This window comes from Macaca mulatta, chromosome 9, assembly GCF_049350105.2.
Source record: "Macaca mulatta isolate MMU2019108-1 chromosome 9, T2T-MMU8v2.0, whole genome shotgun sequence".
Taxonomy (NCBI): domain Eukaryota; kingdom Metazoa; phylum Chordata; class Mammalia; order Primates; family Cercopithecidae; genus Macaca; species Macaca mulatta.
The window spans coordinates 99,631,918-100,208,633 of NC_133414.1; the positions used below are offsets into that span (position 1 = coordinate 99,631,918).

The window sequence follows — 576,716 nt, forward strand, 5'->3', positions numbered from 1 at the left end:
GGTAGCTGCTGCCTCTGGCCCTTTTTTTTTTTTTTTTTTTTTTTTTTTTTTAGATGGAGGCTAGCTCTGTCTGTCAGGCTGGAGTGCAGTGGGGCAATCTCAGCTCACTGCAACCTCCACCTCCCGGGTTTAAGCGATTCTCCTGCCTCAGCCTCCCGTGTAGCTGGGATTACAGGCATGTGCCACTATACCTGGCGAATTTTTGTATTTTTAGGTAGAGATGGGATTTCACCATGTTGGCCAGGCTGGTCTTGAACTCCTGACCTCCAGTGATCCACCTGCTGCCTCAGTCTCCCAAAGCGTGGTATTACAGGCATGAGACACACCACGCCTAGCCTGGGCATATATTTAAACGTCATAAGGGAAGAGCCCAAAGTGTAGAGAACTGGTGTCAGCAGGTACATATTATGACAATGTTGAGTTTGACTGATCTTCCATCTTTGACCTGTTTATACAAGGATAGGATATATGAAAGAAGAAAAGAAGAAGGTACCTTTTTTTTTTTTCCGCATGATAAGCACTATTCAAATTTGTTACAGCAATATCAGTGGTTGAAGTGGAATTTGGACCTAGTTTATTTGGGGTGTTTTGATTTGCAGATTGTTTCAGTAACAGAATGATTGCAACTAATTCTTGATTATGCACACCACTGCAATAAAAACGTTTTGAATATGATGCTACCCTTTGGCCTTTTCTGTAGCCATTGGCCTCTATAATTATTGGCCTCCATAATTGCTGAGGCTGAGAAGTTGCATGCTTAGCAGGAAATGGAAAGGAAAAGAAAGTGTCAGCCTCTTCTGTGACCTTTTCTAAGACAAATCAATTGTTTCTATTTCTCCAGGCTCTGCTGACTATATTATGCACCTGGTCTAGAACGCTTTCTGAGTTAACCAGGAGGGTGGGACGAGTTAATTGATTCTTCTGCTGTCCCTTAGAAATGTATTTGTAGAATTTTAAAGCAAAGCACATCTCAGACCTTGTTGGAAATTCAAAGTTGTTTGGATTTCAGAATAATGGGAACTATAGTTACATTGTTTATTTTCTCTTTCATTGCTTTTGTAACCCTTTTAAGCAATAACTACCTAACAGGCATGGGATTAGGCACTGAAGATAAAATATTCTGTGCCCTCAAATATTTTATGTACATACATAGAGTGTATGTGTTAATTGTTAGTCCTGTTTTAGAAACAATGTCCCTTAGGAAGTCCTCCATCTTAGGAGGATTCCCAAAAGAAGGATGGTTTCTGTTCTTGAATTACAATTTTATGCCCTATCTACCCTCCACCCCATCTCTATTTAGTGAAGTAGTTGTAATCTACGTATGCCAGCCCTCATAGCCTCACTCCTGTAACTCAACTGTAGAGTCCACAAAACCAGGCTCATTGCAAACACAGCAGTGGCAGCTGACAGGTGTTTACCAGATATCTGTGATGCAGAATTTTATGGGGGATGAAGAAGTCAAGAATTTGCTGCAGACTTGTCAGAGGCAAGTTGCATACATTGCCCATGACAATGATCTCTGTCCTACTGCATCTTATAAACTGAGTATACCACTTTGACTGTCATCACAACAATTTGTGTGACAGCAAACACCACATGACCACCAGGTGTTTTATATCAGTAAAATATTATTACGTACAGACATTGCTAGAAAATATTTCCCAATCTGAGGACTGACTATAAAATTTGATCTCCCAGTGATGACCTTGCCACAAATGTGGCATCACCTGGGGACTTGGGAGCCAATATGTGAGCTTTGCCTATATATCTACTTCTAATTGATTTTTCTGAACCTTGGTTTGGGGGGTGTGGCAGTAGGGAGTTGGTCAGGAGGGCTGTTTCTTGTCCTTTCTATGATCTGATTCAGTTCCCACCCCTTTTGTATCTGGATCTTCCCTTTCCTTTACCCTTTTTGTCCCTGTCCTGTTTAATATGGATTTTTATTCCCAAGGGAGTCTCCTCAAAGCAGCGATGTATCCTGGAAGGGAACTTCAGCTGGTGAAGTTTGAGAACTCATAGGGCCCACCTGCTCAAATCCCTTCATCACTTAAGGTAAACTTTTTGTACAACAGCAGTTTGTCTGCTGTTGTCTGTGGTCCTCTGCATTTTCAGTGAGTACCTTTGGGTGACTTGGGAGTTCCTCAGTTCTTAGGCCTATTAGCTACCCAAAGCTTCCTTCTGCTGCTTCCTACAAAGATGATGTTTATGCGGTGGGAGTCTTATAGCCATCAGTGGCTTATCACACACTCTCAGATTTGGAAATTCTTGGGTGTCAGATCCAAGAGAACTTCCTCTTCAAAAGTTTAGTTTGTTTAGTTTCTTTGTTCTCTGCTTTCAAGGTCCAACTTCCTTATCCTTTGTGCCTCCCTGCTCCTAGTTCCAGTAAACAACTCTCCTGCCAGTCCTTAATCTACAGAGCCCACATCTACTACTCTAATTTACCCCTCCCACTGTGACGGCTCTTCCCCCCAAAGCTGTCTTTCAAGTTAGCCAATCGTGTTCAGTTTAGATTGTGCAGTCCAACTTCAGCCAACGGAGACAGGACACAGTAGTAGAGACAAGCTGCGTTAGGAATAAAAACCCTTCTCTCCTTTGTTCAGTGTGCTCTTGCAATCAGACAGATGCAGGCAGCACCCTTCTGCAAAAGTAAATTTGCCTTGTTAAAAAATTTTCTGTCTAAGTGCTGGTTTCTCACTGCGGCACCAAGCACTTGTTACTAACATTGGGGATAATTTATCACATGGTTTTGTTGTAGATGTTGTCTGTGGGTTTTTGTTTTTTTCATTTTATTTAAGACTAGTCAAGTGTAGTAGTGAGAAAAGGGAAGAAGTAGAAACAAGGAGTTTGATCTGTGACTGAACGATCAATTCAAACAGCTCCCTTCATACCAGCCTTTTTTTTCTATTTTCTCTTTTTTATTTTATTTTTATTATTATTATTATTTTTTGAGATGGAGTCCCTCTGTGTCGCTCCGACTCATCTCAAACTCCTGGGTTCAAGTGATCTTCCTGCCTCAGCCTCCCCAGGAGCTGTGATTACAGGCATATATTGCTGTACCCATTTGCCACTTTTGTTGCTGTTTTTATGTGGGATGGAGGTGATGGATTGGAAAGATTTTTAAAATCATGTGATTACCATCATATGAGAATTTTCCTACATCTTTTAGAGAATTGCATATTGAATATATTTTAATGTACTTATATGTACTTATTCATCATTCATATATCTTCTTCGGTAAAGTGCCTGTTCAAATATTTTGCCCATTTTAAAAGTGTGTTGTATAAGGAAGGATGGCTGACTAGATGCATTTTGTACTTGCCTTCTCCACTATGAGAAACCAAAATAGTGAGTAAATAAATCACACTTTAAATAGATCATCTGAGAGAACACTGGAAGTCAACAGAAAAGTGACAGGAAACACTTAAGGCAAGGAAGGAGAGGAAAGTAAGGCAAGCTGCTTGGCTGGGATCAGCTGGGAACCAGGAGACACTCTCCAATGTGGAGAAAGGGTAAGTGAGAAACCCCCAGTAGAGCACATTCCCACCATGGTATTCTGCTATCTTAGCCACAGGAGGGCTCTTGAGCCCTCCCAGGCCCTGTAACTAACAGAGGGAGCTACCTGGAGACCATGCAATGGCACAGCTGCAAGGATGGAGGTTGCATTGGGTCCCACGTACCCCCTCCACCAAACCATAAGCAGCTACAGCAAGGCACCATTTTGAGAGCCCAGCCCCCAACAGGCTACACATTGCCCTGGGGCTCAGCAGCTCCAGGGCTAGGGCACAAATGAAGCATGGACTGCTGTCCTCAGGGCTGAAGCACAAGCAGGGTGATTGTGCCCTCCCCTCCCCAGTGACAGGGCCACAGCATGACTGCTGCCACCTCACCCAAGGATTCTACCAGGGACCTTGAGATTGCCCCACCACTGTCCACCCTGGCAGGCACTTGCACACACCATCAGGTGGCCTGAGAACAAGTCTGCTCAAACTGGCTTGGCCCCCACCTCATGTCAGAGCATGTAATCTAGGGGCTTAGGGATTGCCAAGCCCAGCCCACCACCATTGGCACCTGAGCACTCCTCTAGGGGTCCTGAGATTGAGCCTACCCAACCTGCTGCTACCACCACAGCTGGCATCTACCTGCACATGCTACCTGGGGGGCTGGAGACTAGCCCACCCAGGCTATCACAGCCACCACCAATAGTGGCACATACCTCTTGGGACCCAGATAGTCATCTCAGTACTGCTACTGCCATTGCCTAGAACATGCCAACTGCCCAGAGGCCTGAGAACATGCTCACCCTCACAGCTACCATTGCTGCCACTACTGGCATTCAGACAAGCCACCTGGAGGCTCAAGAACTGGCCTGCCTGGACTTGCTGACACTGGTGCCAGCATATGCCACCTTGGGACCCAAGGACAAGCAGGCTCAGCCCACTGGGGTCTGAAGACTGGACCATGAGGGTTCTCAGCCCCCAGCAAAACTTCACCACAGTCTCCACTAATAACTGTACCCTAAGCCATCAAGGAAATCATAGATACCACTGATGCTGCTTGTAGCCAAAGAAATCATACAGAGACTATTCTACTCCATGCACCTAGAATTAAAGTCAATGTGCACTACCCAACCAAAACCATAGACACATCTTCAGGAAAAAGTCCTCCCATACCAAAGCAAACTCATAAAATTGAAAGAAATGACTGTTATACAACATGTACAGTTACCAATGTAAGAACACAGGAAACATTGAAAATGCGAGAAAATATGACATCTTCAAAGAAACAATAGTTCTCCAGGAACAGATCCCAATCAAAAACAAATTTACACAATCCTGGAAAAAGAATTCAAAATATTGATTTTAAAGAAACTCAGTGAGATACAAGAGAATACTGAAAAACAAAGAAATCAGAAAAATTTCAGGATATGAATGAAAAATTCAACAAAGAGACATGCCATAAAAAAGAACCTAATAAAATCTGGAACTGAGGAATTCAGTGAATGAAATACAAAATGCATTCAAAAGCTTCAATAATAGCCTAGGTTAAGCAGAAGAAAGAACCTCAGAATTTGAAGATACAAGTCTTTTGAAATAACCCAGTCAGACAAAAATAAAGCCAAAAAAAAAAAAAAAAAAGAGAGAGAGAGAGAGAAAAGCCTGTATGACATATGGGACACTATAAAGCAACCAAATATTTAAACTTTTGGAGTTCCAGAAGGAAAAGAGAAAACAAAAATGTTAGAAAACCTATTTAACAAAATAATAGCGAAAAACTTCTCAAGACTAGCAAGAAATAGAGGTCTAATAGATCATTAGAGACTATTATGAACAACTATACACCAACAAACTGAAGTGGATGTATTCCTGTATTTATATAATGTCCCACAATTGAATTAGGAAGAAATAAAAAACCTGAACAGATCAATAACAAACAATGAAATTAAAGCAGTAATAAGAAGTTCCCCAACAAAGAAAACTCCAAGACTAGCTGGGTTCACTGATGAATTCTACCAAACTTTCAAAGAAGGACTAATATCAATTATACTAAAACTGTTACTGAGGCTTGAAGAGGAGGGAGTTCTCCCTAACTCATTCCATGAGGCCAGCATTATCCTGACACCCAAACCAGAAAAGGATGCAACAACAAAAAAGAAAACTATAGATTAAAATTCCTGATGAATATAGATGCAAATATTCTTCAAAAAATTCTTCTTCCTGGATTGATCCTATATCACGATATACTGATCTCTTTGTCTCTTCTTATAGTTTTTGTCTTGAAATCTATTTTGTCTTGTGTAAGTATGGCTACTCCTGCTCTTTTTTGGTTTCTGTTGGCATGTAATATCTTTTTCTATCCCTTTATTTTCATACTGTGTGTGTCTTTATAGGTTAAGGGTGTTTCCTGCAGACGACAGATCAGTGGATCTTGTATTTTTATCCATTCAGTCACTCTTACGTCTTTTAACTGGAGAGTTTAGTCTATTTACATTCAATGTTATTATTGATAAGTAAAGACTTACTCTTGCCATTTTGTTATTTGTTTTCTGGTTGTTTTAAGGTCTTTTCTTCCTTCCTCCTTTCCTTTCTGTCTTCCTTTTAGTGAAAGTGATTTTCTCTGGTGATATGATTTAGTTTCTTACTTTTTGTGTATCCATTGCATATTTTTTGGTTTGAGGTTACCATGAGGCTTGCAGATACTATCTTATAACCCATTATTTTAAACTGATAACAACTTAATTCTGTTTGCATAAACAAACAAGCTATAAGAAAACTAATAAAAACTCTATGCTATGCCTTAACTTCATCCCCTTGCTTTTTAATTTTCTGTTGTTTCTATTTATATCTTATTGTACTGCCTATATCTTGAAAAGTTGTTGTTATTATTATTGATTGCTTCATTGTTTAGTTTTCCTACTTAAGAGTAGTTTACACACCACAGTTACAGTGTCATAATATTCTGTGTTTTTCTGTGTACTTACTATTACCAGTGAGTTTTATATCTTCAGGTGATTACTTGTTGCTCATTAATATCCTTTTCTTTCTGATTGAAGTACTCCCTTTAGCATTTCTAGCAGGACAGGTCTGATGTTGATGAAATCCTTCATTGGACTACCCCCAATGTTCCCTTAAGGCTTGAAGTCTCTTCAGTCAGTTTGTGGTGAATACTGCCTGGCCTGCAACTGACCCTTCAGGACAGTGGGCTCTCCTCCGGCCCAGGACAGGTCCAGAAATGCTGTCCAAGAGCCAACTCCTGGAATCAGGGACCCCAAGAGCCCACTTGATGCTCTACCCTTCTGTGACTGAGCTGGTTCCTGAAGCCAGCAAGTCTCAGGGTCTCACCCAAGGACCTCAACATAGTACCTAGGTATCACTGCTGGTTATTCAGGGCCCAGGGGCTCTTCAGTTAGCAGTGATGAATGCCAGGACTGGGTCCTTCCCTTCAAAGCAGCAGGTTCTCTTTTGGCCCAGGTTGTGTCTAGCTCCAGTTGACATTTCTAGACATACCCGGGGCCCGAAGGAAAGGGGCCTCATATCTCTGACCCATGCCCTATCCTCTTGTGGCTGAGCTGGTATCTATGATGCAAGACAAAGTCCTCTCCACTCTTCTTTCTCCTTGCCTCAAATAGAACGAAGGGGTCTCTTTTGGAGCTGTGAGCCGTGCAGCCTGGGGTTAGTGAAGGGGCAATGCTAGCACTCCCTTAGCAGCCCCAGGTGATGTCTCAGTAGGTCATGTGCCTAATGAGATCAACAATTCCTCTCTGACTAGGGCTGGTTTCAATGTACCCTCTGTGGGCAGGCGTCAGTTGAGTTTGGTCCAGTTTTCCTTTCTGCTCTAACAGGACAGCACTGAGTTCAGTAACTCACAATTGCTGTGCTTTCCTTCCCCCAACACATAAGACCTTGCAGTACCATGCAGCCACTGCAGGGGGTTGCGGGAGGGGTTACACTGGTGACTCAAGAATGTTTTTTTCTACCTGTTCAATGCCTCTTTCAGCAGCAATACAAAGTGAAAACCAGGTACTGTGAGTGCTCACCTAATATTTGGTTCTTCTGAAGGTGCTTTTTTGTGTGTAGTTGTTAAATTGGTCTCCTTAGTGGGGGGCAGGGTGCAATTGGTGGAGTCTTCTATTCTCCCATCTTGCTCTGCCTCCTCCTGGTAATCCATAAAATTAATTTTAATTTCGTCCTGAATGAATTCATGATCTCACTGTTTTATTTTTTTCTCAGCTTGTGATTTATTTTTATTTGGAATGTCTTTGGTATGCTTTCTTAGCATAGAAGTTGTGTTCATTTATGTCTTCTTTTTCTCACTTTCTTCTTTCTCCTCTTTTCAATCTTTCTGTCCGCACCCTCTACCTGTCTAGTGGTTTTACAGTTGCCACAACCTAGATGCCTATTCTAAAATGTCTTATCAGGACATTTGAGGGTCTCCTGTATCATCAGGCCATTCCTAGTCACTGGCTTTGTCCTCCTAATTGCTGAGGCCGATTGCTTCTTCTTCCCCTGCCTCCCGATGCCTTCTGCTTTCTCTTAAGCCAAAGTTCCTGGGGGTGGTCAGGAATCAGTTCTTTTTCATTCTTTGAGTCACCAGACTGTGGTTTCAAAGAGTAAGTCATTCATTTCCCATTTAATTCGAGAAATTCTTAGTCCCCATTAAATTTCAGAAGTTATGAGTCCAGCCTCCTCTGCCTGCATCATGGCCAGCAAAGCTAGCCCCTCTTGCTGCTTTATGTTACTCTTTGTTTCTGGTGTGTGGAGTGTACGGCCCATTTTTTATGTCCTCTATGTCTTTAAATTTTGATTTTAATATTTTATTACTACTATTTGAGCAGAGAGGGTATGTCAAATTGTGGACTTACTGAGTCATCTTGACTAGAAATCCAATTTGCATCTTAAACTTTTGTACCTACTTACACATTTGGGCCAAGTTATATAATTTCTCTGAGCCTAAATACATCTAAAACAAGGCTATTTGACCAAGTTCATTAAGGTCCATTCCAACTGTAAATTCCATAGGTTTATGTAGCCTACAACCTATGACTATATTCAGGTTTACTCAGATAATTTGTAGTATAGGGGACTTGGAACCTGTGGGGAAAAGAGAGAGAGATCAGACTGTTACTGTGTCTATGTAGGAAGAAGTAGACATAGAGACTCCATTTTGTTCTGTACTAAGAAAGATTCTTCTGCCTTGAGATGCTGTTAATTTGTAACCCTAGCCCCAACCCTGTGCTTGCAGAGACACGTGCTGTGTTTATTCAAGGTTTAATGGATTCAGGGCTGTGCAGGATGTGCTTTGTTAAACAAGTGCTTGCAGGCAGTATGCTTGTTGAAAGTCATCACCATTCTCTAATCTCAAGTACCCAGGGACACAAACACTGCGTGAAGGCCGCAGGGACCTCTGCCCAGGAAAGCCAGGTATTGTCCAAGGTTTCTCCCTATGTGATAGTCTGAAATATGGCTTCGTGGGAAGGGAAGGACCTGACCGTCCCATAGCCCGACATCCGTAAAGGGTCTGGGCTGAGAAGGATTAGTAAAAGAGGAAGGCCTGTTTGCAGTTGAGATAGAGAAAGGCATCTGTCTCCTGCTCCTCCCTGGGCAATGGAATGTCTCGGTGTAAAACCTGATTGTATGTTGTATTTACTGAGACAGGAGAAAACCGCTGCTGACGTAGGGCTGGAGGTGAGACTGGAGGTGAGACTGGAGGTGAGACGTGCTAGTGGCAGTGCTGCTTTTTAATGCACTAAAATGTTTGTGATGTTTGTATACATGCACATCAAGGCACAGCACCTTTCCTTAAACTTATTTATGACACAGAGATCTTTGTTCACATGTTTTCCTGCTGACCCTCTCCCCACTATTACCCTATTGTCCTGCCACATCCCCCTCTCTGAGACGGTAAAAATAATGATCAATAAATACTGAGGGAACTCAGAGACACAGTTCCGGTGCAGGTCCTCCCTATGCTGAGCGCTGGTCCCCTGGGCCCACTTTTCTTTCTCTATACTTTGTCTCTGTGTCTCTTTCTTTTCTCAAGTCTCTCGTTCCACCTGACGAAAAATGCCCACAGGTGTGGAGGGGCAGGCCACTCCTTCAGGAACCCACGTTTTCTGTTTTCTGACACAAGGGCTGGTTCTGCCATATGTCATAACTATCCTCATCGCGAACACAGCGCAGAATCAAGAAACCCAATCCATGGCATGCCATATCTGCCTATTTTATTCCTCTAACTAGAAAGTTGGGGATTTCGCTAATGTTTCTTGCAGGCAGAGCTAGCTCTTATACTACTTTCTGGAATTCCAAACACAAGATTGGATAAGGTTTTGAAAATAGAACCCCTTGGACAGAAAAATTAGTTCTTATGCAAACAACAAAGGGCAGAAAGCTTTTTAGCACAGATTATCTCTGAAAACGGACAATAAATAATCAATGCAAACAACATGCCTGATGTAGAACTGGAAAAGATGAGCATTAGGGGATGGGTCTTGGATCACAAAAACAATTACAATTACCGTGAGCAGTGGCAGAGATCAGAATTACCCTGAGTTACTGGCGGGAAATCTGTATGCATCTGCAGCAACTTCAATTCTTGCCTCTTCAGAAGAAAGAATTCGACTGAGGGGCATAAAGCAGAAAAAGAGACCTCGGCAAGTTTCAGAACAGGAATGGAAGTTTATTTAAAAGGTCTTAGAACAGGAAAAAAAAAAGGAAAGTTCACTTGGAAGAGATCCAAGAGGGCACGTGAAGGTTAAAGAGAGAGAGGTCAAGTGCCCCCTTTAACCATGATCCTAGGACTTTTATAGGATCGCCTCTTTCCAGTGATTCTCCTTTTAGGGTGGGCTGCCTGCCCGCATGTGCAGAGCTCTCCTTACCCTAGGGAAGTGGGAACACACAATGTGTTTAGGAAGTTGTACACATGCCCATCTGAGGCCTTCTTCCTTTTTCTGGTGGAGTGTACCCAGAAGATCATACTTTGCCATTTTTGTCTCTTAATGTGCATGCCCAGGAAATTTCTTCTCCCTGGAGTCTGCCTTTAATTAACACTTTAATGTTAACAGATGTGGACTGTCAGGAACTAGCCTCTTCCTAGTACTGGCGGCCAATTTATCACATTTAGAGAGTCAATGCAATAATTGCTGAACCATCACCCAACATTTCAGTGGGTGGTAGGGAGAGTCCTCTCCTGACCCGCTCATGCCTAACTACCTGTAACATTACCACATCATCAAAGAAGGACTTGGGGGAAAGAAAATCTGTTGTATGCTATTTACTAATTAAACCAAAGAGATTATTATTTTGTTTTATTATACTTTAAGTTCTGGGATACACATATGCAGAACGTGTACCTTTGTTACATACATATACATGTGCCATGGTGGTTTGCTGCACCCATCAACCCATCATCTATATTAGGTATTTCTCCTAATGCTATCCCTCCCCTTGCTCCCCACCCCCTGACAGGGAGGTATGTGATGTTCCCCTGCCTGTGCCCATATGTTCTCATTGTTCAACTCCTACTTATAAGTGAGAATATACGGTGTTTGGTTTTCTGTTTCTGTGTTAGTTTGCTGAGAATGATGGTGTCCAGCTTCATCCATGTCCCTGCAAAGGACAGGAACTCATTCTTTTTTATGACTGCATAGTATTCTGTGGTGTATGTGTGCTGCGTTTTCTTTCTCCAGTCTATCATTGATGGGCATTTCGGTTGATTCCAAGTCTTTACTATTGTCAATAGTACTGCAAAAAATGTAAGTATGCATGTTCTTTATAGTAGAATGATATATAATTCTTTGGGTATATACCCAGTAATGGGATTGCTAGGTCAAATGGTATTTCTAATTCTAGATCCTTGAGGAATCTCCACACTGTCTTCCACAATGGTTGAACTAATTTGCACTCCCACCAACAGTGTAAAAGCCTTTCTATTTCTTCACATCCCCTCCACTATCTGTTGTTTCCTGACTTTTGAATGATTACCATTCTAACTGGCCTGAGATGGTATCTCATTGAGGTTTTGATTTGCATTTCTCTAATGGCCAGTGATGATGAGCTTTTTTTCTTGTTTGTTGGCTGCACTTTTGAAAAGTATCTGTTCATATCCTTTGCCCACTTTTTGATGGGGTTGTTTGTTTTTTTCTTGTAAATTTATTTAAGTTTCTTGTGGATTCTGGATATTAGCCCTTTGTCAGATGGATAGATTGCAAAAATTTTCTTCCATTCTGTAGGTTGCCTGTTCACTCTGATGATAGTTTCTTTTGCTGTGCAGAAACTCTTTAGTTTAATTAGATGCCATTTGTCAATTTAGGCTTTTGTTGCCATTGCTTTTGGTGTTTTATTCATGAAGTCTTTGCCTATGCCTAGGTCCTGAATGGTATTGCCTAGGTTTTCTTGTAGGGTTTTTATGGTTTTAGGTCTTACATTTAACTCTTTAATCCATCTTGAATTAGTTTTTGTATAAAGTATAAAGAAGGGATCCAGTTTCAGTTTTTGGCATATGGCTACCCAGTTTTCTGGACACCATTTATTAAATAGGGAATCCTTTCCCCGTTGCTTGTTTTTGTCAGGTTTGTCAAAGATCAGATGGTTGTAGATGTGTGGTGTTATTTCTGAGGCCTCTGTTCTATTCCATTGGTCTATATCTCTGTTTTGGTACTAGTACCATGCTGTTTTGATTACTGTAACCTTGTAGTATAGTTTGAAGTCAGGCAGTGTGATGCCTCCAGCTTTGTTCTTTTTGCTTAGGATTTTCTTGGCTATATGGGCTCTTTTTTGGTTCCATATGAAATTTAAAGTAGTTTTTTCTAATTCTGTGAAGAAAGTCAATGGTAGCTTGATGGGAATAGCATAGAATATATAAATTACTTTGGGCAGTTTGGCCATTTTCACAATATTGATTCTTTGTATCCATGAGCATGGGATGTTCTTCCATTTGTTTGTGTCCTCTTTTATTTCGTTGAGCAGTGGTTTGTAGTTCTTTCTCCTTGAAGAGGTCCTTCACACCCCTTATAAGTTGTATTCCTAGGTATTTTCTTCTCTTTGTAGTAATTGTGAATGGGAGTTCACTTATGATTTGGCTCTCTATTATTGATGTATAGGAATGCTTGCAATTTTTGCACATTGATTTTGTATCCTGAGACTTTGCTGGAGTTGCTTATCAGCTGAAGGAGTTTTTGGGCTGAGATGATGGGGTTTTCTAAATATATAATCATGTCATCTGCAAACAGAGATAATTTGACTTCCTCTCTTCCTATTTGAATACACTTTATTTATTTATCTTGTCTGATTCCTTTGGCCAGAACTTCCAATACTGTGTTGAATAGGAGTGGTGAGAGAGGGCATCCGTGTCTTGTGCCAGTTTTCAAAGGGAATGCTTCCAGCTTTTGCCCATTTAGTATGATACTGGCTGTGGGTCTGTCATAAATAACTCTTACTATTTTGAGATATGTTCCATCAATACCTAGTATATTGAGTGTTCTTAGTAGGAAGGGGTGTTGAATTTTATTGAAGGCCACTTCTGCATCTATTGAGATCATCAAAGAGATGATTTTTGAATTTGTCTCAGCAGCTTCCAGTGGGACATCTTTTGTCCCTAGCACTTGCCCTGTACTGTGACTTGAGGCACTGAGTTGATTATTACTGCTTCTGTCTAATCCTATGTTAAAATTTTCCTGCTTGTGCTGTAAATCATGCAAATCATTTCCTAAAGCAAACAAATGCAGGCTATCTACCTGAATTTCTTCTGTCTTGTATCAATCACTTTTCCCCCAATTGAGATCAGCTGCTAATTTTCTATCTTGGACCAGATGACAGCCCAGTGTCAGAGTGTAGAGTTTGTAATTGATAGGGACAGAAGGCAAGGAAATTCTAGGCAGAAGAGGGCAGGTCCCCGGTGAGGGTCCCACCCTCAAGCCTGGAACTGTAGCCCAAAGTGAGAACATGCATTCCTCTTTTCTCTTGTGAATGTTACCTTTTCCAAAACCACTTATGGCCCACCCCACCCCCCATGCTATGCCCATAAAAACTCCAGGCTCCACTGACAAAGCAGAGAAGAGGAGAAGCAGCTGGATGTAAGAGACTACAGTTTGATGTTGGAGAGAGGCAGCTTGACTTCAGAGGGATGGCTTGACCACATTGCTTCGGAGAGGAGTCTGGCCATCCAGACTCTGGGGGAAGATCACCTTCCTGCTCCATTCCCTTTCCACTGAGAGCCACTTTCATCAGCAATAAAATCCTCCATATTTACCACCCTTGAATTCATGCATGTGACCTGATTTTTCCTGGATGCCAAACAAGAGCTTGGGTGCCACAGGTGTGGATGCTAAAGGCCGTCACACTGACCCTCTGCCCTCACTGGTGGAGAGCAACCACCACATGCAAAAAGACAGAGGGTCCACTGAGCTATTTAACACGTAAGCTGTCCAAAAACAGCAAAACTAAAAGAGCAATGTAACACATGCTCTCTGGGACTTCGGGGGTCATGGGTCCCTCCCTCTAGATGCTGCCACAGGGCCTGCGTGGAGTTTTGCTCCTGCTGTTGCCCAAAAGCACTCACCCAGCTCCTGTACCTACTCACCTGCATGCTCCCTCCTGTGAGGGGTTCAGTGCAGTGGATTCGAGTGAGTGGAGTTTGCCCCAACTGGCACCTAAATAGCCAGCTATCCCCAGCACCCACACTCCAGTTTCCACCCACACTCCAGTTTCCACCCACGAAGGGGTCAGGGGAAATTTCCTGCTTTATAATGACTTGGAACTGAGGGGCAGGGGCTGAGGATTTTATCCCTTGAGTCAAAATCTAGAGTGGCCTTGTGAGAGCAATACTCACTTGGGTCAGAGCCTCCTGACCCTAGCTGTGACAAAACTGAAACCATGGAGAACACATCCTCTGTTGGTGCCCTCTTTTATTTGCTGGCCGTGGATGCTTAAACTTCCCTTTTGCTTCCTCTTCTCCTCTCTTTGATACCCTGCCTGGGGGTGGGTCAGGGTCAAAGACAAAGGCATTAACATGAAGACAGATGGAGTTAAGCTCTGACTGAGTAGGGGGCAGGTTTGAGGTGCAAGGAGTCAAGGACTTGAATCCTCTTTGTGGTTGTAGTGAATTTACTTCAATTGGGGTCACCCTTGGGGTTTCAGCATTTACAACCAGTGCCTAGCACATAATAGGGGCTCAATAAAATATAGTCGGGACTGGGCACGGTGGCTCACACCTGTAATCTCAACACTTCGAGATGCTGAGGCAGGAGGATAGCTTGAGCTCAGGAGTTTGAGTCCAGCCTGGGCAACATCGCAAGACCCTGTCTCTACTAAAAATTAAATTTAAAAAATCAGCCAGACATGGTGGTGCATGCTTATAGCCTAGCTACTCAGAAGGCTGAGGCAGGAGAATTGCTTGAGCTGGGGAGAATGAGACTGCAGTGAGCTGCAATCATGTCGCTGCACTCCATCCTGGGCGATGGGGTGAGACCCTGTCTCAAAAAAAAAAAAAGTGCATTTATACTGAATATGTACAGACTTTGTTTTCTTGTCATTATTCCCTAAACAATACAGTGTAACAATATTTACATAGCAGTTACATTTTATTAGGTATAAGTAATCTAGAGATGATTTAGAGGATATGGGAGGATGTACATAGGTTATATGCAAATATGGCAGCATCTTATATCAGAGACTTGAGCATCTGGATTTTGTTAGCCATGGGAGGTCCTGGAAGCAATCCCCCATGGATATGAAGGGACAACATATGTGTTGAATGAATTGAAGGAGGTAAAGTTCTGAGCCTGGTAAGATGGCTGCTCCCAACTCTGTCTTCTGGCTTTTCCTCTCCCTATGGTGGGTGTATCCAGGCCAGGAGTCCCAAGGCTCTCACTCACCTCCTGAGAATGCCTAGGCCAGTGGGGCTGTAGGTGAGGCACGCCTGCTCTCTAGAACATGTCACCCCTTTGCTAACGTGCCAGTTATTTCTAGAGTCCCTTTTTTCTTACTGTGAGAGTAGTCAGATCCAGGGAACCAGGATTTGGGCTTTGGGAGGAAGGGGCTGGAAGAACTGCTTTTTCCTAGGTCCTAGCCCTGCCTTCAGCCATGTGAAAGGGATCTTCCACATGGTCCTGTTCAGCTCACCATGGTCTGCACGGGAGTTCAGGTCAAAGTCTTATCACATGTATTTTCTTGGCTTTGGCCTTTGTGCTGTTGTTTTTGTTTCTCTCAAGAACCTAAGGAGGGAAGGGGTCCCAGGGAAGGGAAGGAAAAGGAGAGAGGTGTTTGAAATCCTGAGTCCTTGCCATCCCTCCCTCTCTATGTAAATCTCTGCTCCTTTACACTATGACTTACTTATTCATGAAAATCTGTCTGAGGGAAGGCTGTGGTCAGAAACTGGAAGATAGTCCATCCGCATGCCGGCTTACTGTCCCATTCATTTCAGTTGCGCTGACAGGCAAGAAAGAACAGCAGGAGAAGCTAACAGATCATGTGCTTACTCTGTGCTTGGCCCTGGTCTACGTCTTTCACTTACAGTCTCAGATTCTCGCAGTAACCCCCAAGGTCCATACTATTATGATTTCTATTTACAGATGAGGAAATGAGGCTCATCAAGTAGTACCTTGTCCAAAGTCCGAATCTGCCCAAATTCTAGGAGACAAGTTCAGCAGTCTGACTCTGGAGCCAGTGTTCCTACCCATCATGTTTGTCTCTCTCCTCCTCACATGCATACTAAGGAAAAGCCAACAGCTGCTTACTGCGTTTCAACCTGACTGCTACATACAAGGAATTTGCTCCTGAGGGTGGAAGGAAGTTCATCAACCTTGAAGAACACACCCACACAGCAGGGCTGGGATGCCACCATCAGCTTTCCTTTTGACTTAAAGCTTGTTCACGTTGTCATCAAGTCACACACCAAATCACATCAGTCATTTCTTCAGCATGAAAGAATAAATTCGATATTTTCCTGGGTGGAGTGTTTATATTTTAATACTTCTGCCTAGAGAGTTGCCATTTGGGCTTAATTGTTATTTGTCTTCATAGATTTATCCATATCTGAGTTTCCCAGTTTGCCAGTTGTTTCTAAAACATTTACTGACCAGTGTAAATAGCAACCTTTTGTAGCATTTATGGATAATTTTGGAAACAACCTATTGACCCAATAATTATTTTAATCTAGAAAGTTTCAGCAAGAGAGCTGAAGAAAGTGAACGTGGTGGGACAACTCATAGCCAGAGGGAATAGTATATTTGTTCTCAGTGAAATCATGGTTTGCTGGCACTAAAAACAAGTTTCCAGCCAGAATAATGAGTGGGTCAGCCAAAGGACAAGAATACCATATTTCTTTTCAGTAATCTAATTGGGTGCCCTTGGAAATCACTAGTGTCTGTCTGTGAAGGAGGAAAAGACAGAGAGAAGCTCTGTATTTGTCAGAATTGTAATGAACTTTTAGATGATTTTTTAAAAAAAGTCTCTAGAGTATATTTAAGGAAACATTTTAAGGAATAACAACCTTATATGCCAAACACATCTTTAGCAAATAAAATGACTTTATTTTTCACACAAATTTGGCTTCCCAAAAGAACTGGTTTTAACTCTGTTGAACTAGAAAAGGGAGGCTCAGATTTTCTTCACATCTCCCTCCTTGCCTTCCAGACATTTATGAATGTTTTCTGAAACTGATTCGTTCTCAGATGCTCCATTCAAGATAATTGGGCAATAATACGAGCTACAACTATGTCAAAGGTCACAGCAAACTGGGATCATAAAGAAAATAATTGGTAGGGTGTTTACAAATTAAATAATGACTTCTGGCTGCATCCATGTCGCTGCAAAAGACATAATTTTTTTCCTTTTTTATGGCAGTGTAGTATTCCATGGTATACACATACAACAGTTTCTTTATGCTCCACCATTGATGGGCACCTAGGTTGGTTCCATGTCTTTGCTATTGTGAATAGTACTGCAATAAACATATGAGTACACATGTCTTTTTGGTAGAATGATTTCTTTTCCTTGGAATACATACCCAATAATGGGATTGCTGGATCAAATGGTAGTTCTGTTTTAATTTCTTTGAGAAATGTCCAAACTGTTTTTCACAGTGACTGAAGTAATTTACACTCCCACCAACAGTGTATAACGCATTCCCTTTTCACTGCAGCCTTTTCAGCATCTGTTGTTTTTGACTTTTTCACAATAGCCATTCTGATTGGTATGAGATGGTATCTCACTGTGGTTTGACTTTGCATAACAAATAACTTTTTACTTTTTAAGTCTAAGTATGTCCCAAATATTACATAGGACATACTTAATAAGTTGGGTGAACTGTAACTCGATAAATTATTGGTATGATCAGTGATTTTTATGCTGGAGAAGCACTGGCTTGGAAGAAATTGGAGTTTTGAAACAAAAGAATAAACTCTACAAAGTATGTGGCTGTGGATGTACATATGTGGGGGCAGGGGGGAATGGTAGGAAAGGCAAAGAAAATTAGTTAATTTTAGAAATCCAGAAGCTTATCCAGGATTGATTAATATATTCTCTTAAAAAGAATTTTCATGAGGTTGGTTAACAAAAACAAAATCAACAAGTTTGTAAGAACCAATTGCTTGAAGCCTGTACCAACAGGATCTGAGTTTGGTACTGTCTTAGTCCATTTTCTGTTTATATCAGAATACCTGAAATGGAGCAGTTCATAAGAAATGAAATTTATTTCTTACAGTTCTGGAGGCTGGGAAGTCCAAGGTCAAGAGGGTGCAACCAATGAGAGCTTTCTTTTCTTGCTGGTAGGGATTCTCTGCAGAATCCAGAGGAGGCACAGGACATCACATGGCTAGGGGCTGAGCTTGCTAGCTCAGGTTTCTCTTTCTCTGCTTATAAGGCCACTAGTCTCATGCTCATGATAACCCATTAACCCATCAACTCATTAAGCATGAATAGATGAATGGATTCGTGGATTAATGGGTTATTACGGATTAATCCATTCTTGAGGGCAGAGCCTCATGACCCAATCACCTCTTTTTTTTTTTTTTTTTTTTTTGAGACAGTGTCTCATTCTGTCAGCTAAAGTGCAGTGGCACGATCACAGCTCACTGCAGCTCTGACCTCCTTGGCCTCAGGTGATCCTCCCACCTCAGCCTCCCAAATAGCTGGAACCACAGGTGTGTACCACCATGCCCAGCTAATTTTTATATTTTTTGTAGAGATGGGGTTTTACCATGTTGCCCACACTGGTCTCAAACTCCTGGGCTCAAGTGATCTGCCCACCTCAGCCTCCCAGAGTGCTGGGATTATAGGCATGAGCCACCTCACCTAGCCCCAATCACCTCTTAAAGGCTTCACCTGTCAATACTGCCCCATTGGGAATGAAATTTCAACATGAGTTTTGGAAGGGACATTCAGACCATAGCAGGCATGTTACAACTTTTCAGCAGACTGAAATGGTATGGTTCTTGGCCTCTTTTCAAAGTATAAATCTTGCTTTCAGGCCCTTAATATGTCAGACTCTGAATCTATTCTCTTCTCTCCTAATAGCACTGCCAGGTCTAAGATTCCTTTGCTGGTGGGTGGATGGTACATACTGGACCAGCTGAAAGGTCGCTGAGTCTACCAGTCTACAGAACACAGTCTATGCCTGAAACTATGGGGAGGTTTTCAAAAGCAAACATGTCTGACCTTCAAGAGTTTGTAATCCTATTGGAAAAGTCTGGAGAAAAGATGATAGATAATTGTCAAATTGAGTCACTTCATGGAATATATGTTCTATGAAGTCTTGGTTGGTTTCACCACTGTATCCCCAGTGCATAGAAGAGTACCTTGCAAACAGTGAGTGCCCCATAAACGTTTGATGAATGAATAAATCAGTGTCGGCTGCATTCACCAAGGCAGGCTTAATAAAGCAGTTTGGACTGAAATGGGACTTAAAGATCTGGATGAACAGAAAGTATCATCATTGCAGCTGCTATTTACTGTGAACCAGGTTCTGAGCACAGTACTTTATAATAATTCTATACATGTTCTAATAGCCCTTAAACATTTAGGTCTATCTGGCCCAAAGCCTATTTTGCTTCTGCAAATCAGCTTTAATATCATCTCAGGGAAACATTCTCTGACCATCCTATCAAAAAGCATTTCTTCTTGCTATTCTCTATCTCAGCCCACTGTGCTTTCATAGTATTTAGGACAACTTAGTGTGAGTTTATTCAGTGTTTTTTGGCTGTCTCTATAGTCCATGAGGGCAAGGAGTATGTCTGCCTTATTACTACTGTGTCTTCAGCACCCATCTGCCAGCTCATTCCCTGACACTTAGTAGGCATCCTATAAATATTTATTGAACAAATGCATTTGGTTTTCAGGCCTGTCTGCACAGAATCATCTCAGCTTAAACAAAAAAAATGGAAAACCAAAAAATATAACCATCAAGCTCTTATCCCAGAGATATTCAAAGGTAGATATTTGAAGCCCAGGCATCTTTTTTCTTTTTTTCTTCTAAAATTCTGCAAGTAAATCTAATCCATAGCCAAAGACAAGAATTTCACTCTGTTGCCCAGGCTTGGGTACAGTGGTGCCATCATAACTCACTGCAGCCTCAACCTCCCTGGCTCTGGTGATCCTCCCACCCCAGCCTACCTTGGTAGCTGGGACTACAAGTCACACTGCCAACGCTGGGTATTTTTTTCTAATTTTTGTAGAGACAGGGTCTCACTATGTTGCACAGGCTGGTCTTGGACTCCCGGGCTCAAGTGATCCACTCACCTCGGCCTCCCAGAGTGCTAGGATTATAAGCATGAGCCACCATGCCTGGCCATCTTTCCTAATATACTTCATTTTAAAATTTTCATTTGGTGACTAGGAAAATGCTTTATATAATTAAAAAACAAAAATAAGTCAAAAAGAAAAGAAGTAACTACTAAGATGAAAAAAGCAAACACAAACAAAATAACCTGTATATCAGGTTGATGACATAACTACACTGAAAAGAATTATTTCACATTAAAGCACCGGAGGTTAGGGTATATACTAAGCAAAAAGAAGTGAAACATATTTAATAGTCTTATTTTTTCTGAACCTCCAAACATAGCAAAATCAGTAGTCTTATTATTGGTGGTTATACTGTTTTATATTTTGGTACTATTTACATAAAATATGTTGTTAGTATCCAATTTTTTTTAGCTGGAAACTTGAAATCAAAGATATTAAGTAAAACCTTTATAATCTTAAACTTAAATTGGAAATACTAGTATAAACTTGTGATTTTTTTCCTCTCTAAAAAATACATATTTCATAGCTCTGCCCACTGAAAAGGTTTAAGAACAATGATAACCCAGTAGCAATTTCCGGATGATGTTCTCTAAATACCATTCCCACTAGAAGGAACCAAGACACCTTGAAGAAATGGCTGACTCCTGGTATGGGGCAGGAGTGTACAAGATGACCCTGGCACATTTTTGTGCTGAAAGCAAGAAAATGCTCACAGTCTGATGGGGTCATGTCAAAAGGACTGGAGCCAATCTGGAGGGACTTCTAACTGGCCATAGATGTGACAAATTAAGCATCAAAATTGGTGGAAACTCATTGAACATAGAAAAATCTATGAGTTCAAAATAATACTGAATACTGAGTAATACTATTTGTGAGTTCAAAATAATACTGAAAATATACATATTTAAAACAAACTATTCACCATCAGAGGTAGCTAGTGCTGTAACAGCCTACTTTGAAAATTGACCATTAAAAGGAAATAATTAAACATTTACCTTGCTTGGCACCACTATAGTTTTATTTGTGGAGCTGCCACACAAATCTGGAACTGCCCAATTTTAAAAATATTTTACATGCAAGAGAAACACTAGGTGTTCAAGTCTCTTTATTGGGGTTTCTGTTATATACAACGGAACCTAATTGTAACTGATGCAACATGTAGAAATGGAACTCTCTATTTTCTTAAGAAATTAGGTTGCTTTCTTCACTGCCAATTGAAATGAAGGCTGTTGAGACAGAAATAACTTGATAAAGATTTATTGGAAGCCAAATTTGATGATTGACCTGGGAAGACACACCAACAAAGTCGGGTGTGTTCCGAAGTCCATTACAAGTTAGAATGCTTTTATCAGAAACTGTAAAAGGAAGACTCCTCATTTTGGAGTTGTCCTTTTCACTGGGGGGTACAATGCAGACATTACAACCGTTGGCTACAGGTGACAGCATCATAGGCTAGAGTGTTTTATGCACAAGGTTACCAGTAAAACTGAATGATTTAGAAACAAATCAATGTCTTTACAATATCAGCAGGTTATGTATTAATCAGTAAGTCAACACTTTGAGGAACTCATGATAAGATCTGAGTAACTTACAATAAGATTCTTTAGTGAAAGACAGAATGTAGCCATGAGTCTTAAGACCTTCCTGAGGTAGTTAATTTGGCAGCCTGCCAAATGCTACATATAGGTTATTTTCCCAAATAGCTAGAATCCCTTCACCCTTTGCTCACTGTATAGTTTCTTGCTTTCTTTCAATCCCCCTTATTGAAATAATAATTATGAATCAGGGTCTCATAATTTCAGCTCAGAAGGCAGATTCCTGGTTCACAAGAATTAAGTACAGTTTTCCATGGCAGCCTTCCCATATTGAAAGATATAAACAATATTTTAAGGATGGTGGGGAGGAAAAGAGGAAGATGATGGGAATTTTGTGAAATAGTGACATTTGAGCAAAAATGGATGAAAGTCCACACTCTCGTAGCCATGGTATAAAAAGAACAGGGGTATCAACTTCAGATTCATAATCAACTAATACTTAGTCAAGGATGGTCTAAAGGATTTCCCATACATTTTCTGATTTAATCACCACTGATTTGATCTCAGGTCTCTATTTTTTGCCATGTGTTTTTCCTTCCTTCATCAAACTTTTATTAATTATAAATGAGATGTTGACATTTTACCTTTTTTATTGTTGTCATTAGAGATGGGGTCTCTAATGACACTATGTTGCCCAGGCTGGTCTTAAACTCCTGGGCTCAAGCAATTCTCCCACCTCAGCCATCCAGAGTGCTGGGATTACCATTCATTTTGCCTTTTTTTTTTTTTCAATCACCACCCTTCTCTGGAAGTGCTAATGAAAAGTAAAGTAGCCAGAAGCCACATTGGAGAAGGCTGTTGTGGATCCCCAGCAACGTCTACGGCCCTGAAAGGTTACTTGGCACAGGAGAATTAAGGTAGCAAATGGAATTAAGCTTGCCAATCAACTGACTTTGAGAGGGGTAGATTAGCCTGGATTATCCAGGTGGGCCCGATGTAATCACAAAAGTCCTTAAATGTGGAAGGGGAGGTAGAAGGAAAGGCCAGCGTGATGTGTTGGGATAAAAACTCTACCAGCAGTCGCCAGCTTTGAAGATGGCAGAGGGCCACGTTCCAGGGATGTGCATGGCTTCTGGAAGCAAGAAAGAAGAAAACAGATTCCTCTCTAGAGCTCCCATAAGAGGTACAGCCCTGCCGACACCTTCATGTTAATCTAGTGAGACCCGTTTCAGACTTCTGGCCTCCAAAACTGTAAGAGAGTAAATGTAAATCGTTTTAAGCCAGCAAGTTTGTGCTAATTTGTTAGACTAGTAATAGAAAATTAGTGCCTCTGGGTACGGCTACAAATTGAAAGAAAAATACTCCACAGATGATCCAGTAAATTTGATGCCTCACAGGTATGGACAGTGGAGTTCAATTCAATGGTGGCCCATTGTACTGAACCCAAAACGATGTAAAGATTTAATGGGACTGACAACTGACAAGGATGGCTTGGTGGGAAGCCATCCTTTACAGGGCATAAAGGGAAGGGATGAGCAGGTCAGAGAAGTCTAAAAAGTTACTGGGGACATCGGGTGCAACTCCTGAGTCCTAAAACCAGGACATGCTTTGACAAAGAGTTACTATAGTAGACCAAACTGACACTCATGTTATTTCTATAATCCTCCTTCCAATCCATGATCCCAGCCCCTAAATGAAAGGTGAAGAATGTTACATTTTTTTCTTTTGTGGGTCAAATGTTCTTTATATAGAACACTTTAAAAAATGAACTTTAAAAAAAAGGTTCAACAAGATATGTCTAGGTGTTGATAGTTTTCCTATGACTTTTAATTTGCTGGGTATATGATGGGCTCTTGAATTCTGCACACTGTGGTACATCTTCATACCAGGAAAGTTTTCTCTTATTGTTAATTTATTGCTTTTGTTCTGATCTGTGTTTTAGGAATAACTATTGTCTTTTTGTTGACTCTCTAGTGTCTGCCCTACATATTTATATTTTTGCCTTCCAGCTTTGTGAATGCTTATTGGGAGGTCTTCTCAAGGTAGTCTGTGAATCACTGCTTCAGTTTTCTTCCATCAGTGTGATGACTTAATTGTGTGATTGTATTTATAGTGGTCTTGCAACAGCTCCGTTATCTCATACAGTTCTTTTGATTTCTGATGCCATCTTAGCTCCTTTTTCATGTTTGTAGTCTTCTCCATATTTCTTCTTTTATTTCAAAAGATCCACATCTTCCTAAACCTTTGAGAGTGTAGACATGTTGTTCTTTAAAATTAATTAGGTTTCCTGTGGAAGTATTTTCCAGACATGTGTTCTTGGGTACCAGATTTTCTATTTGTATTTTGTAATGTTTCATAGGCTTCCCTCACCACTTTTTAAATAGTATCTTTGAAAAGGGAGAGCTGTATTCAGCTCTGGTCCATGCCTGTGATCTTGGGGAAATGGTCAGTGTTTGAGCCTTCCATTTCCATCCTAGAGAGGACTACTGGAGATGCAAAGCAGCAAGCCCATCATTCTGATAACTTGTTGCTTTTTGCGTATTCGTCTTTTCACTGGAAGAGATCAATCCCTGGAACTTTGGAGACTGGGCTTCTGAGCTTCAAAATGAACTTCCCCCCACTCCCTAGGGGAGACTAATTGCTGGCAATCTGCGGTTCAACCCATTTTCACCTCTCCCTCACTTAGAGCCCCTTGGTTATGTCTCTGGGCTTCTCAATCCAGGCTTTGGTACATGGACATTCTTCCTGCTATCTAGCAGATGACCTGAGCAGTATTTCTAGTTTCTAATGCCATTATAACTTTTTCATCTCTTTTATTTGGGTCCTTGAGTATTTTAATCACAAGGGGAGGAAGGGAAATCAATATTGCTTGGCTTCTGCCCTGTCAAAGCTTTGGCTGAGAATCAACAGTTGCTTTTCTGCTGGGCTTTCAGAAAGTTCCCCTACTTTCTTACTTGCCTCAACTCCAAAATAGTGAACCTTCTGCCCAGTGATCCTGGTTTCTTCCTTTTCCCTTTGAAGTGGCACCCTCATTCCATAGCACGTTCTTCGTAGAAGTTTCACAGTTTGGGCTCCTGCAAAGCTGACTGTGAGATGGAGACTAGGGTTGCTAGGGAGTGCTTAGACTCAACACCTGTGGAAGGGAAGACAGGAAGCAAGATTAGGCAGAAGTCAACTGAGATACAGTCCCAAGGAAGGCCTCAGGCAACCCCATAAGGACCTCTGGGGCTGGGATGGCCATTTAAATGTCCTAAACTGGACCTGGAAGAGGAGCCAGGACTTTATATCCTCAAGTGATCATTCTTTGGATATGGGTTGCCTTGGAGGCGGCATGACCTTGAGTGAGGCAGTTTAAACTGGGCTAAGGATTGTCCTCCAGCAGCACTCCCAGCAGCTGAGGGAATAAATCCTTGATTCCTGAAGGGGGATGGGGTGATATAGCACAATGTTTACATAAGGCAGTCACTGGCTAAGACAGCCCAATACTTTGGCCTCTGGGGTCTTCAGGAACTGAGTTGAAATAACATGGAGGTTATTTCATGAATAACCCCTCATGAAGGTACAAGGGCAATATTCTAAACTTCTCACAATAGATTAGAGTAACATAATAACCCTGTGGACTTACATTAGAACCAGAAATGTTTAGAGTACTTTAGGCTAAAAACATTTTTGATGACAATTGGTGAAGGAATTATAGTTTACCACTAGATAAATATCCTCCAGCAGGAAGTGGTTAAGGCTAATTAGAAGTCACCTGTTTTGAGACAGTAAGAACTAATACAGTCTCCTGGATTTGCAGGGAGAATTTGTGTTGTCTCAGTAATCTCCCGACCTGTTACACTTTCAGGGTCTGAAAGTGAAATGATCACAAACTCTAAGTGCCTATGAACTAGATTTGTATTTCATTCAGCTGTGAGTGAATCCTCCATTTATGTACTGTCACTCTATGATCAGCAAGGCCACAACAAAGGGAAACTGTGATTTAGTGCTTGATAATAGTCATTAATAGGACAATTAATGACTAGTGACTGAAACAATTCAAATCAGGGGTTACAAACTCATACACCTGCAGAGGTCAAGGAGCCACGTACGGAGCAGAACAGCCAGAGTCTGTGGTGAACTACAACATGAACACTCTCATTAAGGTGTGGTCCCTCCCCAGCATCAGTTCCCCACTGTGTTGATGTGGGAACACCTGCCTGATCATTGGTTTTGAGGACATGCCACCAAATCATTAAAAAAATTTTTTTATTATACTTTAAGTTCTGGGATACATGTGCAGAATGTGCAGGTGTGTTACATCAGTATACATGTGCCATGCTGGTTTGCTGCACCCATCAACTCTTCATCTATATTAGGTATTGCTCCTAATGCTATCCCTCCCCCAGACCCCCACATCCCAAACAGACCCTAGTGTGTGATGTCCCCCTCCCTGTGCCCATATGTTCTCATTGTTCAACTCCCACTTACGAGTGAGAACATGTGGTGTTTGGTTTTCTGTTCCTGTGTTAATTTGCTGAGGATGATGATTTCCAGTTTCATCCATGTCCCTGCAAAGGACGTGAACTCATTCTTTTTTTATGACTGTATAGTATTCCATGGTGTATATGTGCCACATTTTTTTATCCAGTCTATCGTTGATGGGTATTTGGGTTGGTTCTATGCCTTTGCTATTGTGAATAGTGCTGCAATAAACATGTGTGTATATGTGTCTTGATAGCATAAATCATTTTTTTAAGAAAAGCTGGGAATCCAGATTTCTATATGAAATTCACAGATTTTTTTTAGTACAGGAAACCAGTTCAGATTTCAGAAAATGACAACACTATATGAACCAAACAATAAATTTCTTAAGGTAATATCAGGCCTATGGGTTACCAGATTGTGACCTCTGAGTCAAGGTTTCATCAGAAACCTTTTTGGCAAAGTTCATCAGAGTTAATGTATAAACAGAATGATGCTGACGTTTATTGCAACAGTGGATTGTTTAAATAGCCAACACCAAGAATATCCTCAATATGCATTATAAGGATCATAACCATGTATTTCTTTATATTTACCAATTGTCCAGGTCAGCAAAAAACCTTAAGGCTTTAAACTAAAGGCCGTTATAAAACATTTAGAGACCAAAAATCTAATGCTGTCTGATCCTCAAAGTCAGTAATGATATGGACACATACGTAATTACATATTACCAGTATCCTCTTTCTATGAGAAATAACACCTCTTTGTTTTAGGGAATTACTCTTCCTTCTCTCCATTCATATAATTCCATTGGGAGCTGCCAGGTTTTTACTTTACCTTGATTTCCTGTTCACTATTGGCTGGTCTGGTCCTTGGTGCCTGACCCAAGGCACACAAAACAGAACTCCTTGGGAAAGGGAGGCAGTCCCTCTCTGGTGGTAGGACCTGGCAGCAGCTATGTGCAAGAAATTAGTCTGCAATGAAAGAAAAAAAGCTTAACTCACCTGCAGCTAGTAGAATGGTTATTTCCAAGGCCTTGCTGTATCCCTGCCCTAACTTTGGTGTGGTTGTTTAGGAAAAGATGCTCAATATCTTAGTCATTAATGAAATACGAATCAAAACCACAATGGGATACAATTCACAAACATTCAGGTGGCTATAATTTATTTTTAAAAAAGACTATTGTCTTTTTTTAAAGAGATGAGAGTATGGAGAAATCAGAACCCACATTGCTTGTGAGGTTGTAGGATGGTTGCAGCCACTTTGGAAAACAGTTTGGAAATTCCTCAAAGTTAAGCACAGAGTTACTGTATGACACAGCAACTCCACTCATGGGTGTGTGTGTGTGTGTGTGTGTGTGTGTGTACCCATGCAAATTGGAAACATGGATATTTAAAACTTGTACATGAGTGTTTCACAGTAGCATTACTCATAATAGCCCCAAAGTGGAAAAAACCGAAATGTTTATCTGCTGGTGAATGGACAAATATAATGCAGTAAATTCATACAATGGAGTATTATTCAGCAATAAAAGGAATAAGTACTCATACATGCTCTACAATGTAGATCAACCTTGAAAGCGTTATCATCAACCTTGAAAGCATTATCTGCTAGTATCTCTTCAACGTTACCTCTTCACTAGTTTTTCTGTTCTCTGCTTCGGGCACTCTATTAAGTACATATTGAAGTGTCTGGATGTGTCCTTTTCTCTTTGAACTTTTCATTAGTATTTTCATTCTCTTTGTCTTTGAGCTACATTCTGGTTGATAAACTGTTTGACCTTCTAATTTACTCATCCACTCTGTGGCAGTAAAGAAACTGCTATTAAGAACTATTAAGAGCTGCTATTAAGAGCGCATTTGTTAATTTTAATAACTGTTTTTTTCATTTTAACATTTCTAGTTGGTGCTAGTGTCATAATGCATGTTCTGCTTTCAAACTTCCTCCTCTTGTTTCATGCTTTTATTCTCACCTAAATTTATTTCTGTTAGGATTTTTAAAACATCCTTACTGGGGAGCTTGCCCTCCAGCCCAGTATTCATAGCTACCAAAAAATAAAAGTTTATGAATGGATTAAATCAAAATAAATATCCTAAGAGCTAGATGCTTCTAGGGGAGGGAGAAGCAAAAATGCTCTCCTCTTTTTCTTTTATTTTTTTGAGACATGGTCTTGCTGTGTGGCCCAGGCCAGAGTAGTGGTGCGATCTCAGCTCACTGCAACCTCCACCTCCCAGGTTCCAGCGATCCTCCTGCCTCAGCCTCCCAAGTAGCTGGGATTAACAGGCATGTACCACCACACCCGACTAATTATTGTATTTTTGGTAGAGATGGGGTTTCACCGTCTTGAGTCTCTAGCTCCTGGTCTCATGTGATCCACCTACCTTGGCCTCCCAAAGTGCTGGGATTACAACCGTGAGCCACCATCCAGCCTGCTCTTTTTCTATTTCCATCTTTTCAAAGGATAGCACATGGGGGTGACACAGAGCAGTTTCTAAAATGCATTTTACTCAGAAAATAGTTGTGAGAAATTATATTCCTCTAGAGAAGAACTAGGAAGTTATTTTCCTTTTTCTCCCTTCAAACTGTGATTTAAAAGCCCAAAGGACACATAAACGAAGAACTGTTTGTTGTGCTCAAAAGTTTATAGATGAAATATTATAACAAAGCAGACTGACACAAAAACTTACAGAAACATACAAAACTACATCCAGTAGTTTAATCTGAAGCTTAAATCTGTGATGCAAAACCAATTACTATACATAAGAGAAGACTGTCTTTAACAGCTGAAATCTGAGGTCAGTAATCAGAGAATTTTACTTTGAATGTGGAAGAGATTTAATTAGCATTTTCCTTTTAATAGTTCTAGTTTGCTACCCAAGCCTCACTGGGACAGTTTCTCAAGGCTGCACTGTGGAGCCTCAAGTTTTGCTTTGTTGTTGCTCAATATGGAATAAAACATAACATGAAACAACTGGTTCTGATTAGGTGGAATGAACAGTGAGTCCTGCTAATGTGGAAACATTCCATTACAGGCCAATTTCAGAGAAAAGCAGATGTACTGTTGCTTTGATAATTTCATCCTTGCTAACTCTATTTCCCATTTCTCCTTATGCCCCCTGACATGATATTTTACTCCATAAAGTTTTTCTTATGATTTGCTTTGTTCTTTCAGAGATGGAACATTTTGGAATAATCATCGATAAATGAGACTTTAATCTGACACTGTTGAAATAGCATGGAGGGGAAACCACAGAACTGTTTAATTCCCAGGACTTTCTTAGCTTTTGGCTGTTAGAGTAACCTATGTCCTGAATTACTTTAAGAGTAATGAGTTTTGCTAGTGATAAATTGGCAGTGTTAACTGACGAGCTTAAGTAGTTGTTTTTTGTTTTGTTTTCTTCCTTATGGATCTTTTGGAAGAATTGCTCTGTCAAGATTTCCAGAGAAAACAAACTTAAGAAATAGGGAGCCTGCTTCACATGGTAACCAGAGGCACCATCAGAATATGTTTGTTCACTGGAAAACCTGTGTTACGAGTAGATTTTCATTGTGTTTGGGGGAAATTTTTTATGTCAAATGAATATGCAAAAATATTTTCTAAATCCTGTTGAAACCACAATTGAAGTTTCTAGTGATATTTCAAAAATACATTTTGTTAGAAAATTTCTTGTGCAGTAAAAATGATGGATATATGTTCAATGTATTTATACTTTTCATCTATTTAAGTGAACAACTGTACTATCCAAACCACTGGACTTAGGCACCAGCTTAGAACACAGCTTTGCAAAGGTTTATTTTAAAGCCTGGGTGAATCAAACATACCCATTAGCCAACTTTCCCCTTCTAGTCTGTGAAGTAAACTGCTTCCTTGAAACCTGAATGTTTTGAACAGATCCCCTTATTACACATTTGTTCTAAATGGTTAGTCAGTTTTAGAATTTTCCAAGTGATCATAGAAGTGCCTCAAGCTTTCTGAGTACTTTGGATGTCTTTTGATTTGACTCACAAACCTAGGATTACTCTGGTCTTAAATAGAACCACCAGGCTTGCACTAGAAGACTTAAATATTCCATTCAATGTATCAAACATGCCCCAGACACTGTGCTAAGTAAGAGAGATGGTAGGAACAGTCCTTGCCCAAAGTCCACAATAACCTCTCTCAACACTCTGTTTAAAATAGTCTTCCCCTGGTTTTGGCAACATGAAAGACTGGGCTAATTGCAGGCAAAAACAAATATTCTTGTATTACATAAATTTCCCAACTACGTGCAAGTAGAGAGGAACTGCATTACTTTAAAAACAAATGCATACCCTATGGGTTTCCATGAGAATTTCAATGAGCAATTGTATATGAACATAGTGTAAGGCATATAATAAGCATATAATAATGATGATTGAATACTAGTTCAGTGCCTTTTATGCTTTAGAGGCTAGTCATTAGCTATTGCTGTATAATAAAAACTATCTCAAAACTAAGCATTAAAACAATCATTTATGGTGGCTCAAGAGTCTATTAATTAAACAAATGGTTCTAATTGTGGCTGGACTCACTCATGTAAGTGCAGTCAACTGTAGTATATTTGTAGGCAGTTCTTCTGATTTTGGGGTGGGCTCCCTCACAGGTTTGGGAGTCAGCAAGATGGCTATTCTAGGATGGCCATGGATAGAATGAATCAGCTCTGCTCCATGTGGTCTCTTGACCAGTCTGGGGTTATTCACATGGCAGTCTCAGGGTTCCAATAGATAGACCAGAAGCAGACAAAGCCTCCCAAAGCCTAAGCTTGGAAATATACATGGTTGCTTCTACAACATCTTGTCCAGAGCAAATCATGAGGCCAACCTATATTCAAGAGAGTGGGGAAACAGACTCCACCTCTTCATGGGAGGAGCTACAAAGTCACAAAGTGCTTGCATACAGGGAAGTTTGTATGGTTGGGGCCAGCTTTACAATCTACTACTATGTCTTCAATTAATATGACAGGATATGTGAAAGTAAGAGAGTTGATTTATAAGCAGCTAAATAATTATTTTATTTGAAGTTTCTATTTCCTTTAAATTTTAGGCTTAAAGTTTGTTCTTTTATTCAATGGCATGCAGTAGAAATTGTGGCTAACAGGCAAATATCACATACATGTATAAAACAGGGATGTGAGATAGCTCAGAGAACCTAAGAATTAGCTTCTGCAAGGACAGGAACTCTGAACCATCCAGAATCTAGACAGCAGGAACTCATAGTCCACTTAAGGCAGTGCCACTGAGATTCAAATTTCCTGGAGAGAGAGTCCAATTGGCCTCTGAGTTAGGTACTCTGATTTTGGCAAGGGAGGACTAGGCACCTTGACTCTAAAGTCTCACTAAGACTACCTGCAAAGCAGCTGAACAGTTTTTGAAAATAAAATGAAATGCACTGCCAGATGAAGACAATTCAGGACAGTCAAATACAACAATGTCCTCTACAGAATTTAAACAGCTTAATCTTAGAAAATAAGATCAGTCAATCAGTGGCTCAAGTCCCCTAGTGGTGTGGGCATGGAGGCCCCAACTGCCATTTCCCTCCTTACACGTCTCCCAGTTGGAAAGTAACTAGAGGCAAAGGATACGGATTATGCAGAGAAGGAAGGTAAATTAGATGGGGTTTTCCTCTACCAGTCAGTAGCAGAGACCATTTACTTCCTTAATTTAATTCTTTGTTTGCCCTGACCTAGTCAAAGCATGCTTATAGACAGCAGTCCTTGCTTTGCTTCAAAGATCAATGTAATTGTAATGCCAAAGACAGTGGATATGTTTCTTAAGAGTTATATAAGTTAAAAACGCTTCTGGCTGCTGGTGGCTTTACTCATAGGACAGTTAGTGTTACTAAGCAGGAATTCCCTAAGTAGTGATCCCAGGGTGAGCCCAGCAGCTAACCAAAGTCCTCAAGGACCTCAGTTTCTCCTTTCTGTCCACTCTATCTCAATGTGGCAGGAGCGTCTCTCCTCATGGCTACAAGATGGCTGCTGCTGCTCCCAGCATTATGTCCGCACAGAACGGCATTTCTAGCAGGAAGGAGAGAAAAGGGAGCAAAAAAAGTGTTTGCTTTTCTTGCCTTTCTATGGCTACTACCCTTCAGTAGACTTTCCATGATATCTTATTAGCCAGAACATGAGCATCTTAACCCAATCACTGTAGAAGGGAAATGAGACTGCCATTTGGGCTTATTCCGATTTTAGTTCATCTTCTCATGCTAGGCACATTGCTACTTGTGTCTACGTCCCTGGCACCTTCACTCACGTTTTCTTGGCCTTGTCTCTGATTCCAGCCCCAGCTGGAGTCAGGGTTGGCTTCTTGGGGAATGGGGCCTGTGAAGTTTCACAGGGCCTCTCATTTAGAAGGGCTCTGGGCTTGGTTTAATGCTCTGCTCGTGCTGCTTAGAAATTTTTTTTTTTTTTTTAACAAAGAGCCCTACCTTTTCATTGTACACTGGGTCCTGCAAATTATCTAGCCAGTCCTGGTTTGGGAAGACAGTCTCATGTGGGCTTTGTCTCGCTTCTCCCTGGTAACCTCTTGCTTTCTCTCCTGGGCTTCCCAGAAGCTACAGGCACCACTGAGCAGTCAATCAGCTGGTAGACATGGACAGTTTGGAAGGGAAACTTTGACCAGTCAACCTGGGAACTGATGGAGGAGTGCTACTGGGGCCCATCCTTTAAGGGCATGCCACATGATTCTTGGAAGGTCCTGGTGGTATTGAGCTCCATTGTCCACAGCCGTGACCTTGATAACACACCCTTCTGTTGGCTTTTCTTCCTTCTCTAACCTGTCTCCCTGGTCCCTCATTCCTCATCCCTGGATCATCTTCCAAATAAACACCCATATACTTGCCTTGTCTCAGGCTTTGCCTTCAGGCGAAGCCAGGTTCAAACACCATCCAAATGAAATCAGTGTTTCTTCCAAGAAGAAAGGTGCATGGTTATTTGCCGATTGGATAAGCCACATCAACAGTGTCAGCCATAGTGCTTGTGGGTTCATAAAGAAGCCATCCCAGATCCTGTTTCCCTGACTCCCAAAACAGAACTCTAACATACATACTGTGTACCAGACACAGTGGTTATTTCCAGGTATATTTTCTTATTTCACCTGTACAACAGCCACTTGCAGTAGTTATTATTATCTCCATGTTACTGATGAGAATACCAGGGATCAGAGAAGTTGGTGACTTCCCCAAAGCCAGGAAGTAGAAGACTAGGAATTTAAACACAGTTATTTGGGTATTCTTCCCACACCATCACCCTTCTAAAAGGAAATACATTTGGCCTATAGGCCAACTAGCTGGCCCTTTGGGGAAGTGGGTACAGCTTGGCTTTGGGCTTTGTGGCTTTTCAAAAAATATAAAGCACTTCCTAAGCAGAAAAAACAGACTGGGGGCTCATGCTTGTAACACCAGCATTTTGGGAGGCCAAGGCGGGCAGATGGCTTGAGTCCGTGAGTTTGAGACCAGTCTGGGCAACATCATGGTGAAACCCCATCTCTACAAAAAAATAGCAAAATTAGCCAGTTGTGTTGGCCATGTGCCTCTAGTCCCAGCTACTTGGGAGGCTCAGGTGGGAGGATCACTTACAAAGTTGAGGCTGCAGTGAGCCATGATTGTGCCATTACGCTACAGCCTGGGCAATACAGTGAGACCCTGTCTCAAAAAAGAACAGCTAGAGATCAGGCAGGTATGCCAGCAAAATTTTCCTCTAGGCTTTTTTGGTCCCTGTATTGCAGTTTTCACAGCAGGGTTTCAGGAGCGGAGGGTTGTGGCTAGCACAGTTCTCATGTGTTTTCTTTAAACTAGTAGCAACCTGGCAACTCTATTTTCCAAGCCTGGCGAGACAGATCACTCTATTCTGCTTTGTTGCATTCCAGGGAGTATCCTGCCCCTTCACAGACTCAGGGCTGTGTAGCAGACTGCGTTTACAGAGTGTTCTGGATAATGAGGTCAGGCAAACATTTGAAGAAACAGATCGCAGACTACAGGGACACTACTGTTTTTTTCCAGGGCAAGCTGGGAAAAGAAATTGGACACTAGTCCAGACGACGTTGTAGTATTAGCAGAATTGGGAAAGGGTGCCAATGCCTAGCTGGCAGTCGGGGACATGACTGAAGAAAGAACTGTAATATTATTCTCAAAAGGTGGTGTTTCTGGCACGTAGTATATAATAAAGTATAACCCTCTTCTGTGGAGCAACACAGAATGGAAGTGTGCTTGGTACCAAGTTGCCACCACACGATGAAAAATTAAAGTGAGTTAAAAATCTGTAAATTATATATATAACTTTAGAGAATCTTCCAGTAAGTGCCCTCAGATTTATTTTTTTCTTTTTTAGAGAGAAAGTCTTAGGTCTGTCACCCACGCTGGAGTACAAGGATGTGATCATGGCTCACTGCAGCCTCCAACTCCTGGGCTGAAGTGATCCTTCCACCTCAGCCTCCTGAGTAGCTGGGACTACAGGCATATACCACCACACCCAGCTCTTCTTTATTTTAATCATGTACACAAATTACCTTCGTTTTTTTTTTTTTTGAGATAGAGTCTCACTCCTATTTCCCAGGGTTGGAGTGCAGTGGTGCAATCACGGCTCACTGCAGCCTCAACTTCCTAGGCTCAGATGATTTTCCCCACCTGAGCCTCCTGAGTAGCTGGGCCTACAGACACATGCCACCATGCATGGCTAGTTTTCTGTATTTTTTGCAGACACAGGGTTTCACCGTGTTTCCCAGGCTGGTCTCAAACTCATGGACCCAAGCAATCTGCTTGCCTTGGCCTCCCTAAGTGCTAAGATTACAGGCATGAGCCACCATGCCTGGACTCCATGCCTGGTGTCAGTATTCTTTTTTTTTTTTTTTTTTCAGCAGGGGCTCACTCTGTTGCCCAAGCTGGAGAGCAATGGTTTGATTATGCTCACTGCAGCCTTGACCTCCTGGGCTCAAGTAATCCTTTTGCCTCAGCCTCCTGAGTAGCTGGGACTATAAGGTGTGCACCACCAAATCCAGCTAATTTCTTATTTTTTGTAGCGGGGAGATCTTGCTATGTTGCCCAGACTGCTCTCGAATTCCTGGGCTCAAGTGATCTTCCTGCCTCAGCCTCCCAAGGTGCTGGGATTATAGGCATGGTGCACCACACCTGGCCTCAGTATTCTTAATATAAGATAAAATCTGGGATATCCCCACCTCTTGCTGATTTTCTTACATTAATTTCCCTGACTGTCATGTAAAGATACCTAACAAGAAATGGTCTGAAACCTTTGTTGGTTGCATCCCCCATCAATGAAAACTTTGTGCATGAATCTCCAATATATATTTATATATTTACAAGTTGTCTCTCTGTACTGCTACATTAATATTTATGCACAATAAAAAGCCAGGATTAAATTTCAAAGGGTAAGATAAAGATTAAACTATCTTAAAATTACATACAAACTAGTAACAGTGCAAAAGCCCCTGCTTTTGCTAATGAGTAATTTGATTAAATACACTTCTCTCTTTAAAAAAAAAACAAACCATGATTCATCACTCTGTGATACATTGATTCAAAATTTTGGACCAGTTCATTTTATTACAATACTCTTAAAGCGTTTTTTAATTGAGGCTTCATTTCAGTGTTTTTAGCATATTCACAAAGTTATGTAAATATCACACTATCTGATTTTATAATATTTTCATTACCCCCAAAAGAAACACATATTCATTAATGGTCACTGCTATTCCTCTCTACCCCTAACCCCTGGCAACGACTAATCTATTTTCTGTATCTGTGGGTTGTCCTATGGTGGAGATTTCTCATGAATCATACAATATGTGGCTTTTTGTGCCTGACTTCTTTCATGTAACAAAGTTTTTGAGATTCATCCCTGTTGTGGCATATATCAGTACTTTCAGTTAATAGACATTTAGGTTGTTTCTACTTTTTGGCTATTGTGAATAATGCTGCTGTGAACATTTATGTACAATTCTTGTGTGGGCATTTGTTTTGATTTCTCTTGAGAATATACCTAGGAGGGGAATTACTAGGTCATATGCTAACTCTAGGAACTGCCAGACTGTTTTAGAAAGTGGTTGCACCATTTTACAATTCCAACAGCAATAGATGAGGGTTCTAATTTCTCCATATCCTTGCCATGGCTTGTCATTGTCGGTCTGTTTGATTATAGCTATCTTAGTGGATATGAGTAGTATCTCATTGTGGCTTGATTTATGTTTCCCTAATCACTAATGATGTTGCGCATCTTTTCATAGGCTTATTGAACATTCATATATCTTCTTGAAAGAAACGTCTATTCAAATTCTTTGTCTATTTTTAAATTGTTATTTGTCTTTAAATTATTGAGTAATATGAGTTCTTTATGTATTCTGGCTTCTAGACCTTGTCAGATATATGATTTGTAAACATTTTTCCCATTCTATGGGTTATTTTCACTTTCTTGACAGTGGCCTTTGAAGCACAAAAGCTTTCATTTTGATGAAGTCCAATTTATCTATGTTTCTTTGGTTGCTTGTGCTACTTGTATCGTATCTAAAAAAACAGTGCCTAATTCAAGGTCAGGAAGATTCATATCTATACTTTCTCTTAAGAGTTTTATAGCTTTAGCTCTTACATTTAGATCCCTATCTATTTTGAATTAATTTTTGTATGTGATATGTAGCAGGGGTTCAAATTTATTCTTTGAGTGTGGATAGGCAGTTGTCCTAGCACATTTGTTGAAAATACTATTCTTTCCCCCATTGAATTTTTATATTACCCTTGTCAAAAATCAACTGACAATAAATACACGTTTATTTTTGGACTTTCACTTCAATTCCATGGGTCTATATGTCCTAATACTTGGTTTTTAATATATGTCACAGCTGAAAAGATAACTTACAAAGATTCATAGATCAAATACAAAAGTGAATCATTGCCTAGCTTTACTAATCATTTTCTGTCACATCCATCAATTCTGGAAATATCTGGCTGGTGAGTTTCCATCTTCTATGTTGTCTGTGAATTGTTCTTGCAAACCAATATATTAAGGTATTGCATTTTTTTCTTTGTAACACATATACAAAACCCACTAAAGCTTTTCCTTTAGAAGATTTTTGAAACAAATCAGCAAATTCTTTTTTGTCAAGTTTTCAAAAGTGCAACTATGAGAGTTTTTAAAAGGTGTTACACGTTTGTAATTTTAACAATAAAGACTACAGGACAATGAAAACATTTCTAAACACAAATTTAGAAAATAATCTTCTCATAGCTTAAGTTTGTTTGTTTCAAGAGGACTTAATTTTTTTTCTGAAAAGCTTATACTAGAAAGTATTAGAAATGTCAGCTCTTCATTTTTATTGGTTGTGATGGTAAATAATGTCAACTTGATTGGATTGAAGGATGCACAGTGTTGATTCTAGGTGTGTCTGTGAGGGTGCTGTCAAAGGAGATTAACATCTGAGTCAGTGGGCTGGGAAAGGCAGATCCACCCTTAATCTGGGTGGGCATCATCTAATCAGCTGCCAGGGCAGCTATAATATAAAGCAGACAGAAAAACATGAAAAGACTAGACTGGCCTACCTTCCCAGCCTACATCTTTCTTTCCTGCTGGATGCTACCTGCCCTTGAGCATTGGACTCCAAAGTCTTCAGTTTTGGAACCTGGACTGGCTCTCCTTGTTCCTCAGCTTGCAGATGTCCTGTTGTGGGACTTTGTGATCATGTGAGTTAATACTTAATAAACTCCCCTTTATCATTTTGGTGGTTATTCTCGGAATTTAACGTATATACTTAAAGTATAAATTTGGTGAATACATTTCTCTTTTTAAAAGTACTTTGCCTGGTGCAGTGGTTCATACCTTTAATCCCAGCACTTTGGGAGGACCAGTTGGGAGGATGGCTTGAGCCCAGCAGTTTGAGAACAGCCTGGGCAAGAAGGCAAGACCCATCTCTACAAAATGTTTAAAAATTCACTGGGTGTGGTAGCATGCACCTGTAGTCACAGCTACTCTGGAGGATGAACTGAGAGGATCACTTGAACCCAGGAATTCAAGGCTACAGTGAGCCATGTTCATGACACTGCACTCCAGCCTGGGGTACATAGCAAGACCCTGACTCAAAACACGAAAAACAACAAAAAAACCCTTAGAATGCCTGACTCTCAAAACAGCCACCTCTAGGATACATACTATTACTGTCCGGCCTTTTATTTCTTTCTTACTCTTTTTACCCCTAAAATGAAACATTAATTTATATTTACCATGGGCAATGTTTATATTTATCTACATGTATTACTGCTGCTTGGGATTTATTGGGCCTTCTAAACCTGAATCATTCATTAATCCTGATGAACTTTCAGCCTTTATTTGTTTCTTACTCTTTTTACCCCTAAAATGAAACATTAATTTATATTTACCATGGGCAATGTTTATATTTATCTACATGTATTACTGCTGCTTGGGATTTATTGGGCCTTCTAAACCTGAATCATTCATTAATCCTGATGAACTTTCAGCCTTTATCTCTTTGAATATTTCGTGTCATTCATTCTCTCCTTTATTTCATTCTAGAAATCTGATAAAATATAACTTGGCCCTTCGCTTGCTACCCTCCCCATCTCACTGTTTCTTTTCTATGTTATCACGTTTTCTCTCTTAGCTGCGTTCTGAGTATTTTTTTCAGATCAGTCTTCTAGCTCAGCATTTCTTCGCCAGAAAGAGACTGAATGTACAAAGGCCAATGGCCAGACCACACAAAATAGGATACTGATCCACACGAGAAGCCCCAGCAGCTAAACCACAACCTCTATAGCAATCTGTTCAGAACAAGAAAGACTTAATCAGCAACAGCCAACTTTCCTTTTTTATTTTTTATTTTTTAGTGTTTTGTTTTTTAAGACGGTCTTGCAATGTTGCCTGGGCTGGTCATGAACCCCTGGGTTCAAGCAATCCTCTTGCCTCGGACTCCCAAAGTGCTGGGATTACAGGTTTGAGCTACCATGATCAGACCGAATTTTCCTATTTTTTTGCTCTGGTCTCCAAATGATCACCAACCAGAAGTCCAGATATCTACTCCAAACCCATGACATGAAATGCTCACTTCTAGTTAGCCCACCTCTAACTGCCCCAACACCAAAACCTCCAATCAGAGGACGCCCGCAGCCTTCACTTTTTGTCAGTGGAAAGCATTTCCACTCCCCTGCCAGCCTTAGACTTTGCTTATCAAACTCAAGTGGTGGTGGCTGACTCCTTTGTTCTATAGCAAGCTCCAAATACATACACGGGCTCTGTTTTCATTTGGGTGGTCTGTTTCAGCACCAGTTAGGGCTATTCTGCTCTTTGATGCTTCTACTCCGTTTTTTAGCTCAACCTCTGTATTTTTCAGTTTTAGAAGTTCCATTTGATTCTTTTTCAAAACTGATCATTTGTATCACTTCTTGTTCTTTTGTCGTCACTTCTATTTATGCTAGGATATTAAATATTTTCCCCAATGATTCTAATATGTGTTGTCCTTATGGGGGTGTTTTTATCACTTGTTCTTTCTGCAGTCTTTCATTATGGTAGCTGATTTTTCTTGAATGTTCTTTGATTACTTTTTTCAAAATTGTGAGCCCAGATTTGTCATGCTTTCTTTGGGAGTTGCCTGAGGCCTCACCTGAGGGCACACTGTCTAGGAAAAATTTGCATTTGCTTCTCCTGGGCACCTGCGGGCATGAAAAGTTACTTTAGATGAAGTTTTCTTTGGGAGTTTTTTTAATCTACATTGTAAAATGTGCATCTACTACCCTTTGGAGGACACCGCATGCAAGTGAGATCTTTTGTCATGGCCTGGTGACCATGTGTATTAATAATGATGGGTTCCAACTGAGTATGTAGATAGACATTGACTATTAGATCCTTCTGAATTCCTAAATGGGAACTTTTAAAAAATACCCTTAATATGAAATAGGTGATTCAGATATAAGAAAAAATGTTTTAACAAACACTATAGTATTTATTGTCCTTCTTTTGCATACAGAAAGCAAATCTAAGTGACTCCATATTCTTCCCTAATTGTAAAATTACTTTTAAAAAAAGACATGGATTGCGGAAATCATGCGTTGAGCTCCAAGAATTTGAACTGTTTTCTGCCTCTTCCAAAACAATTCTTTAAACTGTATCACAGATTTCCTGTGTTATCTCAGAATCCATAATTCTTATAGAAACGCCAGTGACTAGGTCTAAATGGTGGTCTGTATTGACCTTGCCTTTTTCGTATTCTTGCCAGCATTCCACATTTCAGAGCTCCAGTTCATTCATGACCCTAGTTCTTACGCTGGATTAGGCTTCCCAGAAATATAAAAATGAGTAAGGCAGGAGCTCACAATCTAGTGAAGAGTAAATAAACAACCGTGAAGGAAAATAGACTTTAACAGTGTTATAGCCCAGCAACAAAGTTGTATGAAGCATAAAAGGAGGAGGAACCATTCATACTGAGGGTCCTGGAAAGGATCGTTTCTCACCCAGCTAGAAAGCTAAGAAGAATTTGACAGGGGCTGGCTTTCCTGACAAAGATGTGGTTTCCCTATGGATCAGGCCTACAAAAGAGTTCTGCCTGTGAGCTGAGAAGTAGTTAGGAATTCAAAAGACTTTTCACCCACTGGGTGAGTGGGACCTGAGCCAGGAAAGCTTTGGCTGGATTCATTTGGCTAAATGGAAGTTTCCAGAACTGAGTAAATTCCAAGAGTTACTCTTAAGCTCTGTTCCTATTGTTTCACAGGACATGAAATCACATACCTGCCCATGTTTTGTACACAGATAACCATTCCTTCCTGTAATACAATATCACTCAAGGCAATGGATCTAACCATGTGTTACCACCGGGGCCTCCTGCTGAGGAGAACAAGTCAGCAGAACAGAGGATAAAGGGCATTGTTACTTCCTGCCCCTTCCCTTTCCTCTGCCTACAAGTCTTGGCTGGCAGCAATAGGAGAGACGGTAGAAGCAGATACCTGAGATTACTGTGCTTTTGAAGAGAGAAGGATAATAACTAAGAAATATCTACATTTGAATTTTAATACTAGAGAGTCTGAGAAGAAGGGCTTTTTTGGAAGGAGTGGCCAGGCCTGGAACAAGCACATGCCTAGAGCACGATCCCATACTACATGTAAGGAGGAAGCTCAGGCCAGCAGGCAAGTGCAGGAGAAGGCAAATGGACAAAACTTGATCCCCTGAAAAATTGAAGATAGAAAGAATGAGCCCCCTAAGTTCTAAAAGGGCTGATATACCAGCTGATGTCCCTGAAGCAGGAACAGAGGTATGGGTGGGACAACAACAGGAGTGAGTGGGGAACTACATAGGGTGCCTTGCCTAAAAGTGGGCACAAGGCCATGATATGATCATAGGCAATAAGCCAGGAGCCCAGTTACCAAGACAGGCATGAATGGCTGGAGATGGTGGGACTGGCTTAGGGCTCTAGAATATCCTGTAGTCACTAACTTTTTTTTTTTTTTTTTTTTTTGAGACAGAGTCTTGCTCTGTTACTCAGGCTAGAGTACAGTGGTTATCACAGTTCATTGCAACCTGGACCTCCTGGGCTCAAGTGATTCTCCCACCTCAGCCTCCTGAGTAACTGGGACTACAGGCACATATCACCATACCCAGCCAATGTTTAAATATTTTGTAGAGACAAGGTCTTCCTATGTTGTTCGGGCTGGTCTTGATCTTCTGGGTTCAAGCGATCTTCCTGCTTTGGCCTCCCAAAGTGCTGGGATTATAGGCATGAGCCACCATGCCCGGCCTGTAGTCATGATTTTGAGTAAAGCTGAACCCCCCAATAGCAGACTTACTTAGAGGGACAAAGTAGCCCAAGGAGAAGAAGATCCGAGGATAAGAGCAAGGGCTTTGGCATTCGACCTGGCTATGAATTCTGTGCCACTTGCTGGATTGACAATGATGGGAGTGTTGCCTTCTCTCTTTGAGAACATAAGGCCCATGAAACTCAATATGTGGCCCTGACAGTTTTACCTGCAGTGAACTTTGAAACACATTTCTTGGGGTGTTTTAAGCTGGCCTTGCCATCAAGCTGGTGCTCTCATCTGGGCCTTATGTTCTCAAAGAGAGAAGGCAACACTCCCATCATTGTCACATGTGAGAACATAGTTTTATCATCTGTAAAATGAGGATGATTATAATTACTTCATAAAGCCCTTGTAAGAATTACATGAAAAAATGTTTTGAAGCATTTAGTACATTGCCTGTACATAGCAGCCACTCAGTTGTAATTACTATCATCAATATGGCAAGCAAAGACTGACAAAGAATCAAAGTGTGCTGAAAGTGTTCTACCGTCTAAAGGGTAACCCCTCTAGGTTGTCTGATTTGGAATGTATGGGAGCAATTTTAACAACTTTGTAATTTGTAGATAATTGATAACAATGTAATGTAATTCCTGTCTGTAGATACAGATTCTGTCTTGTCTGGTAGAGGTTCAATTGACTTCCCTTTATTTTTTTCTTTCCAACTTTTATTTTCGGTTTGGTGTGATTATTTTATCACCCAGGTAATAAGCATAGTATCTGATAGGTAGTTTTAAAATCTTCTCCTTCCTCTCACCCAACTTCTCTTTCTTACTTCTTCTGGAAAAAGCAGTTTTGCCTTGACTCATGCACTCATTTCAACATTTCTCATCTCATTTCAACATTTCTCATCTATAAGCAACGACACCTCTGGAAGATGCAAGGCCCAGCAAATATTTTTGATATAAACTATTTGATGTACACTTTAAATGGATGAATTGTATGCTATCTGAATTATATTCCAATGAGACTGTTAAAAACACTTGTGGGTTTTTGGTTGTCTTTTTAGTTCCCCAGTACTATTCTGGCAATTCTGGGTCCCTTCTGGCATGATTTCATGAAAGAACCCAGGCAGGAGTGATTCAGGCCGCCTCTCTGAAATTGGGGCCCAGGCCACAGGGCCCTAGGAAAGCTTCATAGTTGTTAAGCCCCAGAGCTCCTGGGGCATCAGGACATTCCACCATAGAGATTTGTTTCTGCCCCACCCTAACTGATAAGTGTTCTTTGTAATCTCCCCCACCCTTAAGAAGGGTTTTTATAATTCTCCCCACTCTTGAATGTACTTTGTGAGATTCCACAGCGGAGAAAATGGACATGTGGCCAAGTGGGTTCCAGTCTGAATTACAGACTGAAGGGGACTTAGAAAATTTCAAGGATCAGTTGGATAAATTGAATATGTTAGGAAAAAAAAAAAGAAAAAGAAAATTTCAAGGAAGGTGCTTCAAAGTGGAGAGGGTGGGGAGGCTGGAGAGGAAAGGCTGGGACACAGGCCCCTCATGCCCTGCTGTAAGGGCAGGTATCACTACAAATAAAATGTTTCTTTCCAAAATGCTTGCCGTTAGTGTTAATTGAACTCTAATGATGTCATTCCTCTCCTGTGGAATGTCTATAAATGCACACTTATTGAACTGGGAAACGGAATAGAGCAGAAATAGAAAGCGATTTTAAATCTGGGCTATAAAATCTTCATGTACCCTGATCCTTTGAGTTGTTAACCTCTAGACAACTTTCAAACTCGCATTTGTATGCTCTAGGGCCTTCCACGTCTGCAAATCCTTTTTCTAGAGTCTTTTACACATGAAACAGATCAAATTTCCCTAGAAGATATGCTTCCTTGCTTGCTTTATTTCCATTTCCAGGAAGTGTTTTACATCTGCATTGCAAAATAGCAGCCACCGCTTCTCACCTACCAGCCCAGCGTGAATGTGATTTTCCTGACAAACAATTTGGATAGCTTCCAACCCCTCAGGCTCTGTTCACCAGACTCTATGGAAATTACTTCCCTTTCCAGACAAGATTGTTTTCTCCAGTACAAAATGGATTTTGTACTCTTTTGCCCTAACTCAAACTGCCTTTCCCCAACGATTCTCTAGAGGTCCAATGCTTCCAGTGAGGAAGCTGAGTAAATCATTTCTGACCTGCCACACTCATCTGCTCCCCACATGCACGCTGGGTTGCCAGCCTCCATACCTTTCATAATGTCCTTGCCTGCACCGGAGTTACCCTCTTCAGCACTCCCTTTCCCCCGTGTCACCACCACAGATGAGAGCACCAGCTTGATGGCAAGGCCGGCTTAAAACACTCCAAGAAATGTGTTTCAAAATTCACTGCAGGTAAAACTGTCAGGGCCACATACTGAGTTTCATGGGCCTTATGTACTTTGCCTTTGTAGGCCCCTGCACCCTGTTTCACGCGTCCGTGTGAAGGGATCACCAAACAGGCTTTATGTGAGCAACATGGCTGTTTATTTCACCTGGGTGCAGGCGGGCTGAGTCCAAAAAAGGAGTCAGCAAAGGATGGTGGGATTATCGTTGGTTCTTATAGGTTTTGGGATAGGCGGTGAAGTTAAGAGCAATGTTTTGGGGGCAGGGGTGGATCTCACAAAGTACATTCAAGAGTGGAGAGAATTATAAAAACCCTTCTTAAGGGTGGGGGAGATTACAAAGAACATTTGTCAGTTAGGGTGGGGCAGAAACAAATCTCTATGGTGGAATGTGATCAGTTAAGGCTATTTTCACTTCTGTGGATCTTCAGTTGCTTCATGCCATCTGGATGTATACGTGCAGGTTACTGGGGATATGATGGCTTAGCTTGGGCTCAGAGCCCTGACATTCCTGTCTTCTTACATTAATTAAAAAAATAAAATAAAATAGTGGTAAAGTGTTGGGGAGGTGAACAATTTTGGGGGTGGTATGGAGAGATAATGGGCGATGTTTCTCAGGGATGCTTCAAGCTGGATTAGGGGTGGCGTGGGAACCTAGAGTGGGAGGGATGAAACTAAAGAAAGATTTTGGGGTAAGGGGTGATATTGTGGGGTTGTTATAAGGAGCATTTGTCATATAGAATTATTGGTGATGGCCTGGATGCGGTTTTGTATGAATTGAGAAACTAAACGAAAGACACAAGGTCTGAATAAGAGAGGGAGAAAAACAGGTATTAAAGGACTAAGAATTGGGAGTACCCAGGACATCCAATTACAGAGTGTCAAAGGGAGTTCAGTGTAATTATTTGCTTGGTTGGCGAGTTTTTGGACTCTATCCTTGAGGTTTTTTTATGTTGTCATATACCAGGCCAGATTGATTTAGGTAAAAACAACATTCTTCATTTAAAAAAATACAGAGTCCACCCTCCCCCCCTTTTTTTTTAGCAGTGAGTATGTCAGGGCCTCATGGAATTTGGAGGAAAGAGAAATGCAAAGCCAGCAATTGTTTGTTGAAGAAGGATTAGAAACGGCTAGGAGAGAGTGAGATTGATAGTGTGGAGGAGATAGCTGGGGAGAGGTAGTGGGCAGCATAAGAATGGGAACGAGAACAAGAGTATAAAAGTAAAGAATAAGACTTCATCAGGGTGAAAGTATTGGAGTGTACTTTGTCACTGAAGATCTTCTATCCACTTAAAGAGAGACTTAAGGGTGGCAGTTTGAGGTAAAACCAGGAGCCACTAAATACCAAGAGCCTGAGAAACTGCTTGGGTGATTTGGCTAATAAAGGCTGGTCCATTATTGGACTGTGTAGAGGTAGGAGGCCAAACTGAGGAATTATGTCTGACAAAAGGGAAGAAATGACCACGGTGGCCTTTTCAGACCCTGTGGGAAAGGCCTCTACCCATCCAGTGAAAGTGTCTACCCAGACATGTTTCCTGACTTGAGGCATGTAAGTAAAGTCAATTTGCCAATCCTGGGCCGGGGCAAATCCCTGAGCTTGATGTGTAGGGAAAGGAGGGGGCCTGAATAATCCCTGAGGAGTAGTAGAATAGCAGATGGAACACTGAGAAGTTATTTTCTTAAGGATAGATTTCCACGATGGAAAGGAAATGAGAGGTTCTAAGAGGCAGGCTAACGGCTTGTAACCTACATGGAAGAGGTTATGAAATGACAATAGAATAGAATGGAAGGAGATATTTTCTTTGGTCCAATAACCATTTGCCTTGTGTGAGAAGAGATAGGTGGAAGTTTCAGCGGGTGAGTAGGTGGGAGTGACCAGATGAGAAGGAGAAAAACTGCCATGAGGGACAGAGGTTGGAAGCTAGCTGCTTTTTTAGCTACCTTATCAGCATAAGCGTTGCCCTGAGTGATGGGATCTGATGCCTTTTGATGGCCCTTGCAGTGAATGACTCCAGCTTCCTTTGGAAGTAAAGTGGCCTTGCGAAGAGTTTTTATTAATGAGGCATTAATGATGGAGGACCCTTGTGTAGTGAGGAAACCTTTCAGCTTATGGTGGGGCAGGATATGGGGTCAGTATAAATATTGACATGCAGTCCCTTTACAAGAGTGAGGGCCCAAATTAAGGCAATGAGTTCAGCTTGCTGAGAGGTAGTGGAGGGGGGCAGAGCAGTAACCTGAATGATAGATGTGGAAGATACTATAGCATAGCCTGCCTTTGCTGGTGTGTGGCGATTAGGCCTGGTAGAACTGCCATCAATAAACCAAGTGTGAAAAGGGTGAGGAACAGGAAAGAAGGAAATATGGGGAAATGGAATGAATGTCAGGTGGATCAGAGAGATACAGTCATGGGGGTCAGGTGTGGTATCAGGAATAATGTGGGAGGCCGGATTGAAGTCTGAGCCAGGAACAATGGTAATTGTGGGAGACTCAACAAAGAGTGAGTATAGCCGAAGGAGCCGGGGAGCAGAAAGTGTATGTGTCAGGTGTGAGGAAGAAAATAGATTTTGGAAGTTATGAAAACTGTAGAGAGTGAGTTGAGGATAGTTTGTGATCTTGAGGGCCTCTAAAAGTATTAGGGCAGCAGCAGCCACCACACGCAGACATGAGGGCTAGGCTAAAACAGTAAAGTCAAGTTGTTTGGACAGAAAGGCTACAGGGTGCAGTCCTGGCTCTTGTGTAAGAACTCCAACTGCACAGCCCTGCACTTTGGCTGTGTGTAATGAAAAGGGTTGGGATGAGTTAGGGAGAACTAGTGTGGGGGCAGCTTCTAGGGCTGTTTTTAAGGAATGGAAAGAGGACTGGGGAAAGGATTTAGAATCTATGGGGTCAGCTAGGTTTGCTTTTGTGAGTTTACATCATGGTTTAGTCAGGATGGAAAACTAGGTATCCAAAGGCAGAAGTACCTAACCATGCCTAGGAAGGAAAGGAGTCCATCAGGGTTATATGAGAATTTACCTAGGTCTATTTTAATTTGTTTTAAGTCTGAGAGAGAAAATGGTACATGCACTCTGGCTGGGCCGAATTCTCCTCCTTCCACTGCTTGGAGGGGGCATAATTGGGGAATATTGGCACTCTTTGGTTCATTGTTTACCCCTTTGTCTGTCTTCTTTTGGACCGAATGGGTTGAAGGGGGGTCCTTATTAGTTGGGGAAGGAGTCGGGGGGCACTGGGGTAGGGAGGAAGACTCTGAGGGCTTCCTGTAGGGCATAAATCACACTTTTTACATAATTGTGAGTTGTTTCTTAATGAAAAGAAAGTTTGTACTTATGGCACTTCACTCCATTTGGCTTCTTTTCTGCAAAAGAGGTCTAGCTGTAAGATGGTGTTGTAATTTGTACTTCCCTCAGGAGGCCAGGTTTCTCCCCCTTGAAGAGGATATCGTGGCCAGGCGGTACTGCAGAAGAATATAAGTCATTTCTTTCTCAGTGTCTGAGGGTTGAATTGGTCCTAATTCTCCAGAATGCCTCTTAGGGGCATTTTTGTCTTGGGAGAACATTTCTCATCTGAAAAAAGAACACAGGGATGCCAGCACCCCTAGTCATTTTCATTTTCCGATGAGCATTAGTCCTAGAGCGTCCTCTATGGTCATAATGCTTATTCCTTTCCAGGGTGCGTAACCACCAATGGACCTCTGCTTATCGGATTAGTTATACTCACCGATGTAGCAGTCCTGCACCTGTTTTCCCACCTCTCGTGACCACAGAGAAAGGGGTCCAGGCTGCTGGATTCTAGTGGTCCTTTACCAGCATGCCCAACATTGCCTTTGTGCTCAGGGGTGAGTTCCTTTCCAGGGTGCATAACCACCCACGGACCTCTGCTTATCAGATTAGTTATGCTCACCTATGTAGCAGTCCTGCACCTGTTTTCCCGCCTTTCTTGACCACAAAGAAAGGGGTCCTGGCTGCTGGATTCTAGTGGTCCTTTACCAGCATGCCCAATATTGCCTGTGCGCTCAGGGGTGGGTCCTAGAGCTGGACTGGGTTCCTATTTCATAACAACCCAGCTGCCCCATCAAGATGCATTCCTATAAACACTTCTTATGTAAATTCATTTCAGAGAGGGTGTAGCCAACCTTTTGAGTCAGGACTGAGATAGTCTTTTGATTCTGTAAGTACTTTAAGGCTTGGCTAAGTGCAAACAGCTCGCATGTTTGAGGAGACCAATTATTAGGCAATTTTATGACTCTGCTTCCACAAGAGTCTCCGTATCAATTACTGAATACCCATTGGGCTTTTTTCTCAGTCACCTGGGAGGAACCATCTGTAGTCCTGTCCTGAAGGGAGTTCCTCCTAGGTCTGGTCAACCTTGTATGGTAATTAAGATTTAAATCCTGTTGTTTTGTAGAAGGGGTTCAGGTTTGGGAGATTAGCCGGACACGATCAGCAGGGAGAGCACGTGTGTTTTCATGGAGAATTATGTCAAGATAGGTAATAGATGAGGAAGAAATCTGGGCTTGACTGAAGTAATGGGGGCTGTCCATGAAGCCTTGCAGCGGTACAGCCCAGGTAATTTGCTGAGCCTGATGGGTGTCAGGGTCAGTCCAAGTGAAAGCAAAGAAAGGCTGGGATGAAGGGTGCAGGGAAATAGTGAAAAAAGCATCAAAAGATCAAGAATGGAATAGTGAGTTGTGGAGGAAGGTATTGAGGACAAAAGAGTGTATGGGTTGGGCACCACAGGGTGGATACACAAAACAGTTTGGTTGATAAGGCGCAGATCCTGAACTAATCTGTAAGACTTGTACAGTTTTTGGACAGGTAAAATGGGGGAAGTGCAAGGAGAGTTTATAGGCTTTAAAAAGGCCATGCTGTAACAGGCAAGTGATAACAGGCTTTAATCCTTTTAAAGTGTACTATGGGATGGGATATTGGCGTTAAGCGGGGTAAGAGTGATTAGGTTTTAATGGGATGGTAAGAGGTGCATCATTTGTCACCAAGGAGGGAGTAGAGGTATCCTATACTTGTGGATTAAGGTGGGGAGATATAAGGGGAGGATGTGAAGGAGGCTTTGAACTGGGGAAAAGGCGGCAATGAGGTGTGGCTGTAGCCCAGGAATAGTCAGGGAAGCAGATAATTTGGTTAAAATGTCTCAGCCTAATAAGGGAACTGGGCAAGTGGAGATAACTAAAAAAGAGCGCATAAAAGAATGTTGTCTAAGTTGGGACCAGAGTGGGGGAGTTTTAAGAGGTTTAGAATCCTGGCCGTCAATACCCACAACAGTTATGGAGGCAAGGGAAACAGGCCCTTGAAAAGAAGGTAATGTGGAGTGGGTAGCCTCCATATTGATTAAGAAGGGGACGGACTTACCCTCCACTGTAAGAGTTACCAAAAGCGTCTGTGATGGTCCTGTAGGCTTCCCAGGCGATTGGGCAGTGTCAGTCTTCAGCCGCTAAGCTGAGAAGATCTGGGAAGGAGTCAATCAGAGTCTTGGGCCAGTTGGACAGTCCAATTTCCAGCGGGGTCCAACAGAGATGGGACACAGCTTAAGAGGAATCCTGGGCTACGGGCATTCCTTGGCCCAGTGGCCAGATTTCCAGCACTTGAAGCAAGATCCTAGGGGAGGAAGTCCTGAAGGAACACCTGACTGCTGTGGCTTAGGCATTTTGAAGTTTTTGTGCACTGGAGATGTGGCTGGGGTTTCTCTCACAGCAGAGGCAAGTAATTGCAACTCTTCTCTGTTGTTGTACACCTTGAAGGTGAGGTTAATTAAGTCCTGTTGTGGGGTTTGAGGGCTGGAATGTAATTTTTGGAGCTTTTCCTAATGTCGGGAGCTGACTGGGTGATAAAATGCATATTAAGAATAAGATGGCCGGGGCCGGGCACGGGGGCTCATGCCTGTAATCCCAGCACTTTGGGAGGCTGAAGCGGGCGGATCACGAGGTTAGGAGATGGAGACCATCCTGGCTAACACGGTGAAACCCCGTCTCTACTAAAAATACAAAAAATTAGCTGGGCGTGGTGGTGCGCGCCTGTAGTCCCAGTTACTCGGAGGCTGAGGCAGGAGAATGGTGTGACCCCCGGGAGGCGGAGCTTTCAGTAAGCTGAGATCGCACCACTGCACTCCAGCCTGGACGACAAAGCCAGACTCCGTCTCAAAAAAAAAAAAAAAATTAAGATGGCCTTCTGGCCCCTCTGGGTCTAAGGCGGTGAAGCATCTAAGGGTTGCTGCTAAGCGTGCTATAAACTGGCCTGGGTTTTCGGCTTTACCTTCCTTGGGTAGTTTCTTTAAGTTAGTTGTAATTAACAGCTTTGTAAGCTGCCTTTTTAAGCCCTTAAACTAGGCAGGAAACCATGTAATCTCACCTAGCTATACCTGGGGAATCTGCCTCATAGTTCCATTGGGGATCTTCTCAGGGAACTGCTCTAACGCCTTCCTGGAGGTCTGACTCATGAAGCCAGCGGTTATCAGCGTGAGATTGGGCTAGAGAAAAAACTCCCGTTCATCTGGAGAGAGGGTAGAAGTTAGGATGACATTTAAGTCACTCCAGGTTAAATTTTAGGACAGAGTTAGATATCAGAATTCCTGTATATATTTAGTGGGGTCTGATGAGAAAGAGCCTAAACGCTGGCTGATTTGGGAGAGGTCTGATAGAGAAAAAGGCACATGTACCCTGACTATGCCTTCAGCTCCAGCCACCTCTCTAAGAGGAAATTGTTGGGCAAGTGGGGAAGAGCTAGTCTAGTCACAGAATGAAACTGTAAGCCAGACCGGGTGTGAGGAGGGGAGTTGATAGAAGGATTATAGGGTGGGGGCAGCAGAGGCTGAGGAAGAATCGGGACCTGGCTTGGCCTGGTGAGGAGCAGCCTGGGGAGAAGGGGAGAGATCAGATGAGTCCATAGAAAAGGATTCAAAGGACTCAGAGCTTGGGGTGGAGACTGAAGGAACAGACAGGAGAGAAAGAAGAAAGATTTGGGACAAGTCTCATTGGGAGCAGAGACTAGGGAGGGACCAATGTGTAAAAGAATGCCTGGACGTCAGGCACCTCAGACCATTTGCCCATTTTTCGACAAAAGTTATCTAGATCTTGTAGGATAGACAAATTGAAAGTGCCATTCTCCGGCCACTTGAAACTACTGTCAAGTTTGTATTGGGGCCAAGCGGTGTTGCAGAAGAAAATAAGACGCTTAGATTTTAGGTCAGGCGAGAGTTGAAGATGTTTGAAGTTCTTAAGAACACAGGCTAAGGGAGAAGAAAGAGGAATGGAGGGTGGAAGGTTGCCCATAGTGAAGGAGGCAAGTTTAAAGAGAAGGGTAGAGACACGGAGAAGGGGGTGGGGAGCAGTCCTGGACTGCAGCGTGGGTGAGCAGCCAAAGCCAGCGTCCCCGTAATTGACTTGCCGCCAAGGGAACGTGGGTGAATGATCAAGGCAGGCATCCCCGCAGAGATCAGACACCAATGGAAAACGGGTGAATAATCCGAGAGGCGTCCCCACAATGATTGAACACCAAGGGAAGCCTGCCTTCCCTAGTCCGTGACCGGCCCCGGAGTTTTGGGTCCATGGATAAAACGTGTCTCCTTTGTCTCTACCAGAAAATGAAAGGAATTGAAATTAAGAGAAGGGAGAGATTGAAGGGTGGCACAAAGGAGAAAGAGGTTGAGAGATAGAGAGGTTGGAGAAGAGAGTAAAAAAGAGACTGCTTACCTGATTTAAAATTAGTGAGATGTTCCTTGGGCTGGTTGGTCTGAGGACCCGAGGTCGTAGGTGGATCTCTTCATGGAGTGAGAATGAGGACAGCGGACTGGTCTCCCAAAGGAGTCCTGCTGACCCGGGTCTTCGGCACCAAATGTTTCATGTGTCCGTGTGAAGAGATCACCAAACAGGCTTTGTGTGAGCAACATGGCTGTTTATTTCACCTGGGTGCAGGCAGGCTGAGTCCAAAAAAGGAGTCAGCAAAGGGTGGTGGGATTATCGGTGGTTCTTATAGGGTTTGGGATAGGTGGTGAAGTTAAGAGCAATGTGTGGGCAGGGATGGATCTTACAGAGTTCATTCTCAAGGGTGGAGAGAATTATAAAGAAGCTTCTTAAGGGTGGGGGAGATTACAAAGAACATTGATCAGTTAGGGTGGGGCAGAAACAAATCACAATGGTGGAATGTCATCAGTTAAGCTATTTTCACTTCTGTGGATCTTCAGTTGCTTCAGGCCATCTGGATGTAGACGTGCAGGTTACTGGGGATATGATGGCTTAACTTGGGCTCAGAGACCTGACATACCCCATCATCCATTTTCATTGGCTCTGAATGGTTTTTTTTTTCTGGTGTGAAGGAAAAAAAAAAACATTTTCTTTAATCCTAAGTTCACTTTTAAGTTTTGATTTTAAAAGAAATTAAAACATTTTGGTGGGCCCCTAAAAGTATTGTGGAGTTCTAGGCCAGGGGTCCTTAACCCCCAGGCCATGGACCAGTATCAGCCTGTTAGGAACTGGGTCACACAGCAAGAGGTGAGTGGTGGGCGAGTGAGCGAAGCTTTGTCTGTATTTACAGCCACTCCCCATCGCTCACATTACCACCTGAGCTCCGCCTCCAGTCAGATCAGGGGCGGCATTAGATTCTCATAGGAGCATAAACCCTACTGTGAACTGCACATGTGAGGGATCTATGTTGTGTGCTCCTTAGAGAATCTGATGCCTGATGATCTGTCACTATCTCCCATCATCTCCAGAAGGGACTGTCTAGTTACAGGAAGACAAACTCAGGGCTCCTACTGATTCTACATTATCATGAGTTGTATAATTTTATTATATATTACAATGTAATAGAAATAAAAGTGCACAATAAATGTAATGTGCTTTAATCATCCCAAAACCATCCCCCACCCTGATCCATGGAAAAATTGTCCTCCATGAAACCAGTCCCTGGTGCCAAAAAGGTTGGGGACTACTGTTCTAGGCATTATGACTGATGAATAGTCAGATCTGAGACTGTATCTTATGTAATATGAAAAAGGTAGTTTGGCTCAGCCACAGTGGCTCATGCCTGTAATCCCAACACTTTTGGAGGCAGAGACAGGCAGATCACCTGAGGTCAGTAGTTCAAGAGCAGCCTGGCCAACATGGCAAAACGCCATCTCTACTAAAAATACAAAAATTAGGCCTGGTGGTGCACACCTGTAATACCAGCTACTTGGGAGGCTGAGGCAGTAGGCTCACTTCAACCAAGGAGGTGGAGGTTGCAGTGAGCCAAGATCGTGTCACTGCACTCCATCCTGGGTGACAGAGCAAGACACCATCTAAAAAAGAAAAAGGTAGTTTGGTATATGATATGGTTTGACTGTGTACCCACCCAAATCTCATCTTGAATTATAGCTCCCATAATTTCCACATGTTATGGGAGGGACCCTGTGGGAGATAATTGAATCATAGGGACAGTTTTCCCCATACTGTTCTCATGGTAGTGAATAAGTCTCACAAGATCTGATGGTTTTATAAGGGGAAACCCCTTTCACTTGATCCTTATTCTCTGTCTGCTGCCACGTAACATGTCCCTTAGCTCTTCCTTTGTCTTCTGCTATGATTGTGAGGCCTCCTCAGCCACATGGAACTGTGAGTCCATTAAACCTCTTTTTCTTTATAAATTACCCAGTCTTGGGAATATCTTTATCAGCAGCATGAAAACAGACTAATACAGTAAATTGGTACCAGTAAGGTGGGGTGCTGCTGTAAAGATAACTGAAAATGTGGAGGTAACTTTGGAACTGGGTAACAGGCAGAAGTTGGAACACTTTGGAGGGCTCAGAAGAAGACAGGAAAATATGGGAAAGTTTGGAACTTCTAGAAACTTGTTGAATGGTTTTAAACAAAATGCTGATAATGATATGGACAATGAAATCTAAGCTGAGGTGGTCTCAGATGGAGATGAGGAACTTGTTGGGAACTGGAGTAAATGTCACTCTTGCTATGTTTTAGCAAAGAGACTGGCAGCATTTTGCCCCTGTCCTAGAGATTTGTGGAATTTTGAACTTGAGGGAGATGATTTAGGGTATCTGGCAGAAGAAATTTCTCAGCAGCAAAGCATTCAGGAGGTACCCTGGGTGCTGTTTAAAGCATTCAGTTTTAAAAGGGAAACAGAGCATAAAAGTTTAGAAAATTTGTAGCCTGACAATGTGACAGAAAAGAAAAACCCATTTTCTAAGGAGAAATTAAAGCTAGCAGCAAAAATTTGCATGAGTAACAAGGAGCCAGATGTTAAGCACCAAGACAATGGGGAAAATGCCTCCAGGGCATGTCAGAGACCTTTGCGGCAGCCCCTCCCATCACAGGTCCAGAGGCCTAGGAGGAAAAAATGGTTTCGTGGACCAGGCCCAGGACCCCTCTGCTGTGTGCAGCCTAGGGACTTGGTGCCCTGTGTCCCAGCTGCTCCACATGTGGCTCTAAGGGCCAAGGTACAGCTCGGGCCACGGGTGCAAGCCCCAAGCCTTAGCAGCTTCCACATGGTACTGAGACTGCAGGTGCACAGAAGTCAAGAACTGATGTTTGGGAACCTCTGTCTAGATTTCATAGGATGTGTAGAAACGCCTAGATGATCAGGCAGGAATTTGCTGCAGGGACAGGGTCCTCATGCAGAACTTCTGCTAGAGTAGTACAGAAGGGAAATGTGGGGTTCAAGCCCCCATACAGAGTCCCCACTGGGGCACTGCCTAGTGAGCTGTAAGAGGGCCATCATCCTCCAGACCCCAGAATGGTAGATCAACATGCACCTGGAAAAGTCACAGACACTCAATGACAGCCTGTGAAAGCAGCCAGGAGGGAGGCTGTACCCTGAAAAGCCACAGGGCAGAGTGCCCAAGACCATGGGAACCCACTTCTTGCATTAATGTGACCTGGATGTGAGAGAGACATGGAGTTAAAGGAGATCATTTTGGAGCTTTAAGATTTGACTGCCCTGCTGGATTTTGGGCTTGCATGGGGCCTTTAGCCCCTTTGTTTTGGCCCGTTTCTCCCATTTGGAATGGCTGTGTTTATCCAGTACCTATACCTACACTGTATCTAGGAAGTAATAATTTGCTTTTGATTTTACAGGCTCATAGGCAGAAAGAACTTGCCTTGTCTTGGATGAGACTTTGGACTGTGGACTTTTGAGTTAATGCTGAAATGAGATAAGACTTGGGGGACTGTTGGGAAGGCATGATTGGTTTTGAAATGTGAGGACATGAGATTTGGGAGGGGCCAGGGGTGGAATGATATGGTTTGGGTGGGTTCCCACAAAAATCTCACCTTGAATTATAGCTCCCCATAATTCCCATATGTTGTGGGAGGGACCCAGTGGGAGATAATTGAATCATGGGGTGATTTTCCCCCCATGATTGTTCTTGTGGTAGTGAATAAGTCTTGCAAGATCAGATGGTTTTATAAGTGGAAACCCCTTTCACTTGATTCTTATTCTGTCTTTGTCCACCACTATGTAAGACATCCCTTTGCTCTTCCTTTGTCTTCACCATGATTGTGAGGCCTCCCCAGCCACCTCTTTTTCTTTATAAATTACCCAGTCTTGGCTGGGCACAGTGGCTCACACCTGTAATCCCAGCACTTTGGGAGGCCAAGGTGGGTGGATCATGAGGTCAAGAGATCAAGACCATCCTGGCCAACATGGTGAAACCCCATCTTTACTAAAAATACAAAAATTAGCTGGGTGTGGTGGCACATGCCTGTAGTCCCAGCTACTCAGGAGGCTGAGGCAGGAGAATCACTTGAACCAGGAAAGCAGAGGTTGCAGTGAGTCGAGATTGTGCCACTGCACTCCAGCCTGGGCGAAAGTGCGAGACTCCATCTCAAAAAAAAAAAAAAAAAATCACCCAGTCTCATATATATCTTTATCAGCAGTGTGGAAACAGACTAATGCAATATAAATGTTCAGAGTAGCAATCCTGGAGCAAGGCTGTCTGGGTTTGAATCCTGACTCTGCTACTCTTTAAGGTCTCTGGGGGACCTCAGGGGAGTTATTTAATGTCTTTGTGACTCAGTTTCCTCATTCATACAATAGAGATAATACTATCACCTGGTTTATAGGGTTGTAGCAATGGTTAAATGGGCTAATATGTGCTAAAACCAGTGACTGACACATAGCACTATATGTTAGCTATCATCATCATTAATTAATTAATTATTGTCAATATTAGGTACTCGATCAATATATAGAATAAAATGAGCAAAACAATGGAATTCTTCTTATGACAAAATATTATTTTCAGCAGTATCAAAGCATTTTAAAACAAGGATTCTGTGCTGGGCACAGTGGCTCACGCCTATAATCCCAGCACTTTGGAAGGCCAAGGCAGGCAGACTGCTTGAGCTCAGGAGTTCCAGACCAGCCTCGGCAACATGGCAAAACCCCATCTCTACCAACAACACAAAAAATTAGCCAGGTATAGTGGCTATAGTGGATTACACACCTGTAATCCCAGCTAGTTGGGAAGCTGAGGCTGGAGGATTCCTTGAGCCTGGGAGACCAAGCCTGCTGTGAGCTGAGATCATATCACTTCAGCCTGGGTGACAAAGTGAGAGCCCATCTCAAAAAAAAAAAAAAAAAGGAAGGACTTTACATTTGGACATAATTATTTCTATTTTTGAGAAAGAGGAAAAGAAAATAAAACCCTCTGGGAGATGAGGCAGATTCTTGATAGTATATGAATGCATCTTTTTCTGCACATTTTTAGAATCACAGACCCTTTTCAGCTGGAAGTATTTAAAAGACCATGTAGCCCAGCCTTGCAGAAAGTGAAAACAATTTTTCCCATGACACAGCTCGTTGAACACTTAAAGGAACACAGAGTTGAATCTTTCCTCGAGCGTCTTACTTCACCATCAATCAGGTCAGGTCTTAGAATGTTCTGCCATATATGCTGGCTAAAATATTGTCTCCCTACAGCTTCCATCCACTTATCCTGCTTCTGCCTGTTTGAAGCTACTTAGAACAAGCTCATTCTCTTTCAGATAACAAGCTCCCAAGTATTTTCAGACAGGGCTCGAGTATTCTTTTGTCTTCTGTCTTCCAAGGTAGTATTAATTTTTTCATCCATGTCTTGGGGGCCATGACTTGCAATTGCTTCACCAACCTGATCTTTCTCCACAGGGTGCAGCCTAATGTCACTCTTACTACATGGCATCCCAATGTGAACATGGTACACCACCTCTGCTCTGGCCAGGCAGGGAGCCCTGAGACTGTCACCTTCTTTGTATTAGTAGAAATATAGATTAAGATTACTTGAGATGTTTAGGTTGTTGCATTATACTTTTGGTTTAATTAAACTATAGTTATCAAGCCAGGTGTGCTGGGCCGTTTTTTTGTTTTGTTTTGTTTGTTTCTATAAAGCAATACCTGAGACCGCATATTTAAAAAGAAAAGAGATTTCATTGGCTCACAATCCAGCAGAATGTACAGGAAACGTAGTGCCGACGTCTGCTTTTGCTGAGGCCTCAGGAAGCTTACAATCATGGTAAAGGGGGAGCAGCACTGTTCTCACTATGAGAGGCACTTGCCCCCCCTTTACCATGATTGTAAGCTTCCTGAGGCCTCAGCAAAAGCAGACGTCGGCACTACGTTTCCTGTACATTCTGCTGGATTGTGAGCCAATGAAATCTCTTTTCTTTTTAAATATGCAGTCTCAGGTATTCCTTTAAAGAAACAAAAAAAGCAGTGAAGAGCACTGAATTACATTTCAACATGAGATTTGGAGGGGACAAACATCCAAACCATAGCATCAGGTTTCTCCATCCTTTACTTCTACAATTCATTTATAAACTTGATATACCTTGTTATAACCACTTCTGATCTTACTCTTTTGGCGCAATATCTGAACTGATTAAGGCTCTTTTAAATCTTGATTTTCTTTTAGCAATTGCATTTGGTTTCCCATCCAGCCTTTTGCCACCTACAAACTTGATAAGCATATGATTGCATCCAAGTCAGGCGGCACCTACATCTTCCCCAAGGCAGAGTCAGACCACTCATTTAAGGGACTGCCTCCGGGTTGACATATGTTTTTGGATGTAGTTACCCAACCAGTTTTGAAGTCCTAATTACCATCATTTAACTCAAATGTCTTGCTCTTAACTACAATGTGATCAGGATGATAACAGGCCAATTCAAATCAACATTTAGTTTGTCGGGGCCAGTAGTCTGCAAACCTAGATGCCCTTCAGAATCACCTCTTTTCAAATAAAGGCTAATACAGTTTTGCATGTCTTGCCTCTGAGACTGAGTCATAAGGTTTTAAGCGAGGCCTGAGAAGTAGTAATTTAAAAGCACTCCAGGCCAGGCACGGTGGCTCATACCTATAATCCCAGCACTTTAAGAGGCTAAGGTGGGTAGATTGCTTGAGTCTAGGAGTTCAAGACCACCTGGGCAACATGCTAAAACTCTGTCTCTACAAAAGAATACAAAAAATTAGCCAGGCAGGGTGGCATGTGCCTGTAGTCCCAGCCATTTGGGAGGCTGAGGTGGGAGGATTGCTTGAGCCTGGAAGATCAAGGCTGCAGTGAGCCGTGATCCTGACACTGCACTCCAGCCTGAGTGACAGAGCGATACCCTGTTTCCAAAAAAAAAAGGCACCTGAATGGTGATAGCACTAGTACTTAGGAACCAAGTGATCTTTGTAATCAAAGTGTGGCCAAAGTGTAGTTGCAGCACCTGGGGGCTACTTGGGAAGGCTAAACCTCCTGCCCTACCTCAGACCTGAATCAGAATCTATGCTTGAACAACATCCCAGGTGATTCATAGGCACATTAAAGTTTGAGGAGCACTATATGTGTGCAATTCCCACAAGTTAGTCCTCTAATTACTTAAGAAGGAAAAGAAGAGGAAGAAAGGCGAGAAAAAGAGAAGTTCCACCTTCTCAGCTTATCAAAATTGCATACGAATTTAAACTTGGGCAAATTGCTTCACCCCTTTTTGCGCCAATTCCTTGGTCTATCAAGTGGGCATGGTGATCATAGCCAGCTCACAAGGATGTCCTCAGGATTAAGGGAGTGAATGTTGGTGAAACGCCGAGAGCAGCACCTGCCCACGCCAAGCTCTCAGTGTTACGGGTTGAATTGTGTCCCCTAGAAAGATATGAAGTCCTAACTCTTGGTACCTGTGAATGTGACCTTATTTAGAAAAAGGGTTTTTATACACGCAATCAAGTTAGGGTGATGTCATTAGGGTGGGCTATAAGCCAATAGGACAGGTGCCCTTATTAGAAGAGGCAAATGCCACCTGAAGATGCAGACATAGGGAGAAGGCCTTGTGAAGATACAGGCAGAGATTGGAGTGGCGCAGCTGCAAGCCAAGGAGCATCAGGGATGACTGGCCACCAGCAGAAGCTAGGAAGAGCAAGGAAGGATTCCTCTACAGATTTTGGAGGGAGCAAAGCCCTGCCAACATCTTGATTTTGGACTTCCAGCTTCCAGAACTGTGAGACAATAAATTTTTGTGGTTTTAAGCTACCTAATTTACGGTGCTTTGTTATGGCAGCCCTAGAAAACAAATTGAGTGTCTTAGTCGTAATGATTATGGTTGCTACTATAATTGCTAGCAATTGCTGGCAGGGACTGTGGTGACCCTGCCCTCAGGAAGATGACAGCCACAAACTGTGCCTGGAGGGTGGTAGTAAGTGGATTTCACCCATCTGGTGGTCATTTCAGAGGACGATCGCAATAGGGGAGTGGGTCAGGAGACACTAAGCAATCTTGGGTGCCCAGAAAGCCTTCCTAGAAGAGATGTCACCTATGCTGAGGGACTGGTAGGGTGAGGTAGGTAAGAAGGCTGCATAAGCTGTTCCAGGCAGAGGGATGGTCTTCAAAAACCCCTGAGATGAGAGAGGCAACCAGTAACAGCTCTGAAATTACATCTGCCATTTCCCTGGTCTGCAAGTTGTCTGCAGACAAAGAACAAGTTCCATTAAATGGCCAAGTGTCCTCATTTTCTCCCCGGCACCTGGAACATAAATTCCCTCCTTGTAGTGGGTGCTCTTTACGCTCATTTAAAGACTCTTGTTGAGAAGACAACTGAAAAATGTCCTTGAGTGATCCCGTCATCTCCTTTAGCCTTTCTTTATTCCCCCTATTGCTCCAAACATGTGCTGACTTGGTCCTTCTGTCCTCTGTAGTGTTTCCATTTAATCTGGGTTATGGTCTCCTCGGTACTTTCCTGACAGTTGCTGGGATTTGTCCCTCATTAAGCAACACATCTTGCCTCTTCCAGGCTTCATTTGTGTATATTCTTTCAAAAACGTCCCCTCATCAGAAAGCTACCAATGTAGCTACACATTTATTTGCTTTAGAGCGATCTAGAAAATTACTTTTATTCTCACTGAACTGATTCCAGGTTTTAGATTTGGTTATTTTCGTTTTGAGAAATTTCCATCCCTGTTGAATGTATTCTCTTTGGGGACTTCTAGACATGGGTTAATCTGTCTTCTCTGAGCTTTTCAAAGATGTTTTCCTAAAAGCAGTGATGTATTTGTTCATTTCTTCAGTTAGTATTTATTGAGTGTCTACTATACAGTAGGCACACAGATAACTGAACAGCATGATCGGCTGTCTGTACCCTTGTAGAAATTACAGTCTAGCAAAGGTCAGGTTTGTATCTCACTGGGCCACGGAACTCTAAGAGGACACAGATTCACTGACAAGATCCTGACAGGAAAGAAACAAAATACTGACCTGGGGTTAGTGAGGAAGGCCAATGAAGAGACAATCTACAAAGCTATGGGGAGGGTTGAGGGAAACACAAGGGATGGGGAGACAGTCAAGGGCCAGCAACAACAGGACACTGCTGGCACGCCTGCTCCTGAAGACCAAGAAAAGAGAGCAGCTGAAAGACAGGGCCACCCACCAGGAAGGATGGCCACCCTCAGGAAATCACAGCCAGCGCCAGTGTGCAACCTGGCAGGGAAGGAACGAGGACCGTGAGTGCTTGCCATGGTTAAGTTTATGTGCCAACTTTGCAAGGCCATGGAACTTAGATTGTGGTCAAACACCAGCCTGGATGTTGCCGTGAAGATATTTTTTAGATGTGATTAACATTTGAATTAGTAGACTTTGAGTGAAACAGAGTACCCTCCATAATGTGGGGGCACTCATCCAATCCATGGAAGGCCTCAACGGGAAAAAAGACAGGTTCCTCGGAGGAGGAAGGAATTGTGTCTCCAGACTGCCTTCCGACTGGTGACTGCAACATCAGCGATTCCTTGTGTCTCTGGCCTGCCCACAGCCTGCCCTGCAAATTTCAGACTTGCCAGTCCCCACGGTTGGTGAGGCAATTCCTTAATATAAATCTCTCACCTCTCTCTCTTTATAGTATAGTGTATATATATATATATATGTGAAATATACACTCACACCCCATTGGTTTTGTTTCTCTGGAGAAGTCTGATTAATACTGTATCTAGCCTCTCTCTCTTCCTACCCTTTGGTTTCCTGCCAGTGCCTGCCAAATGCAACCAACCAATCCCCCGCAACCAAGCTGCGGGGAAGGGAGCCTACAGATGCTCGCTGTGCAGGTCAGCCTCCCGGGGCGCAGAGCAGAGGGGAGAGGATGGACAGGTGATCTGGAGGATCAACTCAAGATTGTCAAGCACCAACGGTTACTCTCCCACCGAGAAGCATTTTCCCTGCCCAACTCCCACCGTGTTACTACTGCCTTAAGACATTTCGCAAGCTCCCTGTCAAGGGTGGAGATGTCCCACACAGCCACATCTTTTGTGACCTCAGCCCTTCCTTTCTCCCCAGCCTTCCCTCCTGCCTCTCCCTCACCTCCCACTTTGTGTTTCTGAGGTAATTCCCTGAAGCACTTGAGATTTCCCACACTGGGCAGGTTTTTTCCATGCTGCTGTGACTCTGTACACAGGCTCCATCTGCTGTGCTGCCCTTTGCCCCTGTCCATTTGCAGAGTCTTGTTTATCCTTCCAAATCCAACTCATGGGGCATATACTTTGTGAAGTGTCTTCTGTTTGCCCAGGCCCAGAGTACCCTCAGCTTTTCCCTGTTACCTCTATATGATTATTATTGCATGTGTTACACAGAATTCAGTGATTCATACAGAGGTCCATCCTCCCCACTGCACTGTGAGCACCATGAGGACGAAGAGAGAGTGTGATCTGTCTCTATCTCAGCATCCAGCTCAAAGCCTAAACCAGGCACCTGTAAAAGAGGTTCTCACAGCCAGGTACAGTGGCTCTTGCCTGTAATCCCCATGCTTTGGAAGGACAAGGTTAAGAGGATCGCTTGAGACCAGGAGTTCAAGACCAGTCTGGGTAACATAGACCCCATGTCTATGAAAAAAATTTTTTAAATTAGCCAGGTTCCCACTTGAGTCCAGGAGTTGGGGCAGCAGTAAACCATGATCATGTCACTGCACTCCATCCTGGGCAACAGAGTAAAGATCCTGTCTCAAAGAAAAAAAAAAAAAAGAAAAAGAAAAAAAGAAAAGGAAGAAAAAAGAAAAGAAAAGAAAGAGGTTCTCAGGCTTCTTCTCATTGGGATGCAGATGTGCTGCTCTTCTCAGGAGAGTTTCAAATGGCAGCTTCAGCTTTCTGAAACCCCTACATTCTGAATATACCTGTGATTCTGCACAGCATATATTTTGAAATAGCCTAGGAAATATATTGGAGATTTAATGTATTGGCAAGTATCTGATGTCAACCTCACTCATACCAGCTACCCACAGTGTATACAGAAACACCCTGAGCAACATTCTTCAGCTGCTTCGGGCAGAGTGAAGTGCATAAAAAGCAATTCAACAGTTGGACAAGGCTCTCTTGGTTCCTCTTGTCCTGAGGTCTCAGCACCAAGTCAAGCTGTTATAAAGCCCTTTTCAAAATTGTTTTGTCAGTTGCACACTAGAGATTCATTTCATGGAGTTCTGTTAAAGAAAGTGTCTGACACACAGATTTGTATGTGTATTGGGGGAGTGCAAGGGGAAGATATAAACAGGTTTATTTAGCCCAATTTTTTTTAGTACAACCCTTTTTCTTGTTCCCTTGAAACAAACTACAATGGCCAACTTCAGATCAGTTTTCAGACTCTCTAACCATAACATGGAATTTCACACTGCCAGTAAATGCTGAAAGGCTGTATTTCAAGCTGAAGTTCATTGCAAACAACACCCCACCCACTAAGAATGAGCCTCTTTTTAAAAAAGTTTAAGCCACTGGAATGAGTCTTTGACTATTTAGGAAGGTTGGGATCAAAAACACAACGGCCAATATGATAACATAATGAAGGAGAATAATTCAATTAAATGCAATCTTGCTAGATTAGTAAATTTTGTGTCATTTCACTTATGTTTAATTCCTGAAAAATGCAATTCCACCAACACTTATTTGGCGATGTGTTTGTGCGAGGCACAGAGCTGGTTGATCAGAGGAAGCTCGGTGAGATCCATCCCTGCTCTCAAGGAGCCTGCTGTATACAATGCCACCCCCTCTGCAAACTTTCCAAGCTTGTCCCAGCAAATTTCTCCTTCCCTTGGCTTATGTTATAGTGGATCATGAGGTGCCCAAAGCCCCTCTGGACTTTGCAGTTCCAAGAACAAATAGTAATTTCCTTTTTTGCTTAAGTCAGTTTAGTAATTGTCATTCAAAACCAGATGAACGCCTTGAAGAATGGCAGAATTTCAACAGGTAGAGACGGGGGAGAATATCATCGTAGAAAATGGGAACAATACGGGCCGGGCGTGGTGGCTCACGCCTGTAATCCCAGCACTTTGGGAGGCCGAGGTGGGTGGATCACAAGGTCAGGAGATCGAGACCATGGTGAAACCCCGTCTCTACTAAAAATAGAAAAAATTAGCCGGGCGCAGGGGCGGGCGCCTGTAGTCCCAGCTACTCGGGAGGCTGAGGCAGGAGAATGGCGTGAACCCGGGAGGCGGAGCTTGCAGTGAGCCGAGATTGCGCCACTGCACTCCAGCCTGGGCGACAGAGCGAGACTCCGTCTCAAAAAAAAAAAAAAGAAAATGGGAACAATACGGATCAAGGTATAGAGTGGATCTCGTGCAGGGTCCCCTTGGTGAACAGTGGCCATGTCCGCAGCATTGGGTGCATTGGAACAGGTAAATGGAGAGGAGATAAGGCTCAAAATACAGCTTGTGAGTCATATGCTAATGAGACTTGAATGTCTCCTTAAAGAATTGTAGGGAGAAGGCAGTAGAGAGCGATGTAAGGGTTTGGGCAAGGACATGCTTGGGGTCAGTGGCTCTGGGGTCAGTGGCTCTGGGATGGGCATTGTAATGGATGGATTTAAAGTAAGAGCCACTGGCACAAAGTTCTCTTGGTGTTTATTACTTTCCTTCTTAATACCTTACTGCTTAGATTTTATGATATGTTACAGATTAAGATGTACAAGTTGTGTATTCATGCCTTGCTCCCTCTCTCAGAGATAGCCTTTCTGGCTCAGTGAAATTATTCCCTCTCCTATCTGCATTACGAAGGTAGCCCCTACAATGAAAATACATGTTACTTCTTGTATGCAGCTGACTTGAGTTTTTTACCCCTTCTAGTAAAGGTTAAGTGCGTGCTGTAAAATATTGACCGATGTGGCCTAAAGTTGCAAAGTGATCTTTTGTCTTAAAATGTGAACTCCTTGATCTAGCAATTCCACTGATGAGAATTTGTCCGAGGGAAATAGGATGGCCACAAAGATATATCTGTACAAACATTAATCTCTGAATGAGAATTTTAAAACTTGCAAGCAGACTAACTGTCCAAAAGGATGTTGGGTTAATAAGTTATATAGCCAATTAAGTACTTTGTAAAAGAATATCTAATGATATGGATACATGTTATAATTGAGTGTTAAATTTAAGAAGCAGATTACAAAACAATGGTGTTAAATTTAGGAAGCAGATTACAAAACAACGTGATTCTTATTTTATTTATTTATTTATTTATTTATTTATTCATTTATTTATATATTTAGAGACAGGGTCTTGCTCTGTTGCTCAGGCTGGAGTGCAGTGGCATGACCACAGCTCACTGCAACATCAACCTCCCGGGCTCAATCAGTTCTCCCATCTCAGCCTCCCAAGTATTTGGGACTACAGGCATATACCACCATGCCCAGCATTTTTTTTTTTTTTTCCTTGTAGAGACAGGGTTTTGCCATGTTGCCTAGGCTGGTCTTAAACTTCTGGGCCCAAGCAGTCTTTGTGCCTTGGCCTCCCAAAGTGCTGAGATTACAAGTGTGAGTTATCATGCCCAGCCTGACTCTATTTTTTTTAAAAAAAAAGAAAATTAAGAATTCACGAAGGAAGATTCTAAGGATATTGACCAAACTCGTGTGGGTATTTTTATTTCATTCTTTGGCTTTTTAAATATTTTATAAATTTTCTTCAATGAATACATAGAAATGAATATCAAATAAATGAATATTGAAAAAAAGTTTTGGTAATCAGGAAAAGATGCTACTTAATTACTTTAATGGAAGAGGGGTAGAGTGCAGTTCAGAACTATTGTTAGTTACATTCCATCTCTTGGGTGAATCTAGGCTTCAGAGTCTCCATTCGAATAGGGTGATTATTGCAGATAAACTCAAAGATCCTCTACAACTCTAATGTCTTACCACATGATTATGCCTGTCTCTGTCCTGTAGCACCAGGTATGAACCTCGTCATAGCAGCCATCACAAGGTAAGTCGTTCTCAGTTATGTGTTTGCCTCTCCAATGGACTAGAGAGCACCTTGGGGGCAGGAACAGTCTTGTAGCTTTTCTCTTTGATAGGAGTATCTGGTTTCAAGTGACAAAAAGGAAATTACTATTCATTCTTGGAGCTACCAAGTCCATAGGTAGATCTATTTCAGATGTAGCTGGATCTAGTGTCCAAATGATTCTATCCAGAGTCTGTCTCTCTCAGCTCTACATTGGTTTCTGTTGGCCTCTGTCAGGCTGCTGGCTCAAGCTCAAATTCTTACAACTTCTGTCTCCACTAGGGGAGAGATATTAATCTTCTCAGTAGTTCCACAGAAGTCCCAGGATTGCTTTTCTTTGCGTTCCATGCACGGCACAGTGGCCAGGGGCTTAGCTTATGCCAGATACACCTCCTGTGGCTGGTGGGAGTCATGCGGGGAGGGATGCAAGGCTGGTCTCTCCTAAAGCATCCACATGCACCAAGAGTAGGAACTGGTGGTTTCCCAAAGGACAATCAAGATGCTGTCACCAGGAAAGGGGGAAACAAATTCTGGGCAAGAAAATAACAGTGAAATCTCCACTTGTGTCCCTTGCCCCTTGTACCACACTGGGCATCAACGGGGTAGGGCCTCAGTAAAACTTGTAGAATGAGTGAAGGGTCAGTGCAAACTGTCACTCCCCCCACCCCATAGAGAAACTTAAATCTCACTTGATTCTGATTACCCAGGTGCAGACTGACTTCTGATTTCTATGATTATAAATTCTGGCTCCTAGTTTTTAAAATACTTGGCTTAATCTCAGCTACTTATAAAAATTTGAGGCTATTTTTATAAAGTCATTTTTATAAAGCCATTTGCCTCTTCAGCCTTTATACACATTCATTTTTTTAGTTTCAAGTAAGAATTTCTGTTGGATTAATATACATGAACATGACCATTGTAATTCTCAGTTCCAATCCAGGCACTGTCATTAACTGATTTATACTTTGTCTTTGAAAGACTGTTGAAATATTTCTCTTTATAGTATGTGGGAAATAGTCCAACTCAAATACAGGCTATTTTACTTCATAATTGCAAAACTCTCTTGCTAGAGAAGCGAAGCAAAAAGCAGTAGGAATTCTATTGTTCAACACTCTGCTTTAATGCAGGATTTTTCCTAGTGATTAAACTTCTATATTATGATTTTCAAAGATTTAATATAAGCATATGTAAAAAAAATTAAATAGTACATAAGAATATATACTGAACAGTAAGTCTTTCTTCTATCCTTGATCCCCTCTCATGGAGGCAACTACTGCCAATCATTTTTTATGTATCTTTCCAGAGATATACAATGCAAACATAAGCATATTTAAAATTTGCAAATACAACACGTACTTACCACCATAGCTCCTTTTTCTTTTTACATAAATGGTAAGATCAATGTACCTGTTATACATTTGTTCTACTTAACATTATATCTCAGAGCGTGTTCCATATTAGAACAAACAGCTCTACTTTGTTCTTTTTAATGACTGAATAGAATTCTAATATAAGAACATACTCTAATTTTCCTAACCACTCCTCTACTGATGGACATTTAAGTTGTTGAGTTGAGCACTCCAGCCTGAGCAACAGAGCAAGACTCCATCTCAAAAAAAAAAAAGACATCACTGAGGAACTTACCAAAGAGTAAACAAAAATAAAGACGTCTGGCATGACAATCGTGATTTCTGCATCAGATGAGAGGCTTAGGGGAAGGCCTGGGCGGACTTCCGGAACAATGACTGTGGAAAAGTCATTAAAATGGAACCACTGCCAGAGTTGGCAGCCAGGTTCCAACCTCGTGGCACACTGTTCTTCTCTCTCAGCTTAACCACAAAAGCAGCTTAGATTTGGGGAGTTTTGGCATCCCTCGGATATGCCTTGAAGGTCTTTCTTATGAGGGCTTACTCAACCCTCTGCTAAATGGTTTACATACTTCACAGTGGAGTCCATAGCATATACATGTTTAACTTGCAAGAATTCTATCATATGTCCTTCCTTCACAGAAGGAGAAAGAGAATTCATATAATGTGGGGAATGTCCCACTAGTCTACTGGATGAGCATGTGGTGGGCAGTGGGCACAAATGTGCTTGAAACCAGCAACGCTTGTTGGCTGAAACCTTTGGAAATACTGTGTATAAGCCAGGTATGGTGGAGTACACCTGTAATCATCTCAGCTACTTGAAAGGCTGAGGTGAAAGGATCATTTGAGCCTAGAAGGTCAAGTCAGCCTGGGCAACATTGTGAGACATTGTTTCAAAAAAGAGAAAGAAAAGAAAAGAGAGAAAAAGAGAGAGAAAGAAGAAGGAAGGAAGGAAAAAATGAAGGAAGGAAGGAAAGAACGGGGCATGGTGGCTCATGCCTGTAATCCCAGCACTTGAGTTAGACTGTCTCAAAAAAAAAAAAAGAAAAAAAAAAAAAAAAAGAAAGGAAAAAAAATGACTATAGTCATTCACCCAAAAAAGTGAAACCATTGTATCTGATAGTAGGTATAATAGGAGTCATAGAGGAATTCACTGAGGATAATTAACAAAGAGCCACAGAGTCTGGGAAAACTATCTTCAACATTGACCACACCAAACTGTATTTGGAACTGTACTTGGAAGTGTACTTGGTTTTGTATTTGAAGAATTTTCAAGGTTATCGTTCACTATATGTATACGAATTTCACTCACAGAAGCTGACTTCTGAACTTAATCCATGTTAGATGTGATCCCCACCGTATCTCACCTGAACATCCTGAGGCTCAGAGGTAAAGTGCCATGTCAGAATTCACAAGCCAATAAATAAACATCAGGGCCAGAATTCAAACCCACATCATCAGCAGGGCCTAATCACATACCCACTGGTGTTTATTGCATCCCCATGTTAAATTAAGTTTAGACTAAAGCTAAACTTAATTTTTATTTTTAAGTTCAGCCTAAAGTTTTCTTATACATAATGAATTGCAATCTAACTGGATGTGTAAACAGACTGTAACCTACTCTTGTGCTAGTCCCTGAGTTTTGACCAATCAAAGGCAGCCAAGTGTTCAAAATGTGTTCACATAGGCAAATGCCACGTTGTAGCCAATCCAGCTGTTTCTGTAACTCACTTCCATTTTCTATATGTCACTTTCCTTTTTCTGTCCGTAAATCTTCAACCATATGACTGCTGCTGGAGACCCTCTGAACCTGTTTTGTTTTGGGGGCTGTTCAATTCACAAATCACTCTTTGCTTAATTAAACTTTGTTAAATTTAGATTGTCTAAAGTTACATGGTGTCAAAAGCAGAATTTGAAGTAGAGATTCCGGTGACTCCCAGGAGCACCAAGGGACCAAGCAGGGACCTGCCGGGCCCCACTGTGTCCATTGCTGTTTCACGGCAACTGGGAATCATAAGTTCTCTCTTGGATTCCAGAGCTCCACGGATTTGTGTTTTGAGTTATCTGAGGTTGAGCACATTTTTTATCTGAACTGGATTCAGAAGTCATGACAAAAGCTGGTCTGGGTCAAGCATTGAACTGGATCCAATAATTAACTGACTTGGATCCAGTTAGAGGACTCGGATGCCTGAGGGGGTCAGGGGGAAACTGGCAGTAAATGGCAAAACTGCAGGGGTGCAAACTTTAGCTTTTGGAAATTTGCAGATATTTTTGTGTTCTACCCCCTTTGTTTCTTTTTCTTGCACACTTTAAGTAGGGAAAAATCACTGACTAAGTTGATTAAGAGAATATGAGAACCAAAGCCAAGATTCAAGGTAAAAACGAGATCATTAATTTCTTCAGAAATTCAGAAATTAAGGAATCTACCTTCCAACTATGCCTATATTTACATGTATTAATATTAGGTCCCAGAAGCAGTAAATGCTATAGAAATGGCAAAATCTTACCAAAGATAATTTAACATTCCAGTGGAACATTCCAGGTGGACAACACTGCACTTTAAGAAATACATTTGATAGGCCGGGCGCGGTGGCTCAAGCCTGTAATCCCAGCACTTTGGGAGGCCAAGACGGGTGGATCACGAGGTCAGGAGATCGAGACCATCCTGGCTAACACGGCGAAACCCCATCTCTACTAAAAAATACAAAAAACTAGCCGGGCGAGGTGGCGGGCGCCTGTAGTCCCAGCTACTCAGGAGGCTGAGGCAGGAGAATGGCATAAACCCGGGAGGCGGAGCTTGCAGTGAGCTGAGATCCGGCCACTGCACCCCAGCCTGGGCGACAGAGCGAGACTCCGTCTCAAAAAAAAAAAAAAAAAAAAAAAAAAGAAATACATTTGATGATGGCCATAAGGAGCTGTTAAAAAAGTACATTTGAAAATGAGGGGTCCTGAATTAGAGTCATCCAATGATACCTATTAATGTGAAGTTTCTAAAAAGATATCAATGTTTATATTGCTTTCAAAAAAATATTCTTTATAAAAGGCAAATAAAAAGCTTAACTGTTTAATTGATAAGAAGAATTAAATCTGCTAAATGTTTGACTTAGTTACTATCCCACCCTGAAGGTGAAAAGAAAGCTATCCTGGGTAAAATGTTTATGAAACATTTTGGTAGACTTGTTAGAGATAAAATAGACTTGCTTCCTTTTCAGATCTATCCATGCTGAGTCCAGGGATAGAGAATGCTTTCTTTGCTTTATTGCTTAACAGGCTCCACTCGGAACTCAGTAATTTTAGCTAAGAAACAGTAGCTAAGTTAAAAAACAAAAACAAACAAACAAAAACCACACCACATCTAGAACTAAAATACACCTTTCTGGCATTTAATTGGCTATTTTGAAACCTTTTTTAAAAATATATTTACATCTATAAAAGAAATCTCCATTTGTAAGGGTGTCTGCCTGTGTACATTAGAAACTTACCATTCTTTTAAATTTACGTAGCAACTCATACCTTTGTTTGAGGTACTTTTCTGGACAGCTTGTTTTAAGTGAACTTTTACTTACACTGTCTTTTCCTTGGCTTGAGAGAATGATGGTACAGTATTTAGTTGTCAAATCTTATTTCTGTGCTTTTGAGATATAAACTTTCTGCCTTGTTTCACCTGAGTTGTCCCTTTAGAAATGCAAGTTTAGGGTTGCCTAGCTAACAATTACTTAGGGCAATCAAACAGATAATTGGAAGATTGATAGTGTGAATGGGGAAAAGAAAAACTATTTCGAAGCTAGCAAATGAGAATCCTTATGAAAGGTATAAAATCTGCTTCTGTCTGTGTGTCTGTATATCTATATGTGTTATGTGTATGTGATAGTATTTGGGAAATAAAGCCAGTGTGAAAATTGTTGATAAAATAGGAATGGATTCAAAATTGCCAGTTGAAAATAATTAGACACTTGCTTGATTTGACAGACTGTGAACTTATATTTTTGGTTTTGAGCCTCTGGAGTTGGGTGTCTGAATAGGTGGCCATGGTGAGGCCTAGGGACATGTTCTCAGTGCCCAGACCAGCAGTTACCAGGCAGAAACAGGCCCAATATGGCCCCTTCTTAACTGCCTCAGCTTTACCTCCTGGCTATTCTGGGAGGGGTTCCATCTTCCAGGCCTCTCCTTCACAGCTCTGTCTTCTGTCCTTAGCTCCTCTACACCTGGTATGTAAATTAAGGACTCAGGCCCTGCCCTTCACAGCCTTCCTGGGTGCCACTTGGCTACTTGGGACCCAGGATGACTGTGGAAAACATTAGAGAGGGTTCCTTTGTCATAGTTTCAAAATTCTTTTCAGTAATTTAGAATCTCTTTGTGTTTGAGATACGGTCTCACTCTGTCACCCAGGCTGGGGTGCAGTGGCGTCATCATAGCTCACCGCAGCCTCAAATTCCTAGGCCCAAGTGAGCCTCAGGTCAGCTGGGACTAAAGGTGCAAACTAGCACACCCAACTAATTTTAAAAATATTTTTGCTATGTTGCCCAGGCTAGTCTCAAACTGTTGAACTCAAGCAATCCTCCTGCCTTGATCTCCCAAAGTGTGGGGATTACAGGCGTGAGCTACTGCGCATGGCCAGTAATTAAAAATGTAAATTTGGCCTGGTGCGGTAGCTCAAGCCTGTAATCCCAGCACTTTGGGAGGCCGAGACGGGCGGATCACGAGGTCAGGAGATCGAGACCATCCTGGCTAACACGGTGAAACCCCGTCTCTACTAAAAAATACAAAAAACTAGCCGGGCGAGGTGGCGGGCGCCTGTAGTCCCAGCTACTCGGGAGGCTGAGGCAGGAGAATGGCGTAAACCCGGGAGGCGGAGCTTGCAATGGGCTGAGATCCGGCCGCTGCGCTCCAGTCTGGGTGACAGAGCGAGACTCCGTCTCAAACAAAAACAACAAAAAATTAAATTTATGTTATGTTTAATTAAATAATCATAAAATATCTGAGTCATTTGTAAGCTAAAATACTAAAACAATAATAAACATAAGTTTAAATTTATATACTTTGACATCTTATTTTTATATGATATAGAAAAGCTAAATATACTTAACTCTGTTAATGAATAATAATTTAAGGACGCATCTTTCTAAAAAACTATAAAATAGTTTTCATCTATAAATACTGATACAAAACAGTTCAAAATTATTTGCTAGGATTTTCACTAGAAATTAGGGTTACTAAGAGTTTAAATTACAGTTAATATATGTAATTAAAACTACTGGATGTAAGACAAACAATTCTATATAAAGTGTAAAAACAAGATGTGCTTTTGGTGAGGAAAGCTATAAAGTACGTGTTTGTTAAGAAGAAGTTTTTTGTCTAGTTTGAAGTTACTTAAAGGTTCTTTCAAATAGAAGGAATAAAAAAGATGTAGATAAAACATATAGAAAGTTGAAAAGAAAAAGAATTGTATAAATGTATAAGAGATTATGAAAACTTTATGGAAATCTGGTGTGGTCAAAAGCCAACTGAGATTTGTTTACAAAGTTTTATTAAAATTAACTTTGATATCAATAAATACAGTAATACAAAAGTAAAATTTTGTTTTCTCTTTTGAAAAAAAAATTTCATGTAGTATGAATAAGACACAGTAAAAGTGGCTGGGTGTGGTGGTTCACACCTTTAATCTCAGCACTTTGGCAGACTGAGGCAGGTGGATCACCTGAGGTCAGGAGTTCAAGACCAGCCTGACCAACATGGTGAAACCTCATCTCTACCAAAAATACAAAAATTAGCCGGGCATGGTGGTAATCCCAGCTACTGGGGAGGCTGAGGCAGGAGAATACCCCGAACCCAGGGGACGTAGGTTGCAATGAGTCAAGATCATGCCACTATACTCCAACCAAAGTGACAGAGTGAGAATCCATCTCAAAAAAAGAAAGAAAGAAAAAAAAAAAAGACACAGTAAAATATGTTTGTTCACCTTTTGAGTAAACTGCAAAAAATAAAAGGAGAGAAGGAGACACAGACTTTTTTTTCTCAGGCTGTCTTTCTTAGGTCTTTTGATTGCTTGGAAAACTGTGTCTTCTGATTATCAAAGAATAAACGTTTTTGCTTCTTAAAAATTTTTCATTATCACATTGGCTATATAAATGAGTATTATTTTACAATGACCATTATTTTACAATGACCTGTGATTCGATTTTGGCCAAGTGTTTTAAACCTTTGACATATTTGACAGGCTTTCCAAAATCACATTTCAACTTCAAAATTGTCTTTTTTTGTTGTTTTTGACCTCTAACTTCGAGGTGACAAAGAGGGCCCCTGAGTCTTACAAAAGAGAGAGAAACAGTATTGATATGTTAAATTACATGGAAAGCATTGCCAAATAAGAAATACTGTTTAACCTTCTTCAAGTTATATTTTTATAAATATTATTAATATATGTTCCAAAATTGTATGGAATTCCTAAAATTCTGATATGTCTGTATGCTATCAGTCATAATTATGGTTATGTTAAATTATTGCAGGTCACAGAAATAACCAAATTTCCTCCTCAGTTGTACTCTTTAACTGTGATCATTTAAGTCATTTCCACAGTTAATTGCTTACTTCTGATGCAGTTTCTGGAAACTTCACAAGCAAGCAAAATCCTAGAGCATTGTGTCTTCAAGGAGTTTCATGAAAAGGATGAAAAGAACCCTGACAAGCACTCTTGAATATGGCTTCTGATAACTTTAGGATAATAACATTTGGACTGGGTAAGAATTCCCAGAATTCTAATGAAGAACCCAACTGGTTTATAAAATTGCTAACCTAAGCAGAATAAAAATTAATTGCATACCAAGAAAATACTTTGCCAGATTTTCATGCTAAATCAATCAGTACTGAAGTTGTTTAAATATGCAATTTGAGTGCATTTCATGCTCCAAATCAAATGATAACTCATCTAATAAACAGTGCTGTGCTCCTAAATTGAAGAAACAAAATTGATATTTAAGAGGGTATAAGTTCATTGTTAAGCATGGACTTAAGGAGAGCCTGGATGGCAAGCTAGACCTTCTTGGTCCTTAAAGCTTCCAATAGTAAAAGCTGTGCATTCCATGACTCATAATGGAAGAAATAAAAATACAAATTACACACACACACACACACACACACACATAGACACACTGATTATTTTAAACTGCTGAAATAATTTATGACTAATGTTTGCTTTGTCAAACCCAAAATCCTACAAAGATGATAAAAACTTCAGGTACATTTCTGATACTTGATGGCCCATTTAAGCATTTATAAAGGGATTTCATGCGATTGTTATATTCAATGAATGTTTTCTAGTTGTACAGAAGGTTTTCCGTGCAAGAAGATTGATGCTATTACAGCAGCTAAAATGTTATTAGAAATTGTTTTTCTCTCATGGGACATTTCTGGAGAAATCTCTAGTGATAGAGGTACTTGTTTCACTGAACAAGTTGTAATAGTTAAATATGGTATTACAGATACAATAGCAATAAATAAAACTAACTGAATATTGAATTGCCTTGGTCAGAGGTATTGCAGATTGATGACAGTCAGATCCATTTAAAGTGGAAAACATAAGTTGACCCCTTATGCAATAATCACTGGAAGGCTTATGCACTTAATAATAGAAGCTCATTATCTTTTATCACTAAACTCTGATATGACTAAATATGGCAAGACTTTTAATGCATTGTGCCAAAGTATATTTTCACTAGGTAAAGAAAGTTTTTCATGGTCCACTAAGGACAATCAAACCCTTCACAATCTATAATAGAACCTGGAGACTGGGTCTTCTAAGAACATCAGAGAAAATTCCTTTGCCACCCGCACTGCAGCAAAACTTGAGGATCTTGAACCTTGAGTTCACAGCTCAGAAGCTCCTCTCCAGACTCTTGGATCTATATAGCCGTTGGATACCTAAGGTAAAGCTAACCAGGGAAGTTTCTCCCCAGAAACAGACAGCATCTTTGACGTACACAGCTTTTTCCCAAGAGCATGTTTTAAGGCTTCTCTGCTATCACGAGATTCTCATCTCTAAATTTTTTCCTTGCCTATGTCTCTGTGAACAACAGAACTGAAAAGGGGGCCTCTTCTGTGCACTCATGAGGTATACAGTTATTTTTGGAGAATTTCACAGCCAACCTTATAAATAATCTTAGGCCTTGACAGATGGAAGATGAAGGGCCAATGTGAGTGAGAAATTTTAATGGTAACTTTGTTGCTTCATTACCTATCAAAACCAGAACATTGGTCCACTCCTCTTTTTTTTTTTTTTTTTGAGACGGAGTCTTGCACTGTCGCCCAGGCTGGAGTGCAGTGACCGGATCTCGGCTCACTGCAAGCTCCGCCTCCCGGGTTCACGCCATTCTCCTGCCTCAGCCTCCCGAGTAGCTGGGACTACAGGCGCCTGCCACCTCGCCCGGCTAGTTTTTTTTTTTTTTGTATTTTTCAGTAGAGACGGGGTTTCACCCTGTTAGCCAGGATGGTCTCGATCTCCTGACCTCGTGATCCGCCCGTCTCGGCCTCCCAAAGTGCTGGGATTACAGGCTTGAGCCACCGCGCCCGGCCAGGTCCACTCCTCTTAACCTACCCCATAGGTTAAAGAAAACATTGCCAGAGGCCTTCATTCTTTTGGATGGGCATTCTTTTAGGTCTATTTTTCCGTGGTTTAAAGTAAATGAGGCAATGATCAGAAATGTATCCCTCGGCTGGGCGAGATGGCTCACACCTGTAATGCCAGCACTTTGGGAGGCCGAGGTGGGCAAATCCCTTGAGGTCAGGAGTTTGAGATCAGCCTGGCCAACATGATGAAACCCTGTCTCTACTAAAAATACAAAAAAATGACCTGGGCATGGTGGTGCTTGCCTATAGTCCCAGCTACTCAGAAGACTGAGGCAGGAGAATCGCTTGAACCCGGGAGGCAAAGGTTGCAGTGGTCTGAGATTGCGCCACTGCACTCCAGCCTGGGCAACAGAGCAAGACTTCATCTCAAACAAAACAAAACAAAACAAAACAAAAAAAGAAATGTATCCCTCATAATAGTCTGTAGATCTGTACAGGAGATTCTACTGCAAAGGCTATGGTTACATAACAGACTTTAAATTCTCTTGTGTATGTTGTACTAAATAATAGAATTACTCTAGATCATCTACTGGCTAAACAGAAGTATCTGTGCAGTTGCTGACACATCTAGTTGCCCATGGGGAAATACATTGGATATTATAGAGACTTGACTTTAGGGAATTAATGAACAGGCTGCTTGGTTGGAATGAATAGACTTTTTATCTAGCTCATTCTTTGGTCTATTTGATTTTAGTTGGTTTAGTTCATGGGAACCCTGGCTAAGGAGCATACTTCAAACTTTTGGTATTACCCTCCTGATAGTTGTAATAGTAGTCTCCCTGGTATGTTGTATTCCCTCAAAAGTTTTAAATAATTGCAAGCAGCCATCTGTAAAATGTCAAATGGTCTTTCTTCAACTGGAATGATAAAAACTAAAAGAAATATGAACATGGTGTAACGTAACCTATGAATGATATGCTGAGAGTGGAAACCCAAAATGATAACTGAGAGTGGTGCTAAGGTTGTAAGTTTTGGTTATACTCTCACCTAAATGAGAACCTAACCAAAAGGGGAGAATTTTTAAACAAAATTATGCGAGGCCATTATTTTGGATTGAGCTCATGGACTAGGCCACAACAGACCAGACCAAACCAAAATGGAGTCACTCATGCTAAATGCAACATAATCAAATTGAAATTTTAATGAAGCAGATAGGTCCTAAAACAGGCCAAGTTTCGTTTTTCTTCTGTAAACAGGAGATTGTAGCACAAGAAGGTCCCCTTTACTGTAACCCTTACAAACATAGGCTGGGCACAGTGGCTCACACCTGTAATCTTAGCACTTTGGGAGGCCAAGGTGGGTGGATTGCTTGAGCTCAGGAGTTCAAGACCAGCCTGGGCAACATGGCGAAACCCCATCTGTATTAAAAAACAAAATAAAGATGCCTTTATTCCCACCTTACAAAATCTACCGTTTTGCTATTTCCCAATGGGGTTTGAGACAGCATAAGTATATTTAGCATGGTAGTAGAGTAACATCAATGCCTACAGTTTTGGTCAATCTCTCAAAATTGGGGAATTGCTAAATTAAGTTTAGTCTAAAGCTGCCTACTTACATATTTTAAGTTTGGCCTAAAGGTATCTTCATAGTGAATAAACTGTAACCTAACTGGATGTATTAGTCCATTTTCATACTGCTATGAAGAAATGACTGATGTAATCCCAGCACTTTGGGAGGCCAAGGCAGATCACGAGGTCAGGAGATCGAGACCATCCTGGCTAACACGGTGAAACCCCATGTCTACTAAAAATACAAAAAAATTAGCCAGGCGTGGTGGCGGGCACCTGTAGTCCCAGCTACTCAGGAGGCTGAGGCAGGAGAATGGCATGAACCCAGGAGGTGGAGCTTGCAGTGAGCCAAGATCATGCCACTGCACTCCAGCCTGGGTGACTGAGTGAGACTCCATCTAAAAAAAAAAAAAAGAAAAAGAAAAAAAATTACTGAGACTGGGTAATTTATAAAGAAAAAGAGGTTTAATGGACTCACAGTCCCACATGGCTGGGGAGGCCTCACAATCATGGCAGAAGGTGAAGGAGGAGTGAAAGCACATCTTACATGGTGGCAGGCAAGAGAGCATGTGCAGAGGAACTGCCCTTTTTAAAACCGTCAGATTTCATGAGACTTATTCACTATCATGAGAACGGCATGAATGCCTCCAAGATTCAATTACCTCCCACCAGGTCCCTCTCATAGGTCCCTTCTTGACCTCCATTGTGGAACAGTAGACTGATTTCATCTTGATAGTTCGGGTCAGTCACCCCAGTCAACACTGTAACTCCCTTCTTAGCCTGTTGACTTAGAGGCAGGAGGAGCCCAAAGTGGCAAGGTGATAGTCTTAACTTCCAGTTCAGTTGAATCATTGTGTCTTCTGATGGCAACATTCTTCCCTCTGGAACTCAGACCTCTAGGCCTTAGTTGACAGTAGAATATAACGCAGCAGGAACAGGAAGCAAAAATTTTGCTAGTGAGTCACTAGGGGTGATGGTGAGCAGTGCCACTTTCACTTCTACCCCTTGATTCCTAGACCCGTGAATCCTGGCTATGGGAGAAATAGTTTCATACATTGAATGCTGATTCAGAGCACACACAGTCTTCTGCAGAACTTTGCCCCAGGCCTGCAAAGTATTGTCACCTAGTTGGTGTTGTGATTGTGACTTCAAAAGGCCATTCTTCCCATTCTATCAAGCCAGCTGCTTCAGGATGATGGGGAATATGGTATGACCAGTGAATGCCACGAGCATGAGCCCACTGCCACACTTCTTCAGCTGTGAAGTGAGTTCCTTTTTCAGAGGCAATTGTATGTGGAATACAATGATGGTGGATAAGGCATTCTGTGAGTAATCTTGGCAGAAGCATTGCATGCAGGAAAGGCAAATCCATATCCAGGGTAAGTGTTTATTCCAGTAAGAACAAACTGCTGCCCTGTCCGTGGTGTAAGAGGTCCAGTGTAATCAATCTGCCACCAGGTAACTGGCTGATCACCCCAGAGAATGATGCCATATTGAGGGCTCAGTATTGGTCTCTGCTGCTGGCAGATTGGGCAATCAGTGGTGGCTGTAGCCAGGTCAGCCTTGGTAAGTGGAAGTTCATATTGCTGAGCCCATGCATAACCTCCATCCATTGCCACCATGGCCATTTTGTTCATGAGCCCATTGGGCAATAACAGCGATGGCTGGTGAAAGAGGCTGAGTGGTGTCCACAAAATGGGTCATCCTATCTACTTGATTATTAAAATGCTCCTCTGCTGAGGTCATCCTTTGATGAGCATTCATGTGGGACACAAATATCTTCAGTTTTTGACCCCTCAGAGAGTCCACCCACGTACCTCTTCCCCAGATTTATTTGTTACCAATTTTCCAATTGTGCTCCTTTCAAGCCCCTGACCATCCAGCCTAACCATTGGCTACAGCCCACTAATCAGTATATAATCCCACATCTGGCCATTTCTCCTTCCAAGGAAAGTGCACAACCAGGAGCACTGCTGAAAGTCCTGCCCACTGGGAAGATTTCCCTTCACCTCTGTCCTTCAGGCATGTCCTAGAAAGGGGCTGTAGTGCTACAGCTGTCCACTTTCAGGTGGTGTCTGCATACTGTGCAGTACCACCTGTAAACCAGGCCCTAGTCTTATCTTCCTCTGTCAGCTGATCATAAGGAAATCCCCATGAAGCCATCGGCGCAGCCTGGGAGAGAGAAGGCAGGGTGGCAGAAGTGGGGACCACAGGTATTTGACCCACTTCCTCATATAACTTTCTTGTGCCTTCAGGACCTGCTGAAGCCCAATCTTGTATATACCACTTCCATTGTATGACAAAATGCTGTTGTGCATGCCCAACTTTATGGCTAGATGGGTCAGAAAGCACCCAGTTCATGATAGGAAGTTCAGGTCCTAGAGTAGCTTGGTGACTTGTAGTCAAAGGTTCAGTTTCCACCAAAGCCCAGTAACAGGCCAAAAGCTGTCTCGCAAAAGGAAAGTAGTTATCTTCAGAAGATGGTAGGGCCTTGCTCCAAAACCCTAGAGGCCTCTACTGTGATTCACCTATAGGGCCCTGACAAAGACTCCAAACAGTATCCCTATCTGCCACTGACACCTCAAGCACCATTGGATCTGCTCAGTCATATGGCCCAAGTGGCAGAGCAGCTTGCACAGCAGCCTAGACCTCTTGCAGAGCCTTCATTTGTTCTGGGCCCCACTCAAAACTAGCAGCCTTTTGGGTCACTGAATAAATAGGCCAGAGTAATACACCCAAAATCCAAATATGCCCACTAGGCATTGTACCTCTTTCTTGGTTGTAGGAAGGGACAAATGCAACAATGCATCCTTCACCTTAGAAGGAATATTTCAACAGGCCCCTCACCAGTGGACCCCTAGAAATTTCACTGACATAGAAGGTCCATGAATTTTAGTTGGATTTATTTCCCATATCCTGACGTGAAAGTGTTTCACCAATAAGTCCCAAGTGGTTGCTACTTCTCACTCACTGGGTCCAGTTAGCATAATGTCATGTATGTAATGAACTTATGTGGTATCTTGTGGAAGGGAAAAGTGATCAAAATCTCTGTGAGCAAGATACTGCTGGCCTTGCTGGCTGAAGGCAAATTGCCTCTGGTGGGGCTCATGGACAGGAGTAAAGAAAAAGGCACTTGCCAAATCAATAGCTTCATACCAGGTACAAGGAGATGTGTTAATTTGCTCATGCAATGAACCACATCTAGTATAGCAGCTACAATTGGAGTCACCACGTTGTTAAGCTTATGATAGTCCACTGTCATTCTCCAGATCCATATGTCTTCTGCATAGGCCAAATAAAAGAGTTGAGGCGGGGTGCGGTGGCTCACACCTATAATCCCAGCACTTTGGGAGGTGGAGGCGGGGGGATCACGAGGTCAAGAGTTCAAGACCAGCATGGCCAACGTGGTGAAACCCCATCTCTACTAAAAATACAAAAATTAGCCGGGCATGGTGGCGTGTGCTTGTAGTCCCAGCTATTTGGGAGGCTGAGGCAGGAGTATCACTTGAACCTGGGAGGCGGAGGTTGCAGTGAACTGAGATCGTGCCACTGCATTCCAGCCTGGGTGACAGAGTGAGACTCCATCTCAAAAAACAAAACAAAGAGTTAAACAAGGATGTTGTGGGGATCACCACCCCTGCATCTTCCAACGCCTTGATGGTGGCACTTACCTCCGCAATCCCTCCAGGATTGTGATATTTTTTTTGATTTACCATTTTTCTAGGTAGAAGCAGCTCTAGTGGCTTCCATTTGGCCTTTCCCACATAATAGCCCTCAACCCACAGGTCAAGAAACCGATGTGGGGAATCTGCCAGCTGCTAATTATGTTGTCTATTCCAATTATGCATTCTGGCACTGGGAAAATGACCACAGGATGAGTCCAGAGACCACTGGACCCACTAAGTCAGACCTGAGCTAAAACTCCATTAATTACTTGACTTCCATGAGCCCCTACTCTAACTGGAGGGCCATAATGACATTTTGGGTCCCCTGGAATCAATGTTAGCTCAGAGCCAGTGTCCAGTAGTCCCTGACCAGGTCTGGTCATTCCCCTTTCCCTGATGCACAGTTACCCTGGTAAAAGGCTAGAGGTTTCCTCAGGGAAGGATGGGAGGAAGATTAACAGTATAAATTGTTGGCAGTGTAGTGGGGTCATTCCTTAGAGAGACACAGCCTCCCCTTCAGTTAAGGGGTTCTGGATCTATAAACTAGCTCAATTCTGAAAATTGATTGAGGGGCTTGGATTCCCTGTTTTTATAATTCAAATTAGTCTTTCATCCACTTGATTTGGAAGTTTTCTGCTTATACCAACTGAGAATGTAGTAGACTTCAGACCAGGCGCAGTGGCTCACTCCTGTAATCCTAGCACTTCAGGAGGCTGAGGCAGGCAGATCACGAGGTCAAGAGATCGAGACCATCCTGGCCAATATGGTGAACCCCTGTCTCTACTAAAAATACAAAAATTAGCCAGGCGTGGTAGCGTGCACCTGTAGTCCCAGCTACTCAGGAAGCTGAGACAGGAGAATCGCTTGAACCTGGGAGGCAGAGGTTGCAGTGAGCTGAGATGGCACCATTGCCCTCCAGCCTGATGACAGGATGAGACTCCTCCTCACAAAAAAAGAAAGAAAAGAAAGAAAGAAAGAAAGAAAGAAAGAAAGAAAGAAAGAAAGAAAGAGAAAGAAAGAAAGAAAAAGAAAGAAAGAAAGAAAGAAAGAAAGAAAGAAAGAAAGAAAGAAAGAAAGAAAGAAATAGACTTCCTATTGATTTCACTTCTAGGAATGCCATGATTAATTAGCTAATGCCAGAGCTTTACATGAGTCAGACTATTCTGATTGCTGCTTTGCCTCTGCTGTCCATTACAGTAACTAGGCCCATCTTGCTCTTGACAATTGAGTGCCACCACTTGGTCCCTGCCATCTCAGGATCCAGTTATTCCCATTGCATTTCAGTTTTCCAATTGAGTGACCGCGGTTCGCACTGTAAGATCTGGTATACAGAGAAGAGCAATCACAGAGAGCTCCTCAAGAATGGTGGTACTCCCCTCACAAATTTATTTTGCAAGGTATTGGTGAAGGGTATGTTGTTAGGACCCTCCCAGTGGGGATGAGTAGGTCTAAAGTGACAAATCCACTCTAGCCTTCCAGTCTCCCTAAGCTTTGGATCCTTTCCTCTACATTAAACCAAGGGTGATGAGGCATTTCCAGCCTGCACAGTGGAGGACCATCTTTTGATCCGTGTTTCAGCTAAACAAGCAAATAAACTATTAGAAACCTTTTTCTAACTCCCCAAGCTGTAGCATTAAATGCAGAATCTCTGCTTAGTGGGCCCAATTAATAAATCCAGTCTGATCCAACTTTATGTTCCTTTTACCTGTCAATGAAAAGAGTCAAATTCTAGAAAATATTTGAAGAGATTTATTCTGAGCCAAATATGAGTGACCATGGCCCATGACACAGGCCTCAGGAGGTCCTGAGAGCATGTATCTAATATGGTTGGAGTGCAGCTTGGTTTTATACATTTTAGGGAGGCATGAGACATAAAATACATTTAAGAAATACATTGGGTTGGTCCACAAAGGTGGGACAACTCAAAAGTGAGGAAGGGTGGGGGTGTTGGTACACAGCTTTCAGGCCCTAGGTAAATTTAAACATTTTCTGGTTGACGATTGGTTGAGTTTGTCTAAAAAGACCTGGGGTCAATAGAAAATGTTCAGGTTATGATAAAAGATTGTGAAGACCAAGGTTCTTTTGAAGTCTTACGGTGGTTGCCCTTAGAGACAATAGATGACAAATGCTTCTCCTATTCAGATCTTTGAAAGGTGTTGACTTTTAGTTAATCTCTTTAGGATTGGGAGGGCCTGGAAGAAAAAGATCTAGTTATGTTAATAGAGATTCTTATAGATGCCAGTTTCCCCCCACAAAAGATAGCTTTGCAGGGCCATTTCTTTTTCTTTTTTTTTTTTTTTTTTTGAGACAGAGTCTTGCTCTGTCACCCAGGCTGTAGTGCAGTGGCCGGATCTCAGCTCACTGCAAGCTCCGCCTCCCAGGTTCACGCCATTCTCCCAAGTAGAATGGGACTATACTTGCCACAGCCTCCCAAGTAGCTGGGACTATAGGCGCCGCCACCAGGCCCAGCTAGTTTTTGGTATTTTTTTAGTAGAGATGGGGTTTCATCGTGTTTGCCAGGATGGTCTCGATCTCCTGACCTCGTGATCCGCCCGTCTCGGCCTCCCAAAGTGCTGGGATTACAGGCTTGAGCCACCACGCCCGGCCCGGCCATTTCAAGATATAGCAAAAAAACATGTTTTGGGGTAAAATATTTTTATTTTCTTCCTTGTCTCATGATGTTATGCCAGAGTCAGGTTGGAAAGTAAGTTACCATATATAGGGTTAAATAAAACTCATCTGATGAGAATTTATGGTTTGTAGGGCATGATTCCCCAGACCCCTTAGATAGGAATTTGGGCAAGATAAAACAAAATGGAGCTTAGTCCTCACACCATTATCCCACACCTTTAATGTCCATTCCCACATGTGTTCTCCAGATTTCTGCTTCTATAAATTAGAAAACTCAAGTAGTTCTTTCCTCATGGGTCACACTCTGAACTTCATCTCTAGGGACCTACTGGCACTTGAGTCTAGTTACTGGCATAGAAGAAAAGAGTGGGTATTGGGGCTGGGTCCTGAGGAGAATCAGCATTGTCTTGCCTGGCAACTGCCTCAGGGGGGCCATCACTGTTTCCTCAAGCAATGCAGGATCAATCTCTTCAGACCATTGTAGAAAGGCTGATAGCAGCCTGGGTTGGGGAGGGGATGTTGCCACCACTGTGAGTGGGGAGGCCGTCTTCTCCTCTGGCAAAAAAGGCTTATCAGAATTTAGGAGCTCAGTGCCCCCAGATTCACCAGAGTCCTCCCACACATCCCTGTCCCAAGTTATAGGGTCTCATTCCTTCCCTACCAATGCCCTTGCTTTAACAGTAGACACCTGGTGAGGCTGAGCATGCACCTTTTGCTGTAAGTCTTGTGTCTGATTCTCAGCAATTTCAGCCCTTTGTCTGGAGAAGATAAGACTCTCATCCAGGCAATCATAGTAGATTTGAGGCTAAGTATGTGCTTCTGGGGCCAGAAGATAGAATCCCTGAGCTCATCCTTTTTTTTCAGCACTTGTCCAGGGAACTTAGGAACAACCACCCAACTTCATTATATTCCTTGGTTCTCTGCAAATGTTCTAAGTTATATATAGAGTCACTAAACCCCTCGACTCTGAGGAGCAGTGAATCAGAAGTATAAAATGCATTTATTTTTCATGACTCTAAACCACACCAAGGACTGTCAGTGTTCTCCATACTATTAGAAGTAGAGTCCTTAGCACTTTTAGGTCTAATCAGATTAAAGAGCCAACTCCAGAAACCCCAAAACCAACTAAAGAAATCCATCCTTAAAATGGATGGAAAGGATATGTGTTTGCTAAGCTTTTACCATTTACAGGGTTTTGGTTGAAACTGTAGGAATCTATTTGAAGAACTCAAATTATCCTGGCCAATAGGAAGGTGAGTTTATTTATGATCTGAAAATAATATTTAGTCTATTCTCCATTCTTCTGATGCCAACAAGGAAAGAAATCTGATCAAGAAAATGCCCTGATATGTGTGGTTTTTTTTTGATATCAAGCTCCTGCCTTTGGACTCTGATACGTGTGTGTGTATACACACACACACACACACACACACACACACACACAAAGGGAGTTTGTTAGGGAAAACTGGCTCACATGATTACTAGACAAAGTCCCACAACAGGCCATCTGCAAGCTAGGGAAGAGAGAAGCCAGTAGTGGATCAGTTCAACTCCAAAAGCCTCAAAACCAGGCAAGCTGATAGTGCTGCCTTCAGTCTGTGGTCAAAGCCTCAAGACCCCCCAGGAAGCCACTAGTCTAAGTCCCAGTCCAAAGACCAAAGGACCTGGAGTCTGATATCCAGGGCACGAGGATCAGAAGGAAGCCGGAAGACTCAGCCAGCAAGGTTATCCCATCTTCTTCTGCCTGCTTTGTTCTAGCCATACTGGCAGCTGATTGTATGGTGACCACTCACATTGAGGATGGGTCTTCCTCTTCCAGTCCACCAACTCAACTGTCAAATCTCTGCTGATAACACCCTCACAGACACACCCAGAAACAATACTTTACCAGCCATCTAGGTATTCTTCAGTCTAATCAAGTTAACACCTAATAACCAGTTCACCATCCTTCTACTACAGGCAATGGCAGGGCTGAAAAGGACTTGTGTTTGCTGAGCTTTTACCATTTACAGAGTTTTGGTTGAAACCGTAGGAATCTATTTAAAGAACTCATTATCCTGGCCAATAGGAGGGAGAGTTTATTTATGATCTGAAAATAATACTTAGTCTATTCTCCATTCTTTTGATACCAACGAGGAAAGAAACCTGGTCAAGAAAATGCTCTGATGTGTGTTTTTCTGCCTTTGGACTCAACTGATATGAAGTTTCTGATTATTCAACCTGGGCAAGGCTCAAGATATTACTGCAAAAGCATTTTCTCCAATAAAGAGTTTGCTAAGCAAATTGACATTATGAACATGCTTTCATGGACTCATTAACCTACTTTAAAAAACAAGTTGTTTATGAAGTTCACCAGGTGAGCATGTGTGGATAGAGCTAATGAATACAAATACCTTTTCCTAGCAGGCTCTCAATCTGTAAATATAGTTCAGAAGCTAGGAGTTATTTCCCGTTGTTGGAGGTATTCGGGGAAAAAAAGTCAATTTATTTTAAAATCATTAAAATTTTAAAAATGGATGTACTCTCCAAAACCATTTGATCTCCTCCTACACAGAATGACTTTTTTACTAATAACTCCAAGTTAATGAACATTTTATTCTGTCTAATAAGTTTTTTTTAATTGCATGCACAGACACAGGAGGGTAGCATGCATAGTGGTTACAAATGTGGACTATAGAGCCAGACTCTGGGTTTGAATCCTGCTCTGCCATTCCACTTAGTAGGTACTTACACTGTTTGTGCCTCATATCCTCTTCTATAAAATGGGAATAGCAATATTACCTGCTTCATAGTTGTTAAGAAGGTTAAATTAGTTAATATATGTAAGGTACTCAGAAGGGTATTAAGTGCTATGTGCATTAGCTTTATTGTCTTGACTTAGCCAAATAAGCACTAGGCCTCAAACAACAAATCTGAACAACTCAACCTCACTTTGTTGTACCACCTGGGGAATTTGTATTTGCAAAAGAACCCAAGCATTAGATCATGGATGGGTTAAGCTGGTACTTTCTCAGCAGAATTCTAAGAAAGGTGTCCATGACCAAGTAGGTTAAGGAATGGAATGGATAATGAAGGCTAAGGTTGAGATTTTTCTTTTTTTTAGGCAGGAAAAAGTTTACAGAATTCTTTCTGGAAAGAAAGATACTTTCTTTCCAGATTTATTTGAAAAGAGCACTCTATATCAGTTTACGATTGTTTCTTGGAATATTTGTATTTTGTTTGACTCTACCACACCAGAACTGCAATGGGACGCAATGAATTAAAATAAATGCTTCTCCTCTCTCCAGTCCATCCCTCCAAGATGACAAAGAAAAGAAGGAACAATGGTCGTGCCAAAAAGGGCCGCGGCCACGTGCAGCCTATTCACTGCATGAACTGTGCCCAATGCGTGTCCAAGGACAAGGCCATTAAGAAATTCGTCATTCAAAACATAGTGGAGGCCACGGCAGTCAGGGACATTTCTGAAGCGAGCGTCTTCAATGCCTATGTGCGTCCCAAGCTATGTGTGAAGCTGCGTTACTGTGTGAGTTGTGCAAGTCACAGCAAAGTAGTCAGGAATTGATCTCGTGAAGCCCGCAAGGACTGAACACCCCCACCCCGATTTAGGCCTGCGAGTGCTGCCCCACGTCCCCCACCAAAGCCCACGTAAGGAGCTTAGTCCTTAAAGACTGAAGACGGACTATTCTCTGCAGAAAAATAAAATGGACATTGTACTTAAAAAAATAAAGTAAAAAATAAATGCTTCCTATTATAATAGCTTTTTAAGGTTTAGATTAATAATTTCACAACTCCTATTACATACAAGTGCATCTTTGGGATGCAAGTACATACATGTTCAGCTTATTAGCATGTTATTTTCAGTTCTACTCAAAAAACATTCTCAACTTGGCTGACTCATTTTAATAGGGACAAAATTTTCACATTCCAACTTGAACAGGGAAGTGGTAACAATTGATTTAGATAGGAGTATCAGAATTTCATTTTGCTAAGGTCTTTTTTGTACTTCTTAATGCAGTAACACTTTAGGATAGAATGAATATTGTTGGTATCACCACTTCTGCAAATGTGCTCACTCTTTTCTGTTTATTCTAGAAGGTTTACTCATACACTAAATATGGGATGCACCAGTTTTTTATGCTGCAAGTTTGAAATAATACCATTTATTTCAACTACTTAAAAAATATGGGTCTGGGTGCAGTGGCTCATGCCTGTAATCCCAGCACCTTGGGAAGCTGAGATGGGAGGATTGCTTGAGCCTACAAGTTCAAGACCAGCCCGGGCAAAATTGTGAGACCCTGCCTCTACAAAGAAAAAAAAGAAAAAGAAAATTAGCTGCATCTTTAGTCCCAGCTACTCAGGAGACTGAGATGGGAGGATCCCTTGAGCCCAGGAGATTGGAGCTGCAGTGAACCATGATCATGTTGATGCACTCTAGCCTGGGTAACAGAGTGAGAACCTGTCTCAAAACAAACAAACAAACAAAACCAAAACAAAAGACCTTGGGTTATAACTCAGAATATGTTAGTTTGGTGAATTTCTTCCAGAAAAAGAAACATTCAATGTTTGATTACCTGCCTTTGAAAAAACTGGCTGTCCTTCTGAAAAGACTTCACAGATAAAATTGCAAAGAATGCAGGTGTAGAGAGAACTAAGATAACAGCTTGTCCAACAGGAAATGAGAGTAATTTGTTGAGCAATTTAATGGATCTAAGGTACACTGATCTGATGAGGTAAATTGCTAACCATTACCATAATGTCCTAAGGGAAACAGAAGGGATCACATCAGGGCCCCCTAACTAAAACTGAAATATGTTATTGTTTCTGGCCACTCATGGATGGCAGACAGAGTGATACTGAGAGCATGCACCTGGGTTGGAATCTCAGCTGAGCCCCTTTATACAAGGGCTAGGCAAACCTGGGAAAGTTAGTAAAACAGTTGTTTGCCTCATCTGTACAATGGAGGACACAATATTCTATTTTATTTGTAATAATGCATATCATGTTAGTTATCTGTTGCAGCATTAGAAACTTAATGGCTTAAACAACACATATTTAAAATCTCGAAGTTTCTGAAGGTCAGAGTTCCAGGCTTAGCTGGGTGATTCTGCCTCAGGTCTCTCACAAGGGTGCAATCAAGGTGTCAGTCAGGACTCTGGTGATATGGTTTGGCTGTGTCCCCACCCAAATCTCATCTTGAATTGTAGCACCCATAATTCCCATGTGTTGTGGGAGGGACCCAGTGGGAGGAAATCAAATCATGGGAGCAGGTCTTTCCCATGTTGTTCTTGTGGTGGTGAATAAGTCTTATGAGATCTGATGGTTTTATAAAGGGGCGTTCCCCTGCTCAAGCTCTCTTTCCTGCTGCCATGTAAGATGTGATTTTGCTCTTCATTTGCCTTCTGCCATAATTGTGAGGCCTCCCCAGCCATGTGGAACTGTGAGTCAATTAAGCCTCTTTCCCTTATAAATTACCCAGTCTCAGGTATGTCTTTATTAGCAGTGTGAGAACAGACTAATACATCTGATCTCATCTGGAGGTTTGAATGAGGGAAGATCCACTTCTAAGCTCACTCTGTGACTGCTGGTAGGTCTCAGGCTGTCATTGGCTATTGACTGAAGACTTTAGTTTCTTCCCTGGTGGACCTCTTCCTAGGGTGGCTCACAACACAACAGCTGGCTGTCCTCAGAGGAAGCCAGGGAGACAGTGCGAGGGAGTGAGGAAGATGGAAGTCAGTCTTCTCGCAACCTAATCTTGGAAGTGACATCCAATCACTTTTGCCATATTATAGTCCCTAGAAGCCAGTCATTACCCCAGCCCACTTTCAAGGGGAGAGGATGACACAGCAGGAGATGAGGACAGTGAAGGCCATCTCAGAGGCTGCCGACCATATATACAAATACATGCCTTTCCTGACTTCTAGCACCAGTCTCAGGAAGGAGTTTGTAACCTCATGCAGGATTATATAGTTCCTGGCAGAAATCAGCTCTGCCCAAGGATTAAGGACAGCTGAATTTGACACCTATAAAGCATCACTCTTGAATTCTTCCTGAATTCAGTAAAATGAGTCAGTTAATTTACTCATTGCTAGAGTTTCTGCCATATCAGTATATTCCCAGTGGAACAATGAAGATTAACCTGAAAAATTAGTCATGGTTATAGCATCCTGAATGGCACAAAAAATCAAGGAAATATTCTTTCGGTATTCAAAAGCTATTATTCAGCAATGAAGTTGCTCATGCCGTTGATGAACAAGTAAGGGAGGTTCCAGCACAGTAGTGCAGAAGCTGAAAGGAGGCTCACTTTAATGAATGTAATTTTTATGAGGGTAAAACATAGTTTAACAGATCATATATCAGATGAAATGATAATAAATTTATTGTGAAAAGGGTTAGCAGATTAGGATGCAATCTTATTTGTCAAATCATGCTTGAATTATACCCTAGCTTGACTATGCACTAATGAATTCGACAAAAATCAAGGAAAACATTCTATGAGAATCAATTGGCTATGTGGAATTTATAACAGAGTATGAATATTCTATATTTTTTGTAAGTTGTGACTTCCTGATTGAAGGCATAGGCATCAGCTTACTACCATTCATTATCATGTTTGCACTAAGGCAATGATAATTGATAAAAACTCCTGAGTACTGGTGAGGAAAGTTCTGAAGCTTTAGTAGTTCTGAAAGAAATACGGGCAGGAGGTTCTAGATGTAGAGGAAGAATAAAACTTTTCCTATACCCTCTTGGGTTTAGGGACTGGGGCCTGTGACTTAAACTGACAAATGACAGATTAATAAAAAGTTATTTTATATGCACATAGGGAGGGAGGTGTCACAGGAAAGAAGTGAAAACCCAAATCAGTCAGGCCTAAGAGTTTATATATCATCTTAACAAAGGGTGATAAATTCTGGAGAAATGATATGACAAAGGAAAAGGGGCTTGAGCTTCTAATGGTGGTACATTGTGGGAGGGTAAATATATGGGGGAAGCTAATTGAAGAAAAGGGTTATGGTAGTAAGGTTTGTTTGTGCAGACTTGTCTCAGTGCTGACTTGCCAGCTCCTGTGACACTGGTTGTTCTCTGCCTTCTGGTATGGGAGAGGGGAAGGAAGATACTTTTACAAATGGCAATTTGTTATATTTACCCTACTTTTAGGCAGAGAAGGGGAGGGTAGAGTTCCTTCTGAATCTGCTATTTCTCAATTGCTTTAACCTCAAAATAATCCTTATGCCAAAGTGGCATATTTGGGGGTGGTATATTCTGATCCCCTTCACCAGACTCTCAATCCATCACCAATAAACAGTCCTTAGACAAATTATTGTGCAAGCTGTCTCACATATCTTCAAGTGGAATTTTTCACTGTCAAAGGCATACTTTGGAAGCTGACCCAGCCTAGAGTCTAAGGAAGGCCTGAGCCAGGCAAAGTCTCCAGACATAGTGCGGTAGAAATGACAGCACTCTGGGTGGGACAGTTTCCCAAGGTGTGTGGAGCCACATTTGGAAGGATCAGATTGGTGTCTCATGGGGCTGATGTGAAAGTCTGCTGACAAAAGGGAGCTTCTGATCTGAGAAGAGCCTGCTGGGTGGTGGCAATGTCCACTTGGATTCTTTTGAGGTGCACACTGGCTGGGTTTTGGATACCAGCACCTCTGCCAGTCCAGCATCCAGTATTCTGTGCTTCAGGCACTCCAACGTTCTTGTGATACAATTTTTCTAGCTCTTCACTTCTGCCGTGTCTATGCTTCTCTTCTTTACCTAAAGGCTCTGCTTACTTATGGATTCTATTGCCTGATGACATTTGCTCAATGGCTTTTTTGATTCATCTTTCAGTTTCTGCTGCCAATATGGAGTTCCTGTCTGCCTCATATTTAATTTTGCCTTCTCCCAATGTGGAGCAGTTACCTGGCTCTCTTTACACAGTCTATTCTGGGATATTGGAAAGATCTAGTTCTGGGTGTGCAATCATGTTGACCTAAAGCTACCACATTGGTTGGGTGTGGTGGCTCACACCTGTAATCCCAGCATTTTGGGAGGCCAAGGCAGGTGGATTACCTGAGGTCGGGAGTTCCAGATTAGCCTGGCCAACATAGTGAAACCCCATCTCTACTAAAAGTACAAAAATTAGCCGGGCATGGTGGTGGGTGCCTGTAATCCCAACTACTCAGGAGGCTGAGGCAGGAGAATCACTTGAACCCAGGAAGTGGAGGTTTCAGTGAGCCAAGATCATGCCACTGCATTCCAGCCTGGGTGACAGAGGAGACTCCGTCTCCAAAAAAAAAGAGAAAAAGCTAAAAAGCTACCACATCCTCCTTTCTTCCACACCCAGGGTGAGTGTGGACACCTCACAATTGAAGGGAGAAAAGGCACAATTCCCCTTCTATAGAGAGACTTTTTTGCAAGGTAGGTGCTATAATCTTGTGTAATCGCATGCACATAATCACAATCACATACCTCACATTGCCTTTACCATATTCCATTGGTAATAAACAAGTCACAGGTCCCACCCACATTCAAGGGGAGGGGCTTACATAAAGACATGAATATCAGAAGGGGGAACCATGGGGACCACTTTAAAGTCTATCCACCACATCTCCTTTGTCTCCTTCAGTCCGTGACTGTTCCTCAGTTTGTCCTCTTCTTTCATAACCTTGACTTTTTCGAAGAGTACTGATTGTTTATCTTGCAGAATGTTCTCCATCAGGTTAGTCTGACGTTTTCTCATTATTGGGTTAAGGTTATGTATTTTTGACAAGAATACCACAGAAGTGACATGCCCTTCTCATTACATCTTACAAGAAGGTACATGATGTGGATGTTTTGTTATGTTAGCCTAGATCATATGGTTAAGATAAGGTATGCTGGGTTTGTCCACTGTGAAGTTACTTTCCCCTCTTTGTAAATAATAAATATCTTGGGATAGAAACTTTGAGACTATACAAATACACTGTTTCTACTTGAATTTTTTCCCACAACTTTAAGATTTCATTGATGGATTATGTCTGCAACAATTACCAATGGTGATTTATCATTTCTCTCATTCCTTTTACATTTATTGATTGGAATCTCTCCAGAAGAAAGATTTATCCCTCTCTTCCACATATTCATATATTCAATCATTTATTTATATCATTATGGACTCTCAGATGTCTATTTTATTCTGTGGGTTATAATTCAATACTATCATTACAGATTTTGTGGTTCTAATTGTCCTAGCTTTGGCAACTGGGAGTTCTTTCAGGCTGGTTTCTGTGCCCTTTTGATATGCCTTCATTTTTTTTTTTTTTTTTTAATACCTCATTACTTTCTAGCACAAGAGGCTTCAGCCTTATTTTGTATTCTTTCTGCCTCAGCCCTGGAATCAACTACTTCTCCAAGGAGCCCTGGTTTCTTTTATCAAAGAATAGTATTTAGAAACCAAGATCTCAGTACTAGGTGTGTTCATTGCTATTGTAATTTTATTGCTTTTAGACTCTCTCAGTGGACAGAGCTAGGAAATACAAACATGTTTACCAGCACATTCATATACACATATTTATATCTACCTCTATGTATGTATATTAAAAACCTAGGCATTCATACTTGTATTAGTCCATTTTTACACAGCTGATAAAGACATACCCGAGATCGGGTAATTTATACAGGAAAGAGGATTAATGGACTTACAGTTTCATGTGGCTGTGGAGGCCTCACAATCATGGTGGAAGGCAAGGAGGAACAAGTCACGTCTTACATAGATGGCAGCAAAGAGAGAGCTTATGCGGGGAAACTCCCTCTTATATAACCTTCAGATCTTGTGAGGCTTATTCACTACCATGAGAACAGCATAGAAAGACCTGCTCCCATGATTCAATTACCTCTCACCAGGTGCCTCCCACAACATGTGGGAGTTCAAGATGAGATTTGGGTGGGAACACAGCCAAACCATATAAATACTGATACCTCTATTTCCTGTCTAATGCCGCCAGGTTATTCTAGCTTTTCCTCCTTCTTTGTAATTTCTTTCACTGACAGAAGGCTGGCTCTCATTACCAGCAATATACCTACCTACTTATTCAAACCTAGTATACATATAAAATAGTTTCAGAATTGCTAACCCATATCCTTGTAAGAAAAAATTTGTGGCTGGGCACAGTGGCTCATGCCTGTATTCCCAGCACTGTGGGAGGCCGAGGTGTGAGGATCACTTGAGTCCAGGAGTTCAAGAGCAGCTTGGACAACATAGTTAAGACCTCACCTTTACAAAATATCAAAAAATTAGCTGAGCATGGTGGTAATGCCTGTTGTCCCCGTTACTTGGGAGGCTGAGGTGGGAGGATAACTTGAGCCCAAGAGGTCAAGGCTGCAGTGAGCTGTGACAGTATTGCTGAACTCCAGCCTGGACAACAGAGCAAAACTCTGTCTCCAAAACAAAACAAAACAAAACTAAATGAAACAGAAAATAAAGCAAATTTGTGAACTAGAGTGCAGTATTTGTGTACAGTTCTTTTTGTCTTTAGCCTTATAGTAACCAGTTAAAATATTGCTTTCTAAAGTAACTTGTTAGTTTTTTAACCGCTCTCTTCAGTATAGTCACATGATTCATCTATAATACATTTATGTTCATTTAAAAATTTTATTTATTTTTATTCTAAGCAAATTAACATAGAATGTGGATTTTTTGTTTGAGATGGAGTCTTGCTCCATCGGACAAGCTGGAATGCAGTGGTATGATTTCAGCTCACTGCAACCTCCACCTCCCCAGTTCAAGCAATTCTCCTGCCTCAGCCTCCTGAGTAGCTGGAATGACAGGCACCTGTCACCAAGTCTGACTAATTTTTGTATTTTTAGTAGAGATGGGGTTTCATCATGTTGGTCAGGCTGGTCTCAAACTCCTGACCTCAGGTGATCCGCCCACTTTGGCCTCCCAAAGTGCTGGGATTACAGGCATGAGCCACTGTGCCAGGCCTGGTGAAACACTTGAGAGAGACAGAAAAGAGGAAAGGCAAGCCACTGAATTAGAATAAAGAGCCGTCAATGCTGAAAGCCCTTCAAAATGCACACAATTTTTTCAGACTTGTTTCAGCTTACCAGCTACTTGAAACTATCAGTTAACTCTCTTTTCCTCAAACCCCAACATTCAAATTAAGGGAAAAAAGAGTAATTTTATTAAGTAAATATGTAATTTTAAGTAAAGATGAACTAAGTAACCAAATAGAGAAATATCTCCAAATCCATAGCATTTCTCCAAAACAAGAATGATAGAAGGGGAATAAAGTGGGGGATTCCACTTATAATTTAATAGGAATTACTTATATATGCGACCTAAGAAATCTGACTAGATTGAGATACCATGTGGCAGAGAGGAAACTTGATCTTTATATCAATTCATCCCAAAATAATGTATAATTTACTTATTAACAATTTCAATCAGAAGCCTTATACAACACTAGGGGGCAGCTCACGGGGCTTAAGAAAGAAAATCAGTAATTAGTCTGAAAGGGCAAATGGGCAAAAGAGTTCATTATAAAATTGAGCCGCTTCTCCCATGGGCTCCATGGTGGGTAGTAACAAGGATTTAGCACCCAACAACTGCCAGGTGTAGCTGCTGCCAGCTAATATTATACATTATGCATGAGGAACCACAAACTGAGGCATTTGAACTAGAGTGACTCCATATTGGACAAGGGCAGGGTAAAATAAGACTGAGACCTGCTAGGCTGCATTCCCAGTAGGTTAGGCATTCTAAGTCAGCACAAGATACAGGTCATAAAGACCTTGCTGATAAACAGGATGCAGTAAAGAAGCCAGCCAAATCCCACCAAAACCAAGATGACCATGAAAGTGACCTCTGCTTGTCCTCTGCTCATTACATGCTAATTATAATTCATTAGAATGCTAAAAGACACTCCCATCAGTATCACGACAGTTTACAGATGTCATGGCAACCTTAGGAAGTTACCCTATATGGTTTAAAAGGAGAGGAACCCTCAGTTCTGGGAATTGCCCACCCCTTTCTGGGAAAACTCATGAATAATCCACCCCTTGTTTAGTATATAATCAAGAAGTAACATTAAGTATCCTGCTTAGTGGAGCAGCTCAAGGTTCTGCTCTGCCTATGGAGTAGCCATTTTTTTCATTCCTTTACTTTCTTAATAAACTTGATTTCACTTTGCACCGTGGACTCGCCCTGAATTCTCTCGAGGGATCCAAGAACCCTCTCTGGATTCTGAGGTCTGGATCAGGATCCCTTTCCAATAACAAAATCAGTAATAGTATTGATTATTTAATCAACAATGTTAGAAAAAAATGGTATGGTCCAACAATATTTTTAAAGTATTAACTGATTTGTACACCAAATATTCCCCCATCCTGGACCCTCTACCATTCAAGCAAGACCATTCTGAGTTCCGCGTGGAGAGTAGAAAATATAATTAGAGTCTTCTGATTTTTGTTAGACCAAAGCCTTTAGATAAAAGAAAGAACTCAGACTAAATAAAGCATTTCAGAGAAAAATCACTCAGGCCTAATGAAAAGCTCTGCACTGGAATTAGAGCTAAGTGATCTTGCAGGGGAATTCTCAGGGCAGGATTCAGGAGTGTGTGTTTTTACAAGCACTCCAGGGGATCTTTGCGCTTGCTGGAGCTGGAAAGATGGTGGGTTAGTTGTTCCCCGCCTGGCTGCACGGTAGCCTCACCTGAGGGTTTAATTTTCTGGCGCAGGGGAGAGGAAAAGCCAGGCAGCAGATTTTTTTTTTTTCTTTTCCCCTAAGCTTCCCAGGTGATTTTAACGACTAGTCAACCCTGAGAACTTTCCTTGGTAAAGTTTATTTGCTTCCCCACAACGCTTTTAGGCGCTTTATTGCAGTCAAACATTATAAATGAATTTTTACAATATTATCCAAGGTGTTTCCCCAACACATACATTTCTTCTCTTTCTACTTTATTTCCTAAATTTATTGTACAAAATTAAAACGTGGGTGAGTTGGAGGACCTACAAGGACAGTGTTTTGCAGATTGTGGTTTCTGAACCAGCAACATCAGCAGCCCTTGGGAACTTTTAGAAATGCAAATTCTGTGTCCTACTCTAGACTTCTGAATGAGACGTGCTGGTGGGGTGGCGGGGCACAATCTGGATTTTCACAAGCCCTCTGGGGGATCTGGGGCACGCTAATTTTTGAGAATCAATGATTCTCTTAATGAGAAACTTTTAAAACTACTGACGCCTAGCCGGGCGCGGTGGCTCATGCCTGTAATCCCAGCACTTTGGGGGGCTGAGGCGGGCGGATCACCTGAGGTCAGGAGTTCAAGACCAGCCTGGCCAACATGGCGAAATCCTGTGTCTACCAAAAAGTACAAAAATTAGCTGGGCGTGGTGGCAGATGCCTGTAATCCCAGCTACTCAGGTGGCTGAGGCAGGAGAATAGCTTGAACCTGGGAGGTGGAGGTTGCAGTGAGATCGCGCCATTGCACTCCAGCCTGGGTGACAAGAGTGAGACAATTCTTATTAAAAAAAAAAAAAAAAAAAAACCTGTTGAAGTCGGAAAAACTCAGCCAATTAGTTATTAATAACTGAAGTAAATGATTTGTCTAACATTAAACAAGTGTAACTGTTGTTTTCGCTAAGGTTTGTTGAATTTTGAAGTGTATTTCCATAAATACCCAAATTGTTTCCCCTTTATGCAATGTGTGAGTATACTAATAAATATACTTCTTTTTACATGAATACAAAAACTAAACAATAACTTCAAACTGGATTCCATTCAAGAAATGGCAGAAGAGCATTACTTTTGCCTGGGAGTGAGGATTTTTCCACTGGCCACCTAACATCTCTGGGCAGCCTTTTGGTGAGAGGGTCAGTGCTGCCAGTGCAATGTTTGCCTGTCAGTTTTTCTCTGTGTACTATACCTGGGTATTTACTGATAGCCTGGAGCACTTCAGGAAGGAAGAACCAGAAACAGCAGGGTAGAAAGTGAATACCTCACGCAGCCCAAGGCATCAACTGAAGCAGCCTTGGCCATCAGTAGGGTGACAGATCAGCCTCCTGTTTAACTTCCTTTTAACCTTGAAAACTCAGATTAAATATCACCAGTCATAGGATCTCTTCATAGTCCAGCAGTCATCACCTCTGTTTTTATGTACTTTTAAAATTGCTCTAAATATCCTTTTATTCCAGCAATTAATCACATTTCCTTAGAAGTATTTGTGTACAGCTGGGCGCGGTGGCTCACACCTGTAATCCTAGCACTTTGGGAGGCCGAGGCAGGTGGACGACGAGGTCAGGAGTTCAAGATCAGCTTTGCTAAGATTGTGAAACTCCGTTTCTACTAAAACTACAAAATTTAGCCAAGTGCGGTGGCAGGCGCTTGTAATACCAGTTACTTGGGAGGCTGAAGCAGGAGAACCGCTTGAACCCAGGCGACACAGGTTTCAGTGATCCGAGATCGCACCACTGCACTCTAGCCTGGGCAACAGAGTGAGACTCCATTTCAAAGAAAAAAAATCGGAATTATTTGTGTACATCTCCATCTCCCACATCAGACCATGGGCACCTCAGGACAGTGACTTCTCCTTCTTGGACCTGGGAACTGTCCCTAATTACCACTGAGCAAATGGGAGGCCAGCCACATGGCTAACACACTCTGAAGCGCATGAAGAAGAGAACGTGCAAAAGCATGCTGCCACCTGATTGTATGCGGTAGGTCCTCTGTTACAACTTTCCCTACTCTTCAATTGCATTTCCTAAAATCAGCAATACAGATACTTATAATTTTCTGAACATACCATGTTATTTCATGCATCTCTCTACTTTACAATTTTCAAGTTTACACACACACCCATCTTATGGAGGGAGTGCTGACAAAAACCCTACCACTTGTGTTTTTTTGTTTGTTTTCTTTTGAGACATGGTCTCACTTTGTCACCCATGCTGGAGTGCAGTGATACAATCTCAGCTCACTGCAACATCTACCTCCTGGATTCAAGTGATTCTCGTGCCTCAGCCTCCTGAATAGCTGGGATTACAGGTGCGCACCACCAAGCCTGGATCTTTTTTTTTTTTTTTTTTTTTTTGTATTCTTAGTAGAGACGGGATTTCACCATGTTGGCCAGGTTGGTCTCGAACTCCTGACCTCAAATGATCCACCCACCTCAGCTTCCCAAAATGCTGGGATTACAGGCCTGAGCCACCACACCTGGCTCCTACCATTTTTTAAAGTCTCAGTTCATGTATGATCTTTCCCCAAGAAAATTGGACATCAGTCCCCACTCTCCTCCCAAAGTTGAACATGTCCCTCCTTTGTGCGCTCACAATCTCCTTTAACTTACCGACCAGTTTAATCCACATTCTGGGTTTCTTTGAGAGAAAATAATGACCAATGCCCACAGTGTTCTTCAACAGGAGGATGCACTGAAATGCCCACTCCTTCACCTAAGCTGCGTGTTTGCTGGGATCCATTGTTTGTTCTCAAACCTGTGTCTGCCAGTCGTAGTTGTTAGTTTAATTAAGTAATTTAGTTAGATGTCACTTAAGTGAATAGCACATGAGTGAAAAGAGTTGTGTTTTCTATGAAAACAGACGGATGCGTTGGAAAGATAAGTTGCTAGAAATCGTACTTTTGAATGAGCCATAGGCAAAACTACAAACAAAGATAGGGGAGGGGCGTGTAGTAATCTTGAAAGAATCTCCTTTCAGATTTGTTTAAGTGCCCTTAATTTCAAGCTCCACTTTATAAAATCCCAACCTGGAAATTGTTGAAGATGCCTAATGAAAGGAGTTTATGAAGTTCCTATCAGTAGACTCATGTCACAACAGAAGCCTTTGGCCCCATATCAAAAGATTAGTAACGTGTATGTGTTAAGTCAAAATAAAATGTCTAAGGCATGCACATATCATCTTTACCTGTTCCAATTATGTACTGAAGTGATAGGGAAACTGGTGGGGGGCAGGAAGGGAGTCGGGTATCTTTCTCTTTCGATAGATTGTGAGTTTCTTGAAGACAGGGACCACGTCTTGCTCATCTAAGTAGTACCTGTGCCTGGGAAAAGTGTTCAGATCCTCAAGGATTTTTACTAAGTGCTCTTCACCCAGTGGAATGCTGCACTTATTTTTGTATGGGGGGTTTCAGGTCTTGTTCAGCATTTATGCATTACAACCACGAGGGGGCAATATAGTCACATTCCTTTGTAATGACCACCCAGTGGTGTTGCCTCCAAGTTAGAGCCCCTAATGTGATGGGCTCCCCTAAAATGCATTGGAGAAACTGTGGCGTAAGCATCTCACCAACACTGGCATTCTTTGTATATCCTTCTGCTGTTTATTTGGAGGAGCTGACTGATTCTATATTTTCTAAAAAATATAAGGATCTGCTAGCAATCACCATTTTATTAAGTTATGCAAGCCCAGATAGTTTCTGGAAGAAATTAAAATGATGGTGGGAGAGGGGGTGGTACAGGGGAAACCTTCATGTAAATGTTATCAGTAGTATCAGGGATGATCAATTGGTACAGTGTTATCTGTGGTGCTTTTCAGGGGAGTCTTGGAGGGAACACGACTGAAGAAGTTACGGACTGTGTGTCTGCATGAAGCGGAAGACCTCAACCCTTCCTCTGTCCCCTGAATGAGCCTTCTCCCAGTTCCTATATGTCAGAATCATAGGCTCCGAAAATTAAGTTTCTCGTTGCTCATATCTTTTCAGAAAGAATGTCCTCTCCTAAGAGCAAGAGGGTAGCGAGATGAAAAGGAAATCAAAATAATTGCCTTTAAAATGAAAGACTCTGAGAAAATAAAAAAGAGAGTGTTTTGCTTTTTAGTAAACTGCCATGCTGAATCACGACTAAACTGGTGATCTGTGACATCAAAGGGTCATAAACAGCCTAGCTTGAGTCCAAAAGAACTGAGGCCTCCATTTTCACAGTAAGAGTATCTATTCTAAAATAATTTTTGAGAATGAATGAAATCTAAAACAAGATAAGCAGTCCCGTTTACAGTTATCAGGGGGTATTGAAATAGTTGGTGTGGAAGCTGAGTGACTCAGTGGACAGGACATTTGGGGTCAGAGCACTTGGGAAGTCAGGCTGACCTGGGTTAAAGCCTTAGCTCTGTTCCTAACTAGTGACTACAGTCAGATGCCCTCCCTTCCCTGAGGACCAGTTTTACATTACTCATATGTAAAATACAGGAATGGGGAAATTGGACAAATGATCTCAAAACATCTACCAGGTCTAAACAATCATATATTTCTTTCCCAGGAAGTAGCCCTTAGGTATTTGTCCTTAACTTGATTCTGTTTCAAGAAGATAGCTTTTTGTTTTTAGATGCAATATAAAAAAATAATAATCATGCAAATTGCTATCTTTCTTTCTTTCTTTTTTTTGAGATGGAGTTTCACTCTTGTTACTCAGGCTGGAGTGCAACGGCACAATCTTGGCTCACTGCAGCCTCTGCCTCCCGGGTTGAAGCGATTCTCCTGCCTCAGCCTCCCAAGTAGCTGGGATTACAGGCGTGTGCCACCACACCTGGCTAATTTTGTGTTTTTACTAGAGACAGGGTTTCATCATGTTGGTCAGTCTGGTCTCGAACTCCTGACCTCAGGTGATCTGCCCGCTTCGGCCTCCCAAAGTGCTGGGATTACAGGCATGAGCCACAGTGCCTGGCCGCAAATTGCTATTTTTTAATTCACACTTACTTTACCTTCTCTTCGGGCAAGATCTGGCAGAGTCTAAGATATGGCAGAAACTAATATAAAAGGATTTTTCCAATGAAATAAGAATAGGATGTTGCAATTTCAATTTCATATACATTTAAAATGTGCTAGTTTGTATGCAGAACAGAAACTCAAACTCGGCCGGGCGCGGTGGCTCACGCCTGTAATCCCAGCACTTTGGGAGGCCGAGGCGGGCGGATCACAAGGTCAGGAGATCGAGACCACGGTGAAACCCCGTCTCTACTAAAAATTACAAAAAAATTAGCCGGGCGCGGTTGTGGGCGCCTGTAGTCCCAGCTACTCGGGAGGCTGAGGCAGGAGAATGGCGTGAACCCGGGAGGCGGAGCTTGCAGTGAGCCGAGATCGCGCCACTGCACTCCAGCCTGGGCTGGGTGACAGAGCGAGACTCCGTCTCAAAAAAAAAAAAAAAAAAAAAAGAAACTCAAACTCAGTATTTGCCCCTAGCTGCTTACATTGGAAGGGAGTGGTGGCAGTTTCCTTAAAATGAGTAAGAAAATAAATAAACGACAACTCGAGATTGTACAGACATGCAGGCTGCCTTTTAAGTTTCTGACTCCTGATTTATTTTTCTTTCCCACCTTCCCATGGTGAAGGGCAGTCACTGAATACTCAGATCAAGTGTCTGTCTGGAAAGCTGGCAGTCTTCCAGAAATACAATTAGGTATGAAAGAAAAGTCCCATCTCTCACCTCCTTAGAATATTACTCCAACTCTCTCACAGCAGGAACACTAGAGTGGGAATGAAGAGTGTGGTCCTTGTGTGTCACGTTACTTCTTTTGAGGGTATGGTCATATCCATCTGTTTGTGGCATTATACAAGGAGTCAATTAAGGTACAAGGGGCGTGAGACCCAGTGACTGCCCCCAAAGTGCTTGTCACTAGAGCTTCTCTCACTTCTACTGGGCCTTGACATTTGGGTTCTTTCAGAGGGTTGCCTCACACTGACCTCTGGTAAAATCTTGGAGCCCTAGGACTAGTCCTGCTCAACTTGTCCCTCCTTTCCTCCTCCTGGGGGCCCATTCCAGTGGGACAGAAGTGCTACTTTGGGGGTGTACTGAAACAAGTCGCTGGACTTCCATTGGCCACTGCCACTTGCTTGACGTTGTGAGGAGGGGCCGTGCCTCCGCAGGTCCATACCTGTAACCCGACGATACTGTTGTGAGCAGGAATGGAAGAAGTGCATGTAACCCCCTCAGCACGATGCGTAGTGAACAGACAAGCTGTGAGCCTTGGGAGTGATCACCATGTGTGATGATGCTGGTGGAGAAAGCCTGCACTGCGGAGGCTGACAGCCTGGGTTTGAATCCCCTCATTTGGAATATAATCTTGGCAAAGTCTGAAAGCCTCAATTGCCTCGTTTGTAAAATGGGGAGTTAGTAGGACTTGCTGCCTGGGGTCGGGGCAGAATGGAGGCGGCCCATGAGAATTAAGGCAGAGCTCAGCGGAGTGCATTGTAAGGATCCATGAATGTGGGCCTTCGTTTTTAGTACTGCATATGAGGATCCTGCTAACAAACTGGCGGCTTCAAGCATCTTTGCCCTTAACCAAATAAGCTCTTAGGTCCTAGACGCAGGACGACTTCCTTGAAGAGGCGCGGGAGGCTGGTGAGGGGAGTGGAGGACGCTCTGGGACCCTCCGGGGGTGGGGCGGGCAGGGTGAACTTGACCCCGGGCCGCGCGCCGGGGGTGCTATCTGCTGCTCCGCTGCAAGGTCTCGCTGGGGACCAGGGCTGGCGGAGCGCGCGCCCGCGAGTAGAGGCCGGGCCGGGGACCCCGCCCAGGCGGCGGCGGCCGGGTCCCCGAGGTTGATCGCTGCTTGCGGAACCGACGGGGCGGAGAGGAGCGTGGCGGGAGGAGGAGTAGGAGAAGGGGGCTGGTCAAGGGAAGTGCGACGTGTCTGCGGAGCCTTTTTATACCTCCTTCCCGGGAGTCCGGCAGCCACTGCCGCCGCCACCGCCGCCGCCGCCGCCGTCCCTGCGTCCTTTGGTCTCTGCTCCCGGGACCCGGGCTCCGCCGCAGCCAACCAGCATGTCGGGGATCAAGAAGCAAAAGACGGTAGGCTTCCAGGCGCCGGCTTCCCTCCCCGCCACCGCGCTGCACGCGCCGACCCCCACCCTTCAATCCTCCGGCACTTGGGTCCCACCCTCCCCGGGATGGGGCGTCTGGAGGAGGACGAGGAGGAGGAGGAAGAGGAGGGCACGGAGGGAAGCAGGAGAAAGAGGCTCTGTGTGGAATTCCCGGGGCAGCCGTCGCCCTGCAGCCCCTCTCCACCCTGCGACTCTGGCAATCTGCGCTCCTTGGGGTCGCCACGCCCGCGAGAGACCTCCCGAGCTTCTCAAGTGGGTCTGGATCTAGATCCAGGACCAGGGACAGGAAATCCCCTTTCTTTCCCAGGAGCTCTTCCAGACCCGCCTTTTCTTCTGTAGGGTCTCGGAGCAGATCGAGCTGACTCCCTTCTGCCAGGTCTGGTCGCTGGGGTTTTGTCTATGGGAACTTCCTTGGAGTGGACTTTAATGACGGACTTTCATAGAGGAAACTGCAATTATCGAGGCAAACTGGAGGAAATAGCATTTCTACGCTGGCGGGATTTAGTCCTCTAGCTTGATTTCGGCATCGGGTGGCATCTCGAGTTCAGTAATGAGGGGTGAGGGTGCCCCTCGGTTTGGTGGAGTAAGATGAGGGGACTGTGTTGAGGAGACACAGTTTTACCCAGAATTAATAAGATGAGCTGTCCTCTTTTAATGGGAAATATGAGGGCGTGTCAAAGAGAAAAGTTTCTTTCCCAGCAACATGGGCACCTATAAATTTTGCATTCTTAAAAATGGCAGCAGTTCTATTTGTCAATTACACCCCAATAAAGCTGAAAAAAAAAAACGGGAGCAGTAATCATAGACTCATAGAGTTGGATGGCGCCTTCTAGACAGCATTGGGGCCACGTCAGATGTGGTCAGCAAGCCTTGATAAAATCTCACTCAGCAGTCTGGCCGCTGAACATTCTATCTTCAGCCACCATCCTGCAAGCCTCAGGTGATTGTACTGGTTACTGAATGGGTTGATCTCTCTCTAGTGAGTAGACTTGCAACGGACACATAGTAGGTGCCTGATAAATGTTTATTCTTATATAATGTGAATTACCGAAATATCTTTGAGGTGTATTTGTGGTGGGCCAGGGAGAGGTTTAAAAAAAAAACAAAATATAAAGCCAAGAAGTGGGGAAGGAGTGTGGAGGGGCCATGCAGGACTGGAAGGGTCACTTGAGCAGCAAGAGAATAGGGTGGGGGCTCTGTGGCTTCCAGGGACCATACTGGACCAGCAGGAGGGTCCAGGGTGTAGGTGACATCAATTTGGGAAGGGACCTTCATCAAAATCCAGTTGCCTTTCTCAGGAGTAATTTTTAAGTGGGGGACTCTCAGCATTGTAACATATTTTTAAAATAATAAATGAAAATCACTTGTATTTTATTCCTATTTAATGTGATTAATTTCTGTAAAATCCTAAATAGTGTCTTCTAAATGGCAAGCCTCTGTGCCACTAGCTTTTTATATCAGTGGGGTTATAATTCACACTTTCCTGCTTGCATCAAGAATTCCTTCTCAGTTGTGATGGGGGGCTTTGTCAAGCCTTAGAAAAGGACGAGGTGGTCTCTCCTCTTGATGCCTCTGGTTGGCAGGAGCCCAGGAAGAGGAGGGTTTGAGAACAGGGTCATTACAAATCAATTGTAGGGGCTCTGTACAGTCAGAAGCAGTGAGAAATTTGAGGGCTGGAGGGTTTGGTTTTTGTATTTACACATTCTGAACCTTCTGTTTTTGGTTGGGTGGCTATATGTGTGTGTCTGTTTTAGACAGCATTAAATGAACTCCTGAAACAGCTAACTGAAATGGAACTTTTCTGAATTTTGATTTAGTCTAACGCAGTTATAACCCATGTACCAAACCAAGTTCCCAAAAGGGCTAGATAGGTACTGTCGGTACTATTCACAGCAAGCCAGCTGTAAATGCATGTGGAATCTCTCAAGCTTTGAATGTTCATTCACAATGTGTTTTGAAACCTTACAGGCCAAAGCAAAATCTGTCCACTGTGTGACCTCTGAACTAATCAATTATTTGATAAGTAAGTATTGCTGACCTCACAAGCTAGCCTGGGAGTGACTGAGCTGATCTTTTATGGTCTTACAGGAATCATCACATCGTTTACTGCACTGTCAACAGAGGATAGTTAATTCACACAGCACCCACTACAGTAACTTCAAATATTTGTTGAGCACCTACTGTGTGCCAGGTGGTATACTGGGTGGGGTAGGGGGAAAGGGAGATACCTCTTTTCCAGGTTTTTTTGTCCACGCTCTCTGGACCACTCTAGGAAGAGGAGATAGTTTTGGTTTAAATGAAAGAGTGTAGGATGATTTTTTCATAAGCTGTAGAAAAAATAAATGAAGTGTTCTTTTATAAAGGAAGGTAGCACATTCCTTCTGTGCTATGCATCTTTACCATGGAAACCGAAGAAACAGCTACCGGTCACATTCATCCCTTCCACCCCTCACTTACCTCCAACCCTGGCTACCCTCCCACCCCCACTCCCTATAGGCACGCTTAGACACCCAGGAGAGGGAAAGGGACAGACTGCCTCTAGGGGACTGGAAAGAAGGGAAGGCAAAGGCCTGGGCCTTTCCTCTTACATCATTTCCTGGATTAACATTTTTCAAGGCCCACAGACAGTGCTGTTATGTTCTGGAGACACCCAATCTGAAAACATTGACTGAGATATTAAGTTATTTACGAAGGATCAAATAAGACAACAATTGGAAAGGAGTGAAAAGATACTGAAAACCACAGCGCTCTCCATAGATGTAAGGGATTATCAACCTTTTCCTTATTTATTTTCTTTCTTTTTTTTTCTTTGAGGCAGAGTCTCGCTCTGTCACCCAGGCTGGAGTGCAGTAGCCTGGCATGATCTTAGCTCACTGCAACCTCCGCCTCCCAGGTTCAAGTCATTCTCTTGCCCCAGCCTCCCAAGTAGCTGGGATTATAGGCACTGCCATCATGCCCTGCTAATTACCTTTTCCTTATTTTCAGAACTGTGTACAGTATAACATTATTTTTCTAGAAGTAGCTACTTTTTTTTTTTTTTTTTTTTTTTTTTTTTGAGATGGAGTCTCACTCTGTCACCCAGTGCAGAGGAGTGATTTTGGCTCACTGCAACCTCCGCCTCCCAGGTTCAAGCAATTGTCCTGCCTCAGCCTCCTGAGTAGCTGGCACTACTGGTGTGTACCACCACGTCCAGGTAATTTTTATATTTTTAGTAGAGACGGGGTTTTGCCACATTAGTCAGGCTGGCATCGAACTCTTGACCTCAGGTGATTCACCCACCTTGACCTTCCAAAGTGCTGGGATTGCAGGCTTGAGCCACTGTACCCAGCTGGAAGTACTTACTTTTAAAACTGTATAAAGACACTACCTAAGGCAAGACATGAATTTCTAGATGAGTAACCACTGGAGGGAGGGAGAAACAAGCATTTCCTAGAGGCCAGACACTCAGACATACTGGATTTCATCTCATCCCCACAGTAGTTCTCATCTCAGGAAACAGCTTTGTCTTCAGGGGAGGAGAAATACCAGGGGCAGGGCGCTATTGAAATTCGAGTCTGTCCAGCATCAAAACTCACCCTCTTGCCCCACCCCCGTACTTCTGTTTCAGGATGTAACTGCTTTGGCCTAAAGTTTTCTCATCTGTAAAATGTGGGTAATAATAAATTACCACTTACAATTGTGGTGAAAAGTAAATAACTTCTAAAAATTGTCTTACACAGTGCCAGACCCAGAGTTAGTGCTTCATATGCAGTAGTGATCTCATTTGTATTAAACTATACTGTCATGGTTTGGCATACCTAAAAAGAAAAAAAAGCACCCATCATACTGTTTTGAAGGCTCAGTAAATGACAACAGCCAGAGTATTTTTGTTTTGTTTTGAGACAGGCTGGAGTACAGTGGTGCTATAATGGGTCACTGCAGTCTCGACCTCCTGGGCTCAAGTGATCCTCCTGCCTCAGCCTCCCAAGTACCTGGTACTATAGGTGCACACCATCATGCCTGGCTAACTTTTAAAGTTTTTTTTTTTGTTGTTGTTGTTTGGTAGAGATGAGGTCTCACTATGTTGCTCTGGCCAGTCTTGAACTCCTGAGCTGAAGAGATCCTCCTGCCTTGGCCTCCCAAAGTATTAGGATTGTAGGCTTGAGCCACTGTGCTTGGCCAGCCAGAATACTTAATAAGGAAAAACAAATGAAGAAATATAGAGGTGACAATTTGAATTCTTATTGTGATAAGCTGGATAGAAGACACTGGTTGATGATTAGTGTAGAGATACCAGAGTATCGGTGAGTTTTTGCCAATAACTTTGGCCAAGAACGATAATCCATGCGTAAAGTAAATATTGGACTAACTTCTCTTCACCCTTCCTGTGCCTTCAACCATTCCTACATGTGCCTTAAAATTAGTGTTTCCCAATTCATGCCATCACCATTTATGAGATCATCTGTTTGGACTTCGGTGCAGTTAAAAGATAAATGTGGTTAACTCAGTTATATGTCTCTTTGAGATAATTGTCTTTGTCTTTTATCATTTTTCTCTTGATGCATGTGACTCTGTGGTTTGCTGAGGGGATAATTAGGCTTAGCTCTAATATGGAACCTTTAGGGAATTAGAGTCTGGGAAAGGCATCAATGATGTCAATCTCAGTCCTAGGCGATTTCTGTTTATTTCAAAATCTATCACTAAATAGTAATGGGCACTCATTAGTCTTTGTGTTTGGAAGTCTTAGGAAAATGCAGAAACTAAAGGTAAATCAACATAAATATAACACCAGCTCAACTGGTCTTTTAGCCCCTAGGTGATTTGTTCATATGACGCTTGAAACAGCTTATATGCCCAGCACCTGACATTGATCCTGGCACAGATTTCGATATTTCAATATTCGTTGAATGAATGAATGAGTAAATGGCTAGAGAATTCATTAGAGGATGTATTTGCCCTTAGGATCTATATTTTTTCCTAGATTCCTCACTCTCCCCTCTTCTCTTTATGTGCTTGGTAATTTTTGACTGGGTATTTGTCATTACTGCTGAAAAATTACTTGCAGAGATTCTTTCAGGCCTAGGATGAACGACTTTGTTTTCAGAGAGGATTTACTTTTGTTTCTGCCAGGTGTCTGGCCCCACTCCTAGCCTAGGACTACTTTAACTTGAATTTACCACTTTTTAAAGACTTAGGTGATATGAATTTCGATTGCTATTTTGTACATGAGGGCCAGATTGTGAATACAACTTCCCAGGGACCACCTCCCCTTTTATACTCACTTTCTATGCCAAGACAATTGTCCTTGCGGTCTCTCTGAGTGGGAGGTAGCTTTATTCCGGTTCACTCTTATTTTTAGAGTGTGGTGTTTAGGAGCCCAGCTTAAACTGAGGAAGACCTTTTTTTCTTTTCACCTGAGTGGGTTCTGGGCTTTAATTTCTGATCCACCTCTCTCAGTGAAGCTGTCAAAATCAGTTCATATATGCTCCTCTCAGCAAATATACCCTTATAAGGTAAAAGTGCTTCTCTGCTTACTTATGTCTTTGAGTTCTTGCTTTCTTCCAGATTTTGGCCTCATAGTTTCTTCCTATTTTGTCAGCTATTTGTTGTTTTAATTTTTAATGTTTTTTTTTTTGTTGTTGTTGTTGTTGTTTTATTTTTGTTTTTAGATGGAATGTTGCTCTGTCACCCAGGCTCAAGTGCTGTGGTGTGATCTTGGCTCATTGCAACCTCTACCGCCCGAGTTCAAGCGATTCTCATGCCTCAGCCTCCCTAGTAGGTGGGATTACAGGTGTGCACCACCACACCCGGCTAATTTTTGTATTTTTAGTTGAGACAGAGTTTTACCATGTTAGCCAGGCTGGTCTCGAACTCCTGACCTCAAGTGATCCGTCTGCCTTGGCCTCCCAAAGTGCTGGGATTACAGGCATGAGCCACCATGCTTGTCCTATTGTTTTAAATTAGATTATTCTATATTATTACTAGCATTTGCAGTTATTTTCAGTGGAAGCATCAATCTGAATAACCTACCCATCACTCTGGAAACAGAAACCTCTACCCTTTCTAGATTCTGTGAATCATTAACATCTCCTATCATACCTTAGCAGACCTGTGCCACTCTCATAAAAGGAGTACTTTATGAACATGAACTCCAATCAAGTAGCTAGTCAAAAATCTTTGATTTAATCCCTTTTCCCTAGGATGTGCTACAGCGTGGAGTGCGGAGTGCTCACCTTATCTTGGTGGTCTCTGCCTATGCAGACATCCTTAGAGATGTGCATTGTCATGTCCAATCCTTAGTGTTGGTCCAATTCAAGTGCATTCTTGTCTAAAAGGCCCCTTCAGTTTCAACAACTCTCCTTTTTTTTTTTTTTTTTTTTTTGAGACGGAGTCTTGCTCTGTCACCCAGGCTGGAGTGCAGTGGCCGGATCTCAGCTCACTGCAAGCTCCGCCTTCCGGGTTCACGCCATTCTCCTGCCTCAGCCTCCCAAGTAGCTGGGACCACAGGCGCCCGCCACCACGCCCGGCTAATTTTTTTTGTATTTTTAGTAGAGATGGGGTTTCACCATGTTAGCCAGGATGGTCTCGATCTCCTGACCTCGTGATCCACCCGTCTTGGCCTCCCAAAGTGCTGGGATTACAGGCTTGAGCCACCGCGCCCGGCCTCTCCTTACTTCTTTCATGCTCTCCTGGGTACCCTGAGGTCGTTTTGTTGCTCCAGCACAACTCTGAGGTCGTGGGGGATGAATTTGGTGGGACTAGTTAAGGTCCTTGACATGTCCCCGCTACTCCCAGGAGTGTGGGAACTAGGTTCCTAGTTTGCTGTGACCATGCAGGGACTTGGAGAAGCTCTGGGGGGCTGCTGAATCCCACCCTCTTTTCCTCTGAGACCAGAAGCACATCCAATGCCCTCTCCTTTCAGAGTCCTCAGGGCTATTTGGCCTCCTTCTTCCCCATGCTCAGCACCAGGGGCAGGACACTACTCCCTGTTTCAGACTCCGACGGGTACCCAAGCTTGCTTTGCTTCTATTTTAATAAAGATTAAAGCTTTCCAGAAAGGTTAATTGGTTTATCATAGCATTGGATTTGTTATAAATTTTGTCTTCTTGTTCCTTTTTCCTGTCTTTTTGATCACCACATTTTTGAAAAATTTACAATAAATTGGCTGGGTGTGGTGGCTCATGCCTGTAATCCTAGCACTTTGAGAGGCTGAGGCGGGCGGATCACTTGAGCGAAGGAGTTTGAGACCAGCCTGGGCAACGTGGCAAAACCTCGTCTCTACAAAAATGCAAAAAATTAGCCAAGCCTGGGTGGCGCAGGCCTGTAGTCCCAGCTACCCAGGAGGCTGAGGTGGGATCACCTGAGTATTAGAGGTCAAGGCTGCAGTCAGCCATGATCATGCCACTACACTCCAGCCTGGGTGACAGAGTGAGACCCTGTCTCACAAAAACCTCAAAAAACAAACAAACAATAAATTGGTGCACAAGATGAAAATATTTTTTCTCTGTGCAAAAGAGCCACTGTATTAAAACTTGAAATATAACTTGCCTCTGATGACACTTGCTGTATAAAATGGGTTCCATCAGTTGACTGATGTGACTTCCTTTAAAATCTTATCAGCATCCCTTTCTGCATTTCAAATTTACTACTGAAGTTGATTTTGCTATAATTGTTATCGTGCAAGCATGATTGTAATATAAGCATGACAAACTCAATCTGTGTAGCATCAATATTAACTTTTGGCAATAAAAGCAGATAGCCTGTGACAATAAAGATTTTTTAAAACAGTTACATAAATATATTATGTCAAATGCTGCATCATTAATAGTGATAATTTCTCTGCTAGTCAATAGTTGATTAAATGTCTAGTTAACACCTGCTTTATGTTTTATTATTGATTTATTATGAAAAGTATTGATTTTTATCCACCAAGCATCTATATCCAGTCTCATACCATAATTACTTTTTTAAAAAAATTTTATGTTGGGTGTGTGCTTTTAAAGTCATTTGTAGACTTTATGGATTTAAACCACCTAGAAGAAAATCTGAGATTTTATCCCTATAAACTATTCATCTACACCCTCCTCCAATCATTATTAATTTATGAATAATTCATGCCTTCCCAATTTCCAGCAAAGTCAGCAACTCAAGCGTTAGTGATGATTTTATTTTCATACATTTGCTAGTGTTAAAAATATGAATTAACTTTTTGGCCCTCTGCTGGGGGTCCCATGTGTATTACTTTGTTTCCTTAAGGTCTCTAAAATCTTTTCGTTTTTCAGTTCCTGTGAAAATCCTCACTTATATATTTGTTTACCTCACTCACTCAACAATATTTATTGAATGACCAAACCAGGATCTCTATTTGTCATAATTAGCAATAGCTACCAAAGCCTTATATTCTTTAATTATAGTTTTTAGTCTATTCACTGTCTTTAAGTCTATTCTAAACACAGCATTTGCCTTTTTTAATTGAAGCACTCCATCCACACCTTTATATTTATCAATGTTCTGCCCAGTAAGTCTTTCAGTGGCCTTGAGCTAAAAGCAATAAAATTCCCAGCTGACTTTTCTTACGTTTCCTCATTCATTTTTCCACTAAGTTGAACATTATTTACTCTATATTAAGGCTGTCTCTACTTAAAAAGTGAGTGTGTGTGTGTGTGTGTTTAAAAGTAATTCTAGTATTTTTGAAGGAAAGGAAAATTAAGAGCTCACTTTTAAGCCCTTTATATGACAGTTGATATACAGCGTTAAGAGCTGTGCCAGGCTCTTGGCCATTCTTTGGGTTGACTGGGTGGGGATACTACTACTGAGCTAGAACTCTAATTACCCAACCACACACTTATCACTTCTTTCTTTATGACATGCTCTTTGAAAGTGGCCCTGCCCATTTTCTATAGCTTTATTTCCTCTTTCATTCAACAAGAAATGTTTGCCATAAACAAAACTTCCTCCCAGTTGGTTTATTACATTCTGACTTAGCTTTAGCATTTTATTGTGGCATTCTGGGGACGGAAAATACAGACCAAAAAGCAGTATTTGAAAGATGTTACTTGACTATTGTGAAATACTTTTGATTGGCTGTACTGTTTCTCTTTAGAAAATTAAACCCTTTCCCACCTCACTCAGTCTTCCTTAAACCTTCTCAAATGGTTGAATTGTTTTTATCAAAAAAAGGGATGCCATTGATTAGATAGCATGCGATGCAGATAAAGTTGTATTCAGTAAAGGCTGGACCAAGTTCAGTTATACACCAAAGCCTCAGTTCAGTTTTACCTCTAAATCCATCCATTTCCATTGCTTCCTAAGTTCACAAAGTTCTATGAAGTCGATTATAGTAACCATGTGTGGTCTTCCCAGGAACTAAATTGCTGACTCCCAATAGAGTGTTTTCCTAAATTATATGAGTAATTATGGCTCTTGGGCCATTGCGTCACTAGTAAAACAATGTTTTGAGTAGTTACTAAAAAATAACCAAATCATAACTAAAATAGTTTTTCATTTGACCTTTGTGTTTAAGTTAGCCAACAGAATAAGAAGACATCAAATAAAGCCTAGACATAAAAATTCCGATTGTGGAATGTGCAAATTTATCTGAAGTTTCTTTTTTTAGAGCATGTTTGTTAGAAAATTCCTACTCTGTTGTATTCTGTTCATTGCTATGATTTATTGAGCACTGACCTGTACGTTAACTCACCGACTCTTCACCATCTCACGAAGCAAGTTGTGAATAAATAGTCTGAAGGGAGTTCATTTAACTGAAATGGGTCTTTAGAGAGTTACCCACAGGAGAAGCTAGAATCTTACTAGCTTCTCTGTGGTTAATAAGATGTTTATTTCATAGAGGCAATGAGACTTCATGCTATGTAGCCAACACAGCTAGATTAGGTAACTAGTAATGTATTATTGTTTCATTTATAATATATCTGGCAGCTGTCTACTGCTATTATCTCAAGATAATAATAATGAATTCTGTTGAGAAACATTCCCCAGCACTTTTATTAAAAAAGAGTAAGTGGCATAAATTAGCAAATACATGTTACCCTCACTCTCACACGCATTTCTTTCTTTATGGTAACATAAGGTGAATAATTGGAAAATAAATGTTATTTGTTCTCAGACTCAACCTGTAATAGTTTTTATTGCCTAGCCTTATGGCTATGTCAATATTCTGCAAAAATGAACAGAATAATTTGTTTCTGCTAAAGCTGCCATACTTGAGCCAAGTTGTAATTATTAATATGATGTAGGTAAAAAAAAAAAAAGAAAGAAACTAGAGCACGAGTGCATTTTTCACATAAAAATTTGACCCAGTTCAAGGTCGACGCTTAAGGAGGTTGTCAACCGATCAATGAGGAGTGCCTAGAAATAATGGGATTGTAAAAGGTATGTTCTTTACTGTTTGGAAGAAAGATTTGGGAGCATTGTCTCCTTCTAACACAGAGGTAAGGGGAGTCCAAGTTTTTCAGCAATCCTGGGCTAGTATTTCAGCGATAGGTACTAGGAAGGTTCATATTCCCGTTCCCAGGAGATGATTGTATAAAAGGATGGAGCACACACACACTCATGCTGAGGAGAGCAGCATTGGCTGGGTGTATTTCAGGGGATGAAATTGAAGTCTTTTACTGGAGAGGAGCTGCAGTATATCCATTAAATAAAAAGAGTCATCGCGACTGCATAGAAATTGAATCACAGAATTTGTGTCTTCACAGTGGGATACAAAATTCTGTCTAAAGGATGTGTTGTCTCTGCATAGTTAGCCACATTTAGGGAATGGAAAAATCTGGGTCATCATAAATACCCGGTTTCTTCCATTTTCTTCTTGGTGTTGAGGCTATGACTCAGAAAGCCTTTTACACATCACACTATGTTATCAATCCTTGTTGACATAATAACATCCCTTGGGATTCAGGAAGGCACCTTGTGTACCCAATAGGGTTCCCCAAATTGAAGAAAGAAACAAGCATTTGTCCAGGGACTATCTGTACAGTATCCCATTTCATCCTCACAGTAACCTATGAAGTAGTTCTTGTCCCTATTTTATAGTAGAGAACTCTGAAGCTTGTAGAGGCTAAGTAACTTGCCGCAGGATGCATAACCCTAAATGGCAGAGCTGGAACACAAGTCCCATGTTTTCAACCATTCTTTTTTTTCTTCAGTTAAAATAATATATAATGGATAATATGACTGTGAGAATGCAAAAGGATCTTTTGATCACTTAAACATGCATTTTAATTTTACCTTTGCAGACTAAAAGGATGATGCAGGCACTTTGAAAGGGATTTCCTTAGGGGCTTTTTGGAATGTTGTGTAATCTTTAGAAGATGCAGATTTTAGCAAATGCTGTTAAAAGGCAATAAATGTTAGTTTGGATGAGGCTCTGCGGCCAGTTTTAGGAACAGTAGTCTTTGGAATTGAACCCAACATTTCACCTTAAGAATACAAGGCTTCAGTGTTCTAGTGGGTGAATGCATACACTCAAGAATAAGTGTTTTTAGAAATAATTGCAGCGACTTACACATAACTCTAGACCCAGCCTTGTTCATTATGTGAGTGCTGCACAGTCGAGCATTCATGAGTTACAAATTCATGAGTTCCCAAAGCCCCACAGGCCTGTTCTCTGGATGTACTAGATTTCATCAGCATTTCCATTGCTCAGCACAGAATTTTAATATTTGTGATTCAGGGAGATTGTTTTATATATACAGCCTAATAATGAGAACCAATTAGAAAATATATAAAGAAAATACAGAGAGGTAGCAAAGTACAGCCTACAGTGGAACACCAACAGGGCTAGTGTTAGGAGGGGCAGCTGAAACCTGGGTTGAACACTATAATTGTGTGGCTTTGAGCATCTTCTAATTGCAGTTACACATTTCAGGAGACTCAATTTTATGCATGTGGTATTGCCATAAGGGTAATTGCTACCTCCCTGTATTATAGCGGAGTTCCTCTGGGCATGCATAATACCTTTCTTTCATCATGCTCATCAAGACTTATTCATACGTTGTTATCAATTATCCTAGTAGCTCTACATAATAGGTAGTTACAAGTATTACAAATCATAGATTAGGCCACTAAAATAAAGAAATGAGGTAAATTCCCTGCAGTCTTCTTGTGGGGCAATGTAATAGTAGAGACCACGAGTTTGCCAAGTTCGGTGGCTGATTCCCATGTTTTGTCTGGGATATTGGGATGATATTTGGAATGAAGGGTTTCGTATTTGGATTGCACCAAGTTAACTGTGTGCTGCGAAACATTATATGGCTTCATTTTCATTGGGAGAACTAATGATATAAATGATGTAACATATGAATTAAGTGATTTAGCTAATTACACATATTTTTGGATGCTTCTAAAAAACTAATATGTGATCCTTGAAGTACAGAAAGTTGTACATTCAAGGTTTTCTACCCTTTTTGTGTGTGTTTTATTTTAATGAGGACAGTGGGAACTACACCATTTCTTTCCTGCAAGTTCATCCTGGATTACCTTTTTATATCCATTAAACATAGAAATTCTGAAGCCATGTCTGCCTACATGTCATCTTGATTGCCTGTGTGAACAGTTGCAGATCAAATGTAGAAGCAGTTACTATTTAAAAAAAAAAAAGGTGTTATAGACCAAGGGTTGAGGAAAGAGAAAGATACAGTGACAATGAGATACCTTGGGGGAAACGAGCCTTTAGACCAGGGGTTAGCAAACCATATCCTGTGAGCCAAACCACAGTCACCTGCCTGTTTTGGTAGGCCTATAAGCTAGGAATGGTTTTTACATTTTTTAAAAAGACTGATGGGGAAAAGTCAAAGGAAAATGATATTTTGTGGTATGAAAAGTACATGAAATTAAAATTTTAGTGTCTGTAAATAAAACTTTTGAAACACCATGCTTATTCATTTGCATACTATGGCTGCTTTTACAGCAAGGATGGATATTTCTGTGTGGCCTGCAAGGCTGAGAATGTATACTATCTGATCCTTTAAGAAAAATTTGCCACCTCCCGCTATATACAGTGGGAGCCAGTGTTCAGTTGGAAGATGCTTAGACCCATGGCCTGTCAGCATGTAACTCTATGTGTCTGAATTCAGAGAGCTGAGTACTAGCTGTACTTCATGACCCCCATTGAACTGTGTTTGGTGTATTGTCATTGTTTTGGTAAAACATTATTTTTTTAAAGCTCTGTGGAACTCACTATTGTGTCTACCGTAATGATATTATTCAGATTATTTATTAATTACAACATTCCCTTTATAAATATCTCTGGAATTTTCTTTATTTTTGTTTTTGTAGAGACGGGTCTCCCTATGTTGCCCAGGCTGGTCTTGTACTCCTGACCTCAAGCGATCCTCCCACCTTGGCCTCCTAAAGTGCTGGGATTACAGGCGTGAGCCACTGTGCCCAGCCTGGGATTTTCTTTATATTCTCTTTATAAAAATACATAGGGAGACATTTCTGTCTAGTTTTACTATGAGAAGGGTTATATTTTTCTGAGCTGTGTGTGTGTGTTTGTGTGTGTATGTATTTGTGTGTGTGTGTGTGTGTGTGTGTGTGTGTGTGTGTCTAATTCCTTTGGGAATTTTGGGACCATCCAGGTTTTCCCCCTCAAGATGCCTGCCAGAAAGCTCAGAAGTGAATTTTTGGCTTACTTTTTTTTTTTTTTTTTTTTGCACCAGCTTTATGCTTGGTACCACTTCATTTTATGTCCCTGGGTTGTTCTCTTTCCCTTTTCTTGTCCACTTCTGACTCATGAGTTTTTGCTATGCTTTATGAATCTCCTAAGTCACTAAATACTTTTAGGAACTCTACAGAACATTAAAATATAAAATTAATGGTAAGACATATTTGAATTTTTGTTCTAGAAGGTCCCAGAGCTCTCCTTTACCATTCTACCTCAGAGAGCCCTTTTCCTTCTGCCTGTTATCTTGGGACTGTCCAGGGCTCTATGCCTGCATTGCCTAGAGCCAGTCCATGAAGTGCTCATTGAGTGTTTTGTAGTGTAATGTTCTACCCTTCCTGCAAGCTTACAAATCAACCCCTTCGAGACTGATAAAGAGAGAGCAGAGGTTCTTTAGTATCTAGAATCCAGAGAAGTCAGGAAGGTTGTGAACTTGGATGGGTAAAAAAAATTTTTTTTTTTTTTTTTTTTTTTTTTTAGCTGAAGTCTTGCTCTGTTACCCAGTCTGAAGTTCAGTGGTACAATCTCGGCTCACTGCAACCTCCACCTTCCATGTTCAAGCGATTCTCCTGCCTCAGCCCTCTGAGTAGCTGGGATTACAGGTGTGCGCCACCACACTCGGCTAATTTTTTATATTTTTGGTAGAGACGGGGTTTCACCATGTTGGCCAGACTGGTCTTGAACTCCTGGCCTCAAGTGATCCTCCTGCCTAGGCCTCCCAAAGTGCTGGGATTACAGGTATCAGTCACCGTGCCCAGCAGTAAAATTTTTTTATAACTTGTAACAGAAATGTAGCATTTTCTTTTCTTTCTTTTTTTTTTTTTTTTGAGACGGAGTCTCGCTCTGTCGCCCAGGCTGGAGTGCAGTGGCCGGATCTCAGCTCACTGCAAGCTCCACCTCCCGGGTTCACGCCATTCTCCGGCCTCAGCCTCCCGAGTAGCTGGGACTACAGGTGCCCGCCACCTCGCCCGGCTAGTTTTTTGCGTTTTTTAGTAGAGACGGGGTTTCACCGTGTTAGCCAGGATGGTCTCGATTTCCTGACCTCGTGATCCACCCGTCTCAGCCTACCAAAGTGCTGGGATTACAGGCTTGAGCCACCGCGCGCCCGGCCCCTGAAATGTAGCATCTTCTTCAGTTATGAAGACAGGCAACAAACCGCAGCAATATTAGCAATACTTGTGACTGTGTCACCAGCAGAAACCACAGATACTTTAATATCAAATTATATTGTTGTAGATGTTGCAAAATATCTGTGCTCTTTATTACTAGAAAAATTAAGATATATAAAAAGATCTATAAAAGAGTTATAAAAATACTTCAAAATTAAGATTATAGCTGTCTACCTAGACAGCTAGTTCGTGTTATTTAATACATTGCTAAAGAAGCATATTTATTACTGTGCTATAATTTTTTTTTTTTTTTTTTTTTTTTTTTTTTTTTTTTTTGAGACGGAGTCTCGCTCTGTCGCCCAGGCTGAAGTGCAGTGGCCGCATCTCAGCTCACTGCAAGCTCCGCCTCCCGGGTCTATGCCATTCTCCTGCCTCAGCCTCCCGAGTAGCTGGGACTACAGGCGCCCGCCACCTCACCCGGCTAGTTTTTTGTATTTTTTAGTAGAGACGGGGTTTCACCGTATTTAGCCAGGCTGGTCTCGATCTCCTGACCTTGTGATCCGCCCGTCTCGGCCTCCCAAAGTGCTGGGATTACAGGCTTGAGCCACCGCGCCCGGCCTTACTGTGCTATAATTTTTAAAAAGCATTTTGTTACTGTAATTCTTTTTATTTTATTGGCAATCCTTTGTGTTTTATGCATTTAAAAACACTTTTCTGAGAGGGGATCCATAGGCGACCATAGGGGTTTTTGACTCAAAAAAGGATAAGAAACCTCCATGCATGGGTGTGCCCACAGGCATGTATGCACACACAGACACAGATACACAATTTTTACATAAGATTTCAAAGAGTTATAGACTCCTCTTACAAGACCTATGTCTAGGAACTGCAGTTTGAGATCTTATGCCCTATTAGCTAAAATTCAAAATAGCAGGCCCTAAGAGGGAGAGCCTTTATTTTGTTGTCTTTTTAAAACACTGTTCAAATGAATCTTTTTTACTAATGACTTAAAACACCCTCTTAGTTATAGCATTAGCACTGGCTGCTATCATTTAGTATTACCTCTTCTATAAAACAAGGAATGTATATATACTTATGAAATCATTCTCTTGGTTTATACCATATCAACTAGATATTTGTCAGTGAAAAATTGAAAATCTACCTCTTCACCCTCTTTGAACTGTAGTTTGCATTAAAAAGGTTTGCATATTTGAATTTTCAAAACTTGATATGTGTGTATTTCGTAAGTTTGGAATTGGATACAAAGTACAAATATTACTGTAAGTTAATGACATAATCCCTTTTGTATTATTCTGTGTCTTGAGTGGTTTTGTTGCTGTAAGTCAAGCATATTTATTATTCATGTATAGAGGAGCCAAGGTTCATTTGAGAATGTAATTTTGTGCTAATAGGTTGTGTTGTAAGTCCCTGGTTAGGATTTACTTACACCTGCATGGGTTTTATGCTTCCCTCTGTTCCATTCATTACGCTGCTATTCTGAATGCATCCCTTAATTTAGTGAGATCTGGGTGCGAACTTAGAGATGATGTAGTCCAGTTTTTCTCCACCCTGCTAAGCTTCACAAAATATTGATGCCTGGACCGCACTCCTAGTGAATCTGATTGAATGGATCTGTGTTGGGGAATGGAGGCAGTCTTCCAAAAAACCAACTGCAAGGTTTCTTGGTTCAGCCAGGCTTCAGAATCTCAGCCTAGCCTAATTCCTTCCCCATGCAATTGAGAGCATTGTAACATGCCTGAGGGCCGCTGGCTAGTTAGTAACAGATGAGTTTTCTCTACTTCAGAAAGCTATTTTCCCCTTCCAGATTTTTTTTTTTTTAAATGTAAAGCCATTTCCCAGCCATTGCAGTCTTCTGTGGTCACTGCATTCCTCATGGAATATTTAAGATTAAATATTTAAAATTAAATATTCCATGAGGAATATAGCTGGAATGTTTAAAATCTTACTATCCTTGTCCTGTTTTACCATTACCTAATGGGAAGACAGCTTTCTGGGAAAACCTGAAGACCATTCTTTCTTAGTGAGCTGTTCTTGACGGTGGTGACTTTATCTTTGGAAATTTGCCGTGTTCCCATATCACAATTAAGGAAGTGGCTTAAGAAAGTAGCTTGTAATTCTCTAGAGTGTTTAAGTCTCCAGATCTCACTGTTGAACTTTATATGTTCCAATGGGAATAAATCTAAAATAATTTCCTTGTCATATTTGATAGACATGAGTATTAGGGACCCATATTGGAAGAACCCTCCAAAAACGGGCCTGCCTCTCCTTTGTGAGTTTTCAGTGTAATTCTAGCATTTCTGGGAGAAATATGTAAGTACCTCAAGGGCAGAAATGCTGCCCATTCGTATGTTTCATAATTATCACCTAAAACTTAGAATGGATCAAATTAACTCATAAGCTTTGTACCTTTTCCACACAAGCTAATAGATTTCCCGACTTGGTTTATCTGATCATGAATTTTGATCAACTTTATCTCACTAGGTTTAAAAATTAATATGTTGCATTATATAGCACTTATCTTTACAGAGATTATTCATCTTTAATGCAATAAATAAAAGAAAAGCCAAGCCAGGTATGAGGACACATACCTGTAGACGCAGCAGCTAGCTACTTGGGAGGCTGAGTTAGTTGGGAGGATCACTTGAGCCCAGCAGTTCAAGGCTGCGGTAAGCCAAGATTGTGCCACTGTACTTCAGCCTGGGTGATAGAGTGAGACTCTGTCTCAAAAAAAAAAAAAAGGCCAGATGCGGTGGCTTATGCCTGTAATCCCAGCACTTTGGGAGGCCAAGGCAGGCAGATCACTTGAGGTCAGGAGTTCGAGACCAACTTGGACAACATGATGAAACCCTGTCTCTACTAAAAATAAAAAAATTAGCCAGGCATGGCAGCGCGCTCCTGTAATCCCAGCTACTCCAGAGGTTGAGGTAGGAAAATTGCTTGAACCCGGGAGGCAGAGGCTGCAGTGAGCTGAGATCACGACACTATACTCCAGCCACGGCAACAGGGCAAGAATCCATCTCAAAAAATAAGATAAAATAAAAAGACAGACATTTAATGCAGATATATAAGCTTTAAAAGATTGGATGACTCAAGCCAATGGCATTTCTTTTTTTTCTGATTTACAGTTGTGTTTTTTTAAGGATGGCAACTTTGTTCTACTTTCTTCTTCCTTCTATATTATTTTGAAGTGAATTTGATTACAAATATTTTGAAAAATATATGCCCCTATGTATTGAATCTAAAAGCAATTACAAGTTGTCCTTTTCCTCTAATTCTCCTATGCAACTATCAGAATGGAAAATAAATTTCAGGATACTTTTGGACCAAAAATGACAGAGATCAAATTGCTTGACATCTAGTAACTGGAGTGGGAATGAAAGAGGAGGCAACTCTACAGCAAGCCCTGTCACCAGCCCCATGCAGGAGAAGCATGGAGAATTAAGACAGTCGCCTCCTCTAAGAAGCTTTGTGTGCTTTTCCAGGATCTTCATTTTCCTAGGCAATACGATTTCAAAGTGTTGTCTAGTAAGAACCCTTTATCAAGTTATAACTGGAAAGCTACCCATTATCTCTTTATATGATGACAGCATCCACTATGTAAGATTTATATTATATGCATGCGTGTGGAATGTTCTTTGAACCACTCTCTAACTATGGTCATAGGTCAGTACCTGCCGGAGAATGAAGATTTTTAAAAATTGTGATCACAGAGTTGAGAATATAATCTTTTTAAAAAAGATATGCTTAGCCTTGTTAATAAAGATAAGCATTTTAAGCATTTATTTTATAAAGAAGAGGTTTGATGGAGCAAAGATTAAAGCATTGAGAAACCATAGAAATACAAGAAAAAAACCCCTGAATATTGTGTAATCACAGAACGGGGAAGAACTCTTCTAAGTATAACACACATTCAGATACTATAAATTTTTTGAATATAAAAACTTTTTTTTTTTGCCCAGAAATAAATCCACTTATTTGTAGCCAACTGATTTTCTACAAAGGCACTAAGAATATACACTGGAGAAAGGATACCCTCTTCAATAAATGGTGCTGGGAAAATTGACTATTCATACACAGAAGATTGAAACTGGACCCCTGTCTCTCACCATATACAAAGATCAATGGATGTTGGATTAAAGATGTGAATATAAGACCCCAAACTTTAAAACTACTGGAAGAAAACACAAGGAAAAGACTTCAAGATATTGGTCTAGGCAAATATTTTATGGTTAAGACCTTAAAAGCACAGACATCTAAAACGAAAATAGTAAAATCGAACTATATTAAACTAACAATCTTTTGCACAACAAAGGAAACAATCAACAGCATGAAGAGACCACCTGTTGAATGAGAGAAAATATTGCATACTATTTTCCTACAAGGGACTAATATCCAGACTATACCAGAAACCCAGCAGTGTAAAAGAAAAAAAAAAAAAAAGCATTAAAAAGTGGGCAAAGGACATGAATAGACAATTCTCAAAAGAAGACATGCAAATGGCCAACAGATATGTGAAAAAATGCTCCACATCACTAATTGTCAGGAAAATTCAAATCAAAACCATGAGATATTACCTCACCTCATGTAGAAGGACTATTATGTAAAAAGTAAAAAAAAAATAATACTGGCGAGGATGTGGTAAAAAGGGAATTCATACACTGTTGGTGGGAATGTAAATTAGTAAAGCCACTATGGAAAACAATTGGAGATTTCTCAAAAAACTGAAAACAGAACCATGACACAGTCCATCAGTTCCACTGCTGGTATCTATTCAAAGGAAAAGAAATCAGTATATCTAAGAGATACCTACATTTACTTGTCTATTGCAGCACTATTCACAATAGCAAAGACATGGAATAAACCCAGGTGTCCATCAACAGGCAAATGGATAAAGAAAATGTGGTATATGTTTACAACAGAATACTATTCAGCCATAAAAATGAATGAAATCATGCCATTTGCAGCAATGTGAATGCAACTGGAGGTCATTATATTAAGTGATATAACCCAGGCACAGAAGGACAAACATTGCATGTTTTCACTCATATACAGGAGCTAAAAAACTTGATATCTTCAAGGTAGAGAGTAGAATAATACACACTAGAGGCTGGGAAAATCGGTTAGGGTGGGGAGATGAACAAAGATAGGTTAACAGGTACAAACACAATTAGATAAAAGTTATAATAAGTTCTATTGTTCTACAGCAGAGCAGAGTGACTTTAGTTAACAACAATGTATTGTATATTTCAAAAGAGCTGGAAGTGAAGACTGGAATTGTTCTCAACACTTAAAAATGATAAATGCACAAAGTGATGGACTCTTTAAATACCCTGACTTAATCATTACACATTCTATACATGTAACAAACTATCACATGTTCCCTATAAGTATGTAAAATAAATAACATATCAATAAAAAACCAAACATTTAAAAAATTACATGCCAAAAATTTTTTTTACTTTAAAACAAAAGTCAAAAGACAAGCAAAAACCTAGGGGATAGCTTGTAACTCATAGGAGACATAGGACTGTTTTCCAAAATGTATAGAACTCCTATAAATGAGTATTTTTAAAAACCAGCAGGCCTGACACAGTGGCTCGTGCCTGTAACCCCAGCACTTCAGGAGGCTGAGACAGGTGGATCGCTTGAGTCCAGGCGTTCAAGACCAACCTAGGCAACATGACAAAACCCCATCTCTACAAAAAATATAAAAATTAGCCAGGTATAGTGGTGCGTGCCTGTAGTCCCAGGTACTTGGGAGGCTGAGGTGGGAGTATCGCTTGAGACTTGAAGGTCAAGGCTGCAGTGAGCCACCATGATCGTGCCACTGCGCTCCAGCCTGGGCAACAGTGAGAACCTATCTCAAAAAAAAAAAAAAGAAAAAAAGTCAGTATCATCACAATCTCCACTGTTGTACCTGGTCCACTGTCTGCAAGGACAAGTTATTGATCAGGAGGATTTCCAACCAAGAGTGAGAACCCAAATGAATCGGCACAACTCGTCTTCTGCTACTGGAACAAACAAGTTGCCCAGTTGTCACTTTGGGCGCTAAAGAGGGACTTACTCTCAGATTTGGGAACTAGACCTGTTACTATTTTCTTTAGCACTGGAGGGAGCCTTCCTTTATTTGGTCTCACTCTAAGTCCGTTTCACACTGAAGTCAATTTTAAGTCTGTGCTTCGCAAGTATGAATTGAAAATGGTGGTGGGGGGTGCTTTCTTGGTGTTGGCACCTGGATAACAAAGTACCCCAGGAACAAGCTTTCATTCATCAATGGAATACACTGGATTTCTGTCTTACAGTTCAGGGTGGGCCAGAAGGAGCCACGGTGGGTCTGTAGAGGGATGAATCGGCATCCTGTTAGAAAGGTGCTGGGCCCCTCCTCAGTCACTTTGAATGCTCTCTGTTTTTGCAACAGTCATGACCCACATTTTAAAACTTTTAAAGTATAAAATCAATATAAAAATATATAAATTTTAAGTGTGCTACTCCGTGAATTTGTGTGATGGTATTTCAGGTAGCATTCTGTTTTCTAATCTGTGTACTGGCACACACTTTCATAACTAGCACACAGATTAGGAAACAGAATACTACCTGAATCCCACAAATGCCTTCCAGTCACTACCTTCTTCTCCTCGGTAACCATCTCGACTAATCTTGTCGGTTTTTGAGCTTTTAGAAATGGAATTCTACATTATACAATCTTCTGTGTTTGGTTTCTTATGCTCCAAAATGTATTTGTGAGAGTCATTCATATTGTTTGCGTGCGATTGGAATTTGCTCATTCTCCCTGCTGTACAGTGTATTCCACTGCTGGAATAATTAAATATGTGGTTCTCCACTGGGGGTGATTTTGCCTTGGGCAATGTCTGGAGACCGTTTTCTAGTTGTTACAACTCACAGTAAGGGAAGGGGGTGTTGCTGCTATCATCCTACAATGCACAGGACCACAGGACAGCCCCCCTAACACAAAGAACTATCAGGCTCAAAATGTCAATAGTGCCAAGGTTGAGAAACCCTGCTGTGTAGCGTTGGATCATGTGAATATTCTCTGCGTATTTCTTAGAGCCTCAACTTGAGCATTTATGAGCATAAAACAGCTCAGCCCTGGCTTTGAAGTTCTTGAAACCATGCTTACCGTCATCAGAATAAAACGACTACCAAACAGGAGGAGTTTTAAATGTTTACAATAACTGCTAAGAGTCAAAATATACTGTCATGTATAGTCTTGGTCATAGACAAAAAATGTACATTTGAAACTACTACAAGAATTTGAAGAGGTTTTAAGTGAGAAAGTGAAATTGGCTAAGTCAAGGTTTTCATCAAAGAGTGAAAAGACTTTTCTTAGAAACAGCTTTATTGAGAAATAATTTGTATACTATATAATTCACCCATTTTAACTGTACAGTTTAAAGATTCCTAGGAAATTTACAGAGTAGTACAACCATGACCACACTCTAATTTTGGAACATTTTCATTACACTAAAAAGATCCCTGGTGCCCATTCGCAATCATTCCCATTCCTACCCCAAGTTCCGAGAAGCTACCAGTCTACTTTCTGTCTCCAGATAGTTTCCTTTTTTGGATGTTTCTCATAAATGGAATGATAAAATATGTAATCTTTTGTGACTGGCTTCTTTCACTTAGCATAATGTTTTAAGATTCATTCATGTTGCTGCAGGTATCAGTACTTCATACTTTTTATGGCTGAATACGATTCCATTGTATGGATATACCACATTGTTTATCCATTAACAGTTTGACGGACATTTGGGTTGCTTACAGTTTGGTCCTATTATGAAGAATGGACATGAAGAATTTTTGAAGGGTGGCTAGATAAATGACTAGCACAAGTAGGCTTTTGAAGAAGGGACATGATTTTGAGCCAGATGATCTATGTTGTTTAGAGGAATAATGTGAGCGATTGAAAAAATAGACTATGAAGAGAAAAGGACAAGAATGACACAAGAAGTATTAGACTTACAGGGAAAGGAGATCTCTGACAGACCAATACAGACCCTAGTATTTCAAAGGTATTTTATAGCCAAGCCGGCTAGGCTACAGAGCAGCAAAGGTCTACAGAGGAGCAAAGGGTAACACCTCACTCTCCTCCCCAGTCTTGTGGGCACAAACCCAGTTGGCATAGCCTTGAGGCTAATTTTTCCAGTTAAAGCAAGAAGACCCTTGGTTTTTGGCATTTAATAACTAACATTCAAACAAGGCACTTTTAAAAATCTACAATTTGAGAGGATTTCCTGGCACTATAAAACCTCTTCCCTCAATGGGAGTTGTTCTCCCTTCTTGAGTTGGAGTGTTATTAAGTCCGTAAAATGGAAAGTACATGTAGAGTAATCACACAGTTATTTTGTATTAGAGAAAAGTTATGAAGTATGGCATCGATAAAGATGTTAGGAAAAAAAATTCACTAAAAACAATCATGAAATGGTAAAGAAAATTCCCATCCTCAACCCATCTGCATCAAATGAAGGTGCTGCTGACAGTAGATATTAAAAGACATGTTGAACACATAAAGTCCAGGTGGCCGCAATGCTTTCCTTTTATCCCTTCCTACATAGATAGGTGGAAGGGACTCGGTACAATAAAAAGAAGGAGCATGTAGAAAAACTTGAGCGATTTGAGACATTCCAAGGCAGAGCTGACCAGTAAAGGTGAAGCACCTGGAAGCCTTTATTCTCCACCAGGAAGGGAGGATACAGAGCAAGGGGGCTTTTAAGTGGGAGATGCTGCGTGTGCTTTCCCCATAAATTTGAGGGCAGTACACAGTATTCCAAGTTGTATAGCTTCTCACATGCAAGCCAGGCCCAGAACCACTTGCATCCACAACTATTTCTTTTTCTTTTTCTTTTCTTTCCTTTTTTTTTTTGAGACAGAATCTTGGTTTGTCGCCTAGGCACTGAAGTGCAGTGATCTCAGCTCACCACAATCTCCCTCTCCCAGGTTCAAGCGATTCTCCTGCTTCAGGCTTCTGAGTAGCTGGGACTACAGGTGTGCACCACCTCACCCGGTGAATTTTTGTATTTTTAGTAGAGATGGGGTTTCAGCATGTTGGCCAGGCTGGTCTGGAACTCCTGACCTAAGGTGATCCACCAACCTCAGGACATCCGGCCACCTCAGCCTCCCAAAGTGTTGGGATTACAGACTTGAGCCACTGTGCTTGGCCCACAGCCATTTCTTGAACATGAGTTCAACAATGTGGACCTTGTGTGTGTGCAAGGGAATATGCCTTATATTCATCCTCTATTCTATCACCTGACAAGAACCAAACAGAACTCAATGGTGTAAATTTGCATTCATGTGCAGGGTTCCTGCAATGATGATCCTGCATAATTGTTGTTGGAAATCATTTGTCTTCTATTGGATTCATGAAGGCTTAAACACATGGTCAGGGGATCACACTCACTAAGTGGCCTGATCTCGGCTCACTGCAAGCTCCGCCTCGTGGGTTCACGTCATTCTCCTGCCTCAGCCTCCTGAGTAGCTGGGACTACAGGCACCCGCCACCACGCCCGGCTAATTTTTTTTTTTGTATTTTAGTAAAGACGGGGTTTCACCATGTTAGCCGGGATGGTCTCTATCTCCCGACCTCGTGATCCGCCCGTCTCAGCCTCCCAAAATGCTGGGATTACAGGTGTGAGCCGCCGCGCCCAGCACTAATAGCTCTTTTATGTTTCTTCCACTTGTTGAGATAAAATCTTTTTTTTTTTTTTTTTTTTTTTTTGAGACAGGGCTTCACTCTGTCACCCAGGCTGGAATACAGTGGTGTGATCATGGCTTGCTGCAGCCTCAACCTCCTAGGTTCAAGTGATCCTCCCACCTCAGCCTCCAGAGTAGTTGGGACCACAGGTGCAAACCACCAACCACACTTGACTAATTTTTAAAATTTTTGTAGATATGGGGTCTCACTATGTTGCCCAAACTGGTCTGGAACTCCTGGCTTCAAGTGATCCTCCCACCTTGGCCTCCCAAAATGCTGGGATTACAGAAGCGTGCCACCACACCTGGCCTCAGATTAAATATCTTGCATCTACTCCATACCAGAGAAAAATAGAGAATTGACATGTAGCCTGCATAGCTTTTTTGAATTCTTTTACAATAACTCTGTACCAGTACGTGTTGTCAACAAAATACGGCAAAATAAAGAGTTGCACGATAATTTTAAGGCATGACCAATGAAGATTGAAGCCAGCCTGTCAGGTTAATCCTGTTTTGTTTTCATCCTAGTCTTTCCCCTGAGGAGCTAGGTTTTTGGCTGGACTGACTGGATAATTGTTGCAGGAACCTCTTTCCATCTTCATGTGTGAAAGCAGTGATGGGGTATGTGATTAAACCATGTTAAACAGTATGATTAGGCCATGCCATTATTCTTTTGTAGTTGCAAAGGTAAGCTATACTTCTCAGGCTCTCATTCCCACAGCTAATGCTTTGTGTAAGTCGTCAGGGAACAGCTCACATGTGCCGATGACAGGTTCAGTTCACAGTGTGACTTGTCCAACATGGGATGTCTGCTGTGTCTTCGAAGGCTACGGATTATTTGCTTTGCTCGTTTTTGAGTTTTACATACATGGAATCATACCATGTGTACTCTTTTGTGTTTGTAAGATGCATCCTTAGTGCTGTGTGTAGCTGTCCTTGGTTCATTCTCATTGCCATGTAGTATTCCATTGTGTAAAGACACCACAATTTATTTACCCAGACTACCGCTGATGGGCAGTTGGGTGTCTCAATATTTATAGCAACTCTGTGAGGTTGGTGCTATTATTCCATCCATTTTGCTGACGGGGAGATTGAAGCTACAAGTGGCTTTAGAATTGATTACCTCAAGTCACACAGGTCATTTTGTGGTTGAGCCAGACCTTGAGCCAAGGTAGCCCAGGCCCTCTACCCTCACCCTTTTATGCCTCAATGTCTGACTGAACTATTTAGTGAAACACTTCTTTGATCTGTCTCTTTCTTTTCTCCCTCTAAAGGAAAAATCCAGGTCACCAGGCTACACAGGGACTCATCTCTACCCCGGGACTAACGCTTGGCTCCCAGATCCAGTTTTCTGAGCTTAGGGTAGGGCTGTCCCCAGTGACCCCATTCATTCACCTGCCATGTCTGAATCCATGGGAAATTCTTTGTTGACTCAAGCTGGGCCCCCCACTTCAAAAGCATATTTAAAAGCCGAATTAACCCCAGAGAGGAGAGCTGAGCTTGTCTCTGTGTTGGTATATTTTTGGCTTTAACTGTTCAGGCTTTACTCTTTTCATGCAGAGTGTGAGGAAACCTGAGGACTACATTTTTGTTTTGTTTTCCATTTGCTGTATTAGGATTTTTATTTTCTGTATGGAGTCTTCTCTTTAATGTTTGTAGGAAAAGAACTGCCAACTCATATTTTATGTTTTTTAGAAAATTGTCAGGCTGAGTGCAGTGGCTCATGCCTGTAATCCTGGCACTTATGGAGGACAAGGCGGCTTGAGCCTGGGAGTTTGAGACCAGCCTGGGCAACATAGCAAGACCCTATCCTTACAAAAAAATAAAAAACCTTAGCTGGGCATGATGATGTATGCCCGTAGTCTCAGCTACTCGGGAAACTGGTGGTGAGAGGATCACTTGAGCCTGGGAGGTCAAGGCTACAGTGAGCCACAATTGTACCACTGCACTCCAGCTTGGGTGACAGAGTGAGATCCTGTCTCAAAAAAATTTTTTTTTCACAATGCGTGTTTCTTCCTGTTGTTTCCACAGAAACATTCAGGTAGAGGCTACAGATTTACATGAGAAGGAAAGATCAGTTTTCTAGCCTTGTGTCAGGAACCCATGTGAGGCCAGTTCTTGGCTTCTCCTTGGCTGGAAATAGAAGGGTACAAATAGGGTCACCTGCTCCCAAATTCTGCTGTCAATTGGAGATGAGATGTTCTACTTCCGCATTTCGCCTGGACCATCTTAAAGCAGTGCAAAGTTTACTGGATCTTCCAATGTATTATTGGCCTTTGGTGTGATGACGGGAGAGTAGGAAGGAGGTCTCCAGCTCCTTCTCTGAGTTCAGATGTTCCCTAGCCCAAGAAGACTAATCATGCACCTTGTTTCCTGCTCTGGAAAATAAGAAGTGATTTTGGCGGCCTTTGAATCTGGATGGAAGGTGGTGTTTTTTTGTTGTTGTTTTTTGTTATTTTTTCAGCAACAAATGTAGTTGTGTATTTATGTACAGAGATAGATTAAAACAACTTTTTTTCCTAGAAGCATTTTACAAAAGTTAAGTGTGCAGGCTATCCTGTCGAACTTTGTCCTTTTTTTTCTAGACACTCCTTTCCACTGTGGAATCTGTGAGTAGTGCCAGCCAGGAGGAGAGTGGCAACTTTCCAAAGAAAAAAAAAAAAAAAAAGAGGACCTTTTACCCATTGGTTAATAGAGGGGGAGGGTGCAGCTATTTAGGAACGTCTGAATCCTGTCATTCTGGAGTCTGGAATCACCTCCTCTTCCCCCTCGAAGGTCTTCGTATAGCTCACCTCACACCCAGTCCACACACCCGCTCCTAGCATTCTGTATCCTATTCAGCCACCTCCTAGCCAGTGGACCACCTCATACCTAATGTCAAGGTTATGTGTGAATTCTGAATGTTCTTAGGTCTTGGTGGGAAAATTATCTAAACTTTGAAAAATTGCTATGTCTACAATTTCAGAACTGCTTGTCAACTCCTGAGACGACACTTACTGTTGTCCCGTGATTTAGTTGTTTTTACCAACTAGCAATTTGGAACCAAGGCTTTTAAACCATCCCTTCTGATTAACATCAGAGAAGACAGGCATTCCTTTGAAAAGAATTCCTAAAGAGAGAATTTTTATAAATGGAGTATAAAATAGCATGAGGAACAGTGAGAAACATCTTCAGAGTTCACATGGCCTAGGCATGGAATAAATGCAAGGTGAGGGTTTATTTTCTGAGAAATAAATGCTTAGTAGGATGCTAGATAAAACACAGGACATCCAGCTAAATTTGAACTTCAGATAAACAAGGAATATTTTTTTTGATGTAAGTATGTCTCAAATATTGCATGGGGCATCCTATATTTTTATATGTTAAATCTGGTCATTTTAACTAGGTTTGCAATATATTTTCAGCACAATTTCAACAGTTCGTATTTGCTGAGTACTTTGGGCATGATGGTTAGAGTCAGAGGTGACTTTAGGAGCTGCAGGCCTTGTGTGTGTCTCTTTCACCACTATCCTCACAGCCCCGAGTACAGTCTTTGGCATATAGTTGATGCTCAATAAATATATTTTGAAAAAATTAATCAAAATGATAAAATAAGTATGGACTGTGATGAACTGATGATGCTTATAATGTAGGTGGGAATATAGGCTCATATATTTAAAAAGTTATTGTGACTAATACTATCTTATTTTGGATTTTGTTAATTGCTTAATAGACTAGCCCACTTGGTTGAAGGATTCAAATTCTAAATATATGAAAGGTTATTTCCATTTCAAAAAGTGATGCAGAAAGACAAATAACATGTTCTCTCACTCATGTGTATTCTAAAGAAGATGATTGCACAGAAATAGTAGAATAGTGGTTACCAGAGGCTGGTGACAGTAGAAGGGAGGGGAGGATGAATACAGTTACATAAGAGGAATAAGTCCTGGTGTTCCATTGCACAGTGGAGTGTCTAGAGTAGCTGGAAGACAGGATGTTGAATGTTCTCAGCACGAAGAAATGATAAATGTTTGAGGTGATGGAATGCTTACCCTGATTTCATCATTACACAAGGTATACATGTATCAAAATGTCACCTTGTACTTCATATATATGTGCAATTATGTGTCAAAAATTTAAAAAACTCTTAAAAAGAATCAAGAGAGAAGAATACAAAAATGATGATTAAATGGAAATTAAACAGTAGTTTTATTTGGATTTGATGTAATTTTTTAAATTAAAAACTGTGCTATTGGACAATGTCACCTATTTTCTTTCATATACACTTTTCTTCTAGTGTTCTAATCGATTAAGTCCTGTATATTTAATACTCATTTTCTGTCAGGGTTGAATTTGATCAAGGAGAAATGGATGTATACCAACTAGTCAGGTATAACTGCAATCTTACTATAAAGTAAAAATTATTGTAGGCCTTCTAAGGAATTTATAATTCATTAAAATATATATACTAACACTAAATAAAAAGCTACCTAATATGTAATATTCTAGTTAAAAATTAGGCATCTATGACTATATGCAATAGTGTGGAAAACAATTAGGCGTGGGACTTATTGTTAGAGTTTATTATTTTTCAAAAGATAATGATAAAACACACCTGTGAATTCAATATAATTATAAATTCATCACATCTCAGGATGGTAAAACCTTAAATATACCATTTGTAACTGAGATTATATATTCTCTTTCTTCTTCATAGGAAAACTCTGAAGAACTATGGAAATTTCTAAGAAACAAAAACCTGAACAGTCCTTTTTATTCATACTTCTTTGTAAAACCGACGAAAATAACTCTCTGTTTTTCTTAATTGCTTGAAGTGGTACTCATATTCAATTCCACTAGTTGTCTCTAGGCAGTGGTATAACCAGAATAATTGGAGTCCCACCTGAAAGAAAAGATGGATACATTTGACTACATTAAAAAAAAACTGTATGGAAACAAACATCATAAACAAGTCAGAAACAACATTATTCACAAAGTTAATGAATAAAGAACTGGGGATTGGGGCCCGGGCCAGGTGCGGTGGCTCACGCCTGTAATCTCAGCAATTTGGGAGGCTGAGGTGGGAGGACCACCTGAGGTTGGGAGTTCGAGACCAGCCTGACCAACACGGAGAAACCCCATCTCTACTAAAAATACAAAATTAGCCAGGCATGGTGGCACATACCTGTAATCCCAGCTACTCAGGAGGTTGAGGCAGGAGAATTGCTTGAACCCGGGAGGCAGAGGTTGTGGTGAGCCAAGATTGCACCATTGCACCTCAACCTGGGCAACAAGAGCAAAACTCCATCTCAAAAAAAAAAAAAAAAAAAAAAAGAACTGAGGGCCGGACGCGGTGGTGCAGGCCTGTAATTCCAGCACTTTGGGAGGCCGAGGCAGGTGGATCACCTGAAGTCGGGTTCGAGGCCAGCCTAACATGGTGAAACCCCGTCTCTACTAAATACAAAAAATTAGCCAGGCGTGGTGGTGCATGCCTATAATTCCAGCTACTTGGGAGGCTGAGGCAGGAGAATCGCTTGAATCCGGGAGGTGGAGGTTTGCAGTGAGCCAAGATCATGCCATTGCACTCCAACCTGGGCAAAAAGAGCGAAACCCTGTCTCAAAAAAAAATAAAATAAAATAAAATAAAGAACTGGGAAGATTACCTAATATCTTCAGGGCTCCTGTAAATAATGGAATAGAACAAGGGGTAAAGAGTATGAATGAGAGTCCAAAAAAGAAAAAGGAAGAAATACAAACAGTCCTAGACATAATAAAAGGTGTAAGGTATACAATATAGCTTTGTAATAGAAATTTAAACTAAAATCACATTGAAATACCATTGTTTATTCATCAGATTGGTAGAAATCCAAAAGTCTTGATATACTCTGTGGCAATGCTGTTGGGAACTGAAACTCCCATCTATTGCTGTTGGAGCATAGATTGGTGTAATCTTCTATGATGGACAATTTAGTTATATCTATCAATATGACAAATGTTCATACTGACTGTCCTAGTAATCCACTTCTAGGAATTAATCCCACAGATATATTTTCACATGCAAGAAATTAAGTATAAGGTTATTAATTATTGCAATGTTTGTAATAGGAAAAGACTGGAAACCATCCAAGTGTTCATCAAAAAAGAGCTAGTTAAATATATTATATATTCATACACCAGAACATTATGCAAGGGTGAAATGAATGAGAAAACTCTCTGTATTGATGTGGAAAGATTTGCCAAGACAGATCTGAAAAAGATGTGTAATAGTGTGAAAAGGAGGATTAAGCAAATAAATGCCTATTTTAAAATTTATGCCATTTGCATAAAAAACTGACAGGGCATGTAAGGAACCAATAGAAATGGCCATCTATTTTTAGAGGTGAGGAGGAGGGAGGCTGGCGAGATGGGGGTGGAGGCAGAAGTAGCAGCATGACTTCTGCATACCTTCTCGTGTATGTATCTTTTCAGTGTTTGAGCCATGTGGATGTGACTTATGCAATAATTAAATAATTAAAAAGAAGAAGAGCAGGTGCCTAGGTCCAGGAGCCGGAGAGAACAGGGATATCTGGGGGAATTTCAGGGGTCAGTGTGACAGATGTGCAGAATGTGAAGGTGGAGCAGTAAGAGATGAGATGAAAAGACCATTTTAATTATCATTTAAAACAACTCTTTTTCTTTTTCTAACATTTATTGAGAGTTTAACTGATAGCCAGGCCCTGTGCTTTTATGTACATTTCCTCATTTAATCCTCGTAACAGTTCAGTAAGGCAGCAGCTGTTATTACAATCATTTTATAAGTGAAGGAACAGAGAGGTTAAGTAATTTACTCAAGGGCACACAGCAGCTGGCCACTGGTGGAATCAGTGTGCACAACCCATCATGACCCTGTGCTCATGCTCTTAACTTTTGTACCATTCTGCTTGTTCAAGGGAACATACATCCAATTGAGAGAGGTGGGGTGAGGGGCAAGAATTTCTATCTTTCTACACAGTGAATTTTATTAATTCTGTAGAGCTCATCTTACAGTACTAACAAGTATGGCTGCCCCCAAATCTGTGACTCAGCCAAGATAATTTTTAAATATTTCCCATTCTTATGACCTATCCACCACTTTGGCACCCATATTCTTCCAAGACTGTCTCAGCATCTGGCTTGCTACCTTTGACCATAACAAACATTTGAATAACAAACCAAGTTTATGAACTATCATGGGCATGACAAATTAGTTTAAGAAACATTCATTCAGTACATTTTGAACCCCTGTAGTATTATAGACACACAGATTCAAAAATAAACATGAGCAGAGCAGCCTCTCTGGTGTTCCCATCTGGTGAAGCAGGCTGACATGTCAGCAAAAATCCACATTTAACCTACGTTCTCTTATACTGGTTAGTATTACCTAGATTTGCCTAAGCATTAAAATCACTTGAGACACTTTAAAAAAAAAAAAAAGGCAGCAACATAAAAACCCTACAGTTTGTTGGGCCCTGCCGCCAACCACTTGAATGAGAATTTCTTGGGGATGGTCCTGGGAGTGTGTATTTTTAACAAGTGCCCATGAGATTCTTAAATTAGATAAGTTTGGGAAATGAGATATCAGTAGAAACAGGATACTGTGGGGTCAGAGGAGGAAGTTGCTCAGTCTGTCTGTAGGGGGGAAGATTAGCCAAAGCCTCACAGCAATGTTTAGGCCACACCTTAAGGAGTGAGAAAGCACCCAAGGAGAAAAGACTTTCCAAACAAGGAGAATTTTAAAAATTAGCCAGGTATGGTGGTGCGCACCTGTAGTCGCAGCTACTTAGAAGGCTGAGGTGGGAAGATCGCTTGAGTTCAGTGAGCCATGGACATGCCACTGCACTGCAGCCTGTGTGACAGAGTAAGCAAGACCCTGTCTCCAAAAAAAATAAAATTAAAGGGAATTTTACTCTACTGGCAAAGAAGAGAATGGCTTGATGGAAGAGAGACAGGGAGTCCAGTTCAAAGGCTGCCAGGAAGATTTCTGGGAGCAATTAGCTAACTAACAGTGATGGAATGGCGTTTAGCTAAAATTTACAAGACTTGATAGATTAATTTTTTTAATGAAGGAGACAAGCAATAGGATGGCTACTAGCTTAGAAAATGGAGAGAAATGTGGGTCATTGCTAGTGGTGAGGAATATGGGAAGAGGAGCAAGGGGGTGATGATAGGAACATGAATTCCAGCTTGATTCTGCTGAGTTTCAGTGGCTCTGGGGCGATCATACCTACTAGGCATTTGGATATCTGAAGATAGAGATTTGGGGGCCCACAGCATATGGATGGTAGACAAAGCCTTGGAAGCAGGTGCAAATCACTGAGGGGTGTAGGGAGGAAGAGTTGAAGAGTGCTGAAGGCAGACCTATGGATCCCTGACGCTAAAGAGAGATGGAGGAAAAGAGGAATATGGCAAGGAGGCTATGGAAGAGCAATGAGAAGACAGAAAAGCTCTGAGAGAGAATGTTATCTTGGAAGCTGAAGAAAGAGGGAATTTTCCAGAAAAGAGTGGTCAGTGGGAAGAAATGGAAGACAGATGCTGTTTTAGAGATTACTGGCTGCTTGTAGTTTCTGCTTCTAATGCCTTGGTTTGCCAAATCCAGTCCGGATTCTACATGAATCTCCAGTTAAATGGTCAACCATATAACTGACAGGTTGTCTGATTTTGTACAGCTTAAATTTCTAAGAGAATCTAACGGGTTCATCCTGTATGTTGGTTTCACTTGGGTGACCCTAGTACAATAAGCCATTATAGGGAGGGTAGCAGGTGAGGCTGAGTCTGTAGCTGTGGCTGGGCAGATCCCTGAGTGTGCAGGGGAAAGAGGATAAACACTGAAGATCTTGCCAATAATCATCATAATAACCCCCAGTGTTGATTAGGCACTGTTTTAAACACCTTACATGTGGTAATTCATTTTGTCTATTTGAATATAATGGTGAGCACGGAAGTCATATTATAGTGAATTGAGTCCTCTACTACTAATAATGACAATAAGTCTCTAGAAAGGCATTAATCTGACTCTTCCAAAAATGCCCTTTGCTTTGCTCTCCCTTAAAGGGGCAGAATCCTTCCCTGGGTCCACTCTTGATGATTGGATGGGAGACTGTGCCTTCTGATCAAGTTTCCTGAGTTCTTTTAATTGAATCATCAGAATATCACACATAAAATGAGGCCTTGAGCCAGGCTGGCATGGCCACACTAAAGTCCTGTGATCTGTTTATCTGAGAGCATGATGAGTTTGTTGGTCTTTCTTAGCCTTAGGAATCTGCCTTCCGGTGTTTAGACAGAGTAGCAGCTGAATGAATTTTGAATTTAATTGTGCCCGAGCAGAGAGTGAACAACCTTTGCATATGCCAGCTTTTTGATGTAGACTTTTCAGAATGGTGATTCCAGGTCATTTCCAACTGCAGGACTCTTTCAGTTCATAATAATACATATTTTAATTAGCTCTCTTTGGATTGTTTATATTTATGGAGGAAGAAACAGTGGAATAACCTACTTGAGAATGTGTTCAGAGCATGTGGCTCGTTTGACATATAAAAGCAGTGTATTAAATAAGGGTCCGGTTCGGTCGTTTATTTAGATTTAGTTGATAACTTGGATTTCAGCACTAACTGAAATGCATTGGTTCATATTAGATTAATTAATTATCATAGAATATGGAGAGCACACCAGAACTATAATTGCAATAGCACATAGTTATTTGATGCTGATTTCAAAGGATATTTTACAAATGCATTTGTGAATGGGAGTTCATTCTTTTAAACGTTTGGACTGCTTTGGCTTTTTCTGTGGTGGGGCCTATAAGAAGACACGTCACAGCGGGTCTCACTTAAAGAAGTCTTTAGCACAGAACATAAAAGTGACTGTAACTAAAGTTTGGAACACGGCATTTTATTGAGTACTGACACTAGAGGAGTTTAAGGATATTCACATCAGTTAACAAACCAACAAAACGTTTATTAAACTTCGGTTACTCATTCAACAAATATGTAATGAATACCTACTCTAAGTGCAAGTATTCCACGTCATCTCTTTTCATCCTTGCAAATATTAGCAAGAACTATAATCCCACAGTTTTATGAGATTTAGAGAGGTCAGGCTTAGCTTGTTCAAGGTTCTAGGGGAGGCAGAATTTGAACTGATTCTAAACTGTCCAACCTTAAAATCGATATTACTTCCTCTTAGCTGAATCTTACCAGGAAATCAAAGCTGTATAAGCTATGGCCTCTTCTGTGTGGGGTTGACAATGACATCTACAACATCAGACTTAAGTCTGTAAATCTAGAAAACATAAGGCACAAGTCTACACCACCCAGGCAAAGTGCCACAGGATCTCATAGCTACAGGAGTTTAGGGAAGAGGCATCAAGGAAGGCAGCCAGTGCCCCTGGGGTTTGTGCTGCTTGGAGAACAGGCGGTATGTGGATAGTTGAAGGCATAGGGAGATGGTTCCAGTGGGAAGAGCTGAATGAGAAAAGGTGCAAAGCCAGAATGATCAAGCTGTGTTCAGGAAATCATAAACAGACCTGCTGCTGAGAACAAAAGTTCTGTTATCTGAGAGTAGAAAATATGGCTGAAAGGTAAATGAAACCGGTTTAGCAGAGGGCCTTAAGTTCCAAGCTAAGAATTAGGACTTTGTTCTGTGGTTTATAGGAAGCCATTACAAGTTTTGGATATAAAAGTAACATGATTTAAGGGTGTTTTAGAAAATTAACCTGATTGTCAACTGGAAAAAGAGGTGATAGAGCTGGAAATCAGTAAAGGGGCTCTGGGCCAGGCAGGGAAATGATGTGATGGCTGCTTTACAACCTTGAGGAAATCCAGAAGGAGTAGGGCTCATGGGGGACTGTGTTTAGGAATAGGTCCAAAAAGTTAGGCCAGACCAAGGGGGATATTTACACACAGCAATGGAGGGCAGGGTAGCTAGAGGGAAAGCATAGTCACAAAGAGAGGCAAAGACCAGGGCTGGAGAATCAGTTTATAGCATCAGGAGGGTCTAAGGAGTGAAATGCAGCAATGTCTTAGTCCATGCAGGCTGCTCTAACAAAGTACCATACCCTGGTGGCTTATAAACAACAGAAAGTTATTTCTTGCCGTTCTGGAGGCTGGGAAGTCCAACAGCAAGGAACTGACAGATTCAGTGTCTGGTGAGGGCTGCCTTCTTGCTATAAGCTCACGTGGAGGAAAAAGGGCCAGGTGGCTCTGTGGGGCCTCTTCATAAGAGCACTAATTCCATTCATCAGGGCTCCTCCCTCATGATCTAATTACCTGCCAAAGGCCCAACATAATCCTATCACATTAGGCATTATGTTTTCCGCAAGCGAATATAAAGGGCAAAGGGAACAAAAAAATAATTAGACCACAGCAGCCTATACATAAAAAATGTGCAGGTTAAGGGGCAAAAGGCAAGGGGAGGACCCGCAACAAGTTCTGCTACAGAATGTGACACAAACTGAGGCACCTGGGTCAGGACCAAGGCTGAACATCATTTGGCAGCCAGCTTACCACCTACTGTAGGATAAGCCTGAAGGTTGAAGTGGAAGTCACAGCCATAAAGACATGAAGAGTGTAAGTCAGAATGCTGACAGTGGAAATTGCAAGAAAATTCTTATGTGATAGAGATCATGAAGACTCAAAGGATGTGTTAATACATAATTAGATCAATGACACATAATTAGAGAGGAAGGAGAGCAGTAGGTCCTATAAACCCTCATCGTCGTTTTAAGAGCAAGCCATGTTCCAAGGGTGAATTTGGAAACTAGTTATCTGGACTTTGGAAACGTTTTATCATGAAGAGCCCTTTTCCATAAGGAGATGCTTTTTAAAAATATCAGTCTCACAGGTCAGGAGTATTGCTACCCCCAGGATAGCCATGAAATCTAAACTTCCCCTGGCCTCACTGTCTTTCCACCTGCTATCTCCATCCAAATCTGGCTTCACATGATGGCTTTTGAGCCCAGGTGTGAAGATCTGTGAGCATCTGTGGGTATGGAAACCCCTCTCCTGAGGTCCTGGGAAATAGCTCCACACACATATACACTCTCAACTTCAGCTATGAAATTCTCCATCTTACGTCCTTTCTGGGGCTGGATGCAATTTCAGGATTGTTTGGTCCAAAAATATTTGCTCTTTTACCCTGCTATATTCTCTGTCTAATTGCTTCTCTTCCACTGTTCTGTTTCTGAAGCAAAAAACATAGGTCTTTTGAGTATTTGCCCTTCTGTGGAGTTTCAAATCTCCTTCTTTCTCCTCCTTTCTCTTTATTTACTGGGCTCTCTCTATATGGAAAATTAAAGGCTATGTATGTTATAATAGGAGGCTTGAGGACATAAGAAGGCTGAATGAAAATTAATCTCACCTCCACTTTGGAGAGACAAAAGGGACTCAGAAGAGAGCACTTCTAGGTCTCATTGACTTTCTCTCAAATCAGAGTATCAGTTGTGATATTTTAAAATGTTGTCCGTAAATATCAAAGATATGCCCATACTTGTTATATGCGCACCCAGCTGTTACCAGTGTCTTGTCCGTTAATTTTTCTGTTTTTTTTTTTCTGCTTTATTTCATGATATGCTTATGAAAGGATTTCTCCTATAACTCCAAGCAACTTTAACCCTTAAATTAAAAGTAAAATAATAAAGTTACCTAATGTAAGAAATGTGATCAGGAAGGATAAAGAATCCAGCAATGCAGAAACTGAATGATTATGAAATGTTTAGGTTTTCATGATTTTGTTTGCTGCTAAATCTTACTAAAATGCACTTTTTTAAACAGTTAGACTTTTAATTTTTTTAGAAGTTTTGGATTTACAGAAAAGTTGAGAAGATGGTGCAAGGAGTTCCCATGTACCCTAATACCTAGTTTACCCTATTAGTAACTTTCACGTTAGTGCGGTACATCTGTTACAATGAATGAACCAAATATACATTGTCATTAACTGAAGTCCATACTTTCTTTAGATTTCCTTAATTTTCACCTAATATTTTTCTGTTCAAGGATCCTATCCCATGTAACATTTAGTTTTGTCTCCTTAGGTTCCTCTTGGCAGTGACAGTTTCTCAGACTTTCCTTGGTTTTGATGACCTTGACAGTTTTGAGGAGTACAGGTCAGACACTTTGTAGAACGCCCCTCGTGGAGTTTGGGTGGTGTTTTCCTGGTGATTAGAATAGGCAAAAAACTAACATGGTTATGGTAAATATGAAGGTCAGGCAGGCTCAGGGCTCCAGTCAACCTAGTGTGTATCCCGGCCGATTGGCAGCTCTTAGCAACTGTCTCTGTCAGGCTTCCACCCTGGCACCTGGGTTCACTCGATCCTGCATTGCACTCACTGTGGGGAGGTGAAGTTCCAACTCAGCCAGACGCAGAACCCTGACCTGGAGAGCACCAAGGAGGGTGCCAAGGAGAGGTGGCTCACCTGTGCTCTGGGAGCGAGGAGCTGCCGTCGGGGTGTGTCCAAGGTTAGTTTACATAGATTGTACCAGCTGGAGACTGGAGCCAGAGGAAGAGCTGCTTCAAGCAATTTCACTAAGAGGCGGCAGTCCAAGGAAAATAAGGCAGATTCCAGAGCATATGAGCAGAACCAAGACGGAAAGCACAGAACATATGGTTATGATTCCAAGTGAAAGATGCAGCCAAAGCTCTTCAATGTTATAAACCTGTTCCTTCCGGCAGGGTATCTGAAAAAGCCAGAGCTGGGTGGTTTATCATCCAATGGAAACTCCATAGTCTCTTCTCTTCCAGATAATGCCTTGTTTGTAACCACTGCACAGACCTCTGGATTGACATCCAGCGTATGTGGTAGATAGAGGACCGGAAGTGTACAAGACCTCTAATAGCACAGTCCCATGAGGAGAGGGGCTTCTTTACTTTTCTTGGCAAACATCTGAATGATGCTTGCAAATGTCTGAATTTGCCCTCTAGGGTTTTCCAACAATCTGCATGTTTTTCAGATGTTTTGGGAAAAAATTAAATACTGTAAAAAGTCATGTGGATTTTTTTTAAAACATGCCATAAATATGACCTTCATCTGTTTTTTTCTTGGTCATCATTGTTGCAATTTTTTCATGCTATTCAAATTCTTATCTCTTTGACATTAGTCTGTGGTTTATTTCCTACTAGCGGCTTCTAAAAGTCAAATCAACTTAGTTGTGTATGTGTTTTCCCCTTAAATTGTTTTCTTATTCACAGCATTAACCTATTCAACATAACTTTCTGTAGCAGGAATTGATGAAAATGATAATTTTTGATCTTAAAGAAATTCCATTAAAGCTTTTTTTGGGTCTGATCACAATCTGATCATAATTCATAAATTTCAGATTTGGATCATTTTTTTGTTGCCCAGTAACTTCGACAAATGATTTAATTTGCTCTTTCAGGAGTTCCTCAAATCATTTCTCTCAATTTTCACAGCTGATATTTTGTCTGTCTACCTGATATGGTTATTTCCCTTGTAACTCAAGAGTAGTTTAACACAAAGTATAATCCTATAGTGTTGGTGGCTTCCAGGAGGCCTTGTTTGCATGATAAGTAAATGCGTATTGTGAAACTGTATTCCCGGGGTTGGATTTAGCATGATCTGTTGTTGGCTCCCTTTATTCACAATCTCTCTTTACACAAAATACTTATGAACTAGATTTTCTTTCATGTTAAATCCCTTTTAAAACATGTTATCTCATGGAGGTGCACACCTGTAGTCGTAGCTACTGGGGAAGCTGAGGCAGGAGGATTGCTTGAGCCCAAGAGTTCCAAGTCCAGCTTGGGCAACATAGCAAGACCTCGTTTCTAAAAAATAATTAAAACAGCAATAAAACCCCTGTGTTATGAATTTTTAATTTAGTGACACTTATTCAGTTAAAACTTTCCTATCTACCAGTAACTGTAGTATTGGAATTGAACCTTAAATGTCCAGTTGGTGGTGACTGCATCAAAGTTGAATAAGACAGCCTTCTTGCTGTTCAGCTGTTTAGATCATGTACGTATATTGTTAGGGCACCTTTCTCTGGGAGGTTGCCATTTGTCATATCAATTTCCATAAGCTGTTATACCTTCATGGGCATTTATTCTCTGAATGACATTTAAATGATGACACAAATCATCACATGATCAAGTGAAATGGACTATACTTTAAAGATTATCAGTGTAGAGCTCACTGCATCTCATTATATATTTTAAAGGGATTCATTGCCTTAAATATTTGCTCTCAGGATGTCAAGGTATATATATATAGATATATGAGTCAAAGTTTCACTTTGTTACCCAGACTGGAGTGCAATGGTGCATTCATGGCTCACTGCAGCCTCCTGGGTTCGAGTGGTCCTTTTACCTCAGTTTCCCCAGTTGCTGGGATTATAGGCATGAGTTGCCATGCCTGGCTAATAGTATTTTCTTATTTGTTGGTTTGATTTGGTTGTTGTTCTGTTGGTTGCAACTTGTTTTACAGGACTCACTTGTGTCCACACATCTGTGATCCCTTTGAACTTTAAGAATCAAACCATTGTCTGGGAGCGGTGGCTCATACCTGTAATCCCAGCACTTTGGGAGGCCGAGGCAAGCCAATCACGAGGTCAAGAGAGTGAGACTATCCTGGCCAACGTGGTGAAACCCCGTCTCTACCAAAAATACAAAAATTAACTGGGCATGGTGGCGTGCACCTGTAATCCCAGCTACTCGGGAGGCTGAGGCAGGAGAATCACTTGAACCCAGGAGGCAGAGGTTTCAGTGAGCTGAGATCTTGCCACTAAAAAAAAAAAAAAACAAAGAATCAAACCATTTTGGCCTCACCATTTTCTGGTTGAGAAATTCTTTATATTTTAAATATAGATTTATTTCCAAATTTAATATTGAAAACTAGACTATAGAGAAGGAAGATAGTTACCTAAAATGACCTAACCCTCAAGATGATTATTATTACTATTAGCATTTTTCCATGATTTTCCAGACTTTTTTCTGTATAGCCTTATACATATAAATACATATATTTTAACAACGAGATTAATGTTAACTCACTCTGTAAGCGGTTTTCTCACCTATTCATCATACGGATGTACCATAATCCAGCTGATTGATGGACATTTTTATTGTTTCTGATTTCACTGTTTTTGATAATATTGCTATGAACATCCTTGGATAATGATTCATTTTTCTGTATTATAATGTTGAGATTTATTTGAGAATCAGAGAAACTGGCAGAGAAAATTATAGTGAGTCATTGTATGTTTGCAACAAAACTTGCATAATTTCATTTCCATGAGAGAATGTGGAATGAACTAAAACGGAAACTTTTCTTTTAAAGAATGAGCTTTTTGTCTAGATATAGTGGTTCATTCCTGTAATCCCAGCACTTTGGGAGGTTGAGGCAGGAGAATCGCTTGAGTTTAGGAATTCTAGATCAGCCCGGGCAACATGGCAGTTGCTCTACACTACAAAAGAATACAAAAATTATCCAGCCACAGTGGCTTGTGCCGATAGTCCCAGCTACTGAGGAAGCTGTGGTGGGAGGATGGCTTGAGCTGGAGAGGTGGAGGCGGCAGTGAGTCATGATCACACCACTGCACTGCAGCCTGGGTAACAGAGTGAGACCCTGTCTCAAAAAACAAAAAAAAAGAAAAAAGAAAAAAGAATGAATTTTATATTTTTGAAATTTTAAAACATGTTACAAAAACAACTATCAGAACCATAGATGTCTATACTAAAAGTAGAAAAGTTAATTATAACTACATAAGAATTCTAGAAATAGTTTCAAACTATCAAAAGACATCCAAAGTAGAAGGGAAATAAATTGTAATATATTTGAGATTGCTGGATGTAATGATGGAAAATATATAAAATTGATCCGTGTAAGCACATAATAAATTATAATAATTTCATATTTAAAAAATTGGTACAGTTTAATTGTATCAAGGTAGCTAGAAGTTTGAAGAGTATTTTTGGCCCAGGTATGTATGATTAATGATCAAATGGAAGACACCAACAATAGGAATTTTTCTGTATATTCATAAAATATTCTTTAATATGATATAATAGATATAATATGTGATATATAATAAAGTACAAACCAAAGGAGAGCAAGTGAACAAAAAGTATATATTATATAATTAATAAAAATTTTATAATACAAAGCATAGAAAAAAGAAGCATCAAAATGTTTTTATTTATGTAATAATTTTCCTCCTCTCCTCTCCTCTTCTCTCCTCTCCTCTCCTCTCCTCTCCTCTCCTCCCCTCCCCTCCCCTCCCCTCCCCTCCCCTCCTCTCTTTCCCTTTTCTTTCCTTTCCTTTTTCCTTTCCTTTCCCTTTTCCTTTCCTTTTTCCTTTTCTTCCCCTCCCTTCCCCTCCCCACCCCTCCCCACCCCTCCCTTCCCCTCCCCACCCCTCGCTTCCCCTCCCCTCCCCTCCCCTCCTTTCCTTTCTTTTTTTACGAGGTCTCTCTCCATTGCCAAGGCTGGAATTCACTAGTGTGATAAGGGCTCACTGCAGCCTTGACTTCCTGGGCTCACGCGATCTCCTCCCACCTCAGTTCCCTGCGTAGCTGGGACTACAGGCACGTGCCACCACACCCAGTGAATTTTTAATTTTTTTTCTAGAGATAGTCTCTCACTATATTCCCCAGGCTGGTTCCTATCTCCTGGACTCAAGCAATTCTCTCACCTTGACCTCCCAAAGTGCTGGAATTATAGGCGTATATCACTGCACCCAGCCCAAAACATATTTTTAAAAAGTGGATGAGATCATTGTCCAGATTGTAGTTAATTAATATCAAAGAGGCAAACACACGAACGTCCTAAGTAACTTATTACACAGAAAAAGGCGTATGCTTACCAAAATAAGTACAAATCAACCTGGGGAAAAAACAGTAAAAATACAAACACAAAGAAGTAGTTGAATATTTAGAAGTAGGTATATCGTGGTAGCCTGGTAACTTGGTTTTGTCACTTGGAAAATGAACTGGCAGTATACAATGAGACCTACAAAATAGTTTATAAATTTTGATACTCAATAATTTCACTTTGGGTTGTATATCCAAAAGAACTAATCTGAAAGGAATAAATATATCATTGTGAAACATTTGAAGCTACTCATGTTATGAAAGAGAAGTGAGAATGATTTTTAAATTGTTTACATTATAGTGTAGTATGAAAAGCCTGATTATGTATTATCTCCTTCAATCCTCAGGGAGGAAGCAGTGACAAAGAGCTCACATGACGGGGACTGGAAACTAGGAGTCCTGTCTATGCAGGAATAAGACCCAGACTTAAACCTGGCTACATCCTGTGTCTTCTGGGTGTGGGACTTCAGCCCCCTTCCCAATAGCTCTGAGCAGTAGTTTTCAGATCTGGAAATGGGTCACCATGTTCAGTCTCCCAGGTTTTGAGCAGTAACTGAGATAATGCACATGGAAGTGGAGCTCCTTCCATGGGCCTGATAGGGCAGTCATTGGGGTTGCAGCTTTCTGAAAATGGGTCTTTAAATAATCTTCAAACTGCACACTGAGGAGCGGGAAGATTTGGAACATGTTTAATCAGCAAGGGAGCAATGAAAGCAGAGCCCAATGGCAATGAAGGCCAAGTTAAAACGGGGCAGAGTGGAGTTGTAATGAGAGAAGTAAAGGGGACTTGTTTGCACCGCCTGGGGAAGCGTAGGGTTCAGAGGGGATTCAAGGGCACGTGCTTGTTTTTTTTAATTGAGACATTATGAACATCTCAAAAAAAAAAAAAAAAAAAAAAGCTTTGGGCATTGGTAAGCTCCACCAGACACCTGGTTTAGAGCTTTTTCATTCCCCAGGAGTCCTCCTCCCTTCCGTGACACTCTCCCTGTGACATATGCTTGGATTTGGCTCTGGAAATGCCCCGCCCCACCATGAAACCATCTAGTCTTTTCCCCAGGTTACTTCTCTTGCAGTCACGCAAAATCAAGGCTGAGGCTCTCTGTCACGACCCTCGGCACATCACCTGAGTTCTAGGAGCCACTTTGTCAGTCCCCTTTCTGTGCCGCCAATGGGAGTGAGGGGTGGGCCTGGGCAGAGACACACATGCCACCCTGGGCTTTGTGACAAGCCCTGGACTCTAATGGGTCAAACACAGGGCAAAGGCCATCCTCCATCTAGGTAACGAAGTGTGCATGATTCTGTGACAGCCAGGACAAGGGCAGTACGTTTGCAGTAGAATGACACTGCAAACTGGTGGACCTTAGTGTAGGGTACGTCCTGACCAGGCTTTAATAATCAGAGCAGCAGTAATGACAACAATGTTGCGTGTGTGCTTGCGTGTGTGTGCATGTGTGTAAAACTGGTGCAGTCCTATCCACTGTCTGATTCGGTCATGAGTGCCACATCCTCCCCAGAGTTGGGTTAGAGTGGACCCAGATCCCCAGAACCCTTTTAAACCTGGATGATTTAGAATTCAAACTGCCATCACTTCTCCAGACTAGATTAAATGCCACCTGGACTGATCAGATTCAACATCTTACCATGTGTCTGGTATTTTCTTTGCTACTTTATGTAGATAATTATCTTATTTAATCCTTTCAGCAATCCTAGGAAGAAAGTATTTTTATCCCCATTTTACAGAGAAGGATATGGAAGTTCAGAGATGTTAATAACTTGCTTCAGGTCACAGGGCAAATCAGCTGTGAAGCAGGTTTCAAATCCAGGTTTGCTTGACTCCAAAATCCATACTCATGCTACTCTGATGCATGCTACCGAGAGTTTTTCTGGGTCAGTAATGGGAAGAAAGTAGGGATTTTTACCAAATTTGTCTTAGGGACCCAGTATAGAAGTATGCCACTAACTTTGGGGTTTCCGGGCCACTTCCTGATAAGCGGCAGAGTTAGGGATGCTGAGGATGTCTGTGTGTTTTCTATGTACACACAGCAAGACAGACATTTTTTCCTTTAACATGTGTTTTGCTTTCTATAGAGAGAATCCTTTTGCTGACAGTCACTTTCTTTCCAAAGCTTAGAACATCCTAGGCTCTTTAGCAGAGACTACAGCTTTCAACAAGAAAAAGAAAAGGTTTTGGCCGCTCTGCCCCTTTGCGGTTCAAGTATAATTCAAAATATCTGCTTCTATTTGTTTGCCTTTTGCAAAACATCAAGGGCGATTTTGAAATAAATAGAAGTAAAACATTTGACTGAACCAAAAGATCCCAGTACCTGGCCATCTGAAAGTATTTATTTATTTGTTTAAACATTGCTGGAGTAATAGAAAATTTAAATGCACTTATCAAAGACCAAAAGTTCAGAGATTAAATACTATGTTAGAGTCATTCCTTCGAATTAATTTTGAAATGTTTTCAAAAACGAAGAACTTGCTGGGGAGACAATTATCAAGATCATAACAAAGTTCCCCTAGAAGATTAACAGAGCTTGGAGTTCATTGTGGATCTTTGCCTGTGTGGAGAAGAAACAGCCAAACTAGAGGAAACAAAACTGTCTCTATAGGCAAATTAAATTTTAGTGGATGTTCATGTGCACAGGTGGGCAGCAGCACCTTAGTCTAGTATGCTGTGATTGGGATCAGAGTCCTTTTCCATAAATGCGGCAGCATTGAGCAATATAATTCCACCATCTAAAATCTGATTGCTTACTTTTTTTTTTTTTTTTGAGATAAAGTCTTGCTCTGTTGTTCAGGATGGAGTGCAGTCACACAATCTTGGCTCACTGCAATCTCCACTTCCTGGGTTGAAGGGATTTGCCTGCCTCAGCCTCCCAAATAGCTGGAATTACAGGCATGTGCCACCCTGCCCAGCTATTTTTTGTATTTTTAGTAGAGACAAGGTTTCGCCATGTCAGCTAGGCTGATTTCCAACTCCTCACGTCAAGTGATCCACCCACCTCAGCCTCCCAAAGTGCCGGGATTACAGGTGTGAACCACCACACTCAGCCTTGTTTGCTTACTTTTCAAAATAGCTCTGTGTGTGTGTGTGTGTGTGTGCACACGCGCGCGTGCGTGTGCGCATGTGTGCATGGTAAAGTTTACAATGAAATACACATGTTTAGTATACATTCAGTGAGTTCTAATAAATGTGTACATGTGAGTCCCTCAAACCCTTATCAAGACATAAAGCATTGCCATCACCCCAGAAGCAACGGCAGTTCTGAATTAGTGCATTAGTTTTCCGTATTTTGGGACTTCATGCAAATGGAATCATATATAATATGTCGTTTTCTTGGATAAGGCTTCTTTGACTCAGCGTAATGTTTTCCATTCATTATCATCCATATTACATGTATTAATAGTCCATTCCTTTTGATTGTTGAATAGTATAACCATTATATAAGTATTCTACACTTTCAGTTGGTTTATTTTCTATTTTCCTATTGATGGACACTTGGCTGTTTCCAGTTTTGAGTCAAATAAAGTTGCTAAGGACATTCTAGTATAAGTCTTTTTGTGGACACGTTTTTATTTCTCTTGAATAGATGTCTATGAATGGAATTGCTGAGTCATGGGGAAGGGAAATGTAAATGTCAGGATTTTTTTCCCAGGATTGTTGTCCCACTTCACACCTCCACCATCAAAATACGAGAGCACATCCTTGCTGCCATTAGATGTTATCGGTGACCTCTCATTTTAGTTTTAATTTGCATTCTTCTGGATGACTAATGACATTAATCATTTCATGGTTCTTTCCTGGCCATGTGTATATCTTCCTTTGTAAAGTGACTGTTCAAATCTTTTTCCATTTTAAAACATTGGGTTTTCTTTTTTTTTTCCTTTATATTTTTTTTGAGATGGCGTCTCACTCTGTCACCCAGACTGGAGTGTAGTGGCACAATCTCGGCTCACTAGCAACCTCCACCTCCTGGGTTCAAGTGATTCTTCTGCCTCAGCCTCCCGAGTAGCTGGGATTACAGGCAAGTGCCACCACGCCTGGCTAATTTTTGTATTTTTAGTAGTGACGGGGTTTCACCATATTGGCCAGGCTGGTCTCAAACTCCTGACCTCATGATCCGCCCACCTCAGCCTCCCAAAGTGCTGAGATTACAGGCGTGAGCCACCGCGCCCGGCCGGGTTGTCCTTTTGTTACTGAGTTGCCGGTGTGCTTTACATTTCTTCACATGGTGTGTATATATATATATAAACCCTCTCCCTCCCTCAGGGAGTGGAGCCCCGGTTACCTCTTCTTTTTGTCTGTCTTTCTCCCCAGAATGATGCCAGGGATTCTTCTTTGTTTAGTACTATATTCCCAATGCTTCAGATTACCACTGGCACAGAGTAGGAGCTCGATAAACATTTACTGAAAGAATCAGTAAATAATCAAGTGAACTGACTTTTGGGTCTGATATTCAGATACGACGTTCTTGACCTTAATGGCATTAATTAACAAGGAAATTGAAAAAAGGATATTTAAATGGTATCCTTGAGGTATTACATACGCTTGGCACCAAGGACACAGAATACCTTCAGGGGACTGGACATGGTGGCTTATGCCTGTAATCCCAGTACTTCAGAAGGCTGAGGTGGGAGTATCACTTGGGCCCAGGAGTTGGAGATCAGCCTGGGCAACATGGTGAGACCCTATCTGTACAAAAAATTAAAAAAAAAAAAATTAACCGGGCATGATGGTGTGCATCTGTAGTCCCAGCTACTTCTAGGGCTGGGGTGGGAGGATAGCTGGATCCTGGGAGTTCGAGGCTGCAATGAGGCCTGATTGCACCACTGAACTCCAATCGGGGTGACAGAGTAAGTCCCTGTCTCAAACAACAACAACAAAGCCCAAAATAGAATACCTTCAGGGGATTTGTTCACCCAGGGGAGATACTGCTAGACTATCTCATGGAGTGGCCTAATTTGTCCCCATATATGAGCCCTCTAGTGTAAGTCATCATCTGCCACATTCTGGGACTATGCCCCCACTTCCAAGTCTTGGGTTCCGACCAGATTTGCCTAAGGGATGAGCAGAACATCTAGCTTTAGAGGGTTTTAGGTAACTTCACCCAGCTAATCCCACTGTGCCTTTAACCACCTCCCTCTTGGCCCCCTCCAACACTGATAATGCCTGTTCCCTGACCATTGGCCCCTCTGCCTGGCTCTGTCTCACTAGCAGGCCCATCCCCACTCTGTGCTCTGCCTTTCTTAGCACCCCTAAAAGGCCAGGCAGGAAAGGACGGGACAAGTTGATTATGACATCCCTTTCTAGCTCTAAGGAATTCAATAATTCTCATTTTCATCCCTAAAGACATTTACCAGCAGTTGTAAATGGGGCTTTCCTAATTTGACACTGAAAGGCCAGTAGGGCCCCCTAAGTCTTGAAGCCATTTTCCTGGTCCCAATCCAGCAGATTCCATCCTATTCGGTTTGGGGCATGTCTACAGTGAATAAGTGAATCATTAGCATTCACGTTTGTAGAGAACTTTGCCATTTGCATGTTCATATCTGTCATCTTATGTAAACTGCCAAACAGTTCTAGTTGTAGCCCTCTTTAGTTTCTATTTTCACAAAGTTTCTATTTCCCAAAGCAAAAAGAGGTGAGTTTTCATTTCTTTTTTTTTTTTTCATTTTGGTTTCTTTTTTTTTTTGAGACAGGGTCTCGCTCTGTTGCCCAGGCTGGGTCTCGCTCTGTTGCCCAGGCTGGAGTACAGTGGTGCAATAGTGGCTCACTGCAGCCTTGGCCTTCTGGGTTCAAGTGATCCTCCCATCTCAGCCTCTCCAGTAACTGGGACCACAGACACGTGCCACCATGCCTGGCTAATATGTTTTTATTTTTCATAGAGATGAGGTCTCACTATGTTGCCCAGGCTGATCTCAAACTCCTGAGCTTAAGCAATCCTCCTGCCTTGACCTCCCAAAGTGCTGGGATTACAAGCATGAGCCACTGCACCTGGCAGAGTTTTCGAAAACCTCCAGCTCTTGCTAAAAAAAGTTGGTGCTTTCTTAGTTCTGGTGGGTATGCATGTGTAATATTTAAAAGGCTCATAGATTTTTACAGTTCAGAAACCTGGATTCTGTCTGTCGTTAGAAATTCAATTACACGCCACAGACATATATGAGTAGTTCCTAACCTTTTAATTTAACCATTATTATGGATTTTCCCCCCCTTGGATCACATGTTATTTTCTTTTAAGTCCACCAAAAACTGTATTTATTGGCTCACTTTACCTTTTTTATTCATCAGACTTATACCTCCCAGTCAGAGTTTAGAATCAGGATCAGGTAGTCTCTTACCTCACTAAGCTGATTTTATTACAGCCAAAATAAAGACATTTGATATTTGAATTAGCTTCCAAACCTAACAAGTGCATTTCCATTTCTGCTGGGCTTTTTGAAAGATTAAAAAGTTCATGCGTTGACCCTTGAGAAAGTGGAAGCAAAGTTTAGTTCTTGTGAAGGAGTAGCCCTGTGTGTTCAGGGACTTCACTCTTGCCTTGTCTGTGATGTCTGAATGGGAGTAACGGGGATATTACTGACTTTAACCCTTTTCACTGTGATCTGGGCCTTTCTCTGGCTCTATAGGGACTGGGGATCAACCACCCCCACCCTAGTATTTCCTCAGCTACTGGAGTATTTGGGTTCTCAGTTCAAGCTCATAGGACTTGGGGAGAACATGCATTCATTGAAACAAAGACATTCCCCTAAGGTGCAAAAGTTAAAATGTCGTGCAACCAGAACTATTACCTAAAATCAAAAAGTGTCCAATTTGGATTATACTCTCAAAGGACCATGATGAGTATTCTAAAGTCAGTGTTTGTTTCTAAATTAATAGAATTAATAAATGTTATTCTGTTTGCCAATTATAGAAGAAGAGATACAGTTGGGGGAAGACTATTAATGTAATATGGAATTGTATTATAATTGTATTATTTAGCAGATTGTATTGCATGAACCAATGAAATTTGATGCTGTAATTTAAAAATAATTATTTTATGGAAGCAAAACTGCTTATGAATAACATTAAGTGAAATGCAGAATGAATAACTTAGGTATGTAGACTCACAGCTAAGAAATATATATACATGTAGCTAATGGCTCGGGGTAATCTGCAGAAATGAAAAAAATTATATTAGAATGGACAAGGGTGAGTCTCTTTCAAAATATTTTTTGTATAAGTTGTTACACCTATCAGTTTTGCAATTAAAAGTTTAAGATGGATTTATATTGGCTCCAGTGAAGAATATGTGTTTTATTAACTAATACTGTGCTTGATTTTGTCTTATTTTATAGGAGTACCAGCAGAAATCCACCAATGTAGTCTATCAGGCCCACCATGTGAGCAGGAATAAGAGAGGGCAAGTGGTTGGAACAAGGGGTGGGTTCCGAGGATGTACCGTGTGGCTAACAGGTATGTCATGTTCAGATATATATATATATATATGTAGCAAACTGACATGTGACACAGTTTTATGGAAATTAGTGTAACGTATTACGTGCTTGTTTTATCATTAGAAGGAGGCTGAGAGATGTAGTAGAAAGCCTGGATATTAGTCCTAACCCTACCATCAGTGAGAAATAGAGTCAAGGTCAACTATAGGAATAAAAGTCTGATCAAGTCAACTGTGAAAGTCTCTAGTTGTCACTTTTCTCCTCTTTGGCAGGAAAGGATGAGACAAGATGATTATGACATCTGCTTTCAGTGCTGAGGGATTCAATAATTCTCATGTTCATCCCTAAACATATTTACTGGCAGTTATGAATGAGGCTTTCCTAATTTGACATCAAGCATTTGGCTGTCCATAAGGTGTTGGATGTTTAGAGATATTTGTTATTGTTGCCTAATGTTTTGACATTCTAGGAGACTATTTTACTTACTATATAAACTAACAAACAAACTTAAGAATCTGCACAAGAAGGAAAACTAGTAATTTCCATTTGGCTGAGGATTGCCCTTGTTTATAGAAATAACTTGCTGTTGCTGAAGTGACTGAATGACTCTCCCTTTTCTTGTGTTTTTATAGCCACAGAATGTCAAAGCTAAGAATTAGTGACAGAACTGGAATTAAAACCTGATTCCCAGTAGCTGGCCCCAGGCTATTACCTTGTACTCTGAGTCCAAGGTAGACAAAATTATGTCTGGACTCAAAAGGAAAATCCAATTTCATTTCATAGATAACAGTTTTCAAATGGAATGAGCCCACCTGCAAAACTACATTTATTCAGGTTATAAAATGTTTTCTAACCTGAAGCTCATTCTAAACAATCTGGCAGCTAGGGACCTGCCTTGCATCTTTTCTTGCTATCCTAGGTCTTTGCCCTTTTCTGTGCCAACCAGCCTCATTCTTGTCCTCTTCAAGTTTTTTCCTTGTGCCTTTGGTTTCCTGGTTTCATTCATGCCTGGACTGTGCATCAAAGCAACTTTCTGCAGCCTCCAGTGCAAGGACAGACAGTGAGCACGGAACCTGCTGTGCTCAAATATGCACCATCCGTCTGTCATTACTCCTGAAATGTTTCCCTCAACTCCCCCCAAGAGACGTAATTGCAGCAGTAGGTACAGCTGTATTCTGGAAGACCCCCTCCTATTGTATGTTGCCCTTCATGCAAAGATCACTGGTGAAAACAACTTTCGTGTTGGGCTATACACACAAAGTCCATTTTCTCTAATGTGATACCCCTTGAAAAGAAAAAGAGAACTGGTAGAAGAGAAACATGTCTTTCTCCTTCTGTACTCTTAAAATGAATTATCTTTTCATTAGAGGAAGAAAAGAATAGATGGCAAATTTTAAAAATCAAGGCCGGGCTTGGTAGCCCATGCCTGTAATCCCAGCACTTTGGGAGGCCAATTCGGGTGGATCACCTGATGTCAGGAGTTCAAGACCAGCCTGGCCAACATAGCAAAACCCTGTCTCTCTACTAAAAATACAAAAATTAGCCGGGCATGGTGGTGCACGCCTGTAATCCCAGCTGCTCGGGAAGCTGAGGCAGGAGAATCACTTGAACACAGGAGGCGGAGGTTGCAGGGAGCCGAGATCTGCCACTGCACTCCAGCCTGGGTGACAGAATGACACTCCATCTCAAAAAATAAAAATAGAAAGTTAAATTAAATTTAAAAAACATTTTTCTAATTTATTTTTTATTCTTATGTTAAAAGGTAGGCTGTTGACCAGGCAGACCAGAAGAAACAAAATATTTTAAATCCATAGACTCAGATTTTAGCCCCAACTGCACCTCCATGAGCTATGTGACTTTGGACAAGCCAGTTAGGCTCTCTAAGCCTCAGTTTTCTTATTTGTACAATGAGAATAAAGACAGTACCTGACTTACAGAGGGGTTGATAGAACTAAATCAATAAAAGACAAATGCACTTTGCACAGTGCTTGGCACACAGTTAAGTTATCAGTAACTGTAATTAGTGTTACCTTAATGTATGAAAGTATGCATGCCAACAATCTGGTTACATATACTTACTGTAGTTTAACTCTTAGTTTCCTGAGAACTGAAGCAAAATGGAAGGACATTTCTGTTATTTCTCTCATTTTCTGACATGAGAGAACACACCAGAGATTCAGGAGTGCCATTTCCCCTACCCTATAACCTGACATAAATACTAAGAAGAATTTATCACCTACGTCTTTATTCAAATGAAAAGGAATAACAGAATTACAGACAATTACCTTAAAAAATGATCTAGTGACGTTAGTGTTGACACGTTCTTCATATAGCCGTTTCTTCTGATGGTCCTCTGTCAAAGCCAAGGGCATGGCTTTAAACTATAACTAAAAGTATGGAGACTATTTATTTACCTTTTGCAGATCACCTTTCACCCCCAAATCTTCCTTCTTCTGTGTCCTTCATTCCTGCTTTTTCCACCTTTTTCCTCTTTTCTGCTGTAGTCTTCTCTGTATGAACGTCTTGGCTTTTTTCCTCTGTCATGCCCAGCTGCTGTCGGACGGAAGCTTGGCACCATGAAATATTCTTAGGTTCAGAGATCTTTAGGACAAAGATCCTAAAATCCTAAAGGACTCATTTTGTTTTAGAGTGCTAGCCTTTAGGGGAGTTCAGATTTAAACTGTTAAATAATTTGGGCGGGTTGTGTTTCTGTCCCTTTCTTCTTATGTTCCTCCTCATATGGAAATTACAGTGTGTTCCCGATCCTTGTGCTTTGAAACCGTGGTGAAAGCCACATGGTAACTCTTTTCTCATATAAAGACTCTAGAGAATCTTTACACCTAAGAGTGTGACATATGGCAGCTCTGAATACATCTGCTCCCTAGCTCAGGCCGGCTTTCTGTCTTTATGTTTTGAGAGTCGTTTTGGAAACATCTCGAAGCCAAAGGACAGCATGCGGGCTCTGTGAGACGGTTGTTCAGTGGCATCCACAAGGGAGGGGGACTTACCATTCTCCAGGGGCTGGCTGTTCCCCTGCATTCCGGCTGATTGCTGACTTTGAAGGGGATATGAGACCACTGTCACCACATCTTTTGATTTTTTCAAGAGAATACGGTATCTGGATTTGCATATACAACTTCCTTTGTGCTTTGGAGACAAGGCCTCGCTCTGTTACACAGGTTGGAGTGTAGTGGTGCCATCACGGCTCACTGCAGCCTTGACTTCCCAGGCTCAAGGGGTCTTCCCACCTCAGCCTCCTGAGTAGCTGGGACCACAGGTGTGTACCACCACATCCGGCTATTTTTTTGTTTTGTTTTTTGAGGATGCAGGGTCTCACTATGTTCCCCAGGCTAGTTTTGAACTCCTGGGCTCAAGTGATCCTCCCACCTTGGCCTCCCAAAATGCTGGGATTACAGGCATGAGCCCATGCCCAGCCTGTATGACAACTTTCTAATCTTTAAAACACTCTGCAGCCCTAACAGAACACATCGAGGACCACATGTAGCCCCCAAATCTCCCTATTTATGAAGCTTGCTTGCTTTGAAAAGCTATAATCCTAACACAGGACAAATAGTTATTTCAAAATTTGACAGAAATGTAAGTATTTGCCTTGTAGTCAACTACACTGATTTCTTTCCTTTCTTTCTTTCTTTCTTTCTTTCTTTCTTTTTCTTTCTTTCTTTCTTTCTTTCTTTCTTTCTTTCTTTCTTTCTGTCTGTCTGTCTTTTCTTTCTCTCTCTCTTTCTTTTCTTTCTTTCTTTCTTTCTTTCTTTCTCTCTCTCTTTCTTTTCTTTCTTTCTTTCTTTCTTTCTTTCTCTCTCTCTTTCTTTTCTTTCTTTCTTTCTTTCTTTCTTTCTTTCTTTCTTTCTTTCTTTCTTTCTTTCTTTCTTTCTTTCTTTCTTTCTTTCTTTCCATTTAGTTATATTTAAAATTGCTAGATTAGTTCACAATTTGTCATCTTAAACTATCCAGGCTGATGTCAGTCTGCTTTATCTGTTCTGAACAGGTCTCTCTGGCGCTGGAAAAACAACAATAAGTTTTGCCCTGGAGGAGTACCTTGTCTCCCATGCCATCCCTTGTTACTCCCTGGATGGGGACAACGTCCGTCATGGCCTTAACAAAAATCTCGGATTCTCTCCTGGGGACAGAGAGGAAAATATCCGCCGGATTGCTGAAGTGGCTAAGCTGTTTGCTGATGCTGGCCTGGTCTGCATTACCAGCTTTATTTCTCCATTCGCAAAGGTAAAAAAAAAAAAAAAAAAAAAAGGCACTGCACACTATTCCCACACACAGTGCTAGTGCTCTCCAACTGCTAGGGGAAGGAATCAGGTAGGGTGGGCCTAAGAATGTCTCCTTTCAATTTCCCGACTATTTCTTCCCCCCATCACAGGCTCTCTCATTTCCTCTATTTAATATTGGTTACGTAAAGAGAGTTCCTTCCTTTCCAGATGCCAGGGCACCAGTGGACATAAATCCTTCCATGTTCACAATTATAAGGAACATTTGGTCAGAGTCGAAGGGAAGAGAAAGTTAAACAAGAGAAACTCTAAAGCTCTGTAATTTTAGTTGTCAGGAAAAGGATCTAGCTAAAGAAAAGAGCAGTTCACAGCCAAAGCTTCGGGTTCTACGTGTTTAATGCTGACATCACTGAGGTGGAGTGTCGCTCTTCTTTTAAGTCAGGAAATTTCTGGGAGCCAAACATCAGATGTAGCTTAGAACACATCCTTTGAATGCAATGCTCCCATATGGCCAGTGCTTTCCTGCTAGGAGGGCCTATTTTCCATCATTTTCTGTGAAAGTCCTTGAGAGAGCTGTGTTTACCAGAGTGAAATTTCTGGACTTTCTCTCAAGCACTCTGCAAAGCACAAACCCCAGTGTTATCTCAAGGCTATTGAAAACCAAAGTACACAGTGTTTTGTGATTTAGAATTTCACTATGAAACCTCTTTTTACATTCTTAAACATATTGCTTTTCAGGATCGTGAGAATGCCCGCAAAATACATGAATCAGCAGGGCTGCCATTCTTTGAAATATTTGTAGACGCACCTCTAAGTATTTGTGAAAGCAGAGACGTAAAAGGCCTCTACAAAAGGGCGAGAGCTGGGGAGATTAAAGGTAAGAGAATCGGCTAGCAGCATCTTTACCAGTTACTTAGGCTGTCGGTCCTTATTTTGTCCTCAGAAATCTGCCTTGAGTTTCAAACTCTCTTTTCCAAAATTGCATATAACATGCACAACTTTTTATCGCATCATGATATATTCAATATGCCCAGAGGCTTATTAAAATGTAGGGTTTTATTTTTAAGAATTGTCATCTCAGCCATATGCAATGAAGTTCAGAGAACTAGAATGGATATTTATATGTGAGTGTGTGTGTAGAGGAGTGTTTCAGAGTTCTTCCTTATTCTTGTCTTCCTTTTTGATTTTGATCATCTATAGAGGGCTTCAACTTACCCAGCCAGATTTTGTTGACAATTTGGGGCTGTCCATGTTGAAAATACAGCTATTTATTTTCTTACTTATGGCTAGAAGTCAAGGATGGCTGATTGGCCTTTTCTGTTAAAATGTGAATTTTCAGTTTAATACATTATTCCAACATGTGTTTTGCCTTATTGATTAAAAAGGTTATTCTGTCAATACAGATGTGATGATTGTCACCCATATGCCTTGCAGGATTTACAGGTATCGATTCTGATTATGAGAAACCTGAAACTCCTGAGCGTGTGCTTAAAACCAATTTGTCCACAGTGAGTGACTGTGTCCAGCAGGTAGTGGAACTTCTGCAAGAGCAGGTAGGTGAACCAGTTGTCTTTTCTTTATATGTTTAATAAAATCATGAAAGACAATCTATGCCTCCTTACTGAAGCATTCTTTCTATAGTTTTCATTTCAAGTTTTTACCAATTCTGTTTCATTTCAGAACATCGTACCCCATACTATAATCAAAGATATCCACGAACTCTTCGTGCCGGAAAACAAACTTGACCACGTCCGAGCTGAGGCTGAAACTCTCCCTTCATTATCAATTACTAAGGTAAGTGGGTGCAGACTGGTCAAAGAATTAGGCTTAATATCAGTCATTATAATTTATTTATAATTACTCTTAACAATAAAAAAGATATAAATAAGGTGCACTTAACGTCCACAAATAAAACACTCCTTTTTTGCCAAGTGTTTTTAACTTCTTCTCCAAAGAAATCTTTCACCAAGAATTGCCACATGATCAATGCCATGTATGGAGGTGACTGGGAAAGTAACTTCTGTATTTGCATTGGACAATTTTACATAGCTGTCATTGTACCAGTAAGTACATCTAGTAGAAAAATATAGCCAAACCAGGATTTTTGTGGATAAAAGAAAGAAAGAATAAACGATGAATTTTCAACTCAGTTGCATATTTTGGGAATAGATACAGCCTAAAAATGTTCAAATAAGTCATCTCAATATCTCAATATGAAATCTTTTCACCACTATTTCATAAGTAAATTTCTGAACTTAAATCTTTCTGGCCCTTAGATCATGAGTTAGCATAACAGTTGGGAACACTTAAAACATAGAAGATTCTGCCCTTATCCTCTTGTTAACTGAATAAGAAAGGACTTTCTTGGGGCCAGATGCCTGGAAAACAGAACTTATGAAAATGTTCAACTGCTTTTTGTGTTTTGCAGCTGGATCTCCAGTGGGTCCAGGTTTTGAGCGAAGGCTGGGCCACTCCCCTCAAAGGTTTCATGAGGGAGAAGGAGTACTTACAAGTTATGCACTTTGACACCCTGCTAGATGGTATGTTTTTGTTGTTGTTTCTTAATCTTTGTTGTTAAAGGAGAAAAAGAATCTTTCCCAGAAGTTTTGCAGGAACAGGAAGTTAGTCTTTGGTTTGCAAATGTTATTGCAAAACTATTTGGATCATTTACAGTGTGCTCCATTCTATTATGTTTAAGCTTCCATTTTTAGGATTTTTTTTTGGTTGTTCTCAAAGATTGTTCCTTTAGAACTAAGGAACTGAAAAATGGTTCTTAAGCCAAGAAAAACACAAGTCTGTTTCACCTCTACTTGCTCTTTGTTGGTGCTGATATTCAGAAGGTAGCACTCAGAAGTACCATTGCCACCTGCTAGGGACATTCCTGGGGCAGCCAAGATGAGGTCAGCACATGTTCCTGACCTCCATGGCACCCGCCACCCTCCAGGTTGCTCGTGTCAAGCATTATTGCAACAACTGCTTTCTTTGGTGCATGCTGAAGTATCAATGCTCATGCCCACACATGAAATATATTAACATGGTTTCATCCACTACACCCTAACAAAAGAGCATTAAGGCAGCTTTCTGGCCACAAGCTGAATGGCTTTTAGAAAAGCGATTTGGTCAAGCTCAAAAGCATGTGTTATTGAGAAGACTTCCGGACCCTTCTATGATCATTTCCTTCCTAGAACTGCCTGAGCTCATCAAATAAACTCATCTATTTCAAGACCTTTGGGGAATGGCTGCTAAGTGGGGAAGGAGTAGGGGTAGAGTCACACTGAATTTGTAATGCTGAGCCAGGTTCCAAGCCTTTTAGGAAGAAAAATCAAATAAGACGTTTGTTTTTGGAAAAGATATTCATGTCCTGTGTTTGTGCCTTTGCCTGGGGAATGGGGCATGAACTCAGAATCAGAACTCAAAGACTGATCAGCATGGACCCTCTTGCCTTATTCTTTTGCTGTGACAGATAACACTCCAAAACCTGAATCCCTCACTTCTCAGATTAAATAATATTCCCCAAAGACACTTAGTTTACTTCTAGCTTGCTTTAACAACAACAATAATAATCCATATCTCTATACCACGTCTCTGTTTTCAAAGCATTTTCTCGGGCATTATTTCATTTGATCCTCACAAAAACCCTAGAAAATAGTTAGCAATTATTATCCCATTTTACAGATGAGGAAACTGGCCTCAGATTCAGTGATTTGCTCAAGTTCATAACATTCATAAGTGAAGGCCCAAGACCAGAGTCCAGAATCTTAGGACTCCTGGCCCAGTGCTCCTTACATACCAGGCTGCTCTCCTGATGTCCTTTCCAATAGAATCTATAAGGCCTGATGGTCTACAAGGAAGGCTGACTTTTATCTTGATGTCTTGATTTTGACACATGGTGAACACTGGCTGCCTGAAGTAAAGGTCATTGAACTTAGCAGCTAGCCATGAGCAAGAGGTTGATTTTGAGCATGTGAACAGAGCTGTGGCCAAAAGACAAGACAAGTGAACTACATTGAAAGAGCGGGCCTCATTACAGACAACAAGGTGCTGTTGACCTTGGACAAGCATTCCTTTCATAAAGAAAAATACCAGGGTGGTGGAAGTAGTTGTAGAGGTCAGTGTTAATGGATATCAGGGGTCCTTAGCCTAGGATCTAGGACTTCAGGGTGGGCTACCAAAAAATCCTAGAGTCAAAAATGTTTGTGTTTTGATAAGGGAAGGAAGGAACATTTTCCTGGGTTGAGGATTTATGGCTTTTGATAGATTCTGTTTTTTCCTTTAATGTTTTTATTTCTTAGAGACAGGGTCTTGCTCCATCACCCAGGCTGGAGTGCAGTGGCATGATCATAGCTTACTGAATCCTTGAACTCCTGAACTCAAGCAATCCTCCCACCTCTGCTTCCTAGGTAGCTGGTATTACAGGCATGCACCACCATGCCTGGCATATTTCTAAATTTGTTTTGTAGAGATAAGGTCTATGTTGCCCAGGGATAAGGTAACACAATGTTGCCCAGGTTGATCTTGAATTCCTTTCCTCAAGTAATCCGCCTGCCTTGGCCTTGCAAAGTGCTACTATAGACAACAAATTCTTAAAAGAGTCTGTAATCCAAAAAGATGAAGAACAGCTAATGCAGATAATCCATCTAGATTATTTAGGCAAAATCTCTAGCCTTCCTTTTACACTGTCTCAATTTCATTTTATGGGGGTTCTTCAACTTGCAAAACCCATTGATTTTCTTTTTTCTTTTCTTTCTTTCTTTCTTTTTTTTTTTTTTTTTTTTGAGACAGAGTCTTGCTCTGTCACCCAGGCCTGAGTGCAGTGGCATGATCTCGGCTCACTGCAACTTCTGCCTCCTGGGTTCAAGCCATTCTCCTGAGTAGCTGGGACTACAGGTGCATGCCACCATGCATGGCTAATTTTTGTATTTTTGGTAGAGACAGGGTTTCACCATGTTGGCCAGGCTGGTCTTGAACTCCTTGACCTCAGATGATCTGCCCGCCTCAGCCTCCCAAAGTGCTGAGATTATAGGTGTGAGCCGCCATACCCTGCCAACCCATTGATTTTCTATTTCTTATTTGATGCTCACTACCATGAAGTGGATGAAGCACTTATTATTGCTCCCACTCTCCATGTAATCCAGATGTCTGTCCCCACAAACCTACCAGCCAGGGGATATGAATGAGGTTACCTTCCCATTAATACTTGAAGCCTACTGGTTCCAAGCCCCTATCTGCTCATGCAGAAAACCCAGTTCTTTCCAAAGCTTACCCATGTGTTTTTGGAAGTCCCCAAGGAGTGTGTTTCCTGTGTTCCTGAGTCAGGGCCCCAGCCATGTGCCACTTGCTGTGTGGGTCTGTGGGTCTGTCTGTACCCAGAAGTGCAGATCCTGCTGGGTCAGTCCAGCCACCAAAGTTTTGGTACCAGTAGGGCTGTCGCAGTTTATGGACTGTTCTTCAAGTGGGAAAAATGTTTCCTTCCTCTGTATTAACCTCAATTGAAGACTGTCTAGGAGGTTGCTTTAGTTCCACAGTATTAGAGAATTGAGTGGGGCAACTCTTGTAAGCCGTATGGATCCCTTTATCCTCATGTAGCTCCAGTGTGGCTCTGTCAGGAGGGTTCAAGACCAGATGTGGTGCTATTTCCATACCCTTTCCCCTTCCAACCTGCAGGGCCTGTTTCTGAAACTTTCTGTAAGACTCTTCTTTTCCCTGTGGGAATTATCTGCTGGTTCTACCATCTACCTCTGCAAACAGAGTCCACTGGACATACTTATGCAACCCCAGTTATGATCAGGATTCAGAGCTCTGCACAGCCCACGGAAGCATCCTAAATGCCTGTGTAAATTGATTAATAAAAATAGATAATCACGGATATGATGTGCTGCCCACCCCTACCATTTGCTGTATGTTAACTTAGTTTGGGCCTAAGTAGAGGCAGAATATCACAGTGGATGAGAGTGTGAGCTGTGAAGTCAAACTGTCTAGGTTTGTATCACAGTGTTTAGCTATGAACCTGGGCCAAATTACTTAAACTCTCTGGGCTTTGTTCCTTCATCTGTATAATGGGGATGTTAATAACTGTACCTACCTCATTGGATGTTGAAAGTTTAAAAGAATCCCTGATTCAATAGTCAGTATTCCAAACATGTTAGCTATTATGAACAAACCACTCTGCATACAGTTAAAAGAATTTGTCAGGCATGGTGGTTCATGACTGTAGTCCCAGCTGCTCAGAGCCTAAGGCAGGAGGATCACTTGAGCTCAGGAGCTAGAGTCCCACCTGGACAACATAGGGAAACTTTGTCTCTAAAAATAAATTCATAAATAAAAGCACTTGGAGTCTTGAAGAGACTAAGTGACTTTATCCCTAGTCACATCAGTGTGGAAGTAGCACAGATAACGATGTTCATCAGCTAGCCAACAGATATTCACTGAGTGCTCCCATGTGCCAGGCTTTGTCCAGTGGCTGGAGATAGAATGGTAATGAAGGCAGGTGAGCTTTCTGAGAAACACAGTAAAGTCATTTTCTGAGACCTAGTCCAGTAGGTCCTTCCCGCCCCCCATCAGTGGTTGTGAAACTTTCTTTTTTATTTTATTTTTCTTATTTTATTTTATTTTTTGAGACAGAGTCTCGCTCTGTTGCCCAGGCTGGAGTGCAGTGGTACGATCTCTGCTTACTGCAACGTCCGCCTCCTGGGTTCAAGCAATTCTTCTGCCTCAGCCTACCAAGTAGCTGGGATTACAGGCACTCACCACCAAGCCCAGGTAATTATTGTATTTTTAGTAGAGATGGGGTTTCACCATATTGGCCAGGCTGGTCTTGAACTCCTGACCTCAAGTGATCCACCCACCTCAGCCTCCTAAAGTGCTAGGATTAGAACCATGAGCCACTGCGCGTGGCCAAAACGTTCTTTTTTAAACCAGAGAATTATTTATTTCATTTCAAAAATCAGAGGCAATATATACAACAAAAAGGAACTACCCCACTGCCCCAGTAGAAGGGAGTAGGGGCTTGGGCTCCCTCTCACCTGGAGAGCAACCTGGAGGGTATCAGGAGGAAGCCGGTTAAAACGCAGCAACAGAGGCTCCTGACAGTGCCTCGCCTCATGGCGTTTGGACTGAGCAGACAGTTAAATACTAAAAAGTGATTTATTTATATGTCAGAATGTTGGGCAAGATATCATTCATATAGATATCATTTCATTGTAAACAATTCATGAAGGTTTGAGTCACTGCCATTGAAAATTTGAAATGATCTCTATAGCCACAGACATGTGCCCACTTTTGTCTTCCTTCAACAATTGCAAATTTCTTGATTGCCCTACAATCTGTAAGCAACAGTGTTTTTATTCTGACCATGTCTCCTAAAAATATTTTGTTGGTTTTAATTTTCTCAAAGGTCTATATTTTTGAGAAATATAAACCTAAAATTAAAAATAAATTTAAAAATAAAATAGTTCTGTCTACTCAGTCCAAAAGCCAAAAAAAAAAAACCCAAAACAAAAACCAAATCACTTGTTAGAGTTTATGATAATTGTATAGTATGAGTCACTCCATATATTACTCAAGAATCTACGTTTATATCAGTGTATCATATCACTTTATTTCTCACTGGAAGTATAGTTTCAGGGTTGTCACAGTCCCTTTGGTCATAAATGTCACATCTAAATTTAAAAATGGAACCTCAAGCTTGCGTTGACTGATGGCATCCAAGTAGGATTAAGACAGGGGCCTTGTGAGACTCCATCATTTAATGGCTATTCTTCCGCAGCTCTGACTTTCCAAGGCATGGTGTGAGAGCACTCTGCATATATCACCAGCACTTATTGAGCACCAATTGTGTTCTGACACTGGAGTTTGACATAGATTATTACATTTAATCAGGATAATACCACTGTGAAGATATTTTGTCCACTTGAGAAAATATGTATTAGAAAGGTTAAATAACTTATTTGAAGCCTAGACTTAAATCCAGGTTGTCCTGGATCTAACATTGGTGCTTGTTATACTGGGCATATTTTCATGTCCTCTAACCATGTGAGATTCTAGGATGTTCTAGGGCAGTTTGCTTCTATACTTGCTCCCGAAGCGTAGTTTGGAAACTATTCAACAGTAGTTATAAGATCACATGTTTGCAAGAGAAAACTTCTTGGTGAAGCTGGAGGGGATATTAACATAGATTATAATTATTTTAAAGCAGATATCTCTTCCCAGTGGAAGGAAAAATAAATAAATAAAAAATTAGAAAACCAGATAAACATCTGAGCAATGCTTTTGGATTGTATTGGACATTCCATACAAGTTCTGATTTCACCAGCTTTTTCTTGTTATATACTCTCTATTTTTAAAAATAGCATGACGAAGCTAGTATATTTATATGTTGTATATGTGAAGTGTCATAACAGGAATTTGCTCTTTGACATTGTTGCTGTAAGATTCTTTTGGTGGACAGCTGAAAATGTTTCTTAACTGTGTTTATATTTCCCTAGGCATGGCCCTTCCTGGTATGTACTTTAACTTTTCCAAGTAGCTAAATTATTATAATTAGATATGTTACATTAACTGGAAATGGTTAAGAACATAACTAAAAGAAAATCTACATTAACTAGTTGGAATCACTATTAGTTCATGATCCAACCAGTTATAGTGGAATAACACTGTATTTTTCTTTTGATTGGAGTCCAAACAACAGGAAATTTCTTGACCAGATGTAGCTATCGTATATAATGTAGCATTTGGCTGACAAAAGTAAACTTGTTTCTAAATTATCATTGCACATTTTGTTCCTGAGTCTTTTACATTTATGATCCTCTTCCAATGACCAAATGAGGACCAATTGGTCCTCATTTAGTTTCAAAAATCTGGAAATTTTTTTTCTACGGTGTTTATAAAAGATTTTAAGTTGATGAAGAATAAATCATTGTAAACTGAATGTACCTGGTTGGATTGTGTATGATTGTACTTCATTTGTTTGCAATGTACGATTATGCATGTACTTAATTTCAAGCCATTATGATTGCTTGTTATGGAAGTGGGAGTAAATATACATTTGCTGTGACTGTAAACTTCTGCATTGTACAAAAATGAAAAGGTAAAATTCTGACTATGTCATCTGTCTTTGATATTGCTTTCATCATTGTTGTTTTTCCTTTAAAAAGCCCGGTCAAGCAATAAGGAGTAATTTAGGTTTTGCATAGAAACAGTCCCAAACAACCATGAAGCAGATCTATAAGGCTAACACAGAAGGCTGGAAAATTATTGAAAGCAAAAGAAAAATCATTCCTGGCCGGGCGCGGTGGCTCAAGCCTGTAATCCCAGCACTTTGGGAGGCCGAGACGGGCGGATCACGAGGTCAGGAGATCGAGACCATCCTGGCTAACACGGTGAAACCCCGTCTCTACTAAAATATACAAAAAAAAAACTAGCCGGGCGAGGTGGCGGGCGCCTGTAGTCCCAGCTACTCGGGAGGCTGAGGCAGGAGAATGGTCTAAACCCGGGAGGCGGAGCTTGCAGTGAGCTGAGATCCGGCCACTGCACCCCAGCCTGGGCGACAGAGCAAGACTCTGTCTCAAAAAAAAAAAAAAAAAACAGAAAAATCATTCCATTGAACAATAAGCTATCTCTTGAACTTACTGTGGCTAGAGAACCACAATATTCTTTTTCAAAATAAGATATACCACAATAAAATAATCAAGGCAGTTCCCACCAGAGCCAAATGAAGCACATGAAGGAAAAGGCTGAAAGCTCAAGTCAAGGTTGAAAGCCATGGGTGATGTTTCAGCACAGTTCAGGTATTACGTCTTAGAAACAGTTGGATATGTTTATGTATTAGAAAGGTTGATAAAGATGATAGGGAAACTACAGTAAATCTGTGTATACACCTGTAGTGTTGTAGCTACAGGCTTGTAAGACCAGTTGGCATTATCACTTGGCAGAACTCCTTTCTATAAACATCCCACAGATTCGCTTCCTTATTGAGACAACCCGCCAAGGAGTGTTATTTAGTCATTTTAGATGAAGGTAGATTAGAGGCTACATTGGTCAGGAATCTAGTGGACAAGAGGAGGTGGCTGCAACAGTGAAACATCCCTTGGATTTCAAGGCAGAATACTTGATGGAAAAGGCAACGTTACAGACGTGTTGCAGGCAGCGCTAGGTTCTTTCAGCAACCTGCTCCATGCCTTGCTTTGCATTTTGCTTTATTTTGGCCAAGTCATTCTTTTTTTTTTTTTTTTTTTTTTTTTTGAGACGGAGTCTCGCTCTGTCGCCCGGGGTTGGAGTGCAGTGCAGTGGCCGGATCTCAGCTCACTGCAAGCTCCGCCTCCCGGGTTTACGCTGCCTCAGCCTCCGGAGTAGCTGGGACTACAGGCTCCCGCCTAGTTTTTTGTATTTTTTTGGTACAGACGGGGTTTCACCGTGTTAGCCAGGATGGTCTCGATCTCCTGACCTCGTGATTCGCCCGTCTTGGCCTCCCAAAGTGCTGGGATTACAGGCTTGAGCCACCGCGCCCGGCAGCCAAGTCATTATCAGCAGAGGCAAATGTCATGGTCTTTCTTTCAGCAATGTCGTCAGTAAGCAATCCACAGAAAGCATGATTTCTGGTGAGAACAACAGCATTTCTGAAGGCGTTATTCTTTGTTAGCCTCTCTTCCTTTTCCTCAACTAGTCTATGCGGTGGATTTCATTATCTTCCATCAGCAACCTCCATTAACATAGTGCTTTATAGTTTGCCCCCTGCAGCAACCCACGGAGATAGATGTCATTTATTAGCCCATTTTTCCAGTGAGGAAACTGAGTTTAGAAAAGTTGAAAGACACACATAGTAAAAGGGAGAACTGCTGACTTTGAATTTAGTGTTTTCTGCAAAGGACTTAGCTGCTGTAAATGCCCAAGAACATTGAAACAAAGAGTTATTTGAATGACAAACCATTACTTGCTGCACATGGTATCTAATTTGTGGTTTATGAAAGGTCTGAAAGTATATTGCAGGATTTTATGATAGACCGGATTTTTTTATTGCCAGCAGTTGCTGTCTATTTCCGGTGACATTCTTTAGGTTCTAGTAACCTTTGGAAAGTGTTTAAAAGGTGCAAAGTGATATGCCTGGAAAGTTTAGTTTCATAGCTACTAGGGGGAGTCTTATGCCCCAAAGGAATAGAACTCTAATCTTTAACTCTGTCAGAGGCCTTCTAAATGTTGCATTGAAAAGTTAGGTTTAAATGGCTTCATTAATCTAGGGCACATTCCCTCAAGTCCATAAATAACTGCATTTGTTTTCTCCAGAGTTAAAAAGTTTTCTTTATTCACCTTCCTTTCATTCTCTTCTGAATCTTGAACTTGAGAACTCTCACAAAATTGTCCCTAATTTTATTTTGTGTTATACGCTTAACCATGGGCCCTCATTTTCTTACCTGTGAGTATAATTGAGAGACTAGCATATTTGTGAGGGCATCATTGTAGGAGGAACAGTTTTCTACATTTTTTTACATTATCTAGAATCATTGAGAAATGAGATGTTTTTAGAAAGCCGAATTTTATCCCTTTAAGCCACAGACTGAAAACCAACTACACATTAACTATCTTATTTAGAAACATTTCAAAATAGTCTTACTAAAAAAAAAAAAAAAAAAAAAAATTATTCACTCAAAAAAAGAGAATATGTTCAATATAAAATAACTTTTAAAAATGACTCTGTCATTATTAGTTTTACCAGTTATTAAACTGGGCACTAATGTAATGGTGTCCTGAAGATGGGGAGACCTGTGGGATTGTTGGCTCGCACGCTAAAGAACTCCCATAACTCTGTATTTTAGTTTCTGTGTTAGAACCTTGTATGGTCAGGGTTCTCCAGAGAAACAGAACCAACAGGATGTGTATCTGTCTATCCATCTATAGATAGATATGCATCTCTCTATATAGACATAGATATAAAAATATATTTAATATATTTAAATAAATTTATATATGCATGTACATATATTAATTTATACATATATACATTATTTTAATAAATTATTATAGAATCTTTTCTCTCTACATATACATCTCTATATATAACATAGATATTATATCTGAATTATATATTTCTGATATATATCTGAATAGATAACAATATATCTATATGTTATATATAGATATCTACATATTATATAGGTATATAATAAATCTCTTTTTTTCTCTCTCTCTCTCTATACACACACACACACACACACACACACACACACACACACACACACAGAAAGAGATTTATTTTAAGGAATTGGTTCATGTGATTGTGGAATCTGGCAAGTCCGAAAACTGGGAGGCTGGAGACCCTGAGAAGACCTGCGGTTCAAGTCCACAGGCTGTCTGCTGGCGTAATTCTCTCCTCTTCTGGGGAGACGAGTCTTTTTTTTTTGGAGACGGAATCTCTGTCCTCCAGGCTGGAGGGCAGTGGGGCGATCTTGGCTCACTGCAAGCTCCGCCTCCCGCGTTCACGCCTTTCTCCTGCCTCAGCCTCCTGAGTAGCTGGGACCACAGGCGCCCGCCACCACGCCCGGCTAATTTTTTGTATTTTTTTTAGTAGAGACGGGGATTCACCGTGGTCTCAATCTCCTGACCTTGTGATCCGCCCGCCTCAGCCTCCCAAAGTACTGGGATTACAGGCGTGAGCCATGGCGCCCGGCCAAGTCTTTTTTTAATTAGGCCTTTGACTGATTGGATGAGGCCCACTCACATTCTGGAGGGTACTCTCTCTACTCAAAGTCTACTGATTTAAATGTTAATCCCATCTAAAAAGTACCTCCACTGAAACATCTAGAATAATGTTTGACTAAATATCTGAGTACTGTGTCCTAGCTAAATTGATATATAACATCAACCATCACAGTTTCTGTGTGTATTTTTTCAGTAGTTTTCCTTTCTCTTCCTTTGCGGTCCAGCTGTCATTTGACATTTCTTGCTGCTGAAGATGTAGCTTCTCTGAATACCACATTCGATGCCTTCTAATTTGCTGTGCTGTATACTGAGAAATCAGAACACCCTGTTTATTTAAATTCCTCTTAAAGCAAGAGACTCAGCATAATGGTGAGAGGGGCTTAAACGCCAGAGAAAGCGCATGTGCGTTAATGACTTGATGTCATTTTTCACTCCTCTGTGTTTCTGGACAGATGATTCTCAACTGTGGTTGCGCTAGCAAGACCTGTGATTCCCAGATAAGTGAGATTACCAGTCTCTTCAAAAATATTTAGGAAAGAGGGAACAGGAGGGGGAAAAAAAGGTGATTTTATGCCAAAGCCACCATGAATAACATCAGGACGACTACTTGTTTGGGATACCATAGATTAGTGGGTTTGTTTTGTTTTTTTGAGACAAGGTCTTGCTCTGTCACCCAGGCTGGAGTACAGTGGAGTGATCAGGGCTCACTGCAGCCTCATACTCCTGGGCTCAAGTGAACCTCTTGCCTCAGCCTCCTGAGTAGCTGGGACTACAGGTGCATGCCAGCATGTCCAGCTAATTTTAAAAAACATGTGTATACACATATATATGTATACACACACACACACACACACACACACATTTTTTGGTAGAGATGAGGTCTTGCCATGTTACCCAGGCTGGTCACAAACTGTTGGCCTGAAGCCATCCTCCCATCTTGGCCTCCCAAAATGTTGGGATTATAGGTGTAAGCCACTGCACCTGGCTGAAAATACATTTTTACAAGTGCATGAGATGGGTACAGAAAACAGAATGAATAAGATCTAGTATTTGATAGCACAACAGGATGACTATAGTGAATAATAATTTAACTGCTGGGCGTGGTGGCTCACACCTGTAATCCCAGCACTTTGGGAGGCCGAGGTGGGTGGATCATGAGGTCAAGAGATCGAGACCATCCTGGCCAACATGGTGAAACCCCATCTCTACTAAAATACAAAAATTAGCTGGAAGTGGTGGCACATGCTTGTAGTCCCAGCTACTCGAGAGGCTGAGGCAGGAGAATAGTTTGAACCCAGGAGGCAGAGGTTGCAGTGAGCCAAGATTGTGCCACTGAACTCCAGCCGGGTGGCAGAGCAAGACTCTAAGAAATAAAAATTAAAAAAAATTAGCTGTACATTTAAAAATAACTAAGAGGATAATTGGATTTTTGTAACACAAAGGATAAATGCTTCAGGTGATGGGTACCTCATTTACCCTGATGTGATTATTATGCATTGTATTCCTGTATCAAAATATCTTATGCACCCCATAAACATATACACTATGTACCCATGAAAGTTAAAAATTAAAGAAAAAGGTGAATGAGATATTACCCAGATTGTAGTTGATTAATATTAAAAAAGAGAAACATACAACTGTCATAAGTAACTTATTATACAAAAAATGCATACTCATTCCCATAGATTAATATCAATTATCTGATTTTTTTTCTGTCTTTTCAATTCAGTGTGTTGGTATGCAGATAGAGCCTAAACAGATAATGAAATAAAAGACTTGCTTGACGTTCTTATGAGGTTATTTTCCAAGAAAGACTAGAGAGTTTTGTTTTGGTTTGTTTTGCTAGCTTAATTTTATTTAATTGGGTTTTGGAAAACTTTAAACTCCTTACTGCATTGAGGTCAGGACTTAGATTTGAAAAGGGAACCCACAAAGAGGTGTGTCCAAAGTTAGATCAGTTTATGGAGGCCACCTCCATGATTTGAAACTCAACCCACTTTTCACATATGCTCCATTTGCTTTGGGAAGCCCTTCAAGGACTTGTCATCATGGAATCTAGAGAAACTGATGCAGCTAACACAACTACTTGGATGTGGGTCTTAATGCTTCTTGAAGGAAATGTTTGGAAGGGGCATTGTGCACATTTGAGTCATGCTTCACGGATGATGCACCTTGTGTCTAGTTTTCATGCATCACATGACTCTTTCCACAGATGGCGTGATCAACATGAGCATCCCCATTGTACTGCCCATCTCTGCAGAGGATAAGACACGGCTGGAAGGTTGCAGCAAGTTTGTCCTGGCACATGGTGGGCAGAGGATAGCTATCTTACGAGATGCTGAATTCTATGAACACAGAAAAGAGGAGCGCTGTTCCCGTGTTTGGGGGACAACATGTACAAAACACCCCCATATCAAAGTAAGTCACAATACCTTTGGAAGGGCTTTCTTGATCTATTTCAACTGAGAAGAAAAATAACTCTTTAATTCCTTTGCAAAGGACATAGAAAAACTGGGATTAGGTGGAAGAATGTACTTCTAAGGTAGGGTTTGCAGGCTTTGCCTTGGGAGATGTTTTTAGAAAGGTGCAAAGTGATGTCTTTCTGTTTGAGGTCTGGTCTCAATGATCTCTTGAGTCCTCAGATTCTGCAGTGGCTGGCATCCTCAGCTAAATGGAACCAGGTAAGTAATTTAGTCTGACAACATGAGTAGAGGAACAAAATCATAGCTGTAGCTATGCACAAAGCCATAACTAAAGCTTGCAGCCCTGTCCATCTTGAAAATGCACAAGGAAAATAAATATCTTCATAAAGAATGGGCCCAACCAAACACTGGAACAAGAACTCAGAGTTCATGCTCTGTGGCTAGTGAGGGGGTCAGTGATATTCTCTCAGTAAACACAAATCAGCACAGATAGTGGCAGAGTTTCCAGAGGAAAGATACACATTTTTGTCACTGGATTTTTTATTTATTTTATTTATTTATTTATTTATTTTTTGAGACGGAGTCTCGCTCTGTCGCCCAGGCTGGAGTGCGGTGGCACGATCTCGGCTCACTGCAAGCTCCTCCTTCTGGGTTACGCCATTCTCCTGCCTCAGCCTCCCGAGTAGCTGGGACTACAGGCACCCGCCACCACGCCCAGCTAATTTTTTGTATTTTTAGTAGAGACGGGGTTTCACCGTGTTAGCCAGGATGGTCTAGATCTCCTGACCTCGTGATCCACCCGCCTCAGCCTCCCAAAGTGCTGGGATTACAGGCGTGAGCCACTGCGCCCGGTCCGTGGATATTTTTAAGATTGAAAAAAATGTGTTCATCTGATCGGATCAGGTAGGGTCTATCATGCCTAAAGGCAAAGTACACTAACTCCTCAGATTCCTTCACAGCTTCTAATTACTGTTGGTGATGGGGTGGTGTGGGGTTTTATGAAGCTGCTGGCTGTGGTTCATTTCCCACAAAGAAAAATAAGTGAAATTGAATGCTAAAACCATCCCTCATCCAAGATAAGAGCAGTAGGGTGGAAATGAAAAAAGTCATATACTACTAATTTGACTTCTCAAATCTCCTCCCAGCATGTCCCTTTCAGCATGTTCACAGGAAGAGAGAGCACTGTCAGACCCAGGAGACTCTAAAAAGCCTGGGATTAGACAAGGCATGCCCTCCCTCTGGGCCTCAGTTTCTTTATTTATAAAAGGAGAGGCCAGGCTGGGCGCGGTGGCTCATGCCTGTAATCCTGGTACTTTGGGAGGCTGAGGCCAGCACATCACCTGAGGTTGGGAGTTCGAGACCAGTCTGGCCAACATGGTGATACCCTTTCTCTACTAAAAACACAGAAATTAGCTGGACGTGGTGGCAGGTGCCTGTAATCCCAGCTACTTGGGAGGCTGAGGCACAAGAATTGCTTGAACCCAGGAGACAGAGGTTGCAGTGAGCCAAGCTGCCACTGCACTCTAGCCTGGGTGACAGAGTGAGCAAGACGTGGTCTCAAAAAAAAAAAAAAAAAAAAGAGAGGCCAGACTCAAAATAACTGTAAGATCTCTTCCAGCCTCATGGCCCTGTCAAAAGATAGGGCTTCTTTTGGCCTTCGTTTTTGTTACAAAATGTTCCAAAATAGGAAAGGCCTTTTTAAGGTCCCTGTTTGTGGCCTCTGAAGGCCTTCTCTATCTGAACACAAAAGTCAACGGCAAGCAAAGCAGCTTTTTCATTTATTTATTTATTTTTAAAAAATTATTATTGTTTTTTGAGATGGAGTCTTGCTCTGTCATAATCATATAGGTTTGGGATTTTATCTTTACTCAGTGACTGAAAGAATAGCAGTCATTTGGTTATGGTTATGTCAGCTCAGATATTTCTACCTTTTGGGTCTGATATTCACATACACAGGACTAGCACTAAAAAAACCTGAAGAGTTTCTTAAGTGATTACAGGCATAGCTCGTTTTACTACGCTTCACTTTATTGTGCTTCACAGATTTTGCTTTTCTTTCTTTCTTTCTTTTCTTTTCTTTTTTTTTTTTTAACAAATTGAAGGTTTGTGTCAAACCTGCTCTGAGTCTGTGAGTGCCATCTTCCCAGCAGCACGTGCTCATTTTGTGCCTCTGTGTCACATTTTGATGATTCTTATGATATTTTAGATTTCTTCATTATCGTTATGACCTGTTCTGGTGATCTACGATTAGTGATCTTTGATGTTACTATTGTAATTGTTTTGGGGCACCACAAATTGCACCCATATGATGGCAAACTTAATTGATAAATGTTGTGTGTGTTCTGCCTTCTCCACTCACTGGCCATTCCCCCATCTCTCTCCCTCTCCTTGGGACTCCCTATTCCCTGAGATCCATCAGTATTTGAATTAGGCCAATTAATAACCCTGCAGTGGCCTCTAAGTGTTCGAGTGAAAGGAAGACTCACACATCTCTCACTTTAAGTCAAACCTGGAAATGATTGAGCTTAGTGAGGAAGGCACGTAGAAAGTTGAAATAGGGCTCAGGCACGGTGGCTCACACTTGTAATCCCAGCACTTTGGGAGGCCAAGGCTGGCAGATCACCTGAAGTCGCGAGTTCGAGACCAGCCTGACCAACATGGAGAAACCCCATCTCTACTAAAAATACAAAATTAGCTGGGCATGGTGGTGCATGCATGTAATCCCAGCTACTCGGGAGCTTGAGGCAGGCGAATCGCTTGAACTCAGGAGGCAGAGGTTGCCATGGGCCAAGATAGCGCCATTGCACTCCAGCCTGGCAACAAGAGTGATACTCCATCTCAAAAAAAACAAAAAGAAACAAATTTGAAATAGGCCTCCTGGGCCAGTTAGCCAAGTTGTAAATGCAAAGGAAAAGTTATTGGAGAAAATTACACACAGTGAGCAAGCAAATGATAAGGAAGCAAAGCATCCTTATTGCCAATGTAGGGGTCACGGGAAAACTTCCTCTTCGCCCCCTGAAGTTTTGCTGAAAAGGCAACCGACAAAAGGCAGGTTAATAAGAAAAGGCATCCAGATTTATTAGTGCACACAGGGGGAAAATCGCAGAGTGATTACTCCTTACCCCTGATGGGGTAGAGAAGCTTGTATAACATCCTGAGATTGTAGAAAAAATGAGGGCTCAGAGGATGGCCAAAACCAGGTTATGGCAGTAAATTAGGTTATGCTGGTAAGACAGGTTATGGGAGGGAGAGAAGAGAAGGCCTGGGTAGCAAAGATGGTCATGTTATATAGATGACATGAAATTTTAAAGGTAAATGTTTCTTTCAGATCTTTAAATGTGTCAGAGTCTCAGTTAATGTTTCCTAGACCCAGCAAGGGAAGGCCCTTAGAGAGAGCCTGGCTGTATCAATGTAGATTTTCTCTTCAAATGCAAATGTCCCCCACAAAAGGCAGATTTTTAGCTATTTTTGTATTTTCCAGCCCTTCTGAATAGCCATCTTAAACTATGTCAAGGAAATATATTTTGAGGTAAAGTATTTTGGTTTCCTTAACAGATATGGAGAAGGTTTGAGTGGTCTTGCCCAACTAGCTACAACATTCCCTTAAGCCAAAACACCTAATTCAGAGCAAAGCCCTAACTCTCTTCAGTTCTATGAAGGTTGAGAGAGGTGAGGAAGCTGCAGAAGAAAAGTTGGACGCTAGCAGAGGTTGGTTCAAGGAGTTTAAGGAAAAAATCCATCTCCATAACGTAAAAGTACAAGGTGAAGTAGCAAGTGCTGATGTAGGAGCTGCAGCAGGTTACCCAGAAGATCTAGCTAAGATCACTGATGAAGGTGGCTACACTAACAACAGATTTTCAGTGTAGAAGAAACAGCCTTCTATTGGAAGAAGATGCCACCTAGGATTTTCAGAGCTAGAGAAGAGAAGTCAATGCCTGGCTTCGAAGCTTCAAAGGACAGGCTAACTCTTCTGTTAGGAGCTAGTATAGCTGGTGACTTTAAGTTGAAGCCAGTGCTCATTGGCCATTCTGAAAATCCTAGGGTCCTTAAGGATTATGCTGAATTTACTCTTCCTGTGCTCTATAAATGGAAAAACAAAGCCTGGATGATAGCACATCTGTTTATAGCGTGGTTTACTGAATATTTTAAGCCCACTATTGAGACCGACTGCTCAAAAAAAGGTTCATTTCAAAATATCACTGCTAATTGACAGTGCACCTAGTTACCCAAGAACTCTGAGGAAGATGTACAAGGAGATTAATTTGTTTTCATGCATAACACCATCCATTCTGCAGCCCACGGATCAAATAGTAATTTCAACTTTCAGGTCTTATTGTTTAAGAAATATGTTTTGTAAGGGTATAGCTGCTCTAGATGGTGATTTCTCAGATGGATGTGGGCAGAGTAAACTGAAAAACTCCTGGAAGGGATTTTTTGGATGCCATAAAGAACATTTGCGATTTGTGGGAAGAGGTTAAACTATTGATGTTAATGGGAGTTTGAAAGAAGTTGATTTCATCCTTCATGGATGACTTTGAGGGGTTCAAGACTTCAGTGGAGGAAGTAACTGCAGATGTGGTGGAAATAGCAAGATAACTAGAATTAGAAGTGGAGCCTGAAGAAGTGACTGAATTGTTGCAATCTCATGATAGAACTTGAAAGGATGAGGAGTTGCTTCCTATGGATGAGCAAATATATTGTTTTTTTGAGATGGAATCTACTCCTGGTGAAGATGCTTTTGAAATGGCAATACAATATTTAGAATATTATGTAAGCTTAGTTGATAAAACAGTGGCAGCCTTTGAGAGGATTGACTCCAATTTTGAAGGAATTTCTACCATGGGTAAAATGCTATCAAACAGCATCTCATGCTACAGAGAGTCAGTTGATCTGACAAACTTCATCGTTGTCTTATTTTAATAAATTGCCATAGCCACCCCAGACTTCAGCAGCTATCACCCTTATTTGTCAGCAGCCATTAACACAAGGTAAGATCCTCCACCAGAAGAACGATTACAACTCTTTGAAGGCTCAGAGGATCATTAATATTTTTAGCAAAAAGGTATTTTTAAATTAAGATAGGCTGGGCGTGGTGGCTCACCCTGTAATCCCAACACTTTAGGAGGCCGATTGTTTCAGCCCAGGAGTTTGAGATCAGCCTTGGCAACATGGCGAAACCCTCTCCCTACTAAAAATACAAAAAACTAGCTGGGCATGGTGGTGCGCACCTGTAGTACCAGCTACTCAGGAGGCTGAGGTGGGAGGATCACCTGAGCCTGGGAAGTCAAGGCTGCAGTGAGCTGTGATTACATCAGTGCACTCCAACCTGGCTTATAGGAGTGAGACCCTTTCTCAAAAAAAAAAAAAAAAGAAGAAAGTTTAGATGTATTACATTTTAAAGACAATGCCATTGCACACTTAATAGACTATGGTATCGTGTAAACATAACTTTTAAAATGCACTGGGAAACCAAAAAATTTGTGTGACTTCCTTTATTACAATATCCACTTTATTGCAGTAGTCTGGAACTGAACCTGCAGTGTCTCTCAGGTATGCCCGTATTTTTTTCATCATTCCTTACAATGTATGCTGGCAGATGGAACTCAGAATTTTAGAATTTCTTAGAAGCCAGGGAGAATGGTGGCATGACTTGTGGCTTTGACAATATTTTCAGTGACTCTGTACCTTCAGGTTATTAGAGGGACTCAATAAACATTCCCAGGGAGCTAATGGTGAGAAATGAGCTTTGGATAACCAGAGAGAGAAAGCCACTCACTCTGTAGACATTTTGTGCAAAAGTGAGAGAGATTGATGAAGATTGTTGAAGATTGTTGCATGTACGAAACACACAAGTTTTATTGGCAAAATAATTCTTTTCGTTGTGTCCTTTTTTTAGCACTCTGAAACCCACAAAAACACTTTAACATTGATTTTTAGAACCCCACAGCTTCCAAAAGTAATTACTTCCAAAAGTATAATCCTGGGCCTTATTCTATTTCCATGTGGCACTGGGAATGATATTTGCAAGGAAAATAGAGTCACTAAGAAATGGTCGGCCTTCGTTACAGAGCTTATCACCAACGTCATTCTTGACCTTCCATTCAAGGCATCCAACCCTCTGTTTGGTGTCACTAAATATAGAACCATGTGCCATGCGCTCAGATGAAATCATCACGAGGAGCAGGTGAAACTTGTAAAACTAATGCTTGCTGGGGCTTTGTTGCCTTTCATCCATGGCTCCCAAATATTTGTCAAGTAGTAATTATTTTTCACAGTGCTCTTGGTGAGGTAACTAAGAATCATCACTCCTGTTTTGCACTGTACATTTTCTTGTACAAACCAAGAGAACAGAATGTGACTTCTCAATGAAAGACAGGAAGGAGAGTTTATAGCCTTTAGCTCCATAATGAAAACCATATGGTTAGTTACATCAACAGAATCACCTGAGGAGCTTTACGAATAACCCATGACTGGATCCCATCCTCACAGATTTCTCATTTAATTGGCTTTGAGTCACATCTGATTATTGAGGGGTGGGTAGTTAAAGCTGCCCGTGATTCTAATGTGCTGTGAAGGTTGAAACTATTGAGTTAAATAATTGTTTGGAGCTATTTTCTTTATGGCCCCTCCTGCATATATCCTGCAAGTGCCTCAAACTCAACATGTTTAACCTCCCCCCAAGCCTGTTCCCCCTACTATGTCTCCTATCTTAGTGACAGCTTCACCATCCAAATGGTGGCCTGTGACCAAAACCTAGATGCCATTCTTGCTTCTCTCTTCTCCCCTTGTCCATTCAGTCACCAAGTCCTGCCAAATGTAGCTTTCAGGTATTGCTTGAATTCATTCACTCCTCTTCTATTCCATCTTGGGTCAGTACATTTCAATTCTTCCCTCTCTCTTTTCTTACTCCCCCCTAATCTCCCACTCTTTAGCGAGAGTGAATTATTCAACCTTTCTTTGGAAACCCCTTTATTAAGATACAATTTACCGCAAAGCCTCTTGCCACCACCAGCCAATACATTCCCTCGTCCAGTCCTTCCAGAGCTGGTCATTCGATCATGCTCTCTCTGACTTTTGCACATACTCATCCTTCAACCTGGCACACTGTTTCTTCCACCTCTGCCTCCAGACCTTATTACCTCCTTTCAGAAGTCAGCGCTGACTCCCATGACACATGAGCATGACTGAGTGCCCCTTCTTTGTCCTCCCAGAGTAATTTGGACTTGCCGCTTTCATACCTGTGATAGGTGAAACTGAAACGTCAACATGGGGGCCACTGATGAGAGGCAGTGAGCGCGGTGGTGAGAAGAATCTGGTTTGCAGGAGTCTGAGATTTGGGTCTTGGCTTTGATATGAAAGCTCTGTGCATTTGAACTCTGCCACTTCCCCTCTGTAAAACTGCCTTCTCTTCTGAAAATGAGGACATTAAATCTACGTCACCTCCAGGTTCCTTAAAGCCCCAGATTCTGTGACTATGATTGATATCACAGATATGAATGTGTGTGTGTGTATATATATATACACGAGGAGTATATGTGTGTGTATGTGTGTGTGTATATATATATATTCTCCTCTTGTATGCATTAGTTTTTCTTCTCTTTGATTCTGTTCTCTGCACTCTTTCATCATGACCTTATCTTCCTGAACCCACCATTTCCTTCCTTCTTTCTGGTTACTTTCACTTCTCTCTGCTCCCTTTTTGCATTCTTTGTCACCTTCCCACCCTCAGCTGCTCCTCCTTTTCCAAATAGTGCATTCCCTCATCTCCAGATTTGCTTTTGAGTCTTCCTCTTCTTGGCCTCTTTGAGCCTATTTATAATAGCTTTCTTAGTCTTTACCTTAGTGGTTGAGCTTATCCTCTCCTTTATGCATTCTTGTGTGTAATTTTGAGCCCAATTCCCTATTTGCTACTTCACTGGGCTCCTGAAACCTGCTCCTCATTCCTTTTCATGCATCCAGTTCTGCAAATCCTCTAGCTGTGGCCCTGCTGCTGTCTTTGGCAGGAAGCTTGAAAGGGGCTGGGAACTTCTAGGCCACAAAGCCCTGGGAAATTAAGCAGAGCCTCTGGATCTCCCTTCCTGACAGCTGTATACAGTTCTGGTGATAATTGGGCCACCTTAGGGATAGAGATGCACCTTGTCCCTCCCCATCCCAGAAATGCCAAACTCATAGTTTTAATGTTTCTCTTCAAACAGAAAGGTTTTTAGGCTGGATGCTGGATGAATTTGGTTTGATGCCCTCTTCACCAATAGATAGAGCAATATAGGGTGGACCCCTAGTGTCCAGAATAAATTACTGCATCCTCAGGGGGTTGGTGGTCAACTCTCAAAATTGTGTTGTGTCCAACTCTAAGCAATGAGGAGAAAGTATATATATAGGTATGGATATTTGAAAATATTCTTAAATTATTTGACTGAGCACAGTTTAGAAAAAAGGCCATGAAAACACATACAAAAACCTCGCATAATTGCCTTCTGTCTACCCCAGGGTTTCTCAGCCTCAGCACTGTTGACAGTTTGGACTAGATAATTCTTCATTGAGAGGGCAGTTCTGTGCAATGTAGGGTATTTAGTGGCATCTCTAGCCTCTGTTCACTAGATGCCAATAGCACTTCAGTTGTCACAGTCAAAATTATCTTCAGATGTCAAATGTTACCAGGAGTGACTAAATCAGCCTCTGTTTAGAACCACTGCTCTATCCCAATACCCCACTCCCTGAACCTCTCTGGAATGCAGGTCATAGTAAACCCCAATATCTGGTCATAACGGGGATGTGAACCAGGTCCACCATCACTATCTTCGTGTCTTCCTACTAGGTGTTTCAAATCAGCTTTCTCTCACTCACTCTTGCCTCCCTCTTCTCTGTAACATTTCAGGTAACCAAGTTGTGTTTGGAAAGTGGTGTAAGGTCTATGGGGTTTGATTAGGGGAAGGATTGTAGAACCATTACCTATTTGAGGAGTAAGATTGGCTGTAAGTATGTAAGTATTTGTGTCAGTGACTACGAGAGATACACCTCTGTAACTGATTATACTTCAATACCAGATGGAAAATATTTAAACTTACAGGAAAAAACAATGGTTGCTATGTTTTCCTTTTCTTTTTTCTTTCCTTTTCCTTTTTTTTTTTTTTTTTTTTTTTTTTTTTTGAGACAGAGTCTCACTCTGTTGCCAAGGCTGGAGTGCAGTGGCACAATCCCAGCTCACTGCAACCTCCACCTCCCAGGTTCAAGTGATTCTCCTGCCTCAGCCTCCTGAGTAGCTGGGATTACAGGTGCCTGCCACCACACCCGGCTATTTTTTGTATTTTTAGTAGAGACGGGCTTTCACTATATTGGCCAGGCTGGTCTGAACTCCTGACTTCGTGATCCGCCCACCTCAGCCTCTCAAAGTACTGGGATTATGGGATTGAGCCACCGTGCGCAGCCATGTTTTTCTTTTTCGTTGGTTTGACCATTCTTCAACCCTGGCTCACCCCTAATATTTGTGGGGTCCAGAGCAAGAATACAAATGGAGATCCATACATCATATTTAAAAGTTACATGTATAACTAACAAACTGCTAAATAAAATATGTTCGATCCTTCTACTTTGACAACTGTGCCTTGATCACAAACTGGAAAGCCAGGTTCAAATATAGACTTCTGGGCTCTGCATCAGAATATGGTAGTGTGTGGAGAATTGGCCCTTGGCCTTTCACCAACTCTCCCTTCTCCTTCTATGCTAGGCCTCTTCCTGTGCTATGTGGGTCCTCTGGATTGATTTGTGGGTACCCCGGGCTGCATGGCTGAGCTCTCTCCACAACCTCTACAGACCCTCCCTGCTTGGCCCGCCTTCAGAACTAGGGCTGCTCTGAGTGTGTGGTCCACCCTAGAAAGACAGGTTGGGAGATGAAGCTCTTCCAGGCCCTAGCAGCAAGCTCAGAATTGATTGGGCAGGAAATTCTAGAGTTCTGGGTACCCAGATTGTGATCAAAAGAGTAGGTGATGACTCTGGGTGGGTCTTCCCACCAAGGGTCTTCTTGCCTTTATGGGATGGACACAACAAAAGGGGGCCAGAATTGGGCCATCTAATGTGTGGGACACTATGAAGGTGGTTCTCCTAGAGGTCTCCAGGTGCTCTTCACACCCACCTTTCCTGAAGTCACATTTTCAGCTGAGACTGGGAATAGAAAAGTGATTGCTAGTAACCTCAGTGAAATCCTCAGTGAGTTAAAGAAATGGTGGTTCCTCTAAAAAAAAAAATTAGGGTAAAAACAGAACATAAAATTTATCATCTTAACCTTTTGTAAATGTGCAACTCAGTAATGTTAAGTGTATTCACATTGTTGTGAACCACATCTCCAGAACTTTGTCATCTTGCAAAATGGAAGCTCTATACCCATTAAACAACTCCCCGGTCAGCCATGGTGGCTCACACTTGTAATCCCAACACTTTGGAAGGCCGAAGTTGGAGGATTGCTTGAGCCCTCCTCCCTAGGAGGAGTTTGAGACCTACCTAGTTATCATAGTGAGACCCTGTCTCTACAAAAAAAATTTAAAAATTAGCCAGGTGTGGTGGCATGCTTGTAGTCCCAGCTACTTGGGAGGTTGAGGTGGGAGAACTGCATAAGCCCCAGAGGTAGAGGCTGCAGTGAGCTACTGCATGCCAGCCTGGGTGACAGAGCGAGATCTGTCTCAAACCAAAACAAAAATAAAAGCAACTCCCCTATTCTTCCTTCCTCCAGCCCCTGGTAACTACCATTCCACTCTCTGTCTCTATGAATTCGACTACTTTAGATACCTCATATAAGTGGAATCATGTAATATTTGCTTTTTTGCGACTGGCTTATTTCACTTAGCATAATGTCCTCAAGGTTCAGCCACGTTATAGCATGTGACAGGATTTCCTTCCTTTTAAAGGATGAATGATATTCCCTTGTATGTATATACCACATTTTATTTACCCATTCATCCATCTATGGACATTTGGGTTGCTTCCACCTCTTGGCTATTTGAATAGTGCTGCTATGAACATGAGTATACAAGTATTTCTTCAAGACCCTTTCATTTCCTTTGAATATATACCCGTAAGTAGGATTGCTGGATCATACGGTAGTTCCATTTTTAATTCACTGAGGAAACTCCATACTGTTTTTGATAGTGGTTGCACCTTTTACAATCCCACTAACAGTGTACAAGGGTTCCAATTTTTATTTTTCTATATCCTCGCCAACACCAACACTTGTTATTTTTCTCTTTTCTGTATGTGTGTGTGTGAGAGAGAGAGAGAGAGACAGGGTCTCTGTCACCCAGGCTGAAATGCAGTGACACAATCATGGCTCACTGCAGCCTCAACCTTCCCAGGCTCAGGTGATCCTCCCACCTCAGCCTCCCGAGGAGCTGGGACTACAGGCATGCACGACCACGCCAGGCTAATTTTTATATTTTATGCAGAGATGGGGCTTTACCATGTTGCCCAGGCTGGTCTCAAACTCTGGGCTTAAACAATCCACCTGCCGTGAGCCAATCCACAGTGGCTCATGATTACAGGTGTGAGCCACTGTGCCCAGACATTTTCTGTTTTTTTAATAGTAGCCATCCTAATGGATGGGAGATGATATCTCATTGTGGTTTTGATTTGTATTTCTCATAATTAATGATGCTGAGCATCTTACATGCTTTTGACCATTTGTAGATCATCTCAAGGTATGTCTATTAAAGTCTTTTGCCTATTTCTTAATTGGGTTAATTTTTTTGTCATTGAGTTGTAGGAGTTTTTATATATTCTGGATATTAACCCCTTATCAGAAAATATGATTTTCAAATATTTTCTCACTTTCTATAGGTTGCTTTTTCACTGTTGTGTTCTTTGATGCACATATGTTTGAAGTAGTTGCAATTTTTTTTTGCTTTTTTTGCTTATGTTTTTGATGTCATGTCTAATCATTTTCAACTCCAATATCATAAAGCTTTTTCCCTTCTATTTTTTGTAAGAGTTTAAAAGCTTTAGGTCTTACTTTTAGGTCTTTCATCCATTTTGAGTTAAATTTTGTATATGATGTAAGGTAAGGGTCCAACTTCATTCCTTTGCATGTGGATATCCAGTTTTGCCAACATTATTTGTTGAAGAGACTGTTCTTTCCCCCATTCAGTGGTCCTGGTACCCTTGTCAAAGATTATTTTTAAAAAATAGGGTTTAGCTAATAGTCTACGTTTAGCCTTAGAAGTGAATTTAGCTACATTTTGCTGCTCTTTGGAGATTTCCTTTTGTTTTAAAATCCGATGTAATTGAAGAAGGCTGCTTCTTTTGAGAATTTCCATAGAAATTGTGCTCAACAATAATTAACCAGTAGAAAACAAGCTGTCTGATTTTTTCCCCCAGGGTCTCTAATTTAGGTCTTTATTGGAAATAGTCTAAGATACAGCAGACTGTATTAGGAATGTACTAGCAGCAGTTCTCAAGTACGGTTTACAAAACTGAGGGTTCCCAAGATCTTTCTAGAGAATCCCCAAGCTCAAAACTGTGTTCATAATACTAAGACATTCTTTGCCTTTTTCTCTGTATTGACATTTGAATTGCTGGTACAAAAGCAATAGTGGCTAAAACTGCTGTCACTTTAGACTCGAGACAATGACAACTATATCCATAGTCACTGTACTATTCATCATCATGCACTTGCAATAAAAGCAATGCTAGCTTCACCTAAGACTGTTCTTGATGAAGCTGTAAAAGTGATGATTAAATCTTGGCCCTTGAGTCCACATCTTTTTAATATTCCATTACAAAAGAGGAAGTACACATTAAAGTACTTCTGCTACATATACCAATGTACAATGGTTGTCTTAAGGAAAAGTACTTGTACAATGGTTTGTGCTACAAGCAATACTGGCCACTATTTTTTTTTTCATGGATCATCATGTTTCCTTGAAAGCATGAGTGATAAACTGTGGTTATTCAGGTATGACTATTTGGTAGATATTTTTCAAACTGAACAAAGTGAACCTGATAATTCAAGGAAAACAGCTGAGAGTATTCATTGCCAATGATAAATCTTGAAATTTCAAGCAAAAAATTTCTGGAAATTTTTTATTCACCACCATAAGGTTGGCAGATTCCTAGTACTTAGAAAACTTTTTGATGAGACTAGTAATGATATTAACACTTGTGTGTTTAAAAATCCTGTAATAAAATATGTCAACATTTGGAAGACTTACAAACTCAGTGAACTAACAGTTTCTAATTCCAATATATAATATTGCAAAATCATTCATGGGTAAATGATTAATCCAAAGCACAATGGATTTTTAATGTAACAGAGTATGAAAAGTGCATTAATATGACTTCAGATTCCACAGTGCAACTTAAACCTTTAAGAAATTGACACTTGTTGAGTTTTGGTGTAGTATCAAATAAGAATATCCACAATTGTGCAAAAAGGCTATCCAAATCCTCTTCCCTTTTCTAGCTACCTACCTATAGTTGGACTTCCTTTTTATACTTCAGCCAAAACAATATATTACTACAGATTAAACGTAGACATAGATATGAGAATCCAGCTGTCTTCTATTAAGTCAGATATTAAAAAGATTGCAAATATGTAAAACAATACCATACTTCCTACATTTGGGGAGGAAAATGCTTATTTTTCACTAAAAATGTTTTATATGTTAACAGGCAGTAGGTTGATTAATGTTAGCTTTAGATGTATTGGTAAATATTTTTAAATGTTCTCAGTTTAAATTTCTAATATGAAAAGTAATGATAGCTATAACCCACATAAACAAAAGCTCATGGTGGAGGGGGGTACTCAATAATTTTTTAAGAGCATAAACGGTTCTAGAGACCAAAAAGTTTGAGAAATACTGTGCCAGAAATACTGAAGAACTGAAGGCAGTTGTTTAACTGTAACCTGAGATTGGTCTAAAAGGAGAAAATTTTTCAGATAAAATAGAAATCACGATTAATCATTAGCAATCATAACAATATTCTTTCTAGATGGTGATGGAAAGTGGGGACTGGTTGGTTGGTGGAGACCTTCAGGTGCTGGAGAAAATAAGGTGGAATGATGGGCTGGACCAATACCGTCTGACACCTCTGGAGCTCAAACAGAAATGTAAAGAAATGAATGCTGGTATGTAAGTTGGCCTTAGTGCATTTTATTTATTTATTTATTTATTTATTTATTTATTGAGATGGTGTCTTGCTCTGTCACCCAGGCTGGAGTGCAATGGCGTGATCTCAGCTCACTGCAACCTCTGCCTCCCAGGTTCAAGTAATTCTCCTGCCTCAGCCTCCTGAGTAGCTCAGATTACAGGCGCCCGCTACCACACCCAGCTAATTTTTTTATTTTTAGTAGAGATAGGGTTTCAACATGTTGGTCAGGCTGGTCTCAAATTCCTGACCTCAGGTGATCCACCTACCTCGGCCTCCCAAAGTACTGGGATTACAGGTGTGAGCCACCGCACCCGGCCCCTACTGCATTTATTAATACTCCTAACCACCCTCTGATTAAAGAATTAAGGATACCAGGAATCAGCATTTTCTTTAAAAGACAGGTCTCACCCTGTCACCCAGGCTGGAGTGCCATGGCATGACCATAGCTCACTGCAGCCTCAACCGCTTGGGCTCAAGTAATGCTCCCATCTTAACCTCACAAGTAGCTGGGACTACAAGGCACATGTCACCGTACTCTGCTAATTTTTAAATTTTCTTGCAGAAATGGGTTTCACTATGTTTCCTAGGCTGGTCTTAAACTCCTGGGCTCAAGCAATCCCCCTGCCTCAGCCTCCGAAAGTGCTGAGATCATGCCTGGCTTCAGTATTTTTATAGTTAAAAATAACCTGAAAACATCTTCTGTTGGTATGTCTATAATATGGAAACAGTGTTATAAAGTTGTACTATATATTAGAACCATATATTAGAACACTATTCAACAGTTTAAAATATTCACTGATAGAGATACCTAAAGTGTATTTATTAAGTGAAAAAGCACATTGCAGAACAATAGGTGCAGCATAATCATATTTTGGGAAAAAAACCAAAATATCATCATAATTCTAAAATCCCTAACCTACTTCTTTGTATAGAGGCAGAAAAGTCTCTGGCAGCACATGCCCCAAAATGCAGGTTACATCCTCTTGGGGATGGAGTTTGGACAAAAATATTTTTATTATTTATTGTATACATTTTGAAAAAGAGGGAGAAAAAGTAATAATAGGATTAGTGGTGATTTTTATATTCTATTTTGGGCTCTTCTGTATTTCTCAAGTTTTTCATATTATAGACATAAAAATTATATCATTGCCAGATAAAAAAATTAAGGCTCTCAGGAGTCCATCACTAAGTGGAGTAGTTTTGGAGATTTCTTTAAAGTGAAGGCAAAATTTTTTTATGTCTTTAGATTGTTGCCCTTTGCACAGGCCCCAGAAAACGTTCCTCACAATTACTCACCTCCCTCTAGGCTCCCTGGTAGAAGAGGACTAATTAACACCCGCCCTGCCTGAGCCTTGGTGTACAGGAAAGGTCCTGGCAACACATCTTTTCATTCCTGAGTTAGGCTCCCCCTAAGCAGCTTCCTGCCTCTGCGTCTCATCCCTGTCTCAGCAGTCTGGTGTTGGTTAGCATTGGATTAACACCTCTTAAAGACCCACCTGTATTCTCCAGCTGATTATCCAAAGCCAGTGGATAGGCTGGGTGCAGTGGCTCACGCCTGTAATCCCAGCACTTTGGGAGGCTGAGGCAGGTGGATCACTTGAGGTCAGGAGTTCGAGATGAGTCTGGCCAACATGGTGAAACCCTGAGTCTACTAAAAATACAAAAATTAGATGCGTGTGGTGGCACACGCCTGTAATCCCAGCTACTTGGGAGGCTGAGGCAGGAGAATCACTTGAATCCTGGAGGCGGAGGTTGCAGTGACCCGAGATCGCTTACTGCACTCCAAGCCTGGGCGACAGAGTGAGACTGTTTCTCAAAAAAAAAAAAAAAAAAGCCAGTGGATAATGAATGCACGAAACAATAAACATGGTTGTGTCCTTTCTGTTCTTGTGGAGAAATGATACCATGTGCTTCTGTGACCTTCCTTCTTCTGCTTTCCTTTCCCAGATGCGGTGTTTGCATTCCAGTTGCGCAATCCTGTCCACAATGGCCATGCTTTGTTGATGCAGGACACTCGCCGCAGGCTCCTAGAAAGGGGCTACAAGCACCCGGTCCTCCTGCTACACCCTCTGGGGGGCTGGACCAAAGATGACGATGTGCCTCTGGACTGGCGGATGAAGCAGCACGCGGCTGTGCTCGAGGAAGGGGTCCTGGATCCCAAGTCAACCATTGTTGCCATCTTTCCGTCTCCCATGTTATATGCTGGCCCTACAGAGGTGAGTAATTCCCAGAGCTGGGCTTTGAGAGTCAGAAATTCAGACTCAAACTTTACATAGAAGAGTAAATGAGTCTCTGGGATCCTTTCTGCTTCCTCATAAGCAGATTCTGGAATGTTCTGGTGTCTCTTCTTTATCCAGCTTCATTATGTTTCCACTCAGTATTTGAAAAATGCTAGAAGGCTGGGCACAGTGGCTGACACCTATAATCCCAGCACTTTGAGAGGCCGAGGCGGGCAGATCACAAGGTCAGGAGTTCGAGACCAGCCTGACCAACATGATGAAACCCCGTCTCTACTAAAAATACAATTAGCCGAGTGTGGTGGTGTGCCCCTGTAATCCCAGCTACTCGGAAAGCTGAGGCAGGAGAATCACTTGAACCTGGGTGGCAGAGGTTGCAGTGAGCCGAGATCACACCACTGCACTCCAGCCTGGGCAACAGAGCAAGACTCCGTCTCAAAAAAAAAGAAAAAAAGAAAAATGCTAGAAACATCAAATCAAACCTGTTTTACATTGCCTTTGAGAATATGGAAGTTGGCCAGTGAAAGAGGTGGCTAATGAAACTTAACTGGGTTATAGGGCAAGTTGTATCTAACCTAATATTCAATTTCAGAAGTTCCAGTTACTCACCATGCCCTGTGAGCTTCATTAGGAGAGGATATCTTTAAAAGATAAATGTCTCCCTTTTATCATAACACAGTGAGCTTATCACACAGAGATTTTCTTTGTCCCACTGCACCACCACTGTAGTGGATCTGAATGAGTTTGCCGCAAGTATGATGAATAGAAAGGGTCTCAACCCTTTGGAATGCCCCAAACTGAGTTTAATGAATTAATTCTCTTCAATCAGATCAAAGTTCCAGGCCCCTACCTCTCCTTTCCATCCTTTGTGTTGCTATCTGGGCTTTAAAGAGGGCAAGTGTTCCGTTGAACTGAAATCAGCATCTGCATGTGGAAGGTAATTAGCTCATTAACGGCAGTCAGATAATGAGATATTGGAGTTTGTAATTTCCTTTAAACTGCAATTTATTGTGAATAGGGAGGCACTGGAAAGTAAAATCCGTACAGTTCTGTAGAATACTAAGATTTGAGTGTTCTTGTCCTGCTAGCCTGTTTGGAGAAGAGATGAAGAAATACAACCTTGAGTTATGAGGGAGGAAGCCTACCTTTAGAGCTCCTACCCAACATAACAAAGCATGACGAGTGGATGGAGTCTTAGAACCTCAGTGATTTTCTTGCAATTCTTAGTTGACTCACATTACTGAATTACTTTTAAAGCAGAATAAAGGTGTCTCCATAAACCATGACCCACAGATTTAACCCATAATGACCAGCATGTCCCTTATGTAACATTTCCTAGGTCCAGTGGCACTGCAGGTCCCGGATGATTGCAGGGGCCAATTTCTACATTGTGGGCAGGGACCCTGCAGGAATGCCCCATCCTGAAACCAAGAAGGATCTGTATGAACCCACTCATGGGGGCAAGGTCTTGAGCATGGCCCCTGGCCTCACCTCTGTGGAAATCATTCCATTCCGAGTGGCTGCCTACAACAAAGCCAAAAAAGCCATGGACTTCTATGATCCAGCAAGGTAGGTTTTCAGGGGAAAATTCTTTTATCAACATCTGTATAATAGAAATGATGAGGCAGAATTTGGGCCCTTTGAAAAACTCTCCAGTGCACTGCCACATGCTCCCAAGTGGACTGAGTCCCTTGAGAGTCAGGATGTGGTCTTATACATTTTGTCCCCTAAAGTTGTACTACAGTCTTTTGCATATAGTAGATGATCCATAAATATTTCTCTTTCAACATGCATTCTTGAGCATGCGCGGAGTGTCTGGCACACTAAGTGAAAAGAAGCAACACAGAGATTGCAATGAATATTTATGGTGCACTTGCTCCCCATGCTGAGGGCTCACAGAAGTAGGCAGATAAATAGAAGACAGTCTCTGGTCTCAAGACACTTCCCAGGAACAGTATAGGTGCATGGTAAATACTGAATGGATAGCTGCCATTATTTTCCTTTTCTTCTGCAAGTTCCTGAAGATTTAGAGGAGTGCCCACTTTCAAAGATGCAGCATTTTACAGAAAGAACGTGGGTCTCAAAAACCATAACCTACTCCAGGAATCCTTAAGGCAGATATCATTTACCTACACTGAGTTCTTTGTTGCCACCCTGTAACAGGCACAATGAGTTTGACTTCATCTCAGGAACTCGTATGAGGAAGCTCGCCCGGGAAGGAGAGAATCCTCCAGACGGCTTCATGGCCCCCAAAGCATGGAAGGTCCTGACAGATTATTACAGGTCCCTGGAGAAGAACTAATGCCTTTGGCTCCAGAGTTTCTTTCTGAAGTGCTCTTTGATTACCTTTTCTATTTTTATGATTAGATGCTTTGTATTAAATTGCTTCTCAATGATGCATTTTAATCTTTTATAATGAAGTAAAAGTTGTGTCTATAATTTAAATACACACACACACAAAGTCAAACTGAAGACCAAATCTTAGCAGGTGAAAGCAATATTCTTATACATTTCAGAATAAAATTAGCTCTATGTATTTTCTACTGCATCTGAGCAGGCAGGTCCCAGATTTCTTAAAGCTTTGACCATGTGTCTAGTTACTTGATGAAAAATGAATATATTTTCCAGCATGTCTTGCCAACCTGCACTCTTAACAATGTCATTTATCAGTTATAAAACATATCAGATTAAGCATCCTCTTCTGTACAATTGACCAAAACAAAAAAAATTTTTTTTCTCACTCTAAAAGAGGTGTGGCTCACATCAAGATTCTTCCTGATGTTTTACTTCATGCTGTACAAAGCCTTAATGTTGTAATCATATCTTACGTGCTGAAGACCTGACTGGAGAAACAAAATGTGCAATAACATGAATTTAATCCTAGAGATCTGTGCAGCCTATTTCTGTCACAAAAGTTATATTGTCTAATAAGAAGAGACGTCTTAATGGCCTCTGTGAGTAATGTAACTCCAGTTAAACGGTGACTTTTAATAGCGTACAGCGCTTTGATGAAAGGAGGTCAATGTGGCGATGTTGTGGAAAGTTATCTTTCCCGCTCTTTGCTGTGGTCATTGTGTCCTGCAGAAAGGATGGCCCTGACTGCAGCAGCAGCGTCAGCTATAACAAAAAATAATTCACACTATCAGACTAGCAAGGCACTAGAACTGGAAAGACCACAGAAAACAAAGAATCCAGCCCTTTCATCTTACAGGTGAACAAACTGTGATGATGCACATGTATGTGCTTTGTAAGCTGCTGAGCACTGTAACAAAATGTAAATTTGCCATTATTAGGAAATGCTGGTGGCAGTGAAGGAGTACCCAGGCCACTTGACTCCCAGTCTGGTGCCCTGTCTACACCAGACAACACAGGACCTGGGTCAGATTCCCCTCAGCTGCTTAACAAAGTTCCTTGAACAGAAAGTGCTTACAAAGCTGCCTTCTTGGATGCTGAAAGGTCGAGTTTTCTGAACTCCACTGATTTTATTGCAGTTGAAGAAAAAAAAAAAAAAAAAAAAAGCTATTCCAAAGATTTCAAGCTGTTCTGCGAACATCTTCTGATGACTTTACTTCCTAAGAGGCAATGTTTTTACTTTATGCATAATTCATTGTTGCCAAGGAATATGTGAAGAAACAGCACCTTTTAGTATATAGGTCTCTCTGGAAGAGACCTAAATTGGAAAGAGAAAACTGTGATAATTTTCATATTCTCATTTTTTAAAAAATGCTAATCTTAACTAACAGTTCTTTTGAGAATAAGTTACACGCAATGGCCACAGCAGTTTGTCTTTAATAGTATAGTGCCTATACTTATGTAATCAGTTACTCACTACTGCCTTTAAAAACAATCCAGCATATTTATTGAAAACATGAGACAGGATTATAGTGCCTTAACCGATATATTTTGTGATTAAAAATATATATATTTAAAACTGCTCTTCTGCTCTAGTACCATGCTTAGTGCAAATGATTATTTCTATGTACAACTGATGCTTGTTCTTATTTTAATAAATTTATCAGAGTGAAGGCTGAGTTTTTTCCGCCTGTAACATTGGGTGTGGGTTGATCACACAACTTAAGGGCTTTGTGACTTTGTATAACTGGAGTGAGACAGCAGCAACTCTCTTGAACATCATAATTGAGACTATTTACCCTTACTCATGTCTTTTCTTTTTTTTTTTTTTTTAAAACTGAGTCTTGCTCTGTCTCCCAGGCTGGAGGGCAGTGGCACAATCTCGGCTCACTGCAACCTCCACCTCCTGGATTCAAGCAATTCACCTGCCTCAGCCTCCTGAGTAGCTGGGATTACAGGTGCACACCACCACGCCCGGCTAATTTTTGTATTTTTAGTAGAGACAGGGTTTCACCATGTTGGCCAGGCTGTTCTTGAACTTCTGACCTTGTGATCCACCTGCCTCAGCCTCCCAAAGTGCTGGGATTACAGGCCCACCACACCCTTTTTTTTTGAGACAATCTCACTCTGTCACCCAGGCTGGAGTGCAGTGGCGCAATCTTGGCTCACTGCAACCTCTGCCTCCTGGGTTTAAGCAAGAGTAGCTGGGATTCATTACTGGGTATATGCCCAAAGGAATATAAATCATTCTGCTATAATGACACATGTACACATGTTTATTGCAGCACTATTTACAATAGCAAAGACATGGAACCGACCCAAATGCCCATCAATGACAGACTGGATAAAGAAAATGTGGCACATTTGCACCATGGAATACTATGCAGCCATAAAAGGGAATGACATCATGTCCTTTGCAGGGACATGGATGAAGCTGGAAGCCATCATCCTCAGCAAACTAACACAGTAACAGAAAACTAAACACTGCATGTTCTCACCCATAAGTGGCAGTTGAACAATGAGAACACATGGACACACAGAGGGGAACATCACACACTGGGGTCTGTTGCAGGGTGGTGAGGGGAGGGAACTTAGAGGACGGGTCAATAGGTACAATAAACCACGATGGCACACATATACCTATGAAACAAACCTGCATGTTCTGCACATGTATCCGTTTTTTTTTTTTCGAAGAATTTTTTTTTTTAAAGAGTACCTGGGATTACAGGTGTGTGCCACGACACCCTGCTAATTTTTGTGTATATATATATATATAGTTAGACATGGGGTTTCACCATGTGGCCCACGCTGGTCTTGAACTCCTGAACTCAAGCAATCTGCCTGCCTCAGCCTCCCAAAGTGCTGGGATTACAAGTGTGAGCCACCACGCCCGGCCTATTCTTGTCATCTTCTAAATTGTGCTCTAGATGTGTAAGACACATGGTCTCAGCCAAGCACTTAATGACATTTTCGGTAGCTGCTGGGTTGCTCAGCCACCTCCTCAGCCCAGAACTTCATCGCAGTTTTTTGTTTTTTGTTTTGAGATGAAGCTACTTTGTTTCCTTTTCCTCAAAGGAACAGATCTTATTAAGTGCCCCTAAGGAGTTTCACCAGTAGGGCTGGAAGCAGTTGGGTTTTTCTCTCAGCAACCCCCGTACCTCTACTAATGCAGAAAAGGTTACCTGTTCCCACCAAAACTTCCAGCAGCCTTCAGGCCTGCAACTTTTTTCCATGAACCCCTCCTTCCCTTCTATCCTGAAGGTGTCATGCATTTTTTGCTGCTAATCCTCACCCCAAATAAAACTGGTGTATATAGCCAATTCAAAGCTGCCATTTGTAGCCCCCTTTTTTCTCCCCACGTTACTTGGTGGCTCCTAGCGCCAATTAGTAGGGTAAAGTGGGCAGGAAATGTCTATGTAAACACATGAAGATGTCAGTGTTGCTGAGGGAGTATGCCAAACTGTTTCAGGATCTTTTTCGGAAAAGATCCTGAAAGGCATATGATATCATTTAGTCAGATGATGGCAAACTCTTATTAAATTTATCAACACTTTTATCAGGTCACAATATTTTTCCCTATCATCTTCCCTACAAGAAGAAACAAATCTCGATTACTTGGGAACAGCAATTCATTTTCTCCTTATCCTCCTTTTTTTCCAGTATGTGACTTTCAGGTCTACCACTGATCTTCAACATAACTCTCCTTATAGGCAGGAAACCAGCAAACTGAATAGGCACCAGGTCAGTCAATTGTTCTCATGTCTAAAGATTTGATGGAATGAGAGGAAGCCAGAATACACCACCCCAGAATATATTTCTTTGGCAAATTTTGAGTTGATTTTCTGAGAACTGCAGGCAGGAATAGCTCTGAAAAGCTGTCCATTTCTAAAGGAAATTTACATCTACCTTACTAAGGTAAACAGAGGATGCAAGCAGAGGTTTCTCTCTGAAGCCCCTTTATCTGCCTAAAGACAGATAAAGCTCTGACACCTCCCTAAAACAGAGACTACCACAGGCAGTCACCTATTCTTCTGATAGCTGTTGCCTAAGAGATTTCATTTGTACAAAACAGCCTTTGCTTACCACGCAAAGTTGCTCACCATCCATCTAGGCAGAGTTGGGCAGGCCAAGTAGCATTCATCATCAAGTGGAAGTGGAGCTTATGGGATCCGAAGAAGCAGTCCCTGAAGGCCCGTCCACACAAACTACATATGTAAGTTGCTCATACTTCCAGCATGTCCACTTGTTATAATATTACGTTTCATTTAGTATATACCCAACACCCAACATATTTCAATCTTATGGCATCAAGTAACCACCTGGTCATTTGTCAGATTTTGTCTAACAGTCTTCCCCACAATTTTCTTTGAATAAGTTACCTCTCCTTTCGCAGTTAGATCAATCGGTAAACCCAGCTGCTTTGCCTCAAACCATTTAAGCCAAAGTAGTTCCTGGAGAGTCGTCAAAGCTCCAAGACTGCCAGGGGTGATTTTTGACCTGGCTTTGCACACTCATGTCCAGGCATTTAAATTCTGAATGGGCATTTTAAGCAGCTGGAGTTCATTTAATCCATGAGGAATAAAAGCAAGATTATTGAGCAATTTCTGCTTAGAAAAATATTTGGGAGCTAAGTTTCTATCCCGAGTCTGGTTCTTTAGCTTCCGCTTGATCTTATATCCGTCAAATAAATTCTTTATTGCTTAGGTTAGCTAGAGTTGGTTGCTACAAACAGAATCCTAACTGATATTCTTTATAAGTCTATGACTATGGCCTAACAGATGACCCTCATCTCCCTTAGACATGATTGCAAGTGATTTTGCTTTACTGGATATAGCCAATCCCCTATCTCAGTTATCTTGGCCATTCTTAGAATTCCTGGAAGCTATGTATTTTCAGAACAGTGGGATATACACCACTGTGTTCTAGTTTCAGTTCCAAATCTGCATGTCAGTAACTATTTCAATGTCTGGGTTTAGTTTATTTTTATTATTTTTTATTTTTTGTAGAGAAGGTCTCACTATGTCACCCAGTCTGGAGGCAATGGTGCAATCTCGGCTCACTGCAATTTTCACCTCCTAGGCTCAAGTGATCCTTCCCAGCAGCTGAGATTACAGGTGCACTTGGCTTTAGTTTTACAACTGAGTTGTCATGGTTAACAAACCTGTGTCCTCGATGCATTCCACACCCAATACTCTCACTGTAACCTATTTAAAAAGCACAAAAGGTAGTATCTGAAAGTATTCCCATGCAGGTTTATGACTGTAAATATTAGACAATTACAAAAATATAATCCCACTTCAGTGTTTTAGTAATGAGACCCTTATAGGCCATTAATAAATAGTATAAACTTTACACCAATGTAACTGGGATGTTTTCTGTGTCTACTCACATTGCTAAGTGGTTTTAGGTTTGATTTATCTGCACACAGCATCTGTGTCATACATGACAATCATATTTTAGTTAATTAGGTTAGAAGCCCATATTTAAATAAGGTTCAAGTTCTCCTCGATATGATTTTCATTAACATCATGATTTAGGCAGAATGTTTTCCTATACATGTAAATAAAGAGAGCTTTAGCTTTAAAAAAAAAAAAAAGACTAGAGAACTCTATCTTTGATAACTAAATCTATAACAAATTTAATAATGAAGGCTCTGTAAAGATTTCTGTCAGTTCTAGATAGAATTATTCTATGACTTAATTTGAAGCACCCAGTTGGTGCTGGAGTTTCAGCCGTGCACTAGATATATTTAGCATATCAGAATTCTGTTCAATATTCTGATGTTAAGAGAAGCTAAAAAGAAACATAAAATATACATCATCCAATTTATTTTCTTTATCCAGAAGAAATCTGTTAACATTTTCCCACAGTAACAATTCAAGTAAAAAATTCCTACCGAGATGATGTTGCCGCCATTTTTACACAAGCACACTCAAGGCTTGAAACATCCTCATCTAGCATTAAACCTGTAAGTTACAGCTACTAAATACTGTTAGGCTATTATAATGCATACAGAATAGATTACCCCAACCCAGCTCTTAATATCATGAGTGCTGGGTTTACCTGCACGTGGGGGGTTGGCTGAGATCGAAAGGAGAGACATAGTAAAGGAGATACTAAATTGATTCAACTACTTCATTTCTAAACTCTACATAAAAGGCCTGGGAATAGCTTGAGACACATCAGACTTATCAAAAGTCTTCCGGCAATGATGCTTTTAGAGAAACATGGCGTAAGTGATCCTTTCAGTCTCAATCCCTAGAGTACAGGCCTAGGGATTATGGAACTGGTTTAAGTATGGAGAATGCTTAAAGATTGAGCCTGGTCAACAGGATATGTACATCAGTGTGTGAAACTGACAATATTAATATGACAGCTAACATTTGAGCAGAAATTCTGTGCCAGGCACTATGCTGAGGGCATTACATGCATTATTTTATTATCCAACCCTTTAAGATGAGTGCCACTGTTGCCCCATTTTACAGATGAGAAACGGGGTCTCACAGACACACAGTTAGTTAATGGGGAGCCTGAGTTTATACTCAGGAAGCCTGATTCTAGATCCAGTACTCTTAAGTATTATCCGAAACGAATTATCTTAGAATCTAGAATTCAACTACATATGTGAAATGCATGTCTAAAACAGAAGGATAGATGTTACATAACACTAAAAGTTATTTAAAAATCAGGAAAATAGTTTCCTGAATTACTTTATGGTCTTAACATGCCTAGATGAGTCATAGTTGCTGGGATTAGTATACTTCTCTAACTTCATTTGATGATTAAAACCACAAAGAAATTGAATAACCACTCCTACCGGATATTGTGAATTTAAGAGAAGACAAAAAGAAAGGACACGTGGAGGTATACATTACTCCTTATTTTCGATTAATATGTCACCAGATTAAAATTAAATTACTGAAATTCACATTAAAACAGAAATGACTACACACTAGGATAGATGCTATTGTAGTGTGAAAACTCCATAGCAAGATAAAGTCTAAACACAAGTTTTATAAACCAAAAAAGTCCCAGAAAATTTAAAATTACTGAAAAAGACCAAAGATTAAGTGGAGAACAACCAATAAAGAGGGACCCCTTTATTACACATTTATAAAATAATAGTATAATATAGTTATTAAAAATGGGACACTTTTTTCCATTTTTGGTATCTTGTATTCAATTTTTCCATCCTCTTCACAATCTTCCATAACTTGCTTTTTGTTATCCAGTGTTCACCTGAAACTTCTACCCCACCATTCAAAGTACAACCGAAGAATAAATGATCTAATAGATTGTTGTGAGACATTATCAGATAAATTAATCCAGTAACACAAGAGATTGAGAGTTTTAAAATAAATACAGTAAAAGCAAAAACATATGAAGCATAATTTAATCTGATGATTCAGAGCACCTCAAGATTGTGTTGTAACGTTTTCCTCATGCTGCGTGTTTAGGTGCCTGTAACAGAATTCTGGTTAGTAAAATATTGAAAAAAATTTCACATATAATTCACATTAAATGACTACAGATAGATACAATATGGGCATTTTGATGTGTCCATTTGTACCTGACCAGGGCACAATTTATAATATACTAAGAAAACTAAAATTAATTACAAAATGAGTATTTTTAGCACACTTAGTAACAGCTACTTGTTTTAAACTATTATTTCATTTTTGGTGACCAAATTGTATTTGACCATAATTAAAGAACACATAACCTTAAAATAATATTTAAGAAACATAGTTACAACAGACATATGTTACATTAAATGAAGAAAGGAAAGAAATGTACATGTATTAAAGGGCACTGAGGTTTTTCAAACCTTTTCTTTTGAAAAGTCTTTTAATCCACTTCCATGTACATCAATTTAAACTTACTTAAAAAGTTTATACTCGGTATACTTACAGAAAGAGGTGAAATCAGTGTTGAGCACATGACTGCCTAACAACCATTCAATGCTGATCACGAACTAGTATTTTTATTTGATTATCCTGACAAACATAATAATTGAGCCCATGTATATATGCAAGATGTGGAGGATCCAACTAATCAACTGCAGAAAGAAAAACACTCAACTTAAAAAAGGTTGAAACAAATGACAAATGGAAATGGCTGAATCACTGTACCTTTTTGACACAACCTTAAATCTTAGTTTTACTATATATTATTTGGTACTCCTGGATTCAGTAGTTGGGGTAAAAAAGGTTTCTGTATTCAAACGTATCTACAGAATGTCAATATAAAATGTGTGGATATATACATTTAATATACACACACACGCGCACACACACAAATGCATACTCACATGTCTAGGAACCAGCACCTAACCACATCCCCATTTCTCACTAATGACCCAATGAATCATTTATGACTGTAAGACCAGCTTAGATTTTATAAGGCTGTACAATATATGGCTGAAGAGGTCAAACACAAGCACCCACATTCAGGCTGGATTCAACTGTTCCTCCTCATGATTTTTGACAAACAGTAATACCACTTATGTAACAACTATATCTCAATAACTTAGAATTCAGAGTATAAAACCATAAACATTGAGCTCCCTCATTGTTTCAAGAGCACTCTTTCCATTCTATTTCCACTGACTGATAAGAGGACACACCAAACTAGATCACTGAACTGTACAAATGATCTTTACTCTTAATCTAAACAAACATGTGTTAAAACATTCTGAAATGCTGCATCCTTTGATTTCTTCATCTTTTCAATTGCCCGATGCAGGTCCTGCTGTTGAACAGGCCGAATTTCATCTTCATCATGGCTAAAATGCAAATAAAACCATCAAATACTCAAATAATTTTAGAATACACCTCCCTAAAATATTTTACCAAGATTTAAAAGAGATGCATGTGGTAAAAAAAAAAAAAATTTGTTTTCAACTGTAGAAAAGAGTATAAAAATGAAATCTCTTTACCATTCAAGACCCCCAAAGACAACCATAATGAACAGTTTCATGTAAATGCTTCCAGGAATTATCTACACATAGAGAAATCATAAGGAATTTTTTAAAAGCACTGACTGCTAAGAAGTAGGAAGTTAAAATAGCTACAATCAAAGACTTCACATCTAGAATATAAGTACACAATATTACCATAAGGTAAAAAATGTTATATAGTTTATTGAAATGGGAATGTAATTCCAATTAAAAAAATCATGTAATTCCCATGAAAACTATAATTTAAAAACTATCATTGCTAGGTATATACTTACATGCATGTTTTGCTTTTTACAAATTGAGAGTAAAATTCTTCACTATCAACAAAAACCAACTAATCCAAATCCTCCCTACTTCAATGAGAAACAAAATCCAGAATATTATGGCTCCTTTGTAATTTACAGATATTCAGGGGAAAACATTCAGGAAAGTTATGATAACCCAAGTCCATCCAGATTTTTCATACTGAAATATAAAATTATAAAATATGAAATTCAGTAGGAAATATAAAATTAGCCAGACTTCTCATACTGAAATATAGTTTTCAGGGCTTTGAGGCAGCAAAAAAATAGATCTTTCATTATTAGTGTAATCTGCCTAAGCAAAATTTACTAACTGGTTGGTTATTTCTCCTCTTAATCTTATATATAAGAATAAAAACCTGGCCAGGAGTGGTGGCTCACACCTGTAATCCTAGCACTTTGGGAGGCTGAGGTGGGTGGATCACCTAAGGTCAGGAGTTCGAGACCAGCCTGGCCAACATGGCGAAATCCCGTCTCTACAAAAACCACAAAAAGTAGCTGGGCATGGTGATGGGTGCCTATAATCCCAGCTACTTGGGAGACTGAGACAGGAGAATTGCTTGAACCCGGGGGCAGAGGTTGCAGTGAGCTGAGATTGCGCCACTTCACTCCAGCCTGGGCAAAAGAGCGAAACTCCGTCTCAAAAAAAAGAGAAGAGAATAAAAACCTTTGGACGGTAGATTCTGAGGGTACACTAACGATGATGGGTCCAGAGCCACTGCATACACAGCTACCAGTTGACAGAGTAGCTTTCATGTAGACCTTTCTATATCAAAGCCCGCAAAACATTTTTTTGCTGAAGTTTGCTATGGCAACACACTGCAACTATATATATGAATACCACAGGCAAGTGAAAACACTAGGAAGGTGAGGAAGGGAGACCAAGAAACAAAGGGACAAGAGTTGGAGAATTCCTTTAATACAACCCCAAAAAGTACACTGGGGTTGACCAAGAATCACAGAAATTGTTAGAAGGTTGATATTCTGAAAAGAAATGCAGTATAATAGGCAAGTAGCCTTTTAGGAAACTTCCTTAAAGGACATGCTTCACTAGGGCTGAATTATCCCAGTTCACTAGTATCTTTGCTGAAATAAGGCTGGTAAAAAATTGGATTCTCAACTTCATTATACTTTGGAACTGGTTCCAAGTAAAATTTGCTGCAGTGATAAATGGTCTTTGTTTTAGTAAATACATATTCATTAACAAATTGAGGTCTAGTCTTCAATACCTCCAACTCCCCTCACATTTACATGTGAAATTTCCATGGATCATCAGAAGGAATTCAACATTTTTTCTCCTTCATTCTAGACCCTTCCCACAATTCTGCCCTCCTTCATTTTCAGAATTCTGCTTTGGAAAAATGGTAATAAACAAAGTTGCAGGGGGTGATAATCCAAATTTACCTTTTATTTCGTAAGTGGTGTTTCTAATATAAAGCAAAATAAAAGAAACTAACCTAAAAGCTCTAAAAGGTTTTAACAAGTATTAAAAATCAAGTCAAAATAATATACCTTTCTTCTGATGTAGAATTAACATATTCTCTAACACAGAGGAGGGCAGCATCTCGACACATCTCTTTTAGGTCACTTCCTGAAAAGCCATCAGTTTCCTGGGCAACTTCTAGCAGGTCTACATGCCTATCCACCTTAAACAAATAAAAAAACATGCTTAAAAAACAAAAATAAATATATTGCAAATACTACCAAATACCCATCTTAAAGAAAGTTAAGCATATTATAACAGCATGGGAGGAGAAACAATAGTTTCTAGAAGCTTTTTTTAACCACAAAAGCTTAGAAATTTGAAATATAATTTTCCTTATTTGTCCTTATGATTAAGACAAATAATTATTACTAGATACACTGTAGAGTGATGGGGAAGAACAGATATTGGACTTGCTTTGATATCTCTCAAGAAGGTACCAAGGTGACATTTTTCTGTAATATATTCAACATACAGTACTTGGCAAATGTAATTAACTCCAGAGTCCATTACAGAAAAACACACAAAAAAACTCTTAACATTCCTTTTAATTGTAATGCTTGGTATTCTATTATCTCAACATGAATTTAGCACCTAAACTTCTGCTCCTCAAGCTAAGCTTATAGTCAAGCCAATTAAGTGACTGTCCTAGCCACGTAATAGACTTGAGATAGTCTAATCATACTAAACTTATGTACAGATTAAGAAGAGAAAATAAGCAAGAAAAAAACCTATGACTACCATCTAGTAAATGATTCTTATGTCTCATTCACTGGGGTAAGCACTTTGTATGTATTATTCTCATTTAATCTTCTCAGAAACTATCAATTTCATTTTCAGATAAGAATCATGAGACCTGGACAGGTAAACATAGTCAGAGCCAGGATTTGAACACAATATAGTGAGGTCCAGCTGTATTTTTCCCCCATTTAGCTCATCACTTGTTACAGCAACATTTATTTTCCCCCACTGATGTGAAATGCCACCTTATAGTTACTAAATTCCCATTTGTATTTGTATTATATTTACTAAATTCCCTTTGTATTTGTGGAAGACACAGTGTTTTAGGAAGAACAGCAACTCTACACAAGGACAAGAGAGTTGAAGGTGAGACAACATTGCCAGCTCTGCAACTGTGACCTCACATAACAGTGCTCTCATTCCTAAATGTAAGGGTTACATGAAGATAAATCATGTTTTTTGATAAAAAGAAAACTGAACCCAGAGGGCAAGAGTGCAAGCAGCAATGGTAAGCAAAGCAAATGGTAAATACATGGATAAATCTAAATAAACTTTAGCTATATAAATAGTAGTAATAATTATTATAGTAGTCATAATCATTTGGAGTACAAAAACAAAGTGGAGCTAAAATGCTATATAATAAGAATATGTAAAACGGAGGAGACATCTACATTAAGGTATTCTAAAGTGTTACAATTAAAGCATTAAAAAGAGGATACGGATATTATTAACTTAGACTTTATTTATGTATGTCAAAATACATAGGTGCCACTAAAGGACAGAAAGGGTAACACTAAAGGAAAGAAAGAGAATGTGTAATTTCCAAACCAACAGAGGAAGGGAGAAAAACAGAATAAAGAATACAAGAACAGTATTAACAAACTCAGGACTAGAGGGGGACAAATAAGCAAAGAAAAAGCATAAGTATTAAAATAATAATGAATGAATCCAAATTTATGAGTAATCACCATAAATGCAAATAGACTAAACTTGGCTGGTAAAAGATTTTATACAGAAGAACCCAAAATGTAGCTGTTTGAAGTTTATAAAAGACATACTGATGCTGAAAGGGAAAAAACAGGCTTTGTGTTACATTTGAAATAAAAACAAAGAAAAGCAGGAAGTAGAAGGCTGAAAGATATCAGCTTTTAATAAAAAGAAAGCTAATGTAGTTCTAGTTACATCAGATTTTTACTCAAAATGAATAACTGAGAAGCCATTATATAATGATTAAAAAATTTCACCAGAAAAATATAACAATTCTGCACTTGTAGACATACATGTAACATGGCCTCAAAACATACAGCAAAAATTTATTTAATTACATATAAAAATGGGCAAATTCACAATACTGGAAGATTTTTAACTTATGTCTCATGTACTGCCACATCAGTGAGTTCTTAGGACTGGTGACAGCACCTGTGATCTAATGTACATACATGTATATAATTTAGATCTTAGTCCTTTGATGGTTATAGGGTTGCAAATATTTTGGTTGCGGCTTGTTTTTTCACTTTGTTCATGTTATCCTGTGATACAGAAGCTTTAAGTCTGATTACAGTCAGACTTCTCTATTCTCTTTCCTTTGTAGTTTTTAATTTTTTGTGAATTGAGAAACTCTTCTCATGTGTCCTTAAGAGACAAGACACATACAAGGATCTAATTTTTCTACTGTTGGTAAAAAGAATAAAAATAACATATACCTATACACATGTATTAGGTATCTGTTCACATATATTCATGGGATTGATACACTCTATCAACTCCTGGACAGCAGTTTACCAATGATGGTGATAATGGGAGATGGTCAGTGGTTGCTTAAGGTTGTACTTAATTAAAAAATATATATATAAAGCAAATGTGGAAATACATTAAAATTGCCTGTTAAATATGGGTGGAAGATAATAGGGCTATTTGTTTATATGTTTGAAATATTTCATACATTTAACAAACTACTTTACAGAGCCTTCCAAACTATACTATGAGATGTTAAAAATTAAACATCCAACACTTCCTCCTGTCTTTTGACCAGTCCGTTGTTGGGCCACCCTATGTTCTAACCACTCACAAATCTTGTGCCTGACAAGATGATACAGTTAGAAAGATGAACCAACCAAGTATAAGAAAACAAAGAAAAGAAGATTCCCGTCACTGGGGAAGCAAGATTTAATTAAGAGGTACCATACCCTAATGGTTACGAGTAGGCTCCATCACTTCTTTGTGTAATCCTGGGCAAGTTACTACATAACTTCTCTGGGTTTCAGTTTCCTCAGCTGTAAAAATAGGACTAATATGTACTCCTTAGAGAAATGAGGATTAAATAAAACAATGTATAGCTCACCAAAATGCTTGGCACATGGCAAGCACTCTAAACGTAGCTCATTTTGTTGTAAAATAACTTTTAGATAAACCATGAAATAATGAGAACCTTTTCATTAGGCAACTCTGAAAGCAATTCCCAAGTTAAAAAGATTTTGAATATAGGCAGCAACAGCAGAATAAGTTAACAGACTGCGAAAATAGCTTGAAAGAATGATACTTACTTATGTGCAGTTGTTTATTATTATATCCACCATTAATAGTATATTTGTAAATAACATCTCTGTATTCTAAGCATTTTACACTTATAATTTTATTTCAAGACCAGCTGGGGCAAATGCTTATGAGGCCCTGATATGGTCTGGCTCTGTGTCCCCACCCAAGTCTCATGTTGAATTTAATTCCCAATGCTAGGGGAGGGACCTGTTGGGAAGTGACTGGATTATAGGGGCACATTTCCCCCTGTTCTCATGATAGTGAGTTCTCTCAAGATCTTATGGTTTAAAAGTGTGTGGCACTTCCCCCTTCAATCTCTCCCTCTCCTGCTCTGCCATGGTAAGACGTGCTTGCTTCCCTTTCGCCTTCCACCATAATTGTAAGTTTCCTGAGGCCTCCCAGCCATACTTCCTGTACAGCCTATGGAACTGTGAGTCAATTAAACCTCTTTTCTTCATAAGTTATCCAGTCTCAGGTAGTTCTTTATAGTGGTTTGTGAACGGGCTAATACAGACCCCATCTCAACAAAAAAAATTTTTGTTAACTAGCTGGGTGTCTAGTTACTCAGGAGGCTGAGGCAGGAGGATCACCTGAGCCAAGGAGTTCAAGGCTGCAGTGAGCTACGATTACACCACTGCATTCCAGTCTGGCTAGAATGACGAGGCTGGTCAGCTAGAATGTAGGAGACCCTCAGTTCTGTCTCAAAACAAACAAACAAACAAAAAACAACTATTGCTGCTATATCATATAAAAGTAAATTCAGGTCAGTTTGTATAGGGAAAAAAGCTACCTCCTTAAACTCAGACAAAATACTTTCATAGGGTATACATTTTATCAGTGCTAATTCTTTTTATACTTAAAACCTTAAGCCAAAATCACTACACTATCTTTTTAAAATAAGTGAATCATGTTAAGGAGTACCTATCAAAAAAAGAATTGTAAAAGAGTAGAACACGGTATCATTTCAAAAGTTTCAATCTTTTATTCAGAGAAGAAGAATTCAAACTCTGGAAGTTCATGTGAATTAAAAAACAAACAACCCTCATTCAGCTCCACAATGTATAAGCATGACGGTGCTCAGTTTACCAAATAAATATATGTGCTACTGATTTGAGGCATCTTTAACAAAATTAAATGAATTTTCTTCAGATTTTATTGAAGTAGCAGTAATCCTTCAGCATACAAATACCAACCAGTGGGAAATGACAAGATGTTCTCATGTCAGCAGTTACCCAGGGAGCATTCATATTTTGCAACATAAAACTGATTAGAAACTATACTTTGTGGTTTTATGAATAAGAAACAGAATTACTAAAAATTCCCTGTAGCTGGGCAGGATGGCTCATGCTTGTAATCCTAGCACTTTGGGAGGCTGAGATGGGTGGATCTCTTGAGCTCAAGAGTTCTAGACTGGTCCGGGCAACATGGCGAAATCCCACTTCTAAAAAATACAAAAAATTAGCTGGGTGTGGTGGCATGCACCTATAGTCCCAGCTACTTAGGGGGCTGAGGTAGGAGGATCACTTGAGCCCAGGAAGGCTAGAGTGAGCTGAGATCGTGCCACCATACTCCAGCCTGGGTGACAAAGCAGAGACCGTTTAAAAAAAAAAAAAAAAAATTCCCTGTAGCTATGAAAAACATAATCCTAAAAGAAAAGACAGTACTATTTCAGAAAGCAGAATACTAAATACTAAACTTTAGAGACATGTATAATTTCTTCCTCTTATTTATTTATTTTTTTAGAGACAGGGTCTTGCTCTGTCACCCAGGCTGGAATGCAGTGGTGCATTCACTGCAGCCTTGAACTTCTAAGCTCAAGTGATCCTCCTGCCTCAGTCTCCCGAGTAGCTAGGCACACCCAGTTAAATTTTAAAATTTCTTTGTAGATGTGAGGTCTCATCATGTTGCCCAGACCTGTCTCAAACTCCTGGCCTCAAGTGATTCTCCCACCATGGCCTTCAGAAGTGCTAGGATTAGAGGCATGAGTCATCAAGCCCAGCACTGACATGAGTAACTTCTTAAGTTTAAATGTGAAACTAAATAACCTGTGTAATTTATGGCTATGTTACAAGAAAAAGGGCTTAAATTTCATCACTTATACTCATATTAATCAGCTATATGTAAAGCATCTGCATCATCTCCAGCTACACTAGACCACATTATATTTCAAAAATTTTATAAACTTCCAGTCATGCAATATGATCCTTCATCAAAATGGTTTAAATTAAATAACTGTACTGGTTAACTTGAAGTCTCCAAAACTGTCAGTAACTACCTTCTAATATCTGTTAAATTTCTAGCCACACCATAGTCATCCTAATTCAAAGGAACTTGTTAACTATCCCCTTTATTTTCTTCTCTAAACTTTTCACTGGTGTCTATCACTGCTAAAGGTTTACCAATTGTGTTTTATCTAAACAGTACTACAACTACACTTTTTATTTATTTTTTTTGAGACAGAGTCTTACTCTGTCACCCAGGCTGGAGTGTAGTGGCACGATCTCGGGTCACTGTAACCTCCGACTCTGGGGTTCAAGTGATTTTCCTGCCTCAGCCTCCCAAGTAGCTGGGGTTACAGGTGCCAGCCACCATGCCCAGCTAATTTGTTTGTATTTTTAGTAGAGACAGGGTTTCACCATGTTGGCCAGGCTGGTTTCAAACTGCTGACCTCAGGTGATCCGCCTCCCTTGGCCTCTCAAAGTGACAGGATTACACAATGTCTTTTTGAAAGCAGCTACCAAAAATTCAATTAAAAGACGGCCGGGCGTGGTGGCTCATGCCTGTAATCCCAGTACTTTGGGAGGCTGAGGTGGGCGGATCATGAGGTCAGGAGTTTGAGACCAGCCTGACCAACATGGTGAAACCTCTTCTCTACTAAGAATATATGTATATACATAAAAATTAGCCGGGTGTGGTGGCGCGCACCTATAATCCCAGCCACTCAGGTGGCTGAGGCAGGAGAATTGCTTGAACCCAGGAGGCAGAGGTTGCTGATTTCTTTACTGATTTCTTGTCTAGGACCAAAGTTCCTTACCTAAAAAACATGAAGGATTTTAGGAATTTCCCTGAAAGTGTACATATTTCATGTACATATGTAGTTTTCTTAGAAAAGACTACTTTTATCTCATTCTTAAAGGGCCCTATGACACGCTTCCTCCAAAATGATTCATAACCACTGATCCCAATCTTTGTAATTTGCTAGGTTCTTTAAACTCTTGCATACACTATATGTTGTTTTGATATGTTTTTAAGGAAACAGGCTGAGAATGGTGGTTCACGCCTATAATCCTAGCACGTTGGGAGGCCAGGGCAGGAGGAGAGCTTGAGGACAGGAGTTCAAGACCTGCCTGGGTAACATAGTGAGACCCTTTCTCTACAAAAAAATTTTTAAAGAACAAAAAACAACTAGCTGTGTATGGTGAAGCATGCGTGTAGTCCTAGCTACTTGGGAGACCGAGGTGGGAAGATCACTTGAGCCCAGGAGGTCAAGGTTGCAGTGCACTATGATCACATCACAGCACTTTAGCCTGGGTAATACAGTGAGACCCTAAAAAAACAACACATCAGCCTGGGTAAACAGAGTGAGAACAAAGTGAGACCCTATCTCTTTGTTTTTTTTTTTTTTGTAAGTTCCATTGAACTCTGCTTGATAAGATAGCTTATCTCTTTAAAAAATAAATAAATAAATCATTAGAACACTACTGAAAGACACAAAAGTAAACACCCAGAAAGACATATATGCCATTGGGCAGAAAAATTCAACATCAAAAAGATACTCTTAAATGAGATTCCACCAAAAATATTAATGTTTGTTTTTTTCCTACATAAGACAAATTTATTCTAAAATTTATGCAGAGAAAAAGAATTAAAATAACCTTGGGGCTCGGGGACAACAAGGGATATACAGTTCTACCAGATATTAAAACTTACAAAGCCTCAATAATTAAAACAGTATGATGCTAGGGCATAAACATACAAAAGAGCAAGACCTGAATTTAAAGTCCAGAAACAGTCAATACATATGAGAATTTGGTAAAAGTGGCATCTCTAGTGGCTATAAAAAAAAAAAATGGGCTGAGCACAGTGGCTCACGCCTGGAATCCCAGTGCTATGGGAGGCTGATGCACGTGGATCACTTAAGCTCAGTACTTCAAGACCAGCCTGGCCAATATGATGAAACCCTGTCTCTATGAAAAAATACAAAAAATTGGCCAGGCGTGGTGGCACGTGCCTGTAATCCCAGCTACTTGGGAAGCTGAGGTACAAGAATCACTTGAACCTGGAAGGCAGAGGTTGCAGTGAGCAGAGATCACGCCACCATACTCCAGCCTGGGTGACAAAGCAAGACTCTGTCACAAAAAAATAAAAAAAAGAAAAAAGGGTGTTGGACAAGTAGGTATCCATCCAGAAAAACAAAACCAAAGTTGGATTCATACTGCATATCATGTACCTAAATTCCAAATATATTAAAGAGTTAAATGTAAAACATACAAGCCACCGAGATATTATGTTTCTCCTGATGGAAGAATATAATTCTGCCTATGAAGCTGTGCTGTCCTGTCCTGTGTCTCCTCCCCACCAACCTGAACTTCATCTGGTCTCTTGATCCAACTACCAATTTTAGAGGAACAACTACTCCTCTGCAATCGGCAAAACCCAGACTGTGGACAACTCAGGACAAACACAACCTAGTTTCTCTAGTAAATAATTTTAAAAGCGTGGGTGCGGGGGAGGAAGCAAGATGAGGGAAGAACCTATAACCCATAAATTAAGAGAGACATAAAAACTATCAAAGAATTGCAAATTAGGAAATTCATATGGATCTTGAGTCAAACAAATACATGGTTTAAAAAAGGTATTTAAAAAGAGATAATCAGAGACTTGTACATAGACTAGGATAATGAAAATAATGACTTACTGTCAATTGTTTGATAGGTATAACATGGCAATTAGGCTAGGGTAAAAAAAAAGAATCCTTTTCTTTTAGAGATACAACTAAAACATTTACAGGTGAGATATAATGGGAAAAAATAGGAAGTGTGGAAGTAGGGCATGGCTAGAGAAGAATTAGCCATGGGGTTTATGGTAATTCAAGGAAGGAGGGAAGCCATACAAATACAAGTATTTTGATAAAAGTAGCATCTCTACTAAGGCTCATTCACTATCAGAATCTATTTGATTTATTAGTTTATATAGTGAGTTCTAACAGTGAGTTTAGATGTTAAGTTTGGGATAAAAAGGAATACCATGTTACTCAATTATATGCAGTTATCAAGTTTTGGGAAAACAGGTAGCAAGAGTTTGGAAAGTGTGGAAAATTCTTTTATAAACTTGGGAGTGGGAAAGGCCTTTCAAAATCAAGAAGCCATAAAGTTGGGGGCGGGTGGGGGAGAGAAAACTCCAATAAAATTGAAAGACAACTTGGAAAAAAATATTTTCAAATCACACAAAGGGCAAATCTCCATAATACACAGAGTTCCTATAGGTTTATTATGAAAAGGAGCACTGCAATAGAAAAATGGGCAAAATATATGAATATACAGTTCGCAGAAAAAAAATTCAAATGATTCTTAAATATACACTATTCATTCCATCCCTAAAGAATGCAAATTAAAACTTTAATGAGATAACCACCTTTGACCAGGTGTGGTGGCTCATGCCTATAATTCCAGCCTTGGGAGGCCAAGGAGGGAGGACTGCTTGAGCCCAGGAGTTCAACACCGGCCTGGGTAACAAAGCAAGATCCTGTCTCAACAAAATAAATAAATAAATAAATGAATAAATAAATAAATAAAAAGAATTAGCCAGGCTTGGTGGTACATGCCTGTAATCTGCTTGGGAGAGTGAGGCGGGAGGATTACTTGGGCCCAGGAGTTTAAGGGTGCAGTGAGCCCTGATCACACCACTGCACTCCAGGCTAGGCAACAGAGAGAGACCCTATCTCAAAAAAGAAAAAAAAACACAAAAACAAAAAAACAGAGAGATAACCATTTTCTACCTATCAAGTTGGCATGAAGTTCCATAACATTCTGTTGGCAAAACTACAGGAAAAGAGGCACTCTTTATTACAGGAATATGAGTAAACCAGAACAATTTGGCAATAGCTACCAAAATTATAAACACTCTAACCTTTGATCTAGCAATTCTGCTCCTGGATAATTTACTTTACTAATATTCCTGCACAAGTATGAAATCACATGCACACAAGGCTATTAAATGTAGAATTTTTATAATAGTGAAAGACCAGAATCAATCCAAATGTCCTTCAATGTGGCATTAACTAAATTCCAGAATGTCCATACAATGGAATCCTATGTAGTGCAAAAACAAAGAGAGACAACAGAATAAGGATACTAGATGCTAATATGGAAAGATCTCAAATATAAGTAAAAAAAGTAACGCACAGAACAGTGTGCATGTGTTATTGATAGTTTATGTAAAAAATAAGTAAATAAAAGGAGAGAGAAATAACATATGAAGCCAGGAGTTCGAGACCAGCCTGGCCAACATGGTGAAACCACGGTAAAAATACATGGTAAAATACAAAAAAAACATGGTAAAAATACAAAAATTAGCCAGGTGTGGTGACACATGCCTGCAATCCCAGCTACTCGGGAGGCTGAGACACGAGAATTGCATGAACCTGGGAGGCAGAGGTTGCAGTGAGTGGAGACTGCGCCACTGCAATCCAGCCTGGGCTATAGAGTGACACTCCGCCTCAAAAAAAAAAAAAAAAAAGAAAAGAAAAGAAAAGAAATATATACAGGAAAACAGGGAAGAAGATTTTCTCTGTATATTATTAAATATAAATACTTTAATTTTTGAACCATGAGACCAAAAAAACATTAAACACAAAAGCTATTGAAGATTTTGATGATCACTTCTTAAATTTAAATTTCAACTTCAAAAAATACTGCAATTTTCATCACCACAGGAAAGGTTAAAAAATGCAATTAAGTAAAAAACAACAAAAAAATTATGTTTTCACAAATGTATCTCACATAAAATCAGAGACTAGTCTGAAAATTATCAGAGCATTTTAATGCACATATACAAAAGCACATGGCTCTAAAAACATAAGAAAAGTATCTTTAACTCACATATACCATAGTTACTGAGTTACATAAGCAACCAAAAGGATTCAGGTCAAGTTCAAAGGTGTATCAGTACCCCAGCCTTTTTGGCATCAGGGACCGATTTCATGGAAGACAATTTTTCCACAGACCTGGAGAAGTGGAGGAGCAGAGCATGGTTTGGGGATGATTCAAGTGCATTACATTTATTATTAGACTCTCATAAGAAGCGAGCAACCTAGATCCCTCACACGCACAGTTCACAATAGGGTTTGCAATCCTATGAGAATCCAGTGCCGCTGCTGATGTGACAGGAAGTGGAGCTCTAGCCCACAGCTCACCTCCTGCTGTGTGGCCCAGTTCCTAACAGGCCATGGACCAGTACCAGTCTGTGGCTGCAGGGGCTGGGGATCCCTGGAGTATATCATTCTCAGATTCCTTCCTCATTTTTCTCTAAAATAACTTTATGAACATCATATTTATAGGATGGGGAAAAAATTTTTATTTTCTACTTACATTTTCATTTTTCAAGATGAGTTTCAGGATTGCTTCTCTCTGTTTTAAAGCCTAAAAGCAGGATAATTTCTGGTTAGCATTTTTATTTTTTAAAGAAGATCAATTAGTGTTCCTAATATTTTGTCCCTTCTAAAGTCTCTCTCAATACTTACAGGAGATGACAGAAACTTTGAAGAGGTCAAAGCAACTAGATTCAAGACTCTAGAGTAATCATCTCTGGTTCTCCTACTGAACTGTCTCTTCTTACTCTCATCCCCAGTGCCTAGTACAACGTTTGGGAAATAACACACCTATAATCTTCAATGAGTAAATGAATATCTACGACTATAATGTCTTCCCTCTATACTTCAGCAATCTTCATTTTTTTCCCTTCATGTAGTAAACTCATGAAAACTCATTATAAAATTTATTATCAGTAATTTAAAGAGAGAGCAACAGTAACTTCTCAGTTCCTCCATTTCCTCCTCCTTCTTGACCACTAATTTATATTAGTGAATTTTAATTTAGTGATGATACATTTGTTTACATGTCTGTATGCTTTCCCCCAGTGACAATTCCTATTTTTACACCATACAATAAATACAAACTACATTTAGCACCTTTTATAGAATCCCTCAGCTATATAGTCAATATAGATGCTTTTTAAAACTATCATGTTTGAACTTACCCCTAGTCCCACAAACATCACAAAACAGAGCTAGTTACAATGACTACCAAATCAAATTACCTGAAAAACAAACCAAACCCTGCTCTTTTTGTAATTCAAGTATGTCAAGTAGGAAGGTTAATGATATGTTATATGATCACCAATAAATACTTTTTGTTAAACATTTCACTTGGAGAAAAGTTTTAAGATTAACCATACACTTCACATCGTAAGTTACATAAGAAAAAAACTAACCTATAAAGTATATTCACTAACAATGGAATGAAATGGAGGTTACAAAGTTTCCATTTCTTGTTAACACTATACAAATTTATAATAAATTTGATACAACCTGTTACAACCCATTTTGATTACTCACAGGACATATTAAATTTACAACTTTAATACTGGCTACTTTCCATGCTACTGTATCCTATGTTCTATTCTACTGTACATCAAAAACCTTAGCTGGCCAGGCACAGTGGCTCATGTCAGTAATCCTAACACTTTGGGAGGCGAAGGTAGGAGGGTCCCTTGAGGCCAGGAGTTAAGACTAGCCTGGGCAACAGTGAGACCCCCATCTATAAAAAAAATTCAAAAATTAGCCAAATGTGGTGGTGCATGCCTATAGTCCTAACTACTCAGGAGGCTCAGGTGGAAAGATTGTTTGAGCCCACGAGTCAAAGCTGCAGTGGGCTATAATTGTATGGCTGACAGAGCAAGATTCTGTCTTTAAAAAATAATAATAAAAATAAAAAACCTTAATTGTCCATTGTACTAACTATTGGGTTAGTGATAGAGATTCTACAAATGATCTTCAGAATCAATGAAGTAAACAAATTAAAAAAAAATGTTCTGAAGTCTCGCTTACAAAATAAAATCTAAACTCTTGTGCAAAGCATATAAAGTTCACCTAAACCCAGAAGCAGTCTACCTTTCCAGCCTCCTCTCCATCTATATTCCTTGGTGCACTCACCAAACTACCCTTAGAACTCACCATTAAACAGTGCTTCCACAGCTTCTTGACTTTGTTCATTCTGGCAGGAAAGCCCTTCCTTGTCTCATTTGCCTATCAAATTCCTACCATCCTTCAAGGTCCAGCTGGATTCTGGAAATTCCATGGACTTCCCTGACAGAATATTAGTTTTCATCATCATCTCAGGCTCTCATAGTTCTTTAAACATACCTTCATAAAGCATATTTTACATTATTTATTTCTGTGTCTGCCTCTCCAAAACAGAGTTCTTCGAGGACCAGGCCCATGTCCCATTCACCAGACCTTAGCAGGTCTCTGACATATATTAATGCTCAATAAATATTAGTCATACTAGGCCAGGTGTGGTGGCTCATGCCTGTAATCCCACTTTGGGAGGCTGAGGCAGGCAGATCACCTGAGGTCAGGAGTTCGAGACCAGCCTGGCCAACATGGTGAAACCCCATCTCTACTAATAATACAAAAACTAGCTGATGGTGGTGGGCGCCTATAATCCCAGCTTACTGGAAGGCTGAGGCAGGCTCACTGGAACCTGGGAGGCAGAGATTGCAGTGAGCCAAGATCGCGTCACTGCACTCCAGCCTGGGCGACACAGCAAGACTCTGTCTTGAAAAAAAAAAAAAAAAAAAAAACCATCATACTAAATAAATTTTATAGTCTCCTAAATTAAGTTTAAAAATCTTTTCATTGATTCACTGGGTAAATTTTCTAAGGATGTGCACACACTTAACCACTTTATTAGAGTGGTAGCTATAGTAAAGAGTTGATCAGAGTAATTTTATAGAGTCCATAACCATCGATCTTTCAGAGATCATGTTTACTACCAAAAACCAATCTGACAAATTACAGAATATGAATGTGACAAATGATTTTTAGCCAGATTATAAATGGAATTAAAAGTTAGTTCCACTAAATGGCAACCATGTAACATGCTGATTGTATGGAACATATTTTCTACTAGTAAAATCTGTTTTTTCTTTCCTTTGCAATCTGAAGGCAGACAGAATTCAAGATTTGAAGATCTGTGCCAAAATTATAGTGCGCTGGTAAGTCATAATCATCTACTAGAGGGTACTTCTTAACTAACAAAAAATGCTAGAAAGAAGGCAGAACTGGTTTAACACCATCTAAGCATTTGTATTCTTAAGGTAAACTATGATATCTACCGGCATCATTAATCCTATCAGGGAAGCACTAACTACATCTGCCAATACTCAATCAAATAAATCCCAGTTGTTCATGCCAGGCCTTCTGAATAGAATAATTATTTAAGACAAATTTCTCCAATTCTATTCTATGCTAAACCAAAACTGTAATTTAGATTTTCTTTTTTTTTTTTTTTTTGAGATGGAGTCTCGCTCTGTTGCCCGGGCTGGAGTGCAGTGGCCGGATCTCAGCTCACTGCAAGCTCCGCCTCCCGGGTTTACGCCATTCTCCTGCCTCAGCCTCCCGAATAGCTGGGACTACAGGCGCCTGCCACCTCGCCCGGCTAGTTTTTTGTATTTTTTTTAGTAGAGACGGGGTTTCACCGTGTTAGCCAGGATGGTCTCGATCTCCTGACCTCGTGATCCGCCCGCCTCGGCCTCCCAGAGTGCTGGGATTACAGGCTTGAGCCACCGCGCCCGGCCTAGATTTTCTTATGTATCTTCCTATATAGATAACTTCCTACATCCTAAAGTAAATCACTAAAATAGCCAGGCAAACTTGAGATAACTATATATATATACTTTGAAGAGAAGCAAGTAACACTAATCTTAGGATAGAAATAAAGAGAGTGGAAAGGACAAAGAAGCTACTGTCAGGGTTTTTGCCCCATTCCTTCCCTGTCATAAGTAGCCCTATATGACAAAACATTCCCTTCTTAAAATTAAAGGTAAAGACCTATAAAAAAGGTGAATATTTAACTCTTCATAATATCAATCAAGACTACCTACAGGCTGGTTGATGTGAAACCTTGTAGGCATTCTTCTCATTATAGCAGAGTCAAGGTCCTGAGGACGATTGGTAGCTCCCATTACTATGACCTAAGTGTATAAAGAAAGCAGAAGGTGTTAAACCTACCAATTATATTCCTCTAAGAATGTTATTACTAGGGCTTAGTTTTAAAAATTAAGTGGTATTTTAACTAAATCCTTTGTAAGAAATCTGATTTTAATTCACTATTATTCAACTATTTACAGGTATAAATTTAAGTTAATCCTAAATAAATCAAATAATAGCGAAACTGGAAAACTAATGCATTTCACTTCATGTCTTTCTAGTAATTAAAATATGTAATGTTCAGTTGCAAATAGCTACTAAAGAATTATTAAAATTTGCTTTTAAAAAACTATTGTATTTTGCAAAATATGGTTGTTTAATGAACACATATTGAATGACTGAAAGCCATTATGTTATAGCTTGGGTATACATTTTGGGAGTATGGGGGGATAATTCAAGTCCTTAAATAATATTATATGGAAAGAATCATTTCCCCTTAATAAGTCTGAAGATTCTGGTAACTGTAATAGATACTGTGTACTTTTTCTTGTATTTCACACCATCGTATCATGGTACTATCCCCACTGCAGGTGGTATCTTCTTAATGCGAAATAAAGTATCAAGTAATCCAATTTTAAACAAAGATAACAGAGTATAACCAAACATCAAAATGCTGGAAAGAACTCTTTTTAAAAATGCTGGCAGCCCTGCCAACTTCTAGGTCTACGTCACTTACTTATAAAGCACGTAGAGATTTAAAAAAAAAAAAAAAAGGAACTTTAAAAATAAACATGAATAAAAACAAAGATATATTAAACAAGTTAATTTCTGAAAGACGTCAATATTACCTTTACTGTTGATACTTCAGTATAACCCAGTAACAATACACATCTGCTATCCAAAGTGAAATTTATTGGTATTCCATGGAAATACATTTCTCTAACATTATCTTATTTCTCCCTAAGAGGTTTTACATTTCTGAAATAATCCAAATCTTATATTCTACTTCTACTCTACATTGAATGACATTCAGGAGCCTCAGAGCCCAATTACTTTCAATTAACTGTGAGAGTTTGCCACCTAGAGGAAGAAAATATAAACACAAATTTGAAAAATGTTACTTTCACAACACAACATAATGCAAGTTTGTATTTGTGTTAAGTGGTCCTAAAATCAAAATATTAATGCTCATACCTATTTTTCTTTATTTTCTTTCTTTCTTTTTTTTGAAGACAGAGTCTTACTCTGTATCCCAGGTAGGAGTGCAGTGCCACCCACATGGCTCACTATAGCCTCAATCTCCTGGGCTCAAGCAATCCTCCTGCCTTCTGAGTAGCTGGGACTACAGGCACATGCCACTGTGCCTAGCTGATTTTTCTGTCTTTAGTAGAGACGAGGTCTCACTATGTTGCCTATGCTGGTCTGAAACCTCTGGGCTCAAGTGATCCTCCCCGCTCAGCCTCCCAAAGTGCTGGGATTACAGATGTGAAATACCATGCCCGGCCTCTTAATATTGACTTTTTCCAACTCAATAAAATTAATAGAAAAGAAAAAATTTCTTCCAAATTTAAAATAAACAAATCTTAAAAGTGGGTGAATGAACTAAAAGCATAAGATAATGAATGAGTATAAGGAAAAAAAAAATCACAAAAGGCACTGTGGTTAAGTCAATATTTCGGGGAAAAAAAAAGGGAAATGGGCAGCATTTGAAGAAACACAGGACAAAGCAAAACAAAATTTAAAAGCCAGTAGAGAGGATGGAATACTAAAAAACAATCAAGGAATCCAAATAAAACTAGTAAAACTTGGAACATTGACTATGTATAACAGATACTCATAAAAAAACAAAAGTGATTGAAATCACTTGTAGTTTCACATAAAGAAGCAAATTTTAAGGAGTGATTTTAAGCAGCAAAAGCAGAGAACCTTTTCATATATATTAATTCAATAGAAATGAGCTAAAATTTAAAACAGGAAGCGACAGTAATTTTTTACTACTTAAGAAACAAAAGCAATGCTCCTTTTAGGTGTTAGTTGTTCAAACTTTAAAAAAAATCTTTATTTTCTGTTCCTGCATTCATTTGCTAAGAATCATGGTCTCCAGCTTCATCTGGAAGAGGGAGAAGATCAGGAAAAATAACTAATGGGTACTAGGCTTAATACCTAGGTATGAAAGATCTGTACAACAAACTCCCAAGGCACAAGTTTATCTATGTAACAAACCTGCACATGTACCCCTGAATTTAACATAAAAGTTTTAAAAAAATCTTAACACATGAAGATAATTTTATCATTTCACATTTAAAATAATCAGACTTAAATTTACATCTCAAAACTTTTAACTTCATCAATGAATACCCTAAAAACCCTATCTTCTATGTCTCATGTCTCTCAAGATGAAAAATATGTCATCAGTTACTAAGGTTTCCAGAAACAGTGACGGGTTTCATTGAGCCGTTCTCTATTTCTATTTCCTTGGTGACCATATTACAAGAAAGCTAGCTAGGGTACTGGGCTCTATCCATAATCATAGAAAAGACAATTCTAGAGAAGAGCTAACTGGTTCATATGAAAGTAGAATATGTCTAAAACTATTACTCAAAATTAGTAATATCAATTTTAACCCCCCCAAAATACAATAAAGGTTAAAAAGTGACTGCAGTTTAATAAAAAAGCAGCATCTTCATTTGCTCTCTCAAATCAAAACTCATCATAATGAAAACTGTAATTGCTATTAGTGCAGTAAGGAATTTTGGTTCTGAAAACTCTGTTGTAAGTTATGCTGTACCAGAATCACACTGTGGAGCTCTGGATGAAGTGGCTCTGGAGAATACTTCATCCAATTGCTGCTGTATCCCCTGCTGAAAATAACTGAACACTATGCTCTGACAGGGTACATAATATTAAGATATTTTCTCTTACATGGGCTAACTATCCAATTGTCTAGGTGCTTTAAGTATTATTTCTCAGGGAGAAAAATTAGTTTTTGGCAACCGATAACCCCACAGATTTATCAAAACCAATTATTAATGAAAAATGTTTCTATTAATGTTACCTAAATTTATCTATGTTATGTTTTTTCTCTAACCATTCAACAAAAACTAAAGGATGTGTTCCTTGTAATAAAACTATACCTTCACAAACATAATGTAGAAGGAGGACATATGGCTTAATTTTCTTCTTGAGAATGATGTTGTTTAGACTTTTGACTTATGCTAATGCGGTGGGCTTAAGGGATCCTGAAGCCCTCTGGCCACAAAAAGAAAATATTTAAAAGACTCAAATAAATTAACCTACAATTTTGCAAAGAAGTAAAGGAATTAAGCTAAGGCTGGCGGTAAAGCCTATGTACTTCCTCAGATTAATTCCTCATAACAATTCTGAGGTAGGTACTATCCTCCCTTTTTATAGATATTATTCCCTCTATACAGATACAGAGTGATTATAAAATTTGGCCAAGGTCACACAGCTTGTTGATGCCAGGGTTCTGATTTTCTAATCCAATTAGAAACATGAATAATAAGCAAGAGCCTATCAAAACTGAGCTGATAGATTTGAAAAACAATCTGGAAGAATTTCTAAAACTGAAAAATATAATACTTGAAATAATAAGCTCAATGAAAGAGTCAGATAGTAGAAGAACTTCAAATGAACCAGAAGAAAGGAAAAGAAATTATCCAGGACATAGCACAAGAAGACAGAAAATATGAAAGAGATGTTAAAAAAGACATGAAATAGGCCAGGCACAGTGTTTTAGCCTGTAATGCCAGCTAAATTTGGGAAGCCAAAGCGGGCAGACTGTTTGAGCTCAGGAGTTCAAGACCAGCCTGAGCAAATTAATGAAACTCTGTCTCTACAAAAAAAACACCAAAATTAGCCAGGTGCAGTGGCGTGCACCTACAGTCCCAGAGACTTGGGGTGCTGAGGCAGGAGAATCACTCGAGCCCAAGAGGTTGAGGTTGCAGTGACAGCCATGTTCACGCCACTGCATTCCAACTTGGGCAACAGAGCGAGACCCTGTCTCAACAAAACAAAACAAAACATGAAATAGAAATAAGGTCCTACATATATCCAACTGGCATTCCAGAAGGAGATAAAACATGGAGAATAAACAATAATTGAAGAAATAACAACTGAATTTTAAAGAAGTAATTCTAAATATAATACTTTTTTTAAAAAAGGCAAAAACAGATTACAAAATAGGAAATACTAAAGTTGGCTAGGCGCAGTGGGTCATGCCTATAATCCCAGCACTTTGGGAAGGTGAGGTGGGTGGATCACCTGAGGTCAGGAGTTCGAGACCAGCCTGGCCAACATAGTGAAACTCAGTCTCTACTAAAAATACAAAAATTAGTTGGGCATGGTGGTGCACGTCTTGTAACCCTAGCTACTTGGGAGGCTGAAGCAGGAGAATTGCTTGAACCTGGAAGGTGGAGGTTGCAGTGAGCCGAGATCGCACCACGGTACTCCAGCCTGGGCAACAGCGAGACTCCGTCTCAAAAGAAAAAAAAAAAAAAGAGAAAATACTAAAGTTAAAAAAACAAAAAGAACACTGTTAACTATTCCATGAGATATAAGTGATTCATTTAAAAAAAAAGAAAAAAAAAAAAGGAAAATGGTTCTAGGATGTTTATTTCCAGCAATCTGGCTGAAAAAACAAACATGCCAGATTAACTTCTTTTTAACCTTCTTTTAAACCACTGAGCTGACAAGAAAGCATGGAATATTCAGAGGCCAAAAAATAAATGAAAACTGGGAACCTAAAGAGGAAAACTGAAAAATAAAGCTCTTTCTCTTTGGTCACATAACAAGGGAACAAGTTATGGTTTCACAGCCATACAGGAGGAAGAGACAAAGCCTAGGATACAAGTCTGTCTTGTATAAAATTGGGATCCTAAAGATAGGCTTAGGTGACAAGAAGTGAGAAAGTGTTGTCAGTTTCAGCTACTAATGAACTCTGTCAAATGAAAATCAGGGAAGTGACTAAGAATTGAGAGTAAAGACTATAAGGAATTAATGTAAAAGTCAAGTAAGAGTCAAGGAAAAGAGAAAGAACAGTTTTTTAAAAAATGTACACAATACCCACAGACACTAGTCACTTCCTCTCCTTAGCACTGTAGGTTCTGAAAATTCCAAGGACAGGCTTTACTCTGGTGTTTTCTCTTCTGTTGCGTCTGTTTCGGGCATTTAGTCAATCTACTAATGTTTTGGTAAACATGAAGTCCTCAAATTGGATAAAGTTTATACAAAACATATTCTTTTGGATCCTTATCACTTAGTCGTAAGTGTACATAATTATGAAAAAAAGTTTGTACAAAAGCATAAGAAGCAGTCCAGCAAATTTTCTATTAAGAACAAAAAAACCAACACAAGTTGAGGGCAGATTTTATTCAAATACCTGGCAGCTGTGATCAGTATCCAATCCATCCCAGAGACTCATAAACTGAGCTTTCATCATGGCTGTAGCTTCATGGTCAGAACTTGAACGGTTTCGTAGAAAGGAGTCTAGAAGCAAAAGGTCCTTAACCTTAGAAATTAAGAATAATCTAGAAGTAAAAGGTCCTTAACCTTAGAAATTAAGAATTAATTATTTACCCCCCCCTTTTTTTTTGAGACAGGGTCTCACTCTGTTGCCCAGGCTGGGGTGCAGTGGCGCAATTACAGCACACTGCAACCTCAAACTCCCAGGCTTAAGTGATACTCCTGCCTCAGCCTCTCGAGTAGCTAGCACTACAGGTACGTGCCACCATGCCTAGCTAACTTTTTTTTATTTTCTGTAGAGACAGGTCTCACTATGTTGCCAAGGCTGGTCTTGAACTCCTGGCCTCAGGTGATTCTCCTGCCTCGGCCTCTTAAAGTGCTGGGATTACAGGCATAAGCCCCCATGCTTAGCCTTATTTTATTTACTCTTTATGTAATTTCAAATGTTCCTAACACACGGAAATGAAAAACGTTTGAGATGATGGGTATTCTAATTACCCTGATCCGATCACTATATACTGTAGTGATCACTGAAATGTCACTCTGTACCCCATAAATATGTGTAATTATGTCAATTAAGAAAAATGAATATAAAAGAAAAAATTGTTTTAAAGCTGAAAACTTTATGAAAGATTACAAAGAAATTGGGCTACGTGTTTTAGACATTATTCTGATACAATAAACTTGGTAAATTATTAGGCAAATTAAAACACGATCATTCATAATTTTCGTTTCTTCTCTAAAAATACATTCATGACAACATACGTAAGAAAAATGAAGGATCTAGTACTGAGAGGCTGGAAGAGTTATGTGGAATCTCAGAGGAAAGCCTGTGCATTTTGCCTCTTAACTTTCTAGGTCACCTGAACCCACTGTGTTCTTATAGGGTCGCATACTTTTTTCTCATGCAGTTTCCTGGTAATAAACAAAAACGACACGGAAAAATGCGTAAAACACTATTAAGCAGAAAAATGTAGGACAGAAAATGATTTAAAACATATATGCTGGAATGCACATACATATGTTATACATGGTAAAAAAGCTTTTATGGAAATATACAAAAATGCTAATTACGTTGTGTTATAGCTCAGGGATGGATTTAAGGACAAGTTTAACTTCTCTTTTATTTTCTGTCTTCCAAATTATCTACAATGAACACGAAATGATTTTTTTTTAAAAAGGGGAAAACAATTTTCTTTTATAAGATTGAAAGGTGCTATTTTTTTTAAAAAAGTAAATGCACATCTGACAAATGGTGCTGGAGCAACTGGACTCATAAGCAAAAAAGTTGACACAGACTTTGTAGTTTTCACAAAAATTAACACAAAATGGATCACAAATATGCATGTAGAACACAAAATTCTAAAACTTCTAGGAAATAATATGGAAGAAAATCTAGGTGACCTTGGACTTGGTGATTAATTTTTATATGTAACACCAAAAGCATGATCCATCAAAAATAAATGTGTAAGTTGAACTTAAAATTCCTGGCTGGGCACAGTGGCTCACACCTGTAATCCCAGCACTTTGGGAGGCCGAGGCAGGTGGATCACTTAAAGTCAGAAGTTTGAGACCAGCCTGACCAATATGGTGAAACCTCATCTCTATTAAAAATACAAAATTGGCTGGGCATGGTGGCAAATGTCAGTAATCCCAGCTACTTGGGAGACTGAGGCAGGAGAATCACTTGAATCCAGGAGACAGAGATTGCAGTAAGCTGAGATCACACCACTGCACTCCAGCCTGGGCAACAAGAGTGAAACTCTGTCTCAAAAAAAATATATAAAATAAACAAAATAAAATAAAACAAAATAAAATAAAAATAAAATAAAATTCCTGCTATGTGAAAGATACTGCTAAGGAAATGAAATGACAAGTCACAGACTGGCAAAAAATATTTGCAAACACATACCTGGTAGAGGACTTGGACCCAAAATATAAAAAGAATTCTTAAAAGTTCAACAATAAGATAATAACCTAATTGTTGTTCCCAATACAAATAAATGATACATCTTTGAGGTGATAGATATTCCAATTAGCCGGATTTACTCATTGCATAGGTACCTCATACATATGTACAATTATTATGTACCAATTAAGAAATTAAAAAGTCAGACAATAAAAAATATTAGTTGTTTTAAAATGGGCAAAAGATTTGAACAGACACCTCAACAAAGATACACAGATGACAAATAAGCATATGAAACAATGTTCAACATCGTGTCATTACGAAAATACAAATTTAAAAAATGGTAAACTATTAGATACCTATATACCTATTACAATAGCTAAAATCCCCCAAATTAATAAAACCAAATGCTAGAGAAGATGTATAGCAACAGGAACCTCAGTTATTGCTGGTGGAAATGCAAAATGGTACAGCCCCTTTGGAAGACCGCTTGCTAGTTTCTTACAAAGCTAAACATTACTTTACCATATGATCCAGCTGTTGTACTCCTAGGTATTCTACCCAATTGAGATGCAACCTGTTTCCACAGGAAAACCTACACATGATGCTGTCAGCAGCATTACTCCTAACTGCCCAAAACAAGGTGTCATTTAATAGATGAATGAAAAAACTAACTGTGGTTCATCTACATAATAGAATATTATTTAGCAATAAAAATAAGCTATCAAATCATGAAAAGATGTGGAGGAAACTTAAATGCATATTGCTAAGGGAAAGAAGTCAGTCTGAAAAGATTATATATTGTATGATTCCAACTGTAACATTACAGAAAAGGTACAACCATAGAGACAGTAAAAAATATCAGCAGATGCCAGCAGTTTGGGACGAAAAGGGAAGGACAAATATTTGATACTATTGTGTATGAGACTGTAATGATAAATAAAAAACATTATGCTTTGTCAAAGCCCAAAGAACTGTACAACACAAAGAATGAACCTTAAACCATGGACTTTGGTTAACTATAATGTATCAATACTAGTTCATTAATAAATGTCTTATGCTAGTATTAATACTAGGAGAAACTATATATCTGGGGGGCATATGGGAACTCTCTATATGATTTCTGCTCAATTCTGCAAACTTAAAACCATTATTAAAAAGAAACACTATTAATGTATTTTAGAAAAGGTTAATGAAGATACGAGGTTGCAAGAAACAAAGAAAAAAAATCCCAGAGTTCAGAAAAAAGTGGAACTGAACATAAGAGTTGGAAAACCTTGACGTGATTATGCCACTGTGTGTTTGTAAACACAGCAGGTATGCATATAGACATACATAGCATCAAAAGGTTCTGCTTTGTTGTTAACATCCACATACAGGCTGAAGCCAAGATGCTTGGAAGGATTAACACTCACAGAAAGGGTAGACAAGAAAAAAAAATTCTGCTCATCACTGTACAAGGAAACTTGTCCATCTTTGCCTGGGCTCTGACGGATAAAATGTCCTCCTTACACATAAAAAACTAGGACCATGGGGAGTCTCTTTCAGGTATGAAGTCTAAATTTGTACCACCATTCAGTCCGGGAACACACAAACTGAGGAATTATCTAAAATTGGTTTTGAACGATCAGACCCCTGAAGTTCTAAGCAGAGGACAGAAAAAGTATTCTAGATCTTCTTAGGCAACAAATAATTCTCATATAAAAACAAGCCTAAAGCCATCTAATGTTACAAATGACACAAGGAAACAAACCACTACATAAAAAAAGAGTCAATATAAAGTAAAATTAGAATTTCAGAAAAGAGTAATTCAAAAACTGTACAAAAATAATATGCTTAAAATTCTAAAGATATAAAAGGGATTGAAATTCTAAAAGAGCAAGCTACAATAAAAAAGGGAAACATTTTATAAAGAACCAAACAGAACTTCTAAAGTTCAAATATAATAAACAAAAAACAAACCCAATGGTTGAAAGATTAAATATAGCCAAGGAAAGAATTGCTTTTTATAACCTACTCAAAAATTGAATTATTTTTAAGTTGTACCATTATTTTATGTACCAACAAGAAACTTAAAATGCTGCCAACTCAATTGTAACATGCTCTCCCAATTCTGAAGATGCTAAAATGTAAAAAAAAAAAAAAAAAGTATGTTTTAGAATTGATTAAATATAGTACACAACTAAATGACAAACTGTAGAAATGACTCAAAATGAAAGAGATTACGAATTTTTTTTTTTGAAGATGGGGTCTTGCTCTGTTGCCCAGGCTGCAGTGCAGTGGCATGACCTTGGCTCACTGAATATCCTCAATCTCCTGGGCTCAAGTGATCCTCTCACCTCAGCCTCCCAAGTAGCTGGGACTAGAGGCATGCATTACCATACCCGGCTAATTTATGTATTTTTTTGTAGATATGGGGTCTCATGTGTTGTCCAGGTTGGTCTCGAATTACTGGACTCAAGGAAACCTCCTGCCTTGGCCTCTCCAAGTGGTGGGATTACAGATGTGAGCCACCACACCTGGCCTGAGAATTTTTTTTTTTTTTTTAATGGGAGCATTGCAACATGCAAAGATATACAATGGCTGAGAAATCTTCCAGAATTAATGAAAGTCACACATCCTCAGATAAACCACCGTAAGGCTTAGCAGGCTAAATGAAAATAAATGCAGACCTAGAAGAAAACCATACTTAAATAGCAGAATGACATAAAAATCTAATAGCAACTAGAAAGAAAGGATAGATTACTTACAAATATAGGGCAATAAGAAGAATTCTCAAAAGCAACAAGATTAGAAAGATTAGAATGCAATGGAATTGTAGCTTTAAGATGCTGAAAGTTACTCTGTATCATTTAAGAGAGAAGGTAGAATTAACACATTTTCACACGCAGAAAGAATCTACTCTTTATACAACCTTTGCTGAAAGAACTTTGAAAGACTTCAGTAAAAACAAAGTTAAATCTAGAAAAGACAAGATCAAAGAAGCAATGGTGAGCCAAAAACCTAGCAAACGTGGCACTAAACAAGCAATGCCAGTATAAAACAATATAGAAGGTATAAGAAAAATAAAATGTTTAACAATAACATGTAAGAGATGAGATATTATTATTACCTAAGAGTTCTAAGTTCTCTGTGAATTATTTGGGAGGAGGGTAGAGATTACCTTTGACTTTTAAGTTGATATTCTAAACATTTCACTAAAGTAAAAGAATGTATAACTTCTAAACCTGTAGCAAGAAAAAGGGAATAAAGCAAAAAAGTCTACTAGACTGGTAAATTAAAAGCAAAAAATAATATAGCAGAAATAAATCAGCTAGGTGGCATAATCCCTGCACTTTAGGAGGCCGAGGCAGGAGGATCACTTGAGCTCAGAAGTTTGGGGCCAATCTAGGCAACATTGTAAGACCTCATCTCTACAAAAAAATTAAAACATTAGCAGGGCATGGTGCCACACGCCTATATTCTCAGCTACTTGGAAGGCTGAGGTGGGAAGATTACTTGAGCTGGGGAGGTCAAGGCTGCAGAGAGCCATGATTGTGCCACTGCAATCCAGCCTGGGTGACAGAGTGTGAAAAAAAAAATTTAAAAAAGAAATCTGAATTATCTCAGCTATCATAATAAAATCAAACTAATCACACTTCCCAGTTAAAGGGAAGCTTAGATTACAATTTTTAGAAAATATAGCTAATAGGCCAGGTGTGGTAGATCACACCTGTAATCCCAATGCTTTGGGAGGCCAAGGCGGGGCAGATCACTTGGCCCCAAGAGTTTTAGACCATCCTGGGCAACATGGAGAAACCCTGACTCTACAAAAATTAGTGGGGTGTGGTAGCACACACCTGTGGTCCCAGCTACTCAGGAGGCTGAGGTGGAAGGTTCACTTGAGCCTGGGGAGGTTGAGCTGCAGTGAGCCATAATCATGCCACTGCATTCTAGCCTGGGTAACAGAGTGAGATGCTGTCTTAAAAACAAACAAAAACAAAGACAAAAAACCGGCTATATACTCCTCTGTTCAAGATGCACACCAAAACACCAAAATAACTGGAGTAAACTGATGAGAAAAGATACATAAAGCAAACAGTAACCAAAACAAAGCTATACTATATATCTGTATCTGTTTTTCTCTCAATATGTTTACATAGCCTATCATACTAAATGTAACTACAATAAAATATAATTCAAAAGTACAGTAATAAAGTTATATAAATATATATCCCAATACTAATAATACTGTATAACTATACACATTTATAATATACATACCAGGAACAAAACAAAAATAAATCCATAAAATGTAGCAAGAGTCCATTAATATAAAAGTCATGACATACAGCAAAGGATAGTCTAGTTTGCTGTCTTTTTGGAAAAGAATGAAATTAGATTCCTATCTCATGCTACATATAATTTTTAAAAAGAGAACATTTATGGGGATAGTGAAGGTATTTGTAAACCAGATACAAAAAGTATAAACCACAAAGGAATAATACTGACTACAGACAACTGTAAAAAAATAAAAAATATCAGAAACAAAGATAAACAAACTAGAAAATAGGTGTAATCATAATAAACATCAACAAAATAAAACTACAAATAACTCCAAAGAAATACTGAGAATTCACAAATAAGAAAACCCAAATGACTAATTGACATGCTAAAAGATGCCCAATGCCCAAATTTACCACCAAGCAGGAAAACATAAATAGGTATAATAACTTTAAAGAACTGGTAATCCTAATGAGGTTGAAGACAGATACATCCACACAACCAAATGATTCAACTTCTAGCTATCTTTCTCGGGCAAACATATATACATGAGAAAACATGTACATGGATGTCCACTGCATACTGTTTGTAACAGAGAAAAGACAGAAAATCGTATCTATCAAGTAAGGAAATATATAGTCTATAGTTCATTCTACAACACAGAAATTATACATAGCATATTATGATGTTGGTTACGTTGTTTTATTAATATGGCCTAATAAATGTTAAAAACTAAGTCTGATTATCTAAATATCTTTAAAAATGGCCTTTAAAAATACTCATATAGAAAACATAGCATACCTATTTCATCTATAAAGATGATGGATGGTTGTAGCTTTATGGCAAGGGAGAAGACAGCAGCAGCCAATTTTTGAGATTCTCCATACCACTTGTCGGTCAGTGTCGAAGGCTGAAGGTTAATAAATCGACAGCCTGCTTCTTTGGCAGTGGCCTTGGCAATCAACGTTTTACCACAGCCTGGAGGCCCATAGAGAAGAACACCTGGAAATGAATATGTTATTTATTGCCGTTAAGGGGATCTTTGCTTTAATTTATATGACAATCAATAGAATATTAACTCTTTCCACAAAAAACTTTCCCAATATTCAATCCTGCTTTTATTTAACCTTGTTTATAGTAGTTAAGACAGGAGAAAGCAAGATGCCATGTTCTAAGTTCAGTGTCAGTTAAGAGCATATATTTGGTGATGACAGCATCCTGTGCCCTCTCCCTTCACGAAAAGGTTCAGTTTAAATGCTCACCTTGACATCCAAATTCATACCACTTTATTAACAGTTGATAAGCAAAATCATCTAAGGCCCTCCACCTTCACAAGCAAACAAAGCACCACAGTGCTTTGATATTAGCCTACAGAAGGTAAACAACTTCAAAACAGATTGTGGCAAACACTGTTTTGCTGTTGCTCACAGATTAAGTTTTAGCCAAAGGACATGCGCCTTTTTCCAAACTGATAATCTTTTCCTAAAAGAAACAGAAATTACCGGTCACTCCTGTTTTAATTTCCAAAGAATAAAACTATATTATTAACCTGTGGTCTCCATTAACAGCATTTTGCTGCTAAATACAATTTAAGGTGACACTTGAACATTTTGGGAACCACCACCAACTGTTTCTCAACTAAAATGAGATAGCATTTTCTAAATTTAATAATATTAAATATATAATACTAAAATTATAATTTTACTAAATTACTAAATTCAGTACTACATGATTTGGTACCTAAACTTAGTACTACGATGGTTATGAAAATAAACCATCTACAGACAGCCCTAACAAAAACTGTAATAGGCAGACCTCTCAAAATACTTGCTTAATTAAAAACTCAACTTTTCCTATGAAACAGTATTTTTAAAAATGCCATCTATATAGATGGCATGCTAGGGTAAACTGGAAGCAATCTGGAGGAGTCCAAAATTTTCTTATATATAATAAAAATAAAATTCAAAATGAGAAGAAAAATAATTTTGTATGAAATTCCCCAAAAATATCTCCATTTTTTTAAAAAAAGAAGAAATCTGCACTTGATTCCATAATTCTAGCAATTTTATTTTTCACATCAAACACTTCAAAATAATGTTCAAGCTCTTCCTCAAGCATACATAGAATTTTCTACTGGTCTTCATAATTCTTGAAGATTCAAGTTCTAACAGCAACTAATCCAAGTTTAATCATACTAAACTTTTCCAAAGCTGATGTTTAAATTTAAATCCATAAGCTTTACCAATACATGTTAATTGTATTTTCAAGCATTCTGCAAATTTTAGCTAAGTTCACTTAGGTGCTTAAAATTTGGTTAAGTCAGTTATAATCTGAATCTTCTACTGACACTTTTCTTTTAGATAGCTCATACGAAACAATACAGAATAGTAATCTAAAACCACTTGTTTGCAGATACTTGGAATTATCATTAATTTCATCATTTTGATCACATAATTTAATATAGAATGCATATCCATTAGAAAACTTTTATACACATGTTACTTAAATCTCTGGGTTTTTATACTGTTACACTTAGTACTTTCTTAAAAACTAAATTAAATTTCAGGGTTTTAGAACAAAGTATTTATGCAAAAGCCTCCATATTTTGTTGACTTTGTAGCTACTCTACCACTTCATAAACATATTCCGTGCTTTTAGAATGTTGTGTTTGTTTCAAATTATTCATTTATCACTCGGAATATTTCCTTTCTAGTAGTTCGGTTTTGTTACTTCTTAGCAGGATGAAGTTTTTCCAAATATTCTTCTTCAAGGATTACAATTAGTGTTATTAACTGAGCAGTTACGAGGGTCTGGAGTGCCTAAAGATACAATATGCAAAGAAAGCTTTTGGCTATCCTAACTTTCTGGGGATAGGCTGTAACAAATAACGTACAGGAGCTGTCAATATCCCCTTCTTGACCTATGTAGTAGTTACATAAGTGTTAGCCTTATAGTTATTCAGTAAACTGCTTTATCCCCACTCCTGTGGCTCACGCCTATAATCCCAGCACTTTGGGAGGCTGAGGCGGGCAGATCACAAGGTGAGGAGATTGAGACCATCCTAGGTAATACGGTGAAACCCTGACTCTATTAAAATACAAAAAATTAGCTAGGCATGGTGGTGCACGCCTGTATTCCCAGCTATTCGGGGGGTTGAGTTAGAAGAATCTCTTGAACAGAGTTTGAACAGAGGCAGAGTTTGCAGTGAGCCAAGACTGTGCTATTGCACTCCAGCGTGGGCAACAGAGCGAGACTCCACCTCAAAAAAAAAAAAAGATTACACTAAAATTCACGTTGGCTTGTTTGACACATTACCAGTCAGTCTAGAGATAACATTATTTAGAGTGGCACCTTTTCTACATACTTTCCTAAAATGGTCTCCACAGTGATAATATTTATGATGGGTGACAAACGAGTACTGCAAATGAATGTGAGGCATTTGGCTTTAATTACTAGCTTTGCAACCTTTAAATTAGTTATTTGAGCTTAATCTCATAGTTTTATAACCAATTTCAACAAATAAAAACTGTATTATCTTATGCTTTATAGAGGCTTAAAAATTTAAATCCCTTTTTAAGATGGATGTATTTGGTAATGGCTTTACTTAGTAAGTGCTACATGCAAATAAAAGATTTAGGAAGAGGCTGGGCATAGTGGCTCACACCTGTAATCCCAACACTTTGGGATGCCAAGGCAGGAGGATAACTTGAGCCCAGGAGTTCAAGACTAGCCTGGGCCACAAAGTGAGACCCTGTCTCTACAAAAAATTAAAACATTAGGCGGACATGGTTGGTACATGCCTTGCAGTTCCAGCTATTCAGGACCGAGAGGCAGGAGGATCATTTGAGCCCAGGAGGCTGCAGCAATGGGCTATGGTTACACCACTGCACTCCAGCCTGGGAGAGAGAGTAAGACTCTGTCTCAAAAAAAAGAAAGGATAAGGAAGAAAAAAAGTACTGGGACAAACAAATCCAAATTTGAGATAATCCTCATTTGTGACTAATATTCCACCTTAATAGTGACTATTTTTCTTTTTTGGACAACAGTTTATCGGCTTTAATATAAAAATTGTCCAAATGGTGCAAAAACATACATCTATATAAATTAGATCTGCTTAAATATAAAGTACTTGAGAAGAATATGGGTCTTTATAACCTCAGAAAATCTACTTTTAAAATTATTTTTTCCTTAGGTTATTCACATTTTAAAGAATGCACCAAAACATGAAGTATAACATTCACAAATATAATAAAATTTATATACCAAAATAACAATACAGAATTCAGAAAGTTTGCAGAGGAAGCCATATGGTATTCAGATGGATTTTGTTGGAATTTTAACTGTTGTAAATTTTTAAACGTTTGGGGGGAAAATCATTTTTTTTTAATATAACCATCAGTATCTTATGTGTGCCCCAATTTCCCTGTCATCAATTAGTGGCATGATGGTGTGCACTAGCTTCAACTTTATATCTATACACAATAGTTACATATGACCTCATGCACTGCAGAGATACTGCACAGTCACTCTCCAATTATCTTTTTGTAGTCTATGTGAAGCAGTGATCACTTTCAGCTCAGATAGCAATAAACTGTATAACATAAAATTGTCAATGATTCCAACCTAGGTAATCTATTTCCAGTCCCAAAATGGAACAAATAAGGATGCATCTGATTTTACACTCTGATTCTATACACTAATATCCAATTTATGTTGAGGGTCAAAACATAAATTAATGATCTTCAAAAACTGTTTTTCTTGATTAAAAATTGTCCAAAAACATAAAGGTGAAAAAGTTCAAATAGCAAAACTTTATATAATCAGAAAATATTCATGTAACTTTTAAATTGGACAATGCTTTCAAAGAAGAAGCAAATTTACATATAACTTTTGAAGTAGTCCCTCCATAATTTGGTATCCACTCTGCTAACTGGGTCTTGAAGTTGAAGTGAGCCAAGATTATGCCACTGCATTTCAACTCGGGTGACAGAGTGAGACCCCATCTCGAAAAGGAAAAGAAAAGAAAAGAAAAGAGAAAAGAAAAGAAAAATATTTGAATGAACAAGAATTACACTTAATGATGCAGTTATGAGCACATTCAATTCTTGTGTTCCAAGACTTTCAAAGTGATTTTGAATAAGCAAATATCTCCATCAAAGTGAAATATTTAATTTCTAGTTCATCTGCAGATCAATATTTCCTGAAAAAGAATCATTACATTCTAAAAATAAGATCGTTGGAGTTGTGAAACAAGAAAAAAATGTCTTGGCTTGAAAACAAAACAAAACAAAAACCTTTTATTATGACTTTGAATTTTTCTTTAATCTTGATTTTCCAAATTTTAATTTACTTGGAAGTAAGAGAAATGAAATTGAAGGAGATTAGTTTAACAAGTATTTTAACATGTAAATACAGGGAAAAAGTTTATCTCAATTTCAGATGCTAAAGAATGAGCAATTATTTTAAGAAATTGTTCATCTAGATCTCTGCATATTCTTGAGAATCTTATTTCACAAAAACTAGTTCTACAATGCAGGAAGTTTCAATGTTTTCTAGGATTTTAATGCTTTCAGCGAATATATACCTTTACCATACCTTTTGGAGGTTGCAGAAGCCTGGAATTCTCAAACAAATGTTTCTTTTTGATAGGTAAGATGACTGTGTCTTTCAGATCCGTAATGACATCATCTAAACCTGCTATATCACTCCAAGTAACCTGGCAAAAGTTAAGGTCAACATGAATTTTACTACAAATGTACACTCACTAAAGTAAAAAAGAACCCTCCCAAAATAGCAAATGTTAATGTGATAATTTATACATAAATAAGTTAAAATCATATATTAACATGAGTAAAGACTTTTCCAAGCAATAATGAAATAAACTGCTATGAAAATGGAAAAAGGAATTTAATAGTCAACTATCTACTATTAAAAATCTGTAAGTCAGGTACTCAAAAATCTGCAAGGGTCTAATAAGCGAAATTCATTCCACTTATAAGGAGGAAATACTCTGCCATAAGAATATTGAGAACCAGTTGAGACATAATTTAGCACTGGCTAATGGGAAAGAGCTCATCAGGAATGTACCTATTTTATATAGGATGTTGTCAAGCACCACGGAAATTAATTTTAGAAATAAGGTCTTACAAAACATGACTTCTGAATTTTATCCATCAAAAGTAAACCTATGGGCCAGGCGTGGTCACTCATGCTTGTAATCCCAGCACTATGGGAGGCCAAGTGAGCGGATCACTCGAGGTCAGGAGTTCGGGACCAGCCTGGCCAACATGGTGAACCCCGTCTCTACTAAAAATACAAAATAAATAAATAAATAAATAAACCAGGTGTGGTGGTGTGTGCCTGCAGTCCCAGCTACTTGGGAGGCTGAGGCAGGAGAATCGCCTGAAGCCAGGAAGTGGAGGTTGCAGTGAGCCAAGATCACACCACTGCACTCCAGCCTGCGTGACAGAGTGAGACTCCCTCTCGGGGGGAAAAAAAAAAAAAGTTTAAATCTATGTTGAAACTTAAGGACGTATCTCTATAAATAAAAACAGGGCATATATATTTTCAAAATAGACAAGAAAAACCTGATTCAACTTGTCCTGAAAGGAATGGCACAGTAAAGGAGCTGGAGTTGGGGCCAATCAGAAGCAATACTTTACAATAGATTCTTTCCTTCATAATGTAAAAAAAAAAAGATAAAAAGAAAAGGTGCAAACCAGCAGCCAGATCCGAAAAAAAAAATAACTTTCATTGTAACTGCAGCAAAAAACTAAGTCTGCTAGTACAGATTTATTCAGAAATTAACATAGGTAGGGTTCCAAGAAGGTACCATTGTAAATCTATAAATCAAATTCAAATGCAGGCTTAATTCTAGGGTGTGTGCATGTCTCTGTATACACAGATATTAAGACACTGCAGACTTTTATTTTCTAGATTTGGAGATGGGGCTATTTCATTCCATTTATTTATAGCAATATATCATTAATGTATTAGGGAAATATATTCTATTTATAGAATTTATAAATGTATAACTATCATTACAAAATATATAGGATCTTATACATTACATCAAGCTCATCCTCAAAATAATCCTTATGAAGTAGGTAAAGCAGGTTTTATTATCTCTAGATTATACATGAGGGAACTGAGACTCAAAGAGGAAATTATTTGCCAAGGCCATTAACGGAAAACCTGGGATTCAGTATCCTGTGTTATCATACCATATTATGAAAATCTAGGTTTAAACTCCATAAAACAAACATCCACATGACTTAAAGCAGTATGCTTTATATACCACAAAGGCAAATACATAAAAGTTTTACTAAACAAACGTGTACAGAAAAAGAGTTAACAAAGTAAGCCTGAGACTGTTATCCTTTGGGAAGGCATACTTGCAAGACTGGCCCTTGGCTGGCATGTGGGAACTTAGATTTCAGGAGAGTCCCATCATTTCTTGACAAGAACAGCTCACTGTGCCTAAACTGTGCAAACAATATGGTTTATGGTGAAACACCCATTTTCCTTCTGGGAGTCTAGAATTTTGGTACATTTAAGGGAAGAGGGAATCTATATAACCAGCCCCCAATAAATATGTTGAAGACTGAGTCTCCAGTGAGCTTTCCTGGTGACAACATTGCACATGTGTTGTCACAACTTGATGCACTAATTAAGCACTGGGTGACTCCAGTTTGAATCTTGTGCCTGGCTTCCTTTAGACTTCATCCCATGCCACCTTCCCTTTGCTGATTTTGCTTTGTATCTTTTCAGTGTAATAAATCATATACAGGAATACAACTATATGCCAAGTCTTATGATTCAGCCTAGAGAATCAATGAACCCGGCCATGATCTTTAGGACCCCTGACACAAAATGCTAGAACCCACCCCCACCTCCAAAAAAATCTTAAATAAGATTAAAGATACATACATGCATATTAAGAGGGTCTACTAGATGAGCAGCAATACTCATTTCATATTCTGAGAGCTTCACATTTTTCACACCAATTTGCTTCATTAGTTTTTCTGCCTAGAACGAAAAGAACAAACAACCTCCTTTGACTTGATATTTAGATACTGGCACTTCGAAATAGATATATGTGAAGTCTAAAGAGCAATGAACAGATACACAGGAAATTTCCAAGGATATTCTAGGTCCCTTGATCTTAGCCTTCTCCATTGTGAGCCCTCAGGTAAAGATTTGAGGCTCTATTTTACAGAAATCAGGGAAATTTAACTACCTTTCAGGAAATGAGAAAACAGGGTACGTGACTGAAGAGATCTTGCACTTCCAAGAGAGGCTCCCATTGTTTCAATCAGACTCTAGGATACAGCTTAGTTTCTCATTCCTAATAGGACTATCATGACAGGTAAGGGTAAAATCTCAAGATGAAAGACACAGGAGTTAAGGAGGGCAAGAAATGTGTAACTGAAGTTTCTTTAAACTGCGTATCTGAAACGGATTTCCAACTTCCTTCAAATTAATCCAGGTATCTACAATAGATGGCCATACATATCCCATTTGAAATTGCTCTGATATGCTGTCCCTTTTAGGTAGAAGTCAATTCCTGGGACTAGGCAACCAGAGTTATAATAAAAATAACTCTACATTAGAAGTATATTTGCATATATTCTCAAAGCAGGCCACAACCAGCATTAAACCTATGAGTTCTAGCAACACAACAAAGCTTTCGATTAAAATAAAGATAATGAAAAACATTTACTGAGTGTGCCAAATATTATGCCAAAATACAGTAAAAGGATTAACTTACTGAATCCTCAGAGCCAATACTACGAGATAGGCATAATATTTTCCCAATCACAGAAAAAGAAACTGAAGTTTAGCATGATTAAGTAATTTGCCTTTGGTTAAAAGTTAGCAAAGAAAAGAAACAAGATATGAATTCAAGGAGTCCAACACTAGAGTCCATACTTAACTACCACACATATTTGCCCTGATTTCTTCAATTTTAAGATTGGAGTTTATAACCACGAAAGAGTCTTTAAAAATCTATACATAACAAATTCAAATTTCAATTAAGTGAACATTTTAGAAATGAAGGGACTCTGGTAAATCAGGTTTACCTAAGTTTTGGTTATTACATTTTCCTAAAATGCTTTTGATTATATAGAATCTTGCTGTCTGTCCAGGGTTATGACTGCTCTAAAAGGAAATTCGCATCACACAGCATTTTAGTTATAGAATGGCTAGGAGGTTAGGATAAATGTATTTAATACCTTTAAAAAAAAGTACTATGGGGGCCAGGAATGGGGGCACACACTTGTAATCCCAGCACTTTGGGAGGCTGAGTTGGGAGGACTGCTTGAGCCCAGGAGTTCAAGACCAGTGTGGGCAACATAGACGCCATCTCTACAAAAAATCAAAACTTAGCTGGATGTGGTAGCACACGCCCGTAGTCCTAGCTACTCTGGAGGCTGAGGGAGGAGGATTACTTGAGCCTTAGAGATCAAGGCTGCAGTGAGCCATAATCATGCCACTGCATTCCAGCCTAGACAAGAGAGAAATCCTGTCTCATAAGAATTTTTAAAAAGTGCTATGAACCACATCACACAACCAAATAGGATAAATCTCTTATTTATCTTGCCCCTGCAAAATCACTGAATCAATAGATAATCTTTTGTAGATTCCTTTATCTCTTGTAAATAACTTCTCTTTTACTGCCATAAGTCATTTACATGTCAGTTATAAAAGTATCCTATTTTAGCAACTGAATAACATTTACTCTTCATTTTCATTATGCTACAGTAAATGTGAAACCCTCCTACATGTGTTCTTTTTAAGCAACGCTCGAAGACAGTGGTTTTCCCAGGGGACATTTAGCAAACTCTGGAAATACTTTTGGTTGTCACACTTGGGGGTAGGGTGATACCAGCATCTAGTCGGTAGAGGTAGAGATGCCACTGAACATTCTACAAGGCACAGGACAGCCTCCCTTTCCCCATCCCAAAGAATTACTGGCCCAAAATGTCAACAATGCCTGATCTGGGAAACCCTGTTTTTTCCCCTATTAGCTAGTTGCCCTGAAAATTTTACTCTATGCCACAACTGCCTCTTGATTTAAAGAATAGCCTTTATTTCTATCTGGAACTTCCTAAATAAAAATGACAAATGAATAATGTTTAGTTTATATAGAGATAGAAAATGTTATCTTGTCAAGTTTACCTAACATCTCTTTCCTGCAACAGCAGTCCCACTTTAACAATCTCTTCAGGTTGTATTCACAATATATCATTGAAAGAAAAGGGAAAAGGAATTAATGGTTTTATTGAGCACCTACCACATCTAGCACTGTGCTAGGTAATTTACAATCAACCCTTAAAATTAACCTGAGAAGTAACTATTATTATCTCTATTATTTAGATGAGGAATTTACAGGTCAGAGAAATTAAAAGAAATGTCAGGATTATACAACTAGGAAGTGACATTAACAGAGTTCGAATACTGATTTGTCTAATTTCGAATCCCATATTCTGCTGAAACACTAATAATCCTCATTTGGGAGAGCAGAACATGGCTAGTGAATAAATGAAAAGCACCAAAAAACACACCAAAACTGCCACCAAACACACTGTGTCCCAGGAAGAAGTTATACAATTGCCTAGTTTTAACTTTCAAGTGAACCACTAGATAAGCAGAAAAACAAAATTATCATTGGACTACTGTAAAAATGGCTTATGTTTATGCATGCTTTCTTGTTTATAGCTTAATGAAAGTTATCTTTTCTGGTCACCGTGGTTTGCTTGTTTTTTTTTTTTTTAAAGTAGGTATCTCCAAGTGGTTGTTGTTTCTGTGGAGGGAAAATGAGTTAGATGGGGAGTGGGGGCCAAAAGGAGGAGGAAAACTTACCTTTTACTGTATACCCATATTCTTTTGACTGTTCCATAAGATTTTCTACCCTTTCACACCATTTTTTACCTTTTCAAGCTATTTCATTTTTTCTCCATGTAAAGTATTATTTTTTCAAAAAGATTAAGTGGAATAGGATATATTAAACTAATATTTTTGCCTGGAGTGGGGAAGGCAGAAAAGGGGAAAAACAGCAGCAAAGAAAATACTTATGAGCTAACACTCACTTCATTCAGGTTCTAAAAGATTCATAAAATTGTCCTTTTGGAAGAATCAGTTTAGAAAGTTGGACATGTCATTAACAAGAGTGAAAAATCAGAGATGAACGAATTAAACTTAAGTTAGAAACAATGACAACCTCTGATCTTTTTACCGAGGTCACAGCTGAATTGTTCCAATTTAAGTGTGTGCAGACAAATCACTGATATAAGGCTTTTTAAAAATGCATTTAAATGGGAACTAGCAAGGATTCTGAGTACATAATTATCGTTATATAATAGGTATAATCACTTATCACAAACTTACATTAACATCTTTCTTCTTCTACACATGCGGAAACAGTGATCTTCTTTTAGGGTTAATGTACTTATATCTCTTTCCTCTCATTGTACCATTATATATTCTGAAAGTTCTTGGGTAAGATGGCATTGAACTGTAAAAGGAAAATAAATCTTGGGGACCCCAAATCACTAAGCCAAAGGGAAAAGTGAAGCTGGGAACTGCTTAGGGCAAACCTGCCTCCCATTCTATTCAAAGTCACCCCTCTGGCTCACTGAGATAAATGCTATCTTACTGCCTCCTTTGGAGCAGCTAATAAGAAATTCAAAAGAATGCAACCATTTGTCTTTTATCTACCTATGAACCGGAAGCCCCCTCCTTGCTTCAAGTTGTCCAGCCTTTGTTTCGAATTCCAGACAGAACCCAATGTTCACCTTACACATGTTGACTGGTGTTTCATGTCTCCCTAAAATGTATAAAACCAAACTGTGCTCTGACCACTTTGGGCACATGTCATCAGAACCTCCTGAGGCTGTGTCATTGGCCCGTGTACTCAACCTTGGCAAAATAAACTTTCTAAATTAACTGAGACCTGTCTCAGATATGTGGGGTTCACATTTTGGTGACCGTGAAGAGATTCTGAGTGGAGGTGCCCCTGACCTTTGACAAATCTATCGGTGCTTGATACCAGCATGAGCTAACTTTATGGCTCAAACCAATAGTACTATTTGCTGATGTCTGTGAGTGCCCCCTCCATATAACACCTGATCTCCCCAAATTTGGTGGAGACCTAAAGTTTATTTTGCTATACAACTCCCTTTTTTTGGAGTTTCACTTGCTTCCAACAAGGAAAGCAAGATTTCCTGCTTCCATGACGATGGAGGGCAGGTAACTCCTTTACGGAGTTTGAGCTCACTCCTAGCAGGGAAGATGCGTTTTGACTTTTTTCATGCTTCTAGGATGTAGAGCAGTCTTCAGCCTGATACCTATCCGTAGGTAAGTAGCTGAATTGGGGTTTTGTCTTCGCTAAAATTTAACAACTAGCTGATCTTAATTTCTCCCTACCATTAGAGCACTCAGTGATCATACTGTTGAGTCTTTTGTTGTTTGTTTGTTCTGGTCTTTCTCCCATTAGATTTGACAAACTCAATTTGACTTGGTCAAATCCGAGTGAGAATTCCAAATTATGGGTAACAAAGCCTCCCTAATTTGACTAAAATTCCTCGCAGCTGCAAAAGAGGAAAGGAAAAAAACAAAAACAAAAATCCATGCGTTTGGTTTCTGTGTTTGCTTACTGTCTCAAAAAAACAAATGTCCTTTAATTTACTTTTCTTCCACCCTATACCTCTTTCCCCTTTTGCTATCTGCAGTACCAAAAAATCTAGAGAAGGTTTCCAATGACTTGAACCCATTTAAAGAATTCAGAACAAAGGCGCCACTCACCCCTTTTAGAGGGTTCTATTTTCCTTGTGGAGTTTCAAGAGTCATGGGCAGATTCTTCTTAAGTCTAAACCTCTGTCTTCCTGTATTCCATAACCTGACTTTTTTGGCTTGGGGGTACCAGAGATTATCTTGTGCCATGACAGGATCTGACCTTGATGTGTGTAATGGTGAATGAGAGCTACAAAGTTAGGGGTGGCTGAGCACAGTTTACAGGAAGTGGTCTTGGTTGTTTTTTCTCCTAGGAAGTTGTTATTTAAGGATCCTGATTCTACCTCAGAGATGCATTCTAAAGGGTCTTCTCTATTGCCTTTTCTCCCAAAATTAATCTCGATTTGGCTTTTCTATGCACATTTGCATTGAGGAACTGAACTGCTGTTTTCGCAGGTAAATGAGAGATTGAGTTTTCTCAGCTCCAAAGAGAAATAGTGTTTTGCTCCCCCCAGCCAAAAGGTGCCCCTGGGTGACTGGGAGCCTAATGGGAGTGTTATAGGGGGTTAACATCCCTTGACATGCAGTAGCCTTACAAGAAAATCCCCAACAAAAATTAATTTTTAAAATGGCTCGTCCGGGAAACGCATATAAGGCCTGATCATCCCACGTTTTGAGCCCTCCCAGAGGTCACAGACCTCTGGAGAGAGAAACTGAGACACATAAAATGGTGGAAACAACTCAGTGGTGACACACTGTGGAGTCCTGCCCACAAGCAGCGCACACTGATCCACACATAAAAACCCTAGGCCACAGCTCAGTTCCTCCTTTTAAGAAAAAGTGGGAAACGATCTAAGAATGAAGAGAATGATCCTCTTTCAAGCACTCCATAGGTTTTATGGCACCACTACTTGCCAGAGTTTATGTAAAATGGAAGTAACATGGTCTTTGTGCACATTTACATTAAGGAAAAAGAACTCTCAGGTCGACCGACAAACTACAAAGTTCCTACGTTCTCTTTTTCTGTCTTTTCTGGCTGCTTTACATCTGCTGTTATTTTTCTACTAAGATAAAAAGCACTGTTTGGATCTAACAGGTTTTTTGTTGTTGTTGGTGGTGGTGTTTTTGCAAGCCAGTGAATTTGTATTTATGTCATGGCTAAAGTTCCAAAGTAAAAGCTATAGGATCTGTGTGTGTGTGTGTGTGTGTGTGTGTGTGTGTGAGAGAGTGTGTATTTAAAAGGCCTTTATAAAATTTCCATAGCCCTATGTTTAACTGGCAATTAAATCCATTTTAATTTCCCTCTAGCACACTAGACTTTTCCTTTCCATACTTTGTGGTGTAAACTTTGCTATTTGATGTTCACCTGAGTTGTTTCCTTTAATATGCAAATTAAAGGCTATTTAGCTGACAACTGCCTAGGATAGTGAAAAAGGTTATTAAGAATTTGAAAGTCTAAGGTAGGAAAATAGAAGTTTTTATGAATCTATAATATGTACTTCTACCAGCATGCCTAATATGTCTATGTATTTATGTGTTGTATACACAATGTTTGACTACTGAAAATATATAAAAGGGCGCTAATTGGCTTAAGAAAATAAAAGTGCTTGAATCAAATACTTTATCAGGAAAAAAGAGAAGACTAGTCAAATGCTTTTCAAGTTTACGTAATTTAATAAAATCTTTAATAAATAAGCTAGCAAATTACTGGTAAAGTAATATTAGAAATGTCTTAAGAATTGCCAACATATATTTTTGTTCACATTTATTAATCAAGCAATTTCATATTTATCCCTGCAAAATACTATCAAAGTGTCAAAATTTGGCATAGGGATTAAAAACCATAAACCCAGCCCCAAACAGAATGATCTCCTCTTGCGTAATTGTTAATAAATAAGACATTGATATTAGTTTAATGAAAATAGCTACATCTTGAAGTTAGTAAGACTATCATAACTTCTAATCTTGTGGCTTTAGGTGACCTAGTCCATAGGCAGTAAGGTTTGTTCTGGGAAAAGGTTGTTATTGCCTTTGTTTCAAAGCTAAACTATAAACAAAGTTCCTCCCAAAGTTAGTTCCGCCTATGCCCAGGAATGAACGAGGACAGCTTGGAGGTTAGACGCAAGATGAAGTGAGTGAGGTCAGATCTTTTTCACTGTCTCAGTTATAATTTTGCAATGCGGTTCTGTAACTTTAAATGATGACTATTGCAGTTTTCATAAATAATCTAGGTAAACAATTAAAATAATTAGGTAAATGCAATGGGATAATTGTAGACAAACTCATCATAATTTAGAATCTAAAGTTAAACTAAATTAAATAATAGATATTTCAATAAAATATATTGTAGAAAAACATTCTTTCTGAAAAAAAAGTGTGCCCTTTTTAAAAAGGTGAACAATTTTTGTCTAATTCAAAGCTTATTTAGGTCATGTATAAAAGAAGGTAAAAGGAACCAGGAAGTAAGAGGCATGTAAAGAAAGTTGTAAAAATAAAGAGGGTTGTTTTGGTAAGAAAGCTTAAAAAGAAGTATCTTATATGGTAAATTTAGTCCTACAATAAAATGACTGGTTAAGAAAGAGGATGGTCAGGACAAACCACAGAGTCCAAGCATGTCATGAATGGTCTAAGTCACAATAAAAGGATTTATTTAAAAAACAAACAAAAAAACTTTTGTATAATTAAAGGGAAATTAAAATGGTCTTTCTAGAGATGATTGGACTTGATGTAAATATATATATAGATAGATAGAAACATTAAATCACTGGTTAAAACAATGAAATTTTCTTAAGGGACTGATTTACTCTTAATAAATTACAAGAGATTTTAATTTTTTTCTAACCCAAACTTCAACTTTTATTGCATCTCGCCATTTTCAGTTTTCTCTCCTCTTTTAAAGGGTGTGAAATTGTAACTCTCTCTTTCAACTTATTTTCAGCTCATACAAGTTTTTTTCCTTGAGTTCTGTTTGTTATGGCCTGATGCTAACAATGTTTTCACGAATGTCCAAAGGAAATGTTTTCTTCCAACATAATATTCTGGCAGTGCAGGTCTTTTCTGTTGCCTTTTAGTAACTGGTCTAACAGATTTTACAGTTTATCTAAACAATTCTATGCCATTATGATTAAGCTTGGTTTGCTTGGGGAAAAAACTGAAATTTAAAAAATTTTTTAAATTAAGGTTATTAACATTCATGTATCTTTCTATATGTTCAAAGTACCTGTGCCATTGAGTCACATGGCTTTGACTTCTGGGTCTAAAAAGGACACCCAAGTCCTGCTAAATTGTAAACACTGACAGCAATTAAAGCCTCATCTTCAGGCGCTGTAGAAAATGCCAATCAAAATAAACTGCATTTCTGAAACACAAGGCCAGAAATTAAAGCTATTCAACTCCTCAAGGCCCAGGGACTATCATAGAAGAGGCGGGCATGTGAAATTGGAAGGGCCAATTTTGAGAGAGAAAACAAGTTCAATTTCTCTATAACCATTCATATCAAAGGCACACTAATGCAAAATGTATGGGTCCCGTGTCAGATTAAGAAGGTTTTTGTTGAAGCATTAACCGACTCCTTAATAAAGGTTATAAAAGCTGTGAAAGGCTTATGGAAGTTATCTCTTACGGTCAAGATTAAAATTTTGGAGACTGTTTATAAACGTTTAAAAACAAACTGAATTGGCTTCATGCTGTTTATATTAGGGCTTATTGTTTGGAGAAGTAAGTCTCCTCTCTCAAAGAAAGAAGTTTTTCACCTTTTTTTGAGTTATCACTTTGAAATGAATGACTTATTTTACAATGACCTGTATGTAATATCAAGTTTTTTAAACCTTTGATATTTGACAAACTTTCCAAAATCAAATGATAAATTATGTCTTTTTTTGACCTAATTAATCCCTTAAGACATTAGGTTCCATAAAGTCCCAAAAATGACATAATCTGGCTTATTTAGTAAAAAAAAACCATACAGCAAACATTGTCAAATAAGAAATAGTATTTGGTTTTCCTGATCTGTATTTGTAGAGATGTTATTAGTATATGTTCCAAAATTATGAAAAACTCCTATAATTCTGATATGACTTAATGTACATCATCAATAATAATTTTAATTATTGTGTGCCACAGAGGTAACAAATTTCCTTGTCAATTGTGTCTTTGACTATGGCTACCCTAAAACTTTTGTCATCCATGGACAATTGTTACCTTCTTTTGGTCCTCTTTAGAAGGTGGTTTTATAACCAGCTATAAAACTCTAATGAGTGCTCTTGAATGCATGTTTCTGATTGAAGACTGTGACATCAGAATAGAAGAAAAACTTCCAGGACTCACAGAGAGCTGAAAGGTCCATGAATATGAAGCAGAATAGGAATTAACTGCATGGACTGAACTAACAGAAGACTGAAGTTATCTTTTTGACTTTTTGCTTAAAATGTTGCTGATCCTTTGTTTTGTTTTTTTCAAAGAAACTTTTCTTTTGCACTATTGACAGCTTCTAACAATTTAGTAGACTCCTATGAACAAAATTTGGAGCCTATTTCTCTCTATCTGATTTCTCCAGATTGGAGACTATTTGTGAGTATTCTTAACTTATGGCAATACAGTTATTTGCATAAGTGCAGTAAGAATCTGTTTTCATTTGTAACAGGGCACAATTGGAGAAACTAGTTATTTTACCAAGGCTTTGACTGGAATGGTGTGCTTTCCTTTAAGTAATCAAACTTGACTTACATAGCCAATAAAAGCCCCTTGGGAAAACTGGCCTCATACCTTGACTACACAGTCCCTGTACAGGGTTTCTGACCTGTGGTAAGTAAAGAATATCACTTTCTGACAGGCCCAGGAGCCCCAAGTTTATCTTGGAATCAAGAGGAGAGGAATTCACCCAATTCACAGGTATCTGATGGTACAAATCCATGGCTGGGCTTGGCTTTAAAAAAGTCTTACCTGAGATTATTTCTATGGAACAAAGTCCCATCAAAGCCAAATTTAAAAGCCTATGTAGGCAGGGCACGGTGGCTCATGCCTGTAATCCCAGCATTTTGGGAGGCCAAGGCAGGCAGATCAACCCCGAGATCCCACCACCACACTCCAGCCTGGGTGATAGAGCAAGACTATGTCTCGAAAGGCAAAAAAAAAAAAAAAAAAAAAAAGCCTATGTAACAAAATAATTATTCTTGCTGCACTATATACAAATAATCAGGCCAAGCATAAGAAAGCAAATCAGTCCTACCATAATTTGTCTTTAGTGAAAACGAGACACTGGAGACAGAAAAATTATGTTTCAAAAACTATAGTATACCTGTTGTTAGATTCTAGTCCCGCCTAATGTTTTTCAATTTTTATTATTTTCTATAGTTTAGACCGAATTCAAACTTCTCTTGGCTACAAGTCTTCAAAATAATGTTTTCAGTTTCCTTCCCTTCTTTTTTCCCACCATTTTTCCTAATTTGGAGTCACTGAAAACTAAGCTGTGCTTTCTTAATGCCCTAAGAACTGAAGCTAGACTGTTAAACTTCAGAAGAAAAGAACAGCAACTCACTTACACACGTAAGCCACTTTCATACCTGCCTACGGACGCATGGACTTCAGGTAATGTGGCCTATATATACATTTTCCAGGATTTGTTTATCGTTTGTTGTTGTTTTTCTCCCTTCTTCCCCCTATTTTCTCTTCACAGGACATGAGACTTCACAACCTGCTAAAATGAGCTTTCCTAATAACTCAGACCTACCCGTCAAGGAATAAACCATCCTAGCCATGAGAGCTCAGATGAAACTTGAGACTAGAGGCTCATTTTCTTCTAAATATGCTTTCTCCAAAAGATTTTTAAAAAGAAAAGGGAGGAAATATGAAAGGAAAATAAATCTCGCAGACCCCAAATCACTAAGCCAAAGGGAAAAGTCAAGCTGGGAATTGCTTAGGGCAAACCTGCCTTCCATTCTATTCAAAGTCACCCCTCTGCTGAGATAAATGCATATCTGATTGCCTCTTTTGGAGAGGCTAATCAGAAACTCAAAAGAATGCAACCATTGGTCTCTTATCTACCTATGATCTGGAAGTCTCCTCCCTGTTTCAGGTTGCCTCACCTTTGCTTCGAGCTGGACCGAACCAATATTCATTTTACATATGCTGACTGATATCTCATGTCTCCCTAAAATGTATAAACCCAAACTGTGATCTGAACATCTTGGGCAGATGTCATCAGGACCCCCTGAGGCTGTGTCGTGGGTGCATGTCCTCAACCTTGGCAAATAAACTTTCTAAGTTAACTGAGACCTGTCTCAGATATTTGGGGTTCCCAGTACTATGGTGCTCTTCTATTATGCTTGTGTTGAAAACAACACTGCAGAGTTTTTTCTCCACTGATTTCCAGCTTCTATTGCTCTTCTTTCCTCATCACTTCTATCTACTCCCTTACCTACCTAGGCAACACTAACTGCTTGTTCCTTACTGACTCCTATCTCAATTTTATTTACTTCAGCTTCTCAGTCTTATAAGACTCAGCTCCAGTAAATCTTGGGTTTAAAAGCCACTTGACTGGCAATGGAGTTCACAACTGCTTTCTGGGGTTAACAAATGTTAGCTTTTCCAAGTTGGCATTCTGTGATAGACGCTCTTAAAATTCCTGGCCATTGAGAGTTCCAAGTTTTTAAAGTTTTTTCAGTATACTACTCCTTCACAGAATACTTCAGCTCTTACTTCTCTCAAAATAACAGAAATAGTTTTCAAGACTACAATGTAATGATAGGACTAAAAATAGAAAGACATTAAGTTAAATAATTAAGGTCATAATATGTCACTTTCTGTGTATAACTCTGTGTATGAAATCTTTCCTGGCCCTTGACTATTAAACCTCAATTTCAAGAAAAGTATATAGTCTAATTATTATTATTTTGAGATAGGGTCTTACTCTGTTGCCCAGGCTGGAATGCAATGGTGAGATCTCAGCTCACTGCAACCTCCACCACTAGGGTTCAAGCGATTCTCCTGCCTTAGCCTCCCAGGTACATGGGCCTACAGGCACCCACTACCATGTCCAGCTAATTTTTGTATTTTTAGTAGAGACAAGGTTTTGCCATCTTGGTCAGGCTGGTCTTGAACTCCTGACCTCAAGTGATCCACCTGCCTCAGCTTCCCAAAGTGCTGGGATTACAGGTGTGAGCCACCACGCCCAGCCTATATAGTCTAATTAACGTGCTAAACAAAATACTGTATTTATAAATTCCCAAGACGGTTAACACATGTTCATCTGCACTTTAAATCTATTAGAGTACACATCTCAATTAACCCACCCTTTCATCAAAAACATAGCTTATCAAAACTCTTCTACTACATCTAAATATGATCTAAGCAGCAGTATGTGCCCAGAACAATCCCAGTCCCTGTAGACCACCACGTTGAAACCATCTCCTCTCTCATTATCAATTAAATCTCCTACCTTTCACAAGCTGAAGGTTTTCCTGGCTTCAAGTCTAAAAATTTACAAATATATTGTTTAATCCAACATAACAGTATACTTCCAGGATATGTTTCTGATTTGATGCAACTATGTCATCTTCTACCTCTCATCTCAAAACCCTAATGCCTTTAAAATCACATGGGGCCCACTGATTATCTGGTAAACTCAAAGTGTTCTACATCTAAGCTTTTAGATTCAATGTTCTGTCATTCTGACCATAGAAGTCACACCTTCCTCCTCCCACATTCACATCTGATCCTTGTCCTTAATGTGTATATGAATTCCTTAATTCTTTTCTATCCTCCAACTAAATTATCCCCCATCTGGTAATACCTAACTTTCTAAATGGCCTGAATCACACAGTCATTATTTCAATGATGTGCTCCTTAGAAATCCTTACACTTCTTGTTATACTAGTCAGCTCCATCCCCAATGCAGATTTAACACTACCATTCACTCTATCTGCCACCAAGTTGCTGAGTAACGCTTCAGAATAGTAACAAAACAATTGCGTTCCCAATAAATTCATACTTTCTTCAACCATGCCCTAATGTTTCAAAATCCACAATGATTCAATCTCATTAAATACTGATCACGTATTTACCTAAATAGGCCCCAACCTCCTCCACTCACTCACTTTTAGTCACAATCTCTCCTCTTCATGATACTAAAAATAAAACAACTCTAACCCTAAAAATGTTCCCTTAACTACTTACCCCAACCCCTACTGATTCTTCTGGGACCTTCCTCCATCTATTACGTATCCTCTTAGGCAGCCCCTCTCTACCTCCTCCTTCTCCGCTAACCTTTCCCCTTTTTTTTTCTTCTTTTTCCCCAACTCTAGAATGACCATATTCTTTTACTTCAAATTATACTTGCTGCCTTGAGCAAATGGAAATTACTCTCTCCAAGCTTAATGATTTCACTAAATTTCCTGATCACTTTCTTAGATCATATTCCTCATGACCTCTTCTCCTTGACTATTCTATAACATGTTTACAATCAATTCTCTTTTGTAACCTTCTCCTTCTTTGGCTATGGTGACTTTATGCAAGTGATTCCCCAGACAGTGGGAAAGAAGTGAGAAGAGGTATAACTGAACAATCTTTGAGGTTTCAAAAAATTTTATTTGCCACCCCACCAACTTCCCCAAATTTTGATTATTTCTTTGCAGAACACAGTGTTTCAGTTGACAATCACTGCCACAGTGAACCACTATGACTGTCTGTAGTACTCTGTATACTTCAGGTGTATTCAGGTAGAAAAGACTATAACCAGTACCCTAAACATTATCTTGGTTTTATTCTCACTCCTCTGGTCTTTTTATTTTTTAAGTTCTTACAGTGCTTTTACTAATAACTAGGTAGATAAAATAATATCTTAGACTATTTAGATGAGGTATAAAGAAACACAATATAATCAACACCAATCCAGGTTTAAGAACGAGAACATTATCATAATCTTTCAAGCCCTTCTGTGAGGCCCTCTTCAAATACATATCTCCTGTCTTTCAGAAAAAAAATCACAATCCTAAATTGAAATCATCTCATGCTTTTCTTTAACTTAACCATATGTTTGATTCTCTACGGTTTAGTTTTACATGTTTCAGAATGTCTACATGGGATCACACTCTATGTACTCTTCTGTGACGTTTTCATCTCATTACTTCTTAGAGTTGTTGAGCATCTGTATTTCGTTCACTTTTCTCTGCTTAATATTATACTCTGGCATGTGTAGACTGAAGTATGTCACTTTGGCATAAGAATTATTTTGAGTTGAGGGAAATTTAGAAAAAAACAGATACAAGAAAAGCTGTCTGCCCTACCCCTTCTTGCCTAAAAGCAGTAAATTCACAAAGGTGTCCCTCCTCTTCTCTTTACCAGGAAGGACAAAAGTTAATCAAAGGAAACAACTTTAGACAGCCAGAGGTTGTCTGAAGTTTAAAATCTAAACAACAAATTTTAATAACTAGTCTTCATCTACCATTAGTTTCCCACAGTTTGCTGCCCCTAGAGACTCAAGGTCCTTTTCTTTTGTCTGATCACTTCTTTAAAAATTTGTTTCTTTCCCAAGATACTATATACACTCAAGTTCTAACTAAACTTTTGAATTACGCATCTCTGGTACTCCTATAGGTTGCATGTTTGATACATGTTAATAAACTTGTTTGTTTTTCTTTTGTTTATCTATCTTTTGTTATAGAGGCCCAAATGATAATTCAGAAGGGTAGAAGGAAAAGTGTTTTTCTTCTCCTATATATGCATATACCAAAATTTATACTAATATTCCGATTGGTTCCTGCTTTTTTCTATTACAAGTAGAGCTGCTATGAGCACTCTTGCATATATCTCCTGGTTCTTGGATATACGCCCACAATAAAACTTTTGAGTCATTGACTATGCACATTTTCAACTTTACTAGATAATGCCAAACTATCTTCCAAAATGGTTATACTAATTCATATTCCCAACAGCAATACTTTTTTTCCTACTGTTCCACATTCTCTGAAGCACATGTTATTGACAGACTTAAAATTTTACAACTTGGCAGGGGTGAAAAGGTATCTCAATTTGACTTTAATTTGCATTTCTTTGATTCCTAATCAGTTTGTGCAACTATTCATATGTTTATTGATCCCTGGAGAGTGTTCTTTTTTAATGTGCCTATTTAAATTTCTTTGCCCATTTTTCTGTTATTTTTTTCTTACTGATTCATATGCATCCTATGTATATGTCCTCAGTACAAATCTTTTAAGTTATAAAAATAATAGGAAACACTTATGCAGTACTGTTATATTTTATATTACATATTTAATTCCAATAGCAACCCAACAAGGTAAGTGCTATTACTACTTCCTTTACAGATAAGAAAACTCAAGTCACAAAGTAGTTAAATAAAACTTTGTGTTTTAGGATTACCTTCCCTATTTATAGACTTTTGTTCTTCCACATGAATTTCAGGAAAAAATACAACAAAACGAAAATCTGCCAGTATTTTTTTAACTGATGTTGAATTTAACTAAACTTTCAATAGTTTTATAATGTGTTGTATGTCTTATGTTTGTCCATTGTTTTTTATTTTTGATGCTACTATATAATCTTTTTTTAAATGACATTTTAAAATATGGTGGATATACAGAAACAGCTGATTTTGTATACTGATTTTAAATCCAGCAAACCCATCAAACTCTCATTAATCCTGATAGCTTGTAGACATTCTTTGGCTTTCTATGTAGATCATCATATTATCCATGAATAATGACTGCTTAGTTTTTCTTTTCCAATCCCTACCTTTTTGACTTAGGCAGTGGCTAGTAACTCAGTAAAATGTTAACGACAGAAGTAATGGCAACAAAGAAAAGCCAAAAAAAAAAAGTAACGAAAAGTAATGAAAGACAACAGGCTTGCTCCTAATCATAAAGAAAATGTTTCCAATTTTTCACTATAAAATACATTTGTTTTAGTAAATTCATTTTATCAAGTTAAACATCGCCTGAACCCGGGAGGCAGAGGTTGTAGTGAGCTGAGATCATGCCACTGCACTTCAGCCTGGGGAACAGAGCAAGGCTCCATCAAAAAAAAAAAAACACAAAAAACAAAAACAAAAGAAAAATAACACTATCTTCTGTTCCCATTTTATTAAGAGCTTTTATACACCCATGAACGAATGCTTAAGGCCTTTTCTGCATTGATTGAGAGAATCATATATGTTTTATTCTTTAATCTGTTAATGTTGCATATTATATTGATTTCCCATCCCATAATGAAGCCAGGCTTAAACTCTTGGGATAAATCCAACTGATTGCATTATATTTTTTCTATATTGCTGAATTTAACTTGCTAACACTTAAGATTCTTACACCAATTTGGAAGGGAGAGAGAGAAATTACAGACTACTATAGGTTTTGGAATTGTAGTTATGCTAGCCTCACACAAAGGTTATAAGTGTTCCCTTTCTGTATTCTTTCTATATTCTAGAAGAATTTGCATAAATTGGTTATTATTAATTTGTTCCTTAAATACTGGCAGAATTTGCTATAAAGTTCTATGGGCTTGAAATTTTCTTTATAAAAATATATTTTCACTATTATTTCATAGTTATGGAACTAACCATGTATTCTATTTCTTCTTAAGTCAGTTTTAGAAATGCCTATTTTTCTAAGGGTTTGTCCATACCTAAATTCTCAAATTTATCAATATACAGTTCACCCTTACACAACACAGGGACTGGGATGCTGACCCCACCACACTCAAAAATCCCTATAGAACTTTTGACTCCAAAAGTGAAACTACTAAAACTACCGAACTGAACTACTAAAACTGAACTACTAAAATAGCTTTTTGTTGACCTTATCACTAACAGAAACAGTTAATAACATAGTCTGTATCCTGTATTCTTGTAATAAAGTAATCTAGAGAAAGTATGTTATTTAAAAAATCATAAAGGGATTTACATTAACTTCATCCTTGTCGTCTTCATGTTGAGTAGCGTGAGGAAGACAGCTTGGTCTTTCTGTCTCAGGTTGGCAGAGGTAAAAGAGGTGAAGGTGGAGGGAGTGGCAGGAGAGATGGGCACACTCATTTTAACTTTCATTAAAAAAAAATCGGTTTATGAGTGGACCTACACAGTTTAAACACGCTGTTAGTTGTTCAAGGGCCAACTATAGTTATTAACAGTCCTTTATAAATCCAAAAGCGGAGTTTCGCTCTTGTTGCCAGGCTGGAGTACAGCCTGGTGCTGTACTTGCAATCTTGGCTCACTGCAACCTCTGCCTCCTGGGTTCAAGCGATTCTCCTGTCTCAGCCTCCCAAGTAGCTGGGACTACAGGCACGTGCCACCATGCCCCGCTAATTTTTTATTTTTAGTAGAGACAGGGTTTCACAATGTTGGCCAGGCTGGTCTCGAACTCCTGACCTCAGATGATCTACCCACCTCAGCATCTCAAAGTGCTAGGATTACAGGTGTAAGCCACCGTGCCCGGCCCTTATTTTTAACATCTACAGCAATATTAGGCCTTTTTTGTTCCAGGTGGCATTTTATTGGTAACTTTTTTCTTGTCAGTTTGACAAGTCTTGATTTAACATCTTTTCAAAAAACCAATTTGGGGTTTTATTGATTTTTCAGTACTGTATATTCCCTTTCTATTTCATTAACCTATGTTATTATTTCCATTCATTTCATTATTATGTGTTTTACCCAGGAGTCATTTTAAAATATTTCCTACTTTCCAAACTTATTTTTCTAATGATCTCTACTGTACTGTACCATAGCGGTACATAGTATTGGTAGCGATACTATGAAACTTGAGATTTGCTTTATTATCTAGTATTTGGTTTATTTGCACAAATCATATGTGCTTGACATATGTATTTTACATTTATTTCGGCACAATATACTATATGTGTCCATTTTTTATTTAAATCTTCTATATCCTTAATTTTAAAAAAATCTGAACAATTATTAGGTGTTAAAAATCTCTCACCATGTTGATGGAGATGTCTATTTTTCCATGTAGTTCTATCATATTTTTGTTTTATATATTTTGAGGCTACATCAATAGTTACACACAAATAGAAATGTTATATTTATTGGTGAACTGAAATCTTTCATCATTTATTTAGCAAACATTTTCTCCAGTATCTTTGCCTCACAATTTCTTTTTGCCCAGCCAGCTTTCTTCTTATATTTGTGTGGTATATGCATTTTCCGTCTTTTTACTTTCAATCTTTCTGTATCTACATTTTAGATGTGTTACCTCGCCCAGCATATGGCTTAAATTTCTCTCTTTAAACTATTCATCTTTAAAACATTATGTCTTTATCTTTAGTTAAAATACTACAGATAGCCTTTTGGGGTTCTAGATTTATTGGAGTATCATCTGTGAGACTACCTACCTTAGACCGGCTCTGTGTTTTGTATACTGAGCCCCTCTGAAATCATAAAAACAGAATTCAGCAAATTCCCTCAAGGTAAAGGCTGGCAATCAAGCTCACCTTATCTTTCTGAAATTTTTGTCTTAAGTTTTTAACCTGTATTCTTTACTTTGTTGATAATTCATGAATGCCTTTAAGATTTTTAGGCCAGGTGCGGTGGCCCACACCTGTAATCTCAGCACTTTGGGAGGCCAAGGCAGGCAGATCACTTGAGGTCAGGAGTTCGAGACCAGCCTGGCCAACATGGTGAAATCCCATCTCTACTAAAAATACAAAAATTAGCCAGGTGTGGTGGCATGCATCTGTAATCCCAGCTACTCCGGAGGCTGAGGTGGGAGAATTGCTTGAACCAGGGAGGAGCAGGGCGCAGTGAGCTGAGATTGTGCCACTGCACTCCAGCCTGTGCAACAGAGCGAGACTCTGTCTCAAAAATAAATAAATAAAACAAGATTTTTTAAAAATTATCAAGCTTGGCCGGGCGCGGTGGCTCAAGCCTGTAATCCCAGCACTTTGGGAGGCCGAGACGGGCGGATCACGAGGTCAGGAGTTCGAGACCATCCTGGCTAACACGGTGAAACCCCGTCTCTACTAAAAAATACAAAAAACTAGCCGGGCGAGGTGGTGGGCGCCTGTAGTCCCAGCTACTCGGGAGGCTGAGGCAGGAGAATGGCGTAAAAACCCGGGAGGCAGAGCTTGCAGTGAGCTGAGATCCGGCCACTGCACTCCACCCTGGGCGACACAGCGAGACTCCGTCTCAAAAAAAAAAAAAAAAAAAAAAATTATCAAGCTTGTTTAGCTGTTTTCAGCAGGAGTCAGGCCAGGTACCTTGTTACCCATATTGACCTATTCATTCTTCACTGGATGCACATCATCTTTCTATACCCTAAATGAAGGAAATGTATCAAAGTTTACTCTTCAGCTTACCAATTATAGTGCATTATACCATCTCCTTTGGAGACTTCATCACTCTTTGTATAGCAATTACCATTTATTATAGTGACAATTACATTAGAATTTCTCAAAAAATATATGTATAAATCTTGATGATGGTGAGGGGAGATGGGGAATGGTTTAGGAAAAGTCCTACAAATGATATATACACATACAGGAATAACTATATGACCTACTCTATCCTAGGTGAGACTCACTGCTTTAACAACTTCAACTACTTATAACCATCTGACAAGGAAATTTACCTCTAGATTGACCTTTTTTCTGAGATTCAGACCTGCAACTTCAATTGCTGTATGAACTTTTCCTCCTGAATTCCTCCCACCAACACAAACCCAACATGGCTGGATCAAATGTCATCTTCTCATAAATTTGCCCTACCTACCAGTTTCCAAACCTCTATAAAAGATATTATGAGTCTTTGAGGTATCCAGACAAATCTTTGATTCATTTTTAAGATGTCCTTTTTCTTTTCCCACATCATCACAAAGTCCTTCCTGTATTCATTTGTGTTAGTCTATTTCACTCATTTCATTCCTTTTGTCACCCTCTTATTCTAAGAGGGTGTCAGGACTGTTGTAGTCTATCACCAACAGAGCTTGCTTCTAGTCCCTCTTGACTTCTATTCCTTCTGCGTACTGCTATAAGGTGAATTATCCTTAAAACATTGTATATCACCCACCCATTCAAATATATTTAATGAGTTAAGACTGCCTACAGAAGTCTTCAATTGGTCAACAGCATATTTATTTATTTATTTATTTATTTTTGAGATGGAGTCTCTCTCTGTTGCCCAGGCTGGAGTGCAGTGGTGTGATCTTGGCTCACTGCAACCTCTGCCTCCTGGGTTCAAGCAATTCTCAACCTCCCGAGCAGCTGGGCATGTGACATCACATTCGGCTAATGTTTTGTATTTTTATTAGGGATGGGGTTTTGCCACGTTGGCCAGGCTGATCTCGAACTCCTGACCTCAAGTGATCTGCCTGTCTCGGCATCCCAAAGTTGTGGGATTACAGGCATGAGCCACCGCATGGCCAGTCAACAGCATGTTTAATAGTTGCCCAGAGATGTAGGGAAGAGAAGAGGAGGGGAAACCAAGAGGCTATAGCCATTGGCCAAGCAAATCCCATTTCATCCTGAGTGTTTCAAACACTGGTAAATTACTGTGGAATGGGATAATGCTAGAAGCAAAAAGTATCCCTCCTTTTCAGTTGATGATGGATTTCTAAAATGCTGTGTATTTTTTATCAGCCTCAGTCCACCCAACAAAACAAAAAGGACCAAAGAAGGAAAAAGTAGAGCATTCTATTTAAAACTGTCCTTGCCTACCCTAGAGACCAAGCTCTTTCATGAAGCCACCTTCAACTACCTTAATCACTGGTGGCTACTATTTTCCCTAAGAGCCACAGTTTCTGTCTACACTACTCAATAAGAAACTGGCATATGCTTCTTACTATTATAATTTATATTATCATGAACAAATCTTTTCTCCCTACCATGGGTACTACGAAGGACACAGTGTCTAATACTTCATATACCTGATATTTAGAATACTATACACATAATTTTAAACGAAGGCTTAATAATGATGGTTCATTCATGTAGTATTTAGCATCTATATTTAGCTTTCTGTATGTCTTCTACATGTGTATTCCAGGAGTTCTTAGAAGCCAAGGGGAAAAAAAGACAAAATTATCTTTAAAAGTCACACCTCTGCTTTTTAAAATGCTGAAATGATGTAACTTATAGTATTTTGACATCAGACTTAAACTGAGTTTCATGATTCAGGTGGGAGAAAGAAAACCCTACACCTAGGTTGACAAATGGATACACTCAAATTAGTTTTTTTTTGTTTTTTTTTTTTTAAATCTACCCTGGTCAGACTTCCCAGAGATTTACAAATAGGCTGATAATATAATCTAGAACTTCAGTCAACTATTTTATAATACAATTCAAGGAAAAAGTTCAGAATTGTCCAAAGTGCCTTTCAGATATACACTTATTGCAGTGTTTATAAAATTGTGGTTTTCACTTTTTGCTGATGTAAGGGCTATGCATAACATTGTAAAACAGTCATTTATTTACATCCCTATTTCCCACACTAGCCTATAGCATTTTGAAAGAACAAGATTTATTAATCTTTTTTCTTCGCTATCAAGCAGTTGCTAGGAACTCAATAAATGTTTATTGAAGAAATCTGTCACAACTCATATGACAGATCTAAAAATCCATGGATATCTTATTCAATTATTTTAAGATAAATTATGTTATTATACCATAAGATATTCAATAAGATATAAATATTTTAGCTATTAATTATTGTTTTAAAAAAAAGGAGCCAGAGGGAAAAGCCATCTAACAGCACAAAAAATGTGTAAGACTCCTTTAAGGTTTTTATGTTTTGAAGACAAACAGAAACCAAACATATCACTTTTAAAAGGAAATGACCACAAGAGGCAGCAGGTGAGAAGTTCAAAACTACAGCTTATTATTAACAATCAACAACTTTTAGAGCCATTCATTAATCAGATTTTAGTGTAGCTTATAAGTTTAAGACTGAGAATGTTTCAGTACTATCCACATTTCAGAAGTCATACACAGCAAAAGGAATATCATTACTGAAGATAAATATTTTGGGTTAACCTAAAAAATTTTACCTAGATCCTACCTTGAAAGCTGACAAAAATATTCTAATGAACATGTTCACAATATTATATTTTTATTCTTCATTTCTCTTCTTCTGATAAGTTGTTTATATAGTAAAAATGACTTGAAATAATGTCATAATAAACTAGTACTTTGTAAGAGTAATAAAATTAACTACGAGTACCAATACATTTTCATGTGAGTCTTACAGAATTTCTCATTAATTTGTTAACTCTATCAAATTTTTAGTTTGAGGGGAAAATATTTGTTAGCCACAAGAAAAATGATCTTCAGACATTTCAATCATACCTGTTTCTGAGCTTCTACTTTTTGCTTTCTGGTTGGATCAATTGCATCTACCATCCATTTGATAGTAAAGTATGTCACTGCACCAAATATTGTCAAACGGAAAATTAAACCAACAACTTCATTCCGACTCAAAGGACGAGAAAAGGCTTCAGCATGTACCATCTTGATTGTTAACCTTAAAAAAAAAAAACAGAAATGTCACTAGGTAATAACTATACTTATTAAAATTGGGAGACTAACAAAGTAGCTTAAACTAAGCAAGAAAAACTAACTTCTAGTCAAATTAAAATATTACCTACCTTAAACAAAGTGTTTCATTTTAAGGAGAAATGGATTTTTAAATGTTAAGTAAACAAATACATTTAAAGCTCCTCTTGCAAACTAGAAGTAGACTAGAAACTCAGATTTATTTGGTAGAATTAATCATTTTATTTGAAAAATACAGTAAATATCTTAAGGTATTTACTCAAACAGCTTTAAAGAACTATTTCAGAGTCTAGGAAAGTATCGACTACAACACTAATCCCACTGAAGAAAGGCAGCCTGACAATATTAATGTGATGGTAAGAATTTCTTCTATTAACTGTAATGTACACCAGGTAATTTTTGAGTGAAATTCAAATTGTGAACTCACTCACTTTTTCCTCATACCTACTTTTAAAGGTTTTCAAGGCCTGCTTAAATTTAAACATGCCATTTTCTCAATTAATAAGTGGCATTAAATTTTTTGAGTCACACTATTGCTCCCAACAACCCAGCTAAGTAGGAAGCAATAGAACTTGGAAAAATCTTGAACTGAGACAACTACTACAAGAATACAGCACTCACCCAAGCTAAAGAGAAAAAAATGAGGTAAATGTGCCTACTTTTGCATATATCCCTGAACAGCTACATCAATCAAAGCTAGGCTTACAGAAGACATACACTCCTCTATCAACGGCAATAACTACTCAGAAGAATAAGCTTGTTAGGGGTGATATGACTATCACATTTTGGGAGATAGGATCTTAGCTTCAAATAATGCCATTATACTTTCAGTACAGGAGTGTGCCGAATGCTATGGAATATATAAGAAAAAGAGAATATGTATTTGCACTCATAAACATGACAAAAACAGAATTGGTATGGCTCAGCACAGATAAAAATTAGGTACTGCATAAATATCCACAGTCCTTCCAGCTCTAAAATTCTCCTCTCACTACTACTAAATTAAAGAGCCTCTTCACCTTCCTCCCTCTAGAATAGCTCCAAAAATTTTTTATTTCCTTTTATACACCTCACCTCCACTCAAGGATATATACTTCTTCTCTCTAATCAAAAGACTCCAAAGTATTCCCTTTACAGGATTCCCAAGCATTTAAAACTATTCTAATCTAGAATCTAGCTCCAGGGTCAATTTTAAGCATTTTATCTTTCACCCCTTTTCAAAGGGACTCTAAATAGCTGTAGTCACTAGTATCTGAAAATCCCACACATATTTTCCCTTCAGCATATCTGTCTAGTACCCTGCATGGGCCATTTACCCTCATTCACCTTCAAACTAGTCAAATTCTATCCTAACTTCAAAAATCAACTTCATCTGCTCCATAAATCCTTTCAAATCACATGAATTTTCTGTATTATTCATTTTGCCCTATTATACTATCTTAAAAAATGTCTTGCTTTTAATCATTATTGACCTTATGAGATATCTACTCAACTAGAATTTAAATCCTTTTAAACAAGATGTATATCTTATGTACCTTTATAACTGTTATGCACAAAACAGGCCTTTATAATTGCCACACACAGAGGCTATTCAAAAATTATCTGTTCAACCGATAAATTGTAACTGAAGAAAAACTCCCAATCATTCCAACAGAGTCACTGTCAGACTTCTGAAGGATTTCCAAAACGTTCCACATTTCTCCATTATTAGGAGCCATTCGCTTCACAATAATTATATTTAATTTAAACTTAACAACTAAATAATTGAAAGCGTTCATTTTGGAGGAAGAAACTTTGACCTAGGGATGTTAAGTGACTTAATTCATTCAATTAGCACTTACTGAACATCTATATATGATGCCCACTATATACTGAGTATACAATAATTGTTAAGATATCACCACTTTATTCAAAGAACACACTGTCTGGCTATTATATTAATTATAAAGAAAGCAAAAGAAGCCAAACGGGAGAAGGCACCTAACTGAAATCTCTCCTCATGGAACAAATCAAAGTGTGCTATCTTCAATCAGCATGGATTCCAAAAAAAATGGGTTACACAATATTTCACTTCTCATAGGAAGTAAAAAACTGACTTTTTAGTCTTTATTCCACAAAGTTGAAAATGCAGTTGAAACGTGTTATATCACTACGTGGAGTATACTCACAGATGAAAATAATTTAGACAAGATAAGGGGTTTTATTAACTTGATATGTGAAAAGTGGTGGCATTCCAGTAAAACATTTTCATTTGTTTCGAGTGGGTAGAGTGATAAAACTGTCATCTATTGGATATTCATTGAACTACATGAACAAATTAGGGCTGTTATGTACACATCCCAGTCATCAAGATAGTAACAACTTTTAATCCCATAAAAGTTCAAGATACAAAACCCGTTTATATCTTTCCCAATTCTGAAATTTTTAATGTAGTAAAGACCTAGGTCTACTAAGGCCACTTGTAAAACAGTAGTCCATCTTTTTAAATTACTTCAAAATCCTTCAATGAAAATGAAACTTGTTTTGTAGACTGTAACTATATACTTTATTGTACACTCATGTACCATTCATTTGGTATTGATATACCTGCAATGTAAGGCTGTTACAGCAACAATAGCATTAGAGCGAACATACAATAAAAGCTGCATGTGCATACAACAGCAGAGAGTGTATTTCAATCCTGTATAAAGTTCAACAAAATGAATACACAAATATGTACATATATGATGACAATGCTGTAAGCAACTAAGAAACATCCTAAAACACTATAACCTAGAGTTATTTGCTAGGCAAATATGGTATCAGGTCGTTTCATTTTAAGTTCTCCATTTCCGAGTGGAAAACTATGAAATCGTACTACCTCATCTATGAGCAATTTATTTACATGTACAGCATTCATAGCATAGCATTCACTGTAGCATTTCTCTCCTAATTCATTGCAGTATTTCACAAATGGATTCTCAAACTCAAAAGTCCCGGTTTTGCAGACATAAAGGCCCTATGGATACAGCCTATGACAATGAAGGCCTGCCAATATCCACAAAGAGAGCAGGTTATTATTAACATCACCATCTTCTGCGAAAGCGTGCCCGGCCCTGAAGAAGCACCTTCGAGTCTGCACAAGGTGATTGTCGCCCGTGCGACAATCAGAGCTGGTTCATTCTAGCCGCCTTCGTCTAGGTTCGCCTGGTTCTGAAGTCTTCCGGGACGACCCCAAACCCCCACAGTGACCAGGAAGCCGACAAAGATTCCCTCGGGAATGGCACGAGTTTGGGGAGGAGCTAAGCAGACCCTAAGGACTCAGGCCGGGCCGGAGGCCAAGGCGAGGCCCGGGACGCCCTTGGAGGTTAATCCTCTCGAGACTAAGGGCTGCGGGGCGCTTGGGGGCGGCACTGAGGTGAGGCGTGGCAGAAGACCGGGGTGACCTTTCCTCCGGGGGTTCCCAGGTTCGAGACGGTCCTTAAAGGACCTCAGCAGGATACGACACCCATCCCATGAGGCCCCACGGGAACCCGCTACTCACCCAGGAGCAGAAACAGCGGGAGCAAATGCCCTCAGCCGGCCTCGCACAGGAAGGAAATGCAGCCTGGGAGAGAACGCTTCCGGCGGGAGCCCCGACCCACTCGCTCGCAAGGAGCATGCGCGACCCGCGGTCGCCGGCGAGAATGCGGTGTGCTCCCAGGGTTAGAAATGGTGAGCGAGAGCAAATTCGCGCACCCGATGCTTGCTTAACCTGCTACCTGCCGGACGGAGACTTTCTGCGAAGCCGGCGTGTCTGCCAGCAGCACTCGCTGAGGCTCTGAGTGTAACAGACACCACATTTGGGAAGGCGCTTATCACAGAAAGTCCCTGCCCTTCTCGCGGGCTCCGGGCGCAACCCTGACAAATCGGGCAGCCTTCTTGAGAGTGCAGAAATGCTCTGCGTACCCAGCAAAGACATTCTCTCCTTCCCACCACTCTGCAAACCCTCACGCCGCGGCTTTATGTCTGTACTTTAGCCAAAACGCAGAAGCTCATGGCCACCTCCCACACCTCACCCCTCATCCCTCACCACCTGCCTTTCAATTCTAGGGTGAGCTCGCCCTCCTCCCCCGTCTCTGTGCTGACAAACACCTGAGGGTGGCGCCTGACAAATCTTTCCGCGAAAAGATTTAGCAGCCCACGCCAGCAGGCCCAGTAGTTGGGACGGAATAGGGCAACTGGCAACAGATTTTGCATTTTGGTGATTTCCCTTTTTCTTTTACCCGTTTCCCTTTCCAGAACGAGCGACGTGACATAAGAGGTCCCAAGGGAGCAAACCTGAAAGCCAGAACCTCCTGAATACACAGACTGCCAGGGGGCCAGATGATGTTAGACACTCCGAAGATATAAGAAGCATCACTTCCTTCAGATAGAGTCGGTGAGACTATGATGTAATGAGAGTTCTCCCTGTGTTCCTCAGGAAGGCAGTTTGTGCCTTTCTACTTGAGGCATCATCTTTGATGGCTAAACAATTCTGCAACTTGGCCAGCGCAGTGGCTCACGCCTGTAATCCCAACACTTTGGGAGGCCGAGGCGAGAGGATCACTTGAGGTCAGGAATTCGAGACCAGCCTGGACAACATAATGAGAATTCGTCACTACAAAAAACAAACAAACAAACAAAAACCTAAAAATTAGCTGGATTTGGTGGCGCATGTCTGTAGTCCCAGCTATTTGGGAGGCTGAGGTAGGAGAATCGCTTGAGCCCGGGAGATCAAGGCTGCAGTGATCAAGCCACTCCACTCCAGCCTGGGGGTCAGAGCAAGCCCCTGTCTCAATAATAATAACAGTTTTGCAGCCTGATTGTTAACGAATGTTACTAGTTACAAACTTGTAATAATGTGGTGAAGATAATACCTAGTGAATGTCTGCTGGGGTGGGGCAATATGCTGCCATGTGCTTTATATGCATAACCTAAATACCCCAAAATCCTCTAAAATAGCTATTATTTTCTCCGTTTTTACTAATGAGCAAATTTTAAAGCTTAGAGAAACTTTTCTAAGTTCATATACTTAGGAAATAAAGGCAACAATTTCATTGAGACACAGATCTGCCTAATTCAAACCTTGTACTTTACATTTTCTCTTTGAGATGGTAATTTAATACGAGCTAAACTTTAAAATCTAGTTGAAAGTAAGACCATGAAATGCCAAAATCACAAGGCTTTAAAGGAAGGGATGAAAGGGATGCATGAATGTTGAAAACTGTGATTAAGTTCACGGACAGGAATCAGAATGGAATTTAATACTGTAAATGGTTCATGTTTTATACCCATGCCTTTTTAGTATTTAAGGCTTTTATGTATGTGCATGCCTACATTCCTAATTTTAAAAAAAATTGATGTGAAGCTAGGTTTGGGATTGCTAGACTAATTATTTAGAGAGATAGACCTTTGAGAATAACAGGAAGATTATGAGACCAGGACAATGTTCATTAAAAACAAACAACAACAATGAAAAAAAAACAAAAACAAAAACAGAGGCTATCAGTGCTCGGCAGACTTTCAAGAGACTCTCCACTGGGTCGTTGGATGATCCCAAGTTGAATCATTGCTTGGGAGGCTCATGGGCACATGGTTTGACAGGACTAAAAGGGAATGGCCACTAAAGGAAAGAAACAGGTTTTGTGCCCCAATAGGGTAATTATACCCACTGGTAAGGAAAATGAGCTGAGAAATTCAAGGTGGTAATGGATTTTCATTCATTTGCTGAGTGAAATTGGTTCAACTAAGAGCCTCACCCGCCCTCCTCTAAGGACCAGGGTGACCAGCCTACCCAGTTTCAGTTTGCATGAGACTAAAAGGTTTGCTGGGATATAAGACTGGCTGAGAAAGTCTCAGGCAAATCATGAGTCACTCTACTAAAGACATCCTAAATGAATTCTACAATGAAATGGAGTTCCCAATATGGTTACATTTAGTTTCAATTCATCTGCCTAATATCTGAGGGATGATTGTGCAGGAAAGGAAACTTTTGAATAAAGTCATCAAGGCTGACAGTAAAGAGTCCACAAGCTCGAAAAGTGCTACACCTCACTCACTCCCTTTCCAGTGGTTCAGCTGTAAACCAAATGCCTACACCTGTGTGTTTTGGACCTAATATTTTCATTTAGCGAATCCTTAAGAAAGCTTCCATGTCTGGGCCTAAGACATGAAGTACATTCATTTTCAGCAATCATCAAATCAATGAGGTTCTTCCAGAATAGAGCAGAGTGAACATATGCTTTTCATACCGGGATAGCTTTATATAATCCCTGGCAACACAAATACCATATTTGGCCCACAGTAGGGGCTCAATAAATAATTCATTATATATAATATTAATCAGGAAATTAGAGCAGATTGTAGACTTTCTAGGCCTTTGCTCTTTGTTAGAATCAAGATATTAAAAACAATTATTACTTTATTGTAGAAAGTTTTTGGGTTTTGTGTGTGTGTGTGTTTTCTTTATCAATACCTCTTAAAATAGTTATGGCAGTTCTTCCCTGCCATAAAATTGTACTTAATTTTCCATTTTTGTTATTAAATGGAGTGTAGCCAGTTTGCTCTGCAACCAAAGTTAATGCACCAGATACTTGGTGGGAAGAAATAATTCCTTAGATTAGGTATTCTCGGCTGGGCTCAATGGCTCACACCTGTAATCCCAGCACTTTGGGAGGCCGAGGTGGGTGAATCACCTGAGGTCAGGAGTTCAAGACCAGCCTGGCCAACATGATGAAACCTTGTTTCTACTGAAAAAAAAAAATACAAAAATTAGCTGGGTGTGTTGGCAGGTGCCTGTAATTCCAATTACTTGGGAGGCTGAGGCAGGAGAATCTCTTGAACCTGGGAGGCAGAGGTTGCAGTGAGCTGAGATCATGCCACTGCACTCCAGCCTGGGCAACAGAGTGAGATTCCATCTCAAAAAGTAAATAAATAAATAAAAATAAATAAAATAAAATTAGGTGTTCTCAAATTTCATTGTATATGGATTAATTTGTACAACTTGACAAAATGCAGATTTCTGGCTCCCAGTCTTCAGAGACTCCCATTCAACTGCTCTAGGTTTTGACCTAGAAATCTGCATTTTAATATAAGCATCTGGGCTCTATGCCATGTGAGGATGCAAGAAGGTGTCTGTCTGCAAGCCAGGAAGGGTACCCTCACCAGACACAGCTTATGCCAGTATATTGGATATCCCAGCCTCCAGAACTGGGAGAAATACATTTCTATTGTTTAAGACTATCAGTAAATCAGTAAACAAACATCTGAGCTGATTGGGATATAGGTAGTTTTAGAACATATTTTGAGAAACTCTGCCCTAGTGAATGAAGACTGTAGATGTATTTTTGCAAAAATCTCCATCACCTCAACCTAAAAGGCCTATCTGGTCATCTGAACCTTTAACCCAACTGGAATACATCAAGAAATCAAGGCAAGGAAGCCTCATGACGAGATTCAGGATAGAACCCCTTTGGAAGGAAAAACAAATCTGAAATCTTTGAATAAGTAAACACAGTAAACCTGACTCTATTCATTGCTCATTAGAAGTAATTCACTTGACAGTGATTTAAAAAGGATAGAACTTCAACAAATACATAAAATTTTGTAGCAGTAATTATGCCAGTATAAGTCACTTGGTTACCTTGGTTCTTTTAAAAATATCATAAAAGGATAATTTCAATTGTTATTTTTTAAGTTTTTAAATCATGTCTTCTGAATCATATGAACCATTATTTTGATAAGGTAAATGAAGTAGAATGGGTGGAGAAAGAAAAGTAAAGCAAGAATATGAAGCTATACCTGAAGCTGTACTTGAAGCTACAATAGACAGAATAATATAGAACACAATGGAGTAACTATTCAGCCATTTAAAAAAATGAGATCCTGTCATTTGCAACAACATGGACAGAACTGTAGGAGATTATATTAAGTGAAATAAGCCAGGCACAGAAAGACAAACTTTGCATGTTCTCACTCATTTGTGGGAGCTAAAAATTAAAAAAGTTGAAATCATGGAGATAGAGGGTAGAATGATGGTTATCGGGGGCTGGGAAGAATAGTGGTGGGGGTAGGAGGGAAGTGAGAATGGTAATGGGTACAAAAATATAGTTAGATGGAACAAATAAGATCTAGTATTTGATGACAGCAGGATGACTATAGTCAACAATAATTTAGTGTGCATTTTTAAATAACTAAAAGGGTATAATTGGAATGTTTGTAACAAAGAAATGATAAATGTTTGAGGTAATGGATACCTCATTTACTCTGATGTGATTACAACGCATTGTATGCCTGTATCAACATATATCATGTACCCCATAGATACACACACCTACTGTGTACCCATAAACTTGTTTTAAAAATTAAAAAAAGCTAAACTAAAAAATAATAATAAGAAATAAGATAGAATCAAGGAAAAAATAATGGAAATTTAAAATTTCAAAAGATTGGAAGTAGTAGAAAGATGAATTGATAACTCCATTCTGTAAAAAGGAGAGAACTAGAAAAAAAAAAGACAACAGCAAAGTTCAAAGAACATATTGCTATAAATCTACCTTCCATACTTTTATGTTTTTAAACTTTACACATAATTTTAAATGAGTATCTATAAAAAGAAGTTATATATAATTTTCTTGTGCTATCAGGGTAGTACTAATCCACAATCTGCATTTCTACATAACCTTTTTCTTAAACAGCATTGCCAAGTGTACTTTTTAAAAACTTCTACCACAAAATGTTTTCTAGAACTTGGAAATTTACAATCCACAATATTTTATTTAACTTAAATACAGTACTGTTCAAATGATACTATCTGTGAAAAATCGGGATTGAGCAAAACCAGAATTGCTTCAGATATCTAACCCTACTATATAGCCTCATTAGCAGAAGTTTTAAGGCATAGATGAAAGAGTGATCTCCCTAGGATTCAACTGGCACCTTCATAATGCCCCTGCCTATGGTTTCTTAAATGGGGAGGAGGTGGGAAGGATTGGGTAAGAATAACAAAGATATAAATGCATTAGTTAAAATAGAAGAAACAATAGTTGAAATGTTAATTCTCAATTCCTGTAACAACAGATTGATAGATGATGCGTAAAACAAGACCAGATGCTGTGGTTTTCAGGATGCACTTGGCTTCCCATCCTTTATAACCCAGAGCAATTTTTGCTGTAAGTAGGTCACTTGCCTGCTCTCATTTACCTGATTCTAGGAAAAGGCCCTTGAAAGTATTTAGAAAATAATAGGTACCAGTACTTAATGTTTTAAAAATTAAGATTGCATAAAACCTTCCTTCTCCCACCCGTTTCTCTAATAGCCAGAATAACTGATAACCTTGAAGAATATGTGAAACTAAAATGAACAAAATAATTTGAGATCTTTTATCTTCTAAGCACAAGTACACTGAATTCTGTGTCCATTCTTTTAGTTCCTGTAATTCACTTTGCTTAGCACTGGCATAGTACTCAGCTCACAGAATTATAGCTGAAGTCTTTATTCTCCTATAAGATATTATCATCTTGAAAAAAGAGGATGCCTAGGACATAGGAGAGGCTTAACAAGATTTAACCTGACCAGAGAGAAAAGAGGATGCCTAGGACATAGGAGAGGTATAGATTTAACCTTACTAAAGAGAAAAAAAAAAAAAGGGAAGGGGGAGGAAAGACAAGTGGTCCAAAGGTATGACATACGATTCAAACCATTTTACTGACGATAATTTTATGATTGCCCTATCCTGATGTGTCCATCAGAAACTGTCCAATCGGGGGAGTCTTCGTATCTATAGGGTGTAAAAATGTGGACTTTTACAGACCTGGGTTTGAATTTAAGATCTGCTGTTTACCGACTCTGTTACTTTGGACAAATTACTTATGCTCTCAAGCCTCAGTTTCCTTATATTTAATGTGGGAACAGTAACAGTACACATGCCATGGATTTGCACTAAGAAACAAATGAGACAATACGTGCAAAGTACTGCGCTCAATGCCTGGCACTTAGCAAGTACTCAGTAAACATGCTGGTGTAATACCCCAGATGATATTTTCATTATACGACGAGGTGATATTCTCTCATTCCTAGATTCTGTAAGGACAATGATCTTTTCATATCTCCCCTGTGTTTGCATGAGGACCTTACCTCTCCAGTTTTCAACCATGGCATCTTGTCTGAAATGTTTATCTTCTCTGACTTGTGAAGAGGCTGTGCCTCTCTGTCCCGCTGACCTCTTGGTTCTCACGTTCCTATTCTTAATACACCCCTCTGGCTGAGTCTTACTGATCAGTAGTCTATAAAACATTTATGATAGTTATATAAAACCTGTTAAGATTTCATCCTTATGACCCAAATATAATTAAGTTTAACATATTTATCGATCCATGAAAATAACTGTATGGATATTTCTCAGTTCACTGAAGACCATCATTAATATTAGCTGTTATTCCCATCTGTCAAGTAACAACCATTTATTGAGTGTACATTCTTTGCTTTTATGAATTTCTAAAGATTGAAACATCTTATAAAAATGCAAGTCCTCATATAGCTGTTGATTTTAAGTTAGAGGTTTGCCCTATATTTCATTCCTTCATTTGTTGCTTGCTTTTCCTTACTTAGATTGCTGAGTGGATTTTGCACAAGAAAAAGAAGTTAATTTAGTAGATGAAAGTGAGATGCTGAACAAGCCTTGAGATTTGAGAAGTCAATACTTTGCATGTCTTATCTTTTCTCTGCAAATCACAACCTTCCTATTAACCTCAGGGACAACCACAGCATCAGAGCTATTATTCTACATATAAAATTTAATTTATTTGTGCACAACACTTTTTTTTTTTAACTTTTAGAGATGGGGTCTTGCTCTGTTGCCCAGGTTGGAGTGCAGTGACTGGATCATAGCTCACTGCAGCCTCAAACTCCTGGGCTTATTAAGCAATCCTCCCAACTTGGCCTGCCAAAGCATTGGGATTACAGGCAGGAGCCATCATGCCCGGCCAAATACCAACACTTTTTTTTTTTTTAATTTACTATGGGTAATTCATAGAAACATTCCCAAAGTTGAAGGAGCTTTACTGAGCAAAAGAAATGATATATCCTGTTCAGACACTGAATGTATTTTTTCCAAAGGCCAGGGCAAAGCTGGCTGATTTTAAGTGTTTTAGGTTGAAATATCTACTAGGTCTTCTTTCACCTAGAGGGGCCCAGCAGCAGTTCACTGGCAATCTGATGTTAAAAATCTCCCTTCTTCCTCTTTTATTGTCATTGTTTCTGGAACCAGAAAACAGCAGCAGCAACAACAACAACAAAGGGGGAAAAAATCAAATAACTTGTTTTACAGAAGTACAGGAAACTAAGTATACTAAATTGGCAGGGATGAAAGTCTCATTCAACTTCAAAATAGTATACCTGATAGATTTTCACAAACCTTTCTACTTTCTAGCCTGCTGCTTATTCAGTTGAAATACCAGCAATTCTGAAACCTTTGAATGCCCAAGTAAGGCCTAGTGCTAGAGGCATGCCCCCACCCATTTCTTTATGCCTTCTGAGTTTTCAAGTTAATGAGAGATCAGAAAAGGGGAGAGTAAAGGAGAGTAGACAAACAGGCTGACTCCCTAGTCATGTTTTCTTCTTCTATAGTGTTTTGTAAAAAGCTGAAGAAATGCTAATAATTCTTAGCGGGCTAAAAGCAGCTTTAGAATTCTGTCCAGATATTGTTGAACCTCTGGCTGGACCGTGTGCCACCTTCCACATTACAGTCCCTCCATCACTTAATCCTACTTATGTTATATAAACTAGCTTTCCATATACAGTGTCCTCACAGGCTAGTGTTTAAGAAACCTCTTCTGTCCTTCTCTCACCCCTTCCTTGGGACCCTTGGAAATAAACAGGTGAAGGAGTTTAAATGAATGATGTCTGAAGCCATGAAATACAGTGATTGTATTTTGTCTTGTTTTTGATAACTAATCATATTTCTTCAGTTTAATCAATCGTAAGGATTTGCAGCACCTGAACGCACACTCATAGGCCAAAAAGAGAAGACAACTAAAAGTCTTTCTAGTGGTACCCATTTCCTCCTCATTCTACAGGAAGATGGGGTCCATGACACTTCATTTTAAAGATCATTCTCAAAATCTGTTTCTGAACCCAACACAGGAAATTTATCAAGCATAGAGTGCCAGGGAGGTGAAGAACAAATATAGTCTCTACCAAAGTAGTTTGAAGCATGCAGGATGCAGATTATGGCTGTTTTATTCAGTATTTAATATACTATTATTTACTGTTACTAAATATGATACTGTTTATATAATGTCATAATGCTAAATATTTAATAATTTAATAAAATTCTGTTTCAGTATTTATGCAGTATTTGAGAAATTCTAAATTATGACAGTACTCAATGAGAGGTGCCAGCTCTTTGGCCTGTCACATGTCAGGTAGCCTTTCTGGGTTTCCTCCTATGAAATGAAAATACAGGCATACCTCATTTTATTATGCTTCCCTTTATTGTGCTTTGCAGATATTATGATTTTTGCAAATGGCAGGTGTGTGGCAACCCTGCATCTAGCCAGTGTGTCAGTGCCATTTTTCCAACAGCATGTACTCACTTCGTGTCTCTGTGTCTCATTTTGGTAATTCTTGCAATATTTCAAACATTTAAATTATTACATCTGTTATGGTGATCTGTGATTAGTGGATCTTTGATGTTACTATTGTAACATCTGGGCACCACAGACCACAGCCATGTAAGGCAGTGAAATTAATAAATGTTGTGTTCTGACTGCTCTACCAACCAGTCAGTCTCCTATCCCTATCCCTCTCCTCAGGGCTTGCTTTTCCCTGAGACACAACAATATTGAAATTAGACCAGTTAATAACCCTACAGTGGCCTTTAAATGTTTAAGTAAAAGGAAGAGTCACACATCTCTCACTTTAAATCAAAAGCTAGAAATGATTAAGCTTAGTGAAAAAAGGTTTGTTGAAAGCTGAAATACACCAAAAGCTAGGTCTCTTGAGTCAGACAATTAACCAAGTGATGAATGTAAAGGAAAAGTGGTTTTTTGTTTGTTTGTTTGTTTGTTTATTGGTTTTAAGAGACTGGGTCTTACTCTGTTGCCCAGGCTTGAGGGCAGTGGCATGATCATAGCTCACTGCAGCCTCAAACTCCCAGGCTCAAGCAATCCTCCCACCTCAGCCTCCAAAGTAGCTGGGACTACAGGTTCACACCACTGAGCCTGGCTAATTTTTTTTTGTTTTTTGCAGAGATGGGATCTCATTTTATTGCCCAGGCTGGTTTCAAACTCCTGGTCTCAAGCATCCTCCCATATTGGCCTCCCAAAATGTTGGAATTACAGGCATCAGCAACTGTTCCTGACCTAGAAAAGTTCTTAAAGGAAATTCAAAGTGCTGCTCCAGTGAATAGATGCATGATAAGAAAGCAAAAACAGCCTAATGGCTGACATGGAGAAAGTTTTGAATGGTCTGGGTAGAAGATCTAACCAACCACATTCCTACAATTTAATTCAGAGCAAGTCCCTCTCTTCAGTTCTGTGAAGGTTAAGAGAGGCAAGGAAGCTGCAGAAGAAGAATTTGAAGCCAGCAGAAGTTAGTTCATGAGGTTTGAGGAAGGAAGCTATCTTCATAACATGTAAGTACAAGGTGAAGCAGCAAGTGCTAATGGAGAAGCTGCAGTAATTTACTCAGAAGATCTAGCTAAGATGATTGATGAAGGTGGCTACACTAAACACAGACTTTCAGTGTAGACAGAACAGCCTTATTGGAAGAAAATGCCATCTGGAACTTTTATAGCTAGCAAAGAAAAGTTGATGCCTGGCTTTAAAGCTTCAAAAACAGGCTGACTCTCTTGTTAGGAGCTAATACAACTGATGACTTTAAGTTGAAACCAATGCTCATTGGTCATTCTGAAAATCCTAGGGCCCTAAGAGTTACTCTGTATCTACTCTGCCTGTGCTTTATAAATGGAACAACAAAACTGGGATGACAGCACATCTTTTTACAGCATGGTTTTCTGAATATTTTAAGTTCACTATTGAGAACTACTGTTCAGAAATAAATGATTCATTTCAAAATGTTAACTGCTCATTGACAATGCACTTAGTCACTCAAGAGCTCTGATGGAGATGTATAACAGAATGTTGTTTACATGCCTAACACACCATCCGTTCTGCAGTCCATGGATCAAAGAGTAATTTCAATTTTCAAGTCTTACTATTTAAGAAATACATTTTATAAGGCTATAGCTACCATAGATAGTGATTCTGCTGATGGGGAATCTGGGGAAAGTAAATTGAGAACCTTCTGGAAGGGATTCATTATTTTATTTATTATTATTTATTTATTTATTTATTTATTTATTTGAGACGGAGTCTTACTCTGTCACCCAGGCTGAAGTGTAGTGGCGTGATCTCGGCTCATTATAACCTCTGCATCCCGGATTCAAGCAAGTCTCCTGCCTCAGCCTCCCGAGTAGCTGGGACTACAGGCATCTGCCACCATGCCCAGCTAATTTTTGTATTTTAGTAGAGATGGGGTTTCACCGTGTTGGGCAAGATGGTCTCGATCTCCTGACCTCGTGATCCACTGGCCTCAGCTTCCCAAAGTGCTGGGATTATAGGCGTGAGCCACCTCTCCTGGCCAGGATTCATCATTCTAAATGCCATTGAGAACATTCATAATTCATGGGAGGTCAAAATATTAACATTAACAAGTGTTTGGAAGAAGTTGGTCCAACCCTCCTACATGATTTCTAGGAGTTCAAGACTTTAGTGAAGAAGTCACTGCAGATGTGGTATAAATAGCAAGAGAACTAAAATTAGAAGTGGAGTCTGAAGATGGGACTGAATTGCTGCCATCCCCTGATAAAACTTGAACAGATGAGCTACTTCTTATGAATGAGCAAAGAAAGTGGTTCCTTGAGATGGAATCTACACCTGGTGAAGATAATGTGAACATTGTTGAAATAACAAGGGATTTAGAATATTATATCAACTTAGTTGATAAAGTAGTGGCAGTGTTGAGAAAATTTACTGCAATCTTGAAAGAATTCTACTGTGGGTGAATGCTATCAAACAGCATCACATACTGCAGAGAAATATTTTCTGAAAGGAAGGATCAAATGTTGCCTCTACCCCCAACCCTCCACATATGATGAGTGGGGAATAACAGTAGGACACTGGGCCTAAAGAAAAATAATGCCCTTCATTTGTGGAAGGATCGGCTGACTATTAAGAATGTTGCCAAGGCTTGCAAATGTCAGAAAGCAAATGCAAGCAGCATGAAATAGCAGTAAAGTAAGGGCCAGATCAAAAGCTGAAAAAGGAAGTATGGTTAATATAAATACATCCTATCTTTCACACCAATCATGATTTTTCAGAATATGAGCTCATGAACAACTGAAGAAGATTCTTTTCTGCTTTATTACCAACTTTCTTGCTTTATTCTCTTACAAATTCCGCATTTTCTTGAATTTTGCCAATGGAGGTTTTACCTAACATGGCACCTTTTAGGAATGTAATCATCCCCACTCTCAATTGGTGAGAAATTACTGTAACAAATTCTGAAACACTTACATAGATTCTTATGAATCATGTTATGTTTTTTTCCCCCTGTCTTATGGTGCTGAATGAATCATGTTTAATTGAGAATTAGCTAAGGGGAAGAGTAGAGCAGTAAGGACATAGATTTATCTCTATTTATATTTTCATTTACTACTTTTATCAAGAATAATAGCATTTTACCTCTTTTTTGTTGGTTTTTAAATACCACTCTCTGGAAAGTAAATTCAGGAATAATAAACTCCTTACCTATTCAGCATAATCCAATTTATTGTTAATTCCATTGTCTATTAACATAGTAAATAGTGTGTTGGCTTGTAACACTTCTCTCATAGAAGTAACAAACCAACCTCAAACTTAAGAATAATAAGGCAAGGCTGGGCACAGTGGCTCACGCCTGTAATCCCAGCACTTTGGGAGGCCGAGGTGGGTGGATCACCAAGTCAGGAGATTGAGACCATCCTGGCTAACATGGTGAAACCCTGTCTCTACTAAAAATACAAAAAAACTAGCCAGGCATGGTGGCGGGTGTCTGTGGTCCCAGCTACTTGGTGGCGGGTGCCTGTGGTCCCAGCTGCTCGGGAGGCTGAGGCAGGAGAATAGCGTGAACCCGGGAGGCGGAACTTGCAGTGAGCCAAGATCACACCACTGCACTCCAGCCTGGGTGACAGAGCGAGATTCCATCTCAAAAAAAAAAAAAAAAAAAAAAAAGAGCCGGGCGCGGTGGCTCACGCCTGTAATCCCAGCACTTTGGGAGGCCGAGGCGGGCGGATCACAAGGTCAGGAGATCGAGACCACGGTGAAACCCCGTCTCTACTAAAAATACAAAAATTAGCCGGGCGCAGTTGTGGGCGCCTGTAGTCCCAGCTACTCGGGAGGCTGAGGCAGGAGAATGGCGTGAACCCGGGAGGCGGAGCTTGCAGTGAGCCGAGATCGCGCCACTGCACTCCAGCCTGGGCGACAGAGCGAGACTCCGTCTCGAAAAAAAAAAAAAAAAAAAAGAATAAGGTACATGCCTCTTTTTTTCTTGAGAAAGACACCTGTTCCAGTGGATGGAAATGGCTAGGGAAAATCTATATCTATGTCTAGAAAAATATAATTTCAACAAATCACAGACTCTCAGGATTAAAAGGAATACTGAATGTTATTGAGTCTTCAACCAAAGGCAGTTTGGATTAGAAAGAATGTTTGCTGTGGAATTAGAGGTCCTGGATCAAATCACAGCTTTACCACTTAATGACTGCACATTTTGGGTGACTTATTTAACCTCTCTGAGCCTTGGTTTTCTCATCTATAAAATAGGGATAGTGTCTACGTTATAGAGTTGGTGAGAAGATTGGAGATACGCTACATAAAGGAACTAGGACGGACACCATAAACATTTTAGAAATGATTGTGTTTGTTGTCATCATAATTATCTCACCAAGTGGACACTGAACTAACTTAAACATTCTGGTGACATAGGATTCACGAACTGCTCCAGTTGCCATCTCATGTTCAGAGAACCCTTCAGTGTTACATCTTCCCTTTACTGAGCGTAAATATTTTCCCCTAGAACTTTTATCCATTATTCTCATTCTTGCCAGTGAGGCTACACAGATTAAGTCTATGTGACTAAATTAAGTGTGAAACTAGAATGGAACATATGCGTCAAGAGTGGTATGACCAGTGTAGATACTATATATTTATCATCACAATTTAGGATCGAACTATCTTCCTTTTGCTAGTAACCACCCTTTTGATACCTATTGAATTTGTTGTTCATAAAGCCTATTCTTCACTAGAATTTGGGTCCTGCATGCTGTACCAGTCACAATTTTGAGGGAGAGACTCAAGTGCAGAGCCTTACAATTTAATTTGTGTCATATTTATCAATAAATGTTAAATTCCTTATGATACAACAAATGTAATTTGGCTCTTTAATCAGTTATAATGTCATAGGGCATACCCATAAGTTAATGTGACTAACAGGTGGTTAAGAACCTGGTGCATTTTATTTAACACTTTATATAGTATTTAATATATGCCAGCTACTGTTCTAGGTGCTTTACATATATCAACTCATATAATTCTCATAACAAACCTGTGTAGTAAGTACTATAATTATCCTCAGGTAAGGAAATTGAGGCACGGGGAAGTTAAGTAACTCTTTCAAGGTCAAATAGTAAGTACTAAAGCCAGGATTAGACCAAGGCTATCTAATTTTAGAACCTGTATTCATACTCATTATGCCCTGTTCCCAAAATTTTCTGTTACATAGATTGTTGTGGCTTTTTTTTTTTTTTTTTTTTAGACAGGGTCTCGCTCTCTCACCTAGGCTGGAGTACAGTGACAGTGACCACTGCAACCTCCACCTCCCAGGCTCAAGCGATCCTCCTGCTTCAGCACCCCCACACCAGGCAACATAACAAGACCCCCATCTCTACAAAAAAATTAAAAAAGAATTGTCAGGGTATGGTGACCCATGCATGTAGTCCCAGCTACTTGGAAAGCTGAGGTGGGATGATCGCTTGAACCCAGGAGTTTGAGGCTGCAGCGGGCCATAACTGTATCATTGCACTCCAGCCTGGGCAACAGAGTGAGATCCTATCTCAGAAAAAAACAAAAACAAAAAAACATGGCTGCAGTGGGCCGTGTTTGTGTGGGTCTGTTTCTAGGCTGTTGATTCTGTTCCAATCATCTCAAGTGTCTACCAATACTAGATTATGTTGATTAATCTAGCTTTATAGTACAACTTAAAATCAGGTAGTTTCATTCTTCAACCTTATTTTTCTTTTTCAAACATTTTGATTTTTCTAATTATTTTAGATTGCTATATTAATTTTAGAATAAGCTTGCTGTATTTTAAATTTTAAAATTATAATTTGTATAAATTTTTAAAATACAATTTAAAATTTTATTATTTTTAGAATCAGCTTGCTATATTTTAAAATTTTGTTTTGTGAATTCTGTTGAGATATTTAGTGGAATTGAATTAAACCATAGATTAGTTTGATGGGTTGAGTCTTCAGTTTTCTTTCCTTCCAGAGATTGGAGTCTTGCTATGTTACCCAGGCTGCAGTGCAGTGGCTATTCACAGGCATGATCCTGCTACTGATCAGCATGGGAATTGTGACCTGCTCCCTTTTTTACCTGGGCTGGTCCACCCCTCCTTAGGCAACCTGGAGTACCCCCCTCAGGAGGTCGCCATATTGATGGCAAACTTAGTGCCAACATCCAAGCAGCATAGCGAACTACAGCCCAGAGCTCCTGGGCTCAAGCACTTCTCCTTCCTCAGACTCCTGAGTACCTGGTATTTTTCCAGTTCTGAACATAGTATATCTCTCCATTTATTTATAGTTAGATCTTCTTTGATTGCTTTCATTAATGTTTTGTAGTTTTCAGCATACATATTCTATTAATGTTTTGTTAAATTTGTACCTTAGTATTTCAATATTTTTGGAGCTATTGTAAATGGTATTGTTTAAAAAATACTAGTTTCTAGTTGTTCATTGCTGGTATATGGATGTAAAATGTCGTGTGTGTGTTTACCTTTTGTCCTATGACTTTACTAAAGTCAGTTCTAGGAGTTTTTTTAAAATCACTTATTTGGTTTTCTATGTAAACAATCATGTCATCTGCAAATAGACATTTTTATTTCTTCCTTCCCTATCAGTATGTCTTTTATCTTCTTGCCTTATTACACTGAATAAAATTCCAATATAATGTCACATAGCAATGGTGAGTGAAGACATTCTTACCTTGTTCCTGACCTTAAGGGGTAGAATTCAGTCTTTCACCACATGTAATACGATATTAGATGTTGGCTTTTTGTACATAACCTTTATGAGGTTGTGGAAATCCCCTTCTACCCTCGTCTGCTGAGAATTTTTTTTTTTTTTAATCTGAATGGATGTTGAAATCTGTCAAATTTTCTTCCTTTCCTTTCTTTCCTTTCTCTCTCCTTCCTTCCTTTCTTCCTTCTTTCTTTCTTTTTTCTTTTTTTTTTTTTTTGATGGAGTCTCACTCTGTCGCCCAGGCTGGAGTGCAGTGGCACAATCTTGGCCCACTGCACCCTCCACCTCCGAGGTTCAAGCAATTCTGCTTCAACCTTCTGAGTAGCTGGGACTACAGGCATGCGCCACCACACCTGGCTAATTTTTGTATTTTTTGTAGAGATAGGGTTTCACCATGTTGGCCAGACTGGTCTCGAACTCGTGACCTCAGGTGATCTGCCCACCTTAGCCTCCCAAAGTGCTGGGATTACAGGCATGAGCCACCAAGAGTGACCTGTTAAATGCTTTTTATGTATCAAATGACATGATCATGTAGCTTTTCCTCTTTAGTAATACGGTGGATTACATTGATTGATCTTTAGAATATTGATCCAGCTTTGCATTTTCAAGATAAACCTCATTTTGGCATGGTATATAATATTTTTATATACTGCTGGATTCAATTTGTTAATATTTTGTTGAAGATTTTTGTGTCAAAATCCAAGGCAGATATTGGTGTATAGTTTTTTCTTGTTCTGTCTTTGTCTGGCTTTGGTATCAGAATAATGCTGGTTTTATAAAAATAAATTGGTAAATGTTCCCTCCTCTTCTATTTTCTGGAAAGAATTTGTGTAGAATTGGTATTAATTCACCTTTAAATGATTGATAGAATTTGACAGTGTAACCATCTGGGCTTGGAAAAATTTTTTGAGAGGTTTTAAACTAAATTCAATTTCTTTACAGGTATAGGATTCATCAGGTTATTTAAATTTGCTTATGTGAGCTTTGGTGGTTTGATTTTGAGGAATTAGTCTTTCACATAGGTTGTCATATTTATGTGTGTTGAGTTGTTCATAGTATTTCCTTATTTTTAGAATACCATTGCATTTGTAGTGATATCTTCTCTTTCATTCCTGATATGGTAAGTTGTGTCTTTTCTTTGTAATCTTGCAAGAGATTTGTGAATTTCACTGGTCTTAAAGAACCAGTTTTTTGTTTCATTAATTTTTCTCTATCGATTTTCTGTTTTCAATTTCATTCATTTCTGCTCCTAGCTTTTAAAAATTTTCTTCCTTCTGCTTGATTTGGGTTTATTTTATTATTATTAACTTTTTAGCTTCTTAAAGATCAGTGACATGAGATCTTTCTTCTTTTTTAATGTCAATATTTCATGTTATAAATATAAATTTCCCTCTAAGCATTGCTTTAGCTGAATCCCATTCCACAAATTTTCATATGTTGTGTTTTCATTTTCATTCAGTTCAAAATATTTTTTCCTTTTGGCTTCCTCTTTGACCCATGGATTACTTAGAAGTATAATGTTTATAAATGTTTGGAGATTTTACTTTTACTTCTAAGTTTATTGTATTATGACTGGAGAGCATATTTTATATGATTTCAATTCTTTTTTAGGCTGGATTATGTTTTGATGAATGTGCCATGTACATTTAAAAGAGTATGTATTCTGCTATTGTTGAATGGAGTATTTTATAAATATCTATTAGGTACAGTTGGGTTGATGGTATGGTTCAATTTTTCTATATTTTTGCAGATTTTCTGTTTACTACTTCCATCCATCCCTGAGAGAGGAGTATTGGTGTTTCCAAATATAATTGTGGATTTGTCTGTTTCTCTTTTCAGTTCTATCAGGTTATAATTCACACATCTTATAATGCCCTTCTTTATCTCCAGTAATTTTCTTTGCTCTGAAGTCTACTTTGTCTGATATTAATATAACTATTCTCGCTTCCTTTTGGTTAGTGTTCGCATGGCATATATTTTTCTATTTTTAACATACCTATATAAATGTATTTTGAATTGAGTTCTTTTTTACAACACATACATAGCTCAGTCATGTTTTTGCATACATTTTACCAGTCTGTTTTAGTGGGTATATTTAGGTTTTTTCTCACGTAATGTAATAATTGATATATTCAGATTTAGGCCTGACATTTTATTTATTTGTTTTCTATTTGTTTCCTTTTATTTTCTTTCATGTATCTGTTTTCTCTTCCCTACCTTCTTTTGGGGCGTTTGTATATGTTTTAAAATTCCATATTTTTGTTAGTTTTTGACTATATGTTCTTTTTAAAAAAGTTTTTAATGATTGAGATCAAAATATGAATATTTAATTTTACACAACCTACTTAGAATCAATATTTTAACACTTCAAGGGGGATATAGAAATGTTATAATCATTTAGCTCCCATTACCTTTCCCTCTTTATGTTGTAGTTGTCTTATGTATTGCATTTACATACACTGAAAACCCCATTAATGTTATCAGTTCTGCTTTCAAACATGAAACAAATTTTAAGGAACTTAAGAGGTGAATTGTTTATTTTATTTACCATTTCTGTTTTTCCTTCTTTATTCCTTGCTTTTGCTTTGTTTTGTTTTGTTTAGAGTCAGGGTCTTGCTCTGTCACCAAGGCTGGAGAGCATTGGCACAATCATAGCCCACTGTAACCTCAAATTCCTGGACTAGAAGTGATCCTCCTACCTCAGCTTCCAAGTTGCTAAGACTACCACCATGTCTGGCTCCTCCTTTATTCTTGATGTTTCAGGTTACCTTATGATGTCATTTCTGTCTGTCTGAAGAAGTTCCATTCATAATTCTTTAGAGCAGGTATGCTGACAACAAATTATCTTTGTTTTCCTCCCCCAAAAATGTGTTTATTTCAAATTTAATCATGAAGGATATTTGTGCTAAATATAGAATTCTGGGTTGACAGGTTTTTTATTTTTAGCCCTTTAAGTTGTTCTACTTCATTCCATCCTCCATGGTTTCTGATGAGAAATCTACAGACATTCACGTTGCTTTTCCCCTGTAAATAATGTATCATTTTTTTCTACCGGCTTTCAATAATTTTTCTTGTTTCAGTTTTTAGCAGCTTGATTATGATGTGTTTGGGCATGAATTTCTTTGGTTATACCCTGTTTGGTGTTCTCTGAGTTTCTTGAATCTGTAAGTTATGTTTTTCACCAAATTTAAGAAATTTTTATTCTTTCAAATATTTGTTACTACATTGTATTCTTTCCTCTCTTCTTCTGGATCTCCAATATCGTAAATGTTAGATCTTTTGGTATTGTCCCACCAGTCCCTCAGGCACAGCTTTTTTTCCTCAATATTTTTTCTCTTCATTGTTCACATTGGATAATTTCTGTTGCCTCATCTTCAAATTCACCGACTATTTCCTCTCTCATCTCCATTCTGTAATTGAGCCCATACAATTAGTTCTTTATTTGTTATTATATTTTTTAGTTCTGAATTTCAATTTCATAGTTTTTTTAAATTATTTTTTGCATTTCTTTCAGGAACTTTTTTATCTTACGATCTGGTACACTTTTCTAATAACTGTTTTAAAGCTATAGTCAGCTAATTCCAGCATCTGTAGCATCCTGGCATTGTCTCTATTGTCTTTTCTTATGTGAGTTGAGATTTTCCTGGTTCTCTTACACTGAATAGTTTTGAATTGTATCCCAGACATTTAATATATTATAAGACTCTGGGCCGGGCGCGGTGGCTCACGCCTGTAATCCCAGCACTTTGGGAGGCCAAGGCGGGCGGATCACGAGGTCAGGAGATCGAGACCATCCTGGCTAACACGGTGAAACCCCATCTCTACTAAAAATACAAAAAATTAGCCGGGCTTGGTGGCGGGCGCCTGTAGTCCCAGCTACCGGGAGGCTGAGGCAGGAGAATGGTGTGAACCCGGGAGGCGGAGCTTGCAGTGAGCCGAGATCGCGCCACCGCACTCCAGCCTGGGAGACAAAGTGAGACTCCTTCTCAAAAAAAAAAAAAAAAAAAGACTCTGGGTTTTGTTTAAATCATATGGAGAATACTGATATTTTTGTTTTAGCAGGTAATAGATCTGTTTTGGTTCAAGCCAAAAGTTCCAACCAACCTTCTGTCAGTTGTAGTTTCAATGTCAATTCCATTTTCAAAAAGAATATTTTGCTTTCCATGCTATTTAGATCTATCCTCTATGTGTACTACCAGTCAGTAGTGGTAGGGTGATGGAATTGTGTGTCCTTTAGTTCAGTCTCAAAGTCTTTTTGGTACCTATGCTGTTTGCGATCAGATCCATCCTTGTGCAACTTGAAGGTGAGTCTAGGAGGTTATAATCAACTTAAATGCTACTTCCCTGAGTTCCTCCCTCTTCATGGTCTCTAGTACTTTCTTATTCCTAGGACTTCCTCTTTCAGTCCCACAGCCAGAAATCTAGTGCTTTAGTTACCCTACTGTGTGGTATGTACTTTCTGGTACTACACTATGTCCAGGGCTCAGCAGTGGAAGGACAGAGAAGAAAAAATCAACTGGTGTTTATCCCACCCTCCTGAGGCCCCAACTTCTCCACAGAAGAAGGTTCTCCTCCCTCAGAGATATTGGAGCCTGTGGCCACCTGCTGACATTGCAGTCATTACCACTGCTTGGTTAGCAGGATTTCTAGGGGCTTGAGGCACTAGAGAATGGAGAACAAAGGAAAAGAAATTAGCAGATTTCTCCCACACTCTCTGAGTATTAGGAGATGCTTTTCCTGCTCCTTGAGCCAGAACTAGAGGGCTTCTCCTGGGGCTCTGTCTGTCTGTGCCTATTCTGAGTTTCACACTGCCTTATTTCTAGACTGAGGTTCTGATAGGGAAAAAACAAAAATAGAAAACTCACTGCTTGTTCAGTAGTACTTTAAATTCTAGTCTTTTTCCCCAATTCACTTGCTACTTTTTATCTTCCAGTGTCCTCAAGTAGCTGCTTCATGCATTCTATCTAGGTTTTATAACTATATTTAATGATAAAGACAGGGTGGGCTGGGCGCAGTGGTTCACGCCTGTAATCCCAACAGTTTAGAAGGCCGAGGTGGTTGGATCACCTGAGGTCAGAACTTCAAGACTAGCCTGGTCAACATGGTGAAACCCAGTCTCTACTAAAAATACAACAATTAACTGGGCGCGATGGTGCACACCTGTAGCCTCAGATTGTGGCACTGCAGTCCAACCTGGGTGACAGAGTGAGACTCTGTCTCAAAAAAAAAAGACAGGATGGAGTGTGCTTACTCCATCTTGCCTAGAGCTGTAATGGAACATTGTTTTTAAATGGCTGTTATGGATTGAATGTTTTTGTCTCCTTAAAATGCACAAGTTGAAGCCCTAACCCTGAATGTAGTGGTATTTAGCAATGGGGCCTTTGGGAGGTAATTAGGATTAGATGAGGTCATGAGAGTGGGGCATCATGATGGGATTAGTGCCCTTATAAGAGGAGACATCAGAGAGCTCATTCATATTCTCTCTCTCTCTCTCTCTCTCTCCCCCCCCCCTCCCCTGCCCCTCCTTTTTGTGAAGACATAGAAAGAAGGCAGCTGTCTGCAAGCCAGAAAGAGAGGCTTCACCAGGAATTAAATCAGCTGGCACCTTGATTTGGGACTTCCCAGCCTCTCAAACTGTGAGAAAGTAGATTTCTGCTGTTTTCGCCATCCAGTCTATGGTATTTTGTTTTGGCACCTTGAGCAGACGAAGACAATTGCCAACATATTTATGAAAAAATTCTTGGTACTACATATTGCGTCATTCTTCCCAAATCAATCACTACTTTTCCTCATAATTCTACCTGTACATGTTTTCTTCAAGATTTATAACAAATTATACTTAGCTGAATTTCTAGACAGAAATAGAAACAAATCCCCCAAAACTAGATGGGTAGCTTTAGAGATCCAATAATTCTGTGTCATGTAGTTGTAACACTTCAAATATATATATTTTGATATGTCTTTTTTGAATTAACTTATTGCTTAATTGTTTGGTCTTCAGTCACCTTGACTAAATTTGCCTGATGTTTCTCTGTAAATAATCTCAAGGCTAGGTGACCTAGGTCCTGTTTGGGCCAATTATTTTTATTTTTATCTCTGAGAAGCTTGCCTCAAAGAGAACTTTTGGTTAGGAGCCAACAATCCATTTCTTTCACATACATCCTGTTAAACTCTAAGAAATGAGGATCGTATTGAATAAATATAAATGAGTAGAAGGAAGATAAAGCAATTTGCTTGTCTGCTGCAGATAGTAGTTTTAAATAAATTTTTACCTAATAATAAACCGAACATGAGTAATTCTTGACCATCAGAAGAGAAGGACAAGTCCTTATAATTGGAGTGGAACTGGACTAGAACTAGGCTATTGTCTCAAGTGGGACGAAGACTCTAGAATAGAACAGTGAGCTTTGTACCTAAGGCAATTTCATGTTATGCTCTATTGCTCTCCACCAGATGGATTTCTTTCTTTCTTCCCCCACACCCCAGTAATCTTTTCCATCTCATCTATTCCCTTTTCTTTTTCTCTTCCTCACAGTTTTTATATCTGTGAACCTAGATTAATCAGTAGATTTAAAGAAGTAGTGGGATTTAAAGAAACTGCTCATCCTTGATCCTTTTTAAAAATCTGTCAACACCTCCCATCTTTTCCTTGTATGCTGCCTTCCTGTTCCTGTTCCACCTTTCCATGTTGTCCTTCACTTCATGGCCAGGCTTTAGCCCTGCCAGTAGTGGCCAGAGACATGAATTAACTCTGTTTGAGTCACTTAGGAATAAAAAGATTATTACTGACCTCAATTCTAGAATAAAAATACTGTGGTTTTTCTCTCCCACACTATAATTTTACTAAAACATTACATAGTTCCAGAGTTAATCAGGATACTCTGTGAAATTAAACCTTAATTGTGATTTGGCTACTTCCTTCTTAGGGAAAATTAAAAGAGAAATATTAGAAAATGATAATTTCAGGCTGGATGCAGTGGCTTATGCCTATAATCCCAACACTTTGGGATGACAAGGTGGGAAGATTGCTTGAAGCCAAAGGTTTGAGGCCAGCCTGGGCAACATACTGAGACCCTGTCTCTAAAAATAAAAGTAAAAAAATTAGCCGGGTGTTGTGGTGTGCCCCTGTAGTCCTAGCTACTTGAAGGCTGAGGTGGGAGGATCACTTGAGCCCAGGAGGTTGAGGCTGCAGTGAACCATGATTGTGCCATTACACTCCAGCCTAGGTGACAGAGTGAGACCCTGTCTCTGAAAAAGAAAAAAGAAAATGATAATTTCATCAGAACTTGTTTGAAAGAGAAACATTAGTTTCTTGAACAAAATTAGGAGTGCACATTTGAGGGAATTTTGGTTATTTCTACTGCAACTGAGGAAACAGGTATGTTACTATGTTTGATTTGTAATTAACAAGGCCTCATATCCCTTTTTTCCCCCGCTTCAGGGAACAGAATATTTCTTAAGTTTGACATTTCCTCTCTTGATGTTCCCTCTGGAAAACATAAAATATAAATAGTGATTAAGGTCTTTCCAGATAATGTCCTGTACCAAAGTGTAGAAAGAACATACATAATGTCCCACACGAAAGCGTAGAAAGAACATAACATGACATCATAATGTAAAGTAATATATGATGATATTTTTATCTCAGGGCTATATTATATCCAGCTGATAAGTTTTATTTGTATGTTTGTTTATAATTGAAAAAGTATATAGTCTTTTAGTCATGGAGCGTATCAAACTTAACTGAGCATCTCTCTGATACTTAAAAATACTGCTAGCATTATGAGATGCTTCCACTGAAGTGAAAGCTAAGATGTAGTTAGGAGTTGTCAAGCTTTACACTAGAGCCTATATGAAGTTTTGATTCTAAATGTTACTGTACCTTCTGATAACTGTGAATGAATGAACCTGGTTCTTGGGGAGCCCGTTCTGGTTTTCTCTTTGCACAGTTAAGCTGGGACTAGCATCATTCTAGTTTGCAGGCGACATTCTCTGGGAAGCTGGTCTACGGGGGAGCTGACATCTTCTGAACCTAGTCCCCACAGAGAACTTCGAATGAGTGGAATCAAGAGGTTACGTGCATTCTTGCTCATGTCATAATGCTGGACATGTGACTTCAGAGAAGCATGTGCCAGGTCAATATGATTGAGCTGTTCCCACAATACAAAGCCTTGACCATAGATCGATTCAGAGGCAAATGCAGCCTTCTTAGACTCTCAACCGAAACATTGGTGTGACATAGAATTATAATAAAAGATATACAATTATTTCAAAAGTACTGTTTTACTGGGATATCTCAAAGCTAAGAAAATCTTTATTTTCTTATCTCCTATCTTTTATTTGATGATAGTTATTCATCGCTCATTCAGCCTTTACTGAAAGCTTATCATGTATCAAACAATATGCCAGGTGTCAGAGAGGGCAGCAAAGAGAGTACAATTGAGTTAGACAGAGTACCTGCACTCAATAATAATAACAACTAACACTTATATAGTGCTTTCTGTGTGCCAGGCTTGTCCTAAGTGATTTTACACGCATACACCCTCATTCAATCCTTATAAAAACTCAATGAGAGGCCGGGTGCGGTGGTTCATGCCTGTAATCCCAGCAACTTTGAGAGGGTAAGGCGAGCAGATCACTTGAAGTCAGGAGTTCGAGATCACCCTGGCCAACATGGTGAAACCCCATCTCTACTAAAAATATAAAAATTAACCGGGCATTGTGGCAGGTGCCTGAAATCCTAGCTACTCAAGAGGCTGAGACAGGGAAATCGCTTGAACCTGGTAGGGGGATGTTGCAGCTTGCTGAGATCGTGCTACTACACTCTAGCCTGAGAAACAGAGTGAGACTCCATCTCAAAAAAAAAAAAAAATTAAAAACCCAAAGAGATGGCTACTATTATCATCTCCATTTTACAGATGAGGACCTGGGTACATAGAGATTAAGTAACTTGCCAAAGATCTCACAACTGGTAAGTGGCAGAGCAAAATTTGAAAACAAACCATCTTGTTCCAGAAACTGTACTTTTAACTTCATGATAAATAGCTTCCTGAGGAATTTATGATCTGAGTATACATAGTAAGTACCTCCCCTTTAAGGGTAAGGCAGTAGGTAGTGGTGAATAGGGAACCAAAAGGTGACTCAGGTTGAGTAAAACAACACCAGGCATATCTGACTCAAGGAATGCTTCAGAGGCCGGGAGTGCACACCTGTAATCCCAGCACTTTGGGAGGCTGAGGCAGGAGGATCACTGGAGCCCAAGTTCAAGACCAGCCTGGACAACATGACGAAACCCTCTCTACAAAAAATACCAAAATTAGCTGGGTGTTGTGGCACATGCCTGTAGTTCCAGCTGCTCGAGGCTGAGAGGTAGGAGAATCACTTGGACCTGGGAGGTTGAGGCTGCAGTGAGCTGTGATCGTGCCACCGCACTCCATCCTAGGCAATAGAGTGGGACTCTGTCTCCAAAAAAGAAAAAGAGGAAAAAAGGAATGCTTCAGTCTGCTCCAAAGAAAAGAATGGAGTAATGTGAAGTATTAAATGTAGCAAGAGGCCACTGCAGTAGCTCACACCTGTAATCCCAGCACTTTGGGAGGCTGAGACGGGAGGATCACTTGAGCCCAGGAGTTCGAGACCAGCCTGGGCAACATAGTGAGACCCTGTCTCTTAAAAAAATAATAAAAAGTAAATAAAAATAAATGTAGCAAGAAATTGGAAATCTTTATCAACAGATAGCAATCTAGTTTAATGTTATGTGCATGGCCACAATCCTTATTCCACTGTATCCTCCTTTCACATATATATTATGAAGGTTAATGAATACAATAATTCTGATAACATTTCTTTTCTCCCTTTCTCCCTCCTCTGGTAGAGTACTCACATAAAGGCTGCATTCACAGTTGAGGTTAGAACTTGTCTAGGCATGTCTGGTGAGCTGATGGGAGGAGTTTGCCAGGAGAGTATGTTCAGAATACTGGAAACCTTAGGGAGAAAACTCCTGAAGGTAGAAAATTGCAGAAATTATAATATAGCCTCAGCTGCTATCAGAGAAGGATGGCTTTAGTACTTTTGGTAGAGAAGCAGTGTAGCAGCAAATTTTAAGAGATACATAAGAGGTATTTAAGTAGATCATGCCGGTAGGTCATTTAGTAGTAGTATACAATTAATAAATATTCATTATTACTTGTGTGACAGTGCTTACCCCACACTATCCTTATAGAAACATATTTGCAGAGACCTGGGGAGAAAATGCAAACATGCCAGAGGGCTTCATAAGACCATACATACCCTTAAATGACTCCATTAAGTGTTATCAACAAATGTTAGTAATAATAAATACAGTTATTATCATTATTGTTCTTATTACAGCCCCATTTTATGTTATTACTGATTTTTTAACAGGGTCATTGAGAAAATAAGACTTCATTTTCAAAATATTTAAATGTCCAGTCAGATCCTGGCAGCAGCTGCAGCGGCTCTCCTTGCCATTTCCTTTTCACTTTTGGAAACATGGGCTGCCATGTGGCTGTCTTTGATGATGTCATCCAGTTGTTCAGTGACATGAAAGTGTGCAAGTCTTCAACACTAGAAAAGGCGAAGAAGCGCAAGAAGTTGCTGCCCTTCTGCCTGAGTGAGTACAAGAAGAACATCATTCTCGCAGAGGCCAACAAGATCCTGGTAATTAATGTGGACCAAACCATTGATGATCCCTATACCACCTTTGTCAAGATGCTGACAGGTAAGGACTGCCCTACGCCCCCTATGATGCCACCAAGGACAGCAAGAAGAAGGACCTGGTGTTTGTCTTCTGGGCCTCTGAGTCTGCATCCATTAAGAGCAAAATGATCTATGCCAGCTCCAAGGACACCATCAAGAAGAAGCTAGGGGTCAGCACCGTCATCTTCCTGGAGGACAAACCTTTGTGATCCCCTCCAGCCCCTTTCCTGGAGAATCTAGTAGTCCCAGACCTGCCCTCAGGGATTGCAGGCTGGCCCCTTCCTGCCAGACTGGAGGGGCTGGGGGAATCCCAGCAGAGGGAAGGCACTCCCTTTACCCCCATTGCCAAACAGACCCCCAACTCCCTGGATTTTCCTCCTCTCTCCATCCCTGACAGTTCTGGCCTTCCCAAACTGCTTGGATATTCTGCTTCCTCTTGGGTTGAAGCAGACCAACTTCCCCCAGGAACCCCAGTTGGGGAAGGCCTATATATATATTTTAAAAACAACCCCGCTTTCCACCTGTTCCTCCCCCTTCCCATGCTACAACTTCTAACCACAACAGTGACTCTGTGCTTGTCTGTTTAGTTCTGTGTATAAATGGAATGTTGTGGAGATGACCCCTTCCCACGCCAGCTGGTTCCTCTCCCTTGGTTATGGCCACTAATGGAAACCAGACTAGTAAGCGACCTTTAATTTAAAAAAAAAAAGAAAAGACAATAAAATAATACTCAAATGTTTAAGCAGATTTCCCTAAACAGAAAGAGTAGAATAGAATTCATATGAATAAGCAAACAATTTAATTGTTACTACTGGGCATTATGGTATGGATTTTGCTTTCCTACAGAAAATAACTCCACAACTGATTTTATTAGTATATAATTAATTTCTTGCTAAGAGTCATTTTCACTTATCTCGCCATTGGATATTTGTGAAATCACTAATATTTCTTTTATCCATCATTCATATGTAAGTAAACAAGTACCTTACTTCCTCTTTCCAGGCAAGCAGTGGTTCCAAATATAGCCATGTGTCACATAACAGGGATTTGTTCTGACATGAATCCATAGACAATTTTGTCTTTGTGCAAACATGATAAAGTGTACTTGCACAAACCTAGATGGTGTAGCCCACTACACACCTAAGCTATGTGGTACAGTCTGTTGCTTCTAGGCTACAAACCTGTACAGCATGCTACTATACTGAGTACTGTAGGCAAGTGTAACATAATGGTCAGTATTTGTGTATCTAAATATACCTAAATATAGAAAAGGTACAGTAAAAATATGGTATACAAGATAAATGGTATACCTGTATAAGGCATTTACTATGAATGGGACTTGCAGGACTGGAAGTTGCTCTGGGTGAGTCAATGAGTGAGTGGTGAGTCACTGTGAAGGCCTAGGACATTATTGTACACTACTGTAAACTGCATAAACACTGTACACTAGGCTATAATTTATAAAAAATTTCTTCAATAAGTTATTAAATAACAAAGTAATAAGTTATTATTACATATCAATGATATTTTCTTTATATCCTATAAGCTTTTTTCTATTTTTAAATTAATTTTTAAAAAATTTTTTAGACTCATTTTGTTAAAAACTAAGACACAAAAACCCATGTAAGCACAGGCCTACACATGGTGAGGATCATCAGTATCACTGTCTTCCACATCCACATTTTGTCCACCGGAAGCTCTTCAGAGTTAGTAACATACATGGAGCTGAAGTAGAAGGAGTACACTCTAAAAGAACAATTAAAAGTATGGTATAGTAAATACATAAACTGGTAACAGTTGTTATCATTATCAAGTATTACATAGTGTACATAATTGAATGTGCCATACTCTTATATGACTGACAGCGCAGTAAGTTTGCTTGCACCAGCATCACCACAAACTGCGAGTAATGCTTACTTCATGACGTTAGGATGGCTAGGTTCACAAGGCGATAGGAATTTTTCAGCTCCATTATAATCATGGGACTGCCTTGGCATATGCGGGCTGTTGTTGACAGAAACGTCATTATGTCACGCAAGACTAGATGATGAGGGAATCCTTTTCCTCCTAATTGGTTATTTGAGCCGTTTAATCTCCCTTCCACTCCCAGCAAGTGTAGTCATTAAAATACCTTACATAATGATGAAGGCTCCATGATTAGAACTGCGATATGATCATGTTACATACCCACTCAGAGTTCTCTGCTTCAGGGCCAAAGTTTGGGCAATGTCACGCCTATTCTACTTTCTGGATGGGTTTCTCTGTCATGAGAAGAATGAGAAATGAAAGAAGGATGAGCCCAATGTAATTCTGAGAATCAGATTTAACTAGTATCTGATAAAGCTTGCAATATTTCCATGTTGATAAATTCATCTAATTTATTTGTTTAACCTGCTGTATAATGTTTTATCATATGAAAATATCACATTTGATTTATCTATATGGAACATTTAGGTTCTAATTTTTTGCTGTTTTAAATAATATTTACATGAATTTCCCTATACGTGTTTCTGCTTTCAATATATGACAGTTTTGCTAGAGTAAGGTCTTTAAACTTTTTTGTTAGCTTATCCCACAAACAGTTTGGAAAAACTTTTCCTCCTTACACATGGTCGAGTTAGAATTGAACTTTTTTATTGTAAGTTTAAGTAGGTGCAAAGGAAGTAATTTCCTAGTTATGTAATTTTTTTTTTTTTTTTGAGACAGAGTTTTTGCTCTTGTTACCCAGGCTGGAGTGCAATGGCACGATCTTGGCTCACTGCAACCTCTGCCTCCCGGGTTCAAACGATTCTCTCCTGTCTCAGTCTCCCAAGTACCTAGGATTACACACACCTGCCACCATTCCCTGCTAATTTTTTTGTATTTTCAGTAGAGACGGGGTTTCACCTGTATTTTTAGTAGAGACAGGGTTTCGCCATATTGGCCAGGCTGGTCTCAAACTCCTGACCTCAGGTGATCCACCCGCCTCAGCCTCCCAAAGTGTTGGGATTACAGGCGTAAGCCACTGTGCCTGGCCTATGTAGCATTTAAAGTAGAATTCTTAAATGTATCCAATATTCATAAATACTATAGTAATTTGTTACCATTATCCATCAAAACATTTAAAAAATGAACACACTTTCTTTACAATGGGAAATTTTACATCATTCTTTTTTCTCTTTGAACTTGAATTTTTTTTTCCAATTCTGATACAGATTTTTATTTGGATATAACATATATTATGTGTGGATATCTTTTATTGATGATGACTGTATCATATTTCCATGCAACAAATTTTATATAAAAATTTAAATTGTGTTAAACTTTCTTGACCATAATGCTTCTCAGTGTTAAAAATTATTCCAAATTATCATTAGTATTTTTGTATAATCAAGTAAATACTTTTAAATTTTGATAATTATTAAACATAAAAAAATCAACTGGGCTTAAAAAAATGGTTTATATACCATAAATGAATTTTACATATTCCTAGAAGGAGACAAGTTCAGCATTAGATCATTTATCCCTAGTTTTTGCTTTTATATTGTAAACACTGAGTAATATTATTCACATAAGTAGATGGTGAGTGAGAGGAATTGTTTTAGCAATGTTACTCATTTATTTGAAAGCTTCCCAAATTATATGTCACACATCACTTAGTGATCTTAGTTTTAATGATTTTTCAATGAATAGTTTGAATAGGTTCTCTGTCAATTTACCAGAAAAAAAAATTAATATTAAACAGGTTAACTTTTAAAAGGGTTTGTTAATACATTATTCAGCTACTTAGCAGCAATATCATTATTGCAGATGATCTCTTTAGCTCCTTGAAGGTTTTTACACTTTCAGGCAGTACATCATTTCAGTGTTCAGATGGAGAGGGGTATTCCTTTCCCTTTTAAAGTGGGATAAAGGGCACTGCGAAAGGGGAGATGGGGACATGGAACTACTAGGTCCACTTGACTACACTAGTTCTCAGGCACATCAGGTTTAGAAGAAAGCATATATGGAAGTTAAAGATCCAGAATTGATTCTCTTGAAACTAAGAACCTTATTTCTCCAATTTGAAGACCACTACTCTGATGTTTATACCCAAAAGTGGAATTGCTTGTGTTGGAGTCTCCTAAGTTGTGTGACTGTTTCACTGAAGCCACATCACTGAGGACATTGCTGTGCCTCTCAAAGACTCAGGAACAGTCCCTCTGAAGGTCCATATATGTAAGTCATAGGAATCTTCTAAATTTGGGAAAATCCCTTGGTCGCCTTATTCAAATAACTAGTGACCAATGAGTAGTAATCCATCAGTGTTCTATGAGACACAAAATTTCTTTCTATAATGTGGCTTTTGATAATTTCTGGAAGTATTTTTATTCATGATTCCCACATTTCTTTCTTTAAAGGGCATCATTAGTCTACCATCAACCAAGATGTTATACAAAGAGCACTGTAATTCATTTACATTGAGTGCCCTGAAGCACAAATGCCTTTAAGGCCTTCTTTACCCTTTATTAATTACAAAATAAACACATGTCTAGTGGAGAAGGTTACTAGAAATAATTTGTGCAGTTTGGGAGAACTAGGGGTCAGGATTGCTCGACTTAGCTTCTGAAACAAACTCAAGCCCACTAAACCACCAAGGTAATTACATCCAGAAATCTGCAAACCAGAAAATGTTTGCCCTGAATAAGGTAAAGGACAAAAAAGAATAAGGGCAAACATTTTCTGGTTTGCAGATTTCTGTATGTAGTTACAAAGGACAGTACATTTCAAAAACAGAATAATGGCCATTCTCAAGTAGGACTCAGTTTAATTCTACTTTAAAGGAGTGAGAACATTTAACGTGCCAAATTCAAGTCATAAGGAAAAGTTGACCAGTTAATAGGAGAAATGCCACAACATTGTAAAATAAACAAGATTTGAAATGCAGAAAATCCTATTTTACAATGAACAAGTCTACAAGAACACAAGAATAAAGCACATCTTAATTAAGTCCTCCCTCTTACTTGTTTCAACAGGTGATATAGGAAAAGAGTGGTCCCAAGAGTGGGAGCAGCCGGTGGCCTGGGGCTGCACCCTGGGAGCTAGCCAAGACAAAGATACCATGTCCAGAAAAGAAATTTCAGAAATGACTTATGGCTCAGAGCCATGTATGTAAATGAGGTTATTTTTATTTTTCTGAAAATGGTCGGTTTCTATTCATTAGCTTTCTCCCAGTTCCCTGACTTCATAAAATTTATGTTAAGGATTTGAAATATTCCCAAATTAATTTTCAAGTACCATGACTTTCCTTACAGACTTCATTTTTCTTTAGAGTTCCCTGCAGTGCAAACCTGTACCTTCTTTAATAAATGTAAACATTTAAGCCAGGTGCAGTGGCTCACACCTGTAATCCCAGCACTTTGGGAGGCCGAGGCAGGCGGATCACTTGAGGTTAAGAGTTCAAGACCAGCCTGGCCAATATGGTGAAACCCCATCTCTACTAAAAATACAAAAATTAGCCTGGCATAGTGGTGTGCACTTCTACTCCCAGCTACTTGAGAGGCTGAGGCAGTAGAATCGCTTGAACCCGAGAGGCAGAGTTTACAGCGAGCCAAGATTGCCCCACTGCACTCCAGCTTGGGCATTCCATCTCAAAAACAAAAAACCAAATGAAATGTAACACATTTAGTACAATTAAGTAACCAAAATCTACAAAAGGGAACTGTTCTATTGTATTTAGAAAAGTTAAAATTTGCATCCTAAACTAGTTCTGACAACATTAGGTTTTTCTATGGTATTCTTTCTGAAGTTCCTATAAGAGAGAAAAATCTAAATCACAATAGGAGTATTTTTTGAACTTATTCTATTGATCCTAAAACACTGTTTAATAAGAGACTTATAACTGGGCAGGGTCTAGAACTGCTTTATTTTATTATTTAGTGTAACCATGAAATTAAACAGTGGTCTACCGTTGGGGACCAAGGTCAGATTCAAAAAGATTAAATATATAATTAAATATATAATTAAATATAAATTAAAGCTACTACACATTTATGTGGTTGAAAAATCAAAAGGTACAAAACAACAGCATCACATATGATACCAATTGTGGCCTTGGAGTTGCGTAACTTGGCAGTCCTGTATATATCACCTTCCCATGGGATCTCTCAGCCATATCAGTTTCTTGTATATTAATAAAGGGAATCTTGAAAGATAGAGGTCAAGAGGAGAAAAATAGGGATTGGAAGAAAGAATGGCAAGACAGGGCAGGAGAAAGGAGAGTGGAAGGATGGATGAAAAGGTAAAGACTGAGGCTTTATACAAAGGATTGGCAACTTTCTCCCAGCCGTCTCCTGCAGTTGTCCTTGGTGTGTGTGTGTATATTTGTATATGAATAGAAGAGGAAGAAATGGAAAACTCTGGGTGGTGGGGCGTGGCGGGGGCGGGGTGGCCGGGGGGTGGGAAGAGGGAGAAATCACTTATCTGGGGAAGGATAGTGGTGAGCCCTAGAGAATTTTTAACGTAGTGCATGCATTACTTGAATAAAGTTCCTTGTATTGCCTTTTCTTATATCACTTTTATCTAGACTCATCCGATAATACGTTAGTATTTAGAAATTTAGGTTTTGGGAAAAAATTCAAAGCTAATAAGCATAAATATTTGTGCAAGAAAGAGAAGCAGATATGCAGACCTCTACCACCTCATACCAGAGACAAACTAACCTTTCTCCAGCACACATTGGCCTGATTTAATCTAGAATTAAGCTTTCTCTCAGCACTGACCTGCCTCAGACTGCGAAGAGGTTCTCTAATTAATTTTGAGCCATGATGAAGGTGCTGACTGTAACTGCATGGCAGCATTTTCATTGACTCCAACTCTTCAGCAGGTGGCAGCGTTCTCCTTCCTCCCTGTGCGTTTGGTGTTTCCTTCCTTTCAAAAGAGTCCTTCCTCCTTCCTTTCAAAAGAGTCCCTTTTCTGTCTTTGGTCCACATATAATGGCTGCCTCCTTTATATTCTTGTCTGAAAGACACTCCCAGTAATCTTAGGAACTGAGGAGGAGAAACAAATTTGCAACATGTGGCTATTCATGTTTTAATGTTTGATCCTTAAGGTACTAAGGCGTCATGGGCTAATTTCAGGACATTTAAGGTTAGAGAGTGAACATCGGGAATCATTCATTCACTTATACCTGTTTTTCTCCATCCCAAACCCTATTTATCATCTCTATTTAAGCAGTCTCCGTGTTTTCTTTGTTCACTCCTTTCCAAGACTTGAAAATGTCATTAAAAGCCATCTCTAGTCAAATTTCTAACTAACTCGTTTATGTTTCTATACAAGCTAGACTTTCTTACCATCTTTATTCACTGATAGGGTATAACAGGGAATTCTCCAGGCTCCAACTGAGGATCCCTCATTGAGTTGCTATGTAATCTGGGGCATGTAAACCCTTTGGGCCTCAGTTTCTTCATTTGTAAAATGAGATTGGTAAACTAGCAGATCTATGAAGTTTTTTCTAGCTATTATGCACTGGATGATAAAGCAGTCTGCCACTTTCTTGAATGGAAGAAGGTGGGGTACTGTGCTGTCATATGATTATTTTTGGAGAACATTTTCTTTGAGCAGGAAAAGTTATTAAATAGTACAAAGAGTGAAAAATAGATCTGCTCAAGACCATTGATCTGGGGAAGAAAGGGTATTCAGGATAAGATACAGCCTGTCTACCATACATCTCTACTATGTACCATTTATGGCAGATATTCCTGTGTATTCCTATGGTCCAGCAAACACCAAACAGACCTTTATGCTTAAATTCTGGAAATTCTTTAGGGTGCTCATTTATTTTAAAATAAAATTAGAATCAAGCTTCTTTCCTAGTTTTTTAATATTCTCTTGATAATAGACATATTTTTAGTTTTAATTCTAATTGATGAAATCACCTTTCTACCTTATAAAAATAATAATCATTGTAAAGAACCTTTGAACCATATAAAAAGCAATAAACAAAAAGAGAAATTTATCTCCCTTGAAAGCCTTCCCTCTCTATCCTGTCCTCAGAGATAATGTGTTATCTCATCTCTTGTTTATTCTTCCAGATAATTTCTATGTATTTATGCAAACACATCTATATATATGTATTATCACTTTTGTTTTATTTCATTGAATTTTAATGAATCTTTTGGGAAATACATTAGTCCTAGAGTAGAATTATGCATGTAAAATAGATGAGTAAGCATGTTAAGAAACTGGAAGATTAAGGAGCAAAATAGAAAACAACTGAAAACATTCAGTTGCTAATCAAATTGTCAGCTGATAGGATTCTTAAATGACAGATATTCTAGGCAGAACTGACCTGAGAGAAGAACAATGTAAAATGGTCTGTTTTGGGAGTTATTTATAGGGGAGAGGACTAGGGTCATTGTGGAAGACGGCCACCAACAATTCCTCCATGCCTCTACACACATGCCACCCTTCCCACCAAAAGGAGATGGAGTCTGTTTCCCCTCCCTTGAATCTTTTCTCAGTTTCCCCAGTAGCTAGAAATACAGGCACATGCCACCATGTCCAGCTAATTATTATTTTTTTGTAGAGACTGGGGTCTTGCTATGTTGCCCTGGCCTCAGGCAATCCTTCCCTCTCAGCCTCCCAAAATGCTGGGATTACAGGCATGAGCCACCATGCCTAACTAATTTGGTTTTTAAATATTTTATTTTAAAATAATTTTTTTTTGAGGCGGAGTCTCGCTCTGTCACCCAGGCTAGAGTGCAGTGGTGTGATTTCGGTTCACTGCAACCTTCACCTCCCGAGTTCAAGCGATTCTCCTGCCCCAGCCTCCCAAAGAGCTAGGATTACAAGCATGTACCACCACTCCCTGCTAATTTTTGTATTTTTTTTAGAGACAGGGTTTCACCATATTGGCCAGTCTGGGCTCAAACCCCCTGACCTCAAGTGATCCGCCTGCCTTGGCCTCCCAAAGTGCTGGGATTACAAGCGTGGACCATCGCGTGCGGCCTAGAAGAAATTTTAGACTTAGAAAAAAGTTGCAAAAATGGTATGAATTTTTTTTTCTTTCTTTTTTTGACACAGGGTCTCACTGTCATCAGGCTGGAGTACAGTGGTGCGATCACTGCTCACTGCAACTTCGACCTCCTGGAGCTCAGGTGATCTTCCCACCTCAGCCTCCCAAGTAGCTAGGACTACAGGCACACACCACCATGTCCAGCTAATTTTTGTATTTTTTGTAGAGACATGATTTTTCCATGTTGCCCAGGCTGGTCTCGAACTCCTGAGCTCAAAAAATCTACCCACTTGGCCTCCCAAAGTGCTGAGATGACAGGAGGGAGTGAGCCACCATGCCTGACCTGGTGTGGAGTTTATGTATACTTGTTATCTAGCAGGCCTAGTATTAATAGCTCTTTTTTTTTTTTTTAAGAGATGGGGGTCTTGGCCAGGCACAGTGGCTCACGCCTGTAATCCAGCACTTTGGGAGGCCGAGGTGAGTGGATCGCTTGAGGCCAGGAGTTCAAGACCAGCCTGGCCAACATGGCAAAACCCTGTCTCTACTAAAATACAAAATTAGCTGTGCGTGTGGCACGTGCCCGTAATTCCAGCTACTTGGGAGGCTGAGGTAGGAGAATTGCTTGAACCCAGGAGGTGAAGGTTGCCGTGAGCCGAGATTGCACTGCTGCGCTCCAACCTGGGCAACAGAGTGAGATTCTGCAAAAAAAAAAAAAAAAAAAAAAAAAAAAATTCCCTGCTTTCAGGAGATGGGGGGGTCTCACTCTGTTGCCCAGGTTGGTCTCGAACTCCTGGGTTTAAGCCATCCTCCCACTTCAGCCTCCTAAAGTGTCAGAATTACAGGCATGAGCCACAGTTCCTGGCCAAGAACTTATTAATAGCCCCAGAACAATGATCAAAACCAGGAAATTAACACAAGGTACAAACCTTATATGAAATTCACTTGTTTTTGTAGTGATGTTCTTTTTCTGTTCCAAGATTTAATCCAGGTTCCCTCACTTGCTTTTAGTTGATATGTCTCCTTAGTCTGGGGAAAAGACTTGTAATAGAGCTGTAAGAGCAGTGAGAAAATTGCTATTGAAGGTTGGAGAAATGGTGTTAGCAGCAGCAAAATGTTTGACAACCCTTGTGGCCAGATATATGGTAAAACACAGAAGATAGAAAGTATACCTAATAAACTTGTGGATTTGGCAACATTCAGGCTGAATGTTCAGAGTGACAGTTGGCTTCTTTTAGGGATGTACAAAGATACACAAGTGATGTATGATGATATCACAAGAGACAGAGATGTGTTAAAAAAGGAAGTATCCCATTTTTATGCAGAGTCTTTTTATGCCAGAAAGACTCTCAAAGTAAGAAATGGCCTCAAGGGCTTGCCTGTAGAATTGGCCTCAAGGTAAAGATCCTATCAAGACTCGGTGCTAAGACCTCTAAAATATTTAAGATATTGCCCTCATCTAGACAAAAAGTCTTCTAAGAATCTTAAGTGTTGTCCCACAGTAGTTACTTCTACAGGTCCACAGTAGAGAGAGGTTTTTTTAAATTTTTAATTTAAATTTTTAATTTTTTTCAGAGACAGAGTCTCGCTATGTTTCCTAGGCTGGTCTCAAACTGCTGGCCTCAAGCAGTCCTCCCACCTTGGCCTCCCAACGTGCTAGGACTACAGGCAGAGAGGTTTGTTTTTGAAAGAATTATAGATGTTGCTTTGTGGGCAAGAAGTGAACTCCAATAAGAGTCACAAAATTTTAAAGAGTTATATGGATAAAATTGCACCAGCTTGGACTAAGGAAGAGACAGTTCAAAATGAAAAACCTTCCAAGTCCCCAACTTCCTACAGGCAGGAAGCAGGGTGAGAGAGTTATTTAACTGTAAAAGGAAGGCAGATTCTTTTTTTTTTATTTGGTGGTGGTAGTAACTTTTATTGAAGCGGCAGTGTACCGCAGCAGAGGTAGTGCTCCTTGCAGAGCAGGGCTAACCCACAAGTGATGTGCCCGGCGTAGCCATTCAAAGCAGTTCTGCACTTATATTTATATCTACTTTATTTTTTGTTTTGTTTTGTTATTATTTTTATTATACTTTAAGTTCTAGGGTACATGTGCACAATGTGCAGGTTTGTTACATATGTATACATGTGCCGTGTTGGTGTGCTGCACCCATTAACTCGTCATTTACATTAGGTATATCTCCTAATGCTATCCCTCCCCCATCCCCCCACCCCAAGACAGGCCCTGGTGTGTGATGTTCCCTGCCCTGTGTCCAACTGTTCTCATTGTTCAGTTCCCACCTATGAGTGAGAACATGCGGTGTTTGGTTTTCTGTCCTTGTGATAGTTTGCTCAGAATGATGGATTCTAGCTTCATCCATGTCCCTACAAAGGACATGAACTCATCCTTTTTTATGGCTGCATAGTATTCCATGGTGTATATGTGCCACATTTTCTTAATCCAGTCTATCATTGATGGACATTTGGGTTAGTTCCAAGTCTTTGCCGTTGTGAATAGTGCCTCAATAAACATACTTGTGTGTGTGTTTTTATAGTAGCATGATTTATAATCCTTTGGGTATATACCCAGTAATGGGATGGCTGGGTCAAATGGTATTTCTAGTTCTAGATCCTTGAGGAATCACCACACTGTCTTCCACAACAGTTGAACTAGTTTACATTCCCACCAACAGTGTAAAAGTGTTCCTGTTTCTCCACATCTTCTCCAGCACCTGTTGTTGCCTGACTTTTTAATGATCACCATTCTAACTGGTGTGAGATGGTATCTCATTGTGGTTTTCATTTGCATTTCTCTGATGGCTAGTGATGATGAGCATTTTTTCATGAGTCTGTTGGCTGCATAAATGTCTTCTTTTGAAAAGTGTCTGTTCATATAATTTGCCTACTTTTTGATGGGGTTGTTTGATTTTTTCTTGTAAATTTGTTTAAGTTCTTTGTAGATTCTGGATATTAGCCCTTTGTTAGATGGGTAATTGCAAAAATTTTCTCCCATTCTGTAGGTTGTCTGTTCACTCTGATGGTAGTTTCTTTTGCTGTGCAGAAGCTCTTTAGTTTAATTAAATCCCATTTGTCAATTTAGGCTTTTGTTGCCATTGCTTTTGGTGTTTTAGACATGAAGTCCTTGCCCATGCCTATGTCCTGAATGGTATTGCGTAGGTTTTCTTCTAGAGTTTTTATGTCTAACATTTAAGTCTTTAATCCATCTTGAATTAATTTTTGTATAAGGTATAAGGAAAGGATCCAGTTTCAGCTTTCTATATATGGCTAGCCAGTTTTCCCAGCACCATTTATTAAATAGGGAATCCTTTCCCCACTTCTTGTTTTTGTCAGGTTTGTCAAAGATCAGATGGTTGTAGATGGGTTGTGTTATTTCTGAAGCCTCTGTTCAAGGAAGGCAGTTTCTTATGAAAAAGGAAAATTGATTCAGAGGTCCTAGTCTAGACCCCAGAGGGTGGAACTAAGAGCTCTTGAGAGCAATGCATTGGGAAACTATTCTGAGGGAGGCCAACCTAGGTACTAATGGGGAACTTGATCCTCAGAGGACTGGTAACGGTGCTTGGCGGGATTTCAGAATTGCTGTGGACTAATGACTGCCATTTGTCCTCCATTTTCCCCACTTTCAAACAGGCGTGTCTACTGCAGTTATCCTATCACCTTTTCAGTATTGTATGTTGTGTATGTAACTTGTCTTTTAGTTAACAGGTCTCCAGATGAAGAGAAGCTGCATCTGAAATGCCTCATCCACATCTGGGCTAGTATATATTACTAGATCTTGAACTTTAACACTGATGCTATACAGAATAATAGTTTTGGAGAAAGGGAGTGAGTGTATTATGTATGTCATGTGTGTGTGTGTACGTGCGCACACGTGCATATATGTGCATACGTATACTGTTGTAGCTGGAGGATGGATCATGATAGACTAGTCCCCAAATTGACTGGCAACAAGTTCTCTTATCCCAGCCACTACTTCCATCAAAGAGTAGAGTATCTTTCCCTTCCTTTTGAATCTGGGCTGTCCTTGTGACTTGCTTGGTCAAGAAAATAAGGTGGAAGTGACATTCTGGAACTTCTGAACCCAGGATTTAAGAGACCCTGTAGTTTCTGCTGTCTTCCTCTTGGGATCCAAGCACCATGTAAAGAACCCTGGGCTGGACCACTGAATAATGAGCAACCACACCAAGAAAGGAGGCTCCTAACCATTTTTAGCTACTCTAGCTGAGGTCCCAGACATGTGGTAAGCTATCTTGGACACTCCAGGCCCAGCTAAATTCACAGCTGAATAAAGCACATGTCTGACCCTAGCTGATGTCATAAGGGAGCCAACCTGTCCAGCTGTGCCTTTCCCCAGTTGCAGAATTGTGAGGAAGTAAATGGTGGTAGTTGTTTTGAGCTACTAAGTTTTAAGTGGCCCCCATGGTATCAGTTCAGGTCAGACATGTGCTTTATTCAGCTGTGAGTTTGGCTGGGTCTGGAATGTCCAAGATGGCTTCCCACATGTCTGGGACCTCAGTTAAAGTAGCTAAAATGGTTAGGGACTCCTTTCTTGCTGTGATTGCTCATCATTCAGTGGTCCAGCCCAAACTTCTTTACACAGTGCCTGGGTCCCAAGAGGAAGACAGCAGAAAGTTTTAAGGCAATTTATTATGTAGCAATAGATAATTGAAAACAATTATCCGGCAGGGTGCAGTGGCTCATGCCTGTAATCTCAGCATTTTGGGAGGCAGAGAAGGGCAGATCCCTTAAGACCAAGAGTTCAAGACCAGTCTGGCCAACATGGCGAAACCCCGTCTCTACTAAAAAAAACAAAAAATTAGCCAGGCATGGTGGTGCATGCCTGTCATCCCAGCTACTCGAAAGGCTGAGGTAGGAGAACCGCTTGAACACCTCGTGAGGCAGAGGTTGCAGTGAGCTGAGATTGTGCTACTGCACTCCAGCCTGGGCAACAGAGCGAGACTCTGTCTCAAAAACAAAACAAAATAATTATAAAATATCAGGGTATTTTCCATTGCTTTACCTTTACTTTATGGGCTGGGAAGAGGTTGTAACAACGTCAGCCATAGAAGTCAAGTTTTCAATGCAGACTAAATTCCATGACGGTGAACACTATATGCCATAGTAGTCACTGCTCTGTCCATGGAGCTTAGAACAGTACTGCCACTTAATAGGCTCCCAAATATTTATTGATTGAATCATTAAATAAATGAATTGGGATAAGATCCCCTACCCTCAAGAGGATGCACAGAAAAAGATTCTGGAGTGTGGAGTCTTGATAAGGGAAAAGAAGGAAAGAAAAAGCAGATAAGCTGTAAGTCTGCCTTTTTTCATGCTCCAGGGCTGTTTGTCCCATGCATTTTCTCTTTGAAAAAGGTGCTGGTTTTTTGTGATGCCTCAGAGGCCAGAAGGATGTTTTGCAGGGGAAAATTGTAGGAGTCAGGCAGAGCTGGGTCTTGGCTCCTTCTCAATGTCCCTCTACCTAGACAAATTCGGGCTATTCTGCAGAGGTTGCAGTGAGCCGAGATCATGTCACTGCACTCCAGTCTGAGGAACAGAGGGAGACTCCGTCTCAAAAAAAAAAAAAAAAAAATTCGGGTTATTCTGTGAAGCACCTGGTAGGTGTCCCAATATTTGCTGGTATATGGGAATTACCTCTTTCTATTATTGGGAGGTCTAAAAAAAAAAACTAAAAAATGTGTTCCATATGGCTAGAGTTAGTATTAAGGGAAATAACTGGTAGCCAGTGTTAGCTTGGAGACTAACATAGTCAAAGCTGTCTTGTCATGTTAGGTCTTTTTTATTTGTATTGCTCCATGGTCCAAGACAAAATTTCGGAATGCCACTTGGACACAGTGAGTACCTGGTCTGCTCTGTGGTTCTCAGGAGCAACCAACTCAACCCTTATTTCTCTGAGAATGATGATTTCATACAGCACATCTCTCTACCAAGATGTGAAAGATGACACCGTGGCATCTGAAATAGCTTCAGGAGAGATTTGGGACATGGGAAGCTTGTAGACAATAATGGAAAATTCTCTTTTAGAATATAGTTACTTGTATGACCCACAGTAGTGCCTTTTGGAGAATGTCTTAAAATTATCTGTAATGAAAGAACAATAATGTTTGTTATTAGGATAAATGAAATAAGGGGAAAACCTCAGACTCTTGGAAGAATGGATTTAAATTCAATCCAATGATTATATTTTTGTGTTCTGTATTATTTAGAAAACAGTAGTTAAACAGACAGAGATAGAAAAGATGGTTTAAAAATTAAAGCTACTGAGTTAGATCCCTTTTTGAAAGGCCAGTGTATGGGAGATGAGAAAGGCACTCATAGCGATCAGAGTGTTTACACAAAAGACATCTTAGCAGAGGACCTACGAAGAGCACATCAAGTATTTCTATCATCCACATCAAGTTGCTGGTCATTTCGCTTATCAAAGAAAATAAGAAAGAAATTTTCTTTGGACATCATTTTGATGTAGTAACAATAGAGTTTTAGAATCAGCTGTTAGAAACGATCATTAAAGCTGGTTTATCATGCTCACGAATCAACTACAGTCACCCTGAAGCTTTATATAATTCTCCCTTTATTATAAACTTCTACTTCTCCCTATGGTATTCTGGTTCCGCAGACAGGTAAAGAACTAAGTGCGGCCGGGCACAGTGGCTCACGCCTGTAATCCCAGCACTTTGGGAGGCTGAGGCGGGCGGATTACGAGGTCAGGAGATCGAAACCATCCTGACCGACATGGTGAAACCCTGCCTCTACTAAAGTACAAAAAATTAGCCGGGCGTGGTGGTGTGTGCCTGTAGTCCCAGCTACTCGGGAGGCTGAGGCAAGGGAATTGCTTGAACCCGGGAGGTGGAGGTTGCAGTGAGCCGAGATCATGCCACTGCACTCCAGCCTACAAGACTCCATCTCAAAAAAAAAAAAAAAAAAAAAAAGAAGTGTTTGGAGACCAGTGTATTGTAATATCTGTACAGCCAAGCAGGTATTTTCAATTGAACTTTAAAAAAGTACTATTTTTGAAACTTTGTTTACTTTAGATAGGGCCAGCCATTTGGGTAGAAAGGTACAGAAAAACAAAAAATTGGAAAAGGATGCATCAGTAGTATTTCTTTCAGAAACAACACTAGGAACAGAAGGAGGATTTTATTCAGCAACTCCTAATAACCACCTGATGTTGCTGTCGGGCTGGCCAAATATCTGCCAACATTGATGATCCTTTCATTCACCACTAGAGAGAAGTAGAGGGACCTGATGTTTAGAGAAGCAGCAAAACCCATTTCCCATTTTCCTTCTTCAGCCAGATGGAAGTACTTGGAGGCTGGTCTCATATTCCAGCACTTTAGTGCTGGTGATGCGGATCCTCTCTGCTCCAGAGTAACTCTGTGCCATGGAATCCAAGAGGATCCTGTCGCACCAGGGACAGGAATGCACCCTTGTTTCATTTTCTTCCCTGAAAGCGGAGTTCAGAGGTTCTCAGATACGAGACTAATTGTCACTTACGGTAGGCTCCAGGGGAGGAGCAGAGTAGGGCAGTGCTAATAACAGTGACTCCGGGGACAAGATCAGCAACCTGAGAAACAAATGTGAGACATTTTACCCCTCTCTAATCTACTCCCCTTTTAAAGGTTCATCTTCATTCCCCCTTTTTCTACCACGTAGTAATTGATAATTAAACACAGCTCTGGTTTTTACCATGCAATCTAGTAGAACACCTAGGCATCAGGAGCTCCTTATCCTTGGTTATTTATAAAATAATGAAATCTGTAGTTCACCCTAGGCTATGTGGACAGTATCTGCATCTCTGGAAACCAACTGGAGGCCTGCCTTTTATTCTTTTCCGGTTGCTTTCCATTTCCTTTTCCACTGTGGTCCTTGCCTTTCCCAAGCTGACCAGAACTATGCACAAAACCAGCCTTCAATAAATATCAACACTGAAGCTTCAGCAGGTTGTTAACTCCTGTAGAGCTATCTTAAATGCTGTATATAAGTGCAAAGTTTTACGGCGCCTCAGAGATCTCTAAGAACACTGTAAATATCCCAGGTTTAATTAGTAGTCCCGGAGTTAGGTAATGGCCTGTGGCTTTCTGCGCTAGGTCTCTTGGGGTTTCCAGTCTTCACAGGTTGCCTGCAACTATGATGTGCACATATACAGTCCTCTTTCTCAAATACGGCATAAATCCTCTTTAGACTTTCCTAGGCACTTACAATTATTGAACACACATGCAGATTGATTCTCATTCTCTCAAAGTTTGAAAAACAACTCAGTGCTTCAACCTAGGTCTCGTTAGATATTTTTTCACTCAAATTGTGGTCTGGAGTTCTACTTCCTAAGGGAAATGAAAAAACAATAAATTCCCAGACTGGTGTTGATTCTCATTCTCTTTAAGCGGGTCGACTATTTGCTTTGTAGATCCTTGACGGGTGCGGTGCGGGGTAGAAGGAGCGCGATCCAACTCTCTGCATTTCTGAATTAGCTCTCTCACGGCGACAGGTCTGCCCAGTCGGGGTTGTAAGCGGACTTGACAGGTTTGTTCTGGGCTGACGGCCATTGACGAGGTTCTCAGACCAGATAAGTCACTTGGCTGAGTCTACAGTAGGTGGGGCGCGCTCACCAGCTCAGGGGTAGTGACTGGACGTTTGTTGCAACATCAGAGAATGCAAGCTCTGGGCTGCAGCAGGAGATAACCCGCAAGCACAGAACTAAAAGGGTTCACCCTAAGGGGCAGGGCATCAGCGAGGGAGAGGCCCGGGACCCCTAGCGCCCAGATCCTTTTCCCACGTTTGGGAAGGCGCAGTATAGGTCGATCTAGAGCTAGGAGTCTCAGGTCTCCGTCCTTGGCTTGCTCTTAGGGTAGCAGGCGAGGAATAGGACCAGCTTGGGGACTCTCTCCCCGCGTTCTGTAAGAATCGGCCGCAGCCAGCAGGCGGGGAGGCGGGGGCACGTGTTTGGATGTGGGTGCTTGTGTAACCAGCTCCCCAAGCGCCAGCCCCGACAGCGCTCCTTCGGGAGGCTGGTCCGAGTCCCTGTTTCCGCCGCGGCGCGGGAAGGGCTGGGGTTCTGCAGCCTGCACCAGGCGAGAACACCCCGAGCAAAAGAAGAGTACTTGCCTCCGGAGCTATCACTGGGGAGTGGGAATTTGGAAAGTTCCCCAACTAGGAACACACGTGACCTCCTTCGGAAAGTAGTTCCGACTGTGGCCCGTGTATCCTTCCACCCCCTTTTGAACCCTCCTAGGTCTCCTTGCCCCGCCCACTCGCTGGGCTGCAGCTTCCTACCGTTCCGTACTTTCCACTCAACCTGGTAACCCCGAACGTGCATGGTCTGGCCGGGGCGCGTGGAGCCTGGCCCCGGGCGATCCATCCCGCCGGGTTTTCACGGAGGCCAAGGGGGGGGCGGGGCTAGGTGGTCTCTAAGAACCGAGCTTGAGTCCGACGCGGCGAACCGACTTGGAGCCCGAGGGGGAGAGATGCTCTAGTCTCCTAGGGGCACCGGAGCGGGCGCAGGAGAGGGCTGCGGGGTGCGTCCTACTCACGGGGATCCTCTTTCAGTTCATTTAGATAGGTGCCCTTTGGGCTCTGGAAATTCAACGGCGATGTGTTCACGTTCAGCACGCTCGGCTGAGAGCTTTCATTTTTAGGGCAAACAAGCCGAGTTACCGGGGAAGCGAGAGGTGGGGCGCTACAAGGGAGCCGGATGAGGTGATGCACGCTGGAAACACAATAGCAGGTTGCTCTTTGTGCTAAGACTGACATCCTGAGGACACAGGGTTGGGGAAAGGAGGAATCTCTAGGCAAAGGCTGCTACAGTCAAATCTCTGCGAACGACTGTGATCGACAGCGATGCAAAAGAGCGAATGCAGTCCACGCCGCGGAAATCCAGGGGCAGAGGCAGGGGGGAGGGTATTCCCCTTGCAAGGACCGTCCCTGCATTTCCCTGTATACTGACCAGCGTGGTCACCTGGTCCTTTCCACCTGTGCACAGGTAACCTGAGACTCGAGTCAGTGACACTGCTCAACGCACCCATCTCAGCTTTCATCATCAGTCCTCCACCCCCGCCCCGCAACAGCCTACCCTGCCTCCGGCTGGGTTTCTGGGCAGAGGCCGAGGCTTAGCTCGTTATCCTCGCCTCGCGCTGCTGCAAAAGCAGCCGCGGCAAGTGCAGTTGCAGGCTGGCGGCTCGGAACCGGCCCGAGCGAGCTCTAGGCAGCCACACTGGGCATGCTCAGTAGAGCCTACGGCTTGGGGGCTTTGCGCTCGCACCCGGAGCTACCGCTCCTGCCCCCGCCTACCGCCCCCTGCCCTGCCCTCCCCTCGCCCGGCACGGTCCAGTCCGCCTCTCGTTCGGCTCCCGCCTCCCCTCGGTCTCCCGAGGAGCCCGGGCTCCCGGCGCGGCGGCGGAGGGGGCGGGCAGGCCGGCGGGCGGTGATGTGGCGGGACTCTTTATGCACTGCGGCAGGATACGCGCTCGGGCGCCGGGACGCGGCTGCGCTCAGTTCTCTCCTCTCGGAAGCTGCAGCCATGATGGAAGTTTGAGAGTTGAGCCGCTGTGAGGCGAGGCCGGGCTCAGGCGAGGGAGATGAGAGACGGCGGCGGCCGCGGCCCGGAGCCCCTCTCAGCGCCTGTGAGCAGCCGCGGGGGCAGCGCCCTCGGGGAGCCGGCCGGCCTGCGGCGGCGGCAGCGGCGGCGTTTCTCGCCTCCTCTTCGTCTTTTCTAACCGTGCAGCCGCTTCCTCAGCTTCTCTTGAAGGGGAAGGTGGAAGCCGTGGGCTCGGGCGGGAGCCGGCTGAGGCGCGGCGGCGGCGGCGGCACCTCCCGCTCCTGGAGCGGGGGGGAGAAGCGGCGGCCGCGGCGGCCGCGGCGGCTGCAGCTCCAGGGAGGGAGTCTGAGTCGCCTGTCACCATTTCCAGGGCTGGGAACGCCGGAGAGTTGGTCTCTCCCCTTCTACTGCCTCCAACACGGCGGCGGCGGCGGCGGCACATCCAGGGACCCGGGCCGGTTTTAAACCTCCCCTCCGCCGCCGCCGCACCCCCCGTGGCCCGGGCTCCGGAGGCCGCCGGAGGAGGCAGCCGTTCCGAGGATTATTCGTCTTCTCCCCATTCCGCTGCCGCTGCTGCCAGGCCTCTGGCTGCTGAGGAGAAGCAGGCCCAGTCGCTGCAACCATCCAGCAGCCGCCGCAGCAGCCATTACCCGGCTGCGGTCCAGAGCCAAGCGGCGGCAGAGCGAGGGGCATCAGCTACCGCCAAGTCCAGAGCCATTTCCATCCTGCAGAAGAAGCCCCGCCACCAGCAGCTTCTGCCATCTCTCTCCTCCTTTTTCTTCAGCCACAGGCTCCCAGACATGACAGCCATCATCAAAGAGATCGTTAGCAGAAACAAAAGGAGATATCAAGAGGATGGATTCGACTTAGACTTGACCTGTATCCATTTCTGCGGCTGCTCCTCTTTGCCTTTCTGTCACTCTCTTAGAACGTGGGAGTAGACGGATGCGAAAATGTCCCTAGTTTGGGCGACTATAACATTTAACCCTGGTCGGGTTGCTAGGTCATATATTTTGTGTTTCTTTTCTTGTATTCAACCTAGGGTGTGTTCGGCTAGACGGAACTCTTGCCTGGTTGCAAGTGTCGAGGCACCGATTGCTTGCTTAGGCTGTCTATACGGTCTCTTCCTGAGGGCTATTGTCCGTTAATACAGAATACAGTATGCTGTTAGTGGATTAGAGAGCTCGGTAATCCGGTCTCCTAAATGAACAAAAAAGTAGACGCTTTGAGGTTGAGCATATTTCGATTAAATCTTGGCTTAGGCCCTAGATCAAGGGTTTAGATCAGAATAAAATGAAAATTAGTGTTGCACGTATGCATATTGCATCAGAATCTTGCAGTGATTGTTTTAGTTTCCTGGGTTGCATTGATAGATTCTTTTAAAATATGACTGATTTGCATAACTTTAGAAGCAGAATAATTTTCAGTATATATGGTGCACATTGAGTGCAAAAAGTAGTTTTGTTAATGTTTTACACTTAAGTTACAACTTTGGACTGTATTTAGAAGTTTTGTAGTTTGAAATCAATAATGCCATTATATACCTTATAAGGCGTTCTTACTAGATCTTTGTTATATTTACCTTTTTCTCTCCCTATGGGATGATGTAGGATAGGGCTTGAAATTTGCACTTCAGTAGCGTTTAATGTTCAGTGCTCTTGTCATAAACATGGAATGGATATTGAGTAGTTTTTGATCCCAGATGACAATGTGTAGGTTCAAGGGTATTGTGTGTGGCAAGTGAAGATTGCAAAGATAAAACTTCAGTTCATGCTTGAAATTTAAGTATTGTGATGCCAGAATTGCTGCTCACCGTTTTTAGATTTCAGGTTCTCTGACATCTTTTGGTATTGTTAATTTCAGTGATTTGTGTAGAATGTCAAGTGAATTTTACCAGCTAATATCCAGAAATGCTGGCAAGAGAAGTTTACTCCAGCTTTAGATTGTAGGTATGTTAGCTTTTTTCATACAGTGTATTAAATTTACTGAGTCAGCTTGTTGAATAAGACAGAAGCCCAAGAATTTTAACAGTGTATAGCTTTAGTTGTCTAAAAGTTAGGCCTTCGGGCTTCAAAAGTTAGTGGTCATCGAAAAGCATGAATCTTTGCAGTTTCAGGTACAACAGACTGGTTTTGATTAGGGATGGGGATGGGGCCCTCATTTTGCAGAATGGAAAGTATTGACAGGAATTGAGAGCTATTGGTAGGCCAGTGTATAAGGTATGTGAAAACAGAAGTTATTGGTCTGAAGTGACTGAAGCATTTAGGCTCTATCAAGGCCTAAAATTTGGTAATATGAGTTTGGTAATGCGAATTGTGGCAGTGGACAATATTTAGTTAAAATTATGTAATTGCATAAGTACTAGCAGAGTATTTTTAATAAAAATTATTTCTTAGCAAGTATCAGTTGCATTTTGTCTAAAGGTAGCGTGACACTGCAGTGTCTATATGTCCTGCTAAAAATTGTGGGGAAGATTTTTTTTTAAGACAACGTTTATATCGGGAGAGGTTTTATTCCCTTGGATTATGTTAGCTGCATATACATGTGCACAGTTAATTTTGCCCAAGTTTTTGTTTTGAAATGAATATAAAACTTACTGAAGAAGTAGCCTCCCAAAATTTAGTTTTCTGTTAAGTCAGTAATATTATTTTAAAACAGTATTTGCAAATTTTGAAGTTGGCATTAATTGAAAATGTTACTAAGGCTAAACTGGAAGATAAAAATGTTACTAAGGCTAAACCCGCTTGCCCAGAAGATAATTATGGAAAAAATTCTTTTGTGACTTCCAAAGCAGTCTACTATTAGCATGAATTACTGACAGTCATCCAAATATATAGGAACAAAAAATTAAATGTTTATGTAACTTTGAAAAAAAAGCCTCTGAAGAAAATAATTGAATGCTGTCTGGGAGACAGATTTCTTTCAGCACTTAAAGTACATACACACTACTTTTACTTTTCCCACTTTATTTAAAATTGTCAGGGTTATTAAGACCTTAAAATTATTCTACCAGGTTTTTACATGTGAGCTGTGATGTGACTGGCATTTCCTTTGATTTCAGAGTATGTGGGTCTCTACACATGAAATTTATGTGACTTAAAACTTTCTCTAAAATTGTACTTTTAGTTATGCATAGAAAGCAGTATCAAATATTGTGTCAAATGACTAATAACACTTGATTTCTAGAGTTGTGGTTTTATTGAGCCAAAAGTTGGTATGAAAAAAAGTCAGTGAGGAAAGTCAATGAAGTGCTTGCTTTTTTGATAATTGCACTCCCAATAATTTTGATATTCCAACGTACTTGGTTTGCTTGTTTTTCTGTTTATGGGGGTGGGAAGGCATTAAAATGGTCATTGAGGACTTTGTCTTTGGCATGCTGTAGTATTTATTTCGGCAGCTAACCTGTGAAAAGTTAAATTCCTTTATGAAAGTAGTGATTGGAGTATTTTTATCTGGTAAAGAAAGATTAATAATGAAGCCATTTCTCCGAGGAAAACTGAGGACAATAATTCAGTTTTAAAATATCGCAAAATTAAATTATTCTAAATATTTGTTAGTAGGGTTATATATTAATATTAGTCTGAAATATAGTGCTGAATTTGAGACTATAGAAAAATAGTGTATTTGGGGTATGTGGAAACTTTAGGCTTCTGTTGTATTTTTATTGTTTGGTAGATTTGCCTCTTTTCAAATAAATCTTCACAGGGAATACTTTTAACTACTAGAGAGTACAGTGACTATTGAAGTTACCTAAATTACCTCAAGGTAAGTGATTACTGAAATTAATCATGAGGGTTTTAAAAAATATTCTATTCACAATATTTATTTTACATTGTTTTGTATCTGCTAAGTTATATTTCCTGAAAAACGTGACTGTACCACCTAATTGCTATATGATAACTTACAAACTTCATTTTTCATAGTGCTTATTCAAGAGTAAAGCACAACTGAAAGGAGTAATGTACAGTTTATGTGAGGAAAAAGGAATTTTATTGCTGCCAGTGTAAAAGTTTGCACAGCAGTATAGTCATCAATGCAGATTTACATTGCTTATAATATACTAAGTAAATACTAAATGATTAAAGATAATAAAATATGGTGAGGTATAACCACCTTCATTTTAAACTTAGTTTTAGAAGATAGTAAAGTTCCTTTAGTACCTTTTTAGAATTTTATTTTTAATAACATGGGGAAAGCAACTGGTGATATTTTAATTTTTGTATGAAACAGTGTATCTGCTTTCTCATAACCACATAAAATATATAAACTACTTAGTGTTACGAAATGGCTTACTTTTTGGAAGTGAAGAAGTCTTCAGTTCTTATTGTCTAGTGTTATTTTGAAATTTGCCTCCATTTGCTGTTTGTTCATTTGGTGATAGCGCAACACTTAAAAAAATATTTTAAGCTACTTCTGAAGTAATCACTTAAGTGACTTAATGGAGGAGTATTTGTTATGGGAAATTCAGTTCACAAAGTTTTAACATTAATTCACTTGAAGTAAACGTTTATTTTTAAATTTTCATCTCAATCTTTTTGGTAAGACAAAAGCTTAGGAAATCAATTTTATTATTGATATTGTGTGTGACTTCAGAGTTTGTAAAGAGAATTGTAAAAGTGTTGCATGCATATGACAATTTTCTGCTTAATTGAAATGTGAGGCCTCTGCTATACTACAAGGATTTAGCTTCCAGAAAATGTGATATTAACATAGCTTAAGAAATGTATTTTTTTTTTTTTTTTCTGTAGAAACCATTGGGTTAAACAAACATTTCTGAAGTTTTATTACATAGAATCCATTAGTTCTTACCCTTGTTACTTTTTTCTTCATTTTTTCTGTTAAACTTGATTTTCAAAGTCAGCACTGAAGAATTCATCTCGTGGCCCAAATTCATTAAGAAAAGATGTTAGGATTTGTTTTGAAGATAGTGACTTAGGAAATTTGTGAGATTGGGGTAGTCAGTTCTGTTTTACAATTGCTTTCTATCTGGTAGCTTTGAAATTAATGCACTTGCTATCAGAAAGAATAATGTTGAGGTTAGACTGACCTTAGATTGGTAAGGATTTGCTGAGCAAACTGATAACTGTAAGTCTTTTATAGGGTGTATTACCGCCACATATACATTGTTCCGTAGGTGGTTAAAAGTATATTGGTCTGTGTTTGATGATTCTCTTTGTACATATTGAATATATGCATTCACTAATGTAAAATACTTTCATTTGTCAAGAATGGTGAAATTAGTATATTGTACTTGACTCTTCACCTTTCCCCTAGTTTTTTGAATTTTTTCATTGGTTGCAGAGGAAGTATTAGCAATTTCATTCTTCTAAAATAATTTGCACTGGATTAAATAAGTATTGGCAATTATTAATAGAAGAATAACATAATTTAGGGGTGAATTAATTTTAGTTGGGAAGTTTTAGTTATGTATAGTTAAGGTAGACTCTTCATTTGCAACAGTTGACATTAGGACATGTGTGGACATCTTCAAGGCATTACTTTTTGGCAGTGTTCAGAATTTTTTATTTTTATTTTTATTTTTTTTTTGAGATGGAATCTCACTCTATTGCCCAGGCTGGTATGCAGTGGCGGGATCTCGGCTCACTGGAACCTCTGCCTCCCAGGTTCAGGTGATTCTCCTGCCTGAGCCTCGCAAGCAGCTGGGATTACAGGTGCATGCCACCATGCCCAGCTAGTTTTTGTACTTTTAGTGGAGATGGGGTTTCACCACCTTGGCCAGGCTGGTCTCGAACTCCTGATCTCAAGTGATCTGCCTGCCTCGGCCTCCCAAAGTGTTGTGATTACAGGCGTGAGCCATTGTGCCCGGCCAGTGTTGAGAATATTTAGAGATGGATATTGTAGCTGTATCTGCCATCAAAGGAATTTTCTTGATCTCCACATAGTGTAAAAAAGAAGACTGTTTATGCATTATTATTTTAAGTAATTATACAAATAATTATTATTAGTACTTATCACTTTGAATATGAACAGTGAATCTAACAAGTATTTGAATTCTGTGTGTGTGTGTATATATGTGTATACAAAGTTAGGAAACCTTTTATCTTAATATTAAAAATAAATTTTCGTTTCTTTAAAGAAAAGATTACCTTGGATTGTTCTAAAATTGTTCTGTAATTTTTAAATATGGTCAGATCTATTTTAAATTACATTAAAATATTGAGTATTACATTTATCTATACTTTTAAGCATATACATTGTTTCATTGTAGATTTTAGGGAGACAGTGTGGGCTCTGGAGCCAGGCTGCTTGTTTTGTAATCCTGGATCTTCCATTTAGTAGCTGGATGACTTTGAGTAGGTTATTTAGATTTTCCCAATCTATTTTATCTGGAAAATGGGGATGATAATGGAACCTACCACATACGTTTATCTTGAATAGTAAGTGAGATAATAGAAGTAATTCCTTTAGCATAGTACCTGCCACATTGTAAATACTTACATGGTAGTTACTGCTCTGAAAAACTGTAATTTCAGGTTATGTATGAAGGGAAGTTGTTTGTGTTTTATGGTGTATGATTGTAACTGAATTTCCTCAGTTTGGGCCATGTTAGGATTTTAATTGTTTCAAGTTATAAGTGTCTTTAAAAATAAGGGTATTCCTTTAGGAAGTCCGAGTATGACATGTCTGTGATTTTGCTGTTTCATCAGAAATGGGAGATAAATCTCTGCTTACTCAAACTGTTGACCAAAGTAAATTATGCCAATCAAAAACTATTTGCTTTAAGATATAAAGGGCAAAAACTTCCTATTAGCATAGTGAAGTAGAATTTTTAAACTTTGTTATAATCTTAAATTTTCTTTAGTGTTGAAGGTAGGTCAGTTTAACTATCATACATTTTTATTCACATAAAGTAAACTCTGCCTCAAATGTAATAAACTTAGTATGAGTTATGTAAACTTTGGTCAATAGAGGTGTATTTCTTAGCATTTCCTTTTGAAAATTTCAGCTTTTCGAGGAAGTCTTGCAACTGAATGTCAAGTTACATTTATTACAATAAAATTTACACTTAATATAATCTGTAATGCATTAATATGATATGGGAACTTTTAAAGTATTCAATCTCTGTATTATTGTGTCCTATTTCCACATTTGGCCAGGATTCTCAATATGATGTAGGCGCAAGACGTGGGAAGAAAGAACTAAAGAACTAAAGAATTTTTTTCTTAATGTTTTCTTATTGAATATGGGGAAAGATGAAATAAGCTTATCTGTCCAGTAAAGGCCATTGTGTGTACATAGGGATTGTTCTTTTTTTTTCCCACCCTTGACCTGCACTGATTTCCCAGATGTACCACAGCACCCTTAGTAGTGAAGCACTTGACTTCCAGTGAGTGGATTTTTGTGTGTGTGTGTGTGTGCGTGTTTTATATTGCAGAGTGAATACACTCTGTCTGATACTATGTAACTGTCTGATTATGTGATTTTTTTAATGCATTTTGTGTGTTTTGTAAACTAGCTATATTTTTGGTCCATGTCTAGGTTGTAGAGTTGAATTGTGCATTTTGGCATCTTGAGCACAGCTGAGTTTTGTAAATCAATCTCTCTCCTTGCACTTAGTTTTTGCTTTGGATCACTACCTAAAACTTACTATTGATTTAATACTAGAGCACTTCAGCATAGCTTTGACTTTTATTTCCTTTGGTTTTTGTAGATTTTCAGGCTGAAGTACAATAAGCTTCTCTGTTCTTTACTAGTGCAAAGATTGTATTCTGTGAATTTTGTTTAATACTTTTGATCTTTTGAAGAGGATGTAGTTATTTGAGGTATTATGAAATGCATTGTGATTTGAATTAGATACTCTTTCGAGTTGGAATTTTGCTCTTGTTGCCTAGGCTGGAGTGCAGTGGTGCGATCTTGGCTCACTGCAATGTCCGCCTCCTGGGTTCAAGCGATTCTCCTGCCGCATCCTCCCAAGTAGCTGGAATTACAGGCATGCGCCACCATGCCTGGCTAATTTTATATTTTTTTTCAGTGGAGATGGGGTTTCTCCATGTTGGTCAGGCTGGCCTCGAACTCCTGACCTCAGGTAATCTGCCTGCCTCAGCCTGCCAAAGTGCTGGGATTACAGGCATGAGCCACCATGCCTGGCCTCAGATACTCTGTTAATTAGATGCATTTAAAAATTTAACCCACCATTGCTGGCCTGAATAGTTGTATTTTTAGAGTGATTAATAAATATCATATACATGTTTAAAGTTACAGACTTTTTGCTTATTTTAAAATGCAGGATTCTTTTCCATTTAAAATTCCCTCTCTTTGTGAGACTTTTTGAGTATTCTGGTTACTCTAAACTGATTGGAGATTTAGATAGAATTGAAAACTGTAATTTTAAAATGAAATTTTGGGGATGTCATTAAGCTTGATTTTTTTAGGTTTTTTTTTTTTTTTAGTGTGTATTATAAATTATTTTACATTGTCAGCGATAAAATGGAATACATGGGATTTTTTAAAAATTTATTTTATTCATTTTTCTAAGGTAAAAACACTGTTTTGCTAGGCTTAATTTGACCATGTTGTAAAATTTATTGTATACCTGGAAAGAATCATTTATGAAAGATATTGAATTAGCTAGTATATACTCTGTCTTATGTAGTTTTTGATTAACAGTACGCTTTTTAAATCATTAGCTCATTTAATTTTGCAAAGAAAAACAGGCAACCTAAGAGGCAGACAGAACAGGCATTACTTTTTTTTTTCTTTCTTTTTAAATTTTTGTTTTGCAGCTTCGGAATTGTAGCTCCAGTGGAATCAGTATCTTGTTAATGGCTAGTGAAAGAAATGAGTCTGAAGAAGGATGCCGGGCTTTTTTGGCACTCGGTGCAGTATTTTTCCCATTATGTTACATCAGTGGTTCTTAAACTTCAGTGTGTTAGAATAACCTGAAGGGCTTATTAAACTATGGATTGCTTGCTCCACCCCCAGAGTTTCTGATTCAGTAGGTCTGGATTGGGACCTGAGAATTTTTATTTCTTAGAAGTTTTCAAGTGATACTGATTCTGGTGGTCTGGGGATCACACTTTGAGGATCACCGATGAACACTATCTCCCACCAAGCAAACCCTTAACACGTTATGCTCCTTTAGGTTATTAGAATTTATACATGCATTATCTCATTTGATCTGTAAACTCTAAGTAGCTTTGCATGGAAAATGTTATCCTGATTTTATAGACGAGGTAGTGAGTTTAGAAAGGCAGTATGGTGGAATGGAGCATAGATTTGGAGTTGGCTAGACCTAAAGTCCAGATTAAATCTCTGCTCAAGGCTGGGCATGGTGATTTACACCGGTAATCCCAGTACTTTGGGAGGCCAATGTTGGCAGATTGCTTGAGTCCAGAAGTTCGAGACCAGTCTGGGCAACATGGGGAGACCCTGTCTCTACAAAAATTAGTCGGGTGTTGTAGTGCGCACTGGTAGTCCCAGCTACTCAGGAGGCTGAGATGGGATCACCTGAGACTGGGACTTTGACGCTGCATCAGGCTGTGATTGGGATATTGCACTACAGCCTGGGCAACAGAGTGAGACCCTCTCTCAAAAATAAATAAATACATCTCTGCTCAGCCACTTCTCAGTTATGTAGATACACTGCCTAACCTTAGTGAACCCTGTTTCAACAACTCCAAAATGGGAGTAAAAATCCTAAATTTGTACAGTGGTTTTTTAGCTTTATTAAAAGTGTAGGTGAGGTCTTTTTTCAGATTATTGGTTGCCATCTGGGGATGATCCTCTTTCACCTCCTCTAGGACTTTTAGCATTGTCTGGAGACATTTTGGTGGTCACAGCTGGGGTGGTGGAGTGTGCTATTGGCTAGGGGTTTGAAGCCAGTGATGTTGGTTAACATCCTGTATGGCACAAGACCCCTCCCCGTCAATGAAGAATTATCCCAAAATGCTGTGTAAAATGTCTGGTATATAATAAGTATAATATTTGATGAAAATCAGTACCTTTGCCCTCAGGTGTGATATTTAAGAAGGTCAACTTACCAATCAGTGATGGAGTTAGTCCTAACATCTGGGTTTTCTGACTGCTGCTAGGCCAGTATTCTTTGTATTAGAATAAGAGCTTTGTCCACAGAAGATATCCCTAATAACAAAAAAGGTTTATTTGCAGAGGGCTCATGTGTTCTTTGGCTGATTATGAAAGTGTTGCTTTGAACTTCTATTAGAAAAGGTTGAAGATGTTTTCTGTAAGTGTTTTTAAGTATAATTCTGTATGTAGTATTCAGAAGGATGTTTAAATTTTTTTTTAATGTTGCTAGTAGTTTTTAAAGTAATCCTTTTTCCTTTAATTATGTAGTTGTTGAACTGTTGGGAGTTACTTTTACTATTTTGTTATTTAATGCATTCTTTGACCATATGCTTTTTTATTCTAAAGCTGCTTTTATTATAGTCAGATATGATGAAGTTAAATGTACAATGTAAAATTGCAAATTTCTGACGAGCTATACGAACTTCTTAAATATTTCTAGGTAAAGAAAATAGGGCTGACTCTAAGGTTCTCTGATCCATGTGTTGCATTCTTTTCTAGGCCCTAAATTTGCTATGCCAGCCTGTTGAATTAAAGTGCTTTATTTATCTAAATTAGAAACTTGTATTAAAGTGAAGTTTTAGAAAAAAAAAAACCAAAACGGAATGGAGTTTTAGGTTAGCCCAGAGATGGGAAGATGCCAAGGGGGTAACTTTAGTGGATTCTGAATTTTTTGGTTTTGTTTTTAGGGCAGACAAATATAATTACGAAAGTGTTCTAGGAATAGATTGCTGTGATTTGTTTTCTGTTTGCGTGATTTTACAATTTGCTTTGCCTCTCACTTTTGAATGCAGAATAAAATGTCAAGGCCTTATTTTTTAAAAAATTCTTAAGAAATTTAAGATTTGACGTTAACAATTCTCTTTGAAATACAGAGGATATTTTGAGATACCAATTATTTAAGACAAATAGGACTCATTGTTACAATTCAGTTGAATAAGGCTTATGATGTTTATTTCAGTGTATGAATGAAAACTATGTGCTTATTGTATTTAAGAAAATTTCTTTTATTAAAAACATGACTAAAAAGAATTTTAAAAATCACCCATTGTCCTGCTTCTGTGAAACTTAATGTTTTCGTTTTAGCTTCCAGTTTTGTTCATATGCATGTACTTTCAAGCCTAGTTCATGAACTTGAGGGTGTTCTTTTTAAAAAATAATTTCCGTAGCACTGTGTCGTTGCCTTAATTATTTTAAATGGTGAAATCATCAGAAATATTTATTTTCCTGTACTTACACGTTTATTAAACTTGTTTCCATCTTTTTTTTATTTTCTGATTTTTTTGATGGATTTAAGATGACCTAAATATTAGAGAAGATTTTCATGGTTTTGATTCATGAAATCATAATGTTATACAAACCCAACTGAAGTGTTAGAGCCTTGAAGCTTTTTCCCCCTAAATTACATATAGTAACTCTACTTGTATTTAATACTGAAAGCATACTTTACTTATTTAAGTGAGACTAAGTAAAATTTAGCTGAATACTTTTGATCTATCAATTTCCTTTTCCTGTTGTAAGAATATTACGTTGTGTTGAAATTAAAGTGGATATAGAAGGTAATTAGAATAAACCGCCACATCATTTTTATAGTAAAGTGGTAATAACACTATTGCTTTGTTTTTTTAATCAAAAGGAGTATTGACTTGTAATGATGTTACTGTTCCCCGAAGCATGTTTTGAATGGTTTATATTTGCACAGTTGCCCAGGTAATCAGTGTGATATTAATTGACCAATTTGCTATTTATTTGCATTTTTAATCAGTACTAGTATTTGTGCTTAAAAATTTTTCATTTGTTTTATCATAATTTTTAAGTGTCAGATACTAAAACAAATAACCTTAACTTTATTCAATTATAATATTTTTTATCAATGAGGCGGTATTCATTTATTCATGTAGTTAGAACAAAACAATATTTAAAATATTGAGGTAGAAACAAATTAGTCTCTTTTTAAATAAAAGCCAGATTACTTGTTAGACTACCATTTTTCCAAATGAGGTAAAATTGTTTCAACTCTTAAACTTAAGGAAATTTTGATCTAAGTGTGGTATATACCTTCTTGTGGGGTGCTAATGAAAACAGGGATGGCAAAAAGAATTTTGTTTGTGAGTGTATGCATTTATGCTTTTTGGCAACCCAAGAAATACTCTTACATCTGAATATCTTCCATGGACTAGCTGTAGGAAATCTATATAAAATAAATAACTTAGTATACTGAAAGTATGACACAGTTTTACATATCTAGATTGTGGTTATGATTATATATACTACTATAAAATATGCTAAGGTGCTGGTTATTAATACTATTTGGATTTTTTTTTTAATACTGAAAAGGTTACACAGATTGTGATTATTGTGTAGTGTCCAAGAACTAAGGCCTACCATCTGTTACTCAAATGTATGAAAAAGTTAAGATAATTTAGTGATATAAGTGGTTTTGACACCACTGTTTTTGGAATAATCTACTAATTATGATTTTTATAAAGACTAATATCAAATTTTAAACTTTTGCAAAAATGAAACAATAGTTATACTGTTATTTATATTTTTCTATTAAAATACAGATACTGGCTGAGAACTAGAGATTGTGTAATAAACGCCTGGCCTTTAGTCATTTGGTGGTTTTGTTTTTTGGTTTTTTCTCAATTGTTTGGATAGTTAACTGGACATCATGTTTTAACTTGAGATATTAAGTTATACAAGATTTTGATATTTTAAACTAGTTTTCCTAATAGGCTGAGATATATAAGAATTCAGTATTACAGGACTCAATCAGGGAGCTGATTTAATAAGAATTTCTTAAAAATTTGTTTAAATGTTTTTCAAGTTCTTTGCTTCATCTTCTACAACTTAATTCTTGTCTGTATGCAAATTAGCTTCCCCATTTAAAATTTTGCTGTTGCATTTTAAGCCACTTATAGAAGTTGTTTCTGTAACTTTCACCCACAAGAATTTGGTCTTACCAAATTGTATAAGTCTTTAAAATTGTGTATTTGGCTTAATATTATAGAATCTGATTGATTTTAATTTACCTTGTTTTATTTATTATGTTGACATTTTCTTGAGAAATGTGTTATGCCAAATGATTAACATAATAATATTTAAGTTTAGATATGGTTTTGAATTTATGTTTTCAAATGCAACTTTGTGTCTGTGGCCTATGGTTTTTTTTTTTTTTTTATAAGAAACATCTTGCCAATTTTTAGATTAATCTGTGAGGAAAGTAGATTGCTTTACTAGAATCAGTTTGTAGACTTCGGTGAGAACTGGATTATAGGCTATGAAAAAAATACCTTTTGGGCCTTTCTGAATAGACATGTATACATAAATTATATCTCTTACATTAAGTGAGGCACATATGTAGGTGAGATTTTTACCTGAATATTAAAAGTTTAAAAGTCATTACCTATTCTGTTTACTTAATAGTATTTAAAGGGTGTGAAAAGGTGTTATGTGTTTCTGTCCCTTGTTTTTATTCCTGTCTCTCCCATCTAACTATTGGCACTTTTATCTTCCCATGTATTAAACTTGTATGTTTTAAAAGCTTATTTACTGGTTGAAACGGTTAACTTAGTTTTTTCTCTGAAGTTGCAGCCTAAATATTTTCTGTTTTTTTGTATGTCCTTTCAATATGAAAATTCTACAGCTAATCATAATTAGTAATTGTACTTTTTCACCATTACAATAATTGGTTTCATAATAAAATGGTATCCCTTCAATAACAAGCATTTATAGGTAGTTTATTAAAACTAAGGGTGTTATCTATTCAAACCAAGCAGTACAGACTTACTTTTGAATCTGTTAATATATTTTATAATTGCATATTATTAAAATTTAAAATGATTTTGACTAGTATTTTAGTATATGTAATTTTAGATATTTTGATAATTCACTACTTGAGAATGAATTGTCAAGTAAGATTTATAAAGTTGGTGTAATAGTTAAAATAACCTTCAGTGGGAATAGGAATCATTTAATATTGTTAGATATTTATATTATTAGAACAATATTCTATGATTCTTACTAATATAGTAATGAATGACAGACAATATGTTTGCTTTCATATTTAAAAATTCACGCGCATTTCTAGTTTATGTTTTTCTTTAGACTAAAATTCTGCAGCACTTAGACAAAGCTATTTTTGCCAGTTGGAAAAAAAGTAAGTAATTTCCAACCAATTTCCTGGCTTGCAGTATAGAATAAAGAGACTTGATTTTATTACATTAAAGCCAAATATAAAATGATGCAATCTAGCACACACTTGTTTGGAACTTTTCTCTTTTAAATATTCAAATTAAGAGGGCGTTGAAAGGTAGATTTTGATTATTATTAGCAACTATAAAAGTTTTGCAGTTGGCTTATTGGAAAAAGAAAACTCCTTGCCAGAGACACATTTGTATTAGAACTTTGTTTTCTGAGTACCTTATGTATAGTAGGTTTCAAGTATTGGTGAATTCGTTCATGGTTAGGTCTGCATAATTACTGCATATGGAAATTTTGGAATCTTATTTTTTCAAAATGCAGCTATTGAGAGAATATGCACTAAATGTTACTAGATCTTTGTTTTTCAAAATACTGGTATCCCTTAACATCTTCTGCACTTTACCTGTTTGAATATCTTTTTTGCTGTAAAAATTAGTGGCCTTATGTCTTTCTGCATAATTATAAGAGTAGCCAAAACCTCTTTTAGGGTAATCACCTCTGACAGAATAAATGATAAAAGCATAGCTTTTGTAAGCAGAATGATATTACAGAATCAACTTATAAATCTAACGTTGAATGTAAAGATGAGTATTAAAGGTGCTGTTTTAGGAACTTTATGGTATTGCCGGGTCAGCATTATGATTTTAACTTTTTACAGTTTTTCATATGCTTTTTTTGTGATTTTGCTGTAGAAAATTAGTTGGCATTTGGCTTAGTTCAAGTATATGATGCTGTTGACAAGTATGTCTGACACATGTCATTGAACTAATAATATTTTTGAAAGCTGATAATGTAAGTTATATCTATATTTTGATTCTTCATTAGTGGTCAGTCTTAGATGTTTTTAGTGAGAGCAAAACTATAATGTGTGTGTGTGTGTGTGTGTGTGTGTGTGTGTGTGTTTTAACAGCAGCAGAGTTCTGAAACAGGAAACCAGTCTTATCATATTCGTCCAGAGACCTAGGAAGAAGGTAATTGTTTGGTATACTCGTTAAAACCAGTTAGTTGGGCAACTTAAATTTTTAGAGGATCACAGATGTAGGCTTGAGCAGTTGTAGATAATTTCTTTTTTTTCTTTTCTTTTTATTAAGATAGAGTCTCGCTTTGTCACCCAGGTTGGAGTGCAGTGGCGCGATCTTGGCTCACTGCAACCTCTGCCTCCCAAGTTCAGGCATTTCTCCTGTCTCAGCCTCCTGAGTAGCTGGGATTACAGGTGCACGCTGCCATGCCCAGCTGATTTTTTGTATTTTAGTAGAGACGGAGTTTCACCGTGTTGCCCAGGCTGGTCTCGAACTCTTGAGCTCAGGTAATCTACCCACCTCGGTCTCCCAAAATGCTGGGATTACAGGCGTGAGCTACCATGTCTGACGATAGATTATTTCATAATTAATACCTGCTATGAAGAAAAGTTGATTAAAATAGTTGAGAAGTCTAGTGCACTGTCAGCTAATATACTAAATTATACTTTGGATTTTAGAGTATTGCTAACATTATCAGTGAGTGACTTGATATCTTCCTGAAGTTCTAATTTGCTTAACTTTAATCAAGGTTCAGAGCACCTTGATTGTTCCCTTAAAAATTAAATTTTGTAAACCTGTGTGTAATTTTCCTGTATCTGGTTTGGATAGATAGCTTTAAAAATGGTTCTTAAGTTTAATGAGTTCAATTGGGAAAGTAAGTTAGTTCTATTTTAGATGTGTGTCACTGGAAATTATCTTTCCCTGTTGGTTACATGCACATTATTACAAAGTTGTAATCAGTGTTTTCATACTGTTCTCTGGTCTGTTTTTTGTTTTTTTTTTTTTCCACGAATACACTTTTTATTTGTCAACAGATACTTTTAAAGCTATAGAGGTAATATTTCATCAGGTGAGGCTAACTACCATGGTTTGTTTGCTATACTGTGTTAGGGTTATTTTTATTTTTTTCTTTTATAAACAGTATAGTTGTGTATATGTTTATATAGTTTACTTTTGGTTTATTAGAATATATTGCTAGAGTGGGATTACTGGATTAAAGAGTGTACAGTATTTTAGTTTGTTTTTACAAGTTGCAGATTTGTTGCCAAATGAACCAGTTTGTAGTATTGCTAACGAGAAGAATTACTAGCAAGTCTTGATATTACTTTTGAAGAGTGTGATGATTCCATTTAGGAAGATATCTAAACTTCTATTTCAAAGCAAAAGTATGTGCAGATTTTTTACTCATGACAGATTCATATAATATAAAAACATGAAAGTTGTGAGGTCAGGTTGTTTGGAGAAGTAGAAAACTTCAGTAGAGTTTATAGATAGGCAGTATTCCTTTCTGGTTTGGCACTGACAGCAGATTAACTAGAAAGTGTAAGAAGGAACCTAAAATTTATGCTAAAGTCGATTTAAGTTAATTAATATGCCAGAATTCCTCCTTTTGCAATTTATTTATAAACATACCATGTTGAGTTGCCTTGTAATGAGATATTTAAACTAAATTTAAATAACAGAATTCATGCACCATCTAATAACAACCCCTTATTTACGATTATAGAGTCCTTTTCAATTTTATAGATATTTTCATGTATCCCATTTAGTCCTTGAAATAATTAGCGAAGAAGTTACACAAGTGGTATTATCCTTATTTTACAGAAGAACAAAACAAAAATATATATGGCCCAGAGACTGAGTGATTTACCTGAGGTTATGGGCTTGAGATTGCATAGCTGGAAGTAGAACCTTGGTCTTCTATATTAAATGACAATATTCATTAAGTTCTTAGCACAGGATTTGGTACCTAGTAAATATTTAAATGTTCCTGTGTTATTCCTGACTATTCCTTCTTTATTCTTAAAACCCCATTTTTTTGAGCACTCTTCCTCTTAATATTTATAGTTCAAGCTTTGTACCTATGTACCTTTTTCCCTTTAGAAAATAAGATTTTAGGCTGCATTAATTTGATCTGTACAGGAATGATTATATGTTTTATATATTGGGACAAATTCCTCCTTTTTTTAAATACTCTAAGTTCTAGGGTGCATGTGCACAATATGCAGGTTTGTTACATATGTATACATGTGCCATGTTGGTGTGCTGCACCCATTAACTTGTCATTTACATTAGGTATATCTCCTAATGATATCCCTCCCCCCTCCCCCCACCCCACAACAGGCCCCAGTGTGTGATGTTCCCCTTCCTGCGTCCAAGTCTTCTCATTGTTCTAGTCCCACCTATGAGTGAGAATATGTGGTGTTTGGTTTTCTGTCCTTGCAATAGTTTGCTCAGGATGATGGTTTCCAGCTTCATCCATGTCCCTACAAAGGACATGACTCAGGATGATGGTTTCCAGCTTCATCCATGTCCCTACAAAGGACATGAACTCATCCTTTTTTATGGCTGCATAGTATTCCATGGTGTATATGTGCCACATTTTCTTAATCCAGTCTATCATTGATGGACATTTGGGTTGGTTCCAAGTCTTTGCTATTGTGAATAGTGCTGCAGTAAACATACGTGTGCATGTGTCTTTATAGTAGCATGATTTATAATCCTTCGGGTATATACCCAGTAATGGGATGGCTGGGTCAAATGGTATTTCTAGTTCTAGATCCTTGAGGAATCACCACACTGTCTTCCACAATGGTTGAACTAGTTTACACTCCCACCAACAGTGTAAAAGTGTTCCTATATCTCCACATCTTCTCCAGTACCTGTTGTTTCCTGACTTTTTAATCATCACCATTCTAACTGGTGTAAGATGGTATCTCTTTGTGGTCTTTGCCTTTCTCTGATGGCCAGTAATGTTGAGCATTTTTTCATGTGTCTGTTGGCTGCATAAATGTCTTCTTTTGGGAAGTGTCTGTTCATATCCTTTGCCCACTTTTTGATGGGGTTGATTTTTTCCTGTAAATTTGTTTAAGTTCTTTGTAGATTCTGGATATTAGCCCTTTGTTAGATGAGTAGATTGCAAAAATTTTCTCCCATTCTGTAGGTTGCCTGTTCACTATGATGGTAGTTTCTTTTGCTGTGCAGAGAAGCTCTTTAGGACAAATTATTCTTAAATAATGAACAGTTGACACTTTTTCAACTGGAAAATTCAAGGAACTGCTCTTTCTGCTTTCTGCTCAATATGAATCTTCAATTTAGAAATGAGAGCCCATCATTAACAATTCAACATAGCTTATTAGAAAAAAAATTCTAGTAAGAAATGTAAAATCTTTGATTAAATGAGAAAGTAATAGAAGTTCATGAGATTTGTATTTAAAGCATACTTTCATTAGAAAAGTTGATAATATGGATTTAACTGTGACATAATTGGAAAATACTTGTTTAAACTTAAAATTTTAAAAGAAATGTAAATGTGATGTAACTTTTGAATCAGTTGCTGAGTTTCTTTTTTGCTCACAAGAACCCTAACTGTGTGTTGTTTGAAAGCACTGATGGAAATCAGGGAAAAATCTCCAGAAGTTCCTAGGAAATAAAACTAAGTGATAAAGTCCTGGTATCTGCTAACTTGCCTTCCATTCCTGTTATCTTCTCTTCTTAATCTGATTTCATTAATTCTTCCACCCTGGCTACTGGTTTAAGTCAGTGTTTTATGAGTCACGCAGCTTCAGATTTTGCTTTTGAAGCTTTTTGTTCATTACCTCTAAAGCTGTATTATCACTTTCTATTTTATCATTCATATCTCATGTATATGTTATAGCTTCATATTGTTACTGCAACTTTTAGTTAGCAATAATTTAAAAAATATCTGTGATCTGTGGAAATAATTATTCTTAAAATAGTTATGGCAGAAAAGTAGTTACTGGTTTGTAACACTGCATTTTACTGTATAAGTTGTTGAAGGATAAGCATACCTATATATTAAGCACTACAAAGAAACTTTTTACAATAGCTTTTAGCAAACCATCATAGTTAAAATAAGATTTAGTGTACATATCAGGAATACGTTCTTAATGAAATAAGATTTAGGGAGCTATTTTTAGTTACTATATCCTACTTGAAAATTGTAGTTAAATTTCTAGCATATACCCCATTAATTTAGATGCAAATACAGATTTGAGATAAGGTAGATACATTATTTAGATGTCAACTCAGAAGTTGTTCAAGAAAAGATATTTTGTTATTTAGATGTAACTTGGAACATATTTCTAGTGTTTCAAGTTATGATTGGATGCCTAGAACAGGCAATAAAAATTTACTTAGCTGGTAAGGATAGCCACATTATTTCAAATATAGTTTAGCTATATTATAGATTAAATTGATTTCTGTGGACAGACTTTAGAACTTAATTACATTTTTTTCTTTGGGAAGGTATTTGTTCTTTGGTGAGAAAGGATTCTTGTAACACCTAAGTCAAGACTATCCAAACATGGCATATGCAGCTTACCAATCAAAACAAACTAATCACTTAAAATCTGTGTATTTTGTTTTATTTGAATTATACCTCAATTAAAACAAATTTAGCATGTGGGAGGAAACTGTCTACTATATCTGAGATCTCTTGGAGCTGTGGTAACCATCCAACTTAGGCAAAATAGCTAGTACTATGTATGCATTTCTGTTTATACAGAAATATACTGTATATTGTATATACAGTAATCACTGATATGAGAAAAATAATTTTTTAATCGGGAAATATTTTATCGCTAGTATATATTAAGTGCTTATTATGTGCTTTATATACATTGGACTCATTTAATCCTCAACACAACAACCCTATGTAGTTCATACTAGAATTATTCCCATTTAAAGATGGGGAAAGTGATGTTTAGAGAGGCTAAGTAACTTGCCCATGGCCAAAGTATTAGAACTGGGATTTGAACATGGGTAGCCTGATTCCTAAGTAAATGACCACTAACATTAAAAAGACATAAACATAGAGATGTTTGTTACAATGTTTGTCATAATACCTAAAAATTGTGAACTAGTTAAATGTCCAACAGTAGTAAAATGGTTCATTAACCCACGGTACACCCATCAATATAATATATTGTCATTTAAAATTGTTTTCCCAAGTTTTGTATCGGGAAAATATAATAAATTTTTGAAAAATGTAATAGGATATACTGTATGTATGATACAGTTATCACTATGTAACCAACATTTTTATTTCCATCAAAAATTAGTTAAAGGAATATAAATCTAAGAAGTGTAAAAGATACTACAATTGAGTACTAGATTTGTGTTAATATCTTTTATATTTATCTCTTGCATTTCCTATATTGGCCCTGTTTACTTTTAAAATAGTAAAAATCATATGCTCTATTTTAAAACAATGTTAGTTTATTAACCCAGGAATAATAGCTAACTATACATTCATATTTGATAAAATAAAAAGACACTCATCATAAGGGATACATACGTATGCTAGTATATGACATTTTTTAAATCACATGAGTAATTTGTAATCATCATAGAAATATTAGAAATTACAAATAAGCAAAACACACACACTGAAAATTTAGTGTTCCCAAATCTAAAATTCAGACATACTATTTTTTTCTTTTGGGATTGTATATTAGATATGTTCTTAAGTTACAATAAAATAAATACTTAAAAGGCAAATTGATACATTAAGGATTTCAAAGAGTAAAACTTTTTGTTAAGCTTTGATGTTCTTTAGAAAGATTAGGTTATTCCGCAAGTCACTGTCATTGAAAGAAAAGTAGTTACAGTGGGGTCTTATGGGATAAGGCATTACCATTTGTTCAATTGAGAGACAGCTATCACTATGTTTTAAGCATTGTTCATGTATTAGCTCATTTAATCCTCATAGCAACCTTGTATGATAGGTACCTTTACTAGCCCCATTCTACTTAGGAAGCAGGCACAGAAAGAGTATGTATTTTGCCTAAGGTGGCACAATAAGTGAAGCTGGAGTTAAGTCCCAGCAAGTTGGTTCTAGACTGTATGTTATTAACCATTATGCCATACTGCTTGCAAGTAGATCTCTAGATGTCAGAAATACTCATCTTCCTCTGGTTACCTGGTTGTTATAAATCTTTATGCTTAATGCTTATGTCATTATATGTAAATTTCATATTAAACACTCAACTTATTCAGAAGAATATCAGCTAAGTGTAGGTTAAGGCTGTTTTCTATCAGAAATCATTATATATATATGTATTCCTCAGTTCTTATGTTGTTTAGTTTTTCTAAAAGTATGTCAAATTTTATAACATACGGAGAAGTATAAATGTATATTAGAAAGATTTTGTTTATTTGTGTAATTTGTGGCATAAGAAATATTTGCCTCAAGATTCGGTGCTTGTTTAGGTAGTTGCTGGATCCCTTTTGGAAATGTCAGTAGATATTCATACTGTCTTTTGGAATTTTTTCAATTTTAACATTTTATTAGTAAATGTAATTACAGGTTAGTAAACACTTTTATTTGAACCCGTTTCCTTTGAAAGTTTTATATTTTTATTTGGAAATAGAAAAACCTTAACCTCCTCTTGTTGGGCAGTATGGTGTAAAACGCTTGGGGTTTGGAGCTTCGTATATAATCTGGGTTCAAATTATAACTTACTACTTACTAATTTGGGCAAATTACCCAGTCTTTTTGACTCTCAATTTCTTTGTCTGTGAAATGTAGTACTATTTAGGATTGTTAGGATTAAATGAGAATATATTTGGCATACTGTCTGGCACATGATACTTAACAGGCACTAGTTGTCTACATCTTTCTAACTTATGGATGCCAATGTCTTGGGTAAAATCTCAAACTCTATGAGTAAGGAAGGTGAGAATTTGAAGAAAATGAAACCTTAAAAAGATTGAATTCCTAGACTCCATTTAAAGGAATAAATAGGTCATGAACAAGACTTGCTCTGCAAAGGCTTCCATGTTGATCCTGGTCTTTGACTCCTTATCTGTCTGATTAAATTGAATTTGCTGCCATGGCATCCTTAAAGCTGGACCTTACCTTGTCAGTCCTGCCTTCTCCATGTTGCTTTGTGTGTAAGCTTCACTGGACTGCTTGCTTTTTGCTGAATATTTTATGTATTTCCATATGTCTACTTTAGCCTTTGCTTGGAATGTTCTAACTGCTCTTGTTTCTTCCTCTGTTTACTGATTTCTGACTTAACTCTTAAGGATTATCTAATATGTTACCTACTTGGTGAAGCTTTATCTGTGTCCCCACGGAATTAATCCTTCCCTCTTTAACTCTTAAGCTATCTTATGTTTTATATAATAGGGCCTTTGGCACAATTATAGGTCTGTGTGTCTGTCTTCCCTAATAGAATAGGAAAGCCTTGAGGACAGTAGTCTTTGCTTACTTAGCCTTATATTCTCAGTGCCCCTTGTACAAAACGTTCAATATATGTTTGAATGATTATGTGAATGAAGGAGGGGCCAACTGAGTTTACTTTAATGATTATGTAACACCCATTTATGTATAGTTATAGACTTGTCTGAAATGAGTTAAATCCTTTGCAGCCTTTGCTACTATGCTTTGAATGTCTCTTACAAAACTCATGTTGAAATTTAATTGCCATTGTGATGGTGTTAAGAAATGGGACCTTTGAGAGGTGGTTAGGTAATGGGATCTCTATCCTTATGAGTGGATTAATGCTGTTTGCATGGTAGTGCATGAGTTATCTTGGGAGTTTGGCCTCTGTCTCACGTGCTTCCTTACCTTCTGCCATGTGGTAACGCAACACAAAGATCCTTGCCAGATGCTGATGCCATGCTCTTGGACTTCCCAATCTCCAGAACCGTGAGCCAAATACATTTCTGTTCATTCTAAACTACCTGTTTTGTGGTATTCTAGTAAAGCAACATAAAACTTAGTAAGAAAACTGGTAGCAAGAGTGTGATTGTTGCCATAACAAATACCTGAAAATGTGCAAATGGCTTGGGTTCTGGGTAGAGAAGGATGGAAGAGTTTGGATAAACAGACTAGAAAAAGCCTGTGTTGCTGTGAATAGAGCATTAAGGACAATTCTGATGAGGATTCAGAAGAAGAGAGCTATATGGAAAGTCTGGAACTTAGAGACTATTTAAGTTGTCATGATCAAATGTTGGTAGAACTGTAAATGGTAAAGGTCATTCTGATGAGATCTCAGAAGTGAAGAACAAGATACTGGAAACTGGAGTAAAGGCCATCCTTGTTAAATAGTTGCAAAGTACTTGGTGAAATTATGTTCATGTCCTAGGATTTTATGGAATGCAGAATTTAAGAGTGATGAACCAGGTTATGCTGCAGAAGACATAACTAAGCAGTAGAGCATTCAGGCTACTGGATGACTCCTTTTAACCACTTAAACTAAGCTGGGGGAAGGGAATGACTTGAAGACAGAATTTATAATTAAAAGAGAGGCAGAATGGAAATACTTGGAAAATTTGCAGCCTGGCCATAGTAAAGAATGCAAAAGGTATGTTTAGGAGAGCAAACTAAGGGTGTGGCCCAGGAACCATTTGCTAAAGAAATTAATATGCCTAGAAGAGAGCCAGGTGCTATTTATCAAGACAGTGGAAGAAGACCCCAAAGACATTTTGGAGATCTTTGAGGCTGCTTGCCCCATCACAGGCCCAGAGCTCTAGGACGGCAGAATGGTTTGTGGCTCAGGTGGTCCTTCACAAGCTTGCTGCCCAGGACTACCTCAGCTCCCCATATTTCAGCCCAGTGGGCCTTGGCTGTCCTAGGTCTGGTTCAGAGGGGCCCAGGTGTGGCTTAGGCTACTGCTGATTACTCAAATGGTAAACCTTGGCAGCGTCTATATGGTGCTAATTCTGCGGGCTCACAGGATGAAAGAGCTGTAGGAGACATGGCTACCACCACCAGGACTTCAGAGGATGATGGGGATAGTCTGGGAGAGACTTGTCACAGATTTCGAGCCTCTACAGAGTGGAAATGTGGGATTGGAGTCAGTACAGAGAGTACCTGCTAGGGCATTGCATAATGGAGCCATGGCAGCAGGCCACCACCGAGGCTTCAGAACTGTAGAGCTACTGGTATGCAGTGCGAGCCTGGGAGAACTTGAGGCTTGAGACTCTAACCTGTGAAAGCTGCATGGGCTCAGTCCAGCAAAGCTATGGAGGTGGGGCTTCCCAGGGTCTATTGGGATGAAACGAATGTATTTTGTAGGTGAGAAGGGCATGAGTTTTGGGCAGAATGCTATGCTTTGGATGTTTCCTTCAAAACTCATGTTGAAACTTCATTGCCATGTGGCATTATAAAGAGGTGGAACCTTTCAGAAGTGGTTAGGTTATAAGGGCTTTGCCTTCATTAATGGATTAATGCCATTATTGCAGGTGTGGGTTAGTTATCTCTGGAGTTTGGCCCCCTTTTTCTCTATCATGTGCTCATGCCCACTTTTGCCATGTGATGCCTTCTACCATGTTATGATGCATCCAGAAGACCCTCACCAGATGCAGCCCCTTGATCTTAGACTTCTCAGCTTCTAGAACTGTGAGTGAAATAAACTTATTTTCTTTATAAATTACTCCATCTGTGGTAATTATTAATTAGTATTTATAGTGCAAGGATAAATTCAAGTTTAGCCCTTGTTAGAATGACCACATTTCAAGGGAGGGGCTTTGTACTTCTGTGCATTTCTATAAGGATAAAAATCTTAATAACATTCTCACTGAAATTAATGGTTTAGGTTGGGTAAGGTTGTTAGTGCTAATAATTATTTCTTTTAATAAAATATTCTTAGTTGTATTAAAAAAACATAGATGATTTGAATTTATATTTTTTGACCAAAATGTATTTGTAATTTTGAATAGGAATTCCACAGTATTGGTAGCTGTAACCACTTGGGGTTTCCTGCTACTGCTTCTGGTGCCTCATTTTCTCTGATGTCTTCCATTTTCTTACATTTGTCTTCTAAGGTGGAGTTGAGATTATTCAATTAAGATTATTTCATGGTAGGGCATGGTGGCTCACGCCTGTAATCCCAGCACTTTGGGAGGCCGAGGTGGGCGGATCATGAGGTCAGGAGATCAAGACCATCCCTGCTAACATGGTGAAACCCTGTCTCTACTAAAAATACAAATAATTAGACGGGCGCGGTGGTGGGCACTTGTAGTCCCAGCTACTCGGGAGGCTGAGGCAGGAGAATGGCGTGAAACCGGGAGGCGGAGTTTGCAGTGAGCCGAGATGGCGCCACTGCACTCCTGCCTGGGCGATGGAGGGAGACTGTGTCTCAAAAAAAAAAAAAAAAAAAAAGATTATTTCACTTTAGGCCTCTGCTGTCTTCTGCTTTTTTTTTTTAGTGAATGGATATAATATCCCAATACATTTTGATAATTGAACAACAGCTACATTTTTAAGTGGAGCTGCTTTCTTATTATTTTTTAAATTCCTTTTCCTTAATTTTTAAAAAAACTGTCAGAGATTGGCTAAGAGTTGGGACAGCTTTCTTATGTGAGAATAGTAGATGACAGCAAATATTTGTGATGTTAAAATGATAATCCTAATAGTTTTCTTTTAGAATCTTTATAATAAAAATGCTTTGAGGCTGAGGGTGAATTTATATGTTCCTAAAGAGACAAAAAATGTTCTTGGGACATAGTAAATGTTATTTAAATCTTAGATGTTTTTATTAGTATAATTTTTGGGTAGAAACTTGGCATTAAAAAATACATACAGAGCTTTTTCTAAGTCATACAGGGCAAGACAGCATTTTGTCATGGCAATTAGTAAATAGACTCAGATAATTATAAAACATCTAATTTTAAAAATTTGTTACAGAAACGGTACAGGTACATTGTGGCAAAAATAGAAAATACAAAACAAGCAAATATGAGAAAAATATACATGCCGCCACCTACATATTACTTTCAGTACTTTAGTTTATAATCATTTGTCTACATATGTCTATATGGATATATATATATGTATTCTTTTATCCAAATGGTATTACATTGTACATTCTGTTTTGAAACCTGCCTTTTTTAGTCATTTACATCTACTTTTCCATTTCAGTAACTTTTCATCTTATGTAATGCCCGGATCACATTAAAATTTTTCCAATTAGCTCAAAAATTCCTTTATGGCTGGTTTGGCTAAAACAGTATCCAGGTCAGCATTGCACCTATGAAATTGGCTGTTAGGAACCTTGTATCTTTAAAAATTAAGGGCAGCAACCCATCCTCCAGCTTCCCCCACCTCTCACCCACCTCCTACCCTTTTTTTTTTTTCTTAAAGATACTGGCTTGTTGAAGAGAGAATGGGTCATGTCCTACCAATTTTCTGAATTTGTCCAGTTTGCTGTCTCATAGTGTCATTTAGCTTGTTTATCCTATGTATTTCCTATAAATTAAAATTTATATCTGAATCCTTGGTGGATTTGAGTTGAAGATCCTTAACTATCAAAGATGATACTATGCCTTTGTATTGCATATCAGAAGTTACATGATCTTTACTTGATTCATGATGAGGAGATGGCCACTGAAATTGGACCATGACAGTCTTTTCTGCCCATTGTTCAATTATATTTATCTCTTGACATTAGAAAGTATTTTGGGTAGTAGTATTTTGGCGTTGTAGGAAAGTTCATTTTCTCATCAACCACTCACCTATTGGTTTAACACCATTTGTTGATCTTTGAGTATATCGGTAATTTCATTAGGGTTTGCAAAATAAGACTTTAAATTCTATTCTTTTACAATATTAATTGATGTTTTTTGGTAAGATAGAACTTGTGAAATGGGACTATTTAGTTGTCTTTAAATACAGTCTCTATAGGAAAGACAAAATACTTAAATCTTTCTCTTTACCATTTTTCAAAGTGAAGAACTATTCCATTAACCACCTCAAAAGGTGATAAATGAAAAGGGCGTTTTTAGTTGTTTTAACTTTTTTTTTGAGATAGGGTCTTATTCTGTTGCCCAGGCTGGAGTGCAGTGGTGCAATCATGGTACACCAAAGCCTCAATCTCCCTGGGCTCAGGTGATTCTCCCACCTCAGCCTGGGACTAAAGGTGTACACCACCACAGCCAGACAATTTTTTTTGTTTTGTTTTTGTTTTTGTTTTGTAGAGATGGGGTTTTGCCATATTGCCCAGGCTGGTCTCAAACTCCTGAGCTGAAGGAATCCACCCACTTCAGCCTCCCAAAGTGCTAGGATTATTGATGTGACCCACAATATCTGGCCTTAACTTTTTTCTTTTGAGTGTCTTTATAGACTCAAGGACTTTTATTTAATTCAGGATGTTTAATATACTACCATTTAAATGTTTTATTTGATGCTCAGATTGTCACAGCTAGTCATTTGGATCTTTATACCACCTCCTATGTCCATTTGATATAGGCTGTTAATCTCTGTAAGCCTTCCTTGTTCTCTTGGAATGAAAAAGTATCCCAGACTCACCTGTACCTTCCCTACTCCAGAGCTGGCATTAATTCTTTTTCCAAGGAGTTTGGTACCTTTTAGTTCATTATAATATTAGAGATGAAAATCTGTGTTCTAGGAATATTTATTACTGCTATAGTGATACTGCTTTTAGGCCATTTCAGAGAAAAGACCTAGAAAACAGATTTTCACAGACATGAATTCATACTGCTATTTTTAGTATTTTACATGATTTCTTGATTTTACAATATTATCTCTGTTTTCTTACACTTATTATTATGAACCTTAAAGTCATTAGCATAACTTCTTTGCTTATTTCTACAACATAAAGAAAATAGTCCTGGTGCGGTGGCTCACGCTGTAATCCCAGCACTTTGGGAGGTTGAGGCAGGTGGATTCCTTGAGCTCTGGAGTTCAAGACCAACCTGGGCAGCACGATGAAACCTTGTCTTTACAAAAAATAAGCTGGGCATTGTGGCATGTGGTTGTATTCCCAGCTACTCAGGAGGCTGAGGTGGGAGGATCACCTGAGCCCAGGAGGTCAAGGCTCTAGTGAGCCATGATCATGCCACCACACTCTAGCCTGGGTGACAAAGGGAGACCCTGTTTCAGGGGAAGAAAAAAAAAAGATAAAATAGTTTGAGGAGGCTTTATGTAGTGGCTCATGCATGTAATCCTGGCACTTTGGGAGGTCGAGGTGGGAGGATGGCTTGAGCCCAGGAGTTTGAGACCAGCCTGTGCCACATCATGAGACCTGGACTCTATTTAAAAAAAAAAAAAGAAAAGAAAAGGAAATAGTTTGAGGATATCAATAATGATATTACTGGAATCGGTAAAACTACCAAAAGAAATGTAAAGTTTCTTCCTAGTTTTTATTTTGTTTAGAATAGTTCCTATCAAGAAGTGTAGTAAAGTGCAGTGTCCAAATAGCCCTTGTAACAAAACCTTTCTCTTTCTCCTGAGTGCCAATTTGACATTTAATCAGTTTTGTTTTTAGCAATGTTCAATGTATGAGATTATAAGTCTTTTTTTCTTTATATCACAGGAGTCCTGCTGCTACCTGTTCTTGCTATGCTTTTCCCCTTTTCTTCCCTTTCTCTATGAAGCATCCATTTTTATTAGTTTCTCATTTATCACTCAGGCATGCGTATGTGTATTGAGGATGTTGACATTCAAGCAAATATATGTGTTAACATTCTTTTTGCCATCCCTTATACAAAAGATATACCCTGTATACTCTATTGGGCAGTTTTTTTTCCTTAAAATATTCCGTAGATCTCTCCAGTTAGCACAGTTATCTTATAGATAGAGCATGTAGTATACATATAACCTTTTCTTAAACTATGCTATTAAAATAATAGCTTTCAGTAACTCGATAATTATTTTTGGATTGAAAATACTACTGAAATCAACTCAATAATGTGAAAGCTGCAGAAAGAAAAAGACCTAGAAAAGGGCATTGGATTAGGTCAACTTTGAATTTTATTTGGAAGATAAATGAGTCCGGAAGGGAGTTGGCAGAGATTATTGGAGTTGATCTTTTTTTTTTTTTTTTTTTTTTGAGACAGAGTCTCGCTTAGTCGCCCAGGCTGGAGTGCAATGGCGCGATCTCGGCTCACTGCAAGCTCCGCCTCCCGGGTTCACGCCATTCTGCCTCAGCCTCCCGAGTAGCTGGGACTACAGGCGCCCGCCGCCTCGCCCGGCTAATTTTTTGCATTTTTAGTAGGGACGGGGTTTCACCGTGTTAGCCAGGATGGTCTCGATCTCCTGACCTCGTGATCCGCCCACCTCGGCCTCCCAAAGTGCTGGGATTACAGGCTTGAGCCACCGAGCCCGGCCTGGAGTTGATCTTAAAAGGAGGCATTAGGGAGATTATTGGCTGGGCTAGTGTGAAAGGTCTGTCAGAAAATCATGAGATTAGGTTGATGTAGCTAAAAAAATGAGAGCTATTGTGATGAGTGGGTAAGAATCATAAAAGTGTAGAGTGTTGATGATTTTTATAGTTTATAAATGGTTCTTGAGTGTAGAGGTTTGTTTTTATGCTAGCTATAGTCTGTAACATAATTGACTATAATAGGCATGCTAAATATCCATGACAGTTGACCCTTGAACAACATAAAGGATATGGGCACCTACTCCTGTGCAGTTGAAACTTCACATGTAACTTTTGCCCGCCCCCCCCAAACTTAACTATTAATATTTAGCCTATAGTTGACTGGAAATCTTACCGATAATATAATGTTCATTAATACATATTTTATGTATGTGTTAGATAGCATATTTGTATAATAAGCTACAGAAAAAATATTAAAATCATAAAGAAGAGAAAATATACTTACTGTTCATTAAGTGGAAGTGGATCATCATGAGGGTCTTCATTTTCACTGCCTTCACTTTAAGTAGGCCAAGGAGTAGGAGAGAGTGGAAAGGTCAGACTTGCTGTCTCATGGGTGGCAGAGGTAGAAGAAAGTCCACATACAAGTGGTCCCACACAGCTGAAACCGGTTTTGTTCATTGGCCAACTGTAGTTTGATTGAAAGTAAGAATAATAAATAAAGTTTCTACTTCAGTTCGGTATTATCAAGTCATAAATAGCAAGAGCTGGAAGAAACCTTAGTAGTAATCTCTTTGAGTCTAATTATGTAGAATGAAATTGCGGTCTAGAAAGGTTAAGTGACTTGTCCAAATTACACAACTAGTTAGAGACATAGCCAGCTCTTAATTCTGACTTCCAGATTTTCACTGTGTCTTTTTTCTACAACATGTTGCCTTAATTTTTAGCCATGAAAAATTGGAAGTTGAACTCTTTGTCTTTTCAGGCAGGTGCAGATTTTGGGGTTTTGTTTTGAGTTTTGGTTTTTGACCTAAAGTACTTTAGTTCTGTGATTTATAAAGCACGAATTTTCTGTTTTTCTTATATACCTGAATACTGTAAATATGGAAGTTACCTTTTATCTTTACCAGTATTACACATAAATGGTTATACATAAATACATTGACCACCTTTTATTACTCCAACTATGGTGGGGAAAGCTTTCTTTTCATAACTAGCTAATGTTTTAAAATGTATACTTTTAGTTTGATTGCTGCATATTTCAGATATTTCTTTCCTTAACTAAAGTACTCAGATATTTATCCAAACATTATTGCTATGGGATTTCCTGCAGAAAGACTTGAAGGCGTATACAGGAACAATATTGATGATGTAGTAAGGTAAGAATGCTTTGATTTTCTATTTCAAATATTGATGTTTATATTCATGTTGTATTTTCATTTAGAAAAGATTTCTAAACCACAGAAAAAGATACTTTGTGATGTAAACTTTGTTGTTGTAGTGCTCTATAATCATTTTTTGGCTTACTGTACCTAATGGACTTCAGTGGGATACAGTTCATTTGATAAGAACTGACCTTAAACATAATCAGGTACTTAGGTGATATCATTTCCTGGACTCCATAAAATGCCTGTCACCAGGTTTAATACCTGAATTCCATTACAGTGTGATTGTTGTCTTATGTCATAATTGGGGATTAGGCTTAAAATCCTAGAGTGGATTTATTCAGTTAAATTTATTCACATTAAGATGTAGATGACTAATACTGATTTTTATGTAGACCAAATTTTAAGGTACCACTGTGTATAAGTATACCAAGTACTTGAAGAAGTATTTGGTTGTTAAAAGATATATAGAAAGGAATCGCTGGGTGTACCAAGGCTAATCAGTTTTATAATTTTGCATAATTTTCTAAGTGCAATTATCATTTAGTTTAGAACAATTCTCAAGACCCACATAAATATTACTTTTAAAATATACAGTCTTAAGAATTCGTGGCATATTTTATGAAAGGAGGAATTCATGTCTGATGTACAAATAGTCTTAACATTTATATTGTCTAATTTCAGAGCAAAAATATGTATGTATGAATAAATTAACTGTAAATTGTCAGTAGGAACCTTGAGAATTCGTGGCGTAATTTATGAAAGAAGGAATTCACGTCTGATGTGCAAATACTCTTAACATATTTTTTCATTTCAGAGCAAAAACATATGTGTATTAATAAATCAACTGTAAATTGTCAGTAGGAAACTTAATGGCTTTAAAAGTTAAAATTTCAAGCCAGACATTGTGGTGTGCTCCTCAGGTCCCAGCTACTTGTGAGGCTGAGGTGGGAGGATCACTTGGCTTGAACCCCCAGGTAGAGGGTAGAGGCCAGTCTGGTTAACACAGCGAGAACTCATCTCTTAAAAAAGTTAAAATTCTGGATTATTTCCTTTACACTCTTTCATTAGTATCTTTCCTGGAGATTTTCAGTTTAAATACTTGGTGATTATGACAATTAGATGTTAAAATGGATGGGAAAGTACTTTGTAACTTATAAAGTGTTATGCAGATGTAGACTCCTTTTATAATAGTTGTGTAACTATATGAGACAACCTACATTCTTTTATGAGCTAGCTATAAGTTTTAGCAACTTGCTTTGAACCACAGATTTACAATTTTTTATAGTATTGAGTTATATTCATTTAGAATTTTGTAATATATTCAAAATCAAATTTTTGTACCTACAAAAACTACAAAAAAAATCCCCCTAGTTTTTATAGTTTCTATTAAAATTATAGCCAGTACATAGGGATGCCAGAAGGACTGTTTAAGAAGCTGAAAATAAAGAAATGAATTTATCTTCTCATAGTTAGGCAGGGCACAGTAGAAGGATGCTTAACATTGCAAGCTGATGGGAATAGCAGGTTGATATAGCTTGTGATAACACTTCTAAAGAAAAAGCAATGAGCCATAGAAAAAAGAGATAGATACATTTTGAATTAAGAAAGATGGTGAATCTGGGAAACAAGCAGTACAGTCACCAGACGTGTATTCTCTGCTATGATACAGAAGTGTTTATCAGGCCTCTTTATGGCCTGCATGATATATCCCACAAGATGACCTACTCACATTATTTTAATTCTGTGTTCAACTAAGCACTAATTCAACCCAGCCAGTTTAGTACTCATACCAAAAAAGAGTTGAGCACTCTGAATAGAGGGCAGGTTTTCTGATTATGGTGAGAATATCTTTGTGGTAAATTAATCTGGTGTGCTAGTTTTTACATTGGTCTCTTCTGAGTGTCATTAGTCACTGAGGCTGATTGATCATCTTTTAGGTTACTGATAAAAGTTCCTGTACAGCTGATTATCAGACCTTAGGTTGCAGTAACTTCACCAAGAAAATACTTTGCTGAGAAGCATTTTGGTCCTTCTATTTGATTCATAACTCTTACCTTTATGCCTCTGAATGAAAAGATTCACATTTTCAGTTTGTAATTAGTAATCAAGGCTGAGGTTTATTCTATCTAGCTTCACGATATATCTAGTTTGTTTTGTCTAGCCATATGATTTCTTCAAATCTGCTATGTCTAAAAAAAAAAGTTTTATGTATCCAGATTAATACTTAGCCAGTGCTTCCTTAGCCAGTGGATCTTATCACCTCTTACACTATTGATAGCGTGTCAACATGAAGAATTATCTGCTGAATATAATAGCTTTGCTGTCCTTGTTTCCTTTTGTCTCATTCTTTTTTGAGAAAGCTTTGATAGCCTTCTATTGCCTAGGCCCCTCCTCTTCTTTTATGAGAGAAAGGATGAACAGTGACCAGAAATTAAGGGTTTGTTTTTTTTTTTTTTCTATCAACTAAAATGGAAATAAATAATTCCTAAGTAATTTGTCTGTTAGGATTAAGGTCTCCAAGAGAATGGCTGTGCCTAGTACCTAAGTGATTAATTTCCTTGATTGGTTTACATTATATTGAGGATATTAGTAATCAGTAGTGATTCCTTTTTTGGTTCAAAGATGATAGTGTCACAGTGAAAAGTGTTTTTAAAATTTTTGTATACTTAATTTTTCTGTAACAAAAGTATTTTCAGCTGGATTTTTCTTGGCCCTCTCTATTAGAATGCCCAAAGAATATTTAAAATTATCCTTTTCTCTCTTACTGCATATTTTTTCCTGTGATTTTTCCCCAAACAGAAAATACTCTGCAGAGATTAGACTTTGTTATTGTTGTACTACATCATTGCTTTGACTAAAATAAACTTAGATTGCAAATGCTTTCAGGCTTACATTGCTCAATATATATATATATTTTTGGTAATATGAAACATTGTTTTATTCAGATAATTGATTATTCTGTAATATGTATGTTAATTTTTTAAAATTATACTTTAAGTTCTAGGGTACATGTGCACAACTTACAGGTTTGTTACCTATGTATACATGTGCCATGCTGGTTTGCTGCACCCATTAACTCATCATTTACGTTAGGTATTTCTCCCAGTGTTATCCCTTTCCCATCCCCCCACCCCACGACAGACCCCGGTTTGTGATGTTTTCCGCCCTGTGTCCAAGTGTTCTCATTGTTCAGTTCCCACCTGTGAATGAGAACATGCAGTGTTTGGTTTTCTGTCCTTGCAATAGTTTGCTCAGAATGATGGTTTCCAGCTTCATCCATGTCCCTACAAAGGACATGAAACTCATCCTTTTTTATGGCTGCATAGTATTCCATGGTGTATATGTGCCACATTTTCTTAATCTATTCTATCATTGATGGACATTTGGGTTGGTTCTTTGCTATTGTGAATAGTGCCACAGTAAACATATGTGTGCATGTGTCTTTATAGTAGCATGATTTATAATCCTTTGGGTATATACCCAGTAATGGGATGGCTGGGTCAAATGGTATTTCTAGTTCTAGATCCTTGAGGAGTCACCACACTGTCTTCCACAATGGTTGAACTAGTTTACACTCCTACCAACAGTGTAAAAGCGTTCCTGTTTCTCCACATCCTCTCCAGCACCTGTTGTTGCCTGACGTTTTAATGATCACTATTCTAACTGGTGTGAGATGGTATCTCATTGTGGTTTTGATTTGCATTTCTCTGATGGCCAGTGATGGTGAGCATTTTTTCATGTGTCTGTTGGCTGCAGAAATGTCTTCTTTTGAAAAGTGTCTGTTCAAATCATTTACCCACTTTTTGATGGTGTTTGATTTTTTTCTTATAAATTTAAGTTCTTTGTAGATTCTGGATAGTAGCCCTTTTGTCAAATGGGTAGATTGCAAAAATTTTCTCCCATTCTGTAAGTTGTCTGTTCACTCTGATGGTAGTTTCTTTTGCTGTGCAGAAGCTCTTTAGTTTAATTAGATCCCATTTGTCTATTTTGGCTTTTGTTGCCATTGCTTTCGGTGTTTTAATCATGAAGTCCTTCCCCATGCCTATGTCCTGAATGGTATTGCCTAGGTTTTCCTCTAGGGTTTTTATGATTTTAGGTCTAACATTTAAGTCTTTAATCCATCTTGAATTAATTTTTGTATAAGGTTTAAGGAAAGGATCCAGTTTCAGCTTTCTACTTATGGCTAGCCAGTTTTCACAGCACCATTTATTAAATAGGGAACACTTCCCCCATTTCTTGTTTTTGTCAGGTTTGTCAAAGATCAGATGGTTGTAGATGTGGTGGTATTTCTGAAGCCTCTGTTCTGTTCCATTGGTCTATATCTCTGTTTTGGTACCAGTACCATGCTGTTTTGGTTACTGTAGCCTTGTAGTATAGTTTGAAGTCAGGTAGTGTGATGCCTCCAGCTTTGTTCTTTTTGCTTAGGATTGTCTTGGCAATGCAGGCTCTTTTTTGGTTCCACATGAACTTTAAAGTAGTTTTTTTCCAATTCTATGAAGAAAGTCATTGGTAGCTTGATGGGGATGGCATTGAATCTATAAATTACCTTGGGCAGTATGGCCATTTTCACCATATTGATTCTTCCTATCCAAGAGCATGGTATGTTCTTCCATTTATTTGTGTCCTTTTATTTCATTGAGGAGTGGTTTGTAGTTCTCCATGAAGAGGTCCTTCACATCCCTTGTAAGTTGGATTCCTAGGTATCTTATTCTCTTTGTAGCAATTGTGAATGGGAGTTCACTCATGATTTGGCTCTTTGTTTGTCTGTTATTGGTGTATAAGAATGTTTGTGATTTTTGCACATTGATTTTGTATCCTGAGATTTTGCTGAAGTTTTTTATCAGCTTAAGGAGATTTTGGGCTGAGACGATGGGGTTTTCTAAATATACAGTCATGTCGTCTGCAAACAGGGACAATTTGACTTCCTGTTTTCCTAATTGAATACCCTTTATTTCTTTCTCTTGCCTGATTGTCCTGGCCAGAACTTCCAACACTATGTTGAATAGGAGTGGTGAGAGAGGGCATCCCTGTCTTGTGCCGGGTTTCAAAGGGAATGCTTCCAGTTTTTGCCCATTCAGTATGATATTGGCTGTGGGTTTGTCATAAATAGCTCTTATTATTTTGAGATACGTTCCATCAATACTGAATTTATTGAGAGTTTTTTTAGCATGAAGGGATGTTGAATTTTGTTGAAGGCCTTCTCTGCATTTATTGAGATAATCATTTGGTTTTTGTCTTTGGTTCCGTTTATGTGATGGATTATGTTTATTGATTTGTGTATGTTGAACCAGCCTTGCATCCCAGGGATGAAGCCAACTTGATCTTGGTGGATAAGCTTTTTGACGTGCTGCTGGATTCAGTTTGCCAGTATTTTATTGAGGATTTTCTCATCGATGTTCATCAGGGATACTGGTCTAAAATTCTCTTTTTTTGTTGTGTATCTGTCAGGCTTTGGCATCAGGATGATGCTGACCTCCTAAAGTGAGTTAGGGAGGATTCCCTCTTTTTCTATTAATGGGAATAGTTTCAGTAGGAATGGTACCAGCTCGTCTTTGTACCTCTGATAGAATTCAGCTGTGAATCTGTCTGGTCCTGGACCTTTTTTGGTTGGTAGACTATTAATTATTGCCTCAATTTTAGAGCCTGTTACTGGTCTATTCAGGGATTCAACTTCTTCCTGGTTTAGTCTTGGGCGGGTGTATATGTCCAGGAATTTATCCATTTCTTCTATATTTTCTAGTTTATTTGCATAGAAATATTTATAGTATTCTCTGATGGTAGTTTGTATTTCTGTGGGATTGGTGGTGATATCCCCTTTATCATTTCTTATTGTGTCTATTTGATTCTTCTCTCTTTTCTTCTTTATTAGTCTTGCTAGCACTCTATCAATTTTGTTGATCTTTTCAAAATACCAGCCCCTGGATTCATTGATTTTTTTGGAGGGTCTTTTGTGTCTCTATCTACTTCAGTTCTGCTCTGATCTTAGTTATTTGTTGCCTTCTGCTAGCTTTTGAATGTGTTTTCTCTTGCTTCTCTAGTTGTTTTAATTGTGATGTTAGGGTGTTGTTTTTAGATCTTTCCTGCTTTCTCTTGTGGGCATTTAGCACCATAAATTTCCCTCTACACACTGCTTTAAATGTGTCCCAGAGATTCTGGTACGTTGTGTCTTTGTTCTCATTGGTTTCAAAGAACATCTTTATTTCTGCCTTCATTTCGCTATGTACCCAGTGGTCATTCAGGATCAGGTTGTTCAGTTTCCATGTAGTTGTGCAGTTGTGAATTAGTTTCTTAATCCTGAGTTCTAATTTGATTGCACTGTGGTCTGAGAGACAGTTTGTTGTCATTTGTTCTCTTTTACATTTGCTGAGGAGTGGTTTACTTCCAACTATGTGGTCAATTTTGGAATAAGTGTGATGTGGTACTGAGAAGAATGTATATTCTGTTGATTTGGGGTTGAGAATTCTATAGATGTCTATTAGGTCTGCTTGGTGCAGAGCTTAGTTCAAGTCCTGGATATCTTTGTTAACCTTCTGTCTCGTCGATCTGTCTCATATTGACAGTGGGGTGTTAAAGTTTCCCATTATTATTATGTGGTAGTCTAAGTCTCTCTGTAGGTCTCTAAGGACTTGCTTTATGAATCTGGGTGTTCCTGTATTGGGTGCATATATATTTAGAATAGTTAGTTCTTCTTGTTGAATTGATCCCTTTACCATTATGTAATGGCCTTCTTTGTCTCTTTTGATCTTTGTTGGTTTAAAATCTGTTTTATCAGAGACTAGCATTGCAACCCCTGCTTTTTTTTGCTTTCCATTTGCTTGGTAGATCTTCCTCCATCCCTTTATTTTGAGCCTTTGTGTGTCTCTGCACGTGAGATGCATCTGCTGAATATAGCACACTGATATGTCTTGACTCTTTATCCAATTTGCCAGTCTGTGTCTTTTAACTGGAGCATTTAGCCCATTTACATTTAAGGTTAAAATTGTTATGTTTGAATTTGATCCTATCATTATGATGTTAGCTGGTTATTTTGCCTGTTAGTTGGTGCAGTTTCTTCTAGCATCGATGGTCTTTACAGTTTGGCATGCTTTTGCAGTGGCTGGTACCAGTTGTTCCTTTCCATGTTTAGTGCTTCCTTCAGGATCTCTTGTAAGGCAGGCCTGGTGGTGACAAAATCTCTCAGCATTTGCTTGTCTGTAAAGGATTTTATTTATCCTTCACTTATGAAGCTTAGTTTGGCTCGATATGAAATTCTGGGTTGAAAATTCTTTTCTTTAAGAGTGTTGAATATTGGCCCCCACTCTCTTCTGGCTTGTAGAGTTTCTGCCGAGAGATCTGCTGTTAGTCTGATGGGCTTCCCTTTGTGGGTACCCCGACCTTTCTCTCTGGCTGCCCTTAACATTTTTTCCTTCATTTCAACTTTGGTGAATCTAACAATTATGTGTATTGGGGTTGCTCTTCTCTGGGAGTATCTTTATGGTGTCCTCTGTATTCCCTGAATTTGAATGTTGGCCTGCCTTGCTATGTTGGGGAAATTCTGGATGATATCCTGAAGCGTGTTTTCCAGCTTGGTTCCTTTCTCCCTGTCACTGTCAGGTACACCAATGAAATGTAGATTTGGACTTTTCACATAGTCCCATATTTCTTGGAGACTTTGTTTCTTTTTACCGTTTTTCCTCTACACTTCTCTTCTCACTTCATTTCATTAATTTGATCTTCAATCACTGATACCCTTTCTTCCAGTTGATCGAATCAGCTACTGAAGCTTGTGCATGCGTCACGTAGTTCTCGAGCCATGGTTTTCAGCTCCATCAGGTCATTTAAGGTCTTCTCTACACTGTTTATTCTAGTTAGCCATTTGTCTAATCTTTTTTCAAGGTTTTTAGATTCCTTGCGATGACTTTGAACATCCTCCTTTAACTCGGAGAAGTTTGTTATTACTGAAGCCTACTTCTGTCAACTCGTCAAAGTCATTCTCCATCCAGCTTTGTTCCATTGCTGTTGAGGAGCTGTGATCCTTTGGAGGAGAAGAGGTGCTCTGGTTTTTTAGAATTTTCAGCTTTTCTGCTCTGATTTCTCCCCATCTTTGTGGTTTTATCTACCTTTGGTCTTTGATGATGGTGACCTACAGATGGGGTTTTGGTACAGATGTCCTTTTTGTTGATGTTGATGCTATTCCTTTCTGTTTGTTAGTTTTCTTTCTAACAGTCAGGTCCCTCTGCTGCAGGTCTGTTGGAGTTTGCTGGAGGTCCACCCCAGACCCCGTTTGCCTGGGTATCACCAGTGGAGGCCGCAGAACAGCAAATATTGCAGAACAGCAAATATTGCTGCCCGATCCTTCCTCTGAAAGCTTTATCTCAGAGGGGCACCTGGCTGTATGAGGTGTCAGTCGGCCCCTACTGGGAGGTGTCTCCCAGTTAGGCTACATGGGGGTCAGGGACCCACTTGAGGAGGCAGTCTGTCTGTTCTCAGAGCTCAAACATCGTGCTGGGAGAACTACAGCTCTCTTCAGAGCTTTCAGACAGGGACGTTTAAGTCTGCAGAAGTTTCTGCTGCCTTTTGTTCAACTATGCCCTTTCCCCAGAGGTTGAGTCTACAGAGGGAGGCAGGCCTCATTGAACTGCAGTGGGCTCCACCCAGTTCGAGCTTCCCAGCCACTTTGTTTACCTACTCAAGCCTCAGCAATGGCAAACGCCCCTCCCCCAGCCAGGCTGCCACCTCGCAGTTCGATTTGCAGCTGCTACATTACCAGTGAGCAAGGCTCTGTGGGTGTGGAACCCGCTGAGCCGGGTGCCAGATATAATCTCCTGTTGTACCATTTGCTAAGACCGTTGTAAAAGCACAGTATTTGGGTGGCAGTGTCCCGATTTTCCCGGTACAGTGTGTCACGGTTTCCCTTGGCTAGGAAAGGGAAATCCCCGACCCCTTGCGCTTCCTGGGTGAGGCAATGCCCCGCCCTGCTTCGGCTCACCCTCCATGGGCTGCACCCACTTTCCGATCAGTCCCATTGAGATGAACCAGGTACCTCAGTTGGAAATTCAGAAATCACCTGTCTTCTGCGTCGATCACGCTGGGAGCTGCACACAGGAGCTGTTCCTATTTGACCATCTTGGAACACCCCTTTTTTTTGTTTTGAGGCCGTTTCTTGCTCTGTCACCCAGGCTGGAGTGCAGTGGCATGATCACGGCTCACTGCAACCTCTGCCTCCTGGGTTCAAGTGATCCTCCCACCTCAGCCTCCCAAGTAGTTGGGACCACAGGTATGTACCACCAGGCCTGGCTGATTTTTGTGTTTACTTTTGTAGAGATGGCGTTTCGCCATGTTTCCCAGGCTGGTCTCAAACTCCTGCGCTCAAGTGATCCACCTACCTCAGCCTCCCAAAGTGCTGGGATTACAGGCATGAGCCACTGCACCCGGTCAATTATGTATGTTAATCTCATCCCTCAAGCTAATATTGAAGTTATCTAATTTATGTTATCTGGTATAAATCTAAGCAGTCTTTAACAAAATTGGTGTTTCATATGTTTAAGAGGCATAACTAAAGAATTGTTCTGTTTCTCATAAATCAGGAGAATGGAGCTTTCATAGAGGTGAACTGTCTTTCTCACTGCAGGACCTTTAATATGCCACTATGCGTTGTAAATCTCCCATGAGTGAGATTCTAGTATGATGCTTTTTCTTTTTCTGTTCTTTCCCTTTCCCTCTACCTCCTTTTTCTTTTCTTTCTTGGTGGCATGAGTCCTATATTATAAGGAAATGCTTTTAGAGTACAGTCTTCTGATATATAGTGATTTTTGAAAAAGATTTATTTATTGTCATGTTCACTGTGAGCTTTTTCCCCCGTGTGTAAGCAGCTGTGTAATAGATTCAAGAGCACTCCCCCCACCTTTTTTTTTTTGAGACAGAGTCTCGCTCGGTCACTCAAGCTGGAGTACGGTGGTGCTGTGATCCTGGTTCACGGCAACCTGGACTTCTGGGCTCCAGCAATCCTCCCACCTCATCCTCTCAAGTAGCTGGGACCACAGGCATGCATCACCGCACATGGCTAATTTTTGTATTTTTGGTAGAGACAGAGTTTCGCCATGTTTTCCAGGCTGGTCTCAGAACTCCTGAACTCTAGCAGTCCACCTGTCTCGGCCTGCCAAAGTGCTGGGATTACAGGCATGAGCCTCCACTCCCAGTCTCAAATATTTTTTTGAAATATTTGAAATACGTTGATCTCTCAGTCTGTCAACCTTAGTTGTATGTTGATTTTCAATAAAAAGGAGGTATTTGTTGCCCTAACATCACTATCGGCTATTCAGTTTAAAAAAGGAGTTAAAGAGGTATTATTTATAGGCAGGCTTCAAAATAATTTAGAGGAAAGAACGATCAGTTTCATTCTCCCTTTCTAGCATTTTCTGACTCCTTCTCTCATATTACCTCCTTTTTCCCACATTTTTTCTTTAATGAGGTGAAATTCACATAACAGAAAGCTAACCATTTTAAAGTGTACATTCCGTGACATTTATTACCTTTCCAATGTTACCTCTACCTTTATCAAGTTTCAAAACATTTTATCACCCCAAAAGAAAGCCCTATTCTTATTGGGTGCCTCCTGCTTCTTTTTTTTTTTTTTGAGACAGAGTCTAGGTTTGTTTCCCAGGTTGTAGTGCAATGGGGCTATCTCATCTCACTGCAGCCTCCACCTCCCGGGCTCAGGCAATTCTCCTGCCTCAGCCTCCTGTAGCTGGGATTACAGGCATGCGCCACCATGCCCGGCTAATTTTTGTATTTTTAGTAAAGGTGGAGTTTCACCGTGTTGGCCAGGCTAGCCTTGAACTCCTGATCTTAGGTAATCTGCCTGCCTTGGCCTCTCAAAGTGCTGGGATTACAGGCGTGAGCCACCGTGCCCAGCCACCTCCTACTTCTTTTGTTAGTCTTAATTCCTTAGTGGATTCGACAGTGTTTATATTATCTACACCAATCCATTTTTTTGTATGTTATATAATAGGTAACATTTATTGGGCATTTATTTATATACTTATTTGCATGTATAACTGTTGTATAGCCAGTTTGTATGTATTATCTTACTGAATCTCTACAGTAAATCTATCCCCATTTCATAGATGGTTTAAAAGAAGTTAACTTCCCCAAGCATTACTTTTAGTAAGTAGTGAGACTTAAGGTTGACTTCTGGTCTGTCAGATTCCAAAGCTGTTTCCTTAGGAACCATATTATCTTGTATACAACTCTTGGGCTAATCTTGTTAATATTCTTTATTTGACCTAACACTGTCGATTCATACCATATTTAAAATTGAAATACATTACCTGTATTTAGAAATTGAGACCTCACATAAACAGCTGTATTTCTAGCTGCTTTTGAAATTTCAGAGGATCTTCCAACACTTGGCTCACATTCCTGCGTGACAAAAATCAGCTGGAGTTGTGTAATGTCTGACCTGTCTCTGTCAATGAACAGATTATTCATTGCCATTTCTCATCTATTTTTGAGACTGTAACTTTGATTCTATATAATTCATAGAATTAGTAGTCAGACCTGTATATGTTAGTTATTACATTATTTGTATATGTATAGACTGCTTTAGACAATATTGTAGAGTGTTGTATGTTAATTTTATCAGTTAAAATGTGCTGTAAGATCATTGTAGAGATCTTGTCTCTAATTAACAGGATTCATAAAGAGAAAACAAGGGAGAGAAATCATCCAGATTGAAAAGACCTACATAGTGCCAAGCACAATAAAATAAAGCCTATACTAGGCAAATTATTATGAAATTTGTTTTAGGACATCAGAAATAAAGAGAATATCTAAAAACTTTTTAGAATCACTTAGGAGGGCTTAGGAATATGAATAGCATCTAACTTGTTGGCAGTAGAATTAAAGGTAGAAGGTGGTAAAACATCAGCTTGAAAGTTCTGCATTCAGCCTATAATTCTGTATCCAGTTAAACCATCAATCAAGTGTGAAAGTGGGGGGAAAAACTGAAGGACTAAAAAAATGTACTCATGAAGAACATTTTTTTTGGACATTACTAGAAGATGTGGTTCAACAAAACAAGAGAATAAACCAAGAAAGGAAATAAAAGAGCTTCAGTAAACACAGAATCCCACTCAGAAGCAACAAAGGAGAAAGTCCCAGGATGACAGCTGTGACACAAGCTGAAAAGTTACCAGTTTTGATTGGAACAGGAGATTAGAACTTCCGGGAAATTAATCAAACTGATAGATGGACGTTGAAATATTTGGAGAAAAATGTAATGGATTCTTACAAAACTAAACAAATTAGGAAAAGGAAACAATTACTAGCATTGGTTGATTGAGTTAACCCAAAATTGTGATATTGCTATTTTAGGGGAATTAAGATAAGTGAAACGTATGTGTGGAGTACTACTAGTTTTGTAAGTCTCCTTTACCATAGCAGGAAATCTGTAGTTAATAAATCTATAAGAAGCAGTATTAAGAATAATATTTTAAAATACCTAATTAAATACGAGGAAAAAGAATCAGAGTAGTTGAGGGTGGTTGCATCTGGGGAGAAGCAGGAATAAAGGTTTGAAGATAAATAGGGCCAGAGATGAGTAATTTTGTTACTGTGATATTTTATATATATGTGTGTGTGTGTGTGTGTGTGTGTGTGTGTGTGTGTGTATAACATACACTTCAGTAGCATTAACATTTAGCATTCAGTACATTTACATTGCTGTGCAGTTGTCACCACTGTCCATCTCTAGAATTTTTTCATTATCTCACATTGAAATGCCGAACCCATTAAATAATAACTCCTCATTGCTCCTCCTCTTAGTACCAACCATTGTTCTACTTTGATCTCTATGTATTTGACTATTCTAGGTACCTCATATAAGCGGAATCATGCAATATCTTTTTGTAACTGGCTTATTTCACTGTCTTCAAGATTCATCCATGTTGTAGTGCACATTAGCATTTCCTTTTAAAAGGCTGAATAATATTCCATTGTATGTATATACCACATTTTGTTTATCCAGTTATTCATCAATGGACACTTTTGACTGTTGTGAATAATGCTGCTATGAATATGGGTATATAAATACCTGTTTGAGTATCTGCTTTCATATCTTTTGGATATGAGATTGCTGGATCAAATGGTAATTCTGTGTTTAAATTTTTGAGAAACCACCATACTGTTTGATACAATGACTGCCCAATTTTACATTACCACCATCACTAGGGTTCTGAATTTGCCACATCCTCACCATCACATGTTGTTTTGTTTATGTTTTTTTGTTTTTATAATAATGGCCATCCTAATGGGTGTGAAGTCTCATTGTGGTTTTAATTTGCATTTCCCTAATGATTAGCGATATTGAACATTTGCATGTGCTTATTTGGCCATTTGTATATCAGCTTTGGAGCAATGATGTCTCTTCAAGCCTTTTGCCCATTATGAATTCAGTAGTAGGACTTTTAAATTGTGTTTTAGAAGTTCTTTGTATACTCTGGCTGGGCACGGTGGCTTATGCCTGTAATCCCAGCACTTTGGGAGGCCAAGGCAGGTGAATCATGAGGTTAGGAGTTCGAGACCAGACTGGCTGGTATGGTGAAACCCCATCTCTACTAAAAATACAAAAATTAGCTGGCGTAGTCAGGCGTGATGGTGCACACCTGTAATCCCAACTGTTGGGGAGACTGAGGCAGGAGACTTGCTTGAACCCGGGGTGTGGGGAAGTTGCAGTGAGCCAAGAATGTGTCACTGCACTCAGCCTAGGTGATAGAGTAAGACTCCGTCTTGAAAAAAGAAAAAGAAAAGGAAGTTATTTGTATACTCTGAATATTAATCCCTTATTGGATATGTGATTTGCAAATATTTTCTCCCATAAATAATGGGTTGCTTTTTCACTCTGTTGATTGTTTGCTTTGCTGTGCAGGAGCTATTTAGCTTGAAGAAATCCAACTTGTCTGTTGTCTTTTGTTGCCTGTACCTTTGGTGTCACATTCAGGAAATAATTGCCAAATTCATACCATGAAACTTTCCCCAATGTTTTCTCCTAAAGGTTTTTATAGTTTTAGCTCTCACATTTAGGTGTTCGATCCATTTTGAGTTAATTTTTGTATATGATGTTATGTAAGAGTCCAGCTTCACACTTTTAGATGTGAATATTTAGTTTTCCTAGCATTATTTGTTGAAAAGAGCATCTTTTCCCCATTGAATAGTCTTGGCACTCTTGTTGAAAATTATTTGACAGTAGATGCAAGGGTTTATTTTTGGGCTCTCTCGACTCTTCTGTTGGACTATATGTTTGTTTTCTTTATTCCAGGACCACACTAATTTTAGTACTGTAGCTTTATAGTAAAATTTGAAATCAGGAAGTGTATGTCTTGTGTATTTATTTATTTTTTGAAATAGCATCTGGCTCTGTTGCCTAGGCTGGAGTGCACTGGCACAATCTTAGCTCACTGTAACCTCCACGTCCAAGGTTCAAGCAATCCTCCCACCTCAGCCTCCTGAGTAGCTAGGATTGTAGGTGCATACCACCATGCCCAGCTAATTTTTGTATTTCTTATAGAGACAGTGTTTTGCCATATTACCCAGGCTGGTCTCAAACTCCTGAGCCCAAGCAGTCTGCCCTCCTCAGTGTCCCAAAGTGTTGCGATTACAGGCATGAGCCACTGTGCCCGGCCCCAACTTCTTATATTTCAAGATGGTTTTGGCCCTTCAGGGTCCTTAATGAGTTTTAGGATGGCTTTTTTTTTTTTAACTTTCAAGTTTAGAGGTACATGTGCAGGTTTATTACATGGGTAAATTTGTGTCATTGTTTTTTGTTGTATAGATTATATCATCACCCAGGTATTAAGCCTAAATACCCATTAGTTATTTTTCTTGAGCTTGCCTCCTCCCACCTGGATTTTTTTTTTAATTTCTGCAAAAAACTGTTGGGATTTTGGTAGGGATTGTATTAATCTGTAGATTGCATTGAATAGTATTGACATCTTAACAATATTAAGTCTTTTAACCCATGAACACCAGATGTCTTTCCATTTATTTACATATTCTTTCCTTTCTTTCAGTGATGTTTTGTAATTTTCAGTGTATAAGTATTTTACCTCCTTGGTTAAGTTAATTCCTAAGTATTTTATTCATTTTGATGCTCTTGTAAATCTGTTTTCTTAATTTCCTTTCCTAATTGTTCATTCTTAGGGTACAGAAACACAACTGATTCTTTTTTTTTTTTTTTTTTTTTTTTTTTTGAGACAGAGTCTCGCTCTGTCGCCCAGGCTGGAGTGCAGTGGCGCGATCTCGGCTCACTGCAAGCTCCGCCTCCCGGGTTCACGCCATTCTCCTGCCTCAGCCTCCCGAGTAGCTGGGACTACAGGCGCCCACAACCGCGCCCGGCTAATTTTTTGTATTTTTAGTAGAGACGGGGTTTCACCGTGGTCTCGATCTCCTGACCTTGTGATCCGCCCGCCTCGGCCTCCCAAAGTGCTGGGATTACAGGCGTGAGCCACCGCGCCCGGCCACAACTGATTCTTTGCACATTAAAATTGTGCCCTGCTTCTTTGCGAACTTGCCTCATTTAGTGTGTTAGGAAGTGTTTCCTCATCCAGTTTTGGAAAAACTTTGGGAAAAAATGGTGTTAGTTCTTTAAATGTTTGATAGAATTCACAGATGAAAAATCACATCTAGGGCTTTTGTCTGGAATTTATTTATGTTATTATTGATTTAGTCTTGTTACTAGTTATAGGTCTGTTCAGATTTTCTTTTTTTTGTGATTCAGTATTAGTACATTTTGTGCTTCTTGGTATTTCTCCATTTAATCTAGATTATCTAATTTGTTGGCATATAAATCGTTCATAGTACTATCTTATCTTTTTTTTAAACTCCTGTACAATTGATACTAGTGTCCCCACTTTCATTTCAGATTTTAGTAATTTGAATCTTCTTTATCTTAATATAGGTAAAGCTTTGTCAATTGTTAAAATTTTTTCAAAGAACCAGTTTTTGGTTTCATTGATTTTTCTCTGTTATTTTTCTATTATTTATATCATCTCTAAACTTTGTTATTTCCTTCATCCTGCTAGCTTTGGGTTTATTAGTTTGTTCTTTTTCTAGTTCCTTAAGATTTGAAGTTAGATTATTGATTTGAGATCTTTTTCATTGTAAATGTGTACAACTACAGATTTCCCTCTTAGGACTGCTTTTGCTGTTCTGTAATTTTTGGCATCTTGTGTTTTTTTTGTTTTCATTTATTTCTAAGTATTTTCTAAGTTCCCTTGTGATTTGTTCTGTGTTTAACAGTGTATTTTTTAATTTTCACATTGGTGAATTTTCTACTTTTTCTTCAGTTACTGATTTTATTGATTTTCAGTATCATCCTGTTGTGATAGGAGAAGATATTTTATTTGGTTCCTTTTTTTTTTTTTTGAGACAGAGTCTTGCTCTGTCACCCAGGCTGGAGTGCAGTGGTGCGATCTTGGCTTACTGCAACCTCCGCCTCCTGAATTCTAGCGATTCTCCTGGTCTCAGTCTCCCTAGTAGCTGGGATTACAGGCACACGCCACCACACCTAGCTAATTTTTGTATTTTTAGTAGAGACAGGGTTTCACCATGTTGGCCAGGTTGATCTCGAACTCCTGACTTTGTGATCCACCCGCCTTGGCCTCCCAAAGTGCTAGGATTATAGGCATTAACCACCTTGTCTGGCCCAGATCCTCTATTTTCTTACTTACATTCTGACTGGGTGTTTTTTTTTTGTCCATTATTGACAGTAGGGTATTGAAATGTCCAGCTGTTATTTCAGAACTATTTACCTTCAGTTCTGTCAATTTTTGCTTCATATAATTGGGTGGTATCTTATTAGGCATGTAAATGTTTTTGATTATTATATCTTCTTGCTAATTGACACTTATTGACGTGTAATATCTTTTTCGTCTCAACCTTTTTTGATTTAGTTTGTCTAATGTTAATGTAGCTACCTGCACTCTCATTTGGTTATTACTTGTATAGAATATCTTTTTACATCCCGTATTTGTGTCTTTGGATCTAAAATGAGTCTCTTGTAGATAGCATATACAAGCTCTTATAGGTTGTGTTTTTCTTATACATTCTGTCAACCTCTGCCTTTTGCTTGCAGAGTTTTATCATTTACAATTAAAGTAATTATTGATAAGGATATAACTGCTGCCATTTTGCTATTTATTTTCTATATGCCTTACAGCTTTTTTGTCCCTCATTTCCTGCCTTACTGGCACTTGTGTTTAGTTGATATTTTGTAGTGAAGTGTTTTAATTTCCTTGTTATTTCCTTTTGTTTATATTCTGCTATTTTCTCTCTCTCTCTCTCTCTCTGTGTGTGTGTGTGTGTGTGTGTGTGTGTGATTGCCATTGGGGGTTACATTTAATGCCCTGAAGTTCTAATACTGCAAATTCAACTTATACCAGTTTACTTTCAATAGCATACAAAAATTCAGCTCATAAGATTCAGTCCCTGCTCCCTTCCAGTTACTGATGTCGTAAAATTACATTTTTATGTATTGTGTGTCTAAAAGCATAGACTAATAATTGTTTTTTAATGCAGTAGTGTCTTAAATTATATGGAAAACAAAAAGTGGAGTAGTAAACCAATGTTACAATAATGCTAGCTTCGGTAATTGCTCGTGTATTTATCATTTCTCAAGATCTTTATTTCTTAATACAGCTTCAAGTTACTGTCTAATCTCCTTTTATTTCAGCCTGAAAGACTCACTTCAGTGTTTCTTGAAGGACAGGTCTAGTCATAATGAACTCTCTCAGCTTTTGTTAATCTGGAAATGTCTTAATTTCTTCATTTTTAAGGACATTTTTGCTAGATATTGTATTCTCAGTTGACAGGCATTTGTGTTTGTTTGTTTGTTTCCTTTCAGGATTTTAAATATATCATCCCACTGCCTTCTGTCCTTCAAGAGTTCTAATGAGAAATCTACTGATATTGAGGATCCCTTTTTATGTTACAAGATGCTTCTCTCATTCCATGTTCAGGATTCTCTTTGTTCATAGTTTGATTATAGTCTATCTCAGTTTTTCCTACTTGGATCTCTGAATTTTTCCTACTTGGAGTTAATTGAGCTTCTTGAATATTTATATTCATGTCTCATCAGATTTGGGAAGTTTTTGATTAATATTCCTTCACATAATCTTTCTTGCCCCCTTTCTCTTTTTATGCTGGGATTCCCAGAGTGTTTGTGTGTTGGTCCACTTGATTATGGTGTTCCACAGGTCTCTTAGGCTCTTGTCTTCAATTTTCCTTCAGTTTTTTTTTCTGTTCCTCAGACACATGGTATTTTCAGTTGTTCTACCTTCCAAGATTACTGATTCTTCTGCCTGCCCAAATTGGCTTTTGAATTCCTCTAGTAAATTTTTATTTCAGTTTTTGTACTTTTCAGTTCCAGCATTTATTTTTTGATTTTTTTATGTTTTCTATCTCTTTATTGATATTTCAGTTTTGTTTCTTGACATTATCCATATCTTCCTTTAGCTTTTTGAGCACCTTTCAACATTTGTTTTAAAGTCTATGTCTAGTAAGTGTCTGCCATCTGATCTTCCCAGGGACAGTTTCTGTTAATTTATTTTTTTCCTTTTGGCCTATACTTAATGCTTTCTTTGGGGTGGGTTTTTTTTTTTTTTTTTTTTTTTTTTTTTTTTTTTTTTTTTTTTTTTTTTTTTTTTGGTATGCCTTGTGATTTTTGTTGTTGTCAAAAACTGGAATTTGAATCTTAAAGAGTGGCAACTTTGGAAATGAGATTTTTCTCTTTTCTCTAGGATTTGGTTTTTTTTTTTTTTTTTTTAATTTATTGTAGAGTATTTCTATGCTGGGTGTAATCTTAAGATCTTCTTGGCCTGTGTTTTTCGCTGGGCATGTATAGTGACTCTCTAAATTGCTCTATGTATGCAGTTCCTTTGCAGTAGTATCCTCCTTAAATGTTTGGCTCCTAAAAGGCAAAATAAATACATAAATACATAAATAAATAAATCAAAGGGGTGAAATAGCTCTGGATCTTTAAATCCCCTGGAAATTTTTTCAGCCAATGGCAGTTGAACAGTGATAGTCTGCCTCTGTGTCACATTTTGATCAGAAGCGGCAATTAGTGATCAGAACACAGATTCCTGATATTTGGAGGGTCAAGTCTTCGTTGCCAACCTTGACTCTCACAAACTGTGTGCAGGGTCCTCTAAGAACATGTGCATGGTTGCCTGCTATGAGAGTGGGTGATGGGGTAGCCACAACTGCACAAAGAGCTGAAATGGACTGAAACTAACTGTGATTTACCATTCAAGCCTTTCCTTAGAAATTGAAAGCCTGAATAGACTCCAGAGTTCCAGAATCACAGATTCTGCTTGCAGTTGTCTAGGTAGGGAGATGGGTGCCTGGTATTTCTTATTCTACCATCTTTCTTTGACTAATTTTTTTGTTGTTGTTCTTGAAATGGAGTCTTACTCTGTTGTCCGCCCAGGCTGTAGAGCAGTGGTGCGACCTCGGCTCATTGCAACCTCTGCCTCCCGGGTTCAAGCAATTCTCCTGCCTCAGCCTCCCAAGTAGCTGGAATTACAGGTGTGCGCCACCATGCCTGGCTAATTTTTTGTATTTTTAGCAGAGACATGGTTTCACTGTGTTGGCCAGGCTGGTCTCGAACGCCTGACCTCAGGTGATCCACCTGTCTCAGCCTCTCAAAGTGCTAGGATTACAGGTGTGAGCCACTGCGCCCAGCTCTTGTACTAATTTTTTATTCCAAACTTTTTTTTTAAATCATTTGAAAGGTATATGTTTATTATTTTGTCAAAAATAATTTTAAAATGTATTCTTGAAGCTATCTGTTTCATAGGAACTGTGAAGAAAGTAAAGAAACTAAAAAATAAAGACAGATTTTCTCACCCTGCTTAAGGGTGCATCTCGTGCTAGCCTTTTGCAAGTATCAGGAAGTGTAACCTGCAGGGCTTTGGGCCTGCATGGTCTGAGTGCTACCCTGTGAGTTTCAGAAGGCGCAGCAACCGGTATACCTGAAAACCATCTCTGCTGGGGCCGGTACCTGGTGTCCCCACCTACATGGGTCATTGTCAGGCCCAGGGCAAGCCTGCTGTGCTGTTCCTTCCCTATTCCCTCAGGGGTGGGATAGAGAGCACAGTGGCCTCCCAGGGAGGTAGAGGCTCCTCCAGACTAACAATCAGAGGTGCCAGTTCTTAATCCCCAAGACCGCCAGTTTTCACAAGTACATACTGAGGTCTGTGCTGTTAATGCCCCACTACTGCACTCTCTTGAGTAGCCCCACATTCTTGTGCTTGTTTCTTTTTTCTGCCCTCTTTCCTTGCCCAGGTAAGAGGTCTGCCCATACGGGATATTTTGCAGCATGCGAAGCTTTTTAAAAAGTTAGGCTTATTGAAGTATAATTTATACACAAGAAAGTAAAAAACAAACAAACAAAAACTGTTCTCAGATCTGTGAGTCTTTCATTAATGAGTCTAGATGTTTACATATTGAAATTATTTGAAGTAAGATATGTGTGTATTAGAAAGATTTGTAGTCTAGATTATCCAAGTTTTGGGAGTATTACCTCGCTGCTTTTATCTACTTTTTTAGTCTCTACTTTCCAAGTATCTATAGGCAGATTTTCCCATTTCCCTTTGGAAAGTGCTATTTTCTTGCTTTTTTTCCGCCTTTCCATTGTGTCAGACTTATAAGGCAATCAGCCAACTGTGGGCATGAAATCCTTGGGAGGAAAGAGAAGGAAGTGGGAGGGGCAGCCATGGTGAATGTTTCCCTAAGTAATAGTCAAGTTATTTGAGAGAACATAACCTCATCCCCTTTTTAAAATGTTGTAATACTTTCTTTTAAATAGGTTGTTAAATCTCCTGCAAGTCTCTCAGTTGCTCACAGTGGTAGGTAAGAAGTTATAAAGTTCAAATATTAAAGGGAGCTCACAAAAGAGCATGGTTTCACCAACCCTCACTCAAAACAAAATTATGGGAAAATGCTGTAAAAGAAACCAGAATTCTTGCTTGCAAATGATAGAAAGTGACTCTGATTTACCTAATCAGAAAGGAATTTTTTAAAAAGTATTAGGTAGGTCATCGTTTGAGAACAAGACTTGGAAGATAGGTGGAAGCTAAGGGGGAAACAAGGCATGGCCACAAGGTTTCAAGGAACAATCTTCTTAGGACTTTGCTGCTTGGACACTTGGTGTAATAGGTACTGCCACTATGCCTCGAAACTGGTGACTGTGCTCATTAACTCAGCTCCTCTGGTGATCTCTAGAAATAATCTCTGACTCTCCTGTACCTTGTCCTCACTAGGATTTGGTATCCACAGCAAAAAGACCTATGAATAGTTGGTATCAGGCCTGTACATGTGTTAAGAGAAAGATGAGGAAAGAAGTACCTGCTTCTAATCTCTTGAAATTATCTCCAAATTGGAATGGTATTTTGATTGCCTAACAGCCTGAAGATAACAAATATCCCCTACAAATTTCTCCTATTTTACCCTCTTCCCAACTATATCTATAATTTAAAGTTTCACATATTCTTTTGAAAACTGTTTTCATCGTTTACCCACTTTTTAAGAAAAGCAAATGGGAACATACTACCACTGTTCAGCCCCTTTCAAAAATTTTTTGTCTGAGTAATCTTCCATATTGTTGTGGATATCTACCTACCTGATTCTTTTATTAAGAACCTTTTATTTCATTTTATGATCATGCTATAATTAACAGGCCCCATGATGAATATATAAGTTGTTTCCAGTTCTTTTTTGTCATTGTGAACAGTTCACATATGTATCTTGCTGTCTTTTCCAAGTATATTTTTAAGGCAAATTGTTAGCAGTGGAGTTGCTAGGTCCATTGCATCTATGGTTTAAACTTGTGCCTTCAAAAATGATATTTTATGTACTTACTGTTCAAGAGTGCTTCTTCCTTCTATCCCCACTAACCTTGGCAAACTGAATAGTTTCAAACTTTAACTTTTTATAGCTTGTTGGCAAAAAATGCTATCTTGTTATTTGATTGTGTTGTTTTAATTGTGAGGTTTAGCGACTTTTTGATGTATTGGTCTTACGTACTTTTTGATGTGTGTGTATGTATATAACTGACCCTATTTTCAACTTATTTTTCTTTTAGGTTGTTTGTATTTTCCTTAATGATTTTCAGGAAAACAATTTTATTCTTTCTTCAGACAGTTGTCTAATGTTCTACCTGTCTTGCCATTTGAATTTTGTGACTACAAAATACAGATGAAACAATAATATCATAAAGAACTTGGTGGGTTATCTTTTGTTTTGCATTATTGATTGTTTATTAACAAATATTCTTCAAAAGTCACCTTTCTTAAATTAGCAAGTAGAAAATGCTTTTAATAAAGAGAAATGTTGTGTGCCCACTACTCCTGACTTACTGAATCATCTTCTCTTGGATAGAGAAGGTAAAAGTGAAAAGGGAATTTAAGAGTTCCTGCCTTTTTCCTTGTCTTTAGCATTATATAACTGTTTAATGTGTGGGAGTCTAATTTCTATTTTCTTTTTTGAGACAAAGTCTCACTCTGTTGCCCAGGCTGGAGTGCAGTGCCGCATTCTTGGCTCACCGCAACCTCTGCCTCCCAGGTTCAAGCAATTCTCCTGCCGTAGCCTCCTGAGTAGCTGGGACTACAGGCATGTGCCATGATGCCCAGCTAATTTTTGTATTTTTAGTAGATATGGGACTTTACCATGTTGGCCAGCTGGTCTTGAACTCCTGACCTCAAGTGATCTGCCTGTTTTGGCCTCCCAAAGTGCTGGGATTACAGGTGTCAGCCACTGCACTTGGCCTAATTTTTTTATTGTTCTTTTTGGTATGAACATTCTCCCCTCCAAGCCTTTCGTTTTTACTATTTTCACGTTCCTTTATATATGCTGCTGTTTTGTTTCATTTGTGGTTCTCTCTCCCCGTCCCCTTTTTTGGCTATTATAATATATATATGTACCTTTTAAATCTGAGCTTTGAAGGTAAATTCACTGCAGCTGTGTTGGTTGATTTTAGGTAATTTCTGTATTTCCTCCTTTGTCTTTTTAAAACTAGAGTCATTTGTAGTTGTTTATACAGAATTTTAGTTTTTAAAACCACAAGTCTCTCATTATAGGTTGAGTTATGAATTCGTAGCCTGTTATTCAAATGAAGCTTTTGAAATCTGTTTTACTGATCTGTATCATATCTAACTACACCAGTATTTCCTTCCTTGTCTGACGTGAACTCTAAAATTATGTGAACACTTTCTCCCTGTTTCCTGGCATTTCCACTCAGACTTGTTCCTCATTCTTAGTTAGAAATATATCCAGAATTGTAGTTTCTTTCTAATCTAATGACAGAAGCAAATTAATCAAGCATAGCAAGAATTTATTGGTAAACTGCATGTAGTTGAAAATACGTTTAGTATATATTTTGACAGTTGTGAAGTCTCTGATTTTTACTGTACCTTTTCTCCGTTCCAGTTTTATGCTCTATTCTAGGGATGTACCCATTTCTACTACCTGACTAGGAAGCATGTGTATTGTATCCCAGTAGATTTTTTTTTTTCCCATAGATAAATACTTCTAGATATCTGTTATCCAGTGTAGGTAGCCACTAGCCACATGTAGCTATTTATGTTTAAATGTAAATAAAATAAAATAAATTTACTCAGTTGTTTTTGCTAGCTACATTTCACGTGCTCAGTAGCTACATGTGGCTAGTGACTACTGTATTAAGACAGCACGGATACAGAACATTTTCATTATTGCAAAAAGTTCTGTTAGACAGTGCTATTCTATACCGTGTCATTCTGCCTCTCATTCTAAAAAGTTCTAATTCCTGAAGATGATGTGCTCCTATTGTTGCTATCCTCTAGTTGAAGCAAAATAAATTTGAGACTTTTTAAAGGTAGGTTGCATTTTACATACTGATATTTCTAAACCAGAGGCTATTTTTATTACTTTTTTTATATTACTTTTAAAAATTAGCTTTATTGGAGTATAATTTATATGCAGTAAAATCTATCCATTTTAAATGTACAGTTCATTGACTTTTGATACACACACACACACACACACACACACACACACACACACACACCCCTTCTTGTAAACACCACAGCAACCAAGATTTAGAACACTCGCTTTATAAAAAGTTTCCCTTATGCCCATTTGTAGTCCAGTCCCCAAACCTGGTCTCAGGCAATCTCTGATCTGCTTTCTATCACCATAGATGTTTTGCCTATACTAGGATTACATATAAATACAATCATATAGTACGCATTCCTTTTTGTGTCTGGTTTCTTTCTTTTAGTATAATATTTTTGAAATTTATCCCTGTTGTTGCTTGTATCAATAATTTGTTCTTTTTTATTGCTGAGTAATATTACATTGTATGGATATGACATTTCTTTACTAGTGTGGCGGGCATTTGAGTTGTTTTCAGTTTGGGTCTGTTATGAACAAAGCTGCTGTAAGCATTCATGTGCAAGACTTTTGTGGACATACATTCTTGTTTCTGTTTATTCAATACCTTTGAGTAGAATTGTTGGGTCACATAACATAAGATCAGTTGAACAGAGTAGATATCAGAAAAGCTCACATACACATTTCTTGACAAAGGTGCTGAGATTATTCACGGGAAAAGGATAGTCTTTTAAACAAGTAATACTGGAACAATAGAGAAAACAAAGTGAACCTTGACTTTTACATCTTATCATACACAAAAATTAATTTGAAATGGATTATTGACCTAAATGTAAAAATAAAATTTAAAAATATAAAACTTCTAGATGAAAACATAGGAGAAAATCTCTGTGACTTTTGGTTTAAAGATTTCTTAGACAGTATATATAAAATTAACCATATAAGAAAAAAATGGACAAATTTGACTTTATCAATATTAAACATTTCTGCTCGTTGAAAGACTCAAGAAAATGAAAAGGCAAGCAGCCTTGGGGAAAATATTTGCAATACGTGTATCTGAAAAAGTACTTGAATGTATAATATATACATAAACATGCTCTTACAACTTCATAATGAGAAGATAACCCCATAAAGAGAAGGGCAGGCTGGGTGCAGTGGCTCACGCCTGTAATGCCAGCACTTTTAGAGGCTGAGGCGGGTGAATTGCTTGAGCCCAGGAATTTGAGACCAGCCTGGGCAACATGGTGAAACCGAGTCCCTACAAAATAAAAAAATACAAAAAATTAACTGCGCATGGGTAGCATGCGCCTGTAGTCCTAGCTGTTTGGGAGGCTGAGGTAGAAGGATAGCTTGAGCCTGGGAGGCAGAGGTTGCAGTGAGCTGTGATCGCACCACTGCAACCTTGCCTGAGCAACACAGTGAGATCCTATCTCAAAAAAAAAAAGAGAGAGAGAAAAAGAGCAAAAAATGTAAAAATAAATTTTACAAAAGAAGATATAGAGATGGCCAGTAGGCATATGAAAAGATGTTTAAAATCAGTCATCAGGGAAATGAAAATTTAAACATAATGAGATATCTTATATTTACTGGAACGGCTAAAAAAGGGCTTACAGGAATTGGCAAAGATATAGATTAACTGGAACTCTTATGCATGTTAGTAAAAGCACAAAATGATACAATTTCTGGGGAGAAATATTTGACAGTTTTCAGTAGTATTTTTGATAGCCTTCTGAATTTCTTAGTGAGTTATAGGTCAGTTCTGCCACTGTTTGTTTCTTCCTTTTTTTTCTTTTTTTGAGAAGGAGTCTTGTTTTGTTACCCAGGCTGGTGTGCAGTGGTATGATCTCGGCTCACTGCAACCTCCACCTCCCGGGTTCAAGCAATTCTCCCTACCTCAACTTCCCCAGTAGCTGGGATTACAGGCGCATTCCACCATACTTGACTAATTTTTGTAATTTTGGTAGAGGCAGGGTTTCACTATGTTAGCCAGGCTAGTCTCAAATGCCTCACCTCAAGTGATCTGCCCGCCTTGGCCTCCCAGAGTGCTGGGGTTACAGGCGTGAGCCACTATGCCTGGCCTGCCACTGTTTCTTTCTTTTCCCTCCAGCTTTATAGCTATTTAAAGAGAGCAGATTTTCTTGAGTACTAGGAATCACTATTTTTGAGCAGAATTATTCAAAGCTGTTATTATTTTTTCTTTAATTTAAGGCAGTACAGGAGAAAGCAGTACTGTGCAGGTAAAAGTTACAAACAGGAACATTTTAAACAAGATAGTTACTTTCCATGTATTGGATATGTAACAGAAGTAATTCTAATAACCATCCTGAAGTTGGTCAGGAGGCAGTGGTTAAGAATTGAAATGTTTGGAGCTTGCCTGTGTTGATGGGATTAAGGCAGGGATGATTTATGTGTAAATTTATGTGTTAGTAACAGCAGTAACAGCTGTAGTTACACTAGGATTCTAAGATCAAATGTTGATTAAACATGAATGCAGCAGGGGTGATATGGTTTGGCTCTGTGTCCCTACCCAAATCTCATGTCGAGTTGTGATACTCAGTGTTGGAGGAGGGGCTTGGTAGGAGGTGATTGGATCATGGGGGTGGTTTGTAATGGTTTTAGCACTATCACCCTAGTGATGTCTGGCAAAAGAGTTCTCCTGAGATCTGCTTGTTTATAAGTGTGTAGCACCTCCCCACTTTGCTCTCTCTCTTCCTCCTACTCCTGCCGCGGAGACATGCTTGCTTTCCCTTGGCCTTCCGCCATGATTGTAAGTTTCCTGAGGCCTCTGATTAAACATTTCTTCTTCTAAATTACCCAGTCTCAGGTAGTTCTTTATAGCTGTGTGAGAATGGACTAAGGGGAAATATATATGGTTACCAAATAGCGAATTAGCCATGGGAAAAAGTAGCAAATAAATAATTATTTTGCTTTTTCAGATGCTAATTTTTCTGTTTCATTTATTTTAGGGTTGGTGGGAGCTGTCCAATGTCCTTAGGCTGTTTTCCAAATGAGATACCAAAAGCTAGTTCTCCATTGGGTTTCTCAGGCTGCTGGAAGCATTCATTATTATGGTTGTCATTACTTCGAGTTCTGTTGCCACTATGCCCACAGTAGTATTTATTACATAACAGGTGCTTGATAAATATTTGCTAAATGAATTTTTGGAAAATAAATCTGCCACACCTTTCTTCTGCAGTCTACGATCTGTTGAGATCATCCAATAGATTTTTTTCCTCAGATATTGTACTTTTGAGGCCTCAAATTGCTGTCTTTTATATTTTCTATGTCTGCAGAGACTTTCCATCTTTCACTCATTGTAATCTTTTTTTTTTTTTTTTTTTTGACATCTTTGTGCATATTTATAGTAACTGTTTTAAAGTCATTGTCTGTTAATTCAAACATCTGGTTCATCTTGGAGTCTTGATTTTATTGTCTGCTCTTTTTTCTTTGTAATAAGTCATGTTTTTCTGCTTTGCCTGTCTAGTAAATTTTAATTGTATATTGAAATGTAGAGAGTCTGGATTGTTACTTCCTTTAAGGGTGCTGAGTTTCATTTTGTCAGGCATTTAAATTGACAGTTGATTTAGTATTGTCAGGTTTGGTTCTCTTTGTTAAGGCAGGCCTATTTCAGATTTGTCTTTTGTCCTGGGGCATGGTTTTTACTTCAAGATTGCCCTTTCCAATGTCTCAGCTAAGTATCTGGGGTGTTCCATGAGGTCTCTTCCACTCTGCATAGGCCAGTACTCCAACTTCTCCCAGTATTATATTTCGTTTCCTCTGGTGTAATCTCCATTATGCTTTCAGATCTTGCACATAGACAGCCCAGGCCCCAGCCAAGGACCTGAGATGAAATCCATACAAAATTCTTAGTCCCTCGCTCACCAAACTCCAGCAGCCTTAACAGTCTAATCTCTTCCTGTTTACCTCAGTGAATTCTGTGTTCTACTTGAGTTCCATTTCCTTCTTTATCAGGGAAGAGCCACCATGCTGAAAGCAAGGGGCACTGTGTTTCTTTGTTTTTAAGGATGGTAGCCTATTTGCAACAACTGTAGTGTGATATAAAAATATATAATTTATGTTGGTGACAGCTACGAATACTGCTTGCACTACTTTGTAACATAATTTTTCAGATTCAAGTTCATATACTGTTTTTCTCCACCTCACCACACACATATTTTCAGACTTCCTCCTCATCCTTCTTCTTGCCAGTAGTTGTATTATAACTCCTGCCAGTAGTTACATTATAATTTTGGTTATATCAATATTGAGCTTTTACGTGATTATAACTAGATAAATGCCATTCATAGTTAAGTGATATGATATATTGTGACTTTTTCCCTGCATGTTTTGTTTTTCCTGGACTTAACAGTTGTCTCCCTTTTTGTTTTTAATTAGTTTTAAATGTTCTTAACTTTAATTCATAGACTTACCCCTAATTGTATAAATTTCTCAACATGTTTAAGCACATTTGGCATTACATCAATTTTATCTTTCCCAGGTGCCTTCTGATCTGTCCCAGTCTGGGCTAATTGTTCTTCCTGGCTTGCTGTATGACTGTCTACTCAAGAAGTCCCTTCACCATCATTCTAGGGATTTTCTTTTCCTCTCTTGCGGGTTAGATTCTTCAGTTCTTGGAAACTGTCATCTTCTTTCATGGTTTCCCACTCTTGTTTTGGCGGAGCACATCTTTAGTAACTTCCTGACTAGTGTATGGGAAGCAAAATTATTTGAGATTTTGCTTATTTTGAAATGCCTTTATTATATAGTCACACTTGATTAATAGTCTGCTTGGTATAGAATTCTAGGCTGAGAAGAGTTTTCCGTCAAAATCAGAACGTTTTGCCCAATTGTTTTTTAGCTGCTAGTATTGTTGTTAAAAAGGATAATGTCATTTTGATTCTAGATTCTTTTATGAAACCTGTTTCTTTGGCAGCTTTTAGGGTCTTCTGTTTCTTTGGTATTCAGAAATTTCATAAGATATGTGTGCTTCTATTTCGGTCTTATTTTCATCTGTTTTGCCAGGTACTCATGTACCCTTCCAGTTTGAAAACTCACATCCTTCAGTTTTGAGTGTTTTTCTTGAGTTGTGTCTTCAGTCTCTTCTCAGTGTTCTCTGTTTCTGGAACTTCTAATATAATATTGAACATCCTGAACTCTTAGTTTTTGTTTAGTGTTCTGATTTTCATTTGTCTTTTTATTCTATATATTCTGTTAATTCCTCGGCTTTATGGTCTTCTAGCCCTTCTTTTGCCTATCTTATGGGGTTGAGGATTAAACAATTTATATACCTGAGGTGCTGTCATATAGTAAGTGCTTATGTTAGCTGTAATTGTTGTATACTTTCATAACTGTCTTGAGGGAAAGGTCTTTGGCATTGATTCTTTGACTTCTTGGCTGTACATGACCTTGGGCGAGTGCTGTAATCTCTTTGACACCTACCTCTCTCTCCTGTATAATGTTAATAAGCTCTATCAGATGTTTGTGAGGATTGACTGGAATATGTATGTGTAAATGCTTAATACCTTTGTACAGAATTAATAGTTAATGCGTGGATTTTCAAATGTCAAAAGTTTTTAGTTTGAAGGGAAAATGATGTCTGAATTTTCAGGGTTGTTTTTAAGAGTACTTGATTATGACTCTCGTAAACCTGTATGAGCTACGTATACTTGCACTAAATGCTAATACTTTTTAAAGAAGTTATGTCTTAGTATTCAATCTCATTATGTTAGGTTGAAGATAGAAGATTATGAAAATATTCTCTGAAAATCTCTGGCTTTACTTCAGATTGTATAAATCTGTGTAATGTAATAATTATTTAAGAATGACATGATTACTGATCTAAACCCATGGAAGGGATATTTGTTGGATTATTTATTTTCACTTAAATGGTATTTGAGATTAGGAAAAAGAAAATCTGTCTTTTGATTTTTCTTGATAGTATTAATGTAATTTCAAATGTTAGCTCATTTTTGTTAATGGTGGCTTTTTGTTTGTTTGTTTTGTTTTAAGGTTTTTGGATTCAAAGCATAAAAACCATTACAAGATATACAATCTGTAAGTATGTTTTCTTATTTGTATGCTTGCAAATATCTTCTGAAACAACTATTAAGTGAAAGTTACTTGCTTGTTAGAGTGAAGTAGAGTTAAAGATATATTTTAACAGATTGTATTCCTAAACCAATTAATTCAAGAAGTCCGAGAGCATTGTTAGATCATTTAGAAAGCGTGGTGATGAGGTAAAACAATGTTGGCACAGATTCATGTTACTTGATCTGCTTTAAATGACTTGGCATCTAGCCCATATTTGAGTCCATAACCGTGTGGTAATTTGAAGTGTAATTCACAGCAGAGCTTCTGTTAAAGCACTAATAGCATCTTCCATGGAGGTATACTTTAGAGTGAATATAATTTTGTTTATCCTGTGTCTCTAGAGCTATTGACTGAAGAAGCTGTTAGGGCATTCTCTAACTGTACATAACATAAGTTATTTAAGATTGCTGAATTAGTTGGCTTGTCTTGTCTAGGACAGAGTTTTAAGGACTGCCCACCTGATTGATAGAGCTAGTTGACCTTATCTTTAACTTTTTGTTTTTCTTTTGACTTTGGGAGTAGAGATGTGAAAAGGTAAAAAGGAAGGAAGGAAGAAAAAACTTAACTGTTTTTGCCCTTGAAGATTGTCTTTCCTTCTCAAAATATTGACCATTTTCTGATTTTTAAAAATCGGCACATAAAACGTATTATTTTTCTACCTGACTTTATCTTTCCCATGTGATATCTATAAATTATAGATAGGAAAAATTTTTAATGTAAAGTTATACATACTAATCCACAGTTAACAATTTTTCTATAGAGTTTATCAAATGGAAGAACAAGATTCACTTCTGCCTTCAGTGGGCATTTAAACTTCTACTAAAAAGAAAGAAAGATTCTCTGTGCCTTCTTGTCTTGTGGAGTGTTGCTTTTTTATCTGTAATTTAGTGATCTTTCTAGTGTGATAAAACGCCAGAGGTACTTAGAGTAGAGTGGACATCAATATTGTTACTCTCAGTAAATTTTCACTGATTTTTCTCAGATTCATGAAGGAACAAACGTTTGTTAAGTCCTTATCACTTATTAGATATCACAAAACATGTAGAGGGGTGCGTACAGTGGTGAATAAGATGTAGTTCCCGTTCTCAAGTAACTTACATTCTAATGTAAAAGGTAGACAAAGCATTACAAAAGTAACTCTTGTATAGAAGGTTGCGATGAAGAGAATACTGGCAATAGTAATTGTACCTTATAGAGAAGGTTTCATAAAGGAAGGCATGTTTGAGCTAGGGTGAAAAGAACCAGTAAGGGTTGACTTTCAAGCCAAGGAGAGGAGGGGAAGTGACATTACAGGCCAAAGGAATGGCATTATAAGCAGCTTGTTGGCATAAAAGTGTTTAGAATATGGCAGTGAATTCATTATCATCAGATTGTGGTGTCTGTGTGTTGAGGGTGGGAGAGAATCACGGTGGCAATAGGCAACAAGATAAAAAAAGTAAAAGGTGTTATAGAAACTTAATGGGCCCAGCGTACAAATGATCTATGCATTTAGGGGTCTTTCTCTTTTCCTAATAAACCTCTCCTACAAAGAGCCTTGTTCCAGATACCATAGTGTTTCTTTGGAGGAAAAGAAAAACCACACAGCTTTGTACTTTTTGCACCACTGGATTCAGAATCTAAGTAATAAAAAAGGACACGAACTTTCAAAAGCTGGAAGCCATTAAACTGAGTCATTTCAGGGTTAGACTATCAGAATTGGGGATTTAGAGAGTCTCAGAATGGAGATCGAAGGACACCTGAGACAAATTCTGCCTTTTTCAAAATTTTATTCTAGTTTAACATATTCAAAGAAAGGGAAGGAAATTCTTTTCATTTCTGTGTGTAGTGACTTCCTGCTTCAAGAACTTAGGACTTCAGCTGCACTCTCAGTATTGTAGGTCACTTACATTATTATGGTTAAAGTTGGCATTGCAGAGAGCCTAGGAACCTGACTGCCTGTTTGTTTTTATATTCCCAAACATTGGATTCCCAAGTTAATGAAGTTTCTTTAGTAGTTGAGGGTAGCTTTTAATGCATATATTTTAATGCCCCTTCCCCACATGGAATCATAGGCTTTCAGAACGGGAGAGTACCTGAAAGAGATCATTTAGTCCAACCTTCTCATTTTACAGATGGGGAATCTGAGGCCTAGAGAAGTTAAGTGAGTTGAACAAGGTCACACAGGTACATATGGTAGCAGACCATCCACTGTTTATGCCAATATTCCCTTTATGTTTTGCTTTTTTGCTTGTTCGTTTTAACCTCTCCAAATTTTACTGACTTCAGAAGTTCCTAGAACTACTAAGTTATAGCATGTTATGAGTTCTAATGTCACTTTCCAATCTTCTTTATCTTTTTTCTACCTGTTTATATTTCTGGTTCTGGGTAAGTGAGTCTGGCAAGCTGCAGGTTATTTTATTTCCTTTATTTTTAGGATAGTATTACATGTGATATATATGTCTTTGCAAACATACATAATTTGAAGTTCTTAAAATATTTGCACTAGGCATACCCACATTTAATAGTATGTTAAACCTTTTACAGCAATTACTATATACATGGTGAAGAAGAGTTCTTAATATGGACTTTCTGATTAATTGTATCTTTTTATATCTGTTTTCTTCAGGCATTCATAACATTAAGCAAATTCAGGTGTACTGTTACTTAATTGAATTAATAAGTTTGTTTTGTACAAGTATATTTTATTTTTGTTCTTTGCTCTATAATCTGGTAGGAATGGGGAAGGGGAGATAGTGAATAAAGAGATCTGTACTTCTTGCCTTTGAGGAATTTAAGTGTTCACTGTATACTCATTTTTAAAAGGTATTTACTGTATTTCAGTGCATATTTTATTTGACATGCTTTATCATTTTGTGGTAAACCTTTAGCTTTACTAATTTTTATCTACTAAGTTTTCTTTTGTAAGATGGTGATAGCTTCATTGAAGAGAGTAAAGAAGAGACCTGCCTACCTAGCTGATTCTATGGCAAGTCTCACTTCTCTGGAAGCTTTTCCTGTTAATCTTATTCTTTTCTTCAGTTTCTGCCTCTTGTTTCATAAAAACTCATTCTTCAAATGTTTATTCCTTTCTCTTGTCTCATATAAGCCAATATGAGGTAATGGCATCTTTTGAGTTTTAGTTATAAGGAAATATAAATGGTTAAATTTAAATGGTTAAACCCAATTTGCCATTTGTGTATCTTTAATTTTAGTTCGTTGCGAGACTTATCACTACCAAACCGCAAAGAATTTAAAAGAAACTGGGTAGGTGGTAGGTAGAAGGAGGGCATTTATCAGAGATTTTAATTTAAGAAGAAAGTCTTCATCCTTATCCTACCAACCCCCATTCCCTGAGCACATTTATCATTACCAGTCCCGGTATATTTGCTCCCATATTTGCTATGCTTACCTGTGAAGATTTTCATAACTTTTTTCTTGCTTTTTACTGTCACTGTTGGTTCTATCATTTATGACAGATACTGCTGTTGTAGGAATGCTGGCTTTGACTAAAATTTGTTATTGCTTTTGTATGTAAAACTTTGTTTTTTTATTATAAGTAGAATTATGGAACAGTAGTAGAAAAAGTTTTACTTTTGTAATCAGAGATACTGAGCTTGAGTTCTTGCTCTTTCATTTGTATACTGTTATTTGGAGCAAGTTTTTTAATGCTCTTAAATCTTAGCTTTTTCCTATATAAAATGAAGATAATATTAGCAGTTATCACGTGGTTGTGAGGATGAAACAAAATGAGTGGAAAGTCTTTGTAAGGTGTGTTCATCTAGTTGACACTTAGTAGTCATTACTTCCACTTTCCATCCATATAGTCCTCTTAACAGTAATATATGAGAGCCATTTTTATTAAGGCAATCTTAAGGAGTGTTCGTCAAACCACATGTTCTGGGATTCTGAGAAAGTAGGGGAAGTTTAGAGAACTGAAGCTGCACAAAACTAACGTTTATTTTCTGTTGTGTTGTCACGAGACCAGCTTCTTAGATTCTGTTTCCTAGTCCTATATCTCTGATTCCTTATAAAATACTCCATTATGAATTCTTCACTATTGACAATTTCTCCTCTTTTATCTGTACCAAAGAAAGTGTAAAATGTGACTGTCTTCTTTGTCAGTCCTCTTCTTCCTGTTTTTCATATCAGTGGATATGAAATTATTAGCAAGGATGCATATATGTGCATATGTCATTGCTAAATACGTTTTCTTTCTAAAAAAATTCAGTATACTAAATTATACTAAAAAGGAAAAGCTTGTTTTGAGTGGTAATATGAAAGTTGTTTTATTTTAGGTCTGACCAGTTAGAAACCAGTGGATTTCAGTTTATTTATAATTGGTTAAACCTTCATGTGAATTTCGTTTTGAATTTCCTTTAAAGTAGAGAAACTATATAGATGTTTTCAGGGTTTCTAAATGTACAATACAGGTTCACAATCACTTATTTGAAACTCTTGGGGCCAGGAGTGTTTCCATTTTCAGAAATTTTAGTTTTCAAAAGGTAACACAGATGCGTATACTTTTACATAAACACCCCAGTGGGATGTGGGTCAATACCTGAAATGAAATGTTTCACTCTTCACTCTAAGTGTATTAAAGATTATATACAGTCTTATTACTTCAGATCAGGATTTGCTGTAGTTGAGTTTGCCATAAAACTTAAGAGAAAGTGTTAGATGTTTTGAACTTTTGGGATATTGAAATTGCAGGTTAAGGATCTATGGACCTTTATTTGTTTTAAAATGCTAAGATTTTATTTTAAATAATTTTTTAAAAAATTGTTTTGCATAGTAGTTGGAGTTACCAGGCTACTGCTAGCCACACTGATACATAAGATCTCTTTCTGAGCCTTGTATTGTTTGTAAACATGGGCTGTTAATTATTAGAAAGCCAGTACATACTAACGAATATATCACTGCTATTAAGACAAATATTAGCATACTCTAGTAATGACAAGTCAGCATTTTACTATTCTGTATTGCTTTTGCTTATTCTTTCGTTACTCTCATACTGTAATTAAAACTTGCAACCTGAGAGACTGTTGTAAAAGGTGACCATTGGCTTTTCAACAGGGAGAAAGGTCTGTTTTAAAAAAAATTGGTGGCCGGGCGTTGGCTCAAGCCTGTAATCCCAGCACTTTGGGAGGCCAAGACGGGCGGATCACGAGGTCAGGAGATCGAGACCATCCTGGCTAACATGGTGAAACCCCGTCTCTACTAAAAAATACAAAAAAACTAGCCGGGTGCGGTGGCGGGCACCTGTAGTCCCAGCTACTCGGGAGGCTGAGGCAGGAGAATGGCGTAAACCCGGGAGGCGGAGCTTGCAGTGACCTGAGATCTGGCCACTGCACTCCAGCCTGGGCGACAGAGCAAGACTCCGTCTCAAAAAAAAAAAAAAAGAAAAAGAAAAAAAAAATTGGTAAGCATTGTGTCCAAGTAGATTAACATCATTCAGTTTTTCTTTACTGTCCTTATGCTTTTATTATTTTTAACATATATCTTTTTGAAGAATAGTTTGAGAATTATGTATGCTTAAATATGAGATACAGATACTATTGAAACTAGCCAGTTGTTTATAGGTACTTGTAAAAAAAAAAAAAAATTCCAATAGCATGCAAATTTTTCATAGAGGAAATTTGAAAGCATGGAAGCACCTGAATTTGCAGTACTCTATAGTAGTGACATCACAAGTTTTGTAAGCAAATTTATTAGCTCTAATTGCATACACTTAATCTTTTAAGCTTTGGTTTTATTATTATAATATGGGGGTGATAATAGTATCTACGTAATAGAATTCTTATTACATGAAATAATTAATGTTAAACAGCATAATATGTGTCACATTATAAAGATTCAGGCAATGTTTGTTAATATTAGTACTTTTTTTCTTCCTAAATGCAAAAGATAACTATATATCACTTTTAAACTTTTCTTTTAGTTGTGCTGAAAGACATTATGACACCGCCAAATTTAATTGCAGAGGTAGGTATGAATGTACTGTACTATGCTGTATAACTTAAACCCGATAGACTATATCTTAACTGTCATAATAATGAGTCATCTAGATTATTGAGTGAGATACGTATTTATCTTAAGAAGTATCTTAAAAATTTTCAAAAAATTTAATTTTGCTGTTTTTTAGGAAAAAAGTATTGCATAAAGCTATTAATATTGTCAGGAAGACTGAAGTGCAGAGTAGACTAAGAATTAGGAAAATTCCTAGACTAAAAATAGTATAAGGAGAGGGTTTACCTACTGTTTAAGGCAGTAGGTCTAATAGTAAGCAACTATAGGGAGAAAGCAGAACTACTTAACTCTTCTGTGTTGAGGAATGACATAAAAGGTAGGAAAGGATATAACAAATGTTGATAAGAGAAACCTGATGGATGAGAGGAGGGAATTGCTTTAAATGAGTTCTACTTCAGACATAAGTTAATTCTCAGAGCCCACAAAAACTTTCACTTTTATTTGTGAAATACAGCTCAGTTCTATGACCTAACACTTTAAACCATGAGAGAACTGAAGAGTTGAGAAGCTAGGCAGATGCCGCTGTGATAGTCAAAAAGAGAAAGTGGGTGCCATGAGCTACTATTGATGTATTTGCCATTGATCCCTCCTGAAAATCTAGAATGGACTTTCAGACAGATGGTTTGAAAATTCTAAATCACTCATGATTGAGATTTGGTATAGATTCACTAAGAACGTTTTGTTTTTGTTTTTGGTGGATTTAGGTTGTTGCTTACTAGGCAAAGCAGGCTTTAGTTGAGGTTTATGTTGCTTTAAATAGACATTTAACAGGTTTTCCTGGAGGTTTTTGTGTACCACTGGGAAAATGGAGTTAGGCAGATGACTAAGTGAAAGCTGTCCTTCTGGACTCCCTATAATGATAGTCATTGTCTACCAGAAGAGCTGTCCTGTCACACCAAAGGATAATTGATTGTATCCTGTATCATATTATGAGTGACTTGATTGGAGATATAAGACATACATCTCACATATTTAGGTAACACAGGATAGTACGTTGAGTATCAGTCAGAGTTTTTAAGGATCTTAATAGAGTGGAACTAAGGTAGAAACTATTAAGAACAATTAATAGTGATATATCTATAGTCCTGTTTCTAAACAAGGTTTTTTAAAAACCTCAACTCTGACTATAGTGAACAGAGAAGTCTTGGACTCTTATAATTCATGTGAGAAGACCTGAAACTTTGATAACAATTATATACATTTTGTAAGTAATTTCTTTGGTGTATGCCTTCACATATCTCTGTATGTGACCTATGCTACCAGTCCATTGAGCGTAAATTCCCAGAATGTATTCTCCTGCAGAAAATGGAGGTAAATAGTACTTGGCTTCCCTAATGATTTACATGTGTATACAACACTAATATTTGCAAGACCACCTTTAAATAACACACTTAGCATTTTTATTTTATGAAATGTAATATGCAATTCTTTCTATAGTTTATTAGTAATCTATTCTGTCTTTGGAATATGTTTTGTGATGATGAAATAAATACTATAAATAGTATTCCTTTTGCATTGAGAGTCCTGATGAAATGTCCATGTGACATTTCATTTTGGGTTTAGCTGTACCTCTAATATGTGACCTATGCTGTCAGTCCGTATAGTGTAAATTCCTAGAATATATCCTTCTGAATAAAATGGGGGAAAATAATACTTGCCTTCCTTAATGATTATATTTGAGACTTATCAAGAGACTATTTTCTATTTAAAAATTAGAAAGTTAAGCAATACATTATTTTTCTCTGGAATCTAGTGTTTCTTTTAAATACTTGTTAAGTTTGTATGCAACATTTCTAAAGTTAACCTACTTGTAATTAAAAATTCAGGAGTTTTTTTTCTTATTCTGAGGTTGTCTTTTTACCACAGTTGCACAATATCCTTTTGAAGACCATAACCCACCACAGCTAGAACTGATCAAACCCTTTTGTGAAGATCTTGACCAATGGCTAAGTGAAGATGACAATCATGTTGCAGCAATTCACTGTAAAGCTGGAAAGGGACGAACTGGTGTAATGATTTGTGCATATTTATTACATCGGGGCAAATTTTTAAAGGCACAAGAGGCCCTAGATTTCTATGGGGAAGTAAGGACCAGAGACAAAAAGGTAAGTTATTTTTTGATGTTTTTCCTTTCCTCTTCCTAGATCTGAGAATTTATTGGAAAACAGATACTGGGTGTTTTTTTTTTTTTTCCTTCAGTTTTATTGAGGTGTAATTGACAAGTAAAAATTATATATAAATACAATGTATAATATGATCTTTTGATGTATGTATATATACATTGTGTAATGATCACTACAGTCAAGCTACTTAACATATTCATCACCTCACATAATTATTCTTCTCCCTTCAAGGTGAAAGCATTTAACATCTACAAGCTTCAATTTTCAGTTATACAATGTTATTATTAACTATAGTCACTGTGCTGTCCAGTAGATCTTCAGATCTTGTTCATCTTGTGTCCCTCCCCGCCCCACCATCAGTCCCTGGAAAACAGGTTTTAAAAATAGTTGCTAATCCTTATTTCTTCTAAATTTTTAAATCAGTTGCTGCCTCAATTTCTATATGAGAAATGACTGATTTCATTTTTCTGTTCATGCTACCATTTTCATATCATACTAGCACATGTTACCCATTAACTGTATTGCAGATTTGGTCTCATAAAATTCTTTTAAAATAACATTTTTAAAAAGCTATCAAAAATAAGCTTATATTTCTGAAGCTTATTTGAGCATAGAATGGCTTTGGATAAAATACCATTACCTAGTAAAGTGTGAACTTTTATAATACATAAAAATTATTCTTTTATAAGAATATTCATAAATGTAGTTAGATTAATAGAAGATTCTTGATTCTTTGATCGGAAAACTAAGGACTATATTGAAAAATCAGTGATAAATTTAATACTTATAGTACATCTGAAAGCAAAAAGAAAACTCTTGGGATAACTTTTACAGTGATTTAATTTTGCTGTTGATGTATTTCTTTGGGTGGTAAGTATGGCAAAACATGTTAAAATTTAATACAAAGAGATTTTGTTCATTTTTCCATCTCTAAAGGGACAAAGCCTAAGCCCCTCCAGACAGATAGAAAAACTCATTTAGAGAGTTCCCCTTCATGTTAAGCTAATTTCTTCTTAATTCAACTGTAAAACAGAAATAGAATGATCATATTAATCATTTAAAGCTGTGTAGTTGCATTGATTCCTTGTTCCTTTACCCCTCTCTCATGTCTTGTTTCCTTACCTTTGTGACTTTTTTTGCATTATGTATAAGGATGCCAAAGTACTATTTATTGTTGATAGTTTACAAAATTGAATCTTACATTAGTGCATAATTTTGGTGAATGTTGAAGTTTATGGTAGATTGCCTTACATTTCTGCATATTGTTTGCACCTTGGAATGATAGCACTGGCATAAATTATAGAGCTGAGGATCTAAAGATTTTGACTTTGATTTATCCCATTATTATCTGCAGGGAAACAGTTGCTTTTACTGATTAAAAATATAGGCCAGCCGCAGCGGCTCACGCCTGTAATCCCAGCACTTTGGGAGGCCAAGGCGGGCGAATCACAAGGTCAAGAGATCAAGACCATCCTGGCCAACATGGTGAAACCTCGTCTCTACTAAAAATACAAAACTTAGCTGGGTGTGGTGGCGCGCACCTGTAGTCCCAGCTACTCAGGATGCTGTGGCAGGAGAATCGCTTGAATCCAAGAGGCAGAGGTTGCAGTTAGCTGAGACCATGCCACTGCACTCCAGCCTGGTGACAGAGCGAGACTCCATCTCAAAAAAAAAATTAAAATGCAGTAGCAAAAGCGATGGTAGAAATTTAAAACCGAGTTGATGAGCAGCAGATAACTTGGTAGTGGGAAAAAAGTCAGGTAAAACAATTTTTGTAATAAAATAGAAAGATTTTGTAATGTGGAGGCACAGAACACTAGATTTAAGCCAGGGGGTCTTAAGTTGTGTTACATACCTTTTAAAAGTCTGATGGAAGGTATAAATGTTCTCCCACCAAAAAATGTACATAGTGTACATAAAATTTTGCACATAGTTTTTATTACATTGAAATATATTATTTTAAACAGAATGTAAAAGAACCTTCATGAAAACTATGTCACTTTTTTTAATGCAAAAACCAGTGGCCACTACCTGAGAGCAGTGAATAAATCTAAGTGGTACAAATTAACCAAAATTAAGCTTTAGTTCTGTTCAATACGAAATTTTAATGAAAAAACTGCTATTTAACTTTTAAAATAACAAGTTGAAACTATGCTCTTTGACTTTGCAACTTTTATATCCAATCTTTGATATCCAATCAGTGTTGACTTTGGTAAAAAGTGCTGAAAATGCTATTTTACAAAAGAAAAAAGAGTAAATGGAATCTGAAGATTCTCTTGCCTGATGAAAGTAGACTTGTCAAGAAATAAGACTTCTCCAAGACTTGAGATAAATTCATGTTGCATCATTTTCTTTGCCTTCAAGTTACTGAGATCATTTTTGGCAAGATCTGTAACATTAATAGTGTGTTAGGAAGGAAAAGATTATGACTCCATATTTTACTTTCAAGGTTGAAGAGTTAAACTCTTTAAAAAGAGTGTATTTTACCCTGTAAACAACAGTATCAGGCTGTAGAATTTGTCTTCTGAAAGCAGTGAACTTACATATAGCAGAGAACTTCATAGAACTCCCATTTCTTGACAAAACCTCTCAAGAAGCTCTTGATTGAAAGTCTTGGCTTTCATGAATCTGGCAACTTTCACAATAGTAGATTTTTCATGACAAATCCTCTTACACAGGCGATTATTCAAGGGTTGGCACTTGAAACAGTAGAATACTTTCACAACAAGAGATAAGATTTCTTTCAGAATTGATGACAGTCTTGCACCCTAGTGCGTACTGATGAAGAAAGCAGTGGGTGACCATGACATGGAGAGCTGCTGTCTTTACCAGTGCCACAATATCAGATGTGTTCTCTGGCAGTAAGGTGTACTATCTGCCTACAGTATACTGAGGTTTCTTCAGGAGAAGTTTTGTGGTAAAGAAACTTCACTATTTTGAAAGTGTTAATGTTTTCTGAAGTTTCCAAAAAGGATTCCAAAATGGGAATGTTTCCTTGATTGTGTCACCTTGCTTGCATTTGATGAAAACTAGTAGCCGGCTATACTGAGAAATCATATCTGAAGAAAAGTGGTACTTCCAATCTTTTTGTGACCTACTTTATTATTATTTTTTTAATGTCAGGTTTTTTTTGGAATGGATAAGAGTATTTGATAGAAGTATTTGCAACAGTCTTACTCTTCTTCATGCTACAAGTATGTTTGACTCTTTCTAAGATACTTGCCGTCACCGTTCAACTGTGTGACATTTTTATTTGTTTAGCATTATAGTCAATAGCCTAGTAGATGATTTAATCAGGAGTTTTAATTGGAACAAATAGTTTTTGTAATGGTCTAGACTTTCCAACTAACTGTGCTCTCACATGTGGTCTCTTTTTCTCCCTCTTTTCTCTCTCTTACACACTCCCAGCCACACACATATGCATACATACCCTGTCTGATGTAGCTGCTTCTTCAGAATATTTGGCTGTGCTCTGCTGATGGTGAGAACTTGCCATTTAAGAAGGACTTGGGACAGTCCATCTCATCATGTTCAGGGATAAAAGTAAAACCCAAGGATACTTAAACTTTATTGTATTTTATTTTCTGTTTCCAGTCCAAATTAAATCCAAGAGAAGGCTCCATAATCAAAAAGTAAGGACATATTTTAAATTTGCCAGCAGGAAGATATTCTAGTCATTACAGTCTTATAATACTATCAATTCTGTTTCTCTTCAGAGGTGAGGAGAGACTATTTGATGAAATCATAAGTCCTGTAGGATTTTGTGAAATAGGGCCAGAATGAAAGCTAGCAAGAATAGTAGTTATGAAAATAAAATGCAAAGTTTATAGTATCATGTGGTAAAATGTAATAGTATCTACTTCATCAGTAGAACTGCTCAAGTCGCCATATATTCTCCGTCCTTTGTATATGTTGGATCCCCCAAGTGAAAGGAGATGATGGGCTATTAGTAAATAGAAAATGGAGATCTGTACATAGAGTGTTAAGGGTGTAAGAATGTAAATATTAAAATTGTTATGTTTAGATGTTATTTAATATTAAGACTCAGAGTTAAGTAATTTACTATACTTGGCTCATGCTTAGTTAATGTACTTAGACCATATTTCGGATGAATTATTCACAGGATCTAAAGGAGTATCCTAATGTGTTCCTACCTTCTTTATCTCTGTGTTTATTTAAAAAGGCAAAAAGAAATGTAGGAGCAGATGCTGTTGACCATATTTGACTAAACAGTAGCATTTGTGTTTAGATTGAAACAGCATTAGAAAACTAGATATGGATTAAAGTCAATGGTGTTTTTTTTTTTTTTTTTTTTTTCCTTCCAGGAATGTTTCTTATAGATGATCAAACAGGCCCAGAAAGGGGAAGTGTTGTGATCAATATTATCCAGTTCATATTAGCATTCAGAGGAAAATTTGAGTCCTTTTATATACCGTTAAATTTCTTTCTATACTATCAAGTCCACAAATCCTGGAAGTGCAAAAGAATTTTGAGACTGTTCAAAATAATTAATCTCTGTATAGGGTCAGGCTTTCCTGCAAGGTTATGAAATGCTGATAGAATTGGTCTATTTTGAAAGGCTCCTCAGCTTATACCCTTCCTTACAAATGCTTCCTTACAAATGCTAAAGCATTTAATGACCCCTGATTTAAAGAGAATTTGGACAGATTGAGGTTGTTGGTCTTGGAAATAAATACTGCAGGCTCCTGTAAAATACTTGAAATGTAATTGTTTTAAAACTTTCAAAGATATCATTTGTTTGCCTATTGGTTAGAATACTAGTGAAATAATTTTTAATCTTTTATGAATAGCTAACTTCATCATAAGAAAACTTAGCTAAGCATGGTAAAGCTGTTGTTATACAGCTGTGGAGTTCTTCCTGAGGAGTAACTGTCTTATAATAAATGTAATTGATTATCTAAAGTAGTTTTATTCTTGGAATATCTCATAATAGGTTTATTCTCTTCTTGTCAGTATTTCCTTGTAGATTGAGCCTGTGGATTTGCATTTTTGTAATTGTGAATCACCATTATAGGAGATACATATATTTTATCTACTTTTCAGTTTGTATGGGGTTAACTTTTATTAGAATCATCTTTAATGTTATTTTGCTTATATCCTTAATTTTAATTATAGACAAACATTAAGAAGCTGGAGAAAATTATGTTCTAGTGACATTTATATAGAAGAAGAATCTTTTTTCCCCCTTTTTTGAAGAGAGATGAGGCAGTCTCATATTTTGGTAAAGAATTTGTAGACTTTGTAGAGGTCTCTTCAAAATAATCTGGCTCAGAATCTTGACATATCCTCAGCAGACATGGTGCAAATTAGATGGCAGAGTGGTGGGTACAAGTTGACTATAAAACAAAGCATTAGGTTAGTAATGCCCAAATAATACTTTGGGTTTTGAGTGTTGCAGAGAAGTCAGACAACTGATACTATAAAGAAAAATGTTCTGAGAGTGAGGTAACTGCTTGAGGGAAGGAAGGCTCCTTCTGTCTTATTCACTAATTTACAAGAAGACAATTGTGTTACACTTCCTTAGGAGTCATTCATTTGTATATTTGATACTTTTGCTTTATGAACATGTGAAGATTATTCAAAAGCAAGCTGTTGGTGGTTTTTTCTTCCAAGAAAGCATGCCGCAGGGCAACTTTAAGGGTTGGTTCTCGTCTAGCCCTATGCCCCACACTGTCTGCTTCTGCACTTAAGTTTCAGTATTAGATAACTCACATGTTTAAACTATGAAGAAAGAGTTAAAACATCCTGAGAATGCTAGTAAATGTGTATTTTTGAAAGGACTCCCAAAATTTGAGTTTAAAGAGGTAAACTCCTTTTTCATGAGAAAGTTACTTAGAATCACTACTGCTGTTTCCCTCTCCCTTGCCTTCTCCCTGTCACATGCATACCCCCAACTGTGTTCCAGAATGATGGCACATAAAGGAAACATTCATATTTCCTTTTTTTTTTTTCTTTTTTTGAGACAGTCTCACTCTATCACCTAGGTTGGAGTGCAGTGACGAGATCTCAGGTCACTGCAACTTCCACCTCCCGAGTTCAAGTGATTCTCCTGCCTCACCTCCGGAGTAGCTGGGATTACAAGCGCGTGCCACCAAGCCCGGCTAATTTTTGTATTTTTAGTAGAAGTGGGGTTTCTCCCTGTTGGCCAGGCTGGTCTTGAACTCTTGACCTCAAGTGATCCACCCACCTTGGCCTCCCAAAGTGCTGGGATTACAGGTATGAGCCACTGTGCCTGGCCTCTTATTTTTTCTTTGGTTAAACTTTTAGGAAAAAAGTTTGAGCCGCTTTTAATTTTCTTTCTGTTTTTAAATAAATTATTAGAGAGAAAGTTTCTCTCTATTAGGAACTCTGTGTACATGAGTTCATTGAGCTTATTCTTAATAAAGACAAATCTTCCAGAAATAATAGTTGTTAACTTTAAGTGATCTCAAGAAAAGGAAAATTTTTAGTTTCTCTGGGGAATGAATTTTCATGACCTAATCTTAAATCAGGTTATTTCTTCTAGCCTGTTTACTAAATTTCTACATGTTGTAACCTAATGAAATTTTCTTACCTCCTCTTTATTTAAAACAAACAATAATTACTGTCTTTTAAAAAATCTTCCAATGTAACGTTCTTATTTTTCTTAACACATTAATTTTCCTGGGCCAAACTGTGTTACTATGATCCACATTAATTAAGGCTGTTATATAATACAATAAAATTGTAGAACTTTCATACCTTGAAGGATCTTAGCAATTATTTAATTCAAACCCATTCTAACATAGATGATAAAACAGATTTGCAGAGTTGGGTGGCTCATACCTGTAATCCCAGCACTTTGGGAGACTCAAGCAGGAAGATTGCTTGAGCCCAGGAGTTCAAGACCAGCTTGGGCAACATAGTGAGACGCTGTCTCTACAAAAAAAAAACTTAAAAAATAGCCGGGCATGTTGTCACATGCCTGTAGTTCTAGCTACTTGGGAGGCTGAGGTGGGAGGATTGCCAGAGCCTGGGAGGTTGAGGCTGCAGTGAACCATGATTATACCACAGCACTCTAGCCTGGGCAACAGATCGAGACCTTGTTTCACAGAACAAAACAAACAGATCTACAAAGATCAACTTGTTCTAAGTCATATAATCTTTTTGTGTAATAACTAAAAACCACATCTTCTAACCTCAAACCTGGTATTTTTTTCTACGAAATTATGTTCTACAGTCCAAATTATTTTTCTTTATTATTTTGAATCCTAAAGTAGAAATAGAAACTTAGAAAAATAAAAAGCAATTCCTTTATAATATATGAGGACTTTTTCAGTTTTAAATCAGAAAAACCCAAGTCAAGGTAGCTTAAATAAAAGGACTTACATAACCTAAAAGCTCTGGCCTGGATCTAGGTGCTCAACAGATCTCAAGAGTATCTCATTCTCTCTTCCTCCCTTACCCTTCTCCTCCTTTCTCTCTTCTGTATATATGTTATTTTCAAACAGGCTCTAACAAGTAGTGGCGAGATATAGTTCCTAATAGCTTCAAGTTTGCATTCTACCTACTTTAGCAACTATGATGGGAAGAGAGCTACAATTTGAGCAAAAATTTATAGGGTGAGTTCTGATTTCCCTGGATCGAGGCACATACCTATTCCTGAACCAAATATTCTGGCCAGGGAATGGAATTCTCTGGGACATGTATCTAAAGCTGAAGTATAGAGCCTGCCACACAGGGATAATAATAGTTTTCCAAAGAAAAATCGAGGAGGGGAAAGAATGTTGGAAAGAGAAAAAAATATCAGTTGTCTGCTTCACATTTATTCTCAATAATTAGTTTCATATAAGTGAAATACTGTAACACCCTAAACTTCAGAGATTCTTTGTAGACAGGAAAAATAAGAGCTCAAAGAAGTTGTGACTTCGTTCAAATCACATAGTTTCTATACATGCTATTAGTAAAACCCAGGACAGCTGAGTATAAGTTTTACCCTTATATTCACATTGAGGTCCAGATCCTGGTTTTGAATGAGATAATTATGTACAGTAGGACTGTTTTCTGATCCTTAAAATAGAGACAATGATATCTATCTTGTAAAGTTGTGGTAGTGTTAAAGATATATAAAATGATGGCAAGTACCTTAATATACAAAAAGCTGCTATATGTTGTCATTGTAATAATAGCCATATTTCTTCCTTTGTTGAATTGCTTTCCTATAGTAATCTTACTGTGATCATCCTGAGACATAGATTTCTGAGCTTCAAGCAAACACTATTATGTTGAAACATCTACATTATTTCTAAGTTTAGCAGTGCCGGTGGAAAGTTTACTGAAATAGAAAATTGCTTTTTTAACTGAGGAGTGTAGATTATAAATTCATGATTCATCTTCTCAGAAGATGATCGGAGTATTGATAAATATTGATGCATAGAATATGAACAAAACATTACATATCTTGTGCTGTGATATTAAAGTAGTATTCTGTTCTGGTAGTAGTATGGCAGTATTTTAGGTCTGAAAGATGTATATAATCTGTACTTTTAAATGTGTTTTTTAAGAGATTAATCACAAGAGATTTACATAAAACTAAGGTTAAAAATTAATGGTGGATTAGAGATACATCAGGCAAATTTCAGTTTCAAAAGCAGATGACAGAATCTCAGTATCAGAGTAGCATTTAAAGCAAAAAGCATTAAACTGGATCAGAAATGTCATTTTACATTAACGCAGGGTATACTCCAGGTAAAGACTTAGCAGTTATGAACCAGTGTGCTAAACATAACATCAAAATGTATTAAGCAAAAGCTGAAAAAAATGAAGAATAATTGGTAGAAAAGCAATGATAGGAATCTTTATGGTACTTCAGAAGTTACAAAGTAAGAAGATACAGTCATGTGCCACATAATGATGTTTGAGTCAACACCTGACAATGGTCCTGTAAAATTAAAATGGAGCTAAAAAGTTTCTATTACCTAGTGATGTTGAAACCGTTGCAATGCAGTGTATCACTGACATGTTTGTGGTAATGCTGGTGTAAGCAAACTACTGTACTATCAGTTGTATAAAAGCATAGCACAGTTATGTTCAGCACGTAATACTTTATAATGATAAACGAATATGTTACTAGTTACATGTTTACAGTACTATTTTATTATTTTAGCATGTGCTTCTGCTTATTAAAAAATGTTAACTATAAAATAATCTTTAGGCAGATCCTACAGCAGGTATTCCAGAAAACGGCGTTGTTGTCATAGGAGATGTCAGCTCCATGGGTGTTATTTCCCCTTAAGACCTTCCAGTGGGACAAGATGTATAGGTGGAAGACAGTGATATTGATGATCCTGACTTGTAGAGGCCAAGGCTAAAGTATGTGTGTATTTATTAGTTTTTAACAAGAGTTTAAAAAGTAAAAAAAAAAAAAAATTAAAAAATAGAAAAAATCTTACAGAATAAGGATACAAAGAAAAAATGTTTTTGTGTAGCTGTGTAATGTTTTTAAGTTAAATGTTACAAAAGAGTCAGAGTTAAATTTTTGTATGTTTATAAAGTGAAAAGTTATAAAATGCTAAGGTTAATTTACTGAAGAAAGAAAAAATTTTAAAATAGATTTAGAGTAGCATGTTTATAAAATCTACAGTAGTACACAGTAATATCCTAGGCCTTCACATTAACTCACCACTCACCCACTGACTCACCCAGAGCAGCTTCCAGTCCTGCAAGCTCCATTCGTGGTAAGTGCCCTATACAGGTGTACTGTTTTTATGTCCTTTATACCATTTTTACTGAACCTTTTCTATCTTTTAGATACACAGATACCATTGTGTTACAGTTGCCTATGATATTGAATACAGTAACTTACTAAACAGGTTTGTAGCTCAGGAGCTGTATCATATAGCCTGGGTGTGTAGTGAACTATACCATCTAGGCTTGTGTAAGTATATTATATGATACGGTGATGAAATCACCCAGATGCAGTTTCTCTTAAGCAACACATAACTGTAGATATATAGGTGGCTTGAATAATAAAATAATGAAATGTATTTTTTTCTGTCATTGACAAAACATTACCAATCTTACAAATTAGACCAACTACAAAACAAAATCTCACTCGAAAATAAAAATATATAAGTCCCATTTCTTGATTATAATTCATTAGAACTGGAATTTTTTAATGTTTAAATTTATATGGAAATATAAAATCATGTTTTAAGTAATTTTTGATTCAATGAGGAAATGTAAATTTACATTAGAAATTGATTAATGACAAGTAGAGATTTATAACGGCAAAAATGTTAATGAATTAGGAAACAGTAAACCATTTGAACTAATCTAAATACTGATTGCATGAAAATGCCAATAAAATCAATACATATTTTTAAAAGCCAGTCAAGGATAAAAGAAAAGAGGGAAACTAAAAATGAGGCATTAAGTACGAGAAAGGAGATAAAACTACAGTGTAGAGGTGATGTTAAAAATTATATTTAGGTCTGTGCTAATCATTTTGGAAATTTCAATGAGAAATGAGCAATTTTCAGTGAATATGTCATTGTAAATGCTTTAAGGAGAGAGACAAAATCTGAATAGATCCTGCAATAATGAAAATGTCTAGGAGCCCTCAAGAAATACCTGGTTTAAATTGCATTTCAGGTGGCTGCTTATCAAACCTTGAAGTGTCAAGTAATTATGTTATCTAAATTGGACCAGGTGCTAGAAAATATGTAAGACTTCACAGGTGGCTGCTTATGTAGCCCTTATACCTTAATCTGATAAAGGTAGCATATATTTAAAAAGAAAACCAGAAGGTACAGTTTAGGGAAAATTAAATATTTCTATTTGGCCAAAGTAAGAGTACATTCAAGGGAATTGTGAGAGGTAAGAATGGAAAAAGAGGTTGGAGCTGTATTTTTATGCTGTGATTGAATTATAGTGTGTGATAAATTGCTCTTGTTTGGGTAGAATACCATTTAACATTTTGAATTAATTGGTAATTGGATTAATCTTAACTTTAAAAAAAATTAATCTAAGAGTGGTATAAAGGATAGATTACAGAATGGATAAAGGGCGATAAATCAGTTGGCTATGGCGGAATTGCAGGAAGAAACTGAAATAGGCCACAGAAAACTGAAACTGACATTTTGAGTAGTATTTTGGAATCAAGATCTGGATTTTGGCAGCTGAGTAGGTGCATAGGAATCAAAGATGAGTATACTAAATGAACTTAATCTATGATTTGTCTCATTGTGTACCATTAGTGTGTATCCATGTATGTATGTGCCAGGTAGTTAATATGCTGACTGTGTCTCTTAGCTCCCCTCTGCTGCCTGGACCTTTGCCACAGTGCTAGAGTTCCCTCACTTCTCTTTTCTATAACCCTATGATACTACTGCTGTCTCTCAACTGTGTTTCCTTCCTCAAGCAGAAAGAAGATGGCAGGATCATATTGTAGTTGACTAGAAGCTGTGGAGTTTGAGTGCTGGGATTATATCTAGTTCCATTACTTATGAAGATATATGACCTTACCTCATGTATAAAATGGTTTACCAATAGTACCTACCTTACATGGTTTTATGAGTATTAAGTTATGTATTTCTAAAGAGATTTAGAACAATACAAAGAATATGGTATGGGCTCAGTAAGTGGTGGTGGTGTTAGTTATTAGAAGGCCATCAAGTGCTGGAGAAAATAGTGAATATCATTGATGGAAATAAGGGGGGGTTTTCCAAGTTAAAAAGCTTCAGTTTTTGGAAATGTGTGTTGTAAGTATTTCTGAGATTACCAGGTAGAAATTCCAGCCAGATGTTGGAATTCTGCACTGGCAGTTGGGAATAAAGTCATGTTGAAGGAGATAAGTTTTGGAGTTATTGTGTAAAATTGGTAAAGCACTGGAATAGATTGGATTGACAGAGGGGAGACTCTTTTGAGATAGGCCTATATTTAGGGACAAGAGAAGAGACAACCAATAAGGGTTGAAAGAAACCTTAAGAGAGTAAGTCCTATGACAGAAGCAGGGAAGTTTCAGAATGGATGCAGAAAGATCAGCCAGGCTTTTCCTGTTCTCCATCGTGGTGTGGCATCAAGGTGAAAAGGATAACACCATGCAGGAACTTTGCATCTACAGGCTCTGCTTCAACATCTGTTTAGGAGAAAGTGGAGACAGATTGACCTGAGTAACTAAGGTGTTGGAGCAGCTTACAGGTCAGACCTGGTGTTTTCCAAAGCTAGATAATACTGTTAGCCCTTTTGGCAATAGAAGAAATTAAAAGACTGTTGTCTGCTGCACAGTTCAAGGGGCCAAGGCAGATGAAATCTTGGAGAATGGTCTAAAGGTGCATGAGTGTAAGTTAAGAAAAAATACCTTCTCAGATACTGGAAACTTTGGTTTTGGGACCCAGGAACACATTGATCTAGGTATCAAATATGACCCAAGCATTGGTGTCTACAGCCTGGACCTCTATGAGGTGCTGGAAAAGCCACGTTTCATCATGGCAGATAAGAAGTGCAGGACAGGCTGCAGTGGTGCCAAATAGAATCAGCAAAGAGTAGGCCATGCACTGGTTCCAGCAAAAGTATGATGGGATCATCCTTCCTGGCAAATAAATTCTCATTTCTACCCAAAAGGCCAATAAAAAGTTTTCAGTGAAATGTTTAAAAAAAAAAAAGATCAGCCAGCAGCCAGTAGGGTATCAGTTGTTGAGAAAGCACTAATGACCATTAAGAAATCAGCCTCGACTGGGCATGGTGGCTCATGCCTGTAATCGTAACACTTTAGGAGGCCAAGGCAGATTTCTTGAGTCCAGGAGTTGAGACCAGCCTGGGCAATGTGGCAAAACCCTCGTTTCTACTAAATAAATAAATAAATAAATAAATAAGCAAGCAGGCAGGCAAGCAAGCAAGCAAGCAGGGCTTGGTGTTAGGCTCCTGTACTCCTAGCTACTTGGGAGGCTCAGGGGGTTGAACCTGGGAGGCAGAGGTTGCAGTGAGCCAAGATTGCACTACTGCACTCCAGCCTGGGTGACAGAGTGAGACCATGGCACACCCCCTCCCCTCTGAAAAGAAATCAGCCTCATAATCAATTTCTCTGGATTAAGGAGTAAGAGCGTCTCAAGATTTGCTATTTATAGAGAGGGCGGCTGATAGTTTGAGAGAGGTACAGAATCTAGGGAGAGTGTGTGTTTTTGGTCTTTCAGTTGTTTGCCGGCCTTGGATAAAGAATAAAGATTACTTGAGCATATTATTTAGATACAAGTGGAGAGAATAAAGGCACATGCCAGATAGGAGATAATTAATAAAGCACTTGCCCAAAATAGAACCTCGTTGAACAGGAAGAGACATCAAGCATGAAGCAATTTTAAGATGGGAGAAGGGAATTTTGAGTGTTCATATTGGATGACCTCAGGGTTCCCAGTAAAACAGGAGCTGAATTCATTGAAGATGATGTGTTGGTCAGGATAAAAAGAGAGGTTGGGAGAACAAAGTACTAAAAACATTGTGGTCAAGAGTTTAGTAAGTGTATACCAGAAGAGTTATTGAGTGATACGAGTTTGAAATAGGCAAAGCTGTAGGAATGGGGGCTGGAAAGAATATTAGAAGGAACACTAAATATACTTCTGAGGTCTACCTCCTGGTCTGTGAACATAAAGGAGTTGAAAGAGTAATGGCTGAAGTTCTTTAGCTAAAGTTGTTTAGCTAAAGTTAGAATGTGTTGAAAGTTGTATTTGAGGAAAAAAGGTTAAGGATACAGTTGACCGTTCGATAATGTAGCCCACTGTTGACCAGAAGCCCTACCCATAACATAAACAGTCAATAACACATATTTTGCATATGTATTATATAGTATATTCTTACAATAAAGTAAACTAGAGAAAAGAACGTGTATCAAGAAAATCATAAGGAAGAGAAAATACATTTACAGTACTGTATTTATTGGTACTATACATTTATGTTGTCGGTTTACAAGATGAAGCATCTGAAATGGCCAGCAGCTATAGCTGTACGTATCTACTGTACATATCAAGCAAGTCACCTTATTCTTATAACATCCATGACTTTTCTCCACTTCTTGAAAGCACTTCCATTATCACTATTGGCACTTCATATGGGTCTCATGGTGTTAAGGTTTACAGCATTGCATTAAGCACAATGAAAAATACACAAGAGGGCTGGGCGCGGTGGCTCACGCCTGTAATCCCAGCACTTTGGGAGGCCGAGGCGGGCGGATCATGAGATCACAAGGTCAGGAGATCAAGACCATCCTGGCTAACATGGTGAAACCCTGTCTGTATTAAAAATACAAAAAATTAGCCAGGCATGGTGGCATGCGCCTGTAATCCCAGCTAATCGGGAGGCTGAGGCAGGAGAATCACTTGATCCCAGAAGGCGGAGGCTGCAGTAAGCCAAGATCGTGCCACTGCACTCCAGCCTGGGTGATAGAGCAAGACTGTGTCTCAAAAAAAAAAAGAAAAAGAAAAAGAAAAAAAATTACACAAGAACCGTGAGAGAGTGAGAGATAGCTTTTGATTGCAATACACAATTTACTGGAGAGATGAGCTGATCATACAGAGATGATTAGTGTCACACGGTGTTTTAAATAGATTCTTGCAACCCTTGAGCTCACTGCAGTAGCAACAGAAGTTAGCTATGAGATTTTAACAGTAGTATAGTATGTACTACAGTTAATATTACGTAACTATGATTTAATGCTGCATCTTTGCATTTGTTTATTATCTTGACTACAAGTGGTATTATGTCTGGTCTTAAGGTTTGTGTGCATATGTTTTGATGAATTTTAACTTTTTATAATAGGTTTGTGTATATTTTATGTCAGTAAATGATAAAACAGACTAATAATCTACATATATTTTATGTATTCATGACATAAATCTAACTTTTTCTTAACTTTTTGATATTTCCAGGCTATGTGTTTCATCTGCAGGTTTTTTCAAATTGTTGAAATCTCTGAAAAATGTTATTGAAAAAAAAATCCATATATATAAGTGGACCCACACATTTCAAACCTGTCTTCAAGGGTCAGCTGTGTAAATAATTTTCTTCATAATTAAAGTGGAAAAGGAGAGTTACTACTAGTAGAAAGTAGAACTGTACCCTTGAAATGTGTGTGTGTGTGTGTGTGTGTGTGTGTGTGTGTGTGTGTGTGTGTGTGGTTACAGATCAATTTAACTTAAAACTTCTTGGTTAGAGATAAAACTGGTGTTCATTAGCCTTAATTTACATGAAAAATGCAAAATGTTAGGCCAGGCACAGTGGCTCATGCCTGTAATCACATAACTTTGGGAGACTGAGGCGAGCAGATCACTTGAGGTCAGGAGTTCAAGACAGCCTGGCCAACATGGTGAAACCCGTCTCTACTGAAAATACAAAAGCTAGCCAGGCGCAGTGGCACATGCCTGCAATCCTAGCTACTTGGGAGACTGAGGCAGGAGAATTGCTGGAACCCGGGAGGCAAGGTTGCAGTGGGCTGAGATCACACCACTGCACTTCAGAGTGGGTGACAGAGCGAGACTCCGTCTCAAAAAAAAAAGAAAAATTTGAAAACACAGAGTATTTTTTAATCTGCAAGAGCTTTATAGCCTTTTATTCATATGTATAAGCTTTTAAAGATGAGTAAAATTTTAATTTAGTGTGGACTTTCCACTCATTTGAAATCCTATATTACAGGTGTTAATTCAATTTTAGTGAGTGTGCATCATGGCTTAGAGAGATAGGACTAGAATGAGGAGGTCACATTGGAGACTCTGAAACAGATACATGTGAGCCTCCCAACTTTTTAATATTTGTTAATCCAGAAATGTTGAATTTCGGGTGCTGACAAGGCAGCAGGTAGATAATAATTGCAAAGTTAAGAAAATAGACTATAATTTTGATGCTAAACTAATTGATTAAATTTTAAAATGTACTTTTCCATGGTTTTCTTTGAATTGTCAGTAATTTTGTTTCAACTGGTATTCACACATAAATTATTCACCCAATGTTGACAACTAGTAGATTTACATATTTTTTATGTTTGCCTATCCTTTTTTGGGTAAGGATTAACAGAATGTATAAACACCTACATTATAGGTACACTACTAATCACTTGCTACTTGAAAAAACCTAAAGCTTTGAAGTCTTTTTATTATTGCACACAGACTTATGCCAAAAATGGAGATAAAGAGAAAAATGTCATCCACTAAACCCCAACAAATAATGTCGACAATGTGGTCTCCTCGTAGACTTGCATTGACTTAATTTTTTAAAAAAAATGTTATTGCATATTTTGACTAGATTATAAATGCATATGGTTAAAAAATTCACATGATTCAAAAAAGTTCCCCTCCCACTCATCTTCCATGTGATATTTCCTTTAGCTAACCTACTTAGCAATTCTATATTTATCCTGCTAAACATGAATGACAGTTGTTTGCTGAAATTACATTGAATGTGATGTAATAAGTCATTGTAAGTTTACATTTTTTAGCTTTAATAATTTTTAATGTTTTAATGAAGAGTAGTAGTACTGCTCTTCAAAGTACTACTATTTTCCCTTACCTTTTACTGTTTTGTTAAGAAAATCATATAGAAATAAAATTCCAGCTATTCAAAAACTGTACCTTAAGTACAGGTAGAGAATTGCTAAAACCGTATACTATTTTGTAGTTTTAGCATGCTTTTGTGTAACTGCATCTGGTGTTTGATCCTCATGAGAACCCTGTTAAGAAGGAAGGGTACATATTATTGTCCTGATTTTCCTTCGAAAACACGTCAGAGTTTGTATTTTGACTGTCAGCATTGAAATACAAGTCTTTTATTTATAAAATTGTGGTCTTTATACTGTGGCCAAAATCTTAAATCACTTGTCAGGATTAGAAATGGTTTATACCTGTTTTTTTGACATTTATACACGTACACACATATTTTTAAATTGTCTATAATAAAATCATGCACATCTTTGAAAAAATATTAGGAGTACTACAATGGATACCTACATTCTTGCTATTTATCATACCTGGTTTTTTGTTTGTTTGTTTGTTTTTTGAGACAGTCTGTCTCTGTTGTCCAGGCTGGAGTGCAGTGGCGCGATCTCAGCTCATTGCAACCTCCGTCTCCCAGGCTCAAGTGATTGTCCTGCCTCAACCTCCCAAGTAGCTGGGACTACAGGTACACACCACCACGCCCAGCTAATTTTTTGTATTTTTGGTAGAGACGGGGTTTCACCATGTTGGCCAGGCTGGTCTCGAACTCCTGACCTCAAGTGATTCAGCCCGCCTTGGCCTCCCAAAGTGCTGAGATTACAGGTTGTGAGCCACTGTGCCCGGCCTGTTTTTAAATTCACATAAATATGTTTTATATTTTTCATTAGGGAGAATAAGGTTATTTGTGTCCAGAATTTTTAAGACACTGGGGAGGTGCAGATGCCAGTAGTAATTTAAAGAGAAATAATTGCAAATTCTTTTTCCTCCTGAGTATACTTTCATTTAAATTACAGTTTTCTGTAAGTTACTTTTAACTGTTAAACTTCTTAATGTTGCTTATTGTTTGTCTTATATTTCTAGGTTGGATTTTTCTTAAGTCACATGTCTAATAAACCCTTAAATACCTCATTTATTCATCATCGTTAGTGAATGCATTATTGTACATATTAGATTTTTCTCTTTAGATAACTCAGCTTCCCCTATTAAATGCCACATATATTATATATATTTTATGTTTTATTATTTAATGAACTCTTGAGAACTACATGCATTTTAATCATTTGTAATACTTACATTTTCTAAAATCCTTCATTTTCCCCTGGTTTCTTCAGCAAAGAGATGCATGTAGTACAGGGATAGCTTTACTTCTGTTAGAAGATTGTTGCACACATTTACATCATCTGCATACTCCTGTTTTTGTTGGACTCTAATGCCAGCATCAGTTTTTGCTGCTGCTATTTCTGCCTCTTAAAGGCAGTATGCCTCTGTCTAGTTTGCTGATTCTGATACGCTTTGCCCTGGAAAGTAGGTAATCAAGTTTGTGAGGAACTGTGTGTTTAAGGAGTCCATAAATCCTTGTGGGGAGCCCTAGGTGTAAAGAGCACAGCTGTAGGGCAGAGGCCTTTGACATTTATTTTGGATATGCAGTGGCCTTTGCCTATGGGGTTCATGGGTCAGAGCACTGTTGTGACCTTTGAATAAATGGGGTGTTGTGATAATTGTTTCAAGGGAGAAGAGTTATTCTTATATTATCCTTTGTATTGATATTGCTCTTATTTATTACTGAGCTGGATTTAAGTATTAATCATTTAAGGTCAAATTTCTAATGTACGTATGTTCTTCAATGGCTACAACCCAGTTACTATAGCAATTTAGTGAAATAACTATAATGGAACATTTTTTTTGAATTTGGCTTCTCTTTTTTTTTTTCTGTCCACCAGGGAGTAACTATTCCCAGTCAGAGGCGCTATGTGTATTATTATAGCTACCTGTTAAAGAATCACCTGGATTATAGACCAGTGGCACTGTTGTTTCACAAGATGATGTTTGAAACTATTCCAATGTTCAGTGGCGGAACTTGCAGTAAGTGCTCTGAATTCTCATCCTTCCATGTATTGGAACAGTTTTCTTACCATATCTAGAAGTTTATATAAAAATTTAGAAAGAAATTTACCACATTTAAAATTTATGCAGGAGACTGTATTTCTGAAGCATTTGAACAAATTAATTAGCTTTGTTGTTCAACTCATTGGACTAAAGAAGCCAAAAGCAATGGGTTTTAATGTAGTCGAAGCCAAATTATATTTATGAAAGAAATATTCTGTGTTATACACCAAATACAGCCCAATTCTGACCAGATGATGGAAGAACCTGTCCCATCAGAGGTCCAGCATGAGGTCCAGCAGAGGTCCACCAGAGGAGTTCAGCAATTTGCTGGTCTTAGGGCAGGGATCAAGTCCTTAATATCTTAGGGAAACTAGGTATTGACAATAATGGTGACAAAGCAATAAAAAGGAAAGGAAGAAGTGATAAGACATGGCAGCAAGCTGAAGTAAGATTAGTAAAGAATAGGAATCAAAGTATGTGGAGTGTTAGAGAAAACCTGGATTTAGATCTGGATTCCCGTCCTAGATCTGTCATTAATCTATTGTGTAACCCTGGGCACATCATCTACCTCTCTTTGAGTTTGCTTGTCAATAAAATGAAGAGACTTTGAAATCTGAAACTTCTGGATAAGTATGAAGTACAGATTATATCAGTGATGTCTGCCTCTAATTTATTTCTCCCTTTTACCCTAATCTCTATAAGTCTACCTCAGTCATCCTGATCCTATTCTACTTCTCCGATCATGTTTGTCAGATAGGTGTGATCATCATCATTAGATCTGTTCTGTATTCTTAGAGACAGATAACTTTATCAAAGACCGGAGTTTATTAGTATAGCATGTTAAATAAAGGCTTCTAAAGAGTCTCATTGATGCTCTTTACATCTCAGTACAGTTTTTAAAACTGCTGAATGCAAGGTACTGGGCTGTTGGAAGTGACTAATAAAGGAATGTAACAGATTCATAGAGAAGGAAAAAGGAAGAAAAAACTCATGCTCTTCCTGTAGTATTGATGTCAGTGTAAGAGCCAAGAGAAAGGCATAAAGTATCATGGAGATATTAAGGGAGAGAAAATATTCACTTTAGTAATCTTTCCTAATTTTCTAGTTTCCTCTTATGTACTATGATTTAATACTGTAGTAAAGCTTTAATAAAAAACTAGCTATATGTAATTAAGTGGGAGGTTGTGGGGCTAGGCATAAGGCTCACACCTGTAACCACAGCACTTTGGGAGGCTGAGGCAGGCAGATCACTTGATCTCAGGAGTTTGAGACCAGCGTGGGCAACAAGGTAAAACCCCATCTCTACTAAAAACACAAAAATTAGCTGGGCATGGTGGCGCGCACCTGTAGTCCCAGCTTCTCGGGAGACTGAGGCAGGAGAATCACTTGAACCTGGGAGGCCAAGGTTGCAGTGAGCTGAGATCATGCCACTGCACTCCATCCTGGGCATTGGAGCAAGACTTTGTCTTAGAAATAAATAAATAAAAATAAAATAAAATAAATGGGAGGTTCTGTGTATCAATTACAAATGCTACATTCAGAAAAGCTTTTGAAGGTTTTCAAACAGTTTCTTAAAGGAGGTTCACCAGCTCTTTATTGAACATTGGAAAAAACATACAGTTTAGATTGGCATTAAAACTGAAAGAAGTGGCCAGACGCAGTGGCTCACACCTGTAATCCCAGCACTTTGGAAGGCCGAGGTGGACAGGTCACCTGAGGTCAGGAGTTCAAGACCAGCCTGGCCAACATGGTGAAACCCCAACTCTACTAAAAATACAAAAATTAGCCAGGCGTGGTGATGCATGCCTGTAGTCCCAGGTACTTGGAAGGCTGAGGCAGGAGAATCGCTTGAAGCCAGAAGTTACAGTGAGCCGAGATTGTGTCATTGCACTCCAGCCAAGGCAATAAGAGTAAGACTCCGCATCAAAAAAAAAAAAGACTCCTGAAAGAAGTATTACAGGCAATGGGAAATAGCTTCAGTTGAAGTGCAGCAGAAGGAAAAAGCTAGACAAGAATGTAGTGACAGATAATAGGTATGGAACGTATGACTGACTGTTAGAGGATCCTGAATGGGGATAACAGACTTGATTTGATAAATACTGAGATGTCATGATAACACTTGAGGATTAAACCATGTTTTTAAGGACAGTTGTATGCAAAGTTATAATCGCAAGAGTAAAACATAGTGGAAAAGAAACCAGTAATAAAACTTGCCTTAATGCAGGTATGCTAAGACAATCAAATGGGATTTCATTAATTTTTTATTTGCCATTTATAGCTAAAGATTTTGTAAAAGTTTTGATCCCAGTCAGGTGAAATAGTCACAGAAGGAAAGAAAAGTGAATCTGAGACTTGAAGACATTAATGTTGATATTTTGGTTTTAAACGTGTTTTAAATCTCGTAAAAGTGAGCTTCTCACATGACAATATTCAGTGGGTACTTGGGAGTATGGGTTCGAATCTAGGTAGGAGATATATCGATATTTTGGGCAGCGTCAGGAAAGGGAGAGTAGTTAAGCCTTTCATATAAATACGGTCTGGAGTTTGGGGATGGGAAGGCTCGGAGGAAAGGAAGAAAAGGAGAGGGTGAGGACTGTGATAAGAATGGCAGCTTGGGTTTAGGAAGAAGAGGAATCAATAAAGAAAACAGAGGTAGTGCTGAAAAATACAGCATCTTCTGTAGGGATTTGCAGCTTTTTCTTACTTGATTTTTGTCTTAGTATTTCCAAGTGATAGAAAAAGTTACTATACTCTAGACATTTAACAGGGTTAAAAATGTTACTGAAAGATGATCAGTGTGGTTTTCTTTCAAGACTATAACAATATGTATATATCTAAGGAAATTTAATTCTGACTTTAAAAAATTGTTTTACTTGTATAAATTTAGGGATACAAGTGTAATTTTGTTACGTGTATAGATTGTGTAGTGGTCAAGTCAGGGCTTTTAGGGTGTCCATCATCTGAATAATATACATTGTACCCATTAAGTAATTTCTCATTATCTCCTCTCCCTTTCAAGTCTCCACTATCTCCCATTCTCTGCATTCTGATTTTCATTTGCTAGGTGTATTAGGTTGTTTTTGCGTTGCTATAAAGAAATACTAGAGACTGAGTATTAAACAGGTTTAACCTGTTTTCTTTATAAATTCTTCTTTAATTGGTTCATGGTTCTGCACACTATACAGAAAGCATAGCAGCATCTGCTTCTGGGGAGGCCTCAACAAGCCTCCAATCATGGCTGAAGGCAAAAGGGGAGCATGGTGAGAATGGGAGCAAGAAAGAGAAGGAGTGGTGGGGAGAAGGTGCCACCCACTTTTAAATGCCAGCTCACTTATCACGAAGAGGATGGCCCAAGCCATTCATGTGGGATCTGTCCCCATGATTCAAGCACCTTCCACCAGGCCCCACCTCTAGCATTGGGGATTACAATTCAACCTCAGATTTGGGAGGGAAAGATATCCAGACTATATCACTAGGTCTGGATCTTGTTATTTATTTTTTGGAACATACTCAGTCATATACGAGGATATATATTGTAGAAGTCCACAGAACCATACTAATATTGGACTTCTGCTTGGTTAGGTCTTATCTATCTGAAACATGATATTCATATTGCAGAGAAGATTATTTTCTTTAGTGATTGAGGAAATCTTTACTACTTATAGATTTTTATATAATACTAAAATATTTGAAGATGTACATTTTGGATGTAGTTTAATTGAAACCTGGAAGTACTATTAATTTGCTTTTGAAAGTCCTAAAATCAGGGTTATCAGATTCTGAATTAATGGAGTTTAAAAAGATTACAAGGCAGTTTTGCAATTTTATTCTGATTAATTTTATCACAGCTTTGGAATCCTACTTTGTTTATTTGCTTCTTCAAGTTAGATTTCCCAGCGAAATTTCAGTATCACATAAAGTCTTATGAAATGGCCCATTGCACTTTGAACTTTGAGGGAAGGAAGTGAAATTTATTGATAGATTGTTGGTGTAATATTTCTCCTGTTTGTGGTAGCTTTTTCAAATAATGTATCTTAGAAGACCATGTTAGAATAACCTGCATGCTTTTATCAAACATATTATGTGATTGCTGATAGTGCTTTAAATATTACATAGAAATAGTAGTAGGTGTTTACTAAACTGGAAATTTCGTATAACTTGGTTTAGCTTTTGCCTTGTTCTCAGTGACATTGATAAAAATGTAAGACTTTTGTTTATCTTTTAGAATAATGACACCTTTTGGTGCTGAAAATTTTTTGTTTGTTATATATATACACATAGTATATATATAAAATATATGTAAATATAATATTTCTCATAACTTTATGTAAGCTTGTGTTTCTCTTTCTCTGTAATCTTTGCATGTTTTCTTCAAATGGCACTTCATAACCTCCTAAGGTTAATAAATTTCTTTATAATGGACTTTTGTTTTCTAATTCCTCAACGTATGACAAATGAATTATATATACTTTGTCAAATTATTTAGGTAACTTTAAGTTTTTGATGTCCTGGGATCATAACATTCATCAGTCTTTAATTTCTGTCATTAAGGTCATTAGCTATAAATGAATTTATGAGTAGATTTAAAAAATAAAACATATAGGCTGGGCGCTGTGGCTCAAGCCTGTAATCCCAGCACTTTGGGAGGCCGAGACGGGTGGATCACGAGGTCAGGAGATCGAGACCATCCTGGCTAACACGGTGAAACCCCGTCTCTACTAAGAAATACAAAAAACTAGCCGGGCGAGGTGGTGGGCGCCTGTAGTCCCAGCTACTCGGGAGGCTGAGGCCGGAGAATGGCGTGAACCCGGGAGGCGGAGCTTGCAGTGAGCTGAGATCCGGCCACTGCACTCCAGCCTGGGCTACAGAGCGAGACTCCGTCTCAAAAAAAAAATATATATATATATAATCCTTCCCTTAACACACTTTCCCACCATTTGGTTGAATTGCTAGTGTAAAAGCATGATGAATTTTGAGAAGTTATATTTTACCAGTTACTTTATTTTTTTATTTATTTATTTTTTTGAGACAGAGTCTTGCTCAGTCGCCCGGGCTGGAGTGCAGTGGCGCCATCTCAGCTCACTGCAAGCTCCGCCTCCTGGGTTCACTCCATTCTTCTGCCTCAGCCTCCCGAGTAGCTGGGACTACAGGCGCCCGCCGCCACGCCCGGCTAATTTTTTGCATTTTTAGTAGAGACGGGGTTTCACCGTGTTAGCCAGGATCGTTTCGATCTCCTGACCTCATGATCCGCCCGCCTCGGCCTCCCAAAGTGCTGGGATTACAGGCGTAAGCCACTGCGCCCGGCCAGTTAACTTTATTTTTTACCAGTTATTTAAAACAGACATGGGCCAAAATCAGAATACTTGTTAATGAAAATGAGATGTTTTGGAGGAAAGGGAGGTTGTGCTGCAGTTTTTACTTGAACTCTGTTGCATTTCTTTACAGAAATTTCAAATCTTTTGTTTCCTGTTTATGATGGTAGCATTATATATCTTTAAAATGTGATCTATAGGTAAAATGAATGATGGTTAAATTTTTAAATAAATATTTAGACTTGTGTTTTTGAAATTTATTATAACATTGTTATAGGTTTTATCCTCTTTCTCTTGTGAACATGTAATGATTTATATTTTGTGATCTTTGCCACATGCTAGAGACTTCAGAATACTATAGCAAATATCTGTCTTCTTTATGTTTTAAAATTTTTCCTGACCACTGCCTGTTGATACCTGTCTTAAAAGTTATTTTGATGTTGTTCACAAATGTACCAGATAATTATTTCATCGTTTTTAATGCTTAAAGTTTTTATTTATATTAGGATTTTTAGTATGATTTTAATGTTAAAGTTTTGAAGTTATTCTGCCGCTAAAAGTCTAATCTTGGGACTTACTATTCAGGAAACAGAAATTGACTTTTATACAAGTAATAGGACCTTATTTTGAAAGTTCAAACTGGAGAAAATCTTACATTTTTTCTATTTCTATTTCATTTATTTCCATTGATTTGCTTTAGATCAAGATTGCAGATGCGGAATCCATATTTTGTGAATATTGCTGATACTAATCATTAAAATCACTTTTGACAGTTTGACAGTTAAAGGCATTTCCTGTGAAATGATACTAGTATGTATTTAACCATGCAGATCCTCAGTTTGTGGTCTGCCAGCTAAAGGTGAAGATATATTCCTCCAATTCAGGCCCCACACGACGGGAAGACAAGTTCATGTACTTTGAGTTCCCTCAGCCGTTACCTGTGTGTGGTGATATCAAAGTAGAGTTCTTCCACAAACAGAACAAGATGCTAAAAAAGGTTTGTACTTTACTTTTATTGGGAGAAATATCCAAAATACGGACGGATTAAAAGCTATATTTTATTTTATGACATGTAAGGAACTATAATTTGTTTTCTATTAGATATGCAGGTGTTTTGCTTACTCTGGCATTGGTGAGACACTATAAGGGTAAGTAATCCTATTTGAAGGAAAAGGCCTTACAGCATTGGAACATGAGAGGAATTTTCCTTAACAAGGATGGTTAACTGAGAAGAAATTAGCATGGGACCAAGATTTTAAAAATTTTGGTCTATAGTAGAAATGAGATCTGTTCTGTGGTCTTACATAGTGACACAAACCACTTTTTCTTCATTTTGGCTTACGTTTCTTTTTCTTTCCCCTTTTTTTTTTCCTTTTTGTTAGAGAGAGGGTCTCGTTCTATTGCCCAGGCTGAGTAGCTAAGACTACAAGCATGTGCCACCACACCCAGCTAATTTTTTTATTTTTTTATTTTTTTATTTTTAGGGAAAGGGTCTCACTGTGTTGCCCAGTCTGGTCTCAAACTCCTGGGCACAAGCAGTCCTCATGCTTCGGCATCCCAAAGTGTTGGAATTATAGGAGTGAGCCATCATGCCTGACCTTATATTTCTTAAGACTTGATTATTTTCTATTTAGCTTCTGTGGATTTACTGATTAGTTTTTTAACTAGGAGAGAAATCAGTATGAAGAGGAAGTAATAAAGAATGAAAGCATGGTATTGAAATGTGCAGGTTTAGAAAGTTAATCAAGTTGGAATTTGATTGGCCTGTATTTAGAGAAGGCAACGACTTAGTTTAAAACCAACTACTGGCCCAGCGCGGTGGCTCACACCTGTAATTCCAGCACTTTGGGAGGCTGAGGCAGGCAGATCACCTGAGGTCAGGTGTTCGAGACCAGCCTGGTCAACATAGTAAAACCCCGTCTCTACTAAAAATACAAAAAAATTAGCCGGGTATGGTGGCAGGTGCCTGTTATCCCAGCTACTCAGGAGGATTGAGGCGGGAGAATTGCTTGAACCCAAGAGGTGGAGGTTGCATGAGCCAAGAATGCACTGTTGCACTCCAGCCTGGGCAACAAGAGTGAAACTCTGTCTCAAAGAAAAAGGAAAAAAAAAAACCAAAAACCAACTGTCTTCATTTAAAATATTAAATGTGTATATTTAAAGTGAGACTAAGGTGCAACATTTTTAGATAGTAATGAAGAAAAGCAGTAAATTTGTATTGTTGCTGCCTTGTTAAACATACTAGATAGCATATTGCTAATCTTTAAACATTCTCAATAATAGGATATATTTAGTTGTTCTGATTTTTAGCTTTTCTTTTGAAAGAAAATAAGAGGAAGTTTCATTTACTGCACAATTTTAAATGCTGCTTTGACGTATCAGAAGAAATATAATTTCCTTTATCCAGAATCCAAGTAGCTGGAAAAAAAAATCAAAATGTACTGAACATCTTTTTTTAAACCAGAAACCCATTTCCTATCATCTGTACAAGTAAAAGTTAAATATATCTCAATAACTTTGAAAAATTATTTTTTGATAATCCAGGAAGTATTAACAACTGTTTTAAAATTAAGATAACTAGTAATTTTTATTTTGCTTTCAAAAATAGGCACCTACATCATCATCTCTGCATACCTTTAGGAATTTACTAATTCTTATTTCCCTTCATCTGCACTTTAACACATGCAAAATTGAAGGTTAATATCTTATGATTTACTTGTTTATCCTTGACTACACAAATTTCCATTTTATTGATTTTCCCTGCCTTATTTAAGAATATGCTGTGATTAAAACAGACAAAAAGTTTTAGTATAATCCATATATATATATGGAATTCACCTTTTTGTTATTTAAATATTATTAGCTTATTTTCTTCTAATTCTAAGTAAAATACAGTTACTGGCTGAAATAATTGAAATAAGCAAAAAAAAATTTAAAGACTTGTAAACAAAGTTACTTTGTCAGGTACTGCTAAAAGATGCAATAAAATTTAAGACATAATATCCTTAAAGATCTTATTTTCTAGGGGGAAAAAAACTTTTAAGGTAAATTAGAATAAAAGATTTAAATGGCATTTTAAGGTACCAATAAGATGACACAAGGCTGTACATCATTAATTGCCAAATTATTTATGCAGGCCAGATTTCTGTGTTGGTCAATAGAGGTTTAAAGTGATGAACTTCTGTTGTGGTTTTTTATTAAGAAAGTATTATCTTATTAGAAGTGATTTTTTTAAGAACAGGCATTTTATAACATCAAAAGAAATCAGTAGTACTCTTCCCTATCCCCTCATATTTATTCTGAAAGTATTGAAGCATTATATTGTCATGTAAGAAAGTAGAGCTTCTCATGTTTGTATTGCTGTAGAAGTAAACATGTATTTGTGGTGTGTCATCAGGGAAGTTGCACTCTCCTTCTAAGAACTTTTGTTAAAGTAAATCTTGGAATAGGTAGCTCATTTGAAAAGTAGAAGAAATTAAGTCCATCTCTGAATTTTGTTTTTATATGTATGTACACATAAACTAAAAACATATTTAAAGCTAGTATTAGACTAGAAAAGAGGTTTTTTTACTTAAAAATTTAAGACAAAAGTAATTTATCTTAGATCTTGTGAGATTGTAGTTTTGGTTTAAAATTTGAGTGCCGAAAAATCATGTGAATGAAAATGCAACAGATAACTCAGATTGCCTTATAATAGTCTTTGTGTTTACCTTTATTCAAAATATCAAATGATAGTTTATTTTGTTGACATTTTGGCAAATGTTTAACGCAGGTGACATATTTTCTTTTTTAAAAAAATAAAACATCATTAATTAAAATATGTCATTTCATTTCTTTTTCTTTTTTTTTTTTTTTTTTTTTTAGGACAAAATGTTTCACTTTTGGGTAAATACATTCTTCATACCAGGACCAGAGGAAACCTCAGAAAAAGTAGAAAATGGAAGTCTATGTGATCAAGAAATTGATAGCATTTGCAGTATAGAGCGTGCAGATAATGACAAGGAATATCTAGTACTTACTTTAACAAAAAATGATCTTGACAAAGCAAATAAAGACAAAGCCAACCGATACTTTTCTCCAAATTTTAAGGTCAGTTAAATTAAACATTTTGTGGGGGTTGGTGACTTGTATGTGTGTGATGTGTGTTTAATTCTAGGAGTACAGCTGATGAAGAACTTGCTTGACAAGTTTTTAAATTATGTATTATTTAGAAGCTGTGTTTACATAGCAGTAACATGAAAGTTTCTAATAAAATACCCAATGTACATGGAGTCAAAAAAGCTGCAGTTTTCCTTTTCCCAATTCTTTGTTGTTGTTTGGTAAAATCTGGTGCAAAGGTGCGGGAGGGGGCTAAATGACTGGGATATGAAGTAGGAATGGGAGAGGAAAGAAATGGATGGAAACTCAGTCATTTGGGAATGATTGATATGGAATGTTTTTACTGCTTCCACTCCTGTCTCCCTTCCAATTTATTCTCAACCCCTCAGAGTGATCTTAAAAATAGACTTGATTGTGTCACTTCTGTTTACACTTTATAAAGACCTTGTGTTTTTTTTTTTTTTTTTACCATGACCTGCAAGGACCATCATAATTTAGCACAGGCCTACCTCCTACATCAGCACTAATCACCTTCTCTCTTTGCTTCTTGAGATTCAGTCATACTGGTCTCTTTTCAGTTCTTCAAAATGCTAAGCTTCTGCTTCTAGTCGTTCCAGTTCTTTTCCTTCTCCCGGTACCTTTTCATCTCAGCCTTTTCCCCCGACCTTCTCATAGCTATCTTCATATTTCCAGCCTTAGCTTCAATCTCATATTCTCTGAAGGTCTCTGATTGTCCTCCTGTTATTCTTTTTTTAAAAAATCCTATTTCCTTATATTGTGTCTTACAATTATTTGGTTTGTTTCATTTTTGTGTATATATGATATATGTATTTATACATAGGTATATATATCTACTTATAGACAATAATTGTTCAGATTTAAAAAATCTGATTTGTAAACATTCCCAAATGGTTTGCCTTTTTTTTCTTCCCCTTTCCTATTTCTTGTTCTACCTGATTTTCCCCTGTTCATTCACCACACTCTTTTCTTTCTCTTTTTTACTCTCTCTTAATTTGTCATTCAATTTTTATAACATGTAACAAATCTAACTGTAGCTTCTGAGTTTTTAAGAATATTGCTAGTAATACTTCACCTGTAATCCCAGCACTTTGGGAGGCTAAGGCAGGCAGAGCACTTGAGGCTAGGAGTTTAAGACCAGCCAGGCCAATATGGCGAAACCCTGTCTGCACTAAAAATACAAAAATTAGCTGGGCGTGGTGTCACACACCTGTAATCCCAGCACTTGGGAGGCTGAGGCACAAGAATTGCTTGAGCCTGGGAGGTGGAGGTTGCAGTGAGCCGAGATCACACCAGTGCACATGCACTTCAGTGACACGACAAGACTCTCTCTTAATAAAAAAGAAAAGAAAGAAAGAAATATATATATATGTTTGTATATTGGTAGTAATAGTAATACTTAAAAAAAGGTAAAGGGGCCCCTACATGTTTTAAGTGAAAATAGATCTAACGTTAAATGCCTTTAGCTCTTAAATTTTTTTAAGTGTTTAGAAATTTCCCTTTTTAAAAAATTTTAATATATAATAATTGTACATATTTATGGGATACAGAGTGATATTTTCATGTATGCAGTGTGTGATGATCAAATCAGGATAAGAGCATATGAATCACCTTAAACATTTGTCATTTGTTTGTGTTGGGAACATTTAAACTTCTATCTTCTAGCTATTTGAAAATATACGGTAAATTATTGTTGACTAGTTAGAGTTCTATAGAATGCTATAATTTATTCCTCCTGTCTGTAATTTTTTGTCTTTTAACCAACATCTGCCTATCCTCCCCTACCCCTCCCTTTCCCAGCCTCTAATAACCACACTCCTATGAGCTCAACTTTTTTAGCTCCCATATATGAGTGAAAACATACAGTATTTATCTTTCTGTACCTGACTTATTTTACTTGACATCATGTCCTCCGGGCTAGACATTCTCTTTAGAATCCACAGGTTTCCTTTCTTTTCTCTAAATCTGCATTTTGCTCAACCATTAACTTTTAAAATGTCTTTTTCCCTTTAGTTTTATTGTTTTCTGTTTCAATATTGCAAGACGTTTTATATTTGTGACTACAAATAAAAACTCTCCGTTATTAGTAAACAAATACAATGTCATATAGTGGTAAGTGCTATAAAAAATAGAGACAGGATAGAGAGTAATCTTGGTTTGTGTGTTTTTTGTTTTTTAGCTAGGATGATTAGAGAAGGCCCAACCAAGCAAAAAACATTTAAGCAGAGGCCTAAATCATGAGTGAGTTATACAGATATCTGGGAAAAGAGGGAAGAGTAGAGATGCAGAAGCCCTTAGACAAGAATGAGCTTGGTATATTTGAAGAGTGGATACGTCATTTTGACTAAAACAGAGTGGACGAGAAAACCAGTCCAAGTGTAAAGATACTAGTATGTGTTCAGCATAGGAAGGATGTAATCTGAATTTTGTGTTTAATATTCCCTGTGTTAATGCTTTCAAAACATAGACGAGTGAGGCAAGTAGGGAGAAGGGGTAATAATGGAAGCTGGGAGATTGGTTAAGAGGCACTTGACCATCCTGGCTAACACGGTGAAACCCCATCTCTACTAAAAATACAAAAAATTAGCCAGGCATGGTGGCGGGCACCTGTAGTCCCAGCTACTCGGGAGGCTGAGGCAGGAGAATGGCGTGAACCTGGCGGAGCTTGCAGTGAGCCGAGATCGCACCACTGCACTCCGGCTTGGGCGACAGAGCGAGAGTCCGTCTCAAAAAAAAAAAAAAAAAAAAAAAAAAAAGGCATTTGAATAGTTTAGTAAAGGTGAGAGATGTTTGCTTCTTGTTGCCCCTCACTGCGTAGAATAGTGGCAGTGAAGGGTAACAAGAAGCTGTCAGATTAACTTAAAGAGTTTACTGATGCAGTGGATGTTGGTTGTAAGAGAAGAATTGGTAATGACTCTTAGATAATAGGGGAGGGGCTGTCAATATAATATAATGAAGAAGGGATTTGAAGTCAGATCTGATTTAAATCTCACATCCACTACCTACTGTTAATAGTTATGTAGCCTTTAACAAGTTCCCTAACCTTTCTGGGCGGTAGCTACCTCCCCTTGGAAATGGAAATACCTAACATGTAGGGTTGTTTTGACAGTTATTTTCACTAGGCATGTAAAGGCCCTTGGCTCTCTGTTTAGACCACTGTATTATGTTAATATCTCTCTCCTTCCTCCCTTTAGGTAAAGTTTTTAGGGCAATAAATCCCAGTATCAATGTTGATCAGTAGTTTGTGTCTGTGTAGTGTTGTTTATATCAAAAACTACATTGAAGCCGGGCACAGTGGCTAACGCCTAAAATCCCAACCTTTGGGAGGCCAAGGTGGGCAGATCACCTGAACTAAGGAGTTTGAGACCAGCCTGGGCAACATGGTGAAATCCTGTCTCTACAAAAAATAAAAAAGCTAGCTAGGTGTGGTGGCATGCACCTGTAGTCCCAGCTACTTGGGAGGCTGAGGTGGGAGGATCACTTGATCCTGGGAGTTTGAGCCTGCAGTGAGCTGTGAAGATGCCACTGCACCCTAGTCTGGGTGACAGAGCAAGACCCTGTCTCAAAAAAAAAAAAAAAACCAGAAAGAAATACATTGATTTTTCTCATAGGTATTAAGAGAAACATTCTTTTTGAACTCAGTCATTTGTGAATTGAATTTTATAATGCAAAGGCTATATTATGTAAACTATTGATGACTTTCAATCTGCATTTGTTTTATAGAATTGTTTAGTTAATGTTTGCAGCTTATATTAAAAAATAAAATTGAGGTTGGGCGTGGTGGCTCACACCTGTAATCCCAGCACTTTGGGAGGCTGAGGTAGGTAGATTGCCTGAGCTCAGGAGTTTGAGATCAGCCTGGACAACATGATGAAACCCCATTTCTACTACAATACAAAAAATTAGCTGGGTGTGGTGATGTGCACCTGTAGCCCAGCTGTTCGGAATGCTAAGGCATGAGAATTGCTTGAACCTGGGAGGCAGAGGTTGCAGTGAGCTGAGATCATGCCACTGCACTCCAGCCTGGCAACAGAGCAAGACTGTCTCCAGAAATAAAAATAAATAAATTGTATTAACATCCTGATAGTTTATCTGTTCAGTACCTAGCAAGAAAGAAAATGTTGAACATCTTAATAAGAAGAGGGTCATTTAAAAGACCTCTTCAAGATCATGTTTGTTATAGTGCTGTTCATCTGCAAAATGGAATAAAAAAATTAATCTGTTAAAATATATTTCACTAAATAGTTTAAGATGAGTCATATTTGTGGGTTTTCATTTTAAATTTTCTTTCTCTAGGTGAAGCTGTACTTCACAAAAACAGTAGAGGAGCCGTCAAATCCAGAGGCTAGCAGTTCAACTTCTGTAACACCAGATGTTAGTGACAATGAACCTGATCATTATAGATATTCTGACACCACTGACTCTGATCCAGAGAATGAACCTTTTGATGAAGATCAGCATACACAAATTACAAAAGTCTGAATTTTTTTTTTATCAAGAGGGATAAAATACCATGAAAACAAACTTGAATAAACTGAAAATGGACCTTTTTTTTTTTAATGGCAATAGGACATTGTGTCAGATTACCAGTTATAGGAACAATTCTCTTTTCCTGACCAATCTTGTTTTACCCTATACATCCACAGGGTTTTGACACTTGTTGTCCAGTTGAAAAAAGGTTGTGTAGCTGTGTCATGTATATACCTTTTTGTGTCAAAAGGACATTTAAAATTCAATTAGGATTAATAAAGATGGCACTTTCCAATTTTATTCCAGTTTTATAAAAAGTGGAGACAGACTGATGTGTATACGTAGGAATTTTTTCCTTTTGTGTTCTGTCACCAACTGAAGTGGCTAAATACTGGTTCACATCCTACCCCTTTGCACTTGTGGCAACAGATAAGTTTGCAGTTGGCTAAGAGAAGTTTCCGAAGGGTTTTACTACATTCTAATGCATGTATTCGGGTTAGGGGAATGGAGGGAATGCTCAGAAAGGAAATACATTTTATGCTGGACTCTGGACCATATACCATCTCCAGCTATTTACACACACCTTTCTTTAGCATGCTACAGTTATTAATCTGGACATTCGAGGAATTGGCCGCTGTCACTGCTTGTTGTTTGCGCATTTTTTTTTAAAGCATATTGGTGCTAGAAAAGGCAGCTAAAGGAAGTGAATCTGTATTGGGGTACAGGAATGAACCTTCTGCAACATCTTAAGATCCACAAATGAAGGGATATAAAAATAATGTCATAGATAAGAAACACAGCAACAATGACTTAACCATATAAATGTGGAGGCTATCAACAAAGAATGGGCTTGAAACATTATAAAAATTGACAATGATTTATTAAATATGTTTTCTCAATTGTAACGACTTCTCCATCTCCTGTGTAATCAAGGCCAGTGCTAAAAGTCAGATGCTATTAGTACCTACATCAGTCAACAACTTACACTTATTTTATTAGTTTTCAATCATATACCTGCTGTGGATGCTTCATGTGCTGCCTGCAAGCTTCTTTTTTCTCATTAAATATAAAATATTTTGTAATGCTGCACAGAAATTTTCAATTTGAGATTCTACAGTAAGCGTTTTTTTTCTTTGAAGATTTATGATGCACTTATTCAATAGCTGTCAGCTGTTCCACCATTTTGACCTTACACATTCTATTACAATGAGTTTTGCAGTTTTGCACATTTTTTAAATATCATTAACTGTTAGGGAATTTTACTTGAATACTGAATACATATAATGTTTATATAAAAAAGGACATTTGTGTTAAAAAGGAAATTAGAGTTGCAGTAAACTTTCAACGCTGCACAAAAAAAAAAGGACATTTGATTTTTCAGTAGAAATTGTCCTACATGTGCTTTATTGATTTGCTATTGAAAGAATAGGGTGTTTTTTGTTTTTGTTTTTGTTTTTGTTTTTTAAATGTGCAGTGTTGAATCATTTCTTCATAGTGCTACCCCGAGTTGGGACTAGGGCTTCAATTTCACTTCTTAAAAAAATTTCATCATATATTTGATATGCCCAGACTGCATACGATTTTAAGCGGAGTACAACTACTATTGTAAAGCTAATGTGAGGATACTATTAAAAAAGGATTTTTTTTTCCAGAAATTTGGTGTCTTCAAATTATACCTTCACCTTGACGTTTGAATATCCAGCCATTATATTTCTTAATGGTATAAAATTCCATTTTCAATAACTTATTGGTGCTGAAATTGTTCACTAGCTGTGGTCTGACCTAGTTAATTTACAAATACAGATTGAATAGGACCTACTAGAGCAGCATTCATAGAGTTTGATGGCAAATAGATTAGGCAGAACTTCATCTAAAATATTCTTAGTAAATAATGTTGACATGTTTTCCATACCTTGTCAGTTTCATTCAACAATTTTTAAATTTTTAACAAAGCTCTTAAGATTTACACATTTATATTTAAACATCGATGAGTATTGATTGATTACTCCTAAGTTAAATTGGTAAAGTTAGAGACAACTATTCCTAACACCTCACCATTGAAATTTATATGCCACCTTGTCTTTCATAAAAGCTGAAAATTGTTACCTAAAATGAAAATCAACTTCATGTTTTGAAGATAGTTATAAATATTATTCTTTGTTACAATTTTGGGCACCGCATATTAAAACATTTATTGTTCCAGTATGTAACATGGAGGGCCAGGTCATAAATAATGACATTATAATGGGCTTTTGCACTGTTACTATTTTTCCTTTGGAATGTGAAGGTCTGAATGAGGGTTTGATTTTGAATGTTTCAATGTTTTTGAGAAGCCTTGCTTACATTTTATGGTGTAGTCATTGGAAATGGAAAAATGGCATTATATATATTATATATATAAATATATATTATACATACTCTCCTTACTTTATTTCAGTTACCATCCCCATAGAATTTGACAAGAATTGCTATGACTGAAAGGTTTTCGAGTCCTAATTAAACCTTTATTTATGGCAGTATTCATAATTAGCCTGAAATGCATTCTGTAGGTAATCTCTGAGTTTCTGGAATGTTTTCTTAGACTTTTTGGATGTGCAGCAGCTTACATGTCTGAAGTTACTTGAAGGCATCACTTTTAAGAAAGCTTACAATTGGGCCCTGTACCATCCCAAGTCCTTTGTAGCTCCTCTTGAACATGTTTGCCATACTTTTAAAAGGGTAGTTGAATAAATAGCGTCACCATTCTTTGCTGTGGCACAGGTTATAAACTTAAGTGGAGTTTACCGGCAGCATCAAATGTTTCAGCTTTAAAAAATTAGGGTACAAGTTTAATGTTTAGTTATAGAAATTTTGTGCAATATGTTCATAACGATGGCTGTGGTTGCCACAAAGTGCCTCGTTTACCTTTAAATACTGTTAATGTGTCATGCATGCAGATGGAAGGGGTGGAACTGTGCACTAAAGTGGGGGCTTTAACTGTAGTGTTTGGCAGAGTTGCCTTCTACCTGCCAGTTCAAAAGTTCAACCTGTTTTCCTATAGAATATATATACTAAAAAATTTCAGTCTGTTAAACAGCCTTACTCAATTCAGCCTCTTCAGATACTCTTGTGCTGTGCAGCAGTGGCTCTGTGTGTAAATGCTATGCACTGAGGATACACAAAAATACCAATATGATGTGTACAGGATAATGCCTCATCCCAATCAGATGTCCATTTGTTATTGTGTTTGTTAACAACCCTTTATCTCTTAGTGTTATAAACTCCACTTAAAACTGATTAAAGTCTCATTCTTGTCATTGTGTGGGTGTTTTATTAAATGAGAGTTTATAATTCAAATTGCTTAAATCCATTGAAGTTTTAATTAATGGGCAGCCAAATGTGAATAAAAAGCTTTCAGTTTTTTTTTTCCTGCTGTCCTTCAAAGCCTACTGTTAAAAAAAAAAAAAAATGACCTGGGAGTAGAGTATCTGTCTACTCATGTTTAATTAAGAAAAACACTTATTTTTAGGGCTTTAGTCATCATTTCATAAATTGTATAAACACATTAAATAGCATTCTAGTCCTGAAAAAGTTCAAGATTCTTGGAAAATTGTGCATATTTTTACTAGGCCAGATGTTTGAAGATAATTCCCCAGAATGGATTTGATACTTTAGATTTCAATTTTGTGGCTTTTCTCTATTATTCTGTACTCTGCCATCAGCATATGGAAAGCTTCATCTACTCATCATGACTTGTGCCATATAAAAATTGATATTTTGGAATATTCTAAAGGACTTTTTGTACTTGAATTTAATCATGTTGTTTCTAATATTCTTAAAAGCTTGAAGACTAAAGCATATCCTTTCAACAAAGCATAGTAAGGTAATAAGAAAGTGTAGTTTGTACAAATGTTTAAAAAATAAAGTAGACAATGTTACAGTGGGAATTATTTCAAGTTTACATTTTCTCCATGTAATTTTTTAAAAAGTAAATGAAAAGTGCAATAATGTAAAATATGAAGTGTATGTGTACACACATTTTATTTTTAGGTATCTTAGGTATATGTATGGCTGAAAACTATACTGGAGTCTAAAAGTATTCTAATTTATAAGAAGATATTTTGGTGATGTTTGAAAAATAGAAATGTGCTAGTTTTGTTTTTATATCATGTCCTTAGTATGTTGTAATATGAGCTGGCTTGGTTCAGTAAATGCCATCACCATTTCCATTGAGAATTTAAAACTCACCAGTGTTTAATATGCAGGCTTCCAAAGGCTTATGAAAAAAATCAAGACCCTTAAATCTAGTTAATTTGCTGCTAACATAAAACTCTTTTGTTTCTTTTATTTTTGCCAGATAATTAGACACACATCTAAAGCTTAGTTTTAAATGGCTTAAGTGTAGCTATTGATTAGTGCTGTTGCTAGTGCAGAAAGAAATGTTTGTGAATGGAAACAGGAATATTTAGCCCAAACTGTTGTAAGGACAGTACCTGAAAACCAGGAAACAGGAAAATGGAAAAAATCTTTTAAAGATGAAATGTTGGAACCAACTTTCTTATAGAATTAATTATATGTGGCTATAGAAAGCCTAATGATTGTTGCTTATTTTTGAGAGCAAATTATTATTTTATGACCATAATCTTGCTATTTTTCCATCTTCCAAAAGATCTTCCTTCTAATATGTGTATCAGAACATGGGTAGCCAGTCAGAGAAATTCATATTGGTTGGTAGCTTTAAAAAGTTTGTAATGTGAAGACAGGAAAGGACAAAATAGTTTGCTTTGGTGGTAGTACTCTGGTTCTTAAGCTAGATATTTTGAGACTACTTCCCCATCAAAACAACCATAAGTAGTCACTCGTAATCCTACCACCTGGAGACATAGCCATTATTAATATGTTAGTGACTATACAATCATGTTTTTTTCTGTATATTCATGTATGTTTTTTAAAAATGAAATTTATACCGTACCTGATCTCAAAGCCTTTTAGCTTAGTATATCTGTCATGAATTTGTAGGATGTTCCATTGCATCAGAAAACGGACAGTGATTTGATTACTTTCTAATGCCACAGATGCAGATTACATGTAGTTATTGAGAATCTTTTCGAATTCAGTGGGTTAATCATGAATGTCTAAATATTGTTGACATTTGGATGATACATGTAAATTAAAGTTACATTTGTTTAGCATAGACAAGCTTAACATTGTAGATATTTCTCTTCAAAAATCATCTTAAACATTTGCATTTGGAATTATGTGTTAAATAGAATGTGTGAAACACTGTATTAGTAAACCATCACCTTTCTACTTCCTTATAGTTTGAACTTTTCAGTTTTTATAGTTCCCAAACAGTTGCTCAATTTACAGCAAATTAATTTAACATCTGCCAAAAAAAGGCTACTGTTGGCTTATCAATTATCTTTAAATTTAAATGCTCATGTGACTTTTATCACATCAAAAAATGTTTCATTAATGGTTCACCTTTAGCTCTGAAAAGTGCCGTGTTTAGTAATTATAATGGGCTTACAAAAACATGCAACTCTTTTTGACAGTTATTTGAGAATTTTAGTGAAAAATATTTACTTGAGGGCAGTATATAACTTATAAACCAATATATTGATATTTTTAAAACATTTTTACATATAAGTAAACTGCCATCTTTGAGCATAACTACATTTAAAAATAAAACTGCATATTTTTAAATCAAGTGTTTAACAAGAATTTATATTTTTTATTTTTTTAAATTAAAAATAATTTATATTTCCTCTGTTGCATGTGGATTCTCATCTGTCCTTATAATGGTTAGAGATTTTATTTGTGTGGAATGGAGCAAGGCTTGTAGTCATGGTTCTACTGTTTCAGTTTGCCAAGTCTGTTTACTGCAGTGAAATTCATCAAATGTTTAAGTGTGGTTTTCTGTAGCCTATCATTTATTGGCTATTTTTTTATGTACAGCTTTAGGATTTTCTGCCTACTCTATCCAGTTGTCCAAATGATATCCTACATTTTACAAATTCCCTTTCAGTTTCTATTTTCTTTTTCCATTAAATTGCCCTCATGTCCTAATGTGCAGTTTGTAAATGTGTGTGTGTGTGTGTGTGTGTGTGTGTGTGTGTGTGTGTGTGTGTATTTGATTTTCAAGAGTGCTAGATTTCCAATTTGAGAGATTAAATAATTTAATTCAGGCAAACATTTTTCATTGGAATATCACAGTTCATTGTAATGAAAATGTTAATCCTGGCTGACCTTTGACATACAGTAATGAATCTTGGGTATTAATGATTTGTTAGTAGCATCTTGATGTGTGCTTTAATGAGTTATTTTCAAAGTTGTGCATTAAACCAAAGTTGGCATACTGGAAGTGTTTATATCAAGTTCCATTTGGTTACTGATGGACAAAAAATAGAAATGCCTTCCTATGGAGAGTATTTTTCCTTTAAAAAATTAAAAAGGTTAATTATTTTGACTATTCGGTTTTAAACTTTTTATTCATCCAACAAATATCAAGTCCCTGATGTACATATGGGTTTGGAATACGTTAGTGATCAAAATAGACACACTCTATCCCTGCCCTTGAAGAGTTTACACCCCAGTAGAGGAAACAGAATTTACATTAATAATTATAAGTTGTGATACATGCTGTGGAAAGTGAGGTGCATGTAAAAATGGTTATCAAACATTATGCTCCCCAAAATTTCCATCCCCTTGCAGTTGAATGAGGCCTGTGTAACTAGTTTATTCTAATGTAATGCAGAAAGTAGTGTGACACTCCACTTTCTGTAAAGGCAATGAAAAAAATTTACCGTTCAGTTTCTCTCTTCCCCTACTGCTGTGATTAAGGATTTTGCATGTTCTAGATGGTACAGCTTTGTCAGCCCGGGTTTTGAGTGATACTGGAGCAGAACTCCCTCAAATTCTCCCTCTGCCACACTAAACTTGTTAGATATTAGCATGAATAAGAAACCATTTAGACTGATGCTTTGGGACAATTTTTTTTTATCACAGTGTAAGTTATATCCTGACTAAAACAGTGCTTTGGAAAGATCAGGGAAGGGTTTCTTGAGCTACAAGAGGGAGTTAAGAATGAAGCAAAATGAAATATGGCATCTTCAAATGACATGATGCAATAAACTTTAAATTGCAAGTTATTCAGTAGTTACTGAGCACCAGGTATGTGTCAGACACTGTTCTAGATGCTTGGGATACAAGTGGCTGAACAGCAGGACCTTGCCTTCATGGAGCTTACATTCTACCAAGGGAAAATAGTCAAATATGTGAGGTAATGTGTGCTACAGTAGAAATGAAAGGTAAGGGAGCTCAGGATTGCTGGGTGCAGAGATTTCAGTGTTGAATGGGGTAGCAGGACTCACTGGGAAGGTAAGATGTGAAGGCTGCTGAAACAGTGGCGTTAGGATTTTCCTTCATTCTTTCAACCAGCGAGATGCACTCAGAACCCTCTATACAATTTTATTCTCACTTTATACAACTCTGTGCATTAGTTCTGAGTTTTCAAGATTATTATTGGCATATCTAGGGAGAATTTTTAGGAATACCACCCAAAATAGTCGCAATGTTCTAAAACCATTTTGTTTTCTAAATTGGTTTGGCAAACTATACAAACAGTCTGTTCCTTTTCGTTCTCCAAGTTGAGTTTTTAAATTTAAATTTTTCTTATATATTCTGTGCATTTTGACAATACTTAACACTTTTCAGAAGACATTAAAGTTCTGTTATGGCCTTAAGCATTTCTGTAAAGCTGAAAGGAAATATCATTTATGATTTATTGATGGGAAACAGTTACAAATTTTGAGTTACTTGAAAAACAAAAGGGATAAGATTTATGGCCTAGTGTTGTGTTTTCTTTCTTCACCCATAAGCAAAAATCTCTGAAAAAGCACCAGTATCTAGTAAAATATTTTTCCCCAAAAAATATTTTCTATTTTCCTCTCATCTCACCTCAGAGTTTAAGAAGCTTAACATTGTGATCAAAGGAAAATAGTATAATTGAATATTTTATACTGTAGAAATTTGCAACTATATAAAGGCATTATTAACGTTTTGCTAGTGATCAGTTTCCTATTAGGGCAGCCACATAAAATTAGGCATGAAACTTTAAAAGAAAATGTTGACTCTTAACTTTTCCTGCTTTAATGCTTAATTTTAAAATAGATTTAAGCAACTTTAAAAGCATTTTCCTGAGCAACTGCATTTTGTTTTCATTCTGAATTTAATGAGATTCTTTTTTTCTTTTACATTTTACTTTGCTTTAGAAAGGATTTAAGGTAGCTGAATGGGTTTCCCAGTGTGAGAAAAATTGTCATGTAAATTTAGAAAAAAGTATTGTATATATCCCTTGATTTTGGCTTAAGAGTTAGAATTTACGTAGAATGTTTCCTGACTCAACTTCATTGGAATTTGAAAGTACATTCCAATAGTATTGTGAGCTGCTCCTTTAAACATTGATAAGTAGGCTTCAAACTTAATTTTCAAGGAAATAAGCCATACTTTTACTGTAGGGTTTATTAATGTGAAATACCTGAGAGTGCAAATAGTTATGTGTCCCTATTTAATAATATAAACAGTTAAATGTGACCTGTAAATATTGTGAAATTTAGCAAAAATATAACCTGTAAAATTAATCTCTAGTAAGCTAATATTCTCTCAGTAATAAAACTTAGAGAGCTAAAATCACCCAATTAACTGACATTAGAACACATTGTGATATGTGGGAGAACTATTAGTGAATTATAGTCATGTTTATACTTCTCTTTTCAATTATAATCATGTTTTTGAAATGAGATCTCATTTTCCAGTCCTTATTACCTATAAGGAAGAGAAATGTATGTAAATTTCACAAATTCATACGAAAATTAACAAACTTCTTAAGTGTTATTCAGTATTTCTACAGAGATATCATTAACAGGAAAGCCCAACATTTTACATGGTTATCTTTAACAAGGGAAGTACAGTGGTTGTTTAATTAATTAGCTAATACTTCATTTACTGTGTATAGTCATCATAATTCATATGAATAATACATGGATCTTTTAGGATTATTAGTACTGTATATTAAATGCTTGAAAGGGAAAATACCTTTTAGTGTTTGGTAAAAGAGTAAGCATAAGGTAAATTTTCCCTTCTGTTAGACTCAGCAGAACTATTTAATGTGTTTAACTGTCCTTGGAGAAGACTGAGCCATTATTTCTGTAAAAATCCAATAGGGTTAAAACAAAAATATCACTTTGAACATGATTTACTTGGCTAGGAGGCACTTGAAAGCTTTAAGCAACTCAAATCTTTCTCTAGAAAATTAGACACAATTCTACCTCAGAAAACTTGAAGACATTTACAATTCATAGGAATTCTGTGGTAAGTCAGCTCACCTACCTAAAGACCAAAATGAAGGAGCACAGCAAGAAAGGAAGCTGAAGTAAGGAGAGAACAGAAAGCGGAAGGAAAAGCATGAAAAGAGCCCAAATTAACTGTGACTACTGGGGGCTGCTACAGGGAATGGGAAGAGAATAGCATTGTTCTGAGCCCACAATATGTGCCATGCTGCAGTAGTCAGTTCACAGGCTTGACACATTCTTCAATGTAGGTGATTTTATCTCATTTTATGCACAAAGACTGAAAGGGAACTTAAATCATCCAGGTGTCTCTCACAACTAGTAAATAGAGAACTGGATTTGGACCCACAGCAGTCTTATTTCTATCATACTATACATACTACTTCTTAAACAGAATCAAGTTTACAAAGCAAACAAAAAAGTGGCCAGGTTTGGTGTCTCACACCTGTAATCACAGCACTTTGGGAGGCTGAGACAGGAGGATTGCTTGAACCCAGGAGTTCGAGACTAGCCTGAGCAACATAGAAAGACCCTGTCTCTACAAAAAAATTAAAAAATTATCCAGGCATGGTAGTGCTGGATATAGTCCCAGCTGCTTGGGAGACCAAGCTGGGAGGATTGTTTGAGCTTGGGAGGTTGAGGCTACAGTGAGCCATGATCTGTGCCATTGCACTCCAGCCTGGGCGACAGGGTGAGACCTCGTCTCTTAAAAACAAGTCTAAAACAACTCACAGGTAATGGAGTCATGACAAATTTTTTTTTGTTTACTGACACAAGAAAAGCTAATGACAAGTTGATGGGTGCTGACGAGTTGATGGGTGCAGCACACCAACATGGCACAAGTACACATATGTAACAAACCTGCACGTTATGCACATGTACCCTAGAACTTAAAGTATAATAATTAAAAAAAAAAAAAGCAAGCTAACACAAGGCATAAATCCTGCAAAATGAACACCAAAGAAGATAAATATTTAACAATTGTTCAAGCTACAAATGAGAAAATTATGTATCTTGCAACATTCTTGACAGGTAAGATGGTAAGATGTTGGTATATATTTTTATATCAAAACCTAGAATTAGAGTTCTTTGATTGGCTAGTTTGGTATAAAATCCATTAAATCAACTTGTGCTTTATTTTTGCTTGAACTAGAATGCCCAGACTGTTTAAAATGATTCGTTCTCAGTTAAATAGGCCAACCGGCCACCTAACAAGTATTTGTTGCATGCCTGCTGTGTCAAGTTTGAATATAATAGTGGAGAAGTGAGAAAAGGCCATCGATTTTACATTTTAGAGTGGGGAAACAGATTTTATTCAGAGAGAGGAGCAAGTATTACAGCTTAATGTAGGAACAAACTTGGTCACTTAGGAAAGCATAAGAAGAAAAAGGCTAGAGGAGAGTAAGTGGTGGGAGACTGATGTAAGATAAATTTTGGAGAAGTAGGCAGGAGAACTTCTGGTTTCAGCCAAGGTGGAATAAAACCGCTAAAGTCTGTCTCCCACTGATGACAACCATCAATAAACTTTTTCTACCCTGTTTTATTCAAGCTCATTGGTTTATCTTATTCTTTGAAGAGATCTTTTACCCCTGCCTGATTTTGTGACATCATTGATGAGTCATTTGAAAAATACAGGTTCACTGAGTTTTGTAGATTATCCAATGTTGACACATATCATTATGCAATGCAGAAAAAAAATCACATTTAAAAAAATATCACAACACATTTTTAGAGCTGACCAGAATAGTCTTTAAATATTTGGAAGAAGGCAGATTATGAAAGAGAGTCACAACTTGGAAAAGCAACCTATATTAGGGATGTTTCTTTTCCTGTTGTCTTAACAGCTTCGCCCCAAGGGTGGGTCCCACTTGTGGAGCTGCACAGCCATGGTGACTTGAGCAGCTCACACTGACAGAAATCAAGCTTTTTGGCCAGAAGAACCAGAAAAAGAGTCTCCTGTGGGCCAGTGGGCATGGAGTATGAGGGTGAGGGGAGGGTTGGGGAAATCCTGAAGAGGAGAGAACTGGAAAAGGGAATCCTCTAATTCTGAGTTTGAACTTCTACAAGTCCTGGGCTCACTCCTGAGCTTGCATGCACAGGACAGACCAAAGAAGCATAGCAAAGGTTTTGAAAATGAAACAGATTGGAATTATCACTCATAAACGATGAGACATCACTTGCAGCCTGAGCCTAATCGAGTGGATTGCCTGAATCAATTGATTAATCAATCATCAATCAAACATTTTCAGAAAATTTCAACAGGACCCAGAGTCTATGCAACACAGTATCCAACATTTCTTAACTAGGAAGAACTGGAAAAATGTGACAAATTATCAGGGAGAAAGTCAATCAAGAGATGGTAACCACAAAATAACCCAGATGTTGGAATTATCAGATGTAAAAACAGCTATTGTAATTATGTTTCATGAGATAAAGATAAACACACTTGGAACGAATGGAAAGGCAGAAGTTCTCAGCAAGGACACAGAAATTATAAAAAGAACCACATGGGCCGGGCGCGGTGGCTCAAGCCTGTAATCCCAGCACTTTGGGAGGCCGAGACGGGCGGATCACGAGGTCAGGAGATCGAGACCATCCTGGCTAACCCGGTGAAACCCCGTCTCTACTAAAAAATACAAAAAGTAGTCGGGCGAGGTGGTGGGCGCCTGTAGTCCTAGCTACTCGGGAGGCTGAGGCAGGAGAATGGCGTAAACCCGGGAGGCAGAGCTTGCAGTGAGCTGAGATCTGGCCACTGCACTTCAGCCTGGGTGACAGAGTGAGACTCCATCTCAAAAAAAAAAAAAAACACATGGAAATTTTACAACTAAAAGGTACAATATCTGAAATAACACTGGATGGGCAATAGAAGAATGGAAATGACAGAAGAGTCAGCAAACTTGAAGATAACTTTATAAATATCCAATTCTAATCATGGCTTTAGAGTCTTAAAGGTGGATGAAGCTTTGAAAAGCGAAATATATCTGATTGTAATAAGCCTCAGGGAGCCTTAATAAAGTACTAATCCAAGTGTATTTATGTGGCTCCCACAGATACATTTGAAGAAATTCCTGTTGTTTGTCAATTACATTAAGTAAAGGAATTAGCGTTATCACAGGTCCAAATGGTGATTATGAGAATTTGCTGTTACAGTGTTATACAGGCTTAATAAGTCAAAACAGCCCAAGGTGATATATGCATTGACAGTTTTCTGGTTGGGTCCATTAAGTGTATACCTGCAGTAAAAAGCAATTTAAAACTTAGCAAAGTCATAACTAGATCACTGACAAACTCATCCTTGGAGACAGTACTTGGTAATTGCTTTGCTCACCTGCTCATATTAACACTTTGATTCAGCCTAACTCTTTCAATTCAGCATTTGCAACAGCACTTTTTCCAAATGTGATGTTATTACAGAGATGTCATACAAAAATTGACCTATCATGTAGGCACAATGCATGGTTTTCAGTATTAGAACAGAAAAAAAATATATGATGTTTAATGCTGCTAGTGCCTAGGAATCTGGTATGAGAAAACATTAAGGTGAGTTTGGAGAAAAACTGAGCTGCTATTGTGTTTGGAGAAATGACTTCCTGATTAAGAAAGAGAATTTCAAGACTTTAGAAAGCCTCCCTTGTTATATTAGAACCATATTACTCTTAAAAGGTAGTATAAATTTTTGTAATGGTGATAATTCTGGGTTTAATAGTTTAACAAGTATTGCCATTTAATTCTCATAACATAGGAAGTACAATTATATCTATCTTATACACAAGGAGCTATGGTACAGAAAGGTTCAATAACTTGTTTAATATAGTCAACAAGAACTAGACCTAGTAAATGACAAAGTCAGGATTTAAATCTAGGTCAATTTGATTGCCAAGCCTGGGCCATTTACTACTGTGTTATATGTGTTACTTCCTATAAAAATAAGAAGGTCTTTCATTTTCAAACCGAAATGGACAGAACACTGGTGTAAGCAGGATTCTGAAGCTTTTGGTCTCAGGGTTCCTTTACACTCTTAAAACTTACCAAGAATCTCAAAGGGCTTTTGTTATTGCTATTTACTACGTAAGAAATGAAAACTGAGACATCATCTGATAATTTAAAAAAAAAACAAGCTAATCACATGATAATATAAATAACATTGTAGTGAAAATAACCATGTATTCTAAAACAAAAATGTTAGTGATAAGGTGGTGTTTTGTTTTTTACTTTTTTTTTTTGAATTTTTTTTTTTTTTTTTTTTTTGAGACTGAGTCTTGCTCTGTCGCCAGGCTGGAGCAGTGGCGCGATCTCTGCTCACTGCAACCTCCGCCTCCCCGGTTCAAGAGATTCTCCTGCCTCAGCCTCCCGAGTAGCTGGGATTACAGGCGCACACCACCATGCCCAGCTAATTTTTGTAGTTTTTAGTAGAGACAAGGTTTCACCATGTTGGTCAGGTGGGTCTCAAACTCCTGACCTCGGGTGATCCACCCACCTCGGCCTCCCAAAGTGCTGGGATTACAGGCATGAGCCACCGCCCCCAGCAGACATATTTCATTATACAATGCAAAAAATGTCACATTTTAAAAATGTTACCACCGAGCTCACCAGGATAGTCTTTACGTATTCGGAAGCTGTCAAGTTCATGGTAGCAGGTATAAGATTTTAAAAAATGAATTTTTGCTTAAAAGCTTGAATTTTATCACTTATAACCCACAGGGGTCATGGGCCACACTTTGAGGATCACTGGTGTTAGAGATTTGATTGGAGAGACACAAGTAAGAGAACATTTCCCTAACAGGCCCAAACACATTCCTTTTCAGAGTGCTGACGGAATTTGAAAATGAGGTCTCAGAATTACTAGCAGTAATTCCTGATAAATTAAGAAAAATGGGAGAGAGTTCAGAGACAAAGACATGAGGAAAGATTGCCGTAACTCTCCAGGAGGATGGATTCTGGGTAATGAAGGCCAGTATGTTTAACACTGATTCCCAGAAAAAGACTAATATATTCAATAGCAGGTAGTTTAAGAACATTAGAAGATAATTCGGTTATTACCAGATGTCAATGAGGGCTAGGTAGGTCATTTCAAAGCCCTCTCAAATTTCATTTTTTCTTTATGATCACCTGCCACAATGCTTTACGTGATGTACATACGAAGAAGTTTGCATAACTATATAAAACAGTTGAATAGAATAGTAATTGTATAGCATATTGCTTATATAAACTGCACAAATCTCATTTGAATAAAAACCATTTATAAAGTACTTGCAGTATGCAAAAGACCCTTTGTTAGGCAAAGGGTAGGTCTGAGAGGCACACACGAGGAAAACTAAAAGAATTTGCCTTGAGAACAGAAGCCTAAGGGCATTTTCTTTTTTTTTTGTTTTTGTTTTTGAGACGGAGTCTCGCTCTGTCACCCAGGCTGGAGTGCAGTGGCCAGATCTCAGCTCACTGCAAGCTCCGCCTCCCGGGTTCACGCCATTCTCCTGCCTCAGCCTCCCGAGTAGCTGGGACTACAGGCGCCTGCCACCTCGCCCGGCTAAGTTTTTGTATTTTTAGTAGAGACGGGATTTCACTGTGTTACCCAGGATGGTCTCGATCTCCTGACCTCGTGATCCGCCCGTCTCGGCCTCCCAAAGTGCTGGGATTACAGGCTTGAGCCACCGCGCCCGGCCAGGACATTTTCAAGTGTCATGAAATATGTGAAGTCTGCCTTGTGAGGGAAGGTAGCATTGGCTTGTGGAAAGAGCATAGCACAGGAAATTAGAACATCTGGTTGCTCATCCTGGCTTTACCATCAACTTAATGAATGACCTGGAGTAAGTTACTTCACTTCGAGACCTATGCTCTATATCTGCAATATTGAAAATGCTGGATAAGATCATCTCTAAAGCCCCAGAAAAAGATGGAGTTGTACTCTTTCACTCCAAGGAACATATACTGGAACTTATGAGTAGAACTTTGGAGAGACCAAGTTTGCCTCACAATGAGTAATATTCTAGCTCTGTGCTATCGTATATGACTACAGTCACTAAGCTACATGTCTCTATGGAGCACTTGAAATGTGACTGGTTCAAGTGAGATTTGAGATTTGCTATAAGTATAAATTACACATCAGATTTTGAAAACTTAGTATAACAAGTAGAAGGCAAAATATCTTGTCAATTTTTTAATATTGATTACATATTGATATGATAACATTTTTGATATAGTAAGTTAAATTTTATATATATATATATATATATATATATATATATAGAGAGAGAGAGAGAGAGAGAGAGAGAGAGAGAGAGAGAGAGATGGGATTTCACTCTGTTGCCCAGGCTGGAGTGTGGTGATGTGATCTCAGCTTACTACAACCTCCACCTCCCAGGCTCAAACCTTCCTCCCACCTCAGCCTCTCAGGTAGCTGGGACCACAGGTGTGCACCACCACGCATGGCTAAGTTTTTGCATTTTTGATAGAGATGGGGTTTCTCCATGTTGCCCAGGCTGGTCTCAAACTGCTGAGCTCAAGTGATCCACCTGCCTTAGCCTCCCAGAGTGCTGGGATTACAGGCATGAACCACCTCCTGGTCTAAATTAATATATTTTTTAAAAATTTCACCTGATTTATTTTTTTAAGATATATATGGCTAATGGAACATTTTAAATTACATATATGGCTCATATTATATTTCTATTGGACAGGGTAATTCTAGCTAATAGGGTTTCCAACAAAAGAATGATAACTTGAAGAGGAACCTAATTTTACTTTTCATTTTGCATTTTGAGGTTCACAAGCAGAGTTCTGACAAGAGGACCTCACAGAAAACTCCATTTAGTGTGCATTTGATCTAAATTTGTGTTCTCGATCTGTGCTCAGATGAATGCCTGGGCTCTAGCAGCACCCAGATTTGTCACAGGGGAAGGAGGAGGAGGACAAAAAAGTCTTTCTGTCTTCCCTTCCTCTATTCAAACAGACAGCTGATCAGTATGTATTATTGAATAAATGAATGAGTGCACAAAATATATGTATATATTTCCGGTAAAATGGATGATAGTTTAGGGTTCAGGCTTTGGGCCAGGTCTGGCCACCAGTTTAATTCTTGGTGCCACTGTTTACTAGCTCTATGATCTTACTTACCCACTCTGTGCCTCAGTTTCTTCATCTGTAAATGTGGGGTTTGCATGTACAGTTTTGAATACAGTACAGTATATTTCCCTAGAAACATGGCTTGCTCCTAAACATTTGGCAATGCTATTGCATAAATTAATCTTGCAAGACAAAACTACACACAACAACAAAAACCTCTTATCTTGCCTGTAAACAGGTTGTTAAACATGTTCTCACTTCTTTGCCTTCACCACCTGTGCAGCATGTTTTTAAAGCAATTCCACAGTGCTTGTGATTAAAGCAAATTTGTACGCTGCCTGGACACCCTTAGCAACTTGATCTTATGGTAGGAGGACAATTTGTGGAGAACTGGAGACTTCATGTTCAATAAGGACCTGTTAGGGGCAAAGTGATACAAGCTGCCTTCTCTTTACTTTTGCCTTTCCCATCCAAACATGACCCTGAACATCTGGCAGCATGAAAAGGGGATGTGCTTATCCCATATACCTGCTAGCTGACTCTAAGGATTCTACAACTTAGGTCCAAATGGTTAGTAGTGTATGCTTTTGTAATCCAACTAGTTGACATCCTACTATACTCCTCTCTGGCCAGTTCTCTTCCATTCCACAGACTTTTTATTATTTATTTATTTATTTATTTGAGACAGAGTCTCCTTCCGTAACCCAAGTTGGAGTGCAGTGGTGTGATCTCGACTCACTGCAACCTTTGCCTCTGGGGCTCAAGCAATTCTCTTGCCTCAGCCTCCCAAGCAGCTGGGACTAGAAGCGTGCGCCACCACACCCGGTTAATTTTTTTTTATTTTTAGTAGAGACAGAGTTTCACCATGTTGCCCTGGGTGGTCTTGAACTCCTGAGCTCAGGCAATCCATTCGCCTCGCCCTCCCAGTGTTGGAATTACAGGCATGAGCCACTGCGCCTGGCCTCCACAGACTTTCTTTGCCCTGCGTGGTCCAACCCTTGCACCTCTTTTATTCTCTCTCAGAAACTTCCATTGCCTTCTACTGAATAGAGAAAATTAAGGCTATCATGCTGCCTGGACTGCTTCAACATCCTGTCCTTTTCTCTATTATCAACCAACTCTCTACCTCCCTCGACCTGCCTCCCTCTCATTTTAGAGGAAAAATATATTTCCCTTCTTGTTCCCGCCCCCCCCCCGCCCCGCCCCGAGAGGGACTTTTGCTCTTGTTGCCCAGCCTGGAGTGCGATGGCACGAGTTCAGCTCACTGCAACCGCTGCTTCCCATGTTCAGGCGATTCTCCTGCCTCAAGCCTCCTGAGTAGTTGGGATTACAGGTGTGCACTACCTGTAAAAAATTAGCCCAGCTAATTTTTGCATTTTTAGTAGAGACAGGATTTCACCATGTTGGTCAGGCTGCTGTTGAACTCCTGACCTCAGGTGATCCACCCACCCCAGCCTCCCAAAGTGCTGGGATTACAGGCGTGAGCCACCGTGCCTGGCCTCCCTTCTTGTTTATTTTATTATTTATTTACTTATTTATTTGTTTATTTATTTATTTTTAGACAGAGTTGTGCTCTGTCACCCAGGCTGGAGTGCAATGGTACGATCTTGGCTCACTGCAACCTCCACCTCCCAGGTTCAAGCAATTCTTCTGCCTCAGCCTCCCAAGTAGCTGAGATTACAGGCACCCGCCACCAGGCCTGGCTGATTTTTTTGTATTTTCAGTAGATACGGGGTTTCACCATGTTGGCCAGGCTGGTCTCGAACTCCTGACCTCAGGTGATCCAGCCACCTTGGCCTCCCAAAGTGCTGGGATTATAGGCATGAGCCGCTGCGCCCGGCCTCCCTTGTTGTTTAAAGCTAAGTCTTCTATTGTGCTCTTTCTTTCCCAGGACAAAGATTGTGTTTTATTGGATTATCTCTTTATCTTCTTATTTTCAACATTTGACTCTCCTTGGGATTATTTCTTGTAGCTGAAAAATATTCTTAAATCTCTCCATTTTTATCAATAAAGAGAGAAAAAAGAAAGCTTTCTCTATTTTGTATTCTGTTTAGTTATCACTCTCCTCTCTCTTTTAAAACACAAGTTCAAAAAGGAAAAATCTACCCTTGTCTCTACTTCCTCACATCTCATTCACTAATTTTTCTATTTGTAATATCTACTATTTTAATTTAGTTACAAATGCACATATGTGAAAGAATATATGTAAAATAATATCTTTAATATCGATTTGGATATATTCTATACCCCCCTGACCCGAACATTTCCACTGACCTTTTCCTTCCCTCCACCCCAACCACCAACTCCCATTGTAATAGGCTTGATCCTGCCATTTCCAATTAGCAAAGATCTCGCAAACCTGTGTTTTCCAGCATCCACCTCTCTCTCACCTACCGCATTTTCACTCACTTATTTTTATACTACTTCTACTTCAGCATATTTAAACCTCCTAAGTCTTAAAGTCCACTGAATGTAAATCTTTTTCATTATTCATTTCCGCTCTTCTATCCTTACATACCTTCATACCCATTTCCTGGTTCATCATTATAATGACTCTCTTATAGCACATTGTTAATTTCTTTGACACTCTCTTTCTCATCATTTGCCCGGCAAATCTGAAATTGTCTATGTGCTACTGTGTGCCTACACTTCAGCAGGGTGCAACACAACTGTGTTTTTTGGTCTCACTGGATGTTAATCCCCAAATATCAAAAATAGACATCACCACCACACGGTAGTCTTACTTTTTCCTGCTACTTTTCCTGGTACATTTACTTTCACATTCTCTAAGACTTCTCACTCTTCAAACTTCTAAAACTGTGATCAGTGACTCAAACATACATTTTATAGACATCACCATGGAAATTATCACGTGGAAACACATCTTCTCACCACAGAATCTACCCATCTATCAGAATCAGTACCATGCTCTGTGCCTTTCTTCTTGTTACAGTCAAGGATTTTACTCATTTCAAAGACCAACCTCTTCATATTGAATTCTATCTCTTCTAGTGGTTTCAAACCTTTCTAATGCAATCATTTTCTCTCATTAGCAATTCTTTTCTTTATACTTGCTCATTCTTATTACCATACAAACAAGCTCAAGTACTTCTATCACATACACTCCCAAATCCTTAGTACACCATACAAAACCTTTCATCATCTGGCTGCTCTTATCTTTCCATTTTCATCTTCCTGTATCCTACTTTCCAGTTCCCATACTATTTGTCAAATGATTCTTCTGCTACGTGTGTCTAGACCTTTGGTTACATTCAGTGCACAAAAAGCATGAAAATATGGCCCTAATCAGGAGAAAAAAAACAACCAAAAATCCATTCATGATAAGGCCCAGCAAACTAGGAATAGAGAGGAACTTCCTCAACTTGATAAAGAACATCTACAAAAAACCTGCTTCTAACATCATATTTGATGGTGAGAAACCAGATGCTTTTCTGCTAAGATCAGAAACAAGGCAAGGATGAACTCTTTCACCACTGCTTTTAAATATCATCTGGAAGTTCTGGCTAATGAAATAAGAAAAAAGGAAATTAAAGGTGTTAGACTGGGAAGGAAGACATGAAACTGTTTGTGTCTGTAGATGACATGATTGTCTATGTAGAAAATCTGAAAGAATCAATAACAACAATGATAACCTTCTGGAACTCATAAGTGATTGTAAGAAGGTTGCAGGATGCAAGGTTAACATACAAAGTCAATTGCTTTCCTGTATACCACCAATAAACAAGTGGAATTTGAAATTAAAAACACAATACCATTTACATTAGTACCCTGCAAAATAAAATACTCAAATACAAATCTAACAAAATATGAACAAGATCTATGTGAAGAAAACTATAACACTTTTATGAAATAAAGAACTACAAAAATGAAGAGATAGTCCATGGTCATGGATAAAAAGTCTCAATATTGTCAAATGCTAGTTATCCTCAACTTGATATACAGATTCAATGCAATCCAAATCAAAATCTCAGTAAGTTAATTTGTGGATATTGACAAACTGATTCTAAAGTTTATAGGAAGAGGCAGAAGATCCACAGCAACAAACGCCATATTAAAGGAAGAGAACAAAGTTGGAGGACTGACACTACCTAACTTTGAGATTTACTGTAAATGTACAGTAATCAAGACAGTGTGGTATTGGTGAGAGAACAGACAAATAGACCAATGGAACAGAATAGAGAGCCCAGAAATCGACCCACATAAATATAATCAACTGATTTTTGACAAAGGAGCAAAGACAGTGCAATGGAGAAAGAACAATCTGTTTGATAAATGGTGCTGGAACAACTGGACGTCCACATACAAAAAATAAATAAATCTAGACATAGGCCTTATATCCTTCACAAAAATTAACTCAAAATGAATCATAGACTTAAATATAAAATGCAAAGCTATAAAACTCCTAGGAGAAAACACAGAAAAAAAAACTAGGCCCGGTGAGGTGTCTCACATCTGTAATCCCAACACTTTGGGAGGCTGAGGTGGGCAGATCACTCGAGGTCAGGAGTTCAAGACCAGCCTGGCCAACATGGTAAAACCCTGTCTCTACTAAAAATATAAAAATTAGCTGGGCATGGTGGCATGCACTTGTAGTCCCAGCTACTCAGGAGCCTGAAGCAGGAGAATCGCTTGAACCTGGGAGGGGGAGGTTGCAGTGAGCTGAGATAGCGCCACCACAGTCTAGCCTGGGTGACAGAGTGAGACTCTGTCTCAAACAGCAACAACAACAACAACAACAGCAAAAACTAGGTGACCTTGGGTATGGCGATGACTTTTTAGATACAAAACCAAAGGTATACTCCATGAAAGAAATAATAAGCTGGAATTTATTATGTTAAAAACTTCCGTTATGTTTTTCTGTCTTCATATAAACACATAAACAGTCAAAGAATGAAAAAACAAAGCCACAGACTGGAGTAAAATATTTGTAAAAGACATACCTGATAAAGGACTATTTCCAAAAAATATAAAGAACTGCTAAGTTTCAACAATCAAAAAAAAAAAAAAAACCCAACTAAAAATGGGCAAAAGATCTAAACAGACACTTCATCAAAGAAGATATACAAGCAGCAAATAGGCATATGAAAGGATACTCAACAGCATATGTTATTGGCAAGCTGCAAATTAAAATGAGATACCACTATAACCTATTAAAATGGCAAAAATAAATATCCAATGCTGGTGAGCATGTGGAGCAAAAGGAATTCTCATTCATTGCTGTTGGGAATGCAAAATGATACACCTACATTGAAAGACAGTTTGGAAGTTTCTTATAAAACTAAACACACTCTTACCATAACCATATAATCCAGAAATTGTGCTCCTTGGTATTTACCAAAATCAGTTGCAAACTTATGTCCACACAAAAACCCACATACACATGATCCAAATGAGTTGCAAACTGATGTCAACACAAAAGCTCACTCATGAGTCTTTATAGCAGGTTTATTCATAATTGTAAAAACTTGGAAGCAACCAGGATGTCCTCCAGTGGGTGAATGGATAAATAAACTGGGATGCATCTAGAAAATAGAGTATTGTTCAGTGCTAATAAGGAATAAGCTATCAAGTCAGGAAAAGACATAAAGAACATTAGATGCGGCCGGGCGCGGTGGCTCAAGCCTGTAATCCCAGCACTTTGGGAGGCCGAGACGGGCGGATCACGAGGTCAGGAGATCGAGACCATCCTGGCTAACATGGTGAAACCCCGTCTCTACTAAAAAAATACAAAAAACTAGCCGGGCGAGGTGGCGGGCGCCTGTAGTCCCAGCTACACAGGAGGCTGAGGCAGGAGAATGGCGTAAACCCGGGAGGCGGAGCTTGCAGTGAGCTGAGATCCGGCCACTGCGCTCCAGCCCCGGCGACAGAGCGAGACTCCGTCTCAAAAAAAAAAAAAAAAAAAAAAAAAAAAAAAAAGAACATTAGATGCATATGACTAAGTGAAAGAGGGCAATCTGGAAAGACTACATACTGTATTACTCCAACTATATGACATTTTGAAAAAGGCAAAACTGTCGAGATAGCTTACAGATAAGTGGTTGCCAGGGATTAGCAGGGAGGAAGAGATGAATCAGTAGGGCACAGAGGATTTTCAGGGCAGTAAAATTACTCTGTATAATACTATAATGGTAGATACATCATTATACATTTGTCCAAATCCATAGCACACATAACACCAAGAGTGAATCCTGACATAAACTAAAGACCTTGGGTCATAAGGACGTGCCTGTGTTAGTTTGTTGAGTGTAACACATTTATGACTGTGGTGTAGGCTGTTGATAGTAGTGGAGACTACGTGTTTGGGGAGCAGGGCTATATTAAAGCTTTCCATTCAATTTTGCCGTGAATCCAAAAACTACTGTAAAAAGTAAAGTCAATTATTGAAAAAGTATCAACCAATAAAAAGAGACAGAAATAACAGAGATAATAACATTTTAAAGAATATTACACAGTTATTACAAATCTTATATGTGTTAAAGGATGTAAAATAAAACATCAAAATAATGAAGAGAAAAATGGAACAGATAAAAACACAAATAGAAGTTACAGAGCTGAAAAATAAAATATCTGAAATGAAAGTACTGGATGAGGTTAAGAGCAATGTAGACACTGCAGATGAAAGATTAGGAAACTCAAGGGCATGGAAACAGGTGTTATCTAAAATACAGCAGAGTGGGGAAAGACTGAAAACAAAAATGACTAGAGCTTTGGTGAGTTGTGGAACAAAATTACATAATCTAATCTATAGGATTGTTTTCACAAAAGGATAACTGAAATAAATATTCAGGGAAGTAATAGCTGTAAAACTTTCACATGTGATAAAAATTATAAGCCCATAGATTCAAGAATAAACATAAAGAAAACCACATCAAGGTACATCACAACCAAATTGTTGAGAATCAGTGATGAAGAGAAAAACCTTAAAATGGAGGTGAGTGGGGTGGGGGAAAGGCACCATCTTTGTCTGTTTTGTGATGCTATAGCTGAATACCTGAGATGGGGTATACTTTATAAAGAACAGAAATTTATTTCCTACAATTCTAGAGGCTGGGAAGTCCAAGAAAAAGGTGCTGGCAGGTTTGGTGTCTGGTGAGGGCCTGGTCTCTGCTTCCAAGATGTTTTCTTGAATGGTGCATCCTATAGAGGGGAGGAGCTGTTTCTCACATAGCAGAGTTGCTTAAGAGAGAGAACCCACACCTGTAATCCCAGCACTTTGGGAGGCTGAGGCAGGTGGATCACCTGAGGTCAGGAGTTCGAGACCAGCCTGACAAATATGGTGAAACCCCGTCTCTACTAAAAAAAAAAAAAAAAAAATTAGCCAGGCGTAGAGGTGTGTGCCTATAGTCCCAGCTACTTGGGAGGCTGAGGCAGTAGAATCACTTGATCCCAGGAGGTGGAGGTTGCAGTGACCTGAGATTGCGCCACTGCACTCCAGCCTAGGTGACAAAGTGAGACTGTCTCAAAAAAAAAAAAAAAAGAGAGAGAGCGAGAACCCATACCCAGAACCCCTTTTATTAAGGCATTAAACCCACTCATGAGATCTCTTAAAGGCTCCACTCGTCAATACCATTACATTGGCAATTAAATTTCAACACAAATTTTGAAGGGGACAAACAAAGAATAGCAGATATCTTACCGACAAAGATAAGAAGAACAGCAGGTTTCTTGTTGTAAACCACGTAGGCTACATGACAGTGGCATGATATCATTTTAGAGCTAAAGAAAAAAAGGTCAACCTAGCAATCTAAATTCAGGGAAAATATCTTTCAAAAATGAGGGGAAATGAAGACTATTTCAGAATAAAGGAAACTAAAAAATCAATTGCCAGAAAACTTGAAGAAGGAAAATGATATCATAGTAAGATTGTAAGTAAATATAAAATAAAATTTCTCTTATTTTTTAGCCATCTTAAACGTAATTGTATTAGTCAAGATTTTCCAGAGAAACAGACCCAGCTGCATGTGGATAGATGGAGAGATAGATATAACTTTGTTTTAAGGAATTGACTCACAAAATTGTGGAAATTTGGTAAGTCCAAAATCTGCAGGGTAGGCTGGAAGACTAGAGGCTCAAGAAAGAGTGACAATTTTAGTCCAAAGGTAGAAACTATAATCCCAGGAGAGCCAATGGTGTAGTTCTAGTCCAAGTTTGAAGGCCTGAGAACAAGGAGGGCTGATGACGTAAGTTCTAGTTCAAGGGCAGATCATTGTCCCAGCTTAAAAACAGTCAGGCAGAGAATGAATTCTCCCTCACTACTAACCCTCCTTCCTTGATTCTATTCAAGACTCCAGTGAACTGGATGAGGTGCATCCACATTGAGGAGGTCAATCTGTTTTACTCAGTCTACCTATTCAAATGTTAATCTCTTCCAGAAACACCCCCAAAGACCATGCAGAATAATGTTTAATTAAACATCTGGACCCCCCATGGCCCAATCAAGTTGACACATAACATTGTTACAGGCAGTTTGCTGGCAGAATTCCTTCTTGCTCAGGAGAAGTCAATCTTTGTTCTATTAAGGTCTTCATCCGATTGGATGAGGCAAGTCCACATTATGGTAGATAATCTGATTACTCAAAGTCCACTGACTTAAATGTTTATCTCATCCCAAAAACACCTTCAGAGAAACATCTAGAACAATGTTTGACCAAATATCTGGGCACTGTGGCCCAGTCAAGTTGACATGTAAAATTAGCCATCACACTAATTGACTATATAAAATAATCACAATGTACCATAAAATTTGTAACATATGTAAAATTGAAATTTATAATTTAAAATTGGTAAATATGAAGTATGATAAGCAGTAGTACAAAGGATGAGAGGAAGGAAATGGAAGTATACTGTGGTAAGGTTTTTACACTATACTTGAGGTGGTATAAAATTATTTGTAGGTAGACTATGATTTGTTAAAGATGTATATTATAAATCCCAGGGTAACCACATCAAAACTAAAAAAAAAATGTGTAGCTGAACGCCAGGCATGGTAGCTCATGCTTATAATCCTAGCACTTTCGGAGGCCTAGGTGGGAAGATCAGTTGAATCCAGGAGTTTGAGACCAGCCTGGGCAACATAGTGGGACCCTGTCTCAATAAAAAATGCGAAAATTAGCCAGGCATGGTGGCGTGTACCTGTAGTCCCAGCTACTCAGGAGGCTGAGGTGGGAGGATCACCTGAGCTCCAGGAGGCTGAGGCTGCAGTGAGCTGAGATTGCATCACTGCACTCCAGCCTGGGTGACAGAGTGAGACCTCATCTCAAAATCAAAACACAACAAAACAAAACAAAACAAAAAACGTGTAGCCATTAGTGAAGATAAATGCTCTCATAAAAAAAAATACTTAATCCAAAAGAAAGAAAGGATGGGGGAAAGGGAACAAAGAACAGATGGAACAAACAGAAAATAGCGAAAAGATCGATTTAAATTTAACCATATCAATAATGCATTATGTGTAAATGGTCTTAATACTCCAATTTAAAGACAGAGATTGTCAGATTGGATAAAGAGAAAAACTATACTCAACTATGTGCTATAATGCAACTAATACTTCATATAAAGACGCAGGTTAAAAATTAAAACAATGGGAAAATATATACTATGCAACTACTTATCAAAAGAAAGCTGGAGTGGCTTTATTAATATCAGACAAGATAAACTTAAGAACAAGAAACATTATAAGAATTAAAGAAGGGCATTTTCTAATGATAAAGGGGTCACGTCAACAAGAAGCCACAGCTATTTTAATTGTAGATGCCACTGATAACAGCACTTTAAATATATTAAGCAAAAGCTAAAGATCTGAAAGTACATGTAGAAAACACTACAGTTATAGTTGGAGATTGTATTTGTAAATATGAAGTTAACGAAAATTAGGCAAAATTAATTTAATTTTCATGTATTTTGAATGAGTATTTCATTCGTGGTTTAAAATCAGAAGGATATAAAATCAGAAGGATATAATGTATAACTACATTGTCACACATTTCTTAGCCAGTTCTCATTGAAAACAACCACTGTTACCATTTTAAAAATATTGCCTAAAGATATTTTATGTATATGTAAAAAAAATTTATTCTTTTTCTTTTCTTTTCTATTTTTGACAGAGTCTCACTCTGTTGCCCAGGCTGGAGTGCAGTGGCACGATCTCGACTCACTGCAACCTTCGCCTCACAGGTTCAAGCGATTCTTGTGTCTCGGCCTTCTGAGTAGCTGGGATTACAGGCACGTGCAACCACGCCTGGCTAATTTTTGTATTTTTAGTAGAGATGGGGGTTTCACCATGTTGGCCAGGCTGATCTTGAACTCATGACCTCAAGTGATCTGCCTGCCTCTGCTTCCCAAAGTTCTGGGATTACAGGTGTAAGCCACTGCACCCGGCCCTCTTGTTTTTCTTTTTTAAAATTCAAATGGTAGCACACTATTCACGTTTCAGAACTCCATTTTATTTCACCACTTATTAATGTTTTGATTCCATTACTGGCACATATAACTCTAAGTAAGCGTTAGGGCTTGTCACTTTCTGCATAGCTCTGTGGATTCTTCTTTTGTATGCAATTGTGCATGCTATGGTTTGAAATTTTTAAACAGGTTTCAGTCCCCCAGGGAGAGTGTATTCATTTTTTTTTTAAATTGAGATGTAATTCACACACCGTTAACATTCACCTTTTTAAAGTGTACACTCGTGGTTTTTTGCTATACTCAGAAAGTGGTGCAATCACCACCCCCTTCTTTTCCAAAACATTTTCATCACTGTATCCATTAGCAATCATTCTCCATTTCCCTTTCCCCTGTACTCTGAAACCAGTAATCTACTTTATGTCTCTACAGATTTGTTTTCTCTGGACATTTCATACAAATGGAGTCATACGATAATAGCCTTTTGTGTCTAGCTTCTTCACTTAGTATAATATTTTCAAGTTTCATCTGTGTTGAATGACTTCATTCCTTTTTGTGGCTAAATATTTCATTTTGTGACTATATCATATTTTGTTTGTATTAAAATTTTAAACATCCTTCTTAATAATATACATCCTTGTATAATTCAATCAACACAGGACCAGGTGGCACTATCTAGTATACATTACAATAGAAGCCCCTTTAGACTGTGAATTTGAAAAGGTCTACTTTCAATATACTACAATTTTATACTTTTTATAGGGATATTTAGACATGAGTTGAGCACATTTAGGAGAATCAAGAAACCTTGCCACAGGCTTCTGGGAAAGATGGCAGTTTATGTCTAAGTTTCTGAAGCTTTTCTCAGAACTGTAAATGGCCAACAGACATTCAAAAACACAAAATGCTCCCAACTAACTTGTTTTGAAACCAGGGAATGTTGCCAACCACATTCCACAAAATTCAAAGAATTTCTATTAGTTATGGTGCAACGAGCCCGGACTGAAGAGACAGGGAAAGGAACTCCTGGAAACCCAGCTGGAACCCTTTCATTTAGAGAGAGACTGAGGAAGAGTGGGAGATGTGGCTATAAGAGTCCAGCTTATACTGGGTCGGGCACGGTGGCTCTCGCCTCTAATCGCAGCACTTTGGGAGGCCGAGGCGGGCAGATCACGAGGTCAAGAGATCGAGACCATCCTGGCCAACCAACATGGTAAAACCCCGTCTCTACTAAAAATACAAAAATTAGCTAGGCATAGTGGTGCACGCCTGTAGTCCCAGCTACTCAGGAGGCTGAGGCAGGAGAATCTCTTGAACCCAGAGGCGGAGCTTGCAGTGAGCCGAGATCGTGCCACTGCATTCCAGCCTGGGCAACAGAGTGAGAGTCTGTCTCAAAAACAAAACAAAACTCAAACAAAAACAAACAAACAAACAAAAAGAGTACAGCTTATAGTAACAAAAAGTAAATGGAGTATTTTCTTTGATTCGTCTTCTCAGTAATTTAGGGCTTCACGTCAAGGAAAAGAAGGATTTTCCCAAACAGAACTATCAGTGCTCACTTTCCCACCAAGAGAAAGGGAAACTGTATCAAATGGTGGGTGTACCAAGAGCGACTATCAAACCAAAGAGCAATGGACATGGGAATCTACCTTCCTATGAGAGAGGGTGAAATATAGAAGTCAAATAATAAAGATTATTTCCTCATCCTCATCTGATCCCAGGCAGGCCCTCAGCTCTCTCCAACGTTGTTTAGATTTCTTTTAGAACAGTTATGAGAAGACCATACATCATCAGCCCTCCAGCTGGATTTAAGAGGCGATTTTAAGTGGTGCCTAGGATTAATAAGAAGGCTCAGGAGAATACATGCACACTATTTAGGATAAATATTCCAGTCCTGTGTTTACCTCCATATTTCTAAATAATATGTCAATACTTTCTTTGTTTTTTAACTTTAGAGATTATACTGGCTTCCCATTTGTTAGATGCTGCTTAGCACACATATATATCTCCAGACCCCAAACTCGTATCCCTTTTTAATCCTCTGGAATAGTTATATCATTGTTTCTACTTAAATCCCTATTAAACATTTGTATTAATGGACTAAATTAATATTGCTCTCAGCTTGGCCAAGTAGCGTACTGATTGTTTCTTTTTCTTATTCAACTTTCTGTTTTTCCTGTACATAGTAATTGTCTGATTTATTTTCATTTGTTCATTTCCTTGTACCTTGCAGCCTTTGCTAATTTTTCTTCCTTCTTTCAGTATGAAGTCCGACATGGTCAAATCTTGCAGGAATCTATCCATTCCATTTATTTTTCTGAAGACCATCCTGTGATCTTCAGTGATTACCCTCTAGGCCTGCTATCCAGCTGTCATCCTGGGACTTTCCTTTTCTTTTCTCCTGTGTTAGGTTTCCTATTTCCTGCCTACTGTATCTTCCTTCTTAGTTTAATCCCTATTTTCAGTGATGCTTATAATTTTAGAGCTTCCTGAGAAAAGGTGCAGGAGAAGTAAATTTTGGGGCAACTTTGCATGCCTGAAAATATGGGGGTTTTTTTGTTTTTGGTTTTTGGTTTTTTTTGCCCATTCCTGTAATCCCAGCACTTTGGGAGGCCAAGGCGGGCAGATCACTTGAGGTCAGGAGTTCAAGACCAGCCTGGCCAACATGGCGAAACCCCATCTCTACTAAAACTACAAAAATTAGCCAGTGCTAATTATAGGTGAGCACCTGTAATCCCAGTTACTAGGAAGGCTGAGGCATGAGAATCGCTTGACCCTGGTAGGTGGAGGTTGCAGTGAGCCGAGATCACACCACTGCACTCTAGCCTGGGTGACAGAAAGACAGAAAGAGACTGTCTAAAAAAAAAAAAATTTTTTTTATATTCTCATACCTATTTAAGAGTTTTTAGTTAGGTACTGACTTGCAAATGGCAGCTCATTTACTCATTTACCCTCAGAATTTAGAATACTTGTTCAATTTATCTTCTTTAAGTATATTTAGAAAATACTTAAATCGCAAATAGTAGGTACCAGACACTCTTCTGAGCGCTTATAAATACAAATTCACCTCATCCTCATAACAACACTATGAGGTAGATACCATCATTAATGCCATTTTTCCCATGAGGAATTGACTGTGTAAGGTAACATTGCTCATAGAGTATAGAGTCAGGATTCAAACCCAGCAGCCAGGTTTCCAACCTTCACCCTATGCTGCCACCTCTGATATAGCTGTTGTAAAGTCAAATAGCTGTTGTAAAGTCAAATCTGTCATTTCTATGGGACCTGTTTTTCTGTCTGGAAGCTTTTAGGATCTTATTTTTGATGTTCTAAAATTTTTTGATAATGTGTCCTAGGGATCTTTTAATATTCATTTTGTGTAATTGTGGATCCTTTTAATTTACAGTTTTATGTCCTTGAATTCTGGGAATTAAGTGTGTGTATATAAAATAATTTCCCTCCCATTATTTTCTCTGTTCTTCTTCCTTTCTGGAAGTCGTCTTCTGGAGTGATCCTGTTTTTTTTTCATCAGAGCTGCTGGCATTCATTACCACTCAGATGTTCCTACTATAACATAGGCTTCATCAGAGGCTGGGCTGATAATTTAATTGCAAAAAGCTTTCTATTCTTGTTCTAAATTCCAGGAGGAAGTTTTCTTTATTATTATTAACAAGTCCTTGATTTCAAAGAAAAGTGAAGGATTTTCTTGAGTTTTATCTTCCAATAGAGTTTGCTCTATTGATTTTTAAAAAGTCATTGCAGTTGTATTTTTATTTCCAAGATCTCTTTCTCGTTCTCTGAATTTTTCTGTTTTTTTTTTTTTCTTTTTTCATTTTGAGACAGATTCTCACTCTGTTGCTAGGATGGAGTGCAGTGGCACGATTTCGGCTCACTGCAACCTCCGCCTCTCAGGTTTGAGCGATTCTCCTGCTTTAGCCTTCTGAGTAGCTGGGACTACAGGCACGCACCACAATGCCCAGCTAATTTTTGTATTTTTTAATAGAGACGTGGTTTCACCATGTTGGCCAGGATGGTCTCAATCTCTTGACCTCGTGATCCATCTGCCTCAGCCTCCCAAAGTGTTGGGATTTCACGCGTGAGCCACTGCGCCCGGCCGAATTTTTCTTTTATGTGGCTTCCTGTTGATGATTTATATACACAATATATTCTTATCATTCTGAGGGGAATAATTACAGTGTTTTAAATTTCAAGATTTCTTCTGCTTTTGCACTTTTTTTTTCCTCTTCAAGTTCCTTTTTTCAGTTTGTTTGAATCTCTATTTTTATATTACTGTAAATGTCTGGAAATACTTGGTTGTCCATTCATATTGTGGAGCAAGAGATCCAAAATCCCAAGTCTCCGTTTTCCATTTTTCTCCCTTTTTTATAGTACTGGACAACTCCATTTTCTGTATCTTTTCAGGGTTAGGTGGAGTCAATGAACTTTCTTCTCATCAGTATCTCTCTGCAAGCACTGGTTTCACTTTCTACTGTTCTTATAGGTAGTTACTATCCTTCCACCTCTTTCCATCTTCATATTTTTGTGGGCTGCAAATGTCTCTAGCATTGGAATTTGTGTTTCTGTTCTCATTCCCTTTGTTGTCTGAAGGAGATTTCTGAGAGAAGTGTGTAGAAGTATCTTCATTTTGCCATTTTAAATGAAGGTCAACCACTGTTCTTGAAACACCTTTCTTTCTTGGCTTCTGTGACTCCACAGTCTTTGGGTCCTCCTCTGTATCCTGATGACTTTCCCAAATTTATATTTCCATCTACTATTTCTCCGCAGAGTCTCCATGTTGTCTATTTTTTACATGCATCTCAAGCTTAACATGTCCAAAACTGAATTCTTGATTTTCATCCCTAACCCTGTTCTTCCCCTAGTCTTTCACATCTCAGTAAACAGCAGCACTATCCACCTGGTTGTTCAAGCCAAAGGCCTAATATTTTTTTCTCCTTATTTTACAACCTTCTGTCCACCACATTTAATCCAATCCATTTAATCTAAGATTCTTATTCCAAAATATAACTTTAGTCTTTCTATCTTAATCCAAACTGCTATAATTTCTTACTAGGATTCCTGACAAACCTTCCTAATTGGCCCTTGCTTCTCCTTTTTTCTTTCAACCTCATTCTTCAGACAGCAGTCCTAATAAACTTGAAGCATCGATCAGACCATGTCAGTCCTTTCCCCTAAAGACCCTAGTAACTTCTCATGGCATTTCCAAGAACATCTAGGCTTGTACGACATTGGGAATGACCTGGTTTTTTCCAACCTCTTTATCTCCTGCAGAGTGATTAGGGTGGAGAGGAACTGGAGTGTTTCTGACCTCAGGGCTTTGTATGTGCTAGTATTTTTACTTTGTTCATTGTATTTTTTTTTTTGAGACAGAGTCTTGCTCTGTCCCCCATGCTAGAGTGCACTGATGTGGTCTTGGCTCACTGTGACTTCTGCCTCCCGGGTTCAAGCAATTCCTGTGCCTCAGCCTCCCGAGTAGCTGAAATTACAGGCATGCACCACCACGTCCGGCTAATTTTTTGTATTTTTAGTAGAGATGGAGTTTCTTCATGTTGGCCAGGTTGGTCTCGAACTCTTGACCTCAGGTGATCCGTCCACCTCGGTCTCCCAAAGTGCTGGGATTACAGGCAAGAGCCACTGCACCTGGCCTAAATTTTATCTTAAATGGTACTTCTCAAGAGGTCTAGAGAATCACCCAAACAAAAGAGGTTCCCCAAAGTATTCTTTCTCATAGGACTCCCTTTTTCTTAAATGACTTTCCCCAATTCACGTTGGATATTTCTTTGCTTACTTGTTTAAAGATTTTTCACACTAGAAGATGAAACTGCAAGCTAGTGCTAATCATTTTTTCTTTACATTTATCTCAATAAATATATTTTGAAAATTATTTTACTTATTTATTTAAGATGGGATCTTGCTCTGTCACCCAGGCTAGAGTTCAGTGGTGTGATCACAGCTCACTGTGGTCTCCAACTCGTGTGCTCAAGCAATCTTTTCACCTTCGCCTCCCGAGTAGCTGGGACCATAGGTGCACACCACCACACTTGGCTAATATTTTATTTTTAGAAGTGGTCTCAACTGTATTGCCCAAGCTCTTCTCGAACTCCTGTACTCAAGGGATCCTCCTGCCTCAGCCTCCCAAAGTGCTGAGATTACAGGCATGTGCCGCTGCATCCTGCCTTATTTTTTAAATTAAATGAATGATTTCTAAAGTAGAGAGCAATGAAACAAAACAAAACAAAAAATGGGATATATAAAATATTCTGCCACATCAAAGTAGAAGATTATCATAGCATTCCCCAGACCAAAGGCTGAACATACTCCAGAAAAGACAGTTCAGTTTTAGGGAGCATTTGCTTAGCAGTTTCAGGATACTTACATAAATTATGATTTCTTTGAATAAGAGGTAGAAGATGTTATGGTAAGACAACAGAATGAGAATAAAAAAGAAATGTAAGACTAAAATGTAAGGGAGCAAGTAAGACCTCAACAGGCATTATAATTCCATAAGAAGCAATGAAGAGTGGAATCACCACTGCAGAGAATCAAGCCAGTTAAGTGAGATGAATATAAGAGGCTTTTTAAGAACACAGAGGAAATAGACAAGGAGACTAGAGAATTAGAAGGAATATAATAGACACAGGAGACAAATAATAATGGTGTAACGTGTGGATAATTGGTGATCCTGAAAGGGAGAGAACAAATAAAACAAAGATATTTCTGAACAAAAGAATGATCCAGATATGCCTATAGCTAATGTATAGTTAATGACAAAATGAACAACAGCTAGAATGGTCTTGGTGACTTCCTTGCCTTTAAAGTTTTATGGAATTATTCATTTAAAATTTAAATATAAGTGAATAAAACCTCCTGAAGTGAGAGATCATGGTATGGAAGGGCTAGTGATAGTACTGAGCCTTGAAACTATTCAATTTAGAACAGAGTACATAAAACTATGATAAACATGGTATATTAGGCCACTCTTGTGTTGCCATAAAGAAATATCTGAGGCTGGGTAATTTATAAGAAAAGAGGTTTAATTGGCTATGGTTCTGTGGGCTATCCAGGAAGCATACTGCTGGTATCCGCTCTGCTTCTGGGGAAGCCTCAGGAAGCTTACAATTATGGCAGATGGTGAAGCAGGAGCAGGCACATCACATGGCGAGAGCAAGAGCAAGAGAGAGAGAGTTGTGTGGGGGAGGTGCCACAACTTTTCAGTGACCAAATCTCATGAGAATTCACTGTCATGAAGACAGTACCAAGCAATAAGGGATCTGTCCCCATGACCAAAATACCTCCCACCGGGCCCCACCTCCAACACTGGGGATTACAATTCAACATGAGATTTGGGTGGGGACAAATATTCAAACTATATCACATGGTTACTTAAAAGATTGCAAAAATCCTATTATTAAAAACTACAGGTCAATATCCCTGATGAACTTGAATGCAAAAATCTTCGATAAAATACTGGCAAACCGAATCCAGCAGCTCATCAAAAAGCTCATCCACTACAATCCAGCTGACTTCATCCCTAGATGCAAGACTGGTTCAATATATAAAAATCACTAAACGTAATTCATCACATAAACAGAACTAAAGACAAAAACCACATGATTTTCTCAATAGACACAGAAAAAGCCTTCAATAAAATTCAACATCCCTTCCTGTTAAAAACTTTCAATAAACTAGGTATTGATGGAGCATACCTACAAATAAGAAGAGCCATTTATGACAAACCTACAGCCAATATCACACTGAATGGGAAAAAGCTGGAAGCATTCCCCTTGAAAACCAGCACAAGACAGGATATCCTCTCTCATCACCCCTATTCAGCATAGTATTCGAAGTTCTGGCCAGGACAATCAGACAAGAGAAAGAAATAAAGGGTATTCAAACAGGAAGAGAGAAAATCAAACTGTCTCTGTTTGCAGATGACATAATCCTATATCTAGAAAACCCCATCATCTTAGCCCCAAAGCTTCTTAAGCTGATAATCAACATCAGCAACGTCTCAGCATACAAAATCAATGTGCAAAAATCACAAGCATTCCTATACACCAACAATAGACAAGCAGAGTCAAATCATGAATGAACTTCCATTCTCATTTGCTACAAAGAGAATAAAATACCTAGGAATACAGCTAACAAGGGAAGTAAAGGACCTCTTCAAGGAGAACTCAGACCACTGCTCAAGGAAATCAGAGTGGACAAGAACTAATGGAAAAACATTCCATCCTCACAGGTAGGAAGAATCAATATCATGAAAATGGCCATATTGCCCAAAGCAACTTATAGATTGAATGTTATTCCCATTGACGTTCTTTACAGAATTAGAAATAACTACTTTAAAATTTATATGGAACCAAAAAAGAGTGCATATAGTGAAGACAATCCTAAGAAAAAAGAACAAAGCTGGTGGCCTCATGTTACCTACTTCAAACTATACTACAAGGCTACAGTAACCGAAACAGCATGATACTGGTACCAAAACAGACATATAGACCAATGAAACAGAATAGAGAACTCAGAAATAAGACTGTACATCTACAACTATCTGATCTTCAACAAACCTAACAAAAATAAGCAACGGGGAAAGGATTCCCTACTCAATCAATGGTGCTGGGAGAACTGTCAAGTCATATGCAGAAAATTGAAACTGGGCCCCTTCCTTATACCTTATACGAAAAGTAACTCAAGATGGATTAAAGACTTAACTGTAAAATCCAAAACTATAAAAACCCTAGAAGAAAATCTAGGCAATACCATTCAGCACATAAGCATGGGCAAAGATTTCATGGTGAAAATGTCAAAAGCAATTGCAATGAAAACAAAAATTGACAACTGGGATCTAACTAAACTGAAGCACTTCTGCACAGAAAAATAAACTATCATCAGAGTGAACAGACAACCTATAGAATGGGAGAACATTTGTGCAATCTACCCTCTGACAAAGGTCTAAGAACCATAATCCACAAGGAACTTAAGCAAATTTACAAGAAAAAAACAACCCCATTAAAACGTGGGCAAAGGACATGAACAGACACTTCTCAAAAGAAGACATTTATCTGGCCAACAAACATACAAAAAAAGCTCAACATCACTGATCATTAGAGAAATGCAAATCAAAACCACGATGAGATACCATCTCATACCAGTCAGAATAGAGATTATTAGAAAGTCAAGAAACAACAGATGCTGGTGAGGCTGTGGAGAAATAGGAATGCTTTTACACTGTTCATGGGTGTGTAAATTAGCTCAACCATTGTGGAAGACAGTGTGGTGATTTCTCGAAGACCTAGAACGAGAAATACCATTTGACACAGCAATTCCATTACTGGGTATATACTCAAAGGAATATAAATCACTCTATTATAAAGACACATGCACACATATGTTCATTGCAGCACTATTCACAATAGCTAAGACATGAAATCAACCCAAATGCCCATCAATGATAGACTGGATAAAGAAAATATAGTACATGTACACCATAGAATACTATGCAGCCATAAAAGGGAATGAGATCATGTCATTTGCAGGGACATGGATGGAGCTAGAAACCATTATCTTCAGCAAATTAACACAGGAACAGACGACCAAATAGCACATATTCTCATTTATAAGTGGGAGCTGAGCAATGAGAACACATGGACACAGGGAGAGGAACAATACACACTGGGGCCTGTTGGCGGGGTGTGGGAAAGGGAGAGCATCAGGAAAAATAGCTAATGCATGCTGGGCTTAATACCTGGGTGATGGATTGCTAGGTGCAGCAAACCACCATGCCTAATGTTTACCTGTGTAACAAACCTGCACATCCTGCATGTGGATCCAAGAACTTTAAAACAAAAACAAAAACAAACAAAGAAACAACAACAACAAAAAACCATCACATTATTGAAAAAAAAAAAAAGGTTCACCGTGCAAACAATGATAATACTCTAAACATATACAATGTTAACATTTACAATAATTTGCTGAGACAAAAGTCCCAAACCTTACCTCCCCCAACCGGCTAGATGGCAGGTAGAAGGGAGGCCATAGGAGGAAGTATTTTTCATATGAAATGTCAATAGATACTCTTCATTTATAATATAGATTGAGAATATTGAAAGGAAGTACGGATTTAAGTAACTTTTTAAAAAGACAGCTACTGGCAGAACTAAAACATTTCAAATTACTATAGAAGAAAAAACATATCAGTAAAACAGATAGAAGTTAGAAAAGAGTAATAAACATTGAGAAACACACAACAACATGGACCAAGTGCATGTTACTCAAAAAAAATAAAAATGAAGTAAAATCACCTATTAAAGCGAGAAAGTACCACATTGGGTCAAAAACAAAATCCGATAAGATAATACCTAGAAGAGACATCTACAAGGAGGTAACAAAGAAAGTGTAACCAGTATTTGATTCAGTAGATCAATGAATCAAATTATTGCAGGCCTACTATGTGCCAGGCACTGCTCCAGATGCTGGGTTAAAAATGTAAGAATTAGCAAAACATGACATACAAATACAAACAAAAATAAAACAGGAGTCCCAGTTTTGACATAGGAGTATTTTATGTTCTTATAAAAATCAAAAAATAGTACAAAAGGATTACTGTTTTATTGTTGACATATCGAAACCTCAATAAATACCTAACTGTAGTGAAATTATATACAATAGACAACAACATAATGATAAAATACGTAATGTAAAATCTATTTGCAATGTGTGAAGAAAAAATCTGTGGTAGGAGAACATTAGCATATTCCTGTGAGTCATTAACTAACCAAAGAGACAAAAGTATGCATTATACGAGAGAAACTGAATAATATAATTAATGAGATTTATTTGAATATATAACAAATTTTATTGTTTGCCAGAAAACTTTCCTTTTTTTTTTTTTTTTTTTTTTTTTTTGAGATGGAGTTTCATTCTTGTTGCCCAGGCTGGATGCAATGGCGTGATCTTGGCTCACTGCAACCTCCACCTCCTGGGTTCAAGCGATTCTCCTGCCTCAGCCTCTCAAGTAGCTGGGATTTCAGGTGTCCGCCACCATGCTAACTTTTGTACTTTTAGCAGAGATGGGGTTTCACCATGTTGGCCAGGCTGGTCTCAAACTCCTGACCTCAGGTGATCCACCCGCCTCGGCCTCCCAAAGTTCTAGGATTATAGGCGTGAGTCAACACACCCGGCCCAAAACGCTCCTTTTTAGTGTCCGCAGGACACTAAATGACAAATTTTTAATAAAAAATGACTCATGTATTTAATTTTATTTTAAAAATCCATATATGTATATAAATATATTCATACAGATAAAGCAAGATGGAGATTGCAGAATTAATAGTACTTTTTCTGGGTGGTGGTGTTTCTAGTTATCAATATTTTCCTCTTATTTATATGCATTTTCTAACATTTCTACAATGAAGATGTTTGTACAATTTAAAAAAGATAAAGGAGAGAGCTGGCAAATCTATGCTAAATGAAGTATTATTAGAAGAGAGTTGGACTGTCACGAGAGAGGTGATTAGTAGGAACGAGGAAGTGTGCACAGAGGGAAGAAACCTTTAGCGTGTTTTGGAAAGCTTTATTAAACTACAAAAACTGAGAGAAATCCGAGAAAGATGCATTGTTAGTTCATATATGGAAAAGCAAGCCAAAGTGGTGTATAACTAGAGTGGAACATCTCATCACAGGCAGAGCACGTTCCCGGAGCACACCGCAAAGTAAAGAAAAGAAAGAGAAATAGATCTCAAAGGACTATAGATATTAAAATTAATGCGAACCCTGGAAGGATTATGTTACTATGCTGTTGATTTTGGAAAGTGAGGGAAATTTCAAGCCTCTTGAAATGATAAAAGACACAGTGGTATATTAACAAGAACCCTGTGGAACTGGCATACTTGAGTTAGAATTCAAGGTCTGCCACTTAACCAGCTTGTAACCCCATTACTTAAAGGTCTCTTGCCCTCTGTTTTCTTATCTATAAAATAGAAAGATACACTTTCTTTGAATGACTATACCTTTGAATCATCCAAAAAGCATATATACATATACATGTATGTACATATATACGAATATATGTATATATACACATACATATGTAGCATCAGGCATAAGTGAATCCTGAGATGGTTAGGAAAAGCTTTCAAAAGAAATTGATTTGGATCTTGAAAGATTAATTTACTATGTATTGAATACTTACCACAAGCCAGACACAGGGGTCACCGAGGGAAACAATAGGAACAGTCATTGCCCTCAGGAAGCTTCTATTCTAGTGATAAGTAACACTTTTTAAGGCAAAAAAGGTGCATCCCTGAGCTGGAGAATAGTGGAAACTGGATTACATTCTATATATCAAATACTGCATGCATAATTATAAAAACCTTGCCCCAAATCGGTCTCAATTATTCACTAAAACCTTTAAATCACCCATTTACTTAGCATAGCAGTTTATGGGGAGAAAAAGGTATTTATTCAACAAACAATGGCATGCTTCTGTAAACTCAGTACTCTGCGAGTCCTTTAAAGGTAACAAAATAAGAGTATGTGTATTGTTTCTTTAAGAAACTTGTAGTGCAGTAGGAAAGTTAAGACATATGAAGCGATGTCTACAATGTATGTAGTGCAAAGTATTAGAGAAGGGACTACATTGAGAACAGAAAGTTTATGTTGGACAGGGAGGCATCATGGGAATTTCGTAGAGGGATATTGGCATTCAAACTAGACCTTGCAGGAAAGCCAGAATCTGGACATACTAATCACTGGGCAGGAGGAAGTGTGATAGAACACACTCCTGAGATATGAAAAGGGATGAAAAAAGGCCAGAGAAGAAAAATATGTTATCAATAACCAAATAGGATTTGATTAGATTGACAATAATCACAGCATCATTTTTTTTCTTTCTACATAATTTCAAAGATTATGGTTTGGGCAGTAATAATGCAGGCCTATAGAACTGAATAGGTAATTATGGGATGTTGGTAAAGATCAAATTCTTAAGTGTTAATTTCTTACTGCCCGTGACCAGCATTTCTTAAGACGAGTGGGAAATTAGTACCACCATGTTGAGTAAGATGTTCATGAGAATGTCAAGGAGCCTTGTTGTCAACCTTGATAGACAACTGATGTTAAAAAGACAATAAAGAAATTCTCATGATTTAATGGAAAGAGATTGCTATTTAATGCCAGAAGAGGAAGAACTAATATATGCAAAGGCCTGTAGAAATGAGGAATATGAACAAAATAATCCCCTTTTTGTTTCAGGAAAATGTAAAGTAGTGCCCCAGGGACTGTTGGCAAATATTATCATCTTTGAAAGCTACTGCTTAACACAAATTCCGGGAAGCTGGAGGCTGCTGGGTAATGTGAATCACAAGGAAAGAATGCCCCATTTTGTGGCTGAAACTTTTAAATGGGATACTGGTTGATCTCAGTAAAGAAGGCTGGGAGTCTGAGTTAGTTTGGAAGAATTGTCAGCCTAGTGCTGTAGAGGCTGCAACATAGGGCCCTGACTTTGGTTTGCTTCTTTTTTGGCCTGTCTGATTAGGATGTTCCATGTGACAATCTGCTGTGGAAACCACTCACATCTCTGGGGACATGATTCTTTCTCCTCAATATATAGAATTATAACTGTTAAGAATTTTGCTTAAGACGTAGCTTAGGCAGGCACAGTGGCTCACGCCTGTAATCCTAGCACTTTGGGGAGCCGAGGCTGAGGTGGGTGACTCGCTTGAGCCAAGAGGTTGAGACCAGCCTGGGAAACACGATAAAATCGCAGCTCTACAAAAAATACATAAATTAGGCCAGGCATGGTGGTGCATGCCCGTAGTCCCAGCTACTCGGGATGCTGAGGTGGGAGGATCACTTGAACCTAGGAGGCTGAGGTTGCAGTGAGCCGAGATGATGCCACTGCACTCCAGCCAGGACGACAGAGCTGAACTCTGTCTCAAAAAACAAAACAAAACAAAAAACACAGTTTAACAGGGTTCTACTCATTCTTTTAAATGAATATTTATTAAGCAACGATGAAATAATGATAACTAGGGTATCCATCAGCTCAAGCATAGACAAAATTTCCTTCATGAACAACCTAAATGTCCATCAATAGGCATGGTTCCTTCCTTTGATAATTTTTATTTCATTTAGTGGCAAAGTATACATATTTCATATTTATATATATTGTGCATTTCACTGACTGCATCTTGAAATTTAGGGAGTTACATAATATAAATATAACATTTAATAAATATAAAATATAAATTTATAAATAATAAGTATATACAACTTAATAAATATAAAACATAAATATAAAATTTATATTATGTATATATCCTGATATGTGTGTATATATATCCTGATATACATATATATTTACGCTTTATATATATATTTCTTTAAAGTAAAAATCCTGACCAGTGCTAACTCATTATCCTACTTTAAAGTAAAGAAATATATATGTATATTGGGGTTGATATTTCTTTATATATTTATAAATATTTCTACAGAAATAAACACATATATACACACACACACAAATATCTAGTCAGTGAAATGCATAGAAATGATTATAACGTGATCAGTGATGAAGTAGCTCTCTATAGTAAATGCTATGGGAAGAGGTTGTATGAACCGCTGTGTGCTGGAGATAGCTTCAAAAAAGATATTATCTGAGCCTCTTTGTGAGGAATGGGAGGTTGATGGTAGGAAAAGGCAGGGTGAAGGGTAGGGGAAGAAAAGCACTTTGGGAGAGAGGGTAAAAGACTTGGATGAGCAAACGCTTACGCTATATAGTCAAGGAATTACAAACAGCTCCGTGGGATTAGAGCATCAATGAATGGGAATAATGCAGGACATGAGACTGGAAAGAATTTGGGACCTGGCCAAGATCAGCCTTGTGCTTAGGATGAGGCATGAGCATTGGCCAGGACTGGCGAGAGTGTCATTGAAAGTTTCTACACATATCTACGCCACGTGAAAGTGTACTGAGCAAGAGACTGAAGAGAGGGAGGAGAGTTAGTAGGAGTAAAGAAAGGAGAAGGGCTTGACTTGCCACTGCATAGCACATGGAGGGCAAGGGAACCTAGCAATGCCAACAATCTAGAATGTGTAGGATTTGGGGAACTAGATGTAAATGGTGAGGGGAGATAAAGTAATTCCCAAGGCGCCTGCTTGAGTAACCAATTGATAGTGATGGTGCCATCTACTCAAGAAGAAGGGGAAATTTGGTATTTTTCTTTGTTGTTGTCCCTACATGTTGATTTTTATTTTTGGCTGTAGTTCCAGAAGGTGATGGAATTCAACAAGCTGATGGGATTCAAAATGGAAAATGTTAAGCTTACCTAAATGGTGGCTGCCCCATTGCTGATAGGTAGAGAGTAGATGGCACACCCATTGCTTTCTCCATTGGCAGCTTGCTTCCTAGAGAGACACAGATTATGCAAGCATAGAATAACAAGGCAGAGTGACAATTACGGAGTAGAGGTTGCTGAGCTGGGGGAGGAGCTAGCTTCCAACTTTGCTGGGGATAGAACCTGAGGTGGGGTGTTACTAAAGGCTTCCTGTAGAAAGGGACTCTTTTTGTTTAATTAAAATGTTTTGTTTATAATTATTATTAGTACATAATAGTTGTATATATTTATGGAGTACATGTGATGCTTTGGCATAGGCATACAATGTGTAACGATGAAATAATGATAACTAGGATATCCATCAGCTCAAGCATAGACAAAATTTCCTTCATGAACAACCTAAATGTCCATCAATAGACAAATGGATTAAAAAAATGTGGTACATATACACAATGAAGTACTATTCAGCCATAAAAAGAATGAAATCCTGTCATTTGCAACAACATGAATGGAACTGGAAGTCATTAAGTGAAATAAGCCAGACACAGAAAGATGAATTTTACATGTTTTCACTCATATGTGGGAGCTAAAAATTTTAAAAACTGAATTTATAGAGATAGAGAGTAGAATGATGCTTATCAGAGGCTGGGAAGAGGAGCAGGAGTGGAGGATAAAGTGAGGATGGTTAATGGGCACATAAATACAGTTAGAATGAATAAGTTCTAGGGCCAGCTATGGTGGCTCTTTCCTGTAATCCCAGAACTTTGGGATGCTGAGGCGGGTGGATCACTTGAGATCAGAAGTTTGAGACCAGCCTGGCCAACACGGTGAAACCCTGTCTCTACTAAAAATACAAAAAATTAGCTGGGTATGGTGGCCTGCACCTGTAATCCCAGCTACTCAGGAGGCTGAGGCACAAGAATCACTTGAACCTGGGGTGCAGAGGTTGCAGTGAGCTGAGATTGTGCCACTGCACTCCAGCTGGGGTGACAGAGTGAGATTCTGTCTCAAAAAAAAACCTGAAACATGAATAAGATCTAGTATTTTGAAGCATAATAGGGTGACTTTTTTTTTTATTTTTTATTTTTTTGAGATGAAATTTCACTCTTATTGCCCAGGCTGGACTGCAATGGTGCAATCTCGGCTCACTGCAACCTCCGCCTCCCAGGTTCAAGCAATTCTCCTGCCTCAGCCTCCCAAGTAGCTGGGATTACAGGCATGTGCCACCACGCCCGGCTGATTTTGTAATTTTAGTAGAGACAGGGTTTCTCCATGTTGATTCAGGCTGGTCTTGAGCTCCCGACCTTAGGTGATCCGCCCACCTTGGCCTCCCAAAGTGCTGGGATTACAGGCATGAGCCACCGCGTCTGGCCAATAGGGTGACTATTGTTAGCATAATTTATTGTATAGCCTGAGCAACATAGTGAGACCCTATCTCTACAAAGAATAATAAAAATTAGCTGGGCATGGTGACATCTGTGGTCCAAGCTACTTGGGAGGCCAATGTGGGAGGATCCCTTGAACCCAGAGATTGAGGCTGCAGTGAGCTGTGATCATGTCACTGCACTCTAGCCTGGGTGGCAGAGTGAGACCCTGTCTCAAAAAGAAGAAAAAATTTATTGTATATCTAAGTATAACTAAAGAGTGGAACTAGAATATTCCTAACGTGAAGGGACTCTTGAGCTGAGGCTTGAGGGATACGTGGAAGTTTTGCAGGTGAAAAAGTGAGAAATGTACACATAAAAACATAACATATGAGAAAATATGGCTTATTTAAGCAATGACAAATGGTCCAGTTTCATTAATACTAGTATGAGAGGGGCAGAATGACATGAAATGAGGCTAGAAAGGAAATCATTAGCAGAGCAGTAAAGGTAAGAAGTTAGTTTTACCCTATAGTTGATGAGGAGCCATTGGAGAATTTTGAGGAGGATCTTGATAGCTGATCCTATCACTTGCTCATTCACTCATTCACTCACTCACCAAATATGATCTAGGTTCGATGTTGGGCCACTCTGGTAGCAACGTGAAAAATGAATAAATAAAAGATATTTGGCAGAGCATACCAGCTGTTTTCACCAAATGTACTTCTGCCTGGATACACAGCCAGAACACTCATCTCAGTCTCTCTTGCAGTTAGGTGTGGTCCTGTGACCTTAGTCTAGTCTATGGAATGTGTGCAAAAGTGAGTTGTGTTGTATTCTGTCCAAGCCCATTAAAACCTCACATGTGCTGGGTTTTATACTGGCTGACTGAGTTGAGATCTTGGAAACCAAGTCATAGAGATACTAGCACTGCCATCAGAATAGGCCTCCCTATTGTCTTGAAACACATGCTGGACTGTTATGTGGGCCCGAAGTAAACATTTATCTGTTTACTTATATGTTGAGTAATCGTGTTTTTGGATCGGTTGCCATTGCTCAGCCTATCCTCATAACACAGAGTGACATAAGAAATTAGGTGAAAACATTAAAACCTCAGCTGGGGGTAGTGGAAGTGGGGATAGAGAAAAGTGGGGGAGATAATAAATTGCTATTTAGGACATAGAATCAACAGCATCTGAAAGGTGGTTGGCTGTAGTTGGTGAGACTGGAGGCCAGGTCCAGCATGACTCCAAGATTTCTGACTTGGGCAACTAATTGGACAATGATGACATTCATGAAGACAGGACATACCATAAGAAGAGCAATTTTGGGAGAAGGCATGTTTGGTTTTAAAAATGTTCAGTTTGGGCCAGGCGCAGTGGCTCATGCCTGTAATCCCAGAACTTTGGGAGGCCGAGGCAGGTGGATCACCTGAGGTCAGGAGTTCGAGACCAGCCTGGCCAACATTGTGAAACCCTGTTTCTACTAAAAATACAAAAATTAGCCAGGCGTGGTGGCACACACCTGTAATCCCAGTTACTCAAGAGACTGAAGCAGATCTCTTGAACCTGGGAGACAGAGGTTGCAGTGAGCCAAGATTGTACCATTGCACTCCAGCCTGGGCAATAAGAGCGAAATTCCATCTCAAAAAAAAAAAAATGCTGAGTTGGTTGTGTTAGGTTTATGAATCTGGCTTAGTGCAGAGGTCTGAGATTGAGATAGTATTTGGGATACAATAAGGTTACAAAGGTATGAAATCATTCATTTAAGTATGCAAATAGAGTGCAGCGAGGAGGACAGAAAATAAGTGATGAAACACCAATATTTGTTTTTTTAATTGATCTTAAAAATTTTTTATTATAAAATATTATACATGTACAAAGTTGAGCGAATGGTGTGAAGAACTCCTTATGCACCCACCCATCACCATGTTCAACAATTTTATTTTTTACAAGTTATCTATTGCTCAGATCAAATCACCTAAAACTTGGTGACTTTACACAATAAACAGTTATTATTCCACACAGTTTTGGTGGGTCATAAATTCAGGATTGGCTTGGCTGTGTGGCTCTGGCTCACACTGGAACTGTGGTCATCCATCTGAAGGCTTGACTGGGGCTTGAAGATCAGCTTCCAGGATGGTTCCTTCATGTGCGTGCCAAGCTATTGCTGGCTGTTGGTGGGTCTCTATGTGGATTAATCTCTCCACAGTGTTGCTCAAATGCCCTCATGACATGCTAGCTGGCATCTCCCAAAGTGAGTGACTTCAGAGATAACAAGGCAGAAGTTAAGTTAGAATCTTCATTTCCATAGTATCTTGTGGTCACACAGGTCAATCCTATTCATAAAAATGTAGGAATACCAAGAAGTGGGGAGTTACTGAGGCTGTCTTGGTGGCTAGGTACCATATCACTCAGAGCCAATCATGTTTCATCTATTCTCCCATCCCACTCCCTACTGCCTAGATTGCTTTAAAACAAATCCCCAACATTGTATCATTTTATTAACAAACATATACTTAGATCTGACTAAAAAAGAACTCATATAATTTTCACACCTAAAAAGTTAATCATACTCTCTTAATAGGTAATACCCAATCAACAGTTATATTCCTTTGACTGTTTTATATATACTTGTATAATTTATATATATGTATATTTTTGTATATACTTTGTATATACTTGTATATACTTGTATTTTATATACAAATATACATGTATATATGAATTTATTTATTTATTTATTTATGTTTATGAGACAGAATCTTGCTCTGTCACCAGGATGGGGTGCAGTGGCACAATCTTGCTCACTGCAACCTCTGCCTTCCGGGTTCAAGCCATTCTCCTGCCTCAGCCTCCGAAGTAGCTGGGACTACAGGTGCCTGCCACCACGCCCAGCTAATTTTTGTATTTTTAGTAGCGATGGGGTTTCACCATGTTGGCCAGGCTGGTCTTGAACTCCTGACCTCAAGTGATCCACCCACCTCAGCCTCCCAAAGTGCTGGGATTACAGGTGTGAGCCATCACACCTGGCCATACATATGAATTTTTAAATTTTAGAGTTTGAGTCATGACCCTATTGAAGTCTATATATTAAAATTGGTGGATATAATTATTAGATCTCAATTTATGGGTTCACTCTTCATCTTTTTTTTTAAATAAAGGATTATCTTTATTTATTGAGGAAACTAGGTTGTTTTGTCTGACAGTCTGAATTTTGATGATTGCAGTGGTAATATGTTTCTATTCTCCTTGCATTTCTCATAGAGACATCAATATTTAAGGAGTCATTCAAGAAAGAGTGATTTATAAATAAACACTTTTATTGAGTGGCCTAGTGTTAAGATCTATATTAGGCTTAAAATTAATACATTATCATAGAATTAAATTGTGATATATAGAATAAATTTGAATTATTTTAAAATGTAATTATTATTACTATTTCATTGTTTAAAAATTGAGTAGTTGAACTGGGAAACTTTGATATTATATTGTAGAACCAATCCTTAGTGCTGTCTCTTCCTTGATGTCTTCTGTGTCAAAGATCTGCACACTTACAATACTGAACCTTTTTTTTTTTTTTTTTTTTTTGCTATCAGTTGAAGTCATTGGAGGAACAGGTTATTTGGGGGTGTCCCATTGTTTAATAATAGTTTCTTCTTTATGTCCTTCATATTCTTTCTTATGTTTGCACCAGAGATAACTTACTGTTCTTGTGTCTGATTTTGGAGATTTTTCTATTTTTGAGACTTCGAAGTGACAAAGTTAACATTTTCCTTTTAATTTATCCTTACAAGACATGAAAGGATCCCAAATAGGACTATGAAAGACTCATGGCCTAATGTAATTAAATAATGGAAAGTTACATATTGTTTTGAAAAGCAATTGTATTTATTTTTATGAATGCTAATATACCAAGAAATCTCACAAAGACTAACATTATATCTTACCTTTACCATTTTGACTTGTATTATTATTATTGAAAATTTCATAAACTTTTTTTTTGACACTGGGTCTCTGTCACCCAGACTGTGGTGCAGTGGCATGATCATGGCTCACTGCAACCTCAACTTCCTGGGTTCAAGCAACCCTTCTGCCTCAGCTTCCCAAGTAGTTGGGACTACAGGCACACATCACCACACCTGGCTCATTAAAAAAAACATTTCTTTTGTGGAGACACAGTCTTGCTATGTTGCCCAGGCTGGTCTTGAACTCCTGGCTTCAAGTGATCTTCTGCCTAGGCCTCCCAAAGTGCTGAGATTAAAGGCGTGAGCCACTGCACCCAGCCAGTATAAAAATTTTTTGATTCAAAGGATGTAATATTCTTGCTAAAGAGATCTAGCTAGCATACCATTTACATTTATAAACTATTATAAATCAGTTAATATTTATATTTCCTTATTTAACTATTTGAAATATTTTAATTGTTTTTGTGTATGAAAATAGACAGCTTTGACATTATTATAATTTTACTTTTGTAGTAATACATATTTTTCAACTAACTGATAGAATTTCTGCATATATATTTTTCAAGATTTTCACTCTGTTACATGTCGAATGTTTATATTTGAAAGTGAGTATGTTGATATTAACAATAACTCCGACTGGCAGACTTTTTCTATACTACTGTGATGTGATCAATATGATGGAAACCTATGTGATCACATGGTTGTCAGTATGCACAAGTTCAGGGATGCCAGAAGTAGCAATGAAGTTGGCATGCAGTTATTTGGTCTTTATTTTTATTTATTTATTTATTTTGAGACGAAGTCTTGCTCTGTCGCCCAGGCAGGAGTGCGGTGGCACGATCTTGGCTCACTGCAACCTCCACCTCCTGAGTTTAAGTGATTCTCCTGCCTCAGCCTCCGGAGTAGCTGGGATTGCAGGTGTATACCACCATGCCCGGCTAATTTTTGTATTTTTAGTAGAGATGGGGTTTCACCATGTTGGCCAGGCTGGTCTTGAACTCCTGCCCTCAGATGATCCACCTGCCTCGCCCTCCCAAAGTGCTGGGATTACAGGCATCAGCCACTGCGCCAGGCTAGTTATTTGGTCTTTCAAAGCTGAACACTGGGGTAGAAGGACACTGAGAGAATGTCTAGATTAACATGAGAATGAGGAAATGACAACTAATTAATTTAATAAATATTTATTTAGAGTCCATTATGGGTCAAGCACTATTCTGGGTATTGGGATATGTTAGTGAAAAACACAGACAGATCTCTGTCTTTATGGAGCATCCACATTCTTATGTGATGGAATCACGAAAAGTGACTAAGAGAGAGCTTCAAGGAGGTAGGTATGATCAACAATTTCAAGTCTAAATAAATTAAAATAGGACTAAAAAATGTCTGTTGGGTTTGGCAGTTAAGGAGTTAAGCTGCTGGCCTAGAGGAATTATTGTATTGGAAGCCAGATTACCACGGGCTGAGTGTGAATGGGAGGCGAAGAAGTAGTGTCTTAGTCCATTTCTGCTGTTATAGCAAAATACTCTAGGCTGGGTTATTTATAAACAACAGAAATCTATTTCTCACAGTTCTGGAGGCTGGGAAGTCCAAGATTGAGGTACCAGCAGATTTGGTGTCTGGTGAGGGCTCATTCTTTAGAGATGGTGACTTCTATGTATCCTCACAGAGCAGAAAGGGCAAGGCAACTCCTTTCAACCTTTTGAAAATAAGGGCACTAAGCTCTCATGACTTAATTACTTCCTAAAACGTTCCACCTCTTAATGCTATCACATTGGGTATTAGTATTTGGTATAGTTTGGCTGTATCCCCACTCAAATCTCGAATTGTAGCTCCCATAATTCCGCTGTGTTGTGGGAGGGACCCGGTGGGAGGTAATTGAATGATAAGGGTGGTTCTTTCCTGTGCTGTTCTTGTGATGGTAAATATGTCTCATGAGATCTGATGGTTTTATAAAGAGGAGTTCTCCTGCGCATGCTCTCTCTTGCCTGCTGCCATGTGAGACATGACTTTGCTCCTCATTCGCCTTCTGCCATGATTGTGAGGCCTCCCCAGCCATGTGGAACTGTGAATCCATTAAACCTCTTTCCTTTATAAATTACCCAGTCTCGGGTATGTCTTTATTAGCACCGTGAGAACAGACTAATACAGTATTCCAACACATAAATTTTGAGGCGACAAGTACTTTCAGGATATTGTATAGCAGTCATTTAGAAGTTTAGCTATTAAGAGAAGGGGTAAGGTAAGTAGGTAGAAGAAAGGCTGAAAGGATATTTGTTGTAACCTGGGAAAGGCTTGAGTGTGTTATGCTGATGGTACAAATGAGTGTGTCAACATCTGGAAGAATAAGGAGAATCAGTAAGAGGTCAGTGGTCAGGGATGAGGCGAGGTAGAGGTAGAGAGTTCTTTGAAGGTGCCAAAGTTGATGGGAAGGAGAGCTGTAGGGAGGGAATCTCCTTAGATTGCTGGAATGACCTTAGCAATATGCTCTCCACTCTCACTAATGGGAAACAGTGACACACACAGCACTTATTTTCAAGATCCACGGCAAGAGATGATCTCCAACTCCTGGGTCCTTATTAGGATCCAACCTGCCTAAGCACAGTGCTTCCTTCCAAACCGCAGAAAAGACAATCAGAAGTGGTGGGGACCTCACTCAAACCTGAAGCCACCATGTAGGAAACGTAGGCCCTAGAAATGAGGAAATGGCAGATTCCTTCTGCTGCATTTTGGTTTTCAGAAAACTAAGAGTTCTGCATAGGAACTTGGAGTGACATATTCTGAGTGGTAGGATAAGGTCAAGCAGATTGTTCACTGTTCAGGAGCACCTGGGCTAGGGAACAAATGGGGACCCAAAATCCTCTGTTCATCAAGCTCATGCTTGGGGCATAGGACTGCAAAGAGACTGCTCTCTCTTTTAAAGAGACAGGGTCTCACTATGTTGCCCAGGCTGGTCTTGAACTCCTGGCCTTAAGCAATCCTCCTGCTCCAGCCTCCCAAAGTGTTATTATTACAGGCATTAGCCACTGCACTTGGCTTATTATTGTTATTCTTTTCTAATACATACAGACTGCTAGCAGCAATCCTGGCCAAACTCACATACTACTATAGAAGCTCTACCTACTGACTCAGAAATTATTCCTCATCTTTAAGGAGCTTAATTCCACACTCTTGAACACCCAGAACACAACTCTGTTCCCAGGGTGTAGTAGGGACTTCTTGAGTGGGTATTTTTAAAAGTGCTATTTTTGATAACCAAGTAATCATCCACAGATGCGTCACACAAGCAGTAATGTGAATATTAAAGAAACACATGGGAAACATCTACAACCTCATTAGAAAGCAAAGAAAGTAGAATAGAGCAGCCTCAAGGCAACATTTTATACATAATCATATCAAAATTGAATGATTATGCCCTATGTGGGGAAGTGGGTGATGAAACTTACACTCACAGGGCAGCTGGCATCATTTGAGGACAAACCTGTTCAGAAAGCAGCATAGCAACATGCAGCATGAATAATAAAGATGTCCATCTTCTTTTTCCCCACGGAGTTATTTCCCTGAACGTTTATCCCATGTTACTAATTCAGAATAAAGCTTTATGTATATGATATGCAGTTGTTCACTGCAACATTATCTATAGTGTCAGATAAATAGAAACTCAAGAAATAAATCATCCACTGATCAAGAAGTAAATGAATAAGTTCCACGACAGGAACATTCCACGTAGGGCAGTTTCATAATAATGGGATGCTTCCAGAAGCCATATGTGCAAAATGTGTGCCACTCAAATAGCATCTACAAATTATACAGTGGTGTCTTTTGTTTTCACAAGTAATCTTAAGCAAATTTTTTGCAAGGAAAAAAATCTAGGCATTGTTTAAATGCTTCCAATAGAGTAGTGCTTCCAATAGAGTAGTGAGTAGTGGTTCTCAAACTTAATTGTGTATCAGAATCACCTGGATCATCCCCCACCGCCCCTCAGAGATTCTGGGTTTGGGTTTGGGCCAGAGCATCAGCTGTTTTTTGTTTTTTTTTTAAGATGGAGTCTCTCACTCTGTCTCCAAGGCTGGAGTGCAGTGGTACAATCTCGGCTCACTGCGACCTTCACCTTCTGGGTTCAAGTGATTTCTCTGCCTCAGTCTCCCGAGTAGTTAGGAATACAGAGCGCACCATACCCGGCTAATTTTTGTATTTTTAGTATAGACAGGGTTTCGCCATGTTGGCCAGGCTGGTCTTGAGCTCCTGACCTGAGCTGATCTGCCCGTCTCGGCCTCCCAAAGTGTTGGGATTACAGGCATGAGCCACTGCGCCTGGCCGAGCATCAGCATTTCTAACACATTCCCAGGAGATGCTGATGCTGCTGGTCTTGACACTTTACTTTGAGAACCACTAGTTTAGAATAACTAGCTTTTGCCAAGGGAATCACAATTATCACTAAGCATCTAAGTAGAAAGCAAAAACAAAGACATAAATTCCTTGAGGTCACAAATTGTGTCTTGCTTATCCATGCATCCCCAGCAACCTAACCCCCATGCCGTGTCTACCTAAATGCTTTTTGAATTGAGTTGCATCCATAGGCAGAAATTTCAGTAAACAGTGGGGATCTTCACTTTCTAACTTCTTGTTATCAACCGGGTCATAGTAGTGTTCATGTTGAAGCCATCACGGTCAGCACAGGCACTCTGAGCTGACCCTTGGAAGAGTCAAACTGCTGCTGAGACTGGGCGATGAAGTGGGTGATGAATTACGGGCGTGGTGCGCTCTGTAATCCTAGCTACTCGGGAGACTGAGGCAGGGAAATCACTTGAACCCAGGAGGTTGTACCACTGCACTCCAGCCTTGGAGACAGAGTGAGAGACTCCATTTAAGATGGAGTGAGAGACTCCATCTAAGAGGCAATTTTCTGTGCCTCTTAGAACACTGAACTCTTAGCAACAGAAGCTGAAAAATCAACCCACTGTCTTAGCAGTGAGGAAGGGTAAACAGAAGTGCCTATGAAGTCAGCAGACTTGAGTTTATAAAAGAGATGTACTACAATTAAATAAAATACTTCGATTACAATTAATATCTTTATACAAGCTTCTTTGTATTTTCAGAAATTGTGGAAATGCTAGTCATATGCTTTCAAATTGCTTTGCAAAAGGATTTTGCCAGGAATTTTAAATTTTACTTCTAGTAATAAAGTTTCTTTATAACTTTGTTGATACTGGATGCTATTAATCTTTTTATTCTTTATATTTTAGGGAAAAGTTATTTTTATTGTTTTAAGTTGCATTTCTTTGACTGTAGTCAGGTTAAGCAAATCTTATATTTAAAGCAAATCATCTATTTGTATCTCTTGTGTGACTTGCTTGCTCTAATTTTTTGCTTATTTTCAATGGAGTTGTCTGTCTTCTCCCTACTTACTTGTTATTAGTTTTTCTGAATCGTGAGTAGTTATGCATCGTTGGTTCTATGTTTTCTCAGTCCGTTGATTGTCTTTTAATATTTTTGTGGTGCTTATGAGTATGGTGCTTATCAGTATACACATTTACATTTTTATACAATCGATGCCATTATTTTTGGTTTTGGCTTCTGGGTTTTCTGACCCATATGAAAGATTTATAAGATTAAAAAAATATTTTTGTATTTTACACTTAAATTTTATTTTAAAATATTTTGTTCTTTAATCAATCTGGAATTTATTTTTAGTATGGCACGAGGTAGTGATCTAATGAATATCCACTTTTTATAATATCATGACTATACTTTCCCCATGACATGCTACTTTTATAATTTTTATCTTTTTTATTTTTTGAGACAGAGTCTCACACTGTCGCCCAAGCTGGAGTGCAATGGCGCGATCTTGGCTCACTGCAACCTCCGCCTCCCAGGTTGAAGTGATTCTCCTGCCTCAGCCTCCTGAGTAGCTGGGATTACAGGCACCAGCCACCATTCCTGGCTAATTTTTTGTATTTTTAGTAGAGATGCGGTTTCACTATGTTGGCCAGGCTGGTCTCAAACTCCTGACCTCATGATCCACCTGCCTTGGCCTCCCAACGTGCTGGGATTGCAGGCATGAGCCACCATGCTTAGCTTACTTTTAAAATATTTTAAGTTCCCATATACATGTATCATTTTTGAATATTTTGTATTAGTGGGCTCTTTATTCATTAGCTAATACTACATATTTTAACCTTAGCTTTTTGTTGGAAGTTGCAGTGAGCTGAGATTGTGCCACTGGACTCCAGTCTGGGGGACAGAGCAAAACTCCATCTCAAAACAAACAAACAAACAAACAAACAAACACCAAAACAAACCGACAAAAAAAACTTTTCCCTTACTGTTATTTAAAAAATTATTGGCTCAGGCTTATCTCTTCATCTTCTATTTAAAAATTAAAATTCATTCATTCATTCATTCATTCATTTTTAGAAACAGGATTTTGCTTTGTCTCCCAGGCTGGAGTGTTGTGCACAATCACAGCTCATTGTAGCCTCCAACTACTGGGTTCAAGCAGTCCTCCTGCCCTAGCCTCCCGAGTGTCTAGGACTACAGCCATGCTCCACCATGCCAAGCAAATTTTTTTTTTTTTTTTTTTTGGTAGAGGTAGAGATGAGGTCTCACTGTATTACCCTGGATGGTCTCAAACTACTGGCCCCAAGTCCCAAGTGATCCTCCTGCCTTGGCCTCCCAAAGTGCTGGGATTATGGATGTGAGTCACTATGCCCAACCCTCATTTTCTTTTATATAACATTTAGAAGCAGTTTGTCAACTTCCAGAAAAGTTTGTGTTGGAATTTTGATTAATTTAAAAGAATGTATATTTCTATTTTGCAGTGTTCAGATCTATGCAAACCTATCCTAAAGTTCAAGGAAACTGAGAGGCTGAAGAAAGAGGCTGATGAATCCAGTTTCTCAGAAAGAAACATTTAATAGGGATTTAGGAACAGAAGCCATGTCTGGGTCACAGGCAGGGCAGGATGAGATGGTGGGTTCTTTGTGCCATTAACCCCAGGCCCAGGGCTTATATACCATAGGAGAGGGGTGGTTTGGAAGAGATGTGTAGCACAATTGAAGTACGAGAACATCAAGATTGCTTGACTTATAGGCAGGATTTATAGCAGTAAGTGCCTGCTTTTACACAAGGGACAGTATAGAGAAACCAGAAATCTCAGAGCTCTCTTGAAACTGGGGTTAATCAGAAGCCAACATGGTGGAATAGCATCCAAGGTGAAGTTGCTTCACCCGCCACAATTTCTATTTAAAACAATGGTATATTTCATTTATTTAGATTTTCTTTTATGTCATTCATATCATTCTTGAATGTTTCTTCTTGGGTTTATTCCAAGTTTGTTGCTTCAGAAATAGTACGGTATCTTTTTTAACTTTCTAACTGATTATTATAGACAATTAGATATTCTGTTAAATTTTGTGGTCTTCTACTAGCCATATTTACTCTCAGATGAGTTTCAGAAATGTCTTTGCTTATTCCCCTAATTTGTTACTTTATGTAGACAATTATATTATCTACAAAGAATCATCCTATGTCTTTTCCTTTCTCATATACATATTTCATTAAAAATTTTTTCCTATCTTATTTAACTTGTTAGTATGGCTAGTAAAATATTTATTGATTGCAGGGATGGCAGGTTTTCTGATACTTTGTATTATTTATTTATTTGTTTATTTTTGAGACAGGGTCTCATTCTATTACCCAGGCTGGAGTACAGTGCCATGATCACAGCTCACTGCAGCCTCAACATCCTGGGCTCAAGGGATCCTCCCACCTCAGCCCTCCAAGTAGCCTGGACTACAGGTGTGCACCACTATGCCTGGTAAGTTTTTGATTTTTGTAGAGTCAGGGTCTCGCTATGTTGCCCAGGCTGATCTCCAACTCCTGGCCTCAATCAATCTTCCCACCTTAGTCTCCCAAAGTGCTGAGGTTACTGGTGTGAACCACTGTGCCTGGCCCATATTTTTTACTTTAACGGGAATTTTAAAATGTTTTGGCATTAAAATGGTGCTTTCTATAGGTTTCTGCTGTATCCCCTTGTAACTTTTGTTAAGTTAAAGAAATGTCCTTTTATTCCTTTTCTAAGTTTTTTTCCTTTTAAAATTGAAATGTGTATTTTAATTGAAACTTAAAAATGCTTTTAAGTGCTATTAAAATTTGTATGTAATTTGCTTTGATCTGTTACTGTTATGAATTATGTAAGTATACCTGTATTCTACATAGAATAAGTAAGATAAATTCTACATATTTTACTTAGAATACACAGAGCAAATTCTACTTTGTCATAACATTTTATTCTCTTAATATTCTGTTGGATTCAGTTTTTCAAATACTCTATTTGTATGCGCTCATTAGTGAAATTTGCTTATGAAGTGTTAATCACAAATTGATTGACCCAGGGCACCTTCCAGTCTTTGTGTTTATTCAATCTCAGTTGAGGTTGTTGTGTGCTCTTCTAGTCTTTATAGTACTTTTCTCTTGCACATGCTTCTATTTTCAGACAATTACTCATGATTTCTGGTCACTGATGAGACTTTCTCCCATTTTCCAGGGCTTGTTGGGCTTATCCTTGTAATATTAAAAATATTTGGATGGGAGGGTCAGCAGCCATCTGTGTTCAGTCTATCATCTTGATCCAATTCCAATATAGTTGCTGCTGTATTTAAGACAAATTTTATGCCTGTTTTATAATTTTCTGCCCCATTAAATTATCTTTTTTTTTGGCCAAATAGTTTTTTATTAATTGTTTTGAGTGTTTTAGAAAGGCAATGATATTATATAAAAGCAACTGTAGGTTCGGTGCAGTGGCTCACACCTGTAATCCCAGCACTTTGAGAGGCCGAGGCAGGGGTATCCCTTGGGCCCAAGACTTTGAGCCTAGGCAACACAGTGAGATCCTGTCTCTACAAAAAAATGAACAAAATTAGCTGAGTGTGGTGGCATGAGCCTATAGTCCCAGCTACTTGGGAGGCTGAGATGGGAGGATGGCTTGAGCCTGGGAGGTCAAGGCTGCAGTGAGCCGAGATGGCACCACTATATCCAACATGGGTGACAGAGTGAGACATTGTCTCAAAACAAAACAACAACAAAAATTTGTATCTCCTTTCCAAAAATGGTATCTTTTTTTTTTTTTCCTTTCCACGGTCCTATTTTATTGGCTAGAGATTTCAGACCATGTTAAATGTGTATGGGAACAGAGGGTATCCTTATTCCTAAAGTAGATAGGGCTCAATTTTGTACATGTATAGAATATTGGCTGCTGGTTTTGTAGACAATTTTTATCTCATTTGAGTTATATCTTTGTTCCTTTTATTTCTAGGTTACTAAGTGATTTTCTAAAAAACTAGGTATCACTGTTGAATTATTATCAAATTCCTTTTTGACCTTAATTCAGAAGGTCATCCTTCACTTCCCTTGACTTATCGAAATAAATAGATTTCCTGATCGAGGGAGGTCACCATCATCCTTTTCTCCATAGTTTTCTTTCATCATCACCCTATTGTCTTTGTAGTGCAGGATGAACAGCAAGACCCTGACAAGCAATAGGGTGTCTTCAGCCAATGAAGATGGTAAGATGGATAGACAGAAGTGTGCTTTTCTAGTTGTTTTTTCTTTTTTTTTTGTCTTTCCCATCATGTTAAAAAAATTTTCATCTCTCTCCAAAAATCCCAATCCATCCCCAAATAAAACAAGGGCCTGCAGAGAGTCAGCTTCCTGGCTAGAGTGCAAGGTACATGCTGTAGCCATTGGACAAAATGAAGCCAACTGGGTAACAGAATAGAAACCATGACCCTGGCTCTTTATCAATGAAATAACCAGGCACAGACATCACAGGTTTTCTCTTTGCCAGTTCAAAATGCCAAAAAGGGATGCAGGGGAAGAATTAATTAAGATTCTCTCTGATGTAGCTTCTATACTCCCTGCCCGTACTGTGTGTTTGCTTTTTGAGTATGGGATTTGATTCTGAAATACACCATACTTGGCAATTTTCTTTAAAGCTTAAACTCTTAGAACTAAGTCTCAGGATTTTCGATGGCCATGGGCAAATGTTTTTGTTTTTGTTTTTTTTTTGTGGATACTGTTTGATGAATGTGCCCAATTGACGCTTATGCGCACAATTTCCAGAAGGAACATCCTGAACTTTTCTAACTAAACACAAGGCTAATGAATTATGTGTGGGAAGCTCTCTCTACCTCTCTCTCTCTTTTTTTAAAGTATGTAGCAGTCATGGAAGTTGAGCCATCTTTCCATGAATGCATGATTGCAAATGTCTTTCTTAGTATTTAACTATAGGATAAGAAAATGGCCTAAAACCTAGGCCCTAGAGATGAGCCTAGTAGGCTAGGTTCCCCAACTGTGAGAGAGTATTCAGGATGTTCTTGCTACCCAACAGTATATTCCGTGGAGATAAATCTAGGAAACTCCGATATGACTTCCAGGCTGCCATACTCAAGACCTCCAGCCCCTTTGCCACTTGGACCAGTGAAGAGCCTCACAGCCTGCTCTAACCACAGCTCCCTTCTGAGAGGAAAGGCTGCTCACAGTGAGTGGTCATAGTTATGGTATTTGTCCCCATTCCCACTGCCCCATCACACATATACATAACAAGCTAACTTAAGGATGACCCAACCATAGGTTAGTGACCTTCCTCCAAATGCTTTTATTTATTTTATTATTTTTATTTTAGAGGCAGAGTCTTGCTCTGTCACCCAGGCTGGAGTGTAGTGGCACGATCATAGCTCACTGCAATCTCCACCTCCCTGGTTCAAGCAATTCTTGTGCCTCAGCCTCCTGAGTAGCTGGGATTACAGGCATGCGCCACCATGCTGGGGTAATTTTTGTATTTTTAGTAGGGGCAGTGTTGTGCCATGCTGGCCAGGCTAGTCTTGAACTCCTGACCTCAAGTGATCTGCCCACCTCAGCCTCCCACAGTGTTGGGATTACAGCCACTGTACCTGGCCCCCCAGATGCTTTTAAACGAATCACATTGCTCTCTCATAAAGGAAGAATTGGAACACCGAGAGACTAAGCCAGTTAGGGATCACAGGTGAAGTTGGGGCAGGAGGGATCTTAAGAGACCAAGTGCAAGTTAAAGTTTTGAGGTAGAAAAGACTCTGAGAAAGCAGAGGACAATGGATGGTAAGAAAGAGGAGAAAACAGATGTGCTGAGAAAAGCAGAGAAGTTCCAAGACATTAAGTGGCCATAGTTCCTGTTGGTTCCCAAGCTCCAGTTCTCATGAGGCACCAGAATGTGTTATAGTTTATTGTCCTTGGGAATCTATGAGATTCCTATGTATTCTCATAATATTAATTCTTTGTATGTGTCAACTTGAGTGTTCTTGCAATCAAAAGACCTGGCCTAAGATATGGACAATGCGGGAAATCCACATTTAGGCAGGCAGTGGAAACTTTAAAACTCTGTCTTTAGTGCCAGCCAGTTACTTTTAATTTGTTTTCTTCATCATAGGAAACCTTATAAAATTGGAGTGTGAATTTCTTGGTGCAGGATGGCAATGCCCAGAGCTTGAGGATTTAGGGTTTACTAGTAGGGCTGAGATCTCTTCACACTCCTACTCAAGAGGCGTGACTATCTTCCATTACCTCACAAAGGTTTTAACTAATGCTTTCAAGATGTGAGTGATTGGTAATTTACAAATGATGCTGGGTAGACTGTCTCCGACATGTCTACTTGCACCTCCAGAACTCTTTATATGAGCGATACTCACTTCTCAGTTCATTTGTTCAGTAAACAAAAGATCAAAGGGAAAAAAAGGTGAGAATTAATAGCAGGAAATGAGCATTTTAGAGAAATGTCTAAAATCAGCTGAGTGCAGAAAGAGAAAGCTTGAATGTGATAGACATCAGCTCTAGAAATTTTCTGAACATTCTAGGATTCTTACGAACCTGCAGCCATCCTTCAAGGCCCAATTCGTGGGGTATTCTTTTCTTGAATTGGGAATTGAAGGGTGGATAGGATTGAGATATGCTGACTTAAGAACAGTGGCATCCCTTGTGGAGAAAATAACACGATCGAAGATCTGGAGAGGGTCGAAGCCAGTATATATGGAAAACTAAGGACAATTCAGATTAGCTGGGGTGCTAAGGGTACACAAATGGAGGAAGATGCATGTTGAACCAAAAAGGTAAATTGCGGCTTAACCTCTGTAATGGCCCCTAGGCAGGCAAAGTGAATAGCAGAGTTTCATGAGTGAGGAAGGGAGTGATTCATTAGCTGCCTTTAGGAATATTAACTTGGAAACACTGTGTTGTGAGGATTAGAGTGAGGAAGGAGTGGACATTGGGAGATCTGGTGCAAGATAAGAAAATAGGCTGGGTGTGGTGGCTCATGACTGTAATCCCAACACTTTAGAAGGCTAAGGCGGGAGGTTCCCTTGAGTCCAGGGGTTTGAGGCCAGCTTGGTCAATGTTGTGAGACCCCCCATCTCTACAAATATATATATATTTTTTAATTAGTTGAGAGTGATGGCATGTGCCTAAAGTCCCAGCTACTTGGGAGGCTGAGGCGGGAGAATGGCTTCAGTCCAGGAAGTTGAGGCTGCAGTGAGCTATGTTCTCACCACTGCATTCCAGCCTGGGTGACAAGGGAAACCTCATTTCAATCAATCAATAATAATAATAATAATAATAATAATGATGTAGTTTTAATAAAAGGAGAACAGGAAGAGAGCAGATGAAAAAGAAATTAAATTACAGAGAAATAGCTCAAGTAGGCCGTGAAAAGAAGCAGTCTGTGTTACCCTTGGAAGTTGCCTGCTTGTGTTGTTGGCAGGATAATAGTGCTTTTAGGAAAGTGGAGAATGCCAGAGAAGGAGAAGAAAGTGAGGAGGAGGAAGAAATAGGGGAGGAGAACTCATTCTTGAATTACTTTAAGAAGCTTCAAAGACTCAATTGATGAGTGAACATTGGATTCAAATACACCCTGTCTCCATTAGGGAGGGACCCAGAAAGATGCACTATGTCATGGCTAAATTAGGCTGAGTTTCATGTCTGCATGAAGAGAAGTGTGTTGGTCTATGTCTGTAACATATATATCACTAAATTTTTCAATGTGTTTGTAATTTGTATAAAAATCTCAAAAAAACCCTAGTCTTTCCCCCCCCCCCGAAGGGGATTAAGCTGTTCTATGGCATATAGCCTTGGGTTTTTATTTCATTGTAATAACTTTCTAGTCACTTAAAAAGTTCTTGCATGTTTTGAATTTATTACTCCAAATTTGAAAAATCTAAGGCTTTCTGTCTTAGCACATTGCATCTCTGATTAAGACTTTCTTTCCACAAAGACATTAGAAGGATCTCTGGAGGTGACTGACGAAACAATAATTTTGAGTGGGTTTAGGGTTTTAATTATTGGTTTATTTGATTGTGAGTGGGCACTGTGGAAAAAAATCCATCAACAAAGGAAACAATTGTTCCAAAGAATTACATCTGCACTTACTCTCTGTCAAAAATTTCTCATTAAAAATGTGTTTCTTTAAAAGTAACTCAAAGCAGCTGATGAAATACAAGAGCATGGAAAGTTTCAAATCCCAATGCAAATTGGATTCATCAAAGATCATTTGCCAGAGACTTGACTCCATGGTAAAAGAGCTTCTCACCATTTCTCCCGTCCATTATGCCAGCAGTTTTATTTCCATAGGTGGATATTTTCCACTTAAACACTTCCTTTTCATAATGCTTTTGATGTCTCTAGAGCATTAATACTGTTTGACTTTTCTCTTTACTGATGACTCTGACTCATGGTTTTTTTTACTTTAAGAGAGTGGGTGAAGAAAGAAAGAAGCCATAGGCAGCTCTACTAAAGAGGTGAAAATCCTAAAGACCATTCCACAATGTCTGAACCACCATCAAAACTAGGGTGTGAGAAATGACAGTTACTGAGATTCTTCCCAAACCATTCTCTAGTTTTTGTTTTTTGAAAGATCAGGCCTGCCTGAGAGGCCACTGGGGTAAATCGTACAAAACAATAAGACTGTAGGAAAAAATAGAACTACCATTTGATCTAGCTGTCCCTCTTTTGGGCATAAACCCAGAGGTAATGAAATCACCACCTTTTTAAGATATCTTCACCCCCATGTTCACTGCAGAATTATTTACAATAGCCAAGATATGGAGACAACCTAAGTGTCGATCAGTGGACAAATGGATAAAGAAACTGTCGTGTGAACATACAATGGAATATTATTCAGCCCTAAAAAAGAGCAAGATCTTGCCATTTGCCACAACATGGATGAGCCTGGAGGATATTATGCTAAGTGAAATAAGCCAGACACAGAAATATAAATACTGCATGATCTCACATGTGGAATATGACCTCACATGTAGAATATGCTCTCACATGTGGAATCTAAAAATAAATTCACTGTTGGGCCCTGTGACTCATGCCTGTAATCTCAGCACTTTGGGTGGCTGAGGTGGGAGAATCACCTGAGACCGGCCTGGGCAACATAGTGTGATCCTATCTCTACAAAACAAATTTAAAAGATAGTCAGGCATGATGGTACCCACCTGTAGTCCCAACTACTCAGGAGGCTGAGGTGGGGGGATAGCTTGAGTCCAGGAGGTCGAGGCTGCTGTGAGTCATGATCATGTCACTACATTCCAGCCTGGGTGACAAAGTGAGACTCTGTCTCAATAAATAAAATTAAAAAAATAAATAAATACATTGAAAATATATAGAGATAGAGAACAAAACAGTGGTTACTGAGGCAGGGGTAGAGAGTGAAGAGGAAATGGAGTCATGTGGGTCAGAGGATAGAAAGTGGTAGATATGTAGGATTAACAAGTCTAGAAATCTAAGCTACAACATGAAGATCTTAGGTAATTAAACCGTGCTGTGTATAGAATTCACTGTCAATGAGTAGATTTTAGCGCTCTTGCCATGGGTAACTATGTGAAATGATGACTATGTTAATTTGCTTCACTATAATAACGTTTTTGCTATCTCTGTATATACCTTAACATGTTATATACCTTAAATATACATAATAACATTTATTTTTTAAAAACGATCACAGGAAAACATCTCTTTGAAGCTGGCACTACTGATGAAAACTAAAGCAATGGATGGAGAAAAGAGGAGGAATAAAGACAATTTGGGCTGATGTTCTCCAGAAAAGGAAAGGGTGGTCACCTTGTCAATGGATTTGTTGAGCACCCATTATGTGTGGGAATGGATGATTAAAAGCTACAGAAATCTCTGTCTTGAGGTCATGTATAGTCTATTGAGGGAACAAGGCATATATACCAAAATGACTTAAATAGCAAAGTAAGAGTAACATAATAACTATCAGCAGCCACTGAGCATTATATAGACATTGCTTATTTAATACTTACCAAATCAGCCCATGAAGTAGATGGGTTTGTTAAAATGTATTTGCTGACTGGCAACAGAAAAGCCTACACACACACACACACACACACACACACACACACACACACACACACACACATATACTGGCTTAAACAAGTAAGGAGGTTATTTATATCATGCTACAAAAAACCTAGAGTTTGTTACCCTGGTTAAGGCCACCAGGGACACAGCCTCCTCTATATTTCTGCTCTACAGTCCTTAGCTCCACAGTCATAGTTGCTGCCCTTTCAAGCATCACATCTGTGTGTAAAGCAGGCTGAAGGATGGAGTAATGGGCGTGGGGCACTTATAGAAGAAAAGCAATGCTTTCCCAGAAATTCAAGCATGCTTCCTCTTATATACTATTACGCAGAACAATGTCAGTAGGCTGCCACCAGCTTTAAGGAAGCCAGTTGCTTGAGCATTTTAGCTGAGCACATTGTTACCCTGAACAAAACTGGGGCTCTAGAAGAAGGAAAAATGAGGGGAGAACTTACATTGGGTATATAAACAGCAGTGTCTGCCACGGTGGGTTGACTATGCCATCTTACAGAAAAGAAACTGAGGCTCAAAGAAGTTAAATGGTTTGCTCAATTTATCGTACAACCGGCAAATAGCAGAGCCAGGGTTAAAACCCAGATGTGAGTGAATCCAAAGTTTTTACTCTTAATTCCCATTCATTACTGTCATGTGGCACTTCAAATGAATGATATAAATAACTTGATGGTAAATGCAGGGTGAGAGTAGATCAATACGATTTTGGTAGGTAGAAAATAGGGAGTAGAATCATTCAGAGAGAAAGATTTTCCCTACTGTTGGAGGCCTTTGGGGGACAGGAAAATGTCCAAATTGATTATCAGAGAGTTATTGTTAGGAGAGAATGGGAGGAAAGCTCAGAAAGAAGTGCTGAGACACCAGGCTTCCGTGATAGCTCCCAAGTAACAAGTCCAAAATGGAATTTCTGATTTCTCTGTTCCCGAATCCATTTTATTCTCCATCTTTTCCCATCTCAGTAAAATGCACATTTATATGCCCAGCTGGTTAAGCAGAAAATCTGAGGGTTGACATTTATCCCTCCGTTGTCCTCACTCTCACATCTGCAAGTCCTGAAGTATTTACCTCCAAAATACCTCTCGCATATGTCCTTTCTGTCACTGTCTCTGCCCCTTGCTCATCCAGCTTGCCACCAGCGTGTGCTTGAGAATGGAAACAGTCTCCTCCTAAGGGGTCTTCTTGCTTCTTCTCTTGTCTCCTTTAGCCAGTTCTCCACTTGGCAATCTTCAATGAACTTTAAACATTGTAAGCCAGATCACATGACAGCATCCACTTAAAACCCTCCTGTGGTTTTTGTTGCACTTGGAAAGGACCCCAACTATGTCTTTGGCTTAGACCCCAGCTTTGTTTGTGACCCTGCACAGTCTACTACTTCCTTACCTTTCCAACCTATCTTGCTCCGCGTTCACCTTTGCTCACTCTTGGACTCCAATTACAGTAGCTTCTTTGCAGTTGTTGAAATGCTTCTTCCCCTGCCCAAGATCCTTCTTTATGCTTTGGAGCACTTTACCCCTGGTCAACTCTTGTTTCTTCATATTTATGCTTAAACATCATCTCCTCAGGCAGGGTTCCCCATGTGCTCTCTCTAAATCCAGTCCCTCTTGTTCTTCTCTACCAGAAACTTAATAATTTTATTTTTTTCACATTCAAATTACTTTCCTACATATGTAATTATACATTTATTTGTTTAGCTTTTTCTGGTCTATCTTCCCTGCCCCCTGCTAAGAACAATGAGGGCAGAAGCTGTATTTGTTTTGCTGCTGCTGTATGTCTGGTAACACAGTGCTTGGCACAGAGTAGGTGCTCAATAAATGTTTGAATGAATGACTGAGTGAATGAATAAATGACTGATTGAATGAATAAACAACTGACGAGATTGACTTGGGAAAGTCTCAAATGCCGGTAGAATGTGTTGCACACACAGTTAGAAATAAAGCTTGTGGCCGGGCACGTTGGCTCATGCCTGCAATCCCAGCACTTTGGGAGGCCAAGGCGGGTGGATCACCTGAGGTCAGGAGTTTGAGACCAGTCTGGCCAACATGGTTAAACTCCATCTCTACTAAAAACACAAAAATTAGCTAGGCGTGGTGGCAGGCGTCTGTAATCCCAACTACTCAGGAGGCTGAGGCAGGAGAATCACTTGAACCCAGGAGGTGGAGTTTGCAGTGAGCCGAGATCGTGCCATTGCACTCCAGCCTTGGGGACAAGAGCAAGACTTCATCCAAAAAACAAAAACAAACAAACAAACAAACAAAAACAAAAGAAATAAAGCTGTTAAAGCAATGTTTGACAAGAAGGATTCATTTAATTTACGAGAATCAAATCCGAATGGCAGGTGGGGGATGTCTCTAGAGCAGTTGCCAGGATGGTCTCTGATAACTTTATGGAAACAATAAGAACTACATGTATTTAATTCTATTTTAATTTAACCATTCTATATTCAGGGAGTAGAATTTTGATGATGACAACTACTTCCTCTTCCCTGGGGCACTGCTGAGAAACATTGCCCAGTGTGGCCCTGGGGAGCAGTTTCTGTTCTGGCCTGATCTGGATTCCTCTTCTCTCAGCTTCTGCTAACCTCCTTCTAACTCTGACGCCGGTCCTTAACCGACACTTGTCCTTAACCTACGCTGCCTGCTCAGGAATCAGTCACTTCCTTCTTTCAGGGTCTTTATTACTTACTATTTGCGGATGATTCTTGGTGTCTGAAATGTGATTGCTCAAATTTCACTTTACATAAGTCTGCACCAGTTGATATTTAGAAAAGTTTTACTTCCCTCTAATATATACACAAAAAAACTGACTGCTTGTTCAACATCTATACCTGAGTTCTTTGCCTCAGTAATAACAGTGATGGTATCTACAACAACAGTAACATAGCTTCTACTATTTAGTACTTACTGTGTGGCAGGCATTGTGCTACTCCTTTGAGTAATTAACTTAATCTTTGCCACTGGTGAAGAAGCTGAGGTATACAGCTTGTATTAAATAGGGTGTGATAACTACTGTAACACACAAAGCCTTATTTTATTGCTCATGTCCATGTACTTTAGTGGTCAAGGGTGTCTACTCCACATAATTATCACGGATTCAGGCTCCTTTCATATGGGTCTCGGAATCCTCCCTTAGGTCCTCTGAATCTGGTGGCAGCTGAAAAGAGAGGAAGTGGAGATCATACAGAAGGGTTTAGAACCCAGGCCTAGAAGTGGTATACTCCTTCTGCTCAAATTTCATTGGCCAGGAATCAATTACACGTCTCTGTTGAAATGCAAGGTGGCTGGGAAATATAATCTTCTTATACACCTAGGAGAAGAGGAAGCAATTTTGGTGAATATCTAGCCAGTCTCTGCCACACAGAAATTAAACAAGTTGTCATACAATAAATAAATGCAGATCTGGGACTCAAATACATATTGGTTGGACTAGAAGCCTAAGCTGTTAGCCACATGTCTATCCTCTCTTTCCCTGTATATGCACACTTTTTAATATAAAAACGTTTTTTATATATAAAGATACATTTTTAAAGACTGTGCTGCAGCCACATCATGAAGGGAAGTTTATAGTCTGCTCTTTGTCAGGAAGACTCAGTACTTGATTAAGGGCCAGGCTGAAAATGTCTTCTTTGAAGAGACAGAAAGATGCATGCTGTGACACTTCCTGTGTGAAGCCATATAACCTTTCTCTTTGTGTCGGCAGCTCAGGGATCCTGTTCCTACTTAACCTAATCCCGCCAGAGATCATGAGATCACGTTAGACTAAGGACTTTGGACCTTATCCTGTGGCCAGCCTGCTAATGAAACTCCTAACTGGATGCGTTTAAAATGCAAGTGATAGTCTCTCTTTGCTGTATGGGGTTGGCCTTATACCAGTGTAATGGGTATAACTTTGTTCTGTAAGTTTAGGTGTGTAAAAAATGTACTTTACATTTTCCTTTAACTCAAAATACCGTATTTTATTAATTCCAATATATGCCTTTTTATATGCTAACATCTCTGAAATCTGGATCTAATCATTGATGGCATGTTTGAATTGCTATTTGCTGGGTGGCAGTGCTGATATAGTTGCCATTGTCTGTATGTGTGTTAACATGGTCACAGGTGTTTAGATATTGTTACCTCTTTAGTTGAATAATGTGCACTGTTGGTATTACCCAGACAGAGTTTAGTTGCCGTTTGAAATATTTTCAAAAAGATTATCCTGAGTTTCAGTAATGAAATGAAAACTTATAATGAACAGAAAGGCTCAGAAACAGTAGTGGAGTGTAAATATTTTAGAAAAGCAAAATAAAAATTATAAGAATCACTTCAAAGCTACAGTGTCATACAGAGTAAGAGAATTAAATTACTATAAGTACATGAAACTGTGATACAGAGTTATGTTAAAAAAAGCACTGCGTGTTAGTACATGCCAAGCAAGAATGCACTCACATCAAACCTTTCAGAATGGGTGACAACATCTTGGAAGAAAACCTGGAGTCAAGAGTGGGGATACTAGTACGAAATGTTTCATCACCAACAGAGAAAAATAGTGAGGAGAAAAATACAAACAGTGATGCGGAAGAGTTAGACTCTGAATGAAGAGATATGTTTAGGAATTTCTTAATACATTTATTTTCTTTTTTATGTGTACAGGAGTGGCATGTAATAAAAATCTACATCCCAACGAGTCTTAAAGGGCTTCTCCAGCAAGTGTGTCTCTCTTGGATGCAACTCCTTGGACACAGGAACTTACTAAGGCTGATAAGGCCCTGGGCGTATCAGTGGGCCCTTGGGAGCCTAAAAGGTATTCTGTCCCTCCATGTCCTGCTGGGTGGCTGGGTAGCTGGTTACTGGTAGAATTCACACCTCCTGAGTGCTCTTAGGCATATAGGAATCCAACCTCTCTTCTGCATCATTTTTGCATGGGGAAACTCAGTTGATTTGGGCTGCTTAGATCTCACATGGCCACATTTTCTCCTCTGACATCTTGCAGCCTCCATGACTTTACCTGGGAAAGGGGCACCCGTATCATCAAGCCTGCATGGGGTTTGAGGCGTTTGCCTTCTCATTCCCACAAGGTCACTGGGCTGGGCCAGGCTGCAGGACCCAGCGTTTGGGATCCACCAGTGTCCAACTCTCTTAGCTTGCTTTCCACGTCTCTCTTTCATCCTAGTCTGGGCAATGTTTTCTAATATGGAGGGTCAGCTAGACTTTCTCTTATTTCGTGTCCCAAATTCTTCGACTCCTCACTGGCCTTGGGCTCTAAAACCCAGGCCGAGAACAGATTTGTGGTTTTTCTTTCTAAGTCAGGGTCTCATTTTGAGATAGGGTCTTAGGTTTTCCTTTCTTTTTGAACAAGTGGTTCCGAATACACAGCTCACAGAATGGAAGAAAGGTCTGAGTGAAAAGAAACATGATAAAACCACACTGACGAGCATTTCAAAATACTTTCCTAATGCAAATTCTTACAGTGCCTACTCTTTCACTCGTATTTTAACGTGTTCTTTTAGGTCAGTTTCTTACGTTGCTCGTTTTCCATATTAGCAGCCTGGTGGCTGATTTCAATGATCCATCAAGGCTTCTTCCATTTATTTTCGCTGATCACCTCAGTAACCAGGGTGAAGGTATAGCCATTCTCTTCCTCCTCCTCTTTTCTTACCTTTTTTTTTTTTTTTTTTTTTTTGAGACAGAGTTTCACTCTTGTTGCCCAGGCTGGAGTGCAATGGCGTGACCTCGGCTCACCGCATGCAACCTCTGCCTCCCAGGTTCAAGCAATTCGCCTGCCTCAGCCCCCGAGTAGTTAGGATTACAAGGCATGTGCCACCATGCCTGGCTAATTTTGCATTTTTAGTGGAGACAGGTTTTCTCCATGTTGGTCAGACTGGTCTCGAGCTCCCGACCTCAGGTGATCCGCCTGCCTCGGCCTCCCAAAGTACTGGGATTACAGGAGTGAACCACTGTGCCCGGCCCCTCCGCCTCTTTTTATTTTTATAATATAAGGTTTATAATTTCTATTTCATTAAAAGAAATGAGTAACATACGGACAAGTAGAAGAAAGGGAAAAAAATACATAAAACTTCACTAAGACATCCCCTGGTTGGTGGCATTCTGTAGTTTTTCCTTCTAGTTATTTTTTAATGCTTTCTTGGTGTGTGTGTATGTATGTGTGTGTGTGTGTGTGTGAGATTCACGTTACATCAGACGTAGAACTGTATATCCGGCATTGTTCATTCAACACTATAACTCTTTTTCCTTATTATTATAAAATCTTCAGAAACATTAGTGAGTTGACGCAGCAGAGTTTACTCAAACCATTTGCCTAGTGTGGAGCATTTAGCTTATTCTCACTGTTGTGAGAATATTTATACATAAATAATAGCATTATGATTGATATCCTTATGCATGAAGTTTTTCCTACATTTCTTCTTATTATCTTGAGTTAGTCTCCCAGAATTGGATTACTAGAAAGACTACCATTTTAAAAACAAGCTATTTCCCTGGACTTCATGCAGTATTTCCTCTCCAAATATGAAAATCTTTTATCTGAATACCTTATATCACATCAGGCTGTACTCGATGTTTCCAGTGGGAAAAAATCTAACTGCTGCTGATGCAAGAACATTGTATATCCTCACAAAGGCAAGACTGACGATACAGAAAACATAAAGCCAAAAGCTTTGTCTGTTATTTCCCCCTTTATCGATAGTTATAATAGCTTCTCTGAAAGCAGTATATACTATTTGAGTGGAAGATTTCCACAGGCTTCTTTTTTTTCACCTCCAGTTTCCTTCGATCTTGACGGCTTTTTCTGATCTCATAACAATAACTTGGCATTTATAGGAGGAGATGTTCTGTACCTACAAGTAGAAAGTCTGACTCAAATAGTTACTTCTAAGGTTGTGTTATTTTAAAATCTAAGCTCAAAGTTCCATGGTGGATTTTACTTTCAACAAACACCCAAAGCCAATCCATTCAAAGCATTGTGTTCTCCAAGCAGCTACTGGAGGTGGCTGAGCTCGTTCTCCAACAATATGTCATCGCTCCAGATGTCTTAGGCCTCCTCTTCTGAAACTACTGTCAAAATCTCTGGCACGTTTTTTGAATGTCCTCAATGAAGAAAAATCTTAATCTTTTGAGGAGGAATTGGATCTTTTGAAACTTCCAGTGGTTTTCAGAATCTAACTGAGTGGACAATGAGGTGAGTGGGAAAATGGGCAAGATTTAAAAAAATAAATTACCACGGTACTATTACAAAACCACGAGGCTGATTTTCTTGTGTGACTAGTAAATAGCACAGAATATGAGAACAATTCTCCCAGAATAAACAGTTAGATTTTAAGCTGCAGTAGATCATTAGGATATGCAGATTAATGAACCTGATGGCCAGGTTGAGACACTTATACTCCGAAGTGTATGTGTGCATATGTAATCTAGGCTCATTACTTACGAGTGATGCCACTTAAATGAAAACATTTGCATATTTTTAAAGAAAACTCAGCTTGAGATAAAGAAATAAAACAAAATCTATGTATTGACATTCATGGGCTTAATTAATTATAACAGCCCAGGGAGGACTCTGCCTCTTTTAAAACAATGTCATTTTATTCATTTAAAATAAGTAATACATACTTTTTATACAGAAATCGGAAAGCCCAGAAATTTCTTTACTCAGAGCTATTCCCTCATAATATATATGTTTTTAATAGACTTAATTTTTTAGAGCGGTTTTAGGTTCACAGCAAAATTGAGCAGGTCAGAGAGTTCCCATATACCCACTTTCCCAACACGTGCAGATCCTCCCCCATTATCAACATTTCCTGCCAGAGAAGACATTTGTTACAACTGATGAACCTGCATCAAGACAACATTATCATCCAAAGTCCATAGTTTACAGTGGGGTTCATTCTTGTATATACCATGGGTTTGGACAAATGTATAATGACATGTATCCACTAAAGTATGATATAGAATAGTTTCATTGCCCCCCTAATCTACCATGTTCCATCTCTTCATTATATTTTGATCTAAATATATCTTAGATTGGGTTCCCTGGAAACAGACTCTGAGAACTGCCTGCTGAATGCTTACTGGGAGCATGCTTTCAGGAGATGCTCCTTGTAAGAAAGTAAGGAAGGACTGTGCTGTGCAGAAAAGAATCTGGCTCCAGATGCAGTTGCAACTGAGACTCATCCAATCATGGAGGGAGCTGTGGAGCTGGGATGGCCCTTTAGAATTGACCCAAAGTAAGGTAACAGGCCCGACTTTTGTATCCTTGCATCAGTGAGTCACTGGCCCTCTAGAGGGGCTAATTCTGGATGATTCTATTTTTTAGGGCCATGGACGATTCCCAATAGGGGATGCAGCTGTGTGCTATCAGCAGTGATATTCCCAGCAGCTGGAGAGAGACGTGTATACTTCACAAAGGGAAGCTGGGCAAAGACTGCATTCAGTATCCACTGTAATGTCATGTCAAAATTGTGATCACACAGTCCATGCAATTTCTCAACCTACTTTTTCACTTAACATTATTTGATGAATTTTTCCCATTTTGTTAACTTCTCTTTAAAATCAACATTTTAAATATCTGCTTATTTTATCATATGAAAGTATCATTTATTTAACTGTTCTCTTATTATTGAACAATTTTTGACACATTTTCACTATAATAATATAACGAACATCTTTATATCTTTGTAATATACATGATACTAATAAAAATAAACTGTATTTCATTGAGAGTGCTTACTATTGACTATGTCAGGTCAATATCTTTCTTGCCTTCGTTATGGCATTTCTATGAGAAATAAATAAGAGGCTGGGTGTGGTGGGTCACGCCCATAATCCCAGCACTTTGGGAGGCCAAGGCAGGCAGATTACTTGAGGTCAGGAGTTCGAGACCAGCCTGGCCAACATGGTGAAACATGGTGTCTACTAAAACACAATTATGAGCAGGGCAGGGTGGTGTGTGCCTGTAATCCTAGCTACTCAGGAGGCTGAGGCATGAGAACTGCTTGAACCTGTGGGGGTGGAGGTTGTAGTGAGCCAAGATCGCACCAGTGCACTCCAGACTGGTTGAAAGAGCAAGACTCTGTCTCAAAAAAAAAAAAAAAAAAAAAAAAAAAAAGAAAGAAAAGAAAAGAAAAAGAGAGAAAATAAATGTAAATTATGTTACACTTTTAAACTCATTTGATATTAACTTTGTGATGCAGAGACTATTGTCATCTCCATTTTTCAGATGAGGAAACTGAGGCACAGAGGTTAAGATCATCTAAGTGAGCATTTGAATAGTACAGGCACTATAAATCCAGAGTCTGAGAAAACATGATACTATTTCCCTCATCCTGCTTTTCTGATGCTTTTCCTAAGTTTATATACTTAGAATTCCATAGTCAAAGGGCTTGACTTACTTTAAAGCTCATGATAAGGATTGCCAGATTATTTTCCAGAAGCAGTGAGAACTTCCACCAGTAGAGTATGAAGGTTTTATTTTTCCATAGTCAACAACACAGAACCCAAATTCTTAATTAGAACCATGATAAAGAACAAGTAATCTATTTTCTTGTCTTGCATCAGGCACTATGAACATTGATTGTTCTTAAGCAGGCCTTTCCCTTGTTTGTTAGCATGCCCAATTATTTCAAGATCATCTTCTAAGTGTTCACTAAAATGGATGACCTACATTTCAAAGAAGAATTTTTTGTTTGTGGAACGAATGCATGAATGAGGACGGGGAGGGGCCTGGATCACAACCTTGTACTGGAATATCAGGAGTTGTGTAAAGCAAGGAGGTGGAGACTTTGCAGAACAAAGCCCCTCCAAGACAGGGAAGTGATTTTTGACAATTGGACCATTTTTCACACACTCTTTATTGGGGTCTTTAAAAATCTCAGTTGAATTCCTTATGTAATAAACACTCACTGCAGTCCCTTTACCTGCCAGATTCTATCATGTGGTTGGAAACATTGATGCTTAATTCTGGAAGGAATTCAGGGTCATGTGGTCCCATCCCTTATGACACAGAGGGGGAGCTTCAAGCCAGTGTCACCTCGTTGGGGCCTTTCCCTCTCCTGTGGGTGGACTGCAGGAGCTGGGGGGAGGGGAGGATGGTTCTGTTTTCCTCCATTCAAGGTCAGAGGAACTCTTCAGAAACGTCTTAGAAGGCAGCCAGAATTATTTTGTATTATTTTAGCATTGACTTTAGACTGATCTTACTTTCACATAGCTCCATAGTTAGTTCATTTCTGAATTCTGAGAGATGTCTCTGGAAACCCAGTTTTTCACTCACTTCTAACCTTTGGCATCCTCTTTAAGTTCATTTACTTGCCATTCCCTCTTCCACATAGGTTATTGTGAGGCTGAAATGAGCCAAAGTATTTAAAATTCTTACAGTAATACTTACAAAGAGTAAACAATTTATAAATATTGACTTTGGTTCCCTTCCTTCTTCTCTGCTCCCCATTTTCCTCCTTCCCAGAATGGTGTATAGCTGTGAGATATTTCTGAACCTCAACTTCCTCATCTAAAAGTCATAAATTATACTTTACTATATATTCGCCACACAGGGTTTTAGTGGGGATCAAATGAGGTAATCCATCTAAAGCGACTTGCGCAGCACCTGGCGCAGAGCGGGCAGTCAATAATTTGTAGCTGGGATTACTTTAAAACCTGTTAATGTGCTTTAAGTCAGTTATCGAATTTTCTGGGCTGTCTAAAAGAATGAATCATATGCACTTGATTAATTTTCAGCCCTGTTGAATTTATTTCTTTTCTGCTCAGCTTTCCTGAGGTACAACTGACAAATTAAAATTGTGCATATTCAAGGGGTACTATGTGATGTTTTGATATACAGTAGTTCCCCCTAATTCACGGTTTTTCTTTGCATGGTTTCAGTTACCCACAGTTAACTGAGGTCTGCAAATCAATGAATATAGTACAATAAGATATTTTGAGAAGGAGCGAGAGAGGCCACCTTTGTGTAACTTTCATTATAGTATATTGTTATAACTGTTTTATTTTTTGCTAGTTATCATTGTTACTATCCTATTGTGCCTAGTTTATAAATGAAACTTTATCATAGATCTGTATGTACAGGACAAAGCATAGTACATGTAGGGCTAAGCATTATCTGTGGTTGCAGACACCCACTGGGGATCTTGGAACATATTTCCCTTGGATAAGGGGGGACAATTATATGTGTACATTTGGAGTGATTTCACAATTAACCCATCTTTCACCTCATACAGTTTTTTTTTTTTTTTTTTTTTTTTTTTTTTTTTTTTTTTGTGATTAGAACACCTAAGACCTGCTCTCTTGGCAAGTTTCAAGCATACAGTGTAGTATTATGAACTGTAGTTACCAGGTTGTATATTAGATCTACAGAACTTCTTTTATGACTGAAATGTTGTACTCCTTGACCAAAATCTCCTCCCTGTATCGTATCCTGCATCCCCTGACCACCTTTCTACACTCCGTTTCTATGAGTTTGATTTGTTTAGAATCATATGTACGTGAGATCATGCAGTGTTTGTCTTTCTGTGTCTGGCTTACTTTACTCAGCATCATGTCCTCTGGATTCATCCACGCTGTCTCAAATGGAAGAATTTTCTTTGTTTTTTCAGTTAGCTCTGTTGAGTTTAGATAAAGTAGGAAATGGATAGAGAACAAGCATAACATAGATTTCATGGATGAGGTGTTAATTTCAGCCCTGTAATCTTCAATTTCTGTGCTTTTCTCCATCTCCTTTCTTGATTTTTGTTTTTCTTTCTCTTAGTCTCTATTGTTTTCTATTCATGATAACTGAAGTTCCCTTTTCCTATGGTTCAGTTTGAGGAGTAACTTGTGCCAGTGATGAGCAGCTGAAATGACTGACATCAGGCCATTGGCCTCTTGGTTGTTAAATATATTGGATTCATTCTCCTGGCCTCTGGACATTACTGGACCTTCTTTTCCTGGGCCCGAGGGACAGCGTTCCCTCTTTTTTCCTGTCTCTCCTCTCTGTAAAAAGGCCCCTCAGGGGCTTTTCCTCTTCCTTTGCTGCTGCTAAGTTCTGAAGTTCCCTGAATTTCCTGTGCAACTGTCTTCTCACCTCCTACTCTTGCTGGGTAAGCTTCTCTCTTCCTGTGAGGGCTTCATCTGTATTGTGTTAAGCCCCAAATCTGTGCCTCTGACCTAGACTTCTCAGCAATGTTTAGTGAGTGGACATCTCGTCTTGGGTATGCCACTGGCCAGTCCAACTCAATAGGTAGAGAATGAACCCATCATTGTTTTCCCCCAAACCAGCTCTATAACTCCAGCCCTCAACCACTCTGCAACCATTAGTGTAAAGGTTGTTAGTTCAGAGGACACAATAGAGGGAATAAATGATGTATTTTGACTTTTCCAACTAGACTCTCACTTTAAAAATGTCATCTTCTCTATAAATACTGATTCAACCCATAATTCTTTTCTCTGCACCTATCTGTGTTATATTATAGAACTGATTTTAGTCTATTGCTATGCTTCATTTATGTTTCTTTCCTTCTAGACCAGGGGTCAGTAAAATTTTTTGGTAAAGGGCCAGAGAGTAAATATTTTAAGTTTTACAGGCCATATGGTCTCTGTTGCAACTACTCAACTCTGCTGTTTTAGTGTGAAATCAGCCATAGACAAAACAAACGAATGAGCGTGGCTGTATTCCAATAAAACTTTATTTACTGAAACAGGCAGTGGGCTAGATCTGGCCCACAAGCCAGGAGTTTACTGACCCCTGGTCTAGACTGTGGACTCCTAGAGAGTTACTTAATAAGAATTTAGAGTTTAGAGAGCCTTTTACCTGCCAGATGATGTCAGAGGTCTGAGAATCTGGAGACAAATGCTCTTCGGTTCCTGACCTCAGGGATCTCCCATGGAGACCAAGCATGTGCTGTGGTTGAGGTGCAGATTAGTCTCCTAGGGCTGTCCTAACAAAGTGTCACAACTGGGCGGCTCTAAATAATAGAAATGTATTCTCTCACAGCTCTGGAGGCTAGATGTCCGAAATCGAGGCGATGTCAGAGTTGGGTCCTTCTGGGTGCTGTGAGGGTGAGTCGGGCCCATGCCTCTCTTCCAGCTTCTGGTGGCTCTTTGACTTTGTAGATGCATCACTCTAATCCTCTACCTACCCCTGGAGTTCTCCATGTGTCGTTCCTTTGTACATGTGTCTCTGTGTCCAAATTTTCTTTTTCTTTCTTTCTTTCTTTTTTTTTTTTTTTTTGAGATGGAGTCTTGCTCTGTCGCCCAGGCTGGAGTGCAGTGGCACAATCTTGGCTCACTGCAGCCTCCGCTCCCCTGGTTCAAACGATTCTCTTGCCTCAGCCTCTAGAGCAGCTACAGGCGTGTGCCACCATGCCCAGCTAATTTTTGTATCTTTAGTAGAATAGGGTTTCACCATGTTGGTCAGGCTGGTCTCAAACTCCTGACCTCAAGTGATCTGCCAGCCACGGGGCCTCCCAAAGTGCTGGGATTACAGGTGTGTGCCACCACATCTGACTAATTTTTTATTTTTAGTAGAGACGGGGTTTTGCCATGTTGGCCAGGGTGGTCTTGAACTCCTGACTTCAAGTGATTCACCCTCCTCGGCCTCCCAAAGTGCTGGAGTTACAGGTGTGAGCCCGAGCCACTGCACCCGGCCTCCAAGTTTTATTATTTTATCAGGACACTAGTCAGATTAGGGACCACCCTAATGACTTCATTTTAACTTGATTACTTCTGTAATCTGTAAGATTCTGTTTCCAAATAAGGTAACACACAAAGGGTCAGGACTTCACAATATCATCTTTGAGCAACACAGTTCAATCCACAATGAGGTGTATGTATTAATATTTACCACTTGTACGCCAAGAGAACTGAGGTGAGGAGGATTCATCCTGCTGAACAATGGGGGAGAAGAAAAGGGAGGGCACAAAAACCAACATAACATTTGGCCTGCGTGGATGACTAATATCTTGCTAGACTACAGAAATAGGAAAGGAAATTCCAGTTTGAGCAAACAACTTGAGCAAATGCAGGAGGGCAGGATCATAAGAACAAGAAATGTCTGTTGAATAATTACCCTGGTGCAGCTACAAAATGGTGAGGTTGGTGGAAGGGGCTCAAGCTGATTCCAGAAAGATAAGCTGGGGCGAGACCAAATGTGTGCAGGCTTCAAGAGTTGCTTGCATGATGTTTGTTGACTGAATGAAGTATCAAAGTTGAAAATGGGAACAGTGGTTGTGATAAATTCTCGGCTACGAATTCCCTTTCGTTCAATCTCTGGGGGCTAATTGTTGCAAGTACTTGTCAGCATCTGGACCACTATCCTGTAATCTCTTTCACCTGCACTTGGGTTCGCAGCTCCCTCATAATTTTTGTGCTTCCATATGTGTTAGAAGAATTCAAGGACAGTATAACTGAAGGTCTAGCTCATAAGCAAATGTTCTCTGATGGAAATATGGAATATGTTTGTCTTTTGGTAATAATAGCTAACCTTTGCTGAATGTTTACTCTAAACCATCCACTGTTCTAAGCATCTTCTGTATTAACTCATTTAATCCACATGCTCCTGCATGAGATTCTAGTATCTCCACTTAATATACCAAGTAATTGAGCTTCAGAATGGTGAACTGGCCAACGTAACCCAACTGGTAAATAACTGTTCTCTAACTACTAGACTATATGCCTCCTTCTCCCTTTGGCCTTCCTGTCCCCCCTCTCTTGCCATACTTGTTTTCCCACAGCCCCTCTTGGGTCAGTCAGTTTACTTTGGTTCACCTCCACTCACCCATCAATTAGTGTTTGATGTTCAGATTCTTAGCTGTCTCTTACTTCCTGTTTTCCTCCCCTATTCTTATGCTTTGTCCCATTTCTTGGTCTTTCCTTCACTGTCCCTACATTGGCTTATTAGTTCTTCCTACTTCTGGTGTCAGCAATAGATCCAGTTATTTTAAAGGACCTTTCCTTTTGCTTATCCTCATTTCTAAATTCTTACCAACTGCATATAAAAACATAGCCCCAGCTGGGCACAGTGGCTCACGCCTGTAATCCCAGCACTTTGGGAGGCCGAGGCAGGCGGATCACAAGGTCAGGAGTTCAGGACCAGCCTGGCCAGCATGGTGAAACCCCGTCTCTACTAAAAATACAAAAAATTAGCTGGGTATGGTGACATGCGCCTGTAATCCTAGCTACTTGGGAGGCTGAGGCAAAAGAATTGCTTGAATCCTAGAGGCGGAGGTTATAGTGAGCCAAGGTTGTGCCACTGCACTCCAGCCTGGATGACAGAGCAAGACTCCTTTTCCAAAACAACAACAACAACAACATCAAAGAAACAAAACAAAACAAAAACCACATAGCCCCTGCAGACCTCATAGCTAATACAATCCCTGTTTTGGAGAGGTGGCGGATAGTCAATGGGCTGCATAGTCCAACGTAAAAATAAGAAATGTCATCGTAGCCATGTAAGTCTCATTAAAGAGGATTATGGAAATGCTGACAATAATAAATTTGTAGGACACGTAAGAGTGTATAAAATACTGCCGCATCTTGTGCTAGTAGCCTAATTTCTGGATTACTATTTTTCTGACATTTTACACAAGGCTTCATTTTACCTAGTTCAGTATTTAAGATTGAGAATTTTTTCCTAAATGTGTCATTTCTGATTCCATCGAAGGCGTAAGTTTAGAGAAACCTCACGGCTAACCATCCAACAGTAGCTTGCCAGAATAAAGGCCATGACGTTTTGGAATTTTAGAGCAGTGAGTATTGAGACAAATTCTAGGATAGTGGTGAGAGGAGGAGGGGTGGACAATGGGGCCATTTTCAAAATCATTACACCAGATTAAGTTAGATTTTTCCTATAAAGCCTCCCTGAGGTGCCCTTGTGTTTTTTATCTGGCAATTTTCTTGGATAGAAAATAAACAGAGGACTTTTGGCTCCTGTTCACCGCTGTACCTACAGAAAGCGACTTTTTGGAACTTGCAAGCAGCTTATGTGTGCATGAGTGTGCGTGCAGGAATTTTCTGGAGAGGCATGAGGCACTACTTTAATTCCCATGGATGCTGTTTGTTCCCCGGAACGGAAAATGTTCTATTTTTGGCCACAAGAATATTTCTGAGAAAAAAAAAGTTAAACAAAGCATGGCGACAAGCTCGTTCGTGTCGTTGTCTGAGTTTCAAGAAGAGTTTGCTGCGTTTCGGGGAAGAACTTCTTCACGGAGGCAAGGGGTTGGAAGTGATAGGAGAAACTCTTCAACTTGGAATCCTGAGATAGGACTTGGGTGTCTGGGCAGAGGTTGCACAGGTGGGGAGGTCCTGGCTGTGAAGGCCACAGCCTGGCCTTTGATTGCGGGTGGCAGGTTGAAGGGTGCAGAAAAAAAACTCTATTGCATCTGAAAAAGGTAAACACTTGAAGATAAGTATTCTCTGCCCAGCTGCTGAGAATGAACTTATCTTGGGCTACAACCTAATATTTCCCCCAAAGCAAGAAAGCCCTGTTGGCATCCCTGCCTTAGCATTCCCGTTGGCCACAAGCCTTTGTGGGGAAGGACTTCCAGGGGCAGGTTTCCAGCAGCCTCTGATTTCCAGATAACTCAACGGGGCCAGTCACATAGTGAATGAAATCTTTTTGGGCCCTTCCCCCATCAGACGCTTTTCCCAGAAATAGCTTTTTGCTACCATGACCTCTTTTGCTGCTGTTTGATATCCTTGATATGAAAAATGTGAATGGAGACAAGCACCCTATTAACCAGCACCTCTTAGGCAGCATTGCTTGTTGAAGGTATCTTTTCACGGAGGTGAGCCGGCACCGCCCAGGGCATTATGGGAGCATCCTGAAGGTACGGGCCTCATGCTGCAGCCACTGGAGTGGCTGGCAAGAGTGATCACAGACACTGTAAAGCCCTAAGCCCCTGGAAAGGGAGCTGATTAAGGCTTGTGATTAAGGCTTGTGGAGAGGGAGCTGTGTAATTGGATGCCCTGAAGCAAACCTCGAGCAGAATCCTGTGAGGCAGCCTGGGATTTTCTCTCCCCAGTGTGCTGTTGAAACATCCGTGAATTCCAGTTGGTTGTTGTTTTCATCTGCTTCAAGCCTAGCCCTTGGGTACAGATGCTGTCGTGTTTCTGGGTAATGTTTCATTCTTGGTAGGAAGGGCTGTTCCCTTCTCATGAAGTGATTCGATATCTTTGGAGTTACGAAATGAAGTGCTGGTGAGACCTGTTGTTACTTGCTGTTCCTTAGGCAGAGCGTTTCTGAGGAGCCCTGTTCTTGAAAGCAGCACTGAACTGACGCCTTGCGAGCCTGAGAGTTTTCTTCTTGGTTACAGTCTTTTGAAATATGTACTTGGGATTCAGGAACTTGCATTGCAGGGGTTCAGAAATGTGTCCATCCTGCATGACCTCCGCTACTTGGAGGCAGCTGGATATCTTGTGCCTTTATCCTCATGCATTCAACAAATATGTATCAGGCGCCTCCTATGTGCCAGGCACTAAGGCAACTACAAGGCAGTCTTGCTGATGGGGAAGACAGACCATATATAAATATCTTCCCATGCTGGAGAGTACTAAGAACAGAGCCAGAGAGAGAATCGTGGTAGATATACTTCTGGCAAGGGTGGGCAAGAATGTTCTTTCTGGGGTGTGTGTGTGAAATTTAAGGTAACATCAAAAGAAGCCAGTAATATGAAGAAAGCGGGATGGGGACGACAGAAGAAACAACAAGTGCAAAGGCCCTGAGGTGAGAGAGCTACGCCTGCCTGAGGAGCCTAACAGCACGGGTGAAGCCGGAGCACAGAGTGAAGATGAGAAATCCCTGAGATGAGTTTGGAGAAGTAGCCATGGGGCTGGATTGCACAGTGCCCTGTGGACCAAGAGGGATGTGTGAACATTATCCTAAGAATGTTGGAGGGCCTCTGGAGGGCTTGAAGCAGAGGCTTGACATGATCTTCCTACAGTTTGGAAAGAACACTTGCTGCTGTTTGGAGACTGGATAGGGATGGAGGCAAGAATGTATGCTTTAGAAGGCTCTTGCCGATGTCCAGGCAGGAGCTGACAGTGGTTCAACCTGGGGCTCGAGGGGTGGGGTGGGATGGCAGCGGCTCCTTCCTATCTGTGTTCATTCTGGTCTCCTTCCATGTATTGTCCTTCTCACCATTGTTTTCTAGGGGAAAAGCTGGCCTTCCTTTATAAGAGCTTCACGGTGGGCTGGTACTTTATTTATTTATTTATTTTGAAACAGAGTCTTGCTCTGTCACCCAGGCTGGAGTGTAGTGGTGTAATCTCGGCTCACGGCCACCTCTGCCTTCCAGGTTCCAGCAATTCTTGTGCCCCAGCCTCTCGAGTAGCTGGAATTACAAGCACGCACCACTATGCCAGGCTAATTTTTGTATTTTTAGTAGAGACAGGGTTTCGCCGTGTTGGCCAGGCTGGTCTTGAACTCCTGGTCTCAAGTGATCCACCCACCTCGGCCTCCCAAGGTGCTGGGATTGAAGACATGAGCCACCATGCCCCACCAGGACTGGTACTTTAGTCTCTTCCAAAGCTCTTTAAGTAAATTGATCCATTTGATTATCTCAGTAACCCTGTGAGGGATACAGTGAGCTTAGGATATTGTCCTTCTGTGACAGATAAGCACAAGGGAGGTCCTTGAGGTTATAGAGAGTTCCTAGCAGAGCCAGCTTCCTGCACACCCAGCCCAGGCCTCTCTGCTACTCCATGGGACCTACCCTGTTGACCTTTTGGTTTTGTACTGTCACTGTGGATTATGACTTTTATTTAAAAAATTATCAAAAAGGTAAAATCTGATTTAGGTAAATGCAAAAGAAGCACTTAAAAAAAATTTTTTTTTTGAGCCAGAGCCTCTTTCTGTCACCTGGACTGGAGTGCAATGGTGTGATCATGGCTCACTGCAGCCTTGACCTCCTGGGCTCCAGTGATCCTCCCATCTCAGCCTCCCAAGTAGCTAGGACTACAAGCCTGTGCCACCAAAAATTTTATTTAATTCATTAATTAATGAGGGAACCAGTAAGATGGTGTACCCTGTTCAAAGACTAAGAAGTAAGGATATTTATAGGCAATTTAATAAAAAAAATTGTTAGGATAAGATTGCTGGGTTAGATATAAACTGGTTAATGCCCAACAAGCCACAAATCTTTGAGGTTATATGTTGCAGCAGACAGAAATGGTCAGTGTTTCTACTGGACAAAAATGTACAAGATAATAGATAACTTCACTAAGTCAGAGACCTTTAGTCACTGGGAAGCAATGATATGAACTAAGTATATTCTCCTAGAAAATTCTTTGGAGGACTTGGAAAGGTGTGTCACTCACCACTTTTGCCTTATTTCCAAGTTTTAGCTAATTTTTATGACACTGTTTCTCAGAGCAGTGATTCCCTTGGTATAATGCCTTTAAGATGATGTTTATGGAAAACCTGGGGACTGAGGTCAAAGACAAATAAGGAATGGATACGTTAAAATACAACCCAAACTCCCCCAGAATGAGTTGGGACTCAGTCATTTATCAGACATCTATTGAGTCCTGTTCATGGGTTTGCAGAGCCCTGTGCTAGGCTGTGGGAGCACAAAGCTTAATACAAAACAGTTCCTGCCCTATGAACCTCATAGTCTAGACAGGGAGACAGACACGTAAATGGACACATTCCAATTCATCGTGATAAAAGCCAAGCAGAGATGTGGGGATTGTGTGGGCGCTGGAAAAGAGAGCACTGCCCTCACGCTGAGCGAGCTAGGGGCACTTCACAGAGAATATTTGGTTTGAGGGATGGGCAAAGGGTTGCCAAGTTGAGAAGGGGTGTCAAAGGGAGGGCCGTTTACACGGGATGTCAGTGACCACCCTGAGAAGTAGCATGGATGTGAGTAAAGAGATTTACCTTTTTGGTATGGCGGATTTTACAATTTCTCCTCAATTCTCACAGCTAGTCTTAGAACGCTAAGATTCTGGGGGGTGAGGAGGGAATGGGAGTGGAAGAAGGAAGGAGAAGTTGGAGTCTCTTGGGCAAGCTTGCAAAATTTTCTTCAAATATTAGGTCAAATTCTCTATAAAAACCCTATTTAAAACTTTTTGAAAGACTTTGAAGTCCCAAAGAAGCAGGAAGTTAATTAGAGTGGCTTTGATATCTTAGGGTATGTTTTAACAGCTGCTTAAGACAGTTTAAACAATAAGAACTTATGTGGTTTGGGATGCGTCTGTGATAGTCAGCCCTGGCCAGAGTGAAATATCACTGCATCTGAGAGCTAACAGCAGTTGGCTTTAATTTTAGAAAGAGTTCAAGCCAAAAAGTTCTCTAAAACCCAAGAGAGGAACTTCTAAAGAGGAAGATTGCTCTTGAAGAATGTGTTTGGGGGTCAAAGATGAATTGAGTGGGGAACAAATGATCTTAACTTTGTCCTGGCAGGAGCACGGAACATGCCCATTTCTGAGCAATTCTCTTAAGTTGTATTTAACCAGGGATATTTGTTGGCAGCCGCCATTTGCAAAGGGGTCCAAATGAGATGAGGTGAATTAATATCTATAAGGAGTGCTTGAATAACATAAAGGGTGTCCAACCAATTTACATTTCCTGGGAATTGTCATTGCGTTTGAAGTAATTTGTTTCCCTCCTCAATACCCTCAGCCTTCTTCAATATTTAAGACTTTTTCGACACACCGTTTCTTAGCCCCTTCCCTTGGTTAGATCTCCTCTATACTGGAGAAGAACATGTTGAGAAATTCTGTGATGAACAGTAAGGATCTGCCTGGGGAGCGGGATTTCAAGAGACGATGGGAAGGCTTGCTCTGGTAGCGCTATGTTGCTGCTGCTGCTAGGATGCTGACGATGGCCACGACATGGTGGTGGTAGTAGGTAGTGACGATAATGATGACAATAATGTTAGTTAACATTTGAGGTTATTGTTTATATGATAGGCACTGTGCTGAGCATTTTATACTCATTCTCATGTGGTAGGTATATTACCCCCATTTTACAGGTGCGGAAACTGAGGTTCAGAGAGTGCCAGTGACTTGTCCATGCATCCTTCTGTCCATTATATATTTGGCTTCCATTGAGTTTCCTACTTCTCCACAATGTATACAATAGTATATTGCAGCCTCTACCCTCATACGCAAAAATTGACTAAAAACATAAAAGTAGTTAGTAATAATACCACATGTTCTCACTTATACATAGGAGCTGAACATTGGGTACTCATGAACATAAAGATGGCAGCAATAGGCACTGGGGACTACTAGAGGAAGGAGGACAAGGATTGAAAACTATTGTACACTATGCTCACTAACTGGGTGACAGGATCATCTGTACCCCAAACCTCAACATCATGCAATGTACCCATGTAACAAACCTGTCCATGTACCTTCTGAATGAATCTAAAGTAAAAGTTGAAATTATGTTTTTATAGAAGTGGATGTAGGCAGGTACTTTTGGTAATGGGCCAACGACTGGCTGATGGATGACTATATTATTCCATTCAAGACAAATCTATTTTCCAAAAATACTTCCTTGGGAATGTTATGCCAATCTTCCAAGGATTTCCCATTTTCCACAAAATAAACATGAAATTCTTCTGCCTGGACCATGCGTCCTGGCCACTCTGGTGGGACATGAGTGTGGGGCCTAATTGAGTCCTTGCTTGCTACTGCAATTGGGGAGTGTCTTGTGAAGGCTACTGTTTGTTTCTTTAAAAAGTGCCATCAGCACATCTTTTCTGAAGAAAAGCTTGGGTTTGTTAATGAAATGAAAAGAAAACTACACAAGACCACATTTTGGCAGCACACACACTCATGCTGAATGGGCTGAGAAAAGGTTGGCATGGGTCCTTCTACAAAGGTAATTGACTGTTTTTAAAGGTCTATCTTTGGTAGTAGCTGCATGAAGAACTTTAAAGTAGTTAGCTTTGTGAGTAGGGTGCATTTGTAAATGGAGAAATTCATAAAATGTCCATGCATAGACAATTCTCTCCCACAATTAGTGAAGTTTTCTTGGTAAACTGTTGATCTCAAACAACTTTTTTCCCCCCCAATTCCTTCCTTCTTTCTCTCTCCTCTCCTCTCGTTTCCTCTCCTCTCCTCTCTTTTCTTTCTCTTTCCCTTTCCCTTTCTCTTCCCCTTTCCTTTTCCTTTTTCTGTTCTTGTCTCTTTTTTTTCCTCCTCTATAGACAGTTACAAATCAAGTGAATGGGTTGCTCAAGTTCAGTGAGGGAAAAGGTATAAAAGATGCATAAGTAAAGTTTATATAGAAAACATAAAGGGAGTCATCCTTTCTTAAAGGAGTAACACTTCCCATATAAAAGAGAGGGCTATGACGAGGTGTTCTCCAGCTCAATGTCTGCCATAAACCAGGGGCAGGAGGTACAAAAATGAGGGAGGTTCTTATTTTGGCAGCTTCTCTTTTGTCCTGTACTTACTGGAGTTTTGCATATTTCTCAGGAAGCCTTCTGTGTTCACTGTGTGGGGGATGTTCTTTGAGGTCCCTGTCTCCTCTGATTTTACATAGTGTGGTAGGTTCTGGTTTTTTCTTTGTCTAATTTACTGGGAGAGGCTTTTCTCCTGACCTTTGATGCACAAATTTGGGTGGAAAAGTTTGTCTAAAGTCTACATGTTATCTCTGGAAAACAGAGCTTGGTTCCTTTTTCCTTTTGGCTTTAAATTTGGTTTTATCTTGCTTTTATTGGTCCTTGAACTTCTAATAACCTATAGATAGATGATATTGATAGTATGACATCACTTCATCAAAAGCAGCCTTCCATGCACTGCAGTAAGCCCTCTGGAATTCATAACTGATCCTATGTTTCTTGCTTGAGAGATTACATCAGCAATGACATGTTAGCAATCAGCTAGAGGGATGACTTGGGTAGGGACTACTGCTGTTGCTTGGGAAAGCTAAAAGGAATGGTCTCTTGAGTGTGCAAATGGATGCATTTCATTATTACCATCTTATTTAAGAATTCTGGTGTTTCCAGATTTTCAACAGGTATTAATCTTTGAGGGTGTGAGAAATCAAAACTTCTGGGAATTCTTAGGAATTCCTCAAATCCTAAGTTATTCTTAAAATATTTCAACATTCTTTGTATTCATTTCTTATTATGATGGACATCTAAGAAAAATGTATTTAATAAGTTAGAAACATTAATTTTAGTAGTACATGTTGAGTATCCCTTATTTGAAATGCTTGGGACCAGAAGTGTTTTGGATTTTGATTTTTTTCAGATTTTGGAATGTTTGCATTATGCTTACTGGCTGAGCATCTCAAATCCAAAAATCTGAAAGCCAAAATGCTCCAGTGAGCATTTTCTTTGAGTGTCACATAGATGCTTAAGTAGTTTCAGATTTTGGAGCATTTCAGAATTTGGATTTTCGGATTTGAGATGCTCATCGTGTAGTTACAAAGAACTTTAGCCTATAGTAAATATTCAAATGCTTGAAAATGCCAGCAAACATTATTCGGTAGCACTTGAAATTGAAATCACCAGTTTAAGGGCTTATTTTGTTGGCAAAAATTTTTATTCTTTGGAACACCACTCATAGGATTTTTTAAAAGTATATATGCATATAAATTTATTAATATCATACTTTTTCCCCAAAATGCTCACCATTGTCAACAAACACAATCACAAAGACATCCTTACAACATGGCCACAGCTGCAGGCGAGGTTGGTTAGGTTAGGGTGACTTTCCTCCCGTGTGTGCTGTACCAGTTCCTGGAAATGTCAACCTTAGCCTTCAGCTACAGGCTTTCATCTTGCTCCAATGTTAGTGGATTCCTTCAAATACCTGTCTTTGTGTTGACTGTGAAGCTTTAATTCTTGTAGTAGAATTATAATACTTTTTCCTGTTTTCCTGATTTCTTAATTGACTTTTCTTGGGAGTTTTGATTCTGAAAAAGATACGTTTCCAGATACATACTGGGGAAGAATTCTCTCATGGAAACATTAAAGTATTTAAGTTAGCTTCTATATTCTGTCCATTTCAATATTACATATCCAGTTTTGGATAGGATCACTCTTTCTGGGAGTAACTCAGGACACCACTGTTCAAAATGAGAGGACTCACTAAAGAAAGTTTCCACCAGCTGATCATGGACATCTACCACTGCCATTATTTGATAGTGTTTGCGAGGTCTTCCTCCAGCAAAGAGCTACTTTAAAAATGTAAAAGCGGCCAGGCACAATGGCTCACTCCTGTAATCCCAGCACTTTGGGAAGCCAAAGTGGGTAGATCACGAGGTCAGGAGTTTGAGACCTGCTTGACCAACATGGTGAAAACCTGTCTCTACTAAAAATACAAAAATTAGCCAGGTGTGCTGGCGTGCACTTATAATCCCAGCTACTCAGGAGGCTGAGGCAGGAGAATCGCTTGAACCCAAGAGGTGGAGGTTGCAGTGAGCCGAGACTGAGCCATTGCACTCCAGCCTGGGTGACAGGGCGAGACTCTGTCTCAAAGAAAAAAAAAAAAAGTGAAAGCTGGATCACAGCAAGCAGGGAAAATTCATACCTGGAATGGTTTAGAAGAAAGTATTAATCTGAGAGCCCTCTGGGTCTTTGATGAAAATGACTGCATTGGGCCGTGTTGGTTACCTCATTTTATTATGGAGAACAGAATAACTGTCAACAGTAAGAGTATCAGATAACCTGAATTAAATTCCTGACACTAGTTGTGAGACACTGAGCAAGTGGCTTAACTTCTCTAGACCTCAGTTTTCTTGTCTGTATGGCCCTCGTAGAGTAGGTGTGGGGATTAAATGAGGTCATGTGCCAAGGCACGTGATAACGATGTACTAAGAAGAACCTGCTGTTTTATTCTAGAAAATGACACATGAGATTACGGAGAGTGCATCTGACCAGCACTTTTTTTCATTATTCAGAGCTCTAAATGTTACTGGTAGTACTCACAGCTACATGGCATGCAGAGCCTGGCCATCTGACCTGGCACCATACATTTCTAAAAGGGTGTTGCCATGCTCAGGCTGAAGCCCTCAAACCAAATACAAACAATGGTGCCAGGAAAGGACCGTATGTTTGGTGACTTCTCATCTTGACACATCACAGGACTACTAGAGGCAGCTTTGGATTTAAGCGTTGTCAGGAACGCATAGACGGAATAGACTGAATAGATGAATGGCGAGACAGCCTTGAGACCAGCTGCAGGGCAGTGTGGCCTCCCCTATGCCAGGGCAGCCTTTGAGGTGTTCTACTCTTGTTCGTCTCCACATTTTCAGCTGTAAGTGCAGGTTTTGTAAAAGAAAGAGTTGAGAAGAGTTTGTCTTCAGAATCTATCTCAAAGAGATGGAGGACATTTCAGTTACAGTCACATAACCTGAAGTCAGAGTCCCTTGGCTGCTCTGGTTCTCGGGCAGCCAGTAAAGAGATTGCATTGGTTTACTGTAGAAAGGTTTAAATTAAGAGTACAAGTGCAAACTTTATTACACGTAGGTTTAAAACTACTTTCTTCTCCTACTGGCTGTGTGATTTCAGATGAGTTAGTTATTATCTCTCAGGTTCTGTTTCCTTGGTTTAAAAAATGGGATTAATAATTGTACCAATCTCACAAAGATATCTTGAGGGTTCAATAGAATAATCTATGTAAAAAGCTCTTAAAAGATTAAGAGTTTCAGTTTTAGAAGGTATAAAGAGTTATGAAGACGGGTGGTGGTGATGGTTATATAACATTGTGAATACACTTAACACCATTGAACTGTTCACTTAAAAATGGCTAAAATGGTAAATTTTATGTTATATGTATTTTACCACAATAAAAAACTTGGAAGGAAAAAAGCTTTCAACAGAGATCCTAGAACACAGCGAACACTCAAAAAAAAATGAACTATTTTTATTATTACAGTTGAGTCAAGGAGGTGTACCAATACTCCTCAGCATGCTTTAATGTGGCATCCTTTGGAACATCGAAAGTGATTTTCTCATAAAAATCTGGTAAAGAAGGGAATGAGGCAAGTTTAGTCATCCTTGGGGACTAAATTGTCTATCATCCATGCCTGTATTTGCACAACGTGGTGTTCTTGGATGTGAACAGCATGGGGGTGGGTGGGTAAAAAGAAGGGAGGGATTGCTATGGGAGAGGGAGAGACCCCCTGTGTTAGGTGATTAGATATGGAAGAGGTAGGTCACGAGACTCCTCTCAACACCACTAGAGGTTGACAACTGGGAAATCTTTAGCCTTTCCCTGTCGGTTGTTTAACTTATTCCAACCCATTTAACTTATTTGAATCCTGGCCTTGTTAAATCACAAGATTATTTTTAGAGGCTCTTGAGTAGTCTTTATGAATAAGGCTTTTAAATAGCACCCCAGTCCACCACTCGTCATGCTTTGATGGCAGGAACAGTCTTTGCAAAGATCAGGTTTATCTAGTCTTTGCAAGGACCAGTGATAAGACTTCAGAAGATGCAAATATCACGTTTCACTAGGACCAAGCAGAAAATTATTCTTCAGTGTTGCTCTGAGCAAAGACTGGCAAAGATGGATATTTTGGAAACACTTCTGATTTTCTGATCCATCCTTTTATTTCTGATTCCTTAGTTATTAAAATGAAATAAAAAAGTATGAAACCAGAAGCTTCCAGGGCCTCTTTCTCAGGCCACACCACTCATACTGCTGGGCTACTCCCACCCCACTTATAAAGCACGCACCATCAGCAGGCTCTGACTATACACAGCTCTCAGAATGTCTTCTCAGACCGTGTCCCTATTCCCCAAATGGAGGGATGGATTCCCAGCACCTATGTATACTGTGTGACTTCCCCCTTCCTGGAATGATTTCTGATTCGGTGCTTATATGGTAACAGTCAACATCATAGTAATAAAGTAGCTGTCTTCAGTGCCTTCTATGTGTCAGGCACTTGTATCACTAGATATAATATAATGATATATCACTAGATTTAATATAATGAAATAATATATCACTAGATATATTGGATTATTTCATTTAATCCTCAAAACTGGTTAAGTATCTCCAGTTTACAGATGAGGATATTGAGTTTTGGAGAAGATCAATAATTTGCAATGAATGGAATTGGAATTTAAACCTAGATCTGTTTGACTCAGGCTTTAGTCTTTAACTGCTAAACAGTGGGTAAGTGGACCTGGGCATAGCAGCAATCCCTCATTTTGGAGGATCAGAGCTACATATCAATGTGTATGGCTTAGGATTGTCTCTTCTTGACACCAGCCACGCCCTGCCATTTGCCATAGAGTACACGTCTCTCTCGGCTTTCTTCCTAACAGATGTTATCTCCATACTTTTGCCCCCAGGTGTGTACTACTGGCAGCTCTTGCCTTGAGCTTATGATATACACTTGTTGGCTGACATTTCAGTCTTCTGGTAATTAGCTAAGAACTTGACCCTGGAGTCAGATTCAAACTACAGCCCTTCTACTTGCTAGATCTGTGGCCCTGAAAAAGTTGTTTAATCTCTCTCAATTTTCACAACTGTAAAATGGAAATAGTAGCAGCATGTAATTCGTGGGACTACTGTGAAGATATGAGGTAAAGGCTCAGAATAGCAAATGGTTTATGGTAGCTGCTTAATCCAATTATTCAAACTTGGGAGAGTTCACTGAATGTCAACTATAGCTAAAAACATGCTAAGAATTTACGTACTGTCCACTACAATCTTCAATTCCTTGACTTTGGTGTGATTCTTTTTTAATTTTTATTTTTTGAGACAGGGTCTCACTCTGTTGCCCAGGCTGGAGTGCAGTAGTGTGATCACGGCTCACTGCAACCCTGACCTCTCAGACTCAAGAGATCCTCTCACCTCAGCCTCCCAAGCAGCTAGGATTACAGGTGCATGCCACCACACTTGGCTAATTTTTGAAATTTTTTCTAGAGATGGGGTCTCCCTATGCTGCCCAGGCTAGTCCCAAACTCCTGGGCTCAAGGGATCCTCCTACCTTGGCCTCCCAAAGTGCTGGGATTAAAGGCATGAGCCACCATGCCTGGCCTGATTTGATTCTTTAACAAATACTTATTGAGTGCTTACTACATGCTGCATACCGTACATACAGACTTCATGGATACAGAGAAGAATAAAACGCCGGTTGTCCCTGCTCTCAGGAAATGTGCTGTGCCGTGGGGTAGACAGTCCTGTTAGGAGATACATTTAACTCAATGTGCTGAGAGTGCAGGGCTCATTAGGAGCCTGGAGGAGGGTACATGGATTAACCTGGCTATTCGAGGAAGGAAGAGCAAAGACTTAGCTACATGTGGAAAGGTGGGAAAGGATTTCTATGCAAAGAGAACATATACTAAATATATAAAGGTGGGAAGCGACCATGTGGTGAGAGGACCTATGAATGGTTTCCTGATGTTGGAATATGCATTTTACACTAGGAAATGAGGCTGGAGACAAATGTGGGCATGTGGAGCTTGGGCTTTATTCTGCAGGACATTGGGGGGCCACTAAAAGGATTTTAGTGGGGAAATTACAGTATAGAGTGAGGGTGCAAGGTGGTTGGAGGTCAAGATTGGAGCAGCGAGAGCAGGCAAGAGGCTTTTGACAGAAAGAATGGCACAAACCAGAGCAGCCAAGGTAGGAATGAGTGAAAAGAATGAGTGGAGAAATATTTAGGAGGTGAGACTGCAGGACCCATAATTGATTGGATTTGTGGGAGTGGGAAGGAAGGGAGTCTTTGATGATTACCTTTTGCTGTTGTAAATTCTGAGTTAATGCACCCCTTCCCTGGGAGTTTTCATTTTAGAGGATGCTTTTTATTCTATCTTTTCAGAAGGATCAGTTAGACAATTAGTTGCATAGGCTCCTAATGTTCAGTAGAGAAGCTACCTGAGGAGTTGGAGTCAGTTCTAAGCAGTCAACTTAAAAGGCAGTGGAGATATTATAGCATTTCGTGTCTCTGTGTCTCAGTTTTCTAATCAGTAAAATCAGGGCTCGCTCCATTGGATCCATGTGAGGACTAAATGAAACAAAGCTTTTATAACAGTTTCTCCTGTAGAGCAAACCCTCAAAATAGGTGAGTTACAGTTAGTATTATGGTTTTTACTGTCATTCATTTTATAGCACAGCCTCATGAATCTGATTACCTGGGTTCAAACCCAAGCTCTGGGTGAAACGGAAAAAAGTTATCTAATGTCATTAAGCCTCAGTTTCTCATCTGTAAAATGGGGAAATAATAGACAGTGATTAAAAAAAAGGGTCTCTTGCAGAGGCTTGTGTGTAGATAGGATGAAGGAATGCACATCAAACATGAAGCTCAGATCCTGGCTCACAGTAAGAAGTCGGGAAATGTAAGCTACGGCTCTATTCCTTGTTGTGTGCTAGGCACTTTTTTGTGTGACATACAATTTCATTTTCCCTGCATCCAACAGAGTAGGTTATATGATCCCCATTTTACAGATGAGGAGATTGAAGCAAGGGGAGGTTAAGCAACTTGTTCAAGGTCCACAGCCATAGATGAGCTGGTGTAAGTTGTTCCATTTAGAATGACTTGATACTTTTAGAATCTTTAGGAAAGTTCCTGTAGGCCCATAGGAAAAGGAGTTTATAGTTCCACCTAGTTCACGACTATATTAATTTCTATCAGAAGGGAATTAGAATGATCATCAAAAGTTAGAGTTGGAAGTAACTTTATTGAATATTTGGAAAAATGAATTGCAACCTCATGTCTCCTGGTGTGTAGTTTAAAACAAAACAAATGAAAGCAACAACAACAACAACAACAAAAGTCCAATATACTACCAAACTTCTGCCAAAACCCAACATGGAAAACAGGTAATGTGGATCTATGCTGGCGGGAGGACAGGCAGGACAGTTCGAGCCCTTTCCCTTACCTGTTCTGAAAGGGCATCACAAAGCCCCAAGGAACACTTTAAAAATCACAGATCAGAAAAATCCATGTTTGACTGATGAGGAAACTGAGGGTAGAGGAATAAAGTGACTTTCCAATGTCACACACCAGGGACTCATTGGAGTGAGGGTTAGCAATTCATCTGTTTTGGTTGCCCCAGCTCTGCAGTCACTGGTGTTGCCACCCCTTCCATGTGCTATGCTGAGTCCTGAAGAAGGATGCTCCCTTTTGGACAAAAGCCTGTATTAATGTTCATAGTACTAATACTTAATTTTTTAATTATTTTTTTGTGCTTTTAAAATTTTCTATGATAAATATGTATTGCTTCTATAATCAGAAGAGATAACTTTTAATTTTTAATTAATTAATTTTTTTTAAGAGATAGAGTCTTGCTCTGTCCTCCAGGTTGGAGTGTAGTGGTGTAATCAGAGCTCACGGCATCCTCCAACTCCTGGGCTCCAGCAATCCTCCCACCTTAGTCTACCGAGTAGCTAGGACTACAGGTGCACACCACCTCACCCAGCTAATATTTTATTTTATTATATGTTTTAGGGATGGGGTCTCCCTATGTTGCCCAGGCTGATCTCTTACTCCTGGCCTCAAATGCTCATCCAGCCTCAGCCTCCCAAAGTGATTTCTCTGAGTGCTTGTTGTGATGACTTTGGGTTGGGTCTGGAGGCTGCTCCAAAGAGTTATGATGTTGTTCTGTGATGGCATGTTTGCTCTTTATTTGTTTATTTTTGATACTGCCCAAAGTAAGGCCCAGCATTAGAGACCTCCCCTCATCTGTCCCTAGTCTACCCTTCTAATATCATCTCTTAAGACTCTAGTCAAAAATGGCTAATTGACTGTCAACCACACCAAGCCAACTGGTGCTAATTCCTGCCTTTCAGCTTTTCCCATATAGTTCCATCTGTCTAAGAAAGCCTTTCCCCACAATCTCTGCTATTGAAGTACTGATATTGCCTTTCAGAGGCCCATTGCCACCCATTTCACTCATTCACTGATTTATTAATCCATCAACAAATATTTATTAAGGGCCTCCATCTGCTAGGCACTGACTGTTCTATACCCTTGGATAAGAATGGTGAATAGAATAGTCATGATCTCTTCAATTATGCAGGTGAATCTTCAGTGAGAGCCTGATAGTAAGCAAGTAAACATATGAGTTCACACATCCATCTATCCATCCAATTGCAAAATGTGGTAAGTGTGATGAAAGAGGCCCTATTTCAGGATGGGTGGTCAGAGAAGGCCTCTCAGAAGTGCCCTTTGAGCTGACACTTGAAGTATATAAGGGGAGGACTGTGGGAATGATGAGGGAAGAGTTTTTTAGGCAGAGGAGGTCCTCAGCTAGAAGAGTTGGAGGAACTGAAGGAAGCTCAGCAAGGCTGGAGCAGAGTGGATGACTAATGACCACCCAATGTGCTAAATGTTTCATTGATACATTTTGCATATTATTTGTCTCCCTCTGCTAGAGTGCAAACTTCAGGAAGGAAGGTATTTTTGTCTAATTTATTTACTACTTTATCCTCAGTGTCTAAAACAGTGCTTTGAATGTAGTGGCACTCAGTAAATATGTTTGAGTGAATGAATGCATGAATGAATGAATAAGAGTGTGATGAAAGAAAACTAGAGAAGTAGGCAGGGATGACATCATACAGGGCCTACGGGTTATGATAAATGCTTGGATTTTATTTTCATGAAGTGGCAAGTAATAGAAATTTTAACAGAAGAATTACATGATCTAAGATAGCCTTTAAATATCAGTCTCCACCTGAAAGTCAGGTTGGAGGTTGGCAGTTGAAGAAGCAAGTTAAAAGTCTATTGCAGTAACTTGGCAGGAGGCATCATGGTACTGTTGGCAGTGTGGATGGAGAGGAAGAGATGAATTCGTGATAGTTTTTGGAGGACAATAGCAGGATTTGCTGATGGATTTTGCGGTTGACATTGCAGATTGATTTCCTAATGTCCATTCTCCCCTTCTTCCTTATTAATATAATGTTATAGAATATAAAAGATGTAACATTTATAATGTAAGTGTTGTTTGGGGTAAGAGTGTGCCTAACTGAAAAGAAAATTCTGTATTTTCCAGCTTCCCTTGCAACTAAGGGTAATCATGTGATGTAGTTCTGACCAATGAGATGTAAGAGGGAATTGCTGCATAGGGGATTCTGGAAAAGCTCTTTAAAAGGAAGTGGATTTAACTGCCAAACAAATTTTTTCCCTTTGCTCTTCCTCTTCTTCTTGCTTGAATTGCAGATGCCATTTGGAGTAGCTACTTTGAGGACAAGAGACAAAAAGCCTGAGGAGAAAGTCACCATGAAGGAAACAGAAAGATTAAAGAGTGAGCATGATCTTTGATCCAGAGCCCCCATCTCACCCTGGACTGCCTTCTTTTGGAATTCCCTTGTGGAAAAAAAAAAAAAAAACTCTTATTTGGTTAAATCATTGCAAGTTAAATTTAGTTTATATATCACCACACTTATTTCCAACTGATTCAGATTGGATGTGGGAGCAGCAAGATAGGATAATTCTATTTTTTCCCCCTTTCTTCAAACAACTGTTCAAATAGAAGACTGGGTGAGGAACAGATTTTAAATGGAGGTTGTGTGTGTCAGTATGTATATGTTTGTGTCTCTCCGTGTGTGTGTGTGTGTGTGTGTGTGAGAGAGAGAGAGAGAGAGAGAGAGAGAGAGAGAGAGAGAGAGAGAGAAGATGAAACCCAAGACTTCCATTTTGGATAGTTTAAGCTTGAGATGTCTGTTAGACATCCACATTGTAATGTTAACCAAACAGTTGGTTTTGTGACCTTGTCTTTCAGAGAAGAGTCTGGAATAAAGATAGAAATCTGGCAGTTGTCAGCATAGAGATGGTATTTAAAGTCATATAAATGGCTGAGATTTCCCAGAGCAGGAGAGTGCATAGATGGAAGAGCAAAAGCTCCATGGCTAAACCCTGAACATGTCAGCATTTAGAGGTGAGGAGAGGAAGAGTCGCTGTAAAAGAAGAAGGAATAGCCTGTGGGGATTACCAGGAGGGGAAAGTGATGTCAAGACAGTGGGTTTCCTGGACCCACCTCGTTTTTGCATGGCACACTCACGTTGTGCAGCACCCATTGGACACTTTTTACATCCTGCACTGGATATTACTTCTCTTCTTGTGTGTAGGCTGCTTTCCCTCTTGTTGAGATTTCAGGTCTCCAGGGACTGGGGTCATGTCTGTCCTTTGTAGTTCCCCAAACCAGGCACAGTACTTCACCTTGAGGCGATGCTCACTAATGCTTGGCAGTGGTAATCTGTGCCTGCTGGGGGCAGGGAGAAAAAAGAGGGTGTTTAGAAACAGAAAGCTAGTTTGGAAAATGAAAAAATTGGAAAGTATGCTCAATCCTAGGTTGAAAGGCTCCTTGAGCAGTAGAATGAGATACATTATCTGACTAGAGAGAAGGGTTTTTAAGAATTTTGAGAGCTTAAGTTGGCTATAGGTAATAGGGCCTAGGAAAAATCAGGAAGATGAAAGAAGAGATGGTGCAGAATCCAAAAATTTCATGGTGTCAGGGTTCAGGTGCAGAGAGTAGCTTTCACCAGAAACACTAAGGGCTTATATTAGACGTTGAGCAGGAAAGGACGGCATGTTCCCAGGGCTGGGATGAGCTCATGATGGCTGCTGAGGTGAAATAAAGAGGAAGGAACAATAAAACCAAGAATACATGCTGACCCACAGTTATGGCATAGGCTTATTCTCGAGATTTCCTGCAGTGGTCTTTGGCACAAAGTGCTGATGTCCTATGATGGAGGCCTAGGCTGTGGGAGGGAAGTGAAGCCCTGGGCTAGAAGGCCAAACTCCAAATCATTCACTTATTCACACATTCATTCATATTTGGTATGCAATTACTATAAGCAAGTCCTGAGGATACGATGGTGTAAAAGGCAAAACATATACCTGATTTCATGGAACTCATATTCTAGGGGTGGTTTGTGTATATATGAGAACAATAACTAGAAAAAAATAATGAACAAGGTAATTTCATGTAGTGATAAGAACTATGAAGAAAATCAGACATGACGATTTTCAGGTAGAGCTACCCAAAGCATGATCTTTGAGTCAACAACATCATATGAGCAATGAGTTTGTTAAAAATGCAGAATCTCAGAAGACGGCCCAGACCTGCTGGCTCAGAATCAGCATTGTAACAGGATCCCCTTGTCATTTCTTTGCATGCTAATGTTTGAGAAGCATAGACAGTGGGAAATGAAAGGTTTCTCTGCCTAGGCGACATCTGAGCTGAGACTTGAGTGAAGAAAAGTTGTCCATGTAAAGATCTGGGAGCAGGCCCGGCGCGGTGGCTTAAGCCTGTAATCCCAGCACTTTGGGAGGCCGAGAAGGGCGGATCACGAGGTCAGGAGATCGAGACCATCCTGGCTAACACGGTGAAACCCCGTCTCTAAAAAAAAAAAAAATACAAAAAACTAGCCGGGCGAGGTGGCGGGCGCTTGTAGTCCCAGCTACTCGGGAGGCTGAGGCAGGAGAATGGCGTAAACCCAGGAGGCGGAGCTTGCAGTGAGCTGAGATCCGGCCACTGCACCCCAGCCTGGGCAACAGAGCGTGACTCTGTCTCAAAAAAAAAAAAAAAAAAAAAAAAAGATCTGGGAGCAGAAGGCTCCAGGCAGAGGGAATGGAAACTGTAAGGGGCTGGATGAGAACAAGCTTGGCTTGTTTGCAAAACAGAAAGACCTGTGTCTTCGTCATGGAGCACCTCTTCTCCTCTCTCCTTACCTGGTTAGTCCTCACCCAGCTGTCAGACCTCAGCCTAGACCTCACTTCCTCTGGGAACCTTCCCCAACCCTCAAACACCCTTCCTGTACAGCCCCACCCACCCAATTCTAGTCCTGCATGAGAGCGGTCTGGCTGTTTTCCTCCCCAGCATGCCTGTAATCTTCGTACTGAATAGGTGGTATGTAATTTTGTTTAATGACAATTCAAATGAAAGTGAGAAATCTAGAAAGATAGAAAAGGCAGGCTACAAAAGCAGTTCATACCACAGCTTTGTTTAGGGGCAATGTCAGTAACTCTTGAAACCTTGTAGCCATATCCTGGGGGGAAGCACCACAGCCTGCTCTCTGTGGAGTCCTCGTCCACTCCCTTTCTTTTGACCCTCATTGCTCTGAGATCTGTGGTCAGACTCTCTGCAAATATTTCCTTTCAAGCAAGGGTTCGGGGTCCAGCAGAGCATATGGGCTGCTAGAAAGGACACGCCATTGAATAAGCTACAATGCAATATGCTGGATGCAATCAGGTAGTGGAGAACAAGTAACTGTTGGAGCTCAGAGAAGGGCTGGGCACCAAATTCTGGAGGGATTTAGGAAGTTCCATTTGAAAATGCTGGCTCTTAAGAGAGGAAGAAGGATTTTTTAAGTTTAAGGGAGTGGTGGCAAGGTGGCAGTAATTGGTGGTGAAGGTGATGTAGGGCAGTGATGGTGGTGGTGGTGATGCTGGCTTTGAATGATGTGGGTGGCGATGATGGGAGATGGTGGTGGTGGTGGTGGTGATGACAGTGATGGCGGAGGTGGGTGGGAGTGGTGAAAAGGGGGATGGCATCAGTGGTCAGATGGCTGTGGTGATGGTAGCAGTCATGGTAATCATGGTGATAGTGAAGTGTATTCTAGATGGAGGTCGAAACATGCCCATGAACGTAAAGTCATGAAAGATCTCTTTAAGTCTAGAAACTGGGAAATGTTCACATGGTCGGGTGGCCACAGATGGACAGTTAGGTTGGAACAAGATGTCAAGGCCTCGTGGGCCAAGATGAATTCATTTTCATTAAAGTTGAAGTAGGTAATGAGCTTGAAGAGAACTGGCTGCACTGTGAGGGAGGAGGCGATGTTTCCTGTTATAATTACTTTTCTCGTTTTATTTATTTTTAAGATGGAGTCTCACTCGGTTGCCCAGGCTGGAGTGCAATGGCGAGATCTTAGCTTACTGTAACCTCTGCCTCCCGGGTTCAAGCTATTCTCCTGCCTCAGCCTCCTGAGTAGCTGGGACTACAGGTGTGTGCCACCACGACAGACTAATTTTTTTATTTTCAGTAGAAACGGGGTTTCACCATGTTGGCCAGGCTGATCTCGAACTCCTGGCCTCAGGTGAGCTGCCCATCTTGACCTCCCAAAGTACTGGGATTACAGGTGTGAGCCACCATGCCCGGCCCCTTTCTCGTTTTATAATTGTCCAGTGGGACACCAATAGGGAAGGGTCAAAGGAATATATGGAATATTAAAAAATCTACTTCTCCTTAAATCCAGCATCCTAGAAACTGGAAGAATTTCCCCTTTGGGACAAAGTAATATTGAAATTATTCAAGAAAGATATTTAGTTATCTTCACTGTATGTTTTCATATGTTTTCATCTACTCAATTATTCATTAATTTCTTTACTCATTCAAAATGCTTTTATTGAATACTTGCAAAGTTCAATGCACAGGGTATGATGGCCAAAAAAACAAATAAATGACATCTTCAGCCCTCAAGTAGATTACAATCTAGTGGCTACACAACGGATAGGACTGGGCAGAGCACACAGCACTGAGAGAGTCCTGTGTGCTGAACCTGACTTTGCAGACCAGGGCAGCTCATTAACTTCTTCATTCGTCACTTTCTTCCTGAGTCTTTATTGTGTTCGTGCTACTGTGTTAAAGAATAAGAACATAAGCAAAATAGTTCTTGCCCTAAGAAGCAAGACGTTTACAGTCTAAGGAAGAAATGTCTCCACACCTCTTTACTCCTCATCTATATTATTTATGTATTTGTGTATAGGGGGAGGTTGACCAGAAGATTTTTAAGGTCCTTTACATATTTAATATTTTACGACAAAAGGATTCAAGAGTTGTAGACAGCACCTTCATTTTATATATAAACCCAAGTTAAAGTCCATATTTTATGCTAACTTTGCTAGATGCTCTAAAATTACAGACCTCCCCTCCCCATTCCCCACCTCCTCACACAGAGTAAGTTATTTTGAATCCTTGTAAAAAGCTTATGGTGGATTCATATGGGGTTGGTAGTCAGTTTTCAAGCCTAGGTGCAGGGTGCGTGGCCATCCGAGGGAATTTCAGGACCCTGAAGAACATGGCTTGGGACGTAGTCACGTAATGAAAGAGCTGGTTGTTCTGTGTTCGTGCTGGGGAATGTGGTTTGAGTGGCTGTGGGAACTTCAACTTTGTGACTTTCTGTGTAACTGAAATCGCAACCCCCAAGTGTGTCGCAGTGACTTCTCTGACACAGCACATGTAACGCAGCTCTCTCCTGATGTCTGTTTTTCTTGCTCTCAGGAGAAGAAATGGCCTAAACAATCCTCATGGGCCAGCAGTTGAAAAAATATTTGTTTTGGTTTTTTTGAGCGCTTTCCCCGGTGAAACGTGGACATTTTGAGGGGAAGGGAGATCCCCATTGTGTACGTTTGATTCATTTATCCTTAGCAAATCAATTGTTTCAAGTAGAGCCTTTATGTCCAAGAAGGCTATAGAAAGCTTTACTGCCCTTTTCCTTTCAAACAGGAAGTTGCATTTGGCCAAAAGTAAACAAATGTGAACCCGGGAAGGTTTGTTTAGTTTCTAATGCTGACTTCAGGACCTGAGAATGGAGTCTGTGCTTGGCAAAAATGCCTTCTCTGGGATCTGTCTGGGCCAAAATATTCTCTGCTTATGACCTGGCCTTTGTGCTCTGGTAAACATCCTCCTCTTACCAGCCCCCAGAAATTCACTGCCAAAGTCCACAGGCAGTTTTGCTTGCTTATCAGAAATATTCTAAAGGTGATGGCAACTTGGAAACATACTTTCAGCAGGACTTAGCTTTCTGGAGAATGGCCACTGTGAAAATGGTCTGTGGCTTGGAAATCGCATGGGGTATGAATGTAATTTGACATTCTTTGTGCGCAGGCATGGGCTAGCCCCTCTGGGTGAAGAAGCTTCCAGGAAAGTGACTGCTACTACTCAGCTAACAATGTAGTACTCAGCTAACAATGTAGCACTTTGTAGGACTGAGCTCACGAAAGTCTCAAACAATCCTAGGAGGAAGGCGCTATTATTATCTCCAGTATACAGATGAGAGAACTAAGGCTTAAGAAGTCTATGAAACTTGGCTCAAGCTCACACAACTAGTCAAGTATCAGAGCCCTCAGCTCTCTCTGCCTTCTGAGTTAGAGATTTTAATTAGTGCAAGTTCAATATCTAAACTCTGGGAAGTTGCTAAGTATTTGGGGGTAGAGCCACATGAATCAGGGGATGATCAATGTATGACAATTTATTATGACAGGCCAAAGAATTGAGCAAGTAGCATTTAAAGTTTTTAATGAATGGGCTTAATGTCTTGTTCCAGGAAGGATTGAAGGCAGCTGATATAAACTGGGCAATATGTGAGTAGGTAGAGATGGTGAGTTCTAGAGGAATTTGGGATGATTCTCAGAGGAGGGACTCCAGTTGGACCTTGAAGGATGAGTGGGAATTCGGTAAGTAAAGAACATTTCAGATTTGGGGAATCAGAATCAACTGATTTTTAGGAGGCTTGCGTTCGAAGCTACTTCATGAAAATGTTCTAAGTACATGCGGTGACCTTCCTTGGGCTGTGCTCCTGCACTTGCTGAGCTCTTATATTCTTGAGAGAGGTCTTATCAACCTAAACATGCAAAGAAACATGTGGCCTGTGAAGTAATCCTTCACCAAGAGCACGTGCCAAAGCTAGTCAATATTGGGCCAGAAATTCTCCCCACCCCACCCCGCCCTGCCCTGTCATTAACCAATTCTCCCCACATCCTAGTGTCACCAGTCTTTTCATGGTTCTGAAAACATGTTATTGCTTAAGTGCATTTCTCTACCGTACTTTACAGACAGTATCACTAGTCCTCACAACTGCTCTAATATGGTAAATGACATTAGGCCCATTTCACAGGGGAGGAAACTGAGACTGAGAGGGGTTAAGAACTTTGCCCAAGTCTTACAACTTCTTGGTGGTGGAACCAACTAATTGATGGAAGAAACTGATCTGATGCCAAAGCCCATGTTCTCTCCACTCTACCACATAGTCTCCTTAGAACCGAATGAAGACTCCCCAGGTAGTTTTTAGCTAGTATTCTGGATTTGTATAAAAATCCTTATAAGATGTTAACAACTTTAAGTCCTGTGGTGGTACGGGGGACCTGAACACCTGGGTGCATTTTCTTTTATTCACTCTAACAGGGACACAGATCTCTGGCTTCTTTCATAGAAACCCCACTTTTTGAAGTGTCTCTGTTTTGTTCATTCAGGAGAACAGATCAGCATCTCTCATGCAAGGCCTGGCTCTGTGCCCATCTCACTTTTGCAATGAATTTAGCAACATCTGCTTTGCCCATTAAAGTGATTTTTCTCTTCCTGGCCCTGAGCCTGTATGCTTGCTGCAATTGATTACTAGCAATTTCCTTCCCAAACCAGAGGGTTCAGTGAACTCTAAATTGAATTGTTGCTCACTGGTCTCCTTTGGACCAATTGCATATGGCTTACGTGCAAAATGGTCAAGTCACTCAGTTCCCGAATCTATAGGGTGATGATTCTGGTTAAACATGGGAGAGGACCTGATGAGTGACATTTCCCATTTTTGCACACAGTGGCCTAGGACTGTGGTCACTTCTGTGTTTCTCAATTTCAGGTGGGGGAGGGGATGAAGCCACCTTGCTTACAGCAAGGCTGTTGAAGTACACACCCTCTTTCCTTTCAGTCATATTGCAGCATCAATGGCCTCAGATGTAGCTGCCTGGAAGCCTTGTTTCGGAGACATCTGAGAAACATCTATCTAGCTCCAGAAGTGGCTTAGAAAGACCTCAGGAAGATGTATATCGGTGTACCCTTTTGAAGGTGACAGTGGATCCCTTTAAGTGGTTCAGGCAGCTTTTTAAGATAAAGCAACACCCAAAATGATGCTGAGCCTATATATCTATCCTGCTGCCCATCGTGATTGGCAGGTATTTAGTTATCCTTTGAGATGCAGTCGAGTGTTACCTCTCAGGAAGCCTGCCCATGTCTCATTCAACCCTGTATTCCCAATATCTAGCACAGTGAGTACAGGTAGTACACCCTCAGTGAAAGGACGAATGAGTGAAGGATGCTGCTCTTCTCGTGAGAAGATTTTAAACTGGTACTTTGCTCTGAGCTGTCCTTGAAGTGTCTCTCCTTTCCCACGGCCATGATAACTTTACACAAGGACAGTGAGGAGTTGTTGGTTATTTAGAGAAGTGAAAGTCAGGAGTCTCCTCCACCACATAGTCCTAAAAAAGAAAAAAAAAAAAACTCAAAACAAAGGAACTTATTACTGACCAAATTGCTTCCATATATCAGGGAGGTTAATTTAAAGCTAGGCATCTATAAATAAGAAAAAACTAGCATAAATGACTAACATCATGTAATAGTGACAGTTACTTGAAATCATTTGAGTCATTGCACATTCTGTTTCTTTGAACAGACATTCCCCATTTCCACCACAATTGCTGACTGCAAACCTACCTGTATCAGCAGCCACTTCTGAAATGATTATTGCAGATGAGACTGCAAATATCCTATTCTTGCAGAACTCTTTCACAAACATCTTTAGCATTGAGCTTGGGGCCTTTTGCCTTTATTTCTGGAAGAGATCTCATTTATAGTATTACTATAGTGGAAAAAGATGAGAAAAAGCAGAGTATTCCGAAAAGCATGGCTCAGCTTGAAACTATGTGATCCATACCTCTTAACCAAAGGGATTCTGAACTGCAACTCCGAAGTGTTTAGAGAGTCCTAGGCTTTTTAGTTTCTAGAAAGGCCTTAGGTCTTTATTTCTTCATTTAATCCCTGCACATTGGCAGGTGGCCCTGTAGACTTACAGAGGAAATGGGCTAGTGAACTTCAAGGGAAACTTAGCTGGGCTTCATATGACGATATGTAGTTAGGGAAAACACATTCAGCATTTTTTTCTAGCTTTGAGAACCTAACAGGAAAAAGGCTGGGGAAATGTTCCAGTTGTCTGCCCTTGGACTTTACCATCGGTTTATCAGATGCAATTAAACTGGACATCTTTCCTTTCTCCAGTCCCTGGCAGTAGAGAGGAAAGACCTCAGTCTCCCATGTAATGAAAGGAGATGATTTGTGCTTAGTCATGCTGTTTCAGTTCTGCTGCCTGTCACCCTGGTAGTTGGGATTAAAATACATTCTTCCCCTTTCCAGAGTTTCTTGCTCAAACTGAACAGGACTTTTCCAAGAGAAATGGATCACTCTAAGATTCAACTCACCGGGCCCAGGCTCAGTCCGAAATTGCAGGTTGAACAAATCATTAAGGATAGGGATGTGTTACAATCTACCCAGAGCTAACTAAACCTCCTCCACCATCAGCTCGCCACCACTGCCACCAAAATGGCGGTTCACATGAAATTAATGCTGATCATGTGCCAGACACTGCATAAGCACTTAATGTATTCGATTTCATATGTGATCATCACACAGCTCCGTGAGGTAGGTTTTATAATCACTTTATACAAATAGAGAAAATGAAACTCTTAAAATTTAATTTTTTTTTTTTTTAGGCAACACGTGCTTATTGAGAGTATAGGGCATGGTGCAAAGTTCTGGGGACAGCACAGTCTCCTCAGGCTCTCAGTGAAAGCACATTGAAACCTGTGTGCTGTGACAGGCTACAGAGGAAGTCTTTGAGCCCTTCATGTGTAGTGGGTTTAATTCTTCTTTTTTCTTGATTTTCACACGCCCCTGCACTTCCTGCTCTTTCCTGGGCCTGGAAGCGGAAGTACTGAAATACTGAGACAAACTGTTCTTATGGTTTTTATAGGCTGGTCAAAACCAGGAAGGACAAGACATCAGAAGGCTGGTCCTCTCTGTGTTCTCTCGGTCTAGGGGACAAGAGCTGGGTCTTGGGTCCCTTGACCACGTTTCTATTCTTCCTTTGAATTGGTTGGGCTCAGCAAAGTCAGTCAAGAATTTAATCTTAGCTGCAGCTTCATTGTTCAATGACAGGCTGATTATTGTTTTTTCAACTTCATTTTTCATCGATAACTGAAAGGATATGTCTTCAGTGGAAGGAGATGCTCATATTGATTTTGTGACTTTAGATTGGTATATGCACTGATTTATTTATCCAACAAATATTTATCAAGCATCTACTTGTATGTCCTTCATGAAAAGCCCTCATGGAGCTTACATTCCAATGGAGCAAAGAAAGAAACAAAAAAGTTAAATATGCAGCATGTGAGAAGATGAAATTACTATGGAGGAAATTGAAGTGAAGGGAGGATGGGGAATGTTTGGTTGATGGGTATTGCAATTTTAATAGGGTTGTTAGGGAAGGCCTTAGGAAGAAGGTAATAGCTGAATGAAGATCGAAAGGAGTTGAGGGAGCAAGCTATGTGGTTATGGGGGAAGAGGGCTCTAAGCAAAGAAAACAGCACGTGCAAATGTCCTGAGGCTGGAAGTTGCCTGGTGTGCCTCAGGAACAGCAAGGTGGCTAGTATGGCTGGAGCACCATCAGCAAGAGGGAGAGAGGAAGGACCTACAGTCAGAGGAAATGGGGTCAGATTGTGTCATGAGAACCCTGAGAACAGAGGAAGTCCATGAGGTTGTTCTGTGAGTGAGACAGGGAGCCTCTGGAAGGTTTTAGCAAAGAAAGGTTGTGATCTGATAAAGTAATGTTGAATTAGTTATTTTTGCAGAAGCACTGATGCCTTCTGCTGACACTGGCTTGTGCATGAGAAGCAAGAGATAATGAATTTGAGATTTGATTGAGTCTTCTGACCCTCTGTGGGTACCACTCCCATTTAAGTGGAGGCCAGGAAGGCTCGGAGAGTTTTAGTGACTTCCTCATGCCATTAGTCATACAACTAGTAAGTGGATGAGGTAGGTAAGGTAGGCAGCACAGTTTAAGAATGCCTTATGGCTGTGCTCCTTCTAGAGGCTAAAGGAGAGAGCCTGTGTTCTTGCCTTGTATTGTGTTCAGAGGCTGCCCACATTGCTTGGCTGAGGTCCTCTTCTTTCATCTCTAAAGCTAGCAATATCACATCTCGATGACCCTTCTTCCTTTGTCAAATCTCTTTCTCTGATCTTAGCTGGAAAACATTCTCCACTTTTAAGAATTCCTATGATTAAGCTGGGCCCACCCAGATAATCCAGAGTAATTTTCCCTTCTCAGAGCTTGTAACTTTAATCACACCTGCAAGGTTGCTTTACAATGTCAGGTAACATATTCACAGGTTCTGGAGATTAGGGCATGGGCATTTTTGAAGGACTGCTATTTTGCCTAGAGCACCATAATTATTAAACACTTTCCATGTTTTATTACATTTAAATATGATGACAGCTACAACAGGCAGGCAAGAATGTTATTCCATTCTTTTCCCCAAGGTTAAATGGTTAGTGAATGCCAAGGAAATTTGGAAAAGCCTGGGATAATTAAGGGCAAGTCAGCTTATTAACAACAGGACTCAATGTCTTAGATTAACATTGTGAGTCTACAGAAAGTGTGGGTGTGGGAGGGGGTAGGAAATGGAGAGGGTAGATATAGAATACAGCACTTGATCTTGTGTCCTTTGGCATCTTTAAATAGAAATTTGAGAGCTTAGTGGTGTGTGAACACACTTTAAAAATGCTACCCTAGACTATAAGCCATCCACAGGGCAGGAATTATCATTTGTTCCTCTTTATACCTTTGGGTTCTGGCAGAGTGCCTGACTTATTATTGATGCTGAATAAATATTTTATTACCGAACTGAACTTCCTTCATTCCTCATCCCTATATTTTGAGCTTTGAAGCACTTTCAACATCTTTATTCTGTTTCTAACCAATTATATATTTTATTGTGCATCATTCATGTGCCTTGGGTGGTGGGGATATCCAGACTTGTAGGATAATTCCCTGCATTTTTGTAATACTTGTCACTTTCAAAGTTTATTTACGTGTATAACCTTAAAATTAACTCTGCAAGACAGGTATGATTTGCTCGTTTTATGGATAAGAAAATGGGGTAAGAGAAGTTTTCAGCTCATCTGATATTATCCAGCTGCTTCTGCGGTGGTATCTTAGCTGCACACTAGAAATTCTCATTTGATACTTGCTAGTTTAGAATATGAGTTTCCTGTGGCTGCTACAACACATTACCACAAACTCGATGGTTTAAAACAACAGAAATTTCTTCTTTCACAGTTCTGAAGGCCAGAAGCCTGATATCAATTTCACAGAGTCAAAATCAAGGTGTTGGCAGGATACTCTACAGTCCCTCTGGAGACTTTAGGTGAGAATCCATTCTTTGCTTTTTTCCTCGTGGCTGCTGGCATTCTTTTGCTTGTGGCTGTGCCATTTGAAGGCCAGTATCTTCAAGTCTCTCAATGCTATGTCTACACATTGCCTTCTCTTATGGGTGTCTCCTCCACTCTGTGTCAAATATCCATGTAAAAAGGTTGCCTGTTATGGCATTTACAACCCACCTGAATAATTCAGGACAATCTTCCCAACTCAAGATCCTTATCTTAAGCACACCTGCAACAACCCTTTATCCAAGTAAGATAACACTCACACATTCTAGGGATTAGGACCAGATAGTTTTTGGGGACCATTTTTCAGGCTTCCACAATACTTAATATTCTCCCCCGACCAAAGAAAATCTGTCTATTTTCTTTATTTTGATGGTTATGAACGTAATTCAAGTGTCTTATCAAAAAGTGTCTTACTGAAAAACTCATAATTTAATATAGAAATGATTAATAATTAACCCTTGACATTTGGTATACTTCGTTTTGCTTTTTGCTGTGCCTAAATTTGCATGTGTGAATAAAATACGGGTTATACTCTTGGTCTTGTGTTGTTTTCACTTCCCCTGGTCGTTTTTCCTGACCACACATTCTTCTCTTGAGGTGGGCATAGGCCCCTAAGGGATTTACATCACGTCACTTATAAGTGTTTGCTTCACTCTACAGTTTTAGCACACATGAGTCAGAGGGACAGGAGGGTTCTAGTTATCTAGCTATCCTTGGATCTTCCCTATCCATCTCCCTGCTTTTAATCCAGCCACAAGTCCTAGAGATTTCCTCTGCAAAGTCATCATTTGGTTCCCCTAAATTCACACTTCTATTATGCTTCTCCAAAGGAATAACAAGAACCAGAACTGGGGTGACAGTAACCCTTACTTCACCCATTTCCAGGGTTGCTTCCCTCTAGCGCATCTCCAGTCCTGTTTTCAGCTCTCCATGGCCTTCCCCCTCCCCTGCCATTTGCATTAAATTAAGTGGAAAATTCTCAGTCCACTGTTTAAGGCTAGTTATATTATAACCCCACCTAATCATCTAACTGACTTACATTCTATATCTCAGCTAAATAGACAGCAGGGACTTTCTGCCCTCATATAACTTCCTGGTCTCTGTACCATTGCTCAAGCATTTCTCCTCCTCTGGAATGCCTCCCATCCCTCTCCCCACTTTTTTGGTTGTTGAAATTCTACCCATCTTTCCTGGCTTATCTCAGATGCCATCTCAAATCTCCATGAAGTTTTTCTTGACCTTACCCGGCAGGCGTGCCTTATCTCTCCATTGGACCTCTTCTATGGGACTTTGTACCTCCACTATGGGGCTTATCCCATTTTACAGTTATTTGTGTGCTTTTCTTTTCTTTCCTACTAAATTATACTCTCTTTAGGCCAGGGACTAGGTCTCACTCTTTGTGAAGTTCTCCATGGAACGGTAGTGCCTTCTGAAGTTCCCAGAGCACACTCAGTGCCTTCTGAATGCTGGCCAAGTTGTCCGCAAGAGCATATGCAGTCAGAGCAGTGCTTTGCTTCATATGTCATTGCTGGGGTGAGTGAGAGAGCAAGTGCTCACTGAGGGGTAAGTAGAACCCCTTGTGTTTCTATGGACCATATTGATTTTTATTTCTACATGCAATATCTCGGTGATTCACAAATACCAGTGAAGCCATCTCACTACCTTTGCTGTTTCTTTGTACCACCTCCACTATTATTTTCTTAGTATGTATTTTTTGAATTGATTCACCTTGCCTATACCAAGCTTTGTCTTAAGCTATAAAATCCTTGAAAATACTGGGTTTGATGTGATAATTACAAGACAATTAAGCATCTTCACCACATAATAGTACAAGGACTGCACTTTGGAAAACCCTGCCTGAGACCCTGGTGGGACTTAAACAAGGTCACAGAGCCGTTATCATTCCACTGGCAAATATCCTCAAGATACAAGGCCTAGAAATAGAACACATAGAGTCTGTGATACTGCATGGTCCATCAGGACAGGGGCCAAGACCATTTTGCTCACCATCCTATGGCAGGCCGTCTATAATGATTTCTTGAATCAGTGTAAAGCTTGGACATGCAGACACACATGCACACGTGAACTTGCACACACATATGTCAAGTCAAAGTTAGTGGCTCTTCAAGGTTTTGATTCACTCTTGACTTTCCTCATCATGTTTTCCTCAGACTTTAATTTAATGGAGTGATATTTGTTTTCCATTCCCCCCAGCCTTTGGTTTCACAGGTTTCACCTGTGAAACTTAGCAAGCTGCCGCTGCAGTTGCTGTGCTGGGACCAGCCAGCCAATCCCTGGCTTGTTGCTTCCTCTGCCACCTCCTTTGGGGCAGTTCCCTTGCCGCTCTGTCCACTCACATCTGTCACACAGCTGTGAAGCACTTCCCAATATGCAGTGCATGAGAAATGCTTCATAATTCTACCCAGGACTTTTGATACTTGCTATGGTCAGTCACAAGAGCATCTGTTTCTGTGAATCTCTGAAGTGTCCTCACAGAAGAAAACAATTGCTCTGAAGAGATATTACAGACAGGAAATGCAGCATGGCAGTGTCACTCCAGGGCGACAGAGCTGCTCCAAGTTCCCTTTCTCCTCTCCTGAAATTGTTTAAGCACTTGGTTCATCCTTCGGTATCATTTCATGCTAGACCCAGACTGGGACAAAGACGGATGCTTATATGTTGGAGATAGATTTTAACAGAATTTCTTCAGTGGAGTGCTCTGCTTCCCTGTTCTTCAGAAATGAGACAGATTGTGGGGAGAGATTGCCTGGTATGAAAAGTGAGGGCTACCTGCAACTCCTTTTGCTTTCCCACCTCAGACCCCAGTGGAGAAAAGGAATGGGGAAGGGAGACATGATGGGAGGCCACAGGTTCTAAGACAGGTTGAGCATCCCTCATCCGAAAGCCCAAGTCCGAATTGCTCCAAAATCCAAAAATTTTTGAGCACTAACATGACACCACAGATGGAAAATTCTGCACCTGACCTCATATGACGGATTGCAGGCAAGATATCTTACAGTCAAGACATAGTCACAGCTTTGTTTTATGCACAAAATTATTTAAAATATTGTATAAAATTACTTTCAGGCTATTTGTGTGTAAGGTGTATATACAATAACATAATTTTGTATTTAGACTTGTGTCCCATCTCCAAGATATCTCATTATGTATATGCAAATATTCCAAAATCCAAAAATCTTCCGGTTCCAAGAATTTCAGATAAGGGATACTCAACCTCTAGGAGCAGCATTCATCAGTTTCAGGGTCAAAAAGAATGGAGTTTAAATCTCAGCTCGGCTGATGTTAGCCTATATGTTTCTTGCTTCAGTTTTGTCACCTGTAGAAGGGGAAATGATTCCTGTTTCCCGACATTGCTGACAATGAGGATATATTGGAGGGAAATCATCTTATCACGAAGTATGGCACATAGTGGGTACTGAGAAATGTGAGTTCCTTTCTCCTTGCTGCTAAATATTCCTGCATTATTTGTGATCAACTTATTCTGGCATCCCGCTCTCCATTAATGTTTACGGTGTCTTGCAATGCCGTGAGCTATAAAGACAAACAGACACAGATGAAGTGACTTGAAATTTTTATAAGATTGAGTCCAAATGTACTTCTAGTAGAGCTCAAATTCTGTCGTGATGTTTACAAGAGGTTTCCAGGCCGGGCGCGGTGGCTCACGCTTATAATCCCAGCACTTTGGGAGGCCGAGGCGGGTGGATCACAAGGTCAGGAGATTGAGACCATCCTGGCGAAAACGGTGAAACCCCATCTCTCCTAAAAATACAAAAAATTAGCCGGGCGAGGTGGCGGGCGCCTATGGTCCCAGCTACTCGGGAGGCCGAGGCAGGAGAATGGCGTGAACCTGGGAGGCGGAGCTTGCAGTGAATTGAGATCACGCCACTGCACTCCAGCCTGGGCGACAGAGCCAGACTCCATCTCAAAAAACAAACAAACAAACAAAAAACAAGAGGTTTCCAAGCACTGGGTAGGAGTCTGCACATAGCGGTCTTTAGCCTGCCTCTCCATTTAGAGATTCCATAATTTGGTAATCTTTGATCTCACATCATACAGAAGGTATCCATATAATTTATTGTCCAAACTTGGAAACTTTTGAGAGTGAAAGGGATTGCTATTAAAATCACACCTAGACCACATATGTAAATTAGGACACTCAGGTTAATAGTGTATTTTCACCCTACTTAGGGTGCACAACTTTGGCACAAGCTCTGTGCAAGTTATGCAAGTTTACAGTTACCCAGCTTTCATGTATTTTAAGTCATGCCAGTTCTTCTTTTCTTCTTTAGCCAATGACACTTGTTATCTAGGCAGGGACTTCTGGAAGGAAGGTTAACAATGTGTGGCACAGGCTATAGGTAAATAACATACCATATATACATAAAGAGACAAATGAAAGCCAGAGGGTGAGCCAGTCCAGGATCCAGATAGTCCTGCAGCTCCCCACAGTGCCCCCCACCTTCCCCTTGTAGCCACCGTGACAACAAGCTGCTGAGGGAAGTGTTGGCTGGGGAAAGGCCAACCAGATGCTGCTCCCAGAAAATCCAGGCCAAATTTGACATCTGTTTGTGGTCTCAATGGCTGGCTCTAATGTTTCAAATTCATGAGGATGAAAATTAAAGGGAGAACTTTCATCACTGCAGTCCTCAGGTACCAACTGAGCCTCCCGAATGTCTCTGGGGACCAGGATGCTGCAGCAGGTAGCTTAAACTTTACAACGAGTGCTGCCTAAATGGGGACAGGGATGTGGGAGGCAGGCCCAGAAGCGCAGACTGTGAGCTTGAAAGGGCCCTTAGAGATGTTTTGAGGCAAAGAGGAAGAAGATATGGGATTATAATCAGTAGATTTGGATTTTCCTGTCTGTTAGAGAGGAACCTTGGTGTTCTCACCTGGAAATTGGGGATAATCAATTTCCACCAATGTTCATTGTCCAGAGTCACTGGAAAGGTAAAATGAGATAATGAGCAGGAAGGAGCTTACAAACCACAAATTCCTATATAAATGCCAGATGTCATCATTATTGGAAATCCTCAATTAAAACCCCTGAATTCACAGATAAAAACCTGAGGTTCAGGGAAGTCAAGATTCTGGCTCGGTGTCAACAAACCCATTGATAAGAAGGGATGTTAACAGCATGTTTGTGATGAGGGAGGGGGACAAGTTACCTCATAGGGAGGGATGTCCACAACATGTGTGTGATGGGGGAAGGAGGACAGGTTTTTTCATAGTGGGGGACTGTTCATGGCATCTGTGTGATGGGGGAAGGGGGACAAGTCCCCTTCATGGGTTGAGAAGCAGTCCATGGCATATGTGTGATGGGGAGGGGGGCAAGTCTCTCTATGGAGGGGGATGCCCATGACATATGTGTGATGGGGGAGGGGGACAAGTGTTTTCATAGGAAAGGGACTGTCTCTGGCATGTGTGTGGTGGGGAGCGGGACAAGTCCCTTCATAGGCGGATGTTCATGGCATGTGTGTGATGGGGAAGAGTTGACTGAGAAGGTAAAATTGAACAAAAACGGAAAACCAGGGACAAATCAAGAAGGCAAAAACATTTTCAAGGAATGTAATTTAAATTTGTGCTGGATGAAATGAGAAAAATGATGCCATGGTTATTTTTTTAGGCAGCAGGAGCCTTCACATCTTTTAATTCCTCATCATCGTGGATACTGACTAGAGTTGATTTCATCTGGACCTTTTCATCATGAGGCTTTGAGGCTATAGCCGATTATACTGGTAATCCAGCTGTGTCATCTCTGATTAAAAAGGCTCCTTGGTCTTGCCTGTCCTGCTTTTACACTAACGCATGCAACGGGGGCCTGGCCAGGTTGCAAAAGGATATGAGGGCCAGAGAAGATCTATCTTAAGTAGGAGAGGGTTGAGGCAGCTTAACAGAGCAACTAAGAGCACAGACCCCGGAGCCAGACTGGCTGGGGAAGAATCCCAGTGTTGCTGCTGACCAGCTTTGCCGCCTTCAGCAAGTTACCTAACCTTTCTGTGCCTTGGTTTTCTCATCAGTAGAATAAGAATATAATCGGTCTTCACATGATGTGAGGCTGAAACAAGTTAATACACTTCAAATGCTTAGAAAGGTACCTGGCACACATTCAGCTCTATTTATTGTTTGTTATTTTATTAAAAATAAAATGACTATCATTGATGGACATGGGTAAGAAGCAGTGAGGAGTAGAAAGAACATGAACTTGGCTATCAGACAGACTTGCATTTGAATCCTGATTCCACAATCTTTTAAAATCAACATTTATATTTTTCTAATTATAAAAGGCATATGTGTTTATAGTAGAAAATTTAGAAAATACAGGAAGTAAAGACCAATCCTAAATGTACCACAGGCAGATGGCCACCATATTTCGTGTTGTTGGCAATGATATTTGCACTGGAGCCTGTTCTGATGCTTGTGGCTTGTTGGTTTTTATTATTCCTCCTCTCTTTGTATATCCCTCAGGGAGATGTCTAGGAATCATTTCAGGGCAAGGCACTGTGAATGCTCAGTAAAGAAAATATTTTTTGACAATGAGAAGACCTTTGATATGTAACTCAGAGCCTTTAATCCACACTCTTTTTATAGTTTGTTCCTGACATTTCGGAGCTAGGGTTTCTGGTGATAAAGCATGCCAAACATTTAGATTGAAACTTATAAATTCCTTCTTCCAACTTCCCTGCTATAATCACTCAGCTGCCCACATTATTGTTGTCAATTGCCAAGGGTGGCTGGTGAGTGACAGGTAGGTTATTTGTACCTGGTGTGGGTCACACTTCCGCTTGGTCTGAGTGTTTTGTTTAATGCTCCACAAGAAGGCCATCGATGGGTAACAGAGTAGAAGTAATAGGAGAAGTCTACTGGGTGGTGATTTGGCAGCTCAAGGAAAGTTGTAAATTAGGCTGTCAGAAGGGAACTTTCTGGCAAACTCAGTGAACAAACACAAGGTGTGTGCTGGCCAGAACTTGTAATAAGCTGACTTTCTCTTTCACTGGTGGTTTCCTCTTGTTGGTTTTTTGGTGAAGTGGTTAGACGTGTTAACTATCGCCTAAACAGAATATGGACTGTTCTGGGGTTGGGGATGCAGGGGTGGCCAACAGTGGGGAAGAGGAAGGGTGTAAATGTATGGATCCACAAGTCCGAGCAGTCTTCGATGAACTTGGAGAAGGGTTGACAGTGTAACTAAATCTAAATCTATGCTGGTCACTACCCATGAGCAACGGAGCATGGACTAAATGCTCCCAATAACCCCTTTCTCTGCTTTCAACTTCAGGGGCACAGAGGACCTATAATGTAAAATCATGACGCCGATAGAAACCTTAAGGAGGTTTCTCTCGTTTCTCCCATTTAGTGAGCAAACTAGACCGTGTCATATATGACAAATCCAATTGTTAAGTTAATTTTCTTATCTTTAGTCACTGTAACAGCAACCTACACTGGTGGTGAAGCTAGAAATGGATCAATCCTTCCCACGGAGGCCCATGTGAATATGGCCAAGTACCCACTTTAATTAGGGCAACCAAACATTTTAATTTGCCCAGGGCAGTCGTAATTTATGCCTCTTGTTCTAAAGAGTACATATTTATAAAACTCCCTTTATTCTCAAAAATTTCCCAGTTAAAATAATAAATTATATGGGTCCCCAAACATGAACAAAATCAGGGAGGAGCCCTCCAACACACAGGCCAACTTTTCACACTGTCACTTTGCTCAGAAAAAGTTCCATTGTCTCTAAAAGACTCAGCCCTGGGGTCATGGACTGATTTTTTTTTTTTTTTTTTCCATTTCTCTAGCAATATTGCTCCCCAACCAGGGACCACTGCCTTTTAGTGCATTGTTTTTCAAACTTTTTTCAGCAGCAGAATCTATTTTTTCAGATGAAAAGTTAGGCAGAGCTCCAATGTTTAAAGCAGATAAAGTAGAGCTTTTCCTGGTTGAAGTGGGGGCGGCAAGCTCAGATACCCACACATTTGGCCTCTCTTGTTCTTTCCTTCTGGTGTGGGTCCCTACTGAATTTTATGGTTTCGTGGAACATAGATTAAAATTTACCACCAGAGCATAATGCTACCATCAATTTAATGTGTTGCCAGTTTCTCGATGAAATAGTTTTGTTCCTTAGTAGAGTCAGTTTAGCAATACAGCATTTATTTTACCCTGGCACAAGTTAATAATGATCAGGCTCTTAAAAAATATTACCCCAGGTCTCAGCCTCAATTTTAAGTTAGGTTACTCCATCACCTTAATTCTTCAAACCAATGGAATCTTGACTACTTGTTTTGATGTCCTCTCCACGGAATATGTCTGAGGAATGACCATACCATGGCCTGTTTTACCAACCACAGGTCTCCTGGCCCCTGATCTTGGTAATTCTCTGATCTCACTTGTTCCCTTTCTGGGCCCTTCAGCCCAATTCTAGCTTTATGGCTTCTCCTCTGTAACCTTATCCTTTGTCTAGGATTTGAAATGCTGTTCCAGCAGACTTATTTTTCTCCTCATCCTCTCAAATCTTGAGCAGGTCATCCTAGGTCCCCTCTTTTGTTGAATTCTATTTTAAAATTCTCTGTATCTTTAAAAATGCCTTCACAGAACCCATCATACATTAAAAACCCTCCCTCACTGAATCTCAGGAGTCCCTTCCAGCTTTGCCAGTTCCATTATTTTAGACAGCTTATCCAAATACAGTCTTTCATCAGAAACAGCCGCATATGTACTATTCCACACCTATATTTCAACCACAGTTGACTCACCAGCCTGAGGACCCCCGTCAATTCTCAGCGATTCTGGGGATCAGGTTATTTTTCTTGGCACAAATCCAAAACATTGAGGCTAGAATTCAATATTAAGCTGATCTCCCTAGGATGTCATTAAGAGGGTTTAGTTACTGAAACACCAAAGGATATTGTCATAACACAGCAATTTCATTCAAAATGGCCTCATGCCCCAGATCGTTGCAACTGCTGCATTATAAATCTCTAATGCCCTTGGGGTGGGGGTTGGGTAGAGTGGAGGCTCATCAGCAATGGATGCCTCTGCATATTTGTTTATTTATTCAAAAATGTTTAAAATGAAGTATTTTCTTGACAGCTGATTTGAGGTACCAGTAATTGCTTCTAGATATATAGAGATATTCAAAGGTTTTCTTCAACTTTTTCATATTTGAGATATTTGTGAAAAAGTCATTTATACTTTGAATGATATATGTTCATATATGTTGCACATTACATACAGAAAATTTGGTCTGGATTTTTTAAAAAAGGATTTCTTTTTTTTCTGTATTTAATAAGATCTTGTCATCCAATTCCTCAAACTTACACACTCTTATAAGGGGGAAGAATCAATAAAAAATTTCAACTTAAATCAAAGGATAGGGTCTCTCAACCTTGGCAATATTGACATTTTGGGCCAGATTTTTTCTTTGTTGTTGGGTACTGTCTTGTGCATTGTAGGGTTTAGCAGCATCCTTGACTTCTACCTAGTAGATACCAGTAATATCCTCTCTCTGACCCAGTTGTGACAACCAAACATGTTTCTGGGTATTATCAATATGCTAAATTGATCTGGTTGAGGACCACTGCTATAGAAAGAGGAGTGATGCAAGAGGAAGAGTTGTACATAGAACAGTCTATGGCATGATAGCAGCTTCAGCTCCAGCCCCATCCATCGGGGTGATGGGGATGAAGAGTTGGCTTGCTTGTAGAATGAGGCAGCATGGAACTAGGAGAGATTTTCTTCCAACAGACCCTGGGATCTCTCCTAAGTTTCTCCTTTTACAATTTTTTAAAGCACCTTTTGCCTTTGGAAGTGACCATATAGAAAGCATGCAAAGTTCTAAAATACTAAGTAACTGAGATACACATATATACACACACACATATATATACATACGTATATATATACACATACGTATATATATATGTGTGTGTGTATATATATGTATATATAGAGCCAACAATTCAGGGATGTGCTTATATCAGTTAGTTTTTGCTTCTAAGCAAACCAGTCCAAATTTCAGTGGCTAAAAAAGACACTTACTGCTCACGCATCAGGTTGGCTGGGGTTCCACACATCCAGGTTGGACTTGACTGGGCAGCTCGGCTTCTCAGTGTCGGTCTCTGGGTCAACTGGGGCTGCAGCAGCTGGATGAGCTCTGCTCCATGTCTCTCTCCTTGTCCTGGGACCAGTAGGCTACTTGGGGGATGTTTGTCTCATGGTGAGGGAAGAGGTATAACAGGATAAGCAGAAACACATAAGACTTCTTGAGACCTAGGCTCAGAACTAGGATACCACCACTACCGCCTCATTTCATTGGCCAAAGCAAATCACATGGCTGCCCCTTCAGAGGGGAGAGCTGCAAAGTCATATGGCAAAAGGCATATGGACACAGTGGGTGGGTGGTGGGGACGTGTGTGTCAGGGGAAAAGAACCATGGTCAATGACACGATCTGTCACAGCTCTTATTTTTAGAGTAATAAAATAAGAGTAATAATTTTGCTTTTATATAATTTCAGAACTGAGCTCCTTATTTTTTTTTCTGGACACCTCTGTAATGACAGAATATAATCACAGGACCGTTTCAAGAATGGAATCATCTGGTAGGGAAGAGTGAGCCAAACAAACTCTCAGAAATTTTATTTTAACTCCAGTTAGCTCAGTCTTGTATGAATTAAGCAGCATTATATTTCTGTGGTTTTAGAAAATGGAAAAAGCTGGATTTGTCCAACACAGGGGCAGAGAAGAAATGCATTTTCAAAGATGTTTGTGAGATTAAAATGCAAGAACACCTATTTTTAAGGATTGGCAGATTGCAGATGTGTTGGCCAGAGGAATGTTGAGTGAAAATCTCTGGAATGTTTTAGCAACCTTTAAAATGTATTACCAGGAAATGTGTGCTGCTTGCCTTCTCTGCATCTTTTCAAAAGGTCTCTTGTAAATCCAGTCAAGCCTAGTCCAGGTACGGAGGTTAGGAAACAGTGATAAGTGAAAGGCATTCTCTGCTGCTGTGCCTCAGCTCCAGCCTGACCAAACACTGTTAGTATGGAACCCGAATCTGACCACTTCTTTTATGTTTACATTTGGTTTCAGTGTTATTTTTAACTGGTGAAAGAGCAGTTCAAAGTCATTTTTTTTTTCTTGGCACTTACCGTAATCTCTCAAGGCTCAGTAGCAAAATGGCAATAAGTCACGTCAGAGGGCTTTAAACCTGGTGGAATTAAAAATCACTTACCTTATTACACATGTGAATGTGCTGAAGATGGATGGGTCAGGGTGTGCAAGGATAAGACATTATATCAGAAATCGTGTTTAATTGTTTTTACTGAGACCTTAGATTTAGAGGATGGTCTACACATTTGGCACAATTCATCTAAAATGGGTGTGTACTCCACATCTATAGGAAGAGCTCAGAAACAGTGAAACCAAACCAAACCAAAATGCTGAGCATGTAAGTGCTGGAGAGGATACAGAGCCATGGGAACTTCAAATATTGCTGTTGGAAATGTCAAATGGTTCAGCCACTTTGGGAAATAATTTTACAGTTTCTTAGTAAAGTATACGCTTACCATAAGACCCAGAATCTCACTCCTGGGTAGTAACCCCAAATAAACTAAAACAGTGTTCACACACAAACTTCCACCTGGAAGTTGATTATGGCTTCAATTGGTGAATGGATAAACAAACTGTGGTGCCTCTATACAATTACTTAGCAGTACATAAGAATGAACTACTGATACATGAAATAACGTGGTTAAAGCTCAAAGGCATTATGCTGAGTAAAATAAGCCAGACTCAAAAGGCTATAAACTGTGTGATTCCATGTATATGACATTCTGGAAAAAAGCAACCCTATAGAAAAAGAGAATGTATTAGTGATTGCCAGAGGTTAGGGTCAGGGGATAGCTATAAAGAGGCATACGGAAAATTTGGGGGTGATGGAATTGTTCTGTATCTTAATTGTGGGAGTGGTTACATGACTGCATATGTATATCAAAACTCATAGAACTGCACACTAACAAGGGTGAATTTGTCCTAAAATAAGCCTATTTTTTAAAAAAATGTGTGGTCCCCCACAATCTCCTGTTTGTTTATCAATATAACATATATATTGGTATAGTCACCAACTCATGCCTGCTTCTTTGGAAATGGTTCCTGCCCACAGTTCCTACTGAAAGAATGGGCATAGACTATGCTTCTTCTAGGTGATTCCATATCCAGACCCCATTCGATGGGACCATGGGTAGATATCTACCCTAAACTGAAACAGTAAGATGCTCTCTCTTGAGACTTTAAGAGACATTGAAATCACAGCCCAGAGGGTGTAGATTTTGGCCTGCAGGTATGTTTTGTTTAGCACAGTGTTTAAAGAAAATTAGTTGCCAACATAAAAAAGTGGGAGATTTCACATAGAAATCCAGATTTCCGGCTTCTCTTGAAGAAATGGGAGGATCTGGTAAAATGGTCCCAAATTCCCTCATGAAGACAATGCCTGGAGCTGAGATCCATTGCCCCCTTCACACCAGCATGCACTCTCCATCTGCACAGCTTCTACCACTCCCCGTGTGAAGCCCAGTGGTGGCTGTGCTAGTGCTGTTAGTTGACTTTTATAGTTAAGGGAAATAGAAAATATTTCTTATATCTTTTTCTCTATCAAAACTGGGAAAACTGAAGATAGGCCATATTTTATGAAAAATGGGAATAAGCATATTACTTTGTGAAAGTAATGACTCTTCTAGTGGCTTACAAGAAACAAACTAAATGTGTCTGCTGAAAGAATATACACTGATCTCTTTCTGAAACAAACATAGCTTTCTGCACTCATCCATGTTGCCTTCCTGGTCTCTGTAGGGATTTGAGTTTGCCCTGCCCTCCCAGTCAAAAGGTTTCTGAGTAAAAGAGTGCTAAGGTTGCATAAAGTTGAAGATAAATAGGCACCATGGTGAGCTATACCCACGTGCAAGCTTGTGTCACTGGGGAGGAAGAATTGAGAGCCTTACAAAGAAGCAAGTCTATAGAAATTGAAAAATAAAGTGTGTGTGTGTGTGTGTGTGTGTGTGTGTGTGTGTGAGAGAGAGAGAGAGAGAGAGAGAAATTGAGCAGCATACAGATGTTCAAAGGAGAGTGTAAGTGAATTTTCTTTAATCACTTATAGAAGAAGTTGGGATTATAACCCAAGTCCTCCGATCAGTGCTTCTCAAACTTTAACAGGCACACATATCCTGGGGAGCTTGTGAAAATGGCCATTCTCATCCAGCACATCTGGAGTGAGGCCTGAGATTCTGCATTTGTAATGAGATCTCAGGTGATGTCAACGCTGCTGACCACATTTTGGGCAGCAAGGCCCCAAATCATACAGTCTACAAAGAAATGGTAAAAGTTTACCAGCCTCAGCTTTGCTTTTTAACCACCATCTCTCCATTGAAGGACTTGGTAAAATCAGTTTATGGTCACTTACTAAAGAATATCACTCCCCCGGAACAAGGTGCTATTTACAGGTTAGTGGGTGCTGGCACTCTGGAAAGAAAGAATAATTTTGTGATTGCCTGGCTGGCACCTTAAGAGAAGCCATCTGGATTAGCAGCCCAGCTGAGTGACTGTGCACCCTCCCCGCTTAGTCTTGACTGCTTTGCTCTGTAGCCTTAGGCAAATCACCGTAGTCTCTGCTTTCTCACCACTCAAACGGAGGTGAGTTTTTGACCTTGTAGGATATTGTGAAATATTTAATTAGCATTTGTGAAAGCTTGCAAGATCTATAGAGGAAAGGTACTTCAGAAGAACACAGTAATTTATAGTCACTATCATCATTTCATTACCGGTTTAGTTGATCTGCCAGGCAAGTCAGTCTAAAGGAAGCTGTGTCTGTAATCTACAACTCCCTCATGGTTGAAAATACTATGGAGGGGAACATAACAGCTGTCTGTGGAAGAAGAGAAACTGTGCTTCTTTTTCACAATTCCTGGTATTACTCCAGTGTCTACCACTTCAGGTTTTAATATAATAAATTTTTTTCATGTAATGAAGGAAGATTCTCTGTTTAATTGTCCCCTCCTTCTAAATATGGGCCACTCTGATATCTGTTTAAAACTTTGGGGCTCTGGTTTGAAAGAAATGTTTTCTCATCTCTCTTTCTCTAAAGAAGCTCTGTCCAATAGAAATACAATATGGCAACAGAAACAATTTAAAAATTCCTAGCAGCCACATTAAAAAAATAAAAATAATCAGATAAAATTATTTTTAAGAATGTGCTTATTTAACCTCATATTTCTAAAATATTTTTAATGTGTATAAATATAAAAATTGTTGAGATATTTTGCCTTTTTTCGGTCTTGCCTTTGAAATTTGGCATACTTACACTCGCAGCACGTTTCAAATGGGATGCTAAATTTTCCTTAAGAAATAGTTAGTCCTGACTGGGTGCTGTGGCTCACGCCTGCAATCCCAGCACTTTGGGAGGCCAAGGCGGGCAGATCACAAGGTCAGGAGTTCAAGGCCAGCCTGGCCAAAATGACAAAACCCTATCTCTATTAAAAATACAAAATATTAGCCGGGCATGGTGGTGCACACCCATCATCCTAGCTACTAGGGAGACTGAGGCTTGGGAATCTCTTGAACTCAGGAGGCAGAGGTTGCAGAGAGCTAAGATTGTGCCACTGTACTCCAGCCTGGACAACAGAAAGACAGATAGTTAATCCTGGTTTAAACTTCCTAAAGTTTACAACTGAAAAAGTAGATTCACATATCCACGTTGTTCCAGACATATTTACATTTTTTCCAACTGAATAGAGTATCAGGTTGTAAATTTAAATTATGAAATGAAATAACACTTAAAAATCAGTTCCTTGGTGGGGGGGCACTGGTCACATTTCAAAGGCTCACATGTGGCTAGTGGCTGTCCTGTTTGGACAGGGCAAGGCTAGACCCTCAGTGAGGGCTGCTGATGGCATGAGATTGCAGAAGGCCTATTCCTGCTCCACCAGTGGTAGTTTATGTATGTCCTTTGTCAATGGCATTGCCTCAGAACAGACAAACCCTGTCAATGTGGTGAGAAGGCCTTCCCTCTGTCAATGCACATTATTTGCCTTCTACTATTAATGGCATTGCTGGTTATGGCTCTTCTGTCTCTCAGAATGGCTCTATTCTCCAAAGGGACCTTGCAGAGATCCAAGCTGGGTGCCACTAGCCTAAAACAGCATCTACCCACTCATGACTCCACTTATTCTTTCAGCAAATATTTATAAAGCAAGTTTCTATGCCCAGCCCCACTAAACTTCAGCAGCTGCTTCAGCCATGAGAAAGGATGAAGAGGTCACTGCCCTTATGAAATTAATGTCTAGAAGTGGTAGACAATAAATGGAAAAAGACAAATAACAAATTAATAGCAATACAATATTGGTAAAGAAAAGTATAGGTCTCCATGAGACCATATGGTCCAGGTATCCAGTTGGAGGCTCAGTCAGTCTTCCTTAAGAAAATGATATTTCCATTGAGGCCTGAAGGGATTGGGCAGTGAAGAGCTGGGAGAGGGGTCTAGTCTAGGAAGACAATAGGGCAAATTCACAAAAGTGGCAGAAGGTAGGGTGACTAGAGTGTGATGGGCCAAGAAAAATGGGGAGATAGTTAAAGCCCCGTCCTGAAGGGCATTGAAGGCCTCAAGAAAGACTTTAGTCTTTGTCCTAACAGACTGGAGGTCACCAAAGACTTTTAAGAATAACTTGATCAGATTCAGAGTCCCCTTTTAGGTTTTACAAGATGGCATGTGGCTGCAGATCTTCCCTGTGATTGCCACCCTAAATTCAAACCCAGCTGACAATGGCTGTGGAAGACAAATGGCACTTTCATTTCATTCCCTGTTCACTGGAAACAGCCCCCAGAACTCTCTGAAAAAGAAATACAAAGGCAACCTGATAGCACTGAAGGAGTGACATAACAAAGGAAAACAAAACAAAAACACAAGGAACAGACAAAACCCTGCACATTCCAGCTCAAATTTAAATTGAGTCTGCAAGGGTTACGACTCATTATTATTGTATTAGCATCGGTGGTACTAGTACTAGTAATGATGACTATTGCTACTATTTATTGAGGGCCCATTGCTTGTTAGTTTTATATATATACATAAATATATATTAGTTTTAATCTACATAAAGAACTGCCTGCATAATAGATATTATTCCTATTGAAGTGGCATCATTGTCTGGGGTAAATACCTGGGGTTCGTCATCTCACGCCAAGAAGATTAAGGACACAGACACACACGAAGAGTGAGTTTAGGAGTGAAGGTTTCATAGGCAAAAGAAAGAGAAAGGAGAACAGCTCTCTCCCTTGCCAGAGAGAGGAGAGTTCCTGAAAGGAAAAAGCCGGCCTATGGGGCACTGCGTCAGATTTCATAGGCAGGCTTCGGGAGGCAGTGTCTGATTTATGTAGCACCCACAGATTGACTCTACCATGTATGAGGTTTAACATAGGGAGGGGAAGGCTGGTCACCCCATTCTAATCTTATTATGCAAATGGGGTCTTTTCCTGGCTGGTGCCATATTGTCTTCTCCTTACTGTACACATGGTTTGGCAAAGAGAAGGGAAGATGGAACTGCCATTTTGAACATGCTTGGTCCCAGGTAGCCTTCTCCTATTGGCACTACTGCCGGCACTCACCCGTGCAAGCTTCCAGCTTGCTTGTCTATGTCTGCAGCTCGATTTCATAGGCCGTTCTTTGTTAGAAAAGAAAGTGATTTGGGGGCTGCTTTCATTAAAAGGAAAACCTTACCGAGGACTTCCGTACCCTCACTGTCTGCCTAAGTAATCTCTTCTTAACTCCTAGATCACTATTTCATTTGATATACTAGGAAAGGGAGTTACACAAATGTTAAACAACTTGTCCAGAGTTGAATTGGTAGTTCTAGTGGAGGTAGTATTAGAATGTATGTCTGTTTGGCTTCCAAGCCCTGATGTGTCCACATCATCATATTCCCTCTCTCAGGTAGAGGCCAGGTGAGTTCTGACTTGAGCATCTGAGAAACAATATGAACGTGTTCACACAGGGAAAACACCACTTACTTTTGTGGCAGAAGTCAAGGTTCAACAGCAGTGTTAGGATGTTCGACACCTGCTGAGACTTTGGATGGACTCACCCTCAAATTGTTCTTTCCAACATGCATCTTTTCCAAATGTTGTGTATGTAGCTCAGTTTTTCTCTTTCCCTCTTACCCTCTGTAAGTCTGGACGTTTTCTTTTTCCGTCTTGCTTCTCAACAGGTCAATTACTTTATCTGTTTTTGTTGACTTGAGTTGGGCTCCCTGTCTGTAGCTTGTGCAATAGCTCAGCAGTCTGTAGCCGGACATGACCTCCTTCTCCTGCTAGGGTTGTACGTGTGGGCAGCCTGTGCTGATACGCTTTAGGCACATGTTCTGTTCTAAGGCATAACAGACACAGCTGACAGACAGCACGAAGGAATGGCCCTCAGCACAAGGAGCTGCTACGTGCATTTTGGTGACACCTTCCTGCCAAGCTTGCAGAATACTTGGGCATTTTAATCTATTAATCTCTAATACTATTCTTAGAGGAGGAAGGTGCCTACCGTATCCCCGCAAAAGGAAACAAGCTTGATTTAATAGTTAAGGGTGTAAATAAAAGGCTTGTTCAAAATTCATTTATCCCACAAAACATTATTGAACACCTAATGTGGTCTAGGAATGACTCTAGGTGCTAGGATACAGCCGTAAGCTAAACTGATTAAAAACAAACAAGCAAGTCAGCCACCAAAGAAACAAACAGAAAAAAAAAAAAACCCTTTCCAAATGGAGCTTTTATTCTAGTAGGGGAAGGCAGACAATATACAAACTAAAACATAAAATACAGAGTGTGTTTGATTTTGGCAAAAAATGAAACAGGAAAATGAGATTGAGCATTTAGGGCGATCAGAGAAAGCCTCATCAAAAGGATGGCATTTGGACAGAGACCTGAAGAAAGTAAGGAGAACAATGATGGGGCAATCTGAAGAGACAGCATTCCAGGTGAAGGAAACAGCAAGTGCAAAGGTCCTGAGGCAGGAGTGTGCCTGGAGTGTTCTGGAACAGAAAAGAGACCAGTGTGGCTGGGGCTATCTGTAGCAGAAGATGGGGCTGGAGAGAGATTATGGAGGTTTACAGGGCCTCACAGTCGCTGAGACCTTTGGCTTTTCCTCTGAATGACATGAGAAGTCCCTGGAGGCCTCTTAGTGGAAAGTAGCATTTTTCAGGACCAGCAGTGTGGGAAACAGACAGTGCAGGCACAAGGATGGAAGCAGGGGGCACAGTCAGGAAGCCATTGCTGTCATGCACGTGAGTGATGGTAGAGCTTAGACAAGGTAAGAGCAGGGGAAATACTGAGGAGTGGCTGAAATCTGCATATATTTTGAGGAACAGTGAACAGGATTTGCTGATGGATAAAGTAAGTGGATTATTTGAAGTCATTTTTTTCTCCCTACCCAAAAGTTATTGTAGCTATTTTCAGTCATAGATAGAAAACTACCTAGGTTATTAGCCTTGGTTGGATAGTTTTTTCTTTTTTTGAGATGGAGTCTCACTCTGTTGCCCAGGCTGGAGTGCAATGGCTCAATCTCGGCTCACTGCAACTTCCACCTCCCGGTTTCAAGTGATTCTCCTGCCTCAATCTCTCGAGTAGCTGGGATTACAGCCGTGCACCCCCAAGCCTGGCTAATTTTTGTATTTTTAGTAGAGACAGCCTTTTGCCCTATTGGCTAGGCTGGTCTCGAACTCCTGACCTCAAGTGATCTGCCCACCTCGGCCTCCCAAAGTGCTGGGATCACAGGTGTGGGTCACTGTACCTGGCCGATTAGACATTTCTTATACTCCTTTAGACAATGTTTTAATGTGTATAATATGACTAAACCAAACCTTCTTATAAAAATCATATACAAAATGAAAACTCCCATTTGCTATCTCATGCTCCTTTTCTAACAAATAGGTAATTCCTATTATATTTGTTTTTTTATATGTGCATTTATTTGTCTGAAAATTTATAGTTTCATTCTTTCATGTTGATGGGATCATGTTGTTCACATTAATTTTTGCTTAATGTATATTGAAGACCTTTCCAAACTAGTACAGAAAGACCTATTTCCATCTTTTAGATCACTTGGAAAATCCTTTAGAAATGCATCTGACTCATTTCACTCCTGTCTCCTAATCACTGTCTACATTGGAAATCAAAGACAGGCACCCACATGCCCTAGGCAGAGTCTCTACTTCCAGAAAACATCCACAAGATGACATTTTAGAGTTGAGGGAATGATCCCAGCAAGCATAGCCAATGTATTTGAAATGTCTTTCTTGTTCTTGGAAGGGATCACAGGTGCCTTGAGTCATTTTAAAGTGCTTCTGCTGCGGAAAACTCTTTGGGCATTTTGTGCCCCTGGTTTCCCAAATCTCACTCCCTGGCATGCTTGGCTCGAGAAAGTTGAAAAGCCCAGGGTGGCAGGCTGGTCTGGCATTAAATGGTAAGTGAATTTGCCAAACCAAAATGGAAGCATCTGGCTCGACAAGGGTAAGCAATGCAAATGAATGAAAAGAGCATGTATCTATGCTTTTCCCTTGGTCATTAGATATTGCATTCATTGTTATTTGTTGTAATTGCATGAAATGATAGGAAAATTACAAAATACAGAAAAAAGTTAAATGATAATCACCAGAAAGCCCCTTTCCCGCGCCGCCACCCGCCTCCCCCGCACCGCCGCCTGCTGCCCTGAAAGACTATTTGGGTATTTACAAGAGAATTAGAAATTGAGATTGTGGCTTATCTATCCTACATGGTCGCCATAGTAAAAGCTTCTAACTCTGCCTGCCTCTTCTGCCTCTGTGTATGAATGTGTCATGAGGCAGGTAAGAGGGAGCACAAACGCTTCCTATTGGAAAACCCCCTCCAGGAGTGCGCTTTCCAATAGTGGGGCCTCTTCATATGGGAAGCAATGTTATAATGCTAGAGGAAGTTGTGTTAGTTGACTAGGGTTTCCAGCAGTTGGAACCATGCTCAAAATTCAGCAGCTGCCCTCCCCGCTGCTGTACTGCCCTCTGCCCCCAAACGAGGCAACTAGAACACAATCATGCCTTCTTCTCATGTTTGTTCACCTGTTTTCAATTAATGGCAGGGACCTAGTCCCTTAGCTTAGTTGGGTTGGTACCTCCAGGATAGGAGACACAGCCAGGTGGGTGGGAGGAGCTGGGTCACAAGATACATCGGGGCTCAGTTCTTCCCAGCACAGCTGGGTTGGGTGTTTGCCTTGGCACCCAGTGCCACTCCACTCAGCTCTGACATGATGGCTGGAAACACTGGCCTGGAATGAAGTGGGAAGCGCTCATGCATATTGTGCCAACAGGATGATGCATCAGCTGTTCTAGCTGCTGAGTGGAACCTAGTCGTCTAGCCTTTTGCCTTTGCTGCAAATAATTAGGCTTATTACGGATTTTGAGTTGTCAAAAAAAAAAAAAGGCTTCTGTTTTATGGCCAGTAATATTTATTAAACGTAGGAATAGTGCTACAAGGTGGGGTCTTAAGAAGATATTAGACAGAGTCCTTGCCCTCAAGAAAAGACTCCTAATTCAGTGGCAGGGAGAGAATGTGAGAGAAATAGTATTTTCAGGCAGCAAGTGGTGAGTGCTACATGAATAGAACAGAAGTTAAACATTCATGGTGGTCAGCAGAAGGAGACATGACCATGCGCTAAAGTGGACATGAGATCAAAGCTTCATCAAAGGGAGAATTTGGTGTGGGGCTTAAAGGAAGTCCACGGTTTAGAGAAGTGGAGATGAGAGTTAGGAAATATCACGCAGACAAGGCAGTTCAGGTAAAGGCTCTAGGGGTGGAAAGGAGATGCGCCAGAAGTAATACTGGTAAATATTGCAAAGGAAGAATCAAAAAGCACAAAAAAGTGGGGAAAAGAGAGGAAAGGCAAGAGACATTTTAAATTTGTAAAGATAGATTGTTGGTAAAATGATTGTCATTAGCTGAAGTGGGGATTTCTGGAAGGGTCATTAGTTTTGTGGGAAATGACTTTGGGAGTTGCTAAATTGAAGGATGAGGGTGCATATATGAGGGGGATTGTCTAGTCCAGGAGGGAAATCGAGACATATTTGGAAGTTCCAGTCTCCTGAAAACTCAGGTACCAGATGTCATGCACAGTGACTGGAGAGACATATTTGAAAGTCACTTTCAAGGCCCAGTAAAATGATATGACTGCATGAGATCTCCAAAGATGGAACAGCAGAAAACCACTGTCTGAATCTTGCTTGTGCACACGGGTCAGGGGGTGGAAGGAGGAAGTGGACACAGCAGATGTGGTGTACTGGCTTGCGTGGTCGTAGTAGGGTTAAAAGGCTCCCAACAGAAAAGGGAGGAGAGAAAGCCAAAGTGGAGTACTGTTGCCTTCTGAACTGCCACTGAGAAGCTGAGAAGGAGCGCTGAGAACAAGCCACTGAACACTGCAAGTAGAAGTCTTTGGTGGCTCTTGAGAAAGCAATGTCAGTAGTGAGCGCATCAGTTTAGCAGGTGTTTGGAGTGAGTGGTGATGAAATAAATAGAGGGCAGATAGACCAGTGGTTTTTTGAACTTGGCTTGAGCACTGTAATCACCTGGAGGGATTTTTAAAATTACAAATTCCTAGACCTCACATCAGACCTTATGAGTCAAATCTTCAGTTGACAGGCCTAGGAAACTGAGTTTTTGCAGATGACTTAGATGAAGCCAGTTTACAGTCAGCATTTGTGAACCCACTGGAAGGTAATAAAAGATGAGAAATAGGAGACACTTGAGGGGATGGTAGGGTCGAGGAAGTTTTCTGGGTCGTATTTTTTTCTTGTTTAATTTTGTTTTTAGAAAAGAGGAGGCTCAAGCTCCTTTTCCAGGCAGTGAAGATATGAGTGAGACCAAGTATCCTCATGGAGAAATCAGCTCTAGGAAATAGGAAAGGGGCCTCCAAGCCAGGTGGGTGAAATCAGGCCTGGGAAGAGATACATGGCAAGGTGGTAGGAGGTGGAGATTAAAGTGAGAATTCAAGGAAGTGAAGGCAACCCCTGCAATCTTTCCAGATTAAGCTTTGTGTAGTCTTTGAAGATTGATTCAATTCACCTAAGGACCTTGCAGATTCCTCCTTATGACTTTGTTGAGCATATTACATGGCGCTTTCATAATGCCAGCTACCCAGGAAATGCAGGTTCTGAAAGCTTAGAATTACGAAATGACAGAGGTTGTGTGGTTAAACATGAGCTTATCTTTTGAAAGTTTCTATTTCACGGCTTCCGAGGGGATGCACTATGCATGACATTTGGTACCTGAGTTTTCAGGAGACTGGAACTGAAAGGAAGAATTAACCAAGTACCTGTTTTAGCCCCAGGCAGCATCATCAGAGTCATGCTTGGAGGTGGAAGGGAACACCCTTGTGGCTGGGCCCACAGAGCATGTTGAAAACGAGTTCTCAGTATTGTGGCAGGAAGTATTGGGTCACGAGTCACAACTCACACCTTTCTATAGCTGACTGTCCTGGCTCTGTGTGAAATCTGGGTCTGAAATCACCTCCTTCTACCTTCTTCCCTGTACCCAGTGTCTGCACAGTCCAACTGCCCTTTGTGAATTGTCTTTGCATCTCGTGAAGCACATGCCTAGCGTCTTCTTGTGATAGCAGTGTGGTCCAGATAGTGAATAACAACCACGACAGCCTTTTGAACTCTTATTCTGTGCATTTTATCTAGCACTCCTTCTGGAATGTGCCTCAGCCAAACTTCTATTTTAACATCTGTGACAATTAAGTGATTTGTTTTCATATTATAAAAAACAATACAACAAATATTAATAATAGTGCTCATTGTATGTCGGGCACCATTTTAAGTATTTTATGCATCTTGATGCACTTAAATTTCACAACCACCCTATGATGTAGTTATTCTGATCCCCATTTTACAGATGAGGGAATTGAAGCTCAGCCAGCAGACATGTTGCTCCAAAATCATACAGCTAATGAGTGATAGATCAGTGTACTAATACCGAAGCCAGAGCTGTTAACTCATAAATGATGAAATAGATTGAAATGTAATTCACTAGAAGGGTAAGACATCTTTGGGAATTTGCTATTGATTCAGGTTGCTCCCTGATTTTTTAGCACAAGCGTGGCAAGGCATTCTTCCAATAACCTCAGCTGAAATGCCTGCTTGGAGGACTCAGGTGCTCCATCTTCATCATGTATGTGCTTTTCAGGTTTAGAAAAGCCAGGTGGATCAGTCCCTGAAAGCCTGTAATACCTTCCATGATCTCATAGAACACGAGAGTGAGGCTGAGGCTGACCCTCTGCCTACATCTCAGAAAACCTTAGGGACAGAGAGGTCATTTATTCTTTCTGTGCCATGTCCTGTGTTTGTGTTGTAGAAACAGAGGCGTGGGGTGCAGTCCCAGGTGAGGGTGCTCACGGGAGCACAAAGAAGACTACTCAGGGTGATCCACCCATGATAGATGGACCTACATAGGAGGGCCCTAACCCCGGTAGTGAGATGAGCAGGTGTTAGTTCCCTGAACTGAAGTTTATCCCTGATATAGAGTGAAACCTTAGATTGCAGACTTTCAGGATTCAAGGTAGGAGGATGGTACATTCCCATGATGGTAGGCTACAGGGGTGATGTGACTATGATTTCTCTCTCGCCCATGGAGAAAAGTGTGACAAGGGCTTGGTGAGAGGAGAGCGTGATTGCTTGGCACCGTGCCAGCAGTGCTGCGTGAGTTGGGGACTGAGGATCAGGCTGACCTTGATTGGAGGTCTTCCCCACGGTTTGCTAGCCGGGTGACTTTAGGCATGGTATTTACCACTCTGAACCTCAGTTTCTTTATTTATAGAGATGGAGATAAGAATACCTATGTTACTGGGTTGTTGGGAGAATTCATGAGCCAATGAACATAAAGTATTCAGCATTACTTCTAATAAATGCTCAGGAAAGGCTGTAGCTGACACTCAGCCAGTGCTTACTAAAGGCCAGGCACTGTTCTGTGCCAGTGGTTCTCAACTAGGGGGTGATTTTGCCCCAGAGGACACTGGGCAATATGGAGACATTTTTGATTGTCATGATTGGGAGGGAGGGTGCTGCAGATTTCCAGTGGGTAGAGGCCGGGGATGCTGCTAAACATCCTACAATGCTCCGGATAGCTCTCCACAACAAAGACTCACCCCACGTAAATGTCCTTAGTGCCCAACTTGGAAACTGTTCTTGGTATGTGTTAACACAAATAATCCTCTTAGGAACACATGTGGGAGTATCATCCTTATTTCCTGTTTTAGATCAGGAAATATTAGAGACTCATTAAATGACTTGGAAATTAAATAACGTATTCAAGCACAAGCAGCTAGAGTAAGAGCCAGGATTTGAACCCTAGCAGTCTTGCTCCAGAGTTCTTTACGTTTAACCACTTACCCTAGGTGAACTCACGTAAGAGTGGGTCAAAAGGCAGTGTGTGTGGGATATCGAGAGGCTTCCCTTTCTCCATGCCAGCCATTCTTAAACTCCTGCGAGCATCAAATGACTTGAAGAGCAGGCTAGAAATACAGATCCCGGGGCTCCATAACCAAGTGATTCTGATGCAGCTGCATTTGGGACTCTTACACTAGCCCTCAGGAAAGTTTCCACACACAACAGCAGCATGATACCAGACTTAAAGTCTTGGAGGTAGTTTTATGAATCTCAATTTTTCAAAAAATACTATATGCAGAGCTTAACACAGTTTTAGAATGCTGTCTAAGAAAAACGAGTACAAGACAAATGCTTTTGAGGCTGGGAAATCACAGTGTCTCCTTCAGGAGGACCCTCCAGTTATCTCGGTTTGCTCTTAGACCCTTTTTTTCATACGAGGAGAGGACAGTTTCATTTGGCTGCTTTCCTATCACCTCAAGGACTCAAAACTGGACTTGTTATACCTTCTTTTCCTCACTCTCACACTTGCTCTTGATAATATTGTCCTCACTGCTGTCTCAGTTAGCCAATTACACAGGCCCTGAGCCCAAAGCACCTTGGAATTTGCCTTCCTTCCACTATCTATGCAGCCAATCTCTAAGGTCTTAAAACTCTTCTCTCAACACGTTTCTCATGTTGATCATGAACTTCCTGGTTTAGTTCTTTATCACCCAGGCTTAGAGTATTGTAGTAACCTCCTACCTGTGCTGCCAGCCTCAACTCTTTCCTCCAATATGTCCAGCCAGGCAAACTATCTGAAAATTCAATTTTATTTTGTTTACGCATTTACTGATGTACTCACAGGTGTTTATTGAGCACTCCTCTGTGCCAGGCACTGTCCTGTGCACACAAAGATGAATTTGACCCTATCAAGTCCCTGTCTTACTCGGGGTCTTCAGCTCCTTATACCATCACAACTACCCTCCTACCCCACCCCACATTTCTCTGCACAGCTTCTCAGCTCTACTCATTACCTGCTGGCTTGTCTTTGCTCATGACTACCTCTGCAGCTTTGTCATGTTCTTCTCTACCCAAGGCATGCTTTCTCTCTTATCCATATGTCTAACTTCTGTTCATCCTTCAAAACCCAGATCAAATCACATTTCCTCAATAAATTCTTTCCTGAACATTCTTTCCCTGGACAATTTCTTCTGCCTATGGTCTTATAGTATCTAATGCCACTATTATTTTTGGAACTGCTACTTATGCACACATGGATTCATTTTTATGCATGTCTGGTAGGGGAAAAGGCGTTGCTATTTGGAGCACTTTATGGTAAAGGATTTAGCCACTCTGGGCAGCAAGGTAGATATAGACATAAAACAGGCATCATTCTGCCAATTGTAGTTTTAAATTCCTGTAGAAGGACCTCAGAGGCCAGATCTGTAGTCTACGTGTCTGGCTTACCCACTTGGACCAAGTGTTGCTTCTCAGAATGGCCCACACCCACAGAGGCCTTAGTGAGTATCTGTGTCTGGCAATAATTCCAAGAATTTCTGAATTTGCCTGTCAGTGAGTCTTCCCAGAGTTCTGTTAGCTAAACAGAAAGAGGAACGCTTTAGCAATAGCTAATATTTATGGAGTGTTTAGGATGCATTGGACATTGTGTTAAGTACTTTACATGCATCAGTTTGTTCAGCCCTCACAGTAACCACATAAAGTAGAGATTATTCATTTCATTTTAGATGTGAAGAAATGGAGGCTAAGAGCTAAGTCACTTGCCTAAGTTCACACGCTGGTAGCAGGTGCCGTCGGGGAAAGCCCAGGCTTTTCTCTTCCTACTGTTATCTTTTAACCCTTCTATGTATCTAAGGATCAGCTACAAAAATATCAGGGACACCCAAGGCTTTCTGATTTTTTTAATAAACCCTGAAACTTGTGGTATTCATCATCTGAAAAGCTTTGTATTGAAATAAGGCTTATTTTAGAGATGACGTGGTTCTAGCCGAAAAGATGTTAAGTCATACTCAGAAAAAAAAAAAAGATTTAAAATAACGGCTGCTTTGTCATAACCCCCTTCTATCCTCAAAGCCCAGCTCTGGGCAGTTGATAAGAGACTGTGTACAAAGGCTCATGCCTGACGTTTTCTAGGAAAACTGGTGGGTGAAAGGCTTCCTGAGAAATTTCACACTGGAAATAAACACTCTTGTCGGGTATGTTTCAAGGAAGATCATGAAATCTTTCCTTCTGGGTACACGACCCTTGCCCTTCGTTTATAGTTGTCATTAGTTCAGGTGGTCTAAAATGCCTGATGTTGGAAATATTTGCCATTTCAAATTTCCCTTTGGTCATGAGGGGGTGAAGGGACATCTCCTACTCTTATAAAGGACAGAATCATATGATTTAGAGAGATGGAATTTGTCCCCATTGGCAGAGGTACAGGTCTTTATGGATTTAAAATGTGTCTATTTACACAGGAAACCCTGATAGGGCTGGTGGTTTCATAATTTTTAAAATGTGCTCTTATTTTGTTTAATAAAAATACAAATTTTAAGAAACAAATAGCTGACACAAAGTGAGCCAACATTTTGGTTCCCCCCCCAAAAAAGCAGAAAAGAATGAAGCTCTTGGTGATTCTGAATATCATATTTTCTTTGGAGTCAGTTATATTTTGGTATCAGTTCTTATTAAAATAATAGCAGACACCATTCTTAATAAAACTTTATTAAAGCTGGATGAGTCCCTAAGGGAATTGCTAATAGTAAGAAGAATAAAAAATACTTCACTGAACCTGTTTTTAAATTCTCTAATGTTTAAATTCTCCTACTCTCTCAAAACGTAGCTTCTCCCAGAAGAATGCCTCACCTTTAAAATTTGTCTTAATAATATGAAATATCAAGTCACTTTTACTTTTCATTTTTAATTTTAACATTAAATATGCCTTTTCCCTTTCATAGTTAATATACTTGGAATTATGCTGGAGAAATGTAATTTTGGTTTTATTTCTTTCAGAATTTGATAATGTAAAAATGCATTTTGAAAAATATTAGACTTACTGAGAGGTCAAATTTTTTCTTCAGTTTTTCAGAAGATAGAAGCAGTAGAATAGAATATTATTCTTCCCCAACTTGCGTTAGGTGTTAAATAGTACTCTTCTTCTACTTTCCTGTTTACTTGTTGTATTTTTCCATCTATCACCCTTAGTTTGTGACTTTTATTATCAAGGATACCTCATGGTCTAAGAACTCCTGGAGCTCCAGTCATTATTTTGGAGGTCTAGCTGGGAAATAGGAAGGAGAACTTCCTGAAGGACCTATTAATAACTTCCGCTTAGATCCCATTGGCCACCGCTGGCTGATGTGATGTGATATGATGTGATGTGATGTGAGGTGATGTGATGTGATGTGATGTGGATGATGTGATGTAATGTAATGTAATGTAATATATTTTTTCAGCTGGGAACATTGCCCAAGATTCTGTAGGTAAGAATAAAGAAAGAATAGATTACCAACAGAAATATCTGTCACAGTGTCTGTGCTTAGTCTGGCAAAGCTAAATTAAGCTGCAGCAAGAAATCCTGGTGACTTGATGCAACAAAGACATCTTTCTTGTTCATGCAATGCCTGATGTAAACCCAATGGCTCGCTATTGTAGTTCTTCAAGTGATGACCGCCTCCTTTTAAGGTTCCTGCTTCTCAGCAGTGGCTTCTGGGATGCTAAGGTAAGAGAAGATAAAACTGGAGAGTCTCACAGAAGCTTTTCACTGCCCCAGACTGGAAGTGACACACAGCACTTCTACTTACAGCTCTTTGGCCGAATCTAGTCTTGGAGTCCCTCCCAACTGCAATGGGCCTGGGAAATATCATCTTCCTTGTGCCCAGGAAAGATCCTGTGGCGATGACTTCTCTGTCTATGTAATTGAGTTCTATTTCCAAACGAAGACAATTAGGTTACATAGATTCTGAAGCAATATAATATCCTGTGTTCAGCAACCTTTCATTAAGTGGTTACTGCTTACCAATGCATGGTGTCAGCTGCTAGGGAAACAGACATGAAAAAGACACCAGGTCCCTTTCAAGGAACTTATTGATTAATAAAGGAGACATAAGCATATCTGAAGAACAATAAGGGCAATAATAAAGTAAAAATAAGGTGCTATGGAGATTGAAGTTTGGGAAGATTTCTTCTAGTTGATGCCCAAGGAAAGGTTTCTGGAGGAGGTAATATTTAAAAGGGTTCTTGAAAGATTGGTAGAATTAACCTAGGTGATGTAGTTCAATCAACAGTGTCTCCTTCAAGAACTTTTCTGAATTAGTAGATATGTTGGGCTAAAATTCCAGTGCTGTCAGTGCCTAGCTATTTGATCTTGAACAAGATTTTCTCCTCGGTAAGATGAGAGAGTTGGCAAAAATGGTCTCTATTCTCTCTTTTATCGCTGATAGTCTATGATTCTCCAATTCTTAAATTAACATTCTGAAAGTTTGGTACAGATAACAAAACTTTTCAAAACAAAACTACAATTGATGCTTATTGAATACACTTAGAAAAGAGAGAAAAGTAAAAGAGAAATCTAAATATCAGGCAATATTCACTCTCATTCACTCATTTTATGGCAGTTTCTTCTGAAATTTTTCATACATAGATTTAAAGATTTTGCTTTACTTTGTTTTGAACATAGTTGACAAATAGAGCATCGGCTATACTAGAGCACCTTTTTTTTTTTTTTTTTTAGATGAAATCTCACTTACTCTGTTGCCCAGGCTAGAGTGTAATGGTGAGACTTCAGCTCACTGCAACCTCTGCCTCCCGGGTTCAAGCAATTCTCCTGTCTTGGTCTCTTGAGTAGCTGAGATTACAGGCATGCGCCACCATGCCTGGCTAATTTTTGTATTTTTAGTAGAGATGGGGTTTCACCATGTTGGCCAGGCTGGCCTCGAACTCCTGACCTCAAGTGATCTGCCCACCTCAGCCTCCTAAAGTGCTGGGATTACAGGCGTGAACCACCACGCCCAGTCTAGAGCACTCTTTATTCTCTTAGTGAACTATAATGATTATCTCTTCAATGTTATTTCTCCCTTGTTAGAAACATCAGAAAGTATGTTAAGGATGATATTCAGGTTCATTTCTATGCCTCTGTTTGATGACAAGCTATTTAAGTGACAAGTGTTCCTCATGTACTCGTGAAACTTAGTAAAAATAGATTGTAGTAACTTTAACCTTTGATAGCAGGCATCAGGTTGCTTTTATTATAGTTTGTTTTTTAAAACTTATAGCTCACATTTGTTGAACACCAGTTACATGGCAACCACTATCGTAAGTGCTTTGGGTAGATGATTTATTCACTGCTCCCAGTAGCAAATATTATTGTTCCCATTTTGCAGATGAAAAAACTGCAACTTAGAGAGATTGCATAACTTGCTTAGGGTCTCATAACTAGAAAAGCGGCTGAACCAGTATCCATATTTAGTTTCTGTGTTTTCAGAGTCTGCATAACCACTGCATGGTACTATCTGTCTCTATTGCAAGTGACAGAATCTGAACTTAAGCAAAAAGTGCTGCTATTTAAGATGTGCTAGATTCCAGAAAAAAAAAAAAATGCTGCCATACTTACAGCCCAGAGATAGTTCTTTCTTTAGGTAGGGCAGGATCCAGGTTTCCACTTGGTGTCCCTTTTGCCAATTTTTCTCTTGCTCACCATTTTTTGTCCCTGCTCTGCCCTGTGTTGCATTGGTATAGAGAGCCTCACAGTTGGGATCTCTTCCTATGGTATTCCTGGCCGCTTCTCACAGCTGTGACTCAAGTGACAGGAGAGCTTTCTTTCCCAAAATGCCTCGGATAAATTTGGGGGTGGAGTCTCATTGGCCGGCTTTTCTAGGGGGCTATCCTCGAACCAGTCACAGTGGGGGGGGGTATAGAATATCTTGACTAATCAAGCCTAAGTCACATGACCACCCTTTGAGTTGGTGGAGCAGTGGATTGGTAAATTTCAGCTCTGTCCACATTTTGTGGACTGAGACGAGTAGGTGTTCTCCAAAGGAAAACCGAGTTTTTTTGTTTTTTTTTTTTTAATCCAAAGAAGGCAGAATGAATGCCGGGTGGACAAAACCAATCGCTGTCCCCCACCCTGCCTCTGCAATTTCTCCCCACGAAGATTTTTTTTTCCCCTGGCCTCCAAAGAACTTACACTTTGCCATGTGGTGTTACCTCCCAAGAACACTTCACTTATGTCTTAGAAAAATAAATACACAGCCAATTTGCAGATTATACCTTCCTTAGTTCTGCTATAAATTATATGACTTGCTTTTGGCAAAGCCTGAAGTCAAAGCTGGCTTTTTCCCCTCCTCCTCACCAACTCAAAGAATGAGTGGCATTCACTGAGGTTGTGTACAGAAGGATGAATTTGCCCACCTGAAGGGGATAGCTAAATTTATGGGAAGAATTGCAACTTTTCAAATAGTTCCAAGCATTAGGGCCAAGATGAGGAGCCTACGGGCAAGTAGGAAATTCTTTTTTTTTTTTTTTTCCTATTGAACCCAGGCCAAACCTTCACTTATGGTATTTATGAAATCTGTGAATCTGGAGGAAACTCATTATGGTCACCTTAGCCGCATTAAAATTCCAACAGCTTCTCAGCATATCCCACACAGTTTGAAAACAGCATAATGTATAGCGTTCTGGCAAAAGCTGATGAAAGAGGCAGTGGGAAAACACAACACTGGAAATCAAGAAGTCTGAGTTCTAGGCTCAGCTCTGGCCCTAACCAGCAGGGTGGCCTCAGGCTGGTCCCTTTGTGTTTCTGGGTCTTTGTTTTGTCCTCTATAAAATAAGGATTCAGTTTCTACGGGTTGCTATGTGCTGAGAAACCATACCCCAGCTCAGATATTCCCTGAAAACACAATTCACTGGAGCTTTGGAACTTCCCTCTAGAGTTAAACAAATCTTGTGTCAAATCCTTTCAATATTGTTATTCCAAATCTTTTTGGAATTTTTACTCCTGGCTATGATTTGCCTGCTTAGTACTATGCCCTTCTCTATCTAAATATACTGTCGAGTATAGATTTGCTTTTGCTGTTTAAGGATGTGCAGTTGATTTTATTTTGAGAACCTTAAAAAGAGTTCCAGACTTTAATTGATATAACTGAAAGCATCTCAAAGTTTGGGAATTCCCAATTCAAATAATTCATTGAGTAAAACTCTTTTGAGAGTATTCTCAAAGCTTGAGTACTCTGTAGTCAAGGTTCCTCGTGCTTATTCAGTTTTAAGTTGGGCCACTGTGTTGCGTTTGTTGATTCTTTATGAAAAGTCTGGGTGGCTTTCCTGCTATTTCCTAAAATGAATGCATTAAAAAAATCTTGTTTGTTAGAAAATTGAATGTGGGCTTTTCATACATTCATTCATCACTTATTGAGTGTATATTAGCTACTAGGTATTGTGAAAAGAATAAAGTTAGTAGCACACATTTAAATAGCTCTGGCAAAAGAAGCCTCTTTTTAAAGTAGAGGCATAATTGGACACTAATTTCTTAAAGGCTGATTCAATGAAGTGTAATTCACTTGTTGTTACTACTAACTTCCCTTTTCTTTTTTTTAATTTATTTTTATTTTTTTTTATTTTTTAAAATTTATTTATTATTATTATACTTTAAGTTGTAGGGTACATGTGCATAACGTGCAGGTTTGTTACATATGTATACTTGTGCCATGTTGGTGTGCTGCACCCATCAACTCGTCATTTACATCAGGTATAACTCCCAATGCAATCCCTCCCCCCTCCCCCCTCCCCCCTCCCCATGATAGGCCCCAGTGTGTGATGTTCCCCTTCCTGAGTCCAAGTGATCTCATTGTTCAGTTCCCACCTATGAGTGAGAACATGCGGTGTTTGGTTTTCTGTTCTTGTGATAGTTTGCTAAGAATGATGGTTTCCAGCTGCATCCATGTCCCTACAAAGGACACAAACTCATCCTTTTTGATGGCTGCATAGTATTCCATGGTGTATATGTGCCACATTTTCTTAATCCAATCTGTCACTGATGGACATTTGGGTTGATTCCAAGTCTTTGCTATTGTGAATAGTGCTGCAATAAACATACGTGTGCATGTGTCTTTATAGCAGCATAATTTATAATCCTTTGGGTATATACCCAGTAATGGGATGGCTGGGTCATATGGTACATCTAGTTCTAGATCCTTGAGGAATCGCCATACTGTTTTCCATAATGGTTGAACTAGTTTACAATCCCACCAACAGTGTAAAAGTGTTCCTATTTCTCCACATCCTCTCCAGCACCTGTTGTTTCCTGACTTTTTAATGATCGCCATTCTAACTGGTGTGAGATGGTATCTCATTGTGGTTTTGATTTGCATTTCTCTGATGGCCAGTGATGATGAGCATTTTTTCATGTGTCTGTTGGCTGTATGCATGTCTTCTTTTGAGAAATGTCTGTTCATATCCTTTGCCCACTTTTTGATGGGGTTGTTTGTTTTTTTCTTGTAAATTTGTTTGAGTTCTTTGTAGGTTCTGGATATTAGCCCTTTGTCAGATGAGTAGATTGCAAAAATTTTCTCCCATTCTGTAGGTTGCCTGTTCACTCTGATGGTAGTTTCTTTTGCTGTGCAGAAGCTCTTTAGTTTAATTAGATCCCATTTGTCAATTTTGGCTTTTGTTGCCATTGCTTTTGGTGTTTTAGACATGAAGTCTTTGCCCATGCCTATGTCCTGAATGGTACTACCTAGGTTTTCCTCTAGGATTTTTATGGTATTAGGTCTAACATTTAAGTCTCTAATCCATCTCGAATTAATTTTCGTATAAGGAGTAAGGAAAGGATCCAGTTTCAGCTTTCTACTTATGGCTAGCCAATTTTCCCAGCACCATTTATTAAATAGGGAATCCTTTCCCCATTTCTTGTTTCTCTCAGGTTTGTCAAAGATCAGATGGCTGTAGATGTGTGGTATTATTTCTGAGGACTCTGTTCTGTTCCATTGGTCTATAATCTCTGTTTTGGTACCAGTACCATGCTGTTTTGGTTACTGTAGCCTTGTAGTATAGTTTGAAGTCAGGTAGCGTGATGCCTCCAGCTTTGTTCTTTTGACTTAGGATTGTCTTGGAGATGCGGGCTCTTTTTTGGTTCCATATGAACTTTAAAGCAGTTTTTTCCAATTCTGTGAAGAAACTCATTGGTAGCTTGATGCTAACTTCCCTTTTCTTACAGCCTGTTATACTTAAATTTTTGTTTACATTGTGATATAATTCAAATAACATAAAACTCATCATTTAAAAATGTGCACTTTAGTGGCTTTTAGTTTATTCACTAAATTAGTTTAGCTTGTGCAATCATCCCTACTGATTCCAGAACATTTCTGCCACCCCAAAAAGAAACCCCATACCCATTAGTAGTTAGTTCTGATCCTCACTCTCCCATCCCTTGACAGCATGCATCTACTTTCTGTCCCTGTGAATTTGCCTATTTTGGACATTCATATAATGAAATCATGTAATATATGATGTGTTATAACTGTGGTGCCTGGCTTCTTTCACTTAGCATGTTTTCAAGGTTCATTTGTGTAGCAGGTAATTGTATTTTGTTCCTTTTCATTGCCAAGTAATATTCCACTGTAAGAATATACCACATATTATTTATCCATTCATCACTAGATGGACAATTGAGTTATTTCCACTTTTTGGCTATTATGAGTAATGCTGCTATGAACATTTGGGTACAAGTTTTTATGTGGACATATGTTTTCAATTCTCCTAGGTATATACCTAGTATTGAAACTGCTGAGTTATTTGATAATTCTATTTTTTTTTTTTTAACATTTTGAGGAACTGTCAAACTGTTTTTTTCCAAAGTGGCTGTACTATACCATTTTATATTCCTATCATATATATAATAAAAACTAAATATTTGTAACTTCTCCAGGACTTAGTATAGTTTTCTTCCCAGTTTACTGATAATTTCAGTAAGGCAATAAACTGAAAAATGCTTTGCCAGAGTCCAGATCCTAGGTTTATTCATTTCTTCAGTATTCACTGAGGCTCTATTTTGTTTCCAGCATTGTTTCTAGTTCTGTGGTTACAGAGATAAATGAAACATGTTGTCTGTGAGACACTGAGTCTTGAGTCTGTAAAATTTCTTTTGGAATCTTTAAAAATGATCAAGACTCCTACTTGTGTGACTTGGTTTAGGTGGAATCTGCCCAGAACCAAAGGATGAACTGGATCAAATATCTGTCAGTACTGAACAGATATTTCTAATGGTGATCCTTAAATGTAGATCCAACTTCCTATCCTACATGATCAACTATCAATTTATATTTTATTTATTTTTTAACAGGGAAAATGTGTGAGCATCTGGCATTTGTTGTTTCTCTGAAACAATTTTATCGTGAAATCGTCTAATCCCAGGAGTTTGGGAATAAGTGTATAACTTAAGTGGAGATAAAATAACAGTCCTGGGCAGTTGTATGATTCTTCACCTTTTCTAGAGTCATATTGTGTATGTTACCCTGTCCCGTGTCTCATTTGACCACAGTCCTGTAAGGTAGGCCAGGCAAGCACACATTATTTCCGTTTCATGGATGATAACTGAACCTCAGAGTAATTTGCCCCAGGTCACAAGAAGGAGCTAGAAGGAGACGCCTTGCTAAAGCAGTCATTCCCATATACTATTCCTTAGAGTGGTGCCAGCGGTGGGTAGCATTTTCACTGATGCATGAGGAAATGACAAAAGAAGGGGCAAGGCAGTGAGGTTTTTCATATCACTACATTTATTCAATTTTAAGAACTGTCTTTTATTCCAAAATTAAGTCTCTTTTATTTTTATGTTGGTAAAATGTCTCTTTTCTTTACTAAAATGTGGTGATAGTGGATAGTAACTTTTCCTTATTTTAATTTTTATTTCACAAGACAAAATAATGGCAATCTCAATTAAAAAAAAAATATATATATATATATACACCATTCCATGAGATCTGCCTCAGAAGGGTCAGGCCTGGTTCAACCTTTCCTGGTTGATCACTTCGTATTTTCTGGTGAGCACGCTGTCCTAGGTAAAGTAGAAATTATGTTCTCTTCCAGACATGGCCATCTTTCACATGTGCCTGTGTCACACACGACCTTAACATCCAGTCTCCTGGGTTTAGCTAAACCCTCTTGGGCTGCTATATTTCACAGGTTCACAGATTTGTGGGAAAATATATAACCATGCAGGCAGAATGACTTATCCAGTCTTTCAGTTTCTAATTGTGAGTAAATATGTCTTACTGTTGGCTTTGTTAATTATTCTCACGACTTTTTGGAGCAGGGCTTGGGTATGATTTTTTCTAGCAAAGTGCAATTGGCTTGTATTTGAAACGATGTAGTAATTATTAATTATATGCATAGATCTCTTTCTAGTAGAAAGCAAGATTTGACCCAGATAGGTTAATTAACTTGCCCACATAACGTACCAATGAGAGGAAGTAGAAGTGGAAAGACGTCTACTCCTAAATATTACTCATCAACTTCAAAGTGTAATCATGGGACCTGCATGCAAATCACCAATGGAAAAATCCACTAGACTTTTGAGAAACATTGAGCAAAAATATGTAGTAGGATCGGAGCCTTCTCAAGTCCCCCTTGGTTGCTCCCCAGGGTTCATGTGAGGGGAGAAGGGGTTGCTGAGTGCCAGACATCCCCTACACTAAAGGACATTCCTAAGTGTTAGGTGAAGTGGGGTGCTGTCCTCAAATAAGCATGGAGAAAGAGAAAATTAAACACAATAAATTCTATTATGTAAAGTAGGAATTTGAATTTAATTTGTTACAGGGCATTGTAAATACCTAAGAGTGGCAAAGATGCAATACTCCTCAACGTTTTGGATTACAGAATTGCCCCGTTTTCCCAGTTGTTCCTCCTTGCTTCTTTCGGATCTCTCAGAACTAGACTTCTGCAGAAGGTATTGCTTTAAGTGTGTTCTCACTACCTTCTAATTTGAGTCTCATAACAACCCTATGGGTGGTAATATTTTCATTCCCATTTTACAGATGAAGAACCCAAGGCACAGAAAGGTTAAGAAACTCACCCAAACTCACACAATGGCAAGGCTTGTATTCAAACCAGGCTCTTGGCATCCGAGGTGGTCTGAGAGCTCCTGCGCTGTGCTGCCTACTATTGCAAAGCAGTTCTCTTCCTTGTTGTCTTCATTTTTCTTGAGCACGGTGCGTTGCCTCATGTAAACAAAGTTAGTAATCTAACTAGAAAGTAAACTGAGACTTTCACTGTCCTCTGTGTGTTGGTGAATCCATTGCAGGTGTGATGGAAAGACTATGTATGAATTTGGAGTGAAACATATCTGAGCCCACCTTGTTTTCCCAGCCACTCCTATTGGTGTAAATCTGACTAGTTAGTTAACTCTAGGAGCCACAACTAATTCTTTGTACATTAGAGACAATAATGCTGTGACTCGTCTTTCAAAGGAGTTGGCATGAGGACATAAGTAAAAGCTTGGGAAGAGGACGGTGCATGGCCCACACCATAGACTCCACAAGGATATGTTCGTTGTATTTCCCTCTGTCCCACACACAACCACCCTCTCCTACTCAGATGCTCATGTATGCTTATTTTTCTCAAATGTCATAGATTTTCCCCTGACTTACACTCACCTGCAGCTTTATACAGAAACAAGGGTCATGGGGAAACCCCACGAGAAGCAGTACAGCATAAAACAATGAATTCAGAGAGGAGGCAAGAGTCAAGTACAATGTTGTCTTAGGAAATTGGAAATAGTCTTGAATCAAAAGAGTGGGTCTAGAGAAACCTGATTGTCCCCAATGGCCTCTTATACTAAAGGGAAATAAAAAATTGGAATGGAAGGACAGACACTGAAAATGAATCCCATTTCCCATGTGCTACAGATTGAAGAAGCAGGACAGCTGTGGGCCGGGGAGGCCTGTCTTGTGTGTGATCATGCCACCTGGGTTGGTCACAGCGGCCTAAGGAACCTTCCTGATACCCCAGGACGCTCTCTTCAGATGACCCTGGGAATTCACCAAATTCAAGGAGATGTCTTTGCTTCCCCAGTTTGGTTTTAAGAATGTGAATGTGGATTATAATTTCTCCTGTTACTCAAATACTAGTCATCATCAGGAGAGATGGCTTCATATACTCTATGTCTCTATAGAGTATATGAATAGCTATATACTCTATGTCTCCTGGGCAAAAATGAGTATGTGTATTAGCAAGTAAATAGGAATGATTTAAGGAACTTAGCATTTTAAAAATTCTTTAATACTTTAATTTGAAGGATGAAGTGACAATATTAAAGATAATTTTGAAAATAGGATTAATAAAACCATAACTTTGCCAGGCTCGCTGCAAGCTCCGCCTCCCGGGTTCTTGCCATTCTCCTGCCTCAGCCTCCCAAGTAGCTGGGACTACGGGTGCCAGCCACCACGCCTGGCTAATGTTTTGTATTTTTAGTAGAGATGGGATTTCACCGTGTTAGCCAGGATGGTCTCGATCTCATGACCTCGTGATCCGCCAGCCTCGGCCTCCCAAAGTGCTGGGATTACAGGCGTGAGCCACAGTGCCCAGTCTCTATTTTATTTTTATGTATTAGATTTTATTGTTTTCCTTCTCAAACAGATTTTTTCATGATTTTAATCATAGAGGGTATTCCATTATGTATATCATGAATCTGGGAATGTGCATCTATGTTTTTTATAATTATTCATTTAATGGTTTATGTAGCAGGGGATAGTATAGGTCCCTCTTAGAAGTGGAGAATGAGTGACTCTCAGGGACAATTAATAATGATGTGACATTAGTTGCTAAACCATGTCCCTATTGGTGATTGCCACAGTTTTATGCAATTGTAGATTATCCTGTGTGGCAGCTAAGAAGTGCTTATAGCTACTTTATAGAGGCTCACCTATAGTATCTAAAATACATTAAAAAAAAAAAAAAGCCAAAGGTAGCCTGTTCAAGGCTGGTCTGGTGTTGCAAGAAGGCATCAGGGGCCTAGGCTTCATCAGTTTTTCAAAAAGGAGGTTTTGCCGTCCTTTTTGCATTGCTTTCAAGTTTAAAGTCACAATATGATGCTGCTTGCACAATAGCCATAATGTCTGAATTTTAGGCAAGAAATAGGAAAAAGAGAGGAGGCAAAAGGTTCCCTTTTCAACCTCTGCCCACACTGTCTATTCCCCTTTAAAGAACCTCCCCAAAAGTTTCATGTCAAAGAGGTTCATTAGCTGTGGCACTGGGTAAATTACAAAAACTCTTTGAGACTCAGTTTCTTCATTTCTATACTGAGAGCAATAATGTCTACCTCACTGGGTGTATGTGAAAGAACACTGCTAATCCAAAAAATGCTATGCAATTTCAAGAGTTAAATCAAAATAACACTTGTAGTCCAATGCAGGCTGCAATAACTGAAATATTTCATATGCCCGTGTTCTTGCTGCAGAAGAACACATTGCAATCATTTAAGATCACCCCCTTTCCCCACCCTAAAGTGCGTTTAGGAAGGAGAGAAAGCAGAACTAGACCATGTTTGGTTAATGTCAAAGGGAAGTTTGAAAACTACGAGATTCCAGGCAGTGGTAGAAGTGATCAAACCCCAAAGCCACTCTGTGTTCCTTGCTGTGTCTCGGAGGGGAATGTTACGCAGTGGAAATGGGACACTCCTAAGTTCAGAGGCAAAAAATCTTGACACAGGTGCTTCCCCAAGAACCCACAGGCCTCCAGGCCAATGGGCAAACTCCCCCATGGGTGGAGTGGCCCTTGTCTCAGTATCGAAAATTTGTAATCTCTCTGAGGGTAGGGACCCTACCTCTATTCACCTCTTTATCCAATGCCCGATACCTAGAAATCTTCAGTAAAAATCTATTTATTATTCTGCCCCACTTGTAAGACTGACTCTGAATATTGAGAGTCAGTCTTGCAAGTGACTTACTTAAGCCGTCATAACCCTCAGCCCCCATTGTTGATTGTGGCTAAGAAGAAATACCTTGGGTTGGTGCATATTTTGGAATAAAAATAATTATAATGATAGTTATAGCTAACCTATTGAGCATTTACCGTGTGTAGGCACTTAGTACTTTACATATTGTAGCCCATTTAATCCTTCCTTTTACCTTACAACAACAGTGGTATTATGCTCATTCTGCAGAAGAGGAAACAAGCTCAGATAGGGCAAGTAATTTGTCTAAGGTCACAAAGCTAAGAAAATGAGAAACCAGCTCAAAATTATTAAATCTGGACATAGATTCTCTTGGGAAATTACTGTTAAATTTCTCAAATAGATTGTAAGTGACCTTTAGAGTCCTTCATTTCACTTACTTCATTTATTTATACATGACCCACCTAAGGCAAAGAATTTAGTCTCTTTAAGCTCAAGTTTCATCATCTGAGGAATGGACAAATAATAATACTACCTCCCCCACCCCACCCCAGAGTTTCTGTGAGGATTAAATGAGATAATGCATATACAGTGCCTGGCCCATAGTAAATGTTGAGTATATTTTTTACCATCATTTGTTAATTTGACAAGTAGTCAAATTAGTGATGCACATCAGAATCATCAGTGGAAACTTTTCAAATGTTGAGGTCTGGGTCCCAAAGTGGGGTATTTTGAAAAGTTCCCCAAGTGATTCTGATTCACATTCCCTTATGAGAATCACTGCTGAATGTGACCAATATTCATTAAGGAAGCATTTTACTCAAGGCATTTTGCTGTGTGCTAAGAGAAATGTCAGATGCACAATAATGGCAAAAGTCACATAAAAGTAAGTAAATTACTATGACAGATGAGCGATGGGGTGAGTCCTGCAGCAATCAGGAAAGTTCTCACAGAGGTGATCACAGTGGGCTGGGCTTGAAGGTACCGCAGGCTTAGCTTGCCAAGAATGGTGGCAGGGTAGTGAGTGAAGGTAAGTGGCATGAGGGTGCATACAATGTCACTGGTGCCACTACTGGCTGGGACATGGAGTCTGGGGAGAGTCGGGAGATGAAGCCAGATGGTTGGCTGCAGTCAGAGAATGGAAGCTCTTGGATTTCTGACCAGTTGGGTTTGCACTGCATTTAGAGGATCATGATAAGCCACTAAGATTTTCTGAGCCAGAGAGGGAAATGCTCAGAACTATCCTTTCACCTGTTAAGTATGGCACTCTAATAAATTAGAAAGTATAGAACCCAAAGGCAAAAAATAAGCAAGGCCAGAGACATCTGTTACATCAGCCCAGACCTCAGAATAGGAGCTTGGACTAGGCAGGGTACTGACAGGTGGTTATGCTAAAGGAACAACTATATAAACCTGGAGACTGAATTAGCTGTTGGGGGAGGGGTGGTGAGAGGAAGAAGAAGTGAAGATGACATTGAGATTTGAGCCTGCGTGATGGGAAGAACGCACTGTGACCAGAAAAAGGGAAGTGGGGGTATAAGCTGGGTGGGGGGAGGGAAGATGAGGAGTTGAACATGTTGAGCTGGAGATGCCTGAGGACAAGGTGCAGATATCTAGCAGTTAGGTGGCACTGTGGAGTTCAAAGGAGAGATCCGGGCTACACACAAACAATAAACAGAACACAAAGTGAGTCAGCTGCACTGAGGGGTGTGGCTTCAGCCTTGGCAGGGGTAGAACTCTGTGGGAAGGAGGGTAGAGCAGGGATTCTTAACCAAAGATCTGTGGATGGGGTTCTTGTTTGAGGGTGTCTGTGAACTTTTTAACATTTTAAGCAGAATATTACTATGTATATTAAAAAGGCCACAATCGCATTGAATAACTTACTCTAAACAATGTTAAAACCTACTGATATATATATACCTACTGATATATATATATATATACCTACTGATATATATATATATATATACCTACTGATATATATATATACCTACTGATTATATATATATATATATATATATATATATATATATATATATATATATAAAAGAGGTGGGCTGAGATGGGTCTCATGGAATTTTCACATCGTAGGTAGGAACAAAATATTCCAGCCAATCTCTGCAGTCCTGACTGTCATACCTCAGACTGTGGTGGCTGTTTTTTGTTTTTTGTTTTTTTAATCAGGGCCAGACTGTTGGGTCAAAGTTGCCTTAAAAATGTTTCTTCTTTCCAAGACATTCAATGGGGAAAGAATAATCTTTCAACAAGTGTGCTGAGATAAGTGGATATCCACATGAAAAAGTATCTATCTGGGCCCTCTGCCTCTCACTAAATACCGAAGTTAACATAAAATTGATCAAAGACCTAACTATAATAGCTAAAACTATAAAACTTAGAAGGCAGCATCCTCAAAGGCATAATTTTTGTGACCTTAGATTGGCCAATGATTTCTTAGATATGGCACCTAAAGCCCAGGCAACCCAGGAATAAACTGAACGTCATCAAAATTCAACTTCTGTGTTTCAGGGACACTATCAAGAAAACAAAGAGACAATCTGTAGAATGGTAGAAAATATTTATAAATTATATATCTGATAAGAATCTAGAATATTTAAAGAACTTTTATAATTCTACAATAAAAAACACATAATACAATTAAAATAGGCAAAGGATTTGAATAAACATGTTTCCAAACAAAATATAAAGCTGGCCAATAAGCACATGAAAACATGCTAACATCATTAGCCATCAGGAAAATACAAATGAAAACCACAATGAGATAGCAGTTCACACTCACTAGAATGGCAATCATCATCATCATCATCATCATCATCATCATCATCATCATCAGATAATATCACAAGTTAGCAAGGATGTAGAGAAACTGAAATCCTCATACATTGCGGGTAGAGAGGTAAAAATGGTACAGCTACTTTAGAAAAACAATTTGGCAGTTTTTCAAAAAGTTAAATATAGAGTTACCATATGACCCAGAAATTCTGTTTTTAGGTATATAACCAAGATAATTGAAAACACATGTTTACACAAATAATTGTATGTAAATATTTATAGCAGTATCATTCATAATAACCAAAAATAGAAACAACCTAAATGTCCACTAATTGATGAATGTATAAATAAAATGTGGCATATCCACATATATATGGAATATTATTTAGCCATAAAGAGGAATGAAGTACTGATACATGCTACAACATGGGTGAACCTTGAAAATATCATGCTAAGTGAAAAAAGCCAGACATAAATGGCAACATATTATATAATCCAATTTAAATTAAATATCTAGAAGAGGCAAATCCATAGAGGCAAAAAGTAGATTAGTGGTTGTCAGGAGCTGGAGGAGGAGAGAATGGGGAACAATAGCTAATGGGCACAGAGTTTCTTTTTGGGGTGATGAAAGTATTCTGGAATTAGATAATGGTGATGACTGCTCAAACTTGTGAATATACTAAAAACTACACGTGGATTTTATGGTATGTGAAATTATACATGAATAAAAAATTTCTTCTGTCTTCTCAGTTTCTGATTGTTCTTAAATGGGATGAAAATAATGTCCATTATCCAAGAAGAAGGAGAAGCATGAACAAAGTTACAGAGGAGGAAAAGTAAAGAAAGGTGTTAGGGAATGGTAGATTTGGATGGAACATAGGTGTATGTATGGTAGAATCAGGAGAGGAAGCTGAAAAGGTTAAGTTGGGACCAGAATAGTAAGTCAGTTGGTCAGTCATTGAGTGAGTCACAAATATTTGAGGACTTACTCAGTGTCAGCCACTGTTCTGGGTACATGAATGAAAAGACCTGGTCCCCACCAACACAGGGTTGAGCAGTCTAGCTCTGGTGACATTAAACAAATATTTAAGAAATCACGAGGGTATGAAGGGTGGGAAGTTGAGAGTGCCATAGAAACATGTTATGGGGGAGGCTATTTGGTGTGAAGGAATCCTGGAATGTTTTCCAAAGGAGCAGTTAGAGGTGAAAAGGGCCCAACTTGCTAGTGGATTTTAACCACTAGCAACTGGTAGCCCTTTAAAGGGGTCATGGCTGGTGAGATAATCAGAGCAGTGCCATAGGAAGATTTAGCCAGTCATGGTTCTTAAACTTACCATACAAGCCTCTTTGGGGTGGCAGTCTTGCCCAAACACCATGTACTGCCAGCAAAGCAGGGGAAAGATGAACCTTCCTCCAAAAGTGACGGTTTGTGGGCTGTGTTTAGAGGACCTCTCTGGTATGCTTGCTCATCTTTCCAGAAGTTACTGGAGAAACGACACCAGTGACCTTTCATGAGAAGATGATGGACTAGCACAGCAGGCCTCTCTTCCTACTCATCACGGTAAGCAACTAACCAAGGGACTTTCTTGGTTTATTTATTTTTTGGTCAGGCAGATAGAAAAGTCGTCACATAGCTTCAAGTTCCAGGGTTACTTCTTCACCTTTAATTTGCCCCAGTGGGAATTGTCAAGAAGAAGTAAATCATGACATATATATCCTTTAAGTATGTGTGTGAGTACCAGTGTCAGGGAGAGTTAGAGAACAGAGCATTGAAAGCAATATTATTAAATACACACATTGTGTATCATATATTAAATATTTGTTACATATATTTAACAGTATCATTCTCTCCTTCCCCACCACATATATATATATATTCATTCATCATTGCCCTTTCCCATAGAAAGGTCTCTAAGTTCTGGTCACAACAAGACTGAAAAAAGGTGCAGAGGCTGAAAAAAGCAGAACTACGGCCTTGAACCTCATGTTTTACTGACTGGCCATAGTGTTACCCTTGATGTAAAGACTACGTTTTAGTTTTGATGTCCAAAGGTGAAGGGAGTGTTTGTCCTTCTGACCCAGAGCACAGCTTCCTAAAATCGTTCTCTTGACTCTTGGGAGAGGAGCCACTTGAGTTCTCTACTGGCCACTTCCAGAGAAAGATACTTTTAAAAAAAATTATTTCCATAGGTTATTGGGGAACAAGTGGTGTTTGGTTACATGAGTAAGTTCTTTAGTGGTGATTTGTGGGACTTTGGTGCACCCATCACCCGAGCAGTATATACTGCACACAATTTGTAGTCTTTTATCTCTCACCCCCTTCCCACTCTTTCCCCCAAGAGTCCCCAAAGTTCATTGTGTTCTCATACCTTTGCATCCTCGTAGCTTAGCTCCCACTTATGAGTGAGAACATACGATGTTTGGTCTTCCATTCCTGAGTTACTTCACTTAGAATAATAGTCTCCCATCTCATCCAGGTCCTGCAAATGCCATTAATTCATTCCTTTTTATGGCTGAGTAGTATTCCATCATACTACTCATACCACAGTTTCTTTATCCACTCATTGATTGATGGGCATTTGGGTTGGTTTCATGTTTTTGCAATTGTGAATTGTGTTGCTATAAACATACATGTGCAAGTGTCTTTTTTGTATAATGACGTCTTTTCCTCTGGGTAGATACCCAATAGTGGGATTGCTAGATCAAATGTTAGTTCTACTTTCAGTTTTTTAAGAATCTCCACATTGTTTTCTATAGTCATTGTACTAGTTTACCTTCCCACCAGCAATGTAGGCATGTTCCCTGTTCACCGCATCCATGCCAACATCTATTATTTTGTGATTTTTTTGATTATGGCCATTCTTATAGGAGGAAGGAGCCAAAGACTTTTAATTCTTGTCCCACAATCAGTGTTTCTCAAATGTGGGGATAAGAATCCACCTGGGGAGCTTATCAAAATACAATCCTGGCCGAGTGTGGTGGCTCACAACTGTAATCAAACACTTTGGGAGGCCGGGTCGGGTTGATCTCTTGAGCTCAGGAGTTTGAGACCAGCCTGGCCAACCTGGTGAAACCCCATCTCTACTAAAAATACAAAAAAAATTAGCCAGGCGTGGTGGTGTATGTCTGTAGTCCCAGCTACTTGGGAGGCTGAGGCATGAGACCTGCTTGAACCTGGGAGGCAGAGGCTGCAGTGAGCCGAGATCACGTCACTGCACTCCAGCCTGAGCGACAGAGTGAGATTCTGTCTCAAAGAAAAAAAAAAAACAAAAAGAAAAAAAAAATACACAATTCTCACTCTCAGATTTTTCTTCTGACTTAAGTAGGTATGGGTGAAACATTGAGATGTGCATTTTGGAGAGAATCAATGATCCCGCTACAGATGTCCACTTTAGGAAGCTCTGCTCTGGTTCCATGCCACCATGCAAGGTTGGCCTAATGCAGTGGCAGCAGGACTATTGTGAAGTCAGGTTTAGGATTAAATCCTGGCTTAGCCACTTGCAAACTGTGTGACAGTAGCCAAGTTACGTAGCCTCTCTGAGCTTTGTTTTCCTCATTTTCAATAAGGGGATAATAATATCCACACGTGTTGCCGTCCCAGATTTGCATTTAACATAGGTCCCTTCACTGCCTTATCTCACTAGTTTGACTTGTTCACAGATTATAGGCATAATGGCAGGGAGAGGGGAGGGATATGAGGGAAAAGGGAATTTTAAGCATTTTGTTTTTTAAGCTTCTTAAATTCTACTTCATAGGAGGAAAAAGAGACAAAACACCATTATTTAGGGCTGACCATGTGCTAGGCCTTGTCAGTGCTAAGAAGAGTAATTTTCAGATCCAATGTAACTCAACGCTTCATTCACTTCACAGACTCTCCCCTGGGCCCTGTGGCTGGGCTTCCTGTTTCCACATCAAAATTTAGTTCGATGAGCATTTGTGAAGGGTCAGCCAGGCACCAGGCTCTGTGTGAGGTCCTGAGTGGGTGAGAGGACACAAATGTGGATGACAGGTAGGCCTGGGCTCAGGGAGCTCCCCATCTACTGAGGGACACAGGTCTGGGCATGACTACAATATGGACCAAGGACTGTGGGAGCTCAGGGGAGGGAGAGACTAATTCCAACAGATGAAAAAGAAGGAAAAAATTCCACTGGGCAAGAGTTCTCATGACCAACATTTGATTGCAGGCTCATTAAAGATGGGCTATTTTTTTTTTCCCTGTTGACTCTTCAGAGTGCCCTGAAAGGCCTTGGGCCCTGTGGCTCCTTGATGAGTTCATTAGACTCACTGACAAGTCCTGCAGGCTTTTGCTTCTTGATGCCAGCTGCGTGCTGCTCTCTGAAGCTCCTTCTTTCACACCAAACAACAGTTTCCAGGGCTGGTGTGTGTTGAACAGTCTGGAGCGATTCTTGCCTTGATTTAGTAATACATACTATTGCAAGAAAACCTTTGTGAAAGTAGCCACCATCCTGTCTGCCTTTTTATTCTGAAGCTCCTGTTGCTCTCCCAGCCCCATGTTCTCATGCACACTGTCACAGTGAGTTAAGTGCTCAGATGTTATTACTTCCTGGGGAATCTACTCCTCGGAGAGTTAAAGTTTGGCCTGTGTCCTGGGCTAGGCATTCCTTTTTCCTAGGATTGACTTTCTGGAAAGGAGGGTGATCCAGCCTGTTGGACTGAGCACAGTGCTTTGAGAAAAGGGGAGCTTAGGAATGGAGCCCAGAGGAAGCCCCCAGGTTAGGAGGAGTTGCCCGTTTTAGCTGTCAGGATGGTAAAGATGGTTTCTATTTGGCCTGCCCTGTTGTACTTACTGGCTGCTATTGGTTCATTTTGTTTGGGGGGGAAAAAAAAAGGGAAAGGAAAGGAAAGTGGCTGATTGTTGAAGAAGCTTTTGTTCAGTGGGAAAAAGTGCTTCTACCTTACAACAGGAAAAGCGTCAGCAATGGCAGGAGAAAGCAAAGCGGGCCGAGAGATGGAGCCATCTGGTGGCTCTTCGCTGTAAGCACCACTCCTGGAGTCTCCAGTGTGGGTGCAGAGCTCACTCCATGCGTCTCTTCTTGGAGAAACGGCCTCCTTCAGTGCAGAAAGGAAACTCCTCCCTGCCACGGTGCACCAGATGGCTACCCACTTTGATTGGCTTCATCATGGCTTTCAGGGGCCTGCAGGACCTGCCCCTGGGCTCTGTTCTCAGCCTCTACTCCAGATGCACTTCTCCAGCTCCACCCCACCTGCCCTCTGCCCTCCTAGGGCCTTTGCATTTCCTCCCCTCTGCTCAGGATGCCTTTCTCCAACGTCTTCTCAAGGCTGATTCTTTCTCATTGCTTCTGTTGCAACTCAGAGGAGCTTTCCTCAGATAGGCCTTCCTTGACCACTCTTCCTAAAGCAGGCCCTATCCAAAGTCACTGTTCGTGACAAGTGTCAGCTTTATTTTACTCATAGGATACTTAGTGGCATCTAAATCCTACTCATTCATGTTCTTCCCTCTTGTTTATTGCCTATGTTAAATGCAAGAGAACAAAGCCTTACCTGCTTATTTCATCTCTGTCTCCCTAACATCAAGAAAGGTACCTGGCTTGTATTGAGTGTTCAGTAAATATATGTGAAAAAATGAATGAAACTGAAGACATAAAACGTAGAAAGAGAGGTGCTTTAGAGCCCAGATTTGTCTGTCTGAGGCTGTGCTGGAGTCCTCCTCATTCCCTCTGTTTCTTCTAGATAACAGTCTGTGGAAGGGGCTATTTCTCTGGCTAGCATCCATTTTTCTCTGGGATTCTATTCTGGTTGGCAGGAATTTGGTTCTTCCCACCATCTAACCCTCCCGGGGCCCTTTCTTGGTTCAGTTTTTCCTAATGTACATTCATACTCTTTAATAGCTTTAACAGGGACTGTTTATGGGGGAAGCTGTCTTCCAACTTTGAGGTGCTATGAATTTTAGACATTTCCAAATATTCTATATAAAAGCGCTGAACCATCAAGAGAAATTCATACCTCATCTGATCGCACTCTCCTGGTTAGCTTCCCTCACTGTGGACAGCGCTTGGCCTGCACCTCCACACTCCTTTGCAGCCAGCAGCTGCCTCTTCTCTTGATGCTGCCTTTTCGTTGCCCAGCCAGCAGCCAAGGCTCTATCTGCCCAGTTTCATTAGAGAAGAGCCCACAGATTCCAGGGAGCAGCAGCTCATTTTTAGTGAGGTTTCCCCTGTACCTGGGCTGGCCAATTGTTCTCCCTGAACCTTTTCTTCAAGGTTTTTTTTTTCTTTTTCCCAGTTGTGTGTGCGCGCGCGCACACGCACTCACACACACGTGCATGACCAATGCACCCCACATAGAGCTCCAGCCTCACCCAAATTGCTGGTTCTTCTCTTCATTCTTCTCGTTTTTTCTCATCCTCATCCTTCCTGGATTCTCCCAACAAATGTCAAATTTCTTTCCCATTTGGTATTTAGAAAACACAAGCTTCAACCGCCAACTCAATACACTGTGAGCATCTCACAATTTCTCCAGATTCCCTGGGGATTACTGTTTTGTAATCACCCCTGGCTTCTAACTCCCGCTTTTTAAATTTGTGGCTCTATGCTTTCTGTTGTTCTAATCCATGTTTACTCATACCTGAAATTGAGCCTCTTCCCTGAGTTCACCAACACAAACAAAAATCTCCACTTATTCATGAAAGTTTGTAGAGAAGATTTTAGAGTAGATTTAAGAGGAGGATGGAGATGGTTTTATTGCAACAGCACGCAGTCACATGTGAAAATAGTCATCAAGTTCTGCCCTCCCATCCTTGAGATTTTTCACTGGCCATTACACCCCACACACAACCTCAGCCTCTTCCAAATTGCTGGTTCTTCTCTCCACCCTTCTCTCTTTTTTCTCAGCCTCATTCTTCCTGGGTTCTCCTGACAAATTCCAATTTTTCTTATTAGTTATGCGGAGCAATTCAACTCTTCCCTGCTTTTCTTTCCACATCTTGCTCTGGGTCCATTTTGCATATCCAAACTCATCAAGGTACTCAGCAGATTCAAAAGGTTTCTTATTTATGAAGAGCTGCTCTCCATAGAAGGCAAGAGTGGTTTAAGCAGCATTTCCTTCTCCTTTGTAAGCAAGTTATTCAAGAAAAGGCCAATAGGAACCTGATGCCCTGTGTGTCATCCAAATAAAGAATCCACAAAATACCAAAACTAGGAGTGGCTTCTCTGAGGACCTACTCATTGTCTACTTACTGTCTATTTTGAGAGGGCAAATGGCTCAAAGAATCCTGTGAGTCACTGAAATCAAACTGACAAAGCTTTTAGAGTCACTTTGCCTCCATAGGGCAACTGAGAGTCCCTGAGCTCTGTTTGCCCTTCTACTGGGGCTGTCTTTCCATGTTGGGTGAACTAGCAGTTTTAATGAGCTTTTCTCAGCATGAAACTTAGTGAAAAAAAGAAAAACAAAGAAAAGGAATCATCTTTCCACCTTTTGCACTGGCAGCAGAAGAGCTGTGTTGGCAAGGGAAGATTTATTGGGGCTGGAGTTGTTCTTGGAGCAGGTTGCTCTGTGGAGGGAATCTAGGAGTGAGAAAGAAATCAGAGTCATAGAATGTGAGTGGAGGGGTCCTCCATAGAGAAGCCCCTCCCTTTGTAGCTGAGGAATCCTTAGCCCAGAGCAGTGAAGCGACTTATTTGCCCAACGTCACACATCAAGGCTGTGTAATTTATGCTTCATTGTTCAATCTGGCTAGGGAAGTAGGAGCCCCTTGGTCTGCCCTGGCTGCAGAAATAGGCCCACATAAGGGGTGTCGGGGTTGCTTTAGAAAACCCACAGCACTTTGAATCAAGGAAAAATGAGTCAATTGCTTCTTCTTGTTCGTTCTTGAACTTTAAAAATCTGAGTTGCGGTTCAGTATTTGAGGTGGTATATGCATTTGGTTGAGGGGGCGGAAGGTGACAGGGAGGATTCAGAAGATGGTGATTAGGTTCTTTGAGATGTCTGGGGGAGGAGGAAGAGCAGGGAAGGAGGCGGGTTCCTCTTTAGTGGTGGAAAAAGAAATGTAAGTGGGTCAATTTGATGTCAGCTCTTGCCCTTCTAGACTGCAATGAAAATAATATGCAGTCAAGTTTTTCTTTGGCAGAATGACTGCTGTGTACACTAGAATCAGAGAAAAAAATTGTTGCATAGGATGGTTTGTGGTAGAGAATCTGTTGTGACCAATTTAATTCAGCTCAACAAGAAATTGTCAAGCAGTGATTATACACCCATCACAAGGTCAGATGTGTTGTGGGGAGCAGGAAGAAAGGCTTTCCAGTATCACTACATCCAAGACCTGACAATCTTATTAAGAAATTAAGACCCACCTACAAGGAGCAGATAAAAAATTGGATTCAATAGCTTAAATGCCAAAAGTCTTGGTACAGAAAATGTATATTCTGGAAAGTTATGAGGAAAGGGGTTGGGGGAGGGGTCATGAGGAAGTGAAACCTGAGCCAGAGTGAAAGCTGTTTGTTTTGGGGACTGTGTCTTCTTCTGTGTTTTCACTAGAGAGAGACTTTGTCCATAATAGGTGCTCACTTAAACCCTCCTCAGTGAAGGAGGGAAGTAGGTGGGCAAAAATAGAAGAGAAGATGCAGAGGTGGTCCAGAGGTTGGCAGCTGCAAAGGCCAGACCAACTCAGCAGAGCAGAGAGGGCACTTGGTAGAATTGTAGGTAGGACCAGGAGGCCGAAATGTTTGCAGATGCAGATTTTGGACTTGCTCTGTGGCCAGAGGGAACCATAGGAGAGGCAGGGGCAGGTGCTTTGGAAAGTACGCAGGCCTGTGGGTGAGGATGATGTGGGTGCTATACTGGGCTCTGCCCTGATGCAGCTTCGGAGGAGCTATTGAATTCTCTTTGCCTTAGCTTCTTAACATGTCAGATATAAGGCTGGACTGTGAATTCTCTTTCATGTCTACCCTCCTAAGGAATAAATCTGAGAACGATGTGCAGGGTAGACACTTGGAGGCAGAGAAACATTTTGGTTGTGGGAATTCAGGGACTGAAGACCTGGACCAGGGTGCTAGTAAAGGGAATAGTAAGGGAGGGAAGGATTTGAGAAATCTGGAAGTGATTATAAGGATACCTTTAGATATTACTTAACAGAGTAGCACAGTTGGCTTAATGGGAAGAGAGATGTTTTGGAGGGTGGTATTTGGGGTGTGAGGTAACTGTGGGATGTCTCTGAAGCAGCTAGAAATATAGGATTAGAGGTTGACAGGGCAGGGCAGGCTACTTAAAAGTAGGTCCTTGAAATCAGATGAAATTGTTTTGAATCCTGACTCCAATGGCCCTGGGCACATGACTAGAGTAGGGTGAGCAACTCTTCCAGCATGCATAGGGCATTCCCAGCTTTAGCACTGAAAGTCCCAAGTCTTGGGAAATTCCCCAGTCCCAGTCAAACTGGGACAGCTTGCCTGAGGCTGTCCTGGTTTAAAAACTGCAAGGCCTGCATCCCAGGAACTACTTCTGTGGTGGGCAAACTGGGAAATTTGGTGAAGCTACTCCATCAATTTTAGCCTCAGGCTCCTCATCTGAAAAGTAGGGATAATAATATGACTTCCTCAGAGTTTGCGTGAATTAAATGAGATGATATATGTGAAGTACTCAGCATAAAGATTGGCACAAAGAAGCATAAGAGAAACATTTGTGAAAGGATGAGTTATAGATGAATCCTGCAGATGAACCAGTTGGGTGCAGAGGAGATGGGTAAAGTAATCCAGCGTCACCATGGGACACCAGCAGAGTCAGTGGCTTTGCGTACAGAACTTGTAGACTGGGATTGACCTGTATTTATGAAAGAAGGCTTGCCAAGAAAATTAGTAATGTAAACAAGGAAAATTTTAGCCCATTGAAGACAGCAACATTTTAATAATACTTATGCTAATTATAAGTGAATAGGTACATTCCATCAAGGATTTGCAAGGTTCTCTAAAGACATACATCCCTGCTTTCTGGCTCAATTGACACTGTGGCTATACGTGCTCAAATGAAATAAACCACATTTTGTTTTCCATATTCTTACATTAATTGGTTGAGGCACTTATTCAACAAATATTTATTGAGCATTTTTTATGTGTTAAGCACAATGCTAAGCTCTATGGAAACCACAAGAAATATAAAAAGTAGTCTGCAATCTTAGAAAATTTACTATAAAGGGGTTTTATCATACTTATTTTACTTATTTAAACATGAACCACCATTTCCCCTACCTAATTCTTTCCCCACCAATATTGGGGCCTTTTGACAGATACATATATGATTTTAATTACCCTCAAAGTTCTAGAAGCCAGAAACAGAGAAATCAGAAAGTCCCCAGTAGGGCATCTTGAAGAGGTAGGATGAGAACAGGAAAGGTAGAGACTAGGAGAGCAAAAGCAGAGAGAATGAGGGGAACTGAGAAAGAAGGGGATAGGAGCAAGGAAGGAGGGGAGAGCAGGAAGGAGGGGGAAGCAGGAAGGAGGGGGAAGCAGGAAGGAGGGGGAAGCAGGAAGGAGAGGGAGCAGGAAGGAGGGAGAGCAGGAAGGAGGGGGAGCAGGAAGGAAAGGGAGCAGGAAGGAAAGGGAGCAGAAGGAAGGGGAGCAGAAGGAAGGGTAAGCAGGAAGGAGGGGGAAGCAGGAAGGAGGGGAAGCAGGAAGGAGGAGGAGCAGGAAGGAGGGGGAGCAGGAAAGAAGGGTTTGAATGAAAGAGTCTGAGGCGGGAGAAAGTGGAGAGAGCAGAAAGAGGACTGAGGAAAGAAAGGAGAAAGGAAGGAACCTGTGCATCACAAGTCAGGTGGGGAGGGAAAGAGAACTTGAGGAGAGACGGCAATTGAGGCTGGAAGAGGCTCAGGGCCTGTGTCTGCTGAGTCTTAGTCACCACCCAATGAATAGAAATGTTCAAATTACACACACGAGGGTTGTTTTTTTTTTTTTTTTCCACAGCTAAGAGGAAACTGAGGTAAAGACCAGAGCGGAGGAGGTCTGTAATCCCACTCCAGCTCTGCCTCTCTCTCCATTGTGCCTGGGGTTAATCTCCTGCTCTGGGCATGTGCCTGTCACCTCTTTCTGATACCACAGGAGCCAAGGAGCCTGCCCTTCCTGTGTCCAGCTGAGGCTGGGTCTGCGCTAGCAGGGGCCACCTCCTCCAGGAGTCAGCAGCTCCCCTGAGCTGTGCAGGCTGCTACTTCCCCAAACTGCTTCCCTCTCAGAACTGGCTCTGGTGCAACTTTGACAGCACCCTTCCTCCTCCTTCACCTGAAGAGGTGAAGCAGAGTCAGGGAGCACATTTGTTTTCTCTTCCTTTCTTTCATTTTTCTTCAACACTCATTCTCCCTTTCCATTTTTCTGTTTTGTATATCCTAGAGGATTTCATAAAGTAAGAGATTCAGCATAAAATGCTCAACACACTCCAGGCCTCAGAGTCCAAGAGAGGAGTTGTGTGTAAGTAATCAGCTCACTTAGCCTTGGAGAATGACCAGGCTGGAAGGGCCTTCAGAGGGCATAATAGTTAGCCAACAGCTGGGACCAGAAGATTGAAAAATTCCATGATCTGAGCCAAGTGGTCAGATCCTCCATCAGCAAAACTCGAAGGCAAGGTCTGGCTAGCCAAGCATGGCTGCCACTGTGGGACATCTCAGAGCTGCAGACTGGTTTATCTCTTGAGTTATGATTTCAAGGGACAAAACTATTATAGACTCTAGGCCTGAAAGGAAGCCGTGCTGCTGAATATCAATTTCTGGGCTTTAAAAATATGTATAACCTATTTGAAGGATGCTAAGCTATTAAGTGCAATCAGCCAGGCAGCTCCTTTGTGAACACGCCTCTGCTGTACATCTCAGACCCTTTTGAGTCAGGGCTTCTACATTTCTGACTCGTTCTGATGCTTTGTAGCATTAGACTCTTAGGATGCTTTTAGTTATTACTCAACTGCCTGGACCGTCCATATTCCGAAGAAAGTCATATAAATGGCATCTGTCCAGTATTTTCAGAGGCTCGGGGATAGCTTGGAGATGATTACACTAAATTATGCTTGCATATCACATTATAGTTTGTAAGCACTTTCCCCATTCAGTAGCTCCCTGAATCTTGAAACAACTCTGCCAGATGGGTAGGATTATCCCCAGTTTGTTGATGAGGAAATGAAAGTCTAGAGAGGTGAACCGACTAGCCGAAATCTTAGAGCCAGTGGTAGATACAGATTTCCTAACTTAAATTGTATGTTTTTCCACCAGATCTATTGCCTGCCAATGACATACAAATGAAGATAATTACTACTGTTTGCCAGGCATCATGCTAAGTGCTTTAACATGCATTTTTCTCATTTAGTTTTTCCTGCAGGCACCTGAGAAAATGGATCTTATTATCCCTATTCTACAGATGAAAAAACTGAGGCTTACTGAGATGAAGTAAACTGGACACTGTCACATGAAGTTGTAGAGTATTAGTCCATTTTCATACTGCTATAATGAACTGCCTGAGATGGGGGTAATTTACAAAGGAAAGAGGTTTAATTGACTCACAGTTCAGCATGGCTGGGATGGCCTCAGGAAACTTACAATTATGGTGGAAGGCGAGGGGGAAGCAAGGCACCCTCTTCACAAGGTGGCAGGAAGGAGATGTGCCAAGTGAAGGGGGGAAGAGCTCCTTATAAGGCCATCAGATCTCGTGAGAACTCTATTACAAGAACAGCATGGGGGAAACCGCCCCCGTGATTCAATTACCTCCACCTGGCCTCTCCTTGACACGTGGGGATTATGAAGGTTACAATTCAAGATGAGATTTGATTTATCAAGACCTAAACCTAGCTAGTCTGATCCCAGAACTGGTGTTCTTAACCCCTGATACCAACCAGGAAAGAGAGAGAGAGCATTCAATCCGACTTGGGCCCCTGCTTTTAATTGTTCATTCATTTTCTTTGTCTCCTGTTTGAAAGTTTCCATTCCCTGGGATATCAGAAGTCCTGTTAACCAAGTCCTCTGCAGACAACAATTAAATTCGTTGTCAGGTCTCCAGGGTTGGGGCACCAGCAGAGCACAGGTTTTGGGGGAGAGAGAACAGCATAAGACAGGAATGGAGATGGAGGAGGGGTTTCCCATTCAAGTATGGCCACAGTGACAGGGGCTGAAGGGCGTGACAGTGTCATGCACGTGCAGGGGACACAGTGCCATCCCTTCTTCCTAGCCATATGTGCTGCTCTGTCTTTTTTATAGTGCCACATATGGCACTTCCTTAATGAAATTTCTCATAATAATTGATCTGACCTGTATCATTCTGTTAGCTTTAGCAAAACAAATTCTGACAGGTTTTGATATTAAAACTAAAAATATGTTTTCAACTCGCCGAGGAGCCATAAAGCAGGCTGAAATCATACTAATGATAATGGACAATCTGCTTTCTACCATCAAGTTCTTATTATTTACATGTAGCAAACCATCCAGAGATAATGTGAGCCTTGAGTCTCCTTTCAGTTTTTACTAATCTTCCATAATTTACCAAATGGGGGTAGCAGAGGGCTGAAAGAAGGCTCCCCAGGTCACCTTGGAGTGCCCCTCTTGATGCCTCAGTGTGTCACATGAAGCCTTCCCAGTACGGCTGCTCATGAATCTCTGGGCTGACCCTCCTGCAGTGGGGCTGCAGGGCTGCTTCAGTTAAAAAGCTCATGGTTCAGGGAAGGGATTTGCAATCTCATTATCACAGATGTTTCTTTTCAGGCATCTTCCCTGAAACAATCCTTGTGGCTCTCAGATGGGTACAGTGAACAGCACTGCCCTTGAACATGGGCAGCTCTGGTACAGCCATGCTCTGGCCCCCTTCTTGCTATACCTCTTCCTGCAGGGTATTCAATTTGCAGGGCTGAGGGACTACATCCACTCAGAGCTCATGCCCCTCCAGACTTCAGGTACCTGGGACCCCATATTCCTGCCCAAACAGCCCCGAACCCACCTTCACTCACAGGTCTTTTCCTGGGTCTGACTTCCTGAGAGTCCATCCTGCTGTCAGCCTGCACACTCCCCAGTTCTGAAGGGGTCTGGGAGGTTGCTGTCACAGCAACCTATGGATGAAGTTTGGATATGTGGCCAGCGGGGTCTATCTGCATGTTAACAAGATGCTTGCAGTGTGGGACAGAGCCAGGGATGGCAGGAAGTGAGATGCAGCCTCAGGCTCCAGGATCCTCTCTCTCATGGGTCACACTCACTGAGGAACTCTGAGGGGTTCTGAATTTGAACTTGGCCTTTCAGGTCATTATGAAGGTTCACTTGCCAAGGCAGGAGGATGAAACATATTTTCCTCAGCAGTTTGTCAACTTGACTTACATCTGTTACATAGTTAGACATATGTCACGTGGGCCTCCATTTGTACTCTTACTGCAGTCCATGACAATATGAGGATGGGCCAGAGAGGCTGGGGACTGAGCTTGTGGACCAAACAGATGGAGTATGGGACAGGTGGACATAGGGCTTCTTCTTGTCCCACTCTCGAGGTGATGGGTTCATGCATTTCACTGAAGAATAGGGGAAGAGGAGACCTTGGGTTCTCTCCTTGGATTTGATATCAAGTGACTAAATATCTTGGGCAATTCTTTTCAGGGCCTCATTTTCCTGGTCTGTAAAAGATAGAAGAGGTAGGCTAGCATTTCCCAGAGCATGTTCCTAGACCACTTGCTCTGCCAGATGACTTATGAAAAAAGGATTCCATGATCAATTAAATTTAGAAAACAAATTCTTTCTTCTTTGAGAATCATAATGCATATTTGCATAATAAAGCCTCCCATAAGTCCTGTAGCTAAAAAGATGATTAATTTTAATTACCATAGTTTCATACACCAAATATTTATTGAGTTCTTACTGTTTGCTAGGGACTATGCTATGTGTTTTACATGTATATTTTATTTAACTATCACGCCAGACCTATAATATAGATATTGTTAGTATTCCATTTTACAGATGTTGAGACCAGGGCTTGGAGAAGCAAGATAACTCGTCCAGAGTCAGGAATGAAGCTTGCTATCTCTTTTGTCCCTTATAAGTCGTTAAGGCATCTTATTTGCACTTTTCACCTTTGGTGGTTAGCACCTTAATAAGCTCAGAATGATCTCCTGTGTACATCCTATTTATTAGAAACTATTCCTCATTCTAAACATTTTTCTAAGTTGAAAAAATATTTTGAACAATATTAAATATACAAATGGCCAATAAGCATATAAAAATGTTCAATGTCATTAGTCATCAGGGAAATGCAAATTAAGACCAAAGTACCATTCCATACCCACTAGGATGTCTATAATCAAAGAGCCAGAAGAGTAAGTGTTGATGAGGATGTGGAGAAATTGGAATCATACACTGAAGGTGAGAATGTGAAACGGCGCAGTCACGTTGGAAAACATCCTTGCAGTTCCTCAAAAAGTTAAATGCAGTTACTATATGAACCAGCAATTTCATCCTAGCTATACACAAGAGAAATCAAAATATTATGCCCATATAAAAACCTATATATGAATGTTTATAGCAGCATTATTCATAATAGTCCAAAGGTAAAACAACTCAAACGTCCATCAACTGATGAATAGATAAACAAAATATGGTATGTCCATGCAATGGAATATTATTCAGACATAAAAAGTAATGAAATACTGATACATGCTACAACATGGGTGAGCCTTGAAAACATTATGCTACGTGGAAGAAGCCAGATACAAAAGAACATATATCAGATGATTCCATTTATATGAAAGATTCAGAATAGATAAATCAATAGAGGCTGAGGATTAGTGGTTGTTTAGGGCTGAGGAGGATGGGTAGATTGGGTGGAGAGTGATAGCTAATGAATTTTATTCTGTGGTAATAAAACTGTTCTAAAATTGATTTGGGTGATGATTTTATTATTCTGTGAATATATTAAAAACTATTGTTTTTTACACTTTAAATGGGTGAACTGTGTGTGTGCAAATTATATCTCAATAAAGCTACCCCCTTACCTCCCAAAACTCTCCACAGTATTAAAAACAATTTGAAAATGAGGTCAGCTCAATTACCTCAATATTCACTGGTTCTCATGTTTTATCTTCTCTTTTTGTCTGCATTTGCTGCATTGAACACAGGACCACACGCATTCAGTTACTCACTCAAAGTGGGAAGCAGAGAGGCTGGTAGCAATGATATTTGCTCATTGATTCCTTCACTGATTCACTCATTGGTCACTCTTTTATGTTTTCATGCATCCAATGCACATCTGTCGAGCCCCTCCATATGCCAGGCACTGTGCCAGGTTCTAGGACACAGCTGTGAGAAAGATAGACAAGATCTCAGTTGAAAAGGAGCTCATAGTCCACTTGGGGCAAGTGAAAAGTGCACAGGCAATTGCAATGCAGTGTGATAGTGCTGACATAGAAAGCCCTGCTGTGGGGAAGGTCACGGATGCCTTCTCAAAGAAGTGATGCCTCAGATGATCACTGAGGGTGACATGTTTAGGCAATTTCTAAGGTCTCTAAACCCTCAGAGCCAAGGCAGTTAGGGAGTGGGGTGAGTTAAGGTTGGAGGGGTACGTAGAGATCAGACAAAGGAGGACCTAATGGCCATATTAAGGAGATTGTGTGGTGAGCTGTTGAAGGTTTTGAAGCAGGGAATGACATATTTTAAAATTACTATAATTAAAACGTACATATTCTTTTGTATTCTCCAATGTTTCATTTAAAAAATATTTTTACATAAGTTTTGTAATTATTATTTTCAATGGCTACACATGTAATCACATTGATACTCTTTTTTACTGCAGTATATCTCTGTTGTTGGACATTGAGGTTTTTTCCAGTTTTTATCTCACAACCCTTCTTCTATTTGAGTCAACATGACAATGGACATCCTTATTTTCTCATGCGTATAAGCCACTGTTCCCATTCTGGTTAACATTGGAATGAATATTCTACTTACATAATTTTTCTAGGAGTTATTTCCAGGAGTGACTGTCAAAAAGATTGAACATTTTCTGGCTCTAATTTGGTCTCACCATCATGGTTTTAAACGGGCTATGCTAATTGATACTCTCTTTACCAGCACTAAATAACCAGGAGAATTTATTTCTTTGCACTTTCTCTCTTGCTCTTTCTCTCTCTCTCTCTTTTGAAAAAGGACCTTCTTTCTGTGTATACCATTTGCCTAAATTCACCTGATAATCTGTGTAAAGGCTGAACTACTCATTACATCTTAGGCATGACACATAAAAAAGAAAACCACATAGAAATTGAGACTGTTAGTCAGGGATGGAGTCTTTGGAGAAGGAAGGTGTTAGGGCCATGAGTTAAAGTAAAACCAAATTTAAATCACTAGTGTTGTTGATGCAATTCTGCCAGGCTACTCTTCTCTATACATTTTTGTCAGGATTGAAAATTTTTTCCATAAGAGTAATAATGCTTTAAAAAATACTTTTTTGGATGCCATTTCAGAGTCTTTTGTCCATCAAGAGAATCCAATATGGAAACGCACTGGCCTTCAATATAATAAAAATTTATCTAAATAGAATGTGGCATTAATGCCTTCCTCTGAAATACTGTCAAAATAAAGATGACATTTAAACACCCTTGCTACTGCTGCACATAAAAAGAGAATTACCTCTCATTCTGTGGAGCCCTACGAGTAATAACAATATTTACAACAGCAGTAGCAGTTATTTTAGCTGGATTTGTGTTTGCCTTTAGCAGGAAAAGTTGGTACCAGGAAGGTTTCAGATGAAGGAGATTGTTTTGGCCAACGTTAGACAAGTAGGATGGGATATTATATAGTATGTTGGTTTCAAAATGATTGGTTTGAGACTTGAATGCTGAAATCCGTCATTTCCTCTTTGAGATTTCTCTGCATGGGAGGCTTTAAAGGAGGAGAAAGTATGCTACATAGGAAGTTAGGAGAACTAGAATTTAGTCTCTACTCTGCCCCTAATTAATTATTCTATTAATTATCTATAAGGCCCTGGATAAGTAACTTTTTGAGTCTTCTCATAAAGCCCACGTGGAATTACTGGTCTGAAAGTAACCTGAGATGGTTAGCACTTGCATGGCAAAGAACATTCACCTCTTCCTGTAGATTATCTAAACTACTGGCTAAACACACTGCCAATGCCTGGCAATGCCAATACCAGGCAAGCT

General features: G+C 39.3%; 5 protein-coding genes, 2 long non-coding RNA genes, 1 other non-coding gene and 3 pseudogenes across 15 annotated transcripts; 7 read left to right on the top strand and 4 right to left on the bottom strand.

The window, feature by feature from the left end:
* The first annotated feature begins 8,823 nt into the window (after positions 1-8,823).
* LOC144331160 (uncharacterized) lies at positions 8,824-17,902 on the top strand. The gene is made up of 2 exons (XR_013398114.1): positions 8,824-8,918; positions 16,064-17,902. It is a non-coding gene; the product is annotated as an uncharacterized LOC144331160 (long non-coding RNA).
* A 60,020-nt stretch (positions 17,903-77,922) lies between these two features.
* On the bottom strand, positions 77,923-86,630 carry LOC144331445 (uncharacterized; annotated as a pseudogene).
* A 511-nt stretch (positions 86,631-87,141) lies between these two features.
* On the top strand, positions 87,142-87,489 carry LOC707629 (small ribosomal subunit protein eS26 pseudogene; annotated as a pseudogene).
* Positions 87,490-102,089: 14,600 nt separating this feature from the next.
* On the top strand, positions 102,090-193,124 carry PAPSS2 (3'-phosphoadenosine 5'-phosphosulfate synthase 2). Of its 3 annotated transcripts, none has more exons than XM_077945177.1 (13): positions 102,090-103,597; positions 153,280-153,397; positions 157,385-157,620; positions 158,355-158,493; positions 159,051-159,169; positions 159,297-159,410; positions 160,045-160,156; positions 166,046-166,114; positions 172,519-172,724; positions 186,704-186,839; positions 188,810-189,078; positions 190,439-190,668; positions 191,263-193,124. In XM_077945177.1, exons 1-13 carry the CDS (start codon positions 103,571-103,573, stop codon positions 191,399-191,401), a joined length of 1,914 nt encoding a protein of 637 aa, XP_077801303.1. In that variant the 5' UTR covers positions 102,090-103,570; the 3' UTR covers positions 191,402-193,124.
* Positions 103,969-132,950, top strand: LOC144331161 (uncharacterized). The gene is made up of 3 exons (XR_013398115.1): positions 103,969-104,569; positions 105,598-105,652; positions 132,827-132,950. It is a non-coding gene; the product is annotated as an uncharacterized LOC144331161 (long non-coding RNA).
* Positions 193,125-198,536: 5,412 nt separating the features above from the next.
* Positions 198,537-262,153, bottom strand: ATAD1 (ATPase family AAA domain containing 1). 5 transcript variants are annotated; one of them, XM_015147612.3, is made up of 10 exons: positions 262,094-262,153; positions 258,364-258,538; positions 236,263-236,361; positions 233,929-234,049; positions 229,135-229,335; positions 222,079-222,185; positions 216,635-216,724; positions 213,061-213,111; positions 202,225-202,358; positions 198,537-200,236 (listed from the first exon to the last, which is right to left on the bottom strand). In XM_015147612.3, exons 2-10 carry the CDS (start codon positions 258,523-258,525, stop codon positions 200,116-200,118), a joined length of 1,086 nt encoding a protein of 361 aa, XP_015003098.1. In that variant the 5' UTR covers positions 258,526-258,538; positions 262,094-262,153; the 3' UTR covers positions 198,537-200,115. The 5 variants fall into 5 exon arrangements, with proteins under 5 accessions (XP_015003098.1, XP_015003096.1, XP_028709219.1 ...); XM_015147610.3 differs by having other exon boundaries at positions 261,678-262,153; XM_028853386.2 differs by lacking the exon at positions 216,635-216,724.
* Positions 262,154-262,829: 676 nt separating this feature from the next.
* LOC107000212 (cofilin-1) lies at positions 262,830-288,972 on the top strand. The gene is given in 3 exon segments (XM_077946741.1): positions 262,830-262,969; positions 288,308-288,653; positions 288,656-288,972. Coding segments are annotated over 2 exon segments (414 nt in total). The 5' UTR covers positions 262,830-262,969; positions 288,308-288,415; the 3' UTR covers positions 288,832-288,972.
* A 15,741-nt stretch (positions 288,973-304,713) lies between these two features.
* KLLN (killin, p53 regulated DNA replication inhibitor) lies at positions 304,714-306,969 on the bottom strand. Its single transcript, XM_015147618.3, has one exon. It carries the CDS (start codon positions 306,967-306,969, stop codon positions 306,430-306,432), a length of 540 nt encoding a protein of 179 aa, XP_015003104.2. The 3' UTR covers positions 304,714-306,429.
* A 1,786-nt stretch (positions 306,970-308,755) lies between these two features.
* Positions 308,756-412,775, top strand: PTEN (phosphatase and tensin homolog). 2 transcript variants are annotated; one of them, NM_001260965.1, is given in 9 exon segments: positions 308,756-309,024; positions 338,805-338,889; positions 368,815-368,859; positions 374,813-374,856; positions 376,768-377,006; positions 395,419-395,560; positions 401,727-401,893; positions 404,761-404,985; positions 409,309-412,775. In NM_001260965.1, coding segments are annotated over 9 exon segments (1,212 nt in total). In that variant the 5' UTR covers positions 308,756-308,945; the 3' UTR covers positions 409,495-412,775.
* LOC144331162 (large ribosomal subunit protein uL5 pseudogene) lies at positions 388,881-389,738 on the top strand (annotated as a pseudogene).
* Positions 412,776-439,805: 27,030 nt separating the features above from the next.
* LOC114670216 (small nucleolar RNA SNORD74) lies at positions 439,806-439,885 on the bottom strand. Its single transcript, XR_003719698.2, has one exon. It is a non-coding gene; the product is annotated as a small nucleolar RNA SNORD74 (small nucleolar RNA).
* Between the last annotated feature and the right edge of the window lie 136,831 nt (positions 439,886-576,716).

Excerpts from the sequence above, each read along its gene's own strand:
- PAPSS2 (XM_077945177.1), top strand. The coding sequence starts at position 103,571 with ATGTCGGGGATCAAGAAGCAAAAGACG. Across the intron at positions 172,725-186,703 it reads CAAAACACCCCCATATCAAA|ATGGTGATGGAAAGTGGGGA; the intron begins GTAAGTCACAAT and ends TATTCTTTCTAG. Across the intron at positions 190,669-191,262 it reads GACTTCTATGATCCAGCAAG|GCACAATGAGTTTGACTTCA; the intron begins GTAGGTTTTCAG and ends ACCCTGTAACAG.
- KLLN (XM_015147618.3), bottom strand. The coding sequence starts at position 306,969 with ATGGATCGCCCGGGGCCAGGCTCCACGCGCCCCGGCCAGACCATGCAC.
- PTEN (XM_028853390.2), top strand. The coding sequence starts at position 395,518 with ATGATGTTTGAAACTATTCCAATGTTCAGTGGCGGAACTTGCA. Across the intron at positions 401,894-404,760 it reads AGAACAAGATGCTAAAAAAG|GACAAAATGTTTCACTTTTG; the intron begins GTTTGTACTTTA and ends TTTTTTTTTTAG. Across the intron at positions 404,986-409,308 it reads ACTTTTCTCCAAATTTTAAG|GTGAAGCTGTACTTCACAAA; the intron begins GTCAGTTAAATT and ends TTCTTTCTCTAG.
- ATAD1 (XM_015147612.3), bottom strand. The coding sequence starts at position 258,525 with ATGGTACATGCTGAAGCCTTTTCTCGTCCTTTGAGTCGGAATGAAGTT. Across the intron at positions 236,362-258,363 it reads AAGTAGAAGCTCAGAAACAG|GCAGAAAAACTAATGAAGCA; the intron begins GTATGATTGAAA and ends TTTTCGTTCTAG. Across the intron at positions 202,359-213,060 it reads TCATCTTGAAAAATGAAAAT|GTGGATAGGCATGTAGACCT; the intron begins GTAAGTAGAAAA and ends TATTTGTTTAAG.